General features: G+C 44.1%; 5 protein-coding genes, 1 long non-coding RNA gene and 1 pseudogene across 11 annotated transcripts; 4 read left to right on the top strand and 3 right to left on the bottom strand.

Moving 5' to 3' along the window:
* The first annotated feature begins 27,398 nt into the window (after positions 1-27,398).
* Positions 27,399-42,853, top strand: ARL10 (ARF like GTPase 10). The gene is made up of 4 exons (XM_077472590.1): positions 27,399-27,593; positions 36,386-36,554; positions 39,818-39,993; positions 42,376-42,853. The coding sequence occupies exons 1-4, from the start codon at positions 27,450-27,452 to the stop codon at positions 42,622-42,624; spliced, it is 738 nt and encodes a 245-aa protein (XP_077328716.1). The 5' UTR covers positions 27,399-27,449; the 3' UTR covers positions 42,625-42,853.
* NOP16 (NOP16 nucleolar protein) lies at positions 42,845-55,317 on the bottom strand. Its single transcript, XM_077472591.1, has 5 exons — positions 55,153-55,317; positions 53,245-53,353; positions 51,044-51,089; positions 49,790-49,896; positions 42,845-43,184 (listed from the first exon to the last, which is right to left on the bottom strand). Exons 1-5 carry the CDS (start codon positions 55,254-55,256, stop codon positions 43,056-43,058), a joined length of 495 nt encoding a protein of 164 aa, XP_077328717.1. The 5' UTR covers positions 55,257-55,317; the 3' UTR covers positions 42,845-43,055.
* A 14,022-nt stretch (positions 55,318-69,339) lies between these two features.
* Positions 69,340-86,948, bottom strand: LOC143963036 (ADP-ribosylation factor-like protein 3). 4 transcript variants are annotated; one of them, XM_077472587.1, is made up of 6 exons: positions 86,767-86,937; positions 76,247-76,399; positions 75,275-75,391; positions 72,341-72,391; positions 71,304-71,489; positions 69,340-69,504 (listed from the first exon to the last, which is right to left on the bottom strand). In XM_077472587.1, exons 1-6 carry the CDS (start codon positions 86,782-86,784, stop codon positions 69,457-69,459), a joined length of 573 nt encoding a protein of 190 aa, XP_077328713.1. In that variant the 5' UTR covers positions 86,785-86,937; the 3' UTR covers positions 69,340-69,456. The 4 variants fall into 4 exon arrangements, with proteins under 4 accessions (XP_077328713.1, XP_077328712.1, XP_077328711.1 ...); XM_077472586.1 differs by lacking the exon at positions 86,767-86,937 and adding an exon at positions 82,455-82,697; XM_077472585.1 differs by lacking the exon at positions 86,767-86,937 and adding an exon at positions 76,531-76,563.
* A 606-nt stretch (positions 86,949-87,554) lies between these two features.
* Positions 87,555-171,181, bottom strand: LOC143963034 (uncharacterized). 2 transcript variants are annotated; one of them, XM_077472581.1, is made up of 18 exons: positions 171,043-171,181; positions 146,636-146,776; positions 144,520-144,698; positions 143,706-143,911; positions 138,629-138,766; positions 138,283-138,466; positions 136,815-136,905; positions 134,755-134,853; positions 128,530-128,620; positions 124,013-124,207; positions 120,754-120,895; positions 109,029-109,116; positions 104,118-104,212; positions 95,465-95,619; positions 92,177-92,360; positions 91,642-91,754; positions 89,690-89,783; positions 87,555-89,602 (listed from the first exon to the last, which is right to left on the bottom strand). In XM_077472581.1, the coding sequence occupies exons 2-18, from the start codon at positions 146,736-146,738 to the stop codon at positions 89,519-89,521; spliced, it is 2,241 nt and encodes a 746-aa protein (XP_077328707.1). In that variant the 5' UTR covers positions 146,739-146,776; positions 171,043-171,181; the 3' UTR covers positions 87,555-89,518. The 2 variants fall into 2 exon arrangements, with proteins under 2 accessions (XP_077328707.1, XP_077328708.1); XM_077472582.1 differs by lacking the exon at positions 171,043-171,181 and adding an exon at positions 155,545-155,951.
* Positions 171,182-171,216: 35 nt separating this feature from the next.
* RGS14 (regulator of G protein signaling 14) lies at positions 171,217-331,303 on the top strand. Of its 2 annotated transcripts, XM_077472583.1 has the most exons (16): positions 171,217-171,307; positions 185,667-185,795; positions 229,195-229,216; positions 237,366-237,526; positions 242,218-242,310; positions 259,460-259,603; positions 259,975-260,139; positions 260,465-260,588; positions 276,198-276,301; positions 276,601-276,804; positions 285,774-285,850; positions 292,173-292,299; positions 321,783-321,864; positions 323,833-323,885; positions 325,588-325,756; positions 328,185-331,303. In XM_077472583.1, the coding sequence occupies exons 1-16, from the start codon at positions 171,284-171,286 to the stop codon at positions 328,589-328,591; spliced, it is 2,085 nt and encodes a 694-aa protein (XP_077328709.1). In that variant the 5' UTR covers positions 171,217-171,283; the 3' UTR covers positions 328,592-331,303. The 2 variants fall into 2 exon arrangements, with proteins under 2 accessions (XP_077328709.1, XP_077328710.1); XM_077472584.1 differs by lacking the exons at positions 171,217-171,307; positions 185,667-185,795 and adding an exon at positions 210,571-210,733.
* On the top strand, positions 221,438-227,222 carry LOC143964312 (small nuclear ribonucleoprotein F pseudogene; annotated as a pseudogene).
* Positions 331,304-404,161: 72,858 nt separating the features above from the next.
* Positions 404,162-492,730, top strand: LOC143963029 (uncharacterized). Its single transcript, XR_013270865.1, has 5 exons — positions 404,162-404,278; positions 443,103-443,190; positions 474,961-475,032; positions 478,655-478,711; positions 492,274-492,730. It is a non-coding gene; the product is annotated as an uncharacterized LOC143963029 (long non-coding RNA).
* The last annotated feature ends 421 nt before the right edge of the window (positions 492,731-493,151 follow it).

The following is a 493,151-nucleotide window of genomic DNA, read 5'->3' as shown; positions in this document are numbered from 1 at the left end:
CGGCGAACTTAGAAAGAAGTTTTGACTCAAAATTGTCCACCCATCTGTGTGCTAGTCCACCGGACTTTTGAAAATAACGGACTTGCCCACATGGAGAAATGTCTGTTCATTTTGAACGTGGCTCCAGGTAGCCGGGACTAGCGAAGGAAGTGAATGTCGCCGCCTCCATCGGCGAGAATGACACCTTGCGAGCCCCGTCACCTGGTATGGATTTAAAGGGGAAGCCCTACGCCGAAAAAACGGCGTGGGGGTCCCCCCAAAGTCCATAGCAGACCCTTATCCGAGCACACAGCCCAGCCGGTCAGGAAAGAGGGTGGGGATGAGCGAGCGCCCCCCCTCCTGAGCTGTACCAGGCCACGTGCCCTCAACATGAAGGGGTGCTTTGGGGAAGGGGGGTCCTGCGGCCCCCCCACCCCAAAGCACCTTGTCCCCATGTTGATGAGGACAAGGGCCTCTTCCCGACAACCCTGGCCATTGGTTGTCGGGGTCTGCGGGCGGGGGGCTTATCGGAATCTGGGAGCCCCCTTTAACAAGGGGGCCCCCAGATACCAGCCCCCCACCCTATATGAATGAGTATGGGGTACATTGTACCCCTACCCATTCACCCGGTGAAAAAAGTGTAAATAAAAAAACACAAGTTTTTAAAATAATTTATTAGACAGCTTCGGTGGTCTTCTTCCGTCTTGGGGGGTCTTCTTGCTGGACTCCTCCGCTATCTTGTGTTGAGTTTTTTTATTTACACATTTTTCACCAGGTGAATGCGTAGGGGTACAATGTACCCCATACTCATTCACATAGGGTGGGGGCCGGTATCTGGGGGCCCCTTATTAAAAGGGGTTCCCAGATTCCGATAAGCCCCCCGCCCGCAGACCCCGACAACCAACGACCAGGGTTGTCGGGAAGAGGCCCTTGTCCTCATCAACATGGGGACAAGGTGCTGTGGGGTGGGGGGGCAGCAGGGCCCCCCTTCCCCAAAGCACCTCCCCATGTTGATTGCATGTGGCCTGGTACGGCTCAGGAGGGGGGGCCACTCGCTCGTCCCCACCCATTTTCCTGACAGGCTGGGCTGCGTGCTCGGATAAGGGTCTGCTATGGACTTTGGGGGAGACCCCCACGCTGTGTTTTTGGCGTAGGAGTTCCCCTTTAAATCCATACCAGGCGACGGGGCTAGCAAGGTGTCATTCTTTCCCATGGAGGCGGCGACATTCACTTCCTTCGCTAGTCCCGGCTATCTGGAGCCACATTCAAAATGAAAGGACTTTTCTCAGTTTTTCTCATTTCTTTCATTTCAAAAGTCCGGCGGACTCCCGTGGGATGTCCACCGGACCTAGCCCGCCGGAAAAGTCCAGTCGTGTGTGGGCAGGTCCGCTCGTTCGGAAAGTCTGGCGAACCTCAGCTGCAAAGTCCGGCGGTTTGTCCGCCGGATAGTCCGATCGTGTGTACGCGGCATAAAAACCAGTCAGTGAGCGGTAATGATACACTGTAACCTCTGGCAATCAATCACAATAGCTGCCTGATCTGATTCAGTAAACTGATTTTGAGTCTATCTGCTGTGTATTGTATGTCTCAGAGCAGGTGGAGAGCAAAACTGCATGGGGGGGGGCCAAGAAAAGTTTTGCCCAGGGTCCAATCAATATTAACCACTTCCCGACCAGCGCACGACGATGTACGTCGACAGAATGGCACGGGCAGGCATATTGGCGTACAGGTACAGGTACGTCCAATATTCGATGCCGCCCTGCCATCGGGAGCGCGCCGCCGGCGGCGCGCTCCCGCGCTGGTCGGGACCCCCGTGAGTCCGGTCGCGGGACCCACAGACTCGATCGCCATGGGCATCCCCGCATCCCCGCGATCGTCTCACGGAGCGGCCGAATGGAGGAAATGCTGTATAAACAACATTTCTCCATTCTGCCTAGCAACTAGTGACGCTGATCTCTGCTCCATATGATTGGAGCAGAGATCAGTGTACACTAAATGAAAGCCCAACCCCCCCACAGTTAGTAACACACCCCTAGGAACACTTAACCCCTACACTGCCACCCACTGGTTAACCCTTTCACTGCCAGTGTCATTTACACAGGAATCACTGCATTTATATAGCAGTGATTACTGTATAAATGACAATGGTCCCAAAAATGTGTCAAAAATGTCCGATGGGTCCCCCACAATGTCGCAGTCACAATAAAAATCGCAGATCGGCGCCATTACTAGTAAAAAAAAAAAATAATAAAAAATTATTAATAAAAATGCTATAAAACTATCCCTATTTTGTAAACGCTATAACTTTTGCGCAAACCAATCAATAATCGCTTATTGCGATTTTTTTTACCAAAAATATGTAGAAGAATACGTATCAGCCTAAACTGAGGAAAAAAAATGTTTTTTTATATATTTTTGGGGGATATTTATTATAACAAAAATTGACGCTCTATTTTTGTTTATAGCGCAAAAAATAAAAATCGCAGAGGTGATCAAATACCACCAAAAGAAAGCTCTATTTGTAGGAAAAAAAGGACGTCAATTTTGTTTGGGAGCCACGTCGCACGACCGCGCAATTGTCAGTTAAATCGACGCAGTGCCGAATCGCAAAAAGTGGTCTGGTCTTTGACCAGCAAAATGGTCCGGTCTGCAAGTGGTTAAGGACGACCCTGTTTATGTGCAAAAATGGGAATCTGAATGCAATATATCCATTTCTACTGATGAATGGAATAGGTGTATTATAAATCTTCGTAAATGTGCAAGATCACTCACAATAAGAGAAACGACTGCTAAACTCTTTATGAGATGGTATTTTACACCCACCAAATTGCATGCCATCTTCTCATCCATTTCACAAATGTGTTTCAGAGGATGTTTATCCCCGGGATCCTTCTCTCATATTTTATGGGACTGTGATAAAATCTCACATATTTGGAACCAATTATAAAATTTTGCATCAACAATCTACAACTCTCGTATTAAGCTCTCTTTAAAAACCACTTCCGGACCGCCGCACGCCGATATACGTCCTTACTTTGAAGAAGAATATCGTTGTTATGGCAGCAGTTAGCTGCCATAACCCCGGTATCCTCTTGTTCGGCCGGCCGTCCGGTTTCCGATAATAGTGGTCTCTGCGGCGGATTCACCACAAGATCACTTTTATCGGCAGCAGGAGAGGGCCCACCATGCTCTGGTGCCCTCCGCCGCTTACTGCAGCTGTTGGCAGCTGCAGAGGCGATGGGATCTTCACCCTTGCTGGGTATGGAGATGAGTGAGGGGAAGATGGCCCCCACCCGTCTCCATACCATTGCAGGGCGGAAGCAATGTCCCTTCTGCCCATAGCTCTTAAAGAGGTAGTAAACCCTGATGGGTTTACTTCCTCTTACATTCCCTGCAAAGGTAAAGCATAATGGACTACTATGCATCGCATAGTAGTCCATTATGTGTCACTTACCTGACACAGGAGCCAGCGAAGTCACCGCTGTCCCCTGTAGTTCCGAGCGTCCATCTTCTTGGTGGGTCTTGCCGCTCCGCCGCTGTCATTCGGCGAAGCCGCGATGACGTCACTCCCGCGCTTGCGCAGGGAGCCGCCACTCGCGGCATATCGCCGTTGACCGCGGCGCGCTCAGTGCGCCTGTGCGCCGCTGTGTACGGTGCATGCGCTGTAGACAGCGGTGCCTGTCTTTCGGCAAATATCTCCTAAACCGTGTAGGTTTAGGAGATATTTCTCGGACCTACAGGTAAGCCTTAATCTAGGTTTACCTGTAGGTCAAAGTTGGTTGTAAGGGTTTACAACCACTTTAAAGGGCCATTTTTTTTTAAATTGTTTTAAATGACAATTTTTTTTGTTATATTGCATTTTAGTGTAAATATGAGATCTGAGGTCTTTTTGACCCCAGATCTCATATTTAAGAGGTCCTGCCATGCTTTTTTTCTATTAAGAGGAATGTTTACATTCCTTGTAATAGGAATAAAAGTGACACAATTTTATTTTTTCTAAAAGAACAGTGTAAAAATAAAAAGGTAAAATAAATAAGAAAAAATATATTTTTTTTTAAATGCGCCCCGTTCCACCGAGCTCACATGCAGAAGCGAACGCATGTGAGTAGTGCTCACATATGAAAACAGTGTTCAAGCATGATTCTTAGTCCCTGTGGACTTTGGTGGTAACCCATGTGGATCCCTGTCCACTTTAACCATGAATCTAGGGGCTCAGTATAGGTGGAACCGCATCTTTCGGTTCATATATAGCGCTCCTCTTGCGCTGGGCATTTTTGAGGGTCTCTTACCCTTCATTCCCTTACTTAATTTAATGCCCATAATGACTGGCCAGTCTTCTCTATGTGTGCCTATACCATCTAGCCTCTAAACTACTTTATCTAGCAGTTGTACTACATATACCTGTGAACAGCACTATTCTTCCCATTTCGTATATATAACACTCCGATGGACAGTAGACACGGACAACATAACATATAACCACCAATCAATACAGTTTGATTAAGGGGAGTAAAATAGGTACCCTTTGTCCCAAAAATGCCTTACCGATCAAGGAAGTCTGATAACTCAAATGTAAGCAAAAGGCTTACCTCAGCCAGCTGATTATCAGAATTTCCCGGATCGTCTCAAGCTCCTCGTTTCGTACACTCAGGGTCACCTGGAAACCCCTCCTGGCTGGCTTGCCACCCAAAATAGATATTTTATAGATAGGCAACTCCTATCATCATATTGATTAGTGGTTCCAAATTAATAATAACTACTGCAGTAGGGAACAGATACAAAAAATACGCTCAGCATCTTCACAAATAACTGTTATCCTTTATTATGACGCATTTGAAGGTTTTTATACACATGATTACGTAGGTATCACATTAATATTACAATTGTACGTTTATGGTAACAAAGGGCGTTACATAGGCAGGCTAATTCTAATCAGGACTCGAAAGAATGCAAAACATGTACTGAAAACATTATTAGTGCCGTGTGCACAGTGAGGGCATTGTACAATACATATAAAATAGAATACAATTATATACAGAACTTACAAATTTCCATTACAACTTCTATTGCATGCAATATCTCATGTGGCCAGAGGTGGGGGGGCACCGGAGAGCCTTGGAAATACTCGGGGACAGCTCGGCTGAACTCGGAAACCCTCTTAAAGGCTCAGAAACACTCAGGAATTGAATATTTCCGAGTGATTCTGAGTATTTTTGAATGGCTCCAAACCATTCCAAGTGTCACCGGCGCCCCAAAGACTCTGGCCAAATGTGGTACTGCACACCACATTACCTTGAATTCTGCTAGTTTTGCGAGACAACATTCGCAAACTGAATCAGGATTTAAAAAAAAAAGAATGTTCATCATTCAAAATGCTTGTTAACCGCGTTACTCGTTAACCAAGGTTCCACTGTATCATTAATACAGTAACAGTGTATAGTATTATCATTGATCACTGTAGTAATGTCACTGTTTTTTTTCACAATGTCAGTTAGTCAATGCCCCCCCCAGCATCAGTTAGTGTCAGATTTCCCACCGCACTATTGCAGTCCCATTATAAGTCATGGATCACCGCCATTAGTAGTATGAATAAAATACGATTCCAATATACTGTATAGATACCATGGTTTGTAGATGCTATAACTTTCATGCAAATCAATATAATCAAGTGAGAAAAACAAGATGGACTTTAAGGCCCCATTCACACCTGAGCATTTTGTAGCGTGAAGCTCAAAGCTCCAAAATGCTGGAGGACAAAAAAAAACAATTATTCTCTATGGAAAATGGTTCACATCTCCACTCCAAGTTGCCTGAAGCCAAACGCCTGAAGCTCAAAAAAGTTCTGGAGCTTTTTTTGTAGCTTGAATCGGGCAAACGTAAGCGTTTTTGACGCTTTTTATTCCCATTGAAATTAGTAGAAATGCGCCATTTGCACATTTTTGTGCGCATTTGCGCGTTTTGTTGCACCTTTTGTGCACGATTTTCTGCTCAAAATAAAAATTGTAAAACATAAAATAGCAATAATATATGAATTAATAAATGTAAACTAAATTAAAAAATAACTAAAAATCATCATAAATAAAATACATTAATAATGTGTAATAATACATAAATAAATGATAATTAACCCCTAACCTTAAAAAATAGTAAATATATTATTATAAATAATAATAAACAAACCACCTAAACAAATAAAAAATATTAATATTAATTTATTTATTTATTTTGTGTCAGCGTTAGGGTGTTTGGTGATTTTTATTTTTTTATTTTTTTAAGGGTTAAGGTTGATTTTGTCCGAAACTGTTGTATACACACGGTTGGACGAAGTTGACGGAAAATCCGATCGTTCAGAACGTGGTGACATTATTTCGTTACGACGGGACTACTTTCAGGCTAGTAGCCAATCTAGTAGCCAATAGCTTTAGTGTAGGAATTTGATCTGAGCATGCGTGGCACTTTGTCCGATCGGAATTCTCTACACATGATCGGAGTATGTCCGATCGGAGCATTTTGTCGGAAAATATTTCCGGCAAGTTGGAAAATTTGGTCCGACGGAAACAGTCCGATGCATACCGCACACAGTCGGAATATCCGACAAAACGCTCCGATCGGACACATTCCATCGGAATCTCCGACTGTGTGTACAAGGGCTTACAGTGTATGACCATGGCTCACCTTGACTACGTCCCTGATTGTGGCAGTCACCTGCTATCAAGCTACTGGCAGCCATGCTTTTTTTAGCCTTGTACCTCTGTCACCACATTCAGGGGGGCTGAGTCCAGAGCTGCAAGGGAAGCCCTATCATCAACCCGGCCTCCAACCAAATTACATGACACCCCAGCCCCTAATCCTAGCCCTAATCCCAACTCCTAATCCTAACCCTAACCTAGCCTTAACTCCAACCCCTTACCCTAAGGAAAAAAATAAATAACAATAATGATTAAAAATAAATAAAAGCTAAAAAAAAAAAGCTGAAATACCTAGCAACAAATGATAGTTTTCTGTATAAAAACCCCACCAAAGCTCAAAAATGCATGCAAGTTGCGCATAAAAATGCACAAAAATCGTGCGAGGAAAAACGCTCAAAGATGCTACGCTCAAACAAAATAATTATAATTTTTTCACACAAATAGATGTTCCTTTTGGTGCTATTTGATAACCACTGGGGGTTTTTTTTTTTGTTTTTTTTGTTTTTTTTTATTTAAACGAAAAAAGATCAGAAAGTTTGAAAAAAGAAAAACATTTTTTTTTTTACTTTTTACTATAAAACATATCCGATAAAAAAATCAAAACCGAATTTCTTCAAAAATCTGGGCCAAAATGTATTCTGCTACATGAACCTAAAGGCATCAACAGCCTATAAATACAATGAAAAAGTGAGAAGAACAAGATGGACTTTTATGGTGCCAGCAAAAACACACCAATATAAAATCATTACATTTTATTGTTCCAACATGTATAAAAGCATTCAGTAAAAAAAAAACTCTGTAACTCGCAGGTCTGTGTTTAAACAAAATGATATCATTTTTTTTTCCGCACCAATAGAGCTTTCATTTGGCGGTGTGTATGTGTAGTGGCTTGCACCAATAAAACAGGCTGAAGCAAATGTCACTTTCAGTATTTATAATGTCACTGAGTATAGGGAACGGGAGACCTGAACATCACTGGATGCTCTATACTTCAGCACATATGGTGCTAATGACAGGTCCCTTTTAAGTGTTTAATGGCACTTTTTTTTTTTTTTTTTTTTATAAAACAATAAATATCTATAGCAATTTTTTTTTTTTTTAATCACAGGAACTGTTAAAAATTATTTGTTCTCTTTGATTGTATTCCTTTTTTTTTTTTTTTTTTAATTCGTGACACTCATAAACCAAGTCACATGCTACGAATAACTAAAATTCCACAAATCTAAAAACGACTAAACAGCTACATTGCAGATTTACAAGCGCATTCCTCATACAGGCTTAACATCTCTTACCCATTCAGATTATACCAAGAGGAATGTATAATTCCCAGCCATCCCAGCCGGGCAAACAAATGCATCCATTCTTCTTTCCACCACAACTGTCCTACATTTATGTCTGATCTAGAGAACTGTATAAAATGTAGGATTCAAATGCTAACAATGCTGATACTATGTTTTTCTCATTTTGGTCCATGCCCTTAGGTTTTATTAACACCTGAGCATATCGATTGACTGGCGTTTTTCGGGCGTTTTTTTAAGCTTTTTTTGCAGCTTTTTACAAGCTTTTTTTTTTAACCACTTCAGCCCCGGAAGGATATACCCTCTTTCTGACAAGAGCACTTTTTGCGATTCGGCACAGCGTCGTTTTAACTGACAATTGCGCGGTCGTGTGCCGTGGCTCCCAAACAAAATTGACGTCACTTTTTTCCCCCAAATAGCGCTTTCTTTTGGTGGTATTTGATCACCTCTGCGTTTTTTATTTTTTGCACTATAAACAAAATAAGAGCAACAATTTTGAAAAAAACTAATCTTTTTTTACTTTTTGCTATAATAAATATCCCCCAAAAATATATAAAAAAATTTTTTTCCCTCAGTTTAGGCTGATATGTATTCTTCTATGTAATTTTGGTAAAAAAAACGCAATAAGCGTATATTGATTGGTTTTCAGAAAAGTTATAAGCGTCTACAAAATAGGGGATAGTTTTATGGCATTTTTATTAATATTTTTTTTTTTTACTAGTAATGGTGGCAATCAGCGATTTTTATCATGACTGCGACATTATGGTGGACACATTGGACAATTTTGACACATTTTTGGGACCATTGGCATTAATACAGCAATCAATGCTATAAAATTGCATTGATTACTGTAAAAATTTCACTGGCAGTAAAGGGGTTAACCACTAGGGGGCGGGGAGGAGTTAAGTGTGTCCTGGGGAGTGATTCTAACTGTCTGGGGGATGGGCTAGCAGTGACATGACACTGATCGCTGCTCCTGATGACAGGGAGCTGTGATCAGTGTCCTGTCACTAGGCAGAATGGGGGATGCTGTTTACATATGCATCTCCCCGTTCTTCAGCTCCGTGACACGATCAAGGGTATCCCCGTGGAGATCGGGTCCTGCGGGCACGGTCACGGAGCTTGCGGCAGGCGCGCTCCGCTGGCAGCAATTCCAAGTAATGTACGGGTATGTTACTTTGCCAAGCCGTGCCATTCTGCCAACGTATATTTGCTGACAGCGGTCGGAAAGTGGTTAAAGCATTGTAGAAGTGTATTACAAGAGTTTTACAGCTTCAGACATTTTTGTTTAGCCAAGAGAAAGCACTAGTGGGGAGCAGAGGGAGAGAAAATTAAGGACGGAGAGTTGCTATTGAAACGTTTTCCAAGCGTTTTTCTGCTCAAGTCAGTTTCTATTGAAGTCTATGGGGCCAAAAGCACTTGTAATCTGCCAAAAAAGGAGCTCGTGTACTTTTTTGGGCTTCAGGCGTTTTGCTTCAGGAGACAGGATGCTCAAATGGGAACAGGGGGCCATTGAAATTAATGGGATTTTGCTTGTTGGGCGTTTTGGAGCTTCAGAGCTGAGCGTTTTACAAGCTGAAAAACACTCAGGTGTGAACAGGGCCTCAAGATTGCATATTTTCAAATTGCAGTTAAAAACAAAACAAAAAAAAAACATAATTGTGAAAAATATGACTAGCAAGCCCATTTGACTTGCCCGTAATCCGCAGCTTCTTGAAAAACCGTCCACAGAATACAGATAAGTAGCGACCAGTTTACATCTGATTGAACATCTGTCTACTGTACAGTTTCATTCCATTTAGTTTTCATCAATATACATCCATTTGTACATCCATTGAAATCAATTTTTACACACACATTATGGTGTTGTTTTACTAAAGGTAAATAGACTGTACAAAAATGACGGGATCCTAGGGCATGGTGTCCAAGCACTAGAGCAGAAGCAGGCTCCAAGTGACAGGCGGGAGAGAGAAGAAAAATCACCTCTTAGTGCAGACAGCTTACAGGTTTATTAGGTGCAGTAAAACACAAGGTGAAGGAGTGCACATGCCCAGTCCAGCTTCATCTCCTCTACTCAGCTTTCCACCTGAGGACTTCCGCCTCACCTACTCCATGCAGCAGCGGACCCTGGTGGTCCACAATGTGGGCATCCAGGGCTGACATCCCAAATTTCCCTTCCTGATGAGCTTGTCATATGTCATTTCATGTGCATTGCTCCTGGTATTTTACTGCACCCTAAGTGAAAATGGCCAAATTGGGCCCAATTAGCCATTTTCCCTCCCCAGTGTCCTGTTAGTGTTACAAGGTCTCGGGTGTGACTGTGGAGCAGGTGTGTTAAATTTAGTGTTATCACTCTCACTCTCTCATACTGGTCACTGGAAGTCCAACGTGTCACCTCATGGCAAAGAACTTTCTGAACATCTCAAAAAAAAGAATTGTTGCTCTACAAAAAGATGGCCTAGGCCAGTGTTGGTGAACCTTGGCACCCCAGATGTTTTGAAACTACATTTCCCATAATGCTAAGGCACTCATGCAGTGTAGTTGTGCATCATTGGAAATGTAGTTCCAAAACATCTGGGGTGCCAAGGTTTGCCATCACTGCCCTAGGCTATAAGAAGATTGCCAAGATCTTGAAACTAAGCTGCAGCATGGTGTCCAAGACCATACAGTGGACAGGACAGGTTCCACTCACAACAGGCCTCACCATGGTTGACAAAAGAAGTGGAGTGCATGTGCTCAGTGTCATATACAGAGCTTGTCTTTGGGAAATAAACGTATGCGTGCTGCCAGCATTGCTGCAGAGGTTGAAGGGGTTGGGGTTCAGCCTGTCAGTGCTCCGACCATATGCCACACACTGCATCAAATTGGTCTGCATGGCTGCTGTCCCAGAAGGAAGCCTCTTCTAAAGATGATGCACAAGAAAGCCTGCAAACAGTTTTCTGAAGACAAGCAGACTAAGAACATGGATTACATGAGCTACAGTTCATTGAGGGGAACCATGAATGCCAACATGTAATGTAAGATATTGAAGCAGAGCATGATCCCCTATCTTCAGAGACTGGGCAATCATGACCCCAAACACACCTCCAAGACGATCACTGCCTTGCTAAAGAAACTGAGGATAAAGGTGATGGACTGGACAAGCATGTCTCCAGACCTAAACCCTATCGAGCATCTGTGGAACATCTTCAAACGGAAGGTGGAGGAACACAAGTTCTCTAACATCCACCAGCTCTGTGATGTCATCATGGAGGAGTGGAAGAGGACTTCAGTGGCAACCTGTGAATCTCTGGTGAACTCCATGGCCAAAAGGGTTAAGGCAGTGCTGGAAAATAACTGTGGCCACACAAAATATTGACACTTTGGGCCCAATTTGGACATTTTTGTACTTAATTTTGTTGCCAGCGGTTTAGACATTAATGGCTGTGTGAATATAAAGGGGTGGGTCCTGCGCAAATCGTGCCACTCAAATAAAATACACAAATTCAAAATACCGTATATACTCGAGTATAAGCCGAGATTTTCAGCCTCTTTTTTGAGGCTGAAAGTGCCCCCCTCGGCTTATACTCGAGTCATCGCTGTCTGCCCGCTCGATCAGCGTGTCGAGCAGACAGACAGCGGCCATTCTATTCAAAAGCCGCGCCTCCGGCTCCGCCTTCGCCTGTGATAGGCGGAACACTGAATTTCCCAGCAGCCTGTGTTCCGCCTATCACGGACATCGTATCATCCTCGTACTACGGACGAGGATGATACGACGTCTGTGATAGGCGGAACACAGGCTGCTGGGAAATTCAGTGTTCCGCCTATCACAGGCGAAGGCGGCGGCGCAGCTTTTGAACTTTACAATGGCCGCCGACGAAGAGGGCACGGGACGGCACGGCACGGGACGGGACGGGACGGGGGCAAGGCAAGGCACGACACGGGACGGATGCAAGGAGGCAAGGCACGGCACGGGACGGAGGCAAGGAGGCAAGGCACGGGACGGAGGCTCGGGACAAAGGTAGGCTGGACACACACACACACACACACACACACACACACACACACACACACACACACACACACACACACACACATGGATGGAGACACACACAGGGATGGATGGATGGATGGATGGAGACACACACACACAGGGATGGATGGATGGATGGATGGATGGAGACACACACACACAGGGATGGATGGATGGATGGATGGAGACACACACACACAGGGATGGATGGATGGATGGACACACACACACACAGGGATGGATGGACGGACACACAGGGATGGACGGACACACAGGGATGGACGGACACACAGGGATGGACGGACACACAGGGATGGACGGACACACACACAGGGATGGACAGGCATGTCTCACCCTCGGCTTATACACGAGTCAATAAGTTTGCCAGTTTTTTTGGGGGTAAATTGGGGGCCTCGGCTTATATTCGGGTCGGCCTATACTCGAGTATATACGGTAATATAAATATGTGCATACATACAATGCCGTGAAAAAAATATAGTCCAAAAAACAGCACGCATAAAAATATATAAACAATATATAAAAAAATAATTTTTATGCGTGCTGTTTTTTGGACTATATTTTTTTCACGGCATTGTATGTATGCACATATTTATATTATTTTGAATTTGTGTATTTTATTTGAGTGGCACGATTTGCGCAGGACCCACCCCTTTATATTCATTATTTGATAGTTTGTGTTCACTATTTTGTCCTGCTGCATTTTTTAGTTAGCATTTGCACTTTATATCACTCAGGCTTTTTTTCACAACATCTGTGTTTCATTATATCTGATTTTGGATTTTGTTCCACTTTAGTCACTTATTACCACTTAGCGGCGCGAAGGCTGACCACTTTTATTATTGGCTGTGTGTTGAGTTATTTTTGAGGGGACAGCAAATTTACACTGTTATATAAGCTGTACACTCACTACTTTACATTGCAGCAAAGTGTGATTTCTTCAGTGTTGTCACATGAAAAGATATAATAAAATATTTACAAAAATGTGAGAGGTGTACTCACTTTTGTGACATACTGTACTTACTTATATTGATCCAAGCTGAAACAATGTAAAAGTTCAGCACTAGGGTCATCGGTTTGAATCCAAACCATGGCACTACCTGCCTGGAGTTTGCATGTTCTCCCTGTGCCTGTGGGTTTGCTCCTGTCTAAATTGCCCCTAGTATATGTACTGTATATATGTATGTGAGTTACAGACCATAGATTGTAAGATGCTTGAGGTCAGGGACTGATGTGTATGTACAATATATATATATAAAGCACTGCGTAACTTGACAGTGCTATATAAGTACCTGCAATAATAACAAAAAATATATATATTCTAAGGCCCCTTTCACATGAGAAGTGTGCAGTCTGATCAGCAGGAGGTCCTTCAACAGATCCCCTTCAGCATTCACACTATAGTAACATATAACAATTGTATGATTCCACATGCCTTCACGAAACATGCAAAAACCGCAAATTGTTCTTGTGGTGTCATCCGTTGTTAATGGCAACCCCAATGTGGCACGCAAGACACCCAAACGCATGGTTTAAAACACAAAGCTCAGAAAGGTGCTTGATCTTCTGCGTTGTTTTTGTCTGGAGGAGGGCAGCCCAAAAGAAATGAATGAAATGCCTTATTTTCCAACAATTAAAATTATCTTGGACTCTTTCATCCTGTTTTGATCTGGTGCTAATTACTCTATTTCCATGCATTGAAATGAATAGACTGCCATACCAAGGTTGACATGTTGTAAAATCCATCATTTTTACATCTGTCCATGAATGTTATTGACATACAGGGGTTTATTTACTAAAGCTGGAGAGTGCAAAATTAGTCACATTTCTGCATAGAAACCAATCAGCTTCTAAGCTCGGCTTCTTCAGTTAAGCTTTAGCAATAAAACCTGGATGCTGATTGGTTAGTATGCAGAACTGTGACTCATTTTGCACTCTCTAGTGTTAGTAAATAAACCCCACAGTCTTTGTGTCAGTAACATACATTCATGGAGAGATATAAAAATCACAGATTTTACATACTGTCCATGAATTTTCTGACAGCAACCACGCGCCCTACGCTTTCATAAGTGAAAACAGGCACATATGCGCAACGCCTGGCCTGTGTGAGCGGGAGATTTCTTAACACACAATACAATCTATCTGTACAATCACCTTTAGATTTGCTGACAACTATCTAGTACAAGGACCTTCATGATTGGATACAAACTGACTGGATGATTTAGGTAGGCCCTCATATTTTGGTAGATCTAAAGTTGGTTGTACAAAGATTGTATGCTCAGATTGCATAGTGCTATGGGGATAAACCTGAAGGACCAATTCATTTATTATCCAATCAGTCAGGCCCTCCCACCACATAGTTAAAGTCTGATCTAAAGTATATTGTACAATCAGATTGCATAGTGAATGATCAGCCTACATCAGAGTGTAATCTAAGCTCCAAAAAATAGAGGTTTATGTTCCTGTACGTCTGAAAAATCCTATAGACACCTATAGATATTTTTGTTGAATTAATAATAATAACATAGTTGCCAACAGTTTTGATTTTGGCCATGATATTCGTGGAATTAAAACCCATGACCCGGACAGAATCCCGGAAAATGGGCTTTGTCCCAGGCAGGGGCAGACTGTGCCAGGGGGTCAAAAAAGGCCACACCACTCCACTGTCACCCGATGCAGCATGTAGATGGTCACTGTGTCATCCCGGTGTTCTGCCATATAGTGTCCGGCCATCATATAGTGTTTGCGCCCTACTGCGCATGCGCAGTACGGAGCAGACGAAGCTTCGGAAAATCTCCGAAGCTGAACGGCGCCTGCGCCTTGAGTGGAGGTGGTAGCCCCACCATCCAAGCGGACATAGGGTTGTGAATATTAGAGGGCCCCTTCGCTCACCACGCTTCGGGCTCGGCCTCACTGCACTCAGCTCTTTTATATTCCTACTCTATGTCCACTTGGATAGTGGGGATAGAACCTGGACTCACGGCGCAGGCGCCGTTCATCCTCGGCAATTTTCGGAATCTGTGTTGCTGTGTACTGCGCATGCGCAGTACGCAGCGGACACTATCGGATGGAGGACCTTATATGATAGGACAGCGGCCCATCCACATTTAGGCTGGATGTGCTGGGAGTCAGGAGGTTCTGGGAGAGATGTAAAAGCAAACTACAGCTACTTATTGGAGAAGGTGGTAGCAGGAGGCTTCAATCCTCTCTCTCTCCCTCCATCCCTCTTTCTTTCTCTCTCTCTCCCTCCATCCCACTTTCTTTCTCTCTCTCCCTCCATCCCTCTCTCTCTCCCTCCATCCCTCTCTCCAGTCCCTACATCCCTCTTTCTTTCTTTCTCTCTCTCCCTCCCTCTTTCTTTCTCTCTCTCCCTCCATTCCTCTTTCTTTCTCTCTCTCTCCATCCTTCTCTCTCTCCCTCCATCCCTCTTTCTTTCTCTCTCTCTCATTCTCCATCCCTCTTTCTCTCCCTCCAATCTTCCCTCTCTCCCTACATTCCTCTTTCTCTCCCTCCATCCCTCTTTCTCTCCCTTCAATCCTCTCTCTCTCCCTCCATCCCTCTTTCTCTCCCTTCAATCCTCTCTCTCTCCCTCCATCCCTCTTTCTTTCTCTCTCTCTCTCCATCCCTCCAATACTCTCTCTCTCCCTCCATCCCTCTTTCTTTCTCTCTCTCTCCACCCCTCTCTCTCTCTCCCTCCAATACTCTCTCTCTCCCTCCATCCCTCTTTATTTCTCTCTATCTCTCCATCCCTCTTTCTTTCTCTTTCTCTCCATCCCTCTCTCTCTCCCTCCATCCCTCTTTATTTCTCTCTCTCTCTATCCCTCTCCCTCCATCCCTCTTTATTTCTCTCTCTCTCTCCATCCCTCCCTCCCTCCATCCCTCTTTCTTTCTCTCTCTCTCTCCATCCCTCTCTCTCTCCCTCCATCCCTTTTTCTTTCTCTCTCTCTCTCCCTCCATCCCTCTTTCTTTCTCTCTCTCTCTCCATCCCTCTCTCTCTCTCCCTCCATCCCTCTTTCTTTCTCTCCCTCTCTCCATCCCTCTCTCTCTCCCTCCATCCCTCTTTCTCTCCCTCCAATTCTCTTTCTCTCTCTCCATCCCTCTTTATTTCTCTCTCTCTCCATTCCTCTTTATTTCTCTCTCTCTATCCATCCCTCTCTCTCCCTCCATCCCTCTTTATTTCTCTCTCTCTCTCCATCCCTCTTTGTTTCTCTCTCTCTCTCCATCCCTCTCTCTCTCCCTCCATCCCTCTTTCTTTCTCTCTCTCTCTCTCTCCATCCCTCTCTCTCTCCCTCCATCCCTCTTTATTTCTCTCTCTCTTTCCATCCCTCTCTCTCTCCCTCCATCCCTCTTTATTTCTCTCTCTCTCTCCATCCCTCTCTTCCTCCTTTCCCAAAGTCGGAAGAAGAGGGCGGCGGCGAAGCAGAAAGCCGGGCTCCTCCGCTAGTAAAAGAGCTAGCAGAAGATAGCGGAGGAGTCCGGTGAGAAAACCCCCCAAGATGGAAGAAGACCCCCGGAGCTGTGCAATAAACTATTTTAACCCTTGTGTGTTGTGTTTTTTTTACATTTTTTTCCACAGGTGAATGGGTAGGGGTACATTGGACCCCATACTCATTCACATAGGGTGGGGGGCCGGGATCCGGGGCCCCCTTATTAAAGGGGGCTCCCAGTTTCCGATAAGCCCCCCGCCCACAGACCCCGACAACCAACGGCCAGGGTTGTGGGGAACAGACCCTTGTCCTCATCAACATGGGGACAAGGTGCTTTGGGGTGGGGGGGTGCGTGGCCCCCCCTTCCCCAAGGCACCTCCCATGTTGAGGGCACGCGGCTTGGTACGGCTCAGGAGGGGGGGCGCTCGCTCATCCCCACCCCCTTTCCTGGCCGGCCAGGTTGCGTGCTCGGATAAGGGTTTGGTATGGATCTGGGGGGGACCACCACGCCATTTTTTCGGCGTAGGGGTTCCCCTTAAAATCCATACCAGACCTAAGGGCCTGGTATGCTCTCAGAGGGGGAACCCACGCCAATTTGTTTTCATAAATTTGGCGTGGAGTTCCCCCTTTAGAGCTCATTCTCTGATTGGCCACGGCAAAAGTCGCCTGGCCTGGAGCGACTTAAAGTCGTGTTGTAAGTCGCCCCAAGTCATGTTCAAGTCGTGTCCAAGTTGCCTAGAAAAGTCATGTTGAAAGTTGTGTTGCCCCTGTGTGAACCGGCTCTGAAGTTTTTGTCCCATGCTGTGTCCTATCTCAGTGTAAAGTTCTGTCACTTATGCTGCCCAGCTCTGCCATATTGCCATGTACAGATGACTCACCTATAGACTCAGTGTTTACATGTATATTTATATATAAATAGTGGCTGCATTAGTATGTAAATAGCCACGCATCGGTAGCTTTAGTATGTAAATAGGGGTTGCATTCATATGTATACCATGCCCCCCCCCCCTCGAGGTCATATCCACCATCACTTCTGCTGAATGCTGCCCACTGGGGAGGTAAAAGGGCATGCTTGAAAGTCCTGTCTACAACTGTGGTCATTAAGCCTAACATCAGCCTGTTCTGCAAAAGTAAGCAAATTAGAGGTGGAACCCTTCTTTATGACATGGTGCCACAGCACCGAGAATTTGTGTGCATGTAAATACGCACATCTCAGCAAATGTGCGAGGGTGTCATTAACAATTAATGGCACTGCTGTGTATCTGCTAAAGGGCAGCACATTTCTGTGGTGTCAGGAAAGCAATTTTACATGCGTTTGAGACACACACAAATGTGAACACAGGCTAAATGTCTCAGTTACACTGGTGGTCAGTGTAAATCTTCTCATTACATTGGGTCCTGGTGCGCAATCCTTTCATTTATACTAGTGGCCAGTGTGAAGGGCCCCCTTACATTGGAGGACAGTGTAAATCTCTCCATACATTGGTGGTTACTGTGAATGCTACTATTACATTAGTGATCAGTGTAAATCCCCATTACATTAGTGGTCAATGTAAATCCCCATAGCATTAGTGGTCAGTGTAAATCCCCATTACATTAGTGGTCAGTGTAAATCCCCATTACATTAGCGGTCAATGTAAATCCCCATTACATTAGTGGTCAGTAGGGATGAGCCGAACACCCCCCGGTTCGGTTCGCACCAGAACTTGCGAACGACCCCCGCGTTCGGTACGAACGTTAGAACCCCATTGAAGTCTATGGGACTCGAACGTTCGAATTGGAAAGTGCTAATTTTAATGGCTAATATGCAAGATAGTGTCCTAAAAAGGGTTTGGTGACCTGCCTCCTGCCTCAGGGGACATGGGTCACTGCAAAAAAAAGTTTTAAAAACTACCGTTTTGGCGGGAGCACTGATTTTAATGACGATTAAAGTGAAAAAAAAAAAGTGAAATATTCCTTTAAATATGGTGCCTGGTGGGTGTCTGTAGTATGCCTGTGAAGTGCCACGTGTTTCTCGTGTTTAGAACAGTCCCTGCACAAAATGACATTAAGCGGAAATAACACCATTTAAAACTGCTTGCGGTTTTAATGTTATATGTGGTTCCTGCAATATGGTTGAAAATCATTCAGAAAAATGGCATGGGTAGCCCTCCCTGCCCATTACCAGCCTATTTGGGTCTTGTACGCATATTAAGGGGAACCCTGTACCCATATTAAAAAAAGGAAATGCGTGTGGCCCCCAGGCCCTATATACTCAGAACAGAAGTATACAGGCGGTGCAAACAAGACAGGGACTGTGTAGGTTTGTTGTGTTAAGTTGAATCTGTTTGTCATTTTCAACCGGTACATTTTTAAAGTGTAGCTCCAGTCAAAAAAAATATTTTTAAGCTTTTTGGAAAACATAGGGAAGGGTTATCACCCCTGTATAATTTGTTTTGTCGTCCATCTTTTTTCATCTCACTTGCTGTTGTCTCCTTCCGTTTGCAAGTAGGAGATGTTTGTAAATTGGATGTTTGAAAGTAGGGGCCTGCCCTATATGCTCTGCAGAAATGGCAGAACAAGGTGTTGGTTTTGCAACAACATTGTAAGCCCTCAAAGTGACTCTTGGTGGGCGCTGGAGCGCCCTGCTGTGAACGATTATATCAAGAATTGTAATTACATGCCATTGTTGAACAGTGGTAGAAAAATTTACCTTTGGTGGTTGTGGTGCTGGTGCCACAACACTATAAGTCCTCACAGTTACTCTGGGTGGGCACAGGAAGGGGCCCTCCTGTGAAATATTATATCAAGAATTGTAATTACATGTCCCTGTTAAACAGGGGCAGAAAAATTGGGCCTTAGGCACTGGTGCCATCACACTGCAACCTCTGCCATACACTCTAGTTTTATTGCAGGAATTAGCCCTGCTGCAAAGCATTGCATCAAAAATTGTACTTAAACGCCCCTGTTAAACAGGGGCAGAAAAATTGGGCCTTAGGCACTGGTGCCATCACACTGCAACCTCTGCCATATACTCTAGTTTTATTGCAGGAATTAGCCCTGCTGCAAAGCATTGCATCAAAAATTGTACTTAAACGCCCCTGTTAAACCGGGGCAGAAAAATTGGGCCTTAGGCACTGGTGCCATCACACTGCAACCTCTGCCATATACTCTAGTTTTATTGCAGGAATTAGCCCTGCTGCAAAGCATTGCATCAAAAATTGTACTTAAACGCCCCTGTTAAACAGGGGCAGAAAAATTGGGCCTTAGGCACTGGTGCCATCACACTGCAACCTCTGCCATATACTCTAGTTTTATTGCAGGAATTAGCCCTGCTGCAAAGCATTGCATCAAAAATTGTACTTAAACGCCCCTGTTAAACAGGGGCAGAAAAATTGGGCCTTAGGCACTGGTGCCATCACACTGCAACCTCTGCCATACACTCTAGTTTTATTGCAGGAATTAGCCCTGCTGCAAAGTATTGCATCAAAAATTGTACTTAAACGCCCCTGTTAAACAGGGGCAGAAAAATTGGGCCTTAGGCACTGGTGCCATCACACTGCAACCTCTGCCATATACTCTAGTTTTATTGCAGGAATTAGCCCTGCTGCAAAGCATTGCATCAAAAATTGTACTTAAACGCCCCTGTTAAACAGGGGCAGAAAAATTGGGCTGCTGGCATCACCCAGAACCAAAAATGTTCTTCCAACATATCAGCGGAGGAGGAAGAGGATAGACAATCAACATAACAGGACAGTCACTCAGCATCAGCATAGGCAGTCTTGAAGGGATGTGGTATTTCAAAAAAAATTATTCGGTTACATCAGCTTCAGGTGCTTGGTAGCTGTGGGTGATCCAAGACTGATTCATCTTGATGAAGGTCAGTCGATCAACTGATTCAGTGGACAGGCGCACCCTGTGATCGGTAACGAAGCCACCAGCAGCACTGAAGGTGCGTTCCGAAAGAACGCTGGATGCAGGACAGGCCAGTAGCTCAATTGCATACTGTGCAAGCTCTGGCCAGTGATCCATCCTCAAGACCCAGTAAGCCAGAGGATTTTCAGTGGGAAAGGTGTCCAAGTCTGACCTTGCCCCTAGGTATTCCTGCACCATGTAAATTAGACGCTGGCGATGGGTGCTGGAACCAATCATACCTTGGGGCTGCGGACTAAAAAATTGTCTGAAAGCATCAGTCAGACGGCCACCTTCTCCACCGCTCCTTCTGACTGATGCCTCAGCAACACGTTGTCCAGGACCAGGAGTTTGTGACCTCCCAGTCTCTGGGAACGCGTTGCACAGAGCTTTCTGCAAGGCCTCCCGGAGATGTCTCATCCTCTGCTCCCTCTGCGATGGCAAGATAAGGTCGGCAACCTTACCCTTGTACCGTGGATCAAGGAGAGTGGCCAGCCAGTAATGGTCCCTCTCCTTGATCCGAAGAATACGAGGATCCTTCCGCAGGCTTTGCAGGATCAGGGAGGCCATGCAGCGTAGGTTAGCTGAGGCATTCGGTCCGGAGTCCTCTGGGTCACTAAGGACAACATGATCCGCAGCTACCTCCTCCCAGCCACGTACAAGTCCACGTGTTTCTTGGGACTGTAAATCATCCCTATAAGACTGCTGCTGCTGATGCTGAGTGCCAGCCTCCACCTCCATGCTGACACAATCATCCTCCTCCTCCTCTTCCTCCTCCTCACCCTCTTCCTGTGTGATGGGTGGCACAGCAGGAACACTGTCTGGATAAAGGGGGCCTTGAGAGGCAAGGAATTCCTCCTCTTCCTGCCTCTGTTCTGCCTCAAGTGCCCTGTCCATTATTCCACGCAGCGTATGCTCCAAGAGGTGGACAAGAGGTATAGTGTCACTGATGCATGCACTGTCACTGCTCACCATCCTTGTGGCCTCCTCAAACGGTGACAGGACAGTGCATGCATCCCTGATCATGCCCCACTGGCGTGGTGAGAAAAAACCAAGCTCCCCTGACCCTGTCCTGGTGCCGTAGTCGCACAGGTACTCATTGATGGCCCTCTGCTGCGTGTGCAGCCGCTGCAGCATGGCCAATGTTGAGTTCCATCTGGTGGGCATGTCACATATAAGGCGGTTCTTGGGCAGGTTCAACTCCTTTTGGAGCTCAGCCAGCCGAGCACAGGCATTAAATGATCGGCGGAAATGCACACAGACTCTCCTGGCCTGTTTCAGGACATCCTGTAAGCCGGGGTACCTGCCCAAGAACCGCTGCACCACCAGGTTAAGGACGTGAGCTACACAGGGCACATGGGTCAGTTGTCCCTGTCGGAGGGCGGAGAGGAGGTTGGTGCCATTGTCGCAAACCACCATTCCTGGCTTAAGCTGGCGTGGTGTCAACCACCTCTCGGCCTGCCCCTGCAGAGCTGACAAAACATCCGCCCCAGTGTGGCTCCTGTCCCCCAAACAAACCAGCGCAAGCACGGCATGGCATCGTTTTGCCTGCGTACTTGCGTAGCCCCTGCAACGCCTACGGAGCACCGCTGGTTCTGAGGACAGAGCACTGGAAGAGGCCATGGAGGAAGAAGAAGAGGAGGGGGTGGAGGAGAGAGGTGTGTCACAACCAATAGTAGCATTTTGGAGGCGTGGTGGCGGAACAACCTCCAACACTACTGCACCTTGTCCTGCATCCTTCCCAGCAGCCAGGAGAGTGACCCAATGGGCCGTGAAAGACAGGTAACGTCCCTGTCCATGCCTGCTGGACCATGAGTCAGCGGTAATATGCACCTTACCGCTGACCGCCCTGTCCAGCGAGGCAAGGACATTGCCTTCCACATGCCGGTAGAGAGCCGGAATCGCCTTCCGTGAGAAAAAGTGGCGTTTGGGGACCTGCCACTGAGGAACCGCACATTGTACAAACTCACGGAAGGGGGCCGAGTCTACCAACTGAAAAGGCAGCAGTTGAAGTGCTAGCAATTTAGCCAAGCTAGCATTCAACCGCTGGGCATGTGGATGGCTGGGAGTAAATTTCTTCCGCCGGTCCAGCAGCTGGGGCAGGGACATTTGTCTGCTATAATCGGACGTGGATGTACCACTAGCAGAGTTCCCGGAAGCACTTGGCTGTGACACACCTAATTCTACACCTTCATTCCTCTCAGAGCAGGTTTCAGAGAGGACTGAAGGTCTAGTGGGGTTGGAGATGCCAGCTGATGAGGAGCAAGGAGAGGTCCGCTTTGTTCTTTGGTGTGGGTCTTTGAGGTATGCTTGCCAATGAGCTGCATGGCAGGTCAACATATGTCTGGTCAAGCATGTGGTGCCCAAGCGGCTGATGTTTTGGCCACGTGAGATACGCTTGAGACATATGTTGCAAATAGCAGCGGTGCGATCTGATGCACTCGTCTCAAAAAAGGCCCACACCAAAGAACTTTTAGAATAACGCGCAGAGGAAGCGCTCTGCGCAGAGGAAGCGCTCTGCGCAGGCGGAGCTCTGCGGTGTGATTCAGTCGGTGTGCTGCCCCTAAGCTGGCCCCCGGAGGGCATCCTGCCTCGTTGGACATGTGCCTCCTCCTCCTCCCTCCTTCCAGGCACCCACGTGGAGTCAGTGCCCTCATCATCCCCTCCCTCTTCATCGCTGTAGCAAACCTGGCAGTATGCTGCAGCTTGTGGAACATGACTGCCAGATTGCTGTCCTTCTTGAGCATCCCCTCTCTCTGTGCTCACGCTACTGCCTTCCTCTAGCTGAGTGTCATCATCAGAGCCCACCAAACACTGGGCATCCTCCTGGAGCATGTACCCAACACTGTGCTCAAAGAGTTCAGGAGACTCCTCAGGAGGACGTGGTGGGTCTAGGGAAGGAGTCACTGATGATGACATTGAGAGGAGGGACGACGATGTGTTGGCAGCTGCTTTTCTACTACCCTGAGACTGGGTGAGAGAGGATGAGGAGGATGAAGAGGGCTTGGTCATCCACTCTACCAAGTCGTTGGCATGTTGCGGTTCAACATGTCCAGCTGCAGAAAAGAAGGACAAGCATGTCCCATGGCCACGTGCTGATGACAATGCACCGCGTCCACGACCAGCACTGTTGTCTCTAGACACAGAGCCTGCTTGCCCTCTTTTATCGGCTCGCGCCTGTCTGCCTCTCCTTGCTGGCCTTCCAGACATGGTAATGGCCTGAAGGGAGTTGGGTAAAACAGTAGTTGGGTAGTTTATATTGTGCTGGAGGCACACAACACCCACTAACTCCCGCAGATGCCTTTTTTATAGAACAGCAGAGTTAAAGGGGTATATACAGATGTATACTGTGCTGTGCTGGAGGCACACACAACTTCCAATAACTCCCGCAGATGCCAATCGGGCCCAAATAGAGAACAGCTATGTAGGTGGATAATAGCGGTATGTACTGGGTACAGAGCAGGCACACAGCACGCACTATCTCCTGAGTGACACTACTGACTGCAAGCTCTATTGTTAAAGATGGACCACTAGCTATATAGGTGAGGTGAATATCACGGTGTATACTGCGGTCAGGGCACGCAGACAATAACAAGAAAACAGCAGAGTTAAAGGGGTATATACAGATGTATACTGTGCTGTGCTGGAAGCACACACAACTTCCAATAACTCCCGCAGATGCCAATCGGGCCCAAATAGAGAACAGCTATGTAGGTGGATAATAGCGGTATGTACTGGGTACAGAGCAGGCACACAGCACGCACTATCTCCTGAGTGACACTACTGACTGCAAGCTCTATTGTTAAAGATGGACCACTAGCTATATAGGTGAGGTGAATATCACGGTGTATACTGCGGTCAGGGCACGCAGACAATAACAAGAAAACAGCAGAGTTAAAGGGGTATATACAGATGTATACTGTGCTGTGCTGGAGGCACACACAACTTCCAATAACTCCCGCAGATGCCAATCGGGCCCAAATAGAGAACAGCTATGTAGGTGGATAATAGCGGTATGTACTGGGTACAGAGCAGGCACACAGCACGCACTATCTCCTGAGTGACACTACTGACTGCAAGCTCTATTGTTAAAGATGGACCACTAGCTATATAGGTGAGGTGAATATCACGGTGTATACTGCGGTCAGGGCACGCAGACAATAACCAGAAAACAGCAGAGTTAAAGGGGTATATACAGATGTATACTGTGCTGTGCTGGAGGCACACACAACTTCCAATAACTCCCGCAGATGCCAATCGGGCCCAAATAGAGAACAGCTATGTAGGTGGATAATAGCGGTATGTACTGGGTACAGAGCAGGCACACAGCACGCACTATCTCCTGAGTGACACTACTGACTGCAAGCTCTATTGTTAAAGATGGACCACTAGCTATATAGGTGAGGTGAATATCACGGTGTATACTGCGGTCAGGGCACGCAGACAATAACCAGAAAACAGCAGAGTTAAAGGGGTATATACAGATGTATACTGTGCTGTGCTGGAGGCACACACAACTTCCAATAACTCCAGCAAATGACAATCGGGCTCAAATAGAGAACAGCTATGTAGGTGTATATAGTGGTATGTACTGGGTACAGAGCACGCAGACAGCACGCACTAACACTACTGACTGCAAGCTCTATTATTAAAGCTAGATCACTAGCTATATAGGTGAGGTGAATATAGTGGTGTATACTGCGGTCAGGGCACAGACAGTAACCACTACACAAGAGCAAAATAGTAAATCAGCCAAAAAACGATTGGTGTGTAACTGTGTTGAAGGTACACAGAACACCCACTGCTTCAGATGCTAACAAACACTACACGAGGCCGCCTGAAAGGCAGCTTTATATAGTGTGGGGCGTGCACTACACAGCCTGAGCTATGATTGGCCACAGGCAGGATGCCTGTGGCCAACCATTGCTCTCCTCGCTACTGGCGCTGCGATTGGCCAAGCATGCGGGGTCACAGTGCATGCTTGGCCAATCGTGAGACAGCAATGCATTGCGCCATCGCAATGCATTGTGGGCCACACAAATTTTGCCGCGAACGGCCCAAACGTTCGGAATTCGGCGAACGCACGAACGACCGATGTTCGAGTCGAACATGCGTTCGACTCGAACACGAAGCTCATCCCTAGTGGTCAGTGTAAATCCCCATTAAATTAGTGGTCAGTGTAAATCCCCATTACATTAGTGGTCAGTGTAAATCCCCATTAAATTAGTGGTCAGTGTAAATCCACATTACATTAGTGGTCAGTGTAAATTCACATTACATTAGTGGTCGATGTAAATCCCCATTACATTAGTGGTCAGTGTAAATCCCCATTACATGGGTGGCCAGTGTAGAAACGCCTCTTCATATTGGTAATTGGTAAAAAAAATCCAAACTTGCATTTTGGTCGAATCCTCCCTTACACTGGTTGTCCAAGTAGAAGCCCCTTGACATTGGTGGTGAGTGTAGAAATCCCCCTATACTGGCAGTTTATGAAAAATCCCCCATTACTTTGGTGATACATTTCCTTTTACACTAGTGGTAAGTGCAAAATTGCCCTTTACATTGGTGGTCAGTGTAAATCCCCCTAACATTTTTGATCAGTGTAGAAGTGTCATCTTGCATTGGTGGTCAGTACAAATCTCCTTGACAATAGTTGTCAGTGTAAATTAACCCTTACATAGAGGTCATTGTATATTCACCCTTACACTGGTGGTTGGTGCAAATGCACCTATTACATTGGTGTCAGTGTAGAAATCAATCCTTATATTGGTGGGTGGTGTAAAATCCCCATGGTGGTCCGTGCAAATTTATCCTCACATTGTTGGTCATTGTAAATTCCCCATTACATAGGTGGTCAATGTAGAATCCCCCACTATATACTTGCCAAAGATTCCCAGCTTTGTTAATGATTCAGATTCAGTGTATTGCCTCCTAATTAATTCCATCTCCCCGCCACTGATCCCATCAGCCCCCCCAGCATTGCCACTGACCCCCAGAGTCTTAGGATCCCTGGGTGTTTTCTGTCTATTGATGAGTTCCCTCAACTCCCCAGTCTGTGGCGTGCAGGCAGTGAGATGATGTGTACTAACCTCTTGCAACCAATAATTTAGCAGTAAAGATATGCAGTAACCACTAGCAACCAATAAATGAGCAGTAAGGATATGCAGTAACCACTAGCAACCAATTATTGAGCGGTAAGTATATGCAGTAACCACTAGCAACCAATCCTTGAGCGGTAAGGATATGCAGTAACCACTAGCAACCAATCAGTGAAGTGAGTAGTAATAATGTGCAGTAACCTCTAGCAACCAGTGAGTGGTATAGATTTCCAGTAACCTCTAGCAACCAATTAGTGAGTGGTATAGATGGCCAGTAACCACTAGCAACCAATTAGTGAGTGGTATAGATGTCCAGTAACCTCTAGCAACCAATCAGTGAGCAGTATAGATGTACAGTCATCTCTAGAAACCAATCAACAAGCAGATGTCATGTTCTGTAACCTCTATCAAATGAGCCATAGTGTTTGATGTAACCTCTAGCAGCCACTCGGTTAGTGGTAATGATACACTGTAACCTCTGGCAACCGATCACAATCACTGCCTAATCTGATTCTGAGTCTTAGGCTGGATTCACACCTAGGCATTTTTTGTGCTTTTTGCATTTTGCAGATTTGCCCTACAGAACGTGTTCCATAGGAAACTATGGTAAATGTTCTGTATTGCAAATAGGTGTGAATCCAGCCTAACTGCTATTCATCTCAGAGCAGGTGGAGAGCGAAATTGCATGGAAGAAGGAAGGGTGCCCAAGGAAATGTTTGCCCAGGGTGCAGTCAATATTAAAGACAGCCCTCACTGAATTTATTTTGTAATCCTAGCTCATTGAGATCAGCAGAGAGAAGGTATCTAGTGAAGGTAAATCTGTGATTCCTGACACAGTGGAAGGAGTGAGAGAGCAGCTTTTCCCGGGGTAGGCAGGGATAACAGAACCATTACATTCCATTCCACATGGACGATCACGCATGCGCACAAGATCCCGTGGATGGCAGTGAGCAGTTAAAAGGATTCCGCAGGCGTGGCGTCGTGACGTGACGTCAGAGGCGGGCGGGGTTCTCGTTAGAAGAACGGTGCCTGGGCGGATGGCCGCTCTTAGGAAGCTCTCTATGGTGATTGGAGCGGCAGTGGCGGCGCTGGGCTCGGTGCTCTTCATTGCCTTGAGCCGGTACATGCCGAGCCGGAGGAGGTCCAGATACCAGCTGGAGTACAAACCGCTGTATAGTCAGGTGAGCCGCTCCCGGCACACTCCGCCCTGCCTCTATGGGGTGATGAGTGTCACTATCAGGGTGTGCTGTGATCACATGACAGGGGCTGAGGTATGGAAGTGTCACCCCCCAGTGCCTCACACACCTCGGGCAGGAGCAATGACAGCTCAACGCTGATTGGTTCATGCAAGACAACTTCTCCTCCCATCATCACCCCAGAGGAGCGGTCAGTCCTGTGCATGAGCCCCCTATGGGAAGAAACCCTGCATTCATAACATACAACACTGTACATTGATTATATATCTGCAGAGCCTTGCACCTATGATCTGTGCCCCCTGGGTGCAGGCTCCTGCATTCTTTATATGCCAGCTCCCTATGGAGGTCAACATTGACCCAATATGGACATATGTGGTCAATCATATTGACCTGTAGTGACCATATTGGGTCAATGATGTCACAGGCATCCCCTCCCCTTTGTGTTGATTGGGCAGGAGTGATGGCTTCCTTCCAGGTTCACTCTGACCCCAAGTTCAGACCAGATCTAGGCTCATCCCTGGTAAAAGACCTTCCATTATGGGGCTGGACTACAGGGGCAGTGACCTCACGCCACTTGTTCTCCAGTGAGATCTGTGAAGACATCTGCCTTGGTGTCAGATGGGACTTGTAGTTTCTTTTTTTCCATTGGATCTGTGAATGGATGATGTGTCTGTGTGTGACCTGAGGATGTTATGGGGGTAATGAAGTTGGGGGAGGGGGGATTTCATCTGTGATCAGCAGGGCTGGACTGGGACGAAAAATTTGGCCCAGGACTTAATCCACACAGGCCTACTTTAATTTTTTCAAACACGCACAAAAAAACGTACATAAACTATATGCACAATTGCACACAAAAAAACAAACATTCCACTGTAAGTATAAGTGTGTGTGTGTGTGTGTGTGTGTGTTGTTTTTTTGGGGGGTTTTTTTGAGAAAAAGACACCATTTTAGACTGACACGATTTGAATGAATTACTTAAATTTGGGTCTCCAGAGAGCCCCTGCCCCATGAGAGATGATGTAATCTCTCTGCTCTGTCACCCACCCCACTTTTGGGACTAGTGGCTATGGGCCCCAAAAGCCACCCCCTAGCGACACCACTGGCTGTCACTGAAACTCGCCCACCGGGAGACTCCCGGTAGTCCTGATAGCCAGTACATGCCTGGTGATCAGGAAGTTCCAAGTGTATTCAGGCTGGAGTGACACCCTGGGCTAACAGGATGTTGGTTGATATGCTAGATGGGCTTTAACCCAATAGAGGCCAAAGAGGTAGCTGGCCAAAGTTTTTGGGGCGAGTATAACCTAGGCATTATCCACACTACATTTGGTAATTGCCCATTTAACAAGTGTTTTTACACCCCCCCCCTTTTTTTCTCCTGCCCCTAAAAGCCCCTCTATTTTAGCCTATGTGCCCTTGCATACATGGGTATTTCCAGGCATTTAGCCCTGTTCTCACAGTGGTGCGACTTGTCATGCAATTTGGAACTGTCAAATGGTACAAGTCACACCCCATTGCCAGCAATGGAACTGTTCATATTGCCAAGATTCATGTCAGTGATTGTAAAAAGGGTTCCAGCACCACCTTTTACTGATTTCATTGTGACTTGGTAAATGTTAAAGTGGAGCTACGGGCTCCTTTACTTAAAAAATTAAGCCAGCAGTTACAAATACTGTAGTTGCTGACTTTTTTTTAAATTATTGGGACACTTACCTGTTCAAATCCAGTGGTGTCTTCACCCAAGCTGATTTTTCAGTTGGCTCTCAGGTGATCTTGGGTAAGGGAAACTGGCAGTGAAGCCTTGCGGCTTCACAGCCAATTCCCTAGTGCATATGCACAAAGCGTGCTGCTCTTTGTAAATAGCTGGGCGTTGGAGTAAGGAGGAGGGGGGCTGAACTTCCAGATGCAGTTGCCCACTCCCCCTCTCCTGAAAGATGCCAAATGTGGCAGCAGAGGAGGCAAATAAGCGGAGCTTCCACTTTTGGGTGTAGCTCTGCTTTGCCGCAATGAAATCAGCTGTGCAGATCGCAGTGAAGTAGCACAATTTCAAAGCCGCACCGGGGTGAACGGGGGATTTAGGGGTAGGAATCTGGATGCACCAAAATGGCATTCAGGTTTGGAGCATTTGGGCAGGAAAAAAAAGTCAGGCATGTAAAAGCATCTTAACACTGTGCACATTAACATTAAACAATCGTTCATTTCAAAAGCCATAATAAACGTATATTCTGGCCAATGGAATGAGCAAGTGCCCAAATACTTGATGTGTCTAAACGCATATAAATGTGTTTGAAAAATGCAACTTTAGGCACATCTATAATGGTGGTCATCTACTGTAAGTAGAAAGGTGTTCAGAAGAGCCTATTGTGTATGAGGCCGGGGGGGGGGGGGGGGGGGGGGTTGGAAACAATGTGGCAATGCAACTTCTAGATGGGAACTCCCAATCTCTGTAGCTATGAAAGATGCAGGAGAGTGCCCCTGGGACTTTATGGGCAATGGCCACAACTAGATAGAGCCTGCAGCTGTCGCGGTGCCCCGGGTGAGGGGGGGGCCCTGCAGCTGTCGCGGTGCCCTGGGTGAGGGGGGGGCCCTGCAGCTGTCGCGGTGCCCCGGGTGAGGGGGGGCCCTGCAGCTGTCGCGGTGCCCCGGGTGAGGGGGGGACCCTGCAGCTGTCGCGGTGCCCCGGGTGAGGGGGGGACCCTGCAGCTGTCGCGGTGCCCCGGGTGAGGGGGGGACCCTGCAGCTGTCGCGGTGCCCCGGGTGAGGGGGGGCCTGCAGCTGTCGCGGTGCCCCGGGTGAGGGGGGGGGGGCCTGCAGCTGTCGCGGTGCCCCGGGTGAGGGGGGGGCCTGCAGCTGTCGCGGTGCCCCGGGTGAGGGGGGGGGGCCTGCAGCTGTCGCGGTGCCCCGGGTGAGGGGGGGGGGCCTGCAGCTGTCGCGGTGCCCCGGGTGAGGGGGGGGGCCTGCAGCTGTCGCGGTGCCCCGGGTGAGGGGGGGGGGCCTGCAGCTGTCGCGGTGCCCCGGGTGAGGGGGGGGGGCCTGCAGCTGTCGCGGTGCCCCGGGTGAGGGGGGGGGGGCCTGCAGCTGTCGCGGTGCCCCGGGTGAGGGGGGGGGGGCCTGCAGCTGTCGCGGTGCCCCGGGTGAGGGGGGGGGGGCCTGCAGCTGTCGCGGTGCCCCGGGTGAGGGGGGGGGCCTGCAGCTGTCGCGGTGCCCCGGGTGAGGGGGGGGGCCTGCAGCTGTCGCGGTGCCCCGGGTGAGGGGGGGGGGGCCTGCAGCTGTCGCGGTGCCCCGGGTGAGGGGGGGGGGGCCTGCAGCTGTCGCGGTGCCCCGGGTGAGGGGGGGGGCCTGCAGCTGTCGCGGTGCCCCAGGTGAGGGGGGGGGGCCTGCAGCTGTCGCGGTGCCCCCGGTGAGGGGGGGGGGGCCTGCAGCTGTCGCGGTGCCCCCGGTGAGGGGGGGGGCCTGCAGCTGTCGCGGTGCCCCCGGTGAGGGGGGGGGGGCTGCAGCTGTCGCGGTGCCCCGGGTGAGGGGGCTGCAGCTGCTCAAGAAAGAAAACATTTTCTACTTTGTCCTTTTTAACAGAAGTCGGTCAAACTGGGACAGCCAATCACTGCTCCCTGCTGAACCAGCCGGATTTCGCTCAGTGTTTGGCCAACTTTATTGAAAGGTTGCCAATAATTACAATGTAATGATCTGGGGGAAAAAAAAAGTTGCTTAGCAAGTGAAAAACAAAAACAAACTTTCCATTGACTGCGCATCTATTGCTCAAAACTATCCAACACTGGAAAGGGCATCAGTGATGATCTGTATGAAGATTGGACAATAATGGGGACTATTTAGAAAAGATCTGCCCATGTATTGCCATCTGAAAGAGAGATTGAAAATAAGTTTCCTCGCAGTGAAAAGCTGTTGGATTTGCCCAGAGCAATCACACAGGAAAGTGTCAGTTGAGTCACTGACTAATTTAGTGTATAATCGGCACTTTCCCCCATCCTGCATGGTCAGCAGTCCCGGGCACGCTATGGAGACCAATGGCTCTCTAGATAATGGTTGTGCCGCTTTCAAGGGCTCACAAAAATACTTCTTTCCTAGGAATGTAAATGGGTGTTGGAGTTTACTGGCTTTCACATTTGCCTTCTCTGGAATGTGTGAACAGCATGCATCTTAGCATGTATTGTGTTAAAGTGGATCTTTAGTCAGAAAAATTTTAGTCCTGCTAGATCATGTCAGGCTGGCCCATTTTGCAGGTATAGCTATGTAAAACATTAAAAATAAGTGTCTATACTGTGTAAAATCCAGTAATACGCTGTAGAGGTCGACCGATATGGATTTTTCTCTGGCCGATACCGATATTTAGAAATCGCCACGGCCGATATGATGCCGTTTTTATTTTATTTTTTTTCCCCCTTTCATCTCATAAAATCTAACAGTTAAGCCCCATACACACTATCGGTTTTTCTGCTCAGTTTTTCCTTCAGATTTACCAAAACCATATAATATGAGGCCAAACCTTAGGAGTTTCAATTTGTATGCAATCAGGCAGGCCCTTGTACTACATGATTTTGGTAAACCTGAAGGAAAAAATCAGCAGAAAATCTGAGTGTGTATGGGGCTTTAGACACCTTTCACACTGGGGGCATTTTTCAGGCGCTTTTGGGCTAAAAATAGCAAAGTAAAGTGCCTGCAAAACGGCTCCCCTGCAGTCTGTGTGGAAGCTCGAGTGCTTTCACACTGAGGAGATGCGCTGGCAGGACGTTAAAAAAATAAAAAAGTCCTGCAAGCAACATCTTTGGAGTGGTGTATACAGCTCCTCCACCACTCCTGCCCATTGAAATGAATGGGCACCACTGCCGAAGCAACTGCAATGCGATTTGGCAGCGGCGCTTCACGGGCACATGTAACCCCTTCCTCGGCCGCTAGCTGGATTATAAGTGCCCCGCTAGCAGCCGAATAGCGCCGCTAAAATGACGGTAAAGCTCCGCTAAAACTGGCAGCGTTTTACTGTCAACGCCTGCCTGCTCCAGTGTGAAAGCAGCCTTAAGTGATAGAAAATTTCTTACATTTATTAAACAAAACAAACATCCAAACAGTTCACTTGTATGTATAATTTAGATTAAAAAAAAAAAATTATATATATGCACACAAAAACAGGTAATCAAATCTTTTGGATGAAAATAAAATGGGCTAACTTTACTGTTTTATACCTTTTTTTTTTTTTTTTTTTCCCAAAAAAATTGCGTTTGAAAGACCGCTGTGCAAATACCGTGTGACATAAAATATTGCAACCGCTATTTTATTCCCTAGGATCTCTGCTAAAAAATATATATATATATATATATATATATATATATATATATATATATATATATATATATATATATATATATATATATATATATATATATATATATATATATATATATATATATATATATATATATATAAAGTTTTGGGGGTTCTAAGTGAATTTCTAGCAGAAAATACTGGATTTTTATTTGTAAGCATCAAGTGTCAAAAAAGATTTAGTCTTTAAATGGTTAAACTGAGAACTTCTACACACTGAGTTGAATTCATTCAAAGTGTTAGGCTCGGTTCACACAGTGGGCGGCGCGACTTGCAGCGCCGCGACCTGCACACGATCAGCTGCGACTTGCAAAACGACTTCTGTATAGAAGTCAATGCAAGTTGCCCGAAGTCGCCGCAAAAGTAGTACAGGAACCTTTTTTCTAAGTCGGAGCGACTTGAGTCGCTCCTATTAGAACGGTTCCATAGTACAGAACGGAGCGCGACTTGTCAGGCGGCCAAGTCGCCCCTGTGTGAACCGAGCCTAAACATTGTATCTCTGATCTTTTCTTGGCAGACTGCCCAGAGAGGAGACAAGTCCCTTCACTCAAGTCTCCAGGCAACTTGCACTGACTTCTATTACTGAAGTCATTTGCAAGCCGCGCTGAATAGATCGGCCTTTTTTAACAGCACAATCTGCCGATGCCGATTAATTAAAAAACGCCAAATATCGGCCGATATATCGGTCGACCTCTAATACGCTGTCTCACTGTGCTCTGCACATGCTCAGTTTCTCTCTATTTCTCAGCACTGTCAAGCAAACATTCGTACAAAAATTCTCAGTACGTTTGACTTAATGAATATTATTCAAAAGCATTTCAAGATTTTTTTTTTTTTTTGCGTTTAACATTCGATGTTGGAATGAATGGACTTTCCTACATGAAAACCACTTGCGCTGTTAGAAAAGCATTTCTTAAATTGTGCTCATTGCTGCAGTTGCAAACAGATGTCGATTGATTTGCTCCCACTAACAGAAAATCAGACAAATGTTCTTGGCACAAAACAAAATTCTACTAGTATGCAGCTTAAATCGGCAGATGTGGGCTGATCAGATTCATCTTGTCTGATCTCTATGGTCACCTTGGTTACCCTTGTACACTGACCTCTGTGATGTAAACACCATGGAGTGTATTGTAGAGTCATAAAACTTAATAGCACACCATATGGAGCTACCTAAGGGCAGCCTGTGACAACTAAGCAACTACACATCAGCTTTGTTAATTGGAGGAGTGTGTACAAAGAAAAGTCATTACAGTAACCTTGTTACTGGGGTCACCTAGATACATATTGATCTTATGGCACATTTTGTGATTGTCTAGGCAACTGTGTGCAAATGCTGACTTGTATCAAGTCCCAAATCACTGCTCTGTAGAGTGAGAGGCACATGTATTCAACTGTACAGGGGACTCGCACATCTGACTTTTATCTAAGGGCCGCTTCACACCACAAACAGACCGCATGGGTTTCTGCATGCAGTTTTTTGATGCGTTCTGTTTTTTTTTTCTTCTCTTTGTTTTTATTTTGCATAGAGACAAGTGTGCATTTTGCCAAGTTCAGTACAGTAGTGTGTTTTTTTTTTTTTTTTTTTTTTTTTTTTTTTTTTTTTTCCACACTGCACTTGTGTGAACTATGCATTAGAACCCATATAACCTACTGTCCATGCATGTTTTTTTTTTGTTTTGTTTTTTCCATGCAGAAACAAACCTGCCTTGGACTGCATCTGGTGTGAATCAGCCTCAAGGGCCCTTTTCACACGTGCTTTCCGATCAGGTCTACCTGTCCATTTCAGGAAGCTCCATGGAGCCCTATGGACAGGCTGATGTAAATTGATTTGTGTCCATTTAGTTTCAGGAAAAAAACAAATGGAAGTGGATTGCAGCCTTTTTCTGTTTCCCTGAACCTAAATGTGACGCAATCCTGCTGCCAGGCTCATCCACCTTGCCCAACCGTTCAGTGTCTGCTACTCCTCTGTTAATCCCTCCACTGGCTTCTGCTTGATTAATTAAATTCAAAATGCTAACAATAACTTCTAAAGCCATCCACAACTTTGCCCCCCGGCTACATCACTAACCTAGTCTGAAAATACCAACCTATTTGTCCTCTTTGTTCCTCCCCAGACCTCCTGCTCTCTAGTTCCCTTGTCACCCCATCCCATATTTGCCTCCAGGAGTTCTCCAGAGCCTCTCTCATCCTCTGGAACTCTCTACCCTAATCTGTCCGACTTTCTCCTATCCACTTTCAGACAATCCCTGAAAACTCATCTCTTCTGAGAAGCCTATCCTGCTCCCATCTAACAACTGTACACACATTTTCTTCATAAGCACATTCTCCAAAGTGATTTACCTTTTGGATCTCCTGACCCTCCCTCTTAGATCGTAAGTTTTAATGAACAGGGCTCTCTGATCCCTAATTGTAATTGTATGGTTTGTCCTTATGTTATAAAGCAATGTGTAAACTGTGAACATTTATATTATAAACCCTGTATAATAATAAAAAAAATGGGGTAGCCTGATGTAAAAGTCAATTTGCCTCCAGTCGCCCATAGAGCTGTCACAGGTCCACCAGACACAAACTGGCAGACATCCCATGCTGAACAGAAGGACTCTATTCCTACTCGGAGAGATTCTGATTGGAAATCGGTCTCTAGTATACAACTCATTCAGGCGTTACAACACAAACAAGCAATTGGCTTTCAATCAATAGTTGGAAGCTACAATCACGTTTTTAATCGCATGTTTTTAACCTGCAATACCATAAGCTGGTTACTTGAATTCAAAACCAAAGCACCTCTGCTGCTAATTAATACAAAATTATCAAATGCCTACTAATGAAATCTGATCTAAAGTGATAGGAAGGGAAGTTATGCATATTCAATTGTTTTGATGGGATTGCATATCAATCAGATAATAAAATTTGAAGTATGCATGGCCACCATAAATAACCCCGTGACGGTGTTGTAGTGTGTAGTATGGAGAACAATTTTTTTTTTTTTTTTGTGCCTTTGTCAAACGCACATAGAAAAACTGACGTCTGCATCACGGTGTGAACAAAGGCCTAACTGACATCACTAGTGTCATTAATACAGTGATCATTGTACTAATGACACTGGCTGGGAAGGGGTTAACCTCAAGGAGTAATCAAGGAGTTGTGTGCCTATCCATGTGTAATGTGTGCTAATTTATACTAAAGACCTTTTGTTATTGCTACTTTGCAGGGTATGAAAACAGATAGTTCCCTCTGTAGAGAGTCCTGTGTTTGATAAAAGCACATTTCAAGAATTTTATTCATGGCCTATTTTGGTTTGAAGTTGTATTTTAAAAACTCCAAATAATGCAGTTTACTTGTATTCCTAAATATTTAATTTTACGTTTGCAGATGACAATATAGTGAAAATGTTGTGTGGTGTTTTTTATTCATTTTCTTTTTATTTATTTCTTTGCATACAGCCGAATTATTTGGATCGTCAGATTTTAGTCCTAGGTTTGGATGGCGCTGGGAAGAGCAGTATAATTCATGCCCTGAGCACAAACACCACCAGATCAAGCTCAGCACCTACTCATGGGTTTAACACTGCCCAGATTCTCAGCCAGGGACTGAGGATTGAACTACTGGAAGGTGAGCTCTTCCATCAGGGGGAGTTAAATTTGTAGAAATCTGTGTAATTTACTTGCTATTTTAGAGGGATTTAGACAGTGCCATGTGTGTATTTACACACATAATGTCACAAACTACATTTATTTAAAGAGCAAGCATTTTTTATTTTTTTTTTTAAATGGAAACCTACACACAGAAATGTGTAGGCTGCCATTACTGACCCCCCTATGTCAGGGATATGCAATTAGCGGACCTCCAGCTGTTGCAGAACTACAAGTCCCATGAGGTATAGCAAGACTCTGACAGCCACAAACATGACACCCAGAGGCAGAGGCATGATGGGACTTGTATTTTTGCAACAGCTGGAGGCCCACTAATTGCAGATCCCCGCCCTATGAAAATACTTGTTTGGCGGTTTATGGCTTTGGTGTGTAGTCCCTGATCTGAATCGTGTATGTAAATGTTCTGAGGCCATTGGATTGGCACAAAAGCAAGGCAACTAGGTGTTTTTTTTTTTTTTTTTTTTTTTTTTTTTTTTTTTTACAGGAGAGATCAGTAGAAGCCTATGCTCTCAATGAAGCACCATTGGCAGAATTTACAGGACAAGAGAAGTCCTTCCCCTTAGCCCTTGTAAACACGGTAGGAGATTCCGACGGAATGTGTCCGATCGGACCGTTTTGTCGGATATTCCGACTGTGTGTGGTCTACATCGGAGTATCCGACGGACCAAGTTTTCCAACTTGTTGGTAAAATTTTCAGACAAAATGCTCCGATCGGACATACTCCGATCATGTGTAGAGAATTCCGATCGGACAAAGTGCCACGCATGCTCAGATAAAATTCCTACACCAAAGCTATTGGCTACTAGCGTGAACATAGTCCCGTCGTAACTAACGTCATCACGTCGGATTTTCCGACAACTTTGTCCGACCATGTGTATACAACAGTTTCGGACAAAATCCGACGGAGTTGGTTGTCGGAATCTCCGACCGTGTGTACAAGGGCTTACAGTCCTACACCAGGCTGCTGGCTGACAGCCATAGTTCCTTGTTCTAGATCAGCCTTGACTTGGTGTTCCTAAACCCAGGACCCTGCAGTCAATATATCTGGTCTCACACAGTACACAGAAATACAATTATTTTAGTAAATATAAACTGCTAAATGCCTTTTCTCATCTGCAGTATATAGCAGTTTATCACTTTTACCAATGTTCAGCCGAGCACTGGTTGAAGCTTTTAGGCTACGTTTCCACTATTGTGACCCCCAGAGTCGCACTATTTTGAATGCAGCTTTGATCCAACGTTAGTCTCCGGATCAAAGTCACATGAAAGTAGTGCAGGAACCTTTTCAAAGTTGCTGCAACTTTAAGTCACATAAATTGGAACAGGTGCCATTGAAATCAATGGGCTGTGACTTGTCATGCAGCTTTGTGTCCAAAGCTGCATGACAAGTCGAACTAGTGGAAACAGACTTAGAAGTTTTTAGTCTCCTTTTTTGACTGTCCTATGAGGCTGCATGACCCCTGACCCTCTGTCTGCACAGAACTGATTGGCCATGTGCTGATTACATGCACTCTCCCAAGAAAAAAAAAAACCTCTAGCAATACACACCAAATTGAGCATGTGCAGTGTCTCCTGGGGCTCTGCTATTAGCAGATGGACTGGGGACTGTGGAAGAAGAGGATCTGAGAAGACGGGATCAAACAGCCCTTTTATGCCATGCAAAGAATTAACCCCTTAGGTTAAACAGTGTATATGCAGGAAAGCATGCTCAGATGTTCAGAAATAATACAAAAAGAATAGCAGAGCAGCACATTGTACCATAGTGTACTAAACTTTTATGAAGTATAAAAAGCTGTGATAATGTAGCAGGCTAACTGAAAAGAGCCAAGCCCTTCCCAGATGCTTCCTTTGCTTTTTACCACACTTAGATTTTATATCTAGACTGGAAACATTTGTTTCGTTACAAGACTTGGTTTATTTTTATTTTTTGCTACAATCTGCAGGTCTGACAGTTTTGTTTTTTTATTAGTTAAACTGATAGCTGAAAGCAGACAAGTTTGTTGTAAGGTAATACTACATTCTACCTAGTTACACGTGAGTGCTGTACAGCTGCTATTATAGTGGTTGGCAACCTTTGTGAAACAAAGGCAGGGTAAATTCCTCAATGAGTAAAGTAAACAAAGTGAATTAAAGTTTCCATGCCTGGACTACAAAAAAACAGTGCTGCATATGGGACTGTGTAATGTGCAGCAGAGTGCAGGGCTCAGAGCTGTAATTGCACAACACAGCTTGCAGTGAGCAGTGGTTAGAAGTGTCTTCTTTAGTTGGTCAGCGTGCAACCTTCACTGTACATGCCCCCTTATACCCTGGGTGGTCAATGTTCAGCCCATCCCATCACTGGCAGAGTGTGCCCCCTTTTGTTGCAGTCAGTGCTGAGTGATCTCCTCTTACATTGTTGGTCGATTTTCAGCGTGACCCTTTGTTGGTGGTCTGTGCTCAGTGCATCTCCTTAGTGTCTTCTGTTGGTGTTCAGTGTGCTACCTTCACCTGTGGGTCAGCTATCAGTCCATCCTCTAACTGATGGTCAGTGCTGAGTGTGCCTCCCCCCTTACATTGGTGGTCAGTGCTGAGTGTTCACCTCTTACATTGGTTGTAGTGTGACCCTTTACGTTGGTAGTTGCTTAGTGCATCCCCTTATATTGGTACTTGATGGTCAGCATTCCCCCTTAAACACTGTGTGGATGAAGAAATCTCCATTGTATTTAGGCAAGTGCAGTAACCAGATTGCAATCAGTTTGGGCCGTTCACATTGGCGCGATTAGACATGTCAGATAGCAGCCCATTGCCGACAATGGCACTGTCCCAATCTGTGCAAGCCCACCTTAGTGGCACTGCACCAATTTCCAAAAGTGGTTCCTACACTACTTTTTGGTGAACTCCTCCCACTAAAATGCAGTTCTGAAACCATCCTCCCCCTTTTTTTTTTATTTATTTAACAAAAATGATGGGGGGGGGGGGGGAAATAGATAATAATAAAAAAATATATAGAAATTATTATTATTTTATTTATTTTTTTGCAAGTCCATCCATGGCTCCAGTTTTGGCTGATTCAGCAGAAATCGCCCTAAATTCGATCCACCTATGGGGATGTTAAGACCTGGGCCCCCTATGAAAATTTTGTAACAAAAGATTTTACGCAATTTTCTTGCAAAACATGGAACAAAGGTTGAGGGATCTGCAAGCACCAGTTTTTATATACTGTAATATTTCTCCTCTCCACAGTAGGTGGTAGCCAGAACCTTAGGACATACTGGAACCAGTACCTGAAGAATGCACATATAATGGTTTTTGTTGTGGATTCCACGGATGACAAGCGCCTGCAGCTTGCTAGACAAGAACTGCATCGACTTTTGGAAGAGGCGTCGCATTTACCACTGATGGTGCTTGCAAACAAGCAGGTAAATCTCAGAGGTGTGTGTGTTTGTGTTTTTTTTTTTTTTTTTTTTTAAACTATATATATATATATGTATAGATTCTTAGTTTTAAAAATAATTCCCAGATCACTATAGGTTAGCTATGGAGATTGCCCAGCAGAAGCTTTCTGCTTTGTCTTATTGAAATCTTGGGCAATACTTCCCTGTAAGGCCCTTTTAACACTGACAGAGTCCACCAGCAGATCTTACTGCTCAGCAGGGGAGCAGGCATCAGTCAGCTGATCTCCACTGAGCAGGCAGATGACGGTTCCATGTCCAGTCTGCTGATGCAGAACAGACGCAGCCCGATCTCCTCAATGATAAACTGACTGCCAGCATGTCATCTGATTTGCTGGAGATTGGGGGGGGGGGGGGGGGGAGAGATGGATTGGATGTCAACACACATCTGGGGACATCCACTGCTCCATAGAGAGCAAAGGATGGTCCAATCAGGCCTGCCTGGGAAAAAATGGCAGGTGGCCCTGATCGGTTCATCAATGTGAAAGGGGTCTAAGAAATTACTTTTTGACTTTTTTGTGTGTAAGCTCCAACTGGAGCTATTGAGTCCTGTAAATGGGTTTTATTACAAAAGACAGATGTGAAAAGGAGCCAAGAGCACTACCTGCTGGCCAAATATAAGACTACATGATATGTAATATATGGTTTGAATTTTAAATCTTTTTAAAGACAATGGGGGTTATTTACGAAAGGCAAATCCACTTTACTTCCAAGTGAACTTGTAGTGCAAAGTCAATGTAGATCCGAGGGGGACATGCAAGGAAAATAAACAGCATTTTAGCTTGCACATGATTGGATGATAAAATCAGCAGGGCTTCCCCTGATTTCAGATCTACCCCTCAAATTTACAGTGACTGCACTTCCAAAGTGTAAATAACCCCCAAAGTGTACTCACTGCGTTTACATTCTTTCAACACCTATACATGTCGTCACTTTTTATCAGCACTTGTTTTTATTTGGATGTAATTGAGAGAATTGTGAATATTATCTAGTCCAACTATAAAAACCTTGCACTTGATTTGGATATAGGTTGGAACTGCTGCACTCGGTTGCACCTGAATACCAGGTCTGAAGTAATGGCCAATAAATTAAAACACGTGCGCTGTCTTCTTCAATAACACTTGATTCTTTAAGTAAACAAATGTGCATGTGAGGTTTTGTTTCATAGTACAGATCAAAAATATGTGCGATAAAACAACCAAGAAACAATACACTTCAATACTAGCTTGTAAAAAAATAAATCAATGTGTAAATAATAATGAAGGCAATTTATTGATCACTCATAAAAAGACAAATCTTTAAAAAGTCTATTGCGCAAAACAAAGTAAGCCCCAGTGCACTTTTTTTAATTGGAGCACAGAGCACTTTGTTTTGCAATCTAGTATTGATGTGGGTTGTTTAGTTCAATCTAAAAATCAAGTGTTAGGCCCGGTTCACACTAGTGTGACAATTGCTCCTACTTTTGAGAGCACAAGTCACATGATGTGTTTAAAAAAAAATATCAATGATTCCCTACGAGAGCCGTTGTAACTGGTCTGACTTTGGAAGTAGTTCCTGTGCTACTTTGGTCAGACGTCTGTCAGATTTCAGCCCATAGAATTGAATTTGAATCTTAGCTGATCTGACTTGTGGCATGCGACCTGTGCTCAGAGGCCACGTTGGCAATGCAAAATGTATTGGAAAAAAAACAAATCAAAAACACAGGCTGGCAATCCTTGCAACCAGGACAGCAGGGGGACGAGTACAAATGAGAGGCAGAAGCATGATGGATGGACTAACCGTTACTTGCTGGAGCATGACAGGACTTTGTAGTTCCACAACCATTGGAGGGACAAAGTTTATCCACCCCTGCTCCAGAGGTTCCTTGAGCTTCAGCCAATTGATTTCCTATCTGCTGGTGCCTGAATGGTTCTGGGTATCACAGTGAGTGACACTAACTCATTTGAATTTTGTAAGCACTCTTCTTTTAGCTAAATATGTGAAAAGGAGACCAGAGCTCCATCTGCTGGTGGGATAGAAGACTACATAATCACCATTTCATCTTTTGCTTGCTTTTTTTTTTTTTTTCCCCAATTTAAGCCCTGCCTATAAAACAAAACATGGGCACTACTTTTACTGAATGTAAGTTAATACTCATGCACCATTTGTAGGAAGAGAGTAGTACCACAGATGTAAAAGAAAGCATCATCCAGGAGAAATTTTTAGATTGCATCTGACATGAGATTTGGATCTTTGATGTTACACTGTCTAGGCTGGCACGTATTCTTTAATGGGTCAAGACATAAAATGGCTCAATACTTGTGTAACATAACGCTCTAATATCAGTTTTGTTTTCCCTTCTCTCATTAGGACTGTCAGTTGGCACTTGATATTGCTACTATTCACTCAGAGCTATCTTTGCATCGACTCCAGGGCCAAAGGGAGGTGACGTTACTAGGAACCAGTGCTGTTTGCGATGGATTTGGTCAGAGTACAAATTTACAGATTGTAAGGTCACTGCTTGAAGAACGGTTACATCAACTGAGAGAATCAGAGCAAAATATACATCTGCAAAATAGCTGCTGGCAGAACTCATTTGAAAGAGAGAAAAGTGCATAATGAATATGCAGACTTGTCCTGCTACATGGCAGGGAGAGCCAAGATTCTAATTTGTGGAAGGACTGACCAAAGCTATGACCAACAAGATACAATCTCAGAGGGGACAGGATGTGAGGGCTGGTCCCTGCTCCACCCTCTGGCCTTTTCAGAAACATGCCTATCTACTGCTGATAACTTATTTTATAAGAGGAACCAAAATATGTTTATATGCAATAAAATATTACTTTGGCATTGTCATTATTTAATGTTACAAATACATAAAAAATATACAATTTTAGGATCGGCTGGTCATGGGTCTGCTTCATGCCAGGATGGGCCTTGGGTAATTGAAGTTGCAGCTGGATTTGATTTCTGTCCATTAATGGAAAAATGTCTGCACATAAGTCACAGGGCATATCAGAGTCTTCATAGAAGAAATCTCAATAGGTGCGTCACTGATTTGTTCTTGATGCAAGCAGAGTCTGGTACTCCTTTGGGTGATGATGCTTGTACAGGTTTACTTTACGCAATATCTGTTTGGGTGTATCCTGGTAGTAATTCTGCTCATCTCGAGCCATTGCCTACACCGAAAAATGAAAACAGAAAAGACAATAAAAATAAGTCCCTCTACCAGCCAGCTTAAGAAATGTATTTAGCTCATCTCAAGTCCAGTATATGTTTACTGCAAATGCTCTCTTACCAGTAATAACTGACTAAAGATGAGCAATTTTCAATCAACTTACTAATTGCAATATACATCCCTTCTAGTAGGTTGCTTGAAATTCTTGTGTATCCAATGCAGGGATACCTTCAGAGTACATATTAATAGCTGATTGCATAATTCTGTTATTGCAAATTAATGTAGATGTCAAGTACTATGTAGAGCATAAAAAATGGCAGCTTGTGGGTTAAAAAAATAAATAAATGGATTTATTCAGAAGCCCTAGATCATAAACATTACCTACTAATATACAAACAAAATTGTGGGACTACAATCTTATATGAATTAAAGTGAAAGCATATACATGCCAAAACTTTCAAGTGTATAAAAAGCAATAATACACATTGCAACAAAAACTAAAATAGAATGAATGAATAAGAGGGGTAATTGCATTGGTGTGCAACTACTCCCAAGACATAATAAAATGGCAAATGTTCAAATGGAGGTCTATAGGAGTCTCTATGTAGTCAAACGCTGACACTCGAACAGACTTGCCAGAAGTAGACTTCACAGATGGTGTCGCAGTAAGCAAATAATGAGGTACTCTTACCAAATCTGTTGGACACAGCCGCCCTACAGCGCTCAACCCCCCTGCGCTGAAGTGGAGGCAGACTCCAGGACCGGAACCAGATGTAAAGGATGATAACCCCCGTGTGGATCAACGGACATCAGGACTGTAGGCTCACAGTACCATCGGTAGAATTCAGTGTGAGGGGAAAAAAGATGCAGGAAAAAAAAAAATGCAAAGATGCCGATAGTGCAGGTCAAACTTAAAAACTAGGCTTTATTCACATCAAAGTGTGACAATAAAAAGAGATCTCAATGCATAAAAAAGGCAATGTGAAAAGCACAATACAAGCTGGTCCGACACATTTCGACTCAATGGCCCCACCCCCTCAGCTGAAAACCGTAAGTGAAGCCACTCAAACATGTGACAAAGGTCAGGTCAAATCCACCCAAATATTATATACACGTATTTACCTTTAGCCTCGAGTATTTTGGTCCTACGTCCAAAGGTTAGTTCTGCATCTAGTATACATTATGTTCAGATGATGTTGTTTACGAACGGATTTATATTACATATTGCTTGTGTATATAATATTCGGGTGGATTTGACCTGACCCCTGTCACATGTTTGAGTGGCTTCACTTCTGGTTTTCAGCTGAGGGGGTGGGGCCAGGCCATATCCTCATTAAGCTTAGTTTATAAATGTTTGGGCAGTATGAGGAGGCTACAGATATGCCCCAGTAGAAGACCCATTGAGTTGAAATGCGTATGACCAGATTGTCTTGTGCTTTTCACATTGCCTTTTTATGCATTGAGATCTCTTTTTATTGTCACATGTTGATGTGAATAAATTAAATTTTTTAAGTTTGACCTGCACTATCGGAGTCTTTGCATTTTTTTTTCTGCATCTTTTTTCCCCTCACACACTGAATTCTACCGATGGTACTGTGAGCCTCCAGTCCTGATGTCAGTTGATCCGCATGGAGGTTGTTATCCTTTACGTCTGGTTCTGGTCCTGGAGTCCGCCTTACCTTTAGCGCAGGAGGTTCAGCGCTATAAGCCTGTATGACACACCACTGTAGGGCGGCTGTGTCCAATGGATTTGGTAAGAGTACCTCATTATTTGCTTACTGTGACACCATCTGTGAAGTCTACTTCTGGCAAGTCTGTTCGAGTGTCAGCGTTTGACTACATAGAGCAGGGGTCTCAAACTGGTGGCCCTGCAGCTGTTGAAATACTACAAGTCCCATGAGGCATTGCAAGGCTGACAGTTAAGAGCAAGACTCCCAAAGGCAATGGCATGATGAGAGTTGTAGTTTCGCAACATCTGGAGGGCCACCAGTTTGAGACCCCAGCCATAGAGACTACTATAGACATCCATTTGAACATTTGCCACTTTATTATTCTATCTTGGGAGTAGTTGCAAACCGATGCAATTACCCCTCTTATTTATTCAATTTGTTTAGTTTTTGTTGCAATGTGTATTATTGCTTTTTATACACTTGAAAGTTTTGGCATGTATACGCTTTCACTTTAATTCATACAAGATTGTAGCGCCACAATTTTTTGTTTGTATATGATTTAGGACTTTGTTTGTAGGCAGCTTTTAGGTCTGTATTGTTTTGCGGTATAGAGCAGTCTTTTTCTTTTCTCTTATTACATACTAATAGTATGGCAAAGAAAATTGCCCCAATGTATGCATTTCAGGAAGCCTTTGTTCCCACGCTATTCTCTAATGGTAAAAAGAAAAAAGTCTTCTGCTGAACTGGTCAAAATACAAGCTGTAGGTGACCCTGTTGGCACCACCTGGCTCTGCAAACTTATATTAAATCACATTTTTAAGAACCTTTGTATATGAAAATCAAACAAATCCCCACACAAGGCAAGATGCAGGGAATACAGATAACCAAGGAGCAATTATATCCAATAAGTACAAAAGCTATTCTGTGTCCCTGAATCCAAAACTGCATAATTCTTTTAGAAACCTAGGCGAACAAGTAGCTCAATCAGTGCAATTTACTGTGAGAATAATTACTTAATATTGCTTTTAGGTGGAAGTGAAATTGCTTTGTGTGCCAACAAATAGTACTGCACCACTAAAATATCTTATAATATGACTAAGCAATAGATTGGTTTATGTGAAAATTTGAAGCAATAAGTGTTTTTCATACGAACTGCGTTTGTTTGAATCTGCTATCCATTCAGGTGGGGTGAGGTCCCCTTAAGGGCAACCTGTCTGCAGGCCACACAAATAAGGCTCAAGAGACCGTTATCAAAATTAAGGTCCAGTGAGGATGATTCAACATAGCCCAGGAGACATGTGAGGGGGGGGTTCAACTGCAAGGTTGATCCCCAGTAGTCCGTTAAGCATACCAGTCCAATACCTCAGCAACTTGGGGCAATGTCACATAAGATGAATAAGATACTGGGTGTCCACACCCCAACAACACATAAAAATGCAGGGGTCCTATAAACTTCCTAGAGGATAAATATCTGCGTAAGTCTATGCGAGAGGGACTACAAGACGTCTTCCCATATCACCTGATATGGGTCCTTGATAGAATGGGGTAGGGCTGTAAAAATCCATGTACAGTGTTATAAGGGCACTCTGAGAATGGGGACCAAGCAGACAGTATCTCTAGAGAGGCAAGGGTCCAATGCTATATACCCAACACTAAGGGCTGCACTCAGAAAAAAGAAGCAAACTCAAACCAAACAAGACAGAGGCGCCCCTAAGTGCAGAATTAGTAGCCGTTTATTGCCCCAAACAAGATTAAAAACACTTACAAAATCTACCAAATGAAAAAGCGTGTAGTCATTGATAATGCAAATGGTCCAGCAGACGCATGGGTCCCCGGCGTGTAAAGAGTCTCACAATTGTGTCCTGTGCTGTACCAAAAACATAGAGCTAACAGCAAGCTGATGAATGGGTACACACACACAGAGTTCATGATGGATGGGGATCCCGGAAGGGATGTCAGCAGTGAGAGACCAGAGCCAGCATGAACCAGATGTAGTCATCAGGTAAGGGACGTGTTTCGGAACATTAGTGAGGTCCTTTTTCAACCTAATCTGTCCAGTGTTTTATGTTCAATCTTAGCACCCGCCCAACATGTACTGTGGCCGCATGGCCACTGTGGGAGCCTGTCAGCAAGTCCCAGCCACGCATCACAACCAAAAGCTCCATACAGCAGAAACAAGCTCTGTTTCTCATCCCTGCAAAGCAGGAATGAGAAACTAAAATATCAATTAGTAAAAGCAGTGTATAGACATTACACATTTGGCCATATATTTAACCCCCTTCCCAGCCTGTACCATTAGTGCAGTGACAGTATTAAAGTCACTGGTGAGGTCAGTGACAGTTCCCCCGTCAGTGTCAAATTGCCTGTTGCATTATCGCAGCCCTATAATAAGTCATTGATCGCCGCTATTAGTAGTACATATATTAAAAAAAAATACCAATTGCAGTGTGTGTATATAAAAATAAAACTGCAAAAGCACACACACCATACTTTGTAGGCGCTATAACTTTCACGCAAACCAATGTACATGTATGGAGATTTTTTTTTTGTTAAAAATCAAAAACATGTAGCAGAATATATTGGACATTTATGAAGAAATTTGATATTTTTATTGGATATAAAAAAACACAACGTAAACTTTTTTTCTCTTTCATTCATTGACAGACACAGCGCTCCATTATTCAGAACCATAGGGTTATACCGACCCCTACAGGAGTAGGACACTAGGCAGAAAAAAAAAGACTTGGCTATGCCTATGGGCAGTCCTAGGTGGTATACGCCCCCCTCTCTGCTACAGGCCTTCAGTTTTTTTCTGCCTAGTCAGGAGTAAGAACCTAGTTCCCTGCTGGGATCTCTAGTCCTGGCCACAGCCGTTACTCGCTAGGTCGGCCGCGACATAGCCCAACTGGACAGGGGCAGGCCCTGCAAGTTAAACATCTTGCGAGGTCTCATACGACTGGGTCTCAGCCTTCGGTGGCGAGAGGATCTGTCTGGGAGCGTTACCTACACGCTTCGCTGGACCCCTCCTCTCCTTCCCTGGACATGGCATGGGGCGCAGGTACTCCTTCCCTGGACATGGCATGGGGTAGTCGGTCCCTCCGGGGGTTCTCCTCCACCCCTCCAAGGGGGGGTGGATCCCTTGGGCCCACCTGCTGCAGTGGTTGGGCCTAGGAGGCAGGTGACCGGACGTGGTGCTCCTCTCATAATTTAGGCTGCGGCTTTGCGGCCTACTGACCGGGTGGCCACGCTCCCTGTCCTGTCAGGGAGTGAGGCTGATTCCTCCACAACTGCAGTGGTACATGAAAAGATGCTTGTTGTCGCACTTCTTACATCTGTGCGGGAAGATAAAGCGGTGGCTGCGGCAGAAGGCAGGTTCCCATTTAGCACCCATATGTCGTCTTGCACAGCAAAAGTGGTCCCTTCTCCCTATTATTTTTCCAAATTTGTACATGAAGACTGGGAGTGTCCAAAGTGCCCCTTTGTGCTTCTAAAAAAGTTTGCTGTGCTCCTTCAGAAGTGGACTGTTCCACCAGTAGTGGACCCCCCAATCTCTAGGCTGCTCAAGGCAACCATGATTCCAATAGAGGAATCTCTGGCCTCTAAAGATCCAGCTGACATACCTGGAGAGGGAACAGAATCCCCCTGCCTTTGCTGCATTGACTGACCTGTTGGTCTAGGCACTGCAGTTTGTCTGCTATGCCTCTTGACCGCAGTTCCCCTGGTTGCTGAACTTGGTTTCCACAGTGGTGCTTAGACATGTATTGTTGGGGGCTTACGCTAGATGACATTACACGTTTTGATTTTGTCTGGTTACAAGAGTTTTCCAGCCTTGTTCCTCAAACTGTTTTTTTTTTTGCTTCTAATGTGCGTCTGTCACTGGACGGTTTGCGGTTCTCCTTGTGGGGCTGTGCAAGCCCTGTTGCTTCAGAGTGTGATGTCCTGAACAGTTTCAGGGGTTTTATTCATACCGGTTTACAGTCCAAAAGATGGAGGCCATGGTACGGCCAATTCTGGACCTCAAGGCCCTGAACCTGCCTGATGTGGGTACAGAAGTTCGGGATGGAGTCCATCTGCACGACAGTGGCACCCCTTCCTCATGGGGACTTTCTGGCTTCTATCGACATCATGAATGCTTACTTACGAACTGCACTATGTGCCCCGATCCAGCACGTCCTCCGTTTTGCTGTGGGTGCCGAGCATCATCAGCAAGTGGTGTTGCCCTTTGGTCTTGCCAGCTCTCCTCGGTGTTCACAAGGTGTTGGCCTTGGATCTGGCGAAGTTACGTCAGTGGGGGTTTGCATACCTGGGCTACCTGGACGATCTTCTTCTGCAAGTCCTCAACTGCCCCGAGGGGTAACGTAGCTCTGTTCGTTTCTCTGATGGGGCACTCCTGAGGTAGATCTGTTTGTGTCCTGGCTCAACAAAAAGGTCCAAAAGTTTCTGGCATGCACCTCAATCGCTCTGGTGGCCCACGGGGCAGGTCAAAGTTTAAATACAATATACCTAGACTTTAGGTACAAAAATGTAAAAAGGCAGAAACAATGTGACAGTATTTCAAAGCCCCGTAGTGTAATTAAGATCCATCACTGTGGTTTCCGTGACCCATCTGTTTTTTTTGTATTGTGCATGTCCTCTGGGAGAGAATCACCCCCACTATTTGTCTGTGACCAATATCACCCAGACTGAAGCTGAAGGAAAATCCCAGCTCTCACACCGATAGAGAAGAATTCCTTTCATGGGGACAGTTATTCTAGTGATCTCCCTTACTTTGGAGAGATTTTCTCTTATTTCATGATGGATCTAGGAATTGAGTGGAACCCCCCCCCCTACTGGGACACTGATGGATTAAACAAAAAAAAAAGACAGGGTTTTACTATTTGCTACTTTATGCAACACAAAAAAGTGTAACCAATTTTGTAATAGAATTAATTGGTACCTTGTAGTCTTCACCATAGTTTTCCACCATGTGACGAACATACAGAATCATGTCATTCGAGATGCCCATAGTCTTTTTGGATGGAAGGCTGGCAGCAGCTTTCAGTTCTGTAACATAACACATAGATTAGCACAAATGCAGAAGAAAATCTGACTGCCCCCCCCCCCCCCTCCTTTGGTCTTGGAACAGGGAAGTTAGGAGGAACCAAGCAGTCATTTCCTCCTCTGGAGATCTCAGGCTGCAGGTTGGACATGTACACCACATGGAATATTTTGGGTGCCCTCTCTAGAGAATCCTACATGACATCATCAAGTGATGCTCTCTTGATTGGGTACCTGAGAATTCTCTATCCAAAATAGGGATTTCGTGCAGCCCACAAATTCTTAAAATGGAACTTTAGTCAGAAAATGAAGTCCTGCTAGATCAATTCAGGTTGGCACCTTCTGCAGGTATGGGTATGTTTATGTATGTTTATTAAAAAGTCAGCAGCTATACTTTTTTTTTGCTGACTTTTAATAAACTAAAAAGAAGCCTGGAACTCCGCTATCTAAATGTCTAGAAAACAAACAAACAATCTGTTGGCAACCTCTGGAACTAACATTGTTTTACACTTTATTTTTTCCTGATAAGGTTGTAGTGAATAATTATAATTTTAAAAAGAACAAATGCAAATATCTATAAAAAAAAAAAAAAAAAGACATCTGAGAGCTGCAACATAAAATGAAGTGCCATTCCTTGAGTAAAAGACTACATGGGCAAATGTATTGCAGGTGGAGGAGACTCACAAGCCACTCAAGGGGTATATGAAAGCTGCAGTTTATAACCAATCCTTTTGAAACTGAATGTTTGGAAAGGCATCTGCAAAATGTCTGCCTACACTGTTTCCCCGAAAATAAGACCTAGCGTGATTGTCGGTGATGGCTGCAATACAAGCCCTACCCCCCAAATAAGCCCTACCCTGTTTCCCCAAAAATAAGCCCTACCCTGGAAATAAGACCTACAAGGACTTAAACTAGGGATTTTTTATGGGGTGTAGGGCTTATATTGCAGCCATCACCGACAATCACGCTAGGTCTTATTTTCAGGTAAACAGGGTATATATGTGCAAATTTCTATTGCTGACTGCTATAGGTGTATAGCTGATAGTCTGGGTCTTTACAGCTCCAGGAGGGACAAATGCTGTCACAGTTTGTTACATTTTATAATACAAACTTTGCAGAAGCATATGAGATTGAGATCAGACTGACATCTTACCTTCTAGTACATATGGCTTTCGAACTCTGCTCTGTTCACCAATCACCTACAATAAATCAGAGATCACAAACCAAGCAGTATAATACAGTTTTAATAAACCATTTAAAGCTGATCTTTGAGAATTTGATAAAAATCTACTGTTGCAGAAAACCCTCACACTGCAAAGATCAAATGCTTGTTTAGTCCAAGTGGAAGAAAAAGCTGTATTACCTACACTTTCCCTCAGTTAAGCACTATTCTCTTCCACCAAAAACACTAAGCTGTGCGCAGTATCTCAGGGTCAACACATGCTATTAATCCTGCATTTTACACAAGTAGATGAACTACCGACCAGGACCCAAAGCACCTTAGAGATCAGGCTATGCAGTACTGGATGGGATGGGGGAGAGAAAGCCTGCTGGAGCAAGGAATAAGTATTACACCTTATTCATGCACCCCTAGATTAAAAGAACATTTAAGGGGGGCATTTCAAGTATAAAGTTTGTCTAATTTCTGCAGTTCAGCTTTAACCACCCCCCGCCTGCCTTATAGTGAAATGACAAGGAGGCTCTCGTTAATATGACGTCGTCCCACTCTCGCTGCGCTTGCGTACCCACGCAGCGCGTCGATCGGTGGTGCGCTCTGTCCCTGGGCCAATGATGAGCCTCTTTACCCATGTGATTGGCTGATCTCATGTAAACAAGGAAATGCCCAATATCGGCATTTCTCTCCTTACACTGACAGCGTGAGAGGAGAGCTGATCAGCAGCATTTCCTCACAGGGGAGAACTGCACAGATCATCAGTGCTGTCCCTACATTGCCCAGCAGTGATGACAATCGGTGCTGCCTTTCAGTACCTGCTCATCAGTGTCACCCATAAATGTACACCAGTGAAGGGGAAAAATTATTTATTTTATAACAAACTGAAAAAAAAAATTCTTCTTCAAAATTTTCGGTCTTTCGTTTGTTTTTTTTAGAAAAATATAAAAAAAAAACCTAGTGGAGATTAAATACCACCAAAAGAAAGCCTAGTCTCAAAAAGTTTTTTCCAAACTTCTACTGTCCAATATTGACGAGCCTGTGCAAATTGTAGTCGGTTTCCTGTTCTTAGCTAACAGGAGTGGCACCCCGATGTGGCCTTGTTGCTGTAGCCCATATGCTTCAAGGTTCAATGAGTTGTGTGTTCAGAGATAGTATTCTGCATACCTTGATTTTAACAAGTTGTTTCACACATAATGTCAGTTTTTGCTCCGTTGAACCCCGCTGAGACGGTGGATGACAGGTCCGTCTCTGCTCACTGTGCAGAGATGGGCCTGTCAGATCTCTGTTCTCCGCTATGGGAGATCGGATGAAAATGGATTTGACTGTCCGTTTTCATCTGATCCGCCAGATGGATGTAAAATAGGATTTCCATCCGTCTGAATTTAGCACTGCTAACATCCGTCACTCCATAGAACTGTATGGAGCTTCCATTCAGCTCCGCCTAAAAAACTGACAGGCGGACCTGAATGGTCCGCATGTGTGAGAGGGGCCTTACTGTTGCCTATCATCTCGAACCAGTCTGCCCATTCTCCTCTGACATCATTTCCAGCCATACAACTGCCGCTCACTGAATATTTTCTCTTTTTCGGACCATTCTCTGTAAACCCTAGAGATGGTTGTGCATGAAAATCCCAGTAGATCAGCAGTTTTTTTAAATACTCAGACCAACCTGTCTGGTACCAACAACCATGCCATATTCAAAGTTACTTAAAACCCCTTTCTTCCCCATTCTGATGTTCAGTTTGAACATCAGCAAGTCGTCTTCATCATGTCTAGATGCCTAAATGCATTGAGTTGCTGCCATGTGATTGACTGATTAGCAATTTGTGTTGCCAAGCGATTAAACAGGTGCACCTAATAAAGTGGCCGCTGAGTGTATGGTGTCCTTTCATGCCAGTGCGGTTTACTCCTGCCATTCTCCACCTTCCCCCTCCAAAGAGAAACAAACGCTTAGGCACATCTAGATCATGGTTACAGGGCTCCCACTTCTTTAATTGCAAATACCCAGCTTTAGGAGCCAAAAAAACAAAACACGGTGTGGGCTCTGACTGGTTGCTGGGAGAATGCCTCCATACTAATTTCCTCTTTCCTGGTATTAGATCTAATTCTAAAGTACAGATGTCCTTTAAAGATACGTATCCTATGTGTGAGCATTTCAAAGTGGAATAACTGATGCTTACTGTGCGTTCACGTATCGGCAGAGCTTTATTGGGGTCCGCAACCAGGCCCATCTCAGCCATGTTTCCAGCCAGTGACTTTGAGCGATTCCAGGCATTTCTAATCTCATCACTGTAAATAAAACACATAAAAATGTATGCATCAAGAATTCTTCACAAATATATTGTTAAAGGCTAAGTTCACCTTTTAGAACATGTGAAGCCGTATTTACAAAAGGTGTCCACATTATTATGAGAACATTAGATGGCTCTGCTCCAAAGCCACAGTGCAGGCGATCCGCCAGTTTTCCTCTGCTGCAGGTGCCAGTCTCCTCAGAGCACACCGAGCTCCAAAATATGTAGAAAGCACAACCATGAAGCAGTAAAGACTCCAGTTTTTGGTGCTCAGTCCTGGTTCACACATATGCGATTCCAGTGCGGGTTCCCGCATTGCATGTCACTCACAGGCAGTTCACAATGCCCGCTGCTAAATGCTGCCGGGTATCAATGTAAAGTTCGCAGATTGCAGTGCAAAATATCAAATGGCGTAGGATTTGGATCACATAGGTGTGAACATGCGATCGGAAAAAATAAGTATAAGAATATATATTGGCTTTTTTGGGGGGGGGGGGGGGATATTTATTATAGCAAAAAGTATTGCTTTGTTTTTCAAAATTGTTGCTTTTTTTTTGTTTGTTTATAGCACAAAAAATAAAATCTGCAGAGATGATTAAATACCACCAAAAGAAAGCTCTATTTATAGGGAAAATGTCAGTTAAAGGGACGCAGTGCCATAACGCAAAAAATGGCCTGGTCATTAAGGGGGTAAATCCTTCTGATCCTTAAGTCGTTAAAGCATATTATACAGCACAGTGCTTGTGCTGTGTAATTTGGCCCCCTGTATCACCTGAAATACCTGGCTGATCCTGCCTGGCTATGCCCTCCCCCTGTAAACAAACTACAGTTTATCATGGCTGCTGAGCCCTGTCACCGTGGTCAGTTTACATGCCTCCGTCATCTGCTCTCTCCTCTCTCCACCTGTCAGCTCTTACCAGTGCCCACCCCCTCCCTCCTGCTGCTGAAATAGCTGTAGAAAATACACACAATCCTCTCTTTTAGAAAGCATCCTATGCTACAGTGTTTGTACTTTGTAAAAAATACGTCCATTACTACCTGATTTCTAAGGATGAGCTTAGGCATGTTTGCAACAAGCACGTGCCAGGAGGTTGGCACTGCACAACGCTAATCACAAGCGGTGAGACATTTTCCGATCCGCGGTTGTATAGAGATTGAGGAGCGTCTCACTGCCTGTGGTTAGCGCTGTGCAGTGCGGACTTCCTGGTGGGCTCTACACGTGCTAGTTACGAACACGCTTGAGCTCATCCTTACCGATTTCAGAGTGCCTCTCTGCGCTTACGCGACTCTCACTTACGTGGGATTCTCAGGCCCTCCCGTTCTAGCTGTCAGCCCAGGAGCAAAGACGAGTAAAAATGGGCACTTTTTTTTTATAAGGAACATATACTGAAACATAGGACGGCAACGGAGGGGATTATGCATAGTTTACAAAGTAGCTTAACAACCACTTTAAGCTTCATCAGGGTGAAATTCTTCACATGGGCAGGACCTATGGGAATTGATGGAGCTGCAGCCGGAGTTTTGTTTACGGTCACCGGTGCACAGCGTTGCATGACCGCGCAATCGCCAGTTAAGTAGCGCAGTGCTAAATACTAAAAAATGGCTGACCATGAAGGGGGTAAAATCTTCTGGGGCTCAAGTGGCTAGGCCTCCTTTCTCTATCCAACATCTATAAAAAAGGTTTTTTTATGTGCTATGTTGTTTCCAGTGTAGAAGCATGGTGGCAGACTAAAGTACAGTCAGAGCCTCCTGGGGTGAAATGAGCGTACTGCAGCAACTCCTCTGTCACAGTCTCACCATTGGATCCTCGGAGCACTCTTCTTCTTCGCTCGGCGCCTCAGCTTCTTCCTATCCACATTATAATTATACGTGTTCTTCCGAGTCTTCCTCACTTTCCCCATCTTCTCTCTCACCGACAACACATGGGCAGCAGAGCGCCGGCGCACAGCACAGACGTCACACGGACGGACGGAGAGACTTCCGGGATGTGTAGTTGTATGACTGAGAGCAGAGGGGGAGGGGGAGAGGAAGGCAACACTATAATACAGTTTTCTTCAATGTGCAATACAATAAAAACTACTTTTTCTAATAAATGTTGCTTTTTTGGGATGTTGGATATGTGTTGTATTTATTTTATACTAGTTGCTTTTGGTTTTTAGCCACAATGCGTTCTACATGAGAGCTCTTTCACACCATGGGGGGAGATTTAATAAAGCTGAAGAGTGCAAATCTGATGCAGTTCTGCATAGAAAACAATCAGCCTCCAGGTTTTAGCCTCGGTTCACACTAGCAGTGCAATGCCAGACATCGCATGTGATTATCACCGCATTGCTGTGCAGATGACATGCGATGTCTGTGCGATGCACATTTAGCCATACAAACTGTATGGTTGAAATTGCATCGTATTTGCACCAAAATGGGGCAGGACCCGGATTGCATGGGTGTTCACAGCTATGAGATCCGATTCCTGCACCATTTCATAATTTGTACTGCAAACCAATTTGGATGTATCATTAACCACATCAATACAGTGCACTTACACCCCCTTCCTGACCAGACCAATTTTCAGCTTTCAGCGCTCTCACAGTTTGAATGACAATTACTCAGTCATGCAACACTGTACCCATATGAAACTTGCGTCCTTTTTTCCACACAAATAGAGCTTTCTTTTAGTGGTATTTAATTTCTAGTGGGGTTTTTTATTTTTTGTGCTATAAATAAAATAAAATGTAAATTTTGTGAAAAAAATGCCCTTTTCTTTGTTTCCGTCATAAATTTTTGCTAATTATAAATTTTTCTTCATAAATTTTGGCCAAAATTTATACTGTTACCTGTCTTTGGTAAAAATAACCCACATTAGTGTATATTATTTGGTCTTTGTGAAAGTTATAGATTCTACAAACTATGGTGCCAGTCGCTGAAAATTGATCACATCTGATCAGGCCTTCAGTACATCAGGTGTACCTCATTTCTTGAGACACTAACAAGTCAGGAAAGTACAAATACCCCCCAAATGACCCCTTTTTACAAAGTAGACATTCCAAGGTATTAAGTAAGTAGCATGGTGAGTTTTTTTTCAGTTGTCATTTTTTCCCACAATTCTTTGCAAAATGAAGATTATTTTTGTTATTATTATTATTTTTTACAAAATTGTCATATTATCAGGTTATTTCTCACACACAACATATGCATACAACAAATTACACTCCAAAATAAATTCTGCTACTCTTCCCGAGTACGGCGATACCACATGTGTGAGACTTTTACACAGCCTGGCCACATACAGAGCACCAACATTGATGCAGTACCTTCAGACGTTCTACGAGCAAAAATGACGCATCTCATTTCTCAACCACCTATTACATTTTTGAAGGCCCTGGAGTACCAGGACAATGGAATTTCCCATAAAATGACCCCATTTTGGAAAGCAAACACCCCAACGTATAATCTGTGAGGCATAATGAGTCTTTTGAACGGTTAATTTTTTTCCAGAAGTTTTTGGAATATGTGGAAAAAAATTAAAACGCATTTTTTTTTACACAAAATTGTCAATTTATAAGATATTTCTAACACATAGCATGTTTATAGCAAAAATGATACCCCAAAATACATTCTGCTACTCTTCCCGAGTACGGCGATACCACATGCGTGAGACTTTTACACAGCCTGGCTACATACAGAGCACCAACATTGATGCAGTACCTTCAGACGTTCTACGAGCAAAAATGACGCATCTCATTTCTCAACCACCTATTACATTTTTGAAGGCCCTGGAGTACCAGGACAATTGAATTTTACATAAAATGACCCCATTTTGGAAAGCAAACACCCCAACATATAATCTGTGAGGCATAATGAGTCTTTTGAACGGTTCATATTTTTCCAGAAGTTTTTGGAATATGTGAAAAAAAATTAAAACGCACTTTTTTTTACACAAAATTGTCAATTTATAAGATATTTCTAACACATAGCATGTATATAGCAAAAATGACACCCCAAAATACATTCTGCTACTCTTCCCGAGTATGGCGATACCACATGTGTAGGACTTTTACACAGCCTGGCCACATAGAGAGGCTGGACATTGAAGTAGTACGTTTAGGCATTCTAGGAGCATAAATGACACATCTCATTTCATTCCTACCCATCACACTCTTGAAGGTCCTGGACCACCAGGACAGTGAAATTACCCACAAAATTACCCCATTTTGGAAAGCAAACACCCCAACATATATTCTATGAGACATGGGCTGCAAATAGGTACTCGGGTACTCTAATGGGCTGGAGATAGGTACTCTGGTACTCTGATGGCCTGGTGACAGGTACTCGGTTACTCTGATGGCCTGGTGGCAGGTACTTGGGTACTCTGATGGCCTGGTGACAGGTACTCTGATGGCCTGGTGACAGGTACTCGGGTACTCTGATGGCCTGGTGACAGTACTCGGGTACTCTGATGGCCTGGTGACAGGTACTTGGGTACTCTGATGGCCTGGTGACAGGTACTCTGATGGCTTGGTGACTGGCATTTTGGTACTCTGAAGGGCGGTGACAGGTACTCATATGGACTGTGACAGGTACTTGGGTACTCAGATGAACTGTGACAGGTACTCAGATGAACTGTGAAAGGCACTTGGGTACTCAGATGAACTGTGATAGGTACTCGGGTACTCAGATGAACTGTGAAAGGTACTTGGGTACTCAGATGAACTGTGATAGGTACTCGGGTACTCAGATGAACTGTGACAGGTACTTGGGTACTCAGATGGACTGGGACAGGTACTCTGGTACTCAGATGGACTAGGATAGGTACTCGGGTACTCAGATGACTGGGACAGGTACTCAGGTACTCAGATGGACTGGGACAGGTACTCGGGTACTCAGATGGGCTGTGACAGGTACTCGGGTACTTTGATGGGCTGTGACAGGTACTCGGTACTTTGATGGGCTGTGACAGGTACTCGGGTACTTTGATGGGCTGTAACAGGTACTCGGGTACTTTGATGGGCTGTGACAGGTACTTGGGTACTCTGATGGACCGTGACAGATACTCGGGTACCATGATGGACTGTGACAGGTACTCGAGTACCCTGATGGACCGTGACAGGTACTCGGGTACTCTGATGGACTGTGACAGGTACTCGGGTACCCTGATGGACCGTGACAGGTACTCGGGTACTCTGATGGACCGTGACAGGTACTCGGGTACTCTGATGTGCCGTGACAGGTACTCGGGTACTCTGATGTGCCGTGACAGGTACTCGGGTACTCTGATGGGCCGTGACAGGTACTCGGGTACTCTGATGTGCCGTGACAGGTACTCGGGTACTCTGATGTGCCGTGACAGGTACTCGGGTACTCTGATGGGCCGTGACAGGTACTCGGGTACTCTGATGGGCCGTGACAGGTACTCGGGTACTCAGATGGACTGGGACAGGTACTCGGGTACTCTGATGGGCTGTGACAGGTACTCGGGTACTCTGATGGGCTGACAGGTACTCTGATGGGCTGTGACAGGTACTCGGGTACTCTGATGGGCTGTGATAGGTACTCAAATACTCTGATGGGCAGTGACAGGTACTCTGATGGACTGTGATTGACAGGTACTATGAGGGGTGGTGACAGGTCCTCTTTATTGGGGGGGGGCAATCAGTGTGCTTGATGTGTACTGTAGGCGGTAACGAGATGTTACCGCAATCTCCTCCTCACACACGATCGGTGTGTGAGGAGGAGAACCCGGTAACATCTCGCTACCGCGGTTTGTTTACATTTTAGTGATCGGCTGTGACAGGATCACAGCCAATCATGTGGGTAAACAGCCGGCCAATGGCTGTTTACCAGCATCGGTGACGAGCAGTGTTCCCGGGGAACACGCCGCCACCGACGTGCACGCGCAGCGCGCTCACGATCGCACGTATGCACCGTGCACAGTCAGGGTGTGACCATCTGACTTCATCACGGCCGATCACGTGGTAAACAGCCATAACCAATGGCTGTTCACCCCCTTCGGTGGCGAGCGGTGTCTACGTGACACGCCGCCACCGAAGAAACAGGTGTGCGTGCACACGATCGCGCGCATTCCCTGTTTAAACATATGACGGCCTTCCGCCACAATAGGTGCGCCGCCTGGCCGTCATTTGACGGCTGGCGGTCAGCAACTAGTTAAAGAGGTTTTAAACCCTCCCCAGTGACTTTTACCTATAGGTAATCCTAGAATAAGGCTTATCTGTAGTGGAAATATCTCCTAAACGTGCACCATTTAGGAGATATTTCACTCATAGTGCGCCGATGATGTAATCGGTGCATGCGCTGTGAAGAAAAACGGACCTGAAGCCGTTACTGACACGCGGGAGTGACGTCACGCGGCTCCAGCCAGTCCGGCTAGCCCATTATGCTTTTAATTTACAGGCTTTGCAGAGAGAAAAAGAGGAAGTAAAACCCATCAGGGTTTACTTCCTGTTTATCTTTACATTGACACTCACAGCGGTTCGCAGATGTCAGTGTGAACGGCCTGCGATTCAGGTACGAATCCCGCACAGGAATCGCAGGGTTTCCCTCATTGCACTATTGTTGACCCAGCCTTAGCCCCCCGTTCACATTGACTGCGGCTTTGAAGCCATGCGACTCCATCTGAAATCGCACAATTTAAAAGTCGCGTGTCAGTGTGACTTGGAAGACACCTGTGCGGCTTAATGCACAGTGGTCTATGCAAATTACACCCAAAATCGCCAAAAGTAGTGCAGGAACTACTTTTTCAAATTGGTGCAGCATTGCACCAATTTAAATTGGTGAAAATCGATGCAGTTGGCGGCAATAGGCTGCGACTTCCCATGCATGAACGGTGGCTTATTGTCAAAGCTTAATTGAACAAGCTGAAGTTTAAGGCCCCTTTCACACTACCGATCCGTTCAGGTCCGCCTGTCAGTTTTTCTTTCAGAGGTTCTCAGTTCAGAGGTCTATGGAGTGTCAGATGTCAGCGGTGACATGTCCGCTGACATCCGACTCGCTCCGATCCGAAAAAGTGTGACAGAGGAAAAAGCTATTTTTCCATCCATCATCGGATCGAGTGACGACGAACATTGCGGTCCGTCCTCACCTGATCTCCCATAGGGGAGAGCAGCGCTGTGACAGGTCCGGCCCTGCCCAGTGTGCAGAGACAGACCTGTCATCTTCCTGCTCAGCGAAGATCGCCCTGGCGATCCCCGCTGAGCAAGCGGATATCCACGGGGCGGATCAGCACTGATCCGCCCCATGTGAAAGGACCCAAAGGCTGATTGGCTACCATGTACAGCTGCACCAGATTCCTTGTGCGCTAAGTTTAGTAAATCTCCCCCCATGTCTGATGAGTAGTGATGAGCTCAGGTGTGTTCGCATCCCAGTCCTATGCTAGCCATACACTATACAAAAAAACTTCCTGCCTGGGTTCACACTGATGTGGTCACCCATAGCCCATTCCTTTGTAAATTACATGCAGTGTCTCTAGGGTGCGATTTGAGCCATGGATTTGTATGGCTCAAATTGCACCGCATTCACACCAAACTTGTGCAGGACCCTTTTTTGTCTGCACCAAAATCAGATTGCATGGACATTCACACCCATGCGATCTGATTCTGCAAATCGCACTGCATTTTGCTATTCAATTGCGAGATGTCATTAAATTAACATACAGTACATTCCGCCATTGGTTCGTATGAACGGGTTGCAATTTTGATTCCCTGTGGAATTTGCTGTGAATTTGTCCCGGTCTAAGGACTACAGTGGGAAGGGTCTGAGATTTCCCCCTGACATCAACAGGGCGGTCACATGACATGGGGATGTGAAAAAAGGTATGTAGCTGACCAGGGCAGGACTTACCATTGGGCTTGACTGGGCTCAAGCCCATGGGCCCCACCCATTAGGGGGCCCCACAGGCCCTGCTGAGGTACACTCGGCTCCACTTCACATACAGTCACGCCCAGTCCCGCCCTATGATGGACATAACACAGGGACTGGGCTTGACTGTGACCCGAGCTGAGTACACTCGGCTCCGTTCGGGACTGCAAGAGGACCTGAGAGCCACTGTAAGGATATATTCGGCGACCCATCGCAGTTTGCTACGAAAGTGACATTCCTTCTCCGCCATCTTGCTACACCTCACACTCATCCACAGTAAGGATACAATAAGAAGGGGTAAAGCGGACATTTTAGACGCATTTATAACATTAAAGTTAGTATATAGTGAAATACAGGACTTACAACTCCGTCTGACTACTTAGATGTTGAATTTTAAAAGCAGCAAACTTCTGTCAGATTAGCAAACCTGTGAGATGGGCAGGGTTGCCGCTGCTTTTAAAATTCAAGATCTAAGTAGTCAGACGGTGTTATAAGTCCTGTATTTCACTATATAAATTGACTTTACTGTTATAAATACATGTAAAATGCAAAACTCCGGTGGGTGTAACAACATGTCCACTTTACCCCTTCTTAGTGTATCCTTACTGTGGACGAGTGTGGGGTGTACCAAGATGGTGGCAACGGAACGCCACTTCCGTAACAAACTGATGGGTCGCCGAATATGTCGTTACACCGCCAAGAGGACCCGAGAGCCGCCGAGATACACAGGACTCTGTATCTTGGCGGTGTCATTTTTAAACTTCAAGACTACAATGACAAGGCTGCAAATGACACTGGACAAGGCTGCAGATGGACACTGATAAGGCTGCATTAATGGGCATTTAAATGTTTTTTCCTTAAACTTCCCTCCTAAAAGTTTTTTTCCTTAAAATTCCCTCCTAAACTTGGGGTACGTGTTATACTCCGATAAATACGGTAATGTATGGAAGGTAGGGCCCGAAAGTGACTCAAGCCCAGGGGCCCCAACCACCCTAAGTCCTGCCCTGTAGCTGACCAATTTTCTAAAAACACTGACACTGTGAAGTATAACTTAGTATTACAGAGGTGCTGGCAGGAATCTTGATTAATAACTTTACTGCCGCTCAAGATAGCGGCAGGAGGGGGCCAGGATTTTTTTTTTTTTAGCTCACACACAGGAGCTGGCAGGCAGGAAGGTCCCTGCCTGCAAAGAGCAAGTTACTTAGGCCTGGCTGAGCTAGTGCCAGATCTAACCACCGTGTACTAGCTGTTCATGCAATCACTAGATAGGAAGCAACATCCAGGAGGAATGGAGCGAACCACTAGCTAGGAACTGAAGAGTTGTGCTGGAGGAGTCTGGAGAAGTGTACAAGAGTTGTCACTAGCAACCATGCTATTATTTCACTGGTCATCCCATAATTCCCATCCCCATCCAAGTTGAATTCCCCCAATAAAATAAAAGCTAAGCCTGCGGACTGTTCATTGTCTTGAAGTGTCTGGGAAGTAAATGGCAGGCCAGGCAGGGTGAGAAGTGGGCCACATCACTTAGCAGCCCATACGGGGGTACCGCTATACTAGGAAAAAAAAAAAATATATATATTGTGCCAGTTATTTTTTAATGAATCACATTGCCCTTACAAAACATGCAATGCACATGGGTTTTAGCATGGGGACTGGTATAAAAAAAGACCTGAGAGCTGAACTCTATGCAGATATAAAATGCACAGATGAATGCAGATGTGTAATAATGAGTGCATCATTATATGTATTCCACCTCGTCCAATCAGGGAACGCTGTTCATTCACTAGCCGCTTGCCGACTGTATAACCCACATATACAAAGGCAAGGTTGCTCTGCTGCACTAGATCACATACCTAGTACATGATCATGCACCTCTGGGGAGCGCATGATTATACACAGCGGGAGCTGATTTTCGGGTACCGCATACTCGATGTCCACCAGCATTCAGCACAGAGGCAGAACGGCGATCTGCCTATATAAACAAGGTAGATCACTGTTCTGTCAGTAGGGAAGGCATGGATCCTGTGTCTGTGCAAAGCAGGGACGTGATTCTGTGCCTTCCCCTAGTAAAAACACCTCTCACACAATGCACAAACACTAGCTAGGCACTCATTTAACTCTTTGATTGCCCGTGATGTTAACCTCTTCCCAGCCAGTGTCATTAGTCATAGTGCATATTTTTAGCACTGATCATTGTATTAGCGTCACTGGTCCCTAAAAAGTGTTATTTATGCTGCATACACACGACCAGATTTTTCGACGGACTAGGTCCGATGGAACGAATCCGCTGGACAATTTGATCGTGTGTGGGCTTCATCTGACCTTTGCTGTCCAAAAATCAGACGGACTTTAGATTTAAAACATGTTTCAAATCTTTCCAACGGACTCGAGTCCAGTCAAAAAATCAGTTCGTATGTATGCTAGTCCAACATACGAAAAACGACGTAAGGGCAGCTATTGGCTACTAGACATGTGCATTTTGGTCCGAATGCATTTTGGTCCAAATTTCAGGTATTTTTGTGATCATTTTGACAAGCGCTAACAAAGTTTTGACAAACAATAACGAAAGCACAGGATCCGAAAAACGAAAGATCCAACATAAATAAATGCTTTATTTTCATTTTCGTTTTGACACAGTTCGATACGTTCACACTGAGGCGCTTCTAAACTGCCAGTAAAAACACTGAGCACTTTTGAAGAGCTTTCAGGCGCTTTTGAAGAGCTTTTCATTCATTTCAACTGAGAGGGGAGTTTTGCACAGCCCTGCCAGTGCACTGCCCCAGTGTGAACGCATTCATTGATTTTAATGGAAATAAGTTTTCGTGAGCTCGAAAGCGCCTCAGTGTGAAAATGGTCTTACAATAACAATCTGTGTTTATTGAACTTGTATCATAACAGTCCATTCATTCACACAGGGGCAACACAAATTCCAACACGACTTTGGGAGGCAACTTGGACACGACTTGAGTGTGAATCACAGCACGACTTACAACACGACTTTAATGCAAAAAAAACACGGCATGGGTTCGGGTCTGGTATGGATATTAAGGGGAACCCCGCGCCAAAAAAAAAATGGCGTGGGGATCCCCCTCAAAATTAATACCAGGCCCTTCAGGTCTGGCATGGATTTTAAGGGGAACCCTGTGCCAAAAAATAAATATGGCGTGGGGGTCCCCCTCAAAATCCATACCAGACCCTTATCCGAGCACGCAATCTGGCAGGCCGCAGGAAAAGAGGGGGGATGAGAGAGCGCCCCCCTCCTGAACCGTAGCAGGCCACATGCCCTCAACATTGGGAGGGTGTTTTGAGGTAGCCCCTCAAAGCACCTTGTCCCCATGTTGATGAGGACAAGGGCCTCATCCCCACAACCCTGGCTGGTGGTTGTGGGGGTCTGCGGGTGGAGGGCTTATTGGAATCTGGAAGCCCCCTTTAACAAGAGGACCCCCAGATCCCGGCCTATCACCCTATATGAATGAGTATGGGGTACATCGTACACCTACTCATTCACCTGGTGGAAAAAGTGTCAATAAAAACACACTACCAAGGTTTTTAAAGTAGTTTATTAGACAGCCCCAGGGTCTTCTTCTGACTTTGGGGGTCTTCTTCCGACTTCTACGCGCTTTCCGGTTCTTCTCGCTGGGCTCCTCCGCTATCTTCTGCTCTTTTGCCACTCTTTTGCTAGCGGAGGAGCCCAGCTTTCTCCTTCATCGCTGTCGCCGTCTTCTTCTTCTTCTTCCTTCTTCTCTTTTTCCGATGTTGACACAATGCTCTCTCCCACTGTAATGCCGTGGACACGGTGTGCAGCAACTTATATAGGCATACGCCACCCCTTATGACGTCACAGTCCCGGGGCAAGTCAGAAGAAGACACCCGGAGCTGTCTAATAAACTACTTTTAAAACCTGTGTCTCCCCCCTGTGTGAAATGGTAAGGGGATACAAAAATACCCCTACCATTTCACCAAAAAAGTGACAAAAAAGTGTTAAAATGACAGTCTTTAACAATTCCTTTATTAAAGTCTTCTTTCATCTTCTTTCTTCTGGTCTTCTTCCTCCATCTTCTTCTTCCTCCGATCCGCTTTTTCTTGGTCCGGTGTTCTCGTCCGGCATCTTCCTCCATGGCGTCTCTTCTTGGTTCTCGGGCCGCTCCGCGCAATGGGAGGCTCCCGCTGTGTGACGCTTCTCTTCTTCTGACAGTTCTTTTATAACCGAGGGCGGGCCACCCGGTGACTCTGCCCCCCTCTGACGCACGGTTCCGAGACACCGTGGAGGAGAATGCCGGACGAGAACACCGGAGCAAGAAGAAGCGGATCGTAGGAAGAAGAGGATCAGAGGAAGAAGGAGCTAGAGGAAGAAACCGAAGGATGAAGAAGGAAGAAGACCAGAAGAAAGAAGATGAAATAAGACTTTAATAAAGGAATTGTCAAAGACTGTCTCCTGTCATTTTTAACACTTTTTTGTCACTTTTTTGGTGAAATGGTAGGAGTTCTTTTGTACCGCCTTACCATTTCACACAGGGGGGGGGCGGAATCTGGAGGTCCCCTTGTTAAAGGGGGCTTCCAGATTCCGATAAGCCCCCTGCCCACAGACCCCCACAACCCCTTGTCCTCATCAACATCAACGCTCTCTCGTCTCCCCCTCTTTTCCTGCAGCCTGCCAGGTTGCATGCTCGGATAAGGGTCTGGTATGGGTTTTGAGGGGGGCCCCATGCCATTTTTTTGGGGCGCGGGGTTCCCCTTAAAATCTATGCCAGACCTGAAGGGCCTGGTATGGATTTTGAGGGGGACCCCCACGCCATTTTTTTTGATATGGGGTCCCTTTTAATATCCATACCAGACCCAAAGGGCCTGGTATGGAATTTCGGGGGGCCCTCACACATTTTTTTTCTTAATTTTTATTTTTTTCTTAATGCTAATGCTAATGACCTGTGTGCAATGCAAATAACCTTCAAAAAACCCATAGAAGACGTACAACATTAGAATCCTACTATAGGTTGTAGTCAAAATATTAGACCGGGAATGTATGAGTGAGTTTCGCTGCTCCGTCGAATCTTCTTTAAACATTTGACAGACACCATAAGCCTTCAATGACAGATTCGACTGTAATTAATTTGGATTTTTGGACTAATGCAATTTTTTAACGAAAAACGAAATAAATAAAAACGAATTTCGGGAGTAACTAAATAAATTTATTTTTCAGACGAAAACGAAATTCCGAAACAAAATATTTCAGTCTGCACATGTCTATTGGCTACTGGCTATGAACTTCCTTATTCTAGTCCGGTTATACGTCATCACGTTCAAATCCGTCGGACTTTGGTGTGATTGCATGGGGCCAAGTCCGTTAGTTCGGAAAGTCCTTTGGACCTCTGCTGAAAGTCCGTCAGGAAGACCGCCGGACCTGGTCCATCCAAAAGTCCAGTCGTGTGTAGGCGGCATTAGTGTCTGATTTGTCTGCCGCAATATCGGAGTAAAAACCTTTATCCCAAAAGGAAAAAAACTGTTGCTTTAACTGATTTTAAAGTGTTAGCTGGAGTTTGGTTGAATTTGTCATTATATTCAAATCTGCTAATATATTTTAGGCTGGGTTCACATCTCTGTGCTCAAAGCTGGGGTCCGGGGCTTCGTCCGGTGCGTCCCTGTTCACCGTTTCAGGTCCGATTTCGGTCCGAATTTTTGGTTGAATTTGGACCTTAAAGGGACAGTCTGGACAGTGACATCACACTCTCTACCTTTTCCAATCAGAGAACACTTTGCATTCATTGAGAAAATGCAAAGTGTTCTCTAATTGCTGAGTAGGCCACCTCCTGTGTTCAGTAAGGGCCGGTTCACACTGCGGGCGATGCGAGGCGACACGACTTGCCTCGCCGCGATCTGACAAGTCGCCCCCGTTCTGTACAATGGAACCGTTCTGAGAGGAGCAACTCGAGTCGCTCCGACTCAGAAGAAAGGTTCCTGTACTACTTTTGGGCGACCTCGGGGCGACTTGCATTGACTTCAATACAGAAGTCATTTGCAAGTCGCCGCTGAGGTCGCGGCAGGTCGCGGCGAGGCAAGTCGGTGTCGCCTCGCATCGCCCGCAGTGTGAACCGGCCCTAAGTGGAAGGGCAGCTGCTCAGCAACATTTCCAAACCTTGAATTTAGCTTTAACCCTCACTCCACTACAAACATTTTTAGTTTTGGACAGGTTGGGGGAAGGAATAAAACCTCTGTTCAGTTTTTATTTCTGCATGTAGAGAAATAATTGAAACGCCATACTACTTATTTAACCTCCTCACTCCCACCGCCATCATATGACGTGACAGATCTTAGCTACAGACATCATTCAGATATTGTCGTTTTCAGCCGGCGACTCCCTACACCATAAGAATGATCATAGAGGCTGTTCCGCCGCTTGATCATTCTTACGGGGGGATACCCCCTGCCACCCTCCGGTGCTTCTACTGACTCATCGACTGATCGGTGAGTCAAATAGAGGATCCGCCGGCCTCGGATGTTGATCATAGAGATTTCCGGCGGACCAGATGGTCGCTGGAGTCTCTATGATCATCGGAGGCGGGTGCGATGTTATGACGTCACGCCCAGCATCTGCATTAAAAAAAAATATTGCCGCTTCGGCTAGGAAGCGGGGATCGGTTTATTTTTTTTATTTCAGGCTTCCCAGCCTAGTGGTGAGATGTGGAGTCTTATTGACCCCATATCTCACTATAAAGAGGACCTGTCATGTCATATTCCTATTACGAGGGATGTTTACATTCCTTGTAATAGGAATAAAAGTGATCAAAAATGATTTTTTTTCTAAAAAGTGTCAAAATAAAAAAAGAAAGTATAATTAACAATAAAAAATAATAATACGTTTTCAAAGCACGTCTGTCCCCATGTGCTTGCACGCAGAAGCGAACACATACATAAGTCCTGCCCACATATGAAAATGGTGTTCAAACCATACATATGAGCTATTGACGCGAACGTTGGTGTAAGAGAAATAATTTTGTCTCTAGACCTCCTCTGTAATTCAAAACATGTAACCAGTAAAAAAATTTCAAGCGTCGCCTATGGGGATTTTTAAGTAGTGAAGTTTGGCGCCGTTCCACGAGCGTGTGCAATTTTGAAATGTTACATGTTAGGTATCTATTTACTTGGCGTAACGTCATCTTTCACAATATGCAAAAACATTGGGCTAACTTTACTGTCTTTTTTTTTTTTTAAAGCACAAAACAGTTTCTTTTCCAAAAAAAAACACGTTCGAAAAATTGCTGCACAAATACCGTGCGAGATAAAAAGTTGCAATAACCACCATTGTATTCTCTAGGGTCTTTGCTTTGTTTGGGGGTTCTATGCAATTTTCTAGCAAAAAAATTATGATTTTTACATGTAGGAGAGAAATGTCAGAATTGGCCCGGGTGGCAAGTGGTTAATAGTCCAGACACAATTTTATTAGAGCAAGGGTCAAAGGGACAATAAAAGGAGTAGCCAATGTATTTTGGGGGCCACCAAATCCCCATTTCACCCCCTTTATTTCTGTCCCTGTCCCATCACCAGTTGACAAAGAGATGGAAAGTGAGACTAATCTATAATGGAGACAACACATTCTAAAGGTTTGGATTCTTTACTAATCTTCAAAGGCTTTCAAGGGTTTATTTACTAAAGGAAAATTCACTTTGCACTGCAATTGCACTTGGAAGTAAAGTTTCTGTAGATCTGAGGGGGACATGCAAGGAAAATAAAAAACTGCGTTTTTGCTTGCACATGATTGGATGATAAAATCAGCAGAGCTTCCCCTCATTTCAGATCTACGCCTCAGATCTACAGCAACTGCACTTCCAAGTGGATTTGCTGTGGACTTGTAATACAAAGTAGAGCTGTCTTTAGTAAAAAACCCCCAGTGTCTTCTTGTGTTGGTGAACCCCATGCCTCTCATTTCGTGTCCTGGTGTCATAGAGACAGGAAGTGAGGAAAAATCTTCCTAGTGGGCACACAGGCAGCAATATAAACTTGCCAGAGATTCTAATCCTTCCCTGCTTTATTCAAAACAAATTGGTTAATGCTAGTGTGGTTTGTTTGTGGGTTCAAATATGGCTGTGTCAAGCTCAATATAAATAATCACATGACCAGATGTAGGGTACACATATCTTTATTACAGTCCAATATAATAACATCAATAATTATCTGACAATCAATGTGCATTTATAGGAGTTTCTCCATCTTCTACGTTCTTTTTACTAAATTGGGATATCACTTTTTCTTTGCCGCAATGTTTTTACATATCCAGTTCATTCCATCCTGCATATAAAACAAAGACAAATATTTCAGTATAGATTACACTGTTCATTAGACATGTGCAGAACAGAAAAATGTCGTTTTGTTTCGGATAGATTTGTTATGCTACTAATTTGGTTTCGTAATTATTTTAGTTTCATTTAGTTTTCGTTCAGTTTCATTTTGTTGTCGTTAAAATTTGTTTTGTTTATTAATTTTCTAACAAATTCCAACTTTTCAGGACGATTAGAATTCAGATCGGTCTAGAAACGATCAACCAATTCAAATTCTGTATGAAGTTAAGCAGCGGGCTCGCAAACAAAACAATTTTTAACAGATTTCAATGAAATTCATTACTATTTCATTCAGAGATTCGGATACATTTGAATCTCCGAATAACCAAAAATTCATCCAAATTTGTATTCAGACTAAAACAAATTGCACATGTCTACTGTTCATAGATGTCATAAGTTTTATAAATCATGATTAGTGCATATCATTTTATTTTCATGAAATCTAATCGGTAACACTGGTTGCTCTCACCTGTTATATCTATTTATTCTTATTCTCTAATGTGCATCTCCTGTTTTACATTAACTGCTAGCAAAGTAGGATAGTTTAATGAGGCTTTTGCAGTTAGAACTTTGACTTTATACTGCCTCTGAAAAGCTATCCGAAGTGAATCACCTTGCAGAGAGCATTTCAAAGGCAGAGCGGAGACGATATGTTACCTGTCCACTTACCTGTCCAGGGAGCTCGCAGTGTCGGCACCCCAGCCGATCTTCAGATCGACTCGGTGCTGCCGCCGCCATTTCTGGTAAGGGAACCAGTGAAGACTTTCGGCTTTACTCCTGGTTTCCTACTGTGCATGTGTGAATCGCACTGTGCATTCTGAATAGTCCCTACTGTCTTCTGGGACCTGTGTGTCTGGAAGTGGGAGCAGAAACCTGGATTTGACAGGTATCCTCACCCCCTCCCCCTGAAAGGTACCAAATGTGGCACTGGGTGGGGGGTATCCGATCAGCGGAAGTACAATTTCTGGGTAGAACTCCACTATAAACTCTCCTTCACTCAAGAGTGCTCAGTGGAAGATGAAAGGGGTCTGATTGTCCCGTGGCATTGTGAGCATTAACCTCTCCCTCACTGAAAAGTGTCCGGTGAATACTGGAAGGAGGCATCCAATAATCCTGTACCATTGTGAGTAATAGCCTGGGCTCAGGGTCTAGTGACTGTGTGCTGTATGCCTTGGGTGGTTAAGCCAGTAGTATTGTTGTCAGGGATAGACTCTTAGACCCCATACACACTAGATTTTCTGCAGATTTTTGTCTTCAGATTTACCAAAACCATGTAGTGCAAGGGCCTGCCTAAATGCATACAAATTTAAACTCTTAAGGTTTGACCTCATATTATATGGATTTGAAAAATCTGAAGACAAAAACCTGCAGAAAATCTAATAGTGTGTATGGGGTCTAAGAAGGGCTCGGTCTCTGCCATATGTATTAACAAGGTGGGGTGTTTTCCTGCAAAGAATCTGCAAATCCGAAGCATCCCATATTACCCAACATCCCATTCCCAAGTTTTTCAGCAATAAAAATCCTAAGAGACATCCCCTAAATGTTGCTGTGTGCCTGGCTGTCTCTACACTGCCTGGGAAAGAATCAGCTATATTACAGCGGCTCCTATGGGGTAGCTCTAGTGCTTTGTGGTGACATTAGTGTTTTAGCGCATATTGCCACAGTGCACAAGTGTAAATGGGCCCTCAATCATGCAGCAATTTTCCAGTGTATTACATATAATTGCAGTATACACTAAGACTGTACTACCTGGATCCCTTCCCCAGAGAGGGCAGAGCAGGCTTGGATCTGCCATGTTCGGTCACGGTATGTATGCAGGTTGAGTCCAGAAGCAATATCTGCAGCAGGGGTGGCCGTCATTAAATCCTGCTTGTTTGCAAACACAAGAAGGGGGACACCCACTAAGTTGTCCTCTTCCACCAGTTCTGCCAGTTCCTGATGGTAACAAAAGATAGAATATATAGAAAGGTTAATTTATAACCAAGCTGTGCCTTGAGAAATCTACCCTTTGTGTTTAACTGCTCCTGAAAACAGTAATGTGCATTTTAATATGTGAATGTACTTAGGCCCTTCTGTTCTGTAACCAAATGACTATGTTGGGAGTTTGGTAACAAGAATAGATAGGAAATCTTGCAGTGGGGACAATTGTTCTGGTGACAAACCAGCCACAAATAGAATGACATTTTGCTGGTTAATCAGAAACTGGCTGAGTTCTGATCCATCTATAGACAGGTTGGCTGTACTGTAGTCAATCCATCCATCGAGTTCAACCAGTCCGTTGGATTTTTTTTCATGTGATCACTGCCAGCATCTTTAGCAGCTGGCAGTGATCATTGTATTCTGCCGGTGGGGAAGGCTCCCTGGCGTCAGAACACAACAGTGCTGGAGGGATTCCCCTATCATTACCGACTGTGTTAATAGGGGAATAAGGCCATTTCAATAGAATCCCAAAAACTAAGCAAAATAACTCTGTACCTGTATAAATAGTATGTGTTATTTGGTTAAAAAAAGCCAATGTTCCACAATGTAGAACATTGTTGGTCTACAAATGACACTTAACAGTTCAGGCCTGAGTAGCCAATTTCCATAGTAAAACAATCCCAACTGGAACATACATTAGGCACCCCAGTCTTGTCTCTTATTTCAGAATATTATTAATGACAAAACAAAGGAGTAAGAAAGCAGGTGGTCAGGGTGGAAGAAGGACCCTCTTTCCTCTGTTGCTTTCTGCACAAGGATCAGTTTCTGGCAAGTCTTCATGTAAAAGATTTTCAGAAAGATTATACCTGTCCTGTTTCTTCAAACCGTTTTCGATCTGCACTGTCCACTACATAAATCTGAAAAAAAATAAAAGCCATTATTGCAGCATGATGACTTTATTTCCTATTTATTTACGCATTGCAAATTCTGCATACATTTGTTTATTTTCAGGACCAATACAGTTATTTTTAATAAATATTTATAATATTTCATTTTTAATAAATAGTAAATAAATAAATTTAAATTGAATATTATTTAAATTTAATTTATTTATGTTTCCTTTCATCCTAGGCCAAATGTCTATTAAAATAGTTTGCCCACTTACTGTATGTCAGTATCTTTAGTAATGTCAACAAGTGTGAGGCAAGTTGTAACCTTATTTTGCTAAAAGTTCAGTTATAGGTGTACACTGCCAGAGTTGTAAGCACACAGTGCACTATTCCACCAATGAAAATGCACAAGCTGTGCAGCAACACCAAAAAATGGGAACCTCAACAATACTGGGAAGTCTGGAACATTGGGGAGGATTTACTAAAACTGGAGAGTGCAAAACCTGGTGCAGCTCTGCATAGAAACCAATCAGCTATCAGGGTTTTTTTGTCAAAGCTTAACTGAAAAAGGTGGAGTTAGAAGCTGATTGGCTACCATGCACAGCTGCACCAGAACCTGAGTGATTCATTTTAGTAACCCCCCCCTGTGTGTCACCCTTGGTAACCCTTCTGGTCTAGGCCACATTATATGTTTATGCTGAAATCCAGCTGCCCCGTCTATTTCTCTTTACCCCCTTCCAGTTAAAGTGGAACTAAACCTGCCTATCGTTTTCAGCCAAGAAAGCTGCCATCTTGGCCTCTGTTTAATCTACAACTGCCCTGTGATCAGGTATGACACCTGCCATTGGGTGATTTTACCATTTGGTTGAAAGCACAACCAATGGGAGTGTTCCATTTCTGGCACGTGCTGGAAATATAACTGTTTTTTTTAAACTTAAATGGACGGGTTTTCTTCCGCTTTAAAGACAGGGAGGGATGTTCCATCCCCTTATGGTTAAAGACTGGTCTGTTCTTTTCTACCTGCACACAAAACTTTGTTCTACTTTACTAACTGATATTTTACAGTGCTTTATAAGTATGCTTTTATATAGCAGTGTTAATTACTTTAAAAAAAAAAATGTGGATGAAATCAGCCTATTGTTAACAACTGATGTCTTTATAGATTTATATGTTATTGCTTAAATGGTACTAGGTTTTTGTGCTCCACTCTTTTTCAGGATCAAAAGCTGTTTGAATTCGTTACATGATGAAATTTGGAATCAGACTGTATAACTTGTGCTCAGCAGCAGGAATTTAAGTTTGGTAACTGGTTCAATTCGTTTAAACGACATGAGCTACTTTAAAGGGTTCATTCACATGGGGATGCGCATATTTTCTGCATAAATGCAGGTTCTTGCTGGCAGAAGATCCTGCAGAAAATATGCATCTAAAGTACTTGTGTTTAGACCTGTTTGGATGTGTACTACATTTAGATGTGTACCGTTCCTCCTTCATTCAAATAAATGTCTACACACTTATGCGCTTACAGGTTTATGAATGTTGAGGCGTGTTTTGCATGCAAAATCAGTAAATCTGTGCGGCCCTGGATGCAGAGGTGTCCTTCTTTTTTTCTGCGCCGCTAAATGCAGCACACATTATCGCAGGTAGGTGCAGCTGTGTGTTTGGACTCATTGATTGCTTTAGTGCTGTGTTTGGATTCGCTCAAAACTATGCACAGTGCACGTCTACGCAACTCAGTTTTTACCCATGTGAATGAGCTCTAAAGGCTCTCATCTGGGAGTTCTAAGAGGTCTCCGATCCAATTACTATGTGATGCAAGAGCCTTCTAAATAATAATAATAATTAAAAAAACTTCTTTTAGCTCCCTTTAGACAACCAAAACCTCCATTATGTATAGTATTCATTCTATCCCTCCCAGACACTGCAGCCAAAAGTGCGAGGATTTCAGTTTTGCCAATCCAGAAAGCGTTGACAGGACTAGGTGTGACCAGGCATAGATTGACAAGCAATGAATCAGCAGCAACAATGCTGCTAGCCACGGCCCACTTCTTATCCCAGTGTAGTAAAGTAGCCACAGCTTAGGGACAATGCCACTTTGAATTCTGTAGCAGCGCAGAAACATTATCTCTCATCAAAGGAAACTACATGAGGTGGACTTAACTGGCAGGATCAACAGGTATTTGTGAGACTTTGGGAAAATGGTAAATTCAGATGCAATTATAATTAAGTGCAGCATTGCATATTTTTTATGGGAGACCATAGTCCTACTATTAAATCAAAGGATAATTCCACTGTACTCATATTAATTAGTAAACGTATGTACATTTATTTTTGTTTTGCATTGGAGCCTACGTAGCATTGCAACCACAATCAGTGGATTGCAGGTACAATGTTCTGGCTCCTGCATACTACTCCTCCAGCTGCAAGTCATCCAGTACAGACCTTTAGTTACAGGGCTGGAAGACTTGCAGACTCAACAGGTGTTGGTGAGACTGTGCAGGTAGATTAAAGAAATCAGTGCAGATGCAAGTATAATTATCATTCAGCAATGATCTGTGTGGGCGGTAGAGGCTGCCACATTGGACTGATACATGTTGCAAGGAGAGGTGGAGCTTAGCTCTCAACCTGGACAGTCATAGCATATTACCATTGACCAAAGAGCTTCCCAAGCACACTGAAAAAGATTTAAGTAGTTATAAAGACACTTCTAGTCACCACGTGTTATTGTTGATCTGAACACTTTTATGATCTGACAACAAGATTGAAAGAGCTGAAAGACACACTTTAATATCATGCAGGGCTTTATGCAGGGCTTTATGTACTCCTTATTTATGAAGCTGGTAGCTTCATGTATTCATTAATTAGCACTACAATGTTTGGACCATCTGTATGCAACAATTGTTATCTCACCAGTAAGTCTGTGCTCCCAAGATATTTTTTCCAATGTGTTCGAATGGACCTTTGACCTCCAATGTCCCAAACTGATAGCTTCAGACCGTGAGACTGGACACTTTTGATATTAAAACCCTAAAACAAAGACTTAAAATGGTGAAAAATTTGCCAAATGCAACATTTGTAATAACCCAATTTTTACTGCCATAAAGTTTTGTGATGTACTGCTACATACTTCTGTTATACTACTCACTATGTTGAGTTTCACAGAATTCACATACATTGTTGTTGTTCACACATGTGGTAAGCAAAGGGACTATGACCTTACTAACTTCAGCGCACAGCTCACAACTTTAAACTCATATATCTAACAATGACCCCTCCCCCCCCCCCACACACACACACAAACACACACACACACACACACACATACAAAAGAGTGGTATTATTCAGTAAAATACTGATGAGTTACTACAAAAGTTCTTGGTGGAGGCCTAGTTCTTCTGTTTGTTCAACTTTGGCTTTGAGGGATATTATTCCACAAACTTGAAACTGTACCCACTAAAGATTTGGCCGTTGGGACCAATAGGTTATCCAAAATGGGATATTGCAACGATACAGAATTATAGTCTGAAGTTAGTCAACATTTGTTTTAAAACCTGAAACATATCTGTGTTGAAAAGATGTATCAGCTGCACCTCTCTTAGCTTATTTTACAATATTTATTAATAGTCAATAAGGTGACTGCATACAACAATGTCTACAATACAAATTTTCTGTTATCATTGTGAGCAAACCAGGCATGATGAAACACATCAGGGAAGGTTGGTTCTCAGATGCAGATACTTTTTATGCAATCAACTTACTGACTATTAATAAATACGGTAAGAGGAGCTAAGTGAGATTGGTGTGTGGCTGATACACCCAGATTGTCCATGTATCAGAGAGTTGAGTCTTGAGCAGAGCTATGAATTTGTGTAGTTTCTACACCTGTGTTGGAGTTATACTGCTGGCCTCCTCCAGTGCAAGGCGGGTCAATATTGTTGTTTTCCCAGCGTTGTCCAAGCCAAGTAGCACGATTCTAACTCCGTTGTCATTCAAATGTTCAACCTTTCTTAACTCTTCTACAAGGGACATCAAACCCTAAAAACATAATACAAAGTCAAAGATGTTTTTTGAAATCAGGAAATCTTAGATTCTTTTTCTAAACATTTAGATTTTATGTAGACTAGTAGATAAAGTAAACTAGTGTGTATCAAAAAAAAGGAACACACCACTCTACCCAGCACCATATTTTTGGGGTGTTGAACGATGCCCAGTGTCATTCAACCCACTTTCTGTGTGCCCGGGACATCAGGAACCTGCCCCTTAGGGGTGCCTCATCAAGCTCCCCAGGACTCACAGGATAAAGCTGCAGGGAACGATGCCATGTAATGCTCCGGAGGAATATGAAGACAAAGGACTCATAATGTCATATGACCAGATGGGAGACCCCTTGAAAAAAGATAAATATGCAGTAATGTGTTCTGGATGCTCTGGGAGAAAAGGGAGATTGGGGATAGAGGGCATGTTTAGGTAGAAATAGGTTTTAATCAGAGCTTTAAATAATTTTTCACAACTAACCTCCCATTCCGAAAAGTACAGAGGGTGCTGCTCATAACTTGACAACATAAAAAGCAGCCCCGCATACATGCCAAATAATCCATTGCTCCACTACAGATATAGGGGGTTGGTTTACTAAAGGCAAATAGACTGTCCAGTTGCTTCAGAGCTTAGTAAATGAGGTAAGGCTTCACTTTGCAAAGAATACCCAATCAAAACAGAGTCTCTGCTTATTTACTAAGCTCTGGAGCAACTGCACTTGCAGAGTGCAACTGCAATTTGCAAAGTGCACAATCTTTTTCCCTTTAGTAAACCCCATAATATCCATGCACTTACAGGCTCTTTTTCTATGAATACGCTTTCTGCCACAAAACATGTTAGAGAGTATAGTTATAGAAGTTATACAACATTGGACGAAACAATTTTTTAACTTTTAACTGTGGCTTTAAGCTGAGAAGGCAATGGAAGGACTTTTGTCAATGGAGGAGAGCACAGAAAGGGACGGGTGGAACCTTCTTCAATAGAGGCATACCCCACGTTTAAGTACGCAACAGGGTTTATTTACTAAAGCTGGAAAGTGAAAAACCAAGCTCACTTCTGCATATAAACCAATGAGCTTCAAGGTTTTATTACCAAAGCTTAATTGAACAAGCTGGGGTTAGAAGCTCATTGGTTTCTATGCAGAAGTGAGCCTGATTTTGCACTTTCCAGCTTTAGTAAATAAAGCCCATTGTGTACTTAAAAGTGGGGTATGCCTGTATACTGCATTGTTTGACTTGAAGCTATCAACCTTTGTAGGGCTGGAAATGCAATGCTGTGAAAAGGATCGACCATCACTGGAGAGAAGGTTAAACCAGCCTGCAGGGCGTGGCACATATTACATGGCTAGGGTACCCCAGATATATAATCCTTAACATTCCCAAACTTTGTTATATACAAATAACACTTGACACTGAACTGGAGAAAAGTGTCTGGCCATTTTATTAACAAATAAATATTAAAATCTCTGTAACATCAACAATCAATAACCAGTACCCGTAATGTATCACTAGAACTAGGTTGCAGGTCTTAGGAGGCATCCCATAACCCCATTCAGCTTGGGTATTACAGTTATACTCAATTATCCCCAGCCACACAACTCCAGCTCGGGGGCAAACCCATTTCACTTCACTATCCCCAGCCGCGCAACACCGGTTTGGGGACAAACATTACATCTCCAAATTGTTAATGCCTCCACAGACCCCAACCGCCACACGGCTATGCTAAGAAAATTAAAAGCAATCCACAATTGAAGGGTGGGAGGGTAGGACTTCCTTCTTCTTTGATTCCACCACGAGTCTGCTGCTGTGTGCTGTACTGTGCGTCACCCCTCACAGCAACCCCAACCTTTCTGAAAACCCCCAGCCACTCCTATTAGCCTTCCCCTCCTCACTACCCGTAATTAACCCCTTGTTATCAATTATACACTGTCTCCCCTATCATGCAGCCCTGCACCTATTTTTTTTTTTGCTACGGGCTTGTCTTTACAGGTAAGTTATATGACTGCAGCTATAGCAAACTATTTTTTAATTAAACATCAGTAAACTCTCTTACATTCCTGTCTGGGCATGGCAGCTAGTAATAAAGATATTTTAAAAGGTCACAATTGCTGGGAAATCTCTGCACAGCGTGAGGCTGATTGTGTAGTCATCACATATGTTGTTAAGCATATAAAGCATATGAATGTACAGTACACACCACAGCCCCAGACTTTGTTTTGATAATATTTAAAAGGAGAGAAAATAGAGGTCCACACACTTATCAAAATTTGGCTAGTCCCTGCTGAACCAGCTGAATTTCGATCTGTGTGTACCCAGTTTTAGACAATGGAGTGGCTATGGATATATTATTCTTGGACTTTGCTGAAGCATTTTGAACATTGCCCCACAGATGGTTAACCTGATTGTAAAGGTTTTTTTTTAATAACAAACATGTCATTCTTACCTGCTTTGTGCAAGGGTTTTGCACAGAGCAGCCCCAATCCTCCTTTTCTGGGGTGCCCCAGTAATGCCGCTGGCTTCTTCTCTTCTTTGGGTGCCCCCATGGAGAGCCGCTTTCCATGGGGGCACCTGTGTGGGCACGCTCACGTGCCATTGACATAGACAGCAGGACTCGGCACCACCCCGGCTCCCGTGTCAGTGGATTTGATTGACAGCAGTGGGAGCCAATGGCTCCTGCTGCTGTTAATTGTCGAATGAGGACCCAAGACAGTGACTGGAGCCGCTGGGCTCATGCTCCCGGCTGGAATGATCAGATTTCAACTGAGAGAGAAGATAGAGGCACAAGGGACACTTTGCATTGAATGGAGAAGACAGTGATTTATACTAGTGGCTATAGGAGAAGATAGTGAGGATTTCTAGCAGCTATAGCAGCTGCTAGCGATAAACACAAGTGAATCTAACAGGATGGTTGTACCCAGGGCTTTTTTTCTCAGCAAATAGGTGGGTTGAATAGTGTGGTTCAATTTCACTAACAGCGAGAGGGTCTTAAGGGGAATTAAAACACCAGGAGTGCAGCGTTTTGCAGGTGTACTACAAAGAGAGTGCAGAGTTCAGCCTTCTTCCACAGCCGCTTACCACTCCATCCCATTTTCACTCCTCCATTGTCCACATATCTTACTTTTGTTGCTGTATTAAGCTGAAGCACCCAGCCGGCCCTAGTACCTCCACCGTAGGTGACTTTTGTCTTTACAGGTGATAGTGGTAGGCAGAGAGCCTGAGCCAGAGGTGGTGGAACTGCGTTCCACCAAGTTCCAGTTGAAAAAAAGGTTCTACCCAAGACGGTCAATCGATCAACTTTGTATATTCAGCCTGCCCACACATGGTTCCTGGGGAACCGGCCAAGATTCGAACTGTCTATGGCCGGTCTTGGGCTTTAATGGTGTATCTCGTATTTCAATGTTTTCAAATTTTATAGTTTGGAATTAATAGTACTATTCATGTGTTTATAGATTACACAAAATTTGTCCCTACAAGGTGTCTCTGACATGCTGACCTGGATAAACTATTTAATTAAGCAATTTAGTGAAAAGTGTGGTTTAATGTTAATACATAAAAAGTTATGCACTTGGGGTCTAAAACATGTAACAGTATATAACCTGGGGGGTCCGTCTGGGTGTACAGCTTCTAGAGAGCAAGATATTTTCTTGTTTCATAGGAGAGAGAGAAAAGTAATCTTGCCCTGTACAAAGCTTTAGTAGGATGTCACCTTCAAAATGCAGTTCAGTTTTTGACATCAGTTCACAAAAAATATGTTGCAAAATTTAAGAGAATGCAGAGAAAAGCCAATAAATTGATTAGGGGCATGGGGGACCTCAGCTAAGTAGTCATTTTATTATTTTATCACCACGTAGAAATACCTATTGTAATCTTACTTGGTAAAAGGTTGTTCACTTTAAGATAATTCCAAATAAGGAAGCACTGTTTTCATCTAGAGGAAAAGAAATTCAACTGCCACTTATGAAAATGCTTTTTACAGTAAGAGCTGTTAAGGATAAGTTTTTCCTAATGCCCAAAATATAACGTTTATAAGTTACCGCACAATACATTGTTGCTCCAGAGAGTATCCTATTGCTTGTGGGGATCAGAAAGAACCTTTTTTTAAGAATTTTACCAATGCCTTATATGGGTTTTACACGTTAGGGTTCTGTGGATACGGGTTTTAAATAAGGTGAATTTTGTTTATTGATTGAACTTGATGGGCATACATACAGTATGCACCTTTTTTTTTTAAATTTGGCTAAATCAGTAACCAGGGGAGGACTGACCATTCGGGCACTTGGGCACTGCCCGAGGGCCCCATGACACTAAGGGGCCCCATCAGGGTTGCCAGCCTCAATAAAACCAGGGACAGTATGTAAAAATCCGTTTGTTTTTTTAAATCCCAAGATTATAGCTGCCCCGCCTCTCCAGTACCTTTTCAGTGTGTATGTGTATTCTGTGTGTGTATACTGTGTGTGTATATTGTGTGTGTGTGTATACTGTGTGTGTGTGTGTGTGTGTGTTTACTGTGTGGCCCCATAATCTATTGCCTGGGGGCCCCATAATCTTCTCCTATTGCCTGGGGCCCCCATAATCTTCTCCTATTGCCCGGGGTCCCCATGAGTTGTCAGTCCGCCCCTGTCAGTAACTATAAGAGTAGTATATTTAAATATAAAATAAATGATGAAATAAAATATTTGAGGTGCTCTTTTATTTTTTAATCACTGGGGTATGCTTTAAACTTATCAAGTATCTAAAGAGAATGCATAACACATTATTGAATAGACACAATTCTTGGCATGTCTTACCTTTGGTAAATATTTATGGCTATTAATGGATTGTTTGGAATGCAAATGGAAAATGTAATGCTTCTACCAGAAGGGAGAATCTTTCGGATAACAATCCTGACTTCAAAGAATCTCTAGATTTGTTCCATTCATGTGTGCTGCTGCAAAACAACTCTCTCCTTTGTCACTAGTATGACAGTTTGTGCCATCCATTGGTATACCAATGTCATAGGATAGAGTTGTTCTTTTATTGGCAGGTGTTTAAATTCAAGAGGAGGGTTTTAAACAGGGTGTGGTGGGAGGAAGCAAAAGATAGTGCCTTAGATGAGCCGGCCTGCTTGAGTATGATGTGTGCCTTCATCTCCTGTGTAAATATTTGCAAGCATACAACGTATTTCCAGACTGTGCAAGTGAGGTGAAGTTCTGCATGTGCAAGTAAAGGCAGTGGAGGTTATGACAATCGTTCCATATTCCCATCAGTACATGCCTGACGAAGGGGTCCTGTATGGCTCTGAAACTCTGCACTCTCTTTGTGGCATGATCTTTCTTTAATAAAAATTGGTTTGGACCCATGGTGTGCTTGGCAATGTTTAACAATGTATTGTGCATGTTCCAGTCTCTAGCTGATGGTTGCTGCAGCACCATTACTTTAGAGTCTATTCCCAGAACATATGCAATGGGAATATGGATAATTCGTTGTTGTGCCAGACAGGCTGGTCTGAGTATTTAAAAAACTGCTGATTTACTGGGATTTTCCCACACCACCATCTCTAAGGTTTACAGAGAATGGTCCAAAAAGAGAAAATATCTAGTGAGTGGCAGTTGTGTGGACAAAAAATGCCTAGTTGAAATCAAAGGTCATAGCAGAATGGTCAGACTGGTTTGGGATGATAGAAAGGCAACAGTAACTCAAATAACCACTCGTTACAACCAAGGTATGCAGAATACCGTCAGTGCATGCACAACACTTTGAAGCAGATTGGCTACAGCAGCAGAAGACCACACTGGGTGCCACTCCTGGCAGCTAAGAACAGGAAACTAAGACTACAATTCACACAGGCTCACCAAAATTGGACAATAGAAGATTGGGAAAATGTTTCCTGGTCTCGATTTTAGCTGCGACATTCAGATGGTAGGGTCAGAATTTGGTGTAAACAACATGAAAACTTTGATCTACCCTGCCTTGTATCAATGGTTCAGGCTGGTGGTGTAATGGTGTGGGGGATATTTTCTTGGCACACAATGTGCCCCTTAGTACCAATTAAGCATTGTTTAAATGCCACGGCCTACCTGAGTATTGTTGCTGACCATGTCCATCCCTTTATGACTTCAGTGTACCCATCTTCTGATGGCTACTTCCAGCAGGATCGTGCACATTGTCACAAAGCTAAAATCATCTCAAACTGGTTTCATGAACATGACAATGAGTTCACTGTACTCCAATAGCCTCCACAGTCACCAGATATCAATCCAATAGAGCACTCTTGGGATGTAGTGGAATGGGAGATTCGTATCATGGATGTGCAGCCAAAAAATCCGTAGAACCTGCATGATGCCATCATGTCAATATGGACCAAAATCTCTGAGGAATGTTTCCAACACCTTGTTGAATTTTTCCCACAAAGAATTAAGGCAGTTCTGAAGGCAAAAGGGGGTCCAATCTGGTACTAGCAAGGTGTACCTAATAAAGTGGCCGGTGAGTGCATATTTAAAATATGATAGACTCCATTATGTGGCCAAAGCTGAAAGGGATTCTGTCACTCTTAAAAAAGGAAAGATGTTGTCAGATATAAAGTGGAGAAGTACACACCCACTCCAGCCTCTCAGACATCACTATTGGACAGTGTGACAGCCCATCATAGGGCTATTAGGAATGTGATCGGGAGGGAGAGATTGGATTAGCTCTACATTCGGCCATAGCAGGGACAATAGGGGCTCTTCTTTGTGCCTGCACTTTATGCCTCCAAGCAGCTCACTTTAGAATACAAATTGTGAAGTCTTGCTGCTGAAGTCCCACTCACTAGACCCCTTTCACACTAGAGGCATTTTTCAGGCGCTACATCGATAAAAATAGCGCCTGCATGGCACTTAAGAAAAACCTCAGCAGCAAACCCAATGTGAAAGCCCGAGTGCTTTCACACTGGGGTGCTGCGCTGGCAGGGCGTCACAAAAAGTCCTGCCAGCAGCTTATTTACAGCGGTGTAGGAGCGTGAATTCACCGCTCCAACAATGCTCTTCCACTGCTCTTGCCCATTGAAAACAATGGGGCAGCGCTGCTATACTGCAGTGCAAAGCGCCGCTGCAGAGGTGGTTTGCGGGTGGATCTATCCCATTTTAAGCCACTAGTGGGACAGCAAAAACTATGGTAAGACCCCTTTCACACTGAGCCATCCCGGGCGTCAGCGGTAAAGCGGCAATATTTTTAGTGCCGCATTACTGTTGTTTTAGCAGTGCTATTCGGCCGCTAGCAGCACGGTTTTAACCCCCCGCTAGTGCCGGAAAAGGGGTTAAATCCACCCGCAAAATGCCACTGCAGCGGCGCTTTGCCGGCAGTATAGCAGCGCTGCCCCATTGTTTTCAACAGGCAGGAGCGGTGGAGGAGCGGTGGAGGAGCGGTGGAGGAGCGGTGTATTCACCGCTCCTACACCGATGCAAAGAAGCTGCTGGCAGGACTTTTTGTGATGCCCTGCCAGCGCAGCGCCCCAGTGTGAAAGCACTCGGACTTTCACACTGGGTTTGCAGCTGAGGCTTTTTTCAGGCGCTATGCGGGTGCTATTTTTGCGATGTAGCGCCTGAAAAATGCCTCCAGTGAGAAAGGGGTCTAAAGCAGCTCTAAAAATAGCACCGCTTTACCGCTGATGCCCAGGGTGGCTCAGTGTGAAAGGGGTCTTAAGGCAAGGCAGAGCAAAACAATAGCTATTGTTGAAAGGAGAGATTGGAGGTATGGTTCATTTCTGAGCCTTAAATCCTCAGCCAACATTAAAATGAAATTGTGGAATCAAAAGCTTTTTATTTTATACTTTATTGCGCAGGAGAGGATAGATTTAAATCTTGTATTAAAAATCGGGGTAAATTGTAATCCTCTATGTATTCCACCAAGTGGGTGCTACAAATACACAGGTGTAGCAAAGCTGACGTGTAAAATTTTTATTGTCCAGATTGGTAGTTGAGTTCTGGTGGTCAAAATATACTGTACATAGTTGGTAAACTGATAATGTAGTTATTTCAGCAGAGCAAACACTTCAAGCTGACGGTAGTAATCTGCCTTTTCTATAGCTAGTAATATGTTAACCTGCTGGTGTCATGCCACTGTCATGGTAAATTAATCCACAGATTAAATGGTTTTTCAACAGGATTAGACCGATCATTTTGGCTGTTTAGGACGCAGCTTTCAGGATAGAGTTGACCTTAGGTGATCTGTTTTGGGGAAAAGACCACTATAAGGTTTATAATTTGGCAATGACTGCCCAATTTTTTTTGGGACATAAAAGTTGTACTGACTGCTGAGCATATAATTATGTGTGTTCTTAGAATATGGCTGTACATACAGTATGCCTAACACGATAACAATAAAAATGTCTCTTATGTTTAAAAAAAAAAAGCCACTTTGCAACTGAGTACAAGTATTTTGTAGAGGCAAGGGAGACACGAAAATGCATTATACAACAAAGATAAAAAGGTAAAAATGCTACTGATCTAGTCACTGAAAAAATACACATTTTAATGTGTGTTTTAATGTGTCATACAGAAGGGTGACATAAATGAATCAATGTTTTGCCCCTGCTGGGCTTTGCATGGCCAATCTTTGCACCAGTTCACCAACAACAACAGCGTGTAATGTGAAGGCTTGCCTAACAAACTATTTAATTAATATCCAATCAAACATCTGCAATAAATATTTCTTAGAAAATGTAAAAGTGAACATACAATATGTATAATGTGCAATGTGATGGGGGTGACCAGCTTTCTTCACTCTCAAATTTCTGTTATCACATTTATTACAAATATATTAGATATATATTTAAATGTATGTATGTGTATTTATTGATTTATTTAATTACATTCATTAATTAATGCATCTAGTGGAAATTTAAATTATTACATTTAGAGCTTTTTCCAATGATGAAAATCCTCAGCTCGGGAATCCTGCTTAAAATGTGGTTTGGATGAAGAAAACAAAATAGTTTTCGCATAGCCCAATAAATTGTTAAATCTGGGAGGCCTCCACCCACTTGAGTTTTCATGGTTTGTAAATTACAGCTCTTACAGAGATTTAGTAATGGTTTCATTACTGCAATTAAATTAAATATCTAGTCATACTATATATATTTGATTCTAGATATGACTTCATTTACTAAATATCAGCAGGAAAACCACAGAAAATAGATAATAACAGGCATTAGTATAATAATGTAACACTAGAAATACATATATTTTATTTATTGTCCAGTTTTCTGTTTTCTAATGTCTTATGTGTCATATAGTAATTTGCCAAATTTGGATTATGTATCCTCGCAATTCAAAAAAATGAGTGTAATATTACCATGCAAACATTAACTTTTTTTTTCTTTTCATAAAAATGTATAAATAGTCACATAAAACTAAAACATATATTCATTTATTAGCATTGATTCATATACATTTTTTCATTCATAATTGTATATTTATATTCTGCCCTATCTTGTACATTCTCACATATAATTATATTTTTAAACAACCTAAATTTATTTGTAAATGTAATATTCTGTTAATTGTATTTTGTTAATACATGTCATGACAATATTCACTATGTACATATATATTTATTTCATGCTTTATTTCAATCATTTTATGCTTGCTATTATATTTTTCTTGCCATTGAAATGCAGTCTAAGCCAACCAGCAAAAACTTACAGAGATAGTGATTGGGACACACTCTGGCATAAGAAAGTAATTACATCTATTTTTATCAATCTTTCTATTTTTTTTTCTTTCTATCTATCTATATGCTTTTTTTTCAAATATATATAGATAGATAGCTATAGATATATCTATCTATCTATATATATTTGAAAAAAAGCATATTTCTTGGAGCCACAGTTTTCCGTGGATGGTAGTTAACGCTGTATATCTGAAGTATAAGACCCCATTCACACCTGAGCATTTTGTAGCTTGAAGCCTGAAGCTACAAAACGCTAGAGGGGAAAAAATCTATTATTCTCAAAGGAGATGGTTCACATCTCCACTCCATGTCGCCGAACGCCTGAAGCTCAAACAAGTTCCAGACCCTTTTTTGTCCCTCGAATTGAGCAGATTCGGGCGTTTTTCTTCTTTTAACATTGGTGACTTTTTGCCCTGCACAAAATCGCGTCAAAACGCGGTAAAAAACGCTGCAAAAAGCGCCGCAAAAAAGCTGCAAAATCACGCCATTTTCTGCTTGAAAACGCTACGCTCAGGTGTGAATGCAGCCTTAGTGCCATGGTTTTAGCAGAAAGAAAGCATCATTTTTTTTCACACCACCCTCTATATATGACCAAATCAATTAATATATTAATTAATATTAATATACCAGTAACCAACAATAATCAAATAACAATATGTGTTTACATATGTTTGCACTTACCTTTTGCACTTCACCCATAATGCTACATTCCTTATGTACAGGAGTCTTGTAAAGAAACCATTAAGTGGGGTTAAAGTAAAGTGTCTGTGGTTACAGTGGTAGCAGCATTATAATGAACCGTTTTCTATATATTTTTCCCAGTGTGCAGCACACTGTCAAATAGGAGTGCTAGAACAAGGATTAGGAAGACCGACTTAGTTGCAGTTTTTGTCTCAGCATTAAGTAATTACCTTTCTAATCCCCATGCCATCTGTTGCCACTCTGCTGTAGGTAGTATATCTCTTTCACACAAGACACAACTATAAACGGCCACACGCATTATGCAACCTTAGATGGCAAAGCTTTAGCAAGGAACAAAAGAAGACCACACTTATATGAACATGTAAACTATATAGCGAATCTTCCTTATTTTATGTCTTCAGATGCATAAGATAAAAACAGGTACAAGTAAGATGTATATGCTGGATATATTTGGTAGTGATTTATCTGTGATATTAATTGTATTCACTGATAAATTTCCTTTAATATCTTCCTTGTTTAGAGTGGACAGGGCATTTTTATAAGGCACTGCGGTAACTCATAGCTATCAGCCTTACATTTTACCAAGTACATCTGTGCTTCCTGCATATTCTTGCACCTAATAGGTAAGCGCTTTCTTTATTTTTTTAATTAGAGAAGAAATTGTTAATCAAATTCTTTCATTCACTGTATAAGAAGAATACCATTTGGAAATCTGAACTGCAGAAAAATAACCATAAACAAAGCATACACATATGTACCAAACAGCATTATTTATCAAAAAGTTATTTTGGATTTATTTCTGTTAAAATACATTTAGCATTGAGTTTCACAATAAATATTCAAGGCAGTACACACTTTACATTTTCTTTCAATAAGGAACATAACAGCTAATACCGTAAGGATAAACAGAATACACCAATAATATATGTGAAAATCTCATTTTATAATGATGAATATACACTGGAATTTAGTAAATGCCTGTTTGCATGAGGTAATGAATCTATAGTTTATGGGCCCATTGACCTATTAGATAAGGTCATAAGTGGCAATATAGAACCAGGAAAAGCTAAATAGCGGAAAAAGGAGAGAGCACAAAGAGGATCAAGATGCAGAAAGGGGGGAGAGTTTAAGTAGACATACGAGAAAAAGAAGGGAGGTGGAAAGGAGAGGAAGGTGTAGAAAAAGAAGAGAAAGAGGGAGGAGGGAACAAGGTTTAGTTAAAGTTTGAAAGCATATAATGCATAATCCAGGGTTTCCAGACCTTTTGAAATGTAGATATATTGGCCTTCTAATAAGGACAAGTAAACAACAGACAGAACGCCTCAGGGGATCATGTAAACACTAGAAACAGGGAGCGAAAGAGGGGATGAGTTATGGGTTGTAGATGCAAGTGATATTCATTGCCTTCCTATCTGCAACTTACAAACCACAATTTCTACTCATTTGTTGAATTAAATCTAGTACTGCCCCACCTTTTTTTTAAAACTATTCCTCTCTATTGCTCTCTCTTTCTTATCCCCACCTTGTTTTTTGTACTCTTCCTCTCTTTTACTGCTCTCTCTTTCGCTTACCTTTTTTTTTTTTTCCTCTACCCAACCCCCCTACCACTTTCCCTAAGGTCATCAAACTTTTAATCTCCCAAACTATAAAACTGCTGAAAAAAAGGACTATGGGTTGATTTACTAAAACTGTAGTGTAAAAAATCTGGTGCAGCTGTGCATGGTAGCCGATCAGCTTCTAACTTCAGCTTTTTCAATTAAGCTTTGGCCCAAAAAAAACTGAAAGCTGATTGGTTTCTATGCACAGCTGCACCAGATTTTACACTCTCCCGTTTTAGTAAACGAACCCCTATACATAAACAGCAGATTACCAGATTCCTTGTGTAATCCATCTAGCTGCCCCAATATATGATTCTTAGGATCAGACATGCTTACTTCTTTGATCAGATGTGTTTTCTAAAAAAACATTATACAATATACTGTTTCATAATCTCTTTTGATTGTTGGTCACGTTAATGCTGTACATTCGATTGGTATGTCACTAATCTGTCTAAAACACAGTAACAACCCTCGTAAAAAAAAAAGTATGGGATTCTCGGTTCAGGCTGTATATTGGGCCAAATCAAATTGTAAGCCCCACGGCCTTTGTCATTCGGTTGTAAAAAAGTATTTACTACTATTGAACTTCTGACATTTTAGTAACAAGGGTGAAGCTTAGCAATGGGAGGGGTGGAACTAAATCTTGGATTAGTTGGATTAGATAACAGTTAAGGTTTTACAGATGTACTGCCTGGGTCTGAGATCCAAGGGGATCCACAGGCACACATGGCTAATTCAGCATTTTTGGGGTAGAGGGTAATGAGAAAAATACATCATGCCTATAAAGTAGCATAGAATATGATGGAAGAAATATAGTTAAAATAATTGTTATAATAAAATGAAGGATTGTAGAGTTTCTGGAGTCCAAACACTCTCCAATTGCAATACATACACTTAAAATACATACTGTATAAACCAATACAATAACAGTCTATTTTTTTTAAAGATCATGTAACCTCAGGAGTGTTTTGATTTGTAGATCTAGTACAGTGATGGCCAACCTTGGCACTCCAGATGTTTTGAAACTACATTTCCCATTATGCTCAACTACACTTCAGAGTGCAAGAACATCAAGGGAAATGTAGTTCCAAAACATCTGGGGTGCCAAGGTTCGCCATCACTGATCTAGTAGCTCACGGTACTGAATTGTTCTGGTTGTTGACCTTGTGATAAGCCTTCCATATTCTCACTGTCTTGTCCCATGACACTGTAACATACTAAAAAGACAGACTAGTAAGTAAGACCCTATGCATATTTGCCTTTTATGTATTTTTATTTTACGTAAAAGTGCATAAGCACCATACCTGCTTCATCTCTGGAATGTGGATGAGGGACCGGATAAGGTCTGTATGTCCAGTGTTATACTGAACCTGAAGTAGAGAGTCTGGATCATAAACCCTGAGGATAATAAAAGAAATAATGACATGTTAAATATTTTTCAATATAAAAAATAAATAAAAAATATGTAGCAAATATGTGACCTCCTATATTTAAAGTATAAGTAAAGCTACATTTTTTTGATAGAGTGGTTAGGGGTTAGAACATCTGTTTGGGGGTTATTGCTGCTTGTTTCCCCACTAGGCAGATTTGCCCCTCCATTTGTCCTGGTGATCATTGACACCCAGACAGAAAATTAAGGGAAATCTTCCAATGGGAACATTTGTTCCAAAGAACTATCCCACCATTTGTATAGATCTCCTCTTATTTCCTGTTGCATCTTTAGTAGTACAAGTACAAAGAAATCTCCCTAATGGGGTACAGACAGCAAAATAAATAGACAAGACGGGAATGCTAGGGTTATTTTTTGAGCAATTTCCTGACTATAAATATGCAGTAAAGATGTCAGACCATTATACCCTGGTGTATATGTGCAATTCCACTATTAGCTGCATGGGGCAAGGCATTACATGGCATTACTTGGGTAATATGATCTTATACACACAGTCATGTAAGTTTTCAAACTACAAAACAACCTACAAATTAAGAGTGTTACAATGTTGCCAACAGAGATGAAAATGGAAATATTGGAAAGGGAACCATACCTCTAGGTAAAACTAAGTACCATAATTCAATTACCCTAAAGGCAACAAGAATGTATGTTTGGAAAATAATTGTATATTCCTTGAAGAATTTCTGTGGAATTCACTCCCTCTTTTTAAAAATAGATCACTTGTTCTATAATGCACTGGTGCACACTATTGATCTAGCCAGCTTTGTTACTTCAGTTGCTAGATTTAAGTGGGGAATAGTGACAGGTCACCTACCAATACTCCTCATGGACCTTCACTGCCTAGAGGAGACGTTTGCTTACCATGCACATACAGATTGCTTGTTAAATAGTGTGTTGTTTAAATACCCAAACATTGGCTGCACCTGATAGGAAGCAGTCATTTTTCAGCTGACAGTTTTCCCATTCAAGTCTTCCATTTTCTTTGCCGACAGGGCTACCCAAAACTCGAATTCTAGCCAAATCAACCAAAATTTGACCCGTGTATGGCTAGCTTTAGAATGAGTCGGCATCACAGTTCATTTATAGCGGCTGTAACCCTACAAAGAAAAAAAAAGCTTCTGTTCCTTTTAAACATGATAAATATCTTAGTGCTCAGTCTCTCTCCCCTGCCTCTCATTTCTGTGTTTGAGAGCTGATTTCCTCCCTGCCCTTCCCTTCTCCTCCTGCCGCTATTCCCTGCGGCTGTAAAGTAAGATTTACAAATAACTGGCATCCCCTCTGTTGCATGAAGATATAAAGTACTGTGTCAGTTTTTCTAAAATTATAATCCTAAATACCTTCTTGCACAGTGCCGCTATGTGATCATGTGATCGGTCTCTGCTGCCCAGCTGATGTTAGAGGGGAATCTAAACCCCCTTCACTGCTCTCTTTAGATCGGGGAAGGAGAGCGGAGGGAGGTCATGTGATCGCACAGCAAAGCTGTGCAAAAAGGTATTTAAGATTATAATTTTAGAAAAACTGACACACAGTACTTTATATCTTCATACAACAGAGGGGGTGCCAGTTACTGTATTTGTAAATCTGACTTTACAATTACTTAAAGTTGCCAAGTAAATGGTATTACAGTGGTAGGGGCAGATTCAGTCTGCAAAATACCAAGTTATACAAAAAATTAGTCAGCCTTGTTGTCTCTTTTAATGTTAAAGTAGTTTTAGGAGAGATCCTTATACATTGCTAAATGCATGAATCTAATTCAGTAGTTTATGTTTTCTAGAAATTGGAAAACTTGTTAAGTTTGTTAATTACCTGATTGTATCTTGCACACCTGCAGCAATGCATCCATTCATCTGGTCAATGCAGATACAAGTAACTACTCCTTTAGTGTGCAGGATCTTCTCACATAGAGCTCCTTCTGCACCCTGCATAAATAAGACATGTTGATTTGAAAAATACTATTTTGATGATGGTACCTATTTCTCAGAAGCAATTGTTAAAAACCAGTTTGTGTTTACTTTAATGAATTTTGTCAAATCTGCACATTTTATGGATCCAACTAATAAACTAATATACAAATACCTTTTGCAATGTCTAAAAGTGAACATTTTAAAATTGTAAAACTTTGTAAGCAACTGTAGATAGTTAGGATTAGTAGGCTGATTCTGTTTGCCCCACATGGGCAAAGAAAATAAGCTCCTCTTCAGAAAAATTTGTAAGAAAGACTTTTCAATTCTTATACCACTGTGAAGTGAATAATAGCTGTTTGCTAACTTATCTTATCAGATCTTGATTGATTTGATGGTCTTGGTTTTATGTTATAAAAAAAAAAACCTTAAATAGCTACCCATATTCTAATGGTTCCATCTTCAGAGCCAGTGATCCACTTGTCTACAAGGTGATGCCACACAACTGTGGTGACCTCTGCTTCATGTCCCTTTAGAATATTTACAAGGGTCATCTCAGAACTGGCTACTCCAAAATGACGTATATAAACTTGTCCATCACTGGAGGAATAGGCAAATTCTTTCCTAAAAGAGGAATAGTATATGAAACAATTAAAATGATTGGTTCTGATTTTATAAAATGTAATATACATTATAGTGATGATTTACTAAAACTGGAGAGTGCAAAATCTGTGCATGGTAGCCAATCAGCTTCCAACTTCAGCTTGTTCAATGAAACTTTGACAAAAAAATCAACTAGATGCTGATTGGCTTCTAAGCTGAGCTGCACCAGATTTTCCACTCTCCAGTTTTAGTAAATCAACCCCTATATCAGCTATTTTCCATATCTATATATACGTTATAAACTGACTTGTCATTGTGATGTGAATTGGCTGAGAGGCATTGCATTTTCAGCAAAACTTAAAGTGATAATAAAGGCTGTAATTATTTAACCTAAAATGAAAAAAGAGGTTTATACTCTTAGGCCGCGTACACACGGGCGGACTGTTCGCCCAACCTTGTCCGCTGAACAGTGTTTGGGCGGACAGTCCGCTCGTGTGTGGGCTTTCAGCGGACAGTTTCAGCGGACAGTTTGACGGACAAAGTCTTTCGGAAATTCCGAAAAACTGTCCGCTGAAACTGTGTTTGAGCGAACAGTCCGCCCGTGTGTAGGCTACTTTCGAAATGAGCAAACTGTTCCCGCTCGGAGGAAAGTCTGCTCATTTCGAGGTAGGCGGGGCCCGCGACGGAGACGTTGCGGGCTCCGCCGCCTGGAATGGGCTTAAAGGGGAACCCCAACGCCGAAAAAAATCGGCGTGGGGGTTCCCCCAAAGTCCACAACAGACCCTTGTCCGAACACGCTACCCGGCCGGCCAGGAAAGGGGGGCGAGCGAGCGCGCCCCCCCTCCTGAGCCGTACCAGGCCGCGTGCCCTCAACATGGGGGGGTGCCTTGGGGAAGGGGGGGCCGCGCGGCCCCCCCACCCCAAAGCACCTTGTCCCCATGTTGATGAGGACAAGGGCCTCTTCCCGACAACCCTGGCCGTTGGTTGTCGGGGTCTGCGGGCGGGGGGCTTATCGGAATCCGGGAGCCCCCTTTAAGAAGGGGGCCCCCGGATACCGGCCCCCCACCCTATGTGAATGAGTATGGGGTACAATGTACCCCTACCCATTCACCTGTGAAATAAAGTACAAAAAAAAACACAACACAGAGAAAAAATATTTTATTGCACAGCTCCGGGGGTCTTCCGTCTTCGGGGGTCTTCTCGCCGGACTCCTCCGCTATCTTCGTGTAGCTCTTTTACTAGCGGAGGAGCCCGGCTTTCTTCCTCCCCGCCGCCGGCCTCTTCTCCCGACTTCGGGGGTCTTGTCCCCCTCTTCGGTTCTTCTGCCGGGCCACCGCGCCTTCTTGTAGCTCTTTTGCAGGCGGTGGCCCGGTCTTCTGTCGCCGCCTTCGGTTCTTCTGCCGGGCCACCGCGCCTTCTTGTAGCTCTTTTACAGGCGGTGGCCCGGTCTTCTGTCGCCGCTGTCGCTGTCGCCGTCGCCGCCTTCCGTTCTTCTTCTTCTTCTTGTTCTTCTTCTTCTTCTTCCCCAGGAGATGTTGACACGTCGCTCTCTCCGGCCGGAATGCCAGAGCCGCTCGCCCCCCTTTCCTGGCCGGCCGGGTAGCGTGCTCGGACAAGGGTCTGTTGTGGACTTTGGGGGAACCCCCACGCCGATTTTTTTCGGCGTTGGGGTTCCCCTTTAAGCCCATTCCAGGCGGCGGAGCCCGCGACGTCTCCGTCGCGGGCCCCGCCTACCTGTACACGCGCTCGAAATGGGCGGATTTGCCTCCGCCTTACGTGGGCGAGTCCGTTCATTTCAAAAGTTGAGCGAACTGTTTGGCAAACAGTTCGCTGAAATAGTCCGCTCAAAAAAGTGCCGTGTGTGGCCATGTCCGTCCATGCTAATTTTGAGCGGACTGTTTGCCGAAACTGTTTGACAAACAAAGTTGGGCGAACAGTCCGCCCGTGTGTACGCGGCCTTACATCCTTACATAGAGTGGCCCCTTACCTTCTCTTCTCCTCTAATGGTCCCCCAGCTGCACTTTCCGTTCCCTTCTCTCTTGAGTGTTCCCCCACATGGGGGTACATGTGTGAGTGTGCTCCCGGGCAAAGCTGTGTGCATTTATAGACACACAAAGTGCAGCTCAGACACGCCCCCTCACTCCATCCACACTGGATTTGATTTACAGCAGCAGGAGCTCCAATGCCTCACATTTCTTGATGACAATGGCCTCCAGTACAAATATAGTAGTAAATCATCCCACTGGCAGCATAGACAGCAATAAAAACTTGACAGTAGTTCTTACCTTTCCCTGATTTGTCCAAAACTGAAAAATGCACTATAGGGTTGATTTACTAAAACTGGAGAGTGCAAAATCTGGTGCAGCTCTGCATAGAAACCAATCAGCTTCCAGGTTTTATTGTCAAAGCTTAACTTCAACAAGTTAGAAGCTGATTGGCTACTATGTACAGCTGCACCAGATTTTGAGTACTGACACCTGCCCTTCTTTGACCAAACTTTTCGTGGCTGCTTGGTATTTAGGTCCATGGTGCAGAATCAAGCAGTGCTCCCTATGATGTAGAAGCTGAATTTAGCTGAAATGATGAAGCCCTGAAGATTTGTGTTTGATTTCTGTTTAGGCTTAAAGCCCATGTATCACATGTGTTAAAAAAATCCTCAAACCCTGACAACGTGTGTACTTGAGGTTCCTATCCTTGCTTTGCCTTGGACTGTGAAAATTGGTGCATGCGGTGATGGGCTGCAGCTTGATCCCCGAGATCGACTTTCATCTTTTCAAAACATGCTTTTGCACTGTACTGGCACAACTTGATGATTTGTTCTTATTTTGAAAAACATGACTTGAATGATTTATCTGCATATTGAAATTGGAACCAAAAATGCAACTGGTAAAAGCAAAATGAATGAAAATTGTAAAACTCTCCTATGTCAATTGTCAAATAATTTGTAAGAAAATATCATTTTGATATAAAAAGATTGCTTATATAAATACAACAGGTAACAATAGAAAACAGACTTTAAAAAAACTTTAACAAGGCCAAGTGCTGTGACAAATAGCAACAAATTTTAAATTATATTTTATTGTGATGGAAATACATTTTATGAGAATTGCTTTTAATGAGCTTACCTTTTTGGACAGTAACACATATCCAAAATGACTCCATCACAGGCCTTTTCCTTTTGTTCACTCCAGTGATCCATTTCTGGTCTGGAGAATGTTTCTATAAGTGAGCAGGAATGTAGGTCCCATATGCAGATTCTGCAGTCCCATCCACCACTCATCTACTGAAAAATGGAGCATATATTTGATTCAGCTCCCAAAGGTTTGACACAAAAAAATGCTCTGTATTTTAGCTGTGTGACTTTATTTTTCAGCTTTAATTTCAATTACTCTTGTCACTTAAAAAAAAAAAAAAAAAAAAAAAATTTCTTCTGATGTGTTTGCTTTGTGAATTGAGTCTATTGGGTGCTAATAAAGACACTCTAAAGCCCCGTACACACGAGAGGGATTAAGTCTGACAGACCTCCAAAGGAGTTCCGACGGAGTTCCGACGGAGTTCTGGCGGACTTTTCGACCGAACGGACTTGACCACACACCATCACACCAAACTCCGACGGAGTCGAACGTGATGACGTACGACTGGATTCGACGTAGGAAGTTCATAGACAGTAGCCAATAGCTGCCCTAGCGTCGGTTTTAGTCCGTCGGAGTAGCACACACACGAGCGAATTTTTCGAAGGGGACCGGGTCCGGCGGAGTTCCGTCGGGAAAATTTGAAGCATGCTTCATTTCTAAAGTCCGTCAGACTTTTGCGAAGCTAAAGTCCGTTGCAGCCCACACACGATCGGATAGTCTGACGGACTCGGTCTGACGGACTTTGGATGTTGAAAAGTCCGCTCGTGTGTACGGGGCTATAATCAGCATTTCTGAACCTTTTCAACGCAGAGGAACCCTTGAAAAAACTTTCTGGTCTCAGGGAACCCCTGCTAAAAAAAAAAAAAATACTATATCTACAACACATAATACAATAGAGTGATGGTCATTGGGAAGAATGCTCTTTACACTTGTGGACATTGGGAGAAATTAATCCCCTTACAGAGAACTAAATAGATTAATGGCATCAGTGGGAACTTATCTTAGCCCCTGTACACACGGTCTGAGATTTCGACAACCAAATCCGTCGGATTTTGTCCATCGGATCTTGTCTGAAACTGTTGCATACACACGGTCAGACAAAGTTGTCGAAAAATCCGATCTTTCAGAACGTGGTGGCGTAATTTCATTCAGGCTAGTAGCCAATAGCTTTGATGTAGGAATTTGATCTGAGCATGCGTGGCACTTGGTCCGATCAAAATTCTCTACACATGATCGGAGTATGTCCGATCGGCCCAGTTGGTCGGGAAATATTTCCAATAAGTTGGAAAATTGGGTCCGACGGATATTCCGACGGAATCAGTCCGATGCATACCACACACAGTCGGATTATCTGACAACACAGTCCGATAGGACACATTCCGACGGATTCTCCGACCGTGTGTACAAGGGCTTAGAGGCAGACATTGCTCATTGCTTACTGAAAACCGTAGCAACCTCTGGTGAAATCCTTGTTGAGTGACTCTTCTGTAAATAATGTAAATTAATTATATGTGCAAAGTGACCTGGTCAATGTCATGTGATCTGTCATTTACTCAGTTTTATCCAGGGGGCATGGTTTCCACCCTAAGGCTGGGTTCACACTGAAGCGATGCGGGAATCCCGCATCGCATGCCTCCCGCCGGCAGTTCACACTGCCCTATGCGGACTGCTGGGAGTGTCAGTGAAACCTTAACCACTTTCAGACCGGACCATTTTGCTGGTAAATGACCAGAGGTCTTTTTACACTTTGGCACTGCGCTGCTTTAACTGGTAATTGCGCGGTCATGCAATGTTGTACCCAAACAAAATTTGCGTCCTTTTCTTCCCACAAATAGAGCTTTCTTTTGATGGTATTTGATTGCCTCTGCGATTTTTATTTTTTGCGATATAAACGTAAAAAGACCGCAAATTTTGAAAAAAAATGATATTTTCTACTTTTTGTTATTAGAAAAATCCAATAAACTCAATTTTAGTCATACATTTAGGCCAAAATGTATTCAGCCACATGTCTTTGGTAAAAAAAAAGTCAATAATTGTATATTTATTGGTTTGCGCAAAAGTTGTCACATCTACAAACTAAGGTACGTTTTCTGGAATTTACGCAGCTTTTAGTTTACGACTGCCCATCTCATTTCTTGAGGTGCTAAAATGGCAGGGCAGTACAAAACCCCCCCAAATGACCCCATTTTGGAAAGTAGACCCCCTAAGGAAATTGATAAGAGGCATGTTGAGCCCATTGAATATTTTATTTTTTTGCCTCAAGCGATTGAATAATGACAAAAAAAAAATATTTTTTTTTTTTTACACAAAGTTGTCACTAAATGATATATTGCTCACACATGCTATGGGCGTATGTGAAATGACACCCCAAAATAAATTCTGCTGCTTCTCCTGAGTACAGGGATACCACATATGTGGGACTTTTTGGGAGCCTAGCCGCGTACGGGGCCCCGAAAACCAAGCACCGCCTTCAGGCTTTCTAAGGGCGTAAATTTTTGAGTTCACTTCTCACTACCTATTACAGTTTTGAAGGCCATAAAATGCCAAGATGGCACAAAACCCCCACAAATGACCCCATTTTAGAAAGTAGACACCCCAAGCTATTTGCTGAGAGGCATGTTGAGTTCATGGAATATTTTATATTTTGCCACAAGTTGCGGGAAAATTACAAACTTTTTTTTTTTTTTTTTTTTTTCACAAAGTTGTCACTAAATGATATATTGCTCACGCATGCCATGGGCATATGTGAAATGACACCCCAAAATAAATTCTGCTGCTTCTCCTGAGTACGGGGATACCACATATGTGGGACTTTTTGGGAGCCTAGCCGCGTACGGGGCCCCGAAAACCAAGCACCGCCTTCAGGCTTTCTAAGGGCGTTACAGTTTTGAAGGCCATAAAATGCCAAGATGGCACAAACCCCCCCCAAATGACCCCATTTTGGAAAGTAGACACCCCTAAATTTAGGGGTACACTAGTGAGACTAGGTAATAAATGGCGGGTGCCCTGAAACTATAAAAAAATAACTAACCAACCAGCGTCACCTGTAACAGTTATATGGTGATCACTGGTGAAAGGGTTAACTAGGGGGCAATTAGGGGGCTTTATGCGGTAGTATATGGGGGTCCCTGGCGCTATAAAAAGCTGCAGCGAACCTAAATACCTACCTGCCTAACTAGCGTCACCTGTGACACCAATACAGCGATCAGAAAAACGATCGCTTATTAGGCTGGGTTCACACTGGAGCGATGCGGGAACGCCACGAATGCGCGGCGGGTTCCCGCATCGCATGCCTCCCGGCGGCAGTTCACACTGCCCTATGCGAACTGCTGGGAGTGTCAGTGAAATGTTACTGACACCCCCAGATCAGTTCGCATATCGCAGTGCGATCTGCAAACTCGGATCGCATGGTGTGAACACCCATGCGATCCGATTCTGCTGAGGGCCAAAAAAAGGGTCCCGTGCGAATTTGCGGCGGGTGCGGCGGGTGCGGCGAATGGCTGAACTCGAATCGCACAGAGATCGGATGTGATTTGCACTGCAGTGCGGTGCGAATCACATCCGTTCTCATAAACCGCTGCAATGTGAACCCAGCCTTAGTGACACTGGCGACGGGGGGTGATCACGGGGTTAAACCTTTATTGGGGGGGGTTAGGGGGGTACCTTAGAACTAAAGGGGGCTAACCCTAACTGCCCTAACAGTTATTAGTCACAAATGACACCCGCCGGGTGATCAGGGGGTTAAACCTTTATTAGGTAATAAATGGCGGGTGCCCTGAAACTATAAAAAAATAACTAACCAACCAGCGTCACCTGTAACAGTTATATGGTGATCACAGGTGAAAGGGTTAACTAGGGGGCAATCAGGGGGCTTTATGCGGTAGTATATGGGGGTCCCTGGCGCTATAAAAAGCTACGGCGAACCTAAATACCTACCTGCCTAACTAGCGTCACCTGTGACACTAATACGGCGATCAGAAAAATGATCGCTTATTAGGCTGGGTTCACACTGGAGCGATGCGGAAACGCCGCGAATCCGCGGCGGGTTCCCGCATCGCATGCCTCCCGGCGGCAGTTCACACTGCCCTATGCGAACTGCTGGGAGTGTCAGTGAAATGTTACTGACACCCCCAGATCAGTTCGCATATCGCAGTGCGATCTGCAAACTCGGATCGCATGGTGTGAACACCCATGCGATCCGATTCTGCTGCGGGCCAAAAAAAGGGTCCCGTGCGAATTTGCGGTGGGTGCGGCGGGTGTGGCAGGTGCGGCGGGTGCGGCGAATGGCTGAACTCGAATCGCACAGAGATCGGATGTGATTTGCACTGCAGTGCGGTGCGAATCACATTCGTTCTCATAAACCGCTGCAATGTGAACCCAGCCTTAGTGACACTGGCGACGGGGGGTGATCACGGGGTTAAACCTTTATTGGGGGGGTAAGGGGGGTACATTAGAACTAAAGGGGGCTAACCCTAACTGCCCTAACAGTTATTACAGTCACAAATGACACCAATGCAAAAAAAAAAAATGACATTGGTGTCACTGTGACTGGGGGGCAGGGGTAATTGGGGGGGTGATCGGGGGGTAAAGGGGGGGTGTGAGTGTGCCTGGCATGTTCTACTGTGTGTGTAGAGTGTTGGTGCAACTCACCGATCCGCTCTCCTCCGTGTCGGAACGAAAAATACCGACACGGAGGAGAGAATACATCACTTCCTCTCCTGTGTTTACATTACAGGAGAGGAAGTGATGTCACCGGGGATTTCTATTCGTCGGGAGCGATCGCGAGGGGGTGGCCATGAATGAATGGCCGCCCCCTCGTCCCGGATCGCTCCCGGACGAAAACCGACCGCCGCAGGCACCGGGCGGGGGCCCGATCGGGCCCCCGACCCGCGGGAGGCAAGGGACGTACATGTATGTCCTTATGCCTGCCCGTGCCATTCTACCGACGTACATCGGTGTGCGGCGGTCGGCAACTGGTTAATGACACCCCCAGATCAGTTCGCATATCGCAGTGCGATCTGCAAACTCGGACAGGAATCGGATCGCATGGTGTGAACACCCATGCGATCCGATTCTGCTGCGGACCAAAAAAAGGGTCCCGTGCGAGTTTGTGGCGGGTGCGATGCGAATTCAGCCATACTATCTGTATGGCTGAAACTCGCATCGCACAGAGATCGGATGTGATTTGCACTGCAGTGCGGTGCGAATCACATCCAGTTCTCGTAGCCGCTCCAGTGTGAACCCAGCCTAAAGCATAAATGCTAAGGGTACATTTGACACGTTCTTTGGCATGATAAAGACATATTCAATGTTGCTTATTGTTGGTTTAGTGCCCTCCTAGGTACGGTGCCTTGCAAAAGTATTCACCCCCTTGGCATTTTTCGCATTTTGTTGCCTCACAACCTTGAATTAACATGGATTGTTTGAGGATTTGCATCATTTAATTTACAGAACATGCCCACAACTTTAAAGATTTTTTTTTTTATTGTGAAGCAAACAACAAATAGGACAAAATAACAGAAAAAGTCAATGTGCATAACTTTTCACCCCCCAAGTCAATACTTTGTAGAGCTACGTTTTGTGGCTATCACAGCTCCAAGTCTCTTTGGATAAGTCTCTATGAGCTGGCCACATCTTACCACTGAAATTTTTGCCCATTCCTCCTTGCAAAACTGCTCCAGCTCCTTCAAGTTGGATGGTTTGCGCTTGTGAACAGCAATCTTTAAGTCTGACCAGTGGCGTAACTAGAACCTTCAGGGCCCTGATGCAGGAAACCTTGGAGGGCCCCCCCCCCGACCTCCGGACAGGGCTCTTTTCTCCAAACCCGATGGTGGAACACCAGGGCCCAGTCCCAAGTGGGTGGCTGCATATAAAGGAACCGATTTAAAAAACATCAATTAAAGCCACTGTGCCCATCAAACGCCACCACTGTACCATCAAATGTCACCACTGTGCCCATCAAACTCTGCCGCTGTGCCCATCAAACTCTGCCGCTGTGCCCATCAAACTCTGCCGCTGTGCCCATCAAACTCTGCCGCTGTGCCCATCATCAAATGCCACCGCTGTGCCCATCAAATGCTGCCAGTGTACCCAACAAATGCTGCCACTGTGCCCATCAAATGCCGCCACTGTGCACATCAAATGCTGTTGGTGTGCCCATCAAATGCTGCCACTGTGAATCCCCACCACCCGCTCGCTGTCTGCCCGCCACTTACCCTGTCTGGGTGGGGCAGCGGGTAACGGCCATGAGCGGGGTCCTCCATGCATCTCCTGCCATCCTCATCTCCTGTCCTCTCCTCCTGATAGGCGTCCAATAGCTGCGCCTATCGTTTCAGCCAATCAGGTGATGGGTAACAGACCCGCACACCTGATTGGTGGAGAGGCGGTTCAGTGTTAGGAAAGTGAATATTAATTCACTTTTCTAACACACCTGGGCAGACTGCGAGCGTCAAGCATGGCGCTCGCAGTTCACCTATTTTGAAGCCTATTAGAGCCCATGGCTCTAATCAGGTGCTGCAAAAACACCCCCCGCCGCTGTAATTCAGGCGCTCGACACCCAAAAAGGGACCAGACACCTAAATATGGGGGTGCTAGCAGTGGCTATGGATAGATTCATGCTATGCTATGCATGAATCTATCCATTGGTCATAGAGGGTGTGGCTGGAGAGAGGGGGTGGCACCTGTGCCCCCTTTTGGATGCACCGCCACTGATAAACACATTCACATACATACATATGCATACATGCACACTCACATACATGCGCACACAAACATGCATACATACACATACATATATGAACACACACATACATGCTCACACACATACATGCTCACACACACACACACACACACATGCATGCTCACACACACACACACACATACATGCATGCTCACACACATGCATGCTCACACACACACACATACATGCATGCTCACACACATGCATGCTCACACACACACACACACATACAAGCATGCTCACACACACATACAAGCATGCTCACACACACACACACACACACACACATACATGCATGCTCACACACGCACATACAAGCATGCTACAGACCCCCAAAGCATCCTCCCAATGTTGAGGGTATGTGGCCTGGTACGGTTCAGGAGGGAGGGGGGGCCGCTCTCTCGTCCCCCCTCTTTTCCTGCGGCCTGCCAGGTTGCATGCTCGGATAAAGGGTCTGGTATGGATATTTAGGGGGACCCCCACGTCAATTTTTTTTAAAATTTGACACGGGGTTCCCCTTAATATCCATGTCAGACCTGAAGGGCCTGGTAATTGAATTTAGGGGAACCCCCACGCTTTTTATCAATGAATGAATGAATTGTCGGCTAATACAGAGAACACTCATTGAATGTTCTCTGTATTACGGGGAGCCGACAATTTAGCCGCAAGTGATTTTAAAATACTTTTTTTCCTGCACAAATGACACTTTGTGCAGGGACAGTTCTAAGCAGCAGAAACATGCGCCCCTTCACAGGCACCCCCCAGCTACGAAATTTAAAGGAATATTACACTTTTATTGTTTCACTTTAATCATTATTAAAATCACTGCTCCTGAAAAAACGGCCGTTTTTAAAACTTTTTTTTGCATTGATCCATGTCCCCTGGGGCAGGACCCAGGTCCCCAAACACTTTTTAGGACAGTAACCTGCATATTACCTTTTAAAATGAGCACTTTAGATTTCTCCCATAGTCTTGTATAGGGTGTTCCGGCTTTTCGAATTTGCTGCGAACAGCCCAAATTGTTCACTGTTCGCTGAACAGGCGAACAGGCAATGTTCGAGTAGAACATGAGTTCGACTCGAACTCGAAGCTCATCCCTAGCTACTAGCCTGAACGTAGTCCCGTCGTAACGAAATAACGTCATCACGTTCCGTACGATCAGATTTTCCAACAACTTTGTCCGACCGTGTGTATACAACACCAGTTTTGGACAAAATCTGTCGAACAAAATCCGACGGATTTAGTTGTCGGAATGTCCGACCGTGTGTACAAGGCCTTAGATGTAAATGTGTACCATAGGAAACCATGTTAAATGGACTGTTGTGTGTTTCTGAAACCTGCAAAATGCACAAAAAAATGGATAGATGTGAACCTAGCCTTATACCACCTAATTGTAATTGGTATGCCGGATAGTAGCAACATTAAAATCTACAGACTTCTGAACTTCTTTTAAAATTATTCTCCAAAACAAACAGTTGGACTGCTCATATATGGACCTATTTTGCAACGGAAGATTACTTAAGCCATGGAGGAGTTGTCACATAAGCAACGACACTGTTAACACTTTTTATGCCCATTGAATTTTTAATTGTAGAAGGATAATTCCCTTCAGTTCAAATAAAAAAGAGTGGTGTTTTACCTGCCCATGTGTAAGAATGTTATTAGTGACTCAGTTAGTCTAAGTTACAGTAGGTGGCAGTGTGACATTTGGGACAAAGCCATATATTGCGTCTTTTCTCTATCTCTGAAAGAGCTGCCAGACTGTTATCTTTACATCCTCTGCAGTCCTCCTTGCTTGGAGGGTGTTAGTAAGCCATTGCGTTGTTTTTCATTGTAAATATACTGTACAAGATATGTATTTTTGTGTTTTTTTTTTTAAACTATGTTTAGAATGTATTTAATTACCAAATACACTGTGGAGAAACCACTTTCCTTCCCAATGATAGCTAGAGCTGTGACTGCCTTAAAGTGACCGGCCAATACCTTTTTACAGGTGAAACCTGACCAAAAAAAAAGGGAAAAGAGATTATTAAACAACACCACAGAGATTATAAACGAATATATAACCAACAGATTAAAAATACTCAAAAAACAATCCTCAAAAATAATCAAAAATCAAAGAAAAAACAATATATACAATAAAATTATTTTCCATCGATCTTTAAATCTCCACAGTCCTAGTGTCCTTTATATGTAGTAATCCATCTGTGTTCTGTTTTTTTTTATTCTCTTGTTTTTCATGTTATATCTTTTAAAGTCGTGATTTCGCCTGATGAATATGACCCTGCTTCTCAGTATAGGTCAAATATCACTTTTCTTTATGCGTGTGCTTTTCTTCAATCCTTCACACTCATCGCCCACCTAATGTTCTGTCATCTGTCAGGTCCCGCTGGCAGCACAGTCTAAGGGCAGAGGCGAGCAGTTTGTTTGCGGTTATATACAAAACCGATTGTAAAGCACACTACGGTGATTTGAGCAACAAAAGGCATTGATACTTTGTAGATAATGTGAGTGTTTTATTGGCATGCGATGGAATATAAGTGTTTGTAAGGATACATTTATTGTACTTTTCTAATATTTGCATGGGACTGAGTGGGAGAAAGGGCAGATAATGAAGTATTGTTTTAAGGAAGGAATAATCGATATGAGGAGTGTATCAAGGCTAGATATTTTATGAAAACAAGGTGAGGGCACATCTGGTGAAGGTGGCACAAATGTTTTGAGCACTGTGGAAGTAATTTGATAAGCTTCAAGATTATTCATTAACTAAAGCATAAGACACTATATAAGGTAGTCCCCAGGTTACAAACAAGATACGGTCAGTAGGTTTGTTCTTCAGTTGAATTTTATGTAAATCAGAACAGGTACATTTTTATCGGGTAACTCGAGCCCAAAAAATATTTTTTTACGTTTTTTGTATAGCATAGGGAAGGGTTAATACCACTGTAACATTTGTTTTGCTGTCTTGTTCAGAAAATTTCACCTCACTTTCTGTCCCTGTGAGAATTGGATTTAGTAAATTTTGGGTTGTTGTGGAAACAAGAATTGGTGATAAAGCTTCAGTGGCGATCTCTTACCTTTTTCCCCATGATAACTCTTATGGGAGGGAATTTCCCTTCCTAGAGGTAGAGTTTCTCTGACTTCTTGCTGTTTCCCCTCAGTTTGTAAGTCGAATGTTTGTAACCCAGGGACCGCCTGTATTTTTTTTCTTTTCAAATGATGCACGGAACATCAGGGAGATGATAAGTGTTGAAGTTTGAAGAAGAGCACACACATACAAAAAAGTGATATTTGACCTATACTGAGAAGTAGGGTCATATTCATAAGATGAGAGCACAACTTTAAAAGATATAGCACGGAAAACAAGAAATTCAAAAAACAGTACACAGATGGATTACTACATAAACAAAACTCTAGGACTGTGGAGACTTAAAGATTGATGGACACTAATTATATTGCATATATTGTTTTTTTTCTTTGATTTTGGTTTGCCCTGTTGCAAATGGCAGTGGTGATCTGCTGATTCCTGGTGCTGTTTTTGACACCTATTGGTGGCCAAAGTGCCAAAATGCGCACAGCAGTGATCACTACAGGTAATCATTGGCTGTGCGAACAGCCACAAATAGCAGTGGCCACCAGAAACCTGCAATTACAGTGTACAGGCTCAGCAGATGCAGCTAGCCACTGACATGTATCAAAAATAACAGAAATCAGCAGGTTTCTGCCACTTTCATTCACACAGGGGCAAAACGCCAGTCTGAATATAGCCTATGCTAATGCGAGAACACACACACATACCATTCAGCGTTTTTGCTCTAGAAACCCAACAAACAAGTTGTCATCTTCCCAGTTTTAGGGCCAGTGTCTATGCAGTTTAGCTGGCTTCAGAGCTTCTTTTTTTTTCTATACAAGTCAATGGCAATGCAAAAGTAACTGAAGCAGATCGAATGCAGGTCAAATGAATTTGCAGGTCACCTCTGGACACAGACATTTAGTTTGCACAATCTCATTTACTTTTTGGCTTAATGTTTATGCAAATTATTTAAAGAAATGATTTGCACTTGTGTAGACCTTTTCTCCTGTACTATCTAAGTCACTCTATTTCATATAAAAAACACCCATATCAGTTATCCATATACTAACCGAAAAATGGATGATTATGTTTTGAGGTATATCAGTGGTATTGTAAAGGCAGTATTATGACACACACACAGGAGTTACCTTTAAGATTTTACTCTGGTATTAACTACATGAATTTAATTCTGGCACTATTTTAAGACCTGATTTGTCACAAAAAGGATTGAATGATATAACTTCAATGGCAGAACGTTATTTGGAGTAAAATTGACATAATGATATGATACCATTCACTTATTCACATTTTATATGTTTTATGTTTATCACTGTTCTAGCTATTCTAATTTATTCACTTGTTTCAGTCTTTTCCTAATTTCATTCCTTGAGATTTTATATTTTTTACTTCACTATTTTTGTTGTCCAGTGTTGTCTTCAATTGTTGCCAGCACAAAAATACTGAGTTATATCAACTACCTTATTATAATTAGATTTTTTACTGTTACTGTACTATGCTGTTGGGGGATCTCTCCAACCAAAATATGTGCAAATGTCCCTAATATAATACATTTCTTTCATGCTTTTAATGTTTTTTCTCCATCTTAGGGGATATGCTATTCTTTACAATCAATTAGCTCTATCAATATTACTTTTGGTACTTAATTATTTCACTAGATTTTCATTATGTTATCATATTGATTCCTTGTTTTCTGGTATACATGACATTTGATTTTTGGATGATATAATTGATATGGTTATATGTGAGGTGACCTAATGACACTATTACCTTGATTAATGTATGTGTCCATTGTTTTTATACAGTATTTATGATGCGGGGGTTACCTTCAACTGTAATTATATATTTTTATTTTAGTATTTTAGACTCCCTTAAGTATAATAAATGATTTAGTACTATATATATATATCTTTTTTTTTTGTTGAAAATTGCATATATTTACATAGGGGTTTTATAGTGTTATAGTGCACCACAACTTTAAAATACAGTATCTCACAAAAGTGAGTACACCTCTCACATTTTTGTAAATATTTTATTATACTTTTTAATGTGACAACACCGAAAAAATTACACATAGCTACAATGTAAAGTAGTGAGTGTACAGCTTGTATAACAGTGTAAATTTGTTGTCCCCTCAAAATAACTCAACACATTGTAGCAAAGTGTAATTTCTTCAGTGTTGTCACATGAAAAGATATAATAAAATATTTACAAAAATATGAGGGGTGTACTCACTTTTGTGAGATACTATAGGTTATGTTGTTTGCTGACATGCTTGAGAGAGGTGGAGCGTGTGTTTTTAATATGTGTGCTTGGTATGTGTGTAGTGTGATATTGTTTTGAAATAATTTTAATGATATAAAAGTTCAGCACGTTTTGTACTTAGTCCAGTGAGTTGGTTATAATTTTTTTCTATATATGTAGTATTATAGAGTGTTTGTAGAGTCTAAAACAGTTTTTTTTTATTTGGGAAGTTATTATTCATGCTAGTTCTACTGGTGACTCTGGTCATCTCATTTTTATATACATACAATATAATGGATTGATATACATAGTACTAGGGATTTGATCTGGAGGGTCAAAAAGAAGGTTCTGTTGTTGCAGTTCAGCTCAAGTAATAGCAAAGTTGGGAGCCTAGTCCCCAGCTAGGCTACCACAAAAATATGGGGGGCAGTTGGACTATCGTGGTACAGTAAAAGCAATACAATAGAATGATATCACATTATAGTTATTGTCTATATGCACATCTTCACTACTCCTTTTCATCACTTTCACCTCATGCTAATTTCACATGCATCCTCACGTATTTCACAATTTTGCTCTGGTAAGTTCATAGTATACCCATTTCCTTTACCTCATTTACCCAGATTCCAATCATCATATTTTGTAGCTCCACGGAGTTGCCGCAGGGGACCATTACTTTGGTTGTAGCATTCTGCGCATAATGTCTGCTGGAGCATGAGTAAGCAGCTCTGCTCCTTCCCCCCTTTTTTATTCTTAAAGATTTTTTTTTAATTATGATGCTGCATGACAAGTCTTTATTTCTTTACCTTTCGGCCATTTTATTGTCTTCTTGATCCAATCACAGATAACCTCCTGATGAAGCAGCCATTGTCCGCGAAACTAGTCAAGGAAAATGGCATCTGTGATCAATTGTCTTATTGTGATTACTCACTGGTGATATATTGTGCACCGCTACCATGTTTCTATCTGTAAATGATGAATTGTTTTTTGGCATCAATAAAATCATATGTCATTTTTGTATATATCTGTGATATCATTCTATTGTATTGCTTTTACTGTACCGCGATAGTCAAACTGCCCCCATATTTTTGTGGTAGCCTAGCTGGGGACTAGGCTCCCAACTTTGTTATTACTTGATTCCTGGATGATGGTACAAGTCCCTACTTATTCCTACTTTGTTAACTTACTACAAAGGCCACATTCAGTTTCTGATTTGCAGTTCAGCTCAAGCCTAATGCAAATCATGCTATCCAGTTCCAGTATTACAAAGTCCAATATGCACAAGCAGTGATAATTTAGATCTTGAGATATTTGTATACTAATTAAAAATTTATAATGCATAAAATTAAACTCAATTTTATTTATTTCTTTTTTTAAAACCTAATCCCGGATTTATTAAAGTCCTTGTTAATTAGTATTTTAGTCTATAATAACTAACTTTTAAACCAGAAAAAAAATGCAAGTAGAAATCAGCTACTTACCTGCTAAGTGCTTGTTCAATATCTTTGTGTTCTTTTGTGTTGGCTGACTCTCTGTTGGAGAGCCTTGAGACAATAGAATTTCATATTTCTGCACAAAAAAAAAGAAAGGTATTTGTAACAATAGAAAATAAAATAAATCCAAAAAATAAAAATTGAAAGCAAAAGTTAAAACTTCTGCTTAGAAAGCAAGGGCAAACAGCAACCGGCATCCTCCTCTTCCCTTCATCACTCTTGTGGGTAGGCCCTTGGCATTCCTACTTACAATGTAGGACATATTGTCTTGGATTGTGCAGGATGATGTCAGAGCGGCAACCTCTAGAGGAGTGCCGGATAGCAGAGACTTTGGAGGACTGGTCGCAAGGAAGGAGAAGCCTGCTACCGCAAGTGATAAGGTATGTAAAAGTGCTTTTTACTGGTACTTTAAGCAAAAACAAGTACCCAACCCATGCAGTGCAGGAAATCCCCCTGCAATTGTTTTTTTTTTATTTCCCTGAAGCTTTAAGTTTGAATAGTATATACTAAAACAATTCTTTTGGCTTTCTGATGACATAGGGGAAGAATTTTTTGTTAGCTTACTGTAGGTTTAGTAGCTAAGTAACACATAGATGTTTTAAACATTACTGTTGAAGATATTTGTATATTTGAAAATCATCCAGTGCTGTTCCATCTGTAGTGATGCTGCTCCCTCTTCCTGGTCTCACAGGAGACTCTGGGAGCAGCGGGAGCCATAGGCAGATAAAAATGCATACTCACAAATGAGTAATAAAATCAAGCATGTAGTGTAAATCCAGCAAGATCAGCTGGGCAGTAACTTCTTCAGAAGAGGGGACAACCTCGAAATGCGTCAGCTGTCTTTGGACTACACATCTCACCCAAAGGTGTGCGCAGCCTATTGCATTAGGGTGTGTAACTCAAAGCTCAAACACATATGCATACGTGTGCATGTGTATATATACTGATGGTGTCAGTAGAGTAATACACGGTGTCAATAGGGCAAAGTTTGGTGTCAGAAGTTTATATATATATATATATATATATATATATATATATATATATATATATTTAGGAACCCCATTAGGAGGCTTTGGTGTAATATCAGGGGTCTAAACAGGGGGAATCTGCGTCACACAAGGTGATTAGGGTGTGCCCAGGCACACCTGGCACACCCTCTGCGCGTGCCTATGATCCCACCATTGTTACTGGCCAGCTGATCTTGCTGGATGATGCAAATAATGGACACTATATGCTTGATTTTATTACTCACTAGTATGTATTTTTATCTCTTATACATTAAAGTGTTGTGAAGGTAATGCACAAGGCTGGTGCGCCCTCCGGTCTTTTTTCCTTTTTAGGTTAAACCTGTGTGCTAGGAGGGACACAGAAAAGCAAAAACTGTTGTGTTAATACTAGTGACAGAGAGCAGACAGTTTTTTCACTTTAATAAATTGTATTTTTGAATGTTATTACTGGTTTTGGCCCCTTTCATTATGAATATGCTGTATTGGCTTCTAGTTTCAGGAAAGCACAGAGCCCTGCTGCAGCCAGCAATATATTATATTCTACAAAGCTTCTCAATTTACAATGACAGAGGTTATTACATTATATAACACTTGATAACAGCCAATTTTTATGTGCCCCCAGGTGCATGTTGCTGTATTGCAAGTACATCTCCCCATTGTGCATCTGCTGCCAATACCCCCTAAACATTTATGAATATTTTACAGACAATAACTTATGTTTTTAAATGACACAGCTATTAACCGTGCTTGTTTTTTTTTGCTACGATTTATTATTTACTAGATGGTCAAACTGCTATCGTTAATTTAAAAGCATGAGTCTCCTCTGAATCTGTCAGAAATAGCTGGAGGGTGATGCGTAACATTGGCTGAACTACTCTGCCATAGATGCACCACATTAGAATGCTTATCATGAGTAAGTCAGACTGACATGTTGTAGTTTCTAGACATTCAATTCCCAGCCTGCATTGCTGTTATCCTGTATAAAGATTTTTCTTTACATTCCAATGGTACGATTCTACCCTGGACATTTTATGGCTAAAATAATCATAGAAGCACCAAACAAGTATTAAATAACACACTGCAATGAAAATATGCAAAATTCAGTAACCCCGATTGGTTCCCGAAAGGATAACGAGTGATGCATAGTGGCCGGTACCCAGAGCAGGAAATCACCTATACCCATAGAGGAAACTCAAGGGCACCGCAGGACAGGCTTTGAAGAGGTGTTTGGCAGGGACACTAAACAGTAAAGTAATACAAAATATACTTTTGAAATGAGATTTTTGCCCAAAGTTGGGCTTTAAAGGAGAAGCCAACCAAGCTTTGGCTGTACTTCCCCTGTGGATATCAGGAGTGCAGATCATTTGCACTCCTGTGACCCAGTTTCGTCAGACAGCGGGCTGAAGCCTGCTGTTGGCTGATGTCACAGAGTCGGTCCAGGCTCAGGAAGGATTGTGACAATATGGTCAGGATCCACCCACATCCCCGGAGAGGCACCTGGCTCAGCCTCTCAGTGAGCTGCTGAGAGGCTGAGCCGGTCACTCCCGCCTCCTCCACAGCCCAGTGCTTCAGTGAGTGAAGAGGGCAGAGCAGAGAGCAGTGACTGACAGCCACCAGCTCTCTTCTCAGAGAGCCCTGAGGACCGAGCGATCAGTGGGGTTTGATTGCTTGGTTCTCAGTCTTAGAGCCGGCGAGGGCCAGATACAGCATCGGAGCAATTTTGCATCCACCTAGGTAAGCATGATTCAACAGAAAAAAAATTCCCATACATCTCTTTTAATAAAACCAGTGAAAAAGAATGGACATCTGGAGCATGCTGTTGAGTCACTGTGTCAAGGATACTTTATATAAGTTGTTGCTATCTGTTCAGTTGTCAAGGTACTTCAGCATCAATAGTGATGTACGAACCAGTTAAAGTTTGGTTCAAAGGAGGCTCAGCAAACCCAGGAAAAAATCTGAAAGCCCACACATATGAGCTATGAATAAGCACTACTGTTAGTGCGAAACGTCAGCTCTTTTGTCTGCTGTGATTTTCATCTTTGATTTTGATGTGAATTTTTCTAAATAAAAGAAGGCAATTTTTCAAGAGTTTGGCTGTCCAGAATTAGTTCCTGCTTATTGCTATTAGCAACTGCCAGCACCTACGGCTTCCAAACCCACAGAGAGATTTACTACCTGTCTGTCTTCCTGGAGCGGTGATATCTCCTTTTCTAAACCCACACATACTGAACTTCATTGACGCTTTGGTTAAAAAAAAAGCAATGGGTGGCTGCCATGGGAGGCATGGACCAATGTAATGGGGGATATGCCATTGAACCACTTGACCACTTGACCCCTGAAAAGTTTTACCCCTTTTTCATGACCAGACCATTTTGTGATATTCAGCACTGTGCTACTTTAACTGGCAGTTGCTCTGTCATGCAACACTGTACCCAAATGAATTGTATTTTTTTCACAAAAATCTACACTTTGTTTGGTGGTATTTGAGCACCACTGGGTTTTTTATTTTTACTATAACAAAAAAAGACCAAAATTTTTTATTCTAATTAAATCTAATTTCTTCATAAATTTAAGCAAAAATTTATTCTACTACATGTTTTTGGTAAAATAAATCCCAGAAGGTGTATAGTGTATATTAATTGGTTTGTGTGAAAGTCATAGCATCTACAAACTATGGGTAATATACTGGAAACTACGCATTTTAAGCAGCTCTGACTTTCTGACTGCCTGTCACATGTGATCAGGGACTTATAGTGTGACTGTGATAGTGTGGTGGGCAATCAGGGGGACTGGCATTAACTGACACTGGCTGGGAGGGACACCAACTGACTGACACTATCTGATGTCACTAGTGACACTAATACAGTGATCAGTGATAACATTGTGTACACTGTCAGTGTACTAATGACACTGGCTGAGTGACAGGGGTGATCAGGAGGGCAATCAAAGGGTTAACTGTGTACCAAACAAGTGCATGTGTGCTCTGGCTTTGCTTCCTGATCTCTATACTATACACCCTGTCCTCATTCTGTGTGTGTGTTTGGGGGGGGGGGGTATAATCTAGAGGCTCCCTTATTCCTATGAGTTACGCACAGACCCCCACATTCCTTCTTGGGGTACCCCCAAAAATTCATACCAGACCCTGCATGCCTGCATCGAGGGGCGTTGCTAGGTCTGTAAAAGATCTGGGGCTAGAGCCCATAGCAGTGGTCACCAACCTTTTCGCAGGTACGCGCATGGGGGAGGGGGGGGGGGGGGGTCAGGAGGCACACAGTGGTAAGCCATATTTTGCGGGCAATGGCTGGTTTTGGTGCTTCAATCATCATAGCACCATGGTTGATATGGTGTCAGGGTGATTGAAGCGCATTGTTTCTATTGTTGCATTCTAATATATGATGAAGTGGGTTAACTCACCATAATGCAGAATCAGTGGGATCCCTGGGCATGTCACTTGCTTTATCTCCTGCCATCAGATGCAACGTGTCACTTGCCATCGTCATCTGTCACCAGATGCAGCATCTTACATGCCACCGTCACCTGCCCCCAGATGTGGATTGTCGCTTGCCACTTTCACCTGGCAGCAGATGTGGATTGTCACTTGCCACGTCACCTGCCACCATTTGCAGATTGTCACTTGCCACATCTCCTTTCACCATTTGCAGATTGTCACTTGCCACGTCACTGGCCACCAAATGTGGGTTGTCACATTCCATGCCAGCCAGTGCCACCAAATGTGCACTGACGCTGCATTGGTGGCAGGCTGGCAGCACTGGTCCATTTACTGAGGGCTGGAGAGCGGTGATGCGGGGCAGGCAGTGAGAGATGATGTCATCTCGCTGCTCCCTGCCGCACCTCTGACATTGAAGCAAGGGGGTCTGGCTGCAAAGTGGAGCTCCACCAATAACAGGAAGCACGTGACCTCCACTCCACCGTGCTGTGAGGGGGGCAGAGAGAGATGTAATCTCTGCTTGTCCGCCCGCTACAGCAACCGCGGCTGTGACCTGGTGGTTAGGCAGGGACCCTGCGGCAAGAGACTCGGATTCAAGGCTATAGCCCCAATAGCCACCCCCTAGCAACACCCCTGCCTGCATCACTTGTCAAAATTTGTCTTTAATGTTAATGTGATTGTAATGATGGGCTGCTCTATGCAAAATCATTACACAGAGCAGGTAAGTAGGACATGTTTGTTATTTTTAACAAAAAAAATTACAGTTTACAATCACTTTAAAATTTAATGATGTGAAGCATTTTGTTGGCAGAAATGTGGACTCATTCAGATGGCCTCATGTTTCTTTTGGAGGTGGGCATTTAGGGGGGCAGAAAAGCGGAAAAACATGACTGAACTGTCCATTTTTGCTGCCTGTGTAAATGAGACCTAAGTGCAGTTGCACTTATTAATTGGGGGGGGGGGGGGGGGTTTAAAAGACTGATTTTTTTTTACCTTGATGCATTCTATGATGATGGGGGAGTTGTGTGAATTTCTTTCCTTCAACCCATGATTGCCAGGAAAGAAATTTGCACTGTGTATGGCTGGCCTTTCCGGGATGCTGTGTGTATGCACTGCATACCTATACCTTTCGTAGTCTGTTTGGCTGCCACACCCCCTGCCTTGCTGTGTTTGTTGAGCAGTTTCCAGCAGATGTTGCTGCCAATCAACACAGAAGGGCTGGGTGGGGGGCATGGCAGTCAAAATGACTACAGGAGATACAAGTACGCTTTGCACTGGCACAGTAACCTGCAATACAGTCCCACATACATGGCTCATGTATAAGGTAAAGTCTACAGGTTTGGAAATGTCAGTTTGTAAATGGATAGAAAACTGGCTAAAAGACAGAATTCAGAGAGTAGTGGTTAATGATTCTTACTCTGAATGGTCTAAGGTTATCAGTGGTGTACCCCAAGGTTCAGTGCTGGGACCCTTACTTTTTAATATCTTTATAAATGATATTGGGTCTGGGATCAAAAGTAACAGTTCTGTCTTTGCAGATGACACCAAGCTATGTAGTGGAATAACGTCCTTACAGGATGCCTCCAATTTACAAGCCGACCTCAATGCACTGTCTAATTGGGCGACTATGTGACAGATGAGGTTTAATGTTGATAAATGTAAAGTTATGCACTTGGGGGCTAAGAATATGCATGCATCATACATTTTAGGGGGAGTACAACTGGGGGGGTCCATAGTGGAGAAAGATTTTGGTAGATCATAATCTCAATAATAGCATGCAATGCCAAGCTGTGGTTTCCAAAGCGAGCAAAGTTCTTTCCTGTATTAAGAGAGGTATGGACTCCAGAGCGAGAGAGATATCATTTTGCCCCGGTTCAAATCATTAGTAAGACCTCATCTGGAATATGCCGTTCAGTTTTGGGCACCAGTTCTCAAAAAGGATATCGGGGAACTGGAGAAAGTGCAGAGAAGGGCAACCGAACTGATAAGAGGCATGGAGGAACTCAGCTATGAGGAAAGATTAGAGGAACTTTGTGAATGTAAATATTGACAGGAAAAAGGGGAAGTAAGGAAAAAAAAAAAAAAAAAAGGAATAAAAGAACCTTCACATAAAAGACCTCAGAAGAAAAAATGTGGGTTCAGTTGGACTTTTTAGGCATAAAGAAAGTTGTGAACACAACCAGTATATTCAAAAAGAATTATTTCTATTTATTTAAAAAAAAAGAAAGACAATTTTTTAAAAAGAACAGGGAAAAGTTCAATTTCCTTTTTACACAAAAAAAGAAAAATGTTTCCTCCTTAAAACTACACATTTAAGACCTAATTGACATCATATCAAACATAGTAAAATCCATTTCAAATTTCCAAAAGGGAAAGAGAAAAACAAAATATATATCTATACAAATATAGGATCAAGGATATCAATCATACAGTCAACGATTACATATATTTTTGGTGCTCTACATGTTTCGCGTCTACGATGACGCTTCTTCAGGAGCTGATAATAATGTTCTAAATTATTCCTTCGTAAAGTGTGTCCCAAATAGGGAGATCACCGTTTCCAAAGGAGGAAGTTGGTACGATTGATTACACAAAACTCATAAAGTTTAAATCTTCAGTGTTTTAGTAAAAATTCTTGAGGCGTAAGTGAACACAAGTAAATCCGTGATGGATACTATTTAGTATCCCCTGAGCTCAGGTTGCAAAAAACGGATCAAATTCCCAATGGGTAAAGAAGGAAAGTAAAGGGGGAATCAAAGAGGCAGACTATTCGGCCCATTCACCCCTATCATATTGTTTTTTGTGTGTAAAGGATGGCCGCCATTTGAGGAACTGAATTTATTCACTCTTGATAAGAGGAGATTAAGGGGGGATATGATCAACATGTACAAATATATAAGGGGTCCATATAGTGAACTTGGTGTCGAGTTATTCACTTTACAGTCAACAAAGAGGACAAGGGGGCACTCTTTACATCTAGAGGAAAAGAGATTTTATCTCCAAATACGGAAAGGTTTCTTCACAGTAAGGCCACGTACACACGGGCGGACTGTTCGCCCAACTTTGTTTGTCAAACAGTTTCGGCAAACAGTCCGCTCAAAATTTGCATGAGCGGACTTGCCCACACACGAGCGGACTGTTTCAGCGAACTGTTTGCCAAACAGTTCGCTCAACTTTTGAAATGAACGGACTCGCCCACGTGAGGCGGAGCCAAGTCCGCCCATTTCGAGCGCGTGTACAGGTAGGCGGGGCCCGCGAAGGAGACGTCGCGGGCTCCGCCGCCTGGAATGGGCTTAAAGGGGAACCCCAACGCCGAAAAAAATCGGCGTGGGGGTCCCCCCCAAGTCCACAACAGACCCTTGTCCGAGCACGCTACCCGGCCGGCCAGGAAAGGGGGGCGAGCGAGCGCGCCCCCCCCTCCTGAGCCGTACCAGGCCGCGTGCCCTCAACATGGGGGGTGCCTTGGGGAAGGGGGGGCCGCGCGGCCCCCCCACCCCAAAGCACCTTGTCCCCATGTTGATGAGGACAAGGGCCTCTTCCCGACAACCCTGGCCGTTGGTTGTCGGGGTCTGCGGGCGGGGGGCTTATCGGAATCCGGGAGCCCCCTTTAAGAAGGGGGCCCCCGGATACCGGCCCCCCACCCTATGTGAATGAGTATGGGGTACAATGTACCCCTACCCATTCACCTGTGAAATAAAGTACAAAAAAAAACACAACACAGAGAAAAAATATTTTATTGCACAGCTCCGGGGGTCTTCCGTCTTCGGGGGTCTTCTCGCCGGACTCCTCCGCTATCTTCGTGTAGCTCTTTTACTAGCGGAGGAGCCCGGCTTTCTTCCTCCCCGCCGCCGGCCTCTTCTCCCGACTTCGGGGGTCTTGTCCCCCTCTTCGGTTCTTCTGCCGGGCCACCGCGCCTTCTTGTAGCTCTTTTACAGGCGGTGGCCCGGTCTTCTATCGCCGCTGCCTTCCGTTCTTCTGTCGCCGCCTTCGGTTCTTCTGCCGGGCCACCGCGCCTTCTTGTAGCTCTTTTACAGGCGGTGGCCCGGTCTTCTGTCGCCGCTGTCGCTGTCGCCGTCGCCGCCTTCCGTTCTTGTTCTTCTTCTTGTTCTTCTTCTTCTTCCCCAGGAGATGTTGACACGTCGCTCTCTCCGGCCGGAATGCCAGAGCCGCGCTGTGCGGTCACTTATATAGTGACAATGGGGCGGTGTCACATGGTATATGTCACATGGGTTGGTCACATGGGTTGATGTCACATGGGGACTATGACATCGTAAGGGGCGGGGTCACCATGTGACCAACCCATGTGACATATACCATGTGACACCGCCCCATTGTCACTATATAAGTGACCGCACAGCGCGGCTCTGGCATTCTGGCCGGAGAGAGCGACGTGTCAACATCTCCTGGGGAAGAAGAAGAAGAACAAGAAGAAGAACAAGAACGGAAGGCGGCGGCGGTGACGGCGGCGACAGAAGACCGGGCCACCGCCTGTAAAAGAGCTACAAGAAGGCGCGGTGGCCCGGCAGAAGAACCGAAGAGGGGGACAAGACCCCCGAAGTCGGGAGAAGAGGCCGGCGGCGGGGAGGAAGAAAGCCGGGCTCCTCCGCTAGTAAAAGAGCTACACGAAGATAGCGGAGGAGTCCGGCGAGAAGACCCCCGAAGACGGAAGACCCCCGGAGCTGTGCAATAAAATATTTTTTCTCTGTGTTGTGTTTTTTTTTGTACTTTATTTCACAGGTGAATGGGTAGGGGTACATTGTACCCCATACTCATTCACATAGGGTGGGGGGCCGGTATCCGGGGGCCCCCTTCTTAAAGGGGGCTCCCGGATTCCGATAAGCCCCCCGCCCGCAGACCCCGACAACCAACGGCCAGGGTTGTCGGGAAGAGGCCCTTGTCCTCATCAACATGGGGACAAGGTGCTTTGGGGTGGGGGGGCCGCGCGGCCCCCCCTTCCCCAAGGCACCCCCCATGTTGAGGGCACGCGGCCTGGTACGGCTCAGGAGGGGGGGCGCGCTCGCTCGCCCCCCTTTCCTGGCCGGCCGGGTAGCGTGCTCGGACAAGGGTCTGTTGTGGACTTTGGGGGAACCCCCACGCCGATTTTTTTCGGCGTTGGGGTTCCCCTTTAAGCCCATTCCAGGCGGCGGAGCCCGCGACGTCTCCGTCGCGGGCCCCGCCTACCTCGAAATGAGCAGACTTCCCTCCGAGCGGGAACAGTTTGCTCATTTCGAAAGTAGCCTACACACGGGCGGACTGTCCGCTCAAACACAGTTTCAGCGGACAGTTTTTCGGAATTTCCGAAAGACTTTGTCCGTCAAACTGTCCGCTGAAACTGTCCGCTGAAAGCCCACACACGAGCGGACTGTCCGCCCAAACACTGTTCAGCGGACAAGGTTGGGCGAACAGTCCGCCCGTGTGTACGCGGCCTAAGAGCTGTGAAGATGTGGAATAGACTCCCTGCAGAGGTTGTTCTGGCTGGCTCAGTGGATTGCTTTAAGAAGGGCCTGGATTATTTCCTAAGTGTACATAATATAACTGGGTACTAACATTTATAGGTAAAGTTGATCCTGGGAAAATCCGATTGCCTCTCGAGGGATCAGAAAGGATTTTTTTCCCCTGCTTTAGCAAATTGGATCATGCTCTGCTGGGGTTTTTTGCCTTCTTCTGGATCAACTGTGGGTATAGAATTGGGTATATGGGATTGTATGATATTATTATTATTATTTTTTTTTGTGGTTGAACTGGATGGACTTGTGTCTTTTTTCAACCTGACTAACTATGTAACTCCAAGCAAGGTACACAGCAAGGTGTAAGCTGACCACGCCAGCACTTATCTGCTTCTGTACTTGAAGTGGTCAGTTTGATTTAGGATAAAAGAAGCACTGGCAGGATCACCAGGTACTTCTCCATCAAGGCTCATATAAAAACAGAAAAGGCTGGATTTACCAGCATATACATAAAAACACAACATTTAATAGTTTGGAAGTAACTTACCCATTAAAGCATTTTTTTTTTTACTTTCAATATTTTTTTTTCAGATTTTGTATAATACAAATATTGGTAGGGTTGTGACAACACTTTTATTTTTAATTGGAGGCCATAGTTCTAATAAACATGTAGCTTTAACTACAAACAGGGTGTCTAGTTGAATTGAGAGAACCAATAAAGGATCCATTGCCTTCAGAGAGAGAAGCACTGGAAGACCACAACCACTACAAGTGGTAACTGATAGTTTTATTACATTCACCGCTTCATGCATGGGTGAATGAAAAATTACACATACTTGTACTTCATTGTCATTTTCTTGCTTGTGTGTGAAATCTTTTTCAAGTGTGTGTGTGAAATCTTTAAATTTAGCATTTTTTTAGCACTTCTACAATTCTATATATAATAGGTGTCATATATAGGCTATTATTAAATTGTATAACAGTGGTCATCATTGAACGTACAATGTGGGAGACTGATTCTGAGTGTTCTTGTAGTTGTATTTTATTACCTTAGCTGTTGTTTGTTTAGCCTGGGTCACAAAACCAGAGCAATACCTGCCAGTCTCTAAGGAAGCAGACTTCTTGTGTAATATGAGGACATACAAGTTGTTTGATTATTTCAAATTTTATAGCATCAGCCACACTTTATGGTTCTATTCCAAAAACAGTTACTCATTACATATTGTCTGGGTTTCACAGCTGTTAACTGTATCTGCGATACTATCTCTGAATTTAAAGTCCATTAGAACATACATTAAAAGAGGGTTCCCTCCCCTGAAACATCGTAGTCCTTGTTCTCTACATAATCTATTTGCACTTATCTGTGGACATGTCTACAGTATTTCTGAGGAACAAAAATGTGGTTTAAAGAGATGTGTGATTTTTAAATACATACACTGACACTAAAAAGATAAAAAGATTAATTACCTCCAGGTTTTTTTTTTCAGGGGGAACTTGGTGGAACTCGGCTCCACCACCTCTGGCTCAGACCCTTTGGTGCCTGCTCACCACAATCACTTGTAAACACAGAAGTCTGGTTTCTGTGTTTACAAATGACAGCTCTGCACTCTGTGTGTAACCCCCATGAACACTGCACTCTGTATGTAATGCAATCCTGATATATATAATGCCCCGTTAAAAACACTTTTACTGTTTGCGAAATATGACCACATCCACCATTTGATGTGATTTGGAGGTTGTGTGGGGGAGGGGTTTTGGGGGGTCGTGGTTGAGTTCCAGCACCTATTGTTTGAGAAAAAAGCCCTGATTACCTCCATGATCTGCTGGTTTTCATCCACATCTGAATTATCCTCAGGAACTGGACCTGAGATGGAATCATCAAACTCCCATAAATAAATTTCTCCATTTTCTGTAGCCATGATCAGGAGATCCATTTCATCTGAGAACACAGACCTATCCAATAAAAATCAAATTACTTTTAAATTACTCCAGATATCATGCTGAATAATTTACACATTATTGTGGTCCCCAAACAAAGACTCTCAGACCAAGAGGTGATCACATGATGAGTCCAGGTCAGCACGATGACTCACCTCTTGGGGTGATTGGGTTGAAGGACACTTGAAGACAGATGCAGTTTAGGCTCCGTTCACACAGGGGGCGACGCGAGGCGACACGACTTGCCGTGCCGCGACCTGACAAGTCGCCCCCGTTCTGTACTACGGAACTGTTCTAAGAGGAGCGACTCGAGTCGCTCCGACTTAGAAAAAAGGTTCCTGTACTACTTTTGGGCGACCTCGGGGCGACTTGCATTGACTTCTATACAGAAGTCATTTGCAAGTCGCCGCTGAGGTCTCGGCAGGTCGCGACGAGGCAAGTCGTGTCGCCTCGCATCGCCCCCTGTGTGAACCGAGCCTTACCCTCCTCTCTGTAGGTGGTACTGTGTCGCTGACTGCTCTACAGAGGGAATGGAAGATGAAAGGAACGTTGTTCCTATCAAGCCTCTGTAGGTGTCACCAGGGGAGTAGTGATCCAATTGGACGCTACAACACCGGATGACCTCTGCGGCCATCTTTGGTAATGGCAGTACTAATGCAGTTGGCACACATTCATAAGGTGGATAGGCAAGGGGCAGGATCCGTGCTGGCTATAGACAGAGCATCTTCTCCTAGGGAAGGGTTCCTAAGGAGGAGGGAGAGAATAGGGAAACCTTTGCTGGCTCCCCTATGTCTGGACTCTTTAGAGTTGGTGATAAGAATTGGCCATTGGTCTGCTCAGTACCGCCACCCTGCCAAACAGCTACCCCTCTTCAACCAGATTCTGTACCGGTAATGTAAGCCTCATCAAGATGACACTGTAAGTGCTGGGACTAAACCGCTGTGCCAATAACGTGCAGTGTTTCTGTATCTGTGATGTTTGTGTCAGTGAGATAATGTTACCATCCTGCTCTTTCAAATTTTCTCATCACTGCAGTCGAAATTGACTGTCAATTTGACCCCACTAATGATTAGAAAAACGAATGTTCTTACCTCATTACAAGGTTCTTACAATAAAAAATGTTGAACGAAATTCTGCTAGTTTATACCCAGCTAAGGATTGCTAATTTCATGGTGTATTCTGTATATAACTACTCCATTTACATAAGCACTGAAGTATGTGTACCCCACCCACAATGTAGGAACCTATGCAACACTTACAGGTGATACTCTAAGGTGACCAGATTTTGAAAATTAAATCCAGGGACGTCTTTTTTTTATTTTTTTGATTGGAAAACTATTTTATAAGCATATTTTCCTCAAATTATTTATGCAGTGTATGTAGTATGTGTTTATGGAATGATTGTATAATATATACGTTGTTTCTCACATTTCCTCCATGAGATTAAAAAAAAGATACTTAGAATTTTTTGGGATATGACTACCAAATTTTTAAAAGATAAGATAGAGAAAAAACTTGGAGATAGGGATGGTGTGGCAAAATTCTAATTCAATCCGAGCAGGGGCTGCTCCAGACAATTTTTTTTTTTGGGGTGCTATGGTGGTACTCAAGATAAAAGTGAAAGTGCTAATGCACATGTGGGCGTGGTCAGCAAGTGGAGGTTTCTTCATGACGTACAATGGTGATCAGTATGTCCTGGCCTCTGTATAATAATAAAAAGCCAAAAAATGCAGCACAACCTTGCACTTCCTTTATACAATTCTACAAATGGACTTATGATGTTCAAATAATAGTGAAACCCCCTACAGGTCTAGCTAAAGATCATCGGCTTATGCAGCAGGAGCCGCTGTATCCCTCCACAGGAAAAAAAGAGTCCTCAGCTTCCTGGCATCAGTACAGGAATTACAATTAGAATAAAATATAAAAAACACTGACACATACAAGAACTGGTATGTGAATATTGGGGGGTGCTTAAAAAATTTGCGAGAGTGCTTGAGCGCCTCCAAGCTCCTATCTGGCGCCGTCCCTGAATCTGGGGACAAAACCGAGGACAGACTTGGTCTGGGGACAGTGTCCTCATTTTGGGGACTGTCCTGGGAAACCGGGAACATCTGGTCACCCTATGACACTCATACTAACTACCCAGAGGAAACAATTAAGCAGATCATATAAAAATGTATCTGTTCCTTGATGTCCACAGACAGTATAAATATTAGCAGGGTCTTGTAACATAGCTATCAGGTGAAATTTATAAAAAATACAGGAAAATGTAAGTAACGTAATAATGTAAGGCTGAAGTAAGGAAGGAAAAAATACTGTGTCCAACCAGTTTTGATTATACCATAATACCAAAAATAAAGGGAGAGGCCTGTAGAAATCAGGGTGGCGGTATTATAGTTTTATAATGGCTTATAATGGCTTGCATTAGTAAATTAGAAAGGACTAGTGAATGTTTAGGAACAATGGGGAGCATTTGTGATAAAATGTAGTGGAGGGAGGGGGCAAATTTACATCAAAATCATATTTATAAACACAGGACATGGAAGCAAGTAGAGATCAACCGAGAAGAGGTATCTACTTCAGTGATTTCCAGCTTCCGGGGGATTGGCCAGGTATGGTACATAAATAGTTACATTGGTCCACGCTGGACCAAAATTACTATGCATAAAATAGCCATACCTGGAATTCGTCTTTAAATCTTCCGTCATAAGCTGTACCTGCAGGTTACTCTCTTTTATAGCCCTCTAAAGTACACAGAGCAGATGATAATTCTCAGATTCCAGGAGGAAGGTGTTTGGGATCTAATATCACACACTGTACAGCACAGAATGGAGCTGAGTGTAATCTGAGACATGAGTGAATGGACACCCTAACCTCTCTGCACAGTCTAACTGGGAGACATGCACTTTTGAGGTTGCCAATCACATGATAGCAGAGGAAGGAGGGTTCAACCAGAATCCACACTGCTATGTGCTCAGGACTGAGGCAAGTACACACTACCTGAGGATATGCTTTGTTAATTTTTTTATTTCAGAAGTTTACAACAACTTTAAAAGAATCCTAAACTCATGCACAACTAATTGCATGATGGTTTCACCCTTGAAAACAGAATATTTGAGATTTTACACTTACTTTGTGTATCCGTAGCACTTCATGATACTAGTTCTCCCATTATTGAGCATTGTGCCTCTTCTCGGTATCCCAGCTGTTCCTGGCCGTTGAAGCCTTGACTGTGGTCTCTTGTTCTGGTTTGTTGTTTGTTTCTGTTGTAAGCAACGCAACCCCCTCCACTCAGGCCTGCTGTCCTCCATGTGATATGACTCTTTGCTTTAAAGAATGCACACTTATAATGTCATAACCTAATCACACACACAGACACCATCAAATTCCTGATGACACATTTTGGGCTTAATTATAAAAACAGGACAAATTTCTAGGGTACTGTACAAACTGCACTACTCCATTTCTTTAGAACAGTCAAGACAGTCGGAAAGGATTGCTAATTCCTCCAGGCTTTGGTATTTTAATGCTGCAATAGTAAAACTAAAAAAAAAAAAAAAAAAAAATATATATATATATATATATATATATATATATATAAATTTCTGCTTACCAGTCCTTAAATGTTGTGGTTGTACTCGTTTTCTTTTGTTAGGCTATTCTGCTTTATTTTTAGCTGGTTGTTTGTACAGTAAGATTGTTATTTTTTTTAACTTCCTAAAACAGGCCAAGTTGTCCAGCAAATATGTGTGCAAAAAACAAATACCACTGAGGTACTTAAAATGATCAGGTTTTATTCATTTATGTAAAAATCCTTATCCCAAAAGAAAAAAAAAAACTGTTGCTGTAAATGCTTGAAAAGTGTTAGTGGGAGATTGGCTTTAATTTGTTAGTGAAGTCAATCTAAATCTGCTAGTGCATCAAAAGCAGGCCATAGATTATGTGATTTACAATTTCCGATCAGACCTTGTTCTGCAACATCAGTCAGACATTGGTCAGACATCAGAAAGACTTTAATGAACAGGATCCAATATGAGATGAGTGCAACTTGGGTCTAGTATGGATTTGGGTTTTTTTTTTCAATAGATTTTGAAGTGCTAACATTGCCTCTGAGCACAAGTCGCATGGCACAAGTCGGATCAGTTAAGATGGTGATCCGACTTGGATACGACTTACATTCATTTCTATGCACTGAAATCTGACAGAAGTCTGACTAAATTAGTGCAGGAACCTTTTCCAAAGTCAGACCAACACAAGTCGGACCAGCTAAGACATTTTTCATAGGGAAGCATTGATTGTTACATGTCATGCGACTTGTGCTCTCAAAGTCGGAGCGATTGTCGCACCAGTGTAAACCAGGCCTTAGACTACCCTCTCCTCAGATAATCAGTACTGCTGTCCAACAGTGGCTTTTTTGCTTCTCCAGTGCAGTGGAAACACCGTAATGCCGCGTACACATGGTTGGACTTTCCGACGTAAAATGTGCGACCAGAGCTTGTTGTCGGAAATTCCGTCCGTGTGTAGCTTCATCGGCAGTCTCCATCGGAATTTCCGTCGCACAAAATTTGAGAACTGGTTCTCAAATTTTCTGACAGCAAAATCAGTTTGTGTAAATTCCGAGCGTGTGTACAGAATTCTGATGGAAAAAGTGCCACGGGTGCTCAGAATCAAGCAGAAGAGCCGCACTGCCTATTGAACTTAATTTTTCTCAGCTCATCTTAAGTGTTGTACGTCACCCCGTTCTTTACTTTTTTGGAATTTCTGACAAGATTTGTGTGATCGTGTGTATGCAAGACAAGTTTGAGCCAACATCAGTCGGAAAAAATCCATAGATTTTGTTGTCCAATCGTGTGTACGCGGCATTAGACAGGAAATATGTTACGGCCAGATTAACAGGTCAAAATAAAGGGGAAAAAAAGCCTAAAAAGGAAAAATGCTGGAAACATTTAATGAATAATAAGCTGCAATACATTAAAAAAAATGTTTGTGTTTGATAATGCTTTACAAAAATGCTAAATAATTGCTTTAGTGAATTAAAACTTTTTGGGCTTACTTTATGAGGAAGTATAAAATGAGAGAAAGTATATGCAACAAGTGCAGCAAGTGCCGCCCCTTGGACTTTTAAGACAGACATGGGAGTAACAGAGTAATAAAATATAAAATGCAATATCTTTTGCAACTCAGGTCAGTTATTTCAGTTTAGTATAATCAGATCAGTTAAGAGATGAAATCTTTGTGTGGGTTACTGCTCTTTGCGGATCATTTTGTTTTAAATATTAAATATGATATTTATGTGTGTAAATTTAAATATTAAGCATTAATAAATGCAAGCCTTACAAATACTGGTTTGGGAGAAGAGTCCTGTCGGGTCCAGTTATTTGTAATAAGTATGAGCACCAATGAGATCTGTCTATATATACAGTGCATTTTGAAAGTATTTACAGCGCCTCACTTTTTCTACATTTTGTTATGTTAGAGCCTTATTCCGAAATGGATTAAATTCATAATTTTCCTCAAAATTCTACAAACAATACCCCATAATGACAATGTGAAAGATGTTTTTTTTAAATCTTTGGCATTTATTAAAAATAAAAAAACGAAAAAATAACATGTTCATAAGTATTCCCAGCCTTTGCCATGACACTCAAATTTGAGCTCAGGTGCATCCTGTTTTGACTGATCAACCTTCGAGATGTTTCTACAACTTGACCTGTGGCAAATTCAGTTGATTGGACATGATTTGGAAAGGCACACACCTGTCTATATAAGGTCCCTCAAGCCATGAAGTCCAAGAAACTACCTGTAGACCTCTGAGACAGGATTGTACACAGAAAAATTTTACCAGCATTGAAGGTCGCAATGAGTACAGTGGTCTCCATTACCCGAAAATGGAAGACGTTTGGAACCCACCAGGACTTTTCCTAGAGTGGGCCACCCAGACAAACTGAGTGATTGGGGTAGAAGGGCCTTAGTCAGGGAGATGACCAAGAATGAAATGGTCACTATGACAGAGTTCCAGCATTTCTCTGTGGAGACAGGAGAACCTTCCTAGAAAAACAACCATCTTTGCAGCACTCCACCAATCAGGCCTGTATGGTAGAATGGCCAGACGGAAGCAACTCTACAGTAAAAGGAACATGACAGGAGTTTGCCAAAAGACACCTAAATGACTCTCAGACCAGAAACAAAATTCTCTAGTCTGATGAAGCAAAGATTTGAACTCTTTGGCCTGGATGGCAAGCGTCATGTCTGGAGGAAACCAGGCACCGCTCATCACCTGGTCAATACCATCCCTACAGTGAAGCATAGTGGTGGCAGCATCATGTCGTGGGGATGTTTTTCAGCAGCTGGAAATGGGATACTAGTCAGGATCGAGGGAAAGATGAATGCAGTAATGAAAACGAGTGGCCCAGCCAAAGCCCAGACTTCAACCTGACTGAACATCTCTGGAGAGATGTGAAAATGGTTGTGCACCGACACTCCCCATCCAACCTGATGGAGCTTGAGAGGTCCTGCAAAGACGAAACTGCACAAAAATAGGTGTGCCAAGCTTGTAGCATCATATTCAAAAAGATTTCAGGCTGTAATTGGTGCCAAAGGTGCTTCAACAAAGTATTGAGCAAAGGCTGTGAATACTTATGTACATGCCATTTTTTAAATTATTTTACTTTTTATAAATTTGCAAAGATGTCAAATAAAAATTTTTCAGGTTGTCATTATGGGGTATTGTTTGTAGAATTTTGAGATACATAATGAATTGAATCCATTTTGAAATAAGGCTGTAACATAACAAAATATAGAAAAAGTGAAGCGTTGTGTATACTTTCCAGATGCACTGTATATCTGGTCTGCCACCAGTCAACATTTTTTTGCTATGCTAAGTGCCATATGTTTTTAGGTTTTCTGATCATTGTAAAATTGCATTTATTGCAGCTTTCTGTATACAATAAGCTATGAAACATCTTAAAAACTACAGATGCACTCCGGTATGTGACTAATTACTATCAACGGCTTTGTTTATCCATTTACAGTATAAATAAAAAGATCCCTTTTAACGAAGGCTTAAGAAAAATCTTTGCAGACTGGTCTATTGCACAAACAGTTTAAGGACCACCAATCGTAATCTCTCATTACAAGTGCACACATCAGCTGCTCAAATAAACAGGCAGCTTTGTATACTATATTGTCAAAAGTATTGGGACATATGCCTTTACACGCACATGAACTTTAATGGCATCCCAGTCTTAGTCCGTAGGGTTCAATATTGAGTTGGCCCACCCTTTGCAGCTGCAACAGCTTTGACTCTTCTGTAAAGGCTGTCCACAAGGTTTAGGAGTGTTTCTATGGGAATGTTTGTCTGACCTACAAAGGGTGGGCCAACTCAATATTGAACTCTACGGAATAAGACTGGGATGCCATTAAAGTTCATGTGTGTGTAAAGGCAGGCGTCCCCATACATTTGACAATATAGTGTATATAACATGTAGCACAGGAGATGCGGATCTTCTACCCCAGCCACTTGCCAAATTATGGCATTGTCCTGCAGATCATAAACATAAAATCGGAAGAATTGGCTATTTTTATGTTTTATAATGTGTATATGTATGTCTCATTGGCTAATAGTAATTATTATTTCATTCTGTGCATACCTGTAAACACATCCAGAGGAATCATTTTTTTTCCATTTCTCCACCTTGCCACTGCTATCCCCAGTGAAAAGAAGAAGACATTTTTTTCCAGCTGAAAAATAGTGATATAACACGACATCCTTTGTTTAGTAATTTCTTAAATACTGTATTTACTTTCTGTACTCTCTATAGCAGCGATGGCGAACCTTGGCAACCCAGATGTTTGGGAATTACATTTCCCATGATGCTCCACTACACTGCAGAGTGCATGAGCATCATGGGAAATGTAGTTTCAAAACATCTGGGGTGCCAAGGTTCACTATCTTTGGCCTCATGCACACTGGGCTTTTGCCCAACTGCAATCTGCTTCTGGCAGGTGAAAAGCAGCTTAAAACATGCACCTAAAGACACGTTTAAGTGCGTTTAGGTGCGCAAGGCATTTTCGGTGTTCATTCCATTGACCAGAATATTAATTTATTTTGACCATTGGAATGAATGAATACTCAAGCTCTAAACACACCTAGAATTAATGTGTGTTTACATGTGTTTACAGTCTTTTAGGCAAGACAAGTATGTTTTCTGCTCAAACTCTTCTCTCTTGAACGCACAGGTGATGTTTTTTTTCAGCCTTTAAATGCTCCTCTTCAATAAGCCTGTAAACTCCTATGTGTCCATGGACACATAGGGGGTTATTTACTAAAGGAAAATCCACTTTGCACTGAAAGTGCACTTGGAAGTAAAGTCGCTGTAGATCTGAAGGAAAATAAAAAACAGTATTTTAGCTTGCCCATGATTGGATGATAAAATCAGCAGAGCTTCCACTCGTTTCAGATCTACCCTTTAGATTTACAGCGGCTGCACTTCCAAGTGCATCTTCAGTGCAAAGTGTATTTGCCTTTTGTAAATAACCCCCATAGACTAACATAGAGGGGTGTTTAAAGGCTAAAAAATGTATGTTTTTTGCATCCTGTGTGCATGAGGCCTATGAATGTGCCAGGTAACTTGGTACTGAGGCCCAAATGCTTAAGCTGATAAAATAATGAGCTGTGGTAAATCAGTTGAATCAATGAGAAATAAATACATAAGAGGGTAGTAATTTGAACTATTAAGAAATAAAGCTCACTGTGCTGAATAGCTGAAATCAGTACGGTTGGTAAGATTTACTGTATACTGTCCATGCAAAAAAGGGAGAAAAGCTGGTGCCATGGAAGTTGGCTAAAACATTGCTTTATTAATGCAGGTAAACAACAGTCAAAAAGTCCAAATTTTTTGGCCATCGGGCTTTAACCACTTCAACCACGGAAGGATTTACCCCTTTAATGACCAGGCCATTTTTTGCCGTGTCGTGCGATGCTGTACCCAAAAAAAATGATGTCCTTTTTTCCCACAAATAGAGCTTTCTTTTGGTGGTATTTGACTACCTCTGTGGTTTTTATTTTTTTGCGCTATAAACAAAAAACCCTGACAATTAAAAAAAACAAAAAAAAAACAGTATTTTTTACTTTCTGCTATAATACATATCCCAAAAAAAAAAATATAAAAAAAATGTATTCGTCAGTTTAGGCCGATATGTATTTTGTTACATATTTTTGGTAAAAAAATGACTGACGTGACTTATTCATTCCTTGAAAAAGTCGCATGACATGTGACGCAACACGTATGAGGAGTCAGTGACGAGGATCAGTGAGGCTGGTGTCAGCAATAGATGAGCGGTTTGTGTTTGTAACACGCTCTAGCTGGCTGATTATTTTTTACCTGGAAGTGTAGTGATTAATTATTACGTTTATTGGGAGTTTACTAAGAATATCAGCACTTTAGCACATATTTGATCAATTATTAAGCACTTAGCACTTTATTATATTATTATTAAGCACTACTACTTTTATAGGAAATTGAGCATATTGTGCATTAGATTACTATTGGCTATTTTAAGCATTTAGCACTTTATGTTTGCAAATTGGGCACAGTCACTTTTATAATTATTGTCATGTTGTCTATTTTGCACTACTGATGCACTAGGTGGGAAGTTAATTAGAGCGCATCATTTGGAATTCTCAATCAATATTTGTAGCGTTGGATCACTTTGATATGATCGCAGCTTAATTATTTAGTAATTTCTCAGCCTTTGAGTTTTTTTAATCAATTTTTTCGCTTTAGTATTTTTTTATCACTACTCCGTTATCTTTACCTTCCCTCTCCGAGACAAACCCCATCTGGTCTGCATGTATCCATTCAGACATTAACTTTTTTAACCACTTGAGGTCCGGGCCATAGCCAAATGATGGCTACAGCGCAGACCTCAAATTCCGGGAGGCCGTCATAGGACGTCCTCCCCTGTGTGCGCTCCCTGCGTGCGTCACTTAGACTCGGGTGATCACCGATCCGAGTAAGGGGCCGGTCCCAGCCCCTTACCATTTGATCAGCTGTCAGCCAATAACAGCTGATCACATGATGTAAACAAAAGCTCGTAATCGTTTTTTTTTCCTCGCGCTGACAGTGTGAGAATAAAAAGCCGATCACCGGCTTATGTTAAAGGGACATTGGTCCCGAAGAGGAAGGATCACAGGCACCTCATCTGTGCCAATGAGTACCCTCTGCCAGTGCCACCTGTTATTGCCACCTGCCAGTGCTCACAGTGCCCACCAGTGCCACCTATCAATGCCCACAAGTGCCACCTATCAATGCCTATAAGTGCCAAATATCAATGCCCACAAGTGCCACCTAACAAAGCTCACCAGTGGTGCCAATCAGTGCCACCTATCAGTGTAAGCAATCAGTGCCCATTATTGCCACCCATCAGTGCCCATCACTGCCACCCATCACTGTCACCTATAGGTGCCCATCACTGCTGCCTCATCAGCGTACATCAATGAAGGAGAAAAATTACCTGTTTTCAAAATTGTATGACAAAATATAAAAAAGATATAATTTTTTTTTAAATTCAGTCTTTTTCTAAACAAAAAATAAAAACCGCAGAGGTGATTAAATACCACCAAAAGAAAGCTCTATTTGTGGGGAAAAAATTATAAAAATGTAATTTGGGTACAGTGTTGTATGACCATGCAATTGTCATTCAAAGTGTGACAGCGCTGAAAGCCGAAAAATTGGTCTGGACAGGAGGGGTTTAAGTGCCCAGTAAGCAAGTGGTTAATCTGGTGGCCAGAACCTTTGCATATAACTTTGTATCTACATTCAATGATGGAAGGTCTGTAACTAGAACATAGTGTTGCATCTTTTCCTTCTTTAGGAATCACAGTGACGTATGCCCTCGGCGATTCTTCCCTCAACTAATTTCCTTCTTTAACCCAGTTCGTTATGAGCATAATTTGGGGATTAATTCATCTTAAAATTTTTTATAATACTTAATCGTCATCCCGTCAGGTCCTGGACTCTTCCCTGATGCTGTACTTTTTAAAGTCCTATGCATTTCTTCATATGTTATTGGGTCTTCTAATGCCGCGTACACTCGAGCGGACTTTTCAACATCCAAAGTCCGAAGGACTGAGTCCGTCAGACTATCCGATCGTGTGTGGGCTGCAACGGATTTTTGACTCGCCAAAGTCCGAAGGACTTTAGAATATGGAACATGCTTCAAATTTTTCCGAAGGAACTCCGCCGGACTCGGTCCCCTTCGAAAAATCCGCTCGTGTGTATGCTACTCCGACGGACTAAAACCGACGCTAGGGCAGCTATTGGCTACTGGCTATGAACTTCCTTATTCGAGCCGAGTCGTACGTCATCACATTCGAATCCATCGGAGTTTAGTGTGATCGTGTGTGGCCAAGTCCGCTCAGCCGAAAAGTCTGTCAGAACTCCGTCGGAATTCCAGCAGAACTCCGACGGAACTCCTTCGGAAGTCTGTTGGACATAAGTCCTCTCGTGTGTACGGGGCTTTAGGCCTGCAACTTTCCTGCTGAAACTTTGGGTAGATAGACCCTTTTAGATATTCCTGTATCTTTTGTTTTCTTTTTAATCCTTCTTCTAACCCCCCCCCTTTTTGTCTCACTCTATATAGGGAACTATAGAAGCTATGAAATGCTCTGGTGATTTCTGTAGTTCAGTGTATGATTTCCCCTTTCTTATTTACATTTTCTCAATATAATTTATCTTTTTTTTTTCTTTAATAATTTTGCCGGGTTTATTTCCCCACTTATATCTTTCTTTAGCTACTCTATTAAATACCTGTCTTGTTTCTTCTTCCATTAGTTCTTTTAACTTATCTCTTTTTTATAACCAGGGCCTGTTGAGTCTCTTTTTTTTTAATGTTTTTTGTTCTAATTCATATATTTCTGCTATTAAATTGTTTTTCTTATTTATTATTACCTTTCTTTTTCTTAGAGCCTATTGATATTATAGTTCCCCTTATATAGGCCTTATGGGCTTTCCAAAATTGTCGCTTCCGACACCTCCAGGGATTTATTCTGTATAAAATAATTCTCTCTTTATTTTTTTCCTCTACTTCCTCATCCTGTATCAGATCTTCATTTAATCTCCACGTCTTTATGCTCTCTTGGGTATTAATGCTCTTCAATTTCATTACTACAAGGGCATGGTCTGAATTTGTAGTTATTTCTATAGATACTTTTTCTACTGATTCTAGCAGTCTTTGATCTACCAGTATGTAGTCTAGTCTGGAGTATGTCCCATGCACAGAGGAATGAAAGTAATAGTCCCTCTCCGATGTAAAATTCTCCATACATATACTATTTGAAATTGGAACATCTTTTCCTTACTTGTCCTAATTGATATTCTTCAGTCCCCTGTGCAAAGGACGTACTATCCATTCATTGGCCCAAACAGAAATTCAGATAACCAGCTACTATTAACACCCCTTTTTAAAACTCTCTTAATTTTCTCAATATTCCTTTAAAATACCTTTTCGGGTTCTTATTAGGACAATAGATATTTGCAGGGTCTACCCTCAACTTTGAAATGTATTTCGCTAGCTATTCCAATTGACACTCCTTTAGCTCTCTTGGTTGGGAAATCCCCATAGTACCATTTAAGATGTCTGAGATATAATTTTAAGTTTGAGCCTCCTATAAAAAGACTATGCTTGCACAGTATCTTTCAATCTCTTTTCAAATGTTATATCTTTTTATATTCAAGTCCCTTACCTTGTATGTTAGGAAGTTTCAGTTCTTCATTTTGTTTTTATTTCCCCCTCACCTCTCTCTAATATATTCCTTATTCCTTAGTCGCCCGTACCCCTACTAAATTGGGCAGGGGGCGCTGATGGAACAAATTGAGACCCTGCAAGATATAAGGGATTGTAGACCTTTGAACAGAACAACTTCATAATCCTTAACACTTTTTCCCTGTTTACCCATCTTTTTTCTACCCCAGTACCCTCCCCCATATCCCCACTCCTCCCTGCCAAACATTCCCATAGACACACTCCTAAACCTTGTGGACAGCCTTCCCAGAAGAATTGAAGCTGTTGTAGCTGCAAAGGGTGGGCCAACTCAATATTAAACCCTATGGACTAAGACTGGGATGCCATTAAAGTTAATGTGCAAGTAAAGGCAGGCGCCCCAATACTTTTGGCAATATAGCTCCAGATTGGCCTTGTGTCACAGACTGTCATTATTATTTGTATTACCCAATCACTTATTGAATTATTTGTGTTCACTAATCATATATATTTTTTGTTTTTCACATCATTGAACACTTGATATATTACCAATTGCATGCTTTTAGTGCTCTTTTTTTTGCCAGCACCCCTTTTTCTTGGTCATGTGACCCTTGGGGTTAAAGACGTGATTTAGCCTACACAATTTAAGCTTTGTGTCACTTATTTGTTAGCCATGATTAAGGCCTGATGGCTAAAATTGGCATTTTTGACTGTTGTTACCCTGCATTAATAAAACAATGTTTTAGCCGTCTTCCATAGCACCAGCCTTTCTCTCTTTTTTCATGGATGGCTCATGGAGGTTTGCGGAGACTTTCCAGCCTGAGTGCCATGTTCTCGAGGCTGGCCAGGCATTATAAAGGAGGTAGTAGCTTGGATCCCCCCATTCCAGTACTGTATATTGTAGCTTACTGCACAATGGTATTAATTGCTCCCCAGTGTTTACCATGCTTGTTTCCAAATAAGACGCACTGTCTGTCAACCACTATGATTCACAGGTATGGATAGCAATCGAAAACCAGAGGTTCATCTTGCTTTATGGCTCAAAAGCTGCCCCAAGTCATCCAAGCTGACTGGCTAAGATTGTAATGTATTGGAAATCGAATGCTACTTACTATATGACAGACATTCCAGAGGGTTTTTGCTATGCAATACAGCAACACAGCCTATCTTGTGATATTTCCACACTATAACTTGATTATTCTTAGTGGATCCTAAAAAAAAAGATAAAACATATTTACTCTCATATTTATACATTTTTAATTAGGACTATAATCTAAGAGAATGCCATCTTCAGCTTCTAGAATGTGTCCATATTATGTATTAGTGATAGGGGCACAACATAATACTACGTCATACGTCAGTGTAAGAAAAGATACAGTGGGATTGATTTACTAAAGAAAAGAGGCTATTCAGTTGAAAAAGTTAATGTTCACTTACAATGGTGGATGGTGCTCAATATTTTTTTGGGTGCCGTAGACCAATGCCACCCCCCTTACTGCGGGAGACGGATGGGAAGGCGGCGATCAGAGGTAGATGACAAAGATCCGGGGTAGGGCTGTTGCTCCTCGCTCCAGCTACTCCTTGCTCCGGGGGCCATTGCTTCTCCACCCGGCTGAACAGGAAGTGGGTCCTGAGACCCAATTGGACGGGAATCCTAAGATTGGCTTCCTGATTGCCCGGGAGGAGAATCAGGAAGACAATTCGCTATTGGCACACAACTGGGTGGGCACAGGGCGCAGTGCTCTGCTCCCCGATCCCACCCTTTTTGAAGCCAAATAGAACCTCAGGCTCTAATCATGTGCTTAAAAAAAATCCCATTGAAATCAATGCGTCTGGCACCCTGCATGTAGATTAGGGGCCGAGTGCCCTAATGGAGCAGTCGACATTGGCTGACCCTATGCTCTCTCCACCAGTCCAATGTACTGTAACTAACCACGTGCTTAAAAAAAAAAAAACATTGAAATCTATGCCTCCGGTACCCTGCATGTCGATTAGAGGGCCGGGCGCATGGATTAGGGGTGCGGTGCCTCTGCGCCCTGTATGGATGGGCCGCCACTGTTCACTTACCTTAAAGTAAAACTAAACTCTACAAAAAAAGCTGACAAGTAGGATTTTTATGACAGAGAAGACTCTATTGGTCTTTTCTGTCAAAGCCGCTTCTCCTTGTCTGTTAGCGCTGATATACAAAAAGTGCTTACGGCATCACTATGTGCCGTGATGATGTGACTCCTGTCCGCATGCAGGGGAGTGATGTTGTTGCGGCCCAACCAGTCAAGCAGCCGTACAGGGGACAAAGGGAACTTAAAAATAACAACAGAGATTTTAACTTGCACATGATTGGATTATTAACTTAAACAGAGCTTCACCTTTTCAAATGTACAGATACATTGACTTTAATAGATCAATCCCATTATGCTTCTGTTTCTTTGCCACTTGGATTATTTTATAAAGGAAACTAATGTATCACTGTAGTGTTTATGTGACCATACATTTTTGATTTTCACAATATTTTGTATTTAATGCCTGCCATTATTTTGTCTTGGATTTAATCCATGCTAAATGTATTTAAACAGTACAAAACATAAAACATACTGATAAGATGATACCCTTTCCCAGCAGCCACAGGTTCTAAAAATGTTTTTACGTCTTCTGTGTGTTGTCAGTGTTGTGCAGAAGTTTCCCATTGACGTCTATAGGGCCATCTCCTGAGTGTCTCCAGCATTGCTACACGTCCCTATAGAAGTCTATGGGGAATCACTTTACAGGCTTAGCAAAATGTATGGGGTTGTGATGTTAACATACCTCTTGGTTGGGGCTACCAGACAAGGTAAGTATACACAAGGAAAGGGGGAAGGTAGTTTGGGTCAGGAAAAGGTAGCAAAAAGGATAAGTGCAGGTTGTTTGAAAAGTTACTTTGTTGTATACATTGATAAAACTTGTTGGGGAAAACAGCACACATAAAACTGCAATTTATAGATAAGGCTCGTATTGTATGACTAGTTGTTGTCGAGAGACTGTCTCTGGCTCTCTGGCTATGAATGACAATTGTTTTTGCTTTGGCGAATGGCATCAATACCATTGAGGAGTTGAACCCCAGAGCACTAGGTAGCAGTATGAGGGATTACTTGTTTGTGAAAGTAATCTTAAAATATAATTATTTTATGTAACTCACCAATCACATGACTTGTCTCAGGTAGACATACCAGCTGCTTTATTTGTGGGCCTTGTTCTTGGCTTTGAAAAGTATCCATAAATTCAGATATCTGAAAAGAAAACAAGTATAACTCATAGAAATGTTTTGAGAGGGTCAATCATTTTATTTGGTTCTGTTGTAATGATTTGATGTCAAGTTCTATAGTTGAATAACCAAGCAGGACATATATGGTCGTATTCTGTAAAGCAAGGTAGTTAGCAATGGTAATGTATGTGCAAAGCTGCATCAGATCTTAGGAATTTTAGTTCACTGAAGGCAGATCAGAAAAAGATAAATTGTAGTTAGCTGCTATGGATTACTACAATTCACACTTTGCTCTTTGCCTTACTGAATAAGTGCGAAAAAATCCTTTAAAGAGGAAGCAAACTCTTCCACTCTGATGCTTCTTTTCATTTAGTCTATTATAATAAGTAATTATCAAACTAGAGCCACTGTAATCCAGCCCAAATCGCATATTACTTACTGTTTAAAGAAACTTTAAAAAACTTGTTTCCAAGGGTAAGGCAGCACCATCTTAAGTATTGTTTTCTGAGTCCTCAGTGGAGTGTCCACCCTTACATTGAGAACTTCCTGTATTTTTAATCAAGCCTCCTTCTCAATCCAACATTTCTATGGCAGCCCTACTTCCCTGTTCATAGCTGACTTGTTTTATTTCATAGTATTTACTTGCGCTGATTATCTAGTGTTTGCCTGTGTGAATCTTATCAGCTTCAGCTGATAAGACTGCAGTAATGCTGTCCCATGCCCTGCTTTACACTGCATGTGATGTCACATGGAGTGTAGGAGGAAGCTCTGAGTGATTATGAAGATTTGGCGATTTCTGGGATTTGCGTAGTGTGCTGTAGGAAGTCCTGATAACAGATAGACAAGCACATAGAGAATGTGCCGTAAATCAGGGGAGATCTGGGCATGCTCAGTGACATTATTCTAAAGAACAAAAAGGATTACAACAATACTAAGCAAGTAAGGAGATATCTACAAGCAGTGCTCATTAGGGTTTTTTATGCTGATTTACATGGGAAAAAGTAGTGGGGGAGAGTTTACAACCACTTTAAAAAAGACTTTCCAAGGCCATATTTGCAAGCTCAAGGAACTTTAAATGAGAGAAGCTTTCCTGAGAAGCCTCAAAGTAGTTTAGTATAAAATAATAAGCAGCTAATTGGTAAGATGTTGAGTTGCACCATCCTGGCTGATTATTTAGGGACCATAAGCAGGGGTTTTCCACTTCCACTTCTTGATTTGTATACAAATCAATCCTATAACATCACTTTTTAAATGGTTTAGATGCAATATTTTGTTATTTATACAAATTAAAATTAAAATAATTATGACATCATTTATTGTGAACCTGGAGCTATCAATATACATGGAATTATGGCTTTACTAAAGCATTTCTTCTAACAAAAGTGAAGACAATATCACTTACTACGTCCCCAGATCGTGGGTCCAGAACAAGTGGTTGACTGTTCCCACTGGTAATCCACACTGCCTTCACCGATGCCACGTAACACATACCAGTGATTTCACCTGAAAACTGGCGAAGCCTCTGGATTAGCTGACCATCTTGTGACCAAACCCCAACTGTGCGGTCAAAAGATCCTGTCAAAAACCTGGTAAAAATGATTGGTATTATGAGTTAGGGAAAATTATGTAAATTATAAATTTAATTTATAACAGATTATGGATTTCGAATATTTCATTGTACAGCTGTGTTTTTTTTTTTGTATTGTTTGAAGGCCATCATACAGGGCACTTCAAATATATGCACCTACCTTGTACACTCCCGGTCACGGATGAGTAGAAGGTGAGTGATTCCTGCATCATGAGCACGGAAATTACAATTGACGGCTCTAAGACAAATCTTTTCTGGGGTCTGATATGTGTCCAATATCAAAAACTTTCTGTCGTATCTAAAAAAAAAAAAAAAATACTTTATGCTTTATACTTTAAATTATGATAATGTCATAATTTTACATAAACAAAATATTCTACATGAATTAAATATGCATCCAATCATGTGCAATAAGAGTTTCCATTGTTAATGAGACTTAGGAGAAAAAGGTTGTTCTAGGACAGCCTTTCTCAGCCTTTTCAACACAGAGGAACCCTTGAAATAGTTCTCCGGTCTCGGGGAACCCCTGCTAAAAATTAGAAATCTACAACTCATGATACATTAGTGTGATGATCAGTGGGAAGAATGGTCCTTACACTTGTGGTCATTGGGAAGAATTACCTCCTTACAGATAGCTAAAAAGATCAATGGTGTCAGTGGGAACTTATCTGAGAGGCAGAAATTGCCCAATGCTGAAGGAACCCCTAGCAACCTCTGGAGGAACCCTAGGGTTCCACGGAACCCTGGTTGAGAATCACTGTTCTAGGACCATCTCAGTAGGCAGTAGGCCACCTCCTGGACTATTTGAATGGAACATTTAATAAACTTGCATGCTCAAGGAGCTTTGTATGTTTTTAAATTTTTGTCAGTTCCACAGTGTGTTTTTTTTGAGACAGCACAAAAAAAGCTTTTGCAATGTTTGCAGTCTATGTGCTGCTTGTACTATCTATGCTTTAAAGATCAGTTCCCTTTTGTTTCACTTCTTGTTAGTTGCAACAGTTATCTACAATTGCTAGCCAGCTTATAATATCTCTTGGGGGCCCTGGGGGAGACAACTGTCCCTGGTCTTCCAGTTTATCCAAACTACTAGAGTTTTTGCAAGGTAGTTCCCCTTTCAGTGTTGTTTATTGGTTTAGAGTATTTTAGGTTACAGAGAAAGCCATAGGAAAAGTAAGACTGTGTTTGAGGGTGCAGAGATAGGCACTCCAGTGGGATAATCATACTGCTGGAGTCCCTGATATCCATAACCTAAATATCAATATCATTTTATTGTATAACACATCAAGTATGAGACTGCTGGCTAGATGACTATCTATCAAAGACCTATATATACTATGAGGATATCTTGGATAAATACTTGCAGGCAAAATGGATCTGTTGACACTTTAACATACACTCACCGACCACTTTATTAGGTACACCTGTTTATTTGCTTGGTAACACAAATTGCTAATCAGCCAATCACATAGCAGCAACTCAATGCATTTAGGCATATAAATGTAGTGAAGACAACTTGCTGAAGTTCAAACCGAGCAATAGAATGGGGAAGAAAGGGGATTTAAGTAACTTTGTACGTGGCATGGTTGTTGGTGCCAGCTGGTTAGTCTGAGTATTTTTAAAAACTGCTGATCTACTGGGATTTTCATGCTCAACCATCTCTAGGGTTTACAGAGAATGGTCCGAAAAGAGAAAATATCCAGTGAGCAGCAGTTGTGTGTATGAAAATGCCTTGTTGATGTCAGAGGTCAGAGGGGAATAGGTGCACTGGTTCAAGATGATAGAAAGGCAGAACAGTAACTCAAATAACCACTCCTTACAACCAAGATATGCAGAATACCATCTCTGAAAGCACAACGCATTGAACCTTGAAGCAGATGGGCTACTGCAGCATAAGACCACACAGGGTGCCACTCCTGTCAGCTAAGAACAGGAAACTGAGGCTACAATTCGCACAAGCTCACCAAAATTGGACAACATAAGATTGGAAAAACATTGCCTGGTCTGATGAGTCTCGATTTCAGCTGCAACATTCAGATAGTAGGGTCAGAATTTGGCGTAAACAACATGAAAGCATCGATCCATCCTGCCTTGTATCAACGGTTCAGGCTGGTGGTGTAATGGTGTGGAGGACATTTTTTTGGTGCACTTTAGGTCCCATAGTACCAACTGAGCATCGTTTAAACACCACGTCTACCTGGGTATTGTTGCTGACCATGTCCATCCCTTTATGACTACAGTGTACCCATCTTCTGATGGCTACTTCCAGCAGGAAAATGCACCATGTCACAAAGCTCAAATCATCTCAAACTGGTTTCTTGAACATGAAAACTAGTTCACTGTACTCCACAGTCACCAGATCTCAGTCCAATAGAGCACCTTTGGGATGTGGTGGAATGGAAGATTCGCATCATGGATGTGCAGCCGACAAATCTGCAGCAACTTCGTGATGCTATCATGTCAATATGAACCAAAATCTCTGAGGAATGTTTCCAACACCTTGCTGAATCTATGCCATGAACAATTAAGGCAGTTCTGAAGGAAAAAAGGGGTCCAACCTGATACTAGCAAGGTGTACCTAAAAAAGTGGCCGGTGAGTGTATATTTTAGTTGGAACAAACCAAGATAATTTCTATACTGAAACATCCACAAAAGGAAGCCCTTATACCTTCAGAATGGGTTCACACTATTGTGAATTGGATGCGATTTTGGCTGCATCCAATTCGCATTTCCGGGGAGCCTGTGACTGGCTCTCAATGGAGGCGGGGCGGCATTGGAGCGAATTGCACAGGAGTTCTGATTGTCTTCTAGTCCTTTTCAGGTCTGAATTCAGCCAAAAATTCAGACTGAAATCGGACCTGAAACGGTGAACAGAGACGCACTGGAACCCTGCTGTGAGCCACTCTGCACGTAGATGTGAACCAAGCCTCAGTCAATATTCAAGGGCTTCAGGCAGATCTTGAGCTGGCAGAGTGGGGGGATTGGTGCAGTTGCCCAAGACCCCACATGCTCTAATGCCACGTACACACGACCAGACTTTTCGACTGACTTTTGGTGGAGTTCCGACAGACTTTCCAAATGAACGGACTTGGCCACACACAATCACACCAAAGTCTGATGGAATCAAACGTGATGACGTACGACCAGACTAGAATAAGGAAGCTCATAGCCAGTAGCCAATAGCTGCCCTAGCGTCGGTTTTCATCCGTCGGACCAGCACACACACGAGTGGATTTCTCCATAGGAACTGGGTCCGGCGGAGTTCCAGCAAAAAATTTAAAACATGTTCTATTTCTAAAATCCGTCAAATTTTTGGACAGCAAAGGTCCGATGGAGCCCATACAGGATCGAATTGTCAGACGGATTCGCTCTGTCGGACCTTTGCTGTCGAAGTGTCCGGTCTTGTGTACACGGCATAAGAGTGTCTCATCCAACAGCAGTAATTTAATATTACAGCTATGCCCAATTACTGTAATGCTGCAAGTTGCAAAGTCCATAGCCCTGCAGTGACTGCGTATAGATAGATATAACACAAGATTTTGCCTTGCACATGAGTACTTCGCTAAAGCTGTCCATAGATGGGTCATGGCTTGGCTGGTTCAGCAGGGGTAGGATGAAATTCAATCAGTGTGTGGCCGTCCCTGTTCAACAGAAGTTTGTTTGATCAACTTCTGTCAAAGGAATATGCTGAAAAACTTTTGTTGATCAGTGTCTTCAGCCTGGATGGACACCTCCATTCTCCTTGCTTGTGTGGATAGAGGAACCTCTGGTTAAACGAAAAGAAAACTACCCATCTATGGTCAGCTTTAGTAAGAATTCTGTACTCTTTGAGAGTACCCCTATTAGTCAGCCATCTCATTGAAAATTCTCATTACGGCTATGTTATATCTCAATGGTTAGAGAACAAAACTTTTAATAAAGTGGAGGTATGCTTTTACATACTTTTTGCCATTTTACAAAATACAGAGTACAGTAAAACCTTGGATTGCAAGCATAATTCGTTTCGGAAGCTTGTAATCCAAAGCACTTGTAAATCAAAGCAAATTTCCCCATAACAAATAATGGAAACTCAAATGATTTGTTCCACAACCATTTATTCATAAGTCCTTCAGTTTATAGTCCATATAAAAATATTATAGCAATGTGACAAGGCAGGGCTGGACTGGGACAGAAATTTGGCCCTGGACTTCATCCAGACCGGCCCACTTACATTTTGAGTGTCCCATAAGCACTCCATTACATCAGAGTGTCCCATCACCAGCCCCCTTATAACAGAGTGTCCCATCAGCACCCCTTACTTCAGAGTGTCCCATCACCAGCCCCCTTACAACAGAGTGTCCCATCAGCACCCCTTACATCAGAGTGTCCCATCATCACCCCCTTACATCAGAGTGTACCATCAGCACCCACTTATATCAGAGTGTCCCATCAGCACTCCCTTACATCACAGTGTCCCATCAGCACCCCTTACATCAGAGTGTCCCATCAGCACCCCCTTACATCAGAGTGTCCCATCAGCACCCACTTATATCAGAGTGGCCCATCACCAGCCCCCTTACATCAGAGTGGCCCACTGAGCCATCGGCCCACCGGGAAACTCCCAGTAGTCCCAATGGCCAGTACATGCCTGCCACAAGGGGATTAGAAGCAAAATCCAGCAGGAGCTACAGAGTATAAAAGAGAAGAGAGGCACCTCTAAGTGTAGCAATATGGTTACATTTAATGAAGGTACAACATTTACCAACTCACATGGTTGATGATTAAAACAGGCACATCTAAGTATGTAGGCATCCGGGGTAAAGCTGTCCACATAGACCGTCCTCCTCACTGACAGCTCTCACCGCTGTCAGTCTGCAATCGTGACCGGGAAGACCACCCTGCAGGAGAGCGATCTGAAAGTGAGGCTTGAAGAGCTTGTGGAGCGCAGCGTGGAAGGGATGATGTTGATGGCGGTGCAGAGGATGATGAGTTGGGAGGATGTGAGTTTCTAAATGTTGTACCTTCATTAAATGCAACCATATTGCCACACTTAGATGTCTCTCTTTTCTTGTATACTCAGTTGTGACATGACGCTACTTGTATATCAAGACATCGCTTGTATATCATGTCAAAATTTATAAAAAAATATGTTGCTTGCAAAACGCTCTTAAACCAAGTTACTCTTAAACCAAGGTTTTACTGTAGTTGTTTGAACATATGGATTTTGTAACACTATTCCTTTTAGTTTATTTTGTACATACCCTACTGTGAAGATCTGACTGTCCAATGACACAATACATGATACAATGTCTACATGCTGATGGTCAGAAAAGCTCTTCCTTAGGTTGATTATATGTCCACAGGTTTTCTGCTCATCTAGTGGGTAGATTGTAAGGTGATTCTTAAATCCACACACTAACAAATGACGGCGAAAATTTATGGCAATGCTAAAGATTGGACTTCCTAGCTGAAAAACAAAAACACAGAAACATTTTATTTCTTATAGTTCTTTTTTCTTTTTACTGGAAAAAAAAGGGTATTGTGCATTGCAGCCAAACAAAATTCATACGGCATTTGCTAAAGTAAACCTACTAATGCCACGTACACACAGTCGGAATTCCGGACAGAAAAAGACAGATGAGAGCTTTTCATGGGAAAATGCATGTGTATGCTCCATCGGAATTTAGCTGTCCGAATTTCCGCAAGCCAAAAATTTATAGCATGTTCTCAATTTTCCAAACAGAAAAACTTTCTATCGGAAATTCGGATCGTGTGTATACAATTCCGACACGCCAAAAATCACGCATGCTCAGATTCAACTACGAGACAGAAGCTATTGGCTACTGGCTATTGACCTTCCTTTTTCTAGTCCCGTCATACGTGTTGTACGTCACTGCGTTATAAACGTTTGGAATTTGGTGTGACCGTGTGTAGGCAAGACAGCTTGAGCCGAATTCCATTGGAATTCCGTCTGGAAAACCATCAGAGCTTTTTCCGACAAGAACTCCAATCGTGTGTACGCGGCATTAGGGTGTGTGGATCTAAAGCAATAGTCAGGAGTGAAGTTATAGTCACCTTGATTTTATCCAATACAACTGCTCCAGAGGTCCATACAATAAGCGTACCATCATTGGAAGAGGAGAAAATTAGCTTTGTATCTGCCCAGTACAACAGATTCGTCACCATTCCTGAATGTTCAAAGGCTGACTGAGACAAATTGCCACTGTCCAGATCCCACCATTTGATCACTCCATCTAGAAATTGGAATCAGATATTGCGTTTGTTATTTACAAACTACTATGAATAGGCTGGAAGACAATTCATTATATCAACCAGTGAACTGCCAGTGTCATTAGGCATACCTCCCAACTTTTTGAGATGGGAATGAGGGACACCTATCAGCAAAAGTATGCAGGCATAGGACACAGCCCCTGCCACGTCCCCTTAAAGGAGAATTTTACAAAAAAAACAAGATTGGTTAAACCCACAAGTGCCTTTTTACCACTACTATTACTTTATATTGGCTTTTGGAATTTACAAATTCAGCAATTAAAAAATCAGATGAAAGGTTTAGCCCTGAAAAAACCTTTTTGATAGATAAATAGTGCATTTTATATATATCTGTATAGATCAGACCAAAATGAGGGACAAATGAGGAGGAATGAGGGACAGAGGGACCAAATCAGGGACAGTGCCTGGAAATCAGGAACAGTTGGGAGCTATGCATTAGGGAACACTGAATTGTTCTAAAGTCAGGAAAACAATTTGATCAACCTTAAAGTTATCTTTAAGTAACCTAAAAGCAAAACTTTTTTTTTTCATTTTGAATAGAGTAACAGAGGGTTATAACTTCAGTGTTTTTTTCTTGGCATCTGTTCTACTTCCTGTCCCATATCCAAAACACGAAGTGAGGAGGAATCCCTGCAAATGAAAGGAATCCCTTACCCCCCCTCCCGCCCCTTGTCACTAGAACTAGTGTCCCCATTGGAAGATTTCCCCTCTATTACTTTCTGGGGACAACCCAAAATTTGGGATTTTCTTTTACTTTCAATGATAAAGATAAACAGGACAAATAGAGAGGAGAGGGGGGGGGGGTCTACATAATGGGGGCACAAACAGCTTTAAAAACCCAATAGGTGTTCTAATCTACTGTATATTTAAACAAAAAAAAAGTTTTGTCTTTAGTAATACTTTCATTTAACTTTTACTGTATGTTATCTGACTTAGTATCCTTTTGATGTGTGCTTATGGATGGGACTAAATATCCTATTGCATGATGTATGTGTATCTCTGTCCTTCTCTGGATGAATTATAGCAGGGGGTCTATAGGGCAGGAATCTTCAAACTACAGACCTCCAGCTGTTGCGGAACTACACATCCCATGAGGTATTGTAAAACTTTGACATCCACAGACATGACTAGGCGGAGCCTGTGAACCTGGAAGAAAGACAGGGTGAAGATGGAAGTCCTGTCAGCGGTAACAGTGAGCCGCTGGAGGGCTTTGTTTTAAGGTAAGTCTCTCTCAATGTACTAGTATGTGATGCATACTGGCACATTATGACATTGGGGGGTTATTTACGAAAGGCAAATCCACTTTGCACTGCAAGTGCACTTGGAAGTGCAGTCACTGTAAATCTGAGGGGTAGATCTGAAATGAATGGAAGCTCTGCTGATTTTATCATCCAATCACATGCAAGCTAAAATGCTGTTTTTTATTTTCCTTGCACGTCTCTCTTGGATCTACAGCGACTTTACTTCTAAGTGCACTTGCAGTGCAAAGTGGATTTGCCTTTAGTAAATAACCCCCATTGCCTTGCTGGATGGCATTTTTTTTTTTTATTCTACAAAGTTTAATACTACGTTAAAGTAGAACTAAAGACAATTAAAAACAAAAATGTGGCTACAATAAGGAAAGGGTATAACCCCTGGCGGGTTCTTTTTTTACATCTGTGTCCCATTGGAGAGATTTCCCATCACTTCTGCCCACCCCTGAAATCTGCCCACCCCTGACATCTGCCCACCCCTGACACCTATGGCCATTTCTGATCTCATTAGATTGTCAGGTGTGGTGCTTTTTTCTCAAGTTATTTGTCTACCTTAAAATTGCAACACATTTTGTACCCAAGATAGGTGCGTTTCTTACTTTGGCGTTATATTATTGATAACGGGTGTGAATGGTCAATAGGAGTACCTTCAAATCCTGTGAGAAATTCTCGCCTTGCTGAGTGGTACCCAAGCGCTGTAATGGATCGTTGGTGACAGTCTCGCACATTAAGGTGTCTCTGCATTGCCATGGTGACAGCTCCAGTATGACATTCATCCACATTGGTGCCTGTTCATTTTAGTGTAAAATAAAAAAAATTAAAAAAAATCACAATATTGTTAAGATAATTGTTATGTATTGTTTTGTATTAGTCACTGATTGTGGGTTTTAAAATACAGATCAAGCAGAGTAACTATTGTATATAAGTCAGAAAATAAATAATAACTTTTTTTGGACTCTATGCACATTCTATAGTGTAACAATTGTTTTTAATAATGGTGCTGTCATTTTTTTTATATTATGATAACTGATATTAATAAAAAATATTATCAGCTCTGTGAAAATTTTTATCTTATTTAATCTTTTTTCCTTGTGTACTTTTTTACTTATATACAAGAGGCCACATCGGGCTCCAATCAGCTTCTCTAATAGCATGATAGTTTATCCAAGAAGAGATATTTCTTAAGAATCTCAGGAGCCTTTTATGGGTTTTAATGACCTGATGGTTTTAGTATGTTTACAGCTTTTCTCCATACATAAATCTCTAAATCACTCTAAATCACTTTTGAAGGAGAATTTTTCTAAAATGCTATTTGAGTATAAATTGACCCCATAAAAAAAAATAAAAGATTTTGCAAACCAAAAACCTTATTGTTTATAGGGCTTCATGACTCAGCCATACACATGTGGAGCTTTCTTTTGGTGGTATTTGATCACCTCTGCGGTTTTTAGAATTTTTTGTGCTATAAAAAAAAAATAGCGATAATTTTGAAAAAAAAATGCAATATTTTTTACTTTTTGCTATAATAAATATCCCCCAAAAATATAGAAGAAAAATGTATTTCTCAGTTTAGGCCAATATGTATTCTTCTACATATTTTTGGTAAAAAAAAATCACAATAAGCGCACATTGATTGGTTTGCGCAAAAGTTATAGCGTCTACAAAATAGGGGATAGATTTATGGCATTTTTATTATTATTATTATTTTGTTATTAGTAATGGCGGCGATTTGTGATTTTTATCATGACTGTGACATTATGGGGGACACATCAGACACTTTTGACACTATTTTGGGACCATTGTCATTTATATAGCGATCAGTGCTATAAAAATTCACTGATTACTGTGTAAATGACCCTGGTAGGGAAGGGGTTAACACTAATACTTATTTACAAAGGCATCTCTTCGTTCTTCCACTCCGTGACACGGTCGCGGGCCCCCAGCGGACTTCGAGTCTGCAGGACCCACGGCCACAGTCACGGAGTATGCGCAGCCTGCGTGCGCCCACAATGCCACAATTTAAGGGGGATGTACTTGTACGCCCATTTGCCCAGCCGTGCCATTATGCCATACATCATCATGCACTGGTTGGCTAGTGCTTAATTCTGGCAGCAGATGGGAAATTGCAGTGAAATTCATTTGATGCAAAATTAAACTTGGCATTCTACTTTAGCCTTCTTGCACTCAGACTATACTTTACTGATGTTTATATTGATGTTTATACTCAGGATCTTATTGACAGAAAGATCCTGTTCTGTGAAGACCTTGCATATACAGTAGGTGCGTACAGGCCCAGAACAAGGGGTGGGCAGGAGGGGTGACTGCCCTGGACACTGTGGTTTCATGCGAGGTGGGGGTGCTGAAAAGATTGAGGGGGAGGGCATTTGTGTTGCAAGGGGGAATTGGGGGGCGGCAGGGGGTAGGAATTGTTCTAAGAGGAGACATTTAGAGGGGTGTGCTAAGAGTGGAGATTTAGGGGGATTTGTACTAGAGGGGGTGATTGGGGGGACTTTTTGCTGGGAGGGGGAGAGAGGATGAGGGGAAATTTGAGGGGTAGATAGTTTGTGTTAGGAGGAGTGATTTTTTGGGGGTCATTTGTGCTGGGGGAATTTGGGGGGTGGGGGGGTAAAGATTTGTGCTGGGGGGCCAGATTTCAGCAGGGGGGGTGAATTTGTACTGGGAAGAGGGGGATTTATGCTTTGGGGTAAGCATGCAGATTAGTCCTTTGTTTTTTGGGGGGGGGATTTTTGCTTACACATGATGCTCATATGTCTGGGGGCGCAGTTTGGCATGTTCGCCCTGGGATCTAGATGACCTTGTCCTGGGACTGGGTGTATAAGTGTGCATATGTGTACACATGCATACATTTTTTTTTTCACTTCTAATTGCCAGTGTTGCAATATCTGCATGTATACATGTGTATACATGTGGCGTATGTGCATAAAATACTGCGCTGAAACATAACATTTTCTATTTTTATTTTATGACTCTGTATGCATTTCTGTATTATCGATCTTTACACAGCTGTGTGCATTGCTCCATAGACAGCAATGGGGGTATTTATCAAAATTGGTGCACACAGACTCTGGTGCAGCTGTGCATAGTAACCAATCAGCTTCTAACTTCAGTTTGTTTAATTAAACTTTGACAATAAGCCTGGGTTCACACTAAGGCTCGGTTCACACAGCGGGCGGCACGACTTGCAGCGCCGCGACCTGCCGCGACCTGCACATGATCAGCGGCGACTTGCAAAACGACTTCTGTATAGAAGTCAATGCAAGTCGCCCGAAGTCGCCGCAAAAGTAGTACAGGAACCTTTTTTCTAAGTCGGAGCGACTTGAGTCGCTCCTATTAGAACGGTTCCGTAGTACAGAACGGAGCGCGACTTGTCAGGCGGCGAAGTCGCCTGGACAAGTCGCCCCTGTGTGAACCGAGCCTAAGTGCAGGTTTGAAATCAGTTCAGCTGAACTCACACGTTTTCAAACCGCCATTTCAGTCCAACTTCGGGGGCGATTTGAGAGACATCTATGTGGGTTCAGGCACAGATGTATATTGAAATTGCTACCGAAAAGCCGGTGTCGCACCTATTCAGACGGTGCCGTTGCCTGCACTAGGCTCTGATTTGGCATGCAATTTGATGTGTCAAATCGCATGTCAAATCAGGCCAATGTGAATGTAGGCTAAAATCCAGAAGCAAATGCACCAGATTCTGTGTTGACATTAGCTTGCCCCCATTGCTTTATCCAGAGCCCTTGCCTGCAGTTTTACTGTACTTTGTGTCTGGAAACTGCAGAGCGACCATGGCATTAAAAAAGCACGCCTCTACCTCAAAAATATGACCTGTTTGAAAACAGCGACAGAGATACAGAATCGCTTGCAGAAGTGAGTGATAGCGATTCGTGGGGAAGTTCGTCATCAGGCATGGAAAGCGATTTTAGCGATGATCCTGCGACTTTGAATGAATGAATTAAATACTTTTATAGCGCACAATGCAAACTGAATCGCCTCTGGGCCATCACTTTGCCCAGTGATGTGTGGACTTGGTGCTCGATTGATTGCCGTACGGAGTAGGCAGCGCCCCCAAGATTTCCATTTACTGGAACACCTGGTATCAAAGTGGATGTGGATGACAACCCATTGGCATACCTCCAACTCTTTTTGACCGATGAGGTTATAGAAAAAATTGTTATGGAGACAAATCGATACCACAAACAACAAGCTGCTACGCATCAGAGGTTTGCAAGAAAATGGGAACCAGTAACCAAGGAGGACATCTGGAAGTTTCTGGGCCTCATAATTCTTCAGGGAGTGGTTTGGAAACCCCTGCAGAAGTGGTACTGGACAACCAACAAATTGCTCCTTTTTTTGGCACCGTCATGTCGGAGTACAAATTTTCCATTATTATGAAATATTTGCACTTTGAGAATAATGAGGAATTTGACGAGACTTCTCATCCAGCACCAAAACTAAAAAAGATTTTGGGGCTATATCAAATGATTCAGCAAAATTTCCAGAAGACCTATGTACCCAATAGAGACATCGGTATCGAAAGTCTGATGGCCTACAAAGGAATACTCAGCTGGATACAGTTTATTGTGTCCAAGAGGGCACGTTTTGGCATAAAATAATTCATGCTCTGTGAATCCAGCACTGGTTACATATGGAATTCCATACTTTACACTGGGAAAGGAACCAAGTTCAATTAAAGATTTGGGAACTATGGAATGGCAACCGCTTCTGTTCTTACTCTGATTGAACCACTGCTGAATCAGGGCTACTGTGTAACCACAGATAATTTTTACAGTTCTCCAGAACTCTATGAGTTCTTTTTACAGCATAAGACAGATGCATACGGGACCGTTAGAGCTAACCGGCGTGACTTGCCACCAACCTTTGGCAATAAAAAGCTCAAGGCAGGAGAAATAGTTGCCTGGCAGAAAGGCAAAATGATGGCACTGAGATGGCGCGACAAAAAAGATGTCTGCCTAATGAGTATCATTCACAACACCTCTACGGTCATGGTACAAACAAAAGGTGGAAAAGACATAATGAAGTTCCAAGTCGTGATGGACTACAACCATACTATGTGAGGTGTTGACCGAGCTGATCAGGCCATGACTTTTTACCCAGCCATGAGGAAGCAACAGAAAAAATATTACAAAAAATCTTCAGGCACTTTCTGGAGCAGTGCCTGTGGAATGCTTTCATTCTTCTAAAAAAAAAATAGTGACAAGCCTGTTGTTCATGCGGACTTTGTTTGGAAAGTTGCCGAACTTATATTCCTCAAGCACCAAACACCAACGTCTGTAAACAGATCTGGCCGTCGTGCTGCTGGCGTTGTGAACCCAGAAAGCCTGACTGGTCGGCACTTTATGGACCACATTCCACCAACGGAAAAGAAGGCAGCACCCACAAGGATGTGTGTCGTTTGCTGCTCTAAGCATGAAGACACTGGAAGGAAAATTAGAAAAGAAACAAGGTTCTACTGTCCTGACTGTGATGTTGGACTTTGTGCTGTACCATGTTTTAAAATTTTCCATACCAGAGACGTTTACTGAAGCAATATGACTACCAATATTGCACCCTTGTTTGGCAAAAAAAAAAAAAGTCAGTGTTTTTGATTATATTATTTACTAAAATGTATTGAATAAAAAGTATTATTATTATATTATTATTTGTTATTATTTACAGTTATTTATTATATTATAATTTATGATTTTGTGTTTCAAACTTTATCCTACCCGGGATGTCTACTAGACTTTGGTTTGAACAGATTTCAGTGAGTTATTCCTAAGAATTGCAGGCCTACAATATAAAAAGCCAAATTTCCATGCAAAATAATGGTACCGCTTTCAGCACCTAATATCTGAAATAATCATACCACCAGGGAGGTTAATGCCTATGATCTGTACCACAATATGGTATGGCATTCATTGGGGGCAAGTGCAGGGGCACAAAGAACAGGAAAACCCCACATGAAAGGTTGGCAGTGAATACAAGGGTATTCTACATGGTCACCTAAAGGTCAAATACATTCCCCTTTGCATTGGCCATTAGATACAATTCCATCACCTCATCAAAAACATATACACCTGAAATTGAGAGCATCAAGCTTCAAAGGGACCTGACTTGTTTATGTCAATTCTCAAATATATATTCATACTTGGCATGTCTTCTATCCAGTCCAGCTAGTTGGTAACATCAGACTATAAGTCTAACTATACGTGGTTGAATTTCAAAAGAATTTTCTTTTGAAAGTCAGAAAATGTGTGTGTTCTCTGATCCAATGGTGCCGCCATTGACTTCGAAATTCGGCCAGCCAAGCCTTCCAGTTCACCTCATGTTGCTACAGAAAATAATTTTCGTGGTTGGTAATCTTCTTTTCTTTCTTGGAATTTTCTTTTCTTTCACATGCGCATTTCTTTTTCGATTACATTTCTCGCACGATTATCCCATCATTGATTAGAAAATCGTTAATTTTTCAAAAAATTTCCAACATGTCCGATTACTCAAATTCGATGGCCTCACGAAAATTGGCTGTTGCTGCAGCCCACTAATGGTGCAAAATATGAACGAAATTCTTAGATAAGATTTTCAAAAGAATTTTTTTTCAAAATTCAATTCATGTATGGCCTGCCTAAGTAGTATCACAGCATGCCTGAGGCAATCCCCAAGTCTGGTCTGTACTGATGAAAACTTTGCATATCTGTTTGACCATTGAAAATTCATGTAAGTAGAAGTAAACGCTGCTTCTATTTTTATTTTTTTTGCTGATTTGCAAAGTACAGGCATCACAAACTAGCACATTATGTGAAACGTACCTGCAAACAAAACCCTCGTTGTCATTGCTAAAGGCCACATACACCTTAGCTAGGGTTGCCACCTTTCTTCAAGCCAAACCTGACCACTTTAGCGGCCTGGGACAGTAATGCGGTGCGCATAGCGTGCCGCAAAAAACAGTGGGTCTGGCTAAATTGCTCTTGTTGACATCATTGCCCTGCCCCCCCAGTGATGTTGAACCTGCCCCCAGATAGCCGCCCACACCTCCCGGACGGCAACAGATTTGTGTATGACTATCTTGGTTACTTGGGGAGACACAGCCCAGTCTGAATAATGTATCCAGGTTTCAGTCTGCTTGAAACCCGGACACATGATTCAAAACCCGAACCGTCGGGGTGAATCCCAGACAGGTGGCAACCCTAAACTTAGCCCGTCTTCCTTCCTTCTGTATTCACGGACTCTGGCTGTGTGACTGACTGAAGCTGCGTGATGTCACTCCTCTGCATGCATACGTGAGAGCCACCGGTCACGGCTCAGGGTTCTGAAGATATGGCATGGGTGGCCATTCCTTCAGAGCGCATGAGCTAATGACGTAATCGGCGGCATATACAGTAAATATCTCCTAAAGGGTACAAGTGTAGGAGATATTTAAAGTACCTATAGGTAAGCCTTATTATAAGTTTACCTATTGGTAAAAACAAACCAGGGAAGTTTACTTCCCCTTTGGCTACTTTCACACTCAGGCGCTAGCCACGTTAATTGTAAAGCACCGCTAGTTTTAGTGGCGCTTTACTGTAGTTTTACTGGCACTTTTCAGCCACTAGCAGGGGTGCTTCTAACCCCTGCTAGCGGCCAAAAGAAGGGTTAAAAGCGCCCGCAAAACGCCGTTGCCGAAGTGTTTTGCAGGTGCTTCGGCAGCACTGGCCATTGATTTCAATGGCAGGGGAGGTTTGGGAATGGTGTATACACTGCTCCCGCACTGCCCCAAAGATGCTGCTTTCAGGACTTTTTTTCTGTCCTGCAAGCGTACCGCCCCAGTATGAAAGTACTCAGGCTTTCATACTGGGGCTGTAGAAGAGGCAGTTTACAGGGGCTTTTCAGGCACTATTTTTTGCGCAAAAACGCCCGAAAACACCTCAGTATGAAAGTGGGGGAAATACTGCATTATGGCCACTAGATAGAGCCGAGGAGCTTACCTGTTTCCTATGACAACGAGCACCATCTAGTAGCCATAATGCAGTATTTTCCTGATTTTTCACTGTTCCTTTTTTTAATGAAATACATTCAATCTGCAGAGAATATAGTACCATTTGATTTTGCGCCATTCGCATAGAAAGAATTCACATGCAGTTTAGATAGACGAACAGCTATGCAAACTTTTACAAATACACCCCCTGACTGTCAGGATCCTCCACAACAGGAACCATAAGGTCTTTTCACTATTATTTTATATTCAACATTGTGATATAGGCTATAGAATTATTCTTTGTCATAAGGACCTCCTTTACCAGAAGGTTGCATAGTGTCTACAGTATATGGACTCTTTTTTTTCATAAATTATGAATTTACAATAAATAAATGCAGCCCTAAATGTCATTCGGTTTGTCTTTGCATGTACTATCATAGCTCCCAACAGTCCCTGATTTGGAACATTGTCCTTCTGTCCTTCCTTCATCCTCATTTGCCCCTTATTTTGGTCTGATCTATATAGTTGTCTATAAAATGCACTATTTATCTATCAATACGTGTTTTACAGTGCTAAACCTTCATCCAATTTCTAAATTGCTGCATTCGTAAATGTCAAAAGACAATATAAAGGAATAATAATGGGGGAAAAAAAAACACTTGTGTGTTTAACTAAATTTTTTTTGTATAATCCTCCTTTAAGGGGGCGTGGCAGGGGGTATGTCCTATGCCTATATACTTATGCTAATAGGTGTCCCTCATTCCCTTCTCAAAACGTTGGGAGGTATGTACTATAGCATTATATAGTTTGCTTGAAAGTAAACCAGTGCACAATTTTTGTTGGCTCACAAAACTAGTGCCCAGTTTTATTTTTCAATAAATAACCTTCGATCTACAGAGAATATAGCCTGAGAACATTCAATTTTAACTCATTTGCCCAAAAAATTTTTATGCAGTTTTAATGGATGATATAAAGCTATACAGTATAATTTTTTTATGAATACACCTCTAATTGTCAGCCTTTTACCTACTTTAACATTATATAAATTGCTTGAACGTTTTTTGGTTTACAAAACTGAGACAGAAGCCCAATTCAATTTATATGTAATATTATATTAATATATAAACAGAATATTTATACTTATGTGGTACATTATTTCATATTACCCTACACTACAGTAGCAACATAAATTTGCACGGCAATGTAACTGAACCCATGGCACCTAATTGCAAGCTTGTTTAGCAAAGTGTGTACAGGACTACCTTAGAGTACTGTATTCACTTACTGTGAAAGGGATCACCCATAGAATATTAGTCGCTTTTCATCACAAATGACCGTAATCATGTTACTTATACTTTCACTTATAACATACCTAATCTATGTGATCAATACCTGATTATAACTATATTGTTCATTTACGATACTCATGATATGATGCTCGTTATGATCTGTAAACTTCCTTTTTTTTAAAATTCAATAAAAAGATTTAACGACAAATGAGCGTAATCATTAGCATAGACCAGGTAGGACATCCTGGAATGTACTGTATGTGCAGTAAAAGTCCATTACAGTGTCACCAAGTGTTATTACCTGCCTCAGACTCTTCTCAACATTCTTTTACGTTGGGGACGACATGTTGCATTCAACTTGTGTTTGGGACATTGTATTATTTCCTGCTGCTGTCTCTATGGGAACTCGTTTCCACACTCTTTTGTCTGCTTCTCTGAAGAAACACATTGCTTCAGTCCTCCTCCCAAATGGCCATGTCTGGGCGTCTCTCTTCTTTAGAAACCATTTGACTATTCAGCTCTATTTCCATAAGAATTTGTTTATTGGATTTGGACTTTGCATTAACTTTATTTTCATTGTGTTTGTACTCTTTTTCACATGCTAATTACCACTGCTAATATGAAAACCATTTGCATATTTCAAATGAAGAGTGACATTAAAACAAAGCAATCCCTGTGAGGAAAGAAATTACTGCATTCAGATTTGGGAAGTATGAGAGAACAACCGCAAACGCTGATAAAATAAGCAAAAGCTGCTTCAGCTGAAAAATCCAAATGACATGAGATTGTTAACCACTTCAGCATCGGAAGGATTTACCCCCTTCCTGACCAGAGCACTTTTTTGCGATGCGGCACTGCGTCGCTTTAACTGACAATTGCGCAGTCTTGCGACATTGTACCCAAACAAAAATGATGTCTTTTTTATTCTCCACAAATAGAGCTTTCTTTTGGTGGTATTTGATCACCTCTGAATTTATTAATTTTTTGCTATAAACAAAAAAAGAGCGACAATTTTGAAAAAAAAGCAATATTTTTAACTTTTTGCTATAATAAATATCCCCAAAAGATATATAAAAAAACGAATTTCTTTCTCAGTTTAGGCTGATATGTATTCTACATATTTTTGGTAAAAAAAAACGCAATAAGCGTATATTGATTGGTTTGCGCAAAAGTTATAGCGTCTACAAAATAGGGGATGGATTTATGGCATTTTTATAAATGAGTAATGGCGGCGATCTCTGATTTTTATCATGACTGCGACATTATAGCATACACATCGGACACTTTTGACACTATTTTGGGACTATTGTCATTTATGCAGCGATCAGTGCTATAAAAATGCACTGATTACTGTGTAAATGACACTGGCAGGGAAGGGGTCAAACACTAGGGGGCGATCAAGGGGTTAAGTGTGTCCTAGGGAGTGATTCTAACTGTGGGGGGGGATGGGCTACCACTGACATGACAGCGATCACTGCTCCCGATGACAGGGAGCAGTAGATCCCTGTCATGTTACTAGGGAGAACAGGGAAATGCTTTGTTTACCATTCGTTCTGCCATTCCGTGACACGATCTTGGGCCCCTGGCGGACATCGAGTCCATGGGACCTGCGGGCACAGTCACCGAGTACGCGGTGGGCGCGTGCACCCACAGTGCCGCAATTTAAAGGGGACGTACCTGTATGCCATTTGCCCAGCGGTGCCATTGTGCCGACGTACATCGTCATGCACTGGCCAGCATGTGGTTAATGAAAACCTGGGCTTCAAAGCAGACCTTGCACCTTGGTGGGTCCACTTATTCAACATGTCCCCCCTCCCTAAAATACTGGATGAAAGTGCAAAATACATGGGGGGGGGGGGTTATATATAATATACTTACCCTCCATCCAGCATTTTCACTAAGCATATACATCTAATAGGCCAACATTGACACTTATTAAATTCATAAACTAAAGATAGGAGATTAATGCAGAATATAAATGAATATGCCACCTTAATGCAATTTCACTTCGAATCAAATAATAACCTCCAAAATATGTTGATATGCATTGATTACTGCAGTTGTTAACCTATATGCTTATATCGTAACTTAACTACTTTAAAATGAGAAACCTTTCTCCTGACCCCATCAATAGGGGTCCAGAGACAAAATCTACTAAAAAACTGAGAAAAGGAGAAGAAAAAAAAAAGGAAGAGAAAAAAAGAAGGATTAAATATAACTAACTCAAACTCAGAACCTTCGCTGCCTCCCATCTCCAAAAGTTCACCTATCCGGGCCCAGCTCATCCTTATGAATCCACCCTCCCAACCTATACGGAAATGCAATCAACATATTGAGGGGTGCCCGAAAAGGTCGTCCATGGCCGCCAGATATCCCTACAGTCCTCCTCTCTACCATAGAGAGACGCTGTCAAAAATTCCATTGTCCTAATTTCGTCTATCCTAGAAAACCAGTGTTTCAGAGAAGGTGTAGTTGTGGACTTCCAGATATCTGGAATACAAGCCCGGGCAGCATTCAGCATTTGCGCTAACAACGTCTTTCTATAGTGGTGAAGGGGTTGTTCATTTAAATGCAAGAGGTAGCCCAAAGGGTCTGAACCAAGGTCAACAAGTGTTAATTTTTTAATCATCTCCCCCACATCCTTCCACAATGCTGTAATTAAAGGGCACTACCAAAAAATGTGTAGTAATGTCTCAGACTCTTTATTACATCGCCAGCATAGCTTAGAAACTTTCAGGTAGAATTTGTTCATTAAGGCAGGAACCCTATACCACCTAACCAATAGCTTATAACCCTGTTCTTGAAAGCAGCTTGCTATGGATGATTTATGAGCCAATAGAATAATCCTGTTAATTTGTGATCTTGTAAAAAAGACCTGGAGGTCCTCTTCCCAACATCGTATATACGCAGGAATCTGGCCTTCTGGAGGCTGAATAATCTGTTTATACAAAAGTGACAACATGTGTGATACATGTTCCCCTCCGCTCATAAACGCTCAAAGGGTGTCAGTGCCCTTACATATAATTTCACAGCTGCTATAGACCTTAAAAAGTGTGACAATTGAAAGGCAGATCACGGGAGGCTCAAGGGAGGCTGGGAAAGAGTGAAAATGTCTTGCGTTGACATCCAACCCTGTTGGGTAACAAAATGCATACATCTTGTTCTACCTATTCTTATGAACCCCCATAGCTGTTTATTATCAAGCCCAGACATAAAGTCTGGATTCTGGATCACTGGTGTTAATGGGGATGGGAAGGGAGAGAGGTCCTTTGTTGAAAATATGCGAGTAAGAACTGCAATAGTGGCCCCAATTGTAGGATGCCTCTTCAATCCCCGATAGTATTTTTGAGTGACCCATGGAAGTACAGACAGAGCAATCGGTGAAGCATGCTGTTCCACTTGTACCCACAGTTTAGTCTGTAAAGAGGTGCACCATGACACTACTCTGGACAAATGTAAGGCTCGATAGTAAGAGATCAGATCAGGCAGACCAATATCCCCCTGTGATTTAGGCAAAACCAACAGCGAATAGCGAAGTCTACCGATTTTGCTGCTCCAGAGAAATGTAGTTAACAGTGCCCGGCACGAGACACTGAGGTCGTTTAATAGATTAGAGGATTAGAGGAAGCAGAGTCATCTTAAATGCATTACACCTCCCAAACCATGTGAGGGTAAGGGTCTGCCATAGTTGAAAATATGATCGCATTTTCGATAATAATGGCCAGAAGTTTGTCCCATATAGTAGGGCCGTATTCGGGGTCAGTTTGACCCCCAAGTATTTAAAAAAGGACTGAACCCATTTAAACCGGTATACATCTTGTAGGTTAACAATACACTCCGTGGAAAGTGTCACCTATCAGTGCCCATCAGTGGCATCTATCAGTGGTACCTATCAGTTCCCATCAGTACCACCCATCAGTGCCATTTTATCAGTGGCCATCAGTACTGCCTTAGCTGTCTCCATCAGTGCCGCCTTATCTGTGCCTATTAGTGCCACCTTAACTGTGCCTATCAGTGCCCATCAGTGCAGCCTATCAGTGCCCACCAGTGCCGCCTCATCAGCACATATCAATGAAGGAGAAAAATTACCTGTTTGCAAAATTTTATAACAAACTATGAAACATGATTTATTTTTTCAAAATTTTCCATCTTCTTTTGTTTGTTATAATAATAAAAATTCCAGCTGTGATTGAATACCACGAAAAGAAAGCTCTATTTGTGTGAAAAAAATTATAAAAATTTCATTTGGGTACAGTGTTGCATGACTGCGCAATTGCCATTCAAAATGCGTCAGTGCTGAAAGCTGAAATATGGTCTGGGCAGGAGGGGGGTTTAAGTGCCCAGCAAGCAAGTGGTTAACATTGCAGTGAGAACTATGTGACTAATTGTAATTCATTGTGAAATATAACAGACAATGTATTAAAAGATTCTATGTATAAATATTTACTCCTAGTCATACATGTTGCTCATTTAAGTAAATTCTTATCTTTAACACCTTCAAAAATAGCGCAGAGTAACCAGTATAAGATGTGATGCACTAATTATTCACCTTTTTTAAGTTTATTAAGTTCAAACTGCCTACTTTCCTTTTCCTTAGAAATGTAAGTGACTCTAAACTCCATACAAGTATGTATATCTTGGTATCTATCATTGCTCTCAGGCTCCTCCATATCCTTTATTTTTGCTGCTGTGATCCGACTTCCTGTTAAAAACGGTTACTATGTTTGTTCTCCATGGACCCATTGTACGTAGGAATGTAGCCACCCTCTCTTGCTTACTCCTGAGGTGGACTAGCATAGCTCACAACTGTCTCTGATTTCGTGGGACTGTCCCTGATTTGGAGCAATGTCCCTCTGTCCCTCTTTCCCTCTCGTTTGTCCCTCATTTTGGTCTGATCCTCATAGTTGTATCTACAATGCACTCTTTCAGAAAGTGTTTCCCAGTGCTAAACCTTCCATCCACATTCTAAATTTTTTTTTTTAAATCCGATGGCATGCAAAACACACGCAAAAACTTAATCCGGTGCCAAAAAAATGTGCACAACATAAAGAGGTGACACAAAAACGAGCAACAGGTGTACACAAGCCCTCTAAAATTAGAGGGCCTTGCCCTGAATGCCCCGGGGCGTTAGGCTCCTGACGGGGACAAGGGTACTTACATTGGTCCATCTGGCCGAAACCAGACGGACCCCTTTCTCTGGAGGGTCTGCTGAAACAGACCCACCCAAGTACTCGGTGGGACTCCCCCGAAGGGAGACCCCATGAGATAATGTGAACTAAGCCAAAAGGCCATGTCCACCCCCTCCCAAGACTTTCAGGGCAACCCGAGGACCTACACCCTACTCGTCACACGTGTAAAACTGTGTACAAACACAAAAATACAAAAAGTGACAAACGAAGGAATACATTTAAAAAAGTGGGGAAGGAATAAGTGGAGAGGTGAATGAAAAGGTGGCCAATAACCAGGCCCTCCAGCCAGGAATAAAAAATTCCTCTGGTCCCAGCCAAAAGACCCGGCCCAAGAGGCAGGTGCTAAAAAAAAGAGTGTTATATGGTGCAGTGACCATGGTGTCACAAATCAGAGTGATTTTATAGCACCCCTGGACTGCCACTCCAGGGGCACATACTCCATAGGCTTTCAAGACCAACCCTGACCAACGACCCAGACCACAGCAGCCCCCACCCCAGGCAGGAAAACATGAAGTTCTGAGAGCTTGGTGAGAGCCATTTGCCATCAGGCTCCAATGTCGTTCCCATCACTCCTACCTAATTACATTCGGGAAGCAGCTAGAGAGGAGCCAGTGTTCCCTCTCAAAAAACCGGGGCTAGAACTACCAAAAATCGAGGCCAGAAGGCCAGGGACCCGACCCTCTGGGTCAGACCTGATGCAGCACCCATCCTCACCAGGAGCACCCTTCTGGACAGCCCAGACTCGATCATTTGCCGGCCCCCAGTATCTGTCAGGCAGCACAGCATGACCCCTACCGAATGCACCCTTACAGGTGCAATGACACCATTGGATTTGCATCTGCTTCTCACCCACTCATGTGAGAAGCATAGCACCTCCTCTGGCAACTGATAAGAACAGAACAGCTACTACACTTGATCTTAGCTAAAAGGCCAATAAGCTTATAAATTTCACTCCTCACTATCTATCACAGTTTTGAAGGCCATAAAATGCCAAGATAGCACAAACCACACCCCCCCCCCACCCCCATGATCCCATTTTGGAAAGTAGACACCCCAAGCTATTTGCTGAGAGGCATGTTGAGTCCATGGAATATTTTAGATTTTGCCACAAGTTGTGGGAAAATTAAAATTTTCTTTTTTTTTTGTGACAAAGTAGTCACTAAATGATATTGTAAGAGACCTACTGCTGCGCACGCATATGCGCACTAGGTCAGTATCAATCATGGGCGCACTAACACGCGCGTTCGCACCCTTTGGCGCCAGACAACCTTTTTAAGGGGCATACTGACTTGTGACAGATGCTGACCGATCTTCAGCTGTTCCTGTACCCATGACCTGTGACTCTTGTCTTCACCTGATTGATACCCGTTGTCGTACCCATGGCTTCCCTTGACCTTGCTTCCGGACTTCTCCACTTCACTGATTACCGGTTCCTGATCTCAGCCTCCTATCTGATCCTGCTCCTGTCTGATGTTTTGGTACCTCGCTGCCCGCCTGCTTCCAAACCTGGCTATCCCCGTGACTCCGCTCCTGTCTGGCTCCGAGCTATCTGCCGTGTTGCTGTGGCTCCGCTCCTGCAACCTGCTGAGACTTTCTGCACTTCCTCAGTCGCATCATTTGCCTCAAGAATCTTGGGATCCATCTGCAGGCACTTGTGTTCCTCCTTTCCCTTGGATCCTTCTGTCTCCATCCTCAGCGGGACCTGGGTTGCAGAGACAAGAGAGGCTGACCTCGTCACTGCAGACTCATACCAGGTAAGTGACAGATATATTGCTCAAACATGTCATGGTTATATGTGGAATTACACCCCAAAATACATTCTGCTGCTTCTCCCGAGTATGGGGATACCACATGTGTGAGACTTTTTGGGAGCCTAGCCGCGTACAGGACCCCGAAAACCAAGCACCGCCTTCAGGCTTTCTAAGGCTTTCAGGCGTAAAATTGTGATTTCACTTCCTCACTACCTATCACAGATTCGGAGGCCATGAAATGTCAAGATAGCACAACCCCCCCCCCCAAATGACCCCATTTTGGAAAGAAGACACTTCAAGCTATTTGCTGAGAGGCATGTTGAGTCCATGGAATATTTTATATTTTGCCACAAGTTTCGGGAATATAAGTGGCTGTAATAGCCTCTTGCAATAATCACTGTCTTCTCCCAGCGGGGAAGGCTTCCTCCACCCCCCCCCCCCTCGCCAGGAGAACACAATGGCTTGGAGAGAGGGATTCCCCTGTAAGCACTATCTGTGTTGATGGGGGAATCCCGTAGTTGCAGGAAACACATTTGCTCCATCTATAGCCATCCCATTGGCTCCTGCTGCTGTCAATTAACTCTTGTGATCAAGGGGTGGGGCTGAGCCATGCTGTGTGTGTCTATGGACGCACACAGCAGGACTAAAGAACAAGCCCACTCGTCTTCTCCCCAAGCAAGCACTTGCTTTGTTGGCAAACACAGAAGAGGAAGAGGGAGGAGTGCTGGTGGGGGACCCCAGAAGGGAAGAGTTTAGGGCTGCTCTGTGAAATAACATTGCACAAAGCATGTAAGTATAACATATTTATTATCCCCTGAACTGATCCCCTGAATTCTTTCACTGTAGCATTCAGTATCTTCCTCAAGCGTCACCCCCGTTTCACTGCTGGGTCCCTGGCTTGGCACTCATAGATACTCCTCAAGCTTCACCCCAACTGACATGTTAGATCCCTGGCTTGGCACTCCACAAGCGTCACCTCTGCTGTCCCACTGGGTCCCTGACTTGGCACTTTCTGATGTTTTCCCACTTCTTCACTGTCCCTGGTTGGCAAGAAGGCTGCTCTGCTACTAGCCTCAGCTCACTCACTGTGATCTCTGGTAGCAAGGTGGATGGTTCCCTTGTGGCGACAGCTTCCCTTCTACCTCTGACCATGACCGGTTCCCCGGCCAGTGTAAACCCTTACTTCTGGTTGGACTACAAGCCCGCAGTCCCAACCCTGCACTACTTCTGGATAGTGTCATGGCCGGGATATATAAAAATCATCATAATTCATGAAACACTCAGCGGAGGAGTCATCATACCAGAGGAGCGCCCCCCTCCCCCCCACACACACCAGGAAAGGCTGAGTGGATCACCCTCTCCAAGTGGAGGTCAATATACAAACCCTATGTTAAAACCAAGTCACTTGAACAATAGTGCTCTTTTCTCAAAACCAAACGATATCTACCTGTTTTTGTTCTCCTCTTGAAACCACTTAAAACAAGAATTGAGAGAAACTGGTTCAGAAAATCAAGTCTGTAAAAAAGTTCACTTCAAAACACTTTTAGAAAGACATTTGAAAGTTGTGCATTCAGCATTATTTTAAAATACCTATATTTGATTATAAGTCACTCAAATTATATATTATATTACAGGTCATAGATACAATTATGATTCTAGTGTCTACTGACCCAATGATAACTCTGTCGTAGGGTAAAAACATAAGACTAAAGCCGCGTACACACGGGCGGACTGTATGGCCTACTTAGTCCGTCATACAATCCGACGGACAGTCCGTCATACTTTCGAATGAACGGACTTGACCACACACACCACTTTTTGAGCGGACTAATACGGCGTACTAAGTCCGCCATACTATCCGCCCTACTTTTGAAATGAACGGACTCGCCCACACACGCGGAGGAAAGTCCGCTCATTTCGAGCGCGTCTCCAGGTAGGCGGGGCCCCCGAAGGAGACGTCGCTGACCCCGCTGCCTGGTATGGACTTAAAGGGGAACCCCAACGCCGAAAAAAATCGGCGTGAGGGTCCCCCCCAAGTCCACAACAGACCCTTGTCCGAGCACGCTACCCGGCCGGCCAGGAAAGGGGAGCGAGCGAGCGCCCCCCCTCCTAAACCGTACCAGGCTGCGTGCCCTCAACATGGGGGGGTGCCTTGGGGAAGGGGGGGCCGCGCGGCCCCCCCACCCCAAAGCACCTTGTCCCCATGTTGATGAGGACAAGGGCCTCTTCCTGACAACCCTGGCCGTTGGTTGCCGGGGTCTGCGGGCGGGGGGCTTATCGGAATCCGGGAGCCCCCTTTAATAAGGGGGCCCCCGGATACCGGCCCTCCACCCTATGTGAATGAGTATGGGGTACAATGTACCCCTACCCATTCACCTGTAAAATAAAAGTACAAAAAAAACACAACACACGAGATAAAATACTTTATTGCACAGCTCCGGGGGTCTTCCGTCTTCGGGGGTCTTCTCACCGGACTCCTCCGCTATCTTCTTGTAGCTCTTTTGCTAGCGGAGGAGTCCGGCTTTCTTCCTCGCCGCCGGCCTCTTCTCCCGACTTCGGGGGTCTTGTCCCCCTCTTCGGTTCTTCTGCCGGGCCACCGCGCCTTCTTATAGCTCTTTTACAGGCGGTGGCCCGGTCTTCTGTCGCTGCCGCCGCCGCCTTCCGTTCTTCTTCTTCTTCTTCTTCTTCTCCAGGAGATGTTGCCTCGACGATCTCTCCGGCCGGAATGCCAGGGACGCACTGCGCGGCCACTTATATAGGGACAAGGGGCGGTGTCACATGGCTTTATGTCACATGGGTTGGTCACATGGGTTGATGTCACATGGGGACTATGACATCGTAAGGGGGCGGGGTCACCATGTGACACCAACCCATGTGACATAAAGCCATGTGACACCGCCCCTTGTCCCTATATAAGTGGCCGCGCAGTGCGTCCCTGGCATTCCGGCCGGAGAGATCGTCGAGGCAACATCTCCTGGAGAAGAAGAAGAAGAAGAACGGAAGGCGGCGGCGGCGGCGGCGACAGAAGACCGGGCCACCGCCTGTAAAAGAGCTATAAGAAGGCGCGGTGGCCCGGCAGAAGAACCGAAGAGGGGGACAAGACCCCCGAAGTCGGGAGAAGAGGCCGGTGGCGAGGAAGAAAGCCGGACTCCTCCGCTAACAAAAGAGCTACAAGAAGATAGCGGAGGAGTCCGGCGAGAAGACCCCCGAAGACGGAAGACCCCCGGAGCTGTGCAATAAAGTATTTTATCTCGTGTGTTGTGTTTTTTTTGTACTTTTATTTTACAGGTGAATGGGTAGGGGTACATTGTACCCCATACTCATTCACATAGGGTGGGGGGCCGGTATCCGGGGGCCCCCTTATTAAAGGGGGCTCCCGGATTCCGATAAGCCCCCCGCCCGCAGACCCCGACAACCAACGGCCAGGGTTGTCGGGAAGAGGCCCTTGTCCTCATCAACATGGGGACAAGGTGCTTTGGGGTGGGGGGGCCGCGCGGCCCCCCTTCCCCAAGGCACCCCCCATGTTGAGGGCACGCGGCCTGGTACGGCTCAGGAGGGGGGGCGCCCGCTCGCCCCCCTTTCCTGGCCGGCCGGGTAGCGTGCTCGGACAAGGGTCTGTTGTGGACTTGGGGGGGACCCCCACGCCGATTTTTTTCGGCGTTGGGGTTCCCCTTTAAGTCCATACCAGGCGGCGGGGCCAGCAACGTCTCCTTCGCGGGCCCCACCTACCTGGATACCCGCTCGAAATGAGCGGACTTTCCTCCGGGCGGGAAAAGTCCGCTCATTTCAAAAGTACGGCGGACTGGCATACACACGGGCAGATTGTCCGCCGAAATGCGAGTACGACGGACAGTATTTCGAAAAATCCGAAATACTTAGTACGCCGGACTGCACGCTGAAAAAGTCCGCTGAAGCCCATACACGAGCGGACTGTCCACTGAAATGTGTTTCGGCGGACTAAGTAGGCCATACAGTCCGCCCGTGTGTACGCGGCATAAGATGTAAGAACAAATTAGAAGAATTGTTTTAAAATGCCAGTGTTATGAAAGACATATGAATCATGACTATAACTGTATAAAAATATACCTCCAGCATGTAGTTTCCTAGATAAACAAGTATTCACAGTACATACCAGATTTATATATTTATCCATCGATATAACCATTTTATGTGATATTGATTCATCAAAATTATACTGAGCATATTTTATATTGGACCAGTTACTAGAGTACTTAAATAATATATATATTCCAGCACTAATATCAAACAGATACACATTATGAAAAGAGAACATGTTATTTAACAGATAGTTTAGAACATGATTTTCTGCCCTCAGACATGCCTAGTGGTTAAAGGTGATATTACCTGAACTCACCAAAGTAAATCATTAGATTTTTCCAACCAATGAAAAATAAGCCATACCTTCTTGGCTGAGCTTATTATAGTTTTATGAGCTTATTGTCCCAGATGGAAGTATGTGAGGTGCCATAGAGACAGACCCATGCGCTGTCATACACTCTCTGGATGAACACCAATCTGGTAATAAGTGACCACTCCCCATTTCGCTGGACATTGCTGCTAGGACGAATCGAATATACGTAATTCCCTTTAAACGGTGGTGAGATACTGACCATATAATTGTTGATATTTTTCTCTTCCCAAAATGATAGGAATTGTATTTTACTGTTTACATTTTATCTGTTCCAATACTGTGTGAAGGGAAAATGATAGGAATCATATTTTTCTGTTTACATTTTATTGTGTGAAGGGTAGTTTAGTATTTAATAATTGTCCCACATTATTGGCTTTGTGTGTTAAAGCCATATGTGGGTGAAATCAAAATCAACCTGTATTACAACAAATTTGGCTACTGTGGTCCCAGAGAAATTATTTATCGCCCCATTCAATCTGGTAGCTCTGTTAAATTATCTATCCTTTGCATTGATAATAACTATCTGTTGACTCCGCTAGCCATACTTTGTATTTCTTCCGGCCGGAGAAATTCAGAGGATTGTCTTCCAGAGCTACAAGAGATATTGTGTTTTAAGGCGCAATTACTGCAATTTTTATTTAACTACTTCCCAACTTTTTTTCAAAATTGTCGCTCTTTTTTGTTTATAGCGCAAAAAATAAAAACCGCGGGGGTGATCAAATATCACCAAAAGAAAGCTCTATTTGTGGGAAAAAAAGGACGTAAATTTTGTTTGGGAGCCACGTCGCACGACCGTGCAATTGTCAGCTAAAGTGATGTAGTGCCGAATCGCAAAAAGTGGTCTGGTCTTAAGTCAGAAAAATGGTCCTGTCTGAAAGTGGTTCACATAGTCATTTGGGCTACCCTGGGATTATTTGCCAAATATTAAGTAAAACAGTTTTATTGCCATGTTGATGTCTTTGGTAGGGTGTAGGAAATATTAATCACCAGAAATCCTGGTTCTGTATGAAATTGTATAATTATACTTGTAAATTAATAAAAAATGTATACTTATTAATTTTATTGGGAGATATTTATACATTGGTAAGAATTCCCCATAGATTAACAAACTCAGGAAATTATTGTGGTATGATGCTGATGGTCTGAACAAAGTTCACATTTTTACTGTAAGGTTGGAGGCACTGAGCAAAACACTAAGATCTTAATAATTCAAATTATTATTATTCAATAATTCCCCATATGTATTATTAAGATTCTATACCACACTCTCAACAATAGGCTCTCCTAGCAGCCAGCTAGCATGTCCCTGGGATAGCCCTTAGGTTTGTGGCCTAGCAGCCCGGGGCAATACGACACACATCCACACAGACAGCCATCCAGGTGGCACAGAACCCCAATCACCTGACTCCACCCAAAAAAAAAAGCTCTCCCAGCAGGCCAAGGGACCCAAGAAAATCCCTGCCCATTGTCTGAGACACCCCATTCATTCCTAATTTGTCCTTGCAATGCCATTGTCTTGTCTAATGCTACCAGATGCCCGGCCATCTAGTGACAGAAGAGAGAAGTGCAGCAATTCCAGAATTAGGGTGAAATCAGTTGACCTCCTATCAATTGGCCAAGGCAACTTTCACTTGACAAATAAATTTAATGGCAACCCTGCTTAAACATCAGGGTGCTACATACATACCTTGCTCAGTTCTCTCCACGAGCTGGCAGGAAACTTCCGGCCGGCTGGTGTGTGTATATATACCGCATCATTAGGTGTTGTTATATGCTTGAGAAAGGAGCGCGCATGCCCCTATGTGGTATAGTGCATGCTCTGAAACGTGTTGAATTCTGGTCCCGAGCCCTGCCTGCGTCATCCTGCTTCTGGCTGCCCACCCGCTTCTGAAATGTCCCCGGGTTTCGGCCGGCTTCCTCCTCCACACAGGGACTTCTGTCACATTCCATCTGGCGGTACCAGCAGCTCCCGCTGCCCACTCCAGCTGGCATTCCGGACCTACATTTATTGATGTGCCTGTTGTTTACCTATCTATTGTAAGTAGCCCTGTTATGGGGACTTTTAAAATGCAAAGTCTTACTGCACTTAGAAGCGCTTCTTGTATGTTTTATAAACTCTCCTTTAGGATGGGAATTGTAATTATGGGAGGAATTAGGCTAATATCAAAATGCCTTCATGGGTGGGCATTTGTCTGGAGAAGTTGGCATTCTTAGGCAGGCTACATTGGCATGCAAGATGCCCACATGTGATGCTGTGCCTCTATAATTGAAAATAAAATAAAATACAATGAATGAAAAGTGGCCAGGACACTGGACATAAACTAGCAGATTCTTGAAAGGAGGTTTGAAATAATTGAATGAAAATTCTTAGTACATTTGACTTGAGAAATGTCATTAGAAAGTACTTCAAAATGTCATTTGCATTTAGCCATTGCTTTTGGAACACATATAATGAACATTACATACTGTACACTGTTAGAAATCTTTTAATTCCAAAAAAATAAAAATAATTCATCACGCCTGTAGGCAGGTGCCTATTTGTTGGGTTACCGATAGCTAGTTGGTTTAGACTTCCCAGGTAAAAAAAGGGTTGATTTGGGATCTGCGTTTTCCCAGGCTTTTTTTGGGTTCTGTCCTCCACCCTGGTCTGTATATAAAGGGTGAAGGCCGGGCTTCCTGCATGGGAAGTGAGAAGGTCCAGTTCAAGGAAAAGATGTAACCCAGAGCAATGCTTGACTACCCGGAGGATTCACCTGCAAGGACTTTACCAAGTATGGATCTCTACCTTCAAAGGTATGCCTGGGCAACCGAAGATAGTTAGGAGGAATCCATGAATGTTATTTATATGACTGTAATGTTTGCACTAAGAGAGCTTCAGTAAAGCATTTTAATTGTTCTAAGCCTGGTCTGAAGTTATTCAAAGAGGTGCATGGTGGTAGATGGAGTATCAGAAGAACACGGCCTGTAAAGCACACACGGGGTACAGGAGGAAAGCCATCTTAAAAGGGTTAACTCGGCAGGAGAGTCAGAGGATAAGAGTAGTTACCATGGGTAACCATAGACTGGTGGGAATGAATAGCGGCGGTCAACAAAGCGAGGTACCTGGCACAAGTCCTCCAGTAGCGAGATGGTCGATGTTTGGGCTCCCTTCCTAGCGGTTGCTTCACTCAAAGTATCTGGATTTGAACCCGTGGTACAGAGACCCCATCTACCTAGCTGCATGGCATGGAGGAGTGGAGGGAATTTTCGTGCACATGTGAGGTCTGCACTATTGCACAGTGGGACAAGATTCTTTCCCTGGGAGTGAGTTGGCAGAGTTACAGTACATTGGACTGGTGGAGAGAGCATAGGGTCAGCCAATGTCGACTGCTCCATTAGGGCACCCGGGCCCTAATCTACATGCAGGATGCCAGACGCATCAATTTCAATGGGATTTTTTTTAAAGCACAAGATTAGAGCCTGGGGCTCTAATTGGCTTCAAACAAGGATGGGCTCGGATTGCAGAGCACTGTGCCCCGAGCCCACCCAGTTGTGTGACATTAGTAAATGAATGCTTGCTGATGTCTTCCTGCTTCTCCTCCCGGCCTATCGGGAAGTGGGTCCTAAAACCCGATTGGCCATGGAGTCTTAGGACTCTCAGCCAAAAGTCGCTTTCGGATAGATCGTGAGATAATCTGATCATTAGTATGCAGCTTTCGACAGTCGATCGCGACAGTCCGTCCAACCAAATCCGAAGGGACACACAGGAAAACTTTGGTCGGATGACAGCCCGTCGTACGACAATCGTATAGCCAGTACAGTATGCGTCCGATAAATGTCATTCGACAAACATCACGCATGATCGGAAACACGAAAATAAACCAGAAGGACACACAGGTCACACGTATTTGACATCATTTAAAATACGTAGCTACGCACGACGGAAGATTGTTCCAGAATCGTACGACAAAAATCTTACACACATTTTGCACTGTTGTATTCGATCTTAGTTGTATGCAACAAAATGTGAACGATCGGTCGTACGATAATCGGAACGTGTGTACGAGGCATTAGTTTTGTTTTGTGTCGTGCACAGCCAGATTAGGGAAACATTTCACAGTGCCTCTAGAGCAGCTACATCATTCTATGCAACGTCTTAGCTGTTTGATTGCACAGTACCTGTAAAAAATTGCAGAGCATTGCTAATGTCCACCGTGTAGTAACTGCATATTTTATTTAGATAAGAAGTCTGAGAAAGACAAAATCTCATATATTATTTTATGTTATTAAATAGATGAATTACTCCATTTGTGAATGGGCATGCACTTACTACTCTACTGTAAAATATGACAACTAAGTGATTAGGCATACATCATATATATTATGCAGTACATTAGGTATGATTACTACTTGTATCAGCCTGCTGTCCCCTTAAGCAGAGCACTCACTGGTCACTTGGCGATTGTGGCTGCATCAAGCCGTGCCGGCTGCTTGTTTTGGTCCAATGTACTTTCTTTCCATAATCACTGTGTTGTTTACTTTACTGACGGAGAGAGCGGTTGCACGATTGTAACAGACGTCAGCATCTGTGGGGATTTTTTCCATAGTTCAAAAGTCTCTCTTGATACTTGTGTCAGCTCCTGTCCTGGTGATGCTCACCTTCTCTTCCTCTTCCTACAGCTTCTCAGGATGTTCTCGGAGCCAGAGAGAAAGGTAAAACATTTACTGCATTTTTATTTTTGTTTTTGTTTCTTTGTTTTTTTTTTTTGCTTATTGCAATTACATTTCTCTTAAGTAATACCAATACCAATACTAAACTGTTTAGCATTCAAAGTGTAAAACCAATGATTCTAGATTACAAATGGCCTTAAGTCAATGGTCATCAACCCTGTCCTCAGGGCCCACTAACAGGCCAGGTTTTATGTATTACCTTAGTGAGATGCAGACTAGAATACTACAATCAATGAGCAGCAATTGACATCACCTGTGATGTATTTCAGTTATCTTGCAAACCTGGCCTGTTAGTGGGCCCTAAGGACAGGGTTGATGGCCACTGCCTTAAGTGCAGTGTGAAAATAAAGGACTGTACTTAAGCTGGCCATACATGGGTCAGTTTTTTTCATTCACACCAGCAGCTGTGCTGATTCTCCCATTCACACATTCAAGGTGGATGTGAGAATTCTCTCCATTGTGTCCTTGTATTCTGAAAGCGGGGAAACCCCTCGCTGCCAAAATACACAGATCAGAGCTGCAGCCTATTGCCTGTGTTGGTTATCAAGCCTAAACCTACTGTCAGGGCTGTTGTACAAAAGTTGATCGGTAGGTCCTGATATGGCCACATAATTTTCTGCATGTGAGTAGCAGGTTCACCATTAGTCTTGCCATCAATTTTGGGTGCTACCATTTGTTGTTGTGCGGCTTCTGTTGCTTCTTGACTTTTTATCATTTGTGTGTCTTATTGCCTTGGGCATCTACCTGTGTACTGACTCCTTTATGGTGGCATGTGCCATTGCTGGCAGTGGCATCCGTTGCTCCATTTTTTTTTGGGGGGAGGGTGGCAAACAAATCACACGCCAACCCACCCTCCCAGTTTGGTCGGTCCGTCAGTCAAACCCCCCACCCACCTCGTCGCTCGGTAATCCAAACACCAGCCCCGTCACTTGCTCATCCGCCCACCAGCCCCCAACTTACCCCATATAGGTCGCGGGATGCTTTGAGTTCCCCCTGCGTTGCCTCCTCCTCTGCTGCTTCCTCCTCGGCGACCAATACAGTCGCATCTGCTCTTGGCCAAACGGGCCTTAAGACCCGCTACCTGATTGGGCGAGAGCAGAAGCAGAAAGACAATAGAGAATATTATTTCGCTATTGTCACACAACTGGGTGGGCTCACTCTTTTTTTAAGCAAATTACATCCTCGGGCTCTAATCATGTGCTTTAAAAAAAAAAACCCCATTGAAATCCATGCGCCCAGTGCCCTGTATGTAGATTAGGGGGCTGGCGCATGGATTAGTGGGGTGGCACCCCTGCACCCCTAATGGAGTGGCCGCCAATGATTGCTGGTTATTTCTAACTCCATATGCAACTCTGCTCGATGGTTTGTCATACCTATTGATGCACACTTGTTCCTTACTTTTTTGTTTTATTTTTTCCATTTTATAATTTATTTATTTTTGAGTGCTGCTGCATTGTATAGATGTACAGTAACTGTTTAAAATTGATAAATAGAATTCATAACAACAAAAAGTTAAAAACAAAAACTGATGACATCAAAATAAGTCAAAATAAGGATGTAACTTGGTGGCAGGCATGATACAGTGCGCTACTTCTGTTTTTTTTTTTTTTTCAAATTTCCCCCACCCTGATTTACCACACTGACAGTCTGACCAAGTTTCAGCATTTTTTTGGGGATCACAGTTGCAGTGGAGCTGTAAAAAGGTTGCATTAGGCACCTTATTGTGCCTGCTGACAAGTTTCAGCATTTATTTTATTCAACAGGGTTGCAGTGGAGCTTGAACAAGGTAAAATTAGGAATGTAGTAGTGTCCAGCAATACTTTTCTTGGACCATAGTTGCTGTGGAGCTTGGAGAAGGTACATTTGGCATATGATGGCTGCTACCAAGTTCCAGTACAACTTTTATTGAGGCAGAGTTGCAGTAGAGCTTGGAGAAGGTAAATCTGGCATATTATGGTGCCTGCTACCAAGTTCCAGCACAACTTTTAATGGACCAGAGTTGTACTGGAGCTTGGACGAGGTAAATTTGCAGGGGGGCGGGGGGGATTTATTAAATCCTGGTGCACACAGAATCTGGTGCAGCTGTGCATAGTAACCAATCAGCTTCTAACTTCAGCTAGTTCAAGAAAGCATTGACAATAGAACCTGGAAGCTGATTGGCTACCATGCACAGCAGCACCAGATTCTGTGCCCCCCAGTTTTAGTAAATCTCCCATAAAACAGTAGTCTGGTTTTACCTATGGCGAGCCTTTCGTTTTTTTGGGTCTATATGAACATGATTGTCGAGTGAGGGCCCTTGATCCCTCCGAGTCCCCGTGACCATCCTAATTCATCCGCTAATTAGTAGTGTTCAGAGGTGGCTGTGGTTGGATCTGCCATTCGTTTGCTATTCCTAGAGGAAAAGGCCTTGGCTGGGTATTAACCGCAAGCAAGTCAGCTTGTGCAAGCTGGTAAGCGTGCACTCTGTGTGGTGGTGGATTCACTATTGTCTGTCTATGTGATTGTGGTACTCTCAAGAGGAGGACTTCAAACACCTTGTGTACTTTTTTTTTTTTTTTTTTTACACCTTGTGCATTTGCTTCAGTTCATTATATCATCATTGGGACTTGCTGACATATATTGCCACTCATTAATTGTGTCTTGCATTTTGTTGATTTATGTTCCCTTTTGTCACTTTTTTATTATGCAATGTTTATATTTTTCACTTTATTAATATAGAGCGCAGCTATCTTTTTTAATAAATCTCCCACAAACCCTGCTCTATAGAGGAGCAATGAAGCCATCCTTGTACAGTACCACTGTCATCCTGGGTAGAAGTTGATGTTTGGCTGCCCATACATGGTGCAAATTCACACGATTCCCCCATCAACACAGATAGTGTTGGCAGGGAAATCAACAATTGTCTTATCCCGATGGGGGAAGCCATCCCTGCTGGGAGAAGACAGTGATTATCGCTAGCAGGGAAAAAAATCTGGCAAGCTGGTTGTACCCAAGTTGATCAATCGATCAACTTGGTACATTCAGCCTTCCCATTAACGGTTCAAATCTTCGCCAGTTTCTGCTAAACCGGCTGCGATTCGAACCGTGTATGGCCAGCCTTAGATATACTAGCAGATTAGGATGGACTTGAACAGCAAATTAAAGCCAGGTAACACTTTATAAACTGTTAAGGCAACATTGTTTTCCTTTCTGGGATTAAGGTTTTACATAAATGAATAAAAGCTGACCATTGTAAGCACCACTCTCAGTGTTAAATGGTAGTTGAAATAAACAGACTTATTGACTGGATCCCCAGGTGAAAAAAAAAATACAAAAAATAGAAAGCAAATGCAGCTACCACATTTAAGGGATAGTAAGCTGCATAATATAACATTTTTGCTTTTCAGGTTTAGGTACACTTTAAAGTGATTGTACAGGCAGAAGGTTTTTTTTTTAAATCTTAATGCATTCTATGCAATAAGATTAAAAAAAACTTTATATAGGCAGCAGCCCCTCTCAGTCCCCCATACTTACCTGAGCCCCATCTCTATCCAGCGATTTTGCACGAGAGACTCGGCTGCCCAGGACTCTCCTCCTCATTGGTTGAGACAGCAGCGGAGTGCCATTTTCGCATAAAAAATTTGTCAGTCAAAGTCAGTGAGCCAATGATTAGAGAGAGGGGTAGGGGCCTAGCCGGGGCTCTGTATCTGAATGGACACACAGAGCCCTGTGGCTCATCTCCGGTGCCCCCATAGCAAGCTGCTTGCTGTGGGGGCACTAGTTGGGGGGGGGGGGGCAGGATAGTCGAAAAAGGACCAGAGAAGAAGAGGACGCAGACTGCTCTGTGCAGAACCACTGCACAGAGCAGGTAAGTATAATATGTTTGTTATTTTTAAGAAAATAAAAATGAGACTTTACAATCACATTAAGGCTTGGCCATATAGGTTGTGTCCCCTGTATTCAATTCAAGACATCACTTTTAGTACCTGAATGTCCCTTAAGGCTTCATATACATGGGGCGTTGTTTAACCTCTCTTGAACGATTTAACTTGACAGCTATAAACCGGCGTCTAAAAATGTCTGTTTAGCTGCGTTTACATGCCACGTTAAGCCACGTTTGCGTCTAGAAGTGTTTGTAAAAAAAAGAATAACAGGCTGTTACTTCCATCCTGAACCCATTTTTTTTTTTTGAGTTCTAAAAATGCTTCTAAACTCAACTGCCTATAAACAACTTTAAATGACCCTGTGTACATATACTGATAAGATAACATTGAGGAGAGTTCAGGGGCAGCTGAAAATAATGTCCAACTGCTCCTAAACGTCCGTTTACCAGCAGCAGTGTACATGAGCCCTAATGTCATCTAAAAAGCACCTTAAGTGAGCAACCTATTCTAAATATAACATATAGATGATTCAATTTGCGTGATCAATACTGGTCCTGATACTGTGGTACCTCCTATGGAGAGTAAAATTTCATACTATCAAACTGAATCATTATGAGAATTACGGACACAAAATCACAAAGGATAAAGTCTTATTAATAAAACCCCTTTTTTGTTAAAAATGAAATAAATTGCAGTTTTGCAGTTCTCTTGAGAACCACATGTATTATTAATCATTTGACAAGGGCGTTTGGTGAATAAACACATTGGGATTGATTTGTACAACCTGAAGAAAAGGAAAAGTGGGAGGTGTTTTCCCTTTAGCATTGAATTAAATAATACCGTTCATAGAAGCTTTGGAATATTTTGTGTAAAATGATCATAACAGTGCAGTCTTACCTATGAATTATTTATGTTTCCCATCCTTGTTTAGCTTAATGTAATCTATCTGAAGATGACTCCAGGTCCTGTAAGTTAAAACAGTCCACAAATACCTCCACTCCAGCGATGTGAGGTCTACAAACTCTATTGCTGGTGTGGACATCTTCTTTCGGGTTTCTTCTCGGTGTGGGGTCTTCCACCCGCTTGATTGGCCAACTCGGGACGAGGCAACTCCTGTGCATACGTACAAGGGTTTATTCATTCTGGCACCGAGGTATGGTCAAAATTTTGAATCTACTGTGATTTATAAAGTATAGAAGCCTTTGGGTAACCGAGACCTCAGGGAATGAACATTTCAAGGCCTCATGCACACTACTCCTTCTAAACTTATGTTTTTGGAGCTTTTGCCATTTTTTGCCAAAGCTCCTGAACACAACTCAATAAAAGCCGATGTGTCCATGCACAGATAGACTTTTACCAGAGTTTAGGAGCAGCCGTGTTTAGAGGCAGTAAATGCTCCACTCCTGAATGCAGAAGAATCACATTCAGGAGAGGAGAATTTTGCCAGAAAAATGCTGGACATTGCAAAAATGCCTGTAAACGTATGTATGCTAGGTGTGTTTAACACTTTTATTTCCATTGCCAGAATAAATTATTATTCTGGCCGATTAAATTAATTAACGCCAAAGCGCTGGATGCTGTTAAACATGGGAGAAACACATTTACCAGCATCCAGCATTTTTCTGCTTCCAGGAGAAAGGTGTCTAAGGAATGTACAGTGTGTAAGTAGCCTAAAAGCAGATGAGCAAGGACAGCCCCTTGCTTCTCTGATATGGTTTCATGTGTATGTAAATTAACTTCTCTTATTTGTTCCATTTTCTCCTGGTAAATATATAGCTTATAGTGTTTTATTATATTTGCTTGATAAGTGCAAAAAATAAATTTTGATCATTTTCGAAATTCAGATCTTTTCTCCTGTTCAAACCTCTTCTGTTATCTCAAAGAGCCTAATTACCCCTCCCATCTTATCTTGAGACTGCAGAATAATGATTCCCTTGTTGGGACTCTCTCTAATTGTCCTGGTGGCTATTAGTGAGACAGAAAATGGGGAGTAATCCATAACTTTAAGTTGCCACTAGACCATAAATAGGTGAAAATGTTTACAAATTTGTTCTGCTGACAGCTAAGGCCTCATGTTCACTGAGCGTTGAGCCCCTCTGCATGAGATCCTGCCATTTTCAAGTGGGTGGAAGGTACAGGCACATTATCCAGCCCTTCAGCCAGAAGCCTGTAAAATTCTGTAACCAACAGCTGCTGTGGCTGGACGGTACACCGATTGCTACTAATGTTTAGGGAAATATGCTGACTGCCTGGGATGAATGCCTGAATCCAAGAAGCCTACGTTCTGGGCATTCATCCCTGGGTGCATACTACCCTAAACATTATTACCACTTGGGGCATTGTCCAGCTTTGTCCAACTTTTGTACCTTTAACCAGTTTTGTACCTGTGTACATGTGAAAACAACAAAGTAGTGAACATTTATTTACCCAGTGCCCTTTAAAAATAGTACTCAAAAAAGCACCATTGAGCAGCTGTTGATATCTGGGAGCTGAGCTGTTCCAAGTGGCTCTATACATTGTGATTGCTGTGATACAGAGACCAATCATAGTGAGGTGTAAACAATATGTATTTACATCTAACAGCCCTCCCCTTCCTTTTTATAATGCCTACCTCCCAACTTTTTGAGATGGGAACGAGGGACACCTATTAGCAAAAGTATATAGGCATAGGACACATCCCCTGCCACACCCCCTTAAAGGTGAATTATATAAAAAAATTATTGTTAGACCCACAAGTGCTTTTTATTTATTTTACCACTACTATTTCTTTATACTGGCTTTTGACATTTACAAATACAGCAATTTAAAATTGGTTGAATGGTTTAGCACTGGGAAACACTTTTTGAACGATGAGTAGTGCATTTTATATACAACTATGTAGATCAGATCAAAATGAAAAATGTATGTTTTGTATGCATTGCATATATTTTCGTCCTGATATCACTGCATTGCCACAACTAAATGGAGTTCTGCTTGTGGCTGATACAGCATGCACCAAAAGCATATGTTTCAGAAAAATAATTGGATGGTATGCAATTAGATGAATATAAATATCTGAAAATAGTTTTTTTGCAGTCGTAACTATTTTAAACATCTGATTAAAAAGGCATATTTTACAGTCCACAGCATGGACGAAATACATTACCGTATTTTCTGTAGATATGAAAACAGATAATTGTACATATTGATCCCTAATTAGAGGCATAGCAGAAATTCCATATGAATTTTACGCATAGTTTGCAATCCAGGCTCTGGGGCTTTACTACACGACCTCAGTGTTCTTCCACATAGTATAGAAATGTCCTGTCAATGAAGGTCGGTTACCATGAGTGCAAATCATCGAGGACCGTCACCAAGAGATGACTGAGGACCTCGGTGTCTTGCACTGACGTGAGATATGGAATAGGGGATTGTCATAGCAACTTTCCTGAACAAATATTGGACAATCTGCTTGGACTCTGTTTACCTGTCACAGGAAGTATGAGAGGTTCAGCTGGATGTGCTCTGTTAAAAAAAAAAAAAAAAAAAGTTTTAGCCTAAAACTTACACACAAGCATCAATGTATCTTTGATTTAGAAAGGAAGATGACTTTGCAAGCTGGAAGTGTAAGGGCGATGTACTTGTGTTTACATCTGCCTGCTATTCATCTTTAGTGCCTCTTTAATTAGTTTTAAAGAATTCTATGATATAATCAACAGAATGTATACATAAGTTGGTGGTTTACTGACCACAAGGACACCATACTTGAAAGTGCATGGACTGCATCCCTAGCCGCAGAAAGATCTGAGCAAGAAAGATTAAATTACCAGAAGGTTAAACTCTTGTATATGCTACAGGAATTCATTTGTCATAAGCAGTAATATATGAACCATCTGGGGCCCCATCATTTTGCCCATTCACACCATTTACATTGGGCTGCACTGGGCAGTGATCTCCAGGAGAGTTCTAAGGCAAACACAAGGCAAGTTTCCTTGTTTCCTGTGTTGTCAGCTCACACCACTGCATTGCAGTGGTGTTTAACCACTTTAGACCCGGAAGGTTTTACCACCTGTTAGAATATTATTCCAAATTCATAATTCCGCACTTATAGGTGTTATAATATATTTATGGCAAGCTTGCAAAACATATTTGGTTTTATGATTAATCATAATAAATAGTATGTGTGAATGACCTTGATCAAGTGTTCAGTGAAACATATCCTCATCTAAAGCTGAGTTAGTAATACGTTTCTGATGTAGCAAATTTGAGTATGACATATATGGTATCTTGGTACAGAATGTCATGAGAAGACAAAAATAGACATGTGTCTACGTAGCAAAGCAATAATACATTGTGGATTATATCTTGTTAAAATAAGTTTAGAGTAGTCTCAGTCATGTTAATACATATTAGTATATAGTTACTTAATGTAAAGTTTCTAATATGTGTTCATATTATGTAAATGTAAGGTTATGACATTATATGAACAAGCACATTACATCAAGTATGGAGTGTTACATGTGAGCTTGTCAATCAAGCTCCATATGACTCTCTGAGTTAGTATCTACTTTTGGATCGCACATTGCGGAAGTTAGCAGAAATGAATGTGTGCCATACAAGGTTCTAAGTTTGTGAGGTTATGACGTTCACATGTAATATTTAAACCAAAGTTTCAAGATTGAAAAGAGCACTCGCAGACACTCACACGGACACCCACACACACACCCACTAAAGAGATGATACTGACATTCCTACAGAGACTGATGACTTGGGACAGCTGAATTCTGCCTGACAATTACGTGGTTGTGCGACGTTGTACCCAAACAAAATTGATGTCCTTTTTTTCCCATAAGTAGAGCTTTCTTTTGGTGGTATTTGATCACCTTTGCGGTTTTTATTTTTTGCATTATAAACAAAAAAAAGAGCGACAATTTTGAAAAAAATAATAATATTGTTTACTGTCTGCTATAAAACATATCCAATAAAAATATGTGAAAAATCTATTTTTTTTTATCAATTTAGACCAATATGTATTCTGCTACATATTTTTGGTAAAAAAAATCCCAATTAACGTATATTGGTTGGTTTGCGCAAAAGTTATCGCATCTACAATCTATGGGATATTTTTATGGCATTTTTATTTTTATTTTTACTAGTAATGGAGGCGATCCTCCCCTCCATGTATAACGCACAAGGTTGCTTTAAACAAATTAGAGGCCACAACCAAGGAGTAAGATGGTCAATATGATGTGACTAAAGGGCAAATCCACTCTGCACTACAAGTGCACTGAAAGTGCACTTTGAAGTGCAGTCGCTGTAGATATGAGGGGAAGGTCTGAAATGAGGGGAAGGTCTGAAATGAGGGGAAGCTCTGCTGATTTTATCATCTAATCATGTGCAAGCTAAAATGCTGTTTTTTATTTTCATTGCATGTCCCCCTCGGATCTACAGCGACTGCACTTGAAAGTGCTCTTTCAGTGCAATTTCAAGTGCACTTGCAGTGCAAAGTGGATTTTCCTTTAGTAAATAATCCCCTAAGTATCTAGGGAAAGTAGGAAAGGTAGTCTTAAAACACAAACTGGTATAGAAACAGAGCAGAACTGGCTCGTTGAATTTTTGTTATCTTTTTTTCTTTGTTATGGTATGCAGCCCATAATTTCTATTGCAGTACCATTCAGAAAAGTGTTTGCAGTCAAGATAATATTAGAATACCCATTTCCTGTGTACAAGTATCAGATTTGACCCTGGCATTTGTAGATATAGTCAGCAAAGGGTCCTTTTGTGGGGACATTTTTGTTGCCCTATTAAATTAGATATAAATATAAAATTCCCATTTCACACTTGCCTTAGAAGTCTACATGGGGGATCCCAACATATATCCCACTCATATCTTGTGTAAATGGGCCTCTAAATCCTAGTGAGCCCTTGTGCACAAATGCTACATCTGCACATGGGTCCTGACCTGTAACAGTCTCCTAAGTAAAGGAGCCCTCAATACCCACAAACCATACAGTATTTGGTCATTTCAGCATAGTTCAGATTGAAGCTTAAGCTAGAATTGTTTGCAAATATTCAGCCATTCAAGGCTGTACCTTTCCGAAGACCTTAGAGGAAATCACCAAAGCACACCGGGTGCCCCTTTTTGTCACTTGAGTGTATTGACACTCACAAAGACATATGGCAGCTGTAATGTCAATTTCCCATGTTTTTAACAATACCATTGAATGCAATAATAAATACTTTCCAAAATGCAGACTAACGTGGACCCTTACTTAAAGTGGTTGTAAACCCTTACAAACCACTTTGACCTTCATGTAAGCCAAGATTAAGGCTTACCTGTAGGTCCAAGAAATATCTCCTAAACCTACACGGTTTAGGAGATATTTTAGTAAAAGACAGTGACAGCTGTCTACGGAGCATGCGCTGTAGACAGCGGCACGCAGGCGCACTATCGCCGTTAGCAGCATGCCACTGCTAATGGTGATATGCTGTTAGTAGCAGCTCCCGTGTGCATGCGCGGGAGTGACGTCATCGCTTCTCCGGCGCTGTGAGTGGCCGGAGCAGCGATACCCGGAAGAAGATGGACGCTCCGGACTACAGGGGACAGCGTTGACATTGCTGGCTCCTGTGTCAGGTAAGTGGCACATAATGGGCTACTATGCGATGCATAGTCCATTGTGCTTTACCTTTGCGAGACAAAGAGGAAGTAAACCCATCAGGGTTTACTTCCTCTTTAAGAAACAATGGGTAATTATGACACCTTGCCAAACAATGATAACTAATGCACATTTACGGGAGGGGTTCTTGCACTCTTCTGAATTTGGATATTAGAAAATCTACAAAGACTGAGCAGAGTTTTATAATCTGACTTAACCACTTCAGTTCTTGTAAGTGTATATCTCTAACAAACCAAAACAATTTTTACATTTTTGTTGATAACTTTGTCATTAATTAATATAAAGTAATACATACATTGTTTTGGGGGGAAATTGGCACCCTTTTGGCAATATTGTTTTGCAAAAAATTTTTTTTCTAGGGAATCTATAAACAAAGTGTAAAAAATGCAGTTTTAGTTTAAAAAAAATAGGTTTATTTTAAAATGTGAATGATACATTTGATTCTATGATTTGTCCCATTTAAAATGACCCTTGTACAAAGTATGGCAAAATTATCTGCAAATGAAAAAAGGTGATTCTTTTTCCGTTTTTCATATTTTTTATTATGCAACACTGAAAATGTAACAAACCAAAATTAAAAAGAAATAGTAAAAAAAAAAAAAAAAAGCAGCAGAATAATAATGGCTAATGGGAGAAGGGAAGGAAGGAGTTAACCACTTGCCGACCAGCCACCGTCATTACACTGCGGCAGGTCAGCACGATCCCACGAACCGTCGTAGCTGTATGTCGGCTCCTTTAAGCGGGATAGCAGACTGTGGGGGTGCCGATGCTCGTGACTGGCGGTCACGATGACCGCCGTCCATGTGCGATCATGGGCACGAGAGGCAGAAGAGGGATAAACACACAAATTCCTGTTCTGTGTGGAGAGGAGATGCAGATTGTGAGTTACTAATAGCTAGGAACCATGATCTGTCATCTTCTATAGTCAGTCTCCTCCCCCTACAGTTAGAACACACAGTAGGGAACACAGTTAACCCCTTGATAGCCCCCTAGTGTTAACCCCTTCCCTGTCAGTGACGTTTATACAGTAAACAGTGCATTTTTAGAGCAGTGATCGCTGCATGATTGTCAATCGTCCCAAAAATTTGTCAAAAGTGTCCAATGTGTTGGCCTGTAATGTTGCAGTCTTGAGAAAAATCCCAGATTGTTGCTATTACTAGTAAAAAAAAAAATTATAATAAAAATGCCATAAATCTATTCCCTATATTGTAGACACTATTACTTTTGCGCAAACCAATCAATATATGCTTATTGAGATTTTTATTACCAAAAATATGTAGAAGAATACATATCGGCCTAAACTGAGAAAAAAAATAGTGGATATTTATTATAGCAAAAAGTACAAAATATTGTGTTTTTTTTCAAAATTGTCACTCTTTTTTTTGTTTATAGCGCAAAAAATAAAAACCATAGAGATGATCGAATACCACCAAAAGAAAGCTCTATTTGTAGGGAAAAAAAAGGACGTCAATTTTGTTTGGGTACAGTGTCGCACGACCGCACAATTGTCAGTTAGAACGGCGCAGTGCAAAAAAACGGCCTGGTCATTGAGCAGCCAAATCTTCCAGGGCTGAAGTCAAGACTGAGTATGGTTAACTAAGGGTTAATATAGTGTTAAACAAATTGGTAAAAAAAATGTAAGGTTTCTGTTTTTATTTTTCTTAATAGGTGTGACAAGAAAACAATTCCAGACAGAGGTCACTGAGTTGACTCCACCTTATAGGAACTACAGCTTAAAGAGGAGCGCCACCTGCAAAAAAATATTAAAAGTCAGCAGCTACAAATACTGCAGCTGCTGACTTTTAATAAATGAACACTTACCTGTTCCAGGGTCCAGCGATGTCGGCAGCAGATGACGAGCAATCGCTCGTCTCTCTGCTGCCCCCGCCACCATCCTCTGTCAGGGAATCGGGAAGTGAAGCGCTGCGGCTTCACTGCCCAGTTCCCTACTGCGCATGCGCGAGTCACGCAGTGCAATGAGACTGGTCCCCGCTGTGTCCTGGGAACTGTGTGTTTCCCAGAACACACCGGGGGGGGGGGGGGGGGGGGGTGGATGGCATCTGTGGCTATCTATTCCCAGAAGTGGCTGCAGATACCTGGATTATACAGGTATCTGCACTCCCCTCCCCCATGAAAGGTGCCAATTGTGGCACCGGAGGGGGGGGAGGGTTTCCGATGAGCGTAAGTTCCACTTGAGGGTGGAACTCCGCTTTAAGACAAGTGCAGCTCTCTTTAAGGGATGTCATAGGTAGATCATAGGTCACACCTTTGATCTACAAATTAATTAAATAGTAAATACAATGAAAATACGAAATACGATGAACAATACATTGATTTATTGTATTTACTGAATGACACTTGTAGACTATTTGCAAGTGAATTTAACACAGGAGCAGTTGCATTTTGACAGCTCCTGCTGTATAATACAAAGCAATTTTAACAGCAGTTACAGAGATATGTCAGAAAATGTTTGCTAACGTTTTTTTAGGATGTAACTCTTACATCCAAAACCCTTATCATTGGGTAAAAGAGATCTATTATCAACATTTTTAAAAGAATGCAGCAGGTATAAAGTATCTACCTAGAAGTAAACTGCACAAGTTTCTTAAACCTTCTTTTCAGAACTGAATGCTGGGTCATGCCACTTCCTCAGAGTGCCAACCAACTATACCAACCCCTCTTGCACATTTCAAATAGCTAACAAGGCAGGCTGTCATCGTGATGGAACCTTGGGAAAGAGTCTGTTTAAGTAGTGTGGCAATGCAAGGCTCTACCTGTGTGAAAACATAGGAGAAATGGATACAGGGTTTTGAAATGACACTTTGAATGGCTCCAGAATGCCAGTTTTGAGTGGAGAAAGGTGGGTTCTTATCTTTATCCAGGTTTTGTAATTCCAGGATCAGGAGCTGGAGCTCATAGGCTTCAAAGTGCTTCTCCAATCCTATGACCAGATTGCACCAGGAACCAGCAGGCTGAGTGTGTAGGTGTTCACATGTGTTATAAACTAGGACCTAACAGTAGTTCAGGACTCCACACAGCAGACAGGAGGTGTGCCAGCATCAGGAGGATTCCAAACCCTCTCCAGGAGTCGGAGAGGCTGCATGGGACAACTAGAGCGTGCATATCTGCAGGAGGCAGATTTAGTCTGTGACAGAGCAGCAATCAGCTGATGAGTAAACTATGACAAAGCTTGAGTTTAAGGGACTGTGGGTTGATTTACTGAAGACAAATATACAGTGCACTGCAAGTGCAGTTGCTCTAGATCTGAGGGTTTTCTGAAATGAAGGGAAGCTCTGCTGATTTCTATCATCCAATCATGTGCAAGCAAAAAATGCATTTATTTTTTTGATTTTCCATGCATATTTCCTTCAGGACTAGAGCAACTGCACTTGCAGTGCACTTGAAGTGCACTAGTGGGCACACTTGTGGATGCATTTTCAGTGCACGGACTATTTACCTTTAGTAAATCAACCCCTGTGTGATTTGGTCTGAGGATCAGACCTAAGGTCTAGGTTTGAGGCCTGAAGCAGCCGTGTGGCAAGAAAGTGAGCCAGGAAGCTGAAGTATTTTTTTTTGCACAATTTAAAGTAATGGTAGAATCCCCCTGCATGGGCAACTGATATATTTTGTGAAGTTTTCCTTTCTTTTTAATAGATGTGGGCTACCAAGTCCTTGAACAGAGTTACTGAAATGGACCTCACTGTTCTGCGCTACCATTGAGCTAAGAAATTCCCCAATGCCACAGTAGTTTACATAAAAAAACATATTGCAGTGAACTCAATTTATAAACTAATAATTCGATGCATCTCTTTTCATGTTTAGCGCTCTCTCCAGTTCTTGGAATTCTCTTTTTGGGAAGCCAGAAATACCAAAAGCCGGTTGTCCACGCTGAGGAATAAATTCCGAGCTTCTAAATCTTTCTACATTAACCGCTCACTAGAGAAGAGGGAGGTAAGAAAACATTTTATTACTTACGATTATGAACAAATCAATCATCCTCCCATAGTTCTATCATCAGTGTCACGTACTAGTGCCATCTGTCATCAGTGCCACATCAGTGTCACGTGTCACCAGTGCCACATATTAGTTCCATCTGTCATCGGTGTCAAGTGTCATCAGTGCCACGTATTAGTGCCATCTGTCATCAGTGTCGCATCAGTGTCACGTGCCATCAGTGCCACATATCAGTGCCATCTGCCATCAGTGCAACGTCAGTGTCACGTGTCATTGTCCTGGTGCTCCAGGGCCTTCAAAAGTGTAATAGGTAGTCAACAATTTAGATGTGTAATTTATGCTCCTAGAACACGTGATGGCGCTCCCTGCATGTTGGGTCTCTCTAAATGTCCAGGCTGTGAAAAAGTCCCACACATGTGGTATGGTAATACTCAGGAGGAGTAGCAGAATGTATTTTGGGGCATTATTTGTGGTATACACATGCCATGTGAGAGAAATAACCTATTACAATGACAATTTTGTGGGAAGAAAAATAAATTTTTTTAAAAATCTTCATTTTGCAAAGAATTGTGGGAAAAAAATGACAACACCAAAAGCCTCACCATTCCTCTTACTAAATACCTTGGAATGTCTACTTTCCAAAAAGGGGTAATTTGGGGGGTATTTGTACTTTCCTGGCTTGTTCGGGTTGCAAGAAATGAGATCACCAGGTCACCAGTACATCAGATGTGATCAATTTTTTATGATTCGCACCACAGCTTGTAGACTCTCTAACTTTCACAAAGACCAAAAAATATCCACTAATTTAGGTTAAATTTTACCAAAGATATGTAGCAGCATAAATTGTGGCCAAAATTTATGAAGAAAAATTAATAATTTGCAAAATTTTATCACAGAAACAAAGAAAAATGTGTTTTTTTTCCAAATTTTCGGTCTTTTTTCATTTATAGCGCAAAAAATAAAAAACCCAGAGGTGATCAAATACCACCAAAAGAAAGCTCTATTTGTGGGAAAAAAAGGAAAAAAAATTCATTTGGGTACATTGTTGCATGACTGAGTAATTGTCATTCAAAGTGTGAGAGCACCGAAAGCTGAAAATTGGTCTGGGCAGGAAGGGTGTTTAAGTGCCCAGTAGGCAAGTGGTTAAAGTCATCCATTGTATACAATTGTGTTGCACACTGTGATTGGTCACAGTGATCACTTGGTACAGACTTTCTTCACTTTTCAAAAAATTACAACTTCAAAAAACCCGCCATGCTTCTTACTAAACAACCTTTAGGCCCCTTTCACACATGCGGACATTATGTCTATCATTACTGATCCGCCCCGTGTGAAAGGGGCCTTACTGTCTACATTCCGAAAAGGGGTAATTTGGGGGGTACTTGTACTGTCCTGACGATATATACTATAGTTTGTGGACTCTATAACCTTCCTACAGACTAAATAATATACACTTATTTAGGTTATTTTCACCAAAGAAATATAGCAGAATACATTTTGGCCTAAATTCATGACGAAATGGGTACAGGGTTGTATGACTGCGCAATTCAAAGTGCGACAGTGCTGAAAATTGGCCTGGGCAGTAAGGGGGGGTAAAAGTGGCTGGTATTGAAATGGTTATCCGCTGCTTGGGTAGACCTGATGTTAGAGGGACTCCACTGCTTGGGGTGACCTAATGTAAGAGGGAATCCACTAGAGATACTGATGTAAGGAAGAACTCCATTGCCTGGGGACACCTGATGTAGGAGGGACTCCGCTGCCTTGGGAGACACTGATGTAAGGAAGGACTCCACTGCCTGGGGACACCTGATGTAAGAGGGACTCTACTGCCTGGGGAAGCCTGATGTAAGGAGGGACTCCACTGCCTGGGGACACCTGATGTAAGAGGGACTCCACTGGGGACACTGAGGTAAGGAGGGACTCCACTTCCTCGGGACACCTGATGTAAGAGGGTCTCTGCTGCCTGGGGACACCTGATGTAAGGATGGACTCTACTGCCTGGGGATACCTGATGTAAAAGTGACTCCACTGGGGACACTGATGTAAAGAGGGACTCCACTGCCCGGGAACACCTGATATAAGAGGGACTCCGCTGCCTGGGGACACCTGATGTAAGAGGGACTCCGCTGCATGGGGACACCTGATGTAAGAGGGACTCTGCTGCCTGGGGAGACCTGATGTAAGAGGGACTACACTGCCTGGGGACACCTGATGTAAGAGGGACACCACTGGAGACACTGATGTAAGGAGGGACTCCACTACCTGGGGACACCTGATGTAAGAGGGACGCTACTGCCTGGGGACACCTGATGTAAGAGGGACGCTACTGCCTGGGGACACCTGATGTAAGAGGGACTCCACTGGGGACACTGAGGTAAGGAGGGACTCCACTGCCCGGGAACACCTGATGTAAGAGGGACTCCACTGCCCGGGAACACCTGATGTAAGAGGGACTCCGCAGCCTGGGGACACCTGATGTAAGAGGGACTCCGCTGCCTGGGGGCACCTGATGTAAAAGGGACTCCGCTGCCTGGGGATACCTGATGTAAGAAGTGACTCCACTGTCTGGGGACATCTGATGTAAGAGGGACACCACTGGAGACACTGATGTAAGGAGGGACTCCACTGCCTGGGGACACCTGATGTAAGAGGGACGCTACTGCCTGGGGACACCTGATGTAAGAGGGATGCTACTGCCTGGGGACACCTGATGTAAGAGGGACTCCACTGGGGACACTGAGGTAAGGAGGGACTCCACTGCCCGGGAACACCTGATGTAAGAGGGACTCCACTGCCCGGGAACACCTGATGTAAGAGGGACTCCGCAGCCTGGGGACACCTGATGTAAGAGGGACTCCGCTGCCTGGGGGCACCTGATGTAAAAGGGACTCCGCTGCCTGGGGATACCTGATGTAAGAAGTGACTCCACTGTCTGGGGACATCTGATGTAAGGAGGGACTCCACTGGAGACGCTGATGTAAGGAGGGACTCCACTGCCTGGGGACACCTGATGTTAGAGGGACTCCACTGTAGATACTGATGTAAGAAGGGACTCCGCTGCCTGGGGACACCTGATGTAAAAGGGACTCCAATGGGGACACCTGATGTAAGAGGGATTCCACTGCCTGGGGACACCTGATGTAAGGAGGGACTCCACTGGGGACACTGATGGAAGGAGGGACTCCACTGCCTGAAGACACCTGATGTAAGAGGGACTCCACTGGGGACACTGATGTAAGGAGGGACTCTGCTGGGGGCACCTGTTGTAAAGAGGGACTTCACTGGGGGCATCTGATGTAAGGCGGGACTCTGCTGGGAATGCCTGGTGTAAGGCAGGACTTTGCTGGGAATGCCTGGTGTAAGGAGGGACTCTGCTAGGGACATCTGATGGCATCTGGCGGCAGGAGACGTGACAGGTGACACGCCACTGATTATGGTGAATTGAACTACATTGCATTTTATATTACAGTCTAATAATAGAAAAATGCACTTCAATCATACTGATACCATACCAACTATGGTGCCGGGCTGAATGAAACGCTAACGCCAGGTGTTTGAAGTATCTTTATCTGCTGATTGTTACATTTTCTGGAATACACATATTGCTATTGCGGTGTAGGATCTGGGCCTGCTGCCCCTCCATCCCTCTTTCTTTCCTTCCGTCACTCCCTATTTCTTTCTTTCTTTCTCCCTCCATCCCTCATTCATCTCAGACTCGAACCACACCCCATTTGACCCACACCCCATTAAGTCACACCCACTATTCAGTTTAATCCACAATCATTTACACCCTTTCCCCATTACACCACGCCTAAAAATGAATGCCCCACCCCTAATTATAATTGGGACTCCACTGGAGACACTGATGTAAGGAGGGACTCCACTGCTTGGGGACACCTGATGCAAGTGGGACTCCAATGGGGACACCTGATGTAAGAGGCACTCCACTGGGGACACTGATGTAAAGAGTGACTCCACTGGCTGGGGACACCTGATGTAAGAGGGACTCCACTGGAGATACTGATGTAAGAAGGGACTCCACTGCCTGGGGACACCTGATGTAATAGGGACTCCACTGCCTGGGGACAATTGATGTAAGAGGGACTCCACTGGGGATACTGATGTAAGGAAGAACTCCACTGCCTGTGGACACCTGCTGTAAGGATGGACTCTTCTGCCTGGGGACACCTGATGTAAAGGGGAATTCACTGGGGACACTGATGCAAGGAGAGACTCCACTGCCAGGGGACACCTGATGTAAGAGGGACTCCACTGCCTGGGGACACCTGATGTAAAAGGGGCTCCGCTGCCTGGGGACACCCGATGTAAGGAGGTGCTCCACTGGGGACACTGATGTAAGGAGGGAGTCCACTGCCTGGGGACACCTGATGTAAGAGGGACTCTGCTGCCTGGGGACACCTGATGTAAGGAGGGAGTCCACTGCCTGGGGAAACCTGATGTAAGGAGGGACTCCACTGCCTGGGGACACCTGATGTAAGGAGGGACTCCACTACCTGGGGACACCTGATGTAAGGAGGGACTCCGCTGGGGCACCTGATGTAAGGAGGGATTCTGCTGGGGACACCTGATGTAAGGAGGGACTCCGCTGGGGGCACCTTATGTAAGGCGGGACTCTGATGGGAATGCCTGGTGTAAGGAGGGACTCCTGATGGCATCTGGTGGCAGGAGATGTGACAAGTGACACGCTCAGGGCTCCCACTGATTATGGTGAGTTGAAGTATTTCATTTTATATTACAATGTAACAATAGAAATAATGTGCTTCAATCATCCTGATACCATACCAACCATGGTGCCAGGATGATTGAAGTGCTAACACCAGGTGTTTGGAGTATCTTTATCTGCAGATTGTTACATTTCCTGGAATAGACATATTGCTATTGTGGTGTAGGATCTGGGCCTGCTGTCCCTCCATCCCTCTTTCTTTCTTCCTTCTCTCCCTATTTCTTTCTTTCTCCCTGTATCCCTCCTTCATCTCAGACTTGAGCCACACCCCCTTTTAGCCACATCCAATATTTAGTTTAAGCCATGTCTGTTTTTCACCTCCTTTCCCTGTTGCACCACACCTAAAAACGAATAAACGAATGCCATGCCCCAATTATAATAAGGCCCCACCTACAGACAAAAAAGTGTCCCTATAAATTTTTTTACAATGTTGGCAACTATGCTATATTAATGTCACTGGCTCACACAAAGTGTTAAAAGTGTCAGTTAGTGTAAGCTTGTCCACCGCAATATCGCATTCCAGCTATATGTTGCTGATTGCTGCCATTACTATGATAAAAAAAAATAATTCTGGTTTATATACCATAATTTGTAGATGCTATAAAATGTATACTTTAGCATCCACAGCTCACTTTCTAGTACCCACGTCATCAGTGAGATGAATACCCCAGTACAGACAACTCACTCTCTAGTGCCAACAGTATGTCAACCGTGAGATCTGTAACCAGCACACACAATTCACTCCCTTTGTGATCAGTGAGTTCTGTTCTCCAGTAAACACAGCTCATTCTTTATTACCCATGTCACAAGTGAGATCTGTACTCCAGCATGCACACAACTCATTATTAGTGTCCTTGTCAAAGTGCCTAGTACATCCAGAGATGGCGCTTGAGCTTGCCACCTCCTAACACAAGATTTCCAGTTTACTTACCTCCTGCTGAAAAAAAGTCAATTGTTTGTACAGCACAGTAATATAAACTGTGATTCCGCCAATGAGCCAGAGAAATGACTGAATACTGAGAAATGACTGAGTACAGCAACTGCCTTATCGAATGGTTTAATCTGAGGCTAGTAGAACTAAAGGCAAAACTTTGTTTTTCCATTTTGGATAGAGTAAGGGAGTGTTATAACCCTTGTCAAGCTTTTCACTGTCTGTGTTGGGGAGAGTTCACTTCACTTCCTGCCCCATAGTCAAAAAAAAGAAAGTGGGAGAAATCAAAACTAGTGTCCCCACTGGAAGATTTCCTCTCCGTTAAGCCCCATACACACAGGTCGTATGCTGTGCGACAGCGGCTGGTTCAATAAAAACCGGCCCTCATTCAGCCTGTGTGTATGGCACCTGATCCATTCGGCCGACTTCTGTTGGATGTGCATGCTGGAAAATCTGCCGCCAACCGACTCCCGATCAGCGCTCTCCACCAATGGTGGAGAGCGTTGATCGGAGTGTTCTGGCGAGAAGGGTAGGGGGGCTGCCTCTCAGCAGGGTAGATCGCTGTACTAACGTTCGATTGTTAGTACAGTGGCTCCGACCAGAGCTGTCAGTTTTTTTTTTTTTTCGTTCAACCCCCTGGGTTGAGTGAAAAATAACTAGTAGTTTGTACCAGGCAGTACTGTTGTGGAGGCAACCAAAAGTTTGTGATTCTCTTTCACTTTTGGTAATAACAGTAAAACATAATAAATAGAGAATACAAATCTGTGTTCCTTTTAAAGCGGGAGTCCGCCGGGAGTCTGACGTTTTTTTTTTTTGTTTTTTTTTTTTAAAAGCCAGCAGCTACAAATACTGCAGCTGCTGACTTTTAAAATGGTGACACTTACCCGCCCAGCGTGCCCGCAATGTCGGCACCCGAAGCTGATCTCTCGATCGTCTCTCGGGTGCTGTCGCCGCCATCTTGGGTATGGGAATGAGGAAGTGGAGCCTTTCGGCTTCATTTCCCGGTTCCCTACTGCGCATGTGCGAGTCGCGCTACGCAATAAGGATGGTCCCCGCTGTCTCTGGGATCCGTGTGTTTCCCAGCAGACAGCGGGGGACTTTCGGAAAGGGGCATACATTCTGCGGAAAGGGGCGTACCTTCTGCAGAATCTACGCCGGAAGTGGGTGCAGATACCTGTACTGTACAGGTACCTGCACCCCCCTCCCCCCTGAGAGGTGCCAATTGTGGCGCCGGAGGGGGGGAGGAATCCAATGAGCGGAAGGTCCACTTTAGGGTGGACCTCCGCTTTAACAGCATGAGTCGGCTGAATAGTTAAAAATAATTCAATCCCTGCATGACTGGCATGTTATTTTAACAGATTAGCCGAGTCATTGTAGTAGGTAATCTTTCTACCTTGAGTGGCTTATGCACAAACCTATAAAAACAAAAATTAAACAAAAAAAAGTAAAAACAAGAGAGACAAAAATAACCTATGCATTTCATTTCAGTTTACCGGATTCTTAAGTATAAAATAACTTGGTAATCTATGTACTTGCCAGGTAATATTATAAACTATAATTCTTGAAGGATGTCTGAACACGACATCACAGCTTGATATGTTATGCCTTTTACCAAAATGTTTCTTCTTTCTTAAAACGGAAGTTTAAAGGACTTGTAATCATGTTGAAGAAATGTGTCAAACTATCATGGCCAGAAAATATCTTTTCAGTTGAGCTGTTTGGTTAACTTCAGTCAAAAGTGAGACAGTAAAACAAAAACAGACATTATTTGACATTTAGTTTCCTGTGCACATAATAAATGCATGAAAGATTTAGAGTAAGTTTGCTTTAACTGGTTCTAGGCAGACTTGCAAAAATAAAAAAAGGATTGTTGAACTACAGGCTTATATTAAATATACTAATTAATATAGTGCTGTTGTAGTGGTACCCCCCTAGGGGCTGCAGAATTTAGTAGTTCCACCTGTCACCCTGCCCAGCCTGGCATTCACTTCCAGGTTTGTTTTTGTTATTTATTGAGGGATTAAACTTGGATGGGGTAAAAGGGAATGATCAATTGGAACTTCTGTTTACATCTTCTATACCTCTAGCCCCCTCCAGCACAACACGTATTTGCAGTCTGTCTCTCTCCTGTACAATACTTGGTTCCTGGCACAGCTAGCACATGGTAGGCCCAACTCAAATACAGTCAGACCTTAGAAACTGCTATTTGCTGACTGTGGGCCCCTTGGTGTAGCAACCAATGGTGACAGAAAAATTCTTTAGTGTTAGCTGTATTAAGGTGGACTACTGATCCCAGTCAGTTCTGTGCAGGCTCTGACAACCCTCCTGGCGGCAGCCCCTGACTTCTCTGGCAGTAACATCACAATCTCTCCCGCTGGCTCTACATCCATCGCAGACTGCCTCCCAGTCCACTCAGGCATGCCTCTCCCAGCTCTACCGACTGTGTCCGTCACTCACCGACATCTGATGGATCCCTCCTGAAGACTTGCCCGCCAGTGTTCTCCACTGTCCTCTCCTGCTCCTGTTCAGGACACCGCTTGGGTTGTGTGGGGTTCCTTCACAGCCCCTGGCCCTGTCAGAAGGGGGTTATAAACGAACAACAGAACAAATGGTAAAAACATATGCAAAACAGGTCAACAGTCCTCTTTAGCATTCCTGATGGGAGGGGCCCCTCCCCAAACAAACAGGCTCCAAAGAGTCAGTAGAGGAACAAACTTTACCCATGTCCTTGCAATAGCCAGTCTTTCTGTCGGCACATAGGGTGACAAGCTATTTTTTTCCTGTAAGTCAGGGAAAGAAAAAGGAATAAGCACAGTCTGCCTCTCCTGCAGTTCATGTGGCTTAGCTCCTAAGCATAGAAGCGGGGATCAGGTAATCTCTTCCAGTCCCCTCCTCCTCCCTCCCTGGGGACCGAGTGGCTCTGAACAGACTGACCTGCCTTGAACACAAGCACTCGATTCTTATAGATAGTCCGATCAAGCCTCCATTCCTCTCTGATCTCCAGGAAATGGGTCCAAGCCACACCGCCTGGCACCCGCAACGGCCTGGGGACATGAAGATCGTCTGAGACTAGGTAGTCCTCCCATCCACCCCAGGAATTCTCGATGACTTCCATAGTCAGGGGAGCAACATAGGGAAAATCCAGGCCCCACTCCTAGAGGGACTCCACTGCCTGGGGACACCTGATGTAAAAGGGGCTCCGCTGCCTGGGGACACCCGATGTAAGGAGGTGCTCCACTGGGGACACTGATGTAAGGAGGGAGTCCACTGCCTGGGGACACCTGATGTAAGAGGGACTCTGCTGCCTGGGGACACCTGATGTAAGGAGGGAGTCCACTGCCTGGGGAAACCTGATGTAAGGAGGGACTCCACTGCCTGGGGACACCTGATGTAAGGAGGGACTCCACTACCTGGGGACACCTGATGTAAGGAGGGACTCCGCTGGGGCACCTGATGTAAGGAGGGATTCTGCTGGGGACACCTGATGTAAGGAGGGACTCCGCTGGGGGCACCTTATGTAAGGCGGGACTCTGCTGGGAATGCCTGGTGTAAGGAGGGACTCCTGATGGCATCTGGTGGCAGGAGATGTGACAAGTGACACGCTCAGGGCTCCCACTGATTATGGTGAGTTGAAGTATTTCATTTTATATTACAATGTAACAATAGAAATAATGTGCTTCAATCATCCTGATACCATACCAACCATGGTGCCAGGATGATTGAAGTGCTAACACCAGGTGTTTGGAGTATCTTTATCTGCAGATTGTTACATTTCCTGGAATAGACATATTGCTATTGTGGTGTAGGATCTGGGCCTGCTGTCCCTCCATCCCTCTTTCTTTCTTCCTTCTCTCCCTATTTCTTTCTTTCTCCCTGTATCCCTCCTTCATCTCAGACTTGAGCCACACCCCCTTTTAGCCACATCCAATATTTAGTTTAAGCCATGTCTGTTTTTCACCTCCTTTCCCTGTTGCACCACACCTAAAAACGAATAAACGAATGCCATGCCCCAATTATAATAAGGCCCCACCTACAGACAAAAAAGTGTCCCTATAAATTTTTCAGGACACCGCTTGGGTTGTGTGGGGTTCCTTCACAGCCCCTGGCCCTGTCAGAAGGGGGTTATAAACGAACAACAGAACAAATGGTAAAAACATATGCAAAACAGGTCAACAGTCCTCTTTAGCATTCCTGATGGGAGGGGCCCCTCCCCAAACAAACAGGCTCCAAAGAGTCAGTAGAGGAACAAACTTTACCCATGTCCTTGCAATAGCCAGTCTTTCTGTCGGCACATAGGGTGACAAGCTATTTTTTTCCTGTAAGTCAGGGAAAGAAAAAGGAATAAGCACAGTCTGCCTCTCCTGCAGTTCATGTGGCTTAGCTCCTAAGCATAGAAGCGGGGATCAGGTAATCTCTTCCAGTCCCCTCCTCCTCCCTCCCTGGGGACCGAGTGGCTCTGAACAGACTGACCTGCCTTGAACACAAGCACTCGATTCTTATAGATAGTCCGATCAAGCCTCCATTCCTCTCTGATCTCCAGGAAATGGGTCCAAGCCACACCGCCTGGCACCCGCAACGGCCTGGGGACATGAAGATCGTCTGAGACTAGGTAGTCCTCCCATCCACCCCAGGAATTCTCGATGACTTCCATAGTCAGGGGAGCAACATAGGGAAAATCCAGGCCCCACTCCTAGGCCACTCTAATTTCTATCTCCCGCTCAAATCTGGAGAATCAAGGCAGCTGCCTAGGACTTCCCTTTCCTGGCAGGACACAGGCATTCATGGCCTGAATGACTCACTTCTGATAGGTGGGCGCCCTGGTCTGGGTAGTGGAAGGCCTGGATTCAAAGAGCTGCATACTGCCGATCAGAGTTCCTGCTGACTGCTCAGGTTCTGCTGCTAGCTCTAGTCCATCCCCACTGTCAGGGACGTGAGATTCTCCAACTTCTTGTCAGTATTTTCCTCAGGGAACGACCACTCTGCCAACCCCTCAAGGGAGCCAAACTCAGCCTGCACACTAGGGGAACCCCAATAAATGATTGTGCCCTAGCCCTTCTCATCCAGATTACCTGTAATTGCTAACAGCTCCCTCTGGACCAAAAAGGCAAGGGACTTAGAGCTGGCCGGCTCTTCGGGGGTTGCCTCTGGCTCCCACACTGTAATACTCACAGACACCAGGTCCCTGGCCAGGCCACAGGTCACGACAGTCTCTCTCCCGCTGATGTCCTCTGTGTTCATGGAGGAGTTGCCTGGCTGCAATATCCCTTCACCTTTAGGGGGTAATCTTTGGCCCTCTCCGCCCTTCTGAGTCTTCCACGGCTTTAGTGTACAGATTCCTGATAGCAGGTCCACACTGTAATACTGCAGCTCCTGCTGAACAGGTCCCAGTCATGTGAGTGGCTCCCCACAATGACCACACCTGGCCCAAGCAGTGACCTTTGCCGTCGGAATCCAGTACTCTGGACAGAGCAAGAGCTGCGCTCCGTCAATCACTCCCAAGGCAAGGCCTCTGCAAGGCTCCAGCCAGATGCCAATGTCCACCAGCGCCCACTCCTGCATTTCAGGCAACCAACTAAGGTGGGTTACAGCCGAGCACCCTCCACCATCTTCCTCTGCCTCGTGGTGTCTGCTGTTAGCAGCAAACTTTTGGTCTCCTCCAGGGCGTGGCACCAACCCTTCGCTTCCAGATGAGCTGGCGCCAACGGAACTGATAAGAACATTTCTCCCTGGGCACCCTGCTGTAACCCTTTGTTAGCCCACGTACACACGGTCGGAGATTTTGCCAACCAAATCCGTTGGATTTTGCCCATCGGATTTAGTCCGACGGATTGTGTCCGAAACTGTTGCATACACACGGTCAGGCCAAGTTGGCGAAAAATCCGATCTTTCAGAATGTGATGACGTAATTTCGTTACGATGGGACTACATTCAGGCTAGTAGCCAATAGCTTTGATGTAGGAATTTGATCTGAGCATGCGTGGCACTTGGTCCGATCAAAATGCTCTACACATGATCGGATTAGGTCCGTCCGGCCCAGTTGGTCGGGAAATATTTCCAACATGTTGGAAATTTGGATCGGACGGAGATTCGGACGGAATCAGTCTGATGCATACCACACACAGTCGGATTATCTGACGACGCGGTCCGATAAGACTCATTCCGACAGATTCTCTGACCGTGTGTACAAGGGCTTAGACGAACTGAAATTTGCAGGCATGCTAGCAGGACTTATCCAGGCATGTCGCCTGGCACCGGCCTGGCACCGACCGTGCTCAAGCAACTGAAGGTAGATGATAGCTGAATTGTCCGGTGGTTGCCAGTAGCAACAATAAAGATGGTAGCCAAGGCCTCCCTGTAGCGGACTGCTATAACATAGTCCCACCTGCAGGCACCCACAGGCTGCTTCCAATTACCCTGGGCAACAGTAGACATTCTCAGGCTTACTTTACTGTCTTTAGCAGGAGTTTGGAGAAAAAGTTCAAGATGTACAGCATTAGCAGAACGCTGGACATATTAGTAATCCACAGTGAAACGCCCAGTAACAACAAAACTCTGGACATATTTGTAATCCATAGGCGTGGTTACCCAGCATGGTTGCCACGGGTGACAGCATAGAGTAAACAGTTCCTGAATTTCAGGATTGGTACAAGTATCCGTCCCAGCATTGGTTGGGGCAACTGGGTAAACAGGAACAATAAATAGCGAAAGTCCCTGCTAGCTGCTTTGGACAATGGCATTTGTTACAGCACTGAAATAGTATGCAGAGCACACAAGTCCTTCCCCAGGGTTCAATCCTCAATGGTGGCCGAACAAAACAGTTCCCCAGCTCTGTTGCTAGGGGCAACAACTGACAGATTACAAGTGAACAGGTGATCTTCAAATGAACAATGAAACTGTGTGTGTGTGTATGTGGTGTGTATGTGTGTCTGTACACGTGTTTGTAGGTGTGTTTTAGTGTGTGTGCGTGTATGTGTACATGTGTCTGTATGTGTGTGTCTGTATGTGTGTGTGTACATGTGTCTGTCTGTGCTGTAAAATTGGGGGTTGTTTTAGCTTAAGGGCAGAGCTACCAGTGAGCTGAGTCCACGCCAGTTGTGCCGTTTAAGGACTTGTTGGTCCACGTTTATTAAAGGAAAAGAAAACAAGTCCAATAACAGAAATGTTGCCCACACATAGGGTTCAGCTTTCCACAGCAACAATGTAAGTTACAAATGGAAAATACCAAGCCACCTGGCTCTCTTTAGCAGCCCTGCTGCTCAGGCTTTATTCTTCAAGAGGGAGGGTATGACAGGGTCACGTAAATTTGTTGTGCCACATCCTAAAACATAACGAAAAAGAAGATGGGGTGCCCTGGGGGTGGACTTTTAAGGCATGTACAAATTATAATGATATACAAATTATTTTATTACATAAAACAAACAGCAATTAAATATACAGTATGCATTAAAAAGTACACCAACAGGTATATATACAACCAGTATTGATGCTATGTTTGATTACGTCGTATGATTTGAACAGAAACACCCTACGCGTTTCGGAGCTTGAAAAAGCATGTCCTTCTTCAGGGGTGTGTAGGTACAACGTTTTTGTAGAATCTGATAAATGGCAAGGGACAGGGTGTCATAATTACATAGTATCTAGACAGGGAGTGACACACAGATGTGACAAATAGTTAAACAGGCAAGGTTTAGAAGTACTTACAATACAGCTAACAGGTATGGCAATAGCCGCTGGGCACCATTTGATAAAAACAAGTAATTATACAGGACCATATAGGTGTATTTAACTCCGCCAGTGCTCGAGGTACATCCCCCAGTCTGTCTATACTCCAATAGAAATTGTAGAAATCCTGCAGAGGTAATGTGAAGAGAAATCTGCAGTCCCCTCTTGGGGAAGAAGTTCATATGAACTGGAACTTTTATAGTTGTTTTACCCAGAACTACACCTGAATAAAAAAAAAAAAAAAAAAGGAAAGAAAAAAAAAAAAGAAAAAACAGGGCAAGAGAAGAGAAATACAAAATAGTAAATTTATTTTTTTATTTTTTTTTATATTTTTTTTATATAAAGGTAAGGAATGAAGGAATAATGATAATAACTAGGGTGGGGTAAAAATAAATATGTATAGATAAGAACTGAAAATTGAACATTAGGCAATACTGGAGAAGCAAGTAAAATAAAATGAAATTAAATAAAAACGAAAATAAAATTAAAAAGTAAAAAATAATAAATAAAAATGAAAACTGAATAAAAAAGTTTAACCCCAGAGGGTGAGCAGTGCAAGTGGGGAAACACTGGGGCTGACAATTAAAGTGCAGGGCAGAAAACGGTGCAACAGTTAAAAAATACAGATAAAGAGATAAGAGTATGAACTGCATCTGAGTAAATCATAAAAGGGAAGAGTGACAGCAAGCAATGTGGTAGCAACAAGTTCGGCACTGAAAGTGTTCTAAAAGGACCTAACTGTATATTATATGTATTAGACAAATCTGCTTATTATGCAGTAAGGTAGAGAATATTAAGATATCAAGTATCATATATATATAGATAAACAAATATACACTAAATAGTGAAACAGAATTCACATTAAGAGTATAGAAAAGGAGGGGAGAGCTTTGACTGCCACAATCAATGTTGCATAAGAGTAAAAACACAAGATAAACCGCACTTTAATAACTTACTTAGCCATATGAAGTTGTGGGAGAAGATAAGAGGTCCGTCCAGCCGGTGTCCTGCAAATGAAGTCTGCAGATGCTGGTCAGGGCGGCTCTAGTAATAAAGGCACCATTAACCTCCAGCAGCTGGTGCTGATTGAGATGCACCAGCTGTTGGAGAGCACGTATCTCCCTACTCATGTCAGCCCCCTGGGCGGTGTGTGCGGGGCCACGCCCCCCATGCTGCCCAGACCAATGCGCAAACGGCGCCGGGCCGAGGACAAGCCCACCGCACCCGGCGCCATCAAGACGCCCATCCCGGGGACAGCGCATGTGCCCCGGGAGTAGCAAGATGGCGCCGGCGTGCAGCACGCAAGACCACACCCCCGACGCCCGCACAGAGGCACAGAAACTCCAGTGGGCAGGGGTGTCCGCAGGAGAAGCAAGACAGGCGGTAGGCAGCCAAAAAACAAAGGCAACCCCATCGCCATCTTTACGGCCACCCGTAGAGAGGAAATCCCGGGCGGCCGGATGTGCCGGGCGAACCCTGCCTGCAACCACACACCTCCCATGGAGCCAAAAAAAATAAATTCAGAGTGAAATGATAGAAGAGGGTAAATTTTGCTAATAATAATATTTATAAAGGCCAGTATGGTAACAGGAGCAAAGGGTAATGACCGGGAGCATAGGCGGGGTCAAGTACAATAAATAAAGAAATAAACATTTTTTTTAACAATAAACCATAAAATTATAACATTAGATGTACGTAGACCACCACTCCAAATTGGGTGGAACGAGGTGGCAAAATGCAAGTTTTTTTTTTAGAAAAACAGGTACACTCTAAATATAAAGGTATTCCCAGAGGTATTTGAAGGCCCATATATTATTGTTCCCTCCCCCCTGAGACAAAGCCCTCCAAGAAAGATTTGAACCAGATGGTGTCATTGAGGCCAGGGGCCTGAGTAGCTTTTAGATAATGAATCCATCTAGATTCAATCTGCAGGAGATTTTTATTCCAGTCACCACCTCTGGGGTTGGGATGAACCCTGTCTAAAATGAGAAATTTTATTTTTGGAAATTTACCCTCATGCACTGATCTAGTATGGCGGCCCAGAGGAAGATCTGGGTCGCACATACGCATGCTGTTGATGTGTCTATATACACGTTTCCAGAACTCCTGTTTTGTTTTACCGACATAAAAACAACCACACTCACACAGGAGCAGATAAATTACCCCGCTGGTGCGGCAATTCGCAAAGTGTTTAGGATGGAATATTTTGCCATTAGGTAAAAGTGGATTCTTTTGTATCATCATATATCTACAGTAGTGGCATTTGCCACACATGTAGGTACCCTTGTATTTACAATGTGCAGGAAGAGTGGCATCACGGAATTCACTTTGCATAAGGGTATCCCTAAGGGAAGTAGCACGTTTAAAGGTGTATGAGGGTTGGGGTGTCACTATTTTTCCTAAGATAGGGTCACACATAAGTAAATGCCAGTATTTGGCAATTATTTTTTTAACCTGCTCATGTTGAGTACTATATTTGGTAATAATTCTAACCTGGTCAGTTTCCTTTTTTGTTTTTTTTTACGGTAAATAAGGTCCTCTCTCGTGTACGAGTTGGCTCATTTGAAGGCTCGCTTCAGGGAGGTATGAGAATAGCCTCGCTGGAGTAATCTACAGCGGAGCTGATTGGCCTCCTCCCGGAACACGGCCTCATCAGAGCAGTTGCCCCTTACCCAAAGGTATTGGCTATATGGAATAGAGTCAAGTAACGGCTTTGGGTGGAAACTTGATGCAAACAAAATAGAGTTGCCCGCAGTGGGCTTCCTGAAAAGTTTGCTTAGCACAGTGCCTGACTCCCCCCCTATAGATCTCCACATCGAGGAAAGTAATTCGATTCGGATCAAAATTCATGGTAAACTGTAAGTTAAAATTGTTCTTGTTGATTCTCAAAAGCCACTGTTTCAGTAGCTCTTGGAGGCCGTCCCAGATGATGAAGATGTCGTCGATGTACCGGTACCAACATATAATGTGGTCCGAGTACATTGACAAGTCTTCATCATCCAGGACCATTGCCTCCCATTCCCCCAGATACAGGTTGGCATAAGACGGGGCACAACATGTCCCCATTGTCACCTCCTGTATCTGGAGGAAATGGGAGCCATTAAAAGTAAACACATTAGGCTGCAAAATAAAATCTAATAGTGAGACGATAAATTCCCCATATCTGGGGTTTACGAACAAAGAGCTGGAGGTCTTTGTATATCTCAAACACATCCATATCTTGATTGGGGCAGAAGTTGAGACCTTTTCTAAGGACTAGGGATGAGCCGAACACCCCCCTGTTCGGTTCGCACCAGAACCTGCGAACAGACCTAAACTTCGTGTGAACTTTAGAACCCTATTAAAGTCTATGGGACTCGAACGTTCACAATCTAAAGTGCTCATTTTAAAGGGTAATATGCAAGTTACTGTCCTAAAAAGTGTTTGGGGACCCGGGTCCTGCCCCAGGGGACATGGATCAATGCAAAAAAAAGTTTTAAAAACGGCAGTTTTTTCAGGAGCAGTGATTTTAATAATGATTAAAGTGAAACAATAAAAGTGTAATATTCCTTTAAATTTCGTAGCTGGGGGGTATCTATAGTATGCCTGTGAAGGGGCGCATGTTTCTGGTGCTTAGAACTGTCGCTGCACAAAGTGTCATTTGTGCAGGAAAAAAAGTCTTTTAAAATCACTTGCGGCTAAATTGTCGGGTCTCCGTAATACAGAGAACACTTAATGAGTGTTCTCTGTATTAGCCGACAATTCATTCATTCATTGATTAAAAAAAAAAAGCGTGGGGGTCCCCCCAAATATCCATACCAGACCCTTCAGGTCTGATATGGATATTAAGGGGAACCCCGTGTCAAATTTAAAAAAAAAATTGACGTGGGGTCCCCCTAAAAATCCATATCAGACCCTTTATCCGAGCACGCAACCTGGCAGGCCGCAGGAAAAGAGGGGGGGACGAGAGAGCGGCCCCCCCTCCCTCCTGAACCGTACCAGGCCACATACCCTCAACATTGGGAGGATGCTTTGGGGGTCTGTGACCCCTCAAAGCACCTTGTCCCCATGTTGATAAGGACAAGGGCCTCATCCTCACAACCCTGGCCGTTGGTTGTGAGGGTCTGCGGGCGGGGGGCTTATCAGAATCTGGAAGCCCCCTTTAACAAGGGGACCCCCAGATCCCGCCCCCCCCCTGTTTGAAATGGTAAGGGGGTACAAAAGTACCCCTACCATTTCACAAAGAAAGTGTCAAAATGGTTAAATAAGACAAACACACTTTTGAAAAATTCCTTTATTAAAAATGAAAAAAAAAAAAAAAAAAGATTCCAGCGGTGCTAATCCACTCTTGCTATCCAGCGACGGATCTCCGGGGTCCAGCGATGGCTGATCATATCCAGCGACGGGGGAATCTCTCAGTCCAGCGCTGTCCATACATCCGTCTTCTGGACGCAGGTTTCCGTTACATCAGAGGGGGCGGGGTCACCCACACGTCACTGGGGAACCCCTGGCTTCCCTCTCCAGCGTCAGAGGGGCGGGGTCAGGTGACGGGTGGCCCCGCCCTCCCAATATAAGAAACGTCAGCGCTGTGCTCTCTGCAGTGTCTCCGGAGAGGAGACAGAAGACGGATGTATGGACAGCGCTGGACTGAGAGATTCCCCCGTCGCTGGATATGATCAGCCATCGCTGGACCCCGGAGATCCGTCACTGGATAGCAAGAGTGGATTAGCACCGCTGGAATCTTTTTTTTTTTTTTTTTTTTTTTCATTTTTAATAAAGGAATTTTTCAAAAGTGTGTTTGTCTTATTTAACCATTTTGACACTTTCTTTGTGAAATGGTAGGGGTACTTTTGTACCCCCTTACCATTTCAAACAGGGGGGGGGGGCGGGATCTGGGGGTCCCCTTGTTAAAGGGGGCTTCCAGATTCTGATAAGCCCCCCGCCCGCAGACCCTCACAACCAACGGCCAGGGTTGTGAGGATGAGGCCCTTGTCCTTATCAACATGGGGACAAGGTGCTTTGAGGGGTCACAGACCCCCAAAGCATCCTCCCAATGTTGAGGGTATGTGGCCTGGTACGGTTCAGGAGGGAGGGGGGGCCGCTCTCTCGTCCCCCCCTCTTTTCCTGCGGCCTGCCAGGTTGCGTGCTCGGATAAAGGGTCTGATATGGATTTTTAGGGGGACCCCCACGTCAATTTTTTTTTTTAATTTGATGCGGGGTTCCCCTTAATATCCATATCAGACCTGAAGGGTCTGGTATGGATATTTGGGGGGACCCCCACGTCAATTTTTTTTTTAAATTTGACACGGGGTTCCCCTTAATATCCATGTCAGACCTGAAGGGCCTGGTAATTGAATTTAGGGGAACCCCCACGCTTTTTTTTTTTTTTTTTTTAATCAATGAATGAATGAATTGTCGCCTAATACAGAGAACACTCATTGAGTGTTCTCTGTATTACGGAGACCCGACAATTTAGCCGCAAGTGATTTTAAAGGACTTTTTATCCTGCACAAATGACACTTTGTGCAGCGACAGTTCTAAGCACCAGAAACATGCGCCCCTTCACAGGCATACTATAGATACCCCCCAGCTACGAAATTTAAAGGAATATTACACTTTTATTGTTTCACTTTAATCATTATTAAAATCACTGCTCCTGAAAAAACGGCCGTTTTTAAAACTTTTTTTTGCATTGATCCATGTCCCCTGGGGCAGGACCCGGGTCCCCAAACACTTTTTAGGACAGTAATCTGCATATTACCCTTTAAAATGAGCACTTTAGATTTCTCCCATAGACTTGTATAGGGTGTTCCGGCTTTTCGAATTTGCTGCGAACAGCCCAAATTGTTCACTGTTCGCTGAACAGGCGAACAGGCAATGTTCGAGTAGAACATGAGTTCGACTCGAACTCGAAGCTCATCCCTACTAAGGACATTAATTTCATCACTGGAAAGTTGATAGGAAGATAAGTTAACTATAGTTAGGTCAGATACTGCCTCCTGAGGAGATATTAGAGGGCTAATTGGGTGTATGTATTGAGACTGTCCAGTGCTGAGGGAGTGCCTGCTAGAATGCGTTCTAAAAAAGAGGGGTCATTCGAAATAGTATCAGTGGAGGTTTTAATAATAGGATTGTGGGATATAGTGTTAGTGTGAGTATAGGAAAGATCGCCTGCAACTGCTAGGGGCATCGGCTGCTCAGAAGGTGCTGCAGGTGAAAGTGTAGATTGGGAAAAAGTAGTCATATCAAGAGTGAGTTTCTTAGCCTGTTGAAGTTCAGTGAGGTCACCTGAATGTAGGCGCTTAGTGCTTACTGTGGGTTTAGATGTATTATTAGGGTAAGAAAGTGATGGTTGTGGGGACCGTGTAGGGTTAGAGATAGAGCGTGACATGGAAACATTGTTTCTATTTGGTTGAGTAGAGTTAGTTGAAGATTGTTGTGAATTAAATTGACCCTTATTTAAATTGGGTTTATTTGAGGCAGATGTCCACTTATAGGCTCTGCCGTCACAGAAGGCGTTTTGATCACGAGAGAATTTTTGGCTTTTCTTTTTGAGAATATCTCTATTGAATGCTTCTAGATGCAATTTGAGTTTATTTTCTTGCTGTCCCCGGGATGGACGTCTTGATGGCGCCGGGTGTCGTGGGCTTGTCCTCGGCCCGGCGCCATCTTGCCACTCCCGGGGCACATGCGCTGTCCCCGGGATGTGCGTTTTGATGGCGCCGGGTGTGGTGGGCGTGTCCTCGGCCCGACGCTGTTTGTGCATTGGTCTGGGCGGCGTGGGGGGCGTGGCCCCGCGCACACTGCCCAGGGGGCTGACGTGAGTAGGGAGATACGTGCTCTCCAACAGCTGGTGCATCTCAATCAGCACCAGCTGCTGGAGGTTAATGGTGCCTTTATTACTAGAACCGCCCTGACCGGCGTCTGCAGACTTCATTTGCAGGACGCCGGCTGGACGGACCTCTTATCTTCTCCCACAACTTCATATAGCTAAGTAAGTTATTAAAGTGCGGTTTATCTTGTGTTTTTACTCTTATGCAACATTGATTGTGGCAGTCAAAGCTCTCCCCTCCTTTTCTATACTCTTAATGTGAATTCTGTTTCACTATTTAGTGTATATTTGTCTATCTATATATATATATATATATATATATGATACTTGATATCTTAATATTCTCTACCTTACTGCATAATAAGCAGATTTGTCTAATACATATAATATACAGTTAGGTCCTTTTAGAGCACTTTCAGTGCCGAACTTGTTGCTACCACATTGCTTGCTGTCACTCTTCCCTTTTATGATTTACTCAGATGCAGTTCATACTCTTATCTCTTTATCTGTATTTTTTAACTGTTGCACCGTTTTCTACCCTGCACTTTAATTGTCAGCCCCATTGTTTCCCCACTTGCACTGCTCACCCTCTGGGGTTAAACTTTTTTATTCAGTTTTCATTTTTATTTATTATTTTTTACTTTTTAATTTTATTTTCATTTTTATTTAATTTCATTTTATTTTACTTGCTTCTCCAGTATTGCCTAATGTTCAATTTTCAGTTCTTATCTATACATATTTATTTTTACCCCACCCAAGTTATTATCATTATTCCTTCATTCCTTACCTTTATATAAAAAAATAAATGTACTATTTTCCATTTCTCTTCTCTTGCCCTGTTTTTTCTTTTTTTTTTTTCTTTCCTTTTTTTTTTTTTTATTCAGGTATAGTTCTGGGTAAAACAACTATAAAAGTTCCAGTTCATATGAACTTCTTCCCCAAGAGGGGACTGCAGATTTCTCTTCACATTACCTCTGCAGGATTTCTACAATTTCTATTGGAGTATAGACAGACTGGGGGATGTACCTCGAGCACTGGCGGAGTTAACTATACCTATATGGTCCTGTATAATTACTTGTTTTTATCAAATGGTGCCCAGCGGCTATTGCCATACCTTGCCTGTTTAACTATTTGTCGCATCTGTGTGTCACTCCCTGCCTAGATACTATGTAATTATGACACCCTGTCCCTTGCCATTTATCAGATTCTACAAAAACTTTGTACCTACATACCCCTGAAGAAGGACATGCTTTTTCAAGCTCCGAAACGCGTAGGTTGTTTCTGTTCAAATGAATGATACGACGTAATCAAACATAGCATCAATACTGGTTGTATATATACCTGTTGGTGTACTTTTTAATGCATACTGTATATTTAATTGCTTTTTGTTTGTTTTATGTAATAAAATAATTTGTATATCATTATAATTTGTACGTGCCTTAAAAGTCCACCCCCAGGGGACCCCATCTTCTTTTTCGTTAGGCTTTATTCTTCAGCCATCTTGGCCATATAACAGAGCCCCTGTACAAACATTGTTCCTCTTTTCCAGATTTTTGTGCTGTTCAGCCTACAGGCTCGGGCCCTCTGTCTAACTATACCATGCAGACATGCATGCTTCTCCCTTGCATGCCTGGACTCCTCAGGAGGGTGGAGCCAAGAACCGTGGTCCTGACTTTACTATCAGGCCTACACACACCTGAACAATCATTGTGCCAGTGAGTCTCAAAACCCGGACCCAGGACTGAGAGATTTCATCCCACTCGGATCTCTAATGCCGCGTACAAACGATCAAACTATCCGGAGGAAAACACACTATCCCGTGTGTGGACTCCGGCCGACTTTTTTTTACCCAAAAGTCCGGCGGACTTAGAAAGTAGTTTTAACTCAAAAACAACAATCCGGCCGTGTGTGTGTGCTAGTAAAAAAGAGCTAGTAAAAGAAAAGAAGATAGCGGAGGAGTCCAGCGAGAAGACCCCCCAAGATGGAAGAAGACCCCTGGAGCTGTGCAATAAATTATTTTTAACCCTTGTGTGTTGTGTTTTATTTACATTTTTTTCACAGGTGAATGGGTAGGGGTACATTGTACCCCATACTCATTCACATAGGGTGGGGGGCCGGTATCCGGGGGCCCCCTTATTAAAGGGGATCCCAAATTCCGATAAGCACCCCACCCACAGACCCCGACAACCAACGGCCAGGGTTGTCGGGAAGAGCCCCTTGTCCTCATCAACATGGGGACAAGGTGCTTTGGGGTGGGGGGGCCGCGAAGCCCCCCTGTGTTGAGGGCATGTGGCCTGGTACGGCTCAGGAGAGGGGGGGTTCACTCGTCCCCACCTCCTTTCCTAACTGGCTGGGCTGCGTGCTCGGATAAGGGTCTTATATGGACCTTGGGGGGACCCCCACGCCGTTTTTTCAGCGTAGGGCTTCCCCTTTAAGTCCATACCAGGTGAGGGGGCCAGCGATATGTCAATCTCGCCCCCGACTTCCTTCGCTAGTCCCGGCTACCTGGAGCCGCGTTTAAAATAAACGGACTTTCCTCCGTGTGTGGGCAAGTCCGTTCATTTCAAAAGTACGGTGGATAGTCCGCCGGAAAAGTCCGGTGTGTGGGCAGGTCCGCTCGTTCGGAAATTTGGCTGACTTTCCGGCGGTTTGTCAGCCAGACTAAGTCCGCTGGATAGTCTGATCATGTGTACGCGGCATAAGAAATCCCCGGGGGTCCTGGTCCCAAAGTGGACTTTACTAAATAATGAGGAAACTGAAAAGTCAGTTTCCTCCCAAAGAAGCAAATACACTGGAGCCCCTCAACCTGCCTGGTTGGGAATCCTGGACCCATACACTGGTGGGGTACCACACTACCACAGTGTGTGTGGGTGTTTATATGTGTGTGTACATATGTGTGTGTACATATATCTGTGTGTGTGTACATGTGTCTGTATGCGTGTGTGTGTACATGTTTCTGTATGTGTGTGTGCTTGTGCGTGTGTGTACATGTGTCTCTGCCCCCCACCCCAAAACACCTCGTACCCTCGGTTGTGGAGGTCTGTGGGTGGCCCCAGATCCTGCTCCCCTATGTGAATGAGTAGGGGTACATTGTACCCCTACTCATTCACTAAAAAAGGGTCACTTAGAAAAAGAAACCACAAACACAGTTTTTGACAATTTCTTTATTAAAAAATGCTTTTTTGTTGAAGGCTAACCACCAGTTGCCCACTCCTCTGTCTGACAGTTCTTAAATAGGTAAGGGGGGGCACCCAGTGATGTCACCTGGTCGCCACGCCCCCTTATGGCATCACCGCCCCAGCATGCAGCAGGCTTCTAAGCAACCAGCTATATACAGTGTTTTTAAAGGGAAAAAATTACACAAAACGCAAAATGCATAAAAACTGCATGCAAAAACACAACTGCAACTGCATAGATGTGAACCTAGACTTAGACAACCTTTTTTAACCAAAGATGCATTATTCTAGAATGATTATTTTTACAGATTATTTTACTACTTGTAAGAGCAAAAGGAGAGTGACTATGCATGGAATAGGTTTTCCAGTGTAGGGCACTTTTTACACTACACTGCTTCATTTGATGAAATGCATTTATCAACCAAGATCCCTATACCCTGATGTTTGTTGTATGCCGCGTACACACGACCAGACTTTCTGGCAGAAAGGTTCCAACAGAGTTCAGACGGAGTTCCGACCAAACGGACTTGCCCACACATGAAAGGACCAAAGTCCGTTTCTTTTGAATGTGATGACGTACAACGGGGCTAGAAAAAGAAGTTCAGTAGCCAGTAACCAATTGCTGCCCCTGTGTCGTATTTGGTCCGTCGGACCAGCATACAGACGAACGGTTTTCCCAAAAGAAATTGATTCCGTCTGAAAGATTTGAAACATGTTATATTTCTAGGTCCGTCTGAATTTTTGAAGAAAAAAATCAGATAAAGCCCACGCACCATCGGAATATCGGACGGAATGATTCTGTCTGACCTTTTCTGCTGGAAAGTCCGGCTGTGTGCATGCGGCAGTTGAGTTATAGCTCCTTGTACATTTGGGACTTTTTCTGTTCATTCCACAGATGTGTCAGAAGTATCTGTGGTAGTCTGTTTACGGAGAAAGTTCTGTAAATACATACATGATATTATCTAATTCAGATTAGTAAAGTGATAAGTGTAACATTTGAATAACAACCTATTGTGGTTATTATGGCTAATCGTCAGATGGCGTGTTGCTATTATCTGTAATTATTGGACATAAATCATGATTCAAAGGAAGGTTCTGTTGGAAAATAGCTTTAAAACATTAGGACCAGTCATCACTTTATGAACAAATAAAAAGCTTACGCTATGAACCATCTCTAGGATATTTGTCTTGCATGTACAACTAAGGAAGTAAAATGAACAACACTTCTAGAACCACCTGCTGATTTTTAAGAAAAGCTTGTTGGTATTACACGTCATAAAGACAGTATTAAAAAAAAAAAAAAAAAAAAAGGAATAGTATTTCTTCATCTGAACACAAGACTTCCTGCTGTGGTATGGTTTCCATAGCAACACTTCCTGTGGCTTTGATGGAAAGAGGTAGTGTGTCTTATGAGGACGCTCGGACCGATAGGGCTGGGTGGTGCTATTTTCACCAAGACCGATCTACACTTCAGAAATGAAAAAGTTTGCAGATAATATTTGAGGGATGCCTGATAAAATGAAGTACCTGGAAGTTCCTAATGGCAGATTGGTAAGTGATGTCCATACGATGCCACGGGCAAATACTGATTAACTAGGGTCCGGCCTTTATCAAGTTCTGTGTTTTTTTTCTTTGACTGATGACTTATGGTTCTGTTCCTCATTTTATTTAAATTTTACTTGCGTGGAGCTGGAATATTTAAAAAAATAAACAGTTAAAAGTTGAAAGGTCTCACTCAAAGCAGGTTAGTTATTTTTTAATGCATTTAATGTGTTGTTTCTGTTAGCTGTGGTGGTGTTAAACAACTAAACACAGCATGCATACAGAAAAGCAAATACATACATGTAGGAACACAACAAGGCATAAATAGAGCGCAGTATTTCCGAGCAAAGTATGTTCTAAACAAAGTGAAACTGAAATCTGATTAGCTGTCATTTCCTTTTAAAAGTATTTGCAAAACGTAAAAAAAAAAAAAATGCAAAAATACAACTGGCTAATGATATTCATAAGAAATAACATTGTAGATTCCTGGTGCCCAGCTTGTGACCTGGGGGCCGCATATGGCCCTTTGGTTTAGGATGTGCGGCCCTCGGACCTCAGTAGTTTGTAGTGGGGCCATTGATTGGGGTAATAGCATTGATCTCTACTAACCTCCTGTAACAGGTTACCAGTTTCATATTGTTTTCTGCGGCATATTTCATATTGTTTTCTGGGGATCCAGTCAAAAATGTAATATGTTCACATTCTCTTATCTTTATTTCCTATATTAGATTTGCATTTCCTGACAGTCCTCTCAAGCATTATATATCTTAAATATTTTGTGATATATGATTGGCATAGAAATCTGTAAAGAAATTTGTTCCTGTTGGAGAAAATTTAAAAACGCTTTAGATCAGTTTTTTTTTTTTTTGCCTTCCTCTCAGCCCTTGTACACATGGTCGGACATTCCGATGGACAATGTCCGATAGGACAGTTTTGTCGGATAATCCGACAGTGTGTGGGCTCCATCGGACTGTTTCCGTCGGAGTATCCAACGGACCAAGTTTTCCAGCTGGGCAATAACATTTTCCGACAACATGCTCCGATCGGACTTTGTCCGATCATGTGTAGAGAATTCCGATCGGACAAAGGGCCACGCATGTTCAGATCAAATTCCTAGACCAAAGCTATTGGCTACTAGCCTGAACGTAGTCCCGTCCTAACGAAATAACGTCATCACGTTAAGTACGATTGGATTTTCTGACAACTTTGTCCGACTGTGTGTATGCAACAGTTTCGGACAAAATCCGTCGGACAAAATCCGACGGATTTGGTTGTCGGAATGTCCGACCGTGTGTACAAGGGCTTAAAGAGGAAGTAAACCCTGATGGGTTTACGTCCTCTTTGTCTCTTTGCAAAGGTAAAACATAATGGGCTACTATGCATTGCGATGTCACCGCTGTCCCTTGTAGCACGGAGCGCCCATCTTCTTCCGGGCATCGCTGCTCCAGCCACTCACAACGCTGGAGCAGCGATGACGTCATTCCCACGCATGCGCACGGGAGCCGCCACTAACGGCATATCACCGTTAGAAACGGCATATCGCCGTTAGCAGTGGCATGCTCAGTGCGCCTGCGCGCCGCTGACTACAGCACATGCGCCGTAGACATCGGTGCCTGTCTTTTTACAAATATCTCCTAAACCATGTAGGTTTAGGAAATATTTCATGGACCTACAGGTAAGCCTTAATCTAGGCTTACCTGTAGGTCAAAGTAGTCTGTAAGGGTTTACAACCACTTTAAACAACTGCAGGTTTTAAGTACTAGGGGGGCTGTTTTTTTACATCCATTTATTCTTGTTTATGGTTGAATTTAATGGACATGTGCATCTGGCTGATAGGACTTAAAGAAATAATTTGCATAATCAAAGTTTGCATAAGTATTTATGTTTTGTGAGTTTGTTTTATTTTACTGTGATGCAAAACAATTGCATTCTATGAAGCAAGCCTAAAAAAAACTTCATTATTAAAGTGTTACTAAACCCACAACATTAAAATCTGTCTATATGTAGTAAAGCATGCTTGTTATACAGTACTCTGTGGGACCTAAGGGGTTAGTCTTTTGCATTGTGTAAAAAGGCTGTTTAATCCTGTATGCACAGATCCTCCTCCTTCCACTGACTCCAAAACATGTCTGGATAAGACAGATTTACTGGAGTCAGGCTGCACATGCTAAGTTTGGTGTGTACTGTTAGAGAGTTTTTTTTCTTGGGAGAGTGCATGTGATCAGCACAGGGCCAACCAGCACTGTGCAGACAGAAGCTCAGGGGTCCTGTAGCCAGATCGGCCAGTGAGAGTAGAATGAAAGCTCCTCCTACAGGCTTTAACCAGACACTGATAGAAGTCACAAGACTGCTATATACTGCTGATGAGAAAAGATATATATATATATTTTTTTTTTTAACAATCAGGAGTGCTTTATTGAACATCATCATAATACAAAATCCACATACACAAGGTATACAGTTAGCAACGTACATAAGTCGACATACCAATCACAAGACCAATAAAACAGTGTGAACCGGAGGATACCTACTGCAGTGCCGTAGCCCACCTGGGAGAGAAGAGGATGGAGGAGGACAGAGGAAGACAGGGGAAGGAGGAGGGCGCCGGGAAACAGGGAGAAGAAGAAAGGGGGGGAGGAGAGAAAAAAGGGGACGGGGGGGGGGGGAAGGAGGGGGAGGAAAACAGAAGAGAAGCAGCAGAAGGAGCAGGAAGTGCAAAGGGAAAAGTGCTCAAAGCTACTCGTCACCGCTAATCTCCTATCCAAGGGCGGGCCCAATCCATGGGGACCATACCTTGTCGAACTTCCAAGGACAGCCCCTGCTCATATATGTCAGCTTGTACATGGGCAGCACAGCATTTATTTTACTCTCCCATGCAGACACCCTAGGTGGAGTCGGGGATGTCCATCTCACCAGAATCTCCTTCCTAGCGTAGAAACAAAGCATATAGATAAGTATCTTACTGTGGTGTGGCCTCTGAGCATCCTCCTGCACCCCCAAGAGAGCAAGCTCCAGTGACCTGATGACCGACAACTCCATATGAACATTCATATGTTCAAACACCCCATCCCAGAAAGTCGCCAGAGTCGGGCACTCCCAGAACATGTGAATAAATGTGCCACGATTTACTCTACAACGGGGGCACTGCGGGTCCTTTATCAGCATACATTCTCGCCAATCTGACTGGAGTAAAGTATACTCTGTGGAGAAATTTAAGCTGAATCAATTTGTCACCCGCTGCTATCATTACCCTGGGCCCGTAAGTTAGACAGTCTTCCCAATCCGCCCTAGTGAGCGTCGGGATATCAGTTCGCCATTCCTGCCACAACCGGGCCATCCTGGGAGTGTCTTTTGGCAGTAAGGTGGTATACAATGCAGAGAGGGGCTTCCTCAGGTCACTATCAGACAATAGGTCTTCCACTGGGTCCATTTGAATCAAGGGGGGAGTCGGGAACTGGGCCCTGGCAGCGTGGCGCAATTGAATGTACCGAAAGTACATCCATCCCGGGAGATCATATTTCCCAGATAGGTGTGAATACGTCAAAAGAACACCGGTAGGCATAACATCCCGGAGAGTCGCTATCCCGTACCTAGCCCACACCTGATGGTCCGGAACCGTACGAAAATGATGCAAGGCAGGATTGCCCCAAAGTGGCTGCGCAGGAGACCACTGATCGGTACTCGAAAAACGACGCCTAGCCACAACCCACGCCTTTAACGTAGCCTTCGTCGGAATAGGGAGAACCGAATAGGCCCTAACCCCCCTATAAACCAGATCTTGAAGATCCCGTCGGGTGCCCACCCGTGCCGCCTCCAAACGCACCGCGGCATTAGACCGGCTCCCCTCCAGCCACCAAAACGCAGTGACTAGCATTGCTGCCCAATAATAGATCCGCACATCCGGGAGGGCAAGCCCCCCCAAATGAGTGGGAAGGCGCAACGTGGCCCTAGCCAGGCGCGGGGACGCGCCATTCCACAAAAAGGAGGTAAGGCACCCATCCAATTCACGGAAAAAGGAGGCCTGGACCCACACAGGACTATTCCTAAACATATAAAGAAGTTTGGGCAACACCATCATCTTAAAAATGCTAACCCGCCCCAATAGGTTCAGAGGCAACCCAGCCCAAGACCAAAACCGGTCTTTAACAAAGCGGAGCAGAGGGGATATATTAAGTCTGTAGTACTGAGTGGGGTCTCTGGATACCAACACCCCCAGATATTTAAAAGAGGATACCCATTCCAATGGACCGGAGGGTGTTCCATGACAATCCCCTCCATCCAAGGGAAAAAGACTGGACTTAGCCCAGTTGATACGGATACCAGAGTGAGCACCAAATTGATCAAATATACTCAGAGCAGCTGCCAACGAGGGGCCCGCATCTCTCAAGTATAACAGAGCGTCATCCGCATACAGCGATATCTTTTCCTCCACCCCACCGACCACAAGCCCCCGGACCCCCGGAGACTGCCTAGAGAAAAGATATTTAGTAGCTTATATTTACTAAAATAATTGTATTTCTATGTTCTGTGTACTGTGGGAGACCAGGTATAGTGAATGCAGGGTCCTGGGTTTAGTAATGCCTTGTACACACGACAACAAAATCCATCAGATTTTTTCCGACAGATTTTGTGCCAAACTTCAGTTGTATGCACACGGTCGGACAACGTTTTCGGAAAATTCGATCATTCTGAACGAGGTGACGTCAAACACGTACGTCGGGACTATAAACGGGCCAGTAGCCAATAGCTTTTGTCTCTTAGTTTATTCTGAGAATGTGTGGCACTTTGTCCTTAGGAATTGTCTACACACGATCGGAATTCATGCGATTGGATTTTGTTGTCGGAAATTTTTTTAGATCCTGCTCTCAAACTTTGTGCGTCGGAAATTCCGATGGAAAAAGTCCGATAGAGCCCACACATGATCGGATTTTCCGACAACATAATCCTATCTGATTTTTCCATCGGAATTTCCGACCGTGTATACAGGGCATAACACTTTAACATGAGATGGTGGCTGGAAGATCTAATGTCTGACACTTGCCATTTCATGGGGAAACAAGAGTGATCACTGGGAAAGACCCAAATTGGGTGATAATGTTTCCCCTGCGATTAGAAAAGCAGAGTTAACAATTGTCTATTATTGGTTGGCGGACAATCTTGTGTGTATGGTCGCTTTAGGCTGGCTGTAGATAGGGCAGATGTTTCACCCTAAATTTTCACACACTTACCTGAATATTTCATTGGTGTTGTATTGGGTGCTAGAATAGAGCCATTTATGGTCAGTCTTATTCTCTTTGTCAAGTAGAAAAGAGCAGGGTATCCACAATTAAGGCCATAATATATGTTGGGAATCCGCTATTTATTATATTAAAGCTGGTTTTACATTGATTAGTGTGTGGCCTGTTCATTTCTACTTGACAAGCGGAACAGCTGAGTGGGGATGTGCTCCTGGGCATGTACCCGATGAGAACTAGAGGCACAGGGTAAAAGGCATTTTACCTCAATGTTTGGATCAGCATAGCTACAGTACTTTTGATTCCACTAACAGCTTAAATCTTTATTTTCTCAAAGAAGTTGGATTCAGCCCCGGGGGTTCATTGGCTTTGCATTTGACTCAGTGTTGGTAGTATATGTAACAATTTAATTCTCCATTTGAAGGTTTAGAGCATAGCATATCTAAAACCAGCACATTTTTAGTTTTGGATACAGACAGGATTGGCTAAAACCCCTGTCAGTTTATATTTTATTTTATTTCTGTGGTTTGTGTCCCTTTGGAGAAATTGCTCTTCACTTCCTGCCTTGTAAAAAGGAAGTACATTGAAATCTCTCTACAGTGAGGGGAAATCCCTCTTAGATAGTTATCCATTAACATTTAACATTAACATGTTCAAGATTGCATGGGAAGAACAGTGGATTAGTGGTTAGCACCGCAATCTTTTACTGCTGTTAGCTGCTGCTTTTAACACTAAGGCACTTGTTTTGAATCTCAATCAGGACACTGCCTGCATGGAGTTTGTAGTACTAGTGCCTTTCATTTGAATTCCAACCAAGGCACTACCCAATGAAAGGGGGTCTTTCCTACATAGCTTGTGCATGATTTACAATAATATTTTTCCTTGAGTTGGACTTGTCAAATTCATTTCAAAAGTAGTTTTCAATCTTTTAAAATCTGTAGCTTTCTAATTTCTGATGTCCCTTGTGATGACAATGTGGGCTAGGTACCACAAAAGACTGTATGAAAGGGCAAGGCCACTAGGTTGGTCAGAATTCATAAGTCAGCCTCAGCCATGACAGTTTGTAGCCATAGGAGTAATAGTTACATAGTTGATGAGGTTGAAAAAAGACACAAGTCCGTCAATTCCACCCTGTGTGTGAGCTTTATGTTTATATTACATTGTATATCCCTGTATGTTGTGGTCGTTAAGGTGCCTATCTAATAGTTTTTTTTAAATTATCGATGTTCCCCCGATATATCCACTGCCTGTGCAAGAGAATTCCACATCCTTACTGCTTTAACAGTAAAGAACCCTCTACACAGTTTAAGCTTAAAACGCTTCTCTTCTAATTTTAGTGAATGGCCACGTGTCTTTTTATATACCCTTGCACGGAAGAGTTTTATCCCTATTGTGGGATCACCAGTACGGTATTTGTACATTGAAATTATATCCTCTCTCAAGCGTCTCTTCTCCAGGGAGAATACGTTCAGTGCTTGCAGTCTTTCCCCGTAGCTGAGATCCTCCAGTCCCTGTATTAGCTTTGTTGCCTTTCTCTGGACCCTCTCCAGCTCCACCACATCCCTCCTGAGGACTGGTGCCCAGAACTGGACGGAATACTCCAGGGGCAGCCAAACCAGAGTCTTGTAAAGTAGGAGAATTATCTTTTTTAATAGTGATCCCTTTCCATCTTCAATGGAAGACATTTGATATAATCAACAAACTATTAGCTGCATTCCAAACATCCGCATGAGTACTTTACTAGGATTAGCAGAATCTAACCTAATACACATCTCAGTCTTCAGGCCCTCATAAAACTGTCAGGCTATCAGACTTGAGTTACTAGAAACTTTACAGTCATCCCTCTTCCTAATAGTATCAAGTTTATCACACATCATTAATAGCTTAGATGGAGTAGGTGGTGAATACACATTGCTGTCTATCATTTCTTGTAGAATCAAAACTTCAGTGTATTTTATAACTCCTGAGATAATAACAGTACAGCCAGAATCAGCAAATATTTAACTGTATTAGTTATTTTGGAGCATTTTAAGCCCAAACACCACTATCCTAGGAAGTGTGAGTGCAGATTAGGCCCTCGACTCTCCTAAGTGAAATAGTCCTCTCCATTATACAGTGCCTTGAAAAAGTATTCATACCCCTTGACATTTTCCACATTTTGTCACGTTACAATCAAAAATGTAAATGTATTTTATTGGGATTTTATGTGATAGACCAACACAAAGTGGCACATAACTTTGTAGTGGAAGAAAAAGTCAATACTTTGTAGAACCACCTTTCTCTGCAATTACAGCTGCAAATCTTTTTGGGTATGTCTCTACCAGCTTTGCACAGCTAGAGACTGACATTGTTGCTCATTCTTCTCTGCAAAATAGCTCAAGCTCTGTCAGATTGGATGGAGAGTGTCTGTGAACAGAAATTTTCAAGTCTTGCCACGAATTCTCATTTGGATTTAGGTCTGGACTTTGACTGGGCCATTCTAACACATGAATATGCTTTGATTTAAACCATTCTATTGTAGCTCTGGTTGTATGTTTAGGGTCGTTGTCCTGCTGGAAGGTGAACTTCCGCCCCAGTCTTAAGTCTTTTGCAGACTCTAAAAGGTTTTCTTCTAAGATTGCCCTGTATTTGGCTCCATCCATCTTCTTATCAACTCTGACCAGCTTCCCTGTCCCTGCTGAAGAAAAGCATCCCCACAACATGATGTTGCCACCACCATGTTTCACAGTGGGGATGGTGTATTCAGGGTGATGTGCAGCATTAGTTTTCTGCCACACATAGCGTTTTGCTTTTAGGCCAAAAAGTAAAATTTTGGTTTCATCTGACCAGAGCACCTTCTTTCACATGTTTGCTGTGTTCCCCATATGGCTTCTTGCAAACTGCAAACCGGAAATCTTGTGGCTTTCTTCTCACTTTTTTCTCACTTCTCACTCAAAGCCAGATGCGTGGAGTGCACAACTAATAGTTGTCCTGTGGACAGATTCTCCCACCTGAGCTGTAGATCTCTGCATCTCCTCCAGAGTTACCATGGGCCTCTTGGCTGCTTCTCTGATTAATGCTCTCCTTGCCCAGCCTGTCAGTTTAGGTGGACGGCCATGTCTTGGTAGGTTTCCATTTTTGGATGATGGATTAAACAGTGCTCCATTAGGTGTTCAGAGCTTGGGATATTTTTTTATAACCTAACCTTGCTTCAAACTTCTCCACAACTTTGTCACTGACCTATCCCTGACCTATCTGGTGTGTTCCTTGACCTTCATTATGCTGTTTGTTCACTAAGGTTCTCTAACAACCTCTGAGGGCTTCACAGAACAGCTGTATTTATAGTAAGATTTATTACACACAGATGGACTCTATTTACCAATTAGGTAATTTCTGATGGCAGTTGGTTATACTAGATTTTAGTTTGGTGTATTAGAGTAAATACAGAGTACAAATGCACGCCACACCTTTCAGATATTTATTTGTAAAAAAAATTGAAAACCATTTATCATTTTCCTTTCACTTCACAATTATGTGCCACTTTGTGTTGGTCTATGACACAAACTCCTAATAAAATACATTTATGTTTTTGGTTGTAACATGACAAAATGTTTAAAATTTCAAGGGGTATCAATACTTTTTCAAGGCACTGTATTTGTATTCATTAAAAGGCTATTTTCATGCTGGACAATAATATACAAGTTACCAGACTTAACCTGTAGGTATTTAAAGATATTGATTCCTATAGAAAACTGTGTATGTGGGAAGGCAGCTGCATGGTCATAACCCTGTTATATCCTCATCAGCCACTCCTCAAACCTCGTTTGGTCAGATAATTTCTGATGACACCCTTCTCGTGGACTGGAAAGAGGGCTGATTTAGCAGTATGGAGCTCTCTTTTAACATTAAAAACAAGAAACATCAGCCAAGATCTATGGAAGCCATTCTTGCCCATTGATTGAAATTTGCCGAACTCTTCGAACAGATTTTCTTAATTATTTCATTTTTAACCCTTTTTTGTTTTTCTGTTTAATTGATGTCTTTTTCATTTGTAATACACCTTTCTTATAATAAATAATTTGTTTGCATTATTTTACCTGCTTACTTATTAATCAATATTTTTTCCATAAAAACATCTCTGATGCACTAACTCAGAATGCAGAATCTCTGTCCGATTGAAGAGCTTTACTATAGTGTAAATCTCTGGATATACCTGTCTGTGGCGACAGTGTGTATTACAGACTTTTTTGTAAAGTCATAATTTTTATCACAAATATTGTGAACGTTTGATTTTTTTTATTATTGAGCTTGATTTTTTTATAGTAAAAATATCTGGTGACAGTAATTGATTTGGGCTATAAAGGGTTAATTGCCTAATTAACCATACCCAGTGCCACTCACTCTCAGTTGCCTGGCACTTCATTGTGGTCTCGCCAGCTGGAAAATCTTCATGCAGGGTGAGGCTGAGAGTGTCATTGTCATGTATTAGTGACACCGTGGTTTGAGTTTGACTCTGCGTCTGTCAAGAAAGTCCTTAATAAAGCTCTTCTTCTTATAGGACGATAACTGTCTCCAGGGCCGTCTTTAATATTGATTGGACCCTGGGCAAAAATTTTCTTAGGGCCCCCCTTCCCCCATGCAATTTCGCTCTCCGCCTTCTCTGAGACATACAATAAATAGCAGCTACACTTAAAATCGGTTTACTGTATCAGATCAGGCAGCGATTGCGATTGGTTGCCAGAGGTTACAGCATATCATTACTGCTTACTGACTGGTTGCTAGAGGTTACTGCACTCCTTAAGGCTCACTGATTAGTTGTTAGAGGTTACAGCACATTTCTGCTTGTTGATTGGCTGCTAGAGATTGCTGTACAGTAATACTGCTCACTGTTTGCTATAGGTTACAGCACATCTTCTCTTCACTGCAGGAGGGCATGCTATACCTATGAATGCGGCCTTTATTTACATATCAATGCAGTTGGCCTCAGCTATTTACATATGTATGTCACTGCTATTTACATATGAATGCCAGTATTTACATGTAAACATAGGTCTGCAGGTGAGCACAACAACAGGGCAGAGCTGGGCAGCATTAGTAGCAGCACAGGACTAAAACTTCAAGGGACAAGAGAATTTACACTGGGATAGTTGGCAAGTATGAGGCAGCTGCTTTGGGCCCCACAACAATGACAGGGCCCAGGGCAGCTGCCCCTTTTGCCCTGCCTTAAAGACGGCCCTGACTGTCTCTCAGTTACTCCCCTGCATTATTATCCTTTCACATGCTCCCCTGGTGAAGACTGCAAATGGCTATGAATAGGCATGGTCTACCATGGTCACTTTCAGGAACACAGTTGTCATGTATCTGATAGGAGACTGAAATGACGAGGTTGGCCTCTCTTGTATCTCCAGCCCAGGCCCAACTAAAGGTGGAACTGATGGTGCTGTGGGACAGGAGGAACACAAGTGGTGGCAGGTGTTGCCCATAGAACTTGCAGTAGGAGATGCAGGCTGGAACAGTCCAGCAGGATTTCAGGTCAGGAGCAACAGCTGTACAGGATGAGCCAGCTGAAGTTAAAGGAGCCCTCGGCATGCACCACAGGTTCAGGAGATAGGGCTTGTCAGAGCCTCCAGCAGACTGAAGACAATGGCACACTGTGAAGATTTAAGCTGATATGGGTGACAGCCAGAGCAGGCACTCAGAAAGCATAGTGAAGGGCTGAGCCAAGGTCAGAAACGGAGTAGGCAGAAGAGCAATCAGGATCCAAGATCAGGTCAATAGCAAGCCGGGTCAGCAATGGAGGTCAAGTACAGGATACAAACAGGACACAGAAACGGCTGGAGACCAGTCCGCATAGAACATGGGCATAAGCATCCTTTAAATAGCCTGTCTGGCGACAACTGTAATTGTGCATGTCGGCATGCATTCTTACATGCATGCGTGTGCTTGGTCATCATTCTTCAGGAAACACCATGAGCATGTGCATGTCTGCATACTAGATGTCTAACAAGGATTCTCTGACACAGTCCAGAACAATAATATGTAGACATAAAGTGGTAGAAAGAGGCTGGGGGAGATCAGCAACATTGAAATGGGAAACAGGATTAAAAAAAAAAAAAAAGTGAAATTAGAATTTTATGAAATAGAAACATACCAAATGTTTATGATACACCGTGAAGAGCAAACAAAATGTTATTCCGCATCAAACCTTATCAGTGCTGGGATCTCAGTAGTCAGACGTAATGTACTGTTATTATTTAGTCTCAATGTTGCAACACAATAATTCAGCTTGTGGGCGTTTGGTTGAAATAGCTAAACATAACTGTTTGATGACTAAAGTAGTGGTATGTACAGTATGTGTTTATATGTGTACTAGCACAGCTGTCCCAAAGCATTCCAGTGCCTTTTGTAACTTTTTCCCTAAGTCTCCTTTCACATGGAGTGGAGTCCACTCCAATCAGCAGGGGATCTGTGAGCAGATCTCCTGCTGATCGGAGCTGAATGGAACAGATGTCACATCCATGCTCATTCAGTTTTTGCCTAGCAGACACGGGCAGACCCCTGTAAGCTCTATGGGCATCCGGGTGTAAACTGACTCCAGTGTCTGTTTGCATTAGGTTACCTCCAATCCAGGCTGCAAAAATGGAAAAGGACATAGTCCTTTTAATTTTTGTTCCTGGACCTGGACAGAGGTAGGGGGGTGAAAATGGACGCAAGTCAATTTACATCCTCCTGTCCATAGGGCTGTTTGGACATTCAGATCGGGTCCGTATGATAAACTGACAAGCAAACCTAATCAAAATACCCATGTAAAAGTGGTTTTGAAAGTGTGAAATCCCCATGTGAAAGTGTATTTAAATCTTGATGTAATTTGTTTTTTAAACTGGTGTCTGTAGGACTGTGTAGCCAGGTGCTGGGATACAGCAACATGTAGAAAGAGTGATCGCCTTTTATTCTCTAGTGCTACCCCCTATTTCAGACGGGATGTCAAACTGCTCTGATTCTTTGCACAAACTGGAGGTGGTGACTGGGTCCATCTCGATGACTTGACTGACTTGCCTCATTGGCATGGCCATCACATCAGGGGTCAGAATGTATCAGAAGGTATCCCGGATGAGCCCCCAAGTCTAGCGCTACCCCCACAGGAGCCACTGGTATTTTTATTGGGTCCCTTCTGCCCTGCACCTGTGATGACTCGCCCCTTTCCTGGACCCGAGAACACTGACACACCTTGAAGGTTTAAATAGGCTTTATTTAATGGCAAAGCCCTAGAAAGGAATGGGTTAATTAATGACAATTTACAATATAGCAATACAGGCACCTTTTTAAGTGACACAATTCAAAGGGTGTCACTGTTCATTCACCACATCTGCCTGGGAAGCAACTGGTGCACAAACGTGCACTAGACAGGTGCTAGCGAGCAATACTGGCTTATAATTAAGATTAACCACTTGCCGACCGCTGCACGCTGATATACGTCGGCACAATGGCAGCGGTGAGCAAATGGGCGTACCTGTATGTCCCCTTTAAGAAGCGGGGATAGCAGCCACGCGCCGTGTACAGCGTGACCATGCCCGTGGGACCGGCGCACTCAATGATTGTGTCACGGAGCCGCAGAATGGGGAGATGCCTATGTAAACAAGGCATTTCCCCCGTTCTGCCATGTGTCATGACAGATCACTGCTCCCTGTCATCGGGAGCTGTGATCAATGTCATGTGACTTGACACCCAACCACTCACAGTTAGAATCACTTCCTAGGACACACTTAGCCACCTAGTGGTTAACCCCTTCACTGCCAGTGTCATTTACACAGTAATCAGTGCATTTTTATAGCACTGATCGCTGTATAAATGACAATGGTCCCAAAATTGTGTCAAAAGTGTCCGATATGTCCGCCATAATGTCGCAGTCCCAAACAAAAACGCAGATCGCTGCCATTACTAATAAAAAAATTTAAAATAAAAATACCATAAAACTATCCCCTATTTTGTAAAATTTTGCACAAACAAATCAATATATGCGTATTGTGATTTATTTTACCAAAAATATGTAGAATACATATCGGCGTAAACTGAGGAAAAAAATGTTTTTTATATTTTTGGGGGATATTTATTATAGAAAAAAAGTAAAAAATAATGCTTTTTTTCAAAATTGTCGCTCTTTTTTTGTCTATAGCGCAAAAATAAAAACTGCAGAGGTGATCAAATACCACCAAAAGAAAGCTCTATTTGTGGGAAAAAAGGACATCAATTTTGTTTGGGTGCAACAATTGTCAGTTAAAGCGGCGCAGTGCCGAAAACGCAAAAAGTGCTCTGGTCAGGAAGGGGGTAAAATCTTCCGGGGCTGAAGCCGTTAATAACAATCCAAGTCAGTACAGCAGTACAAATGGCCTTTTTCAAGGCAATACAGCCTACCTACTACCTAATGCAGAGTTGCCCTGCCTAACCGCTGGCCAGTGGGACTATGTAGAGAATCTACCGTCGATGGGGCCTTGCATGGGAGTACTCACTAAAATAAACAAGATTGTGGCTGGAAGCCTCTCACCACTGATGACTGATTCTAATCCTGAGGGTTTCCTCTGTGGCTGGAGAAAGGGTCCTTCCTCTTGAGCCAGCTCTCTGCAGCTTTAGCAGGTAGCTGGAACATGTGGTCACTGGGAGCAATTGGAACACACTGGAATGGAAGCTCCTTCCTCCCTGTATTAAAGCAGAGTTCTGCCCAAATTGGAACTTCCGCTTTTCGGAATCCTCCGCCCCTCCAGTGTCACATTTGCCACATTTCAGGGGGGAGCAGATACCTGTATAATCCAGGTATTTGCTCCCACTTCCGGGCATAAATAGCCACAGTATCCGTGGATATCTATGCTATATCCGGTGCCTCCTCTGTCCCCTCTGCTGTCTTCTGGGAGGCACACGGGTCCCAGAAGACAGCAGGGACCAGTGGAATCACGCAGCGCAACTCGCGTATGCGCAGTATGGAACCAGGCTGTGAAGTCACAAGGTGGCGAAGATGGTGGTGCCTCCACCCGAGAGCCGATAGACAGATCAGCTTCGGGTGCCGACATCGTGGGCACCCTGGACAGGTAAGTGTCCATATTTTAAAAGTCAGCAGCTGCTGTATTTGTAACTGCTGACTTAAAAAAAAATAATCATTTGGAGGAACTCCGCTTTAAGTAGTGTTCAGCATAGCAGCAGCCCACAGCCTGGTCCCTGCACACAGTTTTGAATGTAATTCAGGTGCAGCACACTTTTCCTTGCAGAACAGATCCTCTGGCAACAACATGTGGTCAGCAGGTCACAACGACAGTCCTGTGGCTTCTTGCAGCCCTAAGCCCTGTAACACAAACTTCCAGGCTAACACTCTCTGGGCACACACAGCACAGTTCAGCTCCCAGGCTCTGTAATAACAGTCACAGAAAGTTCTCAATTCTGTTTCTTTACTCAGAGAACACTTCCTAGGTATATATTGTGCTGGCCAGGCAGGAGGAGTGGAGAGATGATTTTTATTAAACTGCCCAGAAAAGTCCTTCCTTTTGGGGAGGGAGAGCACCTTTATATGTAAATTCAGCATAGACAACCTCCTCAATGCAGACCTCCATCTGTATAGACCCCCCCATCAGTGCAGACCCCCCCATCAGTATAGACAGCCTCATCAGTGCAGACCTCTCCCCATCACTATAGACACCCCCTTCAGTGCAGCCCCCCCCCATTAATATAGACCCCCCTCAGTGCAGACCCCCAACCAGTATAGACTCCCCCCCTCAGTGCAGACCCACCCCATCAGTACAAACAGCCCCCCCCCCCCAGTGTGTATCCCTCGGGTCCTTCTCCTCCTGTGTGGATGTAAACAGAGAGGAGGAGGAGGTGGCTTTGGTCTGCTCCGCTGAGGGACACAGCCACCAGACCCAAGAGGCACAGATCAGTGTAGTAGAGAGGGTGATATTAGCGGTGCCGCTACCCAAGGGTGTCACCCCTCTGGTGGGTGTCACCCGGTTGCAGCTCACACCCCCCTAGCGATGCCACTGCTTTGAAACAAGTGTAGCACACCCCCGTAGGGAGTGCTGATGAACTTGGATCCCCCACTCCTGCACAGCTAGGCACACCAAATTTTCACAGGCACGTCTGGTATTTATTGAGGGTTAGTAACTTGGATGGGGAAGGGATGCCCACTTGACTTTAGCAAAACTTCCACAACTACAGGGACATCTTCCTATATACAGTCTATATACTACAGTCTATATACTTCTTTACTTTCCTCCTGCACACACTTGCATGCTTTCTCCAGCTGAATCACTGTTAGTTGATCTGACAGGTTCTCAGTCAGATTTAGCTTTCCAGTAGATGATCCATTGGGTTACTGGGTCATGTGAGAATAGACCACTAGCCAGAAGCTGGCAAGTATGCAATTGTGCTGCTGGCCTGCCATGCATCCAGCTTGCTTTCAGAACAGCATTCAGTGATGCCAGAGGTTTTGTGACAGAAAAATAGCGTGTCTGTCCACAGACTCCACTGACTGGCTGACATTTGTCAAAATGAATCAGTCCAAATTAGCAGCAGCTATCAAGCTCTTGATCCTGATGTCACTGATTAAATGTTTTTGGGATCTGGAATCTCTGAAAGACTGTCTAGGCTGCCTAGCTTTGTGGGTGATGATTTTATCTTGAAGTCATTTTTTGGTATAGGTTACATGGGCACAATTAACACCCAAATGACCAATTTTTCAGCACCCCTTTGACGGGTGCATATAATAATTTTTTGTGGCAAGGCCAATTCTTGCTTTCATCAAGAGTACTTCTATAGAGTTACAGTGTGAAGGCACCACCAACACCCAAAATCAAATTTTTCCACACCTGTTTGACAGGTGCATATACTTTCAATTTTTTACAGAAAGGCCAATTCTTCCTTTCATCAAGAGTATGTCTAGCTATTTCCTGCTTGCTCTGGTGATGTGTTCTCAGAGCAGTCCGCAGGGAAATTTTTTCTTAAATTCACTGGTCTGTAAATCAACAGAAGCTTCAGTGGCAGATTGAGTTTGCCACTAAACCCAAAACCATTCCTTAATGGCCTTATTGGTAAGCCAGTAATGGTGAAACTGAAGTGGGGTATGGAATACAAGGAATACCTGGTCTCTGTAAATGGCTACATGAACAAACATGCAGTTCGCCAGTACAGAAGCGTATATTGATGGGGAATTGTCTGGACATCTTGGAGAAGTTCTCATAAGGTGTAATAAAGTATTGTATATACGAGGAGTAGAAGAGGAGGAAGAAGATGGAGAGATGAGATAATAAAGCAATTTACAAATTTGTTTTGTAAATTTTTTTTGAAACTTCTCTTCTGTGGTTATTGTTGGACATTGTTTTTGTATGTTTTGTACCTCTATAGGGTTACGGTGTGAAGACACCACCAACGCCCAATTATTTCACACCTGTTAGTTCTATCCAAAGTCTGTGAAAGAGACACTAGACTTTATCTAAAAAAAAATTGTTAATCTTGGCCTGAGTGTACTATAATTTGGCTTCTTCACATAAGGCTTGCTCACTGTAGTGCAAACATTTGTTATTTCCATCCAAAGTCTGCCAAAGACACACCAGAATTTATCCCAAAAATCTCTAATCTTGTTCCGAGTGCACTAATTTGTGGCTTCATCATACAGATTGGCTCCCCAAGTTGTTGTTTACAAAATAAAGAAAGCTTGCAGGGAAATGTAATTTAAATGTAATTTTTTTTTGCTGCAGCAGGTTCTATACACGGTAGAGATGTGCCCCTTTGCAGGCAGACTAGGGGACCCCCCAGGCACTATATTTAAAGGGATTTTTCATTTTTATTGTTTCACTTTAAGCATTATTAAAATCAATGCTCCTTTTAAAATGATCTTTTTAAAAAAGAAATTTTGCATGTCCCTCATGGCCAATAACTTACATATAAGCCTTCAAATTTTTCACGTTCGGGTCCCATAGACTTTATTAGGGTTAGCGGTTCGGGTCTCAACTTTCGCAATGTTTGAAAGTTCTGGCATGAACCAAACTGGGGGGTGTTCGGCAGAACTCTACATATTAATAATCCTTTGCTTTTTACCCTGTATTTATTGAGAGATTTTTGTATAGCGCTGCACTTGTTTTTCCTTTTATGTCTTTGTGTTTGAGTCACTTGTAAGTATTAGCTAGCTGTCCACATATACTCATATTTTGGCTGCGCGCACAGTACATTTCTTTATTTTTAATCTTTCAGGAGCTTAAGCCTAGTAAACCAGAGTAAGTGGGGACAACGCCAGTACACAACATTTATGTTTTTTCCTTTGTCACAGCTGGGCACCATAGGTAATCAGAACTGAATATGGCAGGGGCTTGGCGATAGAAAATGAGATTGTCCATAATTCAGGTGGCATGCAGCCATCTATTCTTCCTTTGGGATTGGTAGAGTGTCCAGTCTATAGTGCCCTCTAGCTTTGCTTTTCACAACAGGAGTAATGTAAGGCCGCGTACACACGGGCGGATTGTCTGGCCAACTTAGTCCGCTGAAACGTGTTTCAGCGGACAATCCGCTCGTGTGTGGGCTTCAGCAGACTTTTTCAGCGGACAGTCTGGCGGACTAAGTCTTTCGGAATTTCCGTAATACAGTCCGTCCAAACTTGGTTTCAGTGGACAGTCCGCTCGTGAGTAGGCAAGTTGGACGGACTAAGTATGGCGCATGCTCAGAAAGGATTTACACGGCCGAAGGTTGCATTGCAGTGTATTGGACGTCGAATTTCTAGTCCCGTCGTACGTGTTCGTCATGTGTGGTCAAGTCCGTTCATTCAAAAGTAGGACGGACTGTCTGTCGGATTGTCTGACGAACTTAGTTGGCCAGACAATCCGCCCGTGTGTACGCGGCCTAACAGTAACACAGTGGGTGATAAAGGGTCGGACCCTGATGAAAAGGTTCTCTTCTTTCATGAGTGTCTGTAGTAGTATGATCTCAAACTACAATCCTGGTTATTATTGTAGTTAATAAAAGGTCATTTGAGTTTGAGATGATGCTTTCCCCTCTGCCATTTTCCTGTGACAGGAAGGTGTGAGAGACAGGTAAGTGCCTACACTTCCTGTAATGACATCATAGTAACAGAGTCTCTTCAAATCCGGATATATTGACATGCATAAAAATTGTCATGACACGTAAAAGTCAACTTCCCATTTTAAAAGTGTATTTATGTTCTTTTTGTATGTCAGAGGAAGAACCATGTTTATTTTTTTGTAATTCTCTCTTATGTTCCTCTTTTAGGTGTTGGCTGTATCTGATGGAGGTGAGTCACTCCCACTTAATGGATTTCATTAAGTATTAGAAAAACAGCTGTGGTTGTCATAATACAATATACAGTGGTAAAGCCTCAGAAATAGGACCTCATACTATTTCATCACTAATTAAGTATATTGTAGCCCAAAAGCAAAAATGTAACATGTTCCAGCTATGTGGTTGCTCCTTTTGTTTTAATTTTCAGGTCAACCGCCTCCCACCTGCTGTATAGACAAATGACGGCGGTGCAGGCGACTTTTGTTCTGGGACAACATCATATGACGGCATTCAGTATAGACGTGATTGCTCACCCATCGGGGCGTGCAGAGCAACCCTGATCTCGACAAAGAGTCACAGCCGTGGCTCTTTACCCATGTGATCAGCTGTGTCAGCTGTGTTCAATCACAGCCAATCACATGTAAACAAGGAGATGCTGTTTATCGGCTCTCCTTGCCTCGACACTGACAGAGTGTAAGGTGAGGAGAGCCGATCAGCGGTATCTCCTCAAAGGGGAGACGTGTAAAGGTAATCAGTGCCCTGATTAGATGTATCCTATGTATCCCCAACAATGCCTATCAGTGATGCTACTCTGCGCCAATCAGTGACTCCAGACTGTGCCAATCAGTGACACCAGTCTGTGCCCATTAGTGAGGCCAATCTGTGCTGCCTTGTAGTGCCCATCAGTGCCACCCATCAGTGCATATCAGTGTCTCCCATCAGTGCCACCTATCATTGCCCATAAGTGTCACCTATCTGTGTCACCTATCAGTGCCCATTAGTGCCACCTATGTCCCGCCACAGAGCGTGGCTGATGTGTACCACAATAAGCGCACAGGGTGTGGGTTTCTGGGATGACGTCTATGAACTATCTTTAATCTGTAAACTACTAATTCCACCAACCCCATGGAAATGATGAGAATAAGACATGTTTGTAGTCCTGTCCTAGGGTGACCACCATAAATCCATAGGTATAATAAGCATAACCATCTATTCAGGATAAGAAATGTGTCATTCGGGGGATAACCTGGTGAAAAAAAAGCCAGAATAAAGAAAACTAATGCAGCCTTAACATCGAAGGACTGGTAAGCTGCAATATATTCAATTTTTGGGGGGTTGGATGTGCTTAAACATCATGAATGGTTACCATTGTGTAGCAATAACATCTGCAAGAAAGCAGCTGGCTAAACAGGCCACTACCTAGAAGCTAGGATATTTATTTTCCCAGTGGCTGGAGAGCCACCAGACCTTTTTAAGCATGATTAGCCTTTGTTTGTCATATGATACTAGAGAAGCAGCACTACTAAATTACCTTTCTGCCTTATCAGTGTTATTTAAAGGAGTCATGCCAAGCGGAACACATCATTTTAATACCATCTGACAATGATTACCAGTATATCAGGACAAATGATAGAAACATTTTAATATTATTGATATGCACTGTAGGAAGCTCAAACACAGCATGGGCAAAGAGGTACATAACCTGAGAAAAGAGCATTCACTTTCTCCTAACACTACGCACAGGAATTTTATCCATAGATTGTAGTATTTGTAACCAATTGTTTCCTTTGCTTTTGTAGCACTACCCCCAAAGGAGCTGCTGGTTATATTTGGGCTTACCGTTACCGTCTGTTCTCCTCGTTTCATGTCTAGGGGTGTCCCATGGTAAATGGCCCAGTAACTCGAGAGACTGACAACAGACCCACTTGAATGGATTTTATTTGCAAAACATAGACAATGAAACAGTCTCTTAAATTTGGATCAGAGGGTTCAAAAGGAAGTTCAGGTACTCTTAGTGTCAAAGTCAAAATGTTGAAGAACTTGCTTACTTTGACTGCATCCAGAGAATAGCCATTCGCAACTGGATGTTCACTTAATTTGGACAGTTCCTCTCTCACAAGGCCTAGCAGCCAACAAGGTGCTTACTCAGGAACAAGTCTCTGCCACAGATGTTGTTGTAGAACATACAAGATATGTCTCTGCCACAGACGTTGTTGGGAAACTAAACTTGAAGAACACTCGTAGGATACCTGGATCTTTCAGCCAGCTTGGCGATATTCACGAGACCGGATTCTCTTGGGTACTTCAGCCCTTCCAGGCTCTTACTAAGAAACCAACCCATACGTGGTCTTCTTCTGAAGAGTCCTCCCCTGGAATGCTTGAAGTTACTGGGTCTCTCCCAAACCGGAGACGGCACCCAACCACCTCAGAATCCTCCTTTCGTTTCTTTGCCTCGGGCTAGTCAGCCCAGAGACATCAAAATCAAGTGGATCCGCACCCCAGGCCATAGCCTTCCTGGGGGCTGGTCAGGAGGACCAGGACCATGAAGTCAGTACATCATTCTGGACCGGAACCCCCGAACCACGTGACGTCTGCATCTTAAATACCCTCTCCCAGAAAGCACAGCAAGAGCACCACTCCCACTGGCGGACCCCAAGAGAGAGTAACAAGCACCTAACCAGACCATAGTTCCATGCCTGCCATAAGAGACAGTGCCCCTTTGGCCAGGCTGAACATCTCACAGTCCAGTCAGGCTGATGCTGAAGTCTAAATTTAGACAATTGTACCCAAACCAAACTGCAGTTCAGGCATAACTTTAACTTTGAAAAACGCATAGCTGTAGCTGTGTATGTTAGACAATCAGCTTCTAACTTTAGCTTGTTCAATTAAGCTTTGGCAAAGATTGGTTTCTATGCAGAGCTGCATCAGATTTGACGCTCCGGTTTTAGTAAATCAACCCCATTGCATTACTGTTGCAGCAAAGCTAGAGGAAAATGAAAGTAGGGTGTTCTGTTAAAAGTGAATTCTAGAAAAATACACTCTCTACTTACAATACACCGTATGATCCTCCTTTAGAGCCGGTTCACACAGCGGGCGATGCGAGGCGACACGACTCGCCTCGCCTCGCTCTCGCAAGTCGCCCCCGTTCTGTACAATGGAACCGTTCTGAGAGGAGCGACTCGAGTCGCTCCGACTCAGAAAAAAGGTTCCTGTACTACTTTTGGGCGACCTCGGGGCGACTTGCATTGACTTCTATACAGAAGTCATTTTCAAGTCGCCGCCGAGGCCGCGGCAGGTCGCGGCGAGGCAAGTCGGATTTGCCTCGCCTCGCCTGCTGTGTGAACCGGCCCTTAGGCTCCATTCACACCTGGAATTTCTGGAACGCGTGACAAAGAGCATAGAAAAGGCAGTTTTGCCACATGTTTGGTTACGCGGCAAATCTACTACAAATGCGCCCCAAATGCTCATATGTGAACCCAGCCAGGAGCCTACCAGGAGTGTGTTAATGTTTGCATAAATAACTATACAATAAATAATATACTAAATAATAACCATAAAATATTAAATTTTTAGTATTTTTTATATATTAAAATTTTAAGATTTGTCATAAAACGCAAATGTGCTTGATGATTCCACTTCCCCCCACGAAGAACATACATTTCCTTTGGTCTCTTGCCACACTGCTCAGCAACTAACAGAGAGAAAATAAAGCCCTGTGTAAGCTAGTGTCACACTATTCAGAACTTACATAAAATTGATGACTTTCTCCTCACTCTATAGGGTTGGTTTACTAAAAATGGAGAGTGCAAAATGTGTTGCAGTTCTGCAAAGAAACAAACAGGCTTCAAGGTTTTACTGTCAAAGCTTAATTGAACAAGCTGAAGTTAGACAGCTGCACCAGATTTTGCAGTTTTAGTAAATCCCTACGTGACAGAGCTGGGTCAACTATAAAGCGCCGCATGCTGTCACACAGGGCTTTTGTTTCTCAGAAAATAGGTGCAGGAACCTAACTATGATCCTCAAACCCCCCCCCCCCCCCCCACACACACACCCTCAAAACCTCACCAAATTGTGGGCAAATTTCAACCAACAGTGGAAGGGTCCTAAAGGGGCACTAAATACCAGGAGTGCATTGCATACAGAGTGCAGAGTTCGGGGGCAGATTGGGTTACACATAGACTGCAGAGTTCAGGGGTGCGCTACGTATATAGTGCAGAGTTTAGAGGTGCACTGCATACAGAGTGCAGTGTTTCGGGGCAGAGGGGGTTACACGCAGACTGCAGAGTTCAGGGGTGCGCTACGTACATAGTGCAGAGTTTAGAGGTGCACTGCATACAGAGTGCAGAGTTCCGGGGAAAAGGGGGGTTACATACCAACTGCAGAATTCAGGGGTGCTCTGCGTACATAGTACAGAGTTTATAGGTGCACTGCATACAGAGTGCAGAGTCCAGCCCTCTTCCAGAGCTGCTTACCTCTGCATCCCCTATCCACATCTCGCTTTCACCCCTCTTCAGCACTGACCTCTGCATGCAACCCTCTCCTTAAAAGCTCCACCATCTTCCACATGTCTTATTTTTGTGGCTGTATTAAGCTGAAGCACTTGGCCGGGTCTAGTACCTTCCCACACATTGTACGTGGCTCTGCCTCTCTCAATTTCAGGAAAATCATTCATTGGGGGTGTCAGTATCCACACTGCGCCTCAGGCACCTGCATCTCCCTTGTCCACATCCTGCACTCAGTGGGAGCTGCTTGGGAGATCAGATCTGTGGGAGCCGTTGGGAGACAAGATGTCACTAGTAATCACAGAAGCCAGACTTCTGTGTTTATAAGTGATAGTGATGAGGAGGGAGCAGAGGGCCTGAGTCAGTGGTGGTGGAGTTCCACCAAGTTCCAGCTGAAAAAAAGCCCTGCTGTCACGTTAGTGGAAGGGAAGTAAGTCACGTGTTACCTTTTAGTACCATGTATTTTCTTGATCCTGGTAGCTGATCAGAGCAGTGGGGGAGTAAGGAAAGGCGATTATGTGTGGATGGTGGAGGAAGTATTAAAATAAAGGGCAAGAACTTCTATAATCTATTTTAATGCTGACTGTGTCCTCATTGGGTAGACAACGGGGGGACATTAGGATATAAAATATATGGGGAACTGTATCACAAAGACTAGAAAACGCACAGGCAGCGAAAAAAAGCTGACATAGGTTCTAACCATTCCCTATTATAAATAAAAATATTGTTCTTGTTTCTTCATTTGCGACCAGTTCCCTCATTCCTGGCCCCATGAAACATTATCATTGAAATAGAAAGTGAGGATAAAATTCCCCAACAGATACACAAGCAGCAGTAATACCATAGATTTTAACTTTTGCTACCATGTTCAAAACAAAATAAAGTGTTGTCTGGAGTTGGTACTTTACAGATTATCACTATTAGAAAACATAGAATACATGTAATGACCTCTGGTCCCTTTTATAGCCTAAGGCAAAATTCTTACAGGTAATCTCACAGCAACTTCTCTAAACACAGAGACTATTGTATGTAAAAGTGTCCTTAAACTATACCGGAGATAAAAACAATAACAAACAGGTTCTCTTATTAGGCAGAAGATGTGACTTGTCAAGTCACATATCTTTAGTGTGAGTTTGTGTTTGCGCTGGTTCCTCTCCTTGATTCTGCTACCAAATGTCTAGTATACCAGTGTAGGGTGCTTGGAACAGCTATTCCTTGATGGTTAATGTTTCCATCATCTTTAATGTGTGTGATGGGGTTCTGGAAGTTTGCTTTCTTAAACAGTCAGAAGAAACTGAAAGGTGAGTGGGCATTCAGTTTTGTGTGATCTATACCAGACTAGTCATCAAGCGGCTCGAAAAGTGCATGTTTTTTCAGCTTTTATTGCAGATGGATGGATGAAATAATTACCATGATTCTTCTAGAATGTAATTATTGCTCTGCAAATGTTTTTTTTTTCAGACATATTACTACCTTTGTCTCTATTATAATCACTGTATGACTACGTGTCAGAGGGACAGTGGCAAAATACATTATACTCCCAAACCTATGAGCCGCCATCTTTATATACCTAGGTGGCTTAAATTGTATATTCAAAGTAATTTCTTAACAGGGCTGTCTTTAATATTGATTGAACCCTGGGCAAACATTTTCTTGGGGCCCCCCAAGGGTGGAGAAGTGGGGAGGGGGTTATTGTTGAGGGCGGAGAAGCAGAGAGGGAGGTTAATGTTGAGGGTGGAGAGGGGGGTTACTGATGAGAGTGGAGAGGCAAGGAGGGTGGTTATTGCAGAGGGTGAAGAAACGGGGAGGAGGGTTATTGTTGAGGGTGGAGAGGGGGGTTATTGTTGAGGGTGGAGAGGGGGTTATTGTTGAGGGTGGAGAGGCGGGGTTATTGTTGAGGGTGGAGAAGCGAGGAGGGGGGTTATTGTTGAGGGTGGAGAGGGGGTTATTGTTGAGGGTGGAGAGATGGGATTATTGTTGAAGGTGGAGAAGTGGGGAGGGGGGTTATTGTTGAGGGTGGAGAAGCGAGGAGGTGGGTTTTTGTTGAAGGTTGAGAGGTGGAGAGGGGGGTTATTGTTGAGGGTTGAAAGATGGGGAGGGGGGTTACTGTTGAGGGTGGAGGGTGGGAAGGGGGATTATTGCTGAGGGTGGAGAAGCGGGGAGGGGGGTTATTGTTGAAGGTGGAAAAGCGGGGAGGGGGGTTACTGTTGAGGGTGGAGAGGCCGGGAGGGGTGTTATTGTTGAAGGTGGAGAAGTGGGGAGGGGGTTATTGTTGAGGGTAGAGAGGCGGGAGGGGGGTTATTGTTGAGGGTGGAGAGGGGGGTTACTGATGAGAGTGGAGAGGCGAGGAGGGGGTTATTGCAGAGGGTGCAGAAACGGGGAGGGAGGGTTATTGTTGAGGGTGGAGAGGGGGGTTATTGTTGAGGGTGGAGAGGCGGGGTTATTGTTGAGGGTGGAAAAGCGGGGACGGGGGTTACTGTTGAGGGTGGAGAGGCCGGGAGGGGGGTTATTGTTGAAGGTGGAGAAGTGGGGAGGTGGGTTATTGCTGAGGGGGGAGAATTGGGGAGGGGGTTACTATTAAAGGTGGAGAAGCGGGGAGTTTTTTTTTATTGAGGGTGGAAAAGACGGGAGGGGGTTATTGTTGGGCCCACAGCTGTCAATCACCGCCCTGCACTATAACACCCAGCAGCCCTTCCCTCCCCCCAACCTCCCCTCCAAGAAGTTCTGCAGCAGCAGCCAATCACTGCCCTGCATTGAAACGCGCAGCAGCTCTGCATTCCCCCAAGAAGTTCTGCAACAGCTGAGACTCCCTGAAAAGTTATCAGAGGTGAAGGGAGCGGGAGCCTAGCTCAGAACAGCACACAGTGTCTCAGAGGGAGACAATGTACTCACTGTGCAGAGCAATGTAATCCAGCAGCCCGCAGAGGAGGGATGGGAGGGGCGGAATACAGCACATCGCTGGGGAAGAGACTCAGTCCACTCAGACTGAGATAAGGGGAAGGAGCGGGCCAGTAGAAGAGACACTGCGTGACTTCACTTAACCCGCGATCAGCGTTTGGGGCTATCCAATAATGAATGGGCCCTGGGCAGATGCCCTATTTGCCTTGCATTAAAGACGGACCTTTTTCTGAACCCAGTGCCTGGATTAGTAATTTATTAATTAGTAATTGAGTTGAGTTCAGTGATGTAATGGCCTCCCTGTTTATGGCTATCTTGTTCGAATAGAGTAGCTGATCATTGACTCTTCCTTAGTGCTGAACTTTTCTACCCTTTAGGGTGCATAGGATGCATATCCTTTCCACTCCTGCCTCTCATCATTGAATTACTCCAATGGTATTACCAGTCATCTGGGTTTAGAAGCAGGAAGAACTGCTCAGTGATTGCTTTAGCCTCCACAAATTTGAAGGCCTTCATGTAGAATTGAAATTAATCAATGTGTATTTAGCCAAAACAGCAGTTTCAGAATGATTATTGCAAGTGCTGTGCTTTTCACAACTGACTTGTCTTGCCCGTGTTTGAAGAATAATGGTTAGGGCCAATAATGCCTGTTTGGTTATGAACGTAGCTTTCCACTCCACTTTCTTAGAACGTGAACTGATTCACAATAATGCTTGCAGCAAAACACAGTGGTCTTCCTCAAAATTTCCCTGAATAAGCAATAATTTGTGTTGTCAATTTAATTGGTCCGTGGTTGTGTAATAGAACTCATAGGAGTCTCAATCACAGTGTTACAATTTTGTTATACCATAAATGGCTGTAAGTACTTTTACTAAAACTGAAAAAGAGCCCCATGTAGTTTAGTGGAAACCTTTGAACTATAGGTACCTGAAACACAGATATAACTGATTGTATCTAATGTACCTTCCTTTTTGTTTACAGAGTTAAACAATGCTGATTTAGATGGACGAGGCAGTGACCAAAGCCTGAACAGCTTGCCCAGTGTCCGAACGGCTAGATTTACATCTGACCAATCGGTTGGTAGTTGGGCAGTATCGTTCGAGAGGCTACTTCAAGATCCTGTTGGCATTGAGTATTTTACGGTATGAAAACATACATAACAATTTTTTCTAAAATGGAAGACAATTTTGTATGTAGAAAGTGAAATGTATTAAATCTGGGGCAGCTGTGCACAGTAACCAATCAGCATCTAGCTTCACAAGGTTTAGTTAAAGCTCACCTTTCGTAACATGTTACAACCATATTAAGGGTTTAACATGTAACATGTTACTGTAGCACTTGCCCCCGCACCCCCCTGATCCCCCTGTTGTGAACGCAAGCAATGGATCTTCTCTCCCTGCTTGCTGTCACAATTCACAGAGTTCTGTGAATGTGAAAACTAGTAGTGGCTTGTAGTTCTCAATGAACTACCAGGGCGCTGTTGATCATTCTAGTAGTTAATTAAGTCTGTCAATGTGAAACTGCCTGCATGTACCATTTACAGGCACCCGCGATGGGTGGAATGCTTTCCAGGCTACTACAAAAAAAAATGCTAATTTTTTACCTTTGCATTTATTTTATTTTTTTTAAAAAGTGAACTTATCCTTTAAGTTTTATGAATGAAAGCTAGAAGCTTATTAGTTGCCATGCACAAATGCTCTACATTCTTTATAGTAAAAGTAGTAAATTTCCTTCAAAATGTCAAAATGTCATGATAAACATGAAGAACATCTCATACTTTTTTGATTCTAGGTATTGGAAAAAGACCTGGCATGTGTTTTTATTTGTATGACATTGGATGAAAAATCCTAAAAGAATATTTTAAAAAAATATTTAGGTGCAGACGTAAGGGCCGGTTCACACAGCAGGCGAGGCGACTCCGACTTGCCTCGCCGCGACCTGCCGCGGCCTCAGCGGCGACTTGCAAATGACTTCTGTATAGAAGTCAATGCAAGTCGCCCCAAGGTCGCCCAAAAGTAGTACAGGAACCTTTTTTCTGAGTCGGAGCGACTCGAGTCGCTCCTCTCAGAACGGTTCCATTGTACAGAACGGGGGCGACTTGCGAGAGTGAGGCGAGGCGAGTCGTGTCGCCTCGCATCGCCCGCTGTGTGAACCGGCTCTAAAACTTATACCAATAAAAGGCTTTACTTTATTTGCTAACTCACATTAATTGGATACAATGTTATTATTCACTGGTTAATGTTAGAAACTAAACAGCCACTTAGCCTAAATATAAGAGCTACTTTATGTAAAAGTTCTCTAAACTTTCCTGACTATGGCGTTATTTCATTAAAGAGTGCTATAAGCTCTGTGAATTTAAAGCAGAGTTCCAGGCTTTTTATGTTTATTAAAAGTCAGCAGCTACAAAAAGTGTAGTTGCTGACTTTTAATAAACAGACACTTACCTGTTCCACAGTCCAGAGATGCGGCCCAACGTAGCGCCCCTCCTCTCCGCCGGTGCCTTCATTGCCACTCTGGGCACCTGGCCGTGACACTGCCGGGCACGCACGGCACATGCGCGAGTCACGCTGCGCTCCCGGAGTGGACAGGTGATCTCCTGGGACCTGTCACGTGTCCCAGGAGATCGCCTAAAGGGAGGGGCCGCCTAAGGCGAAAGGAGGAGTCGCCTTGGCGGTCCCTGGGCGGAAGGAGGAAGAGGAACCAGAAGTCCCCCTCCTAACAAAGCCCCCACTCCCCCCCCCCCAAAAAATGACATGCCAAATGTGGCATGTAAGGGGGCAAGGAGTGCTTAAAGCGGAAGTTCCACTTTTGGGTGGAACTCCGCTTTAGCACCACACTGGGCACAGCTCTTTCTCAAAGAAATTTTTTAAAAAAAGTACTGTCCCCATTGAAAAATATGTCAGAATAAACTCCTACTGGCTGTTTTATTAAAGGAAGAATATTATTTTGGATCTTGGTGTGCAACATTCCTATTGCTGCTACAGTTGATTGCTTTGGTGGGAATGAGCTGAGCCAGAACCAAAGATGTGATTGTGAAGTGTGGAGTATGATTTTGACTGGAGCAGAATGTAAAATATACAAATTTGAAGTTACTATTGTAACTCTCACTCTTAGTGCTTAGTTACCTGTAGCAGAAAATGGACCAATGTTTTGTCCTCTTTATGCACTAAATACACAATTGAAATGTATATAGCAAGAGTTACAATAGTGTGAAGTTGATCACAGGATGAAAGCATATGGTAACTTTTGGTTAGATATAGCTGGTTTGTTCCACTGAAGCAGCTATTGCAATAAAAATGCTAACATCATTGTAGCACCCTGATATTTAGGCAGGGTTGCTAGTAAATTTTTTTGCAAATAGCTGCATTGGCAAATTGATAGGAGGCCAATTGATTTCACCCTAATTCTGGAATTGCTGCTCTTCTCTCTTCTGTCACTAGATGGCCGGGTATCTAGTGGTATTAGATAAGACAAGGGTATTGTAAGGACAGATTAGGAATGAATGGGGTGTCTTAGCCAATGGGCAGGGATTTTTTTGGGTCCCTTGACCTGCTGGAAGCACCTATTTATTTGGGTGAGGTCAAGTGAATGAATGAATGAATAAAATACTTGTATAGCGCACAATGCGAACTGAATCGCCTCTAGGTGATCGGGGTTCTGTGCCACCTGGACGGCTGTCTGGGTAGACATCTGTTATGCTGCCCCAGGCTGCTAGGCTAGAGACCTGAGGCCTATCCCAGGGACATCTGGCTGCTAGGCTATTCGAGGGCCTATTAAGAAGCAAGAGAGCAGCGTAGAGTTTGGATTGCGGCTTGTGGTCCAACCAGAAGTGATGGTTCTACCGGCTGGAGAACCTGTCGTGGTCGGAGGTAGAGGGGAAGCTGTCGCCACTAAGGGCCCATCCACCTTACTACCAGGGGCCACTATGAGTAACTGAAGCAAGCATCAGAGCAGTTTTCTCACCAGCCGGGGACGGTGAAGAATTGGGAGACTTCAGCATATGTCAAGCCAGGAAACCAGCCAGTGGAGGTGACGCTTGCAGAGCAATATTGTGTGTCAAGCCAGGGACCAAGCAGGCTAGTAGGGTGATGTTTGCAGACTATCTGTGAGTGTCAAGCTAGGGACCAAGCAGGGACGTGGGGGTGACGTGAGGAAGATACTGAGTGAAAAGATTGGAAGAGCTCAGGGGATCCAGTGGCAGTGGATCGGCTAGTGAAAGACTGGGAAAGTGAATAAGTTCATTACAACCTTTGTTAGAAACTGTTTCAAGATTGTTGCCATAGGAGACAGCAGTCCTACTCACGCAGATTTGGTGTCTTGCTGGATGCCTTTCCCTATGCAGGAAGGCGGATCTGTGCGTTGTCCCAAGCAACCCATACCCCATACAGCTAATAAACACACTGAAGGAACACAGTTAACCCTTTGATAGCCCCCGAAGTTAACCCCTTCCCTGCCAGTGTCACTAGAACAATGTGAGTGCATATTTTTAGCACTGTGTATTACTAAATAAAACTCATACTAAATGGAATAGTGAATAAAACATAATAAATAATAAACTGCAGGAGCTATTACAAAGGTGCTAGAACCTTAAACATGAATGCATGAATTAACAGCGCTTGCAGAATATTGAAAATCAACTTAATAATGTGCTCAAAAAATATGGACTGTGACAATATTATTAAAATATATACATATATAATGAACAAAGTGCTACATGCTCCAAATTCAAGTGCTTTGTGATTCAGCATAAGGTTTTTCAAGTGCCATACTCCCCTCTTGTGACCCCACTCACCAGAGTTAATGGACCCTCAGCTTTGCAGTCAAAAAGGCTGTGATTTTAAAAAGATCTGAGGTATATACACTGGACTCTCAGAGAAACTTCCATACAGTATTCATGTGGATGGACCAAGGTAGATCATTCATAATGGGAAACAGAAATAAAAAAGCCAATAGGGAAGTACCGCTGGTACTAAATAAAATGCGCAAACAACGCCACTCACGAGACAACTCTGTAAAACAGCCATCAGTAAGTTTCGGGTTCGCAGCTGGATGTCATGCATTCCATGGATTGTGAAAGTTGCGTCACTGTTTAGTGAAACTGAAAATACGTCAACGCGTTTCACCCCTTCTCCAGGGCGTTATCAAGGACATATTGTTAGCACTGATCACTGTAATAATGTCACTGGTTCCCAAAAAATTTAAAAAAATGTCAGTTAGGTGTCCGATCTGTCAATTTCGCAGTCCCGCTAAAAATGTGCTGATCACTGCCAAAAAATAAATAATAAAAATGCCATAAATCTATCCCTTATTTTGTAGACGCTATAACTTTTTTTTTCAAAAATGTAGCAGAATACAGATTGGCCTAAATTGATGAAGTTACATTTTTTACATTTTTTTATTAGGTATGTTTTGTACCAGAAAGTAAAGTTTTTTTTTTATTTTATATTTTTTTTTTTTAAGATTGTCGGTCTATTTTTGTTTAAAAAACAAAAACACAGAGGTGATTAAATACCAGCAAAAGAAAACCCTATTTGTGGGAAACAATTTTATTTGGGTTAAAGTGTGTCTCACATCCGCGCAATTGTCAGTTAAAGCGACACAGTGCTGTATCGCAAAAAATGGCCTGATCAGGAATTGGGTAGGTCCTTCCGGGGCTGTGGTTAAAGAGGCATGGACAGCAAAAAAACTGATAGCGGTTTTACTATTCCATACTCAAACAAAAACGTTTTGGTTATTACTAAGTTATACTGCTATGTTATACTGAAAAAAAAAAATGGTTTAAGGTCTAATTCTATACACTAGATATCACATGTTTCTCTTTTATTTGCTGCAGGAATTTTTGAATAAAGAATACAGTGCTGAGAACATACATTTTTGGAAATCTTGTGAAAAGTTCCAAACCATTTCTGAGGATGACCCAGAGCAGGTAGCTATGATAAAACAAAACCCGGAATGTTGTGGCTAGCTAAAAATGTTTAATTTCATGCTTTTCAGATCCCTGACATATGGCAGATGATGAAAAGGCCAGATAATTTACATTTTTTTGTAACATCGCACTGGGGTTATGTTATATGATAATGATATCTTATTACAGCACAATATGCGTTGTGTTCTTATGACTGGCCTTAGTATGTGCCCTCAAGACCAATGTAATTCGTGTTAGGATACAGGGGGTTATTTAGTAAAGCTGGAGAGTGCAAAATCTGGTGCCAACCCTACATAGAAACCAATCATCTTCCAGGTTTTATTTTATTGTCAAAGCTTAACCTCCCTGGAGGTACTATTGAGTCTGGATTTAGGTGCTGAAAGCGGTACAATTATTTTGCATGGAAATCTGGCATTTTATTTTGTAGTCCTGTATTTCTTAGGAATAACGCTCTTAAATCTCTTCAAACCAGAGTCTATCAGACATCCCGGGTATGATAAAGTTTATAATATAATAAAGAATAATAAAAATTATTCAATAATGTAATCAAATCCTCAAACTCTGAAAAAGGGACACTTTTTTGTTGCTATGGACAATCTCCAAATTCCAGGCAGAAAAAACTGTATTTATAATATAAAAGTGCATGCAGGGCACTGGACAGACCACTAGGGACAAAGGGGGTGTGTAATTTTTAATACAGCACTGTAATCTGTAAGATTACAGTGCTGTGTGTGTTTTGTGTGTTTTTACTTTTTTGAATTTGCCGCCGTTCTCTGCTCCCGTGCGCCGTAACGCAGCAGGGAACGGAGCTCGGCGGCATTTCTCACTGTGAATCGAGCGGGGGACAGCTCGATCACACAACACGGGGGACATCGCTGGATCCAGGGGACAAGGTAAGTAAGTCTCACTGTGTCCTCCCCTGCATCCAGCGATGCGATCCCGAGTCTGGCTCTGGGTTACCGCTCCTATTAGTGAAATCCCAACCCGAGCCAGACTCGGGATTACCGCTAGGGAGGTTAATTGAACAAGCTTAAGTTAGAAGCTGATTGGCTACCATGCACATCTGCACTAGATTCTGGGTGCTTCAGCTTTAGTAAATCTCCCCTATGGTGTGACCTTCCATTTCTCTCTGCTCTTTAATTATAGACAATGTGACAATGGTACACTCAGCTTCATCCTATACAGAGATTTTACAGCTCATGGGAAATAGTCTAAGGCCAATCATACACAGTTTAAATTTCTTTCCTGCAACCACGAGTTGCAGGAAATAAATGTGTACTATTCCCCCATCAACACAGAGAATGCTGACAGGGGAATCAACAATTATCTTTTCCGGGAGAAGACAGTGATTATCGCTAGCAGCTATAGTGGCTGCTAGCAATATTTGTAAAAGAATCCGGTAGGCTGGTTGTACCCAAGTTGCTCGATCAATCAACATGGTACATTCAGCCTGCCCATTAATGATTTGAATCAGGAACTACCTGATATTTGAACCGTGTATGGCCAGGCTACTGGGGTTGGTTAAATCTGCAGCGGCCACTCCCTGGATGACAGTTTTTTTTTAAATTACACTGAGCAAAATTATAAACGCAAAACTTTTGTTTGCCTCTATTTATCATGAGCTGAATGCAAAGATCTACACTTTTTCTCTGTACACAAAAGGACTATTACTGTCAAATATTGTTCACAAATCTGTCTAAATCAGTGAGCACTTCTCCTTTGCCAGGATAATCCATCCACCTCACAGGTGTGGGATACCCAGATGCTGATTAGACAGCATGATTATTGCACAGGTGTGCCTTAGGCTGGCCCCAATAAAAGGCCACTCTAAAATGTGCAGTTTTACTGTATTGGTCCGGGGAGTCCGAAAACCAGTCAGTATCTGGTGTGACCACCATTTGCCTCACGCAGTGCAGCACATCTCCTTCGCAGAGAGTTGATCAAGTCGTTGATTGTGGTCTGTGGATTGTTGGTCCATTCCTCTTCAATGGTTGTGCGAAGTTGCTGGATATTGGCAGGAACTGGAACACGCTGTTGTATACGCCAATCCAGAGCATTCCAAACATGTTCAATGGGTGACATGTCCGGTGAGTATGCTGGCCATGCAAGTACTGGGATTTTTCCAGCTTCCAGGAATTGTGTAGAGATCCTTGCAACATTGGTCTGTGCATTATCATGCTGCAACATGAAGTGATGGTCGTGAATGATTGGCACAACAATGGGCTTCAGGATCTTGTCACAATATCTCTGTGCATTCAGAATGCCATCAATAAAATGCACATGTGTTCTTTGTCCATAGCATATGCCTGCCCATACCATAACCCCACCGCCACCATGGGCCACTCGATCCACAACATTGACATCAGCAAACCGCTCACCCACACAATGCCATACACGCTGTCTGCCATCTGTCCTGTACAGTGAAAACTGGGATTCATCCATGAAGAGAACACCTCTCCAAAGTGCCATATGCCATTGAATGTGAGCATTTGCCCACTCAAGTCGATTACGATGACGAACTGCAGTCAGATCTAGACCCCGATGAGGATGACGAGCATGCAGATGAGCTTCCCTGAGAAGGTTTCTGATAGTTCATGCAGAAATCCTTTGGTTATGCAAACTGATTGTTGCAGCAGCTCTCCGGGTGCTGGTCTCAGACGATCTTGAAGGTGAAGATGTTGGATGTGGAGGTCCTGGGCTGGTGTGGTTACACTTGGTCTGTGGTTGTGAGGCCGGTTGGATGTACTGCCAAATTCTCTGAAACGCCTTTTGGAGACGACTTATGGTAGAGAAATTAACATTCAATTCAAAGGCAACAGCTCTGGTGGACATTCCTGCAGTCGGTATGTCAATTGCACACTCCCTCAAAACTTGCGACATCTATGGTATTGTGCTGTGTGATAAAACTGCACATTTTAGAGTGGACTTTTATTGTGGCCAGCCTAAAGCCCACCTGTGCAATAAACCTGCTGTCTAATCAGCATCTTGATATGCCATGCCTGTGAAGTGGATGGATTATCCCGGCAAAGGAGAAGTGCTCACTAACACAGATTTAGACAGATTTGTGAACAATATTTGAGACAAATAGGCCTTTTGTGTACATAGAAAAAGTCGTAGATCTTTGCGTTCAGCTCATGATAAATAGGGGCAAACACAAATGTGTTGCGTTTATAATTTTTCTCAGTGTATATGAGTCTTTCTACATGTCCATATTTTACATCCCACAATCAACATATTATGAAATAGAATGAAAGACCAAGCTGAAAGAAATGAAACATGATATTGGACTCATGTCTATTCTCCTTAGGAGATGTAATGTGTGGCGTTAGCTTTCAGCACCTCATAATATGGCAGCCTTTGGTATCTAATTGACCATTAAACATTTGTGTAGATGATCAATATGACTTTATTTTTTAATATGGCACGATTTATGGAATATGAATAGATTGTGTGAGCTGAGTTGTATAAAAAGGGCAGCTCTAGCTTAATGCTTACAGGTCTTTTTCATCAAAGCTTAACTGAACAAGCTGAAATTAGAAGCCGATTGGTTACCATGCCCAGCTGCGCCAGATTTTGCACTCTCCAGTTTTACCAAATGAAATCCTGTGCCCTGTCAAAGATGATGTGCCTGGAATGTTGTTATGTTATCTACCTTGTGTCTTGAACTTGTTGTGGTCTAGTGGGGGGTTTATAAGATGGGTCTCACACACAAATGTAGTCATTTGATGTCGACTTGCACATTTTGAGGGGTCACTATGTTCACTACAACCTCCATTCTCTTTACTCAGTTAGGATTTAATGGAACCTCATTATTGTTGGAAACACTGCTTTATCAATATTTGTTTGGTTCTGTCTCTTAAAATATAAGTCCAGCCCAAAATTCATGTATTTATTGCTGTCAGTGTATCCATTTGGAGAGATTTCTCCTAACTTTCTGTCCTAGAGACAAAACAGTAAAAGTGAGAGGAAAACCAAAAAAGTGAAGGAAAATGCAACATTTGAGAGTTGTAACTAGAACATTTGCTCTCATTGGAAGATTTCCCTTTCGCTCTTGTTCTGGTGACAACTGCATTTTTTTTCTCTTCTCCTGTTCTAGTGCTAATGATCACCAATACAAACTATGAGAATGAATCTCCCTGATAACTTCATAAGTATTTTAAAAAAAATAAACAGATATTTTAACCTTTCCTCACTAGAAAAAAATGGTTTGGTTGGATTTCCTGTTAATAGATAACTGGTTGCTGACCTGTTGAATTTACCCTGGTCGTAAAAAAATGGATGAAAGTATATAGAAAAATTCTATATTGCAGAAACAGTCCAAAGAAATTATTCAAAAAAATTTTGCATTTATACGTTTTCTTTTGGTTGTCAATAGTTTTCCTCAATGGCTGTAAGGCCATGAATAGCAAGTTTCATTTGTTACGCTTAAATGTTTACACAGCTCATTTGCACTTTCGTATTATGTTTTTTCCTTGCAGTAGATGCCTGTGTGGTTAGTCTGTATGAATGAGGCAGGAAACTTTGCAGGGCATGTGTCATTTTTAAAATCCCACCACATTAGGTGTGTGTGGTTTCCTGATTGGTAGACCTAGTATGCAGTCACACACTGTTGTGATTTATAACATCCTCTAAAATAACATTTAAATTACTTTTATTAAACCCAAAACCAAAAATATAATGTGTTGCAGCTTACCAATCATTAAATGTGGTGACTACATTAATTTTGTTTTTATAGGTTTTTTTCCCCTTTGTTTTCACTTGGTGATCTGGTCAATAATACATCTCTTGTATTAGAGTGCCCCCACTCTCAATGAAGGAGCACAGGGGGCACCTTTGAACAGCAGCATTGTCAGTCTGGAGGGAGGGGATGTGTTGGGTGGATTATTTGTTTTTGTGCAAATTTAGTTGTGATCAATGCAGTGGCGTAACTAGAACCTTCAGGCCGCGTACACACGCGGGGACTGTTCGCTCAACTTTGTCCGTCAAACAGTTTCAGCAAACAGTCCGCTCAAAATTAGCATGGACGGACTTGCCCACACACGACAAACGAACAGTTTGCTGAAACCGTGCGCGATGACGTGAACGGCACGTACGACGGGACGGAAAATACAACGTCCTATACACTGCATTACAACTTTCGGCGTGTAAATCGTTTCTGAGCATGCGCGGAACTTAGTTTGACGAACAAGCCTACACACGAGGGGACTGTTCGCTGAAACCAAGTTTCAGCGGACAGTTTTTCGGAAATTCCGAAAAACCTTGTTCAGCAAACTGTTCGCTGAAACTGTCCGCTGAAAGCCCACACACGGGCGGACTGTCCGCCGAAACACTGTTCAGCGGACAAAGTTGGGTGAACAGTCCCCGCGTGTGTACGCGGCCTCAGGGTCCCGATGCAAGAAACCACGAAGGGCCCCCCTGAACCCCAGCCAGGGCCCTTCCCTCCGAGTCCGGCGGTGGAACTCCAGGGCGTGGTCACAAGTATGACCTTTGTGAGCCCTGTAGTTCCACCACTGGTATCAGTAGTTTTTTTTTATTTTTAGGTGCCCCATTGGGGGACTGTCCCTAGGCAGGATGGGGTCCCCGTCCCCAGAAGAGATGAGGTCCTTTTCTCCAGGGCAGATGAAGTTACTGCCCCCAGGTGAGAAGGGGTCCCTGTCCCCACGTGAGAAGGGGTCCCTGTCCCCAGGGGGAGATGGAGGGGGTATGTAATGGTGTGTGGGGGATGGGGTCCTCTCACTCACCATGACCAAGCTATAGGCCGCGCACTCTTCCATGTTGGCCTGGGCTCCATCCAGTGTGCTGGACGGGCGATCAGCATATCTCCCAGAAAGACCTTTCATCATCTGTGTATGACGGGGAGGAGGGGGGCTGGCAGACAAGCCTGCAGTGTCCTCCGGGGGGCTCTCATAGGGCTGCACTGCATCTGTTTGCTTAAAGTTTGTTTACCCGGGAGAAGTATGCAGTGCAATGTGGGCCGGACTTGGGGGAGGCAGGACTCTGGCTGGGGAGAACAGACATCGGACTGAGCGGCAATGCATGGAGCAGGAGAGGGGTACTCTAAGGAGCCGGCCGAGGACACAGGTCATGCAGGGAATGCACAACTAAAGAGCAGCCAGTGTGAGCATGGAGCTCTGCTAGTCACCCTCCACCTCCAGCCACCCGTGTGCATGGTGCACTGGTACCCCTAGCTGCCTATGCTGCTGTCGGCCATATGTAGAGGGGGCTGCATGGGCCCCCTGCATCACAGGGCCCGGTTGCGGTCGCGACTGCTGCACCCCCTATAGTTACGCCCCTGGATCAATGTAATCTGTGAAACTGTGTTGATTATTATGGTCTGTTCAGTTTTTCACCTGCTGCAGGTTTGATTGCTCTCTCTGCCTTGTAGAAAACTGTAGATCTGTCTGGAACATAGGAGTGAAGCAAGACAAATAGGCATCATGAATATTTATATATCCCTGGCCATACCCAGGGAGGATGGCCCAGGTGGCTGCTGGGAGTCTGTATAAATACAGAGGCATAGAGCTTCCAGGTCTTTTCCTGTAGGAGAGGAAGACAGCCTAAGGGTGGCTGCTTGCTCCCGTAGGCTATCCTGTGATGTGCTTGCAAGGTGCTGAGGCTTCAAGTGGGTGACATGAGGGCCTGCTTTGCTGAAGTTTCAGAGAGCTAACTGAGGGGCTGTTGTCTTAAGAACTAGTCTGGTATCACAAGAAAAAGATGTTGCATGGATCTTAGAAGGAGGGTACCAACTTTCCAAGGACATTTCATGAGTACAGTCTGTGGAGGGAGATCTTGGAGACTGTGGGCTGCTGCCACCCCTCTGGTGCTAGAGAGTCAGCTGTGCATGTGTGTAAAGGGGACATTGGCTGGTTTCCTGAAGAGCTCAGTCTATCTAATTCTTTGTGAAGTGAATCTGCTCTAATTGCTCAAAAGAGGAGGCTTTGTTGCCTTTAGTTTTACTACTACAAAGCCAAGTCCATAGTCTGCTTTCACAAGGACTTTGCTAACAGTTCTACAGAAGGAAGTCTACTGTCCTCACTTTGTATATAGTTCTTTTTGGAGTATCCCACTCAATTCCTCAACCATATCCAAGTTACCCTAAAATTAAAATAAGAGTGACTGTGAATGTGAGCCTGACTGCGGGGCAATTACTGGGAAAAAGAACCTGGGCAAATTTCTAGCAGCTCCTACAGGGGTAGCGCTACAGACAATACTATATTCTGTATGTAATCAAACAGTGTATAAAAAATAAAACATGTTAACCCTTAAAGGATGTAGTATGATTTCACAAAACTGCACAAAACTGCAATAGATCATACATTAGTTACATAAGATGCAGGGAACATTTTAGTCAGTGTCCTTGCTTCAGCTTGGTAGAATGTTTTATAGTGCTTTGCGCACAAATCCCTTATAAGCAAGGTGACAATGTTCATATTTAACCACTTGCCGACCGACTCATGCCGATATACGTCAGAACATCCGATAGACACCAAAAGCCTTCAATTGACAAATTCAACCTTAATTCGGATTTTCATACGAATGCATTTTTTTAACGAAACAAAAAAAAAACAATTTCGTGAGTAACTAAATAAATGTATTTTTCGGACAAAACAGAAAGTCCAAAACAAACTATTTCAGTGTACACATGTCTACTATCACCTTGTCCATTCAGTTTCTTTGTAAAGATTTTCCCCAACCTAGTTATACACACACCTCTCCAGCAGGGCAGCCATCAGAAATGTTGGGGTCCCTTACCTAGCTTTAGGACTGGGTCCCCTGGGCTTGACCATCAACATTCCCCAGGGTCCACTGGGCATCCCACCGAATCCGATGTGAATGGAAAGGAATACAATTTACAGCTTACCAAGTTGGCGTTTTCTTCTGGTGATCTGGTCAGTAACACACCTCCTGTATTAGAGTGCCCCCCACTCTGGATGAAAAAGCGGGGGCAGGGAGGTGGGGAGTTAGATGTACTAGCAGATTTAGGTAAACTAAACAAATTATAGCCATTCTCTAGTTCACACTTTATAATCAGTCACAGCAAACATTTTTTTTTTCCTTTTGGGATAAAGGTATTTTATGAATGAATGGAAACTGATCATTGTAAGCACCTCTACCAGTGTTAAATGGTTTGTCTCCAAGACAGCTCAGTGATTTGAAAAATAACAGGCTTACTAGCAGGATCACCATGTGAAAATAAAAGAAAGAAAACCTAAAAAATAAAATGAATGCAGCTACCACATTTAATAATAATTGGTAGACTGCAATATAATAAATTTTTGCTTTGGGGTTTCATACCACTGTAAGTGGATTAAGTTAATAAAGTCATTCTGTTATACTATTATACATCACATCTATGGGTAGATGATGGGAGTTTAATAAAAAGACTGGGGTAAAGCTATTTCCAGTGCTGGCAGGAAGATTGAGAGAGGCAAGGGCAGGGAGAGAGCAGGGGGTAGAGAAGGAAGGGGGGAGAGGAGGGGGAGAGAAGGAGGAGGGGAGATAAGGAGGGGGAGAAGAAGGGGGCAGGGAGAGAGCGAGGTGAGAGAAAAGGAGGGTAGAGAAGGAGGGGGGAGAGGAGGAGGGTCTGGTCACAGTGCTCACTTACTTGAATGGTCCCCGGGGGCTCTCAGTCAGTGACTTCTCTCAATGTGGCTGTCGGATCCTTGACCTATGCATTCGGTAATTACCCCTTCCGTAAATATTCCCTTTTACTACCCATACCTATACCATTCCCATTTTACCTTCCCCATTCCCAATAAATAGACCACACCGGAGTTTGGAGTATAAATTGGCCATAGCAGCCTTTTATTTAACCACTTGCTTACTGGGCACTTAAACCCCCCTCAGTCCCAGACCAATTTTCAGCTTTCAGCGCTGATGCACTTTGAGTGACAATTACGCGGTCATACAACACTGTACCCAAATGAAATTTTTATCATTTTTTTCCCACAAATAGAGCTTTCTTTTGGTGGTATTTAGTTACAGCTCGGAGTTTTATTTTTTGCTAAACAAACAAAAAAAGATGCAAAAAAAAAAAAAAAAAAATCATGTTTTAATAGTTTGTTATAAAATTTTGCAAACGGGTCATTTTTCTCCTTCATTGAAGTGCGCTGATTAGGCGGCACTGATAGGCTGCATTGGTGGGCACTGATGGGCTGCATTGGTGGGCACTGATGGGCTGCATTGGTGGGCACTGATAGGCTGCACCGGTGGGCACTGATAGGCATAGTTAAGGCGGCACTAATAGGCACAGATAAGGCGGCACCGATGGGCACAGATAAGGCGGCACTGATGGGCAAAGATGGGCACAGATAAGATGGCACGGATGGGTGGCACGGATAAGTGGCACGGATGGGTGGCACGGATGGGCACTGATAGGTACCACAGATAGATGGGACTGATGGGCACTGATAGGTGGCACTGATAGGTGGCTCTGATAGGTGGCACTGCTGGGCACTGATGGGCGGCACTGCTGGGCACAGATGGGCGGCACTGCTGGGCACTGATGGGCGGCACTGGGGTGCAGCACCTTTGAGGCAGATTGGGTGGCACTGTGGGTGGCACTGTGGGTGGCACTGTGGGGTGGCACTGTGGGGTGGCACTGTGGGTGGCACTGTGGGTGGCACTGTGGGCACTATGGGCACTGACGGGGGGCACTGACGGGGGGCACTTACTTTTGCTTTTATTTTATTTCAGGATGGCACTGCGGGAGGCAGGTGGGCACAGGCAGGTGGCAGGTGGTCCCTTGTATTGATGGCCGTGATCGGGACTGATGTCCCGATCACGGCCGCCGGCGATCGGCTTTTTTTTTCTCTCCTCGCGCTGTCAGCGCGAGGAGGAATAATAGCCGATTACCGGCTCCGTTCTATCACATGATCAGCTGTCATTGGCTGACAGCTGATCACGTGATAAGGGGTCGGGATCGACCCCTTACACGGATCGGTGATCAGGCGAGTCTCACGGACTCGCCGATCACAGAGCGCGCCGCGCGCGCCCCTCAGGGGGCGCGCAGGCCGCTCGTAACCGGGACCACGTCAATAGACGTAGTCCCGGAAATGTAGGTCCGCGCTAATGCCGTCATTTGGCAATAGCGCGGATCTGTAGTGGTTAACCAAAAACTTTAACCAAAATAAAATAAATAACTTTAATGTTATAATAGAAACATACTTACCGTATTTGCCGGCGTATAAGACGACCCGGCATATAAGACGACCCCCTAAAAACCTGCACAGTTAAAATGTTTTGCCCGTACTCACCGTTTAAGACGACTCCCGATTCCGAGGCTTCCGACGCTTCATATCCCTCTTCTTCTTCATTCTTGCTGGAGCCATTTCCTTCTTCCTTCTGGTGCTGGAGCCAATCACGGCGAGCAATGTATTCTATTAATGAATACAAAGCCTGCTGGGATTGGCGGAGGCTGTTACATCATCAGCCCGCGCCTCACTCTCAAAGCCAATCGGAGCAGGCTACTGTGTGTAGCCTGCTCGGATTGGCAGAGATTGCTGCTCCAATCCGAGCAGGCTCTGTATTCATTTGAATACATCGCTCACTGGGATTGGTTCAGTGGTATATACTGTATGTAGCCGAAGCTACATACAGTATTACCGGACAGCCAGAAGGCATCCCAGCAGCGGACCCGGCGTATAAGACGACCCCTCCTTTTTGCTCAGTTTTTTTAAGTGTAAAAGGTCGTCTTATACGCCGGCAAATACGGTATATATATTGCAACAGCAATTACAACTCCCAGTCGCTTGGTCTTTGACGGCACCTCGGTTCCATTTAACGTTACCTTTTTCCAAAACCACTGCGTGACCCAAATTTTTACCATACAAGGCCTCCGGCCGTTTAACAGCCCGGAGACGACCCCACCTTCCCGCAGTGTCACCAAACCCGTATCCCAGCCTACCCTTCCGCTGGGATACACCAAAAGGGGCACATACCACCTATGAGCCCCCCACACAGTTCCATCACCTAATTTCCTTTACCCCGTCAAAGACCAAAGACACCGCCACCGCCCGCAAGGATGACCACCTTAGCCTTAAGGGCCCCTCCACACCCGCAGAGCCCGTTCTATCCCCTCCTGCACCCCCAGGGACCAAAGGTCAGTTCCCACCGCCGTGAGATGCACGCCATCCCCCCTAAGGTACATGCCCACATTCACCTCCAACTCTGTGTGCCGTATCACCAATCCCCCATTCCGGGACACAAACCTCCCCAGGGCCTTATTAACCTTAATCCTAGCTTTATTGAGTCGAACCACAGAGCGAGCCATACTCCACGCGGTCCGTGCAACGATGTCCGACCAGATCACCACCATACTCGGAAAATCCCTCCGAAGCATGAGAAAATCCCGTTTTACGTCCGCAACGAGGTCCCTAGTGGACCGGACCCCTAAGTCGTTACCCCCCACATGCAACACCAACACATCTGGGGGCCTATCCAGTCTGGCGTACCGATGAAATTCCGGCACCACCCTGTTCCATTTTAGCCCGGGGATCCCCAACCACCTTATGCTCGCCTCCCCCCGAGAAATCCCCAGCTGCCTTCCTTCCGGCCTGACATCTGCTCTCCTGGCACCCCAAAAAACGTAGGAGTGCCCCAATATCCAGACGAGGTGTTCGCAACCTCCATCTGAAAGGAAAAAACAAAATACTAAAGCAACTATGCAACACCCGACCACGACCCCCAAAACATCCGCCCCCCCCCCTCCACCTGTAAAACATGAACCAAAACCACGAACTCCTCCTACATCAAGTGTGGCCGCACGTACGACCTAAACCTCCGTGATTCCCAGCGCCCAATCCTCTTGACCACAGCCTCGTCCAACCCGCACCTGGCCGCCTCAGTGGCTGCCCCGATGCGGAAGGAGTGGGAGGCGAACTGAAAGCAATCCAAACCCCCGCCCGCAGACACCTCCGAAACACGGCCACAAATTGAAATCGGGATAAAAAGGTCCCGTCCTGATGCACCAGCAACGGGCCCACCCCTTGCGGCCTAACCCCCAGGAACTCCGATACCACCCTCACCGGGCATAACCCCGATCCCGGCAGCGCAAACAACCATATGTCCACCCCAGTCCCCGTCTGATCTGTCTTGGACCTACGCAGCCGCAAACGCACCCTATCCACCCCCAAGGTCACATCCTGACCCAACAGTCCCCCCCCAACAGTCTTTGCCGGACTGACCAACTCCCCCACCCGAAAAGCCCCAAAGAACGCTAACGAAAAAGCCGCTCGGAACAACCGCACCTCATAACTAGAAGTGCACTGTTCCCCCAATCGCTCGCAGATAACCTGCAGGACCTGGAAGGTCACCGGCCTCCTCATATCACTCCGCGGATTGCCCTTCTTGTACCCCTTGACCGCCTGCTTGACCCAAAAACCTTTTGTGTGATCAACCTCCCCACGCAACTTAAACCAAAAAGCCAGCGCCGCAAGCTTACGCTCAATCGAGGACACCGACCCCGCGCGTTCCATGACCTTAGAAACAAAGCACAACACCAACAGCCCCTGATCGCCACCCCCACCCAGCTCAGCGTCCGCTAGCCGTGCAAAATCCATCCAGTCCTTCCACACCTTACTGTATGCCGCCCAGGTCGCACTGCTCACCGACCTCCTGATCCATTCCGAGGCGATTCCAACGCAACCTCCCAGAGCCACCCCGGGCAGGGGATCCCCTCTCTCGCCGCCTCCGGAGCCAACGCCCGAAACCTCTCCCACTGGAATCGAGATAAGGCATCAGCCACGTTATTGTCCACCCCCGGGATATGGACGGCATACAAAAATATGTTCGCCTGCAAACACCGCAGCACCAGGTGGCGCAGCAGCCGGATCACCGGCTGCGAAGACGCCGACATCCGATTGATCACCTGCACCACTCCCATGTTGTCGCAGTGCAACCTGATCTTCAGATCCCGGCACGACCCCCCCCAAAGCTCCATTGCCAGCACCACCGGAAACAATTCCAGCAGCACCAGGTTCTTCGTATACCCCGCCTCCACCCACGACCGGGGCCATGCCTCCGCGCTCCATTGTCCCTGAAAAAAGGCCCCATAGCCCGTGGACCCTGCTGCATCCGTCACTAATTCCACGTCAAAATTACTTACCGACCCCTTCATCCAAACCGACCGTCCATTGAAGCCTTCCAAAAATGTCTGCCAAATCCGCAAGTCCTCCCTAAGTTCCCTCGTCAACCGAATGAAGTGGGTCGGAACCAGGGCACCCGCCGTAGCCCCCGACAGCCGGCGGCAAAAAATCCGCCCCATCGGAATGATCCGGCAAGCAAAATTTAACTTACCCAGGACCGACTGCAACTTCCGCAGTTGCACTTTCCGCACGCCGACCAACTCCCGCAGCTCTCGCTTCAGTCCCTCGACTTTGTCTTCCGGCAAGCGGCACTCCATCACCTCCGTGTCTATTTCAATGCCCAAAAAACTCAAGACCGTGGCCGGCCCCTCCGTTTTGTCGGCCGCCAACGGCACCCCAAAGCGATCCGCAATGTGCTGCAACGTGGCCAAAAGGATTGCACACACATTGGAGGACAGGGGGCCCACGACGAGAAAGTCATCCAGGTAATGAATCACCGACGCCCAGCCCGACACATCGCGCACCACCCATTCCAAGAATGAACTAAACAGTTCAAACAAGGCACAGGATACGGAACAGCCCATGGGCAAGCACTGGTCCACGTAAAACCGGTCCTGCCAATAACACCCCAAGAGCCAAAAGCTCTCCGTGTGCACTGGCAACAGCCGAAACGCCGCCTCAATGTCCGACTTCGCCATAAGGGCCCCTTTCCCGTAATGCCGCACCCAGCCCACCGCCGCGTCAAACGACGTGTAAGACACCGTGCAGGCCTCGGGATCTATGGCATCGTTCACGGAACCCCCCTTTGGGAAGGACAGATGATGGATAAGCCGGAACTTGTTAGGCTCCTTCTTAGGCACCACCCCTAACGGCGACACCACCAAAACCGGCAACGGTTGTTCCACGAACAGGCCACACATCCTCCCCAAGGAAACCTCCTTAGCCAATTTTTCGCTGACCACCCCCGGATGCCGCAAGGCGGACCTCAAGTTCTTAGCCACCGGAGGAACTACTTCCAATGAACACGGAATCCGAAAACCCACCGCAAACCCCTCCCCCAGCACCCGCACAGCCCCCTTGTCCGGGTACCTATTTAGAAAAGGACGCATCCTTTCCACCCTCACCGGGGTTGTTCCCCTTGAACGCAGGTTCCCCGGCACGCCTGCCCTTTTTAAAACAATGGGAGAGGGAGTGAGTGCCACCGCAACCGGAACATTCATGTTTAAATCGACAGGACCCCCCGAACTTGCAGGCCCCTTCGTTAAACTGCCAGCACACGCCCATTTTTTTCCCGGCCGGAAGTCCAGAGGCGGGGGTTCCCCCGGCCCCCCCCTGAAAAAACTGCGAAGGCGTCCGCGCCGACGCCATCAACCGCATCCAAAGGCTGATATCCTTGTGATCCCACCGAATATCAGGCCGCACCGCCCGCCGTTGCCTAAACTGCTCGTCGTAACGCAGCCAAGCCGTACCCCCATACACCCAATGCGCTTCCCCGATAGCGTCCATGTAACAAAACAGGGCCGAGCAATGCTCCGGCGCCGTCTCGCCAATCACGCTGGCCAGAATGGCAAACGCCTGCAGCCAATTAGTGAAAGTCCGCGGTATCAGCCGATACCGCCTCTTCGCCTCATCGTCGTTCTTAGAGCTATCAGGCTTGACCCTATCCAAATTGAACTTCTCCAAGGGGAGCAACGAAAAGATCTCCACATACTCACCCTTCTTGATCTTGTCCCGTACCTCCTGCTTGAGATGTGCCCCCAATGGCCCTTCGTAACAGACATAAACCTCACACCTAGCCGCGTCAGCCAGCCGAACCAAATCGACCCGAGCCGCGGCCTCTTTCGCCGCCATGTCGTCCCCCGTACTTACCGAGGATGCTCCAGCCACCGGCGCCTCCTGTTGCGAACTTACCTCCACACTCCCGGACGCCTGCACCTGAAAACCCGCGGGGGAGCCCAAACCCATCGACCCGAATGCCCCACCCCCACGGGACACCCCGCCCCCTAGAAGGGAACTCGAACCCGATCCAGCCCCCAGGCCTCCTACCCAAGGCGCAACCTGCGGGGGTCCCGCGGAAGCCCCGTCAGCAAACCTCTGCAGCAGATCCTTCAAACCCCCCAACAACGCCTGCAATGATTCCTGTGTCCCGCCGGAGGCAGGCAGACCGCCCGCCTCCCGCGGCACCTCCCCCGCGTGGCCCCACGCTGCGCCCCCAACCACCCCCCCGACAGACACCCCAAAGCATCAGGCAAAGCATTAGTAGTAAAATGAAGCCCCTTACCTGGCTGCGTGGGTCCCCTCCTGTCAGCCGTCCCTCCGGATGCTCCAGCCGCTTCCACCCGACCAAGGACCTCCTCTTCGGAACCCGACAGCTCCCCCTCGGAACCCACATCTGCCGCGGATGGCATAGGCCTAGCAGACCCTCCGGCCGCAGGGCAGCCCGGGGGTGCATCAGCGGTGCTGGTAGATGCTCTTTCGTCGTCATAGGCCCGACCGACCCTCCTGCCGAGCAAGGCGCCCGCACCGTGTAGGCCTGTCCCCGTCCACCCTCATGGCTCCACTTCCGCTCCGCACCGACCTGCCCGCCGCGTCTGGTAGCGGACGCGCAGGTGTGTCACTGGATCTCCTCCGCCGTGTCTCCCCCTGCGGCGGCAGCACCGCGGCCACAAGGGGAACCGTGCTCCGTCCGTCTCCTGACCGCGCCGGTGGGGAGGGGGTGACCTCTGGCTCCAACCCCCCGCTCCCCGAGCCCCGCCCACGAAGGGGATTCCGCCCGGACCCCCCCCCCCCGAGCCCCCGCTGAGGACCGTTTTGCGGGGGGGGGCGGCGGGTCCGCTATCGGGCTCCTGGTAGGGCGCTGGACTCTGGTGGAGGGGCCAGGCGAGAAGCGCTCCGGCGGCCTGGACTGCCGAGCGCGTGGTGTGCCATCCCCCCTTCTACAGGCCCCCCCGCCGCCGCTCGTGTAATGGCCGCCACCTGCTCTTGCAGCCAGTCCGTCCCGCGTGCTCCCGCCGCCGCCCGGAGCCGCTCCAAAAGATCAGCTGCGTCCCCATGGCCTTGACAGTCCAGCAGAAAGCCTCCCGTGCAAAAAAACCCACCCGTCCCGCCCGCGATACCGCCGCACGGCCCTGCGCTTGTCCTCAGCGTCCTCACCGCCGGCCAACTTCCAGATTGTGACCCCACGCTTCCTGCCGTAGCTCCTCCCCCTTCTTATATGGCGCTCCGCCCTCTCTTCTTTCTCTCCTGCCGCTCCACCCCTTCCTCATTCCTCTCTCTAAACTTAACCCTATAGGGGCTACCTAGCATCTGTCATGCCAGCCCTGCACCTCCGTCCAGCCTGCGTTTCCGGGCCTCCCTTAATCTTCCCACCCACACATCCCCTTCACAGACACAGCAGCACACAGGCAGGGAGAGAGGGCCAGGGGGATGTGTGTGAAACTCAGGCATGCTGGAGGGGACAGAGCAGCGCTTCTTCCAGGACAACCACACATCCCAAGCCACTTGTCACTGCATTCTGAGCCCAGGGATCGTCAGGAGGATGGAGCGGCTCAGCGGCTATCAAAAGAGGGGGAGGAGAGGAGCAGATAGATATTGAACCATGTTTTTTTTGGGGGGGTACTTATTTCTTTTGTCCCTTGAGCGGACCAGCTGACATCCCCCCACGTCACTGGCTGGAAGTTAATGCAGCAGGCAGCACCAACGGGTGTCGGGACTCGTGTAGGAGGAGGAAAAGAGCAAACGGGAGGTGCCAACTTGGAACCCGGCATCCTGAAGGACTGGGCCCCTCAGGGTGCTTGGACCCCTTACACTTGTATGAGTTGTACCCCCCTGATGGTTGCCCCTGCTCTCCAGCACTCCTACCCTATTCCTTCCTCTGTCACTGCTGCTCTAAACTAACTGGTAAAAGGAAGGAATGAATGTCAGGGGGTCACTGAAAGTTTGAGTATCAATGGGCCGGGGGTGGGTGAACCTTTAGTCAGACACTCAGGGCAAAATTACAGTATTTCTTTAAGGTTTCATGAATAAATTGTCCAGATATAAGAAGCCACTCTTTTCTTTCATAGTTGTTGCAGGAGTCTCGACGAATCTACAATGAATATCTGTCAAGTAGCTCGTTGTGTCCAGTCAATGTGGATCAGCAGGCCCTCATCACAGAGGAGATGCTGAGCAAACCGTCTCCTCATCTTTTCAAAGCGCAGCAGCAACAGGTGAATGCAATGTGCTTATAATTGCACCACAGTATTAGATCTAGACTGAGTCTAGACTTAGATGAGACTTGAGTCCGCCGGACTTTTTCACCGGATTGTTTGATCGTGTGTACGAGGCATTAGACAATCAGAGTTTAGTGACCAATAGAAACTGAGTTCATGTAACAGAAAATGCTTGAAAACAAGACAGAGGCATTATCTAAGATGGTTCATCTGTTTAATCTGGCTGCAGGATAGTTGTGGTTGTGATTTGTTATACTTACTCTACCATTATACAAATGTATATATGGTTTTATTGACTATAAAGATTTTAATATATGGCCTGTATCAGAATGTAGAATTCAATAAGATTTTCAATTTCCTTAATTTAGATATTCAGTCTGATGAAGTTTGATAGCTATGCCCGCTTTGTGAAGTCTCCCCTGTACCAAGAGTGCATGTTATCAGAGGTAGAAGGACGTCCTTTGCCAACCATTAGCTCCTCATTCAATAATTTAACAGCAGGCTGCAGTGCTTTTGACCCTGGGGCAATAAAGGTGAGCATAATGAATTACATTTTTTCAGCAACAATCACTTGTTTGAATGTCATTATTTTAATTGTTGGAATTGTTAGATGGTGTTAGTTTGCATGTCTGGCAGTTCAATGAACAATGAAAATGTGCGAAGGGTAGGTCTGGAAGTTCAATGAACAATGAAAATGTGCAAAGGGTAGTTGCCAAGAGCAATCAATTTATCTTATGTAAAATAAATAAAATATGCTTCATTGCTGTGGGTTTCAGCTCTTTTCATGTTCCCAACCCTCCCAATCCCAACCTTTTATTTGTCATAAGACATGTTTCACCACCTTTCTCTTATATTTAGAAAAAAAAGCTAACAGCTGGGAAATCTTTGCCACTTGATGTTGAGGCAACTGGCTCAGATGTGAGTGAGGGTCCCAAGTTCAGAAGATCATTCAAGAAGAAGGACAAGAGGGCAAATGTTAGAGGTAAAAAAAAAAATAGCATTTCATAAAATATTCAATGTTCTTTTCCTTTTCCAGTAAGTTTAAATTATTAAATCAAACCCATGGTTCAACCACCATGGAGAACTTTACCACTGTTGCAAAACATTCCTGTTTATGAGAACTTCATGTAAAATTATATAAGTTGTCATTACTGATCTCCATCTGAAAATGTTAGTTACCTGATTGTAATGCTGATCTTCTAGTTTCAATGAAAAGTCACCTGGAAGTGTGCAGAGCATAAGATCTGACTTTACTTGCTGTATGCCTGTTCTAGGAATAGCGGCTGACAGCCAGATAGTTAAAATATTTAGACTGAGGTTAGCAATGGCAGCTCATGTTCTTATGTCAAGGCAAATTTATTTCAGAAACCTCTATTTTGTAATGTCTACAAGTACGCAGGCACATATCAGTATTGAGTCAGATCTTTAGACCTAATAGAGTCTGTAGCAGTAAGAATGCTAATGCCTTCACCTACCCCTCATCTGTATAACAACGATTTTCAGCTTCATGGTTTTTAATACTCTTTATTTATAATAAGTTATTAAAAATTCCACATATTCATAAGCCTTAATATACAACAGATCAAAACAAGAACCATAAATACACACTATACAATCTAATTGTCAAGTGCCTGCTCGGCTCATGGCTCTTAAGAAAATAATAAATGACTATTACATTTCTTTTTACCGTAATAACATTATGTGTATGTCATTTGCGAGGATGAAACACAAAGCCCCAAGCTTCAGAGTTTTGGCATGTGCTTGAATTGTCCACTTCAATTTCATGTGCAGCTCTATTTAAGTAGTCTTTGTATGCTGTAAAGGAGCACTGTATATATATATATAGTGTATGGTAAGATTAGAAGGGTAATTCCACACTATAGACCAATTGGTGAATGAGTGTAGCTGCTGCCTCCACTTAAACAACTACCTAGATAGATGTCAAGGGTATAGTAAGAATTGTAATGGGTGCGGCACTGCTTGTGTTGAATGTATTGGTGCAAGACAATAGTCAATAGTCAAAACAATTGTGTGGTCCATAGGCATGTGGCACCCTGATAGGCCAGACCTTTTAGAATATATATGCAATTCATATACTAGCCATTATTAAAGGTGCCACAAAATAGTGCAAAAATGCATTAAAGTGACTAGTGCTATAATTCAAAAAGTATAGATCCAATAATAGTGATTTAGTGGAAACTGGTATGTGCTTAAAATAAATACTTAATGTGGTATTACAAAGGGATAATTATAATTTTTTTTTTTTTACAAAAACAGGGGTGCTTTATTTCACCTTACCATTATACAGTATAAGCATGAACAAATTATATACAATGCATTGTATCGTCAATAGAATCAACACGGAAGTACCGTCATCAGAGGAAAGGACTCGCATAGAGCAAGTGCACATAACAGTGTAATTATATTAGATTATGGATATAACGTGGAAACTCCTTACCCAGACCATCTGCCCCATCCTTGCCCCTTATGTTGATCAGCTAATCAGAGGTCCATAGCGACCATAATTTTTCAAACTTCCATGGCCATCCCTGATTTATATATGTCAGTTTGTACATAGGAAGGATGCGTCCACCATTGCCTCCATGGAAGATAGTACAGGGGGAGATGGGGACAACCATTTCATCAAAAAAAAAAAATCATCAAGAGATATGCTATCAGTAACTTAGTACAGTGGGACCTCTGGTTATCAACCATGATACCCAATAATACCAAAGAGGGGGTGTTTGGGAGTGCCAGCTGTAATTCCAAGTTTAACACCCTTAAATACTTCCTCCCGAAACTTTGTAACATAGGAGCATTCCCAGAACATGTGGAGGTAAAAACCAGGACATACTTTACACCGAGGGCATACAGGGTCCCTATCAGGAAACATTCTGTGCAGCCTAGCAGGAGTGTAATATACCCGATGTAGGAATTTTGTCTTGTATAAGCTTGTCTTTAGAAAAAATGACCAGTTTGTGACCTTGTCCTAAGCAATCCTCCCAATCTCCTTTGTCCAGGGATGGAATATCCTTCTGCCAATATTCAAACAATTTCTCCACCTTAGGTGAATCAAACATAAGGAGAGCACTATACAGAGTGGAGAGTGTTTTTTCAAGGTCTCCGGGGGGTTCAAAAATCCCTCAATGGGGTCTGCCAGGAGGCCAGGCGGCTGTCAAAATTGTGCCCTAAAGGCAGGGCGGAGCTGAAGATACCCGAACCCATCCAACTAGGTAGATGGAATCTCTGAGACAGCTGAGAATAGGACAATAAGGAACCCACATGCATAATATCTTGTAGAGTTTTATATCCAAAGCATGCCCACACATGTGGGTCAGGGGTGGTACGCAGGTGAGGCAAGGTTGGGCTGCCCCAAAGAGGTTGAGCCGATCACAACTGGTTAGGTTGACTAAAACGTCATGTGGCAGTCCTCCACACCTTTAAAGTGGGATATGTCGGTGATGGGACACTGTTATAGGCTTTTGGTCCCCGATAGGCAAAATTCCTGGGATCTGACAGTGATCCCAGGAAGGCCGCCTCCAAACATGTAGCCACATTAGCTCTTGAACCCTGGAACCACCAATAAACCAACACCTACATCGCCACCCAGAAATAGACCTGACAATTTGGGAGCACTAGCCCTCCCAACCTGGTAGGAAGAGACAAGGTGGATAAGAGGCTAAGCATGGGATAGTGCCATTCCAAACGATGTAACTAACACAGCGCTCTATTATAAGAAAAAAGGACCTAGGGACCCAAAGTGGACAATTACAGAATATGTAGTTTCATTTAGGAAGGAGCATCATTTTAACAAGGTTTATCCTACATAACAAATTTAGGGGAAGATTGGACCAGGACGTACATTTCCCCTTAAGCATAGATAAAAGGGGAAGGAGGTTATGATCATGAAAACCCACAGTGTCTCGAGTAACCTGTATCCCTAGGTACTGAAATTCCTTTACCCAACCCAGGTGAGAAGGGGATCCCAGTCTTTTTTTATTAATATTTTATTTTCACAGAAACGGAGTTACAATTCCTTAAGAAAACAGCCCACAACCCTGACATAACATCTATTATGAAACTTGCCAATCTCATGGCTAATAAGATTTACTGTTAAAAATACTGATATGCTGTATTGTCATTAACTTTTATAATGGTTCAGCAAAATTACATTGTAAATGATAGGAAGCCACACCATTTCTCCTTTTATTATATTTTCCTTAACCAAGTAGAGCCCTGTTTAACACCAAAGGATAGAAAGAGAAGAAATAAAAGAAGCGAAGAAGGGAAAAAAAAAAACCCAAACACAATCATCTATTTACGCCTCTATTTCCCATTATTTAAGCTCTACGGGACAGGTTAGTGGACCACTTGCTGCTGAGAGGCTGGAAAGGTCTGTTCCCTATAAATAAAATAAGGATTCCAGATTTTCAGATATTTTCCGTCTTGCTCTTTCAGCATCATAGTAAGATTTTCAATTTGTTGGATTTCTGTTATCCTGGCAAGGCAATGGGATCTAGTTGGAGGGGTAGTGCTCTTCCACAACGCCGGGATACACGCCTTCGCTGTGGTAAGGAGATGTTTTAAAAGTGAGTTTTTGTATTTTTTTTTAATAGTTAAAGGGATATCATGTAGTAAGAAAGCTGCCGGATTTTCTAAAAGCGACACATCTGTAATTGCTTTAACAGTTTCAGCAACCATCATCCAAAACGCTTTCAGCCTTGGACATTCCCAAAATATGTGTAATAGGGTGCCTCAGACTCCAGGCATTGCCAACAAACATTTAATACCTGTGGAAATATTCGATGCAGTACTGCCGGTGTTCTTTACTACTTTCTCTCCTACTCGCCAATGATGCCTTAAGAGCAAACAATAAAATCCTGTCCTTCTGAGCCTGAGAGAATATGATCCCCAGGTCCCTTTCCCACGATTGTAGGAAAGCAAATTCTTGTGGAGCTTCCAGCCCAATCAGTGAAGCATAGAGAAGTGACAGTGAATGTCTCAGCGGTTCCCCCGTTAAATATAATTGTTCAAACAAGGAAGGTGTGCATATTCCAATTCCTACGTGTCCCTAAAGATATAAGGGTGCCTCTAATGACACACTTATGTATCTCCCACAGGCAAAATGGAGTAACCTCTCCTGTTTGTCAGAAACCATGAATCAGACCGAGACAGAAGTGCAGTTAAAATCACACTTGTTTATTAATAATAATAGTAAAAGGTAAACAGAGCAACGTAGTCAAATCACAGCCAGAGTTCAGTAACCGGAACGGATTGTCAGAAAGCCAGGACAGGACAGGCCAGGAAATCAGGAAACCGGAGAATCAGCATAGTGGAACAGCAAGAATGGATTAGGAAGCAGAAGGGACGTCAGCCAAGCGAGTCTTCAACAGTTAAACAGGAGAGAGTCTCTGGAAGTGTTGACCAGGTCAAGGCAGAGAGGATCTGAACTGAACAGCTTAAGTAGCCAGCAGGACTAACAAGCAGGATATCATCACCAGGTGAGTCACTGTGGAAAGATTATAATAACCCGACAGCTGAGCGGACTGCGCTGAGAAGTAAGGGCTGAGCCCAGCCCTGACACTATCTCATTGGTTGCAAAAAAGAGGTCTAATTCCTGAGTTACCTGTTTCTCGTATTCCAGATCTTCGAGGAGTGTCTTGTTATTTTTCCAGTAACAGTCATGAGACACTGGTTCTCCCAGTTCTATGACAGTCTTGATGCTCGGTCGTCTATAGGAAAAAGGATGGACTTTTACCAGTTGATCCTGATATCTGAAAAAGAACCAAAGCTGTCAAAAATCTGCAACACTGCCAGGAGAGACAGGCCCGCATCATTAAGGTAAAGTAAAGCGTCGTCTGCGTACAAGGACAGCTTCTCTTCCAACTGCCCCACCCTCGAGCCCAATACCCCAGATGACACCCTGATCAGAGAAAAAAGGGAAGGGGTCAGCCCTGCCTTGTACCCCTATAAAGGGCAAAGGTCTCAGAGAGCCATTCATTGGTGTGGCCCCGTGCCTTCACAGCAGTTGAGTCAATGCAGGAACTTTGGGCCGAACTAATATCTCTTCATGACTTCCCACAGGTAACCCCAGTCAACTGAATCAAATGCCTTTTCGGCATCTAGGGAGGTGTTAACCCTAGTACCAGGGTTGTCATGTGTCATGGATAGATTCAGAAAGAGGCGGTGGGCATTGATATCCCTTCCCCTGCCCGGCATAAATCCCATCTGGTCCACATGGGTTAAGTCCTCTATCACTGAAGAGAGACGATTAGCCAGGACCTTCACGAAGATTTTCACGTTCACATTTAAGGGTCCATATGACCCACACTCTAACAGATCCTTGCCAGGTTTGTTAATCAGAACAATAACCACCTCCTCCATGGAATTCGGCAGTGAGACTAATGTAGTAGACTCAGTAAATAGGGGTGTGAGCTTTGGTCCCAATATCTCCTTTAAATTGGGAATATAATTCAGTCGGGAGACCATCAGCCCCCCCCCCGTAACTTCCTAATTGCTAGCTGGACCTCCTCAAGCGAAATCTGCTCCAACCGCTTTCTATCTGCAGCATTCATCATAGGGAGAGGAATAGAGTCAAGGAAACTTGCAGATCATCAGGAAAAAAAAATCCGTTTTGGAAGCATACACTGCCCAGATGAATTCTACAAAACGATTGTTAATAATCTCCGGTGAGGAAAGTAGAATTTCCCCAGTGTCCCTAATCCCAGCAATATGGATTTTGGCCCTTTGCCAGCCAAGCCAAGAGCCAGCCATTTTTGTCACCAAACTCAAACACCCTCTGTGAAGAATACAGATGCGCCTTTTTCGTTTGTTCCATTCTATAAGTCGAGAGCTGTCTCAAAATTCTTCCGCCAGGCAGAGTGCGTGTCCCGATTGGGAGATTCCACATACCCCTCCTCCAAGCTAGCTACCTCTGCCTCCAGTTCATCCAATGAGAGTGCAGCCTCCCTCTATAACCTAGATATGTTGGAAATATATTCGCTTCTGACCCAAGCTTTCAAGTTATCCTATTTCACCAAAGGAGGTGCCGATTCCGCATTGGAAACCCAGTAGTTACACAGAGAAGCTGTAAGAGGCTCCTCTGACCTTTCTTCCATTGCCCAGAACCTAGAAAGATGCCACAACCTGGAGCCCGGGGGGCTAGTGAGGAAAATAGTTGACAAATTGGTGCATGATCAGATATACCCCTAGACAGAATATGTACCTTTCTAACCCAGCGAAGGGCCAATGAGGCGAAAACCAAGTCAATCCTAGAAAGGGTTTTAAAAGTGGTGGAGTGACAGGTAAATAATTTTCTATTGGGATGGAGATGTCTCCATACATCTGTGAGGGCAAAGGTATTGTCCCAATTCCTGAGGTCCATCCCCCAGGACACAGAATGCAACCTATCCAGGTCCGGGCAAGGAACCATATTAAAATCCCCCATCAAGAACATCTCATTAGCATCATAAACCAGCAACATTTGGAGGATTACGTATCTACCATCCAGGTCCGTAAGGACATCTAAGGCATGAAACGGCAGAGATTTCAGCACTAAAATACTCACGCTCCGAGCATAGTTAGAATAGGTAGCATGAGATAGCGAACCCACCCATGGCCGTCTCAAACTCATGGTTTTAGAGCCTTGGAGATGTGTCTCCTGTAAAATACAGATATGGGGACTATATTTCTGAAGATGTTTGAAAACGAAGGGATGTTTGACCGCTGAGTTCAGACCACGGATGTTCCACAAGATTATAGAGACTTGCGACATCGGAAAGTCAGTAACCAGAGTTTAGCAGGAAGTATAGTGTTAGGGAACCAATCCCACAAAGCAGTAGACCCGAATGGCAGACAACCCCCCTCATAAAATACAACAGCAGGTTATGGTTTGGAGAAAGCAGATATATGCAAAGAATATATTGGTAAGTAAAGCCGCGTACACACAGGCGGACTGTATGGCCAACTTAGTCCGTCAGACAATCCGACGGACAGTCCGTCCTACTTTCGAATGAACGGACTTGACCACACACGATGAACAAACAGTCCGTTGAAAGCTTGCACGATGACGTGTACAGCACGTACGACGGGACTAGAAATAGGACATCCAATACACAGCAATGCAACCTTCCGCCGTGTAAATCCTTTCTGAGCATGCGCCATACTTAATCCGTCCAACTAGCCTACTCACGAGCGGATTGTCCGCTGAAACCAAAGTCTGACGGACAATATTACGGAAATTCCGAAATACTTAGTCCGCCAGACTGCACGCTGAAAAAGTCAGCTGAAGCCCACACACGAGCGGACTGTCCGCTGAAATGTGTTTCGACGGACTAAGTTGGCCAGACAGTCCGCCCGTGTGTACGCGGCTTAACATTCAGCACCCACAAAAAATAACATAAAGATCTAAAACATGACACAGAACAAAATCCCCCCAAACACCTCAGTCTGTAAAAAATACAGAACCCCACCACCCACCCCGCCACCCTGTCCCAAACACAGAGAGTATGAATCCCAAGAACTGTTCAAAACTAGAATACAACAATTTGCGAGGGGAGCAATCCAGACAGGCTCACAGTTCCATTCCCAGCCAAAAGGTGGCATGGAGATACTGTTGTGTAACTGGCATAAAAAGGAGCAATTACACAAGGTATAGTCTCCTGATTCAGTCCAGGTACATCTCGGCCAGGATGACAAAAGCATAATTGTTCCTGCAACAGTTCTGTCCCCAAGAAAGAAGCAAGAGAGAAAAACTACATAGTTTACCTGACCATGTCAGGGGCACATACTTGAGTTGCAGTAATTCAAACCTAAAAAAGCACAACAGGTGCAATGTAAATCAACACCAGGTAATAGAGAGCGCCTCATTAGGCAGGCCGTACAGTAAATATCAGCAGGACTGTACTGGCATCAAGAATATCAGGCAAGATGAAGTAAACTCTCAGATCCCTGGGTCAGCGATGGGGAGGCAGGGTTTAAAACAAGGCAGAAGCTTCCCGTGGGGAGGTGAAGAAGCGGACTGTCTCCCCATACTGAACTCGCAGACGAGCAGGGAACAGCATGCTGTATCGGATGCTGCAGGCCCGCAGAGTTGCTTTGATCTGGTCGAATGCCTTTCTGAGCTTCTGAGTCTCCACTGAATAATCAGGAAAAATCAACAATGCGGTGCGGTGTGCCCCTTTTACTGTGTAGTATAGTGAGAAATGGGCATCAAGCAGCAGATTGTACAACAGGACCTCTATGAAGACTGTTGGATTAGATCTCTCGGCACTCTCTGCCAGCCCCATGATCCGAAGGTTCTTTAGTCTGTTTCTGTTCTCCGCGTTCTCTGTTTTGTACTCCAGGGCATGGATTTTTGTCTGGAGCTAGCGGATGGCTGTAGTGTGCTATGAGGTGGTGTCTTCCAACTGGTCTACCTGCTGTTTGGCCTCCGTCACCTGGGTCCAGAGTTTGTCCATATCTTGTTGTAGTAGGCCCATATCTTGCTGTACAGCTTCAATCTTGGTAATGAATATGGCCTGACATGTTGCAAGCATGGTCTGGCGGGTAGTAATAGCCGCCAATACATCAGCGAAACTAGGCTGTCTGGAGGCCACCAGCTCCACAGGATCAGTCTGTGAAGCTATGTGCAAAAGGATTGCAGGTCAGGCCGCCATGGGAGGGCCTGGGGCCGTTTCCTCTTCTTCAGAAAACAAAGCTTCTTTCTTCTGCCAGAGTTAACTCACGATGGTCTGTGGCGCATCTAACGGGCAAGGGACTGTCCAAAGGGATTTAAAGACACTCAAGAGAGGGTAATATAGTGTCCCAGCAGAGCTCCAACAAACACGGCCGCTCATAACGCCATCTTGGACATGCCCCCACAAAAGGGATCATTTAAATGATATATTTGAAATAATTATACTATCACAAAAAACACAGGATCTGTAATAATCATCATTCAATGTGCCAGTGTCTTCTCTCATGCTCTCCCTTTTGTGCTGCACTCACCAGAAAGCTCTCCCCTCTAGGGGGTGTCCAGAATTCACAGCACCAATAGATGTATGTAAGTTTTGTGGTATAACTGGATGGCTGTCAATCCTTGCTTTTAGACTCCACTGCTCCAGCAGTCTTATATCTTTTTAATTGGAATGGAAGCTCCTGTCATTTTTCAAAACCGTCAGGAAAAAATAATAATAATATTTTCTTTGCCTCTGTACACTGAGCGCCCTCTGAAATCTAACTACTCAAATACTGCAGTATTCTTCAGTAAAACTGAACCATATTACAAGATTAAACAAACTTTAGAATTAAAATCAAAGTTATAAGATATATATAACAATCAGAACCAGGTTACAAGTGATCAAAACAGATCATAATTAATAATAATGATGCTTTTTTCTGTGATTAGTGAAAGTAGTGAGCCAGATTTAAGGACTAATTATAATCATCAAGTAGGGTAATAGTAGTATTATGTGCACCTAGAAGTTCTGTAGAGCCTCTAAATCAAAACACTCATAAATATAAATCCTAGAATTTACAAAAACTGTTAAATCAACAGTTCAGATTTATCAGAGTGCCTATTTATTTAACTTCTTAGGTCACAGTTTTCTAATGAAGTTATAAAGCTTCTTACAATTTTTTTTATATGACTATGGTGATCTAATATTTTTTACAACTTTGCTCTTTTTTCTTCTTTTATGATCATAGGCTGTATATGATGATTCCCCCTTTCTAGTTCTCTTGATGAGGCAATGCTTCACCTTGAATCTTCGGGGTTGATTTACTAAAACTGGAGAGTGCAAAATCTGGTGCAGCTGTTCATGGTAGCCAATCTTCCTTTAGCTTTGAAACTGATTGGCTTCTATGCAAAGCTGTGCCAGATTTTGCACTTTCCAGTTTTAGTAAATCGACCCCTTTTTTTCTTGCCTAATAACCCACACTTGTCCATAATTGAGAATCCAGCTTATTTAGGAGCATAGTGTGGAGGGATTGTTTGGCAGATTATTTATTCAAAGAAATCTGCACACCCTAAGCTGAGGTCTGGGCATGTTAAAAATAGTATACACAATGAGAAAATCGTACGAAAAAAAAATACAGCTTTCGGAGCGGTAGTCCGATAATCTGATTGTTAGTACACAGTTTTCGAGAGCTGATCACGACCGTTTATGCAAAAATTATCCAAAGGGACAAGCACAGATCTTTATTTTGTGCGATAACAGAAGAAACGATTTCCGTTTAATCAGTACAGTATTTTTCCGTAAAAAAATTAAGTGACTAAGACCACACATGCTCGGAAATTAAAGAATACATTACAATACATTACATCATTGCGGGAAGTTATATTCTGTTTTACAACGTAATCTATTAATTTTCGATATGAGACTAGCATGCAAAAATAAAAACAGATAATCATTAGTCAGATATTCTCACCATGTGTACCAGGCTTTAGGTTGATACAGCTAGATACAAAAAACTCAGATCTGCCAAACTAATTGAAATCATAATTTAGCACACCAAACAGATAAGTCTTTTAGAAAGGCTGGCCATACTCTAGTAGATTTTCTTATGAAGGTTCGTAGGGAAAATCTAAGTACATTTGATAATGCCATTAGAGAGATGACAAAGATTGTTCAAAATTGCTTCTAAATTTCCTTAACTTTCAACATTTGACTTTGAAATGTATGGCTTTCCAGAAGAAAGCCATAGTCACATATTTTTCATCCTGCAGCTTATTAACTATTGGAAAATCTAAAAAATGTTTTGAAATTTATTTTTGTCTTATGAAATTCTGTTCATGTATGGACATTTTAACTTTTTTTTTTAACTCAATTGCAATACATTATTATTATTATTATACATGATTTATATAGCACCAACAGTTTGTGCAGTGCTTTAGAACATGAGGGTACAGTTACAATACAGTACAGGAGGAATTAGAAGGCCCTGTTTGTTAAAGCTTACAATCTAGGAGGGAGGGTCAAGTGATACATAAGGTAATAACTGTGGGGGATACATTTAAATACATAGAGATAAATCTGACCAAGGTGCCATCCATGGCTGCATAGGACAAAATGTTACAGAAAGAAAAAATGAGAGGGCGCACCAGCCTAGTGTGTTATCCAAAGCACCATTTATTCAAAGGATAAAAGTGGATAATTATACTCTCAAAACAATATAAAAAGCTCATCACATTACCTTGAGAGAAATGACCAGAACCCCTGATGGGCTAGGATGGCACCATGAAGGCCTGCAGATGCTGATGCATTTTGAAGGTGTTACCTCTTCCTCAGAGCTAGATGTCTGCAGAACCATAGGTTCTTATATATATCATTGTACAATATATGTATTAGGACTATAACCACTAACTCCACCTACAATACTGGGGGGGGGGGGGATATTTATGCTCACCAGATACTCCAGACATAGGCTCACAAGGGAAACAGATACCTGCCATTCATATAATAACAAATGGATTTTACCAAAATTGACTCATACGTAGCAGTATGAGACATGCGATCACTAGCAAAGGCAATGGAAAGGTAAAGGTAATGCAGTTTGACAATGCAGCTAGTAGACCCACAGAAGAAATATACAGAATAGTATAACGAATGGATACTGATCGAGAGCAAAAACACTTGGTACAGAAGGAGTTGGAAATAGTGACAAAGTTTTGGGGTGACTATACCTCTTTATCAAGACTTGACGTGTCGTCTTCCCAAGATATTCCACGCTCCCACCTCCTTCAGTACCGGGCATCCTCTGTTCTTGATCAGTATCTATTTGTTATACTATGCTGTTGATTTGCACTAGATGTCACCAAGTTACATCCCTAAACTGTATTACTTCCTACTGGCTTTTTTTTTATTTAAAGGAGAAGTACAGCCAAAGCTCATTTGGCTGTACTTCTCCTGTGCATCATAGGAGTGCAGTTCGTTCTGCACTCCTGTGACCCATTTTTAGCAGACAGTGGGCTGAAGCCCGCTGTCAGCTGATGTCACAGAGCCGGTCCAGGCTCGGGCAAGATAGCGACCGTATGATCGGGATCCGCCCACATGCCTGGACTGGTACCCGCCTCTTTCTCCCAAGCAAGCCCCTTTGGAGCTCTGCCCCCTCCTCGCTCCAAAGAGCGAGGAGGGGGCAGAGCAAACAGGGGTGACTGACAGTCTCCAGGTCTCTACTCAGGAAGCTCTGAGAACCGAGCGATCAGTGTTTTTGTGACTGCTTGATTCTCAGTCTTAAAACTGGCAGGGGACAGATGCAGAATCGTACCGATGCTGCATCAAGCAAGGTAATTATGATTCTACAAAATAAATAAAACCCATACTTCTAATTCTGCTATTCAGCTTGGGATGGCTCTCTTTTCAGATTTGTTTTTATGTATTTAGATTTCTGAAACACTTATTTGTTTTGCAAGCCAGCTTATTATTTCAGTTGTACAGCGGAATCCCTGTCCATTGTGATGTAATATTCCTAAGAGGAAATCCTATACTTTCTTATAAGATTAATAGACCTTCCTTATTGGATCATGCTAATTTCCTATGAGCACAAGTTCAGACTCACCACAATCTGAAATAATTGGACTTTTTCCTTAAATATATATATATATATACTCATCAGGATTACGATTTTCATTCCCTGCTTATAAATTTATAGGTTTTATTTAGTTCTTAATTCTAATGCATTGCTAAAGAAGGCCCACTGTTTCTAAGGACACAGTACTGTTTGCTTACAACCAGTGTAAAAATAGAACTTTATCTAATAGGCCTGTCTCAGGTTACTTGTGTAACTAGTTCATCCACTCATTACACAATCAGGCCAATGGAACTTGTGTGGAAAAGGAGTTGCTGTACATAGTGATGAAGAGACTATAGCTGATTTTACTTCCTAAGCACTTCATTAAAATGCTTCTGAGGTACCAGATAACGTGTATATCCTTATCACACATACTGTACACAGAGTGTCAGGAAGTTCTGCAATAATGGCAGCATTCACACATCTACTGTATATTACTCCCAGAGAAAAGGTTAGATACTATTAATTTATATAGTGCCTGCTACTACTAATTATGATTATTATTTATTATTATTATACAGGATTTATGTAGCCGCGACAGTTTACGCAGTACTTTACAACATTAGGGCAGACAGTAAAATTACAATATAATTGTAAGGGGCAGAGACATGTGGGGGGAGGGAGTATTATAAGCTCGGTTTTCAACAAGTTGAGTTTGAGGAAGTGTTGTGACATTACTTATATAGATATGTCTGTTAGTAAGTTAGTGATGCGTGAGGAGACTGATGGAGTGAGTTGAGGGGTGGAGAGATAGATTTGTGTGTAATCAGCATAGAAATGATATTGAAAGCCATGAGAGGCTTACCCAGGGAGGAGGTATAGATTGAAAATAAAAGAGGTCCAAGAACAGAATCTTGGGGGACCCAGACAGAGAAGGGAAAAGAAGTGGAGGAAGTAGAATTGTGAGTGACGCTGAAGGTGCGTTGGGATAGGTAGGACGAGAGCCACTGAAGAACACAGTCACGGAGACCGAGGAAGTAACTTTTTTTGTGGAGGAGGGGGTGGTCAACCGTGTCAAAGGCAGCTGAAAGGTTCAGAAGTAGGAGTACAGAATAGTGTCCATTGGTTTTTGCAGTTAGTATGTCATTTGTGAGTTTTAAAAGAGCAGTTTCTGTGAAGCGTTGAGGGCGAAATCCAGATTGAAGGGGATCAAGAAGGTTATTCTTAATGAGGTGGTCACTCAGTTGGTTGCAAACCAGGCATTCAAGGAGTTTAGAGGAAAAGGGGAGCAAGGAGATAAGGAGTAGGTTGTTAAGATTGGTAGGGTCCAAGGACAGCTTTTTAAGTATGGGGGTGACCAGTGCATGTTTTAGAGCATTGGGGAAAATGCCAGAGGTGAGGGAGAGATTGAAGATGTGGGTTAGAGAGTGTAGGATATAGTCAGAGGGCGACCGTAGTATTTGAGAGGGAATAGGGTCCAGGGGACAGGTGGTTAGGTGGTTATGATGGTCCCTTCCATATACCAGAGCAAGTAAGGATGCCAGAATCTGAGAAGAAAGTGTGGCAGGGGCAAGGGGGTTGACCAACTAGGCCGACAAATGTATCCACCCTGCCTTACACAGGAGTGACTCATTAAATTTAGATCACGTGGCTGCGTGGGCACTGGAAAACTGCAATATATATAAAATGTTTGTTTTTGAGCTTAATACCACTTTAAAGTTGAATTGAATCTTTACTGTTTATTACTTAAATACAATCAGTCTGCACATACAGTAATACATATGAGGTTCTTTTGCTTTCTTTACACTTCTAAGCCTAAAATACATGGTGCTACCAAGCACACAGGATAATGTGACCATGGTTCTCTCACACAAAGCAATGGCTCAGCTATCTGATGCTCTCCTTTCTCCCCCTACACCCACATGGAACCCTGCTCTAAATAACAGTACTTTCACTCCCTGATTAGAGCAGTGTTGGGGAGGGGGCCACAGACCACTGGAGAGCTGGGCCACTGTTATATGTGAGAGAACCGTGGTATATCTATGAAGCACAGAGGATATGGACTTGTGCAAAACACAATTGTAGTGTTACAGCTATAGGGGTCGCCGATATTTACTGGTTCTTCCCTGAAAGTGCAGAGGCTGCCCACCACTGCAAGCAACGGTCCATTTAATAATACAGTCAAGGGGATGTCTTTTTTGGTTAGATTTATTGCTGATAGAAATTTTAACAGGAGAGGGAATTAGCGCCTAGGATACTACAAGATGCTTGGCACCTAATTGTTAGAGGGCATTCTTGTCTCTGAGTAATAGTGGATCTTAAACAATCTAAGGCCTCACAGCTGAAGACCACAGGGCAAGTATTTTATTGGTTGCCTTGTGCTGCTGCACAACTGCTGGTACCCAGTGCAGTTTTCAAAACACTACACAGTCACAGGGATCAGTTTATGGTCTTTACTCACAATTCCTCAGGACAGCTACCACCTCTGAGCTTCCTCCAGACAGGTTCCAGTGAGTGAGACAGCACCTCTCGAGACCAAACCCTCTGTGATGAGGTTCTGCAAGCAGCTCCGTGCTAAGTCTATCCAGGTCCTCAGCACTGACACCACTGAAGCCTCTTGAGCAGCTATACAGTCCATGGGTTTCCCAAGGACAGCAGCCTCTCTGGCTCTGGAACCCTCCTGGAGAGAAGAAACCCAGCTCTTCATACTATTTATCCCCATTTCAGCCCCCATCTGGACACTCCTCACCAGGAATTGTCTGGAACTGGATAAATATTCAGGCTGGTTATTTTCAATGTTCCACCCTAAGCTCTGGAAGTTTCTTCCAGTGGCAGGGAAAGGCAATCAACTTCCAGCCTGTAAAGCCCTGAACAGACCAGGCCAAACAACTGACAATCCCTTGATTACAGGAGCCAAGAACTAAATTTACCTAGCATCCTATGCTAGGAGAGTGCTACACAAATCTAAAAGGATGTAATATTCTCTAATGCTTACCTGTACTTTATTCTGTGCACAATTCATAGTGCTGTGAATAAAACATTAATGCTGGTAAATATATAATATTTATCTCATTGAATATTGAATATTTTATATTTATAGATTTCTCTGATAACAATGAAGTCCTTACTCGACGGGAATCTGAGGGATCTCTCAATTCTGCAACAAGCTTAGAACTAAGTTCTTCCTTCTCTGGAAAATCTGAGGTATTGAACCTACAGTATGTTTACTGTGCCCAGATGTCATTTGATAAGTATAATTTTCAAGAAAAACAAAAACATACCATCCAGCTGTCCATAATTCCAATAATACATCTTTACAAGAGTACCTCCTAGATTTGTGGGGCACACAGGACTTGTAGGTTAATAGAGGTAACTGCCACTGGCAATCATACTCTGCAATGTAATATGCATTGCAATCCCTTTAGACAGGCAGCACTCCTAGCAAATATAATTGCATCTTCTAATCCTTGTGCTTACTTGGTGATTTATATTTTACCTTACAGAATGATAATAGTCGCACTAACAGCTTGGAGCGTGAAACAGAGTGGAAGCATATCAAATACTGCTGTGTCTACTTCCCAGATGGCACAGCCTCCCTGACTGCTGTCAAACCTGGACTTAATATACGGGAAATGCTAACCGGAGTCTGTGAGAAGCGAGGATACAGTCCTTTTGATGTGAAAGTATATCTAGCGGGGAATAATCAGGTATTCTAGCTTTGAAGTATACATCATAGATTGATATGTTGCAGATAAACCTGTGGCAGTGATCACAACTAATAATGTTATACATGGATTTTTATCTTTTATCTTGTATACTCTTATGCATTCACAAGTATATTAAAGCGGGAGTCCGCCGGGAGTCCGCCATTTTTTTTTTTATAAAAGCCAGCAGCTACAAATACTGCAGCTGCTGACTTTTAAAATAATGACACTTACCCGCCCAGCGCGCCCGCGATGTCGGCACCCGAAGCCGATCTCTCGATCGTCTCTCGGGTGCTGCCGCCGCCATCTTAGGTATGGGAATCAGGAAGTGGAGCCTTTCGGCTTCATTTCCGGGTTCCCTACTGCGCATGCGCGAGTCACGCTGCGCAATAAGGATGGTCCCCGCTGTCTCTGGGAACCGTGTGTTTCCCAGCAGGCAGCGGGGGACCTTCGGAAAGGGGCGTAGATTCTGCGGAAAGGGGCGTACCTTCTGCAGAATCTACACCGGAAGTGGGTTCAGATACCTGTACTGTACAGGTACCTGCACCCCCCTCCCCCCTGAAAGGTGGCAATTGTGGCGCCGGAGGGGGGGAGGGTTCCAATGAGCGGAAGGTCCACTTTAGGGTGGACCTCCGCTTTAAAGTCAAACGAATTCTGCTTAAAAAAAACAACTTCTTTGTTTATGTTTTTTATCAGATGCACAGCTTGTAAACATAGATCTCAGTTATGCTTTTGTAACATGTGTTTATAGTTTTAGCATCAGTACTTAAAAGTGTATCTAAACCAGGGGCGGATCCAGAGTCTAGTCTCGGGAGGGGCACTGCCAGAAAATAAGGCTGCTTTCACACTGGGGTGGGCGGGCAACGGCGGTCAAGGCCGCTAACGGGACAGTTTTATCTCATTTTTTTCTACTGAGACACACAGGCGCTATATCCCAATATGACATGTTGGTGCGGGTCCTTGAATAAACCCTGCATGCATTCTGGGATCCGCATGCATGACATATTGGGATATAGCGGCTGTGTGTCTCAGTAGAAATAAATGGGATGCATGTAGCACTTTATGCATCCCCAAGCCAGTAAAAGACAGCCCTGTATGTCAGACGCATGTCTGCCCTGTGTGAATGAAGCATAAAGATACATTTTTCTTCATTCTATATCATCATTATTATCATGATAATCGCACAATACAGGTGCTGTGGCTCAACGCACCTGTACTGTGTGATTATCCTGATGATAATGATGATGATTGGTAATTGTAATATGACACATGGAGGGGGTTAATGTACTCACTGATGTGTTACTGACCAGTGGCAATTAATTAACCCCTTTGTGCTAGATTAGTGGCAATAGTGGCAGTGTTTATAAACCACTTCATGCTGTAGCATAAAAGGGGTTAATTAGCATTGATGGTGCCACTGTCATTAATGCAGCACAAAGGGGTTAATTGCCACTGGTCACAAATACATGAGTGAGTACATTAACCCCCTCCATGTGCCATATTACAATTACCATTGTAAATTATTTCACCCCCTCCACCCCCAAAAGCATTAACCACTTCACATGTAAGACAAGGTGTTAACTCATTAACATAGCAATTCCTGCTGTAGCTCATTAACATAACACTGCCTTAGCTAAGTAAGTGATCACTCACTTGCAGCGCACTGAGCTGGCTACATCTTGTCTTCAATCCTGCGCGCCTCTGAATTGTGACGTCATACCAGCCGGGACTAGGAAGCTCCTGTCGGGTAGAGATCACTCCGCCTGACAGGGAAGTGACACTCGCACCGCTCTGCTGCAACTCTGCCAGCATGTAGCAGCAGCCCATGTCACATCAATTACAGACCCCCATAGTGACCCACCGGCCCCCTCTAAATGAACTGATGGGAGCCAGGGGAAGCAGCAATAAAGTCCCAGCTGCATTTAGATGCCTCATGCAAATCTGGTGAGGTGACGGAGGAAAGACAAGAAAGAAAGCATTGGAGTAAGTTCTATTTTCTGGGAGGGGGAAATTGCCCCGTTGCCCCCCCCCCCCCCTGGATCCACCCCTGATCTAAACCCCAAAACAAAAATCTAATATACTGCAGTTTGACAGTTCTTAAGTTTATTGGCTGCATTATTTTCCATTTTCAAGTGTTTTTCCCCCTCACCTGGTCTTTCTGACAATAGCACACTTCCTGTCCCATACCACACTTCCTGTCCCTTCATGTCTACATTCATTTCTCCACTGTATCTGGAAGAAGTCATGGTTGCCACCCAGGCCTGACTTCAAACATGTTTGCCTTTGTTCATATCTATTATATGGTAATCAATGGTAGTTTATAAGAAAGGTAACATCGGTTTCGCTGTCTTTTCAGTTCACATGAAGTGATAAAGACACTTCATTTCTGGCAAGATCAATAGGTGTCTTCTGTACTTACTAAAATGTTCTGATAAATGAAAAGTATTGCAGCCAGCACATCTAAGGTCTGGTAAGCTGTAATATAATACATTTTTGTTTTTTTGGTTAAGAAATACTTTAAAGGTTACAGTGAATATCATTTAACTTATCTTGTCCTGGCCCACTGGAAAAATGGCATTGGTTAACATTCTCAGCCAAGTATTTGTAGTCTGCCCAGGCTAATTCCTTATTTTTTTTTGTATAATCTTTATTTCAGTAGAAAAACAAAGAGAAATAATGATAAATAATAATTATCTCCGGTCACTAGACCATTAAAAAAACAATAAAGATGACTGTGAGAAAAACCAGCACAACATAATATGTAAATCCTCTCCTGTTGAAGATATTTGATCTATGTGGACAGGTCCTCTGCCCCCCCTCCCCTCCCCCCCCCCCCAAAGAGAGGGCAGAGAAGCTTGCATGGAAACTCAGAGCAATATGACAATAGTCTTGCGACTTGGGAAAAAAATAAAAAATAAAAATAAGATTAAAGATAAATGAGATAAATTTACAGTGTATAAAACAAAATAACACAGTGAAAGAGATTACTGCTCCCATGTTCATACCAAAAAAGTTCACACCTGGTTAATTACCAATTAGATGCAGCAACGTCAAGGGTACTAACTCCTGGGTTCTGGTCTGCCTGGACAAGCTGTTTAAATGCAGGGTCTGCAACAGCTAACAAAGCCACATCAAGACTGGAAGACACTGGAATAGAATCAGAAATATAGGTGCTCCAGGCCGCCCAGGTGGAGTCAAATATTTATCGGATACCCTTACACGTAGCCAGCCACTCCTCCCCTCCATAATCTCCCACACCTTCTCATCCCATTCGAGGTCGCTCAGGATATGCAGGCTCTTCCAATGGACTGGTATGAGGCATTTTGCAGCATTGAGAAGGTGAGGGAGAGCACGACATTTATAGCGAGAAATAGAAATGGGGGAACATGAAGCATGAAGTGTTTTAGTGAAGTAGATCAATACCTAGACCATCCGATACATGCCTAGGGACCATGGACCAAAGGGCATTGGCTAATTCGATTTTAATATTATTAATATTATTATACAGGATTTATATAGCACCAACAGTTTGCACAGCGCTTTACAACATGAGGGCAGACAGTACACTTATGCACCTACACACGACCGGACTTTCCAGCAGACTAGGTCCGATGGAATCCGTCCGTCGGACATTCCGATCCTGTGTGGGATAATCCAATCATTTTTCATTTAAAAAAATCGGACGGACCTAGAAAAAGAACATGTTTCAAATCTGTCCGATGGACTCAGTTCCTAGCAGGAAAACCGTTCCTCTGTATGCTGGTCCGATGGACCAAATATGATGCAAGGGAAGCTACTGGCTATTGAACTTCCTTTTCTAGTCCTGTCTTACGTCATCATGTTCAAAACGAACAGGCTTTCGAACGGACTTAGTCCATTCATTTATGGGGAAGTCTGGTCGTTCGGAAGTCCGTCGGCACTCCGTCAAAATTCAGTCGGGAAGACCGTCGGACCTTTTCTGCCGGAAAGTCCGGTCGTGTGTATACGGCATCACAATATTAATCAATACAGGAGGGATCAGAGGGCCCAGCTCGTTAGAGCTTCCAATCTAGAAGGGAGTGTCAAGTGGAAACAAAAGGTAATAACTGTGGGGAATGAGCTGATGGAGAAAATTAAAATACAGTTGTTAGGTGTGGGTAAGCTTCTCTGAAGAGAAGGGTTTTCAGGGATCGTCTAAAAGCTAATAAAGTAGGAGATAAGCTGACAGATTGGGGTAGGGCATTCCATAGGATTGGAGAGGCTTTGGAAAAGTCCTGGAGGCGAACATGGGAGGAGGTGACGAGGGAGCTAGAGAGCAGGAGGTTTTGAGAGGAATGAAGAGAACAAGTAGCTTGGTATTTAGAGACTAGGCTAGTGATGTAGCTGGGGGGGTGAAATTGTGGATGGCTTTGTACATAGTTGTTAGTATTTTGAATTTCATTCTTTGGCTGAGCGGAAGCCAGTGGAGGGATTGACAGGGAGGAGTGGCAGACACAGAGCGAATTGGTAAGGTGAATGAGTCTGGCAGCAGCATTCATGATGGATTGAAGAGGCGATAGACTATGTAGAGGTAAGCCAATGAGAAGGTTGTTGCAGTAGTCGAGGCAAGAGATTACCAGCGAGTGAATTAAGAGTTTTGTTGTGTCACTGGTTAGGGGTGTATTTTGGAGTAGTTGCGGAGGTTGAGGTGGCAGGATTTGGACAGTGATTGGATGTGTTGCTTGAAGGAGAGTTCAGAGTCCAGGACTACACCTAGAACCTTGACATGTGGGGATGGATATTAGTGGAGGAAGCTGCTTCTATAGATGACCAAAGTGTGATATGCGCTCATCACTGGAATTAAATAGTAGTCTAGCTTTTTAAGAGTTTGTCAATATTCCCATTGCACATGTTCCTGGAATGGCTTTGGATGTAGTGGGTGCTGCAGCACACGATGATCATCTAGTGTTATCCAAAAGTTTTATTGGAAAAGGATCACATCACAAAGGGCAAAGTGCAATGTTTTGGAGATGTGAAGGGCCCCTTCATCAGGCATGTGATGAAGGTGTCCTAAAACGATTCTAAAATATTGCCCTTTGACCTTTAGGATGTGATCATTATTCAATAAAAGCTTCGGACCACACTTGATGATCTGTAGTGTCCTGGCAAATATTTGCATTCATCTTTTAAGAGTAGCATGGCTTCCTATACAGCAGTATAAATGAAAAACAGACAGAGAGGCATTTGTTCATTTTAAATAGTGTGTGGACAGGGCTGGTTAAGGAATATGCACCATACCTGCATTTATCCTTTTATTGTACTTTTAGAGTATATTAGTGTTTTGTATACCAAGTATGCCAGGCAACATTGCGCATTTAAACTTTAATTTGTTCTTTTTGTCCTTGTGATTTCAGTTTTCATCATAAACCCAGTCCAGTGTAAACATTACCCTGTTTACAATCAGCTTGTCTGCAGTCTGCAGATTACTTGCAGCACCATTGAAAACAATCAAGGCAAATGCTCCATTTGTCTGGCAGTAATTTCAATGCTGGTAGCCATAAATGATTTGTATTCTGCAATGTACTTATTCAATCAATAAAGATCCCGAACTAGAAAAACAGCTTCAGCTAAACCCTGCTAATCCCCCTAGTTTTTTACCATTTGTCAGATGTTTGGTTGCTTACAGACAAGGTCACTTTAGAATCCAGGTGCATTGTGTCCATAGTTTTGTTTCCAAAATAGCACCAACATATTGTCAAAGTATAGAGTATTTATTCATACATATATGCCAAATTTTAAAGAGCATACATGTTCATATATTCACATATAACCACATACACAATCAAAGTCTATTTTGGTTAACTTTAAATAACCTTCAAGTGTTTTTTACGCTATGGGAGTAAATTGGAGCACACAAACAAAACCCACGAAAGCCTACAGAGGAAATGCAAACTCAAATTGGGTGCCTAATTGAATTAAAATTCATCAAACTTTTTTAATTTAGAATTGCTGTGGCTGTTCACATGTGGTAACAACATTAGAGTATTTGTTTTTAGGATTTACTTGAATGGTCTATTTAATCCAGAGAGTGCTTTAAAAATAATCAAATACAAATTAAAAAGAAATGAAACTGCTGGATGAAGCTAAAAGTTCTGCAATATACCAGTTGACCACTAGGTGTCACTTTTAGATTATGTTTCGCTGCAGTTATTGCCATGATACATCATTATACACCGCACCTATTGTGATTCTGATATATTCCTAAAACAGCACATTATGAAATATTTATATTAGAGAAACAGAGCTGTTCAGATTTGTATACAGTACCCAGGGAGAAAATTGCTGCCAGTTGGATGGATTTATGCGAGGGAAACCTCTAGGTAGAAGTTGGGCTACACAGACCCGTATGACATGACCAGTAATAAGAATTATAATATTATTATTTCAGATACTTATATGCTGTATATGATATGCCATTTTATAGCTTTGCTAAATAAAGTATTTATTTAAATACATTAAAAAATGTAATTAAATATACAAAAATACATTTTATCTATTTCAGTTAAAAAGGGAATGGGATACTCATTCCCTTGCTAAATGGTCTTCTTCAGGTCGGGCAAGTTAAACAAATAGTTAAAAATCTGTACAAACCAAACGTAGCAAGCAGCCAACACTGCAGAATAAAACCAAGTCTTGTCAATAACACATGTGCACAAATAAGGTCATGGCAATGGATTAATACAAGGTTATTCCGTGTCTAGGAAAGGCTAAGATGTTCCTAAGTCTTCTTACTTCTGCTTTAAAATGTGTCCCTGGATACTTGTTATCTTTGAAATGCTTGTGCCCAGTGGTATTGTTATATCACTGGAGTTAGTGAATTTATGCATTTGAACAGGGCCGTAACCCAAAATACCAGAGCCCTTATGTTACTGCTTTTGAATAGTAACACACCGATATTCAGTATGCATGCACTGAATACTGCAGCCAGTTCGATTTTGGGGATTGCAAACATAATTCAACCGCCTCCCTTTTTAGATGTTGCTTATGTTGAGTTCCAGGCAGATAACAAAGAACATACCGGTATTTGAAAATATTAGTTCCCTGGCTGTCTCTGGCTTCAATACTTTTTGAATCAGTGACAATCATGTAGTACAAAATGTGAGAGTTATGCCGCGTACACACAATCAGACTTTCCGGCGGACTTAGTCCGCAATCCGCCCGTGTGTGGGCTCCAGCGGACTTTTTGTTTCCAAAAGTCCGGTGGACTTAGAAAGACGTTTTGACTCAAAATTGTCTGCCGGACTCGGCAGTCCGGCGGACAACCGCCCGACTGTGGCCTTTTCCCAACAACCCTGGCCGTTGGGGACAACATGGGGAGTATGGCTGGAATGGCCTGGTATGGCTCAGAAGGAGGGGGATGCTCTTTCCTGACCGGCCGGGCTGCGTGCTCGGATAAGGGTCTGATATGGACTTTGGGGGACCCCCACGCCGCTTTATGCCGGCGTAGGGCTTCCCCTTTAAGTCCATACCAGGTGACGGGGCTCGCGAGGTGTCAATCTTGCCGATGGAGGCGACGACATTGACTTCCTTCGCTAGTCCCGTCTACCTGGAGCTGCGTTCAAAATGAACGGACTTTTCTCCGTGTGTGGGCAAGTTCGTTCATTTCAAAAGTCCGGTGGACTCGCCATAGTCCGGCGGATTGTCCGCCGGACCTAGTCCGCCGGAAAAGTCCGGTCGTGTGTGGGCAGGTCCGCTCGTTTGGAAAGTCCGGCGGACCTCAACTGCTACGTCCGCCGGATAGTCCGATCGTGTGCATGCAGCATTAGAGGACCTGATCTACATATTTTTGGAGGGCCAGTGAGTCAAATTGGGGAAGCCATTTCATGAGAATGATAAACAGTAATCTTTCAATTTCATAAACAAAAGTCAGCAGTGGAAGTTTATCCCAGATAGCAAGCAATTGTGCTGCAAGTTTGAAAATGACTTGCTAAGCTATTACTAGACTTGCCAGGCCTCATAAGTTTTTTGCACAATTGCAGCAAGTCCACATTGCATGACCCCTTTCTTTACAAACATTCTACAAGTCTGCTGCAAGTTCTGGTTCAGTTATGTTGTGCAATAGTCATCCCACCACAGGGGTCACTGTGACTGAATTTCCATGCTGTAGACTTGCAGAGTTCTTACTGTAGTCTCATCACTGCAACTTTGTTCTTGCTAGAGGCTTGCCATGCAAATTTGCTACAAAGTGTCAACTAGAACTTGTGCTTCAAGTGCTCTGCATGAGTACAATATGCCAATGAAAATGTGCAGCAAATTAACAGATTACAATTCAACACTGCCACAAATAGGTGGCAATTTATCCTTGCTATCTGGGATACTGTATTTTCACTCAACTCAGGTTTAATTTAAATAAAGCGCAGAAGAACACGTGGTCATATGTGAAAACATTCATATACATTATGACTGCTTTATGCTTGAAGTGATCATGTTACCCTTTTCATTAGCTGTTGCTTTTTTAAATTTTAAATTTGATATTAAACCAACACTTTTAATACCTATGGATGATATTGAATGATGAGTTATTAGAACATCTATTATATTTTATTGCTATTTCTATCCTAACTGGGGAGATTCACTGTCTGTATTATTCCTGGCCAACATTGCCACCAAGAGGAAAAGTGAGTGGAATCCAACATTTTTTTATGAGGAACTCTTTCAATGAATAAGTCTGTTCTGGTAACAAGACAAGAATATGATATTGCTTTGCAAAGATCTACTATTTCTTCTTGCTGTGTAACTAAGAAAGCAAGATAATTACAATTTTCCCAATGGGACTAAAACAGCAGAAAAAATACTGTTTGGGATCTTACCCATTCTCTTCTCTATCCGAAACGAAATAAGGTTGGGTTTACATACATTTTAAAGTATATTTCAGTATATATTTTCCATTTCATGTCACTAGCCATTATTATCAATTACTGTTATTATATTGTCTATAATTTATCTTCTTTCAGAAAGCGTTGGCCCTGGATCAGGACTGCATGGTGCTATCTGACCAGGAGGTGAGATTGGAGAACAGGATCAGTTTTGAGTGAGTTGGCCTTCCTTTTTTGTTCTTTTTGAAAATTTTAGCATAATTCAAAGTCCTTACCATACCAAAAGATATGGTGCAGTCTGGGAAGACCTTCATTACTTTAATGGTATGTTTTGGACCCATTGATAAGATTCAATGTAAAGATCAACAGAACACAAAAAGCTAAAGGTAGAATCTGCAAATTTCCATTGCTAATCATAGTATTATCATGTTGCTCTGGTAATTTATTTATTTATTTCAGGTATATAGCGCCATCAATTTACGCAGTGCTTACCTTGAAAAAGTATTCACACCCCTTAAAATCTTCCACATTTTGTTATGTTATAACCAAAAATATAAATGTATTTTATTGGGATTTTATGTGATAGACCAACACAAAGTGGCACATAATTGTGAAGTGGAAGGAAAATAATAAATGGTTTTCACATTTTTTTACAAATAAATATCTGAAAAGTGTGGCGTGCATTTGTATTCAGCCCCCTTTACTCTGATATCCCTAACCAAAATCTATTGGAACCAATTGCCTATAGAAGCCACCTAATTACACCTGTGTGTAATTTAATCTCAGTATAAGAACAGATCAGGGATAAAGTTGTGAAGAAGTTAAAAAAGCAGGGCTAGGTTTGAATATCTCACGGAGCACTGTTCAATCCATCATATGAAAATGGAAAGATTATGGCAAAACTGCACACCAACCAAGCCTTGACAGCCCACCTTAACTGACAGGCAGGGCAACGAGAGCATTAATCAGAGAAGCAGGCAAGAGGACCATGGTAACTCTGGAGGTGCTGCAGAGATCCTCAGCTCAGGTGGGAGATTCTGTTCACAGGACAACTATTAGTTGTGCACTCCACAAATGGAGTGGAAGAGTGGCAAGAAGAAAGCCATCGTTGAAAGAAAGCCATAAGAAATCCAGTTTGCAGTTTGTGAGAAGCCATGTGGGGGACACAGCAAACATGTGAAAAAAAATGCTCTGGCCAGATGAGACCAAAATTTTACTTTTTGACCTAAAAGCAAAATGCTATGTGTGGCAGAAAACAAATACTGCACGTCACCCTGAACACACCATCCCCACTGTGAAACATGGTGGTGGCAGCAACATGTTGTGGGGATGCTTTTCTTTAGCGGGGACAGGGAAGCTGGTCAGAGTTGATGGGAAGATAGATGGAGCCAAATACAGGGCAATCTTAGAAAAAAACTGTTATGCCGCGTACACACGATCGGAATTCAAGCCAGAAAAAGACAGATGAGAGCTTTCCATCGGAAAATGCGACCGTGTGTATGCTTCATCGTAATTTAGCTGTCTGAATTCCCGCCAGCCAAAAATTTACAGCATGTTCTTAATTTTCCAGACGGAAAAACTTTCTATCGGTAATTCCGATCATGTGTATGCAATTCCGCATGCCAAAAATCACACATGCTCAGAATCCAGTACGAGACAGAACCGCTCGGTCTGGTAAAACTAGCGTTCATAATGGAGATAGCAGATTCTTCACACTGCAAATTTTTAAATTGTTCAATGCCGCAAATTCTCTTCTTTATATAATGCTAGAAGAATGAAGTTGTTTTGCTTTGTTTTGTTATCACAATATTATTTTTTATTATTTCTAGGTATCTCCTGAATAATCTTTATTTGAATTTAAGCCAGATCTACATAATATATATGTGTTTTTTTTAAAGTCCTTTTTTTCGTTAATATACATTTTTGGATTATTTTATTATTTTCTCATGCTCTCCTTTTTATTTTTTTATGTCACGTTTCCACAACACCATTATTATGTTCTATTTGTAAACCTGTTTGGTGTTGGTGTCCCTTGTTAATTTTGACATTGTATTTTTGAATGTATCTGCCTACTCACCCCAAAAATTTTATATTTGCTATTTGAAGAAAAACACATAGGCAAGTATTTTCTGAAAAAAAAAAATCACAATTTATTTAACATCATAATAACACAATAAAGATGAAGGCAACGCCGGAGAAAGTGCTTGAATTTGCGAAGCCTTTGGCCTTTGGCTCCCAAGGCACACATGAACTTTGTGGCTCAAAAACTTGGTAGCTTGAGAAGTCCATATAGAAAGGAGGTCAATCTGGTCCAGGAATCCCATAGAACAGGAACAGCAGCAGATGACATATATGTACCCAGGCTGTGGTACTACAATAGGCTGCGTGTTCTGTCAGACCAGACTGAAGGCAGGCAATCACTTTCTTGTCTTCCGTACAGCCTTCCCTACAGCCTTCCCTGGAGGCTGTGGCTCTGGAGGTGGACTTGTGGCAGGAGGAGGAGGATGGGGGAGCGCACACAGGTGGTGGTCGTCAGTTAGTTCACCACTCAACCCCTTGTGGATGGTTGTAAATATGATTTTTTCACATTTGCGCCGTTTGCTCCTCCATTTGCTGTCAATTGAAGGCTATGTAGATGCCATAGGCCTCTACAGCATCGAGGGGGGATTTCAAGGACGTCATAAGACTCCTTGATGAGGGCCAGTGCTGCCTCCTCAGTTTTAGTTCCCTTCCTGGGCCTTTTGTATGGAAGGCAGAGGGGAGGCACCTGAGATTGGGTGTTACTGCGCCCTGCCACTTCCTATGTTACCAAATACAAACGACTATCATTCTGAGCCCAGCATTTTTCATTCTTGCCCCAATCATTTTTGGCTACTACTGTCTATTAATATGTGAAATACTTTTTTGTTAAATCAGTAGTTTATTATCAATAATAACATCTAATTAACAACCATCATTTTCACATAAAAAATATGTATAAAAATCCTATACCTGGCTCCAACTGGGCTCCTCAATCTCTTCCTGGATGGAAGGCCCAGGTTGGTCCACGAAAGCCTCAGCTGGGGTTGAGGGAAGGCTGGATGGAAGGCTGGAGGGAAGGGGTGCCAGAAGAGTTGAAAGCGATTCCCTGCCCTTAATCTGGTCATCAAGAAAACGCATCCTGTTATAGTACCACAGACTGGGGGCCCGGGTCTTTACAAATTCTAGCAGCTTCTCCAGTGTTGTCTTCCTAGTTGCTTTATTGTGATATAAGGGGTTTTTCACCTCCCATAAATTGCGCATATCACAATATTTATCCAGGAATTCGCCCAGGAATTCTAGGTCTTTAAATGGATACATTTTTTCTGCAAGACCAAACAAAAGACAAAAACACTCATCTCATTGGCTTAATCTTTTAAGCCAATACAGACATCAATCTAGATTCAGTATAGTCTTGTCGTGTCTTTTTACCAAAGTTAAAATCTTACCTTCGTTATAACGTTCGTTGCTTCTGTTCCTCCTTCCTTTGCACACAGAACGTAGTTACGACACACACGTGTTTAAGCTTTATATACACTGCGCATGCGTGAAACTCCACCTGCGTCGCCCGTCCCTGACGTTCTTTCTAGAATATTCCCCGCCCCATCTCTTTTGTCGCAATGGGAGAGGAACATGGCAGAGACACAGCAGGTGCATAATAGCAGTAACGAGGGGGGGGGGGGGGGAAAGCCTGGAGCCAGGAATATCCCGATCCCGGAGGAGATTTAAGGCCACAAATATGTCCTTTGCTGAGATGTTGGAGATGGTCAACATCTTGAGGAGGAACGACTATGACAGGAATTATGGTCCATACCCAAACCCAAATCTGACAAAGGCCAAGATCATGACTAAAGTTGAGAAGAGTCTGTACAGGAATTTTGGGGTATGCCGATCCAAGGATCAATTGAGGAAATGCTGGTCGGACCTCAAATTAAGGGAGCAGGATCAGTATAGAAAGATCAAGAAAGTTCTTTGAAAAAGTAAGTATTTGTCTTGTGTTCATATTATTATTAATATTGCATGCTGCGCCATGTGTTTTTCGTCTAGTTTTATGTTCATACGCACAGTAATCGGTCATAGTAAACATCGTTCGTTTCTCAAATACGATGTTTTCCCAGATACCTGATTAAATACATTTGTTCATGTTAATTTTGAATTTAATACAAGAGGTTTAGGACATTGTTGTCTAGATGTGTTTGAACCTAGAAGGAATAGCAAACTAGATTCAATGTAATGTATGTATGTATACCTTTTGTTTTATTCTCATAGGGGAGCAAAGAATCAGAAAATGTGAGGTCACCAAGGACCCCCCCCCCCACCTCCTGAACAAGGGGAACGGAGGTCACAACCAGAGGATGTGGAGGAAGGAGAGGTGGTTGAGATTGAGACCACAACAGGTGAGTGTCTAACACCCCAGCTTCAGGTAATAAGAGATGTATGCTTGCATATTTCTAATACATGGTGTGTTTTTTTATTTTTAGGTGATGCACAGGTTGTGGAAGAACAATCACATCATTTCATCAGTTACAGTGCCCAAAGGCTAATCCAGGACATCATGTGGTGTAGTCAGGATTTAGACATTATCAAACAAAAAACTATGGATATTGAAGTAAAACTTAAGAACATGATTGATGTCCTTGGAAGAATTTAATTTACCAAAAAATTGGCACCATTTTGTGTTTTTTTCTAAAATGTTGACGATGCACACAGTATGTCAACATGTGCTATCTGCTATCGGCCATCAGGGGATATCAATGTATGCGGTTTGTGCCTGCAACCCCTTACTCAAAACTCAAGTAGGTGAGAGGTAGAGATTGCACCCCTAAAACACGTCCATTTATCCCCCATGATGGGAGATAGCACATGTTGACATTAGGCATCAGAATGTAAATCCCCAGTTTGACTCCCAATTTGTGTGCATCTTCAAAATTAGGCTTTTACAGGGGTGACTTCACCCCATCTGTTGAAGGCAAGATCCACACATTTTGGACAATATAATGTGTGATCCTTTAGTTTTTCAATGTTGAACTTTGTAAGTTCCAGAGTTGTGTATGTTCTGTTTTGAAACCTGGCTGTTTATGTAACTTTAAAAAAAAAAATGTAGATAACTCAAAATTGTATACTTTTTTACAAACAAATGTTTTACAACGCACATGTGAATGTGTAACGAGTAAAAGGATTTTTACCCAACAATGTGTGGCTTCTTCTTTCAATGATCAATACAATTTTTTGTGTTTAAATTGGTGTTTACAATGTCAATGGGTGTTATAATAATGTATGAACCACTTGGCACTACAAGTGCACTAGGAGACAGAAAAAAGAAACACAAGCAGGAAATCCCAATCCAGATTTTTGCAGATTAAATGTAAAATTTATTCAACATGTGCTGGGAAAGCAATGGCCCCCCCTCCCCGAAAAATAGTTCAAATAATTTTTAGATACACACCAACAAGCACAAACTGTAGAGCAGGAACGATCTGAAGCACAAGTCTGAAAAGCGTGAATCGTCTCTAACCAAACTTCTACTAACACGTGCACAACACGAGATCAGCAGAAGGAGCCCAAAGGGTGCCGTACGTGGTGCTGAACATCCCTTTTCTAGTCCTGTCGTACGTGGTGGACGTCACCGCGTTCTTGGCGGTCGGAATTTGTTGTAACCGTGTGTAGGCAAGACAGCTTGAGCGGAATTCCGTCGAGAAAACCATCAGAGCTTCTTCCGACGAGAATTCCGATCGTGTATATGCGACATTAAAGTCTGCAAAAGACTTGAGACTGGGGCGGAGGTTCACCTTCCAGCAGGACAATGACCCTAAACATACAGCCAAAGCTACAATGGAATGGCTTAGATCAAAGCGTATTCATGTGTTAGAATGACCCAATCAAAGTCCAGACCTAAATCCCATTGAGAATCTGTGGCAAGACTTGAAATTTGCTGTTCACAGATGCTCTCCATTCAATCTGACAGAGCTTGAGCTATTTTGCAAAGGAGAATGGGCAACAATTTCACTCTCTAGATGGGCAAAGCTGGTAGAGACATCCCCAAATAGACTTGCAGCTGTAATTGCAGTGAAAGGTGGTTCTACAAAGTATTGACTCAGGGGGGCCGAATACAAATGCACACCACACTTTTCACGTATTTATTTGTAAACAATTTTGAAAAACATTTATAATTTTCCTTTCCACTTCACAATTACTGTATGTGCCACATTGTGTTAGTCTACCACATAAAATCCCAATAAAATATATTTTTTGGGTTGTAACATGACAAAATGTGGAAATTTTAAAGGGATGTGAATACTTTTTCAAGGTACTGTATGTATTGCATATTCACATCAGTCCCTGCCCTCAAGGAGCTTACCATGAAAGGTCCCTAACTCACATTCATACCAATTAACTTACCTGTCTTTGGAGTGTTGGAGGAAACCAAAGTACCTGTAATATCCTAGTAACAACAAACAACCTGAAACATATTATGTTTTGCAATTGAAAAAATGACTTTAATTCTTGTCATTTTTTTAGGTTACAAATTGAATACCTGAATAAAAATTTGCGCATTGTGGCTAGGCCCTCAAAGACAATACAAGAGGCTTTACAATCGATTTTGAAGAAATATGGATTGAATAGCCAACATTTTGTACTAAAAAAGGTAAATATGAAACTCCTAATGAGTTCTACAATACAGAAGCTTGTATAATAAAACGTTGTAGAACTTTACATATCAAGTTCAGCAGCACTAGCAATTGTCTGTAATGCCCTCCTGCTGCAAGTTTTCTAAATTCAACTGTTAATCCTTTAGGGCAAGTGTAAACCTGGTGAACTCAGAATGCTAATGATAGTTAAAACCCACCATCATGCTGCCCATCTTAAAATTATTCCCCTATTCTGTGTCCCCACTGGCAGTATTTTATGCTTCTGGGGTTTTAACAGTCACCTTTTCTGAAACCTTTCGTCCGGTCACATGACGTCGCAGGGTCCACTTCATCAGACTAGGAGGTCCTAACTGATGTAGAAAGTGAGGCTGATGTGATGACATCAGCGTCTCTCTCTTCAAAAGTACACATTGAATGAAGGCATGGTGACCATCTCTCAGGTCCTTGACACCTTGCACTCACAATTTGCACCCGATCTTCCATGTTGAGTGACTTGGGCCGTCATTCATCCTGGAAAGACTGTGGATGTTCTATGGTGAGTAATGCCCCGTACACACGATTGGACTATCTGGCGGACTTGTGTGGGCTCCGGCGGGCGGACTTTTTTCCCCCAAAAGTCCAGCAGACTTAAAAATAAGTTTTGACTCAAAATTGTCTGCCGGACTCGGCAGTCCTGCGGACAATCCGGCCGTCTGTGTGCTAGTCCGCCGGACTTTTGAAAGGAACGGACTTTCCCGCACACGGAGAAAAGTCCGTTCATTTTGAACGTGGCTCCAGGTAAGCAGGACTAGCGAAGGAAGTCAATGTCGCCACCTTCAGCGGCGAGATTGACACCTCGCTGGTCCCGTCACCTGGTATGGACTTATGGACATTGACTTCCTTCGCTAGTCCTGTCTACCTGGAGCCGCATTCAAAATTAATGGATTTTCCTCCGTGTGTGGGCAAGTCCGTTCATTTCAAAAGTCCGGCGGACTCCCGCCATAGTCCGGTGGTTTGTCTGCCACACCTAGTCCGCCGGAAAAGTCTGGTCGTGTGTGGGCAAGTCCGCTCGTTCGGAAAGTCCGGCGGACCTCTGCTTCAAAGTCCGGAGGTTTGTCCGCCGGACTAAGTCCACCGGATAGTCAGATCGTGTGTATGCGGCATAAGAGATACTGTAGATGACAGCCCTATATTTAAGGTGAGTATTGAAGCCTGATCTGCCTCTGGAGGACCTATTCAAGAACTAAAATATTGCTTGGAGTTGGAATTTCAAGGGACATTAAAGGCCCATGAAATAAAAAATAAAAAAGTAAACATATCATACTTACCTACTCTGTGTCATAGTTTTGCACAGAGCAGCCCCGATCCTCCTATTCTTGGGTCCCCTGCTGGTGCTTCTGGCCCCTCACTCTTGCTGAAATCCCCTATAACAATTTGCCACTAGTGCATGCTTACTCCCAAGCTGCTTCTGTGTGTCAGTAATGCACCGTACACACGATCGGACTATCTGGCGAACTCGGTCCGGCAGACCAGAGTCCGCCAGAGCCCACACACGGGCAGATTGTCTGGCGGACTCTGGTCTAAGTCCGGCAGACTTAGAAAGAAGTTTTAACTCACAATCCGCCTGTCTGTGTGCTAGTCCGCCGGACTTTTGAAATGAATGGACTTGCCCGCACACGGAGAAAAGTCAGTTCATTTTGAACGCGGCTCCAGGTAGACGGGACTAGCAAAGGAGGTCAATGTTGCCGCCTCCATCGGTGAGATTGACACCTCTCTGGCCCCCGTCACCAGGTATGGACTTAAAGGGTAAGCGCTACGCCGAAAAAACGGCATGTGGGTCCCACCCCAAGGTCCATATTAGACCTTTATCCGAGCATACAGCCCGGCCGGTCAGGAAAGGGGGTTGGGACGAGGGAGCAACCCCCCTCCTGAGCCATACCAGGCCATGTGCCCTCAACATGGGGGGAGCTTTGGGGAAGGGGGGCTCTGCGGCCCCCCCACCCCAAAGCACCTTGTCCCCATGTTGATGAGGACAAGGGCCTCTTCTCGATAACCCTGACAGTTGGTTGTTGTAGTCTGCGGGCGGGGGGCTTATCCGAATCCGGGAGCCCCCTTTAATAAGGGGGTCCCAGATACCGGCCCCCACCCTATGTAAATGAGTATAGGGTACAATGTACCCCTACCCATTCACCTGGTGAAAAAAGTGTAAAAAAAACACAACACAAGGTTTTAAAATAATTTATTGCACAGCTCCGGACTTCTCTGCTATCTTCTGCTAGCTCTTTTACTAGCGGAGGAGCCTGGCTTCTTCGTCGCCTCTGCCGCCCGGGGATCTTCTTCCGACTTCGGGGGTCTTGTCCCCCTCTTCGGTTCTTCTTGCCGGGCCTCCGCTTTCATCTCCCAGCTCTTTTACTAGTGGAGGCCCGGTCTTGTCGTTGCTGTCGCCGCCTTCTCTTCTTCTTCTTCCTTGAGATGTTGACTCAACGCTCTCTCTGGCCGCAATGACAGGGACGCGTTGTGCGGCAACTTATATAGGGACAATGGGTGGGGTCACCGGGTGATGTCACATGATGACCCCGCCCCCTTGTGATGTTACAGTCCCAGCATCCTCCAGGACTGTGACATCATAAGGGGCGGGGCATCACCCGGTGACCGCGCCCATTGTCCCTATATAAGTCGCCGCACAACACGTCCCTGACGTTGCGGTCAAAGACAGCGTCGAGTCAACATATCAGGAACGAAGAAGAGAAGGTGGCGACAGCGGCGACAGAAGACCGGGCCACTGCTAGTAAAAGAGCTGGAAGAAGAAAGCAGAGGCCCGGCAAGAAGAACCAAAGAGGGGGACAAGACCCCCGAAGTCGGTAGAACACTCCCGGATGGCGACGAAGGAGAAAGACACACATAGAGTGTTTCAGCCCTGCCCCCTGCTCTCTCCTCACATGCAGTGATTAACAGCAGCAGAAACCATTGGTTCTCATTGTTGTGTCTCAGCTGATGAGGAGGGAGAGACCTGGGAGAGCAGCTGCTCTCATGCACATCGCTGGATCAAAATCGGGCTCGGGTAAATATTAGGGGGGTCTGAGGGGGAGCTATACACAGAAGGTTGTATACCTTCATGCACAGAATGCTTGAAGGTAAACAAAATACCTTCAGCCTTTACAATCACTGTAGCCTCCCTGGCAGTATGATTATGTCTGATTTTTGAGCGGTACATTGTTTTGCATAGAAATTTGGTGTTTTATAGTGTAGCCTGTAATTCTTAGTAATAACAAACTTTTATCTGTCCAAACAAGAGTCTAGTAGACATCCCGGGTATGATAGTTTGAAACACAAAATCATAAATTATAATATAATAAATGACTATAAAGAATTATAAAAAGAATATAATAATAATACAATTAATTTCCCCACAATTTACTATTGCTCAATTCTGCAAGTGTTCTAATTTACAATTGCTTCTTTCTAGCTGGTCTAAAACCACTTTTGATGTAAAGGGCCATTTTTTGGTTGCCATGGACAATCTCAAGTTTCCAGGCAGAAAGAACAGTATATATAATATAAAAGTGCATGCAGGGCACTGGACAAAGCACTAAGGACAAAAGGGATGTGAAATGATTTGATACAGTAATGTAATCTGTAAGATTACAGTGTAATGTATGTGTTATGTATTTTGTACATTTTGAATTTGCTGCCGGGCTCTGTCCCCATGCATTGCGACACTCGTGGGGAACGCAGCCTGGAATACAGAGCATCTGGTGGATGATCCAGAGGAGGGCATTGCAGGATCCTGGTGACAAGGTAAGTATGCTGTGCCAGGATTCTGCAATGCAATCCCTAGTGTGGCTCGGGGTTACCGCTAATGGTACCGAAATTTAACCCCGAGCCACACTAAGGAATACTGCCAGGAGGGTTAAAGTGGTTGTAAACCCCATTTATGAAATTTGACCTGAGGACATATATCTGTAGTGTTTACTTCTCTCTCTCCAAAGCTCCAAGTGCCATGTCTTTCTGTGGCACTGTTCCTCTGTTATCAGCAAAGTCATTTCTGACAAGTTCTACAATCAGCCAACCAAAATTTCTCATAGACGCTTATAATCCTAACACTAAGGAGAGATGGAGAACCAGAAGTTGGATAGCACTTGTTGAGAGTTCCAGACATGGAAATGGGGGACTTCGATCCCTTCTTGCAGAATTTGCATTGGGTTGCCCTTTAAGAAAAACACAGCATGAGGATGGATGCTTAGCCATATTAGACGTAACATGAATGTACAATCCGTTTCTAGATGAGTACATTGTTGGGCAGTGAACAAATGTCTGTAACTAAATGTCTGTAATCACAGTATTTTTTTTAATTTCCCTTTTTACTGCCAGTCACTTATTAAGATCTGTTATGGCATGAACATATTATGCATAGGAAATATAACCAACCACACGTCATTCATTAATCGGTGCTTTCATCTGAAATGAGCGTTGGTTTCATTATCTTGTCAGATCAGTTTTGTTCTGCAGAAGGTCATTTGGCATCTTATCTTAGATAACTCTGCACTGAAGTTCCTTATTCTTAGTTAATTCCTTATGACTGAGCTCACCTCATCAAAATAGCAATCATATCCTACAACAGTGTATGTTGGCAGTGTCAAACAGTTTTAATGAAGATATTTACATAATAATATATCAGTCATCAAAGACAAAATGGATTGAGTGATTAGGTATCATAGACAGAATAGTATGTTGTCTAGAAGTACATTGATCAACTATACAGTAAATACATTTGCATGTTTAGTATAGTGATATATCTGCCATTTCATGCTAGGGAAAGGCTGATTGTAGTATCCTTTTTTAGGATTAATGGCTATAATCTTTGTCAGATATGTTCAGTTACAAGAGACAGAGGAATATGTTTCAGTTATGTATCACTATGCTTTTCACAGATTGTTCATATATGTTCATATAGCCTATGTTTGAGGCTCATTGGTTCTTTATTGAAACTATCAATGTGATCTTACAAGCCTTGCAGTAGTACTTATACTCTGTTACAATGATCTTTCGCAAAAGAATAAGAAAGCATTAAATGGATAATATACAAACCCCCATTTATTTAGACATACATTTTTACTGAAAATGTTGAGCATTCAGTCCATCCTTTTTCTAGCACTAGTGGTTTTCAGTGCGGCGCTCCTAAGAACGAGTGCAAAATCTGCAGCTTCCTTCTTTCCAAAAAAAATAAAAATACTGTAAATCACCTGTAACATCTACGTTCCGGGGACACTTCTTTTGTTGTGCATTCAACAGGCCACTGTAGAATGTATGTGTAACACTGGGCATTGTTACTGAGATACAGAACTCTATTTCTCCACTAGATGGCAGTGCCCGCTATTTTGCCTAACCATAATTTGAACACAAGTGCCCAGGGCAGTCTGGGAGTTGTAGTCTTGAAGGAGGACATTCTACACAGGTGAACTGGGGCCACCACTACTACAAGGCCCACAGGCACCAGGAAGGGTGAGGAGTTATATAAAACAAAATCCCAGGAAGCAGCCTGGCAATTGGAGAGAGACTCACCAACTGTGAAGATGTGCTGTTCCTGAACCAGGCCAGAATGGATTGCATCCATTGGGGCTGTACCAGAACTAAGGGGCAGACTGCTGTGATGAGCGCTGAGCCGTGGAGGTAATCAAAGGTGGAGCACCCATCATCCAGAGTCGCTCTTTGTGCCTCATTCATCTTGAACGCCATCATTCGGTGGGGGCCCCCCACCGAACAGACAATGCACAGCACTGGGCTGTCACAGAGGGATCTGGTGAGAGGGTCCCTGACCCACACAACAACCATAAGTAACAGCTAACCCCTGTTTTAAACTCAAGCCGAAGAAGAGCCATTTTCTCCTCCCAATCCTCCTTCCATATTGCTCTTCCCTTTTCTATGAATGTGTTTATCCTCACCTAGCCACTTTAAGGCAGCATACCCACCTCCTGAGTGTAACCCCCTCATTCAACTGCTTTTGAACGTTACCCTTAGAAACATCATACTGCTTGTGCATGCTAACGTTAAAGGGCCCCAACTGTGCCAGCAGAAGCTAACTTCAATGAAATGTTTATTTTTTTCCATTTTCATTTTTTATTACGTTTTTTTACAATTATACAACAAACCAACATTACATCAAGACAACAAAAAAACAAAAAAATAACTCAACCAAATATGCAGTGCCTTGCGAAAGTATTCGGCCCCCTTGAACTTTTCAACCTTTTGCCACATTTCAGGCTTCAAACATAAAGATATAAAATTTAAATTTTTTGTGCAGAATCACCAACAAGTGGGACACAATTGTGAAGTGGAATGAAATCTATTGGATATTTTAAACTTTTTTAGCAAATAAAAAACTGAAAAGTGGTGCGTGCAAAATTATTCGGCTCCTTTACTTTCAGTGCAGCAAACTCACTCCAGAAGTTTAGCGAGGATCTCTGAATGATCCAATGTTGTCCTAAATGACCGATGGTGATAAATAGAATCCACCTGTGTGTAATCAAGTCTCTGTATAAATGCACCTGCTCTGTGATAGTCTCAGGGTTCTGTTGAAAGCGCAGAGAGCATCATGAAAACCAAGGAACACACCAGGCAGGTTCGTAATACTGTTGTGGAGAAGTTTAAAGCCGGATTTGGATACAAAAAGATTTCCCAAGCTTTAAACATCCCAAGGAGCACTGTGCAAGAGATCATTTTGAAATGGAAGGAGTATCAGACCACTGCAAATCTACCAAGACCTGGCCGTCCCTCTAAACTTTCAGCTCAGACAAGGAGAAGACTGATCAGAGATGCAGCCAAGAGGCCCATGATCACTCTGGATGAACTGCAGAGAACTACAGCTGAGGTGGGAGAGTCTGTCCATAGGACAACAATCAGTCGTACACTGCACAAATCTGGCCTTTATGGAAGAGTGGCAAGAAGAAAGCCATTTCTCAAAGATATCCATAAAAAGTCTCATCTAATGTTTGCCACAAGCCACCTGGGAGACACACCAAATATGTGGAAGAAGGTGCTCTGGTCAGATGAAACCAAAATCAAACTTTTTGCCTACAATGCAAAACGATATGTTTGGCGTAAAAGCAACACAGCTCATCACCCTCAACACACCATCCCCACTGTCAAACATGGTGGTGGCAGCATCATGGTTTGGGCCTGCTTTTCTTCAGCAGGGACAGGGAAGATGGTTAAAATTGAGGGGAAGATGGATGCAGCCAAATACAGGACCATTCTGGATGAAAACCTGTTGGAGTCTGCAAAAGACCTGAAACTGGGACAGAGATTTATCTTCCAACAAGACAATGATCCCAAACATACAGCAAAATCTACAAAGGAATGGTTCACAAATAAACGTATCCAGGTGTTAGAATGGCCAAGTCAAAGTCCAGACCTGAATCCAATCGAGAATCTGTGGAAAGAGCTGAAAACTGCTGTTCACAAATGCTCTCCATCCAACCTAACTGAGCTTGAGCTGTTTTGCAAGGAAAAATGGGCAAGAATTTCAGTCTCTCGATGTGCAAAACTGATAGAGACATACCCCAAGCGACTTGCAGCTGTAATCGCAGCAAAATGTGGCTCTACAAAGTATTACCGCAAGGGGGCCAAATAATTTTCATTCCACTTCACAATTGTGTCCCACTTGTTGGTGATTCTTCACAAAAAAATTAAAATTTTATATCTTTGTTTGAAGCCTGAAATGTGGCAAAAGGTTGAAAAGTTCAAGGGGGCCGAATACTTTCGCAAGGCACTGTATATTCTAAATCCCAATCTCATATCTCAAACAACCTCCAAAATATCAATATTTAAAATTAAAAAAATGTTAGCTTTTAACCACAAAAAAAAAAAGAAGGCCTCTGCCGCCATCCTAGGTCAACCCTATCCACCCCCCTATACCATTTAGATTGATGTAACCAGCTGTTATTTACATTTACGGGCAGATGGCGAGTGGCCGGGTGGTCACAGTGGCGGCATTTGATGGCTCAGTGGTAGCATTTGATGGGGGACAATGGCTGCATTTAATGGGCACAGTGACTGCATTTGATGGCACAGTGGTAGCATTTGATGGGCACAGTGCTTGCATTTGATGGCACAGTGGCAGCATTTGCACAGTGGCAGAGTTTGATGGGCACAGTGGCTGTGTTTGATGGGCACAGTGAATGCGTTTGATGGCACATTGGCTGCAATTGATGGGTACAGTGGCTGTGTTTGATGGGCACAGTGAGGCTGCAATTGATGTTTTTTTTTTACAGAATTTTTGTTTGTTTGCGCCCCCCAAAAATTTTGAGCACCAGCTGCCACTGATGGGTAGTATGCATAACAGAGGAGTGTGGAGTTCATGACAGTGGGTAGTCAGGGCCGTCTTTAACGCAGTGTAAACAGGGCAACTGCCCCAGGCCTTATCTTTGCCCCACACTGTCCACAAATTGGGTCCCTGATGGTGGCACGGAAGAGTGCACCAGGGATATGGGAAGCAGAGCTGTATTAGCCAGCAGAGAGGGGGTGAGGCCAGGAGCTCCACTGACACTCTGACGCGCCACATGCAGCCTGTGTCTTCGGGAGGGAGCAGCCGTAGTAGGAGCTGAGAGCCCCACCCCCCTGTATTCCCCAGCCAGCAGAGAGCATCTGACCCCGCTCTATGCAGTCTGTGTACTCAGGAAGGTGCGGCTGTAGAAGAAGATAAGGAGATTTGAATGGGAGTACCACCCCGGACCTCTAAAAGTGCATGATGAGCCCAGCTGGCCAGGTGTGTCCTTCCCCCATAGACTGTCAAAATGCTATCCTAAACCCTGAGCTGCTGTACAACTGCAAAGCTGTGCATTTCTGAAAGATCTCTGACCGTCTCCTGTAGTATGTCCGTCGTCTCCTGTAGTATGTCCGTCGTCTCCTGTAGTATGTCCGCCGTCTCCTGTAGTATGTCTGCAGTCTCTGACTGGCTCCTGTAGTGTGTCTGCAGTCTGACCATCTCCTGCAGTATGTCTATAGTCTCTGACCATCTCCTGTAGTATGTCCCCAGTCTCTGTCCATCGCCTGTAGTATGCCCACAGTCTTCTGTAGTATGTCCGCAGTCTCCTGTAGTATGTCCGCTGTCTCCTGTAGTATGTCCACAGTCTCCTGTAGTCTGTCTGCAGTCTCTGACCATCTCCTGTAGTATATCTGCAGTCTCTGACCATCTCCTGTAGTGTCTCTGACTGTCTTATTTAGCATGTCCACCGTCTCCTGTACTATGCCTGCAGTCTCCAGTAGTATGCCTGCAGTCTCCTGTGGATAGAGCCAAATACAGGGCCATCTTAGAAGAAAACCTGTTAGAGTCTGCAAAAGACTTGAGACTGGGGTGGAGGTTCACCTTCCAGCAGGACATTGACCCTAAACAGCCAGAGCTACAATGGAATGGTTTAGATCAAAGCATATTCATGTGTTAGAATGGCCCAGTCAATGTCCAGACCTAAATCCAACTGAGAATCTGTGGCAAGACTTGAAAATTGCTGTTCACAGAGGCTCTCCATCCAATCTGATAGAACTTGAGTTATTTTTTTTACAGACAAATGGACAAAAATGTCACTCTCTAGATCTGCAAAGCTGGTAGAGGAGACATAACCAAAAAGACTTGCAGCTGTAATTGCAGAGAATGGGGGTTCTACAAAATATTGACTCGGGGGGCTGAATACAAATGCATGGCACACTTTTATTTGTAAAAAAATTTGAAAACCAATTATTATTTTCCTTCCACTTCACAATTATGTGCCACTTTGTGCTGATCTATTACACAAAACCCCAATAAAATACATTTAAGTTTTTGGATGTAACATGACAAAATGTGGAAACATCAAGGGGTATGAATAATTTTTCAAGGCACTGTACAGATGACTCTCTAGCACAAGGGATATGGCAGCAGCCAAAAAGACCTAAGATTTTTAACAGCAGTCTGTACTCACAGGATGCCCAGGGACCAGTGATGGCTGGTGGTCCATTTTTCTTTAAAACCCCTCCCCCGCCAGGTCTGCACTTACCCCATCCAGGTCGCAGGTGGCTTTGCCGTCTTCTCCTCCCAGGCCAATCCAGTCTTAAGACCTGCTTCCTGTCCTGATTGGCCGGGAGGAAAAGCAGGAAGACAATAGCGAATGTGGATTCGCTACTGCCCCCCAAGCCCAACCTTTTTGAAGCCAATTAGAGCCTCAGGCTTCAAAAAAGAAAAAGCTCCTAGAAATCTATGCGTCCGGCGCCCTGCGTGGAGATTAGGGGCTGCCGCATAGAGATTAGGGGGGTGGTGCCCCTACGCCCCTTATGAACTGGCCACCGCTGCCAGGGACAGTTGTTGCCTCTGTCAAACCTCAGGTGATATGAAACTAGATCCTCAGCAGAAAGCCCCTGAGTGAGCTCTCTGTAGCTTCAGCATCCAAGCAAGCACACGACAGCCTTGCCCTGGAGAGCACAAGCCCTCCAGGCTAGATTAATCCTCTGCAGGTAAAAGACCCAGAGCTTTGTGTCTTAAAGGGATTGTAAAGTAATTTTTTAATTTTTTTTAAATAACAAACATGTTATACTTGCCTCCACTGTGCAGCTCGTTTTGCACAGAGTGACCCTGAACCTTCTCTTATGGGGTCCCTCGGCGGCTGTCTCTGCTTCCTCCCACAGGTACTTCTCACGTTCATGCGATTTCCCTCGCATGGTGAAAAGCACCTGTGGGCACGCATCCGTGATACAGCCGGCGGCTGTAGCCGCTCGCTGTATCACATGGCCCCGTCCCCCGACGCGCTGCGTCATTGGATGTGATTGACAGCAGCGCGAGCCAATGGCTGCGCTGTTTTCAATCCATCCACTCCAGCCAATCAGCGGCCAGGCTGAGCGGCGAAGAGGACAGCAGGGCGAGCACGGGATTTTCAAGGGCTCAGGTAAGTAAATCGGGGGACCGGGGGCGCCAGCAGTGTGAGATGTTTATTCACCTTAATGCATACAATGCATTAAGGTGAAAAAACATTTAAATTTACAACCCCTTAAAACTATTTTATACAGACTCCCAGCAGCCTCCAAGGCCCTGTTCCCTGGGATTTGCCAGGACTGCATAAATATTCATACTGCAATCTGCTTAACTCCACACCCATGTTCCAGAAAATTCTATACTCTCTGAAAAGCAAAGAGAGTAAACAGACTATCAGCAGCTGAAAATACTGAACCGATCTAATAAATCAGCTGCACTAATTACAATGAGCACAGCTAGATTTGCCTGACACAATAAATGCATCCACACGCTTTACAGCGAGGCAAGCTAAAATTTCCTGACGAAAAGAAACCAAGTTCCACCAAACCTCAGTGATCCAGCACTAAATGTAACTAATCCCCCTAGCATCTAATTAGGAAGTTGCTACACTGATTACACTAAAATGCAATGCGTTCAGCCTATCCTTAGCCTGAAATGGCTGTCCTTTTTTTTGTACTTTAGCATGAATTTAGCATGAATGTCAGTTGTACAGCAATGCATGTACAACTTGGATAATTTTTTTATGTAGCACCAGGGGTGCCACACACTGGGGGGGGTGTCAGGCCAGCGCCCCCCTCCCCTCTCCGCAACTGAAGTGTCAGACAGCGCCGTGAGGAGCCCGAGGCACTGGCAGTGGGCGGCATTGCGGGGGGGGGGGGTGCGAGCAGCACCCGAGTGGAGTGACATCTGTCGGCTCAGTGATCCGGGACCCGGCTCCCCTTCTCTCTGTGGTCGCGTCGCGCTGCCGTTCTGATCAGTCTCGGGCAGCGGCTGTCACTCACAGCCGAGCAGAGTGAAGCCGCCTCCCCCTCCTCCATGCACAGCACTGTGTAGACAAGGAGGGGGAGGCGGCTTCACTCTGCTCGGCTGTGAGTGACAGCCGCTGCCCGAGACTGATCTGAACGGCGCGATGTGAGTCACGTGACTACAGAGAGAAGGGGATTATTGCGCCGGGTCCCGGATCACTGAGCCGACAGATGTCACTCCACTCGGGTGCTGCTTGCACCTCCCCCCTGCAATGCCGCTGCCTTGGGCTCCAGGTACACTAGGGGTTCTTTACTGTGGTGGGTCCTGCACTGTAGGGGGGTCCTGCACTGTAGGGGGTCTGCACTGTAGTGTAGGGGGGGGTCCTGCACTGTAGGGGGGTCCCGCACTGTAGGGGGGTCCTGCACTGTAGGGGGGTCCTGCACTGTAGGGGGGTTCTTTACTGTGGTGGGTCCTGCACTGTAGGGGGGTCCTGCACTGTAGGGGGGGTCCTGCACTGTAGGGGATCCTGCACTGTAGGGGGTCTGCACTGTAGGGGGTCTGCACTGTAGGGGGGTCTGCACTTTAGGGGGGGTCCTGCACTGTAGAAGGGGTCCTGCACTCTAGGGGGGTCCTGCACTGTAGAAGGGGTCCTGCACTGTAGAAGGGGTCATGCACTGTAGGGGTCCTGCACTGTAGAAGGGGTCCTGCACTGTAGGGGGGGTCCTGCACTGTAGGGGGGTCCATGGGTACAAGGGCTGTGTAATGTAAAGGGGTCAGGAGGTTCAGGGTGCTATGTTATGTAAAGGGGTCCAGAGGTACAAGAGCTGTGTAATGTAAAGGGGTCCAGAGGTGCAGGCTGCTGTGTAATGTAAAGAGGTCCTTAGGCGCAAGGTCCTGTGTAATGTAAAGGGGTCCAGAGGTGCAGGGCGCTGTGTAATGTAAAGGGGTCAGGAGGTTCAGGGTGCTATGTTATGTAAAGGGGTCCAGTGGTACAAGAGCTGTGTAATGTAAAGGGGTCCAGAGGTGCAGGCTGCTGTGTAATGTAAAGGGGTCCAGAGGTGCAGGGGGCTGTGTAATGTAAAGAGGTCCTTAGGGGCAAGGTCCTGTGTAATGTAAAGGGGTCCAGAGGTGCAGGGTGCTGTGTAATTTAAAGGGGTCCAGAGGTGCAGTTGTGGAGAGGGGGGGGTACACAGTAGTGACAAAAAGATATTGAAGGATGCAGAGGTATGCAGGGGACACGGTGGGTGTTTTTACATTTTATGGTGGAGGGGGGGGTGCCAGATATAGGATCCGCCCCGGGTGCCAAATGCTCTAGGTACGCCCCTGTGTAGCACCCTCCTAGATAGGTGCAAAGATTAGATAGATTTAGTTATGACTCACTGTGTTGTTATGTAAATTTAACTTGCTTCTCACTGTAATCATTTTGGCTGAAAATTCTAGTTCAGGCAAATTTAGTTCAAGCTCACTGTAATCAATGCAAATACATATGATTATTTAGGTCTGTTCAGTGTTTCAGTTGCTGTAGGTGTGATTGCTTCCTCTGTATTCCAGAAAACTGTAGATCTCTCTGAAACACAGGTGTGGAGCAATTAAAATGGCAGCATGAATATTTATACAGCCCTGGCCAATCTCAGAGAGGGTGGCCCTGAAGGCTGCTTAAAGTCTGTATAAATACTCTAATGCCACATATACACGACCAAACTTTTAGATGGACTAGGTCAGACGGAACGAATCTGCCGGACAATTCAAACGTGTGTGGGCTTCATCGGGCCTTTGCTGTCTAAAAATCAGACGGACTTTAGATTTAAAACATGTTTCAAATCTTTCCGATGGACTCAAGTCTGGTCGAAAAAATCTGTTCATCTGTATGCTAGTCCGATGGACGAAAACCGACGCTAGGGCAGCTATTGGCTACTGGCTATGAACTCCCTTATTCTAGTCCGGTCGTACGTCATCACGTTCGAATCCGTCGGACTTTGGTGTGCTTGTGTGTGGCCCGTTCGTTCAGAAAGTCTGTCAGAACTCCACCGAAAGTCAGTCGGGAAGACTGTCGGACCTAGTCCATCGAAAAGTCCAGTCGTGTGTACACGGCATTAGACACAGAGCAGTCTTGTCTTTTCATTCAGGAGAGAACAAAGCTTGGAGGGCTTGCTGCCCTCTGAGCAGCCCTGCCATGGATTTTCTGTACATGAGTCCTCAGCTGGGCTAGCTGAGAGGCCTGGATGCCGATGTTACAGAGAGATGACTGTGAGGCTGTCATTTGAAGATCTACTCTAGTATCACAGATCACATTGATGTTGAAAGAAGGCAACCAACTTTCCTAGGACATTTGTGAGTGCAGACTGCTGTGAGAGATCTTAGAGGCTGAGGACTGCTGCCATCCCTCTGGTGTTAGAGAGTCGACTGTGTGTTTGTGTAAAAGGGACATTGGCTGGTGTCCTGAAGAGCTCAGTCTATCTAGTTCTTTGTAAAGGGACTATGCTCTGATTGCTCAAAGATTGCTCAAAGATGAAAAGCTTTTGTGCTTTTGATTGCTTCTACTACCAAGTCCACATTTTGCTTATGCAAGGGCTTGTGCTTCAGTTCTACAGAAGGAAGATTACTGTCCTCATCTTGTACAAAGTTCTTTTTGGAATATCCCACTCAATTCCCCCAACTCTTTCCAAATGACCCCAAAAATAAAAATATCAAAAACAAAACACCTGGACTTGTTATTGAGTGACTGTGGATGTGTGCCTGGCTGCGGGGCAATCTATTGGGAAAAAGAACCTGGGCAACTACCTTCCTTCGGGGGTAGTTGTTGAAAGTTATTAGCTATTTACTGTATATTGTATTATGTATTTTAGGCATACTGATCTTCTAAAATGAATGTGATCTCAGCTGAAGCAACTTAATTTCCCTTGATATAAATTGGCTATGATTTTGATATACAAACTATATTATCACACAACAAATATGTTACATTTCATTTAACAACAATATTAAAATATTTATTGAAGATACAGAAATGCCTATTTTTAGTAATACAGTTTATACAGTTTACTGGCAGTTTAGCCAGCAGATCAATTTTCATTTTCTGGCTGACCCTGCCGACTGTGGTTTTACCTGAAGGCGACATGATGCAACAGGGTGATGTATAAACTGGAGCCAATTATGTAAAGGGAACTAACCACACTGTATTCCCATTCCCATATGTTTTGTTCATGGCTGAAGGCTGATGGATACTGTTTATCAGATCATTTGTAAGATGTTATTGCGGCTTAACTTGGATAGTTTTCTAGCTAGACCAAGGCACTAGAGGAATGTTCTAATGTAAACTACCTGCAGTCATAAGCCAGGACTGTTTGATATAGAAGAACTTGTAGTGTGTAGAAACAAATTTAGATTAATGTTTGATTAGTACTGGTCACAAGGATTGCACTCTAGAAAATAGTACGTCAGGATACATTTTCAAAGACCACAAGACAAAAGTTTATTATAGTGCAGGAATTCATGTGTTCAGATATTAAATGGCAAAATTTACACCCAAATGTGATATCCAAGTAATAGATTAATTCTGGTGGCCTGAATATATCCCTGGCCTCTTATGTCTCTATGTACTTCAGAAGAAACATCTCCCTGCCAAATTTACACATTCTGTTTTTGTCCATTTGGGAGATTTGGGTGTTCCTGCTCACTCTGCATGTTCCAACAAGAGAAATAAAATATCTGTCAGGTAGTCCAATAGTGGTAATGGACGGTTTGAATCATGTACTGTATGGGTAGGCTGAATGCATCCAGGTTAATTTGGGTACAACCAACCTGACAGATTTTACATGTACATTTTACAACGCCTGTGGTTGCAGTTAAGAAATTTTCTTCATCTATGGCCAGCCCAACAAAAACTGAATTAGCTGTATAAGGTTGATTGACCCTTTTACTAAAAAGTTGACAGACACAGACTGATGGGGGTCCTGTGTGCAAAAAGGTTTTGTAATGAAGCAAATAAGTGCTCTTCTTCTTCATGATGTCACCTGACCAGACTATCTCTTTTGGAAATGTACAAGGCAACTACTTTTTATATTTATCTTAGATGCCCATTTTGTCTCTCTTTCCTTCACATCTCGCTATTCACTGCTGCATACTCACTTACTTCACTAACACTGCTGTTATTGCTTTCTGTAATGCTAGCTGTATCAATGGATCAGATCAGACATATTTTTTAAATGTTAAGTGTATGCATGCTAAGTATGATGCAAGTGTAACCGATGATTTATTATCCCTGGCAGAGATCACATTCCTTCTCCCCCTCCCCAACTTGCCTTGGCAATGCCTTCACCTCTTCAGAAGAATAGCACCATGTTTGTACAGGCATTATCCAGGGACAGCACCTACTACTAGGACTGAAATGCTATTTCATAGATGACACAGTCATTTATATCCTGGTGCAAAGTCCTTAGTTGTGATAACTAATGGCTGAAACAGATCAGCTGTACTTTCGAACTTCAAAACTTGAAAAATAAGGACACATTGGTGCGAATATGATATAGTGTACATTCGGTGAACATACCCTGTTTCCCCGAAAATAAGACCTAGCGTGATTGTCGGTGATGGCTGCAATATAAGCCCTACCTTCAAATAAGCCCCAACCTGTTCCCCCCGAAATACGCTCTACCCTGAAAATAAGACCTACAAGGACTTTAACTGGGGCTTATTTGGGGGGCGGGGGGGAAGGGCTTATATTGCAGCCATCACCGACAATCACGCTATGTCTTACTTTCGGGAAAACAGAGTAGTGAAAAGTGGACATGCTACATTATTGGGTGTGGCTTAAGGGGCCATGAATGCATAGCAGCATACATTGCATACACGTGCCCCAAACCTTTTTCCTAAGAAAAATCATTTGAATTACTGTTTAACAAGCAAGAGTCTCACACAATACTTCTTAATTATTGTGCTATAATCAAAAGTCTCACTAAATGCTCCTTATTTGCGATGTATCAAGCAGGAGCCTTGCAAACACACATAAACCTGAAGACAAAGCAGCCATGGCTATATAATGCACAACATATTTTATAGAGTGCAGTGGTCAGGAATTGTACAGTATACCAAACAACAGTGTATAGAATGCAGTGGTCGGGGCTATGTAACATACAACATGGTGTATAGAATTGTTATGCTTTGTGTCATTTAAGGTCACTTTGCAGTAAAAGCAGGGAAGCTCATAAACCTCTGTAGTGTATTATGTGCTTTTACTAAACAATAATACCATACATGCAAACTACTTACAATTGTAGGAAAACAAGACATACACATGCACGCGCTACCTAACCTTCCTAGTGAATAGGCATGAACAATAATCTGTGTACAATAGGAAAATGCTCGAAAGTCACTTAGCTTGGTTTATAGCTGCTTCATCCCTGTAGGCAACCAAGGCTCCAGGCTTTACTCTACATGCAATTGCAGTAAATCCAATGCTAGCGTCTTCCCCGAGTGAAGTTCCCTATGGCACAGACCTGTTATGGAGCCCTCCTTTCAGCTTATGTTACTGGTCTTACATTTAGAAAGTTTAACCATTCCACATGGCTGTGGCCCATTTCTAACTACTTCCTTTACAATCATTTTCTATGAGTGAAACATTTCCCAACTGAAACTCTAGATGGCTTTCTTGTATCATACATGCCATAGGTCAAATATGTCAAAAGGTCAAGCTATTGTTGGTCCGTATTTACACAGCTTTGTTTGACATGAACTCCCTAAAGGCTACGTTCACTTTTTTTTCTAAGTTCCAGTTCCGGTATGTACCAATATACCATTAATGTACCTCTGTTGCAGAAAAATAAAAGCTTTATTTGATTTTTTGGAACAAGGCCTTACCTTAGCCCCTGGTGTGTTCCATAGAAAAGTTCATGATTTTAGGATGGAGAAATCAGTAAGACACAGGAAGCAGTTCACCAGCTGACTTCATTACCACACACACTCTACACCCATCAATTATGTTTGGAATCCCTCCAGGTGTGCATTTGGCTGGCTTTTCCTAAATCTACATACCAGGAAGTTGTGAACGTTTCTATGGAACACACAAGGGGTAAGTCCTTGTTCTAAAAATCAAAGAAAGCTTTAATTGTTTTGCAACAGAGGTACATTAATGGTATAGTGCTACATAGGGGAGATGGAATTTAAAAAAATGGTGAACTGAGCCTTTAAAATAAAAATAATGGAAGCAACTTAAAAAAGTTTCCATTGACTTGGTGACATTGGCCCAATATACAATAGGATCTATTTTGCCATTGTATTAGAGGACAGCTTGTTCAAACGTTCAATGACATATTTTTGAAAATGTCCATTCACAGAAACCTGATGTTTACTTCTAAAACAAACAAACAGATTTTATATGTATAGCAAATAGAGAAAAAAGGGCAGCGCTTAAAGATATAGCCCACACTGCGATGAACTCAAGATGTATCACAAATCTTGGTGAGAAAAACACTTGATCAGGGAAGAGGGAGAGCAACCACAATCACCCGAACACATTGCCTCTTACCCGCCTCTGTGGACCCTTATGTACATCCCAGGAAACATAAAAGAACAGGCCTCATGGTGCAGTAATCTTAACATCAATTTATTGTGAATAATAACAAGAATTGCACTCACATGATCGTAGATTAAAAATCGTTTGTGTTATGGTCTCATTAAATGAGAACCTCCAACAAGATGGCCTCCGCGTCCAGCAATAAATCCACAATAAATTTATGTTAAGATTACTGCACCATGAGGCCTGTTCTTTTATGTTTTCTGGGGATGTACATAAGAGTCCACAGAGGAGGGTGATGGTGGTGGCTCTCCCTCTTCCCCGATCAAGTGTTTTTCTCACCAAGATTTGTGATACATCTTGAGTTCATCGCCCTGTGGACTAAATCTTTAAGCGCTGCACCTTTTTTCTCTATTTTCTTTATATTGGTGTTCATCCATTTTTTTGTGCTGACCGCTTGAAGGACTGTTTCTCTAGTTACTTAATAACTGTTTATTTAGTTATTTAATGTGGAGTAGTGAGGCAGACTTTGTTATAATATTATATGTATAGCAACCTATAGATGATTTGATTACTCAGAAACAACATAAGAAAGCAGCAGTCAGAACTACGATGTAGCATACAAATTGCAACACTCATGTCTATATAAAAGATCTATATATATATATATATATATATATATATATATATATATATATATATATATATATATATATATATAAATGGTCCATAGAGTGTAGTGGTTAGTGGGAGAAAGAATGTCCTGCCATCAGAAGTCAGTAGGATTAGGATTTCACAGTGTCAGTGGATAGTTGAAGAAAAATCCCACTGTGTTAAAGTGTCATTAAACCCACATCATTAAAAACTGTCAATAATGCTATATTAAATGCTGTTCATACTCATTCAGTCACTATGAGATTCATTTTTTGTATTCTGAAAAAAACCTGGTTTATCCTGCTGTTCTCTGTCTCCCCCTTCTGTTCAAGTCCCCACTGCAGTTTGGAGTTTTGCAGAGCAGCTAGTACACAAGCTCAGTTTTCAGTGTGTTTACCACCCTGAGAATTTCCTCACCATCACATCCCAAGAAGTCCATTCCCTCCCTCCTCCTCCGTGTTTACTAACCAGCTAAACACAATAAGATAGGATATGACATCTTGATTGATGGAGGCTTCACTTCCCTCTTTTTTTAAGGCACAGCCTGGAGGGTTGTGACATAGCTTATGACTGGCAGAAATCCAGCCACAACATGTTATTGCAATATATATATATTTGTATGACAATTTAAAACAGTTTTTTGATATTCAGTATTTATTTTTACTCTGTATTCCAAAGGCTGCTTTTTTATTTTGAGCATGTGACCATTTATAAATAATTTTGACATGGTTTGTACTAGAATGTGATTTCAGTATCATTATAGGGGGGGAATTATCTAGAGGACAGAAATAGTTTTAAAGCTATGCCTGGCAAAACTAGAATTTTTTTTTGTTATGTCTTCTTTAGCTGTAAATTGCATAGAAACATATTTTTGCCAAAGCTAATGTTGAATAATGAAAGCCTTGATTGCAAATAAATAAAAATAATAAATAAAATGTGTGTATGTATGTGTGTATATATATATATATATATATATATATATATATATATATATATATATATATATATATATATATATATATATATATATATATATATATATATATATATATATATATATATATATATTGTAGACATGTCACTGGAGAAGTGATCGAGGGGGTGTACATCTCACTTAGGTTGCTACACAGTGTGAGATGGTAAGTCCAGGATGGATCAGTTTCTCAGCAGCGATATGCTGCTGAGTTGTTATTTAATCTTGCTGGGCCTGGGTTTATATGGAATGGCAGGTAGGTTTGGTAGAGGGACCTGTCATTCCACACCCCCCCGATCCAGTTCTGGGTTTTGGATCAGGTGATCAGGTGAGCTTTGATCCTAATTAGCCTGGGAAGGTAAAGGCTCTGCTGGGCCTGCAGGTGATTGCTCTCAGCCAGGGAATGAACAGTCTGTGTGTTGGAGGAAGCTGCAAGCACAGCCACTGCTGGAGCTAAAACCCACCCTGCGATGTCCAGGCGAAAGAGGCTGTGTTTATAAGTGTCAGATAGGTGAGAAGAACCTGTTAGTAAGCGCCCAGCCGGGCTAGGTTGTTTTGTTTTATTATTATTTTGTTCCTGTTATACACAAGAAGCACGGAGTTGCTGTATATTTTGTTTGTTGGACTGTTTGTACCACGAATAAACGCCAAGGTCTGCTTTATAAATTCCAAGTCTGATGTGAACTGTGTCCAAACTCACCCTACCCCGGGAAGATCCCTTACAGTTGGTGTTCGAATGCGGGCAAGTCGGTTGCTAGGGGCAACGGTGTGGACAGTTTGCAACAACAGCAGGCTCAGACAGAGGCCAATAGACGACATGAACAGTCCATGGCGGCACAACAGCAGATGCATAAGGAAGAGTTGCAAGCTTTGCGCCAAAGCCAACAACAACTTATCGAGCACCTGATAGTAAATCGAGAGGCGCCTGTGGTTGCTAATCCACCCACAGTGATGGGAGCCGCTCCAGAGATTTTTTTTGGGAGAAGGACTGTGCAGAAAGCGCTGCAAAAGATGACTGCTGAGGACGATGTTGAGGCCTATCTAACAGTATTTGAGCGCGTGGCTGAGCGAGAGAAGTTACCAGCCGCTGAGTGGGCAGAGGTAATTGCGCCCTATTTAACAGGTGAACCTCAAAAGGCCTACTATGACCTCAGTGAGCAAGAGGTTAAGGACTATACTCGGCTAAAAGAGGAGATACTTGCCCGACTAGGAGTTACTACTGCAGTCCGTGCCCGGAGGGTACGCAACTGGAGCTACAGTCTGGACAAATCAGCGAGGTCCCAGATGTATGACCTAATCCATTTGGCAAGAAAGTGGTTGGAGCCAGACACTTCTACTCCTGCACAAATCCTAGAGAAGGTCGTGATGGATCGCTACCTCCGAGCTCTTCCTACTGACCTGCAACGCTGGGTGGGACAAGGTGATCCTAAGAATGCAAACGAACTTGTCAACCTTGTGGAGAGGTTCCAGGCGACTGAGGACTACCTCCGTGATGTTCCTGCAGCATCTTCACCTCCCCGGAGCACCAGATCTGTGCCGTCAGCTGGTAAGAGACTTCCATCTATTGGGGGAGTGTGGAGGGGTGCTGATGGAGGGAAAAGGGCTCAAGTGGTGTCTCAGGGACAAAAGACTGGTGATGGTCCCGGGTGGCTAAGGGGCTCTGAAAAGGACTCCTTGCCAAAGAGACCAGGCCTTATCCAGTGTTGGAGATGCCATGAGGCGGGACACGTGTCTGCCCATTGCCCTCTTACCACTGAACCCATGGAGTGTGACGCTAGCCGGCGTCAGTCGCTGTTTGCGGAACCATCTTGTGCTGCAGTTCCTGGACTAGAGACTGAACCGCAAATCTGCACTATTACCATCAATGACTTTCCCGTTGAGGCGTTAATGGACTCGGGAAGCCTCGTAACCTTGGTGCATGCTAGCCTGGTGACTGGGGACTTAGGGTCTAAAAAGCATATGCAGAGTGTTGTGTGCATACATGGTGATACAAAAGTGTACCCTATAGTGCTGGCTAAAATCGGGACTGAACAAGGCACCATACAATATGAAGTGGGTGTGGTTAAAAACCTCATGCATAATGTAATATTGGGGCGCGATTTTCCATTATTCTGGGCTCTCTGGGAAAAAAGAAAAATCCCCAAAAGGAGTGAGGATACCTCTAAGGGGGTTAGATAAAGGAGTGCTATGAATAGATCTGGCGCTATACCCGTGTATCAGAAACTTAATTAATGTGCTAAATTAAATTTAAAATTGTTACATTAATCCGGTGTGTAAGAGTTGGTGTGCAATATATTAGTGTTGGGATAAAGTATAAAATATAAACTGTAGGTGGGAAGTAAAAACTCAAAAATATATGTGTATAAATCGTTAAAAATTTACCAGCATGCTGGCTGGAAAATAAAATATTGTCTCAGGTGCGATAAACCTAAATGGGTGATTACCTTATGCACTCTTAATCACATGAATACCTTAAACATGTGAACTACTTAATAAATCAGGTAAAAATATTACATGTAAATATGAACCATAAACATAATACAATTGTGCACAAATGTGACAAATAAAATCTATGCGTGCAGTAATACAATTGTGCACAAATGTGACAAATAAAATCTATGCGTGCAATACTAAAATGTACAATAAATCCGTGATAAATATCAATACCCCACGTGAAACATGCCAAATATTACGAGTGCAAAAAGAAAAATTGAAAATGGAAATAAATTTAAAAGGAGGTGAAAAAATTCCAGAAATAGAATAAAAAAAAAAAAATAAAAAAAAAAAAAAAAAAATAATAAAAATAAAAAATATTAAAAATAAAAATAAAGAATTTTTTTAGGTATTTGTCCCAAGTAATAAAAATATAAAAATATAAAAATGTGTACAAAGAGAAAAAAAGGGGGAGTAAAAAAGAAGCAAAAAAGCGCAGTCTCTGATGCAGTGCAGTTAATGGGGGATTTCCCGTAGATACAGGAGGGGATGTGATGGATCCAAACAACTAATCTTCATGCATTGTGGGCACTTATAGGATGTACTCTCACCAGAAAAATAACCCCATCCGGGGTGGATCAGCCTTCACAGTATAAGCTACCGTGTCGCTCTCTGGCTTGCTTCAGATAGGCTGTTGAGGATCCCTCGTTATTTCCAGGTGGAGTGTGCCTCAGTATATATATTGAAAGAGAGGACCATACATAGTGTGATACTGTATAAATCACTTTATTAAGAAGATACTAAAAATTACTCACACTTTTGAAAGAAGAAAATGGCTTGAATAAATGCAGTATAAAGGTGCAGTGTGAAAGGTATGGAAGCTGCTGAGAGCGTTCCGTTCGTCTTCCACGCCGTAGTGTAAAGGTACAGTGTTAAAGGTATGGAAGCTGCTGAGAGCGTTCCGTTCGTCTTCCACGCCGACTGTATTGGAAGTGTGTATTCGATAGGCCACGCCCTACGCGTTTCGTCACTGGGACGTCCCAGTGACGAAACGCGTAGGGCGTGGCCTATCGAATACACACTTCCAATACAGTCGGCGTGGAAGACGAACGGAACGCTCTCAGCAGCTTCCATACCTTTAACACTGTACCTTTACACTACGGCGTGGAAGACGAACGGAACGCTCTCAGCAGCTTCCATACCTTTCACACTGCACCTTTATACTGCATTTATTCAAGCCATTTTCTTCTTTCAAAAGTGTGAGTAATTTTTAGTATCTTCTTAATAAAGTGATTTATACAGTATCACACTATGTATGGTCCTCTCTTTCAATATATATACTGAGGCACACTCCACCTGGAAATAACGAGGGATCCTCAACAGCCTATCTGAAGCAAGCCAGAGAGCGACACGGTAGCTTATACTGTGAAGGCTGATCCACCCCGGATGGGGTTATTTTTCTGGTGAGAGTACATCCTATAAGTGCCCACAATGCATGAAGATTAGTTGTTTGGATCCATCACATCCCCTCCTGTATCTACGGGAAATCCCCCATTAACTGCACTGCATCAGAGACTGCGCTTTTTTGCTTCTTTTTTACTCCCCCTTTTTTTCTCTTTGTACACATTTTTATATTTTTATATTTTTATTACTTGGGACAAATACCTAAAAAAATTCTTTATTTTTATTTTTAATATTTTTTATTTTTATTATTATTTTTTTTTTTTTTTTATTTTATTTTTTTTATTCTATTTCTGGAATTTTTTCACCTCCTTTTAAATTTATTTCCATTTTCAATTTTTCTTTTTGCACTCGTAATATTTGGCATGTTTCACGTGGGGTATTGATATTTATCACGGATTTATTGTACATTTTAGTATTGCACGCATAGATTTTATTTGTCACATTTGTGCACAATTGTATTACTGCACGCATAGATTTTATTTGTCACATTTGTGCACAATTGTATTATGTTTATGGTTCATATTTACATGTAATATTTTTACCTGATTTATTAAGTAGTTCACATGTTTAAGGTATTCATGTGATTAAGAGTGCATAAGGTAATCACCCATTTAGGTTTATCGCACCTGAGACAATATTTTATTTTCCAGCCAGCATGCTGGTAAATTTTTAACGATTTATACACATATATTTTTGAGTTTTTACTTCCCACCTACAGTTTATATTTTATACTTTATCCCAACACTAATATATTGCACACCAACTCTTACACACCGGATTAATGTAACAATTTTAAATTTAATTTAGCACATTAATTAAGTTTCTGATACACGGGTATAGCGCCAGATCTATTCATAGCACTCCTTTATCTAACATTTTCCACCCCACCAGGTGGATAGTAATAGAGGCAGCTCTTACCTATTTTCCTTTTTTATATTTTATGTGGATTCGCCCATAAGTTCCTTAGCGCAACCTACCCCTTTTATTTTTACCTCTAAGGGGGTTGCCTTGTCCACTGTGAATGATAAAAGTATGCAGGATGAAAATGATTGTTTTCCTTTGCAGGTCCTGGCTGGGGAGGAGGAGGCCCCACCCACTGAGCAAAATATACTAGACTTAGAGGTGTCTAGGGATAATTTTGGCGCTGCACAATTACAGGACCCCACTCTCAAAAATGCGAGAGAGCAGGTTGCTGTTATGAATGGGGTACCTCAGGAACCAGAGGCTGAAAAAAGATTTCCACATTTTTCGGTGACTAATGATCTTTTCTATAGAGTCAATAAGATTAAGGATGAGATTGTGGAACAGCTTCTGGTACCTAAGCCGTACCGGCGTCAGGTGCTTGACATGGCACATAACCATGTTCTTGGGGGACACTTGGGGACTGACAAAACGCGAGAGAGGGTTCTCCAGAGGTTTTTTTGGCCGGCGATATATGATGACATTAAAAAATACTGCGAGTCGTGCCCCACATGTCAGGTTAGTGCCCCAGTGTCACATTTTCGCAGTCCTTTGGTTTCGCTCCCTATTATAGAGGTGCCTTTTGAGCGTATCGCCATGGATTTAGTGGGTCCCGTTGTAAAGTCAGCTAGAGGACACCAGTATATTTTGGTAGTCATAGATTATGCGACCCGCTATCCTGAGGCTGTACCCTTGAGAAACACTGCATCTAAAACAATTGCACGTGAGTTGTTTTATATGTTCTCTAGGACTGGGATCCCCAAAGAAATCCTAACTGACCAAGGTACGCCATTTATGTCAAAACTGATGAAGGAATTATGCAAACTATTTAAAGTCTCACACATCCGTACCTCTGTATACCACCCCCAGACGGACGGATTGGTGGAGAGATTTAATAAAACTTTGAAACATATGTTGAAGAAAGTGGTGGGAAAAGATGGTCGTGACTGGGATCATTTGTTACCCTACCTCATGTTTGCTATTAGGGAAGTGCCCCAAGCGTCCACAGGGTTCTCACCATTCGAGTTGGTCTATGGTCGTCACCCTAGGGGTCTACTGGACATTGCAAAAGAGACATGGGAGAGTGAGTCCACTCCATACAAGAGTGTTATTGAGCATGTAGCACAAATGCAGGACCGTATAGCCACTGTAATGCCCCTGGTAAGGGAACACCTCCAGAGAGCTCAAGAGGCCCAAAGTAGAATTTACAACCGGTCCGCAAGAATCAGGACATTCAACCCAGGCGATAGGGTTCTTATACTAGTCCCCACTGTTGAGAGTAAATTCTTAGCGAAGTGGCAAGGTCCTTATGAAATTGTTGAAAAGATCAGTGAGGTGAACTACAAGGTGCACCAACCAGGTAGAAGGAAGCCTTTCCAAGTTTATCACATAAACTTGATCAAGCCCTGGAAAGACAGGGAATCCTTGGTGGCGACAAATACTGTTAATAATTTGTCACCACCAATCCCTCCAGTCAAGGTAGGTGATGCTCTATCAGTGTCACAGAAACAGGAGGCTCTGGAATTTTTACAGAAAAACAAAAACAAGTTCTCTGACCTCCCAGGGCGTACCCACCTCATTCATCATCACATTGAAACTGAGCCTAGAAGCAGAGTAAACCTAAAGCCCTATAGGATACCGGAGGCACGTAGGAAAGCCGTATCTGCCGAGGTAAAACGTATGCTTGATCTGGGGGTAATTGAGGTGTCACAGAGTGAATGGTCCAGCCCGATTGTGCTAATCCCAAAGCCCAATGGAACTTGGAGGTTCTGTAACGATTTCAGAAAGTTGAATGAGATCTCCAAGTTCGATGCTTATCCTATGCCCAGGGTAGATGAGTTGATTGAGAAGTTGGGTAACGCCAGGTACATAACCACCCTCGATCTCACAAAGGGCTACTGGCAGATTCCACTTTCTGGTGAGGCTAAAGAGAAAACTGCATTCTCCACCCCTGATGGGCTATTCCAGTATGTAGTGATGCCATTCGGGTTACATGGGGCGCCTGCAACTTTCCAGAGGTTGATGGACTTGATTCTGCGACCACATCGTGATTACTCAGCCGCCTACCTCGATGATGTGGTCATTTTTAGCCCTGATTGGGAAAGTCACCTCTGTAAGGTACAGGCCGTGTTGGATGCCATAAGTGATGCAGGGTTGACCATAAATGCCGAGAAGTGTGCTCTAGCCCTAGAAGAGGCCAAATATCTGGGCTACATTGTTGGGAGAGGATTGGTTAGGCCACAGCTAAATAAAATTGAGGCAATACAGAATTGGCCTAGACCCCTGACAAGGAAACAGGTTAGAGCTTTCCTGGGTATTACGGGTTATTACCGTAGATTTGTGCCGAACTTTGCCTCAGTTGCTGCTCCACTAACTGACTTGACAAAGGGCGGAAAGACAGCAATGGTCACGTGGACCCCAGAGGCCGAGAAGGCTTTCCAAAGCCTTAAGTCTGCCTTGTGCCAACCACCTGTGTTAGTCACCCCCGATTTCAGGCGAGAATTTCTGGTCCAGACAGATGCCTCTAACACAGGCTTAGGTGCAGTACTCTCACAAGTAGTGAATGGTGAGGAGCATCCGGTGACGTACTTGAGTAGAAAACTAACCCCGGCCGAGAAAAATTATGCCATTGTGGAGCGAGAATGTTTGGCAGTGAAGTGGGCCCTAGAATCTTTAAAGTATTACTTGCTAGGCAGGAAATTCAAGTTGGTGACAGACCATGCCCCCCTAACATGGATGAAGTTAAACAAGGAGAGAAATGCAAGAGTGACTAGATGGTTTCTGTCCCTACAAAACTTTAATTTCACTGTGGAACACAGGCCAGGAAAATTACAGGCAAATGCTGATGCATTGTCGAGGGTAAGTTGTCTGTGGGGACAAAAGGCTCAGCCCTCCGGTCTGAAAAAGAGGGGGGGGATATGTAGACATGTCACTGGAGAAGTGATCGAGGGGGTGTACATCTCACTTAGGTTGCTACACAGTGTGAGATGGTAAGTCCAGGATGGATCAGTTTCTCAGCAGCGATATGCTGCTGAGTTGTTATTTAATCTTGCCGGGCCTGGGTTTATATGGAATGGCAGGTAGGTTTGGTAGAGGGACCTGTCATTCCACACCCCCCCGATCCAGTTCTGGGTTTTGGATCAGGTGAGCTTTGATCCTAATTAGCCTGGGAAGGTAAAGGCTCTGCTGGGCCTGCAGGTGATTGCTCTCAGCCAGGGAATGAACAGTCTGTGTGTTGGAGGAAGCTGCAAGCACAGCCACTGCTGGAGCTAAAACCCACCCTGCGATGTCCAGGCGAAAGAGGCTGTGTTTATAAGTGTCAGATAGGTGAGAAGAACCTGTTAGTAAGCGCCCAGCCGGGCTAGGTTGTTTTGTTTTATTATTATTTTGTTCCTGTTAAACACAAGAAGCACGGAGTTGCTGTATATTTTGTTTGTTGGACTGTTTGTACCACGAATAAACGCCAAGGTCTGCTTTATAAATTCCAAGTCTGATGTGAACTGTGTCCAAACTCACCCTACCCCGGGAAGATCCCTTACAATATATATATATATATATATATATACATATATATATATATATTTATATTATGTATTGCTTTGGTATCAATAAGTAATGTCAGGTTTAATGCTGATTCAGTAGGCCCATAGATTGTAAAACTTGAAAACTTGTTCTGGTTCATGAGAGATATGGAGATGCATGAGCTTAGGGGAAGTCATTAATGTTTACAGTTTTACTTGCCCAGAATCAATAGACTTGTTAAAGAAGTTGTAAACCTCCGAAAAAAAACAACAACCCTGCAAGACAAAGGCATAATGAGCTAGTATGCATCACTTACTAGCTTATTCTGAAATTCTTACCGTAGAATGATGCCCTGCAGTGCTGCCTGCACTCCGCTCCCACGGCCGACATCTTTCACCGGAGTTACTTCTGGGTTTGCAGGCTCTGGCGATGTGATTGGCCAGAGCTGCGATAACATCATTCCCACACATACGCGCGGGAGCCACCGGTCATGGCATGGGCCCTGAAAAATTGCACCGTTTCTTCAGTGTGCATGCGCTGATGACATCGGCAGCAGCGTATATAGTGATTTTAGGAAATATTTACAGTACCTACAGGTAAACCTTATTATAGGCGTACCTGTAGGTACAAGTGGTTTAACAGAGTTTACAACCACTTTAAATGTTATTAATGGCCTAATTACACCTCAGGAATGCTGGTAACCAAGAGGAAGCTCAGTTTTCCCAGATGATCACACTTATTATCAATAATTTATTTTTAGATGCTTTTGAAAAACGTGCACATTTGGAAACTCTTTCATTAAAAATGTTGCACTTTGTTTAGCTATCTGAATTTGAATAATTTTCTGGGAAATTCTAGAGCATTATTAAGTTGAAAAACAATGCATTTTAAGCTGAAATTCATATGCCCTTTGAGTTGAAACCCCCCCCCCCCCCCAAAAAAAAAACAGAATATTACAAGCACTGATGAATTAAGTCACTTACATCTCAAGGAAGCCTATGCTGTCCAGTTCCTAACTGCCCAATGCACATATTACATTAAAATTTGCATAGGCACATTGAAAACACAATGTCATTCTCTCAGTTGATATTGGCTTCCTAGCTTTCCAAAGGAACCCCTGAGAATGTTTATTAGGATGCTCAAAAATGTCTGAATTTTAGTTACACTTTTCTGCTTTGCTTATGTAGGCATCAAATGGACTACACATATATGTATTTTAATGTGCTTAATTATTCAACAGATTGGTGAATCAGAAGCTGTAGACCAATCCAAGCCTGTGACCCAAGTAGCAGGACTGACTCTTATTCTTCATACAATCACCGGTAAGAAAATTGATTTTATTTACTGGCTAGTGTGGCCACAATGGCAGCAAGTAGGTTAGTTGACCATGAAGCTGTATTTTTTTTTTAAACATTATCTGTTACTTTTCAAATATTTCAATAATCACTCAGCTTACTGGAAGTTATGACATTTTTAATTCTCCTTTATATGTCTAAAGTTTGTATTTTCAGAACCAACACTTTTTACAAACGCATTTGTCCTGATATAGCTGAGAGGTTGACCTCCTGTGCCCATTTCACGATAGCTATACTGCATAGTTCTGTTGTACATCCTTCTTCCTTCTTTAACCACCCTCATAGCTCCTAGCAAATCCAACGTATCTCCTGAAAACCTTAAAGGTTATTTTTAATGCTGTTGTATATATCTATTATGTCAATAATAAAATAATTTGAAATACATGGATTTAAATTTTTGTTAATAAGGCTAATATGAAAAGTTTCATATGAATATTATATAACTACTGATGGCCACGGATAGGTAGATACACGCAAGGCGCCATACTTCCGCAGAGTGAGGCAACAGCTCCCCTTTGAATTGAACTGAATAGCAGGTGAGATCAGATTATGTACTAAATGATAGAGGAACAGAAAGACCTCTATTCTAGCAGAGATGAGACAGGCTGGATTGCAAATATTTTTACTATGGAATCCTAATGTCAAGGACTAAAATGCATTAAAAAAACATATGTTTTAATACTTTTTAATAAGGTTAAACATTCTGATCAATAAATAAGAAGGGACCCCCCCCCCCCCCATCTTCTAGAACTGATGAAACCATCTGGCTTAGTGGTTTATACGCAGGCTGTCAGTAAGCATGCTAATTCAGTAGGAAAGCCAGTGATGTTTTGCAAACCGAGTTAAAAGTGTGTGGTAAGCCAAAACTTTTTTTTTATTGTTTTGGATAGAATAGAGAAGGGTTAGGGCCCCTACAGATTTGTACTTCCTGTTCTTTTACTAGACAGAAATAGAGGGAACGCTCCAAAAGCAACATAAACAAATTTCTGTTTGTGTCACTGTCTTTACTCCCTTTATTGTTTAACTGTTGTTGCCAGTGCCGGGACAAGGTCACCCAGCGCCCGTTTCAAAGATGCCAAACTGTGCCTCATCCCTTCCCTTAGGGTTAGGGTTAGGGAACCCCCATCCCTGAAATAAACCATTGTGCCCAGGGCAGCCGTCTCTCCTGCCCACCCCTTTTCCCGGCTCTGGTTGTTGGACATAAAGGGAGGCGAAATCTCTCTAACGGAGCTTAAAAACCAGATAGAAGTAAGATCAAAAGGTACATAGAATAGCTACACTCTTCTTAGACTTTATTTTAGACTTCTCATTAAAAACATAGTGAGGTACAACAGGACAGGGCAAGATTCACTAATTTCGCTCTCTGACAAAGCTTAGTTGTAACCGGTTACCTTTGAAGTACAGCTGGCGAGCTGAGCTAGCACTTGCAAAGATTCACTAAGCAACTTTGAAATGATTATCTGGTGTGGTGTACATCTATGTTATAAAGTGAGATTGAAAAAGAAGACTGTTCTAGCAGGTGTGATGAGGCTACACTTGTGTCATATGTAGACTGATATAGCTCAAATGTATGTAGAAGGGATGCCTTAAAAAAAAAAACACTGGAAACTGAACTCTTAGCCATGAGTCAGGTCAACCATTTTGAAAATGGATAGCCCTATATATAACCATCAAAAAGTAAAAAAAAAAAAAGGATATTATTACAAAAAGAATTATCAAATGTATGCCAGAATACAATAATCTGTTATAACTAGTGATGACAATTGGTATTTTCACATGTCTTTTCTTCAGGAACAACACTCATGAACGATGATTATTTTTTTATTAATAATTCTAAAAGCAAGGAACAAAATCAAGTAATTTGTAATATACCCTTGTCACCACTGAATGAGTAAAGCTATAAAATTTACAGTACGTTTTTTCTTAACCCAACAGATGTGAAGAATCCTATAAAAGCAGGAGGACATATGGTTGAAAAGCAAGTTAAGGTAATATGCTGTGTATATTACTGACTGGAACCCTGTAGAAAACTCAGATCACAGTATTAAATGCTCACGACATTTTAAAAATGCTAATTAAATAGACTTGGTAAGCACTGCTTACCTATGCTGCATCTATAATTTATATTCTAGCATCATTAGCCAAAGTCCAAAGTTTCTAGCTGTATGGTAATTAGCTTGTGCATTTTAAATAGGTCTACCCCAACACAGCCCCAATGTGTAACCCACGATAAATGCTTAATGGTCCCCGTCCAGGCTGTCAAGGTCTGATGAGTTGGATGCCGCTGACTAGTGAGGGTGTAGGCTAAAGAAAGGTCCTTCCAGACGAGTGGCGTATCATCCATGGGTGCAGGGTGTTCACTACACATGGGTCTCGAGGGAAGACTGTGCTCTGACCCACCCTGCACTTATAGATGAACCATCCTTGGCTGACAGTATAGGTGCGGGCAGTTACAGGCACCGATCTCCGTTTACCTTTTAATTAAGCATTTGACAGCTGCGGGAGTGAGAGGAGCTCCTCCTCTCCTCTCCTCATCCTCTCATTCCTACTGCTTAACTGAAAGGTAAACAGGGAGATCGTTGCCTGTAACTGCCTGCACCGATCGTCCCGACTGTCCCCCTGTGTCCTTCTCCACCCCCCTTCCCCCGCAGGAAACCATCAGGATGAAGAGCGGAGGAAGCGGCCAGTAAACATGTTATTTACCATCCCCCATCCTTTTCTGATTGCTGATTGTTCATTCATAACTGAAGCAACGTAAACTACGATGTTTCAGTTTATGAATTAACAGGAAAAAAAAAAAGAATTGCAATAAATAAGAATATTAATACAAACAATGTGAAAAAGAATTAAATAAAAAACTACTGACAACACCCACTGCCCCACCAACACCGTCCACTGCCCCAACCCCCTCCTCCCCAAACAGCATTGTGATAAAATAAATAATGTAAAACAAAATTAATTTGTAAAATAAATGAATAAATAATAAACAAAAATAACTACTGAAACTATACACTGCTCTACTGATAATGCCCACTGCCCTACTGACACCATCCACTGGCCCCCAAAAAGCATTTTGAAAAAATAAAAAATTAAATTGTAACAAAAAATTTAATTGTAAAAAAGAAAATATATATAATAAAAGTTAAGAACTGCTGACACCATTTACTGCCCTACTGGCATGATCCTGCACATACTACCCAGAACTTTTTTCCTACAAATAGAGCTTTCTTTTGGTGGTATTTGATCATCTCTGTGGTTTTTTATTTTTTGCGCTATAAACAAAAAAAAAGCGACAAAAAAAAAACAACACAATATTTTGTACTTTTTGCTATAATAAATATCCCCAATTTTTTTTTTTTAAAAAGCTAATTTTTTTCCATACACTCCGCGCTCCTTTCCTGCACATACTACCTGCTGCCATACACTCCATACTCTTATTCTGTACATACTACTCACTCCCCCATAAACTCCGTACTCCTCTCCTGCACATAACACCCACTGCCGTACACTTTGCACAGACATAAAATTATTAAAAATAGTCTGCAAACCTTTGTTTTTCTGAAAGTCCAGTACAGTCTGGTTGCAAGAAGATGTGAGAAAGACCAGGGTGGCCAAAATTTGTCAGGAATCAAAGAGCAATCTTTTACATTTCTATAGTTGAAACTCATCTTTCCATTTACTTCTATACAGAAGGAACCTGCAACGAAGGAGAAAACTGTACTAAGTATGCAAAGAGCAGATCACCACCTTCGAGAAAACAAGGAACCTAGTTCTACAAATCATGCTTCAGTTGCCATCAAGTTTAATAAACCTGTCCAAACAAAAAACAGGCCTTATCGAACCAACAAAGACGTTGAAGGTATTTCTTGTGAACAAGTGCCATATTATGCAATGGTTAAAAAAAAAAAAATTGATATAGGGTTGTTTTGCTAAAGCTAGAGCATAACATGGTAGAGTTCTTGTAAAGTCTTAAGCCCAAAACACACTCAGTTTTTCTGCTGAGTTTTTCCTTCAGGTTTACCAAAACCATATAGTGCAAGGGCCTGCCTGGTTGCATACAATTTGAAACTCCTAAGGCTTGACCTCATATTATATGGTTTTGGTAAATCTGAAGGAAAAACTGATAGTGTGTATGGGGCTTGAAACAATGTGGTAATAAAATAATTAACATTACCACCCACCTCGTTTTTCTAGAGGGATAAATAATTTCTTTTGATATGCTCAGACCTGTTCTTCAGATTCCACTCTTATACATAATGCATGGCTATCTAGCATGGAGTATAGGTTAAAGAATCAAAAACACCATCAAGTAGACCTGTACAATATACAGTTACAGTGGTGTGAAAAAGTGTTTGCCCCCTTCCTCATTTCCTGTTCCTTTGCATGTTTGTCACACTTAAGTGTTTCGGAACATCAAACCAATTTAAACAATAGTCAAGGACAACACAAGTAAACACAAAATGCAATTTGTAAATGAAGGTGTTTATTATTAAAGGTGAAAAAAAATCCAAACCATCATGGCCCTGTGTGAAAAAGTGATTGCCCCCTAAACCTAATAACTGGTTGGGCCACCCTTAGCAGCAACAACTGCAACCAAGCGTTTGCGATAACGTGCAATGAGGCTTTTACAGCGTCCTGGAGGAATTTTGGCCCACTCATCTTTGCAGAATTGTCCTAATTCAGTTACATTAGAGGGTTTTCGAGCATGAATGGCCTTTTTAAGGTCATACCACAACATCTCAATAGGATTCAGGTCAGGACTTTGGCTAGGCCACTCCAAAGTCTTCATTTTGTTTTTCTTCAGCCATTCGGTGGTGGACTTGCTGGTGTGTTTAGGATCATTGTCCTGCTGCAGAACCCAAGTTCATTTCAGCTTGAGTACACGAACAGATGGTCGGACATTCTCCTTCAGGATCTCTTGGTAGACAGCAGAATTCATAGTTCCTTTTATCACGGCAAGTCTTCCAGGTCCTGAAGCAGCAAAACAACCCCAGACCATCACACTACCACCACCATATTTTACTGTTGGTATAATGTTCTTTTTATGAAATGCCGTGTTCCTTCTACGCCAGATATACTTGGACACACACCTTCCAAAGAGTTCCACTTTTGTCTCATCGGTCCACAGAATGTTGTCCCAAAAGTCTTGGGGATCATCAAGATGTGTTGTGAAGAAATTGAGACGAGCTTTGATGTTCTTTTTGCTCAGCAGTGGTTTCTCCTTGGAACTCTGCCATGCAGGCCATTTTTGCCCAGTCTTTTCCTGATGGTGGAGGCATGAACGCTGACCTTAACTGAGGCAAGTAAGGCCTGCAGTTCCTTGGACGTTGTTGTGGGGTCTTTTGTGACCTCTTGGATGAGTCGTCGCTGCGCTCTTGGGGTAATTTTGGGCGGCCGGCCACTCCTGGGAAGGTTCACCACTGTTCCATGTCTTCGCCATTTGTGGATAATGGCTCTCACTGTGGTTCGCTGGATTCCCAAAGCTTTGGAAATGGCTTTATAACCCTTTCCAGACTGATAGATCTCAATTACTTTCTTTCTCAATTGTTCCTGAATTTCTTTGGGTCTCGGCATGATGTGTAGCTTTTAAGGATCTTCTGGTGGACCTTACTGTGTCAAGCAGCTCCTATTTAAGTGATGCCTTGATTGTGAACAGGTGTGGCAATAATCAGGCCTGGGTGTGGCTAGAGAAATTGAACTCAGGTGTGGACAACCACAGTTATAGTATGTTTTAACAAGGGGGGGCAATCACTTTTTCACACAGGGCCATGATGGTTTGGATTTTTTTTCACCTTTAATAATAAACACCTTCATTTACAAATTGCATTTTGTGTTTACTTGTGTTGTCCTTGACTATTGTTTAAATTGGTTTGATGTTCCGAAACACTTAAGTGTGACAAACATGCAAAGGAACAGGAAATGAGGAAGGGGGCAAATACTTTTTCACACCACTGTATATTAGGATGGGCAAATAAAGATTAACAAAAGCAAGTAAATATTTTCCTTTTCTGGAGAAAATACTGGATTGGTTTACCAACAGTAGTTGCCACAAAGCCAAAAGCCTAGGTTTTAGGTTATGCAAATCCTCACCTTCAGCAGAAACAGTTTGACCAATGCCTAGGCTTTCAGCTATTTGCTGATTCTGTTGCAACATTGGCTCTTGCAAAGGTAAGTGCTTAAACCCTGTAAGCTATTAACATGGCAATAAGTTATTATTAAATGGAGATGGAAGTAAAGGCTTACAAATCTTGATGCTCTGTGTAACCCAGAAATTTTTGGTCTTGTAGGATTGGTTGAGATGCTAAACAGAGTTCAGAGCACTCGGGCAGATGACCAACGTGGGTTACTGTGTAAAGAGGACCTTGTTCTACCAGAATTCTTGAAACTTCCAACAGATGAAACATGTGATAGCTGCAATATGACTTGCTCCCACAGTGACCAAGAGCTACTAGAGACTGATCGTCATTTGGAAGTTGCTGCTGAAAATTGCAGAGAACAGAATCGTACTACAGACACCAGATCTCCATCACCAGAAACAGTGTGTTTATCTCTAATAGAAGATAGTATTAACCCATTATCAGAAACCAGTTACAACAAAGACACAACCCCTACCATGACAATTTCTGATGTGTCTTTGGAATCAACAGTCTCCGATGGCAAATCGCATACAGAGGATAATAACTGTGGGATGTAATTGCTACCTGTGTATTTATTATTATTACTTTACATCACTCTCAGAGAAAAGAGTACTGTGTGCCAACAACTGTCTTGCTGCAGTAATTCAGGAAATTCAGAATCTGCTACACTAGTCTATACCTTGTATGGAACGGAACCTATCTAGGGCAATAAACAACATGTTCACTCAAAACTGTCTATTCAGTTTTTGAGTAAAGCCCATCTGAGGTTGATATCTGCCAGCTTATAAACACATGCAAAAATATTTTCCAAAATCCTTTGGCTCCCTTGCAGCATCTGTTACAAGCAGTAAAATTACTAGGAGGAATGCAGAGGTGAAGCCATTGGTCAAACAGAATAATGTTTATTACGTCTGTGGCGCAGCAGTTTGCTGGAAGCTTATAGTACTGATCTACTTGCCGTGGTCCAAGATGTAAACGATCAGCATATGTTTGAACTCTGCAGGAACATATGTGAAATTATGAGGCACTTTTGCAAAGGTCTATATTTTAAGTTGTATTTTCTTCAATGCAAGTCTAGAGAATGTGCAGATTTTCCTTTTACTGAGTAATTAGGAATAAGCCAAATTGCCCTGCTTTCGCTTCAAGTAGGATTCAACAAACTTTATCGAAGCTCGAATGCTGAACCTGAACCCCACTGAAATCAATAGGAGACCAATCTGTCAAATCAAAAATGACATTTTCTGAGCTTATAGGCAAAGGTTAACTAGCATGGGGTGTTCCTCCACTCCACCTGCTCCATTCCCCCCCCCCCCCACACCGCTTGGTTATGGGAAGAGCATGCGCTACCATGTACCAATGCAAACATTTTATTTTTTTTCAATTTGTCTGGAAGCAGTAATTTTAAATGCTTACACTGAAACATTAAACTTGCCCAGTTTTTTAAATAACATGCCTGGGGGTCTGCTATGTACTTTGTGAGGGTTCTGTGTTTTTTTTTAAAGAAAAACCAAAGTCACTTTCTGGCAATTTAAATGGTATTATTTTTTTTCTTTGTTAATCTCACTTGTGCTGTTACACATACAGCAAGAATGACAAAGAGTTTAGCAAAAAATCCCCCGCAGAATCCATACCAGAACCTTTGAGTCTGGTATGTATATAATGGAGGTACCGCATGAAAAAACAAACAAACTGATGTGCGTGGTCCCCAGAAAATCTATACCAGGCCTGAAAATTTTTAAGGGGATCCCTATGACAAAAAAAAAACAAAAATGTTAATGTTAATGAGGACGTGGGCCTTTTCCTCACAATCCTGCTTGTAGAGGCCTGTAGGTGGGGGATTATTGGAATCTGGAAGCCCCTTTAAAAATAAGGGGGTCCCCAGATACTTTATCCCCTATGTAAATGAGTAAGGGGTACCCCCTACTAATTTCCCCAAACAAGCTAGAAATAAAGATACTCAAACAAGTCCTTCATTTAAAAAAAAAAAAAATCCTCTTGATTGGCCAAAAGAAAAAAACTGATGAACTTGGTGCACACAACCGATCCCATTGCTACTCCCTACTAAGTATCAGCTATATAAAGGAAGGGACGGAGATAGCATTGACATCATTGACCAAATATGGCCATGACCATGACCGCTATCCCCTCCCCTTTGCTTACGTGGATGGGGAATCCTGTGCATGTATGTCATTGGTGTCAGTGACATTAGCAGTTGCTAAGGATGTGGTGGGTGCCAGGACAGCCCCTTCCTTAGCAATCATTGAGAGAGAGGAGCTATCATATATAGAACTGGTAGAACTGTAGCTTCTATATATGATGATAGGCTCCCGCTGAACAGGTAGCCGATGGAACAAAAGGGTTCCAGCAACATATAAGGGAGCTGTGTTTAGATTGTAGATTGGCTCCAAGCACTGCTCCAGCCACTCTAAACTCTGTTGTATAGGGGACTGCAACAGGCTGATACCAAGAATCAATGAATGTAAAAAAATACAGTTGCATGTAAAAAAATAACAATGTATTAATGCATTAATTTGTGTCTTTTATATTTGTTTGATGTTAATTCCATAATACATGCATTTCCTGTTGACAAGTTAGTTTGGCCATCGATTGACATTTTTCTGCATGAGAAAAAATGTGTGGGGATATTGGCCTGTAATTCATGAGTCGCGGAACCTGCATGGTTTCTCTCCCTTTGCTGACATGTTGTATATGTAGTACTTCTACTTTTTTAGTTGTTCTCTGCAGATCCCAATGAGCTACAATGAGCATGATCAACTGCACTTGTTGTCCACCTATTTCAGTTCAGAAATGGCCCAACTTTTGCTAGCTGTGCTAGACAATGGCTTGCTTACTGGAGCTGCTTTTGCCAACAGTGCTTGACAATGGCTTGATTACTGGAGCTGCCTATGGCCAGCCTAAGGCTACATGTATATCGGTGAACTTCCCCATGCAGTGTAAAGACATTGTGTAGTCCTGGTACCCAGGATGGCCTAGAGCTGCATACATCTGCCCATAGACATGAATGGGTGAAAACAGCTGTACAAAGCTATGCTGTGCACTTTGCATAAAGTAGCGCACGCACACCAGAAATACTCAGTGTCTTTATGCTGCACGAGCAAATGCGCTCATGTACATGTAACCTAAAGTTGTCTACAGACATTAGAAATCATACTGCATATGCAACGATCCAATACAACAATCTGGAACAAATGTAATCAAGTTGTAAAAAGACTATTGTAAGCTGTTAAAGTGAAATATGCATTTATTCACATTTTTAGTTTATTTATTTCTTGCCTAAAATAAAGAAATTAGAGCAGGGTATTTATTAAAACAATGTTCCAAATAAAATATATGTATGTCCATAAAAAAAACAAAAGTGTAAACATATTTAGGAAGACATATTTAGAGTTTGAGTTAGAGTCAAGGTAATACACAAAGACGCTGTTAAATTTTTCATGGGCATCAAATACTCCTGGTTTTCTTGTGCCATATGAAAAACAGTGTTAATATGTTGTATATGCCTCTGTTTTCCTGCCTGTCCTGAAAGTGGAGGCCAATTTATTTAGTTATACATCGTTATGCAAACTGAGATTAGATATTATAAGACAAATGCTTTGATAAAGTGTAAAATTATGAAAATTGCACAGTTGAAAGAAGCCTGCACCTTTATCCCCATCCATTTTGTAGATTCCCTGCTATATTTTCCAAAATTATTTTACTATAAGAATTAGGCTGTTTGCAAAGTGCTTCCTGCATTTTCTCATAGAGTATGTCATATGCCATGACTTGTTAAAAATAATGTGAAAGATATGTAAAATTCAGTTCATGCACTCAATGACAGTTGTAAACATGTCATGGAATACTACAGAAAAGCAATCATAGCCCTATAGGCCCTGACATCAGTCATACTGAATGCTCATCCTGGTCCTGCTTGACCCTAACCCTCGGCTTAGAGTCAAATGAAAATAATAAGGTCAGACTTGTTCAGAACTGCCAACAACATCCTATCACTGCCTATCATTGTGCAATTGCTGACTAACTGAACATGTCAAGACTGCTAACTAATGTAGCAGTTGTAGAACTCTGCATGTATTTGTCAAGTAAACACCTGAATCTTTATTCTCAGGACAAGCGGCAGGTGTTGGTGCTAACAAAGAACTGGAGTCACTTCTATTGTTGTGCTCAGAAAAATGGCCTGTGAGCAATGCTGTCAAATGTTGCCTTTTGATTTGTATGTGTTTAATTGAAAATAACAAAAAAAAGACTGCATTTGGCCTGCTTTGCCTTCAGCACAAATGTATCTCAACAGGACCTGCGGTATCCGGAGAAACCCAACACAGGTCAAGTGCAGCCTTAGCCCTTGTACACACGGTCGGAGATTCCGTCGGAATGTGTCCGATCGGAGCGTTTTGTTGGATATTCCGACTGTGTGTGGTCTGCATTGGACTGTTTCCGTCTGAATATCCGTCGGACTAACTTTTACAACTTGCTGGAAATATTTTCCAACAAAATGCTCCGATCGGACATACTCCGATCATGTGTAGAGAATTCCGATCGGACAAAGTGCCACGCATGCTCAGATCAAATTCCTACACCAAAGCTATTGGCTACTAGCGTGAACATAGTCCTGTCGTAATGAAATCACGTCGGATTTTCCGACAACTTTGTCCGATCGTGTGTATACAACAGTTTGGGACAAAATCCGACCGTTTTGGTTGTCGGAATCTCCGACCGTGTGTACAAGGGCTAAGAGCTGTCACCTGTCAGCACAGCACTATTGGGGTAAATAAGCCTCTGCTTATCTACAGTTGATAAATGCAAGAAAACAACTGTCATGTACATAAGCCCTAAAACTGATAGTGTAAATCCATCTGTGATATGCTCACAAAGTCTGACTCTTGGCTGAAAATTATTCCATCATCCAATCACGTGCAAGTAAAAATTTTTTTTTATTTTCCTTGCACATAATTGGGTATTCTTTGCAGAGTAAAACTTCATCATATTCGCTCTGGGGAGCATTTCCCTGCAAAGTGCAACCCCTTTCTAACATTGTACTTCTTTACGGCAAGTCAACAACTAATAAATAGAAAGGTCCAATGAAAAAAAGAAAAACGCAAAGGGCATCTATGACTGTGTGAAGGGGGGGGGGGGGGTAAAAACTTGCAAGGTGTTTTGAATGCTGCAGATGGTTACCTTATTGGTGGTGGCTAGATGGCTAGGAGGGCTCTCAGAGACTTCAGGAGGGGTGGATAGCTGCAAGTTCCAGTGGGTGTGCAACGGATGAAGAAGAAACTTTATCTCATGTGCTCAGAGGTACCAGCCTCTGGAACGCTTCAGCCTGGAGCCTCCAGGCCCGTCAGTGAAGCCCATGCCAGCTTCTGTTCTGTGGAGACTGGAAGGAGCTCTGTGGGTAGGGAGCCAGTAATTAAAAGATTTGTTGGGGGGGGGGGGGGTGTTTTGGGGGGGGATGCCCAGGCAGAAGAGGTTTATGGCAGGTACTGGTTCGGGAGTGGAGTTTGCCACCAGGCAGGGGACTCAGTTCATGTTGTGTTGGGGTTGGACACGGGCTTGAAGAACTTGTTAGAAGATTTACGGGATTTGCTACAGACATTTGAGGTTAGTAGTGTGCCACTGCTTGTGTGCCGGTTATGGGGGATAGTCTTTCGATAGTTGCAATGTTGGTGTCCTCTTCTGATTCTTCAGCAATGGGCAAGCAGGAGATGAAGGATAACGGTAAGAAGGTGGACTGCATTACACTTTGCCAACTCTGAAAGTGTGAAGTTCATGTTTGCTTTAAAGGCTTTTAAACCCTAAAATTAGGAAAAACATTTGGAAGGGTGAGTATATGGAGATTTTTACTCTGCTGCCACTGAAAAATTCAACTTAGGTTGAAATGAGAGGAGATCAAGCAAAAAAAGATGATGAGGAAAAGGATTGCTACAGACTCATTCCGTGTAAATTTTCCAGTTGGCTGCAGACCTTCACCATAATGGCAAGTGTCATAGGGAAAAAGAATCTGGAGCATTGTTCTGCTCTGCTACCTGGATGCCATTAGTTAGGCTCACAGGGTTTTTGACAGTGTGGCTTGGCTTCGCTACAACAAGCAATTTTGGCAGAGAAAAAAGATCAGGCCATCATTGTTCTGGGATCACAAGGACATTAGCCTGTGGATGAAACTTATGATGTCTCCACTGGCTCACAGCCAGTTTTTTCAAAGAGGGGTCAGTGGTTCAGCTGCCCTGGGATAACTGGCCAGAAAATAACAGGGATAGTTTTGGCACAATTTGCCTCTTCAAAAATGAATGCTTTGGATGTGGCCAGATGTACCAGAAAGTCTGCAGGTAAGATGGACAGTTCTGATGAGGGTGGAAAGGATGTGCCCTTTCTTAAATAGGTATCTTGACCAGGAAGCTGCCTTGTTGGAGGTGAGTTTTTCTGAAGGTCTCTGCATCCCTTGGTTTCTTTCTTCTGTTCCACCGATGGCACAGAATTTATGTTCAGGCCTATAACATCTGATGGTGGTTTCCGAGAAACTACAGAAGGAAGTGACCATGGATCCTTTTGCGACTTTGTCGTTAGGGAATCTGGGGATGGTGCCCAATAAAGAGCCTAATAAATTCAGTTTGATTCACCACCTTTCCTTTCCAAAAAAGAGTTGGTCAATGACAGCACTGACCCGGAAGCGTGTGTGGTGGTCCTACTCTTCCTTTGATGTGACTTCTATTTTGGGTACACTTGTGCATTGTTCAAAAGGTTTAGTTCCTTTATAGAATGGGTTATGAGGGATGTTTCAGGACTGAATTCAGTCATTCACTATTTGGATACACATGCAAAAGTGGTGTGATGTTCCTTTAAATCATACAAAATGGTGCAAACTACCATAGATCAATCTAGCACAATGCACTGAAAAAGTAATAGAGTGCAAGTGCTAATGTGCTGTGCAAACTTGCAAAGTTATATTAAACAATTAACCAAAGACATGTATTTGGATTAAAAAAAAAGTCCACTGTAAATATGTTGCTATAAAGTGCTCAGTGCTTCACAATCCAATGTCACAGCCCTGGTACACATGGTCGGACATTCTGACAACAAAATCCGTCGGATTTTTTTTCCGAAACTGGTGTTGCATACACACGTTCGGACAAAGTTGTCGGAAAATCTGATCGTTTGGAACGTGATGACGTTCATTCATTAGGATGGGGCTACGTTCAGGCTAGTAGCCAATAGCTTTGGTCTCGTAATTTGATCTGAGCATGCGTGGCACTTTGTCCGATCGGAATTCTCTACAAGCGATCGGACAAAAGTCCGATCGGATCGTGTTGTTGGAAAATTTTATATCCAGCTCTCAAACTTTGTTGGTCGGAAATTGCGACGGAAAAAGTCAGATGGAGTCCACACACGGTCGGATTATCCGACAACACGGTTCGATTGGACATTTTCCGCCGGAATGTCAGACCGTGTGTACAAGTGCTAAGAGTGCTCCAGTGTTAAAAAACGTGCTGCAAAAAATGTCTTCTTACCAAACATCATAGATCTCGATTACAGAGATCAAAGACAGCCTGTATTCAATCTCCACAGCAAAAGCTTCCCGATAAGCGTGTCTTCGTAACCATCTCACAGCAGTATGAACTGTTCTTTGGGTGAGATCCACTCACCAAAAGGAGCATGTATAAATCGTGAACAGAGAAAAGCCTCATAGCATAAATCAGTTGATAGGTTTATTAAATAAAAAGAAATACACTTACAATCAGGCACAGAATAACGAGCAATAAAATCAAGCCAGCTGCGGTGTCACCTGTCCTACCAGCTGCAATGACGCCACACGTGAACTCCACCCGGCACTTTTCCACAAAAATGGCGTCTTCTAGGATTGGAGGATCCAATGATGTTGCAGCATATTGCCAAGCATTTTGGTATTCCATTAGCTCCTGAGAACATAGATGCCCCAATTCAACCGTTAGCTTCTTGGGCATCATATTAGATTCCTGGGCTATGGAGTGTCGCTTGCTGGTTGAAAAACTTCTGGCCCTCAAGATGGAAATTCATGGGGTTTTGCATGCCACATTATGCCCATGGGTAGAGTGTTTTGCCGACAGCTGTCTTTGGCCAGCGTGGGGGTCAAATCACCCAATTATTTTATTTGGCTGACCAGGCAACATAGGGGTAACTTAACGGTGTGGCACAGGTTCCTGGAATCTTTTAAAGTGGTTGTAAAGCCTTGCAGACCACTTTAGCCTACAGGTAAGCCTAGATTAAGGCTTACCAGTAGGTGCAAGAAATCTCAATTGGAGTAGCTTTAGGTGCACACTGAGCAGACTGACACAGTACATTGACTGTAATTACTGCAGCTGCCTGCCTGTGGTATAGGATCTGAAGAACACGAGCAATTGGGGTAGCTTCAGGTGTACACTGTACAGGTGGCACAATACACCGGCTGTAACTGCTGCAGCTGCCTGTGGTATAGGACTAGAACAACACCAGCAAGTGGGGTAACTTCAGGTGTACACTGTGCAGGTGGCACAATACACAGACTGCAACTGCTGCAGCTGCCTGTGGTATAGGACTAGAACAACACCAGCAATTGGGGTAGCTTCAGGTGTACACTGTGCAGGGGGCACAATACACCGACTGTAACTGCTGCAGCTGCCTGTGGTATAGGACTAGAACAACACCAGCAATTGGGGTAGCTTCAGGTGTACACTGTGCAGGGGGCACAATACACCGACTGCAACTGCTGCAGCTGCCTGTGGTATAGGACTAGAACACCACGAGCAATTGGGGGTAGCTTCAGGTGTACACTGTGCAGGTAGCACAATACACCCACTGTAACTGCTGCAGCTGCCTGTGGTATAGGACCAGAACAACATAGAATGTTTCATAGTGCATGCTTGGCCAATCATCAGCCAGCAATGCACTGCGATGCCGCAGTGCATTGTGGGGCGTGAGCGCCATGCAAATGTGGTGCGAACGGCCCATAAAGTTCTGGCTTCGGTGAACGGGCAAACACCCGGTGTTCGAGACGAACATGCATTCGACTTGAACACCCAGCTCATGCCTAGTTTTGAGGTGATCCTCTACATGTTTTGCGACTGAAGTCACTTCCACAGGAGGAGTCAATCGTTCCCATCTATAAAGTAAGTACATTCTCATAGTTACATATTCACAAATAATTTTTTATATTTAACCACTTGCCCCCCCAGTGACAGAAAAAATTGAAAGAGCAGAAGGATTCCAAATTCACATGCTAAAAGCAAACAACATTTTGAGTTATAATATGTTTGGTATTTGTAACAGAAAAAAACAAAAAAACCGGAATATTTAGTATCACTTTAAGCTGGCCATGCACTAGTCGTTAGTGGAGTCAAATCAGCAATCGTTTTCAACTGCAGTGAAAAGAAAATTTAAAAGAAGGATGGAAACATTTTCTTGAGTGTACGAATTTCTAGTAAATGTGTTTTTTGTTTGGGAAAGTCCATTTACTCCAAAATTGAAAGTTTAAAGCGAATAAAATTTCTTTTGAATGACTAGTCATTAAATGTACTGAAAATGTTCGTATGGATATTTTTTGAAAATGTACAAGTGTATGACATTTTAAGTAAATTATCTTTAATACCTTTGGATTAATAAGGACATTTGTCTGCTATTTACCCCCAGGGTAAATAACCGTTATATCAGGTATTGACATCCCTTTTTTATGGGGTTCCGGCTATCATAAATTGGGGAGTCAGGTAACTGTTTCTTGGGTCTCTTTATACTTTTTACCAGTGGCGTCGCTAGGGGGTGGCTTTTGGGGCTATAGCTCAGAATCTAGGGCCCATAGCCCCGAGTCTCTGCAGGGGTCCCCAAGGGGAGGGGAGGCTCTCTGGGGACTCTGATGCAAGGGGGGCTCTCTGGGGACCCTGATGCAAGGGGAGGCTCTCTGGGGACCCTGATGTAAGGGTGGTTCTCTGGGGACCCTGATGTAAGGGTGGTTCTCTGGGGACCCTGATGTAAGGGGGGCTCTCTGGGGACCCTGATGCAAGGGGGGCTTTCTGGGGCCCTGGATGTAAGGGGGGCTTTCTGGGGCCCCGGATGTAAGGGGGGGGCTCTCTGGAGACTTTGATGTAAGGGGGTGCTCTCTGGGGACCCTGATGTAAGGGGGGGCTCTCTGGGGACTCTGATGTAAGGGGGTCTCTCTGGGGACCCTGATCTAAGGGGGGGTTGTCTGGGGACCCTGATCTAAGTGGGGGTGCTCTCTGGGATATATACACACGCATGTATATTACTGTATATACATGTGTATGCCCACCCAAGGCAGAATGCGATGGTACAAGATTGAGCTGTAGCATCATATCAATGATGGGCGAAATTTGCAGGAGTTCAATTCTTCATTCAAAACTTGGGAAACCCCAACTTATGCCGCGTACACACGAGCGGACTGTATGGCGTACTTAGTCCGTCGAAACACATTTCAGCGGACAATCCGCTCGTGTGTGGGCTTCAGCGGACTTTTTCAGCATGCAGTCCGGCATACTAAGTATTTCGGATTTTTCGAAATTCTGTCCGTCGTACTTTGGTTTCAGCGGACAGTATGGTCATCAGTATGCTAGTTTGACGGACTAAGAATGGCTTATGCCCAGAAAGGATTTACACGGCGGAAGGGTGCTTTGCTGTGTCTTGGACTTCCTATTTCTTTCGACGGACTGTTTGTGCATCCGTGTGTGGTCAAGTCCGTTCAGTGGAAAGTACGACGGACTGTCCGTCGGATTGTATGACGAACTAAGTATGCCATACAGTCCGCTCGTGTGTACGCGGCATTAGACGAACTAAGTATGCCATACAGTCCGCTCGTGTGTACGTGGCATTAGAGATGAATCCTATTAAAGTCTGTAGGGAATGAATCTTGTTGCTGACTTCTGCCCATTCTTAGAACCAATGGGCAAACGGCTGTAAAAAAAATAAGCATAGGAAGCTGTGCACTGCCAAGGGGGACATGTGCCAATTAAAATAAACTATACAGCAGGGACAGGGCATTTTCATGTGGCTCAAAAGGCAACATTGAAAATACACAAACCATTTGAATCATTTGCTTGAGGATGCCCTGAAGGTGTATGTGGAGTTACAGAACAGTACGATTTTCACTGACAGTCTCAGTATCAGTGTACTCTGGCAGTGCAAATTTTAGTTGTGCAATTGATTTTCTTGAATTTTCTTCTACAACTAGCTTGGCTTACATCAGGAACGTGCAGTCAGGGGAGGCAGGTGAGGCAGAGCCATGAACATAAAAAAATGAAAACAAATCGAGCTTCGAGGGTCGTAGCTCAGCAAGTCCTACTCCGCCACTGGTAAAAATGTGGGGCTCCTACGACCTATGGTTCCAGAGATATGGGGCTCCTTGCACAGCCTGTCAGAAGCTACATATAGAGCGGCCAGTTTAAATACAAGCTGACACACTCTGCAGCAGACTGAGAGTATGAGCTCACAGTGCCTCTCCTCACTTCTTGTCAGAGGCACTGAGCTCAATGGACAGCTTGGAGTCTTGGACCAATGTTAAAGTACTATTAGCCCCAGCTGTGCAATAAAAATGCTGCAGTGGAGGCATGCCTCTCATTGCAGTGTCATAGAAGGGGCATGTGTCTAAAAGTAGGTAGTAATTAGACAAGTTATATATATTTTTTTTATCCTCATTTGTCTATTGATTTTCATAGAGCAAAAGTTTGAAAGGACTGTTTTTTGCTCTCTGATAAACCCTTTTTTAACTTCTTTTACTGTACCTTACCTGTACCTTCTTTCTTGGAGACAGACCTGAAGTTTCCCTGCCTTTATTTCAATACTTTTCTCCATGGGTACAGTTCCACTTAGTAAAAAACTTAGTAAAAAAAAAAAAAAAAAAAAAGTATCAAATGTGAAGATGAGCTGCAGCTCCTCCCCGCCCCCTCTATCTCCTCATTGAGACAATGGCGCCCGCTGCTTTCAAAGCCAATGAGGAGGGAGTGTCTCAGACAATCGCTGGATCAAGATGGGGCTCAGGTAAGTAATTGGGGGAGAGCTGACGGTGCCTGTTGCACACAGGAGGTTTTTTATCTTAATTCCTAGACTGCAATACGATAAAAAATCTTCTGCATTTAGAACCACTTTAACCACTTAAGGACCGCCTCCTGCACATATACGTCGGCAGAATGGCACGGCTGGGCACAAGCACGTACCTGTATGTTGCTCTTTAAGTGCCCAGCAATGGGTCGGGAGTGTGCCCGGTCCATGACCCCGGGACCAGCGAACCCCATCGCCGCTGATGTCCTGCGATCGGGTCACAGAGCTGAAGAATAAGGAGAGGTCTCTGTAAACAAACCTCTCCCCGTGCTTCCCACTGTGGCTGTCACCGATCGTCTGTTCGCTTTTATAGGGAAAGATGATCAGTGATGTCACATGCCAGGCCACGACCCCTACAATAAAAAAAAAACATAACGTCATACATAACTCCTACACTCCTACACTGCCCCCTAGTGGTTAACTCCTTCACTGCCAGTGTAATTTACACAGGAATCAGTGCATTTAAATAGCACTGATTGCTGTAAAAATTACAATGGTCCCAAAAATGTCCGATGTGTCCACCATAATGTCGCAGTCACAATAAAAATCGCTGATTGCTGCCATTACTAGTAAAAAAAAAAAAATATTAATAAAAATGCCATAAAACTATCCCCTATTTTGTAAACACTATAACTTCAATAATCGCTAATTGTGATTTTTTTTTTTACCAAAAATATGTAGAAGAATATGTATCGGCCTAAACGGAGGAAAAAAAAATGTTTTATATTTTTTTGGGGATATTTATTATAGCAAAAAGTAAAAAGTATTGCATTTTTTTCAAAATTATTTTTGTTTATAGCGCAAAAAAAAAAACTGCAGAAGTGATCAAATACCACCAAACAAAAGCTCTATTTGTGGGAAAAAAAAGGACGCCAGTTTTGTTTGGGAGCCACGTTGCACCACCGCGTAATTGTCAGTTAAAGCGACGCAGTGCCGAATCACAAAAAGGGGCTTGGTCCTTTGGCTGCAAATTGGTCCGGGGCTTAAGTGGTTAACTGATCTATATTAGGTTTCTGTGTGTTAAAAGGTCTGAAGAACATAAGTGCCTCACATCCCAGAATTGTGTATTTGTGATCACCTCTCACAACATCTGATCCTGCAGACCTCTTTCATCCATCCAACTGCACTCTACTGCAAGGTAATACAGTAAAACGTTGGCTTGTGAGCACAATTTGTTCCGGAAACATGCTTGTAATCCAAAGCACTTGTATATCGAAGCGAATTACCCCATGGGAATCAATGGAAATCCAGATCATTCATTCCACAACCATTTATTCAAAGGTCTTTCAGTTTATAGTCCATATAAAAAGATTATAGGAATGTGATAGGTTGTGCAACCATAAAATGTCCATCCACAAATGGAAGCCTCCACGAATGGATTAGCAGCAAAATCCAGCAGGAGCTACAGAGTATAAAAGAGAAGAGAGGCGCCCCTAAGACCCCTTTCACACCAGGGCGTTTTGCAGGCGCTATAGCGTTAGAAATAGCGCCTGCAATCCGCCCTAAAGAAGCTGCACCATTGTGTGCAGTGTGAAAGCCCCGAGGGCTTTCACACTACAGCGGTGCGCTGGCAGGACGTCAGAAAAAAGTCCTGCCAGCAGCTTCTTTGGAGCGGTGAAGGAGCGGTGTGTTTACCGCTCCTCCACCGCTGCTCCCCATTGAAATCAATGGGGCAGCGCTGTAATGCCGCCGGCAAAACGCCGACATTGCGGCGATTTGCCGGCGGTTTTAACCCTTTCGCGGCCACTAGCGGGGGGTAAAAGCGCCCCGCTAGCGGCCGAAATGCGCCGCAAATCCGGCGGTAGAACGCCGCTAAAAATAGCGGCGTTTTACCACCGACGCTATCAGCGGTGTGGTGTGAAAGGGGTCTAAGTGTAGCAATATGGTTACAGTTTATGAAGGTACAACATTTACCAACTCACATGGTTGATGATTAACCGCTTCACCCCCGGAAGATTTTACCCCCTTCCTGACCAGAGCACTTTTTGTGATTCGGCACTGTGTTGTTTTAACTGACAATTGCACGGCCGTGCGGCATTGCACCCAAACAAAATTGACGTCCTTTTTTTCGAACAAATAGAGATTTCTTTTGGTGGTATTTGATCACCTCTGCGGTTTTTATTTTTTGTGCTATAAACAAAAAAAGAGCGACTATTTTGAAAAAACTCAATATTTTTTACTTTTTGCTATAATAAATATCCCCCAAAAATATCTAAAAAATATTATTTTTCCTCAGTTTAGACCAATATGTATTCTTCTACATATTTTTGGTAAAAAAAAAATCGAAATAAGCGTATATTGATCTGTTTGCGCAAGTTTTAGTGTCTAAAAAATAGGGGATAGTTTTATGGCATTTTTATTATTTTTATTTTTTTTATTAGTAATGGCGGCATTTTTTATCGGGACTGCGACATTATGGCAGACACATCGGACATTTTTTGACACTATATTGGAACCATTGTCATTTATACAGCAATCAGTGCTATAAAAATGCATTGGTTACTGTGTAAATGACACTGGCAGTGAAGGGGTTAACCACTAGGGGGTGATGAATGAGTTACGTGTGTCTTAGGGAGTGATTCCAACTGTGGGGGATGGGCTTCAAGTCACGACAGCGATCACTACTCTCGATGACAGAGAGCAGTGATCTCTGTCATGACACAAGCAAAAACGGGGAAATGCTTTGTTTACATAGGCACTTCCCCGTTCTGAGGCTCAGTAACACGATCACTGGGAGAATGGCGGCCATAGAGTCTGCCGGTTCCGCGTGCACGGTTATGATGTATGCGGCGGGCGTGCTTGCTGTCCCCGGCTCTTAAAGCTCTTTATTTCCATTGGCTCTGCCTCCTTGCAGTGTGGCTTCCGATCTTTGCCTGCCACTTGGGAGAGGAGCTGGACCCTCAAGGGTGCTGTTAGCCACCAGCCTTCCACGTGGACATGGATGTGGATGATGTTCTGAAGTACTGCTGGCTGGTGCTGCTGTTCGTTGACCCACCTAGTCCACCCTGGGTCACTAGGTATGCATACCTCCCAACATTTGAAAATGAGAACTGAGGGAAAATGGGGGAAATGAGGGACATCTACTAGCAAATGTATGTAGGCATAAGACATGCCCCCTGCCATGCCCTTAAAGGAAAATTAACCCCCCCAAAAAAAGTTAATTAAATCCACAAGTGCTTTTTTACCACTACTATTTCTTTATATTGACTCTTAAAATGTACAAATGCAGCAATTTAGAAATAGGATGAAAGGTTTAGCACTGGGAAACACTATTTGAAAGATAAAAAGTGCACTGTATATACAACTATATAGATCAGACCAAAATGAGGGACAAATGAGGAGGAAATAGGGACAGAGGGACATTGTTCCAAATCTGGGACAGTTGAGAGATATGGGGGTGTCCCTCTTTCCTTTGTGTCCTCATCAGTCAGGCTAACTTAGAACTGCAGTGCAGAACTGCACGGAGCAGACCGAAGGGTAGGCGGAGAAAAGGCATGACAGAGGGCTGGGCAAGGATTGGCCAGTTCCATTTTAGGGGGCGGAGCCTGAGCGTGCAGGAGAGCGCGCTCCACGCCCCAGCGTCAGTCGGCAAAGGAGAAGATTACAGGAAGCATGTCGTCCTCGCTGGGTGACCTGGTTCTGCAGCTGCGGGCCGCGGCCGCGGCGAACGGGGAGCGCTGGCTCCGAGAGCAAGTGGAGGAGGTACTCGGGGGCCGACCTGAGGATTCTAGGGCAGCGGCGGATGGAGCGGTCCGGGCGCGGCGCTCCCGCCCGCCGGAACGTTTCTCCCCGGACACGCGCGGGGCTCCCGCCGCCCGCTTTACTGCCGACACTGGATCCGCCCCCCGCGAGCCGCCCGCGAAACGGCCGGCCGTTCGGGCAGGGGAGGCCTTTGGGCGCAGTGGGGGCCATGGAGGACAGTATGAGGGGCCGTCCGCCGGACCGGCGGTGGCCTCAGGGCATGTGACCAGGCCCAAGAAGCTGGATTCGGGCCCTGCTCCTGTCGCGGCCGCGGCGGGGGCGGGGTCCCGCTCTCAGACAAGGTCAATGAATGTGCCCAGGGTCAAGACGGCCTCCAAGATGGCGGCCAAGCCTACAGAGGGGCGGGGGGCGGTACACAGCCCACCCTCTGCGACATCAGCTTACCGGTACCAGGGACGGGGTAAAGCAGCGCGGAAGTCGGCCACGGGGAGGAACAGAGGACGGCCCAGGAGCAGCCCACCGCGGACGGAGCACATGTCGACTGTCGAAGGGGAGGAGAGCCCTGTCCGGTCGGAAGGGGAAGTGTCATCTTCAGATGAAGGACCGAGAGGCGTTCCGTCGGCGGTCGGGAGAGGATCGGCGGCTGGAGGCGAGTCTTCCGGGCGGCCCGGTAAGTCAAGTTTGCTTCTGGGTTCTTGGGGGGAGGGGGAGGGGTCAGGCGGAGAGGGGGGGGTCTGGAGCTCTGGAGTTGCACGCGGCGGGGGGGATCCCTCCCCGTCCGCCCTCCCTCTGGCAAGCGCGGTCGTTGACCGCGCCCCGGCGGATGGGGGGCTTGCGGGTCTCCTGGCGGGGTTGCGGGAGCTGGTGGGTAGGTTGGAGGCGGGCGGGGCCAGGCCCGGGGCGCCGGGGGCGGCGTGGGTTGCGCCGGGGGAACGCGTCGGGAGCTGCGCGGTTCCTCAGGGTGTGTCTGGGGTGGCGGGTGTGTCGACAGCGGGGGATGGTGGGGGCGTGGGGGTGTCAACGGCCTCCGCGGGGCCCGGCTTGGGGGACTCTGTGGTGGCTGCGTCGCCCGCAGTGCCATCGGGGTCCGTTGGGGATACGGTGGGGGATGCGGGAAAGAAACAAGATTTGATTCGGTTGGCGGATGCGGCGCGGTGCGAAGTGTATGTGTGCTTCGAGGGGCCGTTGGGCGCCCATCTTAAGCAGGAGGTTAGGGAGAAGATTTGGAAAGGGGAATATGTGGAGATATTTTCTCTGTTGCCCCTGGAAAAATTCAACTTGGACAGAGTTAAGCCGGAGGACAACAAGAAGGAGGACGAGGAGAAGCGGAGGTACCGTCTGATTCCGCGGACGTTCCCGAACTGGCTACAGGCGTTTGCGATTCTCGCCAGTGTGATAGGGGAAAGGAACCCGGAGCACTGTTCCGCTCTATTCTGCTACTTGGACGCGATTGGGGAGGCACACAGAGTCTACGGGGGATTGGCATGGCTGCGGTACGATGAACAATTTCGTCAGCGGAGGGCGATTCGACCTGCTCTTCGCTGGGATCATAAGGACATCAGCCTGTGGATGCGCCTCATGTCGTCGGCACGGATGCCGAATCAGTTTTTTCAGGGGGGGGCCGGTGGATCAGGGACTTCCGGACCGTCGGCCGCTCGCAAGAAGGGAGTCTGCTGGCAATACAACGAAGGGGGTTGTAAGTTTGCCGGGAGTTGCAAATACAAACACGAGTGCTCCGGTTGTGGGGGGACCCATCCGGTTTCTCGGTGTTTCAAGCAAGGCAAAGGCAGAACTGGGGAGCCTTCGCACAAGAGGGACGACGCCGGTGAGACTGAAAAGGATGCGTCCTTTTCTAGATCGGTATCCGGATAGGGAGGCTGCGTTGATGTTGGGTTTGGGGTTTGCGGAGGGGTTTCGGATCCCGGCACTCCTCGGGACGCCCCCCCCGGTGTCCAAGAATTTGCGATCGGCGTTGCTTCATCCGGAGGTGGTCTCGGAAAAACTACGGAAGGAGGTGGCGCTGGGGCGGATGGCGGGCCCATTTGCTGACATGCCGTTGCCGGATTTGGTGGTGTCGCCGTTAGGGGTGGTTCCCAAGAAGGAACCGGGTAAGTATCGGTTGATACATCACCTGTCCTATCCCAAAGGGGGTTCGGTAAACGATGCCATCGACCCCCGGCTTAGCGCAGTGTCGTACACGTCCTTCGATGCTGCGGTGGTCTGGGTTCGGCGTTATGGCCGGGGGGCTTTGATGGCAAAAACTGACATCGAGGCGGCCTTTCGATTGCTTCCGGTGCACCCCGAGAGTTTTCGACTGTTGGGCTGCCGCTGGCAGGACGAATATTATGTCGACCGGTGCTTGCCCATGGGGTGCTCCATCTCGTGCGCTCTGTTTGAGCGTTTCAGCTCCTTCGTGGAATGGGTGGTCAGGGACGTCGCGGGAGTTCATTCGGTCATACACTACCTGGATGACTTCCTGTGCGTAGGGCCGGCTTCGTCGGCGCTGTGTGCGGTGCTGTTGACGACGCTGGAACGGGTGGCCGAGGCTTTTGGGATCCCGCTGGCCCCCGAGAAGACCGAACGGCCGACGAGGGTGATCAGTTTTTTGGGCATTGTGCTGGATTCGGAGGCGATGGAGTGTCGGTTGCCAGAGGATAAGTTGGGGGCGTTGAAGGAGGAGGTGCGTGGTTTGGTCGGCAGGCGGAAGGTACAGCTCAGGACTCTTCAGTCTGTGCTGGGTAAATTGAATTTCGCGTGCCGGATCATACCCATGGGTAGGGTTTTCAGTCGGCGTCTGGCAGCCGCTACGGGGGGTGCGGTTTCCCCTAAACATTTTGTGCGGTTGTCCAGGGACCATCGTGCAGATCTGCAAGTTTGGCACGTGTTTCTGGACAAATTCAACGGCAGGGCGTTATGGATGGCGGGTCCGGTGAGCAATTTTGATTTGGAGCTATTTACGGACGCTGCGGGGTCAACGGGGTTCGGGGCCTTTTTTCAGGGTCGGTGGAGTGCGGGTCCCTGGCCCGACTCCTGGAGGGCCGAGGGACTGCTGAGGAACATGGTGCTGCTGGAACTCTTTCCGGTGGTGCTGGCGGTTGAGCTGTGGGGGGAGTGCCTCCGGGACCGGAAGGTTCGTTTCCATGGGGACAACCTGGGGGTTGTGCAGGTCATTAACCGGGTGTCTGCGTCCTCCCCGCCGGTGGTGCGGCTGCTGCGGCATTTGGTTTTGCGTTGTATGCAGTTGAATATTTTTATACATGCGGTACACCTTCCCGGGGTGGAGAATGTGGTGGCTGACGCACTGTCTCGATTTCAGTGGGACAGGTTCCGGGAGCTGGCACCTTCGGCGGACGCTCAGGGGGTCCCCTGCCCAGAGGAGTTGTGGACGATTGCGTTGGAACGGCCTCCGTCTGGATCCAGCGGTCGGTGAGTGGGGGCACTTGGGCAGCGTATGAGAAGACCTGGGAGGAATGGGAGGCTTTGGGGTTGCAGGTGGGGGCTGGAGTGCGAGACCGGCGTTTGATGGTACTCTACTTTGTGTCGCGGAATTTGGAGGAAGGAGTATCTATTTCGCGGATGGGGAAAAAATTGGCTGGCTTGGCCTTTTGGTTTAAGCTGCGGGGGGAGGTGGATTACACGAAGGATTTCTGGGTGCAACAAGTGATGAGGGGTTACCGGCGGGGCCGACAGGTGAAGGACACCAGGAGACCGGTGTCCTTTGATCTGTTGGGTAGGCTGTGCGATCGGCTGGGGGTAGTGTGTTTTTCGGTTTATGAGCAAATTTTGTTTAAAGCCGCCTTTGTATTGGCATTTTTTGGCGCTTTTCGGATCGGCGAACTGGTTAGCCCTTCCAGGAAAGGGCAGGGGGGTGTGTTTTTTGAGGATGTGGTTTGTGGGGACGACCGGGTGAGCATGCGGATCCGTAGGTCAAAAACGGATCAGGGTGGAAAAGGGAAGGAAGTGGTGGTGTTCGGAATTCCGGGCAGCGGGCTATGCCCGGTTGTGGTGTTGCGTGAATTCTTGGACGTTCGGCCGGCGTGTCCGGGCCCTTTGTTGGTACATGTTAATGGGGAGTTTGTTTCCCGGTTCCAGTTTATCGGGGTTTTTCGGAAGTGCCTAAAGGCATTGGGTTTGGGGGGGGAAAAGTTTTCTTCTCATTCTTTTCGGATTGGGGCCGCGACGGAGGCGGTGAGGTGGGGTTTGGACGAGGCGGCGGTGAAACGGATTGGGCGTTGGGAGTCGCGGAGGTTCAAATCGTACGTGCGGCCGGAATTGATGGGCGTTTAGCTGCAAGGGTGTGGTGGTGTTGGCATGGGTTCGTGTGACACAGGTGTGGTTATTGTTATTTTGGTGTGTTTGTTTTCTTTTTTACAGGTGCTGCGCCAGGTTTGGTCTGGATTATGGGCCATTCTTACGTCTGCTGGGGTGCCAGGAGGGGTGATGTGCGACCAGATGGCAGACAGTTAGGCATTTCCCGGCTAGAGGCGCTAATAAAATGGTTTGGGTTTCCGGGCATGCTATGGAGCAGGATGGTGCACGAGGTGCATCGTTTTGCGGGGTTCGATAGGGCCCCGGACGTGCTAGTTTTGCACGTGGGGGGCAATGATTTGGGCCTCCGCACTAAGCTGGACGTCACCAGGGACATTAAGTATGATCTCTTGCGCCTGCGTGCGGCTTTTCCGCAAATGATTGTTGTATGGTCGGATATAGTGGCTAGGACTCAGTGGAGATTTGCGCGTTCGGTGGAGAAGATCAACAAGGCTAGGAGGAAGGTGAACCAGGAGGTTAGCCGCTTTGTAGTGCGCAATGGGGGGTTGGCTGTTCGACATTTGGAGCTGGAGGTGGACACGTGGCGGTACCTGAAGGATGATGGGGTACACCTCAATGCGGTTGGCATTGATTTGTGGACTCTTGGCTTACAAGACGGTATTGAGCGAGCTTTGAGGGTGTGGAGGTGCTCTCAAGGATAAGGTTTTATCCTTGATTGCGGTGGCGGATGTTGGTAGGTGCAGGCAAAGGAAGATAACCCCTCCCCACAGAGAATTGTTGATGCGGGACCCATTGGAGATATGGGCTCGCTGCTGATATGCCATATAGCGAGGGTCTATATGGTAACTGGTAATGGGGTGCACTGCGGTCAAGAGTTGGGATGTCTTTGAGCTAGCATGTCAGCTTGAGGCCTAGTTACAGTAATATCACCGCAGTGCCTGTTTGATTAATATGATAATGGGTGAGGAGGGGGAATGTCCTGTGGAAGACCAACGTGCTCAGTGTTAAGTTAAAATTATGTGGTTATATCGTTGTTTTGGTTTACATGTTAACTATATTTTGATAATAAAGGGGCTGCTACGGCCACTAACTGCTCCAAAACATGTGTGGTCTTTGAATGGGAACGGGTATGGTATGCAGGAGGGCATTTAGAATAACAGCGCAGCATCAGCCATACTATAGTCAAGAACTGCACGGAGCAGACCGAAGGGTAGGCGGAGAAAAGGCATGACAGAGGGCTGGGCAAGGATTGGCCAGTTCCATTTTAGGGGGCGGAGCCTGAGCGTGCAGGAGAGCGCGCTCCACGCCCCAGCGTCAGTCGGCAAAGGAGAAGATTCCCGCCCTCCCTCCCTTACATTACTTAGTTACATTTTATGTTTTATATTTTCAGGCTATTATTGGTTGGTGGGTTGTCAGCGCAAGGTGGTGATCGCGGGGCATGGAGGGGTGCACAATGTTTGGATACACGGTGGTTTTCATTGGGTTTGATGTATTTTCATATGGTGTTCCGATTTTAACTTATTTTCCTTGCAGGACTTAGTGCGGGATGTCGTAGCGGTGGCGGATGTTGGTAGGTGCAGGCAAAGGAAGATAACCCCTCCCCACAGAGAATTGTTGATGCGGGACCCATTGGAGATATGGGCTCGCTGCTGATATGCCATATAGCGAGGGTCTATATGGTAACTGGTAATGGGGTGCACTGCGGTCAAGAGTTGGGATGTCTTTGAGCTAGCATGTCAGCTTGAGGCCTAGTTACAGTAATATCACCGCAGTGCCTGTTTGATTAATATGATAATGGGTGAGGAGGGGGAATGTCCTGTGGAAGACCAACGTGCTCAGTGTTAAGTTAAAATTATGTGGTTATATCGTTGTTTTGGTTTACATGTTAACTATATTTTGATAATAAAGGGGCTGCTACGGCCACTAACTGCTCCAAAACATGTGTGGTCTTTGAATGGGAACGGGTATGGTATGCAGGAGGGCATTTAGAATAACAGCGCAGCATCAGCCATACTATAGTCATGCAGAATTTCTTTCTGTCATTCTACTGGTATCTGAGATTGTGGCAACTGCTGGAAAAGTTGGCGATTGAGGCGCTGGACTGAGTCTTCCATAATTGCTGTTGTTTTAGCCTGTTGGGCACATGTAGTGATTTAAGATTGTGGGCAGAATATTGCTGTGATTCTGCCTGCCACCACACACTGATTCCAAATCACACTGCAATGCTGGCAAAACACAGTATTTGTGTTCCATTCATTTATACTGGCACCACAATGTGGTATCCTTTTGCTGTAATTGTTGAGCCATTTATTGAACAACAAGCATTCAAAGACACTCTGTGTTTTGGTACCACTAAAAGTTTATGGAACACGTATGCCCTGTACACACGATCGGACATTCCAAAAACAAAACCTGTCTGATTTTTTCCAACAGATGTTGACTCAAACATGTCTTGCATACACGCGGTCGCACAAAGTTGTCGGAAATTTGGATTTTCAAGAACGAGGTTACGTACAACACGTACGACGGGACTATAAAGAGGAAGTTCAATAGCCAGTAGCGAATAGCTTCTGTATCATAATTTATTCTGAGCATGCGTCGAGCTTCGTGCATCGGAATTGTCCACACACAATCAGAATTTAAATGATCGCATTTTGTTGTCGGAAAATGTTATATCCAGATCTCAAATCATGCTCTTTTTTGCAAGATGTTAAATAAAAACCAAAAAAAAAACCTCCTACTAGGGTTGCCACCTGTCCAGGATTCACAGTTCGGGTTTGGAATTATGCGTCCGGGTTTCAGGCTGCCTGAAACCCGGACACATTATTCAGCCTGAACTATGGCTTCCCAGCAGGGTTGCTGGCTGCAGTTGTCTAAGCTGAGAGTGTCTGTAACATTAGTTCATGCTGCCCAAAGCCAGCACTAACAATCCCCCCACTCCCCCAAACACACAAAGACAGGAGAGGAGAGAGGGCTCAATCTGCACCTCTTCCTCCCGGTCCTATCCCTCTGTGTCTGCCCACACTCCTTAGAAAAGGAAAGTGTGGGCTGGAAATTTGAAGGCCAGCAGCCTCAGATACATCTGGATGAGAGGTGCTGACTGCCAAGGGGTGAGTGAGCTCACCATCCATCTCTGTCTGTGACTGAAGTCTCCCCCCCCCCCCCCTTCTATCTCCTGCCTCTGAGTGAGTACACTAAGGCCGCGTACACACGAGCGGACTGTATGGCGTACTTAGTCCGTCATACAATCCAACGGACAGTCCGTCATACTTTCGACTGAATGGACTTGACCACACACGGATGCACAAACAGTCCGTCGAAAGCTTGCGCGATGACGTGTACAGCACGTACGACGGGACTAGAAATAGGAAGTCCAAGACACAGCAAAGCACCCTTCCGCCGTGTAAATCCTTTCTGGGCATGCGCCATTCTTAGTCCGTCGAACTAGCCTACTGACGAGCGGATTGTCCGCTGAAACCAAAGTACGACGGACAGAATTTCGAAAAATCCGAAATACTTAGTACGCCAGACTGCACGCTGAAAAAGTCCGCTGAAGCCCACACACGAGCGGACTGTCCGCTGAAATGTGTTTCGACAGACTAAGTACGCCATACAGTCCGCCCGTGTGTACGCGGCATAAGGTAAATCAGGGTTCTCAGAGCACCCCTTACATCAGAGTTCCCCTTTATACCAGAGGCCACAGTGTTCCCCCTTTAATCGGAGTTCTCAGTGTCCCCCCTTAAATCAGGGTTCCCAGAGCATCCCTTATGTTAGAGTCCCCAGAGTTCTCCCTTACATCAGAGTCTGCAGAGTCCCCCCTTACAGTGAAAGGGAACTGTGCGAGTTCAGATGTAAAGGGAAACTCTGTGGAATCGAATGTAGAGTGGGGCTCTTTCTATTAACTTCATATGATTAGAAATGTTATTTAATAGCAAAATATATGTATAGTTTATACTACAAAAAAAAATTGCTGTGTGCCACTAAAGTGTTTGGGTTCGACTTGAAGAAAAGTTGGCAACCCTACCTCCTCCTCCCCTTAAAGCCAGGCCAATCACGCTCCTTTGTTGTAAAATGTTAAAGCGACACTAAAGTCTGGTTTAAAAACATAGATAAATGTTCTGTTCAGGTATGTGTTCTTAAAGCACTTGATACCCCAACACTTCATATTACTGATATGTGGCTGCTGTACCATGTACTTGTATGAGAACGTATCCTGTTCTCTTTGTATTGCTTCATTTGTGTGAAATCCCTGGAGTTCCTACCAGTCCCTCTGCTTTCCTATAAAAAAACTGACCACTCTAAGCAGGAGAGCACAGTATCATTAGTTCTCTAGCTATGCTCAGTAAAAGGCACATGACAGACCACCTGGAGTTTGCCAAAAGGCACCTGAAGGACTCTCAGACCATGAGGAACAAAATTCTCTGGTTTGATGAAACAAAGATTGAACTCTTTGGCCTGAATATCAAGAGTCATGTCTAGAGGAAACCAGGCACTGCTCATCACCTGGCCAATACCATCCCTACAGCGAAGCATGGTGGTGGCAGTGTCATACTGATGGGATATTTTTCAACGGTAGGACCTGAGAGACTAGTCAGGCTCGAGGGAAAGATGAATGCAGCAATGTACAGAAACATTCTTGATGAAAACCTGCTCCAAAGCGGTCTGGGCCTTAGACTCGGTGAAGGTTCATTATTCAACAGGACAACGACCCTATACACATAATAACAAAGGAGTGGCTGTGGCTATGGGATAACTCTGTGAATGTCCTTGAGTGATCCAGTCAGAGCCCAGACTTAAACCCGATTGAACATCTCTGGAGATCTGAAACTGGCTGTGCATCCCCATACAATCTGATGAAGCTTGCGATGTCCTGCAAAGAAGAATGGGAGAAACCGACCAAAATCAGGTGTGCCAAGCTTGTGGCATTATACTCAAAAAGACTTGAGGCTGTAATTGGTACCAAATGTGCTTCAACAAAGTATTGAGCAAAGGCTGTGAATACTTATGTACATGGGATTTTTTTCATTTTTTATTTTTAATAAATTTGCAAAGCTTTTAAAAAAAAGCCTCTTTCACGTTGTCATGGGGTATGGTTTGTAGAATTTTGAGGAAAATAATGAATTTAATCAATTTTGGAATAAGGCTGTAACATAATAAATTGTGGAAAAATTGAAGTGCTGTGAATACTTTCCGGATGCACTGTATATGATTTTATTTATTTTTTTCAGTTAAAGACATCGTAGGTAATGGTACAAGCCATGTCTGGTTTTACTGCAGGCTACAGGAATAAGGCATGTCAGACCACTGGAGATCCAGAAGGCTGACAAACAAAGAACACATCCTGACCATGCTGACAATCCAAGGAACTACAGTAAAAGCTGCAGTGTGCTAGTACTTACCCACCTCCCACCTGGCCACTGCACGTATACGGCCATGTGGGAGCTTCCTCCTGAGTGGACCTTCAGGAACGTCCCTCAGAAAGGCAGATCGCGCGTGCCCTCGCAGCGGCGCGATCCCAATGCGCTCGTGTCACCTGGACACGGCGCATCTCCGATCGGCAGTAGTGCTCTGTGATTGGCCCTCCTGATCACATGACGACTGTGTCCAGTCACAGCCGTCATGTGATGTAAACAGTGAGCTGGTTGCTAGGTGATTGCTAGCTACAATATAATAAATGTTTGCTTTTGGGTTCAATACCGCTTTAAGCACTTAAGGACCGAGCCTCTTCTTGAGATGTGTTGTTTACAAGTTAAACACATTTTTTTTGCTTGAAAATTACTTAGAACCCCCAAACATTATAATTTTTTTCCCCTAACACCCTAGAGAAGTGATGGGGAACCTTGGCACCCCAGATGTTTTGGAACTACATTTCCCATGATACTCAACTACACTGCTGAGTGCATGAGCATCATGGGAAGTTCCAAAACATCTGGGGTGCCGAGGTTCACCTTCACTGTCCTAGAGAATAAAATGGTGGTCATTGCAATACTTTCTGTCACACCGTATTTGCGCAGCGATCTTACAAGCATACTTTTTGGGGAAAAAATACACTTTTTTGAATTAAAAATAAGACAACGGAAAAGCCCATTTTTTTTATATTGTGAAAGATAATGTTACGCCGAGTAAATTGATACCCAACATGTCACGCTTCAAAATTGCGCCCGCTCGTGGAATGGCGACAATCTTTTACCCTTAAAAATCCATAGGCAGCGTTCAAAAAATTCTACAGGTTGCATGTTTTAGTTTACAGAGGAGGTCTAGGGCTAGAATTATTGCTCTCACACTACCGATCGTGGCAATATTCACATGTGTAGTTTGAACACCGTTTTCATATGTGGGCGCTACTCACGTATGCCTTCACTTCTGCACGTGAGCTTGGCGGGACGGGGTGTGTTTAAAAAATATATTATATATAATATATGAGATCTGGGGTAAAAAAATCCTCAGATCTCATATTTACACTAAAATCCAAGAAAAAAAAATTGTCATTAAAAAAAAAAAAAAATTAAATCGCCCTTTAAGAGCTATTGGTGGAAGGGGCATTTTGATGTTGCTTCCGCCTTGCAATGTTATGGAGATGGGTGGGGGCCCATCTTTCACTCACTCGTCTCCATGCCCAGCAAGGGGCAACATCCGATCACCTCCGCCGCTGCCGTCGACTCTAGTAAGCAGCAGAAGGCAACGGGGCGTGGCGGGAGGGGGGTGCCCCTCTCTCGCCACCGATAAAAGTGATCTTGCCGTGAATCTGCCGCATAGACCACTCTTATCGGAAAGCAGACCGCCGGCTGAACAATAGGATACCGGGGTTATGGCAGCTAGCTGCTGCCATAACAATGATATTCCTCTTCAAATTAAGGACGTATATCGGCGTGCAGTGATCCTGAAGTGGTTAAATGTGCGCCCACAGGAAATGGGTGGCATTTATCTATTGACGAAACTATTCTATTGCTAGGATGAAGTTAAAGTTGTTAAATGTTTAAATGTAATCAAACATTTAAACATTTAAAGCGTAACTCCACTTTTGTTGGAAGAAATTCCCCCTGGGTGATCTATGTACACTTTAGGGATTTTAACAAACTTTGTTTCAGATTCCTACCTTTTGTTATTCTGAAGAAATCCATGTATGCTTCCCTGTGCCCCTGTGCTAAGTGAGTCTAATGGGAGTGGTTTCATAATTATTAACCAGCTGCTGCATCTGCAGGGCACTAGTGAGGAAAGTGACAGGGTCTGCATCTCTTTAGACATGATTTGCTGTTGGGAGTATCTTACAAAAAATTACATTTCTATTGCAGCGGATGCCAAAAATCTGACTTGTATTAGTGTAGAATTCTGGGAAAAATCAGTGAGCCAATTACACAAGCAAGAAATTATGTTTGATTCATTTTTTCCTCTATTGTTATCAGATTGTCATCTATTTTTTTAATCAATCTTTCCTCTGATCTGTTCTTTTAACTTTTGAAAAATAAGGCTTTCATCCGTTCAAAAATGGATGTTGACAGAAGCGGATGAAAACGGATGTAAATGGATGATCACCCATACATAGGAATGCATTGATGTACATTTTTCATCCGTCAATGGATGGATGAAAAATGGACAAACAGCCAGTATGTGTGAAAGGGGCCTAAAGCTCAAACATAGATGCGTGTGTGTATTTATATACACACATAATTAATAAATGTAAACATTTGGGGCCATCCCCAAGCTGTTCCCACAAATTTGGGAGCATGAAATTGTCCACAATGTCTTGTTATGCTGACGCCTTAAGAGTTCCCATCACTGGAACTAAGGGGCCAAGCCCAACCCCTGAAAAACAACCCCGCACCATAATCCCCCCTCCACCAAAATGGTTTGGACCAGTGCACAAAGCAAGGTCCATAAAGACATGCATGAGTGAGTCTGGGGTGGAGGAACTTGACTGGCCTGCAAGTCCTGACCTCAACCCGATAAAACACCTTTGGGATGAATCTGAGCGAGGAGACGGCAAGCCAGGCCTTCTCGTCCAACATCAGCGCCTGACCACAAATGCGCTTCTGGAAGAATGGTCAAACATTCCCATAGACACTCCCAAAACTTGTGGATAGCCTTCTCAGAAGAGTTGAAGCTGTTATAGCTGCAAAGGGTGGGGCAACTCAATATTTAACCCTACGGACTAAGACTGGGATGTCATAAAAGGTCATGTGAGTGTAAAGGCAAATGTCTCAATACTTTTGGTAATATAGTGTATATTGGCACTTGGGGGTACTATGAAAGGGACTGGGGGCACAAGTTGGTAATGGTGGGCCTGAGGATGTGTAATGAAGATTCCGGCGTCAACAGCCACATTGTAATTTCTCTGTGTGATTGCTGTATTAAAAGCACACTCCTGTGCAGTAAATCGTTTTAAGAGGTGAAACAAATGCATAGTTACATAGTTAGTCAGTTTGAAAAAAGCCAAAAGTCCATCCAGTTCAACCAATAAAAAATTAAAAATAAATCATACAATCCCTTACACACAATCCTATACCCACAGTTGATCCAGAGGAAGGCGAAAATCCCCAAATAAAGCATGATCCAATTTGCTCCAGAGGGGAAATAAAAAATCCTTCCTGATCCCCCGAGAGGCAATCATATATTCCCTGGATCAACTTTACCTAGAAATGTTAGCAATGGCGGGCCGTCCATATAGGGCGCAGAGGCGCCGCCCCCTAATAATCCCCTCTTCTCAAGAGAGAATAAATTCAGTTCCTCTAATCTTTCCTCATAGCTGAGCTCCTCTATGCCTCTTATCAGTTTGGTTGCCCTTCTCTTCACTTTCTTCAGTTCCCCCAACAGAGAAAGGGACTGAGGACAGAGATTCCCCAGTCCCTTTCTCTGCAGCCTCAGCTGCCTTGTACAATGAATGAATGGGAGGTACTCTGTGTTGAGCGGCTTCCTGTGCATTCACAAACTGAAGCATAGTAAACACAGTTTGCTATATTTCAGTTACGAATGAATGCAGTGATCAGTACCAATCACTCACTGTGTTCATTCATAAAAGGGAGAGAATTACATATTTACTTGCCCCTTCCCCTGCTCTCTATGCGGAAGCATCCCCACAGGAACCGGTAGGAGAGTAGGGAATGTGGCAGTGCTTTGGGGGGGAAGCAGGGGGAAGAAAAAGAGGTGGAGAAAAACAGCAAACAAATCACTAAAAAAAAAAGGGGAGAGAGGGGATGAATAAATGGTCCAAACCCACCTAATATATCAATATAGTGTATGAAAACCAAGGGGTCACAGGTGAAGGACTGATGACAGTGTCATTCTATCAATGCAAGGTTAAACATTCAGTTGGATAAAGGCTGTATTCAATATTCCAGATGGATCTAGTCATAGCCAAATCAGAGCCCCTGGAACAACAATAAGCATATATATGCATGAGAGCAAAGCTCATGCACCAACCTTAGCAATTTATCCAGGAGCAAAGAGCAGGATGTGGGGAGTTTGAGTCTATAGCAGCAAACCTCTCCACTTGGGAGTTGCTGCTGATAGGCATACAAAGTTCCCATCACAATAGATAATTGGGATGATGAAGTAAGCCTCACCATGTATAGCCTTGAGTTCTAGTTGCCCCTGGGTTACAGCCGTCTGGTTAGAGACAGCTGTAGGCGCCCTTGAGTAACTCCAACCCAGCCCATGCCATCAGGCCGGCTAACGCTGGCGTGTGACGTCACCGGGTCTATCTCTTCACGCATGTGATCAAATAGGGAGGTGGCCTGAAATGCCATCACCCTTGGTAGGAGGGGAGAGCGCTCACAATAGGAAATGGGGACACTACTCCATCCCGGGGGGAGAGGGATGCCCGCCATAGGAGGAAAAAAAAACCTCACGCTGCAATGGTCACAGTTAGGTCCCATGGAGCAACACAAGAAGCAGGAAATAAAGGGGGATACAGCAATGAATTATATATTGGGTGGTGACAGCAATGTAAACAATGTGTATCCCCCTTTTTTTCCTACTTCTTGTTCTATTCCCTGAACTCAGCTATCATAGAACCACGCTATCTGTCTGCTAAACTGCAAGTAGTCTGCCCTGGTGTGGTGGCCAGGCACTATAGCATTGTGTATAAGTTCTGGGGGCAATAAAGTACCAGTAGGCCTGCTTGCCTTAAGGGAAAAGGGGCTGCTATAGGTGAAGCACACAGTAGCTAGCTATAGTGTCTGACCACCTGCATTGGGGTAGACGTGGCATTCGTGACAGAGGGGAATAGATCTGCTGAGTTTTAGACAACATTGCTAAAACGGTATATCATATACACTGGATCAATGAAATACTGGTAGCACCTGTACGGATAACACAGCTACCTGAATACACTGACACACTTCTAACGAGGGAGTCCTTGACCGGCCTATAACTGTTACCCTAATGAGAAGTTAGACTTAGTAATGACAGTAATGCCCCCATTGCAGATCTGATGGTCTTCATTGGCATATAGGAGCTCATTAACTATAATCCAATAAGGTGTAGTAAGAAGCAATAGGTTCCTTGTAAAGAGGATACTAGGTGTCCATGCACAGTGTTCAAAGTAAGTCCAGTAAAGGATTCCTAAGGTAAAGATGCCTGTGCAAAGTGTCCCAGTGGAACCGTGATAAAAGATTTGTAAAAGTTGGGCGATTGTCCTCTCACCAACGACCAGGCCGATTAGATGTCTTCCGGACAGTATCTCTTGTAGCGACACTCGTGTAGCGGAACCGCCATATCGATCTCCCAATTTGAAGCTCAGTACACAGGTGATCGGAGTGGTGCTGGATGGATGTCAGATGAACAGCAACAGAACTAGGCCCCTCTCATTCGGGCTGGAATGTGGCATACCGTGTGGTAGGCCACGACTCCTCACTCCATGCACAGAGAGGTCTGTTTCACATCAGGTCCAGGTGGAAAAGAGCTCTGCGCAGGCTTTTGCTTCTTTTATAGCTACTTCCAGCAATCTCCATGATTGTAGCGAAGATGCCTGGGATATGTAGTCCAGGCACATAAACATGCAAAGCCATTATCAGTATGAGGGACTACTCATCCCACAATCGCTTTCATTTGGCTCACAAAAATGATGTCACTTGATAACATTGAGCACTAGAGGGACATGCGATACATAGAAATACCGTACGATCACTGTACTCTGTGATTCTACTCCATATTGCTACATCAATACATGCATTTACTTTTGTGCTTTTTTTAAAAAATGGGGGAAAACAACTTTAAAAAGCTTGCAATACCTTTTACTAAATACCTATAAAAATGTAATTTTGGTAGAGTGATGCGTGCCTGTGTAATTGTCATTCAGAGTGTGACAGCACTGAAAAGTGGCCTGGGCAGGAAGGGGGTGAAAGTGTTTAATTTTAAGGTGGCTAATGAAGCTATTGCAACTTTGGCATTTTTCGCTCTGCCACATCAGGAGACACAGCTTGCCATCTAGTAGGTGGCACACACATCCCATGAATGCACCCCCGTGGATTTTTTTAGATCTGTACCACACTGCTAATAGGAACTGTGTTTGACTGACAGTTCCTTTTATCATAAAAATGAATTAAGCCTTGTAAAATCATGTAAACGTGCATGAATATGCTGAGCCATGCAGTCTACTATTGAATTGTGTCCGAACGCCACATGAACTCTGAGTCACCCCACTCTATTTTAAAGCATAAGATATAAAATTTCTGTTGCCAATAGGAGATATTGTTGGTAGGATTTTGTTATAATTACTGATGGTCAACATATTAAGGAAAGATTCCTGCAATATGGTGGCGAAAGACATACAACTACTAGGGTAGTCTGTGGACAACTATGGAATGACTTCCACAACAATACTTTGCTTCGCTAAGGATATTTTATATTTCTAAGTAAACAACTCAAGCTATCTAATGCGTTTCTTTCACTGCCATGTTGAAGCAGTCCTTTCTTAGCCCTTGTACACACGGTCGGAGAATCTGTCGGAATGAGTCTTATCGGACCGTGTCGTCAGATAATCCGACTGTGTGTGGTATGCATCGGACTGATTCTGTCCGAATCTCCGTCCGACCCAATTTTCCAACATGTTGGAAATATTTCCCAACCAACTGGGCCAGACGGACCTAATCCGGTCATGTGTAGAGAATTTTCATCGGACCAAGTGCCACGCATGCTCAGATCAAATTCCTACATCAAAGCTATTGGCTACTAGCCTGAATGTAGTCCCATCGTAACGAAATTACGTCATCACGTTCTGAAAGATCGGATTTTTCGCCAACTTGGCCCGACCGTGTGTATGCAACAGTTTCGGACACAATGCGTCGGACTAAATCTGACAGGGGCAAAATCTGATGGATTTGGTTGGCAAAATCTCCGACCGTGTGTACGTGGGCTAAGTGTCCTTCACAATTTGATGGCTGGACATATGTAGTTCATAGTTTTCTATCAGAGATGTTAGACATCTACCATGTTATGAAGGACATATTCACAAATTACTAATAGGGCACACTCATAGGAATGACAGAATTGCAATGTGTGTGGGGTACACAAAACATCTACATAGTCATTTAAATGGAGGAGGCTAAGGTGGGTGAAGGGGACCGCTACTGAAGGAATACTACTGCAGGATGGACTAAAAACCAGGGGAAATTGGGGTCATTAGCCACACAGACCATTGTCATTTTGCACACTTTTTTTAAGTTTAATGTGGGGATGGGGGGCTCTGGGAAAACATCTACAAAGGATTTGTAATCTTGTGCAACCAATATATCGCTTTACACTCTGCAAGACTAATTTGGTGAAACCTATTTCCTAGCTCAGCAATGCATCTTCCTGTGTCACTTCATCTACAACCTGCTAACTGAACAATGAATCAGCATCATCACCTCTGTCTAGTTAGAAGGGAAGTGATCCCTATAGCAATACCAAGATGTTGTACAGTTATCTTCCTCGTTCTGCAATATGGCTGAAAATCATTACAAATCCTTTGGCAATTAAAGTAGTAAACATATGTGTAAAGTTCTATTGTGTTTACACCACAATAACATGTGAGGAATAACAGATGAAATAATAAGCATTATTTATGTTAAGTGCTACTAAATCAACAACAGTAAAATCAATCTGTACAGTATATGCAGTAAAGCATGTTTGTTATACTCACTGTGGAACCTAAGGGGTTAATATTTAGCATTGTGTAATAAGGCTGTTTGATCATGTGTGATCCTCCCCTTCTTCCACAGTCCGCAAACCATATGCTGACAGAACAGAGCCTGGGGGGGCAAGCTTCACATGCTCAGTTAGGTGTGTATTGCTAGAGAGTTGTTGTTTTTTTCTCTTGGGAGAGTGCATGTGATCAGCACAGGGCCAATCAGCACTGTCCAGACAGAAGGTCAGGAGTTCTGCAGCCTCACAGGAAAACTAGGGAAGAATGAAAACTCTTCCTACAAGCTTTAACCAGTGCTCCGCTAGACACTGATAGAGGTCACAAGACTGCTCTAACGGCTGATTAGAAAAGGTATTTAGAAGTTTATATGTATACAATCTATTGTATTTCCATGTTCTGTTTACTTTGGGAGAGAAGATATAGTGAATACAGGGTCCTGGGTTTATTAACACTTTAAGTGGAGAAATTACTCAAGTTCAATTATATAGATGTTGGCAGAGCCTACACAGAGACAGAAACGGACATCTGATCTATTAAGGACAAGCTAGATTTTAACATTTGTTTGTCCTGCTTCAAACAAAAGCTTCTATACAATTAAAGTTGCTTATGTTGTACTTAAAGCCCATAACTTGGTATTAATGCTACACTAGTAAGTTTGCAAAAACTGTCATGTGCAGTACCACATCAATCACAGTACTCTTACTTCCAAGTTATAGTGCTGCTTTCTACAAAAGCATAAAAAAGTGAGACCCGTAGGAAAAGGGCTGCAAGACTAGGGGGAGGAACAGAGTCATTTATCGGTCAGCTAGGTCAGTGTTGGGGAAAAGAAGGGAGCTCTTACCTGATTGGTGGTCGAAGGTAGAGGGGGCTGGGTCCAGTGGAGGGAGTCAGGTGGACGGTGAGTTTGACGCAGCATTCCGTGGATTAGGAGGACAAGACATCTTCCTACCCTCACACCCTGTGAATAGGAGTTGGTGCGCTGGACAGGTAAGGGGAGGTGTAGAAGGGCTAGTAGGGTTGAGTGATTTTGTTGATGTGTCTCGTTTTATATAAAAAAAAAATGGGTCTTTGGGGGGTCAGTGAGGAATTACGTGGTTACAGGATTAGTGGGGCCCATCTAAGGTATGGCGCTTACACTTGGTTAGCGGTGGTTCTCCCAGGAGCTGGGTCCCCTGGGAGAAGGTAATATGGAAGTATGGGTGATGTCAGAGAGTCCTCGAGCCGGTCTGGGCAAAGCTGAGGACATAGACCATTACAGTTAAAAATTATACCTTAAAAAACACCCAAAGACCTCTTGTTGTTACGGGTATGTTTTACATGTTTTAGGTGATGTTATTTTGTTCTTTGGTTAATAAAATTTGGCTGCTGTTGCTATATAAAACCCATGTCACACAGTTTGTGTCTTTAATTTAATGGTAAGGACCGAGGTTGACAAATCCTGTAGTCATGCTTAGTGCATTCTCATAGGATTAGGAGCACCTTGCTTTCCTGGGAGGCAGGTTCAGTGCTGTTACTGTCACCAGAAATGGATTATAGTTTTTTTACAGCAATTATTAAAATGTATAGGTACAACTAGATACTGTATAGGAACAACTTTTTTTTTTTTTTAAATAGGAAAGGGTTAGTCCCCCTATCAGGTGTTATTTCTGTGTCCAATCTTTCTATTTGTCCTGATGAACATTCTCACTGAGACTGAAGGTGACAAAAAATCCCAAATTTTGAGTTATGTTTGGAGAAGGAATAGAAGGTAAATCTTCCTATGGAGACGCCTGTTTTGGTCATAACTGTCTATTGGAATTTCTTCTACACTTAACCACTTCAATACCGGGAATTTTCACCCCCTTCCTGCCCAGGCCAATTCTCAGACAATTGCACGGTCATGCAACAAAAATTGAACTTTCTTTTGGTGGCATTTGATCACCTCTGCGGTTTTTATTTCTTGTGCTATAAACAAAAGAAGAGTGACAAGTTTAAAAAAAACATTTACTTTTTGTAAAACATATTTTTAAATATCCCAATTTAAAAAAAAAAAAAATCCACAGTTTAGGCACATATGTATTCTATATATTTATGGTAAAAAAATTTGCAATAAGCGTATATTTATTGTGTATATGTTGAATAGTGTTGCGCTCCACAATTAGTACAAATATATAAATTAAATAAGTATAAATATATATATCAATATACAATGTGCAAATGATTATATAATAACTGTTATCTCTTTCAAGTAGTGAGTAAATGCTCCTTCAAAAATATCTAAACGCATGCAATCTATCATATAATCCCTCTTCCACTAAAGTGCATCTAGTGACAATAAACAAGTGCAAAGTGCATTCAGTGCCAAAGAATTGTACATATAATCAAGCTAAAGATATATATATATATATATATATATATATATATATATATATATATATATATATATATAATTCGATCCATAGTGCATATAGTGTAAAAACACAAAATTTTGAATTAAATAATATAAAAAAATATAAAAAATAGCCAAACAATGAATAATCAGGTATCCAATAAGGTGCAACGAAGTAACAGTGATAGTGTCTATTTCTGTAAAAGAAAAAAATTCTCAGTCCATATCAAAGCATGCACTTTGTGTATCCACTCTGTGTCATAGACATATGATGACTCCGTGAGTAAACAGTAATTCCACCGGTGATCTCGTGAATCGGTGTCCACACACTAGGTGCAATGGCTACCTTACCTTACTGCTGTAAGGTAAACAGCAGATATTTCTTTCAACAAACAGATGGTATAGGCAATATAGCTCCAATAGTGAAGTATGTAATAAAATCAAACTTTATTCTAAAAAGGACATAGTCCTGGGTACTCACATTTAAAATGAAGCATATAGGCAAACTATAAACAAAGTAACAGCAATCAAACGAACGGACACCACCTTCGTACTCCGGACGTCACTTCCGGTATCCTCCTAGTCCAATCCTATGCGTATCGTCACTTGGACATGTGACTTCATCAGGGAATTGACTATAGGAGGAAAGCTGACCCTTAAATACCGGGTGCCGATCACGGCCATTTTCTTGCAGTCCGCTGAATACCATAGCACTATTTATATAATGATCATCCACGGCCATCTTCCTGTGGCCCATATAGTAAAAGATACTTGGCGGCCATTTTCCCATAGTCCGCTGCATATCGCTAATGGCTAAAGGCAACAGCGGCCATCTTCCTGTAGCCCATAACATCTCATTGTGTACATTCGTCAATGGCGGCCATATTTTTATAGCTCGCCATTCGACGTCACGCTGAAGGTCATCGACTTCACCCGCGACCATTTTCCCATAGCCTGATTTCAATAATGGGAGGGTCCACGGCCCTATTTTAGTGGATAGTACAGATACAACAGTATCTATGGCAGCCATATTTTTGTAGCTCGCCTTTCAACCTTAAGCCAATGGTCACAGACCACACCCGCGGCCATTTTCCCAAAGCTCAATTATAAATACAATAAATTAGAATACCCGAACAAAAACAAACGACCATTCGAACGTAAAATTGCCATTATGTTAAGGCTACTGTTAATGCTGCGGTATAAAATCGCGGTCAAAACCCGTCGATGTAAGTAATCCCAATACCGTCGGACAAAAATATAAATATTCAACAGGGTTAATAAAAACAATTATACCAGATACCGGAAGTGACGTCCGGAGTACGAACGTGGTGTCCGTTCGTTTGATTGCTGTTACTTTGTTTATAGTTTGCCTATATGCTTCATTTTAAATGTGAGTACCCAGGACTATGTCCTTTTTAGAATAAAGTTTGATTTTATTACATACTTCACTATTGGAGCTCCTTCTTTTCTCCTATGGATGTGAATATTGGTTTGGGGCTGAGGACCTAGAGGGGACCACCCATATTGCCTATAACATCTGTTTGTTGAAAGAAATATCTGCTGTTTACCTTACAGCAGTAAGGTAAGATAGCCATTGCACCTAGTGTGTGGACACCGATTCACAAAATCACCGGTGGAATTACTGTTTACTCACGGAGTCATCATATGTCTATGACACAGAGTGGATACACAAAGTGCATGCTTTGATATGGACTGAGAATTTTTTTCTTTTACAGAAATAGACACTATCACTGTTACTTCGTTGCACCTTATTGGATACCTGATTATTCATTGTTTGGCTATTTTTTATATTTTTTTATATATTTTTTTATATTATTTAATTCTAAATTTTGTGTTTTACACTATATGCACTATGGATCGAATTATATTTCATATTTTATATATATATATATATATATCTTTAGCTTGATTATATGTACTATTTTTTGGCACTGAATGCACTTTCTTGTTTATTGTCACTAGATGCACTTTAGTGGAAGAGGGATTATATGATAGATTGCATGCGTTTAGATATTTTTGAAGGAGCATTTACTCACTACTTAAAAGAGATAAGTTATTATATAATCATTTGCACATTGTATATTGACATATATATTTATACTTATTTAATTTATTTATTTGTACTAATTGTGGAGCGCAACACTATTCAACATATGCACAGTTTATCTACTTAGGGGAGGGTTTGAACCCCTGTCGGTGTTTTGCTGCAGCTACAATTTTTTCCTTTTTTTTTCCTTGTTGTATTTTCCTTTACTTGAAACATTGTGGCGCGAGGATAATCTATAATTACTAAGCGTATATTTATTGGTTTGCATAAAAGTTATAGCGTCTACAAAATAGGGGATAGATTTATAGCATATTTATTTATTTATTACTAGTAATGGCGGCGATCTGTGATTTTTATTGTGACTGTGATATTGCGGTGGACATATCGGGCACTTTTGACACTATTTTGGGACCATTTGCATTTATACAGCGATCAGTGCTATAAAAACCCACTGATTGCTGTATAAATGTCACTGACAGGGAAGGGGGTTAACACTAGGGGCGATCAAGGGGTTAACTGTGTTACCTAGGGAGTGATTCTAAATGTAAGGGAAGGGAACTCACTGTACTGGGAACACGCTATCGGTCTCCTCTCCCCTGACAGGATGGGGATCTGTGTGTTAACACACAGATCCACATCCCTGCTCTGTTATCGGCAATCGCGGGTGCCGACGGACATCGAGGCTGCCGGGCACATGCATTGGCTCCCGAGTGAGTGCCTCCTAGACGGCCAGCCTAGGATGGGAGGTCCCTTCTGCGGATGTCATTTGACTATGGGCAGGGAAGGAAGTGGTTAAAGTGTAACTCCACTTTCGTGGGAAAAAAATATATAACGCATATAATTGCAACACTAATCATATTGTAATTGAATGTTATTAAAAATTACCTCTCCTTTTCAATCTGCAGCCACTGTAATTTTCTCAGAATACATTGCAATATAGCTACCTGGAGCTGTTCTGTACACAGAGTGTGCAATGACCATTCCCCAGAAACATAATTTCCTGCTTGTGTGATTGGCTCACCAATTTTCCCAGAAGTCTGCCTTATGCCGCGTACACACGATCAAACAATCGGGTAAAAAAGTCCAGCAAATTCAAGTCCGCCGGACAATCCCCCCGTGTGTAGCCTCCGGCACACTTTTTTTTACCCGAAAGTACGGCAGACTTAGAAAGTAGTTTTGCACTCCAATTTTTCTGCCGGACTTGCATTTCGGCGGACAATCCGGCAGTGCGTATGCCAGTCCGCCGTACTTTTGAAATGAACGGACTTTTCCCACCCGGAGAAAAGTCCGCTCATTTTGAGCGGGTCTCCAGGTAGGCGGGGCCCGCGAAGGAGACGTCCACCTGGTATGGACTTAAAGGGGAACCCCAACGCTGAAAAAAATTCGGCATGGGGGTCCCCCCAGGTCCACATCCGACCCTTGTCTGAGCACGCTACCCGGCCGGCCAGGAAAGGGGGGGACGAGCGAGCGCCCCCCCTCCTGAGCCGTACCAGGCCGCGTGCCCTCAACATGGGGGGCGCCTTGGGGAAGGGGGGCCGCAAGGCCCCCCCCACCCCAAAGTCCCTTGTCTGCATGTTGATGAGGACAAGGGCCTCTTCCCGACAACCCTGGCCATTGGTTGTCGGGGTCTGCGGGCAGGGGGCTTATCGGAATCCGGGAGCCCCCTTTAATAAGGGGGCCCCCGGATACCGGCCCCCCCACCCTATGTGAATGAGTATGGGGTATAATGTACCCCTCACCTGTGAAAAAAAGTACAAAAAAAACACAACACAGGGTAAAAATAGTTTATTGCACAGCTCCGGGGTCTTCCGTCTTCGGGGGTCTTCTCGCCGGACTCCTCCGCTATCTTCTGCTAGCTCTTTTTCTAGCGGAGGAGCTTGGCTTTCTTCCTCGCAGCCGGCCTCTTCTTCCGACTGTGGGGGTCTTGTCCCCCTCTTCGGGGGTCTTGTCCCCCTCTTCGGTTCTTCTGCCGGGCCACCACGCCTTCTTCTAGCTCTTTTACAGGCGGTGGCCCGGTCTTCTGTCGCCGCTGTCGTCGTCACCGCCTTCTGTTCTTCGCCACCTTTCCTGGCCGGCCGGGTAGCGTGTTCGGACAAGGGTCTGATGTGGACCTGGGGGGGAACCCCACGCCGATTTTTTTTCGGCGTTGGGGTTCCCCTTTAGGTCCATACCAGGTGGCGGGGCCAGCGACGTCTCCTTCGCGGGCCCCGCCTACCTGGAGACGCGCTCGAAATGAGCGGACTTTCCTCCGCGTGTGTGGGCGAGTCCGTTCATTTCAAAAGTACGGCGGATAGTACGGCGGACTTAGTACGCCGTATTAGTCCGCTAAAAAAGTGCAGTGTGTGGGCAAGTAGCCCGTTCGGAAAGTCGGACGGACAGTCTGGCGGGAAGTCCGCCAGACTAAGTCCGCCGGATAGTCGGCTACGTGTGTACGCGGCACAAGATACAAATCAGATTTCAGGCATCCCTTGCAATAAAAAAAGTAATTTTTTGAGAGATACTTTCAATAGAAACATGTCTAAAGGGGTGCAGGCTCAGCAGATTCCCTCATTAGTGCCTTTCAGCTGCACACCTGACAGTTAATTATGAAACTACTCCCATTACACTTAAGGCTCGTACACATGATTGGATTTTCTGACGGGAATTGTGTGATGACAGGCTGTTGGTGGAAAATCCGACCATTTGATTGCTCCATCGGACAATTATTGTCAGATTTTCATGCGGACAAATGGATGGCAGGCTTTAAAATTTTCCACGGACAAATGTCTGTTGTCGGATATTCTGAGCATGTGTACATGTAGGACAAAAGTCCAAAGTACAAACGCACATGCTTGGAAGCAAGGACGAGCTGGAAGCGGTCGGTCTTGTAAACTAGCATTAGTCACAAAATTATATAGTATATAGCATTCATTAACCTATTGTCCCATATATACCATATTGACAGCGCTAAAAAAACAAAATAATAACTTTAGGCTCGGTTCACACGAGGCGACACGACTTGCTGCGCCGCGACCTGCCGCGACCTGCCGCGACCTCAGCGGCGACTTGCAAATGACTTCTGTATAGAAGTCAATGCAAGTCGCCCGAGGTCGCCCAAAAGTAGTACAGGAACCTTTTTTCTAAGTCGGAGCGACTCGAGTCGCTCCTCTTAGAACGGTTCCGTAGTACAGAACGGGGGCGACTTGTCAGGTCGCGGCACGGCAAGTCGTGTCGCCTCGTGTCGCCCCCTGTGTGAACCGAGCCTTAAGAGGGTGATAATCCCATGATTACAAATAGAACCACCGAAATGTCCTTGAAAAGTCCCACGCATATAAGGATGAGATTTCAGTTGAAACATTCACACGTTGGAAAAACAGAAAGGAAAGTCCATCTCCAAGATAAAACCACCAGTGCGTAAAAAGCTTGACAGCCGGTGACACCCCTTATGGTAACGCACTCACCAGAACACTGAGGGTTAACAGGCACTTCGTTACGAATAATTAAAATTATTTCACTGGTACTCCTCTGTAGAATCTTCTTGTCACATCAACAATCAAAAGGTTCTCAATCTCAGATTCCTTGATATCCCAACGGTAAAAGATTTCTTGGTTTTTTATACTTCACTTACAGCAGCAGGTTCACATATAGGAAACAACAAAAAAATAGCTTCCATAGTGCAAACTGCTTTATTAATTAAAATGCTCATGCGCATATAAACCATACGTACATAATCACATAAAAATCATTCCCAAAGATGTCACTAACAGAACGACCGGATTTGCCTCACCACAGTTCCGAGCGTCTTAGATCGAATACAGGCTCAGCTTCCACGGCGGGTCCCGGGCGAACATTCAAATCGACCGCTCTGTGGTGACGAATAGCTGCTTGGTCACGCTCATACGCGTTTTGTCACTACGTCTTCGTCTGTGGGCGTGGCCAAGCAGCGCAGCTCATACGTTTAAATATACAGAGGGGCGGAGAGCCGGCTCATGGACACTCCTCCGTCCGGCCCCCTCAACTCCCTCATTTGTACTCAATGCGGAAATGATTAGGCCACGCCGTGCAAGCCGTCACCATGCCAACGAGCCTAAATAAACAGTGACCCAAAAGAACATTCCCTTCTCACGAATTCAATATTGTATCATTGGGTCACCGAATACCATATATCCATCGGACAGGTCATCTCATTATTACAGGAAATACCAATCATCATCCAATATAAAACATAGGTACTCTAAATATTGCAGATATTCACCTTAGGTAAATATAAAATAAAATGTATTAAAATCACATACATTCCAAATGTGTATACCCCACAAATGTGTATACCCACAGTAAAGTGCATTCATACACTAAAATACTGTTAATCATGATACTTCTCCACGTTATCACAATAAATTATCTTATCTCACAGATCTTCTCTGTCCTCTCAAAAAAATATATGAAAAAATAAATAAATAAAATTAAAAATAAATAAAATAAAAATAAAATAAAAATAAAGATAAAAATAAAAATAAAAATAAAAATAAATATACAACTAAAAATGAAATTAAAATAAAAAATAAATAAAAAATAAACAAATACCAAAATGCACTTAGGTTAAAATATACGTACAAACTAATCTATTGTACTCTAAATACCTAAAATGTTCACGGAAATGAGTATCCATAAAGAGAACCAAAACCATACAAGTGTATATACATATATGCTGTATTCACGCACCTTGTACTCATAAAAAGAAATAAATATACTGTACCGAAAATATTCTAAAATATACTAAACTAAAAACCGACTCAACTCTTCTTCAGTGCATTGAAATTAAACATCAGTAGTCACTGATGAAACAGTTAACATCCACCTCTATGTTTAAGCCGTGGGGACTCAAAGTGTTAGTACGAAAAATCCACTCAGTTTCACGTTTTGATATTTCCCAAACTAAATTACTGCCCCTCCAATCAGGAAAAACCCTATCTACACCCCAAAACTTAAGGCCTGTTGGGTCCTTGTCATGTTTAAGTCTAAAATGCAGGGAGACACTGTGATCTCTATAACCGATGGAGATATTGTAAATATGTTCTGCCACCCTAGTACATAGTTTTCTTTTCGTTCGTCCTACATACATCAGCCCACATGGGCACTGAAGAACATATACCACATGTGTAGTTACACACGTGATAAATTGATCAATTTTAAAATTTTGTCCATTACCAGTAGAAGTAAATTGATCAATCCCCCGCATATGGTTATGTACCGATTTGCAGGCTCTACACCTTCTGTATATTTAAACGTATGAGCTGCGCTGCTTGGCCACGCCCACAGACGAAGACGTAGTGACGAAACGCGTATGGGCGTGACCAAGCAGCTATTCGTCACCACAGAGCGGTCGATTTGAATGTTCGCCCGGGACCCGCCGTGGAAGCTGAGCCTGTATTCGATCTAAGACGCTCGGAACTGCGGTGAGGCAAATCCGGTCGTTCTGTTAGTGACATCTTTGGGAATGATTTTTATGTGATTATGTACGTATGGTTTATATGCGCATGAGCATTTTAATTAATAAAGCAGTTTGCACTATGGAAGCTATTTTTTTGTTGTTTCCTATATGTGAACCTGCTGCTGTAAGTGAAGTATAAAAAACCAAGAAATCTTTTACCGTTGGGATATCAAGGAATCTGAGATTGAGAACCTTTTGATTGTTGATGTGACAAGAAGATTCTACAGAGGAGTACCAGTGAAATAATTTTAATTATTCGTAACGAAGTGCCTGTTAACCCTCAGTGTTCTGGTGAGTGCGTTACCATAAGGGGTGTCACCGTCTGTCAAGCTTTTTACGCACTGGTGGTTTTATCTTGGAGATGGACTTTCCTTTCTGTTTTTCCAACGTGTGAATGTTTCAACTGAAATCTCATCCTTATATGCGTGGGACTTTTCAAGGACATTTCTGTGGTTCTACTTGTAATCATGGGATTATCACCCTCTTAAAGTTATTATTTTGTTTTTTTAGCGCTGTCAATATGGTATATATGGGACAATAGGTTAATGAATGCTATATACTATATCATTTTGTGATTTATCTTTTGTATGATAGCAGCTTGTAATTAGTATTATCTTTGACTCACCTCTGTGGGCGCTGGGATCAGTGGGAAATATTCTCAATATTTTGTGTTTTGTGTGTTTTCCAGTGATATCAGTACTTGAAACTAGCATTAGTGATGGAGAATTAACAACACCATTATCCCGTAGTTTTTAAGGTCAAAGTTACAACTATGTCTGAGTCCCTTGTCAATTTTACATTGTATTTTTGTAAATGTAACTGCCTACTCCCAAACTGCCATTTGAAGTAAAACACATAGCCAAGTATTATTCTACACAATTTTTTTTATTGTGCATTAAAAAAAGAAAACAAATAAAATTAAACATGCTATCTGCCGATAGAAATTAACCAAAAAGTACATTCTATGCATCCAAAAAGTACATTCTATGCATCCATATGGTCTAGAAAATATACCAAATCAAATCGTTATTCAACCAAAAAATAAAATAAAAGCCTCATGCATGTGTCCTGCTTTTTAATGTAGGGGGTCAACAATGCCAAGAGATGGTGAAAGCAGGTGTCAATCATCCGGAGATAATTCTGAAAATCATCTGGATTATTCTCCTGGAGCTCCCGCAGCAAAGGCATATGACATAATTGGTCACGATCAATAAGCAACCAATTTTTGGTCCAACAAATCTTCCTGTTCCTGGACTGGACTTGGGTCAAAGCACTAACTCCAGGGCCAATAATAAATAACACGTTATCTCCTCCGATTCCCCAACATGCCTGGTTAACAAACGGCCGTTCAGAAACTTACTGAAAAGCGCAAATCAACACTCACTAAACTTCTACTAACATGAAATTAGCAGAAGCAGCCCAAAGGGTAGCGCTAAAGAGCTGAAAAACCATGTAGTACGTCACTACGTTCATGTTTGTTGGCCGACAATTGCTTGCCGTTTGTATGCAAGACAAAATCCGGGCACACGCCTTCGGACAAAAGTCAGAAGTTTTGTCTGTGGAAAATGCGATCGTGTGTACGAGGCTTAACTCAGAACAGAGGCACAGACAAGCACACATGGATTACTTCAATAACAAAAGGTAGGAATCTGCAACAAAGGTTGTTATAATCCTTGCAATGTACATAGGTCACCCAGAGGGGAATTTTTTTTTTCAACAAAAGTGGAGTCACACTGTAAACTACTTTTAATGCACACAAACAAAATATAATACCCAATTGATTGATAAAATATAAAATATGATGTTGCATTGAGTAAATAGATACCTAACATATCCAGATGAAAAATCGTACACGCCTGTGAAATGGCAACAAACTACGGTATCTAAAATTTTCCATAAGCGACACTTTAAAAGACTGTAGAGGTTATCAGTTTAGAGTTAAATGTGAGCTATGGCACTAGAATTATTGTTCTCATTCTGACATTTGCGGTGATACCTCACATGTATAGTGCAATCACTGTTTACATATGCGTACCGGACCAACATGCATGTTTGTATTTGCGTGCAAGCATGTGGTAACAGGGGTGCTTTTAATATTTATCTATTTATTTTATTTTAATTTTTTTCTACACTTTTTACATTTTTTCGATTTAACTTTTTTTTGCTATCGCAAGGGGCGAATCTTTGTGATAGCTTGGGGCAATAACAGTAATGCCGCGATCGGAATTTTGGTCGGAAAAAGCTCTGATGGTTTTCCCGACGGAATTCCGACAGGATTTCGCTGAAGCTGTCTTGCATACACACAGTCACACCAACTTCCGACCGTCAAGAACGCGGTGCGTATAGCACGTATGACGGGACTAGAAAAGGGAAGTTTAATAGCCAGTAGCCAATAGCTTCCATCTCGTAGTTGAATCTGAGCATGCGTGAGTTTTTGCACGTCGGAATTGCATACACATGAATGCATTTTCGGATAGGAACTTTTTCCGACCGAAAAATTGAGAACGTCCGATGGAGCATACACACGATCGCATTTTCCAACCAAAAGCTCTCATCGGTCTTTTGCTTGCCAAATTTTCGATCGTATGTACGCGGCATTACAGTACTCTTTATTGAGAGTAATCTTTATTGGGACATCAGGGGTCTATGAGATCCCCAACATCTCCCCTGCACTTCAAAGCATCTGCTCAAGCACAGATAGTGTTTAATCAGATGCTTCCCTGGCTGTATCAGGAAAAGAGAGCACTGAAATTGTAAGTGAAAAAATACTCAATGCTTCCAGCTACATTCTTCACAGAAGAGATATGGGAATAGATGTTCCACCACCTTTCCTGTGGGCATCTGACCCCAATTCCTAGGAACAGTGGCAGGCAGGGTCAGGGAGGGGGATTCCAAGCGATGTAAAAGTTAGTGGATGGCTGAAAACCGATCAGCGCCTGAAAAAAACGATACCAGTATCACAGCAGCAGCCATGATCCTGGTATAACCTCTAGCTGCTGATGCCATATATAGCGTATACAGCCACTGGGCCAGGAGCATATGTACAGGGCGTCCCAGCCACCTGTACACCTGTATAGGAGGGGTGGTGAAAGCGGGCATATAGAGGAGCCAATTCCTTCCATTTTCCTCCTGCAGCTTTCAGCCTTACTGTACATGCCGCCCCACCACCTCTCCTACCCACCTCTTGCTCTGATCAGGCTCCTGTGCTCTCCCCCAGCTCTGCCGGGTTCCCCCCTTTCCACTCCCACTGGCTGCTGCAGGGGGTTCTTTCAGTGTAGGGAGTGGGGTAGGGGTCGCAAATGTGTTATTTACTGGCCCCTTCCTTGTCTTAATGAATTGAGCCAGTGATCCGTACCGATTACTGCCTCTGTTCATTCATAACTGAGGCATAGTAAACTGTGTTTACTATTCTTCAGTTTGTGAATGAACGGAAAGGCCTGTACAGAACCATGCCTGTCCAATAAATCTGTGCTGCTGAGACTGCAGAGATGGGCTGTGTCCTCAAGGTAAAACATCAGAGGTGTGTTTAGACCCCTGATATTTCATCAAAGCCCCCCCAACAGGGCTCCTAAAATTCTTTTTATTTTTTTTAAATACTACAAAATTAACCAATTCCCTACCCGCCCATAGACATATGATGTCCGCAGATGGGATCTCCCATCATGTGCAGGCATCATATGACGCCCTCAGCTCACCGGCGGTATTGGGGGCACGCATGCTCCACGTCACTGAGGAGCTTCTGCATGTGCCCGGCGTACGCGATGACCGCACTTGCATTCACTAGTTACAGAGCTACCGTGGATCTGTGTGTGTAAACACACAGATCCACGTCCTGTCAGGGGATAGGAGACTGATCGTGTGTTCCTTGTATATAGGCACACCGATCGGTCTCTTCCCCAAGTCAGTCCCCTCAACCCCCACAATTAGAATCACTGCCTAGGTAACACATTTAACCCCTTGATCACCCCCTAGTGTCAACTCCTTCCCTGCCAGTGACATTTATACAGTAATCAGTGCATTTTTATAGCACTGATCGCTGTGTAAATGTGAATGGTCCCAAAATAGTGTTAAAAGGGTCCGATGTGTCTGCCGCAATGTCAAAGTCACGTTAATGTCTCTGCAATGTCAAAGTCACAATCGCAGATCCCCACCATTACTAGTAGAAAAAAATAATAATAATAAAAATGCTATAAATCTATCCCCTATTTTGTAGGCACTACAACTTTTGCACAAATCAATCAATATAATCTTATTGCAATTTTTTTTACCAAAAATATGTAGAAGAATACATATCGGCATTTTTTTTTTTTTATTATTCGATATTTAGTATAGTAAAAAGTTAAAAAATATGTTATGTAAATATTGTGTTTTTTTCAAACTTGTCGCTCTTCTTTATAGTGCAAAAAAATAAAAAACACAGAAGTGATCAAATATCACCAAAAGAAAGCTCTATTTGTGGGGAAAAATGTGGGTACAGTTTTGCATGAACGCACAATTGTCATTCAAAATGTTACAGCGCTGAAAACGTAAGATTGGCCTGGGCAGGAAGGGGGTGAAAATGCTCTATATTGAAGTGGTTAAATTGTAATAAATAAATAAAATAGTTAAAAAAAAATACTAAAAAAATAATTCATGGTTTCTTGCACCCAGGCCCTGAAGGTTAGAGTTATGCCGCGTACACACGAACGGACTGTATGGCGTACTTAGTTCGTCATACAATCCGACGGACAGTCCGTCGTACTTTCGACTGAACGGACTTGACCACACACGGATGCACAAACAGTCCGTCGAAAGCTTGCGCGATGACGTGTACAGCACGTACGACGGGACTAGAAATAGGAAGTCCAAGACACAGCAAAGCACCCTTCCGCCGTGTAAATCCTTTCTGGGCATGCGCCATTCTTAGTCCGTCGAACTAGCATACTGACGAGCGGATTGTCCGCTGAAACCAAAGTACGACGGACAGAATTTCGAAAAATCCGAAATTCTTAGTACGCCGGACTGCACGCTGAAAAAGTCAGCTGAAGCCCACACACAAGCGGATTGTCCGCTGAAATGTGTTTCGACGGACTAAGTACGCCATACAGTCCGCTCGTGTGTACGCGGCATTACACTTCTGCTCTGGGCAGCAAGCGGTTACGTTTGTTCAGGATCCTTTATGTTATCCTGAATAATTATACCTTTTTATTCTTCAATTATAATCTGCAATAGTTCGGTATATATAATGTTTTCTTCATTTCAGGTGTTAAGGGACTCAAATGAACAATAAACTGTTCCTAGTTGAATTGTTTCATGTTGACGACAAGTAGCTGGTGAATCATAATTATATCCAGCACTGATGTGTCAGATGTAATGCCTGCTTCAAAGGAGTCATCATAAATGCACTCCTAAAACAATAACATTCTATCGCAACACATTTGGGAGAAAAGCCTGACATGTATCATTCTGCACAATCGTTGACACACTCGGAATTAATGGTGGGTTACTGCAAAAAGTATGATGCCATTCCAGCCTCACAATAAATAGAATTCTATTTTAGCGGAAGTTAAGGGTATCAGCACCCTGGAATGAGTTGCCTCATACGTGATCGGAAATTCCACGCCAGAAAAAGTCCGATGTGAGCTTTTGGTTGGAAATTCTGACCATGTGTATGCTCTATCGGACTTTTGCTGGCGGAATTCCCACCAGCAAAAGACTGAGAGCAGGTTCCAATCCAGCCCTACATTAAATAGAATTCTATTTTAGCAGAAGTTAAGGGTATCAGCACCCTGGAATGAGTTGCCTTATTCCCCCTACATACGATCGGAAATTCCGCCAGCAAAAGTCCGATGTGAGCTATTGGTCGGAAATTCTGACCGTGTGCATGTTCTATTGGACTTTTGCTGGCGGAATTCCTGCCAGCAAAAGATTGAGAGCAGATTCTCAATTTTTCGGTCGGAAAAAGCTCAGATCGGTAATTCCAATCATCTGTACCAATTCCGATGCGCAAAATTCCTACGCATGTTCGGAAACAATTTGACGCATGCTCTGAAGCATTGAACTTAATTTTCTCGGCTTGAAAGTTCAGAGAACTTTTGTGTGACAGTGTGTATGCAAGCCAAGCTTAAGGGGAATTCCGTCGGAAACACCATCCAAGATTTTTCTGATGGAAAGATGACAGAAGTTGGGTTAATGAGCTTCCTGAAGCCCAACTGTCCTTTCACCTAAAATTAGCTAAACGATTACCAGGTACATCAAAACAAACAAAAGGTGTTCAAAGTGTTATGGTTTGTTTTATTTAGAAAGTTTCTATAGCATGAGTAGAAAAGCCTTTCCCCTGCCAGCATGCTACAGATTCCTGCTCTCATGGTGATGGCAGTTTTCTCTCTGCAGAGATCCAAACCGTTCCCTGCTGAGTCAGAGACAGAGCTTTCCAGTTAGTAGGGAGTGTAATCTTTGTTCAGGGCAGGGGTCTTCAAACTTTTTAAACAATGGGCCAATTTACTGTCCTTCAGAATTAATGGGGCCGGACTGCGGATGGGAACATAGAAGCCAATCTAGTTGGCACCAGGTACCACCTTGTAAAGAAATTGACATTGACCTTCAAGAGTGAGGTATTGTAGATGCTCTTGATTGAGCGAGAATAGGATTTGTGCCAGTCCTCTTATTCCCAAGTGGTCTGGAGGCCCTTTTCCCAAGCAATCATGTACGGTAGTTTGTTTGAATTTGTAGCTAGTGACTCATAGATTACAGAAATCCCTTCCCTCTGCTCCATGGCTTGACCACACCAGCGTTCGTATTCCTGTAAATCCTGGTGGGTTAGGTTTGTTTTTCCAAATGGAATGAATGAAGCAAGAGATCTGGTGGAATCTAAACCTTTAAGTGTAAGGGATCTCTAGTTGCTTTTCAAAATGTTTAAGGGGTAATGGGCCCATACAGGAGAAGAAATGTCCAAAGCGGTACATTCCCCTGTCCAGCCACCATTTGAATGCTCTATGTCCATGCCAGGTTGGAAAAGGGGGTTTGGAATAAATGAGCTAGTGCTTGGGGCTCAGAAACCAGGGAGGGAAGCTTCCTTAGCTTTGGGTAGGCACCATAACAAATAATCTAGGTACTGCTTGTCTCTCTATGGCTATCCAGTCTGGTTTCTCAGTTTTAAGGTATATGGTGGACAATTGCGCTAATCGTGTGGCCTGGTAATACCATAGGAGCCCCTGCCCCCCTTGTGTGGGAAAATAAAATAGGTTGCGGCTCAAAAGGCGAGGACCATTCTTATGACATATGAATTTAGTCATTTTATTCTGAAAAGTTTTAAGATGATCCCGTCTAATTGGTATAGGGAGGGAGTGGAACAGATACAACACTCTGGGTAGGAGGGTAATTTTAACCGTGTTAATTCTACCCGTCCAAGCTATATTATGAGATCCCCAGCTTCTGAGATCAGCTTTTAGTTTACAGTACATTGGTGGGCAGTTTGCCTGATAAAGGCGTTCAATCTTAGACATGATATTGAGCCCCAAATATTTAACAGAGGTATCACTCCATTCAAATGTATAGGTTTTCTGTAGGTGGGAGATCAGAGAGCTTGAGAGAGACACATTCAGAGCCTGGGACTTAGACATATTGACCTGGAGGCTCGAAATCACTGCAAATTTGTTTAATAGTGGGCATATTGTTGGGAGAGAGGACGTTAGAAAGAGCAGCAGATCGTCCGCAAATAAATCGGTTTTATGTGTAGTGTGGCCACACTGTACCCCCCCCCCCCCCATATCTGGGTGTTTAGGGATTCTATCATTATGGCAAATATCAGGGGGGACAGTGGGTATCCCCGGAGTGTGCCCCTGGCTATCGTGATCAGGTGAGAGTAGAGTCCCAGAAGTCTAACTCTAGCCTCAGGCTCTGAATATAGATCCTCGAGGATCCCTAGCAAATTCAGGCCAAAGTCCCAGCGACGTAATACCGCAAAGAAATAAGGCCTTCTGGAGGTCCAATGATGATAACATGCCCTCTTGTTTGTTGCCCCCCACCCAGTCCGATTGTAGTACCGATATGAGGTCCACTGCTGTTCTCACTTGGTCTGGTCCCTGGCGAACAGGAATAAACCCAACCTGGTCTTTATGGACATAGAGTCCAATAAAAGACGCTAGACTGTTTGCTAAAACTTTAGTTAAGATTTTTAAGTCATTATTACAGTAATCAAGGAAATGAGTCTGTAGTTCCCAATTTGACTAGAGGGTTTGGGGATTACAGATATATATACCATGTTAAGTTGGTTTGCTATAGAGGTACCCTTGATCATTGAATTGAAAAATCTAGTGAAATAAGGTGTCAGGGTTTCAGAAAATGTTTTATAATAGGGAATGGAGAACCCATCAGGCCCCGGCGCCATTCCCCTCTTTACTGAAATGCTGCAGCCATCTTAAAGGGCCAACGTACAGTTACAGTGGTTCGCCCAGTAGTGCCAAACTGCCACAGTACAACTGCAGCGGCTGGTTCGGAAGTGGTTAAACGTTATTGCAGATTTCTACCTTTTGTTATTCTGAAGAAATAGCTGTTTGTTTGCCCATGTCCATGTGCTCAATGAATGTGAATAGGAGTGACTTTATAATTATCAATCAGCTGCTGCACTTGCATGTTTCTAGGAAAGTTGCAAGGTCTGCATCTCTTTAGATGTGATTACCCTTTTTGCAGGGGATGCCCAAAATCTGACTTTCAGTAAGCCAATCACACAAGCAGGAAATTACATTTCTGTGGGGCGTTCTGTACACCATCTGTGAACAAAACACCTCCAGGCAGCCATATTGCATTGCGTTTTACAGAAAATTTCAGCGCTGCAGATTGAAAAGGAAAGGTAATTTTTAGTAACATTCAAATACAATATCACTTATGTAGCAATTGTATGAGTTATAGTATCTTTTTTTCAGTTCTGACCTTTTATTTGCTGCATACTTGTGGTGAGTCACTAATTAAGTTAGACCCTGTTCACATCATCGCATCGAACATTCCCATTACGTGATTTTGTGAAGCGATTTGCACGTGATTTCGTGTGTCGCATAGGACCAGCCCACTCACGTGACCTAAAAATTCACCTTTGTTGCCTGAAAAGCAGCTCCTGCTCCTCTTCAGGAGACAAGCTTTACGCGATTTTTCACGATTGCCACACAATCCTGTTACACAACAATCATTGCAGAATCGCATAGCATTTGGGGTGCCATTAAGGGATAATGGGTGTTGCACAGCGCTTGCCAAGGGGTTTGGGATTGTGGGCATAATCGCAGTGATTCTGTCCTCGATCCGAAATCGCGAGATGTCTTATAAAACAGTTAAAGTGTAGCTCCACTTTTGTTGAGAAAAAAACATCCCCCCCTATGTACATTGCAAGGATTATAACAGATCCCTACCTTATTCTGAAGAAATCCCTGTGTGTTTGTCTTTGCTTCTGTGACAAGTGGGTCTAATGGGAGTGGTTTCATAATCAACCGTTCAGTTGTGGCAGCTGCAGGGCACTAATGAGGAAAGCTGCTAGGCCTGCATCCTTCTTCTGGGAAAATTTGTGAGCCAATCACACAAGCAGGAAATTATGTTTCTGGGGAGTGGTCAGTAAACACTCTGCTCAACTCCATATAGCCATATTGCTTTGCATTTATAGAAAATGACAGTGGCTGCAGATGGAAAAGGAATGGTCTTTTTTAATAACATTGAATTGCAATATGACTTGTATTGCAATTGTACACGCCATATTATTTTTTTCTTTATTTGCTATTTTTTTCCCCCACAGAAGTGGAGTTACCCTTTAACCACATGCCGACCGGGCCATAGCCGAAAGACAGCTGCAGCACGGATGGTTTATTCTGGGAGGGCTTCCATGGGCGTCCCCCCAGAATCTTGTCCTGGGGCGCGCTCCTGTAAACATCTGTGAACACCGGGTTCCCGGAAGACCCGCCACATCACGGATTGTGGTAAACGGCCACTGGTCAAATGACGGAGCGATCACTTGTAAACAAACATGACGCTGGTTCCTCCCTCCCCTCTCTGTACCAATCAGTACAGTGCGAGGGGAGAGGGGGAGAGATTGCAGCAGCGCTCTGGGCTGGATATGTAGTACCCACAGTGCTGCTCAGTGACAATACGCTGCAGTACTCTGCTGCCCATACTGTGCAATACTCTGCCAATACCGTGCAACACTGTGCAATACTCCGCAACACTGTGCAACACTGTGCAATTCTCTGCCAATACTCTGCAACACTGTGCAACACTGTGCAATACTCTGCCAATACTCTGCAACACTCTGCAATACTCTGCAACACTGTGCAACACTGTGCAACACTGTGCAATACTCTGCCAATACTCTGAAACACTGTGCAATACTCCGCAAAACTGTGCAACACTGTGCAATACTCTGCCAATACTCTGCAACACTGAAATACTCTGCAATACTCTGCCAATACTCTCCAATACTCTGCCAATACTCTACCAATATTTGCCAAGACTCTACAATAGATTTTAACAGAAACAAAGGATTATTATTATATTTTTTTGCGAAATTTCCAGTCTTTTTTGATTTATAGCGCAAAAAATAAAAAACCCAGTGGTGAATAAATATCACCAAAAGAAAGCTCTATTTGTATGAAAAAAAGGACAAACATTTCATATCGGTACAGTGTTGCATGACTGAGTAATTGTCATTCAAAGTGTGAGAGCACCGAAAGCTGAAAATTGGTCTGGTTAGCAAGGGGGTTTAAGTGCCCAGTGGTCAAGTGGTTAATAATAAAAATACATGTTGTTACAAGCCCCTACTTTTGCAACCATGAGCTTGTTTTAATCACTTGCATACTAGACACCAATTTTTTAGCTTTTAGCGCTGTCACTCTTTGAATGACAATTGCACGGTCATACAACACTGTACCCAAATTACATTTTTAGAAATTTTTCCCATAAATAAAGCATTCTTTTGGTGGTATTTGATCACCTCGGGGGTATTTTTTTTGGTAAAAAAATTTAAAAAGACCGATTTAAAATAAAATAAAATACAAACCCGTTTTAGGTAATTTTTCTCCTTCATTGATGTACGCTGATGAGGTTACACTGATGGGGACTGATAGGCTGCACTGATGGGGACTGATAGGCTGCACTGATGGGGACTGATAGGCTGCACTGATGGGCACCAATAGGCTGCATTGATGGGCACTGATAAGGCGACACTGATGGGCACTGATAAGGCGGCACTGATGGGCACCGATAAAGCGGCACTGGTGGGCACTGAGATGTGGCACTGATGGGTGGCACTGAAGGGCATTGATAGATGGTGCTGAAGGGCATTAATAGGTGGCACTGTTGGATGGCAGTGGTTGGCACTGATGGGTGGCAGTGACGGGCACTGATGGGTGGCAGTGATAGGCAATGATCGGCACTGCTAGGCGACACTGATAGGCAGCACTGCTAGGCGGCACTGATGAGGCACTGATTGGCACCACTGGTGGGCACTGATTGGTAGGCACTGTGGGCACATATGAGACGGCTTCGCCTCTCCCTGCTTGGGACTGATGTCAACAGAAGCCGGTGGTCTGCTTTTTTTTCTTCTCATGCTGTCAGCGTGAGAAGAAAAAAACGATTGCCGATCCTCTGTTTGCATCACGTGATCAGCTGTCATTGGCTGACAGCCAATCACATGGTAAGGAGTGGGATCGACCCCTTACTCCGATCTGTGATCACCCGATTCTCATTGACTTGGGATATCACAGTGCATGCCACACCTGGCCCTCATGGGGGTGTGGCCAGCTTTGAAAGGGGAGGACGTCAATAGACGTACTCCCAGCAAAGCAGATCCATGCTGTAGCCGTCATTCAGCTATAGCGCGGATCTGAAGTGGTTAATGTTTCGAATAGGCATAATGTATTGCATATCTCATTGGCTACTGATGATAAAGCATATAGCCACAATGTATAATATACGTCCTTGGCAGTCAATGGGCTTAACCACATCCACTGCACAATGCAATGTGCCTATGTGCACTGTGCTCTATGTGAATGGTGCATACAGCTTTCCTCTCTAAATTGAGGGTACCTCAGATTTTTTACAAACATAACAACTTCTGTTAAAGGGGTTATAAACCCTTGGGGTTTTTCACCTTAATGGATTCTATTTATTAAGGTGAAAAGCCTTCTGTGATGCAGCAGCCCCACAGAGCCCCCCTTTTGCTTACCTGAACCCAGTCTTTCCAGCAGCGGGTATGAGCACACAAGCTCCAGCTCCATGTCCAGCCGGTGTCTCGGTCCTGATCACATAGATTGATAGCAGCGCAGGAGATGACACGGGAGATGGGGTCGGGGCCAAGTTCTGCTATCTGTGTTAATGGACGCAGCAGCAGGACACGGGAGAGTGCCCACACAAATGCCCTGAGGGAGTGCGGCTCTCCAATGGGGCATTTGAGAAGAGGAGGAGCCAGGAGCACTGCTGAGTGACCCCAGAAGAGGAGGATTGGGGCCAGACTGTGCAAAACCAAGAGGAGGTAAGTATGACATGTTTGTTATTTTTTTTTTTTTAAACTAAGCTTTACATATCCTTTAACATCATGCCATAAGCTGAGACTCCTCTTGGGTCTCTGAATATCACACAAACGAAAAACAAAAGCTTTGTGGGAATCATCATTTTGGATCACATTACATCACTGGATAACCTTACAAATTTCCACAAACTATGCCAATCTCATGGCCAGTTGGATTGCTATACTCATCAATATTAAATAAAAATGATTTTACTGCCTACATTATATTCTCCAGAGAAAATAAATCTGATTATCAAAAAAAAAAAACTCTGGTAAAATAAAATGTACATAACACCTATTTTTTTTTTACCCTAAATGTACTGTTTCTCATACTTTCTCCTGTCCTCTAACGCTCTTCCAATATAAACTATGTTTTTCTTAGTTGCATGTCTGGCATCCATTTTATAGAACATTTTACAAAATGTTATTTCAATGAAATATCAGCCAATATGATGCAGTCCCTAAAAGATATATTGACTAAAAATAAGCTTGTGGTTAGAAGACAGAAAAAACTTGGCGCCTAGCTATACAGATTCCTTGGGGAGGATTAAGTGATCAAAAAACAATGCTTCAACACACGTTCTCATGTTCAAGATCCAGCTTCAAGATTTTCCTAAATTATATATTTAATAATTGTTGCGTAACTCTGTAATATTATTTACTACATTGAGCAAGCACATTACATTGAGTAGTAATAAAGAAAATGTTTTGTAGACATGAGATACCTTCACAAATTATCACATTTTATAGTTTTTTATATATTCCCTATTTCTACATTGCCAACATAGGTCTTTGCCCAGGGCCAGCGCTCAGCCATCTATGGGTCATGCTGCTGTCATCAACGCATGATTTTAATAATAAAAGGTTCCAGACCCTAACCCTGCCTGTCTGTACACAGCAGATGGGTTCTCATTTTTGTTTACAAACTTTTTATTAGGTACAAAATTTGATATCATATCAAGAGAAATACAGTATGTAGGTTTTACTAGTATGGAAAATTATGTTGACATATACAGTAAATGATATACTAGTAAAACCTACATACTGTATTTCTCTTGATATATGATATCAAAAACATACAATCAATTTGTTACTGAAATATATAGAAATTTTTTATTCCATTCAATTTTTTATTCCATTAATTGAAAATATTGTTTATTTTGGGGTTAAAATTGCTGATTGCCCCTGCGAAGTTGGTGCATTTGTATTGGTGGAATAGTGTTCTATGTATTTACATTTCACCCCTGGGGTGGAAAGATCATTTATGCAGAGTATGCAGCTGGGACTTAGGGGTCGACTTATACTAACTTTGTCATATACACACGATCGCACATTCCGATAACAAAATCCATGGGATTTTTTCCGATGGATGTTGGCTCAAACTTGTCTTGCATACACACGGTCACACAATGTTGTCGGAAATTCTGAACATCAAGAACGTGGTGACGTACGACAAGCTGAGAAAGTTTAAGTTCCATAGCCAGTGCGGCTCTTCTGCTTAATTCCTAGCATGCGTGGAACTTTGAGCATCAGAATTGTGTACACACGATCTGAATTTCTGACAACGGATTTTGTTGTCGGAAAATTTGAGATCCAGATCTCAAATTTTTTTGTGTCGGACATTCCAATGGAAAATGTCTGATGGAGCCTACACACAGTTGAAATTTCCGACAACAAGCTCCCATCGTACATTTCCCATTGTGAAATCCGACTGTATGTACGTGGCATAACCATGCTCCTGGCTTGTAATATCCAAGTGGCATCAGGCAGTACTTCCTTTTCTTCCATACTGACTGGCACTAATTTGATGCAGAATGCTCCTACCATTTTCCTTTGACACTATTTGGACTGAAAGAAAAGTGGTTAATGTATACCACAATTTTATATTATTGACCATGAAAGATAGCATATCACAAAGGCTATTTTTCACCTGCTTCATTCTAGTTATGCTCTTTTCTATTTATCTATACACAGTGAATAACTGTTGGTAGTTGAGCAATGATTGTATAGGGGGTCCAAAAGTTTTTCCCACACAGGAGCCCTTTGGTAATTATATCTGTGTTTTACTGTTTTACCCATTCTGTGTCCATGCACCTATAACTGAACTGTAAATGTTGGGTGACATCTTGCCTTAGTTTTCTAATCATCAGGTGTAGGTGCTAAGCCTAAACAAACTGAACTGGTATAGAAGGTTACATGACCAGATCTATACGGGTGCTGGGATGGGCTGCACCCCTCCTCCCTTCAAAGCACCCCCCCTCATGTGGTCTCTGAGCTCATTCTTTCATCTCTGCACAAAGCCTGGACACAGGCAGCAGAGCTCCTCCTCCCCAAACAGCACATAGCTGAGTTCACATTCCCTTACACGGCCACGATCTGCACAATGTGTAGCTGGCTACTGTTATGCAGTTCTGATCTGTGTATTTCCCAGTTTGGAACAGCAGTGCAGCTCCAGTAGCCAGCTACAAAATGTGCAGATAGTGGCTGGTAAGGGAAATGTGTAAGGGAATGCGATCTCAGCTATGTGTGGGGTGGAGGAGCTCTGCTGCTTGTGTCCAGGCTGTGTGCAGTGCAGGTATGGAATGGGATAAGGAAATCTAACCAAGTGCCCTGACAGCTGCTACTCTTGTCCTTTTTCCTGCCAGTGGTGACCCCTTTATTCTGTCCTGCTTGTGGAGACCCCTGTCCTCTGCTCTGCCAACAGTGAGCCCTGTCATCTGTTCTGACAGTGGTGACCCCTGTCATCTGCCCTACCAGAAGTGAACTTTGTTCTCTGTCCTGCCAGCAGTAACCCCTGTCCTCCACCCTGCAGACTCCTGCCCTGCTGGGCCACTGTACACTGCCCTGCTGACATCCTGTACACTGCTTTGCTGCCCCTGTCCTCTGCCCTGCTGAACCACTGTGCACTGCCCTGCTGACTGTCAGAAACCATGAAATCAGACCGAGACAGAAGTACAGTTAAATCACTTGTTTAATAATAAAAGTAAAAAGAACAAACATAGTCAAAACATAGCCAAAGTTCAGTAACTGGACCAGATAGTCAGCCAAGCCAGAAGTCAGGGATCAAAAGTAGTGGAACAGCAAGCAGGATCCAGAGCCAAAAGGGATGTCAGCAAAGCCAGTCTTTAAACAGGAACGCAGGAGATGTTTCTAGTGATGTTGACCAAGGCGAAGGCAGAGCTCCTCTGAACTGGACGGCTTAGGTAGGCAGGACTGATGAGCAGGATATCAACAACAGCTGAGTAACTGTGGAGAGAGATAGGAGCTGGCAATTAGCCGACAGCTGAGCAGCCAGCTCAGAGAAGGAAGGACTGAGCCCAGCCCTGACACTGACATCCTGTACACTGCCTTGCTGCCTCTGTCCTCTGCCCTGCTGACCCACTGTGCACTGCCCTGCTGACCCACTGTGCACTGCCATGCTGACCCACTGTGCACTGCCATGCTGACCTCCCATCTTCTGTCCCCTGACATTTTTTGCTGCACACCCACATCAGACAGGATAGATCCCACCTTGGTACAGAACAACACAAGACACGTGGCAGGAAGTTATTATTTATCTGGTCCTTGATATATGGAGATAAAGTTATTTGACCTTGGATTTTTAGCTTTCTATGTAGCAGGCTTAGAATTGCCCAAGGAATAGCAACAGTGTGCCAAACCACTTTGTTGTTTTAAAGACTTACAATATGTGAGATCCAGGTTGTTAAGTACATAGTAGCTCAACCTGTTTAGTAATTGGGTCTTTACTGCATTACAATATGACACCCATCATATGTCATTGTCAAGGGCAGCAGTAACTGAGGACAGTGCCAAAGCACAAAATATAAAAAAGTTTAAAACTCTATTACTAATCTCAGTGCTTACAAATTAGCAAAAATCCAGGTCAAGCCGAGGTTCATTCAGGCTGGCTGAACCTTTATGTACATCTTAAGGATACAATCCAATTTGGCGCAATTCCTGTAGAAACTAGACAAAAAATGCCGGAGACAATAGAGTGTTCATTACATTTGCTCAAGCAACAGAGTAGTCCTAGCATACAAGTAGTTTCAACTATATACCAATAGCTTTGAACGAAGCAGTGCAGGATGAATCATTCCTGGTTTTCCATTGTTGCCTGCATCATGCATGCCCTGATTGTATCCAGGACTGTCTTTAATATTGATTGGACCCTGGGCAAACATTTTCTTGGGCCCCCCCCCATGCAATTTCGCCTCCCCTCATCATTACACAGGACTTCCTCCCCCATACAACCCAAATCACTACATAGGACCCCCATTCCCCATTCTACCCACATAATTACAGGACCTCCCTCCCACATCATTACACAGGACCCCCCCCCCATACTATGCACATCACTACACAGGCCCCCTCCCCCATATTACCCCTCATTATTACATGGGATCCCTCCCCCATAATACCCCCATCATTACACAGTTCCCCCCTTCATACTACATTGCCACTCATTAACCATCAGGAGTGCTGCTGTTTCTGCAGAAAGGTAGGGATATTGCTGAGGGTGGAGAAGCAGGGAGGGGGGATTATTATTAAGGGTTGAGAAGAGGAGAGGGGGTTATTTTTGAGGGTGAAGAAGCAGGGAGGGGGGTTAATGTTTAGGGTGGAGAAGCAGGGAGGGGGGTTATTGCTGAGGGTGGAGAAGTGGGGAGAGGGGGTTATTGCTTAGGGTGGAGAAGCGGGGAAGGGGGTTATTGCTGGGGTGGAAAAGTGGGGAGGGGGGTTATTATTGAGGGTAGAAAAGTGGGGAGGGGGTTATTGTTGAGGGTGAAGAGGCGCTGAGGGATATATAGGAGCAAGGTTTGGGACTAGAGGTTAGTGGCTCCACTGTCTCGAGGGGGTTTAGTCTGTGCAAGGGAGCTGTCATGCTGCATACACACGACCGGACTTTTCGACGGACTAGGTTTGACGGTCTTCCCGATGGACTTTCAGCGGAGGTCCGACGGTCTTTCCGAACTAGCTGACTTGCATACACACGAACTGACTTTCTGGCAGACTAGGTCTGACAGACTTCCTGATGTTCCCCCCAAAGTCCATACCAGATCCTTATCCGAGCACACAACCCGGCTGGTCAGGAAAGGGGTTGGGGACGAGCGAACACCCCCCTCCTGAACCGTACCAAGCCGCATGCCCTCAACATGGGGGGGTGGGTGCTTTGGTAAAGGGGGATGCCCTGCGGCCCCCCCACCCCAAAGCACATTGTCCACATGTTGATGAGGACAAGGGCCTCTTCCCGACAACCCTGGCTGTTGGTTGTCGGGGTCTGCGAACGGTGGCTTATTGGAATCCGGGAGCCACCTTTAATAAGGGGGCTCCCAGATCCTGGCCCACCACCCTATTAGAATAAGTTTGGGGTACACCTACCCATTCACCTGGGGGGGGGAGGTATCAATAAAAAAACACACTACATAGGTTTTTAACCGCTTCCCACCCGCCCTATGGCCGAATGACGGCCTTAGAGCGGGCGGCTTCCTTCGCCTGGCCGTCCCAGGACGGCCTGGTGTTTACTTCCGCAATGCGCGCCGCCGGGGGCGCGCATCGCGGAAGTATTGTATTTGCCGTGTCTCCCGGAGACAGGCAAATACAGATCGCCGTGAACGGCCAATCAAAGCGGCCGTTCACAGCGCGATTGCAGCTGCCAATGGGAGATGATCTCATATGTAAACATATGAGATCATCTCCCATTGCCGTGTCTCTCCCTCCTCACACAGAGACAGCGTGTGAGGAGGGAGAGCGATCTAAGTGTCAGCCCCAGTGCAGCCCCAGTGCCAGTCTCAGCCCCAGTGCCTGTCTCAGCCCCAGTGCCAGTCTCAGCCCCAGTGCCAGTCTCAGCCCCAGTGCCTGTGTCAGCCCCAGTGCCAGTGTCAGCCCCAGTGCCATCTGTCAGCCCCAGTGCCAGTACCATCTGTCAGACCAGTGCCATCTGTCAGCCCAGTGCCATCTGCCAGTAGTGCCAGTGCCGCCAGTGCCACCTGCCAGCGCCTGCCGTCAGCCCCAGTGCCATCAGCCCCAGTGCCGTCAGCCCCAGTGCCGTCAGCCCGTGCCGCCAGCGCCAGTGCCGCCTGCCAGCCCCAGTGCCGCCCGTCAGCCCCAGTGCCGCCTGTCAGCCCCAGTGCCGTCCGTCAGCCCCAGTGCCGTCCGTCAGCCCCAGTGCCGTCAGTGCCGCCAGCCCCAGTGCCGTCAGTGCCTTCAGCCCCAGTGCCGCCAGTGCCGTCAGCCCCAGTGCCACCTGCCAGCACCAGTGCCACCTGCCAGTGCCATCCGTCAGCCCCAGTGCCGTCAGCCCCAGTGCCGTCAGCCCCAGTGCCGTCAGTGCCGCCAGTGCCAGTGCCACCTGCCAGTGCCACCTGCCAGTGCCAGTGCCACCTGCCAGTGCCACCTGCCAGCGCCATCCGTCAGCCCCAGTGCCAGTGCCGCCAGTGCCACCTGCCAGTGCCACCAACAGTGCCGCCAGTGCCAGTGCCGCCAGTGCCACTTGCTAGTGCCACCTGCCAGTGCCACCTGCCAGTGCCAGTGCCACCTGCCAGCGCCAGTGCCATCCGTCAGCCCCAGTGCCGTCAGCCCCAGTGCCACCAGCCCCAGTGCCACGTGCCAGTGCCACCTGCCAGCGCCAGTGCCACCTGCCAGTGCCACCTGCCAGTGCCACCTGCCAGCGCCAGTGCCATCCGTCAGCCCCAGTGCCATCCGTCAGCCCCAGTGCCGCCAGCCCCAGTGCCACCTGCCAGTGCCACCTGCCAGCGCCACCTGCCAGCGCCAGTGCCATCTGCCAGCCGCAGTGCCATCTGCCAGCCCCATTTGCCAGAGCAATTAGCCAGAGCAAATAGCCAGCACCATCTGCCAGTGCCATCTGCCAGTGCCAGCCCCAGTGCCAGCCCCAGCCCCATCTGCCAGCGACATCTGCCAACCCCATCTGCCAGCCCCATCTGTCAGCCCCATCTGTCAGCCCCATCTGCCAGCCCCATCTGCCAGCCCCATCTGCCAGCCCCATCTGCCTCCAGTGCCATCTGCCTCCAGTGCCATCTGCCTCCAGTGCCATCTGTCAGTGCCACGTGGGGTCACTTTGTGGGCATTTCCATTGTCCTGGTGCTCCAGGGCCTTCAAAACTGTAATAGGTGGTTGAGAAATAAGATGTGTAATTTATGCTCCTAGAACGCCTGATGGTGCTATTTCAATATTGGGCCTCTGTATGTGGTCAGGCTGTGTAAAAGTCTCACACATTTGGTATCGTTATACTCAGGAGGAGTAGTAGAACGTATTTTGGGGTGTCATTTTTGCTATGTACATGCTATGTGTTGGAAATATCTTATAAATGGACAACTTTGCGTAAAAAAAATGCGTTTTCATTTTTTTCCACATTTTCCCAAAACTTCTGGAAAAAAATGAACCATTCAAACGACTCATTATGCCTCATAGATTATACGTTGGGGTGTTAGCTTTCCAAAATGGGGTCACTTTGTGGGCATTTCCATTGTTCTGGTGCTCCAGGGCCTTCAAAACTGTAATAGGTGGTTGAGAAATGAAATGTGTAATTTATGCTCCTAGAACGCCTGATGGTGCTATTTCAATATTGGGCCTCTGTATGTGGCCAGGCTGTGTAAAAGTCTCACACATTTGGTATCGTAATACTCAGAAGGAGTAGCAGAACGTATTTTGGGGTGTCATTTGTGGTATACACATGCCATGTGAGAGAAATAACCTATTACATTGAAAATTTTGTGAGAAAAAAAAAAAAATCTTCATTTTGCAAAGAATTGTGGGAAAAAGATGACAACATCAAAAACCTCACCATGCATCTTAGTAAATACCTTGGAATGTCTACTTTCAAAAAATGGGTCATTTGGGGGGTATTTGTACTTTCCTGACTTGTTCGGGTCGCAAGAAATGAGATAGGCCACCAGTACATCAGGTGTGATCAATTTTGTGCGATTCGCACCACAGCTTGTAGACTCTCTAACTTTCACAAAGACCAAATAATATCCACTAATTTGGGTTATTTTTACCAAAGATATGTAGCAGTATAAATTGTGGCCAAAATTTATGAAAAAAAAATTATAATTTGCAAAATTTTATCACAGAAACAAAGAAATATGCGTTTTTTTTCAAAATTTTCGGTCTTTTTTCATTTATAGCGCAAAAAATAAAAACCCCAGAGGTGATCAAATACCACCAAAAGAAAGCTCTATTTGTGGGAAAAAAAGGACACAAAATTCATTTGGGTACAGTGTTGTATGACTGAGTAATTGTCATTCAAAGTGTGAGAGCACCGAAAGCTGAAAATTGGTCTGGTCAGGAAGGGTGTTTAAGTGCCCAGTAAGCAAGTGGTTAAAGTAGTTTATTAGGCAGCTTCTTCTTCTTCTTCTTCCTTCTTTTGTTCTTACAATGTTGACATGACGCTCTCTCCCGCTGTAATGCCGTGGACACAGTGCGCGACGACTTATATAGGCATAAAGGGCGGGGTCACCGAATGATGTCAACCGGTGACCCCGCCCCTGATGACGTCACAGTCTCAGAGCATGCTGGGACTGTGACGTCATACGGGGCGGGGTCACCGGGTGACATCAGTCGGTGACCCCACCCCTTATGCCTATATAAGTCGTTGCACACCATGTCCACGGCATTACAGCAGGAGAGAGTGTTGTGTCAACATCGGAAGAACGGAAGAGACTTACTCAGACTGAGATAAGGGGAAGGAGCGGGCCAGTAAAAGAGACACTTTGGGGATGTGACTTCACTTAACCTGTGCCGAGCTGGATGGAAAGGAGGAGAAAACGAATGCATGTGACTTATCAGTGTTTGGGGACCTCCAGCAGATGCTCCATTTGCCTTGCGTTAAAGACAGCCTTGTTTGTATCAGATGAAAAAGATAATTTTGAAAATATTTTATATTTCTAAAATTCACTTTATTGCCTGTACTAGTGAAGCTTTGGGATATACATAAGAAAGAAAAAAAAAAAGAGCAAATCATTTATCTTTGTTATCCTTGCTTAGAAAAAATGGGTCTATGCCTCTCCAATTCTTCTCTCTTAGGCTGGGTTCACACTGCAGCGATGCGGGAACGCTGCGAATCCGCGGCGGGTTCCCGCATCGCATGCCTCCCGGTGGCAGTTCACACAGCCCTATGCGAACTGCTGGGAGGGTCAATGAAACGTTAATGACACCCCCAGATCAGTTCGCATATCGCAGTGCGATCTGCAAACTCGGACAGGAATCGGATCGCATGGTGTGAACACCCATGAGATCCGATTATGCTGCGGACCAAAAAAAGGGTCCTGTGCGAGTTTGGGGCGGGTGCAATGCGAATTCAGCCATACTATCTGTATGGCTGAACTCGCATTGCACAGAGATCGGATGTGATTTGCACTGCAGTGCGGTGCGAATCACATCCGGTTCTCGTAGCCGCAGCAGTGTGAACCCAGCCTTAGGCCTCATGCACACTGGACATTTGCCAATCTCTCCTATATGCCTTTCCTCCTGGCAGCAGTATTTTGGCATAAAAAACGCTTGACGCTTGCAAACGCTTGAGTGCTTGGGTATTAATTAATTTAATTGGTCATAATATTTTAATATGTTCTTTGAAATTAATTGATGCTCAAGCGTTAAACGTGCCTAGGTTTATCATATGTTTTTTTCTGTCAAAATGCTGCTGCTCTTGAACACGCTGGCAGTGGGGTTCTGCCTCTAAATTCCTCTAAACCCCTAGGTGCGCATGGACATATACAGTGCCTTGAAAAATTATTCACACCCCTTGACATTTTCCATATATTGTCATGTTACAAGAAAAAACATAAATGTATTTTATTGGGACTTTATGTGATAGACCAACACAAAGTGGCACATAATTGTGAAATGGAAGGAAAATTATAAATTGTTTTCAAATTTTATTTACAAATAAATATGTGAAAAGTGTGGGGTGCATTTGTATTCAGCCCCCCTGAGTTATTACTTTGTAGAACCACCTTTTGCTGCAATTACAGCTGCAAATCTTCTTGGGTATGTCTCTACCAGTTTTGCACATCTAGAGAGTGACATTTTTTGCCCATCGGACAATTGTTGGATTTTCCACAGACAAATTATACATTTTTCCATGGACAAATGTGTGTTGTTGGATTTTCCGAGCGTGTGTACACAAGTCCGTTGGACAAAAGTCCAAAGTACAGACACGCATGCTTGGAAGCGAGGACGAGCCAGAAGCGGTCGGTCTTGTAAACTAGACTTTGTAATGGAGAATTAACAATCATGACATGGCAAATTATAAAATCTCAAATTGCAACGCACATTCTCTTCTTCTTTAATGGGATAATAATGAAGCTGCTTTGCTAGTGATACTGATGGAGTTATTGCAAACAAATTTTCAAAGGCTTTTTTTTTCTATTGATATCAAGAATATTATTATTATGCTTGTTGTTTTTTTGTTGTTGTTTTTTCGTGCAAGTTACCTCAATACCATTATCCCATCATTTTTAAGATCACTGATACAACTATTTTGTTGTCCCTTGTTAATTTTACATTTTCTTTTTTTAAATGTAACTGCCTACTCCCAAACTGTCATTTGAAGTAAAACACGTAGCCAAGTATTATTCTCCATAATTTTTTTTATTGTGCATTAAAAAAAAAGAACACAAAACAAATTGAATTAGACATTGCTATCCACCAATAGAAATTACCCAAAAAGTGCATTCTATGCATCCAAAAATATACAAAATATACCAAATCAAATCATTATTCAACCAAAAAATAAAATAAAAGCCTCATGCATCTGTCCTGCTTCTTAATATAGGGGGTCAACAATGCCAAGAGTTGGTGAAAGCAGGGGTCCGTCATCTGGAGATAATTTCGAAAATCATCTTGATTATTCTCCCGGAGCTCCCGCAGCAAAGGCATATGACATAATTGGTCACGATTAACCACTTTCAGACCGGACCATTTTGCTGGTAAATGACCAGAGGTCTTTTTACAATTTGGCACTGCGCTGCTTTAACTGGTAATTGCGCGGTCATGCAATGTTGTACCCAAACAAAATTTGCGTCCTTTTCTTCCCACAAATAGAGCTTTCTTTTGATGGTATTTGATTGCCTCTGCGATTTTTATTTTTTGCGATATAAACGTAAAAAGACCGCAAATTTTGAAAAAAAATGATATTTTCTACTTTTTGTTATTAGAAAAATCCAATAAACTCAATTTTAGTCATCCATTTAGGCCAAAATGTATTCAGCCACATGTCTTTGGTAAAAAAAAAGTCAATAATTGTATATTTATTGGTTTGCGCAAAAGTTGTCACATCTACAAACTAAGGTAAGTTTTCTGGAAATTACGCAGCTTTTAGTTTACGACTGCCTATCTCATTTCTTGAGGTGCTAAAATGGCAGGGCAGTACAAACCCCCCCCCCAAATGACCCCATTTTGGAAAGTAGACCCCCTAAGGAAATTGATAAGTGGCATGTTGAGCCCATTGAATATTTTATTTTTTTGCCTCAAGCGATTGAATAATGACAAAAAAATTTTTTTTTTTTTTTTTTTACACAAAGTTGTCACTAAATGATATATTGCTCACACATGCTATGGGCATATGTGAAATGACACCCCAAAATAAATTCTGCTGCTTCTCCTGAGTACGGGGATACCACATATGTGGGACTTTTTGGGAGCCTAGCCGCGTACGGGGCCCCGAAAACCAAGCACCGCCTTCAGGCTTTCTAAGGGCGTAAATTTTTGATTTCACTTCTCACTACCTATTACAGTTTTGAAGGCCATAAAATGCCAAGATGGCACAAAACCCCCACAAATGACCCCATTTTAGAAAGTAGACACCCCAAGCTATTGGCTGAGAGGCATTTTGAGTCCATGGAATATTTTATATTTTGCCACAAGTTGCGGGAAAATTACAAACTTTAATTTTTTTTTATTTTTTTTTCACAAAGTTGTCACTAAATGATATATTGCTCACACATGCTATGGGCATATGTGAAATGACACCCCAAAATAAATTCTGCTGCTTCTCCTGAGTACGGGGATACCCCATATGTGGGACTTTTTGGGAGCCTAGCCGCGTACGGGGCCCCGAAAACCAAGAACCGCCTTCAGGTTTTCTAAGGGCGTAAATATTTGACTTCACTCCTCACTACCTATTACAGTTTTGAAGGCCATAAAATGCCAAGATAGCACAAAACCCCCACAAATGACCCCATTTTAGAAAGTAGACACCCCAAGCTATTTGCTGAGAGGCATGTTGAGTCCATGGAATATTTTATATTTTGCCACAAGTTGCGGGAAAATTACAAACTTTTTTTTTTTTTTTTTCACAAAGTTGTCACTAAATGATATATTGCTCACGCATGCCATGGGCATATGTGAAATGACACCCCAAAATAAATTCTGCTGCTTCTCCTGAGTACGGGGATACCACATATGTGGGACTTTTTGGGAGCCTAGCCGCGTACGGGGCCCTGAAATCCAAGCACCGCCTTCAGGCTTTCTAAGGGCGTTACAGTTTTGAAGGCCATAAAATGCCAAGATGGCACAAACCCCCCCCAAATGACCCCATTTTGGAAAGTAGACACCCCTAAATTTAGGGGTACACTAGTGAGACTAGGTAATAAATGGCGGGTGCCCTGAAACTATAAAAAAATAACTAACCAACCAGCGTCACCTGTAACAGTTATATGGTGATCACTGGTGAAAGGGTTAACTAGGGGGCAATCAGGGGGCTTTATGCGGTAGTATATGGGGGTCCCTGGCGCTATAAAAAGCTGCGGCGAACCTAAATACCTACCTGCCTAACTAGCGTCACCTGTGACACTAATACAGCGATCAGAAAAACGATCGCTTATTAGGCTGGGTTCACACTGGAGCGATGCGGGAACGCCACGAATCCGCGGCCGGTTCCCGCATCGCATGCCTCCCGGCGGCAGTTCACACTGCCCTATGCGAACTGCTGGGAGTGTCAGTGAAATGTTAATGACACCCCCAGATCAGTTGGCATATCGCAGTGCGATCTGCAAACTCGGATCGCATGGTGTGAACACCCATGCGATCCGATTCTGCTGCGGGCCAAAAAAAGGGTCCCGTGCGAATTTGCGGCGGGTGCGGCGGGTGCGATGCGAATTCAGCCATACTATCTGTATGGCTGAACTCGAATCGCACAGAGATCGGATGTGATTTGCACTGCAGTGCGGTGCGAATCACATTCGTTCTCATAAACCGCTGCAATGTGAACCCAGCCTTAGTGACACTGGCGACGGGGGGTGATCACGGGGTTAAACCTTTATTGGGGGGGTTAGGGGGGTACATTAGAACTAAAGGGGGCTAACCCTAACTGCCCTAACAGTTATTACAGTCACAAATGACACCAATGCAAAAAAATAAAAATAAAAAAATAAAAAAAATGACATTGGTGTCACTGTGACTGGGGGGCAGGGGTAATTGGGGGGGTGATCGGGGGGGTGTGAGTGTGCCTGGCATGTTCTACTGTGTAGTGTCGTGTTGGTGCAACTCACCGATCCTCTCTCCTCGGTGTCGGAACGAAAAATACCGACACGGAGGAGAGATTACATCACTTCCTCTCCTGTGTTTACATTACAGGAGAGGAAGTGATGTCACGGAGGATCGGGCCCCCGTCCCGCGGGCAGGCAAGGACATACATGTAAGCCCTTATGCCTGCCCATGCCATTCTGTCGACGTACATCGTCGTGCGGCGGTCGGGAAGTGGTTAATAAAGCAACCAATTTTTGGTCCAAGAAATCCTCTTCCTCCTGTTCCTGGACTGGATTTGGGTCAAAGTAATAACTCCAAGACCAATAATAAATAAAACGTTATCTCCTCCGAATCCGCAACTTGGCTGGTTGACGAACGGCCATTCAGAAACAAACTGAAGAGTGCGAACTGAAATGGGCGAATCAACACTCACTAAACTTCTACTAACACAAAATTAGCAGAAGGAGTACAAAGGGTGGCGCTAAAGAGCTGAAAAACCACGTAGTACATCACTACGCTTTCAGCATTGGTCCCGAAGGATGCTGGGACTGTGACATCATAAGGCGGTGGGGCCACAATGTGACATCATGTGACATCATCCGGTGACCCTTGTCCCTATATAAATTGCCATACAATGCGTCCCTGCCATTGCGGCCAGAGAGAGCGTCATATCAACTTCGCAAGGAAGAAGAAGAAGAAGAGAAGAAGGCCGCGGCGACAGAAGACCGGGTCAACACTAGTAAAAGAGCTATAAGAAGATAGCGGAGGCCCGGCAAGAAGAACCGAAGAGCGGGGCAAGACCCCCGAAGAGTGGGACAAGACCCCGAAGTTGGAAGAAGACCCCGGATGGCGGCGACGACGAAGAAGAAAGCCGGGCTCCTCCACTAGTAAAAGAGCTAGCAAAAGAGCAGAAGATAGCGGAGGAGTCTGGCGAGAAGACCTCTCAAGACGGAAGAAGAGAAGACCACCGGAGCTGTCTAATACATTATTTTAAAAACTTGTGTTGTGTTTCTTTTATTTACACTTTTTCACCAGGTGAATGTGTAGGGGGTACATCGTACCCCATATTCATTAACATAGGGTGGGGGTCCGGTATCTGGGGGCCCCTTATTAAAGGGGGCTCCCAGATTCTGATAAGCCCCCCACCCGCAGACCCCGACAACCAAAGGCCAGGGTTGTCGGGAAGAGGCCCTTGTCCTCATCAGCATGGGGACAAGGTGCTTTGGGGTGGGGGGCTGCAGGGCCCCCCTTCCCCAAAGCACCCCCCCATGTTGAGGGCACGCGGCCTGGTACGGCTCAGGAGGGGGGCGCTCGCTTATCCCACCCCCTTTACTGACCGGACGGGCTGCGTGCTTGGATAAGGGTCTCCTATGGACTTTGGGGGGAACCCCCACGCCGTTTTTTCGGAGTAGGGCTTCAACTTTAAATCCATACCAGGTGACGGGGGGCTAGCGAGGTGTCAATCTCACAGATAGAGGCGGCGACATTCACTTCCTTCGCTATTCCTGCCTACCTGGAGCCGCGTTCAAAATGTGTGTGGGCAAGTCTGTTAATTTCAAAAGTCTGGCGGACTAGCACACAGACGGCGGATTGTCCGCCGGACTGCCGAGTCCGGCAGACAATTTTGAGTCAACACTTCTTTCTAAGTCCGCCAGAGCCCACACACGGGTGGATTGTCCGTCAGATAGTCCGATCGTGTGTACACGGCATGAGTGTCATCTCAACAATGGATCCTAAGTCCTTCACATTTGTGGACATTTGTTCTAACAAGCTAACTAAAGTACTATCACAATCAAAAAAGCTTGGTGGGGTATGCTACTTATGATGTTCCAATGTAGTGTGGTTGTGCTGTGGTTCCTGTGCTGCATCGGAATTAAAACCATACATTTCTTTTAGATGTGCTTTTACAAATAAAAGTGTACTTTTTTTTTACACTTTGGATGTTAACTATTATTGGATAATGCTACAGCCAAAATATACAAATTGAAATTAAAGTTGCATACTGTAAATTGCTGTATGAAACTTACATTCGGACATTGTATAACAACTAATAGCACTGGAGTCATGAAGTTTCTGAAACAATCACATTTCTGATGCTGTGATGATGAATGACTCATCCACTTCTAACAAGGACTCGTGTAAGAGGCTTCAGTCGATAGACATGATTGTCTGATATCTGCAGGTAATGGTGCGAATAAGCCTTTGGTGCTATGTTATGACATTTATTACTAGGAGAGAAATAAAGGGCTACAGATTGCTATAAATAACTTGTTCATATTCAACAGTCTACAATAGCCATGAAGTCAGGATTAAAGGTAATTTAAATGTATAATACAATTAGAGTTAAGTAGATAAAAGTAGCACTGTGATCAATATTACAGGAAAGCTACATTGAGTCTTTTTATATCATTTTAATGGCCACGGTCTTCCCATAAAGTCTTTAGTTTTGTTTTAGTTTTTCAATGTTCTTTTTTGCAACATGACAGTTTTATAATCATTCATTTTCTTCCATCACTGCTCACCTCTGCACCCCCTACACCCATCTTCTAGTACTCCTTATCTCTCCACCACCACTACTCACCAGAAGTGTTAAGGCTCACAGCCATCTGGCCCCCCTTCCCACAGACAGACAACTACCAAATGAAAAGCCCCCTGAAGGGGCTGTTGTGCTGGATGTTTGTAAGTGTAGGAGGGAATGTTCTTACACTTACAAACAATCCAACACAACAATCCAACAATCCATGTAGTGCCCCCTAGCAGTGGTCAAGTTCTCCCAGCCCATGTTCCACAGTAAAATCTGCATCATTGGTGCATAAGTACAACACAGGGGCCAGGTTATTATGATAGTTCCTGGTCTGAGCATTAAATCAACTTTGCAGGGAAGGAGCAGCAAAGCCGGACCCCATCCCACTGGCTCTATTACAGTCAGGGGTTTCAAGCACATCTGGCCTAGGATTGGTCTGGAGCATACATTATTTCACTACCCATGTTGCAAGACCTTACATTTTTGGTGGTTCCTGGACTGGTCCCCAGGCTAGCCCTGTGCCATGCATTGCAGTAGCCCAATAATCTTGGTAAGTGCATCCATGAAACGTAACGAGCCACTCCAATAAGAGAACTGTTGTCTCCAGACCACCACTGGTTCCTGAAAAAAGATAGCTGCTACATATACTTCCTACATATAGGTTTTGCTTCTCTCACCTCCAAGAGGCCTAAAGCCGCATACACACGGGGCGGACTGTCTGGCCAACTTAGTCCATCAGACAATCCGACGGACAGTCCGTCATACTTTCGAATGAACGGACTAGACCACACACACCACTTTTTGAGCGGACTAATACGGCGTACTAAGTCCGCCATACTATCCGCCCTACTTTTGAAATGAACGGACTCGCCCACACATGCGGAGGAAAGTCCGCTCATTTCGAGCGCGTCTCCAGGTAGGCGGGGCCCTCGAAGGAGACGTCGCTGACCCCGCCGCCTGGAATGGACTTAAAGGGGAACCCCAACGCCGAAAAAAATCGGCGTGGGGGTCCCCCCCAAGTCCACAACAGACCCTTGTCCGAGCACGCTACCCGGCCGGCCAGGAAAGGGGGGTGAGCGAGCGCCCCCCCCTCCTGAGCCCCCCACCCCAAAGCACCTTGTCCCCATGTTGATGAGGACAAGGGCCTCTTCCCGACAACCCTGGCCGTTGGTTGTCGGGGTCTGCGGGCGGGGGGCTTATCGGAATCCGGGAGCCCCCTTTAATAAGGGGGCCCCCGGATACCGGCCCCCCACCCTATGTGAATGAGTATGGGGTACAATGTACCCCTACACATTCACCTGTAAAATAAAAGTACAAAAAAACACAACACACGAGATAAAATATTTTATTGCACAGCTCCGGGGGTCTTCCGTCTTCGGGGGTCTTCTCGCCGGACTCCTCCGCTATCTTCTTGTAGCTCTTTTGCTAGTGGAGGAGTCCGGCTTTCTTCCTCGCCGCCGGCCTCTTCTCCCGACTTCGGGGGTCTTGTCCCCCTCTTCGGTTCTTCTGCCGGGCCACCGCGCCTTCTTATAGCTCTTTTACAGGCGGTGGCCCGGTCTTCTGTCGCCGCCGCCTTCCGTTCTTCTTCTTCTTCTTCTCCAGGAGATGTTGCCTCGACGATCTCTCCGGCCGGAATGCCAGGGACGCACTGCGCGGCCACTTATATAGGGACAAGGGGCGGTGTCACATGGCTTTATGTCACATGGGTTGGTGTCACATGGTGACCCTGCCCCTTACGATGTCATAGTCCCCATGTGACATCAACCCATGTGACCAACCCATGTGACATAAAGCCATGTGACACCGCCCCTTGTCCCTATATAAGTGGCCGCGCAGTGCGTCCCTGGCATTCCGGCCGGAGAGATCGTCGAGGCAACATCTCCTGGAGAAGAAGAAGAAGAAGAAGAAGAACGGAAGGCGGCGGCGACGGCGGCGACAGAAGACCGCCTGTAAAAGAGCTATAAGAAGGCGCGGTGGCCCGGCAGAAGAACCGAAGAGGGGGACAAGACCCCCGAAGTCGGGAGAAGAGGCCGGCGGCGAGGAAGAAAGCCGGACTCCTCCGCTAGCAAAAGAGCTACAAGAAGATAGCGGAGGAGTCCGGCGAGAAGACCCCCGAAGACGGAAGACCCCCGGAGCTGTGCAATAAAGTATTTTATCTTGTGTGTTGTGTTTTTTTTTGTACTTTATTTTACAGGTGAATGGGTAGGGGTACATTGTACCCCATACTCATTCACATAGGGTGGGGGGCCGGTATCCGGGGGCCCCCTTATTAAAGGGGGCTCCCGGATTCCGATAAGCCCCTCGCCCGCAGACCCCGACAACCAACGGCCAGGGTTGTCGGGAAGAGGCCCTTGTCCTCATCAACATAGCTCACAAATTAGTAAGACTGTTTACCATCAAATGTAGTATTGACTGTCAAAATATGTTTGGGCATTCTTTTTTTCTACTGCACATTACCAAAATAGGGCACAGATATCATGGTACCCAATTTCTGGGAACAATCCAAGGCATTAAAGGACTGTCCCTGGAAAATTTTGTCACAAGTGATCAATTGGCAACAAGTAGCTGTTCATTGTATGGCTGCAACAGCGGGCTGATCTGTGCCATATGTAGCGGGTACATAATTGTGTATTAATGTAATTATGTTCATATCAATGCTAAACCTGTGGACATTGCGATGGTTCAGTGTCTGGAGCCATCTACTGATACAATCTGGTAATGCACAGATATGGTGATTCTAAAACACTAAAGACTTTGACAGGAAGTGATGTTTGTTTTGATAAGAGGATCGACCTTTGTTACCCAGGAATCTGTGTGACCTACCCATGAACACTCTGATACGCAGTGCATGCCGGGTAGGGGATAAAAGGAGCTGCAGCGAGCATATTTGTCCTTTTGGGACCACACTGCGTGCCTGTGTGGAGCTGAGTTGGGGATTCTTGGACACATCGGCGGACAGTCACCGGGGAGTGCGAACCGGACCATTTGCAAGGTGACTGGACGGAGTCTGAGAGCTGGTGATCGGATTGACAGGGTTTGGAGATGCTTGTCGGAGTGGCAGAGTGCCGGACCCAGTTGGTGAGGCGATGCAGAGCGTCTGGCCCAGCTTGAGCAGAAGTGGGCTGCAGTTGTCGGACCAAGGCCGTCACCCCGAACTCTGATCCAGTTGGTGAGTGGGTTGCAGCCCATCGTTTAGTACTGTTGCACATGGTTGGACTTGCTCACAGGCCTTGCTGGAGCCTGTTGTTCCATGGAGGTGAAGCTGAGCAACTGACATTTAGTGGGCTTGAGGTCTGGTTTACTTTAGCGCTCAAGTGTGATTACAAGTTCCTGGAGTTAACTTTCTCCACTTACCTCTTTGGATTACAATTACCTGAGGAACCATTTAAGCTAGCGAAGAAAGAAGATAAAGGAGGGAAGTACTTTGGGTAAGGCCTCACGTAGACTTTAAGTAAGGGGAGCTCCCAGGTTTAGATAATAACGTACTTGCATATTGTTCATTGTATCTGACTGTTGATTCATGCTGTACTGACGTTTAAGTTGGGGCGACAGTACAATACCTGTAATCACTTATTTGTTATACTTTCAGTAAAAAGTATTTCTGGTTAAGAGTACAAGCATGTGGTCTGCGGTTTTTCCTCGCCAGGTGAAGCCGGAGGATCCTGAGTGATCGGTACAGGTACCTTATACTGTTTATATTGCACTGTATTGTTGTTGCACCACGGCTGTGCCAGGGGGACCGAGTTGCAAGGAAGGGGGGTTTCTCAGGAGAGTGCATGCCCAATTCAGGTTGGCAGCTCCTTCGGGGGTCAGTGCTACACATACAATGTTGAACACAGCCAAAAAACATAAAAGGTACTAAGGCTGGCCATACATTATAAAAATTTTCTTAAGATTTACCAAAACCATATAATGCAAGAACATACCTAAATACTTTCAACTGGAATGCAATCAGGCAGATTCAACTACTACATAGTTGAAGGTAAATCTAAAGGGAATTTAATAGGAAAATTATATAATATATGGCCAGCTCCAGATTTACATGATTTTGTCTTTATTGTCTTCTGTGTGTGTTCTTGCAGAGAATTGCATTTTTCTTCTGTGTAATAATGCATCTCTCTGCACAAGTGTAAAACTGCCCTTACTCCAAGTTATCGTGATTTGATTACTTGTGGTCAGCAATCGCAACCAACATCATCTCCAAAATGCAAAAAATGACATCAACTCAAGGAAATGGTTCTGGACTGAACTGAGGTTTGTGTTTCAGTCCTGATCACAATAAATGAATAGACAATTCTTCTAAATATAAAAAAGTAATTGCTGGTAAAATGTAAGATGTGTGCCATGATATGATTACAGTAGACTATAACTCTTTATTCCACTAATCACCAGCTTAGGTGCAGTAAAAGATCTTTGGAAATGACTAAATAAAAGTGCATGATGCATTGTGCACTTGCGTGATGTGTAAAATGCCATGTGGCACTGCAGGTGTTAACTGTAGTAAAGCCCATTGTGTTGGTTGGCTTGAAAACGCCATGTGACAGCGAAGAACCTGCCTGTGCTGTCTGCCAGCTGTATGCATAGAAATCTGCAAGAAGAATGCAGAGGAGAGCCAGCTGGAAACCTTAGGAAGAGCTCACTGACAGGTAAGGATGATCCAGCCACCTGTCACCACAACCTACCTAGTGTAAATGCTAAAGGAAACTGCTATAGCATGAACAACACAAGTCATATATATAGACAGGGAATAAGACTTCTTTGTATGGGTGTTCGCTGACTTGTGGATTGCTTTTCATTTATTGTCACCAAATTGAAGACTCATAGACATTGCATAGTGAAGGCCATAGCTAATGCATGTAGACAAGGCGAGCTGCATTCATTTAGATGGATACAGCCTAATATCTTTGTGACCGGAATGAGATATGTATCACTTGTGATGATTTTTTCTGCACAGCTCTGGCTGGGTCTGTGAAAGACTTTCCATCCCAGTAAATTAACAAGCAAGCATGTCATCTCAATTTATAACAAGCAGCCCCTCTATTAGTGCAACCGCTGACTCCCCTGCTGTTACTTGCCTTTGCTGGAAGATTAAGAAGAATGCATTAATTAGTATTCTGTAAGCTTCCGTCTAGTTCTGGGTTTGGAATGGGATTGTATTCTTTTCTGTATCCGCACTGTCAGTTATAGAGTATTACAGAAATGGTGTGTTTTATGCCTGCGATTTTTATAGTCACTGAAACCCATGCTGTGATTTCTTCTATAAAGTTTTTTTTTTTTTTTTAACTGTGTTTTTTTTTAACTGTATGTTATACTTAAAAAAATAAAAATAAAAAATAGTTTCATGATTAAATTCCAGTCTGAACATAAATTGTTCTATAGTTCGTTTAATGGCAGAGATATCTGCAACTCTCTATATATATTTTTTCTGGAGCTTGCAGGCCAATTAACAATGATCTGATCTTCTAAAGTAGACAGAATAATGTGCTCTGGGTGTGCTTCCCCCGCTTAAAGCTCATTGGGTATCAGAGGCGAGGAGGCTGGAGTGGCCACGCCCATTTCTTGTTTGAATTCCTGCACTTGTGTGCAATTGTTAACCACTTACCTACTAGGCACTTTCACCCCCTTCCTTGTCCAGACCGATTTTCAGATTTCAGTGCTGTCACACTCACACGACCAGACTTTCCGGCAGAAAAGGTCTGATGGAAAGATTTAATCGGATATTCCATGTGTGGGCTTCAGCTGACTTTTTTTTTTTTTTCAAAAAGTCTGACGGACCTAGAAATAGAACATGTTTTAAATTTTTCCAACAGAATCAATTCCTATCGGTAAAACTGTTCGTCTGTATGCTGGTCCGACGGACCAAATACGACGCAAGGGCAGCTATTGGCTACTGGCTATTGAACTTCCTTTTTTAGTCCCGTCGTTCGTCAATGCATTCGAAACAGACTTTGGTGTGATTGTGTGTAGGCAAGTCCATTCGGTCAGAACTCTGTCGGAAAGACCGTCAGAGTTTATTCTGATGGAAAGTCCGGTCATGTGTACATGGCATTATGCAACACTGTACCCAAACGAAATTTAGAAAAATAAAAACATTTTTCTTTGTTACTGTTATAAAATGTTCGCAATCGTGGGACTATATATCGCATTCGTGTGTTTAAATAAGGGTGTGAGGAGACAACATATCACCTCCTCACCACCACACTTAGTTGCATTTGGCAGTGGTACCCTTAAGGCTCATTCACATGCAAAGTTGCAGGGGGGGGGGACTTGTAAAACTATCCGGTTGGGTTGCAGTTTTACCACCCCCAACCCTACCCCCTTTAGCTGCTGAGGCAGCAGCAAAAAAATGTACACATGCCGCAGCAGGAATTAAACCCCCTGTTGATTTTGGTAGGTGCTTCCGCTTGCCAATCATGACCCATTTAAGTAAATGGGGCCACTCTACAAACGCCCCGCGACTGCATGTTTTTGGGACCCACGTCCAAGGGGATAAAGCAGGTGTTGAGAAAGCAACACAACGCTGCCAGCTTTAACCCCTTGTTTGATTGCAGAGTGAACTCATTCACTTGAATGGGTCATGCTTGGCAGGCGCTACACCCCTGAACCATGACAGGACGTATAACTCCTGCTGTGGCTGCAACATGTAAAACCCTGTCCAATGCAGCTAAAGGGGGTGTGGCTGGGGCAGGGGTGATAAAAACACTTCTTAGCTATGAAGTTTTACCACCCCCCAAACTGAAAATGTATATGAATCCTTATTGTTCTGCCCCCCCCCCCCCCATAAGGCTGCTTTCACACTGAGGTGCTGCGGTTGACCTGTACCCTGGGTGCAGTGCAATGCTTTTGTCATTTTCCTGGGTTAGCAGTGCTTTGCCATAGGCTTCTATTATATCCTGCAGATGTGGTGCACTTTCTGAAAGTGCACCAAACTCCAAAGTTTGGGTGCGCTTTCAGAAAGTGCATCAAACCTGCAGAATATAATAGAAGTCTATGGCAAACCTGCAGGAAAGCTGCAGATACACTGCACTACATCCGCGATGTGGGTAAACTGCAGAACATCAGTGTGCAAGCAGCCTTATGCCGCGCACATACGATTGGAATTCTTGTCGGAAAAGCCTTGGATGGTTTTTCCGATGGAATTTCCGACGGAATTCCGCTCAAGCTTGTGTTGCATACACATGGTCACATCAAATTCCGGCCATCAAAAACGCAGTGACGTACAACACTATGAGCTGCGAAAATTAAGTTCAATGCTTCGGAGCATGCGTCGAATTGTTTCCGAGCATGCATCGGAATTTTGCGCATCGGAATTGCCACAGACGATTGGAAATTCCAATAGAAACTTTTTCCGTCTGAAAAATTGAGAACCTGCTCTCAATCTTTGGCCAGCAAAAGTCCAATGGAGCATACACACGGTTTTCCAAAGAAAAGCTCTCATCGGTCTTTTGCTGGCCGAATTTCTGATTATGTGCAGGCGGCATCATACTATTATGCCCAGTGTATTGCTTCACACTGACCTGAAGATCTCTTCTTTTAGGCCTCCTGACATGTGAAAATCAGCATTAAGAACTCCCCTAAGCTGCGTTTCAAGCGTTTTCAAACAAGTTTAGCATCGTTTGGGCATTTATGTTTGTGTGTGTAGGTGTGTTTAACAGCGTTTAGCAGCATCAAGCGTTTTTTCTGCCAAAACCCTGCTGCTCCTGGACACACTGGCAGTGTTATTTTTTCCTGCCTCTAAACTCTCTTGCCACTAAATGCTACAAAAAGCATGGACACATAGGTTAACATGCGGGGGAGTTTAGAAGCAGGAAAAAAAAGCCAGATGCCCTTAGAAGCAGCTGGAACAATGTCCAGTGTGCATGAGGCCTTAACCTTTAACATTTGTTTTTACAATCAAATCTTTTAACCTTCACTTCCTGTTATTGAGTGACAACATTCTGACCATGTCTCACTATTTCTTTCCTGAATTATTACCCTGCCACTTGTATTTCAAGTAGCTGTGCTGATGTTCCTTGTGCAGTCATGTTCTGCCATTATCAAAATCAGGAAGCTTGCAGTGACAGCACATGCATGTAGGCAGAAATTGGCTGCAAGAGATCAACATTAAAGCAGAACTCTGGGATTTTTAAAAAATCGTCCATTAGCACACCCTACACACACAAAACACTAAACAGTTATTACATTTATGACATTTCTTACAGTTTAAGATATGACTGATTGAATTTTTTAGGAAGTCAGCTCTGTGATTCAAAAAATGCAGCATCTTTTCTGGCAGGGAGGATCTCTGAGAAGAGTGATTGCATCATATCCTCTTCTCTCTCTCTCTCTCTCTCTCTCTAAACTGTAATCAGACTACATTTCCCATGAATCCTTGGGATGGGAGTGAATGTGGGAGGCCCACTAGGCTTGTACAAGCAAATGTGAACAAGTCCACTTCATAATAAATCACACCCCTCATTCTGCAGCCAGCAAGCCATATATAACACATGGTATTATAGGTTACAAAGGCCTTATAAATGTAAAGCATGCCTGTTCTCTCCCCTCCAGCCACAACAGAAGATAATCATATTGCCCTAACTTACTTTATGTAATTATTACTGAACTATAGACACATCCCATAATTATATATTATACACACATTATTACACACTGAAATGTTGCTTCTGTTGCAGTTTTGGGATCATTCTAACAGCAATTAGTGGCCCCCGTGCAGCTCATCAGTGGCCCCAGTGCATCTCATGAGTGGCCCCCCGTGCAGCTCATGAGTGGCCCCCCGTGCAGCTCATGAGTGGCCCCCAGTGCAGCTCATGAGTGGCCCCCAGTGCAGCTCATGAGTTGCCCCCAGTGTAGCTCATCAGTGGCCCCCAGTGTAGCTCATCAGTGGCCCCCAGTGCAGCTCATCAGTGACCCCCAGTGTATCTCAATAGTGGCCTCCAATGCAACTCATCAGTGAGCCCCCCCAGTGTAGCTCATCAGTGCCCCCCAGTGCAGTTCATCAGTGACCCCCAGTGTAGCTCATTAGTGGCCTCCAGTGCAACTCACCCGTGACCTACCAATGCATAGTGGGATCCTTAGCACAATTTACCAGACGACACAGCATGGATCTCTGGCTGTGACAGATATTGTATGTGTAGCACTTACCCCCAAAGGAGCGGCTGAATTTTGATTCGGGCCTGCACTCTGCTAATGAACCCCCCCTGAATTGACTCAGTCCCCTTGACACAGCTGTGGTGCAATATAATACAGTACAATATAATGTAATGCAATATACCAGTGTGGTAACCTCAGGATTCACTGACTCCACCTGCTGGGAGAAAACAACACTCCACACAACTGGATACTTAACCAAAAGTATTTTACTGTAAATATGTTTCAAAGGGTGATTACGGTAGTTGTGCTTGCATCCCAACATAGGACAACAGTACAACGAATTTTAACACAAACAATTACAAGCAATATATACAGTGGTGTGAAAAAGTGTTTGCCCCCTTCCTCATTTCCTGTTCCTTTGCATGTTTGTCACACTTAAGTGTTTCGGAACATCAAACCAATTTAAACAATAGTCAAGGACAACACAAGTAAACACAAAATGCAATTTATAAATTAAGGTGTTTATTATTAAAGGTGAAAAAAAATCCAAACCATCATGGCCCTGTGTGAAAAAGTGATTGCCCCCTAAACCTAATAACTGGTTGGGCCACCCTTAGTAGCAACAACTGCAACCAATCGTTTGCGATAACGTGCAATGAGGCTTTTACAGCGTCCTGGAGGAATTTTGGCCCACTCATCTTTGCAGAATTGTCCTAATTCAGTTACATTAGAGGGTTTTCGAGCATGAACGGCCTTTTTAAGGTCATACCACAACATCTCAATAGGATTCAGGTCAGGACTTTGGCTAGGCCACTCCAAAGTCTTCATTTTGTTTTTCTTCAGCCATTCGGTGGTGGACTTGCTGGTGTGTTTAGGATCATTGTCCTGCTGCAGAACCCAAGTTCGTTTCAGCTTGAGTACACGAACAGATGGTCGGACATTCTCCTTCAGGATCTCTTGGTAGACAGCAGAATTCATAGTTCCTTTTATCACGGCAAGTCTTCCAGGTCCTGAAGCAGCAAAACAGCCCCAGACCATCACACTACCACCATCATATTTTACTGTTGCTATAATGTTCTTTTTATGAAATGCAGTGTTCCTTCTACGCCAGATATACTTGGACACACACCTTCCAAAGAGTTCCACTTTTGTCTCATCGGTCCACAGAATGTTGTCCCAAAAGTCTTGGGGATCATCAAGATGTGTTGTGGAGAAATTGAGACGCGCTTTGATGTTCTTTTTGCTCAGCAGTGGTTTTCTCCTTGGAACTCTGCCATGCAGGCCATTTTTGCCCAGTCTTTTCCTGATGGTGGAGGCATGAACGCTGACCTTAACTGAGGCAAGTGAGGCCTGCAGTTCCTTGGACGTTGTTGTGGGGTCTTTTGTGACCTCTTGGATGAGTCGTCGCTGCGCTCTTGGGGTAATTTTGGGCGGCCGGCCACTCCTGGGAAGGTTCACCACTGTTCCATGTCTTCGCCATTTGTGGATAATGGCTCTCACTGTGGTTCGCTGGATTCCCAAAGCTTTGGAAATGGCTTTATAACCCTTTCCAGACTGATAGATCTCAATTACTTTCTTTCTCAATTGTTCCTGAATTTCTTTGGGTCTCGGCATGATGTGTAGCTTTTAAGGATCTTCTGGTGGACCTTACTGTTTCAAGCAGCTCTTATTTAAGTGATGCCTTGATTGTGAACAGGTGTGGCAATAATCAGGCCTGGGTGTGGCTAGAGAAATTGAACTCAGGTGTGGACAACCACAGTTATAGTATGTTTTAACAAGGGGGGCAATCACTTTTTCACACAGGGCCATGATGGTTTGGATTTTTTTTCACCTTTAATAATAAACACCTTCATTTACAAATTGCATTTTGTGTTTACTTGTGTTGTCCTTGACTATTGTTTAAATTGGTTTGATGTTTTCCGAAACACTTAAGTGTGACAAACATGCAAAGGAACAGGAAATGAGGAAGGGGGCAAACACTTTTTCACACCACTGTATATATATATATATATATATATATATATATATATATATATATATATATATATATATATATATATATATATAGCTGGGCGCTCCCCCTACTTTTAAAGCTATGAGTAAGATCTCCCTTAAAGTACTTAGTCTTTGATCTTCTTGTCTTCGCTAGCTAAAGTAACTCTTTGTAATCCACAAGTAAAAGTAAGTTAAGTTGAGGTAAAGGTACTCCTGGTGTAACTTTAGCAACTAGGTTACAAAACTTGGAAATGTCAGAGTGGATAGGCCTCAGACCTGCTTAGTGTCAGTTACTCGGCTGCTCCTCCGTGGAACTATAGATCCCAGTGAGGCCTGTGTATGAGTCTATCCGCATATGAAAGTTAACAAACTGTGGGTCTTGACCCGCTCACCAACTGGATCGGAACTCCGTGTAGTAGCTCTGGTCTGGTGACCGCAGCTTGCTTCTCCGCCAGATGGCTCAGTCACTGCGTTCCGCTATGCTGGGGGAACCCGATCCTCCGATGCTTAAATGAGTGCCTCTGGATGTCTCCAATCCAGTCACTGTGTCTCCTGCACTGTCAGGTTACTCACGCAAGCTGTAGAAGTTGCGATCTGTGATGGCTGTGGGCCTCTTGTAACAGGAGGCCTCAGCACAAATCCTCACAGGCTGGCCACGTGATCCCAAGAGACCTAAAATGGCCGCTTGGGTTCCTTTTACGTCCTACCCAGCATGCACTGCTTGAGAGAGTGTTCATGGGTAGGTCACCAAGCCTCTTGGGTAAAAAGGGTCAGCCTCCTAAACAAAACAGTCACTTCCTGTATAAGGCTTCTGGCTTGTTCAGAGATAATAATATACAAGTGCATTACCAGTATTTGGTAACTAGATGGCTCCAAATACTGAACCATAGCAATGTCCATAGACTTTGTATTAAAGCATGTAAACACACATTAATAGGTAAAGATATGTCAGCGCTACATATGCAAGAACACCGATCACTGTAATCTCCTGCCGGGATTGGCACAGTGCGCTGTCAATCACAATGCCGGCAGGAGATTACAGTGATCGGTGTTTTCACATATAATAAATATTGGAGAAACCGTGCTAATGCGTTCTAGGTATAGTATAGACAAAACCAGAAAATGAACTAAAAAAATATATATTTTTAGGTTGCAGCCCCCCCAAACAAAGAAAGTCCCCACACGGGGTTTCCACAGCAATAAATAAAACCTAAAAAACTGGGGTATCTGGCGCTACCTCTTATTAAAAAAACTATTATAGAATAATTACAAAAACCCAAAAAGAGAGTGTATTTTGGTGGGAAACCCTAATAATGCCAACAAGTCCAATAATGCACCAACTTATTCTATGAACTATCCTGTCTCTCAAATAATAATCTTAGATATCCAGTTACCACCCCATGGAAATATTGACTCCCTGTCAGAAGAGATACAATACAATAATTTGGAACCCACTAGCTCTAATTCTGTAAAAAATTAGACAGAATGATAACCTCTGCTGTTCACATCTAAAATCGCATAGATTGACCCTTTGCGATTCGGACAAAAGTATAGTAAGTGTGACCTTATCTATTGTAATATATGTGTATTTTGCATCCGTGTTTAAAATAATTTTTCACATATAATACCTGTCACAGCCAGAGATCCATGCTGTGTCATCCAGTCATCTGATAATGATCAGGCTATTCACGGAAATAGTGGTTGGGTGGACTGGAGGGGCAAAGACTGGCAGGGAGCAGAGGAGAAGGAGGATACCTCCTCCATGTGCGGCACAGACCGGGGGCTGTGATACCCACTCTGCCCACTAAAGGAAATAGAACTTCCTGCTCGCTGTGGATTGAACTACAACTGGGCATGTCAGACCGCTGGTTGAGCTTAGGAGAGGGATAGAAGCCAGAGGTCTTACATACATGATGTCAGCAGGCAATAAAGTTTTTTTCAGCAAGATCAGCAGGCTATTACAGAGGAACTACATATCTCAGAAGAGCATGGATGGCAAAGTTGGTGGAGGTAGGAGATCAGCAACAAGGACATGGAAAAAAGTTTTTGCCCGGAGTTCTGCTTTAAGATAAAAAAAAATAAGCAGAGTACAGTATCATAGTATGTGCAAAGTACAAGCAGCAGAAGACAACCGGAAAGGTCAGGGCAGGTAGCGAATAAGCATAGATGGTAAACAAGCTGGGGTCGGTACACACGTAGTCTGAAACCGGATACACAAGAGACAAAGCGAATGAGAGCTCAGAGAACTGTGAAGTTGCTCAATCAAGGAGCATTGCACTGAGCATGTACCTGGTCGGAGGCCTAAGTACTGAGAGAACTTCCCTTGTGGCTAAGTGCAGAGCACCCCTGAAGGTGGTAACTGGGAGTGATATGCTCAGAGAAGCAGGACTTACCAGCTGCGACAGGCTGATGGGATGTCCGCTGGATGGCGGCTGACAACCAGGATGCACTGCTGGGCAGGAGTCCCTCAGGAGTACCAGGTGAGACTTGGCAGCTGGGAGAGCCAGGAGCAGGGTCAGGAGTCATGCACAGAAGGTCATCCAGGTGAAAGGCACCAAGCAGGGTCAGGAATCAGCCAGGGTCATACACTGGTAATCAGGAAGAAGCGGAAGAGCAAACCAGGGGTCAAACACGGATCAGCAAGCAGAAGCGAAGTCACAGGAAAGCCAAGGGTCAAAGCCAGGAATGTAGACAAGACAGGTCAGGGCAAGCCGGGTCGGTAACAGGAAATCCAATAATATCCAATAATATCAGGAACAGGAACACAGGAACTCACAGGGAAAGCTGAAAAACATCCAGCAACTAATTGCTCATGCTGCTGCCTTTAAATAGGCCACTTGGTGCCAGAACCTGTCACACATTGCATGCGCATGAATTCCCCCGGTCGTTCTTGCTCTTCCGCATATGCGCATTTGCATTGGCAAATATTCCTATTTGCCAATGGAGAATTCCTATGTGCCAATCTTCTACGAACCATTCTGACATCCAGGAAGGAATAGATGGGAAACGATATAAACCCACGGTGGAGCAGACGACACCCAAAGGTGAACAGAGAAGCCAAACACCACATGTGAAATGGAGTCACAGATCTTCAGGAAGGAGGGAAGAATTTCACAATAAAAATCTGCAGGCTAAACTGTAACTATGCAGAGTCTGCTCCAGCATTAACACAACAGGGATTGTGTCACTTATGAATGCATTGTCACGGCTCACCCTCCTCGTGGCTTCCTCAAATGGGGACAGTGCAGTGCATGCATCCTTTATCAGCAGCCATTGGCGTGGGGACAAAAGGACAAAAAGCTGAGCAAGCCTGAGCCTGTCGTTGTGCCACACTCACACAGGTACTCATTGGCAGCCCTCTACTGCATGTGCAGCCACTGCAGCATTGCCAAAATTGAGTTCCACCTGGTGGGCATGTCACAAATCAGGCGATTTATGGGAAGGTGGATTTCCCACTGAATTTCAGCCAACCAAGCACTGGCTGTGAACGCCTGAAATGGCTACAGACTCTTCTGGCCTGCTTCAGCAGATCTTCTAACCCTGGGTACCTATTGAAAAAACACTGCACTACCAAATTGAGGACATGTGCCCTGTTTAAGGACGCACAGGATGTTTGTGCCATTATCGCAAACCACCATTCCTGGCATCAGCGGGCATGGCCTGAACCACCTCTGGGCCTGCCCCTGCAGAGCTGCAAGAATCTCTGATCTGGTGTGGCTCCTGTGCCCTAGACAGACCAGCTGAAACACTGCATGACACCTTTGCCTCTGACTCATTGAATAGCCCCTTGAATGCTTAGGGGATACTTGTAGTTCATGGAATATTTCAGCAGAGGAGGGCATGAAGGAAGAGGAAGGGGTAGAGCTGACAAATCCTGCATCATCACCACTAGCTGTATGGAGATATGGCAGCACAACAAGCTGCAACACTAAGCCCTGTCCTGCATCCTTCCGAGTTAAAAGCAGAGTTACCCAGTGTGCTGCAAACTAAATATATTGTCCCTGACCATGCTTTCTGGACCATGTGTCAACAGTAATGTGGACCTTGCGGCTGACTGTCTTGCCCAGCAATGCCACAACATTGCCTTCCCCGTGATGGTAGAGAGCTGGAATAGCCTTACGTGAAAAGAAATAGCGACTGGGAACCTGCCATTATTTGTATAGCACTTTCTGCAAATTCACGGAAGGGGGCAGAATCCACCAGACAAAATGGCAGGAATTGTAAGTCAGCAGCTTTGGCAAGCTTGAATTTAGACGCTGGCCATGTGGGTGGCAGTGACTGTATTTTTTTTTCCACTGCAGATGGGGCAGAGAAATTTGCCTGCTGTAGTCTACAGCTGGTGGTGTGCTACTGGCAGATACTGTGATGCAAGGGCCTGGGTCACCCTGCGCTATACCATCATCCCTGTCAGTGGTGGCTGCTGAGAGGTCATGATGAGGTAAAGCCGTGGAAGACTGGAAAGGTAAGGCGTGAGGAGGAGCAGACTTGCGTCCCTTTTGTGTGGCTTTCAGGTGCTCCTGTCAATGGGCTGAGTGGTGGGAGGTTAAATGCCCTGTCAAGCATGTGGTACCCAAATGGCTGGTGTTTTTGCCACGCTTGATATGTTTGAAGCAAAGTTTGCAAATTGCAACAGTGCGATCGGCTGCACGTGTACTAAAAAAGGCCCAAACAGCTGAACTGTGGGAAGTAGGCCGGGAGATAACAGCTCTGCAATCTGGTGCAATAGGGTGGCTGCTCTCTACTTTTTCATGATGGCTGCCACTTTGGGGTTGTGCCTCACCCTCACTTTCCTCTTCTGCTCTATCCGACACCTAAGTCGTATCAGTGACCTCATCATCACCGCCTCCATCCTCATTATCACTTGAGATAACTTGGCAATACACTGCGGCTGGGGGGAGCATGACTGCCAATTTGTTGTTTAGCAGTGTTCTCCCCTCTCTGTAGGCTCATGTTCATACCTTCCTCAATCTCAGAACCAAGATCTGAATCAAGTAATGGTTGTGCATTGTCAAGGAGCAAGTGGCTGATGTTGTGTTCAAATAACTAGCTGATTCGTCCATGTCTGATGCTGGGGCTATAGCAGGAGTAGCTGTGGGCAAGGAGGAAGAATAAGCCACTCTGGCAGCTGTAGTGGACTGCTCACTAGTCTCTGCTTGGGTGACAGAGGATGAGGAGGATGATAATGGTCTAGTAAGCCAGTCCACCACCTCTTCTGCATGTTGTGGCTGGATGACACAGGCAACATCACTAAACAAAGGAAATTATGCCCTGCTTGAGGACGGACTATGTCCACCTTTGCCTATGGACACATACACTGCTGGCCCCCTCACAGTGCCATGGGATTGTCTGCCTCTCCTTGTTGGCCTCCCAGATATGCTGGGCGGGGAGTGGGTCTTGGGCACTAATTAACATAACGTAATAAAGATATGGAAATGTGTATGTAGATGCACTTTAATCAATGAAAAGTGGTGTTTGGGGCACTTTAACTTGAGTAATTATACAAGTAAAGCCGCGCCTATGGAATAGGTCTTGATCAGCAGGAGTATGTATAGGTGTTAGTTTATACCTGTAACCTTGTGTTCTATATAATTTTTTATTGGTTACAATTCTTCTATCTAATTTTTATCTTATTAGTTTGAAAGATTAAGTATAAGCTTTCTTTGTTTTATGAGGTTGCTGCCACCCTGATATGCAAAGGCTGCACTAAACAACCTGCATTAATGGAATGATTCTTGATTAAAGGTTATTGGCGCTACCTCCACCCAATTAATTTCAGTAACACTCTTTGCTTCCTCAAACCTTTTATGTCTATCTATCACCTTAACGTGTCCCCAGGGACTATGTGAATTAAACCCGTGTTCCGTATTTTATCTCAACAACACCCCATTTATCCAACACCTTAAACTCAAGGCAAAAATTGATTGCACCCCACTTTGTATCACCTAAGTGAGCTAGTGCCACTTATTTTACATATAGTTTCATTAATATTTAAGAATCTCAGATCAAAAGATATAGATATAAATACGAAAAATAAAATAAAATAAAAAGTGATTGGTAGAGGCCTCTGCCGTAGAAAAACCTAACCTAAAACCTAAACCTAAAGAAGAATATCAGACTGTTCTCCCCTCTTTCCCAATTATAATCAAAAATACTACACCATGAGGGAATTTTCTTTTATTTGAGGAATCACTATTGGATATAAGGACTTACCTGCATCTCCTTAAAAGACCTTGAGAAGGACCCATTGAAGATATAACTGGATGGTGGAATCTTCGGACAAATAGGATACAGATTACAGGCGTATAACCCCCTAGGGGGTGAATGGATCTGGTGAGTGGGGATCCTTGAGGGGGAATAAGCACGAAAGTCACTAATAAAGCGCAGGCAATCTCACGAAAGTCACCTTTCCTGTATTCTGAAGAGGCGTAATTGCATTGATACGGTTATAGAAGACTCAATGTGGACTGAAATATTTTTATGATATTTATATTGTTTATTTCTTACATATATTGGTCTCATTTGACCCTTTCACATTCTCACATGTTCGTGGATTGGTGTATAGACCACTGGATGTAATTGGACTTTTCACATATTTTGTCTTTTTTTTGATTTTTTGTTTATTGTATATATTTTTTTGGATATTACTGCATGAGGAAATCTTGTGCTTCCTCCTTTTACACTTATTAATATAGGGAGATCTGGTGTATTTAATATTTAATAACTAGCACAAAGAATTTGTATGAAAATTGGAGATAGTTTTCTTCCCCAATTAGGAAGAGGTTTGGCACTGGTAAACACTAAAATTTCTGGGGGTTCTTTTCTCCCCTTTTTTTCTGTGTTTTTTTTTTCTGTGTTTTTTGGCTTTTTGTTTGTGGTTAGGTTTTTCTACGGCAGAGGCCTCTACCAATCACTTTTTATTTTATTTTATTTTTCGTATTTATATCTATATCTTTTGATCTGAGATTCTTAAATATTAATGAAACTATATGTAAAATAAGTGGCACTAGCTCACTTAGGTGATACAAAGTGGGGTGCAATCAATTTTTGCCTTGAGTTTAAGGTGTTGGATAAATGGGGTGTTGTTGAGATAAAATACGGAACACGGGTTTAATTCACATAGTCCCTGGGGACACGTTAAGGTGATAGATAGACATAAAAGGTTTGAGGAAGCAAAGAGTGTTACTGAAATTAATTGGGTGGAGGTAGCGCCAATAACCTTTAATCAAGAATCATACTTTAACTTGAGTACTCACTACACAGACACACTCCACTGACACACTTCAATATATAACAGTAAAACTGCACTGACGCACTGCAAAATACTGTGGCAATTGTGTAGTAACACACTGAAATATAATGCATTAAATGTACAGTAACGTACTGATAGATACTGCGCTAAATGTGCAGTAACGCACTGATATATACTGCGTTAAACGTGCAGTAATGCACGAATATGTACTGTGTTAAATGTGCAGTAACACATGAATATATAATGCATTAAATGTGCAGTAATGCATTGATATATACTGCGTTACACATCCAGTAACGCACAGATATATACTGCGTTAAACGCCCAGTTACGCATGGATGTATACTACACTAAACGTGCAGTAATCCACTGATATGTACGGCATTCAATATACAGAAACTCACTGATATACTGTATACTGTGTTAAACGTGCAGTAATGTGCATATATTTTTACTGTGTTAAACATGCAGTAACGCACGGATATATATTGTGTAAGACATACAGTAACTCACTGATATATACTGGGTTAAATGTTTAGTAATGCACGGATATATACTGGGTTAAATGTGCAGTAACGCACAAATATATACTGCGTTAAACGTACAGTGACTCACTGATATATACTGGGTTAAATGTGCAGTAATGCATGGATATATACTGTGTTAAATGTGCAGTAAGGCATGGATATATCTTGCATTAAACATGCAGTAATGCACTGATTTATACTGCGTTAAATGTACAGAAACTCACTGATATATACTGCGTTCAATGCGCAGTAACATATGGATATATACAGTGTTAAATGTGCAGCAATACACCGATACAGTATATACTGAGTTATACTGAGATATATACTGTGTTAAACATACAGTAATGCATGGATATATACTGCATTAAATGTGCAGTAACACACAGATGTATACTGCAGGAAACCTGCCCTGAAAAATGTAACTAACACTAAAGTACAAATGAATGGTCACACTACAATCACACTGAACTATCACTAGATTCACACTAAACTGATATTCTACACTGACCATAGAAGCACAATAGCACACTATAGCACACTAACTCGCCAGCAACACTGAACAGAGCCCTGTTCTATCTCTCTCCATGCCAATATCACACTGCAAATGGCCACTATGGGAAAAATATTTTTATAGCGTGCTTTCTCCAATCATGACAGTGCTCTGTGCCCTGGTTGGGCAAAGCTTTCATTGCTTTAATCAGGGCTTCCAATGCAATGTGCAGTGGCGCAGTGCTGTTGTGGTCATTTGGAGGGCTGAACATACAGTTGAACGCCCTGACAATTTGGGTGTTGTTTTAACAGGCGAACAGACTCTATAACGTTCTCAAACCAATCAATATACACTTATTGGGATTTTTTTCGAAGTATTCAAAATAAAAACCCAGTGGTAATTAAATACTACAAAAAGAAAGCTCTATCTGTGCAAAAAAAAAAAAAAAAAAAAAAAATATATATATATATATATATATATTTCATTTGGGTACAGTGTTGCATAATCACGTAATTGCCAGTTAACTGCTTGCTGATCGCCGACTGTCATAAGATGGCCAGGCGGCGTGGATCTTGTTGTGGGAGGACGTCATATGACTCCCTCGCCTTCCCGGCCCACCAGAGGGCCGGGAAGGCGATCCAGGTCCTGTCAGAGGAGAGGAGACCGATGGTGTGTTCTCAGTACAGAGGAACACCAATCGGTCTCCTCCCCTTGTGAATCCCCTCCCCCTACAGTTAGAATCACTCCCTAGGAACATACAGTAATGAACCCCTCGATTAACCCCTAGTGTTAACCCCTTCCCTGCCAGTCACTTTCATACAGTAATCAATGCATTTTTATATGTGAATGGTCCCAAAAAATGTGTCAAATATGTCCGCCGCAATATCGCAGTCATGATAAAAATCACAGATCACCACCATTACTAGTTAAAAAAAAAAAAATTATAATAAAAATGCTATAAATCTATCCCCTATTTTTTGATGCTATAACTTTTGCGCAAACCAATCAATATATGTTTATTGCAATTTTTTTTTTACTAAAAATATGTAGAAGAATACATATGGGCTTAAACTGAGGAAAAAAATAAAAAATAAAAAATGTGCATATTTATTATAGCAAAAAGTAAAAAATATTGTGTTTTTTTCAAACTTGTCACTCTTCTTTTGTATATAGCGCAGAAAATAAAAACTGCAGTGGTGATAAAATACCACCAAAAGAAAGCTCTATTTATGGGGAACAAATGGTAACAATTTCATCTGGGTACAGTGCTACATGACCGCACAATTGCCATTCAAAATGTGACAATGCTGAAAGCTGAAAAATGGCTTGGGCAGGAAGGGGGTGAAAGTGCAATGTATTGAGGTGGTTAAAAATAGCACAGTGCCAAATAGCAAAAAATGCCCAGGTCACAAAGGGTGTAAAATCTTCTGGAGCTTACCGTATATACTCGAGTATAGGTCGATCCGAATATAAGCCGAGGCCCCTAATTTACCACAAAAAAATTGGGAAAACGTATTGACTCGTGTATAAGCCGAGGGTGAGACATGCCTGTCCATCCCTGTGTGTCCGTCCCTGTGTGTCCGTCCCTGTGTGTCCGTCCCTGTGTGTCCGTCCCTGTGTGTCCATCCCTGTGTGTCCGTCCATCCCTGTGTGTCTGTCCATCCCTGTGTGTCCGTCCCTGTGTGTCCGTCCCTGTGTGTCCATCCCTGTGTGTCCGTCCATCCCTGTGTGTCCGTCCATCCCTGTGTGTCTGTCCATCCCTGTGTGTCCGTCCATCCCTGTGTGTCCGTCCATCCCTGTGTGTCCGTCCATCCCTGTGTGTCCAGCTTACCTGTGTCCTGTGCCTCTTTGTCCTTCTGCAGCCTGTGTCCTTCTGCAGCGATCTGCATGTAAAAACATGCCAGGATCGCCGCACCTCTTCTCGTCTGTGACAGACGGCGGCCATTCCACTGTTCAAAAGCCGCGCCTCCGTCTGTGATAGGCGGAACACTCAATTTCCCAGCAGTCAGTGTTCCGCCTATCACGGACATCCTCTAATCCTTGTCCTTAGTATGAGGATGAGCGGATGTCCGTGATAGGCGGACCACTGACTGCTGGGAAATTGAGTGTTCCGCCTATCACAGACAGGGAGGTGCGGCTTTTGAAAAGTGGAATGGCCGCCGTCTGTCTGCACGACATGCTGATCGGGTAGACAGACGGCGGTGACTCGAGTATAAGCCGAGGGGGGCACTTTCAGCCTAAAAAAAGGGCTGAAAATCTCGGCTTATACTCGAGTATATACGGTAAGTGGTTAAAGTGGTTGTAAATCCTAACATATATCCAGTGAAGTGACTATCCTAGGTGATACACAGAAATGAAACAAATCCTCCTACACAAGTTGTGCCTTTTTATCTGCAGCCCCTCTTCTCTACAGCCATTCAAAGTATACAATTTTTTGCAGCGTGTCTGAGCTTTCAGAAAGTAGGAGGCGAGGAGCTTACATTACACCCTGCAGAGCTCAGTGAGAGCCGATTGGAGGAAAGGGACACACCCCCCTTTATACAGCACACAGGAACACACAGGTTTTCTTTTTTTTTCTCTGTGCCAGGCAAACTTGTCAGGAGTGGCTCATGCCGATATCAAAATAATGAGGCAAAAGAAAAAAATTACATGGCTATGGATTGAGATAGCACACACTATAGAGGGATATGCTTTGTTCATATTTCATTGCAGAGGTTTATGATGACTTTAAAGTGCATTATTTGAGAGACCATAGCCACAAATACTGCTCAGTGGCTGGACAGTATGTAAGCAGCTTGGTCAGCCCACAACATATGAGGGAAAGATGAGGCAGGTTTTACCTTGAAATTGAAAATAGAATGTATGTATTATTGCAGAGATAATAGCCACAAATATCGTTCAGTGGCTGGACAGCATGTTACGTTGCAATATAGGAGGGAGAAATGAGGCAACTTTTATCCTGCAATAAACCTAAAGTGTATTGTCTTAAGCTCACTCCACACACTGTACAATCTGGTTGTGCAATCTGTTTTAGATCTACCAACAAGTGTGCAGTGCAAGAGCCTGTCTGATTGGATATAAATACGTCTGAATATTACTTAGCTTTGGGAAATCTAAAGTTGATTGTAGAGGGATTGTATGATCATATTGTAATGTGTATGGCAAATTTAATAGACATTGGACACAATTTATTTTTATTTTTTAGTGCTGCAGCACTGGAAAAGGCTGCAAACGTCAATGCCCCGTGCAGGACTTACCCTGTAGAAGATATCAGAATATTGGTAGCTGAGGTACAGCTGCAGAAACATTGCGTGGCACCTTTATATTGCCAGTGCATTGAAATAGGATGAAAGCTTTAGGGCCCAATGCAATATTTACCCTGCAGCAAATAGAAATTTGGCAGCTGAGGTGCAGTTGCGGAAAACGTGGAACCTTTACAGTGTCGAAGCATTGGAATACTCCATCTCTCAAAGACTTCAACCAATACAAATTTCACCTCCAAACCTACAATTCATGCCTCCTCGCTGCCAAGCAGACCCATTCTATCACTCTCATTAACACATTTTCATCCATCCCGCATCAACTCTTCTTTACTTTTAACTCTCTACTTTGTCCTCCACTGCCTCCACCCACTAACTCAGTGCCTAGGAGTTCGCCAATCACCTCAAACATACGATTAATTCAATTTGTGATGAAATCTCCACTCTACAAGTATCTCCCCCACTTAACATCATATGTCAACAGGTACAATCAACACTCCCCTTATTCAACCCTGCTACTATAGACAAGGTTGCTAAACTGATTTCTAATGCCCACCTAACCACCTGCCCCCTGGACCATTTTCCCTCTCAAATACTACAGTTACCCTCTGACTCTATCCTACACTCTCTAACCCACATCTTCAATCTCTCCCTCTCTTCTGGCATCTTTCCAAACTCTGTAAAACATGCACTGGTCAGCCCCATACTTAAAAAGTAGTCCTTGGCCCATACCAATCTTAACAATCTATGCCTTATCTCCTTGCTCCTTATCTCCTTGCTCCTCTTTCTCTCTAAACCCCCTGAATGCCTGGTCTACAACCAACTGAGTGACCACCTCATTAGGAATAACCTTCTTGATCCCTTCAGTCCTGGATTTTGTCATCAACACTCCACTGAAACTTTTAAAACTCACAAATTACTTACTAATAGTGATGGCCGAACGGTTCGCCCGGCGGTCGTTTCGCGGCGAATTTCCGACTTTCGCCGTCCGCGGGTTCGAACGCCTTTTTCCGTCGTTCGCCCCGGCGGACTTACGTGTTTAATGTATACAAGAACTTTAACCTTTCGTGACACGTTTATCATGTGTTACAGGACAACCAATTGAGACATGACAGCTCATGGACACTTGGACATTCCCCCTAACCTATAAATACACCCGATCCGGTGGCCATTTTACATTCTTTCTTCTGTCACTGTAGGGAAAGGATCCTGTGTGGAGTAGGGACAGAGAAAACGCTAGCTATTTGGTACACAAAAGTTCTTTTCAGGACTGGTATAGGTGTTAGGTCAGCAGCCTGAGTTTCTTTTGTCAGTTTAGATAAAGGGACAGAGCGCTGTATGCTGCTATTTTAGGGACAGCTCAGCCAGATTAGTCTTTCTTCATCATCATCATCATCATCATCATTAGCTGTTACTATCAGGTCCACAAAAGAGCTGTTCCAGCTAATCGTTCCAGCCTACTCTTTTTTGCCAATTTGTATAGGGACAGGCAGGAAGCAGTGTGTCAGGCAGTGAGGATAATTTTAAAGACTTGCTGTTACTATTAGTTCCACAAAGGTTCTTTTCAGGACTGGTATCAGTGGTACGGTAATAGGCTTGTACACGTATAATATTCTTTCTTCCAAATATAGAAAGAATATTATACTTGACTGCTGCCCTTCTGCTGCAGTCTGCTAATCATTCACAACTCACTTGTTCCACAAAAGTTCTTATAAGGACTGGTAACTTGGTCTGTCTAGGGTGCTACGGTACATAGGCTTGGGTGCGGTACAGTCTGCTGTTCTGTAAGGACCGCTATCGGTCCACAATAGATAGGGTTGCCGTGCACTACTGCTGACCGCTGCCCTATACTGCAGCAGTCCTTCAGCGGTATAGGGACTGACGCACAGTCTGCTAAACACTAATACACAACCTGCTTGGTCCACAAAAGTTCTTATAAGGACTGGTAACTTGGTATAGGGTGCTACGGTACATAGGCCTGAGTGCGTTACAGTCTGCTGTTCTGTAAGGACCGCTATCGGTCCACAATACATAGGGTTGACGTGCACTACTGCTGACCGCTGCCCTATACTGCAGCAGTCCTTCAGCGGTATAGGGACTGACGCACAGTCTGCTAAACACTAACACACAACCTGCTTGGTCCACAAAAGTTCTTATAAGGACTGGTAACTTGGTATAGGGTGCTACGGTACATAGGCCTGAGTGCAGTACAGTCTGCTGTTCTGTAAGGACCGCTATCGGTCCACAATACATAGGGTTGCCGTGCACTACTGCTGACCGCTGCCCTATACTGCAGCAGTCCTTCAGCGGTATAGGGACTGACGCACAGTCTGCTAAACACTAACACACAACCTGCTTGGTCCACAAAAGTTCTTATAAGGACTGGTAACTTGGTATAGGGTGCTACGGTACATAGGCCTGAGTGCAGTACAGTCTGCTGTTCTGTAAGGACCGCTATCGGTCCACAATACATAGGGTTGACGTGCACTACTGCTGACCGCTGCCCTATACTGCAGCAGTCCTTCATTGGTATAGGGACTGACGTACAGTCTGCTAATCACTAACACACAACCTGCTTGGTCCACAAAAGTTCTTATAAGGACTGGTAACTTGGTATAGGGTGCTACGGTACATAGGCCTGAGTGCAGTACAGTCTGCTGTTCTGTAAGGACCGCTATCGGTCCACAATACATAGGGTTGACGTGCACTACTGCTGACCGCTGCCCTATACTGCAGCAGTCCTTCATTGGTATAGGGACTGACGTACAGTCTGCTAATCACTAACACACAACCTGCTTGGTCCACAAAAGTTCTTATAAGGACTGGTAACTTGGTATAGGGTGCTACGGTACATAGGCCTGAGTGCAGTACAGTCTGCTGTTCTGTAAGGACCGCTATCGGTCCACAATACATAGGGTTGCCGTGCACTACTGCTGACCGCTGCCCTATACTGCAGCAGTCCTTCATTGGTATAGGGACTGACGTACAGTCTGCTAATCACTAACACACAACCTGCTTGGTCCACAAAAGTTTTTATAAGGACTGGTAACTTGGTATAGGGTGCTACGGTACATAGGCCTGAGTGCAGTACAGTCTGCTGTTCTGTAAGGACCGCTATCGGTCCACAATACATAGGGTTGCCGTGCACTACTGCTGACCGCTGCCCTATACTGCAGCAGTCCTTCATTGGTATAGGGACTGACGTACAGTCTGCTAATCACTAACACACAACCTGCTTGGTCCACAAAAGTTCTTATAAGGACTGGTAACTTGGTATAGGGTGCTACGGTACATAGGCCTGAGTGCGTTACAGTCTGCTGTTCTGTAAGGACCGCTATCGGTCCACAATACATAGGGTTGCCGTGCACTACTGCTGACCGCTGCCCTATACTGCAGCAGTCCTTCATTGGTATAGGGACTGACGTACAGTCTGCTAATCACTAACACACAACCTGCTTGGTCCACAAAAGTTCTTATAAGGACTGGTAACTTGGTATAGGGTGCTACGGTACATAGGCCTGAGTGCGTTACAGTCTGCTGTTCTGTAAGGACCGCTATCGGTCCACAATACATAGGGTTGCCGTGCACTACTGCTGACCGCTGCCCTATACTGCAGCAGTCCTTCATTGGTATAGGGACTGACGTACAGTCTGCTAATCACTAACACACAACCTGCTTGGTCCACAAAAGTTCTTATAAGGACTGGTAACTTGGTATAGGGTGCTACGGTACATAGGCCTGAGTGCGTTACAGTCTGCTGTTCTGTAAGGACCGCTATCGATCCACAATACATAGGGTTGCCGTGCACTACTGCTGACCGCTGCCCTATACTGCAGCAGTCCTTCATTGGTATAGGGACTGACGTACAGTCTGCTAATCACTAACACACAACCTGCTTGTTCCACAAAAGTTCTTATAAGGACTGGTAACTTGGTATAGGGTGCTACGGTACATAGGCTTGAGTGCGGTACAGTCTGCTGTTCTGTAAGGACCGCTATCGGTCCACAATAGATAGGGTTGACGTGCACCACTGCTGACCGCTGCCCTATACTGCAGCAGTCCTTCAGCGGTATAGGGACTGACGTACAGTCTGCTAAACACTAATACACAACCTGCTTGGTCCACAAAAGTTCTTATAAGGACTGGTAACTTGGTATAGGGTGCTACGGTACATAGGCTTGAGTGCGGTACAGTCTGCTGTTCTGTAAGGACCGCTATAGGTCCACAATAGATAGGGTTGACGTGCACCACTGCTGACCGCTCACCTATACTGCAGCAGTCCTTCAGCGGTATAGGGACTAAGAGTTTTGTCACAGGGTCATTTAAAAAATGACATGCAGAGGAAGAGGCAGGCCCTTCCGCAGGGGTGGTAGGGGTAGGGCAGGAGCAACAGGCTTGAGCCAAAGTGGGAAGTTGCAGAAGGTGCGTTCAATTACTTTAAAGGATGCACCAGACTTGGTTGAGTGGCTCGCTCAGCCTTACTCTTCTGCACCCTCCTCATCCTCTCGATCTGCACCCTCTTCTTCACTCTCTGCTATGTGCACCCCCAAAGACACTACCACCAACAACACGACCACCACCACCACCACCACATACCTTCCGCTTGAGTCACTGGAATTATTTTCCGATCCATATCAAGAGGACATTTCTGATGCGCAGCCACTCTTGGTATTGGATCAGGAAGAGGAGGTAGCAACAAGCGCTACTCAGCAGTCTGACGCCAGTACCCAGATCAGCCCAAGGAGGAGGTTGGTCCCCGGTGTTGCTGCCTACTCCGAGATCTCTACTTATAGCGGTGGGGAAGGTGACGTTGATGATGACGTGTCTAGTGATGTCACGTGGGTGCCCACAAGAGAGGAAGAGGAGGGGAGTTCAGAGGGAGATATGGACCAGCAGATAGGGAGGAGAAGCAGCAATGACTTACATTGCACAGCAGGGACAAAGCAGACTGCAAATGTATCAGGAGCGAGTCATCGACCATGTACGGTCACATCTGGCGCTCCCAGGACACCGGCACATGGCTCCGCAGTGTGGGCTTTTTTTAACGTGTCCGCTGCTGACAATAGCGTTGCCATCTGCAATCTTTGCAGTCAACGCGTTAGTCGCGGTAAGCCCAATACTCACCTAGGGACGACCGCCTTAAGAAGGCACATGAGCAGCCATCACCGAGCCCAGTGGGAGCAACGGAACACACAAAGCCACACTGCAGGCTCTCACCGTCCAGCCTCGTCTTCTACTTCTCCTTCTCCTCTCTCCTCACAATTGTCCTCCACTCCACCTTCCATCACGCCAAGCTCACATTTTTCTGCAAAAAGGCAGGCTTCCGTGGGCCTAATGTTTGAGCGTAAAAAAATGATGACGCCGGATAACCCTCTTGCCCAACGGTTGGCGGCTGGCTTGTCAGAACTCATAGCCCGCCAACTACTGCCATATAAACTGGTGGACTCGGAGGCCTTTCGCAAATTTGTGGCCATTGGAACACCACAATGGAAGGTCCCAGGAAGGAAGTATTTCTCAGAGAAGGGCATCCCAGAGCTATATGGCCATGTTCAGCGGCAAGTGAATGTATCTCTGGCACACAGTGTCGGTGCCAAGATACATCTGACCACAGACACGTGGTCTAGCAAACACGGGCAGGGAAGGTATATCAGTTTTACTGCCCACTGGGTGAACCTTCTGACGGCCGTCAAGCATGTAACCCGTGGCACCCGTGTAGATTTGGTTTTACCGCCACGGATTGCATGCAGGCCTGACTCTTCTTCTCCTCCTCCTACTCCATCCTCCTCCCTCTCCTCCTCAGCTGCCTCCTCCTTTTCCGCTGCTAGCGTCTCTTCCACTGCACCGCCCAAGCTCCCCAGAACCTATTCCACATGCCAGGTGAGACGTTGCCATGCCGTGCTGCGTCTGTTGTGCCTGGAAGCAAAGAGCCACACTGGCCCGGCACTCCTTTCAGCTTTGCGTTCACAGGCAGATGAGTGGCTAACACCGCTCAATTTGACAGTTGGTAAAGTGGTGTGTGACAACGGTGCCAATCTGCTTAGCGCATTGAAACAGGGCAAAATCACGCACGTGCCATGCATGGCACACGTCTTAAACTTGGTCGTGCAGCGATTCCTTGTCAAATACCCTGGGGTCCAGGACATCTTGCGGCAGGCAAGGAAAATCTCGGCCCATTTCAGAAGATCTTACACGGCCATGGCTCGCCTTGCTGACATTCAGCGGCGACACCATCTGCCGGTCAGACGTCTTATTTGCGATTGCCCGACGCGATGGAACTCAACCTTCTATATGCTTGATAGGCTGCTCCAGCAGAAACGTGCAGTTAACGTCTACCTGTATGAACTCTGCGAAAGAAACGGTTCTGGGGAGCTGGGTTTTTTTTCACCGCGCCAGTGGCTGCTCATGCGCGACACATGCAGACTTCTGCGGCCATTTGAGGAGATCACCAAACTGGTCAGTCGCAGCCATGGCGCCATCAGTGACATGGTACCTTATGCCTTCTTTCTGGAGCGTGCATTGCGTCGTGTCATTGATCAGGCTGTGGAGGAGCAGGAGCGGGAAGATGAGGAAGTCGCAATGCTGGATGAATTCCCAGGGGGGGCTACTCTATCTGAGACAAGTCAACAACAGGAGTCTGATGAGGAGTCAGAGGAGGATGGTGCCGGGGCGGATGAGCAGGAGCAAGAAGAGCATGCTTTAAACCTTTCTGGGATCCCTGTTGTGCGAGGATGGGGAGAGGAGAATGAAGAGGACGACATTATCCTGGATGATGAGCAGGAGCCAGGCCACCACACCGCTTCCACTTTAGTGCAAATGGGGGCCTTCATGCTCCAGTGTTTTAATAGGGACCCCCGTATAAAAAGCATGAGGGTCAAGGACCAGTACTGGGTGGCAACGTACTTAGACCCCCGGTACAAACACAAAATGGCGGAAATGTTACCGCCGTCGCAGAGGGCTGTCAGAATGCAGCACTTCCAGGCCTTGCTTCGAGAAATGCTGCATTCTGCTTTTGCGTGCGCTGGCAGAGGAGCAATTCCCACTCCCAGAGAAGGATTTGCGGGTACCAATCCAACAGCGCCTGCAAGAAGAGGCCGGTTTGAAGATGTGTTGGTGACTTCGGATATGAGGTCATTCTTTCAGCCGACCCATCGACAGGTGTCATCCGGATCCAGCATCAGGGAACGCCTAGACCGTCAGGTGTCCGACTACATTGGGTTAACGGCCGATGTGGACGCTCTGAGGAGTGATGAACCCCTAGACTACTGGGTGGGCAGGCTTGACCTCTGGCCAGAGCTTGCCCAATTTGCAATCGAACTGTTGGCTTGCCCCTCATCCAGTGTCCTGTCCGAAAGGACGTTCAGCGCAGCAGGGGGGATTGTGACCGATAAGCGTACTCGCCTAGCTCACCACAGTGTTAACTACCTCACATTTCTAAAAATGAATGAGGCATGGATCTCGGAGGAATTCAACACATGTGATCAGTAGACCATGTATATGTCTATAAACAATTTTTGGAATCAAGCACACAGACCTTCTTAATTCATTTGGCTCACTTCCCTGACCCAAAAAAGCACACCGTACTATATGCCCCTACCCTCCTCTTTGAAGAGGTTGAGCGGTGTCATATTTCTACTGGGGCTGCTTATTATGAGGGGTTCCCACCATCCCTGTGCTGTGCTGACTTCCTCCTGGGTGTTCTTATTATGAGGGGCTCCCACCATCCCTGTGCTGTGCTGACTTCCTCCTGGGGGTTCTTATTATGAGGGGATCACACCATCCCTGTGCTGTGCTGACTTCCTCCTGGGGCTGCTTACGGTGCTGCTGTCAGCGCTGTATGTCACGGAGCTGCTGTCAGCGCTGTATGTCACGGAGCTGCTGTCAGCGCTGTATGTCACAGAGCTGCTGTCAGCGCTGTATGTCACGGAGCTGCTGTCAGCGCTGTATGTCACGGAGCTGCTGTCAGCGCTGTATGTCACGGAGCTGCTGTCAGCGCTGTATGTCACGGTGCTGCTGTCAGCGCTGTATGTCACGGAGCTGCTGTCAGCGCTGTATGTCACGGAGCTGCTGTCAGTGCTGTATGTCACGGAGCTGCTGTCAGCGCTGTATGTCACGGAGCTGCTGTCAGCGCTGTATGTCACGGAGCTGCTGTCAGCGCTGTATGTCACGGTGCTGCTGTCAGCGCTGTATGTCACGGAGCTGCTGTCAGCGCTGTATGTCACGGAGCTGCTGTCAGTGCTGTATGTCACGGAGCTGCTGTCAGCGCTGTATGTCACGGAGCTGCTGTCAGCGCTGTATGTCACGGAGCTGCTGTCAGCGCTGTATGTCACGGTGCTGCTGTCAGCGCTGTATGTCACGGAGCTGCTGTCAGCGCTGTATGTCACGGAGCTGCTGTCAGCGCTGTATGTCACGGAGCTGCTGTCAGCGCTGTATGTCACGGAGCTGCTGTCAGCGCTGTATGTCACGGAGCTGCTGTCAGCGCTGTATGTCACGGTGCTGATGTCAGTGCTCTGTATTACGGTGCTGCTGTCAGTGCTCTGTATCTCCTGCACCCTCTTGTTTGCCTACCCTGGTCCCTGACCTTCCCTCTCCTCCATTGCCTTCATTAGCTCCATAGTCCTGAATTGTCAGAACAATTTCCCAAATAAAAAAAAAATGCTTGTAGTTATCGATCCCAAATTCACCTCATACATGTATTATGCTATTGTCCAGGTGGTGGGACTACGTGCTACCCCCTAATAATTACCCCGTGGCCGCAAATTCGACCTAAAGGTTTGCGAAATTCGCCTCCCATTGAAGTCAATGGAGCCCGCGGCGAACGGTCGTTTTCGCGAACGTTTGTGCCCGTTCGCGTTTCGCGTTCGCGAAACGTCCCGTCGGAAGTTCGTCCATCACTACTTACTAACAGTAAAAAGCAATGGACACTATTCTGTACTCCTACTTCAGGAACTTTCGACTGCCTTTGGTATGGTTGACCACGCCCTTCTGAAAAAAATTTACTACATGACTGTGCTCTTTGCTGACTCTCACCCTACCTATCCCACCGCATCTTCAGTGCCACTTGCATTTCTACTTCCTCCACACTTCTTCCTTTCTTTATTGGGGTCCCCCAAGGTTCTGTTCTTGGACCTCTCCTATTTTCAATCTGCACCTCCTCCCTGGGTCAACTGGGTCATCCCATGGCTTTCAAAATAATTTCTACGCTGACGACATGTCAGGTCACCTTGAGGCCAGGTGACAGATGCACACCGTAGGAGTGCACCGCAAGGTTGTGGACCCTACGGCTGACTGCTGCTGACAGAGGTCAAGGTGATAGGAAGGCAGGGCCGCCAGAACACTAAGATGGATCCCACCGGGGATAGAGCGTAAGATTCCGTGGGGCGTGGAGTCTAAGAGCCAGCAGGTGTTCACCAGAGCCTCGAGCGGTGAGGATGGACTTGGCTGCAACTGGCTCCAGGTCGCGACCCCCAGGGTCCCCCAGCTCGCACCCACAGTAGGCAACAGGAGGATAGGGATGGTGAGGGACAAAGCCAAGGTCGGGGCCACAAGCAGACAGGAATAGTCAGGAACATGCCAAAAGGTCAGGATAACAGGCAAACAGGGATGGTCAAGGACACGCCAAAGTCGGTAACGGAATAACAGCAGAGCACACGGCAGGTAACAGGAAGCTAACACACAAAGGTTGATCAGCAGGGCTGGCCTGCAGTGCACAGGTTAATATAGAGCTCTCTGATAGGAACTAGGGTGGAGCCATGCCAGAGGATGGATTATAAAAGCAGTCAGGTGAGGGTCGACTGGTCTCTAGAAATGAACACATGGAGACAGGTAAGCAGACAAACTCTACTGCATAACCATGACACGACACCCCAGTATACAGTGGTGTGAAAAAGTGTTTGCCCCCTTCCTCATTTCCTGTTCCTTTGCATGTTTGTCACACTTAAGTGTTTCGGAACATCAAACCAATTTAAACAATAGTCAAGGACAACACAAGTAAACACAAAATGCAATTTGTAAATGAAGGTGTTTATTATTAAAGGTGAAAAAAAATCCAAACCATCATGGCCCTGTGTGAAAAAGTGATTGCCCCCCTTGTTAAAACATACTATAACTGGGGTTGTCCACACCTGAGTTCAATTTCTCTAGCCACACCCAGGCCTGATTATTGCCACACCTGTTCACAATCAAGGCATCACTTAAATAGGAGCTGCTTGACACAGTAAGGTCCACCAGAAGATCCTTAAAAGCTACACATCATGCCGAGACCCAAAGAAATTCAGGAACAATTGAGAAAGAAAGTAATTGAGATCTATCAGTCTGGAAAGGGTTATAAAGCCATTTCCAAAGCTTTGGGAATCCAGCGAACCACAGTGAGAGCCATTATCCACAAATGGCGAAGACATGGAACAGTGGTGAACCTTCCCAGGAGTGGCCGGCCGCCCAAAATAACCCCAAGAACGCAGCAACGACTCATCCAAGAGGTCACAAAAGACCCCACAACAACGTCCAAGGAACTGCAGGCCTCACTTGCCTCAGTTAAGGTCAGCGTTCATGCCTCCACCATCAGGAAAAGACTGGGCAAAAATGGCCTGCATGGCAGAGTTCCAAGGAGAAAACCACTGCTGAGCAAAAAGAACATCAAAGCTCGTCTCAATTTCTCCACAACACATCTTGATGATCCCCAAGACTTTTGGGACAACATTCTGTGGACCGATGAGACAAAAGTGGAACTCTTTGGAAGGTGTGTGTCCAAGTATATCTGGCGTAGAAGGAACACTGCATTTCATAAAAAGAACATTATACCAACAGTAAAATATGGTGGTGGTAGTGTGATGGTCTGGGGCTGTTTTGCTGCTTCAGGACCTGGAAGACTTGCCGTGATTAAAGGAACTATGAATTCTGCTGTCTACCAAGAGATCCTGAAGGAGAATGTCCGACCATCTGTTCGTGTACTCAAGCTGAAACGAACTTGGGTTCTGCAGCAGGACAATGATCCTAAACACACCAGCAAGTCCACCACCGAATGGCTGAAGAAAAACAAAATTAAGACTTTGGAGTGGCCTAGCCAAAGTCCTGACCTGAATCCTATTGAGATGTTGTGGTATGACCTTAAAAAGGCCGTTCATGCTCGAAAACCCTCTAATGTAACTGAATTAAGACAATTCTGCAAAGATGAGTGGGCCAAAATTCCTCCAGGACGCTGTAAAAGCCTCATTGCACGTTATCGCAAACGCTTGGTTGCAGTTGTTGCTGTTAAGGGTGGCCCAACCAGTTATTAGGTTTAGGGGGCAATCACTTTTTCACACAGGGCCATGATGGTTTGGATTTTTTTTCACCTTTAATAATAAACACCTTCATTTACAAATTGCATTTTGTGTTTACTTGTGTTGTCCTTGACTATTGTTTAAATTGGTTAGATGTTCCGAAACACTTAAGTGTGACAAACATGCAAAGGAACAGGAAATGAGGAAGGGGGCAAACACTTTTTCACACCACTGTATCTCTCCACTCCTCAGCTCACTCAATCAGTCTCCTCACGCATCACTAACTTACTAACAAACATATCTGTCTGGATGTCACACTACTTCCTCAAACTCAACTTGTTCAAAACCGAGGTCATAATATTTCCTCCCCCACGTGCCTCTTCCCCTGACTTCTCTGTCTATAGCAATGGCACAAACATCCACCCATCCCTGCATGTCAGGGTGCTAGGTGGTATCCTAGACTCTGAACATTCTTTTCAGCCCCACATCCAATCACTTTCCAAAGCTTTCTGCCTCAACCTCCGCAACATCTCCAAATGTCAGGGCTATCCTGCTTGCTGTTGCTCTACTTGGATCCCTGACTTCTGGCCTGGCTGATTACCCAATCTGATTATTGAACTCTGGACTGGCTGACTACTCGATCCGGTTATTGGACTCTGGCTATGCTTTGATTACGCTTACTCTATTTACCTTTTTATTTTTATTAATAAACAAGTGTGATTTAATTGTACGTCTGATTCATAGTTTCTGACACCAAAATACGTCCTTTCCTAACCAATAAAACCACAAAGATCCTGATTCACTTCCTGTTTTTTTTCTCGTCTCGGATATTACAACTTCCTCCTTATTGGCTTACCTTTAAATAGACTAGCCCCCATTCAATCCATCAAGAATGCTGCTGCCTGACTCATCCACCTTACAAACTGCTCAGCGTCCGCTATGCCTCTCTGCCAATCCCTTCATTGGTTTCCACTCACCCAACAAATTCAATTCAAAATGCTAACAATAACATACAAAGCCATCCCCCAGCTACATCACTAACCTAGTCTCAAAATACCAACCAAATCGTCCTCTTCGTTCCTCCCAAGACCTGCTCTCTAGCTCCATAGTCACCTCCTCCTCCCATACTCACCTCCAGAACTTCCCCCGATGAATCACCTACCCCAATCTGTCCAACTATCTCCAACTCTATCCACTTTAATGAGATCCCTAAAAACCTTTATCTTCAGAGAAGCCTATCCTGCTCTTACCTAGCAACTGTACTTTCATTTTCTTCATCAGCCCCACAGTTATTAACTTTTGTATCACTTGACCCTCCCTCTTAGATTGTAAGCTCTAACAAGCAGGGCCCACTGATTTCTCCTGTATTGAATTGTATTGTAAAGCCTCATACATACGATCAGATTTTCTATAGACAAAACCTTGGACCTTTGTCCAGAGGGCGTTGGCCAGGAACTTGTATTGCATACAAACGGCAAGGAATTGTCGGCCAACAAACACAAACGTAGTGATGTACTATGTGGTTTTTCAACTCTTTAGTGCCACCCTTTGAGCTCCTTCTGCTAATTTCGTGTTAGTAGAATTTTGGTGAGTGTTGATTTGCGCTTTTCATTTTGCGCTTTTCACTTCTGGCTTTTCAGTTCGTTTCTGAACCACCATTCGTCAACTAGTCATGTTGTGGAATCGGAGGAGATAATGTGTTATTTATTATTGGCCTTGGAGTTATTGCTTTGACCCAAGTCCAGTCCAGGAACAGGAGGAGGAGGATTTCTTCGACTAAAAACTGGTTGCTTTATTAATCATGATCAATTATGTCTGGATGATTTTCGGAATTATCTCTGGATCACGGACCCCTGCTTTCACCAACTCTTGGCATTGTTGACCCCCTATATTAAGAAGCAGGACACATGCATAGTTTTTGATTGAATAATGATTTGATCTGGTATATTTTCTATGTTTTTGGATGCATAGAATGCACTTTGTGGTTAAGTTCTATTGACAGATAGCTGGTCTAATTTTATTTGTTTTCTTTTATTATTTTTATTTTTTTTCTCAAAAAGTTTTATTGGTGGTAGAGTGGAACATACACGTATGTTGTGATACAGAAACATGTAGTATGGAGTATGATGTCTAACATGACATTTCAAACAGTTGCAATTTTAAAACATTAAACAACTTGGTGTGATGCGGTGAAGAGATGTATAGGGTAAGGGTTGGCTCAAGTACATCAGGAACTACTTAGCATCTCAAGTTTTAAGAAAAAGGCATTGGGGGAAAGTATCCAGGAGATTCCCTTGAGCCCGTATTCAGGTCATGTAGGTAACTTGCGCCCCCCCCCTCAAAAAAAAACAAGCATAATAATATTATTCTTGATATCACTAGAAAAAAAGCCTTTGAAAATACGTTTGACAGAACTCCATCAGTATCACCAGCAAAACAGTTTCATTATTATCCCATGAAAGAAGAAGAGAATGTGCGTTGCATTTCCAGATTTCAGAATTTGCCACAGCACGGATGTTAATTCTACATTACAAATGCTAGTTTACAAGACCAACTGCTTCTGTCTCGTCCTTGCTTCCGAGCATGTGTCCGACGGACTTGTATACACATGTTCGGAAAATCCGACAACAGACATTTATCTGCGGAAAATGTATAAACCTGCCATCCAACATTTGTCCATGGAAAGTTGGCTAACAATTGTCTGATGGAGCGTACAAACGGTCGAATGTTCCGCCAACCGGCCTGTCATCGCACAATTCCTGTCAGAAAATCCGAACGTGTGTACGAGGCTTAAGTGTACTGTCTGCCCTAATGTTGTAAAGCGCTGCACAAATGAATTCCCACATTAATTAGACAGGACCACAAACCTCAAACACATATGTTTAGCCCTAAACCCATGGTGGCGATGAATCTGAACCTTATCCCAAATAAGAACCCTTTGATTTTCCCAGTAAAATGTGAGACTGAAAAGACAGACAAGGTTAAATCTAAGATGTTGATCAATGCTGAGCAAGATACTTCCCACATGATGCTGTGAAGATATCTGAAATTCATGCCCACAGCCGTGTCTGGGCTGAAAAAACACAGGCATGTAAGACAAGTAAGCATCCACAGTTTGATGTAATGAATAATGGAAGAGCTGAAAGCATGCTTGTGATTTGGATTAGAGGTTAGAAAAGCAGAACGTTTTTGGGTAGACAGTATTCCTGCCATCATTAATAAATATAAAATAATAGATAGATTATTTATAACACACCTGTAATTCATGGTACTTGAAAGCAGCACTAATCAGAGGAGCAGTAGGTTAGCTAGTAGTGCCATCACCAAAGTCCTTGATATGTCATAGTAATGCAATATTTTGTCACAAACATTTATAATAAGGAACAAATGACAGTGCTTACTCGATGCTTACTTGATGTCCAGAATCTTCCCCTATGTATATAAGAAACATCTAAATGTGCCAGGAGGATCATAGGAAATGCTCACAAGACACTTGCACATAAATATTTTATGTACTTAAAGTTGACCTGTAAGCAATACAGATATGGAAAATATTAAGCTATGTTATCAAATCTGATTGTAAATGTGTACCTATGCATACCTCCCAAAATTTTGAGATGAGAATGAGGGACACCTACTAGCAAATGTATGTAAGCATAGGACACGCCCCCTGCCACACCCCCTTATAGGAGAATAAACTAAAAAAATGGTAATTAAATCCACAAGGAATTTTTTTTTGCCACTACTATTCCTTTATATTGGCTTTTAAAATGTACGACTGGAGCCATTTAGAATTTGTATGAAAGGTTTAGCACTGGGAAATTCTTTTTGAAAGATAAAAAGTGCATTTTATATACAACTATATAGATCAGACCAAAATGAGGGAGAAAGAGGGACATTGCTCCAAATCAGGGACAGCCCCTCCAAATCAGGAACAGTTGGGAGCTATGCCTATGCAGGAGCAGTGTTATCACCCCAGGATGCGTGTTCCTGCTCTAAAATACGAGCCAACATTCAGACAAACAGCATGCTTGAATGTTCAGCCTACTGTACATACTTCAAGACCCAATGCATGCCTGTGCTCTACAGAAGGCATCATGGGCTGTGTAGTCCTGGCAAAGCTTGCTACAGCCCCAAAGAGGCACCGCTAGTACATCAATGCACACTATGGAAGTGAACCGCTGGGCCCTACAGAACTGTGCACAGTGCATCAAAAGGACAGAAAGTATTTTGGGACTCTAAATATACCCCAATGTGCACACTTACCATGCAAAAAGAAAAATGATCCTATATCATACAGTTTGTATAATTTTTTTTATTACATACAATATAAAAACACATATTGTCGTCTGTGAAATACATTAAAAAGATAAGCGCATTAAATCTTCTGAGAAGGTCTTATTTCACAGACAACAATATGTGTTTTTATATTGTTTGTAATAAAAAATGATTTTTGTACAAACTGTATGATATAGGATAAATTTTCTTTTTGCATGGTAAGTGTGCACACTGGGGTATATTTAAAGTCCCCAAATACTCTCTGTCCTTTTGCTACTATATCAGGATGATACCCTAGTGCTCACAGATTTACTATACTCTATCCCACAAACATAAACTCAAAGCATGTGCACAGTGCATGGATTTGAATGCAAAGCCAATGAATCACTAGATTTTTTTAAAACAAAATAGGTGATCCTATTTAATTATTAATACACCACAGTGTAGAGTGTTTAATTATACCTTAAAGTGATTGCCAACCTATTTTTTTTTTAAATAAAAAACATGTTATACTTACCTGCTCTGTGAATTGGTTTTACATAGAGAAGCCCCAAACCTACTCTTCTCGGGTCCTCCACCGGCGCTCCTGGCTCCTACCCCCTGCCGAGTTCTCACATAGCAAGCCGCTACTAAGGGAGCATGCATGTGGGCTCAATTCCGAGCCACGTTCTGTGTGTCCATTGACACACAGAGCATTATCCCCTGTACACACGACCGGACTTTCCAGAAGACTTGTACCGACAGACTTCCCGCCGGAATTCCGGAGGAGTTCCGATGGACTTTCCGAACGAATGGACTTGCTCACACATGACCGGACTTTCCGGCAGACTAGGTCTTCCCGACTGAGTTCTGACGGAGTTCCGGCGGACTTCCAAATGAACGGACTTGCCCACACACGGACTAAAGTCCATTCATTTTGAACGTGATGAGTTACGACGGGACTAGAAAAGGAAGTCAAGCTTGACGCTTTTAAGATTGACACCTTGCGAGGCCTGTCACCTGGTATGGGTTTTAAGGGGAAGCCCCTTTGCCGAAGAAAAAGGTGTGGGGGTCCCCCCAAGGTCCATACCAGACCCTTATCTGAACATGCAGCCCAGCTGATCAGGAAAGGAGGTGGGGACGAGGGGTACCGCCCCCCCCTCCTGAACCGTACCAGGCCGCATGCCCTCAACATGGGGGTGGGTGCTTTGGGGAAGGGGGGTGCTCTGCAGGCCCCCCACTTCAAAGCACCTTGTCCCCATGTTGATGAGGACAAGGGCCTCTTTCCGGTAACGCTGGCCGTTGGTTGTCGGGGTCCGTGTCCAGGTAAGTCTGTTATAATGTACTAGTATGTGCTGCATACTAGTAAATTATGGCTTAAACCTGCAGGGAGGCCACTTTTTTTTTTCATTCTTCCGGTGGTTTACTACTGCTTTGGGGGGAAAAATACCTTCTGCCTTTATTTTGGAGGGTTTTTTAAAGCATATCAATGACATGTAAATCACAAACACTATTTTGTAGCACACACTGGAAGGTAGAATATTTTTTGTACATCCCTGAAATCATTGCAGAGTAATTATCTGGGGAAAACCAGTGGCTTCTATAGCTTTTTATTTAACTCAGATTTTATCAGCTTGAGTTGAATATAAGCCATAATAATGAGATTAGCATATAACAGAGCACACCTGCGAAATTGTTTTTCACATTCATTTTTCAAGGCATCAATTGGGGGCATTTAAAAACATGTTGGTGCAAATTGTTGAAGTTCTGCTGATTACTGGGAGAACAATTTAAAAAATACAGTTTGAGCATGTAAAGCAACGTGTAATACAGCTGTATATAGTACCTGAAATAACACACATTGACAACTGTTGCTTTGATTTCAACACTTCTGCTGCACAAAGTACATTGGGAAAGTTAGTAAACCATTGCTAATTTATTAAAGCAATGCTAAATAACAATAACGTCTGTAATGAAACAGAGACTAAAGTTCTTTGATGAAAGTTGCCCAGAGTTAAAAACTACTGACACTGATTTATGAGTTGGTGTCACTGGTACTTCATGGCCTTTCTTCATTTCAGTGTCAGAGATGCTGAGAATATAAAGAGCAATTTGAGTCAAAAAGTAAATAGCTCACCATCTGCTGCTAACCTGCAAACCCTGTTGTTGTGTTTAAAAGGCTTAAAAGCTATGCTTTGCCCATTTAGGCTAAAATAACAGGTTGATTTGATTTAATTTCATCCCATTTGCTACTGAACCGTATCTTTTTCACCTGTAAAGCCTCGTACACACGATCGGACTTCAAACAATCTTTCCTGTGGATTTCTGTCCAAAGGGCATCAGCCGTGAACCTGTATTACATAGAAACGACAGGACTTTTTCAGCCAACTTTCACCAAATCACGTGTTTTTTCTGCTCTTTACCCTTTGGTCAACTTCTGTATTGTTGTCTGATGTTTTGCATTGGTTCTGAGCATGCGTGTTTGTACTTTGGACTTAAGTCCAATGGTTTTCTGTACACACGACCAGACTTTGCTCCGTCTGACTTTTGTTGCCGAAAAGTTTGCCTGTTTGCAGAGCAAACTTTTTTCCGATGAAAACCAAAAAAGTTTTTCCGTTGGAGCATACACACGGTCCGAGGTCAGATCGTGTGTACGGGGCTTTACTCACCCACTTAAGTAAAGTCAAAAGCAAATTATATCTGATTCCTGAAGCTAAGGACCTTTCCTTTAACCCACCTGAATGTATTTTGGTCTAATGACTGATGAGGTCACTGGGTGAACTCATGGAAGGAAAGGGATATGCTCACTCATTCCCACAAGTGCTGGTTATGTCAGTTGGCTCCAGTAAGGGGCAGCATGAAGATAAAAGGGGAAGGAGAGAACATGGGTTGGCTATTAAAGTGACATTAAAGTCACTTTGTTTAATAATTCAGATAGTAATAACATAAATTGCATGCATTTACTTATAAATTTGCTCTGCTCTGCTTCCTTTTGAAACTGTTTCCCAGCCTCACTGCCACATTCCCGTTATATTTGTGCCCCCTGTGTCATCGGGACCTATGAAGTCCCACAGGAGTCATTTCTATGTTTGTTCCCTCTTTGAACTACAACTGTACATGCTGCTGTATAGAGCGCCACACACTGGCTGTGCAAGAGGGACCCCAAGCAAATGCCACACCTTTATACCCCCTTCACAGTAGTGATTGACAGGGGCTCTTGGTCTCTTTTGCACTGCCTGTGTTTGCGGCACAACTGCATGTACAGTTGTAATTTCAAGAGGGAGCTTGCATGTAGAGGAGACACTTATGGGACTCCATAGGTCCACATGTCCCACTGGCCACAAATATAATGGGGGTTAGGGGATTTGAATCACAGAAAGAGCTCACTTCTGTGATGGTAAAGTTGAACAGTAACACCAGGGCCTCTCTTAGCAACATCTTAGTAACATCCTGGGAGTTTCCAGGTCAAGCTTCATGAAGTATATAAATAGTCTACACCTATAGCAACAACATTATTTAACTTTAGTCAAAGCTGCACAGTTTGTTTTTATTTACAGACACCCCTTATCTGCAAAGATATTTTTTTGTTAAAGGTGAACTAATCCTTTAAAGCTGAACTCCAGACAAAACACTAAATACACAGATTAAAATACATTTAGGGAAGCTATTTTACCCATGAAAGTATTTATATATCTGTCCATTAACTTCTGAGATTTACATAGCTCTGTCACCCCCATACCCCTCCTGATTGAAAGGAGATGCAGAAGGCTGACCAACTCATCTCTTTGTCACTCTGCTCTCTTCTTCTATAAGCATACTATTTGCACCCTTACAAGGCAATAAAATCCCAGGCAAATGGTAAAAAAAAAATATGGGTGCCGGTCACTTTTCTGAGCTTAAAACAGAGATTTATTGCAGGTTGCAATATAGGAAGAAGGGTGAGGCATTGCAGTCGAAATGGGGGCTGTGAATACTCAACATTCAACCTTTCACTCAAAATATTTGTTATAGGGGAAGGTTTACGGTTAGTATTCCTTAGCTCAAGCAACCAGCATTTTCAGGAATACCTCCCAGGAGGGGATCCCTACTTCCTTCTGACCCCTAGGCCCAAACGCCTGGGAGAGAGGCAGATCTTTCACAATATTTTCACACGCCGAACATCAATTAGGGAAGAGACAGAACAGAAATGGTCTAAAATATTTAATGATTCTTCAGCACACATCACCACGTCTCCTAAGCCTGCTGATTGGCTAGGTCATTAAACATTCGTAACACAGAGTGACACCTCTCTAGCACAGCCTGCTGGTGAAAGCTCAAACAGCAAGAGGCAGAGAAAATATAATCTACGCATAGAAAATCAGTCCTGCTGAAGTTCACATCCGCTGACTGCAGGGTCCTACAGAATCACAAAAATACAAAAAGGTAATTTAGAAAAAATATTACAACCCTACATTCATTTTTTTACAGCATGTATATAATTTTAAACTAGAGCTACACACTAAAATGTTTACTAACCCAGTAATAAAATTGTTAAAGATGAAACTCTAGGAATAGCAATCAGTTGCTAAACAGATTTGATGGCTTATTTCCTACTGTGTGTTATGTGACTGTGAAATCACCCTTAGATCTACTAATGGCTATTCAATGCAGGGAAATGCCTGAGTACATGTCTAGCATGTAGACATAACTAATCTTGAATGATGACACAATACTGTATGCAGGGGCAGACTGACAACTCATGGGGCCCCCGGGCAATAGGAGATTATGGGGCCCCCAGGCAATCAGAGATTATGGGGCCACATAGTATACACACACACAGTATACACATACATGTACACACAGTATACACAGACATGTTTCTATTGGCTGAGAAGGTACTGGAGAGGTGGGGCAGCATAATCTCAGGATTTTTAGACTAAAAGGATGTCGGTAAGGGACATTTCAGAGAAAGATGTAAAAAAAACACAGATTTTTACATACTGTACCTGGTTTTACTGAGGCTGGCAGCCCTGATGGGGCCCCCTAGTGGCCTGGGGCCCTCGGACAGTCCGCCCCTGACTGTATGTGACCACATCTTACTGTTTGCAGCTTGTATAGCTTACCCCATCATGATCCATTTGTTCTATCAACTGCTACTAATGACAATTAATCACTAGGCATTTTAGTAAATGAATGTGTTTGCAATTGCATGGAGTTCTTTAAAACTTTTCACCATTTAGAAGATGTGACAATGACCTAGACTATAATTGACAAATGTTTAATTAGCAATAGATTACATGTAATTTGCTTTTCTGAACAATGTAATTGAAATAAGCTTTGCCTTCTTTCTTTTTATGGAAAGCAAAAGGTCCTTGTCTGGACATCTAAAGTCACCGTGGTCACGTAATTGGCTCCGTTGTGAGACTGCCAGCTTGGAAATGGACCCAAAGGTGAGACAGGCCTCCGCTATTATTTCTGACACACAGGAACTAACGTCCTCTTCACATTTATTATACATAGGCAGAATGTTAGAAAGACTTCATTTAGAAATTATAATCCGTTAGTAGGATCACTGGCTTCTACATAATTCTAAGACTAATAAGTTTTTAATGAAGGAACTTAATTCCAGCTGATTCTAGTGGTAATTTGCTTTAAATATTTAATGACCGTAAATTCTGTGGGTTTTATGTACATCTGTCAGCTCTATAACAAGAGTAGGTGAGGGGGAAGGGTGCATTCAGATAAAGAGCGCTTCTGACCCCATCTTGTATTAACTAAACATGGCACTCAGGTGACATACATTATGCAGTGGTTATGTTCCACATAAGCTACTGTATTACCATTGCAAACCTTATTTTTTTGTGTGGCATTTATAATATCAATTCCTTTTTCATATAACATGCCTCTATTATATTTCGCTCCACATTCAAATTCAGACCAAACTGTCCAGCAAACATGACAACGACAAGGTTTGGAACAAGGGGTGCTTCAATTACAGTATCTCACAAAAGCGAGTACACCCCTCACATTTTTTTAAATATTATATTATATCTTTTCATGTGACAACACTGAAGAAATGACACTTTGCTACAATGTAAAGTAGTGAGTGTACAGCTTGTATAACAGTGTAAATTTGCTGTCCCCTCAAAATAACTCAACACACAGCCATTAATGTCTAAACAGCTGGCAACAAAAGTAAGTACACCCTAAGTGAAAATGTCCAAATTGGGTCAAATTAAACATTTTCCCTCCCCGGTGTCAACTTACTCATTAGTGTTAGAAAGGTCTCAGGTGTGAATGGGGAGCAGGTGTGTTACATTTGGTGTTATCACTTTCACTCTCTCATACTGGTCACTGGAAGTTCAACATGGCATCTCATGGCAAAGAACTCTCTGAGGATCTGAAACAAAGAATTGTTGCTTTACATGAAGATGGCCTAGGCTATAAGAAGATTGCCAAGACCCTGAAACAGAGCTTCAGCACGGTGGCCAAGGCCATACAGCGGTTTAACAGGACAGGTTCCACTCAGAATAGGCCTCACCATGGTTGACCAAAGAAGATGAGTGCACATGCTCAGTGTCATATCCATAGGTTGTCTTTGGGAAATAGACTTATGAGTGCTGCGAGCATTGCTGCAGCGGTTGAAGGGGTGGGGGGTCAGCCTGTCAGTGCTCAGACCATACACCACACACTGCATCAGATTGATCTGCATGGCTGCCATCCCAGAAGGAAGATGATGATAAAGATGATGCACAAGAAAGCCCACAAACAGTTTGCTGAAGACAAGCAGACTAAGGACATGAATTACTGGAACCATGTCCTGTGGTCTGATGAGACCAAGATAAACTAATTTGGTTCAGATGCTGTCAAGCGTGTGTGGTGGCAATCAGGTGAGGAGTACAAAGACAAGTGTGTCTTGCCTATAGTCAAGCATGGTGGTGAGAGTGTCATGGTCTGGGGCTGCATGAGTGTTGCAGACACTGGGGCGCTACAGTTTATTGAGGGAACCATGAATGCCAACATGTACTGTGACAAGCAGAGCATGATCCCCTCCCTTCGGAGGCTGCGCTGCGGGGCAGTATTCCAACATGATAATGACCCCAAACACACCTCCAAGACGACCATTGCCTTGCTAAAGAAGCTGAGGGTAAAGGTGATGGACGGGCCTAACATGACCTAAACCCTATTGAGCATCTGTGGGGCATCCACAAATGGAGGGTGGAGAAGTGGAAGGTCTCTAACATCCACCAGCTCTGTGATGTTGTCATGGAGGACTGAATGAGGACACCAGTGGCAACCTGTGAAGCTCTGGTGAACTCCGTGCTCAGGAGGGTTAAAGCAGTGCTGGAAAATGGCTGTGTTGAGTTATTTTGAGGGGACAGAAAATTTGCATTGATATACATGCTGTACTGTACATTGTAGCACAGGTAATTTCTTCAGTGTTGTCACATAAAAAGATATAATAAAATATTTACAAATATTTGAGGGGTGTACTCACTTTTGTGAGATACTGTATATGTTATTCTTTAAGACCCCCTTCACACGGGGGTGGTGCGTACATTAGCGGTAAAACGCTGCTAGTTTTAGCGGTGATTTACCGCTGTTATATCGGCGCTTTTCGGAAGCTAGCGGGGCGCTTTTAACCCACACTAGTGGCCGAAGAAAGGGCTAACGGCACCCTTGTTGCGACGCTACTGAAGCACTTTGCAGGTGCTTCAGCACTGCTGCCAATTCATTTCATTCATTAATTTCCCCAAAGTGAGGTGATATCACCTTTAAGACAGTTGTCACCAAAAAGGTATCCAAATTGCAAGATTTCCCATATCCCCCTCGTAAGCTGGTACAGGTTGACCTCCCTACACAGGTGGCACTGTTCATCCACTTTGCAGGGAGAGTGGAAGAAAGCTGCAATACCCATTCCTCTCAGGCCCATATGTGTCATCGGGTAGACTGCTGTCAGATTGGACACTGCCAACCAGGTGACGTCTTCAGCCATCTTTAATGAGGGTAGAGCTTACAAAAAGCCCTAGCTCACTGCAGTTGGCTCACATTCTGCATGTGGCTAGGTTAAAGAGGAGCTTCAGAAAAAAACTAAAAGCCAACAGCTACAAATACTATAGCTGGTGACTTTTAATATTAGGACACTTACCTGTCCACAAATACAGTGGTGTCTCGGCTCTCGGGTGCTGCCGCTGCCATCTTGGCTAAGATAACCAGCAGTAAAACCTTGCAGCTTCATAGCCGGGTCCCAATGCGCATACGCAAAGCTGCACTTTGTGAATGACCCGGCAGCGGGGGTAGGTGGAGGGGGGCCGAAACCAGGTACCCGCTCCCCCTCCTACCCAAAAGGTGAGGTCCCTTTTTGGATGAAGCTTTGCTTTAAGGACAGGAACTCGTCTTTCAAGCAGAAAGTGCCCAGGCCAGCGTAGGGAAAGGTTCCAGAAGAGGAGGGACAGCAAAGGGACCATCATCAGAGCTCCTTGGGAAACTTCTCCACTACTTGTGCTTCCTGTATCTGCATTCCAGCTGCTCCCCTCGCCAGGTGCTGGCAGCCCCTGTACATCCCTGCAAATCCCCCATACGTCTGTCAGTGTTGCCACTTGTTAATTAATGTTGAAAACACTCTGTTGCTGTATGTGGAAAATTTTGACAATATAACTTTGCATTTCCAACCACTGTGTTTGAGGTGCCTTCCTTCTGGGTGCCTCATCCGGGCTTTCCCCTGCCCCTCAGTTTACACCCTGATCTGGTGACAACTGTAAAGTTTTGGATTTCCAGTCACTTTTTGTCCTAGTTACAGTAGTCATTAGAATAAATAGAAAGTGTGCACATAACTGGCAGGGGAATAAAAAACAATAAAAACTTGTCAGAGGTTTTATTCATCCCAACATCAGTTTATTATGGAATTGTATGGACTCTTCACATAAACTTGTAATTCCAGCCACGAGAATTTGCAGATTCTTGTAGATGGTAATTGCAGTGTGTGCTAATCGCAGTTTGTAAATTAAGCCTTACTCACCCCAAAAAGTGGAACTTGACCCATAACAGTTTGATAACAGTTTAATGTTCCTTAACAAAAGAACATACATCCCACCTTAATAATTATGCTACCAAAATGAGTGTGTGTTGTAAATTGCCCCCAGCATTGCACCTGCCTTTTCTTGCTGGAGGCCAACATTTTGTTAAAGCCCAGAACAGTCTTTTCTTCTTCTCAGACCCCCCCCCCCCCCCCCCTCCTTGGTCTCATGTCACTTTCTGTAATTAAAATGTGTGTATTTCAGCCTTGATTGTATGTCTTGGCTCAGCCAGAGAGGGAGGCTGACAGAAGCTTTACAGTGCTGAAGTTCACAGACTGCATCTGTGAGGGAGAAAAGAGACAATATCAGGAAGATAATATAATCTAACCCAAACATAGCATTAAGCCTTGTAAGTTTAACTTTGTCTCCCTGGCAGCAGAGATTACCCTGTCACCCCTTCTTATTTTCTTTTCTCTTTCCCTAATCTGTCCTTCCCGCACATAGTGTCATTGACAGCAGAGGGAACCAACACTTCCACTTTTGTATCTGATCTAATGAGGAGTGAGAGACCAGAGTGAGTCTTGGCTCTCTTGTACATTGCTGGATTGAGATCAGGCTCAGGTATATTTTTAGGGGGCTGTGGGAGATGCTGCATGCAGAAGTTTTTTTTTACCTTACTGCATAGAGTAAGGTAAAAAAACCTTCTGCCTTTAGAACCACTTTAATGCAGAATGGGAAGGTCAGTAGTACAGTATGTAGTGCAGAGGCCAGAGATAAGTAAGTAGGGCAGCATGCAGACATCAGTAGTAACACAGAAGGCCAAGATGAGTGGTAATTAGGGCAGAGGTCAGTAAGGATGAAGGCAGGGTTCAGAATTCACTAGTAAGTAATGCAAAGTTCAGGTGTCAGCAGTAATGCAGAGGTCAGTAGTAACAGAGGACAGAGGTCAGTAGTAAGTGTAGCGCCTTGCTCCCAGACGCTATTATTTTTCAAATTTAGTTGTCTGAAGCTGCAGTTAGACTCAGGCTAATTTTTCCTACCGTAAAAAGTTCTGGTTTCTGTGCCAGTCCAGCTGGGTTGCACTGGTTCCCACTTGACTGTAGGTGTCGCTGTCACCGCCGGTAAGTGTGGAAATGCAGCAGGCTGGATGTATTCAATACTACCTCTTGCTCAGAAATAGCTCAGTGGGAGTGGCTTCCCTGCTGTGCATTCTGGGAGAGGGTATTTAACCACTTGCCGACCGCCGCACGACGATGTACGTCGACAGAATGGCACGGGCAGGCATATTGGCGTACATGTACGTCCCTGCCTTCCCGCGGGTCGGGGGCCCGATCGGGCCCCCGCCCGGTGCCTGCGGCGGTCGGTATTCGTTCGGGAAGATCCCGGACGAGGGGACGGCCATTCATTCATGGCCACCCCCTCGCGATCGCTCCCGACGAATAGAAATCCTTTGTGACATCACTTCCTCTCCTGTAATGTAAACACAGGAGAGGAAGTGATGTGATCTCTCCTCGTGTCGGTCTTTTTCGTTCCGGCACGGAAGAGAGAGGATCGGTGAGTTGCACCCAACACTACACTTACAGTAGGCACACTTTTCACCCCCCCGATCACCCCCCAATCACCCCCCAATCACCCCTGCCCCCCCCAGTCACAGTGACACCAATTGCATTTTTATTTATTTATTTATTTTTTTTATTTTTTTTGCATTGGTGTCATTTGTGACTGTAATAACTGTTAGGGCAGTTAGGGTTAGCCCCCTTTAGCTCTAGGGTGCCCCCCTAACCCCCCCCCAATAAAGGTTTAACCCCGTGATCACCCCCCGTTGCCAGTGTCACTAATAAGCGATCGTTTTTCTGATCGCTGTATTAGTGTCACAGGTGACGCTAGTTAGGCAGGTAAGTATTTAGGTTCGCCGCAGCTTTTTATAGCGTCAGGGACCCCCATATACTACTGCATAGCCCCCTGATTGCCCCCCAGTTAACCCTTTCACCAGTGATCACCATATAACTGTTACAGGTGACGCTGGTTGGTTAGTTATTTTTTTTTTGTTTCAGGGCACCCGCCATTTATTACCTAATAAAGGTTTAACCCCCTGATCACCCGGCGGGTGATATAAGTTTGAGGGTCAGATAAGGTCTGCGTCGCCCCAGCGTCAGGTTAGTGCCAGTACCGCTAACACCCACGCGCAAAGCATATACCTCCCTTAGTAATATAGTATCTGATCAGATCTATATTAGCGTTGCCAGCATTTTAAGTTTCCCAAAACGCATTGTTAGCGGGATCAGCCGAGATACCTGCTAGCACCTGCGTTTAGCCCCTCCGCCAAGCCCAGCCCAGCCCAGCCCACCCAAGTGCAGTATCGATCGATCACTGTCACTTACAAAACACAACACACATAACTGCAGCGTTCGCAGAGTCAGGCTTGATCCCTGCGATCGCTAACAGTTTTTTTGGTAGCGTTTTGAACCAGTCGCTGACAGGCTAGGTGCTTTTTTACCTGTGAGTCTCACTAGTGTACCCCTAAATTTAGAGCCCAAAATGGCAAAGCGAAGGTACACTAGTGAAGAGGCCTACACATTTCTGAGCATGACAGATAGTGAAGAGGACGTCACTCATCTGTCAGATTCAGGCTCAGAATACGATCCTGTAGACGACAGCGGCTCCATGACAGATAGCTCTGACGACGGAGATGAGGCCGCTGTTAAGAACAGGTGTGCCCGATCCCGAATGTATTCTGTTGTTCAGGTGCAGGAACCGCAGGTCACTCGTATGGAGCAGAGACGTACTAGAGCCGCTCATCCTTCTGGTGAACTGGCAAGCACCAGTGGCCTAGTACACCCTGGACCTACATCCAGCACTGCAGTAACACGTGGTGACGTGGCGAGTCCCATAAGTGCAGTTCAAGCTGGCGAGGTGGCAAGCACAAGTAGTGTCCCGCTGCCACCAAGAAGAAGACAAAGACAGGCCCGTCGTACCCATAGTGCCCTTCCTGCAGAATTCGCCAATCCTATTTGGGTGCCCACCACTTCTGCAGAACCCGTACTTCCCCCATTCACTGGCCAACCTGGCATTAACGTGGAAACAGTTGATTTTACGACACTTGACTTTTACTCACTGTTTTTCACCGAAGATCTCTATAGATCTATTGTGGACCAAACCAATTTGTACGCTGCTCAACACATCGCCACTATTCCCCAGTCCGCCCTTGCCAGACAATGGAAACCAGTTACGGTTTCCGAATTTAAAATTTCCTCTCCCTCAACATGGGCATAACCAAAAAGAGTGAGTTGCGGTCATATTGGTCCACTGACCCAATTCACCATATGCGCGTGTTCTCTGCTTCCATGTCCAGGGCACGATACGAGCAGATTTTGCGGTTCATGCACTTCAGCGACAATGAACTCTGTCGTCCTCGTGGAGACCCTGAATACGATCGGCTCTACAAAATTCGGCCCCTCATAAACCACTTCAACCAACGTTTTGCAGACTTGTTTACTCCCGATCAAGTTGTCTGCGTTGATGAGTCCCTGATTAAGTTTTCTGGTCGCTTGTCATTCAAACAATACGTCCCCAACAAGCGTTCCAGATACGGGGTCAAGATGTATAAGCTCTGTGACAGGGCCACAGGCTATACACGTAGTTTCATGGTTTATGAGGGTAAAGATAGTCACGTAGAGCCGGAGAACTGCCCTGACTACATAGGAAGCGCTGGCAAGATAGTGTGGGACATGGTGTCACCCTTATTCGGAAAGGGGTACCACTTGTACGTGGACAATTATTACACAAGCTTGCCACTGTTTAGTCACTTGTTTGATCAGCAGATTGGAGCATGTGGCACCGTGCGACCTAATCGCCGGGGCTTTCCCCAGCGGCTTGTAGAGTCCCGTCTTAGGCTGGGGGAGAGAGCCTGCTTGCGCAGTAATAATTTGCTCGCTATGAAGTGGAGGGATAATAAGAATGTTTTCGTTCTTACCTCCCTTCATGCAGACACGACGGTCCAAATTCCTACGGCGACTGGTATTGTGGAGAAACCCCTCTGTGTCCACAAATATAACCTTAACATGGGAGGGGTGGACCTCAATGACCAGTTGTTGGCGCCGTATCTAGTTGCCCGTAAGGCCAGACGCTGGTACAAAAAAGTGTCTGTTTATTTATTCCAATTGGCTATACTGAATGCTTATGTACTACACAAAGCTTCAGGACGGACTGGATCCTTCCTCAAATTCCAGGAGGATATCGTCAGAGCCCTTCTGTATCCAGGCGGTGCTCCACCTCACCTTCCCCTACCAGATGCAGTAAGCCGGCTGCATGAGAGGCATTATTCTTATGTCATCCCGAGTACCCCTACCTAACGAGCCCCCCAAAGAAAATGTCGTGTCTGTAGAAAGCGCGGATATAGGCGTGACACCCGTTCTTATTGTCCACGCTGTCCTGACCAGCCTGGTCTTTGTCAGGGTGAGTGTTTTGAACGCTACCATTCACTAGTTGAGTATTAGCGTAGGGTACAGCATTGCACAGGCTAGGCACACGTTCACAGGGTCTCCCAAGATGCCATCGCATTTTGAGAGACCCAAACCGCTGGAACCGTTACAACAGAAGTGTTAAAGTTACATAAAAAAAGTGTTTAAAAAAAAAAAAGTAAAAAAACCAAAAAACCAAAAAAAATATAAAATAAAAAAACAAAAATAGTTGTCGTTTTATTGTTCTCTCTCTCTCTATTCTCTCTCTATTGTTCTGCTCCTTTGTACTGTATTCTATTCTGCAATGTTTTATTGTTAACCATTTTTTGTTTTCAGGTACGCCATTCAGTTGTAGCGTGGATTTATTTATCTTGACAGCAACAGCGTTTGCTCCCACGATACGTAAAGCTGAGACTCCAGCGCTGTCGGAGGTGATTTCACCACCACAGTTAAAAAAGAGCATATATGCCGAAGCATGGGGGCATAAGGGGTGGAGGAGCGATCTGCTCCTACCTTTTGCGGGAGGATGCCCCCATGCTTCGGCATATATATATTTTAGGCACAGATTGTGTTAAATGTGTTATTTTTTGCTATTTTTTTTTTTGTATTTGCTTTGCAGGTATGGTAAGTCTTACTGTTATACTGTAATGTTACTTTGTTTTATTGTTAACCATCATTTGCTTAGCAGGTACGCCATTCAGTTGCAGCGCGGATTTATTTATCTTGACAGCAACAGCGTTTGCTCCCATGATACATAAAGCCGCGACTCCAGCACTGTCGGGGGTGATTTCACCATCACAGTTAAAAAAGAGCATATATGCCGAAGCATGGGGGCATAAGGGGTGGAGGAGCGATCTGCTCCTACCTTTTGCGGGAGGATGCCCCCATGCTTCGGCATATATAAATGGTGCATGTATGCCCACCATTAAAAGTGGGTGGATGAAGGGTGGTATCTAATGGTGGGCATACCCACCGATCAATATTTTTTTTTCGTTCAGCCCACAGGCTGCATGAAAAAAAAATTACAATATATGCCCAACCAGCTCCAGCAACATACTGGTATGTTGCGGGACTTTGAGTGCTTATACCAGAATGATGCCTGCAGGTTTAGGTATCATCTTGGTATCATTCTTTTCAGCCAGCGGTCGGCTTTTATGTAAAAGCAATCCTAGCGGCTAATTAGCCTCTAGACTACTTTTACAAGCAGTGGGAGGGAATGTCCCCCCTCCCCCTGCACCATCTTCCATGGTTTTCTCAGGCTCTCCTGTCCCAACAGGGAACCTGAGAATGCAGCCGGTGGTTCCGCCAGCTGACCATAGAGCTGATCAGAGACCAGAATGGCCCCAATCATCTCTATGGCCTAAGACACCGGAAGCTACGAGCATTTCATGACTTAGATTTTGCAGGATGTAAACAGCGCCATTGGGAAATTGGGAAAGCATTTTATCACACCGATCTTGGTGTGGTCAGATGCTTTGAGGACAGAGGAGAGATCTAGGGTCTGATAGACCCTAATTTTTTTAAAAAAGAGTACCTGTCACTACCTATTGCAATCATAGGGGATATTTACATTCCCTGAGATAACAATAAAAATCATAAAAAAATATATATAAATGAAAGGAACAGTTTAAAAATAAAATAAAAAAGCAAAATAAATAATAAAAAAAATAAAAATAAAAAAAAACACCCCTGTCCCCCCCTGCTAAGGCGCAACGTGGAACGCAAGCGTTGGTCTGGTGTCATATGTAAACAGCAATTGCACCATGCATGTGAGGTATCACCACGAAGGTCAGATCGAGGGTACTAATTTTAGCAGTAGACCTCCTCCGTAAATCTAAAGTGGTCACCTGTAAAGGCATTTAAAGGCTTTTAAAAATGTACGTAGTTTGTCGCCGCTGCACGTTTCTGCGCAATTTTAAAGCATGTCATGTTTGGTATCCATGTACTCGGCCTAAGATCATATTTTTTATTTCATCAAACATTTTGGCAATATAGTGATTTTTAGTGCATTAAAATAAAAAAAAGTGTGTTTTTTCCCCAAAAAATGCGTTTGAAAAATCGCTGCGCAAATACCGTGTGAAAAAAAAAAAATGAAACACCCACCATTTTAATCGGTAGGGCTTTTGCTTTAAAAAAACACCTCATGTTTGGGGGTTCAAAGTAATTTTCTTGCAAAAAAAAATATTTTTTCATGTAAACAAAAAGTGTCAGAAAGGGCTTTTTCTTCAAGTGGTTAGAAGAGTGGGTGATGTGTGACATAAGCTTCTAAGGCCGCGTACACACGGGCGGACTGTTCGCCCAACTTTGTCCGCTGAACAGTGTTTGGGCGGACAGTCCGCTCATGTGTGGGCTTTCAGCGGACAGTTTCAGCGGACAGTTTGACGAACAAGGTTTTTCGGAAATTCCGTAAAACTGTCCGCTGAAACCTTGTTTGAGCGAACAGTCCGCCCGTGTGTAGGCTTGTTCGTCAAACTAAGTTCCGCGCATGCTCAGAAAGGATTTACACGCCGAAAGTTATAATGCAGTGTATAGGACGTCGTATTTTTCGTCCCGTCGTACGTGCCGTTCACGTCATCGCGCACGGTTTCAGCAAACTGTTCGTTCGTCGTGTGTGGGCATGTCCGTCCATGCTAATTTTGAGCGGACTGTTTGCCGAAACTGTTTGACGGACAAAGTTGGGCGAACAGTCCCCGCGTGTGTACGCGGCCTTAATGTTGTGCATAAAATGCCAGGACAGTTCAAAACCTCCCCAAATGACCCCATTTTAGAAAGTAGACACCCCAAGCTATTTGCTGAGAGGCATGTCGAGTCCATGGAATATTTTATATTTTGACAAAAGTTGTGGAAAAATACATTATTATTTTATTTTTATTTTTTTTTGCACAAAGTTGTCATTAAATGATATATTGCTCGAACATGCCATGGTTATATGTAAAATTACACCCCAAAATACATTCTGTTGCTTCTCCTGAGTACGGGGATACCACAAGTGTGAGACCTTTTGGGAGCCTAACCGCGTACGGTACCCCAAAATCCAAGCACCACCTTCAGGATTTCTAAGGGTGTAAATTTTTGATTTCATTCCTCACTGCCTATCACAGTTTCGGAGGCCATAGAATGCCCAGATAGCACAAAATCCCCCCAAGTGACCCCATTTTGGAAAGGAGACACCCCAAGCTATTTGCCGAGAGGTATGGTTAGTATTTTGCAGACCTTCATTTTTGTCACAAAGTTTTGAAAATTGAAAAAAAGAAAAAAAATATACATTATTTTTTTTTTTCTTCATTTTCAAAAACAAATGAGAGCTGCAAAATACTCACCATGCCTCTCGGCAAATAGCTTGGGGTGTCTACTTTCCAAAATGGGGTCATTTTGGGGGGTTTTGTGCTATTTTGGCATTTTATGGCCTTCAAAACTGTGATAGGTAGTGAGGTGTGAAATCAAAAATTTACACCCTTAGAAATCCTGAAGGCGGTTCTTGGTTTTCGGGGCCCCGTACGTGACTAGGCTTCCAAAAAGTCCCACACATGTGGTATCCCCGTACTCAGGAGAAGCAGCAGAATTTATTTTGGGGTGTCATTTCACATATGCCCATGGCATGCGTGAGCAATATATCATTTAGTGACAACTTTGTGAAAAAAAAAAAAAAGTTTGTAATTTTCCCGCAACTTGTGGCAAAATATAAAATATTCCATGGACTCAACATGCCTCTCAGCAAATAGCTTGGGGTGTCTACTTTCTAAAATGGGGTCATTTGTGGGGGTTTTGTGCCATCTTGGCATTTTATGGCCTTCAAAACTGTAATAGGTAGTGAGGCGTGAAATGAAAAATTTACGCCCTTAGAAAGCCTGAAGGCGGTGCTTGGTTTTCGGGGCCCCGTACGCGGCTAGGCTCCCAAAAAATCCCACACATGTGGTATCCCCATACTCAGGAGAAGCAGCAGAATTTATTTTGGGGTGTAATTTCACATATGCCCATAGAATGTGTGAGCAATATATCATTTAGTGACAACTTTGTGAAAAATTTATAAAGTTTGTAATTTTCCCGCAACTTGTGGCAAAATATAAAATATTCCATGGACTCAACATGCCTCTCAGCAAATAGCTTGGGGTGTCTACTTTCTAAAATGGGGTCATTTGTGGGGGTTTTGTGCCATCTTGGCATTTTATGGCCTTCAAAACTGTGATAGGTAGTGAGGAGTAAAATGACATATGTATGCCCTTAGAAATCCTGAAGGCGGTGCTTGGCTTTCGGGGCCCCGTACTCGGCTAGGCTTCCAAAAAGTCGACCACATGTGGTATCCCCGTACTCAGGAGAAGCAGCAGAATGTATTTTGGGGTACAATTCCACATATAACCATGGCATGTGTGAGCAATATATCATTTAGTGACAACTTTGTGTAAAAAAAAAAAATCGCTTGCGGCAAAAAAATAAAATATTCAATGGGCTCAACATGCCTCTTATCAATTTCCTTAGGGTGTCTACTTTCCAAAATGGGGTCATTTGGGGGGGGGGGGTTTGTACTGCCCTGCCATTTTAGCACCTCAAGAAATGAGATAGGCAGTCGTAAACTAAAAGCTGCGTAAATTCCAGAAAATGTACCTTAGTTTGTAGATGTGACAACTTTTGCGCAAACCAATAAATATACAGTTATTGACTTTTTTTTTACCAAAGACATGTGGCTGAATACATTTTGGCCTAAATGTATGACTAAAATTGAGTTTATTGGATTTTTCTAATAACAAAAAGTAGAAAATATCATTTTTTTTCAAAATTTGCGGTCTTTTTACGTTTATATCGCAAAAAATAAAAATCACAGAGTCAGTCAAATACCTTTAAAAGAAAGCTCTATTTGTGGGACGAAAAGGACGCAAATTTCGTTTGGGTACAACATTGCATGACCGCGCAATTACCAGTTAAAGCAGCGCAGTGCCAAAGTGTAAAAAGACCTCTGGTCATTTACCAGCAAAATGGTCCGGTCTGAAAGTGGTTAAGGTACAGACGCCATTTTTTTGTGGTTTGTTTTCCGGGGTCCGCTATCCCGAACTCATGGCCCTCCTGGCCTGAGGTCTGTGTCGCATGGTCCTGCTCCTCGGGGCCGGCTGGCCCGAGGCTTTACAACTGAGAGGGTAGGCCCAGAAAAGTCTTGGGGCCTACTGAGACAGGGGTGGTCCTGTGCTGTCTTGCCTGTGGGGAGAGGCCAAGAAAACTGGAGGATCCAGGGGAGGACTTTTCTAGGAGAGGACCGAGTGCAAGGCTGGTATTTCTGGAGGAGCCTGGAAACTCAGTTAGAGGATGCAACCCGGATCAACACTCATACAGTATCGCTGGGTCAGATGAAATAAACTGGTACTGTATGGTAGTTCTTCAAAACTCTCAAGATTTCTTAGTTTAATTGACAAGTCTGTGGCAGGGACTTTGGCGAGCATCTCATCGGCTGCTAGGTCAAGTGAGAGGGGCCTATCCGATGGTTGAGGGATCCAGTCTGTGGAGCTGTTTGTCCTCTGGATCTGACCAATAACTCTAACCCTCAATTACTAGGCCTGAACTCCCCCTTTATCCTTTGACCCTCTATTGAAGGACTTTTGTGCTTATCCTGAATAAATGTTAACAAAGGACTAAGTGTCGGATTCAACATCATTTGGGCTACTTTCCAATGGGACCCCTGTGATGGAGAAGCAAGCAGGTGAGGTAACGGTAAGCCCAAATAAAACCAGCAGCTCCTTCAGGGGTTAGTGCTACATAAGTGATACAGAGGACAGAGGATAGGCATATCTAGTGCAGAGTGAGTAGTCAGTAGTAAATAATTCACTGGGAAGGGGTCTGTAGTTATGCACAGTTTAGTGCTCAGTAGTAAGTAACAAGTAGGGCAGAGCCCATTATTAAATGAGATTAAGCTCAGAGGTCATTAGTATGTAATGCAGAGGGCAGAACTAAGTAGTAAGAAAGAGTGCAGACAGCCAGTATAGGTCTATAGTAAGTAAGGCAGAGGGCAATGGTAAGTAGTAAGTAAAGCAGATGTCAGTAGTATGTAATTCAAAGGGCAGAGATTACTGCTCCGGACACAGTCAGAGGCAGCTCTCTTGTCCATCCTGTCCCCCCTTGCCCTGGGTTCACTGGCCTACACAGTAGCATACAGGCAGCCCCTGACACACAAGCAAGCAAAGGCAGAAATGCCTTACTTTCCTGGGCTGGAGGTGGCTTATTTAAATCCGGGACTAAATCAGGGACACTTCGCAGTTGGGGGCAGTCTCCTCAATCTGGGGCTGTATATAGTATGGTACAACGTGCATACTTGTCTCCTTGTCTATAAGATAACTCTGATGGTGGGAAGGTGCCACATCTAACAATAACATGCTATTGTTCACAAAAAAAAAAAATAATAAAAAATTGAATTTTCCAATACCACATAAGCAAAGCACAAGCATTTTAATCTGTTTTTTTTTTTTTCTTACTTTTTTTTCATTGAGTACAGCTATACCAACCAACTCTTTAAGGAAAATCAAGATTTTCTTACCCGATTTATTTAACTGTCCTTGTTAATTTACATGTTCATATAATGACATTCATTATTTACCTAAACTGCTACGTAAATGCAGAGAAATTGCTTAGTCATAAAGCCATACATCTGTACTCTGTCTTCCTGTCCAGGCTGACATTTTAATGATGATTTTTTTTTTGTATTTCTATTTTAATTTCGGTTGCTGATTAATGTATGTCAGGCTTCCTCATTTACATTTCTATCATGTACAAAGAGCCAAGGTTAGTAACCTGGAAATCTATAACATGTACCGTAATTTTCCTAAAAAAAAAAAAACTGAAATTATACGAAATTTGAATTACACAGGCACTGACAAGAACACAACTATGACATAAATCGACAAGCCCTGCACATCAACTTTTGACCATATTTGTACAAACTCTATTATCTTGAAGCTATTGTATGGTTTTATAGAACAGCAGTGACACATACATGACCTTAGGAAGAAAGTCGAGTTTTCAGACTCCTCAAGGAAAATCAAGAATTTCTTACCTGATTTGTTTAAAAGTCCTTGTATATTTCATGTTTATATAAGGACATTCATCATTTACTTAAATTGCTACTAAAATGCAGAAAAATTGATTAGTCCTAAGGCACCATGTGTCAAGAATGCCTTCTCTTAGTTCCCCAATAGGGATGAGCTCGGTGTTCGATTCGAATGCATGTTCGACTCGAACATCAGCCGTTTGTCTGTTCGGCGAATTCCGAACTTTGTGGACCGTTCGCACCAAATTCGCGTGGTACGAACGGCCCACAATGCACTACGCCATCGCAGTGCATTGCTGGTTCATGATTGGCCAAGCATGCACTGTGACCCCGCATGCTTGGCCAATCACAGCGCCGGCAGCGAGAAGAGCCATAATTGGCCACAGGCAGGATGCCTGTGGCCAATTATAGCTCAGGGGGTTTAGTACACGCCCCACACTATATAAGACTGCCAGCGTGGCAGCCTTGTGTAGTGTGCTGGTGTGCAGGGAAAGAGCTAGATAGGCAGGGACAATGTGTTCTTTTCTCAGCCATCTGCAGGGGTTAGTGGGTGTTGTGTGCCTCCAGCGCAGTTTACACCTGTATATACCCTTTATTGCTGTTGCTCTCTTATACAGCCATCTGCAGGAGTTAGTGGGTGTTGTGTGCCTCCAGCGAGGTATACACCTGTATCTACCCTTTATTGCTGTTCTCTAATACAGCCATCTGCAGGAGTTAAACTGGGTGTTGCGTGCCTCCAGCACAGTATACACCTGAAGATACCCCTTATTGCTGGTGTTGTCTGATGCATAGCTTGCATATTAACCTTTAAAATTATCACTTTTGATTTCGAACGTTCGAGTCCCATAGACTTTAATAGGGTTCTAAAGTTGTACGAATATTCAGTCCGTTCAAATGTTCTGGTGCTAACCGAACCGGGGGGTGTTCGGCTCATCCCTATTCACCAAGCACACCATAACTGCTTGCCAACCAGCCACCGCAGTTATACTGCGGCAGGTTGGCTCAGCTGTGCGAATCGCCATTGGTGTATGTCGGGCTCGTACACAGAGATCCATTGGCCAGCTGGTGAGCCAATCAACGGGCAATCATTTCCCACAGTGACAGAACGGGGATATGCCTGTGTAATCTAGGCAGATCCCCGTTCTGACGGGATCACAGAGATCCGGTCTTTCTACTCTGCAGGAAGATGAATTTATGTGTTGTCCCAAGCAGCCCATCCCCCATACAGTTAGTAAACACACTGAGGGAACACAGTTAACCCTTTGATTGCCCCTAATTTTAACCCCTTCCCTGACAATGTCATTAGTACAATGTCGGTGCATATTTTTAGCACTGATCACTGTAATAATATACAAATAAAGATTGTTGCATTAACTCAAAAAAAATATAAATAAAAAATAAAATAAAATAAATAAAATGGCAGCTCGCACTATATTGCAGGGAACAATATGCACCATATAAACAAAGAAAATGCGGCGCACAAAACAAAAAATATAAACGCATTTAACCAGTTGCCGACCGCCGCACGCCGATGTACGTCGGTACAATGGCACGGGCAGGCATAAGGACATACATGTACGTCCCTTGCCTCCCGCGGGTCGGGGGCCCGATCGGGCCCCCGCCCGGTGCCTGCGGCGGTCGGTATTCGTTCGGGAGCGATCCCGGACGAGGGGACGGCCATTCATTCATGGCCACCCCCTCGCGATCGCTCCCGACGAATAGAAATCCCCGGTGACATCACTTCCTCTCCTGTAATGTAAACACAGGAGAGGAAGTGATGTATTCTCTCCTCCGTGTCGGTATTTTTCGTTCCGACACGGAGGAGAGCGGATCAGTAAGTTGCACCAACACTCTACACACACAGTAGAACATGCCAGGCACACTCACACCCCCCCTTTACCCCCCGATCACCCCCCCAATTACCCCTGCCCCCCAGTCACAGTGACACCAATGTAATTTTTTTTTTTTTTTTTTTTTTTTTTGCATTGGTGTCATTTGTGACTGTAATAACTGTTAGGGCAGTTAGAGTTAGCCCCCTTTAGTTCTAATGTACCCCCCTAACCCCCCCAATAAAGGTTTAACCCCGTGATCACCCCCCGTCGCCAGTGTCACTAAGGCTGGGTTCACATTGCAGCGGTTTATGAGAACGAATGTGATTCGCACCGCACTGCAGTGCAAATCACATCCGATCTCTGTGCGATTCGAGTTCAGCCATTCGCCGCACCCGCCGCACCCGCCACACCCGCCGCACCCGCCGCAAATTCGCACGGGACCCTTTTTTTGGCCCGCAGCAGAATCGGATCGCATGGGTGTTCACACCATGCGATCCGAGTTTGCAGATCGCACTGCGATATGCGAACTGATCTGGGGGTGTCAGTAACATTTCACTGACACTCCCAGCAGTTCGCATAGGGCAGTGTGAACTGCCGCCGGGAGGCATGCGATGCGGGAACCCGCCGCGGATTCGCGGCGTTTCCGCATCGCTCCAGTGTGAACCCAGCCTAATAAGCGATCATTTTTCTGATCGCCGTATTAGGCCGCGTACACACGGGCGGACTGTTCGCCCAACCTTGTCCGCTGAACAGTGTTTGGGCGGACAGTCCGCTCGTGTGTGGGCTTTCAGCGGACAGTTTCAGCGGACAGTTGGACGGACAAAGTCTTTCGGAAATTCCGAAAAACTGTCCGCTGAAACTGTGTTTGAGCGAACAGTCCGCCCGTGTGTGGGCTTGTCCGCTGTACTTTCGAAATGAGCGGACTGTTCCCGCTCGGAAAGTCCGCCCATTTCGAGCGCGTGTACAGGTAGGCGGGGCCCGCGAAGGACACGTCGCGGACTCCGCCGCCTGGAATGGGCTTAAAGGGGAACCCCAACGCCGAAAAAAATCGGCGTGGGGGTTCCCCCCAAGTCCACACCAGACCCTTGTCCGAGCACGCTACCCGGCCGGCCAGGAAAGGGGGGCGAGCGAGCGCGCCCCCCCTCCTGAGCCGTACCAGGCCGCGTGCCCTCAACATGGGGGTGCCTTGGGGAAGGGGGGGCCGCGCGGCCCCCCCACCCCAAAGCACCTTGTCCCCATGTTGATGAGGACAAGGGCCTCTTCCCGACAACCCTGGCCGTTGGTTGTCGGGGTCTGCGGGCGGGGGGCTTATCGGAATCCGGGAGCCCCCTTTAAGAAGGGGGCCCCCGGATACCGGCCCCCCACCCTATGTGAATGAGTATGGGGTACAATGTACCCCTACCCATTCACCTGTGAACTAAAGTACAATAAAAAACACAACACAGAGAAAAAATATTTTATTGCACAGCTCCGGGGGTCTTCGGGGGTCTTCTCGCCGGACTCCTCCGCTATGTGTGTGTAGCTCTTTTGCTAGCGGAGGAGTCCGGCTTTCTTCCTCCCCGCCGCCGGCCTCTTCTCCCGACTTCGGGGGTCTTGTCCCCCTCTTCGGTTCTTCTGCCGGGCCACCGCGCCTGGTCCGGTGGCCCGGTCTTCTGTCGCCGTCTTCCGTTCTTCTGTCGCCGCCTTCGGTTCTTCTGCCGGGCCACCGCGCCTTCTTGTAGCTCTTTTACAGGCGGTGGCCCGGTCTTCTGTCGCCGCTGTCGTCGCCGCCGCCGCCGCCTTCCGTTCTTGTTCTTCTTCTTGTTCTTCTTCTTCTTCTCCTGGAGATGTTGACTCGACGAGCTCTCCGGCCGGAATGCCAGAGCCGCGCTGTGCGGTCACTTATATAGTGACAATGGGGCGGTGTCACATGGTATATGTCACATGGGTTGGTCACATGGTGACCCCGCCCCCTTACGATGTCATAGTCCCCATGTGACATCAACCCATGTGACCAACCCATGTGACATATACCATGTGACACCGCCCCATTGTCACTATATAAGTGGCAGCGGAGCGTGTCCCTGGCATTCCGGCCGGAGAGCTCGTCGAGTCAACATCTCCAGGAGAAGAAGAAGAAGAACAAGAAGAAGAACAAGAACGGAAGGCGGCGGCGGCGGCGACGACAGCGGCGACAGAAGACCGGGCCACCGCCTGTAAAAGAGCTACAAGAAGGCGCGGTGGCCCGGCAGAAGAACCGAAGGCGGCGACAGAAGAACGGAAGACGGCGACAGAAGACCGGGCCACCGGACCAGGCGCGGTGGCCCGGCAGAAGAACCGAAGAGGGGGACAAGACCCCCGAAGTCGGGAGAAGAGGCCGGCGGCGGGGAGGAAGAAAGCCGGACTCCTCCGCTAGCAAAAGAGCTACACACACATAGCGGAGGAGTCCGGCGAGAAGACCCCCGAAGACCCCCGGAGCTGTGCAATAAAATATTTTTTCTCTGTGTTGTGTTTTTTATTGTACTTTAGTTCACAGGTGAATGGGTAGGGGTACATTGTACCCCATACTCATTCACATAGGGTGGGGGGCCGGTATCCGGGGGCCCCCTTCTTAAAGGGGGCTCCCGGATTCCGATAAGCCCCCCGCCCGCAGACCCCGACAACCAACGGCCAGGGTTGTCGGGAAGAGGCCCTTGTCCTCATCAACATGGGGACAAGGTGCTTTGGGGTGGGGGGGCCGCGCGGCCCCCCCTTCCCCAAGGCACCCCCCATGTTGAGGGCACGCGGCCTGGTACGGCTCAGGAGGGGGGGCGCGCTCGCTCGCCCCCCTTTCCTGGCCGGCCGGGTAGCGTGCTCGGACAAGGGTCTGGTGTGGACTTGGGGGGAACCCCCACGCCGATTTTTTTCGGCGTTGGGGTTCCCCTTTAAGCCCATTCCAGGCGGCGGAGCCCGCGACGTCTCCTTTGCGGGCCCCGCCTACCTGTACACGCGCTCGAAATGGGCGGATTTGCCTCCGCCTTACGTGGGCGAGTCCGTTCATTTCAAAAGTTGAGCGAACTGTTTGCCCAACCTTGTTCGTCAAACAGTCCGCTCGTGTGTGGGCAAGTCCGCTCATGCAAATTTTGAGCGGACTGTTTGATGAAACTGTTTGCCGAACAAGGTTGGGCGAACAGTCCGCCCGTGTGTACGCGGCCTCAGTGTCACAGGTGACGCTAGTTAGGCAGGTAGGTATTTAGGTTCGCCGCAGCTTTTTATAGCGCCAGGGACCCCCATATACTACCGCATAAAGCCCCCTGATTGCCCCCTAGTTAACCCTTTCACCAGTGATCACCATATAACTGTTACAGGTGACGCTGGTTGGTTAGTTATTTTTTTATAGTTTCAGGGCACCCGCCATTTATTACCTAATAAAGGTTTAACCCCCTGATCACCCGGCGGGTGTCATTTGTGACTAATAACTGTTAGGGCAGTTAGGGTTAGCCCCCTTTAGTTCTAAGGTACCCCCCTAACCCCCCCAATAAAGGTTTAACCCCGTGATCACCCCCCGTCGCCAGTGTCACTAAGGCTGGGTTCACATTGCAGCGGTTTATGAGAACGGATGTGATTCGCACCGCACTGCAGTGCAAATCACATCCGATCTCTGTGCGATTCGAGTTCAGCCATTCGCCGCACCCGCCGCAAATTCGCACGGGACCCTTTTTTTGGCCCGCAGCAGAATCGGATCGCATGGGTGTTCACACCATGCGATCCGAGTTTGCAGATCGCACTGCGATATGCGAACTGATCTGGGGGTGTCAGTAACATTTCACTGACACTCCCAGCAGTTCGCATAGGGCAGTGTGAACTGCCGCCGGGAGGCATGCGATGCGGGAACCCGCCGCGCATTCGTGGCGTTCCCGCATCGCTCCAGTGTGAACCCAGCCTAATAAGCGATCGTTTTTCTGATCGCTGTATTAGTGTCACAGGTGACGCTAGTTAGGCAGGTAGGTATTTAGGTTTGCTGCAGCTTTTTATAGCGCCAGGGACCCCCATATACTACCGCATAAAGCCCCCTAATTGCCCCCTAGTTAACCCTTTCACCAGTGATCACCATATAACTGTTACAGGTGACGCTGGTTGGTTAGTTATTTTTTTATAGTTTCAGGGCACCCGCCATTTATTACCTAGTCTCACTAGTGTACCCCTAAATTTAGGGGTGTCTACTTTCCAAAATGGGGTCATTTGGGGGGGGTTTGTGCCATCTTGGCATTTTATGGCCTTCAAAACTGTAACGCCCTTAGAAAGCCTGAAGGCGGTGCTTGGTTTTCGGGGCCCCGTACGCGGCTAGGCTCCCAAAAAGTCCCACATATGTGGTATCCCCATACTCAGGAGAAGCAGCAGAATTTATTTTGGGGTGTCATTTCACATATGCCCATGGCATGCGTGAGCAATATATCATTTAGTGACAACTTTGTGAAAAAAAAAAAAAAAAAAAAAAGTTTGTAATTTTCCCGCAACTTGTGGCAAAATATAAAATATTCCATGGACTCAACATGCCTCTCAGCAAATAGCTTGGGGTGTCTACTTTCTAAAATGGGGTCATTTGTGGGGGTTTTGTGCCATCTTGGCATTTTATGGCCTTCAAAACTGTAATAGGTAGTGAGAAGTGAACTCAAAAATTTACACCCTTAGAAAGCCTGAAGGCGGTGCTTGGTTTTCGGGGCCCCGTACGCGGCTAGGCTCCCAAAAAGTCCCACATATGTGGTATCCCCGTACTCAGGAGAAGCAGCAGAATTTATTTTGGGGTGTCATTTCACATATGCCCATGGCATGCATGAGCAATATATCATTTAGTGACAACTTTGTTAAAAAAAAAAAAAAAAAAAAAGTTTGTAATTTTCCCGCAACTTGTGGCAAAATATAAAATATTCCATGAACTCAACATGCCTCTCAGCAAATAGCTTGGGGTGTCTACTTTCTAAAATGGGGTCATTTGTGGGGGTTTTGTGCCATCTTGGCATTTTATGGCCTTCAAAACTGTAATAGGTAGTGAGAAGTGAACTCAAAAATTTACGCCCTTAGAAAGCCTGAAGGCGGTGCTTGGTTTTAGGGGCCCCGTACGCGGCTAGGCTCCCAAAAAGTCCCACATATGTGGTATCCCCATACTCAGGAGAAGCAGCAGAATTTATTTTGGGGTGTCATTTCACATACGCCCATAGCATGTGTGAGCAATATATCATTTAGTGACAACTTTGCGGCAAAAAAATAAAATATTCAATGGGCTCAACATGCCTCTTATCAATTTCCTTAGGGGGTCTACTTTCCAAAATGGGGTCATTTGGGGGGGTTTTGTACTGCCCTGCCATTTTAGCACCTCAAGAAATGAGATAGGCAGTCGTAAACTAAAAGCTGCGTAAATTCCAGAAAACGTACCTTAGTTTGTAGATGTGACAACTTTTGCGCAAACCAATAAATATAAAATTATTGACTTTTTTTTTACCAAAGACATGTGGCTGAATACATTTTGGCCTAAATGTATGACTAAAATTGAGTTTATTGGATTTTTCTAATAACAAAAAGTAGAAAATATCATTTTTTTTCAAAATTTGCGGTCTTTTTACGTTTATATCGCAAAAAATAAAAATCGCAGAGGCAATCAAATACCATCAAAAGAAAGCTCTATTTGTGGGAAGAAAAGGACGCAAATTTTGTTTGGGTACAACATTGCATGACCGCGCAATTACCAGTTAAAGCAGCGCAGTGCCAAAGTGTAAAAAGACCTCTGGTCATTTACCAGCAAAATGGTCCGGTCTGAAAGTGGTTAAAGTAACGCATTCATGTGTAAAAGTCCAAAACAGGTACTGAAAGTTCAGTGAATCCACAACAGATCTCCCTCCACCTCATTCAGCAGAGATAAGGATAGTAGGGGTCCCATCACCATCACCCAACAAGACAGACCCTTACCATCAGTGCAACGATAATGCACAAAATAGAAAAGCCACTTTGCTCCACTACTCCTCACAAGCAGTACACTGGAACCAGAAATCTCTCCAATCATGAACAGGTATTAAGATTCCCATGCAGTTCAGCAGTCATGTGGATATAGAAAAATAACAACGCTCATTGCGCAGATATCTTAAAAAACGATGCTCAATTTATTAAGAAAAAACAATTCCACTCACATTTAAGTTGATTAAAATAGGCAAAACAACTGAAGCGTCCAGCGCTTCAGTGATAGTTGCTGTAGTGCAGTCTGTCCAGAGCCTGGCTTAACATGGGACCTGGACAGACTGCACTATAGCAACTATCACTGAAGCGCTGGATGCTTCAGTTGTTTTGCCTATTTTAATCAACTTAAATGTGAGTGGAATTGTTTTTTCTTAACAAATTGGGCATTGTTTTTTAAGATATCTGCGCAATGAGAGTTGTTATTTTTCTATATCCACATGATTGCTGAACTGCATGGGAATCTTAATACCTGTTCATGATTGGAGAGATTTCTGGTTCCAGTGTACTGCTTGTGAGGAGTAGTGGAGCAAAGTGGCTTTTCTATTTTGTGCATTATCGTTGCACTGATAGTAAGGGTCTGTCTTGTTGGGTGATGGTGATGGGACCCCTACTATCCTTATCTATGCTGAATGAGGTGGAGGGAGATCTGTTGTGGATTCACTGAACTTTCAGTACCTGTTTTGGACTTTTACACATGAATGCGTTCATATTTTTTGTTTTGTGCGCCGCATTTTCTTTGTTTACACTGTAATAATATCACTGGTTCCCAAAAAAGTTTCAAAATAGTCAGGTGTCCGATCTGTCCTCCGCAATGTCGCAGTCCTGCTAAAAATCGCTGATCACTGCCATTACTAGTAAGAGATAATAATAATAATAATAACAAAAATGCCATAAATCTATTCCCTATTTTGTAGACACTATAACTTTTGTGCAAATCAATCAATACACGCTTATTGTTTTTTTGTGTTTTTTTTTACCAAAAATATGTAGCAGAATACATATTGGCCTAAATAGATGAAGAAATGTGATTTTCTTTATTTTTTTATTGGGTATGTTTTATAGCAGAAGTTAAACAAATAGATATATTTTTTCTGCCTGTGCCCACATTGGAGCATTTCCCCTCTGTTCTGTATGACACCCAGCAAATAGACGGTAATAAAAAGTTAAGCATCCACAAGCACAATAAAACATTTAGCCCACCATATCTATTACTTGGGTGTGGATATCCATGCTCAGACTCAGTGCCAGGACAAGGTCATCCAGCGGCAAAGACAAAGATGCCAAACTGCGCTCCCCCCTATTATATGCAAGCTTAGGGGATCCTACCTCCAGCAGTTATCAGCTCAATAGGAGGATTTTTTATTGAGTGGAGTGGAGTCATCGCAAGAACTGAGGGTGTGCATGATGGGAGACCCCTGTGGAAGAGAGTTGTCACCAAAAAGGTATCCACATTGGAAGATTTCCCATAGCCCCCTCGTAAGCTGGTACAGGTTGACCTCCCTACACAGGTGGCACTGTTCATACACTTTGCAGGGAGATTGGAGGAAAGGTGCAATACCCATTCCCTCTCAATTCCGTGTGTGTACCCAGGTGACTTCAGCCATCTTTAATGAGGGTAGAGCTTACAAAAAGCCCTAGCTGACTGCAGTTGGCTCACATTCTGCATGTGGCTAGGTTAAAGAGGAGCTTCAGAAAAAAATAAAAGCCAACAGCTACAAATATTATAGCTGGTGACTTTTAATATTAGGACACATACCTGTCCACAAATACAGTGGTGTCTCGGCTCTCGGGTGCTGCCGCTGCCATCTCGGATAAGGAAACCAGCAGTAAAACCTTGCAGCTTCACAGCCGGTTCCCAACTGTGCATACGAAAAGCGTGCTGCATTTTGTGAATGGCCGGGCAGCGGAAGAAGGGGGGCCGAACTTCCAGCTGAATTTACCATGGTGAAGTCAGCTGGAAGTGGGAGCGGATACCTGCAAAAACCAGGTACCTGCTCCCCCTCCTCCCCGAAAGGTGAGGTCCCTTTTTGGATGAAGCTTCACTTTAAGGACAGGAACTCATCTTTCGGGCAGAAAGTGCCCAGGCCAGTGTAGGGAAAGATTCCAGAAGAGGAGGGACAGCACAGGGACCGTCATCAGAGCTCCTTGGGAAACTTCTCCACTACTTGTGCTTCCTGTATCTGCATTCCAGCTGCTCCCCTCACCAGGTGCTGGCAGCCCTGTACATCAGACAAACAAGCGGAGCATCCCTTTTTGAGTGAAGCTTCGCTTTAAGGACAGGAACCCGTCTTTCAGGCAGAAAGTGCCATGGCCAGTGTAGGGAAAGGTTCCAGAGGAGGAGGGACAGCATAGGGACCGTCATCAGAGCTCCTTGGGAAACTTCTCCACTACAATATAACTTTGTATTTTCAACCACTGTGTTTGAGGTGCCTTCCTTCTGGGTGCCTCATCCGGGCTTTCCTCTGTCCCTACACCCTGATCTGGTGACAACTGCAAAGTTTTGGATTTCCAGTCACTTTTTGTCCTAGTTACAGTAGTCATTGGGATAAATAGAAAGGGTGCACCTAATCAGCAGGGGCATAAACAGCAATAAATACCTGACAGGGATTTTATTCATCCAAAAATCAGTCTAATATGGAAATGTATGGACTCGGTGTCCACAGCTCTTCACGTAAACTTGTAATTCCAGCCAAACAATAAAAACTTGACAGAGGTTTTATTCATCCCAACATCAGTTTATTATGGAATTGTATGGACTCTTCACATAAACTTGTAATTCCAGCCACGAGAATTTGCAGATTCTTGTAGATGGTAATTGCAGTGTGTGCTAATCGCAGTTTGTAAATTGCCTTACTCACCCCAAAAAGTGGAACTTGACCCATAACAGTTTGATAACTGTTTAATGTTCCTTAACAAAAGAACATACATGCCACCTTAATAATTATGCTACTAAAATGAGTGTGCTGTAAATTGCCCCCAGCATTGTACATGCCTCTTCTTCCTGGAGGCCAACATTTTGTTGAAGCCCAGAACATTCACTTTCTTTTTCTTAAACCCCCCCCCGGTCTCATGTCACTTTCTGTAATTAAAATGTGTGCATTTCAGCCTTGGTTGTATGTCTTGGCTCAGCCAGAGAGGGAGGCTGACAGAAGCTTTACAGTGCTGAAGTTCACAGGCTGCCTCTATGAGGGAGAAAAGAGAGAATATCAGGAAGATAATATAAGCTAACCCAAACATAGCATTAAGCCTTGTAAATTTAACTTTGTCTCTCTGGCAGCAGTTTACCCTGTCACCCCTTCTTATTTTCTTTTCTATTTCCCTAATCTGTCCTTCCTGAGCATAGTCTGTGTCATTGACAGCAGCGGGAGCCAAACACTTTCACTTTTGTATCTGATCTAATGAGGAGTGAGAGACCTAAGTGAGTCTTGGCTCTCTTGCACATTGCTGGATTGAGATCAGGCTCAGGTATATTTTCAGGGGACTGTGGGAGATGCTGCATGCAGAAGTTTTTTTTTACCTTACTGCATAGACTGTTTATGTTAACGGTTTTATATACTGTCATGTTGCAATATGTTTTCCCATTTTTTCTCTTTCCCCATTCCTACCCTAAAGTTCAGGTACTCAAATTTTTCTAGTTCTAGAAATTGTTTTCTTCTAGAGGATGGGGACATTGTCTAAATTGTTAGGGGGAGTGTGTAGCGCCGGAAGAAGAAGAAAGGAAGAAGAAGAGAAGAAGGGAAGAAGGCAGCGACAGCGACAGAAGATCGGGCCAACGCTAGTAAAAGAGCTGGAAGAAGAAAGCAGAGGCCCGGCAGAAGAACCGAAGAGCGGGACAAGACACCAGAAGAGGGGGACAAGACCCCCAAAGAGCGGGACAAGACCCCGAAGTCGGAAGAAGACCCCCAGACGGCAGCGACAACGAAGAAGAAAGCCGGGCTCCTCCGCTAGTAAAAGAGCTAGCAAAAGAGCAGAAGATAGCGGAGGAGTCTGGCAAGAAGACCCCTCGAGACGGAAGACCACCGGAGCTGTCCAATCAATTATTTTAAAAACATGTGTTGTGTTTTTTAGTTACACTTTTTTTCCCCAGGTGAATGGGTCGGGATAAATGGTACCCCATACTCATTCACATAGGGTGGGGGGGGCCGGTATTTGGGGGCCCCCTTATTAAAGGGGGCTGCCGGATTCTGATAAGCCCCCCGCCCGCAGACCCCCACAACCAACGGCCAGGGTTGTCGGGAAGAGACCCTTGTCCTCATCAACATGGAGACAAGGTGCTTTGGGATGGGGGGCCGCCCCCTTCCCCAAAGCACTCCCCCATGTTGAGGGCACGTGGCCTGGTACGGCTCAGGAGGGGGGGGCGCTTGCTCGTCCCCACCCCCTTTCCTGACCGGCCGTGCTGCTTGCTTGGAAAAGGGTTTGATATGGACTTTGGGGGGACCCCCGTGTCGTTTCTTCGCCATAGAGCTTCCCCTTTAAGTCCATACCAGGTGACGGGGCCAGCGAGGTGTCAATCTCGCCAATGGAGGCGGCGACATTGACTTCCTTCTCTAGTCCCATCTACCTGGAGCCGCATTCAAAATTAACAGACTTTACTCTGTGTGTGGGCAAGTCCATTCATTTCAAAAGTCCAGCGGACTAGCACACAGACGGCCAGATCGGCAGTCCGGCGGACAATTTTGAGTCAAAACTTATTTCTAAGTCCGCCGGACTTTTGGAAAGAAAAAGTACGCCGGAGCCCCCAGACGGGCGGATTGTCCGGCGGATAGTCTGATCATATGTATGCGGCATAAGAGTGCCTGGACTTCCACCTAAACCCTCTGATCCTATACTGAGAGACTGTTGTTTAACCACTTCAATACAGGGCACTTAAACACCTTCCTGCCCAGACCAATTTTGAGCTTTCAGCGCTGTCGCATTTTGAATGACAATTGCACGGTCATGCTACACTGTACCCAAATGAAATTTTTATCATTTTTTTCCCACAAATAGAGCTTTCTTTTGGTGGTATTTGATCACCTCTACGGTTTTTATTTTTTGCGCTACAAATAAAAAAATAATGAAAATTTTGAAAAAAAAAATGTTTTTCTTTGTTTCAGTTTCAAAACTTTGTAAATAAGTACGTTTTCTCCTTCACTGATGGGCACTGATGGGGCTACACTGATGGGCACTGATAAGGCGGCACTGATGGGCACCAATGATGTGGCACCAATGGAGTGGCACTGATGAGGTGGCATTGATGGACACTGATATGTGGCACTGATAGGTGGCACGGATGGGCGACACGGATGGGCGACACGGATGGACACTGATAGGTGGCACACATTGGCACTGATAGCTGGCACGGATTGGCATGGATGGCCAGCACAGATGGGAATGGATAGGCGACACAGATGGGCATGGATAGGCGGCACAGATGGGCATGGGTGGGCACTGATAGGCGGCACAGGTGGGCACTCATAGGCGGCACAGGTGGGCACTCATAGGCGGCATTGGTGTTATACTGTACTAATGGATGCCAATCAGTGCCAAACAATAATGCATGCCAATCAGTGATGCCCATTGTGGGCACTGATTGGCATCCATTATGGGCACTGATTGGCAGGGAGGATTACCTTTTTCTGGGCATCCCTGGTGGTCTGGTGGCATCCCTGGTGGTCCAGTGTGGGCATCCTCGGGGGGGCTGTGCTGATAATCGATCAGCACAGACCCCCCCTGTCAGAGGAGCAGCCGATTGGCTCTCCTCTACTCGCGTCTGACAGACGCGAGTGAGGAAAAGCCGATCACCGGCTCTTCCTATTTACACTGTGATCAGCCGTGATTGGACACGGCTGATCACGTGGTAAAGAGTCTCCGTCGGAGACTCTTTACCGAGATCATAGTTGCCGGGTGTCAGACTGACACCCCGCAACAACGATCGCCGCGATGCGCGCCCCCGGGGGCGCGCAGCGGCTCATAATCCTGATCACGTCATATGACGTCCGATCAGGATTATGAAACCACTTTGCCACCGTCAATTGTCTATAGGGCGGGCGGAAAGTGGTTAACTACGTTCTTTGCAAATAAAAATCCCTTTAAGCGGATCTGTTGTCAGTCTCTATAGTTTTTGGGCATCTACCACAGGAAACCCCTAGACGCATATGAGGTGCAGAAGGTAACGGTAAGCCCAATAAAACCAGCCGCTCCTTCGGGGGTCAGTGCTACACAAGCAAAGGCAGAAATTCCTCCTGGGCTCCTCGCTTTCCTGGGCTGGAGGTGGCCTATTTAAATCCGGGACTAAATCGGGGACACTTTGCAGTTGGGGACAGTCTCCTCAATCTGGGGCTGTATATAGTATGGTACAACGTGCATACTTGTCTCCTTGTCTATAAGATAACTCTGATGGTGGGAAGGTGCCACATCTAACAATAACATGCTATACCAACCAACTCTTTAAGGAAAATCAAGATTTTCTTACCTGATTTATTTAACTGTCCTTGTATATTTACATGTTCATATAATGACATTCATTATTTACCTAAATGCAGAGAAATTGCTTAGTCATAAAGCCATACATCTGTACTCTGTCTTCCTGTCCTGGCTGACATTTTAATGATGATTTTTTTTTCTATTTCTATTTTAATTTCGGTTGCTGATTAATGTATGTCAGGCTTCCTCATTTATATTTCTATCATGTACAAAGAGCCAACATTAGTAACATGGAAATCTATATAACATGTACCGTAATTTTCCTAAAAAAACAAACTGAAATTATACGAAATTTGAATTACACAGTCACTGACAAGAACACAACTATGACATAAATCGACAAGCCCTGTACATCAACTTTTGACCATATTTGTACAAACTCTATTATCTTGAAGCTATTGTATGGTTTTATAGAACAGCAGTGACACATGGCCTTACAAGGAAGAAATTCGAGTTTTCAGACTCCTTAAGGAAAATCAAGAATTTCTTACCTGATTTGTTTAAAAGTCCTTGTATATTTCATGTTTATATAAGGACATTCATTATTTACGTAATCTGCTACTAAAATGCAGAAAAATTGATTAGTCCCAAGGCACCATGTGTCGAAAATGCCTTCTCTTAGTTCACTAAGCACACCTTAACTGCTTGCCAACCAGCCACCGCAGTTATACTGCAGCAGGTTGGCTCAGCTGTGCGAATCGCCATTGGTGTATGGAGTTCCATTGGCCAGCTGGGGATCCAATCAGTGGGCAACGGGCAATAGTTCCCCACAGTGACAGAACCAGGATCTGCCTGTGTAAACAAGGCAGATCTCCATTCTGACAGGGGATCACACAGAGATCCGGTCTTTCTACTCTGCAGGAAGATGAATCTTTGTGTTGTCCCAAGCAGCCCACCCCCCATACAGTTAGTAAACACACTGAGGGAACCCAGTTAACCCTTTGATCAACCCTAATGTTAACCCCTTCCCTGAAAGTGAAGGGGTTAACAGGACAGCACTGATCACTGTAATAATACCACTGGTTCCCAAAAAAGTGTCAAAATAGTCAGGTGTCCGATCTATCCTCCGCAATGTCGCAGTCCGGCTAAAAATCGTTGATTACTGCCATTACTAGTAAAAGATAATAATAATAATAATAATAATAAAAATGCCATAAATCTATTCCCCATTTTGTAGACACTATAACTTTTGTGCAAACCAATCAATACACGCTTATTGTTTTTTTTTTACCAAACATATGTAGCAGAATACATATTGGCCTAAATTGATGAAGAAATTCGATTTTCTTTATTTTTTATTGGGTATGTTTTATAGCAGAAGGTAAATAAATATATATATATATTTTCTGCCTGTGCCCACATTGGAGCATTTCCCCTCTGTTCTGTATGACACCCAGCAAATAGACGGTAATAAAAAGTTAAGCATCCATGAGCACAATAAAACATTTAGCCCACCATATCTATTACTTGGGTGTGGAAATCCATGCTCAGAGTCAGTGCCAGGACAAGTTCATCCAGAGCCAAAGACAAAGATGCCAAACTGCGCTCCCCCCTATTATATGCAAGCTTAGGGGATCCTACCTCCAGAAGTTATCGGCTCAATTGGAGGATTTTTATTGAGTGGAGTGGAGTCATCGCAAGAACTGAGGGTGTGCATGATGGGAGACCCCTGTGGAAGAGAGTAGATAGATAACACAGCCTCCTGGCTCTCTACTGCTCTCCTCACTGCTCCCAGCACTGACTACTCCTGTGTCAGGCATATAGTCATAATGGCAGCGCCCCATCCCTGCAGTATAAGATCGGCCCCCAGGGCAACCTCCCCTCCTGCCCACCCCTTGTCTTCGCCCTGCTCAGCGTTACCTGGCAGGTCCAGAAGAAGCTTGAAGTAGTATCACCAATGCTTTAGTCACTCTTTTACCCAGCCAACTAATAATCTTCAAATAATTTCTGTTTGTCATTATAATGAACTCTTGTGCTGGGAATTTACTCTCTATGTGTAAACAACCACAAATTAATTAATCAGTAATGTTTCAGAATAGATTAAAAGGAGATATGTATCTGCCAGTTAGATTTGGGATAGCTAGACAGAAAATGTCATTTTAATGGGAAAGAACATTTTAACAGCAAGACTCCATTATTATGTAGGACATTGCTGGAAACATCGAGGACTCCAAGTCCAAATAAATGAAATACAGACATCCAGGGAGACTTGGCAGGTTTTCCTTTCTGGGTGACTGCTGACTGACTGCTGGAAGGGACCTTAGATCATTTGGCATAAACATCACCCAGGCTGTGAAGTGAATTCTGCAAGCGCACTGGAATACTTAGTATTTGCATCATACGGGACCTATGTGGAAGAAATCATGAACATTATTGGCAGTGAATTTTACAAATGTATCGCTATCGGCATGCTCCTTGATGGAGTCCTAATTGTATATAATTCTCTCTCCAGGCTTCATCTCCGCATAAGCAGGGCGTTAAAGGGCGTTCAAAATCCACAGATGAGATACAGCAAGCAAAAAAGGTGATGTTATCATCATAAGTTCAGTAACCATACCACCTTGCCAGATATTTATCTACTGTATTTTGACAAATCAAACATAAAATATAGCCATGGCCTTGACCCCTAGAGGCCCAATGGTGACCTCCAGAGTCAGGGAGAGCTGACAGCCATCTTCACAGTTTGGGTTACTGGGCATAGTGGGTGTGGTGTAGAGTAAGTTGGGTGCCAGGCACTTTGAGAATGCAAAAAGAGATGTATTGTTTCTTAACAGAACTGGGGAGAGAGGGTTAGGGCCTGAACACTTGGGATGAGCTTCGAGTTCAACTAGAATATTGACTGTTCGGTGAACAGTGAACAATTTGGGGTGTTTGCGGTAAATTTGAAAAGCCGCAGAACACCCTGTACAAGTCTATGGGAGAAATCTAAAGTGCTAATTTTAAAGGCTAATATGCAAGTTACTGTCCTAAAAAGTGTCTGGGGACCTGGGTCCTGCCCCAGGGGACATGTATCAATGCAAAAAAAAGTTTTAAAAACTGCCGTTTTTTCAGGAGCAGTGATTTTAATAATGATTAAAGTGAAACAATAAAAGTGTAATATTCCTGTAAATTTCACACCTGGGGGGTGTGTATAGTATGCCTATGAAGGGGCGCATATTTCCCATGCTTAGAATTGTCCCTGCACAAAGTGTCATTTCTGCAGGAAAATAAAGTCATTTAAAATCACTTGCGGCTATAATGAATTGTCGGCTCCCGTAATACAGAGAACACTCATTGAAAGTCATTGATAAAAAAAAAAGCGTGGGGTTCCCCCAAATTCAATCACCAGGCCCTTTGGGTCTGGTATGGATATTAAGGGGAACCCTGCGTCAAATAAAAAAAAAATGATGTGGGGTTCCCCCTAAAAATCCATACCAGACCATTTATCCGAGCACGCAACCTGGCAGGCCGCAGGAAAGAGGGGGGGACGAGAGAGTGCCCCCCTCCTGAACCGTACCAGTCCACATGCCCTCAACATTGGGAGGATGCTTTGGGGTCCCCCCAAAGCACGATGTCCCCATGTTGATGAGGTCAAGGGCCTCATCCCCACAACCCTGGCCGGTGGTTGTGGGCGTCTGCGAGTGGGGGGCTTATCAGAATCTGGAAGCCCCCTTTAACAAGGGGACCCCCAGATCCCCCCCCCCCTGTTTGAAATGGTAAGGGGCTACAAAAGTACCCCTACCATTTCACAAAGAAAGTGTAAAATAATGTTAAAAAAGACAAACACACTTTTGAAAAAGTCCTTAAAAATTTTAAAAGATTCCAGCGGTGGTAATCCACTCTTGCTATCCAGCGATGGATGATCACCTCTCTGGGGTCCAGTGATGGCTGATCTGATCCAGCGACGGGTGATCTCTCCTTCCAGCGCAGTGCAGTCCATCCATCCCCACGTCATTTTAAAAAAAAGAATTGACATGGGGTTCCCCTTAATATCCATACCAAACCTGAAGGGCCTGGTAATTGAATTTGGGGGAACCCCACGCTTTTTTTATCAATGACTTTCAATGAGTGTTCTCTGTATTACGGGAGCTGACAATTCATTATAGCAGCGAGTGATTTTCAATGACTTTTTTTCCTGCAGAAATGACACTTTGTGCAGGGACAGTTCTAAGCATGGGAAGGCATACTATACACACCCCCCAGGTACGAAATTTAAAGGAATATTACACTTTTATTGTTTCACTTTAATCATTAATAAAATCACTGCTCCCGAAAAAATGGCTATTTTTAAAACTTTTTTTTGCATTGATACATGTCCCCTGGGGCAGGACCCAGGTCCCTAAACACTTTTTAGGACAGTAACTTGCATATTAGCCTTTAAAATTAGCATTAGATTTTGAACGTTCGAGTCCCATCGACTTTAATAGGGTTCTAAAAGTTCACACGAAGTTTAGGTCTGTTCGCAGGTTCTGGTGTAAACCGAACCGGGAGGTGTTCGGCTCATCCTTACTGAACACCCTTAGGCTGGGTTCACACTGCTGCGGGGGGAGATCCGGATGTGATTCGCACAGCAAATCACATCCGATCTCCGTAGCACTGCGAGTTCAGCCATACAGATAGTATGGCTGAACTCGCAGCTGTCCCGCAGCAAACTCGCACAGGACCCTTTTTTGGGTCCGCAACGGAATCGGATCGCATGGGGGTTCACACCATGCGATCCGATTCCTGTGCGAGTCGGCAGATCGCACTGCGATATGCCGACGGATCTGGGGGTGTCATTAACATAACATTGACACCCCCAGCCGTCCGCATAGGGCAGTGTGAACTGCCGGCGGGAGGTATGCGATGCGGGAAAACGCCGCGGATTCGCGGCGTTCCCGCATCGCAATAGTGTGAACCTAGCCTTAGACAGATGGAAAAATGCTTGGCAGACTCTGAGACAAAAATAGGAATAGAAGAACAGCTATACAAGTTCCAGGGCCTTTAAGCTGAATTGCAGCAAACTGTATCTGTAGACCGCTGTCTCCTATAGCAGCTGAAATTGTAACTTCAACTTCAATGCCGATCACAACTCAGTCTCCCATTATAGATCCTCTCACTGAGTTCCCAGTCTCTCACTAGACTCTTCAGATTCCAGCCACCACTGGATCCCTTGAGCTCCTCCACAACTAACCCGCTGTGGATTCCACGTGTCACCCACATTGTCCCACTGGGTCCCTGACTTGGCTCTTCAGCTAACCTGCTGAATCCTCTGCAAGCATCACCCACACTGTTCCACTGGGTCCCTGGCCCCTAGCTTGGCTCTTCAGCTGGCCTGCTGAATCCTCTGCAAACGTCACCCACACTGTTCCGCTGGGTCTTTGGTTGATTCTGCTGAAGCTTTCCCAAATTTTTCACCACCCCCAGCTAGTGAAAAAGGCTCCTCTGTTACTTTTTCAGTCTCCACAGAACCTGGTCTCTGATAACAGGAGAGATTGTCCCTTGCTGGTGACCGGGTCCCCTTTACTTCTGACTCTGGTTCTCACTTGCCTCTGGCGACAGGAGTGGTCGTCTCTGATGGCAACTGGTTTCCTTCACCTGTGGCAACTACTTGGTTCTCCGGCTGGCAGAACCCCTGCAAGTTGGTTGGGCTCCAAGCCTGAAGCCCCAACCCCACGCTGCTTGCTTCCAACCTAGATAGGCCTCAGACCACCTAGCAGCCAGGTATTCCCAGATAGGCTAGGGTTTCTGGCCTAGCAGCCAGGAGCTTTTCAACACACGTCCACCCAGATAGCCTTCCAGTTGTCACAGAACCCCGATCAACTGACTCTTACCGAATAAATAGGCTCTACCAACAGGCCAAGGGCAAAGAAACCCCTGCCAATTGGCTGAGACACCCCATCCACTCCTAGTCCGGATTTAATATGCCCTTGTCCATCTAATGTCACAGGTGACAATGCCACCTAGTGACAGAAAAGAGAGGTGCATAAAACCCAGATTTTGGGAAAGATCAGCGGATCTCCCTAACAATCAGCCAGGCTGGTTACCACATGGCAAATTAAATTTGTCAGAAACCCTGCCTAAAAGCAGGGTGCTACATTTCATTTGGTTGTGATACTGTACTTTATACATTGCTCTTTGCTTTGCTAAAATTGTATGCAAACAAGTATTTATTTTCTTCTTTATAGGCTTTCCATACACCTCAGAAATCTCTGCCAAGTACCAGAGAGGAGAGTAATGTGCAGGTAAGATTATATATTGCTACATAGTATATCATTACTATCTAAAATAGGACATACTTGAAAAGAAGCTAATGCTGCATTCCACTAAGGAGAGAAATGTTCCTTTTTTTTAGCTTCACTATAATGATAAAATGTTGATGTAGGATGATCTACTAAAGGTATTACCTTCAGTAAACCTAAGTGAATTTATATTTCTGTTTATAGCTGGTCAAAGGCAGTCTATACACTTATGTTATACCAAAAACCAGATTTCAGCTTTTTTTTTTTGTCAAAGCTTAATTGTGAAAGCTGAAGTTAGAAGCTTCTTGGCTACTATGCACAGCTGCACCAAATGTTGCACTCTGTAGTTTTAGTAAATCAACCCCACTGTGCAGCTTTGACAAAAGTTGCATAATGCCCTTTCTATAGGTTTAGATCATTAAGAGCCGGTTCACACAGGGGCGACTCAGATCCGACTTCAGGTCGCCCCTAGTCGCCTTAAGTCACGCTACATGTAAAAATCAATGTAAGTGAATGAGAGCCGTCTTAATGCACACTACTAAAGTCGCTCCGACTTCAGAAAAGATTCCTGTACTACTTCAATCTGACTTGTAGGCGACTGGTACCCATTGATTTCAATGTAAGTCGCCCCCAAGTCGGATCTCTGTCTATACAGAGGCGACTCTCACAGAATTATCAGCTCTGGAGAGGGAATTCCACGTCAAATTTATTTAAAAAAATTGGCGTGGGTTCCCCCTCCGAGAGCATACCAGGCCCTTAGGTCTGGTATGGATTTTAAGGGGAATCCCCTACGCCGAAAAAACAGGGTGGGGGTCCCCCCAGATCCATACCAGACCCTTATCTGAGCACGTTACCCGGCCGGCCGGGAAAGGGGGTGGGGACGAGCGAGCGCCCCCCCCCCTTCTGAGCCGTACCAGGCCGCGTGCCCTCAAACAAAGAACCTTGTCCCCATGTTGATGAGGACAAGGGCCTCTTCCCGACAACCCTGGCCGTTGGTTGTCGGGGTCTGCGGGCGGGGGGCTTATCGGAATCCGTGAGCCCACTTTAATAAGGGGGCCCCCGGATCCCGGCCCCCCACCCTATGTGAATGAGTATGGGGTACAATGTACCCCTACCCATTTACCTGTGAAAAAAATGTAAAAAAAAACACAACACACAAGGGTTAAAATAGTTTTTTGCGTAGCTCCAGGGGTCTTCTTCCATTCTCGGGGGTCTTCTCGCCGGACTCCTCTGCTATCTTCTGCTAGCTCTTTTACTAGCAGAGGAGCCCGGCTTTCTTCTTTGCCGCCGCCCTCTTCTTCCGACTTCGGGGGTCTTGTCCCCCTCTTCGGCGCTCTTGTCCCCCTCCTCAGTTCTTCTTTCCGGGCCACCGCGCCTTCTTCTAGCTCTTTTACAAGTGGTGGCCCGGTCTTCTGTCACCGTTGCCGTTTCCGCCGTCTTTTGTTCTTCTCTTCTTCTCTTCTGGAGATGTTGCCTCGTCGCTGTCTCCGGTCATTATGACAAGACACGTGGCATGCGGCGACTTATATAGGGACATCACCGGATGATATCCCCGCCCATTAAGATGTCACAGTCCCAGCATCCTCTATAAGCATCCTCTATAATAAGCCCCCCGCCCGCAGACCCCGACAACCAACGGCAAGGGTTGTCGGGAAGAGGCCCTTGTCCTCATCAACATGGGAACAAGATGCTTTGGGGTGGGGTAGCGTGCTGGGATAAGGGTCTGGTATGGATCTGGGGGGACCCCACGCAGTTTTTTTCGGCGTAGGGGGTTCCCCTTAAAATCCATACCAGACCTAAGGGCCTGGTATGCTCTCGGAGGGGGAACCCACACCGTTTAAAAAAAAAAAATTAAATTGGCGTGGAGTTCCTCCTTGAGAGCTCATTCTCTGATTGGCCACGGCAAAAGTCGCCTGGCCTGGAGCGACTTAAAGTCGTGTTGTAAGTCGCCCCAAGTCGTGTTGATAAGTCGTGTTCAAGTTGCCTCCAAAAGTCGTGTTGAAAGTCGTGTTGCCCCTGTGTGAACTGGCTCTTAGGTACTTCCCAATGTCCAACTGAAAACTTCCAGGGATGGCATTATCCCATCCTGCTTTGTTGTTAGAACATTGTTAGGTTGCTCCCCATTGTTACTGTTCACCCTCCTCATAAATGAGCAAGCTTTCAAACTCCCCACACATGCATAGTATCTTCTTCTTTACAGCAGCACTGATCTCAGAATCAAAGACAGAGTTTGTCCCTGTAATGGTGACAGGGAGCAGTAATGACTGTGAGCATCTTGGCAACGAGGGAAGATGGGGGGGATTTCATCTTGGGGAGTTTGTCAGCCAGGCTTTTGGAGGTATGTAAATAGCCTATACCTATAGCAAGGGCATTATTTAATTTTGGTCTGAACTGCACAGTTTGTTTTCATCTAGAGAGACGGCCCTAGAGCCTAGTACACACGGGCTGAATGTTGAGTGGTATCGTCCGGTTTCAATAGAAACCGGCCAACATTCAGCCCGTGTGTATGGCAGCCAGGCAGGCTTCTGTTGAAGGGTCATGACCAAAAATGGTGCTTTCAGCTTTTGGCTGAGAGTGCTGAATGGTCTGTTCTGGTAAGGCCCCCCCCCCCTTTCAGAACACAATAGCTCAGCGGGGGAAATCACTGTATTTACATCTGATTGTTAATACAGGATCTCCTCCCAAGCTCTTTGTTTCGCCCGCTGGGTTGAATGAAAAAAAAAATACTAATAGCGTGTACTAGGCTTTACCTACATATGCAATTTTTTTGGGATCAATAAACTAACCCTTTCAATACAGTCTACATAAATATGTATAATTACCGCTTAAAAGCAATGCTCTGGTGTTAAACATTCATCAGGGAACAAGCGTTTAAATGAATTCTTGTATGCTCCTATGTCCTAGACCAGTGATGGCGAACCTTGGCACCCCAGATGTTTTGGAACTACATTTCCCATGATGCTCCACTACACTGCAGAGTGCTTGAGCATCATGGGAAATGTAGTTCCAAAACATCTGGAGTGCCAAGGTTCGCCATCACTGTCCTAGACCTTGGGGGTTGGGGGTTATTTACGAAAGGCAAATCCACTTTGCACTGCCAGTGCACTTGAAAGTGCAGTTGCTGTAAATCTGAGGGGTAGATCTGAAATGAGGGGAAACTCTGCTGTTTTTATCATCCAATCATGTGCAAGCTAAAATGCTGTTTTTTATTTTCCTTGCATGTCCCCATCGGATCTACAGCGACTTTACTTCCAAGTGCACTTGCAGTGCAAAGTGGATTTTCCTTTTCTAAATAACCCCTTCTTTGCACCGACATGTTCTACTCAATCACCTATCCGCATCAAATTTGCTTTCACACTCGGTTCATACAAGCACAAAGCAGGAACCAGCGCAATTCCAGTGCCGGGTCCCACATCGCATAGAACTCGCAGGCAGTTCTTACTCCCTATGTGAACTGCTGCGGGTGTCAATAGAAAGTTACTGACACCCCCAGATTGGATCACATGTCGCAATGTGAACTATCAAATGGTGCAGGAATTGGATAGCGTGAGTGTAATCACCCATGTGACATGATTCCAGTGTGTACCAAAAAAAGGGTCCTGCACCATTTTGATGCAAATGTGATGTGTTTTCAGCCATACAATCTGTATGGCTGAATTTGGTTTGCACAGACATCGCATTGTGATCTGCACAGCAGTGCGGTGCGATTCACATGTGATGTCTAACATCGCCACAGTGTGAACCCAGCCTTAAAGGCAGTGCTGATCCTGACCTCCCTGGGGCCCTAAGCAAAATTCTGCTACCTAACCCGTGATGCCGTGAGTTATTTAAACCATTTGTCATTGCCACACAGTCACAACTGACACTTCAGTGCTCCCAATACAATCCTGCCTAACCCTTTCATGACTAAGCCTATTTCTGACATTTAGTGTTTACAAGTTAAAATCCGTATTTTTTGCTAGAAAATTACTTAGAACCCCCAAATATTATATATATTTTTTTAGCAGAGAACCTAGAAAATAAAATGGTGATTGTTGCAATATTTTATGTCACACGGTATTTGTGCAGAGGTGTTTTAAACGCAAATTTTTAGGAAAAGGGATGCTTTCATGAATTAAAAAAAAAACGAAACAATAAAGTTAGCCCAATTTTTTTGTATAATGTGAAAGATGTCACGCTTTATAATTGCACGCACTCATGGAATGGCGACAAACTATGTTACCTAAAAATCTCCATAGGTGATGCTTTAATTTTTTTTACAGTTACCAAGTTAGAGTTACAGAGGAGTTCTAGTGCTAGAATTATTGCTCTCGCTCTGACGATCACGGCGATACCTCTCATATGTGATTTGAACACTGTTTACATATGTGGGTGCAACTTCCCTTTTCTGTGCATTTTCTTTGCTGCACAAGCTCGTGAGGACAGGGGCACTTTTAAAAAAAAAAAAATTTCTTATTTATTTTTATATAATTAAATTGTATTAAAAAGTTACTCTTTATGAAAGGATCAGGGGTCTAACCCCCGATCCCTCCTTTGCACTTCATTGTATTCAGATCGCCATTTTTGGCGATTCTGAATACTGTATATTTTACAGTATTGGCAGCTGAGTAATCAGGAAGTGACGTTGTGACGTCACTTCCGTGTTTACAATCAGGAGACTGTAATGGGGCCATTTACAGCTTTGTGCCAGTCTGTCCCCAGCCACCGGTAGTGGCGGACCGAGGATCGGGTCTCCCGGGGGGACGGGAGGCCCGTTGAGAGCCACGGGAGGTCCCTCCCGCTCCTCCGGGATAACAGCTGAGCGGCTTTTAGCCACATCGGTTGTTATCCCTGAAAAGCCAATTGCCCGCTCTAAACAATGGTACCTGCAGCTGCGGGCATCATCCTGGTATAACCCCAGAAAGCCCAGCGGGTGGCTGAGTGACAGGTGAGAGGGGCCCCCGCCCTCCTGCATCAGGACCCGCCCGGGGGAGAGGCCATCTGGGATTGCTGCTGCTGGGGATCGTCCGAGCAGATTGGAGCTCTGGGAGCAGAGCCGATCCTCCCTTGGGGGCCCCCACAGTGGCAGAGCCCTACGCAGCTTGCATAGTGAGCATATAGGGCGGATCGGCTCTGCGGTAAAGCTTGCTTGCCATCTGTGACCCTGTTGAGGAGATTTCCCTGTGCTTCCTGTCTTGTATGACAGTCATCAAATAGACAGAATGCAGGGAGATTTTTCCTCACTTTCTGGCCCACCTGACAACTGTTCGAAAGGCAGCAGGCAAGGACAAATGGGGACACAGATAGCAGTACATTGTTAACAGAAGTTTAAAACCCCCAAATTCTGTTCAAAACTAAAGATAAATAGTTTTGGCTGAACATGTGTCACAATTTAGCTGTGGGAAAATTCTTCACAAGAACACATTGATACATAAGGCCATGAATGATACATTCCTCTAAATTTTCAAGAGAAGGATTCAGCTGTACAACATTCCTGGACAATACATTTGGCAATAGTCAAGGAACATGCATAGGGGTTGATTTATAGTAGTGGCGTCTCCCTTTGCAAAACGTATGTTCATTTTGTAAAATGAATGCTAGTGAATTATGTAACGCATGGCTCACCTTGAATATGCAATCATATGCTAGCATAAATGTGTGTTTTTTCTTGAATTTTCTTTCACTCATGATTGGGTGCTCTACATAAACTCATTCACTTTATTTGGCCTAGAATGGCAGGGTTGCAGCGCACACCAAACCATACATCATATGAATCACTCAATGCTTTAAACTTTCAACAGAACGGTATGTGAATTTCAGAGAAAAGCCTCCACCTCATGAGAATGGCCATTTACCAGCTCCTCATGACCTCCCTATCACGGGAAGTGCTTCCCGTTTGTCGCTATATACGCAGCCAGGGCCTTTAATCATCCAAGGGAATCACACTGCCACCTAAGAAGGGCCCGATCACATATGAACCCCATAGTGCAAAATCTTAGGTGTTTAATTAATAAAAAAATTGGTTGCACTTACATCAATTAATGCTAAAATACACATAAAAAGAAAAGCCGGCTGGCTCGATATGGCAGCCTGTCCTTCCAGGACTTGTGCAAACGCAGTGACATCAGCACGTTGCGTTTTGTCACAGACTACGTCTGTAGGGAGGAGTGACATGCTGACGTCACTGCGTTTGCACAAGTCCCGGAGGGATGGGCTGCCATATTGAGCCAGTGAGCTTTTCTTTTTATGTTTATTTTAACATTCTTTGTAAGTGCAACCAATTTTTTTATTGATTAAACACCTACGATTTTACACTATGGAAGCCTTATCTTTTCTTGGGGTTCATATGTGATAGGGCCCTTCTTGGGTGGCATAGGCTTGCCAGGATGATTCCCTTTGATGATCAAAGGCCTTGGCTGGGTATATAGCCACAAGCGGGAACGACCTCCCGTAACAGGAGATCATAAGGAGCTGATAAATGGCCATTCTCATGAGGTGAAGGCTTTTCTCTGAAATTCACATACCAATCTGGTGAAAGTTTAAAGCACTGAGGAATTCATTGGATTCACATCACTTTATGGACTTCTTTGTTTTAATGTGTTTGCGATTGTTTGTTATTTTTATATTTTAGCGCAACTTTATTTTGGACTCTCTTTGATGTGTGCTGTGTGTATCTCACAGGAAAGTTGCTGCTTTTTTTCATTTCTGATATTCACTCATTGTTTGAATTTTGACAGCGCAGTATTACCCATTATTCTTAAACCATACATCATGTCACTGCCGTTAACATATTTTCTTATGTAGTAAAAGGTTGCAGATTGCCAGCTTGCTTGCGAGTACCTTCTGGCTAGGAAATACTGTGCACTTAAATTCGTCCCTGGTCCCTGTTTTGAGGGTCTGTCCTTAGGAAATAAATGTTCCCGGGAATGCCTCCAGTGCTAGTAAATGCTGAACAATCGATCAATCAATCAAAAAAGCTGGACCTCTTGTATTTGTTTGTCTTCAGATCCATACAAAAACTTTATTGACACTTGAACAGATATACATGTAGGTGGCTGCAATAAATCACACAGTTAGGTGCAGCCAATTTCTTCCTTCATTCAGTCTTCTACGGCAGGCTTGCACCCATGTGAGGAGTCTAATACTATATATTGTGCCTGGAGTTTTTCACCTGGAGCAGCAATTTTCCTTTTCTGTCCACAACCAAGTACACTCCCAATTTCCAGTAATGTGAAGAACACGGAAACCATCCGAATTCATGGCGTCTGTATAGGGATCAGAGTGCGACCTGGCCATCTCATTCCCAAGGCAGATAATGTCCAAGGAATTGCGACCCTAAGCTTTCCCTCTTTGTCAGACACCTTTCCCTTACTATTAGTACTGTTCAAAAAGACACCTGTCTTAGTACATGCGAAACCTGGGAGCCAGGGCCTTATGTAGGCTCTACTTGGCCTAGGATGGCTGCTAGAGTCACACGGGGTGGCGGAATTCAATAGGATAGCTTCTCAAGTGACCCAGGAAACCATAGAGGAACCTTGTTCCTTTTCGCTTGCCCTCTAATAACAATACTGCTGTGGAAGAGCGCGACCTGCTCTGGCCTACATACAGCAATCTAAAGCTCCAGTTTGCCGTATATTTGTTTAAGTGGCAATCAAATTTTTGGGAGCTAAAGAGAAAACCATAATGGGGTGCAGTTTTCTTTTATTGATTGCTCTGCATTTACGGCTGCTGGGAACCTTAAGCTGGCCATACACAGCTTAAATTTTGTCAGATTTGGCAAGTACTATTGACATCGTATAACTTCAACTGAAAAATTGTAGGAGTTGGGTGGAATTGTTGCTGGCTGAACCAAGACTGCATTCAATCAGATAAAGTTACTGTTCAGATATTCAGACAGCCATGGGTGCTGTGGCTTTCTGAATACAAGAGCCAGCAGAGGAGAATTCTCCATTCACACTAAACATTACATTTCTCTTGATCAGCCTGTGGACTGAACAAAACAAATCTATACGTGTATGGTTAGCCTTAATCTATAGGCCAGAGGAACACCACAGTCTCCTCTCTAATACCAAGTGCTTTACTTAGGGCTTGATTACATTTGCAGTTTGGGGGTGGTAAAAATGTAAAGTTGATTCACGTATTTTACAGCCCTCCAATTTCTCCCCCTTAAGCTGCAAAGGCAGCAGACAGGAGTGTTTGGCACTCTAAACTCAACTGAATAGGGCCACCCCACAACCACATAAAATTCATGGGGTTGCAGTATGATAGTAGGGGGTTTCATGCTCCCCACCACCCTAGGCCAGCTGTCTTGTGCTGCTTCCTCCCAACCCCAGTGCAAGACTTTGTATCAAACAACCAAATAAGATTTCATAGACACACAAGACATGTCAAGGCTGCAGGCAGAAAGGCTGAAAGGGACAGTTTGCCCACTCTGCATGTTGACAGGTGCAATTAGCTTTTCTGCCACTAGATGGCCCTGTTCCCAGTATAGTATGGTAAGGAAAGTTATAATTACGTTAGGTTCCCTTTCAGAAAAGTCCCTCCTTAGTGATGTAATTGGTGTAGTTAGTGCCGTATAATTTCCAGTATATATACTGTGTATGTGTGTGTGTATATGTGTGTGTGTGTGTATATATATATATATATATATATATATATATATATATATATATAGACATGGGCGTCCGCAGAACTTTTTCCAGGGGGGGGGCATCATTTCAAGGCCACTCATGCTCCGCCCCTTTTCGACAATCTCATGAAAATCTTTCCACTGGTAATACATATGTGTTATATAACAGATAATTCATCTTCACTTTGTATTGGAAGTTACTCTGGCAGCTGTGTTCCATGCTCATATAGCCTAGAGAATGTACATCTTTTTACATTGCAATACATCTGTTGTGGCCATATTTTGATCTCATACTGTCACTGTATAGGCTGTTTTCATCAAGATAAAAAATATGGCAACAACAGATGTATTGCAATGTAAAAAGATGTACATTCTCTAGGCTATATGGGCATGGTACGTAGCCACCTGAGTAACCTTGCCCATGCCCATGCTTTCAAAAACCAGCCCTGGAAAAAATTTCATACCAGCCTCACAGCATTATTATACCAGCCCAACAGCATTATTTTCTTGTTCATGAAAGGGAAAACCATACATTTTAAAGCACATTTGATGAAGAAAGTATTAGATATAGATATGAAATCACATAGGGCTTTATATATATATATATATATATATATATATATATATATATTAAAATTCCAGTTAATAGTGGTAAGTGATCAATCATCAGGGGGACCCCAGAAACTCAGAATGTGGAGAGTACTGGGGGGGGGGTACAAAGAGCAGGGGGGAGTGGAGAGCAATTGGGGGGAGCTTGAGAGCACCAGTGGGGGCCAGAAAGCACGGGGGACTGGAGAGCACTATGGGGGGTGGAGAGCACATGGGTGGGAGCAAAATGCAGGGGGAGTGGAGCGTACAGGGGTGGGGAGTGGAGAGTGCTGGGGGGGAGCCAAAAAGTACAGGGGTGGAGAGCACGGAGGGTAGAGAGCACTGTTGGGGCTGGAGAGCACTGGGGTGGGGGCTAGAGAGTGATGGGGAGAGCTGAAGAGCACTGGGGGGGGGGAGAAAGAACAGGGGGGAGAGCACTGGGGGGAGTGGAGAGCACTGAGGGGAGAGCACTGGGGGGAAAAGAACAGGGGGAGAGAGGAGAGCACTGGGGGGAGAAAGCACTGGGGGAGAGCACTGGGGGGAGTGGAGGGCACTGGGGGGGGAGCACTGGAGGGAGTGGAGAGCACTGGAGGGGAAAGAACAGGGGGGAGAGCACTGGGGGGAGAACAGGGGGAAGAGCACTGGGGAGGAGAACGGGGGGAGAGCACGTAGGGGAAAGGACTGGGGGGAGTGGAGAGCACTGTGGAGGGGGAGCACTGAACGGAGTGGAGAGCACTGGGGGGAACAGGGGGGAGATCATTGGGGGGGAGAACGGGGGGGAGAGCACTGGGGGGGAACAGGGGGGAGAGCCTTGGGGGGGAAAGCACTGGGATGGTGGCTAGAGAAGGATGGGTAGAGCTGGAGAGCAGCAAGAACAGGGGAGGAGAAAACTGGGGGGGGGGGGGGCAGGAGAGTGTGATGGTGGAGGAGAACACTGTGGGGGGGACAGGAGAGTGTGGTGGTGGAGGAGAGCACTGGAGGGGTGGCAGGAGAGTGTGGTGGTGGAGACCACTAGGGGGGCAGGAGAGTGTGGCGGTGGAGGAGAGCACGGGGGGGGGGGGGGAGGAGAGTGCGGTGGTGGAGGAGAGCACTGGGGGGAGGGGCAGGAGAGTGTGGCGGTGGAGGAGAGCACGGGGGGGGGGGCAGGAGAGTGCGGTGGTGGAGGAGAGCACTGGGGGGAGGGGCAGGAGAGTGTGGTGGTGGAGGAGAGCACTGGGGGGGCAGGAGAGTATGGTGGTGGAGGAGAGCACTGTGGGGGGGGGGGGGGGCAGGAGAGTGTGGTGGTGGAGGAGAGCATTGGAGGGGGTGGTAGGAAAGTGTGGTGGTGGAGGAGACCACTGGGGGGGCAGGAGAGTGTGGCGGTGGAGGAGAGCACTGGGGGGGGCGGCAGGAGAGTGCGGTGGTGGAGGAGAGCACTGGGGGGGCAGGAGAGTGTGGTGGTGGAGGAGAGCACGGTGGTGGAGGAGAGCACTGGTGGGGCAGGAGAGTGCGGTGGTGGAGGAGAGCACTGGGGGGGGCAGGAGAGTGCGGTGGTGGAGGAGAGCACTGGGGGGGGGCAGGAGAGTGTGGTGGTGGAGGAGAGCACTGGGGGGGCAGGAGAGTGCGGTGGTGGAGGAGAGCACTGGGGGGGCAGGAGAGTGTGGTGGTGGAGGAGAGCACTGGGGGGGCAGGAGAGTGTGGTGGTGGAGGAGAGCACTGGGGGGGGCAGGAGAGTGTGGTTGTGGAGGAGAGCACTGCAGCCCCCCCCCCTCGATCCTCCTATCCAGGCACTGTGGCACGGATGGACATCTACTCCTCTAGATCACAGCGCTGGATGGCTGTGTTCAGCGGCCGCTCTGTAACACAGTCCCGCCCCCCCCCCCCCCCAGACCAGCTTGTGTGATAGGCGGAACGTTGATTCTATCTACTATCACACGAGCTGGTCTGGGGGGGGGGCGGGACTGTGTTACAGAGCGGCCGCCGAACATAGCCAGCCAGCGCTGTGATCCAGAGGAGAGAGCGGAGGATGAAGCCGCAAGCGGACTCAGAAAAAAAAATGCAGCATGGCGGCGGCAGCAACACCTTGGGGATTCCAGGGGGGGGCACTTGACCCCCCTTGCCCCCTGCTGCGGATGCCCATGTATATAGATGATTTGGGGTATTTTAACCCATTGGCAGTCCACAGGGAGACCACTCAAATCCACAGAGTCCATTTTTAGAGCTTTTTCTGCCCACCCTTATTGAAAAGAAAACAAAAGTTCACATCAGAATAGTTTCCCTTGCAGGGGTTCTCACCATCATTGTGACAAACAAACAGTACTTCACCTTGTGGCTCTTCTCTGCAGTACCGCTGCTTAGGCCTCCTGCCCTGGTCCTCTCGACCGTCAAACACACAGTCCCCTTGCTTGTGCATTAAACGCTGAACCTTCCTCAGCTCTGACTGTTTTCTCCTGCTACTGCCTCTGCTACATTCTTACAAGCTCAGCCTTTCACTTTCCCAGCATGGAGACAGTATAAAGCAACATGCTCCATACAGCTCCCTTGCACAAACTGGGTCCATTCACCTCTAATTCTGGCTCCATCATGAGCCCAGCACACACCCGTATCATCAGTGTGCCTGTTTTCTGCAAAACCTGGGCTAAACTGCAAAAATAAACAGTGGCACAGGCTCACCTATCTACTATATATACAGTATCTCACAAAAGTGTATCTCACATTTTTGGAAATATTTTATTATATCTTTTCATGTGACAACACTGAAGAGATGACACTTTGCTACAATGTAAAGTAGGGAGTGTACAGCTTGTATAACAGTGTAAATTTGCTGTCCCTTCAAAATAACTCAATACACAGCCATTAATGTCTAAACTACTGGCAACGTAAAGTGAGTACACCCCTAAGTGAAAATGTCCAAATTGAGCCCAAAGTGTCAATATTTTGTGTGGCCACCATTATTTTCAAGCACTGCTTTAACTCTCTTGGGCATGGAGTTCACCAGAGCTTCACAGGTTGCCACTGGAGTCCTCTTCTGCTCCTCCATGATGACATTACGGAGCTGGTGGATGTTAGAGACCTTGCACTCCTCCAAATTCCATTTGAGGATGCCCCACAGATGCTCAATAGGGTTTAGGTCTGGAGACATGCTTGACCAGTCCATCACCTTTACCCTCAGCTTCTTTAGCAAGGCAGTGGTCATCTTGGAGGTGTGTTTGGGGTCGTTATCATGCTGGAATACTGTGTTGCAGCCCAGTCTCCGAAGGGAGGGCATCATGCTCTGCTTCAGTATGTCACAGTACATGTTGGCACTCATGGTTCCCCTCAAAGAAATGTAGCTCCCCAGTGCCGGCAGCATTCATGCAGCCCCAGACCATGACCTCCCACCACCATGCTTGCCTGTAGGCAAGACACACTTGTCTTTGTACTTCTCACCTGGTTGTCGTCACACATGCTTGACACCATCTGAACCAAATAAGTTTTGTCTTGGTCTCATCAGACTACAGGACATGGTTCCACTAATACATGGCCTTAGTCTGCTTGTCTTCAGCAAACTGTTTGCAGGCTTTCTTGTGTATCATCTTTAGAAGAGGCTTCCTTCTGGGATGACAGCCATGCAAACCAATTTGCTGCAGTGTGCGGCGTATGGTCTGAGCACTGACAGGCTGACCCCCCCACCCTTTCAACCTCTACAGCAATGCTGGCAGCACTCAAATGTTTAACCTCTGGATATGACGCTGAGCACGTGCACTCAAACATGGTGAGGCCTGAGTGGAACCTGTCCTGTTAAACAGCTGTATGGTCTTGGCCACCGTGCTGCAGCTCAGTTTCAGGGTCTTGTAAATATTCTTATAGCCTAGGCTATCTTTATATAGGGCAACAATTCTTTTTTCAGATCTTCAGAGAGTTCTTTGCCATGATGTGCCATGTTGAACATCCAGTGACCAGTATGAGAGAATGAGCGATACCACCAAATTAATCGCACCTGCTCCCCATTCACACCTGAGTTTAGACATTAATGGCTGTGTGTTGAGTTATTTTGAGGGGACAGCAAATCCACTGTTATACAAGCTGTACACTCACTGCTTTACATTGTAGCAAAGTTTAATTTCTTCAGTGTTGTCACATGAAAAGATATAATAAAATATTGACAAAAAATGTGAGGGGTGTACTCACTTATATATATATTATTTTGAAATATGATAACATAAGTTAAAGATGACAGTATAAGATGATTCCTATGCATTACACACACATACACACACACAAACACACACACACACGTAGATTTATATGGTGTTGTAATTGTAAAGGAATTGGAATCATCCTAAACGGTCATGTTTCTTGCATCTGATGTGACACCTTCAACATTGTTCTGTGTGTTCTGTTCCTGTAGGATTCTGCTGCTACAGATGAAAATTCTCCAAAGACGAGAACAAGTGAAGGTCAAACGCAGATCTGATATGAGGGAGTGCGTATAAGAAAATCAGCAATGAGGCTTTCCAGCCTGTTATCACTCAGTCTGTTTGTTCCTTACTGTAACTTAGTGTATGTGTGTGTGTGTGCCTCTTGTAAACATGAGTACATATAATGTATGTATCTGTTAAATGTATGAACCTATCATATTATTTCTATTCTGATGATGACCAAAAGGCTTCTGCTGCGTGTTCGATTGATAGATGTCTTGATGTTTGCCATTACCTTAAAAAAGAAAATCTGTCCATATGAACTCATGTTTAATTGGGACCATTTTAACTGTAATCAGTGTAATTTTTTATGTACTGTTATTTAGCATTGGTACTTTTATATTGAATATGTTAATTGTAGAAATACATTAAAGATACCTGAAAATGCATTTGATTCACTTGTAGACCTGTGATAGTCGCTAATTCTACTTATAACATTGCTCAGCGGTGAATTTAAAGTACCCCTAGGTTGAAAACAAAATAGGAACCAAGACCTAATTTTATCCAATTAGTGACTTCATCCATGCACATATTGATGTAGCAGATGAGTATGCAGGTGTGGGACATATTTACTTGGTGCAATGAAAGAGAGAGATACTCCTAAATAAGGATTAGTACTGGCCACTGGAGCTTGCAGTTGTTGCTTGCTCTTCTGCACTTGATGCTAAGTCATGGGTACTACATTGGAAATGATAAAATTGATCATTGCATTTCTTTTTTAGTCACCATGTAATACTAGTTATTAAAGTATATTTACTCTATTGTTGGGTAAAACAAATCACAGCCTGACAATTTTAAGGCTGCCAAA

The sequence above is a fragment of the Lithobates pipiens genome, unplaced genomic scaffold, assembly GCF_037356315.1.
Source record: "Lithobates pipiens isolate NorthernLeopardFrog02 unplaced genomic scaffold, aLitPip1_a1.2 Scaffold_8, whole genome shotgun sequence".
Lineage (NCBI taxonomy): Eukaryota > Metazoa > Chordata > Amphibia > Anura > Ranidae > Lithobates > Lithobates pipiens.
The sequence above is the reverse complement of the archived record's forward strand: the minus strand, read 5'-3'. Positions and strand labels throughout refer to the sequence as shown.

Coding starts and splice junctions, on each gene's coding strand:
- RGS14 (XM_077472583.1), top strand. CDS start 171,284: ATGTTCTCGGAGCCAGAGAGAAAG. Junction 276,805..285,773: donor ATCTAGCGGGGAATAATCAG/GTATTCTAGCTT, acceptor ATCTTCTTTCAG/AAAGCGTTGGCCCTGGATCA. Junction 323,886..325,587: donor TGGTTGAAAAGCAAGTTAAG/GTAATATGCTGT, acceptor ACTTCTATACAG/AAGGAACCTGCAACGAAGGA.
- LOC143963034 (XM_077472581.1), bottom strand. CDS start 146,738: ATGGCAATGCAGAGACACCTTAATGTGCGAGACTGTCACCAACGATCC. Junction 144,699..146,635: donor ATTTCTCACAGGATTTGAAG/GTACTCCTATTG, acceptor TCCAATTTCTAG/ATGGAGTGATCAAATGGTGG. Junction 109,117..120,753: donor AAAACCAGCAGATCATGGAG/GTAATCAGGGCT, acceptor TTTTTTGTGCAG/AAATATGAAATTCTATTGTC.
- ARL10 (XM_077472590.1), top strand. CDS start 27,450: ATGGCCGCTCTTAGGAAGCTCTCTATGGTGATTGGAGCGGCAGTGGCG. Junction 27,594..36,385: donor ACAAACCGCTGTATAGTCAG/GTGAGCCGCTCC, acceptor CTTTGCATACAG/CCGAATTATTTGGATCGTCA. Junction 39,994..42,375: donor TGGTGCTTGCAAACAAGCAG/GTAAATCTCAGA, acceptor TTCTCTCATTAG/GACTGTCAGTTGGCACTTGA.
- LOC143963036 (XM_077472586.1), bottom strand. CDS start 82,481: ATGGACATGGTCAGCAACAATACTCAG. Junction 75,392..76,246: donor GCAGTATAACTCCAACACAG/GTGTAGAAACTA, acceptor TCTTTGTTTTAG/GGTTTTAATATCAAAAGTGT. Junction 71,490..72,340: donor GGTTTGAAGAAACAGGACAG/GTATAATCTTTC, acceptor TGTTACCATCAG/GAACTGGCAGAACTGGTGGA.
- NOP16 (XM_077472591.1), bottom strand. CDS start 55,256: ATGGGGAAAGTGAGGAAGACTCGGAAGAACACGTATAATTATAATGTG. Junction 51,090..53,244: donor TGCCGATACGTGAACGCACA/GTAAGCATCAGT, acceptor GATTTATTGTAG/GTGATTGGTGAACAGAGCAG. Junction 43,185..49,789: donor ACTATGGTGAAGACTACAAG/GTACCAATTAAT, acceptor TTTTCGGTGTAG/GCAATGGCTCGAGATGAGCA.